The following is a 516,592-nucleotide window of genomic DNA, read 5'->3' on the forward strand; positions in this document are numbered from 1 at the left end:
AGAACAACCGTCTTGTTTAGGAGCGACATTTAACTCATTCAATACATTCAACACATTTCCTTCAACCTCTGTGATGCAATGGGCCCTTGCTTACATAGAAAGCCTACTCAGTTCATGAGATTTATTCCCGGGATTCCTGTCTGTGATGGTGAGCCCCGAGATTCCTGTCTGTGGTAGTGACCGCTGAGACTCTTCCTGTGATGGTGAGCCCCGGGATTCCCGTCTGTGGCGGTGAGCCCCTCAAAGCAGCCCCCTCCGTTGCTGGAGCTTACATCCTCTCCTTGTCAGTTCTTGGCTTTGAACCTGGCCCTGTTTCCATCAGAAGGAGGTGGAACGGAAGTGTGTGTGTGTGTGTGTGTGTGTGTGTGTGTGTGTGTGTGTGTGTGTGTGTGTACGCATGCGTGTGTGTGCAGATACCTAGCAGAAGGGAGGTGTCCTCTGTTGGTTTCCACATTCCTCAGCTGGGTCAGAGCAATGATTCTGTTGACCCAAGTAACTATCCCTCAGCTGAGTCTTTATAAAGCCCAATTTCCTGTTGTTTGGCAGAAGATGAAGGAGGGGAGGGGAGGGGAGGGGAGGGGAGAGGAGAGGAGAGGAAGGGAGGGGAAGGGAGGGGAAGGGAGGGGAAGGGATTAGCAGTTGATACCAACTAGAGAAAATAAAACCAACTAGTTTACACAAAGCACTTGGGAGTCAGGTAGCCTGCCACCTGTGCTCCTCTGCTGTGGGAAATGATTGGCAGCCCCTCATGAGAAGCAGGAATACTTACAGCACAGGATTATCCAGCTAGATAACAATCCACTCTGTACCCAGAGTCAGGTGGAGGCCTGGCCGCCACAGAAGGGGCCCACCGGACATTTCTTTACCTACCAGTTGTACCAGCATAGGTCCAAGTTGAGGGCCAACGTGCTCAGAGGACTTTTGGGTCGTTCAAGAGCCCAAACCTTGAGCTGCTCCTTTAAACTCCTATTCAACCACCCCTGACAAGCTTTAAAACGTAAACAGGAGTTTGAAATTGAACCAATTCAAGCAATCACGATCTTTTGTGTTCGAACATAAAGGCTAGAATTCAAGGAGAAAAAAACAGATCCAGATCTCACTGATTCAAGGGTTTTTGTCTGTGTTTGTTTTCCCTCTTTGGTACTGCCTTCATTTTTTAGAGGAGAATGAAAACACGAGATAAATTGGCCCCTCAAGTCCACCCCTCGTTTGCTGCAGGGGACATAGGGGATCCATACTCTCCCTATTGCTCATGACTAGCGTTTTAAGCAACTCTGTGCACTGGCTCTTAGCATCTGATTTCTTTAATTAGCTGGGTAAAGGAAGAAAAACCTCATCACTCTCCTAAAAGCTTCATGTTTTGTGGCTTAGTTATTAAGAAAAAGCAACAGTTTGCTTTTGTTGTTGTCTTTTTTTAAACTAGACAGCTCTTACTTGATCATGTGGTCATTGTTTTTGTGCTACAAGAACCGCCCATGGCAGTCACCTCTTCTGGGTGTAGGGCAAGCACAGGTTTATCTAATTATTGCTCTCTGAGGTCATCTCCACCATGACAAACAATTCTTTCTCAATTTCTACCCTTTGCTCTTTGTGTAAGATTCAACTTCCATATCAGAGGGGTTGGACTTTCAGAATCTTATCTGGTTCTATGTATGGAATTTCAGAATAGGACATATGAGCTAGCTCTGACTCCAGCGAAGATTAGAGAAATCTCCCTAGCTATCTACAATGGGTGGATATGCCATGCCAAGGATTAGATATCTTGATTCTCTGCCAAGTGAGACAACTTTTGAGCAGAAAGTAGAGGTTCAAAGTCTCCTGTGGCAACATCTTGCTTTTACAAATAAAGCCTGTCTGAAGATCAGAGGAGGGAGCTTGCCACTAGCTAACCATAGAGGTCTGGAGGTCTGTACAGACAGACAGGAAGTGAGATGGCTGGGCAGACAGAGGATATAGGCTGGAAGAAACAGGAACTCACTCTGTTCTCTGATGGGAAGCACATGAGGTAAAGGTGGCTTTGGTTTGCTCCTCTCTGATCTCTTAGCATTTTCCTCTATATCTGACTCCAGGTTTGTGTTATTTAGACCAATTAAGAAGTCCATGTGCAGTTTCCTAAGCCCCAAATTAGCCAAGTGAACATGGATAGTCATAGGTTATAGGGTAAATATATTTAGAACTAAAAGGCTTTAAGAAACTTTTCTCAGATGGATGAACTTGGGTTCATAGAAATTCAATGTTTCCTCTCATTTGGAAGGACACAAAACTTAAAATGCATAATTGGCATAATTTTGGTTAAGATGATGCACTATAAGTCAGACATGCAGGTACACACCTGTAATGCAGCTCTAGGGAAGATGGAAGGGGGAATCCCTTGAATGTAGGAGTTTGAGACCAGCCTGGGCAACATATCAATATCCCGTCTTAGAAAGTATCGTTAACCATAAATAAGGACTGGGACGATAGCTCCACTGGATAAATACTCGATAAATAGTAGTAAGACAATCACCCAGAGAGCACTAGAGGGAGGCAAAGGGTTAAAAAGTACAGAAAAGCAGCAAAGAACCTTGGAGGACTGACTTGGGATGGGGAGATGGCTCAGTATACAAAGTGTTCCCCACACAAGTGTGAGGACGGGAGTCTAGAGTTCCAGAACCCATAAACGCCAGGCATCTGTGGAGGTCCACCTGTAATTTCTGTGTTTGAAGACAGGAATCCTCAGAGTGAGCTGGTTATTCACATTGCAATACTGATGAGCTCTGGGTTCATTTGGCAGACCCTGCCTAGGTGACCAAGGCAGAAAAGATGGAAGGAGACTCCCAGTGTTGGCCTTGGGCCTCCAAATGCATAAGCACACATACCCAAACACATATACCTATGAGGGGAAAAAAAGGGCAGCATACTGAAAGGATTCAACATATATATCTAAGAGTCACACAAAAGGGAAATGTAAGAGATGGCTGAAAAATATTTCAAGGAAGACAAACTACTAAGTTTCCAGAATTGGAACTTTCAAGCCTACCCTTCCACCCTAGGTTAAAGACAATCCCATGTTCCAGAATCTCAAGGACAAGGAGTGAAGTCTGAAAGTCCGAATAGGGGACAAATCAATACAAGGAACAGCAAATAATCAAAATGAAACCAAGCAGCCAGGCACATCGCAAAAGATGTTATATAATGATTGCTGGAGAAGGACATCAGTTTCATTAGTCATCAAAGAAATGTGAATTCAATCCTCTTTGAGAGACCTCAACACATCACAGGAACAGTTGAAAGGAAGGAATATAAGATGTGGGGGAGTGGAGGAAGCCCTGAGTGTGACGTCCTGAGTGAATGTGTGCTGTCATTGACAGAGGAACAGCCATGTCAAGGACCCAGAGCCTTAGCCCCATGGGAAAATGGCAAAACCTTCTCTCTCACACTGTGTGTGTGTGTGTGTGTGTGTGTGTGTGTGTGTGTGTGTGTGTGTGTGTGTGTAGATAGTGTATGCAGAAAATGTCCACCCTAGTTTTCTCTCTCTGGATAATTACAACCTGAACACTGCTCCCCACCCCACAAAGACTGCTCCTTTCAAGATTAGCTAAACTTGCCCCTTGCTCAGATCTATGCACAAACCTGTTTGTAATCACCCTGCCCCTAGCTGTATGCTATAACCCTACGTCTCTGTTCAACTCTGTATAATTAGGTGGGGTACTGCGGTTTCTCCATCAGAGAGTCCAGTCCACCTGAACCCAGCCTGTTCACATGTCTGTCTGGTCTTCATTCCCTCACCATCCCCAGTCAGGTCCATCCTTGGAGCCACGTTGAACATGGTAACCAGACACTGGTGGAATGGCAGTCGGACAATACACATATTGCTGACGGCAGTACACCCTGACACTGTTTTTGGCAAAACTCTTTAGCAGTATAGAGCTTCCCTTCCCATTTTTCCTTACCCAAAATGAGTCCAGACAATTTCAGATTCTAGTTTTTCCCCCAGATTTTGGAATAATTCCATATCCATGATGAAGTTTCTTGGGGACCCAAGCCTAAATAGCAAACTTATTTGTTTTATGTACACATAAACTGAAGGAAATTTTGTACAGTTTTGGGGTGCCTGTGGTCTTACTGTGACCCATCACATAAAGTCTGATGTGAGATTTCCACTTGCGATGGCCTATTCGCACTCAAAGATTTTGGAACATGTTAAGATTTTGAGTCTCTGTCTACAGCCTCAAAATTCCACAAGAATAGAACTGTATTTGTAGAAAATGCACACAAATGTTCAACAAAAGAACAGCACTATTCTGGTAGCCAAAACCTTTAAACTAATCTACTGTCCATCAAGATAATAAATTGTGTTCATATAATGGAATATGAGAATTAATGGACTCATGAAACAACACAAATCCATGAAGATAATGTTGATTAAAAGAAATCACAAACTTGGAGAAAACGTTTTAAAAGTATATAATAAAGAATTTGTACACTGAATATATAAAGAGCACTTGTGTTACAATACTAATGAACAATCCACTTTAAAGGGGGATAAAATGAGGTTAGATGTGGTGATGCATGCTTATAATCCCAGCATTGAAGAGACAGAGGCAAGAGGATCCAAGTCCAAGGCTAGCCTGGACTACATGAGACCCTGTGTCAAAAAGAAGAGGGGTGTCAAAATATTTGAACAGGATCTTTATTAAAAAAGAGTGGACTTTGGAGGCTTTTTTTTTAGCCTATTTGCACAGCACAGGCTTTCTTGTGCGTGTCTGTTGCATATAAGTCTTCAAGCAATGTCAGGCAACATAGTAGAATCTTGTTTCTCCACCGGGATGTACATTTTATCAATTTAATGCATTATAATAGTATAATAGGTTGCCTTCAGACAGTCTACAGTGGTTCTCTGCTTGTGCCTATGTCTGCTGCCTGATTTAGTCAGAGCTAGCTAGGGATTTTTCTAGCTTTTTCCATTGTCTTCTGCCCTGTTCACCTGCCTTAGAAGTTTCTTTACTTGACATAAAGTCCCATGTGGGGCCACATATTAGGTAATAGAGTTATTGCTGGGAAAATGAGTTTTTATATTCAAGTCCTCTAATTAGGAAACAATTTTAGCAGCGTCTGTAACAACTCTGCTCATGTCAAACAGTGGAGTGGTGGTGTGGCATTTACTGTAACACACGCAGCTACTGCAATGGGCAGAGGGGCATACTCCATTATGTGGGCATGGATAGGGTGAGGTGGAGGTCATTGACAATGAGCCAAATATGCAGCAGATGCCAAGTTGGTGACAAGGCCCTGGATTTTCTGTCCTCCTTAAAATTCTGCATCCTGGCTGTTTGGTAAAGCATCTGCCAGCTGCCACCGCTGTGCTCCACCAACCAGCTTTCTCGAATCAGCAGGTGAAGGAGTGAGGCTGTGAGGTCTGGCTTGCGCAGATGACAGCTGTGTCCCTGAACCAGGAGCAAGATGTAGATCAAATATGGACATTTTCCTTCTCTGAGAGTTCTCCTGAGGACATATAAAACCAGGGATCAGACCTAATTAACCAATGTGCAGTGTGGACATAAAATATATGAGTTCCCGTCATATTTTATCTCTACTTAACCTCATGACAGATTCATAGTTATTGCCCTAACAGTCTTGTTATAAAACCAATAAAAGGGGAAACAAGGCCGTGCTGTCACTTAGCTGTGTCTGGAATTAAATCAAGGTATGGACTGCACCTGGCTTTAAAAGCTCCAACAAGGTGTGAGTTATGCCTTGCTTGCTCTGAGAAACTTCAGAGACAATTCTATGATACAGTTTAATATAAGAATCAATAGACCTGGACCACAAGATGGCTCAGAGGGTCAAGGCACTTGCTGCCAAGCCCAACAATGAGTTCCAACCCACATGGTGGAAGGAGAGAAGCAATTCCTACAAGCTGTTCTCTGACTGCCACTTGTGCACAGTGACTGGCACCCCCACCCCCCAAAATATAAGTGTGGTTAAGAGAAAAGAATCAAGGAACCTGTCCCACCCCTTGACTAACTGAGAAAGCCTCCTAGACTAAGTGGCATAGTCAGCTGGCTTGGGAGACGGGAGAAACTGAAGAGGTTGTGCATGAGGCTCCAGTTGTGGTTGTGGAACATTCCTTTACACTGTGTGACGATGTGTCACTGTGATTGGCTCTTGAAGAGTTGGATGGCCATTAGCTAGGGAGGAAGAAGTTAGGCGGGACTTCTGGGACAGAGAGCTCTGGGAAGAAGAAAGGAGAGTCCGCCAGGCAGATAGAGAGGAAGGAGAATGGGTAGTGTGGAGTAAAAAAGTAATCGAGCCATGTGAAAGAATGTAGATGAAACGATAAAGGTTAATTTACATTGTAGGAACCAGTTAGGAACAAGCCTAAGCTAAGGCCGAGCTTTCATAATTAATAAATCTCATTTGTGTGTGTGTGTGTGTGTGTGTGTGTGTGTGTGTGTGTGTGTGAGCTGGCAGCCCTAAGAACAATTCATCCACAGATCTTTTTTTGCTTTTATCTTCCATTTCCTACATCATTTTGGTCTAAGCAATGCTCCAGGGGCAAAGGTCAGTGGCATCTAGAAAACACACTTATTGCAATGATGAATCAAGCAAGTAGAGTAACTCACAATTAGTCTGCGTCACGGAAACAGTTCGTATAGTACAAAGCCCCAAATAAACTTGTCCTAATTTCACGCCTAGCCCTGAGGGAGATGTAGCAAATTTAGACAGTGCAGAAAGTGTTAGAAGAAAAAAAAAAGCACACTAATTTTTGCCATTTTCTCACTGGCTAAACGGGTCTCATAGTACTAAGCTCAGTATGAGGATAAAAGTAGGAAAATTTATCCTTATCTGTTCCAATGCATGTTGGGTGTTGTAATATCTCCTACCCAGTGCTATTCTTTACTACACAGAATTTATTTAATAACCTAACACCACATCTATCACTGGGTAGGAGAATTACATCGTATATCATTCCCTTGGGACTGACTTTTGCAAATACCAGTATACACAGGTATCCATCTAGAAAAGTGCTTATGAAATACATTGTAATCAGAGGTTTCAGTTGGTGGAAAGGGATTTCTGAAGTCTCGTTTGTGTAGGGCTGCTAGCCATGCTTTTTAGCATTTTCTTTCTTCTACTTTTTTCTTTTCTTTTCCTTTTAAGGTGTGGGGTTGCTGCAGAATGCTACCCTGTAAGCATAATATCGAAGTTAGTATCTGAATCATCAGCTTTGAGCCACAGCAAGACTGGGCCTGTCCTCATTCGTTCATAGGAGGCAGGGGGAGGGGCATCAAAGACTTACCTGTCCTCATTCGTTCCCAGGAGGCGGGGGAGGGGCATCAAAGACTTACCCTAGAGTCCAGCCATGTCCTACCTCCTGAGCAGCAGTGCTCCCTTTCCCCATGTAACTGTGCCCAGCTGCACATGGTCCAGGGAGTGCTATAGTGGGCAGGAGGTAAATAGTTAACCAAGGGGGCCTCTGTCTTTACAGCTTTTGAGAGGTTGTCGCCCATGCTTGGTTGGGACTTCTGGCGACACAGGTGTTTCAGGGTAGTCCGTGTTCCATTAAGTAAGCCTGATAACCTCAAAGGTTCACAAAGCCAGACTCAGTGAAATCATTCATTTGGTCCATTGTTGATACCTTAGTAGCAGTGACAACACTCTAGGAAGTGATCCCTCCACAGAGGCCAACAGCAGTTTGAACTGTTTGAAAAGGTGTTAATGTCTTATCTCCAGTAAATGTCCAGAGCAAAAGTTAGAAGGTTTGAAAAGTTTGAGTGTGGCTCAGACAACTTTACTCTCTTTCCTAGAAAAACCTGAAGCCTGCAACATGGTTAGAGATGTAGACCTCTGTATGTCACCGTCTATGTGGAATTACACTCGTGTGCCATTGTGCCTGGCCTTTTACATGGATGCCACGGATCCAAACGCAGGCGCTCAGGATTGTACAGCAAGCACTGTTCAGACTGAGCCTTCTCTCCATCCCTCGTGCCCACGCTGCTAATATTCAGTCAGGACAATCCATATTGCCTACTGGTGGTATTCTAGTTATCACCCAGCCTGCTGCTCTCTTGTAGTGTACCCAATAACCTATTCTAAAAAAATAAGATAAAGGAAGGAACAAAGAAAAGGACAAGACAAACCAGAATTAAACTTGGCAGAACGAACCCTGGGGAAATATGAGACTTTCACCCTAATTTCATTTTCCACATTAGCTGTTTTACATGCAACTAATAAAATAAATATTGTTTCCTGACTGTAAAAGATTGCCCAACTAAGAAGGCTGTTATTTTAATTAACCAACACTTCATGTTCTAGTACCATAAAAAAGTGTGGATACACAATGCTTGGATCTATAGAGTAGGATTAAAATTCAGGATTACACAAAAGATACTATTTTAAGGTTGGTTTTGTAACTAATCATCTTTGTCTTAAAACTCACAGTTTCAGTAATTAACAACAAATGCCCCCATTTTATTTCTATCTCTAGAAAACCAAGCCTGGAATCTCTCCTCCGGTGTGTTTTCTTCCTGCTTCTTCATGGTCCATGATGCCAGCGGAGGCTGCCAGTACAGCGGAACTAAACTGACATAATGGGTACAGGGTACCCTGTCATCATCGTCATCATCATCTTCACATCAGACCTGAGGCTGGTCTCTCTACTTTCTAACCTTCCCGAGAAGGTCACGACACTCTTCCCAGCTCTGTAATCATGCGTGATTTCAAAGTCACCAATGGGGATACTTCCTCATCAGTTAGGAACCAGATAGAGACTGCAGTATGGCCTGGGAAGGACCTGGCATTTGCCTCATAGGCATCCTGGTGGCCGCATGGAAAGATGGCTGAAGGAGGAATAAAAAGCCTGCAAAGTTACCCTCCTTCCAAACGACCAGGTATGAAGGAGGAGACAAATCTCTTTCTGCTTCGGACCTGTCACACGAAACACTGCTCTCAAACATAAGTAAGTTAGAGATGACTTAATGAGGGTGCTTGCAAATGAAACAGGCTGCCATATGCTAGGAAGAAAAAAACCTGAATCAGAAGAATGGCTAAGAGACAATTAAAGTGATCTGTGACAGATTCAGGGTCACAGTCACATGCAAAGCTTACCCCCAGTGACACTTCCTCCAACTAGGAACCAAGCATTCAATTATAGGAGTCTATGAGATCATTTTCATTTAAACCACACCTTCTTTTCAGGATTTGTGTTCTGGAAGAAGAGGTAGATGAATTTCTTTCACATCTGTATTGGGCAGGGTCCTCTCTAGATGTGTGAATGTGTGGCAGTACACTAGAATGGTTTATAGCCAATAAGGACAGGTAGTCCCCACAGTGGCTAGAGGGTGACAACCTGTTTCTGCTCAGGCTACAAAGCCTAATGCTTCAGCAGTCCCAATACAGTGCTGAAGGACTCGATGAGTCCTGGAAAGTTACTAGTCTTCAATCCCTGTTGGAAATCCAAAGCTGCTGGTATCTGATGTCACTGAAGGATACTCCCCAATGCTAATCTTCCTGGAAGTACCCCTCAGACCTGCCCAGAGGTATGTCTCTTAATTGTTCACATTAAGCATCACAGTGCCCAGTTCTGAATACTTGCTATTCTAGAATAGTTTAGTTTTTGAAAAAGCTGTGTATCTTTACACAGCATGAACATCATATTTAAGGCCCCTAGTGTTGTCTTGTTTCTTTATTCATCAGTACTACTTCTTTTAACCTTAGAAAATTCCATTCAAAAAGGTATTGGCAATGTCACAGAATCCAGTGACTCATTAATTTTAAATATGCCTCCAGTTATATATTTAAAAATTCACTTAAACGTGCATATATATCTGTTCTCTCCTTCCAGGTGAACTCAGAGGATCAAACTAACGTTTTCAGGCAGGCATCTTTACCCACTGAGCCATCTTGCTGGCCCCTCTAGTTATATTTTACAAAATAGGAAAAGGAGAGTTTACTTTCAAAAGTCAGCAGTAAAAATCTTTTAACCATGTCCCTAAATTAGTGCATAGTCTCATTTTTAACTGTGTGCCTAAATTAGTTCATAGTCTTACTATTAAATTAGCACATAGTTCCACTGACCAAAAAATGTATCTGATTAAGCATTAACTAGGAAGCATACTGATAGGTACCAAAACGGTGTATCATTTTAGCTTTCCTTGAAAGCCTAAAATGACTTTTCTCTTTCACTAGTGGAAATGTGGCTGCGATGTCCTCATGCACATCACAGGTGATGCTTCTCCAGATACATGCATGGCCTCACTGTGTGTGTTTTCAGAGGGTTCCCTTCCTCACAAGTGAACTATAAAGTTACCAGATCGTGCTAAACTGAGATTGAACCAATATGCTTTGAAAAGATTAACCATACATTTCCACAAAAAACAAATCCTCTTTGAAAGGCATCATCTTTAAAGTGAATACAAATTAGGACAAGAGGCATTAAAATAGCCCATTCCCTAGAAGAAAAAAGGTTTGTCTCGCCAAGCCAAACACTTGAAATTCCAACCCCTTACTAGCAATGACTGAATGAAGAAATGACTTGGTAGTAAAGTCACAAGAACTCTATTTATTGTAGCAAACACTTGCATGGCATTTGAGAGAACTCAGAATTTCTTTGAAACAGGTTTAAATTTATACAATGAAATCAGGCAGAATAGTCTTTATTTAACAAAAGAAAAATGCAAACCACCAAAAGATACCTTATGTAATAACAAAACATAAGAAGGAAAGCCGTGATGGAATGAAAACGACAGCCAGGCAATAGACATAGAAACAGTGGCATCTGCCTGCCTAGCGTGCCTTCTGTTATCACTGCACACCTCAAACAGGCCTGATGGAATTCAAATGACCCTGAAAGACCTACCTGGAGGCTGAAGAAAATGACTGATGAAGTGTTTAAAGATTTTTATAAATAATATTAGCAAAAAATATTCCACACTTTCAGTCTTGCTTCAGCCTGGTTCTTAACATCATGTCAAACTCCCCTCTACATGGAACTAACTAACTATATTAGATTTTCCTCTGGAGTCAGGCTCCCACTTTACCACATTCATGACTAAGTGATGTCATTTGTGCTAGAAGTGTCCTATATGAAGGATAAGGAAGAAGTCAACATAATCACTGAAGTCCCTGACTTATTCAGTCAATTACAGATCATCCAGCTGACACTGTGCTTTGGTATCCAACACTTCTCAAGTGTTCTATCCCAGTGAATTTCTTAGGTTAAGTTAGGGCAATTTAAGCTCTGTAAACACTTACTGGGCCAGCTGTTGCCTGGAATTGGTTTTTGCCTCAAAGAAAGCTGCTTCAGGGAAAGTCATGTTTTACCCGTATGTCCTGATCCTAAAATTATTATTTTCTGTGAAAAGACAGAAGGACCAAGCAATCTATGGTTATTTCTCTATGTAACCTTGGTTGGCCTAGAACTCACTATGTAGATCAGGCTAGCCTTGAACTCACAGAGATCCTCTTGCCTGTCTCCAGAGTGCTAGGATTAAAGGCATACATCACAACACCCAAGCCTTGAAAACTTTCTCAATCAAGAAGTTAAGCCTTAAAAGCTTTCTCAATCAAGAAGTTGCCTACCCATTGCCAACACAGTTGCCCTCAGGAAAGCAGTGCTGAACTGAGCCTGTCCCCAGCTCCTCACAACTCGTCGGACGTGATGTTCACTTTGGGTAGGTTACATTCTCTGCTGGTTTGACAGCTCTGAAGAATGTCCTTGTAGTGGTTTTTCAGATCCTCGTACAAAGCAACGGTTTCTTGTGAGTGAGCCAAGGGTAACACTTTTTCATTCAGCAGCAACTGTACTTGGAATTCTTCTTGAGGGGTCTTTGCGTTTTCACAATGGTAAAGTACAAATATCAGGTTCGAGGCATAAGGTACGATGCGACCACTTCGGAACTTGCGATGGACTTGCTCCTTAAAATTATAGGCTGTCAGGGGCTCCCTGTCTTTGAAATAGCCCATGAGTGAGAGCAGTGGCAGGAGGGTCTCTGCATGACCAAACTGGAGGATGACTGGAGAAGAAACCGGCTGAGACCTTAAATAAGAAATTGAAAGGAAAACTTATACATTCATGCCATAAAACATGATGTTTTCACTTAGTGGTACCTAACTTTTTCATTTTAAAATGTAATCCCAGCTTTATTTTTTTATTATTACTACATTTAGTGTATAAGTTAGGGGAGGCTCACTTATGCTGTGGAATATTCCTTTACACTGTGTGAATGTAAGTTGCTGTGATTGATTTAATAGGCTGACTGGCCAAGAGCTCAACAGAATATGGTTAGGCAGGAGAGCTAGACTAGGAGAATGCTGGGAGGAAGAAGGGTGAAGTCTGGAGTCATCAACTAGACGAAGAGGGAGCAGGAGATGAATGTGCCATGCTAATAAAGGTGCTGCCACGTGGCAGAGCACAAATAAGGAATACGGGTTAACTTAAAATGTAAGAGCTAGTTAGTAATAAGCCTGAGCTATTGGTTGAGTATTTATAATTAATATAGGTCTCTGTGTTTATTTGAGAGCAGCTCTGTGCCACAGCACAGAGGTCAGAGGGCAAATGGCAGGAGTTAGTCTCCTTCCACCAGGTGGGTCCAGTGCACTGAACTCTGTGGTCAGGCTTGGCAGGCACCTTTACCCACTGAGCCATCTCAATGACTCCTATTTAAAAAGTTCCTTATATATTAACTCAAGCATATAGCTGAAATTCTGTGGGGGAACTACACTATTTTTACAGTAAATGTCAAGTTCTAGGAATTAGGGTATCCAGAGCGCTTCAAATCTGTCTAAAGAAGAACACATGACCATTCTGTTGAGAAGACCCTAGAGTGCTCACTTTGGCACTGAACTGCCTGCCTTTCTGTCCAGCGCTGGGTGAGCTGGTCTCTGGGAAGACTGATCCATGGAATGCTCACTAATGAATGAACACTTAAAGTGTTGTCTTTTATCTTTTCAAGTTTTCTTTTTCTCAACATGTATTTTTTTCATTTGTGGTGTGTATGTGTGTGTGTGCATGCATACACACATGTGGGCACTTTTGCACATGCATAGAGACCAGAATAAGGTGCTGAGTGCTAGCCTCTGTCATTTTCCTTTGAGACTGGAGGTCTTTTCCCAAAGGCTACCATTTTTTTGGTGAGGCCAGAACCCAGCAGGCTTCAGTAATTCTCCTGTCCCTGTCCCCCTAGAGCTGAACTAATAGGTACTGGTGAGGATAAGTGGAGTAACACACATGCATATACATGCTGGGTGGAGAGACCAAAAGGGCTGAGTATAAATTATAAGTTCAAAGCTCTGTTAAACACATCCAAACTATAGAAGAAATTAATCTAGGTTGTGATCCATTTGAACTACATTTTCAACCAAAGAACAAATTTGTTCTATTACCGAGCTTCCTATAATCCCAGCCCTTGACCCAAATTTTAAGTCTGAAGATTCTTTATGCTTAAATTTAAAAAAAATTAAGTCTCTTCTTTTGTCTCCCTCACATCAACAATATTGTAAAGTCATTAAGTTTTCAGAAAGAAGTTAAGGAAAATGGTGCTTTAAAACTTATTGTGGGGCTAAAGAGGTGCAGTTCAGAGCACATACTACTCCTGCAGAAGGCCCAGCTGTTTAGAGCACTGGCTGTTCTTCCAGAGGATCTGGGTTCTATTCCCAGCACCCACATGATGACTGGCAACCATCTATAATCCCAGTTCCAATGCCCTCTTCTGGTCCCCATGGGCATTGCACACATGCAGTGAACATACATACATGCAAGCAAAACTTACACATAAAACAAATAATTTAAATTTAAGACAGTTTACAACAGGAAAGAAAAGTCTAGTTTTTATAAATGTCACCATATCACCCTCTAATACAGATCATTCTAATGTAAAAGTTTGCAATACATTAAAAAAAAACAACAGAATGTTAAATTCCTGGCTAATATGCCAGTACCATAAAACAAAAATAATTATGATTACAGCTAAAGATAAAGATGTTTCTAACTCCTCAAAAACAGCTACAAAACTGAGGATCATCGAAAGCAGTCAGAATATGATTTTGCTAATCCCAAATGCCTGTAGGAAATAATAACTATTTAATAGCTTATATCTTCTACAGTAACCAAGTAAAGATATTTTAAGTTTACACAATAACGAGCATGGTTTCATGTGTGATGTTTTTTCAGCCTTCACTCTGGCTCAAAGCATCCAGCCTGAAGCAGACGTTCTTGTAACTGAGAAAAGGGGAACAAGGCAATGCTGCTCATATCAAAATAAAGGGTCCCGAATAAAACGGCCGCATTTTAATTTGCAAGACGTAATAAGGAACAGCCTTCTCAAAGATCCACTGTGCTGATCTGCTAGGTGTAACAGAAGCATCACCACGTGCCAAGTCTGGGCACCATACTCGTAGCTCACATGGGTTGGGGAGAGGAGAAAGGCAGGTAAGACAACAACAAAGGAATGTATTTCTGGCTCATACAGACAGTAGCATCTACCTGTTGGCAAGTTTTCCATCTGAGGAGGAACTTGCTAAGGGGCAGTGTATGGAGAGCTCCACGTACATACCGCTTCCTGCCCGGCTAGTTGAACAAAGCGCAGCAGCTGGCTTGCACTGCGAATGCAGGAATACACCTGTATTCTCTGTATACAGGAACACACTGGAATTCACTATATAGACCAGACCAGCCTCAAACTCACAGGGGCCCCTGCCTCCCAAGTGCTAGGATTAAAGAAAGGCATGCTCTACTACATAGGCCATAAAGTCAAGTATTTTAGAACATTGTTTTCCTTCAGGTAGAATATACCTGAAAATTAAAAATGAACTTTAGCTTGCTACCCTGGCTCTGGATGCAAGCTCATGCCGTTTTTTAAGCCTTTACAAACTTGAGCACCTGCTAAACCGGACAAGCAGAAGGTAGGGCTTCCACAGCTGCAAACGGAGGGCACAGTAACACATTCAGCAAGTCGCACCTAGTGAAGATAAGCCACTTCCTGTGCAGAAGTGCTGGACTAAGCTATAACAATAAAACAGCATGAGGCACAGAGCAGCAAATCAATGTGTGACACCAAATATTACGTAAGAGCTGAGGAGCTGCAGCAGCAGGGCTCATAGGTCATACACATTAGTGGTGTAAAGGGTTAGACTCCAAGAGGCGGGTTCACATGGTGCTCCTTCTCAAACACCACACTGAAGACACTGTGTCAACTGTTACACTCACCTCACCTGACTGAGTGACATTTGAAAACTCACCAGATACCCCAAAGCACCAACCCTAATGTAGAATTTCAGGCACCCTATGACTTACGTTTCACCAAAGCCAAAACAACTAAAAAAAAAACAAAAACAAAAACAAAACAAACAAACAAAAAAAACCAACCAAACAAACAAATAAAAAAAATTCCAAGTTAAAAAACAAAACTTCCTCTCATATAAGAAAATACTTGTATAAAGAGTAGAAGTCATTTAGGAAAACAGTCACTTGTTCACTATCAAATCCCTGCTGATTTAAAATAATTTCAAACCAGTTTCTAACTGGGAATAAAACTGTCCCACCAGCTAGCTCAGGAAGACTGTGGTGTGTCAGTGCTTGGTCCCCAGGCTCTTAGTCTAGAAATTGGGATCCGCCAATTCCTAAGGCATGCCCACGTCTAATCACAGGGGAGATGGGAGGGGTGGTAAGACAATGACTTGAGTTCTTAACTTGGCAGAAATTCTCCCCAGGATATTAAAATGCACGAACCATCTAATATTTTTAGTCAGAAGTGGCATAGAATATGAAAACAGACTAAGAGTGTTAAGGATTTCTTATTTCTCCTTGTAGTGGTTAAATCTGGGGCTTGTATGTGCCAAGGCAAGCATTCGACCACTACCCTTCTTCCAGACTTTTCCTCGCTTTGCTTTTTGAGACCAGGTCTCACCACAAGGCCCAGTATCTCCAGGAATTCACCATTCAGCTCAGGCTGGTATCTAATTTTAGATCATTTTACCTCAACTTCCCTAGCGCTGGGACCAACAGAAACACACATACCCCTTATTCTTGATGTTTTCCATTTTAAATACAGCATGAAAAGAGTTTACTAGGTGGCTAGCTTGAGGTTTGAAGGGTAAAACGGTGAACTTAGCCTACTTTCAACTAAGCTGTAACCCGGAGAGCAAGGCTCCCTATGCAGCCTAGCCAGGTCTCTAACTCATGGTCCTTCTGACGCAGCCATTTGAGTGTTGGGGTGGCTAGGAGTTTGCCACCATGACAGACTAGGCCACAGACTCTCAACAGCACTTCCAGAGTAACAGCTCAGAACAAAAACTGCTTAAGTCTCAAACATACATTTCTCTTCAGTATTTTGTTTCATGTATCCCGAATTCAACTTCAATATCATTGGGGGTTTAAGTAAAATACATAATAGAGATAAGACAGCAATGTCTACCCTTCACAGCTCTCCAAGTGCATAGCCTTCTTCCTCAAGGCTCCTATGAAAGCACAAGAAAAGCATGTAAATCACTTTTGGGATAAAAAAACTCCAATCAACTTAGATGATTTTTTTTAGTCATTTTAAAATCATAAAGCTCAAAATCAAGAGTCTATTTACAACTAAGAAGACCAGAATGCTTTTCTTCACTTATAAACAAGAGGATGTCATTTAAAACTCAATTGGTAAAAATACCAGACTTAGATACACAGAGTTCCACAGAAATATCTATGTCAGAAAGGGAAAGGTTAATATAGTCCTTAAACAGCTGCCCATGCTTGCATTTCCCTGTCCTTTTATAAGGCTTACTTAAATGTTTGTTTGGGGATACATTTACGTAATATAAGCATTCATTGGAAAATATCGTGTTTCTCTTCTAAATTACACCTGAACACACCAAAGAAAATGGTGTGTGTGTGTGTGTGTGTGTGTGTGTGTGTGTGTGTGTGTGTGTGTGATCCTCAACTATGGGAGGCTAAATGAGTTGTGGGGTTTTTGCACATGTATATACAAAAAGATTCTTTCATACATACATTTTGTTCATTTTCACATCCCCTTCCCCTCCCACTCCTCTGAACCCCTTCTTCCCAGCAATTTCTTGTTATGTTCTCTTATCGTTTCGTTTGCTTTGTTTTCATGAGCCACTGAGTTGCACAAAGGTTGCTGGCATAGGCATGGCTGACAGGAACAAGAGCAACTCAACACTGGCCATGCTGCTGAAGAAAATACCTCCCCTTCCCCATCAGGCTTTAGCTGCCAACAGCTTCCAGGGATAGATGGGGCCTTGTGAACGCCTCCCAATAAAGGGTTTTTGATGGTTTCTGTTATAATGACCATGCCAAACACCTCAAGCCAAATACTGACGAGCATACAATCTGATTTTTATCAGAAGCCACTAGAGTAAGCACACAGTTTTTATAAAGTCACTAACATTTTTAAAGGAAATATTTCTTTTGACTCATATTTCAGAGGGTTTAGTCATCTCCGCAGGCCGGATGAAGCACCTGGGCAGAACCCCGTGGTAGCCAAACCTGGCTGAGTAGAGCTGTTGACTTCACAGCCAATCAGGAAGCAGAGAGAAAGGGTAGTCAGTAACTCCTATAAGGAAGCAATTAAGGTTCATTTCTAGGAACATGTTGCCATTGCTCCAAGCACTAAAACTGAACGTAAGCCTTAGAGAACTCAATCTAGTTCTAAGCATCTCCTGGGAAATGGTTTGCTCTAATTCATAAACCCAAGCACTCCATGAAAATACCAAATGCCCCCTTCCTGCCTCAACTGTATTCCAAGGATAGCACAAGAATGTGTCTGGATTTCATTTGACCTCTGAGTCAGAGCTCCAGAGCTAGTCTATGATGGAGCCCAAAGAGTAATTGTACCTGTGTCTGAATGGGGAAAGAGCTCTCTCTCTCTCTCTCTCTCTCTCTCTCTCTCTCTCTCTCTCTCTCTCTCTCTCTCTCTCTCTCTCTCTCTCTCTCTCTCTCTCTCTCCCTCCCTCCCTCCCTCCCTCTCCCTCCCTCCCTCCCTCCCTCCCTCCCTCCCTCCCTCCCTCCCTCCCTCCCTCCCTCCCTCTCTCTCTCTCTCTGTCTCTCTCTCTCCCACACACACACTCACACTCACACTCATACAGAGGAGGAAGCTTTTTGTGAAGAAGGCTGCAGTGGGAAGGGAAGGGACCAGGGAGGTAACAGAATGAATTTGCTGAAGACAGATCATGAACATGCATGGAATTTAATTAAGGTTGTTTGCATGACCATGGGCATGGGACTGTGGGATTAGTTATGGGGGCATAAGCAACTTCCGATGGCTACAACACTGAAGAAGCATGCCCACCCCCTCCCCCAGCAGCCACCAGCTGACAATAGCTCCTCAGCTACAGGCGGAATCCCATGTTCTCTTTACCAGTCGGCTACACTGGCTGGCCAGCGAACCGCAGGAATCTACCTGTCTCTGCCTCCCAGTGTAGGGTTACAGAAGTGTGCTGCCACGACCTGCTTTTTACACGGGTACTGGGTTCAAATGCAGAACTTCATGCTTACACAGCAAACACCTTACTTGCTGAGCCATCTCCCTTGCTCCTAAGCAAATCTAGTCCATCAGATCTCGGAAATAAAAAGTCCAGTGTGGTCAGTGGATTGGTTACCTTATGTTACCCGGGGAGAGTAAGACTCTGAAATTACACCCTCATCTTACTTATATAAACCAGTGAGGAGATTTTAAATCTTCAACCAAAACCAAAACTTAATCTGAAGTCTAAAATTACATCAAGAAATGCAACTATGAGTATGTTCAAAATGGGTAAAATGCCTGAAGTAATTTGAAATGCTCAGTAAGAAAAACTAGTAATTGCATGTTTTCCCCTAGATGTACTCAGCTAGATCTTGCTAAGCTCTTAATGTATGCTTCACACGCAACTGGTATTACACGAAGTCTGTTTCCAAATGTGATCTAGGAGTATCAGATGGCACTTTGGGCGAATCTCACCACTTGCACACTTATGTAAGAGCACAAACAAGTGGCCAGCCAGATCTGCCAGACCTGTAAGAAACTTTGGGAAGAAAATTAGCCAAAATCAATTTTGTTTATGGTAAGTCTCTGGAGAAGTAAACGCCTAGAACTAAAATAACACAAACATGTTTTTTCTTAAGCAAAACGATGCAGACATTAAGCTCACAAGATAGATGAAGTTACTATTGTCCCCCCTACTAGTTGTAGAAAGTGGAAAGAATTATATGAAACAGCAGTTTTCAGACACATAACAGAGGGAGAGAGAAAACAGGCAAATGAGCTGACCCCGTCAACTGCCCGGCTGACTGCCTAGAGCTTGCAGGCTGTGGTGCGGGCAGAGGGCATAGGTGAATGAACAACTAAACGTTTAAAAACCCATAGGCAATGATTAGATACAGAAAGTGAGGGAGACGGGAGTCCATAGTGATGTGGCGGTCTATGGCTTAGATGTCTGGGAGGCTGATGTGGCACTGACGTAAGAAGAGAAAAAGCAGTCACTATCGACACCGCGTTCCACATCACACACACACACAGCTCACTGTCGACATCACACACACACACAGCTCACTATCGACATCACACACACACAGCTCACTATCGACATCACACACACACACAGCTCACTATCGACATCACACACACACAGCTCACTATCGACATCACACACACACAGCTCACTATCTACATCACACACACACAGCTCACTATCGACATCACACACACACAGCTCACTATCGACATCACACACACACATACACAGCTCACTATCTACATCACACACACACATACACAGCTCACTATCTACATCACACACACACACAGCTCACTATCTACATCACACACACATACAGCTCACTATCTACATCACACACACAGCTCACTATTGACATCACACACGCACATACACAGCTCACTATCTACATCACACACACACACAGCTCACTATCTACATCACCCACACACATACACAGCTCACTATCTACATCACACACACACACAGCTCACTATCTACATCACACACACACAGCTCACTATCGACATCACACACACAGCTCACTATCGACATCACACACACACACAGCTCACTATCAACATCTCACACACACACAGCTCACTATCGACATCACACACACAGCTCACTATCGACATCACACACACACAGCTCACTATGGACATCACACACACATACAGCTCACTGTCCACATCACACACACACAGCTCACTATTGACATCACACACAGCTCACTATTGACATCACACACACACACACAACTCACTATCTACATCACACACACATACAGCACCAACTATCCAAGGCAGTGAGTTACTGAAGAGCAGCATATTGAAAATGTCTTAGACCCACACAGAATAGCAATAAAAACTTGTTTATCCAAAAAAACCAACAAGACAAGTTAGACACATGAATCTGAACTTAGGGAGTAGCCATGCTGTTTACATGAACTCCCCTTATTTAGTCATCATATTTCAATATCTAGCCCCCAAAAAAGATCATGGCCCCAGGGTTACAACCCATGGTCCCAATTTTACAAAATGACCTAGAATGTGAACAAATTCCTAAGAACTTTAAGAGACCATGTTGTCATCCCACCCCTCCCCCCATTTTAATGAGTAAATTGACAAAATTGATAAAAACAATACAAAGTTATTGTGCCCCTCTACAAGGGTATTATGGCAAATGGTTTCAATGGTATCATCTAATGCTTAAAGAAAGAATTATACAACCTAAAAAAGTAACCCTATTAGTTACAAAATCTCAATACCCAAGGCATAAGAGACCATCATTACTACCAAGTAGGTAATTTGTATGAATTTGCTCAGTCATATAGATGTTTAATGTCAGAAACTGCCATGTTCTCCAGGAAGGGTATAATATGTTACCTTTCTATTAGCTATGAAGGAAGGTGATCCTCTTATTTCTCCCAGATTATTTCCAATGGCTATGTAAAGGTTAACATTCAGTATTATTCAAAGAATAGTGGCAAATAAAAAAATCAGTATCCAACATTCAGTATTATTCAAAGAATAATGGCAAATAAAAAAATCAGTACCCATGTTAATTTACACCCATAATTAACTAAATACTGAGGAGGGGAACCTATGGATATAGATGTTCTGGGATTTCAGGGGCACACCAGGTACACACCAGCACACTAGGAGTACACCAAGAGCACACTAGCACACTGTGAGTATACCAGGAGCACACCAGCACACCAGGCTATCTGTAGGTTCTGATAGAAGTATGACAAATCCTTTTGCTCTTTTTCAAAATTATTTTCATTTCTATAGACCTTTAAATCCCTGTATAAATATGGAACTAACCTCTCAATTTCCAAAGAAACTTGTCTGATTTTGATAAGACTTCTACTCAACTATAGCCAGATGTAGTGGTGCACTCCTTTAATCATACATAGCACTTGGGAGGCAGGGACTGTGAGTTCAAGACTAGCCTGGTCTACACAGTGAATTCCAGGACAGCCAGAGCGATGTAATAGAGAAACCTTGTCTCAAAAAAAAAAAAAAAAAAAGAAAAAGAAAACAAAAAATCAAAAATTTGATCAAAGAATTCTACTCAACCAATAACTAGATCTTGCAATTCATAAATAGGCTACATCTTGCAATTCTGGGGGTCAGTTGGAATTTCTCTCTTTGTACTGTCTTAAATTTTCAGTATATGCTACTGATAGAATTTTATTACTTTAGCTTTGAACAAAAATGAAATTATACTAGCAAGCCTTACAAAGTTATTAAGAGCCTGCTGACGCAATTATAAATTTACTGAGCCAATGAACAATGACCAACCAGGAAAGGTCTGTTATCTCATAAAGCTTAAGGGCTGGAAGCCATTCAGAAAGTCAAACAGGAAAACGTTAACTCTTATCATCAGTATTATCTTTATTTGAAATCCCCACAGAAGCTTGTGGTTGGACCAGCAAGACACTGGTATAAACAAAATGTACTACTTTAACTTCTGTGAAACTGACCATCTCCAGTTTCTACTGCCCCATTTTGGTCAACATCTGTAAATATGTATCTGTCAAATGAAACAGGGTTGAGGGTCTATTAAATATCTATATCATGAGTTTTAAATTTGTTAGCTTGTTTTCGGTGCTACCCAGCTCATACTCAGCATGCATTTGACCACTGAACTATACCCTCAAGCCTGTGAGAACTTATTTGTAAAATAACTTAAAGTACGAATGTTAACAGAAGCTTCTTTTCTTCAAATGAGAGATCCTCTTTTAAAGGAAAAGCGCTTTGCACCTTCACATCGGGAGCTATTTTATAACAAACTACAAAGAACTCGAGTGCCACTGAGAAGTGAAGACTGTTAAACCTGCCACACACTCACAGCATGGACGACCTCACTGCAGCTCACATGTAATTACAGAACTATGACCAGAAATGCAATGCTGAGAGGAAAAAAAACAAGTCTTAAGACAATGCACAATACCACTTCAATAAGACTAGGATACCAATTGGACAATATCAATTACCACGTCTTTTTTTTTGAAATGCACAAAATATCATGCATTATAAGTATTTTCCAGAAGCTTATAAATGGCAAGCTCCAAATGAACTCTACATTTTCAAGGGTGTCTTTACCTTTGCTTCTGTTCAACTGCTTTGTCCAGGTGTAGAAAGATGTCTTGAAACAGGGTACAGCTGGATCGGCTATTAATGGTATAGCCATAACTTCGTTTCCAATATTGTTTCAGATCATTTAAATATTCCAGTACCTAAACAGGAACATTTCAAAAGTAATTTCTAATACAGTTCCAGAAATGTAACTGATTTCCCGATTAACAATAATTCTCAGGAGAGTTACACTAATTTCATTATAGAGCAAACAGCACAATCTTAGCTTTCACCACCCACAGCTACTGCTCAGGCATCTAAGGACTGCCCTCCAAGGTCCAGGACTCATAGCAACATCTGTGCCACCAAAACTTTGAGTCCCAGTTAAAGGGAAACAAAGATCATCAGCTCTGGCCCCTTTCTTCTGACTTCTAATCCCAGTCAATGTGAATTTTTAAGAATTTTAAGACAACGGCTCCTAGAGAAACTCGGTGCTAGTCAAAGTTTAGGAGCAGAGTTCAGCGAGTGTGCTGGATCCCAAACAAAGTGCATCAAAGTCAGCAAAAGGGAAAAGTAGCCACAAGATACAGACAGATTGCAACATACAAGTAACTAGGAAAATATATTAAATCTAGTCAAAAATAAAACAGTAGACTTAGGAATTCAAAACAGTAGAAATTACCATTACAAAAAAGCACCCCTAACACACTTTTTAAAAAATGGTTTTTCAAGACAAGGTTTCTCTGTGGCTTTGGAGGCTGTCCTGGAACTAGCTCTTGTAGTTCAGGCTGGTTTCGAACTCACAGAGATTCGCCTGCCTGTGCCTCCTGAGTGCTGGGATTAAAGGCGTGCACCACCACTGCCCGGGCTCACCTTGCACATTTTTAACATGTCATATAATAAACTTGAAAGTGCAGGCACAACAGAATTTTAGAGCAAAGTATAAGCTACCTGACTTGGGAAAATCTGAGTAAACAAAAACTAGAGTCAAAGATCTAAAGAGAAGTTGAGTTTTTAAGTGTTGAGGACAGGTTTACCAGACAGCAGATCTGGATAATACAAATGACTTTTATAGAAAAATATTAGACACAAAAGTTGATGACAGACTAGGAAACACAGTCTGTCATCACTTATAACAGAAGAGGGCACAGAGCTGTAAAATCGGTGACACTACTGAGAGCAGCTGGCTCCTTTGGAAAGACCTGCCTGGCAGCTGCTGAACGGACATCTGGGTGACTTCTAAACTATCCCGTCACCATGGAGAGCATATAGTAACATCTTTCCTTCCTTGTGCTATCTTATATCAGTATGTTCAGTTCTAATCAAATGCCTGACATAAAACAGCCACTAAAACAATTGTTGGCTAAATAACAGCACAAGTGGTCCAGCATTTCACAAGGTCCTAATTAAAAATCTCCACAATTCTCAGAATTGTGTTAATGTCTCTTCACTTAAACATGCTTTACATTTATTGTGTGTATGTGAATGTGAGTGTGTGTGTATGCGCGCGCGTACACACACACACACACACACACACACACACACACACACACAGAATGGGCAAGTGTATGCCAAGAGTGGAGGTCAGGGGACAACTTGCAGGTTGTGGCTCTCTCCTTCCACCACACAGACTTCAGGAGATCAAACTCAGGCTGTCAGGTTTGGCAGCAAGTACCTGTGCTGGCTGAACCATGTCACCAAGCCATCAATTTTAACTTTCAAACATTTCAAGGGAGAATTTTCAAACAAAAAAAAATTTACAACAGCGGTATGACAATACCATGTGTACCCCTCATCCAACTTCACCAACAAGAAATCTTTAGTCGATCCTGTTTCAACTATGCTCTAGTTACCAATGGATTGTCCTCAAGTGAATCCCTCATAAAATTTCATTTCACTTGTAGTTCTAAGCTGTAAGAAACAAAATTACTTCTAATCAAATCACTGAACAAGGAAACACAATACTATAAGATACTCTTATATATTTTCTTAAATTAAGCAAAGTATGTGCAGGCTGGAGGGATAGCTCAGCCGTTAAAGGCTAGGCTCACAACCAAAAATGTAAGAAAAGTATGTGCATGTGTGTGTGCTTGAATGATTTGTGTGCATACCATGTATGAGCAAAGCCTTTGGGAGCCAGAAGGAGGCATTAGATCCCAAGAATTGAAGTTAAAGAAGGCTGTAAGCCACAATGTGGGTGAATCTGAGTCCTCTGAAGCATTGCAAGTGCTCTTAACTGTTGGTGATCTCTCTAACCTCTATATATTGTGAATAAAAACTTTAATTTCTTATATACATGGAAACTTGATTGTTAAGTTGTGTTGCTTAAATGCATTCTTTGATTATACAGAAAATGCCTGCTGGCAGGCAACATTTGCATCAAATGATCAAACATCAAGGATGTGGCAAACTAACACATTCTTTGTAATGGGATACATTTAGAAGTATCTCAAGTAGAATTCTTGTCAAAAATGTTTCATCTGAATTTATGTAAGTAAAAAAGTCAGGCACATGTAAGACATTTTGCAGAAAAAAGGACGCCAATGTATAACAGAAAAAGAAAGCTGGAGTGCTTTTCTAGACTAAAGGAGGCTAAATAGACATGCCACCAAATGGGATCAGTGATCCTTGATGTGATTCTGAATTTAAGAAGATCATCAATAGAGGGCTTTATGAAGATGTCTGTGAAAACTGTGAATTGCACCATTATATGTTATAGTTATATCATACACTATATGAGAAAATATGATCTAAATGGTTATAATTATGGTCTTGTAGGAGAATAATCTTGTTTAGATGCACAGGTGCTCACTGTATTATTCTTATAGTGTCTACCAGTTTGAAAATTTTCAGAGCAAATAAAAGGGAGGACTCACAAGTAGTAAGAGATATGTAATTCTGAAAAGAAAAAGACAAGTCTTTAACTTTAAAAAGTTCCAGGGATCCCAGCACATGTAGCATTTAACAGATGTGCCATACATCAAATTACTGAATAGCAGAAACGAAGAGGAGCAGGAAGCAAGAGTGAAATGTTTCAAAGGAGAGGGAGCGAATGAGGGAGGGGTGAGGGCAGTACTCGAAGGTGCTGAGGCGTGAGTCAGCAGAGGCAGGTCTGACCACCTCAAGGAGAGCATGTGCACCGAAAGTAGGCACCGTCAGTCTTTACAAGGGACCACACGAACAAAGCCACTCGGAATAGGAAAGAACAGGCGGTCGAGCTAATTACATCCTAAATGCTCCAATAACTACAGTAATCTGGGCAAATAAATTCAGTTACATGAAATTTCTGTTATCAAAATTCATTGTGTATATGGTATTGAAAATCATCTCAGTTATGATTTTCCTCTGGACCCAAGCAGTGAGAGCAGGGAGAAAAGGAGATGTTTTCACATATATGAATGGTGACCAGAAATATCTTTGTATTTAGACTGGTGACATTATTAATGGTGCTCTTTTTATTTTACAAGTGTCCAGTTAAAGGAGGAGTGAGGGAGAAGAAAGAAATCTAAAAGGAGGAGAGGTAGGGAACAAAGGTGCGCAACAGGGGGAAAAGACAAATATCTCATGCTTTCTCTCACATACAGAAAACAGAAAACTGGCTGGGGTGGGCAGAGAAGTGGGGAAGAGGAAGAGGAGGGCAGGAGAGGGGAGAGCAAGGTTATCATATGACACATGGACATAGTCAAACCCATAACTAAAACATGGAATGGGATTGGGAAGGTGGTATAGACTCAGGTCTGTGGGAAAACGTTCTCCTGAGGAAACTTGGCTTTATACTGGCCCTGCCAATTCTCCCAGCAGTAGGTATTTAATGCATTTGGAGCCTATTACAGAAGGGGGATGAGAAGAAGTAGGGCATCCAGCAGTGACTCAGAGGACAAAGGGAGTAACACGCATCCATTCTGGCACTAAGCATCCTTCACTCCTCTCCTGAACTGGTATGGGAACCATGGCATGACCTTTGACCTGTTGCTGGTCACCCAAGCCTTCACAAAACAAAATAAAGTACCTTCCTGTACTTGAAATCCTGCTATATTGGTAAGGAGCATATTCCTTTAGAATTTAAGTAAGTTGGGAAGCAAGTCTTGATGCCCATGTCAAACACTGATGTTTTACATTATGTACCCAAGGAGCAGCTATGATCCAAGAGTCTATAATCCTGGACGATCCAAACTACTCTCCTAATCCACCCTTTCTAGACCCCAGCACCCTTAAAGTCATCAGAGGTTTCTCTGTACTCCTCCAAAGTTCACAAATGAAGTGACAAGGGAAATGAGGCAGACAGATGAAATGGAGGTGCATCACTGCCACCACCAGGTGGAACCAGGAACCTCTCAGTGGATTTCTCACGAATCCAGGGATGAACCAGGCCTGTGGGAAATGGGCCTCTCTGAGTGTAACTCAGGTTTGTTGTAGCCCTGCCAGCTCTCCCAGGAGTGGGTTTTTAGTTGGGATGGTGGGAGTACCTAGAAATCAACTTACTATGAAAAAATGTCTTTCTGAGTTCTGTGAACCCAAATTACATACTTAAGCACCCATTCCTCAGGAAAACTGGGAGCTAGTCACAGGCAGTTTATACCCCTAATCTTGCTTACTGCTTTAACAACAGAAAAAGTCAAATAGTGACTAAAAACATGAGGAAAAAACACAACGGGACTTACCTTTGCATCATCTACATCAAACACATCACACCAGGGAGAATGGACACCTTTAATTGCCAGGTCAAACGAACAGGTGAAAAAAGCCACCTGAACTAAGTCTGGGGGAGAGAATAGGTAAAATTTGCGGGTTATTAGTTTCTCTAGTTTTGAAAGGCTCATACCCATAGAAAACTATGTGCTTAGCTACACACACAGCTGGAAAAACTGAGTATTTCTGGAGACGAGACTATCAGAGGTCAAGGCTTGACCTGTGCAGTGCAAACAGACAACTGTAACCACCAGAAGAAACCTCCAGGGAGACTTTTCAGTCCATGAGATTATGAAGCAGTCTGAAAATGGCAATTTTTATAGTTTTAACCTAGCTGGTTTCTAAGTGCATGTTGCAGAGCAGGGTCAACCCACTGACGTATTGAACAGAACTCCATACTGATATTTTTAGAAGAGTAGAAAGAGGGAGCAAAAGTTTTAAATGGTTTAGTCCTCACTTGAACATTAATGACAGTATATTTACCATCAGTTTTTAAAATTACAGAACAGTTCATATTACAACTATTAAGCACATAAGTAGAGACTCATAAAATGTGAGAGAGGACCACAGAAGATTGAGAAGGAAGAACAGAGCGAAGGTGCAGGAGAACGAGGAAGACTGTGAGTAGAGAACAAGGAAAGGACCACCCCACACTAGCAAGGAACGGAAGGTTGGTAACTTGGTAACAAGACCCATTTCCCAAATTCAGCTGCCCAAGAAATTTCAGCAGATTTCAGAACCAGGAACCAGGATGTTTGGACTGCTAACTGCTTTCCTTTAGCAAGTGGGTAGGTACTAAAGAAAGGGATACGTGACTTAGGGGTTGGACTATGAGAGAAGGTCTGGGTTTTCTAGTAAACGCGTGGGAACCAGCTAAAGCTGGAGTGGTCATGGAATGAAAAGGTGAGGCGTCAGCTGTAGGGCTGCTACCAGGACTCTGATTTTTGGTTCATTTTACTGTTTTTCTTTCCCAAAGGAAAGTGAAACCAAGATTAATTAGCTGATATTATATACATTCCATATCAGTTCAGTTTAAAGAATTCCTGAGGTAATATATTTAACAGAAAAATACATTTGGGGGTTGAAAAGATGGATCAGCAGTTAAAAGCCCCAGCTGCTCTGATAGAGGACTCAGATCCTATTCCCAGCACCAACACGAAAGCTCACGATGGTCTGTAACCAGTTCCAGAGGGTCTGACCCCCCTCTTCTGGCCTCCATGGGCACCACCAGGCAATACACATGGTATATACGCACACACAAAATAAAATCTTTTTAAAAGACTTGTATTTATATTTTATTAGGAATATACATAGAAGCTATTGGAAACTTTGGCTTCTATAAAGAGGAAGGTTTTATAATCACAACACCTAATAAAACAGAGTGGCTTGCTAACACTGTGTATGTCTGATGACATGACATGACTCATTTGGAACCTCAATTCTAGCTCCCAAACTATAAGGTGGTGTATTCTATAACAACAAAAAAAAAAAAACCCAAATGACCAAACAAACACTTTACTAAGTCAGATACAGTGGTAGATTTTAACTTTTCCCCCTCCCATCAACACCACCTTCTTCTAATCTTTTGGAAACTGACTCACAATATGAGACATATAATCACTTCTCTACATATTAATATTCACCAATACCCATAATAAGTTAAAAAGTTCTGGAAAAATAAGAAAAATCTTCATTTCCTTAACTTTCAATTGCTAGGTAACCTTGTGCCCCGTTTTTCACTTGCGGTCATCTACTTTCTCTCTCCAAAGTGTCCCAACATAGATGACAAACCACAGGCAGCCGATTCACTACAACAGCTCAAGACAGATGTGGCTACTCATGCCCTTGGGGTCTCTACCTATAACAGCTGCAAACCCAGCTTACTTTTTAACTTCCTAAAACCACACTCTCCACATTAACATGCACTCCTAAGGTTTGCCAAAACTAAATGATTTACATGATTTTTTACTTGCATTATTTTACAAAGAGATAATTCAGAAAAGACAATTTTTAAATTATAAGCTATGCTTAGAGATGAGATTTTTCACAAAAAATCCACATTTAAGAACCTTGTATATTAATTTATAAAAGAGTTTAAAAGTATGAAAATAAAATTAAGCATGTGGTATATAATTTTCCTGACCCAAGACATACTATTTAGTTAACATAAATATAATTGTGAACCCCGAGAAGAGTAACTGTTTTGTTTACATTTAACACTTTAAACCATTTAAACCAGAATTTAGATGAAATACAACAGATTTTATTTATTATTACCTGCATTTAAGCTGTTTACTGGCACTTGCAAAGTAGCTGCAACTTTGTTTAAAATCTTCTGCATTTCAGGTCCAGTTTTGAAGGCTTCTACATGATAAAGAGCTGACTCATTTCTTTCCACGTCAGTTAAAAACTTCTCACAATGATCAAAGAACCTCATTAGTTTATCATCAATTCTTGGAGGGTCACACTCCATATCTGAAATGAAAGAGGCACGCATTTGTAAATCGTTGGCATAATGACAATTACTGAAGTTTTAAAGTGTGAATGGAGAACATTTAACAAGCATTTAAGTTGTGTCTGGGGGGAAAACACATTGATCAAGAGACTGGTGCAGTTGCTAGTGGAGATGGAAGAGGAAGTCAGGTGTGGGGGGGGGGGATGGGGGTTCTGAGTTCACAGAAAGATGTGCCTGATATGACACCTGATCTTGGGTCCTCTGCAAAAGCAATACTCTCAACCACAGAGCCACCTCCCCAGCCTCAAAGAGAATGTCTTTTTGTTTTGTTTTGTTTTTGTGAGGTGTTTGTTTGCTCCGCTTTTCTGAGGTACTGGGGATCAAACTGAGGGCCTCCGTATGCTAGGCCAACTGTCTACCCACCAAGCTCCAATCCCAGCATAGCTTCTTCATTTTTAACAATTATAATGCATGAGCTAATATCCTAGAAAAGACTTTTTAAAAAAAAAGTAGATTGAGAAGAAATGAGTTAAAGCAATACTATACCAGGAAATTACATATATATACATATGTTTTCTTAAAGCAAGCACAATGAGGGAAGCATAAAAAGTGCAAAGCAGTCGCGGAGTATTGTTTCCCTCCAGCAAACTAAAACCAGCAGTTTCCAGACACCTGGTGGAAAACTGGTCTCCTTCTTCCTGCTAAGCAAAACTCCAAGTGGAGCATTTCATTTTCTCAATTAATTTCCAAGCTGTGTAACTTTTAAAAATGTTCTATTTTGACAAAAACTACTAGAAACAGCAAAGCAACACGGATGTTGCGGGTCTACTGCTTCATGTTAGAGGCCAAGCACATCTGGTGTCTTTTGCCTGAAGCTCTCAGACTGCTTCTGAGTTAGCATTTACTAGATTACATTATTTCCACAAGTTGGCAACAAACATTTATTGGAAAAGCATTTACTATTATGCTTCAACTTGGGGCCTTTTCCCAGTTATGTTCAAAAAATCTCAATCATTCTTTCAATGGGAAAAGAACATTAAGTATGTTTCTGTATATGAACATGAAAAAACATGTTGGATATATGTGTAAAAATATAAATATGTACATAAATATATTCCTCCAAATGGTAATTCTGTCTACTCTATTTGCTAATTGGATTACAGTTCTTATAGAAACATCCTGAATAAGAGAATTCTGTCATCTTCCTATATGGTTCCAAAGATCATCCTCTCATTTGTGTTATCAAATTACATATTCTGTTTCTATAGAAACCTAAAATATGATTCTGTGGCCTTTCTCAGAAGCCCAGATGTATACAATAGACAAAACAACCCTCTGCAGATGACAAGAGAGTGGCCAGGGGTGAGTTTAACTTCTGGGACTGGCCGGGAGGTGGTGGCGCACGCCTTTAATCCCAGCACTTGGGAGGCATCTCTGTGAGTTTGAGATCAGCCTGGTCTACAAGAGCTAGTTCCAGGACAGTCTCCAAAGCCACAGAGAAACCCTGTCTCAAAACAAAAACAAAGACAAAAACAAAACGACTTCTGGGACTGAAACAATGAGGGTTAGATTCACCCCAACCTGTTTCCATTCCTGGCTTTGTACTCGAGGCAAATGCCAATCGTCACAATGCAATCTGAGGACCATAATTCATTTATCCTAAAAGGATGGATATACACATACACATACATACACACATATATTTACACAGTACACACTGTGCTTTTTAAAAAATGGCATTTGTGTACTCTGGTTTCTCTTCAGATCGTATAAATCTTTCGCCTTTTACTAAAGATTTCCACGGAGAGGAACAACTCTGAGTCTTAAACTAATTTTTTGAGGCCTTGCTTTCAGCAGGGCTAAAAAAAATGGTATTTGTTTACTGTGCAACTAGCAGGACTCAGTTCCCTCCCCTCACTGTGTACACCCAGTAATCCAACTCAGGTCATCAGGCCTGGCTGCCGGTGTCTTTACCTGCTGAGCCACCTCACCAGCCTGGAGGCGCTATCTTAAACGTTCAAGTTAATCTTAATGGATTTAGGAGGATTTTCATTCCATCTAATGAAAAAAAAGGTAGCCATAATTAAAAAGCACACTCAACAAATAAGCACACACATGTGAGCCAGCTGAGTTATCCACAAAGTAGTAACACCACACACAACACTGGGGAAGTCTCTAGAAGAGGTTTTTAAATGTTATGGAAGAAATGACAAACTGAGTCCTTCCAGTTTTTTGAGTCTCTGAAGGCTCATGATGTCCCTCACTTCAGTTCTCTTCCCTTAAAACTGATAAGCAGTTGCTAACACCTGCTCATCTTTTGGTATAAAAACGTTGCGTTACATGCTATTTCCATCAGGTATGTCACAGGTAAGTACACAGATGTATGTCATAACGGTTGAGAGCAAGTTCTAAACTTGATTTCCTAGATCCACATTTAGCTTTATGAAAATGGGTAAGTTATTTGGTATTTTTGTTTCAGTTCTTTATCCGTGAGATCAGCAGGGGACGCAATTATTGACTTCATAAAGCAATGGTAAGAACTCCCCAAACTAAATGTGACGCACGCATTATGTTTGCTGTAACATCCGTAGCAAGTAAACATTTAGGAGGGAAAAGGCACCCATCTAGAAAAGCCTCAAGTCTGGACTCTGGCCTGACTAGTCATAAACTATGTGAGGGCAGCGAGGGAGGCACACTAAGAGGCCTCCAGCACAAAAGCTGCCTAATTCTGAAACGGTATAATGGTGTGGTAAGTTGGTAAGGTGGTTCATGTGGTCATATATCACAGCTACAACGAGGGAAACGCTACAGTAAACACAAGAACGAAACAGAAGGGGAAAGCAGGGCATAGAGAGACTTTAAGGAGTGGCTTCTTCAAACAGCAAGTAAATATAGAAACACCTGAAAAGACGATGAGTAAAAAAAAAAAAGTCCAACTCCCATACGCAAAGCAGAGGAAGAAAGTTGTATGTTATTTTGTTGGGGGTCCGGATCTGGGGGAGGCGGGGCGCGCTGTCACCTGAGACGTCGGGCGGCGGCAGTCCCGGGTGGTAGTGTTGCCACAGCCCTTGGAGGAAGGCGGCGCTGCTGTCCACACAGCGGTGCTTGGAGCTGGTGACCAGCCGCAGGCGGCCGTAGTTCTCCCGGCTGAAGAGGTCTGGGAAGAGGGCGGCCAGGCGCAGCGCCAGCTGTCGCATGTCCTGCCGCCCCTTCTCCACCAGCTGCCCGTCCATCCAGTCGTCGTACCACAGCGGCCACTCCACCAGCGCGGCGCCCACTCCGCCCCCGCGGCCCCCGGCTCCCCGGGTCTGCAGCAGCCCCTGCAGCTGCCTCAGCTTGCGGATCTGCTTGGTCGTAGGGTAGCGGGTGCCGTGACGGATGAGGGCGACCAGCTGCACCGGGGTGCAGGTCCCCGCCAGCAGCTCCGGGTCCCGCCGCGGCGCCACCGGGTCGACCAGCAGCCAGGGGTTGACATCTTCGTAGCGAGTCTTCGTGCCGAAGTAGGGGCTGAGCACCGAAGCCACCGGGTCGCCGCGCCCCGGGAGAGAGCAGCGCGCGAACGACGAGAGCAGCGCCGCAGCCAGGACCGCGGCGGGCGCTACCGAGGCCGGGAGGCGGCTGCGGGGGCCGGAGAGCATCGTACCCGGGGGCCCGCGGAGGGCGGCGCGCGGCTGCGGACCCCCACTTCCGGATCCGCCGGCGGGGGGGGCGGGAGTAGAGCTCGCTTCCGGCTAGGAACCGCTGAGGGCGAGTGTGGTCCCCGATACCGCGACTCAGAGCGAGCGAGCCGGAAGATCTCGGAGCCGCGGTGGGTGTGGACAGGTGGAGCGGCGGAAAATCCCCAGGGGCGTGCGACACCCCGCGCAGGTGGAAGCGGCGTCAGCTGACCCCGGAGCGTGGGCGACTGTCTGGCAGCTTGGCGCCTCGGGAACAGATGTCAAAGATTCCTGGGCTGTCCGCATCAAGTCCTAGTTCTGGTTCTGCCAAAAGAGAATACTTAGTAGATGACTTCTGTCTCGTCCTTTACTGTGTGTTTTCAACATGTGCCCTCTGGACGTAGGACGTCTGTGGCCTTTGCAGGATACCTCCTGAAGCACTTAACCCCCCCCCATAACCCCCCCCAGCCCCTTCTTGTAAGAGTTTGAAAAATAAGCATGGATTTGCAAACGGGCTTATTTTTTCAGAAAATGAAATCCTGGGCCCCCTAGTATGATTCCAATCAGAATAGAGCTGACACAACACCTCAAAATTGTATGCTTGTTGATCCCCAAGGCTAGAAACGGTCGTTCTTATAATTTGGGTTTGTAACACTGAGTTATGGCCTAACAAATGCACCCCATTATTAGCTATGAGCTCATCTGTTGTATGGAGGAAACACCCCTATTTCTCCTATGCTATTAGATATGCAAATGAGCACTTGAGTTTTAAAGGTTTTGTTAATGTGTATGTATGAACCAGCATGACTTCATGTGCAACCATGTGTGTGCAGAAGTCCATGAAGCCCCTAGAACTGGAGTTACAGGCCAGTATGAGCTATCATGTGGGTTCTGGGAACTTAACTCGGGACCTCTTCCACCACCTCCTAGCTTCTGGCTACTGGAATTAAAGGTGTGTGCCTGGCTTCTATGGCTGTGGTTGACTTTGCTTTCTGAATCCTTAGGCAAGCTTTAATAAATCATAAATAATATATCATTATTGTTATATATATGCATAAACATAAAACTATAAACACAATCTGCCGAGTCCCTTTAGTGTTGCTTGTACACATATGATTTCAGAGCTGACCATTTTGGATAAACAATTAGGGGGCTCATAGTAAGGAGAGACTGATTATCTCAGCAGTCATTAGGTGCCTGGAGTTCTTTGTCTAGAGGTGGTGATCCATGATTTCTTTTCTCTGTGTTAGCATGCTTGTTGGTGGTGTCATTATTCAGGTTTGTGTAGGCAGCCATGATGTTGAGGTGTCATGGTTATACTTCTATCATTTCTAGGAGACCCCATCTCACAGCTGTCATCCTGGTCACCTGGCTCTTAAAATCTTTCTGTCCACCTCTTCCGCAGGTGTTGTGTTGTAGATGTATCCACGAGGACTCTCCATGATCAGTTGATCACAGAATCATGACCCCCCCCCCCCGTGTTATCTTAAATAGTACTTTCTGTTCTATGGAAGCTAGACAGAAACAATCTTCTGGGTCTTGTGTCCAAGTGTGTAGTGCCTTCAGCAATAAGGACTTCACTTTGACCTCTGAGAGGCAACCAAGGGCAACAGCAATAGCCTATGTTGTACTGGAGGTCACTTGGACTACCCTGACCAACAACTCAAATGGAGATTTCCCATGCCTGGTACTAGGGGTGGTTGTGGCAGGATACAGGTAATTTAAAGGGGGAAATGGGAAAGTCTGGAAAGGAGACTTCTATAGAGGAGGGGAGGGAGGGCAATACAGAAGGAGAGGGGTGAAGGAGGGACAAGTACCATTAAGGATGTTTCATAAAATCTCCAGAAATCATTATTTCCTATTGATGTAAAATTATATCTAATACATATATGCACACACAAATAAATATCTTAAAGTTATGCCACTTGGGCTGACCATGCTTCTCACAAGAACCATAGTATCTTAGCTAATTTTTTGGATTAAATTGTTTTCTTGTTTAGTTTTTTTAGTCCTTTGTACGTTCAGGATATTAATCTGTCAGGTATTGCTTGATAATAATTCAGCAAATATTTGTGCCAGGTAGAAGTACAGTTTGTCTGACACAGGTGTTTAATAAGGATCACCTTGGGAAGAAATGACCACTTTGCATGCTCTTGCATACTCAGTTGCTACCGAGCCTTCACCTCTTCCTGGCTAATCAGTCTTTAGTGACCCTGTTCAAACTACACACAAAGCCTAGGATACACTCAAATGACTTAACACTAAATTTGCCCCTAGCTGGGTATTATTTCCCCCCTGATTATCTCTTAAGTTTATTCTGTTTTGTAATCTTGGGTAAATCCAATCCCTATCTTTTTAACATCATGTTACTCTGACAAGGATTAAAGTAAGCTCTGACATGTTTTGACAAGAGAGCATCTAGGTATCTTCTAAAGAGGACAAAGAACCCACGAGCTCTGGAAACAGAGTCCAAACTGTGACTCACTAACTGAGGACATCAATAAGTTATCTAAACCCTCTGAGCTTTTGTTTTCTTACCTGAAAACTTTGGAATCTTAGACCTACACTGTGGGGTTATTGACAGAGATGCTTAAAACCCATATAAATGGGTGCTGTGAGTTGTGTTGTATTAGTAGCAATATTTGTGTTTTTCCTGCACTGAGCCCTCCAGCAGTTGTATAGTGAGTATTTATTTCAACAGAACATTCAAGTAAATGACTATACCACAAACTCGCAGCAGAGAAAACTGTACAACTTATTTAATAATAAAAATCCACTGTGTCTCATATAGTAGGCTGTTAATTCTTAGGGTAGTAAGATTTAGTAGGATGAGAAACTATGTTTTCATGTTAAGTCATGTCTTAATTCTCTGATCAGTGTGTAAACTGGCAGTCCATCAGGAGAACTTCTTATCTCCTGATCTATAATCAGGTGGAGTACACATGGTACAAAGCATGACTGCCCTTTGTAGAGATCGGGAGTGAGTCCCTCTCCCACATAAGAGACTGTGGAAGCCACAGCAATATTTTTGACAAATACGCCACAGTAGACAAAATGGAAAATTAGTGTGTCAGGGTATTTGAAGAAATGGAAGAAAATGGAACCCAGAACAGAGATCATTTAATTTGTGCCAGAAGAAACCTTGTCTTTTTAGTGAGGATGGGGAAGATGGGAGAACATACACTGAATGTGCAGGCAATGTAGTAGCACAGAGTTCATGGGACCCACACCAGATGGGCAATTTCTGTAGAGAGGGAGAGAGAGGTAATCTTGCCTCCAGTATTACTACAGAAACTGGCCATCTGGTGTGGATCCCATGAACTCTTGGAAAGTGTACCTGCCACATTGGGTTTGACTGGCTTGGATTTGTAATTAAGAGAAATGAAAGAGTGGGAAAGCATTTGTAGCTAAAAGAAACAGGGAAAACAAAAGTTGATTGGTCAGCTTTGAGAGTCGAAGAATAGAAGACTTGGACCTCTAGCGACTGTATACTTTTATTCATAAGTGAAAATTAGCTTCTGCATTTAGAATGAGAGGAAAGCTTAGCTCAGCCATTTTACACTATTCCTTAAGTAGAACTTTTTCAACCAACTACTGTTGTTCTTTTTTGCATGTTATCCATAGGACTTCTAAAATAGCCGTTACAATCATAACATCATACAGTACCATATATAGTATCTTAGTGATAGTCATTTGCTATACTTTTAAAGGGGATATACTACATAACAACATAGACTCTCATAGTAGGCTTTCCAACTTTAAACTCACACTTCATTATTTATTCTCCATGAGATCTTAAGCAAGTCAAACTCTTCTGCTTCTCTGTTTCACCTATAAAGTGGTGAATATACACATAACTACATCTACTATCACCTATGGTTTGAGATTAAATGAGACAGTTAACAAAAAACTGTGTGTTGCCTCTTGCTCCACCCTACTATCAGTTATTTATATTAGGCAGCATTTACATTTTTCTTATTTCCACTTCTCCCCTAGTCAAGTAAACTGACAGATGGCTGTTTTTTCATAGATATTTATTATCTCACAGCTACATTAAGCAACTGACTTTGTGCCTTTGCCAAGAAAGCTACTGCATGATTATCTTACCACCCTTCAGTTGTATCATTCCTCTTTCTACGTTTTCCAGTTGTTGATTTAATGTCTACTCAATTTTCACCACAGCAAATAGCTGGAGAGGAGATGATGTAAAATGGAGGGGACTGGAGTGATCCTTGCATCTATGGCATTTCCTTCAGTCTTGCTTAATTATACAACCTGTTCAGGTCACCAGTGCTGCAGACTCTAAGATATGCTTGCTCAAAAACAATAGCTAACCCCAGTTTGTTCCCTAGCCTACCTACAATGGGTTAGAACTGTGCTATATTTAGCTCATGTGGAGAATTTTACTAAACTACATATAGGCATGGCAATGACATGCTGATTATATTCCCCATTATACCCTACTCGAAGACATTGACAAAGTTATATATCTGATATCCTGACATGTCTTAAGATACTGATGTTAATAGTTTTCTTTTTATTAAGACTTTGCTCCAAATAATGCACAGACTAAGATTCTGATAGATTTAAGTTATTAATATTCTTTGCATCATTTGTCATTCCCCATTTAGTGGATGAACAATTGCTACACATTTGCCGGCTCTTTCTGTTGGTGTTCTTGTGTAAGTTGGTATTACTGCTTAGCAACCTAATTTCCTCTAGAAGTCTCCTATACCCAAAATAAATTGCTATCACATTACAGAGACAATAAGTTTCCAAACCCTCCTTTAAAAATCTTGCCTTGCTGGTGGTGGTGCATGCCTTTAATCCCAGCACTCATGAGGCAGAGACAGGTGGGTCTCTGAGTTGGAGCCTGGTCTTCAGATCGAGTTCGAGAACTGCCAAGGCTACACAGAGAAACACTTTGTTGTAGTTGGAAAGGATTTTTGCTTGGATTGAGTTGGTTGTCTGCCTTTGGTATATCAGCAAATACTAAATGTCAAATAGTACCTAAGTCAGAAGGCCATATAAGTCCCCATATACCTACACACATTGCTGCAGCCGGCTTTTTAAACAAGTCAGTTCACTGTCCACAAATAATAGCCTTTATTCCCATATGTTACCTTTCCCATCTTTCCCTTTGTGTGACTCTGTACTGTAGGAGATAAGACAGCGCTGCTAAAAATTCATTAATGCCCTAATATGGGAGCTAATAAAAAACATGCACTGTATCTTACAGTAAGTGAGTCCTTGGTAATTCTTTAATGAAAAAGTGGGTGAATTATTTGTGTATTAGGTGTGGGTATAAATGAGTGAATGAAAAGAGAAATGAGCAGTATGGAAAGCTACAATATGAACATAATTGTGTTTCTTGTATGCAGTTTATTTATCTCATTTCATAGGATGTTGTGAATGGAGAGACAGAATTTACGTGACTTTCCTGAAGCTACCCAACAAGGATTAAGTTCCATCATTTCTAGAATGTAATCAAAGGAAGTGGAGCCATCCTGTGTTTCTTTTCTTCACACCTTTTCTTCCTTCTCACCTGTTGGATGTGCTCTCAAGGGTCGCTTGATTTTGCTGCCATCACTTATTGAAGGCAATAGAAAGTCACAGATGTTATCTTCTAATCCCATTTCGTTGGCTATGTATAATCTTAGGTCTCTTAACACCATGGCCTATAGAGTGTGGAAGGTAGGTGGATAAAATGGAATGTCTGTGATGGAGGTGGCTGTTTTGGGACACTTGTAGACAAGGTGAAATGTAAAAGCTTAGCAGGAGATAGAAATGGAAATCAAACAGAAGGCACCTTCTTAGGACAGAGCCTCAAGAACGTAGCTTATATGTGGACCACACCTTACCGAAGGGTTTTACTTTACAGTGACATCCATGCTGTTCTCTCAAGTGAGAGATCAGTGTTTATAACATTATGGAAAGTTCTCACTGTGCTTGTTTTCTGCAGTCTGGAATGTCTTCGAAAGCATTATGATGACCTAAAAGTGAGGGAGACGATTCTGGTTCTTTCTGTAAACATCTAAGAACTCTGTTTTGTTGTTCTCTTTCTTAACTCTTCTAACTTTTTAAGATTTACGTATTTTATGGGTATAAATGTTTTGCCCCCACATGTGTGCCTGGTGCCTGCTAAGGTCAGAAGAGAGTTACAAATGGTTGCAATCATGTGGGTCCTGGGAATCAAACCCAACAACTGCCTTAAACCTCTGAGCCATCTTTTAGCCTCGTAGAAATTCACTTTGGAAAATGTGCTTATCATTTGATCTAGGTGGATTCCTTAATGACCGCTTGTTTTTATTTCTAAATGTCTTCATAAGAATGTTATAATTGCCCAGGCGTTGGTGGCATAAGCCTTTAATCCCAGCACTCGGGAGGCAGAGGCAGGTGGATCTCTGTGTGTTCGAGGCCAGCCTGGTCTACAAAAGGAGTTCCAGGACAGCCTCCAAAACAATACAAAGAAACCTTGTCTCGAAAAACAAACAAAAAAGTTATAATTGATGCAAAAACTGTTCACAAATATAAAACAAAATGTAACAACATGATCTGTTCTGTATCTGATGATGCTAGAGACATATATTTATTCTTAAATTTCAGGCAGTTGAGGGAAAAATAATTCCTGACTCTTTTACAATCAGTTGAATAGAGCATCATGAAGACAAAGTGAATAAGGATTAGAATAGAAACAAGTTGAAACTAGAAAAATAACACAAACAACAAATTAAAAAGTGGTTCTTTAAAAAATCAACAAAATCGAGCAGAGCATTGGTGGCCCACACCTTTAATCCCAGCACTCGGGAGGCAGAGGCAGGACAAGGCGAGTTCATTGGCATCTTCTGTCAGCTATAGAGAGTCTGCACTTTCCCTTCTCAAACACTTCCAGGAAGGGTAGAACTCTTCCTACCTCATTGAAGAAACCAGCATCACCCCAATGACAAATACAGACAAGTACACCACAACTACAGACTAAGAGACCTTGTGAGTGTAAGTGCAAAAACTCTCACCAATAGGCCAGGAAATGTAGGGTTCAATACCACAGTAAATGGATCTTGTACTATTATGTGTTACTCAGTGAGCTTTAGTGAGGAATTTTAAGAGTGGTTCATAGATAAAAAAAATCCTAATATATCACATTGATAAACTGATTGATTGTTTTTGAAGCCATAATAAGGTAAGTCTATTTATTTATTTTGGGAGTTTTGAATATCACTATTAGCCTTGACTGGCTTGGAATTTGCTATGTAGACAAGGCTTCCCCTGCCTCCCGAATATTGGGATTAAAGGCATGTGCTACAATGCTTAGCATGGCAACTCAAATATATATATATATATATATATATATATTAGATTTAAATTAAAATTAGGAACAAGGTTGCTTCACATGTAAATTCCAGGTCCCTCTTCCCGTTTCCCTCCCCTCCTCCTGTGCCCTCCCACCAACCCCCCAATATCCCCTCATTTCCCCAGGGAGGGTGAGGCCCTCCATGGGGGTGTCCATAGTCTGTCATTTCATCCAGGGCAGGGCCTAGACCCTCCCCTGAGAGTTCAGGGTGAGAGTGCATCTCTCATTGTTTGATGGGTGTCCAAAGTCCATTTGTATACCAGGGATAAATACTAATCTACTACCCAAGGCTCAATAAATTACCTAGGCCTCCTCACTGACACCCACATTAAGGGGGTCTTGATCAGTCCCATGCTGGATTCCCAGGCATCAGCCTGGGATTCAAGAGTTAACCCTTGCCAGGTCAGCTGTTTCTGGGTGTTAAACCAGCCCAGTCTTAAACCTTTTGCTCATCAGTCCTCCCTCTCTGTCACTGGATTTCTTGAGTTCAGCTTAGTGCTTAGCCATGGGAGTCTGCCTCTTCTTCCATCAGCCACTGAATGAAGGTTCTGTTTCCCAGACTCTCTGGCCATAGGATTGTAGGCTGGCACTTCCCAGATCTATGTCTAAGATCCGTATATGAGAGAGTACAATGGCAACTCAATTTTAAATGAGCAGAGTAAATACATGTTCTCTGAAAACGATATACATAACACATGAAAAGATGCCAATAAAAAACAACAACAACAACAACAAGACTCCCAGGGAGATATACTTAATGGGCATCAAAGAGCTGACGAAGATGTGGAGACCTAGTACATTAGGGTATTAAACAGTACTTTCACTGTGAAATGCATTTTGATCATTTCTTAAGAAGTAAAATATAGAATTGTCTTATGGCAGGTAATTCCTTTCATAGGCATGTGTTTCCAAAGAACTGAAAACAGTTGTTGGAACCAATACTTGTACTGAAATGTCTGTAGTCGCAGTATTCACAATATCCCAAAGGAGAAGCATCCATCAACAGAGAAATGAACTGATAAGATGTGATGTACATATGAGAGGGAACATTATTCAGCTATAAAAAGAAGGAAGAATTCTATGGCAAATGGCTTAACTGTGCAAGCAATGTGCCAGGTGCAGTAGCCCAGTCACAGAAGGGTAAGTACTATGTGATAGGATACTACTTACAGGCAAATTCATGGAGACAAGATTACATTAGGCCTGATGAGAGAGGACCAGTATTTTATAATTAAGGCCTCACTGGTTATTAATGCTTAGAGTGACGGCTGTCGTGGAGTTTCTGCCCTTAGACCAAATCCCCGGGGTAAAGTATCTCTTCTCGGCATGTGCATTCACTGGTGTTCTTAGAACAGGAGGGAGGGACGTGCAGTGATAAAGCACTAATCAGCTTAGTGGCAGTTGAAGATATCTCTGTGGAGCACAATAGAAGCATCTTGTCAGAAAGATGAGGTTGCAGGCAGGAGATCAATACTCACCCCAGCTGTTGCCAAGAGCTGGAAACAAGATCTTAGTTCCTTATCCTGGGTATGGGAATAACATCTTTATGACAAACTGAGCACTAAACATACAGGTATTAGAATATGCCCCCATTTGTTCATTTATCCCACGGTCATTTACTTCATGGTTACATGAAGGGTCTAGGACTCAAAACAGCCCAAGGAAAAATTGGGAGGTCAATCATTCCGTTCCTGCGAGGCTCTTTCTGGAGGTGTGGGCTGCTCCTTCCCTGCCTCAGGTTTGAGAATTTAGAAACTAGTAATTGAAGCCTCCAGGGACAGAGAGACTTATCCTGTTCAGAGGAGGAAGGAGAGTGTACTGAATAGAGGGCCACTACCAATGGGTTAGAGCCCACCGCCTGGGACTAGCTGCAGTGATGGTGTCCTCAAAGTTCTTTTCACTTTTCTGCTACAGCAATATACTTTTGCTCTCATCATAAAAAGCAATAAGGTTTATCTAAGAAAAGAAACAATAAAAATGTGTTTATAAAGGGAAATTATTTTTCTATTTTTTCCCGGTTGATCAAGCCTGTCTATCGTTTGACAACATTCTTTATACTGGTCTAAAACATTTGCAAGTTGGCTAAAGGTTAATGTCTCCAGTTATTCTGGACTTGCAGAGCTGTCATAAATATCATGAGCAGTATGAGGCAATGAATACTTAACACTGCTTCAAGTTAGAGACTTGACTGCTGGGTGTCCAGAAGCCTCTCATGTTGCTTGGATTGTGGTCCTCTTTCTCTTCGAAGTCAGAGAAGTCTTTCTGAAATCAGTTTGTTGCACTTGGTATGGTGATCTCACATATCATCCATTTTCTTGCCAGTGTCACAATTTCATTCTTCTTTATAGCCAAACAAAGAACCCTTGCAGTCCATTCATTATTGGTGAGCACCAAGGCCGATTCCAGAACTTGACTGTTTTGATTGGCTACTATGGACACACAGGTATCTCAGAGGTTTACTGTCTCCAGAATTCCAAGAGTGGGCTGTCTGGATCCCATGGTGGTCCTAGTTTAGTGCTTTTTAGGAACCTCCAGTGATTTTCATCATGGCTGCAATAGTTTATATTCTCCCAGCAATGGATAACTGTTAGCCTTTGTTCTTCATTTATTGTCTTGGTGGTAACAGAATTGGATGAGATAGAATCTCAGTGAAGATGCAACTTGCATTTCTCTGGTGGCTAAAGATGTTGAACATTCTTCATGTGTTTGCTACCTGATTGTATTTCTTTTGAGAATTGCCTGTGAAATTCATTTGTCCACTTACTGACTGGATGGTTTGATTTCTCACATTTAATTTTTAAATTTTTATTTCTTGTGTGTGGGTGTTCTGCCTGTGTGTGTGTGTGTGTGTGTGTGTATGTGTGTGTGTGTGCGCGCGCGCGCACGCGCGCGTGCACACTGTCTGCATGCCTGGTGCCCTCAGAGCCGGAAGAAGGAACTGGAGTTACAGGTGGTTGTGAGCTATCCTCCATGTGCTCTGAAAGAGCAGTCATAACCACCCCGTCATCTTTTACAGTCCAGATTTTTCACACTTAATTTCTGATGTCTTTGTACATTCTTTATGTCAACTATCTGTCAAATGTACAGCTGGCCAAGATTTTCTCTAGGCTTTAATGTTGTCTTTTCACCCCGGATTGTTTGTTGCTTTGCTGTGCAAACCTTTTAATTTCATACAATACCATCTGTCAATTCTTCCTATTATTTCTATTTTTCCAGTCAAAACATATTTTATTTATTTAAATTAGAAACAAGCTTTCTTCACATGTCAATCCCAGATCCCTCTCCCTCCCCTCTTCCCCCGCTGCCCACCAACCCTCCCAATCTCCCACCCAGTCTTCACTCTGTTTCCTATTATTTCTTAAGTGATTGGTGTTCTTGCAAATTCCTTGTTTTGCCTTGATCTTGAAGTGTTTTCCTCTAATATTTTTAAAGCTTTAGGTCTTAATTGTTGGGTCCTTTCCCCGTAGGATCTGCTGACCAGCTTGTGACTAGGAGCTCATCTAGCAAATGCTTCTTGTTTCCCTCCTTCCAGTAAGGCCTGAACACACATTGCTGTTATCCGCCCATCCTTATTGCCGGAGGGGCCTGGGAACGTGAACGTCTGGCCTTGGTAGTTTTCCACTGTGTCTGCTCGCTAGTGTAGAAAACACTTCCCTCCTTTTTAATAAACGGCATTCTCCTTGCATGAATGACCTGCTGTCTTGTCTTTATTTAAATCATCAGGCCCCTGGGCCGAATCTGTGAGAAGTGTTGTAGCGCTGGCACTACACTTAACGTCTTTAATTTATTTGGTTTTAATTTTTTCTGACTGAGAAATATAGATGTCCAGTTTTCCCAGTATGTTTTGTCCTTTGTCCAAGAGTAGGTTGCTATAGTTACTTGGACTTACTTCCAGGTTCTATTTTACTATTCAATGTGTCTGTTTTTGTCAGTGCCATGTTACTTTCATTAGCATAGCTGTTTACTGCAGTTAAAATCAGATGTTGTAGTAGCTTCAGAATGGTTTTTGTTCTTAGGATCACTGTACCGCTTTGGAGTCTTTTGTGCTTCCATATAAATTTTAGGATTTTTTTTCATCCTCCTGGACAGACATTCCTACATGGTGTAAGAAAGCACACTGAGCAAGCTGTGGAAAGCCAGCCAGTAGGCAATGCTCCTCCATGGCTTCTGCCTCTGTTCCTGCCTTCAGGTTCCTGTCTTGAGTGCCTGCCCTGACTTCCCTGCATGATGGACTGTAATTTGTAGGCTGAAATAAGTGCGGTGTCTTAGCGATGGAAAGCAAACTGGAATGCTATCTGAGTGGTGCTGTACTGGTGTATTGATGAGTCTGGTAGTGTCACTTCCCTTTCTGTTTTATGTAACAGTATGGGAAGCATTGGCATTATCTTGTCTGTAGAACTCTGGTAGAATTCAGCCGTGAATCCATACATCCCTGGATACTTTTTTCCTGGGAGATTCAGTCTTGTAGATCTGTTTAACCTGTTTATAAACACTGATTTTAACATTGGTGGGTGATAAATGTGCAGAAATGTTGTCATTTCATCCATATTTTCTCATTTATGGAAATACAGATTTTTCAAAGTATTCCTTTATGATCCTCTGTATATTAACAGTATTGATTGTTCTGCCCTCCTTTCTCATCACTATTTTTGTTAGTTGGGGTTCTCTGTTTGCTAGTTTGTTTAAAATTTGTCAGTATCTTTTCAAAGAACCACTGTTTGTTTCATTGATTATTTTTGTATTCTTCAAAGTCATTGATTTCTGTCTTGATATCTCTTAATTTCTTCGCATTTAGTAGATTGGTTTTAACATTTTCTTGTGTTTCTAAGATCTGGAAGTGTGTCAGTTGGTTGGAAATATCTGATATGCTGATGTTGGGCCTCATGCCCATGAACTTCTCTGTTAGATCTCATTCCAAAAGTTCTGGTAAGTTGTTTTCATTTTTATTTTATTCTGGAAATTCTTATAACTTCTTCCATTATTTTTTCCATGACTCACCAATCATTTCAGACCATGTTGCACAATAACCATGTGTTTGTAGAGTTTCTCTTGCTGTTCTAGTTTTCTTTTATTCTGATAGCATTTGGGAAATTATTTCACTGGGCAGTTGTAGGAAGGGATCTTAGATACCTGTAGCGCTGACTGTACCTGTTTGGGCATGGTCACAGGTATGTAGAAGATGTGGGGAATAAAGAGGTGAGAGGAAGGGGACTCACTCTCTCAAGGTTCCGGTCAGGTCTCAGAGAGCATCAGAGCACTGACCTTGGGTTCTCAGCTTCACATTGGCTAACTCTGACTTAATTACTAACCCATAATTACTAATCTATATATTTTCACAAGGATTTATCTTTCCGAGGATGCCAGTCTCATGCATCTGATCTTGCTGGGATCACATGAAGACTCTCTGCTCTTGACTACATTTCCCAGATTCCTCCTCGACTCCTAGTCCCACTATCTTGCTTCCCTATTGGCCAATAGTGCTTTATTTATCAACCAATAAGACAAATATATACACAGAAGAACTTCCCCCATCACCCAGCTCTTTATCTCCCACATCTTTTACGTACCTGTGACCATGTCCATTTGGGCATGGTCAGTGCTACAGGTACCTAAGATCTCTCCCTACAATTGGTGCATGCCTTTAATCCAAACACTTGCATGGCAGATCTCTGTGAATTTGAGACCAGCTTGATCTACAGAGCAAGTTACAGGACAGCCAAGTTTACACAGAGAAACTCTGCCTTGAAAAACCAAACACACACACACACACACATAAATTTCTGTGTATTTTTTTGGATTTGCAGACACTACTCTAGCTCTTGCCCATCCTGATGTCCTTTTACAGTATCGTAAATAAACTATTTTCTATTCTGGCCTAAAGAATTAATTTTTTCCCTGTCTCTAGTGCCTTCTCTGCTACTGTGATGTACACCTGGTTTTCTACAAGCAATACTGTGGGATAGAAACCTGGCAATGAGAGAAAGGGTCCCCTTGAGGAAATTTCACAAGCTTGGTCCAAAGCTCCCAAACAAGCTAAGCATGGTGATGCACATCCCAGCAACAGGGAGGCTCTGTAAAGGGGTTAGGAGTTCAAGGCCAGCCTGAGGCACATGTTATCCTATCTCAAATAGCAAAAATAGAATTTCCTTATGACCCAGGATGCAGTTTCTTTTGGAGATACTTCCTTGGGTTGCTGAGTAGAATGTTTATCTTAAAGCCTGTTTAGGTGGACTATTCTGTTGACATCTGTGAAACCTAACTGATTCATCATGCAGTTTAAGTATCAAGTGTTTTGTTCAATTTCTGTCTGAAAAATTGATCTTTTGATGAATCAGTTATTCAAGTCACTTACTATTATTTTATCTAGATATATCTGTGTCTTTGTGTCCATTATGATTGTCTTATGATGGAGTATACAACGTTTGATTCCTATACACTTATAGTTGTTACATATTATTGATAGATTCTTTGCTTTATTAAGTGTACCTGCCTTCTTTATCTCTTCTGCTTAATTTTTCTTGCAGTCTGCTTTGTCAAGAGTAACAATTGCCTACTTCCTGCTTCTGTTTACTTGGTATGTAGCTTTTCATCCTTTGATTTTTGGCCTCAGACAAAAGTCACATGGTTTTCTCATACGTGGATTCTAAACTTTAGTGTTAGTGTGTGTGCAACTAAGGATTTGTGAACATGGGTAGGACTAGACCTTGTAACTAGATAGGAGACTGTAAGAATGGAATGAAAGGTATTGAGAAGAACCAGTTTGTAAGAAACCTTATTGAGGTGTGACTTCATACCATAAAATGTTCTCATTTGGGTATAAAATTCAATGATGTTTGTTTATTAACAGAGCGGCACTGTCCTGCTTGGGATTTTTTTTCAGCTTGACAAAAACGAGAGTTATCTGGGAAGAGGAACATTAACTGTCCCCATTAGATTCCTGAAGGCATGCCTGTAGGAGGCGTTTTTCTTTTTAACTTTTTTAAATTACTTTAATTTTAAATAACTTGTTTCACATGTCAATCCCAGTTCCCTCTCCCACCCCTCCTCCTGCGCCCCCTGCAATCCCCCCCAGCCTCCCACCCTATCCCCACTTCCTTCCACATAGAGGATATCCAGAGTGTATCATTTTGCTCAGGGCAGGGTCCAGGCACTTCCCTAAGAGTCCAGGCTGAGAGAGCATCCCTCTTTGTGTTATGAACACACGAAGTCCGTTTGTATGCCAGGGATAAACACTGATCTACTGCCCAGGGCGCCATAGGTTGCCCAGGCCTCCTCACTGATTCTCACACTCAGGGGGTCTCGATCAGTCCCACGCTGGCCTCCCAGCTGTCGGTCTGGGGTCCAAGAGATCCCCCTTGTTCAGATCAGCTGTCTCTGCTGGTTTCGCCAGCCCATTCTTTGCCAATTTGCTCATCGCTCCTCTCTCTGTCACTGGGTTCCATGGGTTCAGTTCAGTGTTTAACTGTGGGTGTTTGCCTCTGCTTCCATCAGTTACTGGATGAAGGTTCTAGGATGGCATATAGGGTAGATGTCAAGTTCATTACCAGGAATGGGCATTTAAGGTAGTCCCTCCACTATTGCTTAGCTTGCCAGTTGGTGTCATCCCTTTAGAACACTAGAGGTCACACTGGTGCCAGATCTCTCTTTTAACCTATGACTCCCTCTATTATGGTATTTCTCATCCTGTTTTCCCCCTATTCTGCCCCCTACTCAACATGTCTGTTCCCCCATGACCTACTCTCTCTTCTTCTTCTCCCTCTCTCTTCTTCCCAGCTCCCAACTCCCCCCACCTCTCATCATGTTCCCAATCTATTCAGGCGATCTTGCTTCATTCCTCTTCTCTGGGATACCATGCATATCTCTCTTAGGTTCTTTCCTGTTCCCAGACTCTCTGACAGTGGAAGTGCAGACTGGCACTATCCTGATCCATGTCTAAAATCCATATATGAGTAAGTACATACCATGTTTGTCTTTTTGTGACTGGTTACCTCACTCAATATGGTTTCTTCTAGTGACATCCATTTGCCTGCAAATTTCAGGATTCCATTGTTTTTTTTTTCTGCTGAATAGTACTATATTGTGTAAATGTACCACATTTTCACTGTCCACTCTTCAGTTGAGGGGCATCTAGGTTGCTTCCAGGTTCTGGCTATTACGAATAATGCTGGTATGAACATAGTGGAACAGATGTCCTTGTTGTATGAATTTGCATCTTTTGGATATGTGCCTAAGAGTAGAATTGCTGGGTCATGTGGTAGATTGATTCCCATTTTCCTGAGGAATCTCCATACTGATTTCCAAAGTGGGTGTACGAGTTGGCACTCTCACCAGCAGTGGAGGAGTGTCCCCCTCTCTCCACATCCTCTCCAGCATAAATTGTCTTCAGTGTTTTTGATTTTAGACATTCTGACAGGAGTAAGATGGTATCTCAGAATTGTTTTGATTTGCATTTCCCTGATGGCTAAGGATGTTGAGCACTTTCTCAAGGGTCTCTCAGCCATTTTAGACTCCCCTATTGAGAATTCTCTATTTAGTTCTGTACCCCACTTTTTAATTAGATCCTTTGGTGTTTTGGAAACTTGCTTCTTAAGTTCTTTGTAAATTTTGGAGATCAGCCCTCTGTCAGATGTGGGGTTAGTGACTATCTTTCCCATTCTGTGGGCTGTCTTTTTGTCTTGTTGACTGTGTCCTTTGCCTTACAGAAGCTTCTTAGTTTCAGGAGGTCCCATTTTTTAGTTGTCAATCTCAGTGTCTGTGCTACTGGTGTTATGTTCAGGAAGTGGTCTCCTGTACCAATTCGTTGAAGAGTATCTCCCACTTTCTCTTCTAAGAGTTTCAGTGTGGTTGGATTTATGTTGAGGTCTTTGATCCATTTGGACTTAAGTTTTGTGCAAGGCGATAGACATGGATCTATCTGCAGTCTTCTGCATGCCAATATCCAGTTATGCCAGCACCATTTGTTGGAGATGCTTTCTTTTTTCCGTTGTATAATTTTGGCGTCTTTGTCAAAAATCAAGTGTTCATAGGTGTGTGGGTTAAAATCAGGGTTTCAATTCAGTTCCATTGATCTACCTGTTTATTTTTGTGTCATTACCAAGCTGTTTTCAGGACTATAGCTCTGTAACAGAGCTTGAAGTCAGGTATGGTGATGCCTCCTGAAGTTCTTTTATTGTATAGGGTTGTTTTGGCTATCCTGGGTCTTTTGTTTTTCCATATAAAGTTGATTACTGTTCTTTCAAAGTCTGTGAAGAATTGTGCTGAAATTTTGATAGGGGCTGCATTGACTCTGTAGACTGCTTTTGGCAAGATTGCCATTTTTATTATGTTGATCCTACCAATCCAAGAGCATGGGAGATCTTTCCATTTTCTGGTATCCTCTTTGATTTCTTTCTTTAGAGACTCAAAGTTCTTGATACACAGGTCTTTCCCTTCTTTGGTTAATGTTATCCCCAGATATTTGATGCTGTTTATGTATTGTAAAGGATGATGTTTCTCTGATTTCTTTCTCAGCCACTTTATCATCTGTATATAATACGGCCACTGATTTTTTTTAGTTAACCTTGTACCCTGCCACTTTGCTGAAGGTGTTTATCAGATCTAGGAGTTCCCTTGCGGAGTTTTTCAGGTCACTTATGTAAACTATTATATCAACTGCAAATAGTGAAAGCTTGACTTCTTTTCCTATTTGTATCTCCTTTTGTTGTCTTATTGCTCTAGCTAGAACTTCAAGTACAATGTTGAAGAGATATGGAGAGAGTGGACAGCCTTGTCTTGTCCCTGATTTTAGAGGAATTGAGTTGAGTTTCTCTCCATTTAGTTTGATGTTAGCTGTTGGCTTACTGTATATTGCTTTTATTATGTTTACGTATGTTCCTGTTATCCCTGATCTCTCTAGGACCTTTATCATGAAGGGGTGCTGGATTTTGTCAAAAGCTTTTTCAGCATCTAGTGAGATGATCATGTGGTTTTTCTTTTGCAGTTTGTTTATATGGTGGATTACATTGACAGATTTTCTAATGTGGAACCATCCCTGCATTCCTGGAATGAAGCCTGCTTGATCATGATGGATGATTTTTCTGATGTGTTCTTGAATCTGATTTGCTAGTATTTTATTGAGTATTTTTGCATCCATGTTCATGAGGGAAACTGATCTATAATTCTCTTTCTTAGTTGTGTCTTTGTGTGGCTTGGGTACCAAGATAATTGTAGCCTCATAAAAAGAGTTTGGCAGTGAGCCTCCCGCTTCTATTGTGTGGAATACTTTGAGGAGTATTGGAATTAGCCCTTCTTTGAATTTCTGGTAGAATTCTGCACTGAAGCCATCTGGGCCTGGGCTTTTTTTGCTTGGGAGATTTTTGATGACTGCTTCTATTTCATTAAGGGTTATAGGTCTGTTTAGATTGTTTATCTACTCTTGATTTAGTTTTGGCAAGTGATATCTATCCAGAAAATCATCCATTTCCTTTAAATTTTCGAATTTTGTGGAGTACAGATTTTCAAAGTATGCCCTGATGATTCTCTGGATTTCCTCAGTGTCCATTGTTATGTCCTGATACTCCAAATGACGCTGTAACGATAAGCGACACACTTACTGAAAGTAAAACTAAGTATTTATTGTAGAAATTACTCACAAGATACCAGACAAGTAACCCAGATGAGCCAAGTAATTTTCCGCTGCCAAACCGGAAGCCAAACTCCGGGAAAAGAGACCAAGACTTCCTGTGTGCTGTCTTTTATGCCTTCCCCCGTAACGCCCCCTAGCCATGCCCGAAAGTGGGCCTGGCTAGTGACGTAGTTCACCGCCTATGTACGTATACGTCTTTACGTCCGTCCGTATACATCTTTAGTCATGCCTAAAGTGGGTGTGGTTAGCGGTGTGGTAAACCGCTCTTACCTCATCTGTATGCGCCTCTAGTAAGTCACATGGTTAATGGCGGCATACAGGCTTTCTCCTACAATGTCCCCCTTTTCATTTCTGATTTTGTTAATTAGCATACTCTCTCTCTGCCTTTTGGTTAGTTTGGACAAAGATTTGTCTTTTTTGTTGATTTTCTCAAAGAACCAACTCTTTGTTTCATTGATTCTTTGCAATGTTTTCCTGGTATCTTCTTGATTGATTTCAGCCCTCAATTTGATTATTTCCTGGCGTCTGCTCCTCCTGGATGAGTTTGCTTCTTTTTGTTCTAGAGAATTCAGCTGTGCTATTAATTCTCTAGTGTGACTGTTCTCCAGTTTCTTCATGTGGGCACTTAGTAATATGAACTTACCTCTCAGCACTGCTTTCAGAGTGTCCCATAAGTTTGGGTATGTTGTGTCTTCATTCTCATTGAATTCCAGGAAGTCTTTAATTTCTTTTTTTATTTCTTCCTTTACCCAGGGATGGTGCAATTGTGCATTGTACAATTTCCATGAGTTTGTAGGGTTTCTGCGATTTGTGTTATTGTTGAATTCTAATTTTAATATATTCATTAATATTCATTAATATTTAATATATTCATTAATTTTTAGTATATTCATCATAAGATATAGGGGGTTATTCCTTTTTTTTGTATCTGTGAGATTTGCTATGTTTCCTATTATGTGGTCAATTTTAGAGAAGGTTCCATTTGGCGCTGAGAAGAAGGTATATCCCTTTGTGTTTGGGTGGAATGTTCTATAGATGTCTGTTAAACCCAGTTGGTTCATAACTTCTATTAGTTCTTTTGTTTCTTTGTTAAGTTTCTGTCTGGAGGTCCTGTCTAGTGGTAAGAGTGGAGTGTTGAAGTCTCACACACTACTACTAGTGTGTGAGATTTTATGTCTGATTTGAGCTTTAGTAATGTTTCTTTCACGAATGTGGGTGCCTTTGTATTTGGGGCATAGATGTTCAAAATTGAGACTTCATCTTGATGGACTTTTCCTTTGATGAATATGAAATGTCCTTCTTCATCTCTTTTGATTGATTTTAATTTGAAGTCTAATTTGTTAGGTATTAGGATTGCTAAACCCACTTGTTTCTTGGGTCCATTTGATTGGAAAATCTTTTCCCAACCCTTTACTCTGAGGTAACGTCTGTCTTTGACATTGAGATGTATTTCTTGTATGCAGCAGAAGGATGGGTTCTGTCTTTGTATCCATTCTGCTAGTCTGTGTCTTTTTGTAGGCAAGTTGAGACCGTTGACATTGAGGGATATTAATGACCATTGATTGATGATTCTTGTTTGTGCTTGATTTATTGGTAGTGGAGTTATTGTGTGTAGGTTCTCCTCCCTTTTTCTTTTGTTGTTTGGTAAAGTGGGATTATCTATTGCCTATGTCTTTGTGAGTGTAGTTTTCTTCTTTGGGTCTAGTTTTTCCTTCCAGCACTTTCTGTAGAGCTGGATTCATGGATACGTATTGTTTAAATCTGGCTTTGTCATGGAATATTTTGTCCTCCGGCGTCCCCAGCTTCAGGTGAGCTTGGGTCCCCCTGGGACCATGCCACCCCTGCCCATAACCTACCCCCTCAATCTTCCAGGGTCCGGCTCCTGGCATCCAGAGAACCTGCCCACACAGGAAAGTATCAGTCCTTCCAGACCCCAACCTCCGGAGTCCCCAGCTTCAGGTGAGCTTTGGTCCCCCTGAGACCAACCTGCTCCTGCCCATCACCCACTCTCTCAATCTTCCAGGGAGGCTGCTCCTGGCACCCAGAGGACCTGCTCACACAGGAAAGACACCAGTTCTTCCAGATCCCACCCTCTGGTGTCCCCAGCTTCAGCCAGAAGACCTGCCCACACAGGAAAGGCATCAGTCCTTCCAGACCGCACCCTCCGGTGTCCCCAGCTTCAGACCCCAGGAAAGAAGGAGACCAGTGGAAACAGAAAGACCCCACCTGCACCCACTGGAAGAAGAGATGGGAAGACAGAATAAGAGCTCACTCAGCAATAGAAAGACCAACAGGACTCCACCAGAATCTAGAGACCCAACACCAGCAAGACCTGAAAAGCACTACATAGATGAAGCAGAAGAGACAGACCTTAAAATTATTTTATGAAGATGATAGAGACCCTCAAAGAGGAAATGAGGAAATCACTTAAAAAATAGAAGAAAAAACAAGCAAAAATACATGAAATGGAGGAAAAGACGAACCAAAAATTCAAGAAATAAACAAATCTCTCAAAGAATCTAAAGAGTACCAAGAAAAAACAACCAAACAAATGAAGGAAACAACTCAAACAGTTGAAGGATTGAAAGCTGAAATAGAAACAATAAAGAAAACACAGAATGAGGGGATGCTGGAAATAGAAAAGCTGGGTAAATAATCAGGAAATACAGATGCAAGTATCACCAATAGAATACATTCTATACAAGAGATAGAAGAGAGAATCTCAGGTGTTGAAGACTCATTAGAGTATATACAGTCATCAACCAAAGAAAATCTCAAAACCATCAAATCCCTAACACAAAATATCCGGGAAATATGGGACACCGTGAAGAAGTCAAACCTGAGAATAATAGGTATAGAAGAAGGTGAAGAAATACAGCTCAAAGGTACAGAAAACATATTCAACAAAATCATAGAAGAAAACTGCCCCAACCTAAAGAAGGATATGCATATGAAAATATAAGAATCTTACGGAACACCAAATAGGCTGGACCAGAAAAATAAGTCACCTTTCCACATAATAATCAAAACATCAAACCTACAGAATAAAGAGAAAATAGTAAGAGCAGCTAAAGAAAAGGCCAAGTAACATATAAAGTCAGACCTATTCGAATTACATCTGACTTCTCAGTGGAAACTATGAAAGCCAGAAGATCCTGGACAGATGTCCTACAAATGTTAAGGGAACAAGGATGCCAGCCCAGACTACTATATCCAGCAAAGCTTTCAATTACCATAGGAGGAGTTTTCTTAATCAGTGATTGATGTGGGAGGATGCAGCTCACTGTGGGTGGGGCCACCCCTGGGCAGGTGGTCCTGGGGTTCTAAGAAAGCAGGCTGAGAAAGTAAGGGAGCAAACCAGTAAGCAGCACTTTCCAAGACTACTGCATCAGTTCCTACCTTGAATTCCTATTCTGACTTCCCTTCATGATGAATTACATCTATAAGTTGAAATAAACCCTTTCCTCCTCAAGTTATTTTGGTCATTGGTGCTTTTATAACAGCAATAGAAAACATAAGACAAGGATATTTATTACCAGAATCCTGATTTTAAATCATTCCTATGTCCCTCCAAGGAAGTCGATTTGTGTTCATTTGCATTTACTCTTTATTTCTTTTTGCTAACAGCTAACCTTTGTATTCCCATAGACTTATTAAAACAATTTTAATATGTATGTGTGAGTATATGTACACATGCCATGTTTTTTCCCAATTTCTTCATAAAGAATCTTAATATCTGATCTTAAATTTGTGGTCTTCCTGCTCCAGCTTCCCAAATCCCTCTCTCTCTCTCTCTCTCTCTCTCTCTCTCTCTCTCTCTCTCTCTCTCTCTCTCTCTCTCTCTCTCTCTCTCTCTCTGTTTCTCTGTCTCTCTGTCTCTCAATAGTGATCTTAAACCCAGGATCCCATGTATGCCAGTCAAATGCTCTGCCACCGACCTACATCCAGAACCCCATTGCTCAATTTTCAACTCTCTCTCTCTCTCTCTCTCTCTCTCTCTCTCTCTCTCTCTCTCTCTCTCTTGTTTTTTTGAGACAGTTTCTCTGTGGCTTTGGAGTTGTCCTAGAACTCTCTCTGCAGACCAGCCTGGCCGCAAACTCACAGAGATCCACCTGCCTCTGCCTCCCGAGTGCTGGAATAAAGGCGTGCGCCACCACCGCCCGGCTCAAGTCTCTTTTTAATGTTCTGTGATATTTGTTAAAAATATTTCCTACCAGCCAGGTGTTGGTCTTCCAAAAGGCCACCAAAATAGATGACAACAAAGCCTAGTTCCTATACTGCACACTGTGGTAAGGGAGGCTGCTGTGAGCACACAGTTTTAATGTGCCTTGGGATAGGGCATCAAGGGCAGGTGATTTGCAGCATTTAAGGAATCCAGTTTTAAAGGCTGGGTCCTACAGTGTACAATATGGGGTTCTGCTAGTGGCAGGGAAAACTTTAGTTTGGGTACAGTTTAGGATTATTGGGTGGGCTGAATCAACTTTGGAAGATAAACAATCATTTGACAAAACCAGTTGAGGGACTGGGAAGATGGTTCAATCAAGGGCCCAAGGAGGGACTTGAATCTCCAGAATCCATGTAAAAAATGGGGACGTAGTAGTAGATGTCTATATGTGAAGGGAAGACATGTAGACCTTAGGCTTTTGGGCCATCCAACCTAGTCTAATTGGTAAGCTCCGGGACAATGAGAGCTGTCTCAGGATAAGGTGCCTGACTTCTGAGATGAAACACCCAAGGCTGCCCCCTGCTGTCCACATGCATGCACCTGCACACACATGCACAGCTGTGCATATGAACACAAACCATTGAGTGACCAATTGTCTAAAAGGGAATGCTTACTCTGGCAAGGCCTTTGTAGGTACTTTTCTGTTCCCAAGCCAGAAATAATAGTTAGATAATTTGTGACTTCCTTGGGCAGGAATTGTTTGGAATGATAAAGTCAAGCTGGGGGGGGTGTCTTAGGTACTGTCTCAGTTCTGTGTCCTCTGTAAGATTCTTTTCAGGTCTTATTTCAAGTCATCTTACTCTGTGTTCTCTTTACATGAGTTCCCTGTAACAGAGTACACGGAGGATATGTAAACATACACATGTGTGGATATAGATATATAATTTGAACATTAAATTTTTTTTCCTCTGCTCTTATGTATTAGTGGCATTCTGAATTTTACATAGGGTTCCTAGGCTATTCTCTCAAATATCTATAAATACTTACTATTGTTATTAAGACAGTGTTACAGTGTATACAGTGTAGCATAAACTGGCCTCCAGCTTGGTATATAATTTAGGTATATAATCTCAAACTCAAGATTCTCCTGTCTCAACTTCCCAAATACTGCAATTACAGATGTGCACCACTTCATCTGGATCCTATAGCTTCCAATGTGGCATGCTGAAGTCTTATGCTAATATAATTAATTGTGGTCACAAATGTTAATTATGCTATCTTTGGACTTTCTTCTACCCTCTGCATAAATTTAAATTTTTCCTTACATCCTTCTGGGTTCCGCCCCCCCCATGGTAATGCTTACATTTTATTATGTTTTCCTTTCTCTTCATGTGTATGTTTGTGGGGTGAGCAAGCATAGGTGTATGCATGTTCAAATATGTGTGCGTGCACTTATGTGTGCCGGTACACATGCAGGTGGAAGCTGTGATTGACAGCAGGAGTCTTCCTCCATTACTCTCCACCATATTGACAGAGGCAGGATTGCTCAGTCCAGTCTAGATCTCTCTGGCACAGCTGGATAGCTTGCTCTGGGGAGTTCCCCTCTCTGCCTTTTTAGGCTGAACTCACAGTCAGGCTCCCAGGCCTGCCAGCATCTGCAGTGTTCCTGGGAATCAGAACTCCCTTTTTCTTGTCAACAAGCACTTCAACCACTGAGCCATCACCCCAGCCCACAGTTTTTCATTTTAAACCATTACTATGCGGAGTTGATGGTTAAGATGCTAGAGGAAAGCATACAGTTTATAGGGACTTTGAAGTAAGTTTGTAGTCACTGAGGTCTTCATCAAAAAGTTTAACAGATAAACTTGTTATTTTTGAAACCCAGAGATCTTACAGCTTATAATCTGCTAGCTCACTGGGAATACTTTCATTTGAAAACTTCAAGTCTATTTATGTTCATGACATTTTTACTTTTGTCATCTTTCATAAGTGAAGATTTCTATAGGAATCCAGACAGGGATGGGGAGAGGGAGGAGAAAGAGAGAGCTAGAGACAGAGAGAACACTGGGAAGTTGTGTCAAGAGGATCACAAATTTTAGATCTTGTCTGAAAGAAGAAAAAAACAATATAGCCCTAGATGTCAGCTATTCCTATGAAATCCTATGTACATAAGTTCTTCTAGATCTATCCTTCATGTTGGATAACTTTTCATTCACTGTTTTTATTTCTTTATATTGTGACTATGTCTTAAGGGATTTCCTTCATTGATCTTGCAGATAATTGATTTCCCACTCTGGTACTTTTTACTTCAACGTTCCTACTTCATTTTGAAATTTGAAATTACGTTTTACATTTCTGGGATTATTTTATGCTGTCCAACTCTATAAACTTGAACACTCCCAGCACTTTTCAATTAGCATGCTCTTCTGTATGTTATATTCTTTATTCATCTGGACACCTGAGAGCTCCTTTTTAAATTGTTATGTCCTTCTAAATGGACATAAGTCCCGTCATTGTTAGAGCTATCAAGGAGAAATGATATTGAGGTATCCTCCTTGCTGATACTGAGTGTAAATGGGTTTTCAGCCTGAGAACTCACAACCAAGACATGCCCAGAGAGTGTGTTCTGTTTCGGTACTTCCCTCAGTCAAGTCAGGTGAGACAGGATTAATGAGATTCATCTGCCTCTCCCTAGCCTAAAACAGCAAGCAGGCTGAGTATTCTCTCTGTGTGAATCCCTGTATTGGATCAGTTCAGCCAACACACTCCTGTTTAATGCAATCTCATGGTGTCACCTCAGGCTCCCCTCAAACTAGGATGTCCTCAGCAAAGATGCCTCACATCTACAGTGGGACGTGTCAAGGGTTCAGAACAGTATCTTGCACATAAGAAATCAGTACCCATCACCACTGTAAAGCTAGGTTCACAGTTCTAAGAGCCAGAGTATCTATAGAACAATCAGAATATTCAAACTGGCCTTTTCATCGTATTTTATATTCAACACTATTTTGAAAAGTTAGTCTCTTCCTCTATTTGTAAGCATCCTCAAATGCGCCATCCAGTAAATGGTACTTTTTAAAAACATGGGACATTTGTGTGCTGTGTCTCGTTAAAAAGAATCAGGGCATTCCAGGCCTCAGAAAAGAGAAACATAGATCCTATGTCACTGAATCATATGCTTTTGACACAAACTAGAGTCATCAGAGGAAGGAGCCTCAGCTGAGGAAATTCCTCAATGAGATCCAGCTGTTAAGGCATTTTCTCAATTAGTGATTAATGGGGGATGGTCCAGCCCATGGTGGATGGTGCTATCCCTAGGCTGCTGGTCATGGATTCTGTAAGAAGGTGGGTTGAGCAAACTATGGGAAGCAAGCCAGTAAACAGCTTCCCTCTATGGCATCTGCATCAGTTCCTGCATGATCCTGTTCTGTTTGAGTTTCCATCTGACTTCCTTCAGTGATGAACAGCAATGTCGAAGTGTAAGCCAAATAAATACATGCTTTCCTCCCCAACTTGCCTTTTGGTCATGGTGTTTTGTCACAGCCATAGCAGCCCTAAGACAGTGTCCTTATAGGTAAGATCCAAGAGAGACACCTGTCCCTTCTGCCATGTGATGCTGGAGTAGAAAATAGATGTTTAAGAGGAAGGAGACCATACCAGATACCAAATCTGTGCATGTTTTGATCTTAGACTTTTCATCTGTGAGAAACAAGTGTCTGTGGTTTATGGGCCACCTAGTGTATGTTATTTTTATTACAGTGGCCTAAATAGACAAGAGGACAGCTAGGGAGATTGCTCCTTAAAATTAGTTTCCAATGTCCTTCAGATCATCCATGAAAATGCTTGTGTAATCCTTACAGATGTGAGTGTACTCTTATCAGTGGTGGATGAGAGACTAAACCAGCACTGCCACAAGCATCCTGAAGCGTTCACACTTAACTGACTTTCACTCAGATAAAACCATGCCATTGACTACATCACAGAGAAAAATTTTAGGCTGAGTTGCAATGCAGCAAAGTTAGGGGCTACAAAATAGAGATAGTGATAGTACATGCTTTAGATTTAAGAACAGGTATTTACTACCCAAGGCAAAAGTAATGGGCATTGAGAAAGGGAAGCTTAAGAAAAATGGTACTCCCAAGATATGAGTGTAGACTTCTCAAAAGGGAGTCATGTTTAGGTGTCTTTACAGTGTGTGTTTGTGTGTGTGGTGGTTAAAGATTAAGCAAAGTTGAAAAATCTATGTTGTAGGGAGAGATCTATGTACCCATAGCGCTGTCCACGCCCATTTGGGCATGGCCATAGGTAACTTAGAATGTACAGGGGATAAAAGAGCTAGGGGGGAGGAGACTCACTCTTTGGGGGGGGCATACTGGCTGCATCCTGGAGAGCAGTGTGCAGACCTTTGGCTGTGTGGATTTCTTGACTTCTTATGTAAGTGACTTCCCCCCTCAATAAAACATCTCTACTTTGTGTAGTTTAATACTTCCACGACACTATGTAAAGCTTAAAAATGAAGTAAAAATGTGTGAGCTAGTTTACTTATCTTTAAGAGTTTTCCTTTAATCAAATTACAACGTAGTTTCACGAGGTATATTGTTTATATTTGGGGGCGAGAGAGGAATGCTAACATAGTTAAATTGCAGGTCACAGACTACCGACTCTCAATCAGCAGAGTCTATTTGTTCTAAGTACATAGTTTATTTTATTTTCTAATACCCTTGTTTGAGATATCTACAGGAAAATGGAGGTCATGTCTGCAGGCATCCTGGGTTTATCAGTTTTGTTGAAGCTTCTTGTGTTCAGCAGGAAACACTAACGAGATTCCAAGGTAAAAGATTTCCTTTGCCCCTCATACATTTAATTTTTCCTTTCTCTCATTCCTGCTCCCTGATGAGTCATTGTTAAAGGAGTCTTCCTCTGTCTGTCTATCTCAGTCCCACTGGACAGCTTTGTCTCCACCCACTGGGCCCCCACAGCTTCTTAATGAAATAACCACTCTGGGGCTTAGTATCTGTTTATAATAGTTTAGCCAATGGCGTAGGCTTCTTACTGGCTAGCTCTCTCAATTATTAACCCATTTCTATTAATCTGTGTATCACCACATGGCATTGGCTTACCAGTGGAGATGCCCTGGCATCTTGACTCCCCAGTGGCTACATGGCATCTTCTCAACTCTGCCTGCTACCTCACTCTATCCCTGTTCAGATTTCTAGTCTGGCTTTACTTTGTTAACCCATTGGCTGAAACAGCTTTTTTTCATCAACCAATAAGAGAAACATATAGTCACAGCATACAGAAGAACATTCCTCATTGTCTCCCTATTTCTGTCTACATAAAAAAGAGTTTAACTTTATCATAGTAAAATTACAAATGGGAAATAATATAAAGTTATTTAAAATTTGCTTGTCACCGGCCGGGCGGTGGTGGCGCACGCCTTTAATCCCAGCACTCGGGAGGCAGAGGCAGGCGGATCTCTGTGAGTTCGAGGCCGGGCTGGACCGATAGCCTCCAAAAAAATACAGAGAAACCCTGTCTCATAAAAACCAAAAAACAAAAAAAAATTTGCTTGTCACTTTAAATTAGTATGTCCATACTACATAATATACCATTTGTTGAATCTATTGATTGGTATGAATAAGTGTGTATCTCAGAGGAAAAAGGCTTGCCTAACATATGAAAGGCAATGAATTCAATGTAAAAAAGTTATACAACATTAAGCTACACAACCACTGCATTTTGATAGTATTTATAAGAAGATGGACTATGAGGCATATATCCCACTGACACAAATATCAAATAGAACAAAGTCAGAGCAACCAAGATGTTCTTGCACTTAAGACAGACCAAGAAGGCCAGCGTCTACTGTAAAATGCAACCTGCAGAAGATGATAAGGTCTGGGCAGTGAGCTCTTACTAGGTGTTCTGGCAGTGCAGAAGTATCCCTAAGTCAACTCCTAACACACATGCATACAGCACTGGCATAGTGCCACATGGAGCTCAGTCCAGATAGAGACCTTTAAGTGGCCAAGTGTACCTTGTCAGTTACATATTATACATAAGTACAAAGTACAAAAATCCATTTCTCCCACACCAAGCTCAGGCTTTATAATCTAGTACAGCCTGAACTCATTCTAAGAAAAAGTGCAAGGATCAGTTTCGCACCCCATTCTAAATGCATTTGAGCAAGTTTTTAGGCTAGCTATATAGGGTGTGTGTTGGATAAGTTGGGTAGATTCCTTGGCAACTTGCATTTTCCTCTGTAGCACTTATCACAATTAGACATTAACCAACCTGAGGGTAGAAAATTCTTACTAGTATCAGGTGTTGCTACATTCAAAATGCCTAGAACTGTGCCTGGCACATGATCAGACCTCAGTGAATATTTGCCGGTAAGTGAACAAGTTGGTAGTTGTGTATCTATTGTATCTCATCCCTTGGACTATAAATACACGAGGAGGCCTCCTCCATGCTGTTCATCTCTGCGTCCTATGCCTAATAGAATCTGCCTCAGGTGTTGCATATTTTTCAGTGGCTAGTACATGGAATTCAGTAAACACTAAGGTTCTGATAAGATTTACTGCATATTTTCATTTCAAATTTTCCCTGATGGGTGTGCAGCTTAGTGATACAACTTGCCTAACATTCACAAGATCTTTGACTGATTCCAGGCATCCGCTTCTCCCACAGAAGAAAATACCTCTTTGAAGAAAAACTTTACCAGTCAATGATTAATGTGTCTTCTTACCTTCTAGGTACAAAGATTTTTTCTTATTTTAACAATATGCATTTAAAATACCCAGTTCAGTATTATCTGTACAAATGATATTATTTTCTCTTTTGATGACCACAGGATATTTAAAAAATACACATGCTTGTTTCCACTTCAAAATTTTTGCTGATGTTTTGCTTTTTGTTTTTGCATCGAACTCAGTGCCTTTTACATGTTAGGCAAAGCACTCTGCCTCTGAGATGTGGACTCAGTCTTAATGATTAATTTTACTGATGGTTTATAATAAAGATGAGAGTTCTGGTGGGGTTTTGCTAATGCCTCTGAGAATAAAGCTGCTTTGAGCTACATTAAAATTCATTTCATGGAAAATGAAGTAATATGGTTGACTAGAGAGGAAGGTAATTTATCACTTTATTTGCCTGGTGAATAATCCATGATAACAGCTTTTCTAAAATTAAATCTGAACATATTTCGATTTAGAACACCTTAATGCTTAGTCTCATCATGTGGGTGAGTCCCTATCATCTACTCAGAACTCTAAAATTACCTCCATTCTTTATCATAATTGTTTAGCATACCAATGACTTATTCTGCCTAGCTTAGTTTCATAATCCTCCTTTCCTAAAGAAATGCTAGTAAAAATGTTTATCATAAAAGTGAGGGAGATGACCTTGTGGTTCATTCCTGTAAGTACAATACTCAAGAGACTGAGGCAGAGAAGTCACTGAGTTCAATGCCAGCCTGAGCTACATAGTGAGATGTAAAGGGAAAGCCTTCCCGCCAGCCTGGTTCCAGAGCCGCATCAGTCCCAAATAAACACACAGGAGGCTATATTAATTATGAAGCTGTTGGCCTTGCTTGTTTCTTACTGGCTAGCTCTGACTTAAGTATTTACCCCATAATTTTTAATCTAAGTATTTCTCTTACCGGAGAAATTTTCGGGCTTCCTACCCCATGGCGGTTACATCTCGACTTCCTGTGTTTCTCCTTCCCAGAGTCCTCCTGGACTCCTAGTCCCACCTATCTTGCTTCCCTATTGGCCAACAGTGCTTTATTGACATATACACAGGACTTCCCCAACAGTGAGACCCTATCTCAAAGCAACCACAACAAAAAATGATAAAAATACAAGGGCAAAGGAACATGTTAGCTTTTGTGAGGAACGAAGTGCTATGTGAACGTGTATTGTCGACATGAGCACAGTGATGCTAAGCACCCCAATACCTCAGACACACAGAAATGGCAAAGCCTTCTGGTCCAGGGATGTTATGGTGGATTGACATTCAGCTAAACCAGTATATGCAGAAACTGTCAACCACAGCATGTGAAGATCACAGCCTGAAACTGTTCCCCCACAGAGACCTCCTACTGAGATAAGCAAACCACATCCTCCCAATTCAACTGTGCATATAAAAACCACCTCCTGGATCAGCCATGTACTGTAAACCCATTTCCTTGATCAGCCGTGGACTCTAAACCCACCTCCTGGATCAGCAGTATATATAAACATACTGAATTTTCAGGCCGCTGGAGTGCTTCCAACAGAGAGCACCACCCACCTGATCCCAGCTTTTCTGTATATGTCTGTCCTTCATTCCCTTGTCAGCCCCAAAGCCAGGCAGGTCGTGGTAATGTCCACACCCCCGCTTTTGCCCAGTACTGGGAATTAACCCAAGCAGACACTGTACCACTGCATTGTATCCCTAGATCAGTGGGGGAAAAAAGCATTAGAATGAAGAGAAATGTCTTTATTAGATGATTAAGTGATGAAGTTATAAAAATTTAGATTTGTTAAAATTTAAGATAACTCAAACTTATTCTGCATGGATAAAGAGGTTGGGGTATAATCTGAATAGCTATCTTCTGGGGTAAGAACAGGTTTATGTGACTGTAGATGATGGACATTGTAGAGCAAGCTTATTAAGAGGGGCTGGAGAGATGGCCCAGTGCTGAAGGGCACGTGCTGCTCTTTCAGAGGATGTGAGTTTGAGTCCTAGCACCTATTTCAAGCAGCTCACAACCACCTGTAACTCCAGCTCCAGGAGATCTGACATCCCTGCCTCTGTGGGCACCTGCACTCCTGTACACATACTGCCGCCACCACAGCACACACATGTATACATAGTTTAAAATAATAAATTTCAAAAAAGTTCTCTAGAGCAGAAATACTAGAATTATCTTAGGAAAAAGTGTTTACTGCTCTAGTTGGTGGCATGAACCTGGTTGAGTGGAGCCTAAAAATGAGGCGGACTAAAGTCTCATGTAATAGCTAACATTATTCAGAGCATCAGACAATTTATACTCTGCCGGTTAGGAGTCACCCAGGTAAAGTTTACAATCACAAGGACAAGCCCCATGTATCAATGAACATGTTTTTCCAGAGGGACATATGAATAACAACAGCTGAAGTAAAGTCACTCCCATCTGTTATACCTGAAAACATAATCCAAGAACAATTCTGTGTTCTAAAGAAACTGAGGTCACAGACTCACGTCTGTTTTCTTGGAGTTTTCTCACAAGCACCCAGAAAACTCATACAATTCCATTCTTGGACTGTGTTCCAACAGAAAATAAATCGAATATGGGATTTATTTGTCTACTCATGCAATATATTTTGAACATATTTTTTCCACTCTCCAACTCCTCCCATATCCTCCCCACCTTCTTATCCACTCAACTTCTTGTTCTCTTATCTCTGTCCTCTCTCTCAAAACAAAATAAAGAAAAAATAAAACTCAATGAGACAAAAGAAAACAAGAAAGAAAGATAGACAGGAAGGAAGGAGGGAAGGTAGGGAGGGGAAGAAGGGAGGGAGAGAGGAAGGAAGGAAGGAAGGAAGGAAGGAAGGAAGGAAGGAAGGAAGGAAGGAAGGAAAATGGAAGAAAAGAAAAGGGAAGGCCACAGAAAAAGCCATGGAGTCCATTTGTGTTCGCCAACAGCTCTTGGGCATGGGCCTGCTCTGGAGGGTGATTGATATATACAGTGACACTCCATTTGAGAAAATTGACTTTCCTTCTCCCAGTAGCTACCAGTTGCAAATAGCTTCTTGATTAGGTGTTGAACTTTAGTCAACTTCCCTTTCTCAGTGCTGGGATTTTTGTCTGGTTTCAGTCCATGAGGGTCATGCACCTGCTGTCAATCTCCATGAGTTCATACATGTTTCTGTTCTGTTGTGTCTGTTTCCTTGGTGTCATCCACCACTTCTGCCCTTCACACTTCTCTTCCACATGGATCTTTGAGCGTTGAGGACAGGATTATATAAAAAACATCTCATTTAGGGCTGAGTGCTCCAAAATGTCTCACTCTCCAGACATTGTCCAGTTGTGTCACTGTGTTAACTGTCATTTACTGCAAGAAGAAACTTCTCTGAGGAGTTGAATGAAGCCCTGGCCTGATCCCAGCCTAGAGTTGGGGCAATATGAAAAATTAATTATCATGATAATTCCTTTCAAAATAAGTTATATTCATGACACTGGTTTTTTATTGATTTTATTGATTCATTATACATGGTACTGTTCACATCAGGGCATTTTCATGCACATATGTACTTTGAGAACGTTCCCTGTCATACATTACACCCTGCCTCACCCTGTCATTTGTTTCCTTTCTCCAAGACACTTTCACTGTTACTTTCATGTCATATATACATGCATAATTTTATGTATCTATATGAAATTTATGAACCAAAAATGAAGGAAAATATGATATTTAATTCACTTAGTATGATTATTACCAGTTGCATCCATTTACCAGCAAATGATATAACTTTATTCTTCTTGCCCCAAAGGTAAGCCCACACAGCTGTGGGCACCTAATTTTTAAAACGTATTTATTTCGTTTTTTGGTATTATAATTACAGTCTCCCTTTTCTTCCCTCCAAATGCTTCCCCTTTCTCTCTCTCAATTCATGGCATCTTTTTTCATTAATTGTTGTTACATACATATATTCTGAAATGCATAGATCCAATCTGCTGTCTGTATAATGTTACTTGTGTGAATGCTTTCAGAGCTGACCATTTGGTATTTTGAAAAACTAGTGATTGTGCTCTTCCCTGGGTAATACTGTTTATCCTGCTCTCAGCATTCCTTGGTTGCCTGTAGGTCTTTATGTGGGGTTGAGGTCTCCTGGGTTTTCCCCACCCACTTTAGCATGTCTGTTGTTGTCCTCGTTTAGCTCTTGTTTAGGCAGTCATGTTGGTAAGACTTATCTCACAGCAACCTCTCCGATCTTATGGTTCTTAATGATCTTTCTGCTCACTCTTCCACAATGTTCCCCGAACCTTAGGTGTAGGAGTTATGTTGTAGGCATAGCTCTTGGGACTCAGCTCCACAACTCTGTATTTTGATTGGTTGTGGTTTTCTGTGGCAGGCTCTGTTGCAAAGAGAAGTTTCCTTGATGAGGAGGAGAGCTATACTTATCTGCAAGTATAAGGACAACTATTTAGAACGTAGTTATGGATTATGCTGGTTTAGTTAAGTGTTGTGGGGACACCAGACCTTGAGCAGAAACCCACTTCCCCTTTGGCCTGGGAGCAGGCAGCTGTGCGATGTTTACTGAAAACAATTCAGTGCTAAAGCTCTTGATAGGGCTCAGATAAGGGCTTGCTCACTGAAATACCATGCTTTTGACACCCCCTACGGCTAGATGTCTCTTCCTGTTTCCCTGCTGTGTCTCCCTGATTCTGGGGCCGGAGATTAACCACCAGCCAGGAGGGTGAGAAGTCTGGAAAGAATGGTATGTAGATGAATGGCAGAAGTCCTTAAAAAGGGAAGCTCCTTTTTCTTAGAGAGACTTCTCCTGAGAGCTCTCTCCTAAGCGGACTGGGGTCTCCTCCTAAGCTGACTTGGGAAGATAAAGTTTTCTTAAAGTAACCGACCGGTCTGTGTCATCTATCCCGACCACCTCGCTACATTCTCGGATGCAGGCCGCACAGCAGGTGCGACAAAGTGTCAGTTGCAGATCTCCAAGAACCCTGACTTTATTGGCCCTGAGTAGTTGGCTAGGTTTTCAGTAGCAGCATGATTTTCCTCTTGCTGTGTGGGTCTTAAGTTCAAATAGAGCACTGTTGATTACCTCCATGCCATTACTGCGCCCTTACGGTTATCATGCCATACTGATCATTCTTTTTGTGTGTGTGCTTCAAAGGCATCATAGCTGGGTGGAACTGCTGTTTGTTCCCCTCATTCAGAAGCTTTCATGCCTCCTTCTGGCACCATAAGCTAGTCCTCGGGGAGAAGACTTTCAGGTGAGTTGCAGCTCAGGAACCGATGAGTCTTGTGTCTAAAACATACAACATCTTCTGTGATAAGAATGTACCTTCTACCTGTCAGGGGCGACCAAGGGCAATAGCTATAAGTTGTAATGCTTTCCGGAGTCTCTTGTGACAACACTGAGCAATAGCTCAACAGAGGGCTTCTCAGCTGGGTGTTGGGGTTTTTTGTTAAGTGGTCTTTGGGTCTTGGAGGAAGCATTGTCAGCCCAGATGAGGTTTCATTTAAACTACATATGTATAACTTGTATGTATTACGTGTTTTCTGAGGTAGACAATTGCTTGTGACTTTTTAAAGATATCTTTACTGTTATCTTACCCTACTCTCTACCTCTGTGCTTACCCCTCTCCTCCTTCCTAATCAGAGTCCCCACTTTTCCCGTTTCCCTGATCGGATGACTCCTGATACCCTCTCTATGCTCCTCCACCCTCACATGGTCCCTTTTTACATTCCTGGTTTCTGCAGTTACTCCAGGAGTCACACGCATATCTGAAAAATTTGAGCTAGGGACCTCAGTTAAGAGAGAACATGTGACATTTGTCTTTCTGGGGCTGGGTTACCTCACTCTTCTAGTTTTATTCATTTACCTGCTAAGTTCACAATGTTGTTTGTTTGCTGATGAGCTCTACTCCAGAGTGTATATGTACCACATTTTCATTATCTGATTACTAGGAATGGTGAACATTTTTGAGATACTGCTTCACCATTAGTTTTTTCTTCTGAGAACTTTATGCTCGGTTTTCTATTTTTGAAAGAGTTGTTTGAGGTTGTTGTTGTTTGATCCTTTGTTCTGAATTCTTTAGAACATTCTGAGTATCAGTCCTGTGTCAGATGTATAGCTGCCCATGATCCTCTCCCATTCTGCAGGCTCCTCTTCATCTGGTTGATTGTTTCTTTAGCTGTGCAGAAACTTTTAGTTTTATGAAGTCCCACGTGTCAATTGTTGGTGCTTTCCTAAACCCTCATCATATAGGGTACTGCTTATGTTTTCTTCTAGCAGTTTCAGGGTTCCCTTTAAGTCTTTGACTGATTTGGAGTTAATCTCTGTGTGGTACATGCAGGTCTGGTGCCATTCTTCTGCACCTGGAAATCCAGTCTTTCCAGCAACATTTGTTGAAGACGCTTTGTTTCTACAGCTTATGTTTTTGGTTGTCAATGGCTCAAGTTACATGTACTCATGTATGGGCCTTCAGTTTTATTCCTTTGGTTTACATGTCAGGTTTTTTTTTTTTTTTTGGTTTTTGGTTTTTGGTTGTTTTGTTTTTGTTTTTGTTTTTGTGCCATGCCATGTTGTTTTTATTACCATGGCTCTGCAATATACCTTAAGGTCTAGAATGATAATCCCACTAATGTTGTTTTCGCACAGGATTGTTTGGCTCTCTGGGGTCTTTTGTGGTTTCATATGTATTTTAGGATAATTTGTCCTGTTTCTAGGAAGAATGAGGTGAACATTTTGATTGGCATTGCATTGAACTTGTAAATAGATTTTGGCAAAATGTTCATTTTCACAATATGAAATATACTGATGCATGAGCATGGGATATCTTTTGGTATTCTAATGTCTTTCTCTATCTCTCTCATTAAATGTTTAAAGTTTTCATTGTAGAGGTCCTTTACTTCCTTAGTTAGGGTTTTTCCCTGGAATTTTTATTTTCTTTGAGGCTATTATGAAGACACTTGTGAATGCTTAATTTTTGACAAAAGTGTCAGAAAAATGTGCACTGAAAAAAACCCAGCCTTTTGAACAAAGAATGCTGGCAAAACTGGATTTTTTCCTGCCTGCAGAAGAATGAAATTAGGTCCATATTCTCTCTCTACATAAAAGCCATTTTAAACTGGGTGGTTAAAGACCTTAATTTAAAACTGGAAACACTGAAACTGCTAAAAGAAGGTATAGAGAATCTGTTCAGGACATAGGTATAGATACCACATTCTGAATACAGCCCTGGTAGTGCAAGAAACAGCTGCAGCAACTGACAAATGAGATTACACAAATTTAAAGGCTTCTGCACAGCAAAACAAACTATCAACAGAGTGGGCAGACAGCCTGAAGGATGGGAGAAAATCCTTATAGTTATACTTCAGAAAAGGGATCAATATCTAGAGTATGTAAAACCCCACTAAATGCCTCTAAGTCAAGCAACCCAATAAATAACTAATGATGATATTAATACATTTCTTAAAAGAGAAAGTTCTAGTGACCGATAACCATACATAGAATGGCAGTGGAGTTTTGGTGTGGATTGCATAACCAGGGTGTTTCAAAGTTGGACCAGCATGGTCAAGAAGAACAGAAAAAATCACAGGCATGTAGTGCTTAATCATATTGTGCCTTACTGGCAACATGGCAAGCACGTCCAGGGACCTGAGAGTGCTCATTCTTGAAAGAAAAACATAAATACAATGTAAAAGTTAGTTCCTGCATTCACGGGGCACAAGGTCTAAACAGGATGTAGACAGGAAATAATCCCACAAGCAATTGCCTCCATTGTGGAAAATTAGATGCAGAAATAAGACAGTAGGGAAGAAAGAGAAGAGCATGGGAGAGAGATGGAGGCAGCAAGGAGGAGAGCAGGGAGAGAAAAGAAGAAAATTGATAGGAAAACAAATCTTTATGAAGAGAAGCATCATAGCCCAGCTTCCTGGTCCAAACCTGTAACCCCAGAACTCAGGAGACAGGCAGAAGGTGATGTGTCCCCAAATGTGTTATCACTGGTTTCCTCATTAATCAGTCTTAATGTCTCTACTTTTTCTGTAGATGTCAGGTTTGCTAGGTAGTGTGTGAACTTTTTAAGATAAATGCTTCAGTACAGATTTATTATTTGTAGTGCCTTATCTTCTTGAAAGAAGATAGTTATCAGGCAGGAAATTCAGGACAAAGAGCTGAAAAATATTCACGACACTTGTGAGGAAAACCATCACTCCAATTGTGAGATTTCCTTACAAGCACTTAAACATAGCTGAGAGTCACCATGTCTGCGAGACCAACAGTGCTGCTTCCTTGGTTTGATCTGACCAATATTTACCACCATTTAGTTATGCTGTCTGTAAGCAGGCATTTTACTGTTTGAAGAAATAATTGTCCATAAAGAAAAATGATTAATTGTGACATGGTTTTACTTTAATCTGTTTTTTAGTTATCATGAGATATCTCAAATAGCTTTCCAATTATTTAAAATGGTAACAGACAGTATTCATGGCATACAGATATGAAAGAGAATTTGTTACTATGTGACTTACTAGCTGAATCAGGAAAGTATTAATCAAACAAGGAGGGTGCAGGGAAAGCAGCTGTAATTTTTAAAGAGATTAAAGAGAAAGCTTGTGCTCTGCACTGGGACAATAGGAAATGTGCCCTAAAGACTCCAACTGTTGGGAGCATAGCATGAAAGTACTTGTGCCCACAGATCTCCAGACAAAGCAGGAATATTAAACATACAGGACTGTCTTTCCAATGGGAAAGATGAAAACCCTGTTCTTCCATCCAGAAAGCTAAGAGTTGGGAGTGATTAACAGCCTGGTGATCTGCATTATCTGTTGGGCCAGGCCACATCAAGCTCTACAACCAGTACTGGAGGTGACAAGTAAACTAAGTGACCCTTACAGACAGAAGCTTCCCCAAGCTGCTCTTCCAAGCATGACCAGAGTAGGCTAACAGCCCAAATGACTCTATGCCATCTGTGTGACCGAGACCAGACCAGACCCTTAAGCTCTTAAACTAGCACAGATAGCCTGTCTCTAGACATTTCTTGGAAGAAATGTCATGCACCCTGTGTTGAGCTTCAATGTAATTACACTTCCTCATGCAATAGGGATTGTTTTACATCAGGAAACTTTTTGCCTGTTATTAGATTCTCTGAAGTCTGATCCAGGCTGACAATTCACTCTGCACTGAGTTTTACTCTTATCTCTTAACAAGGTTCGCTCCCCTGTATAACACCTGTGAACATGCAAATTCATTTCAAAAGAAAGAGCCTGACACCCGCATAGAAGTGCTTCCCGGGGACCAGTACACGTGTGGTCAAAGGGGACCAGGCTGGCAGCAGAACTTGGCAGCATCATCAATATGGTTCTGATTCTGTAGACATGAGAAGTACAAGGGTGAGACTTTTGCCAAGGTCACGGAAGCTGACTAAAGCTAGGACATGTGGGGCAGGGTTGGGTCCCTGGAAAGAGGCTCTGAGTTCATCTCACAGCATGGAAGGTAAAGCTTCTAAATTGCAGTGGAGCTCCCAGGATGCTGGAGATGCCAGCACTCTAAGATGTCTGCCAAGGATAGCTGCATGATGTAAGAGGAGTCAGCCCACAGGACAGGCTAGATGTGCAGCAGGCATCAGAGATGGATAGGGGAGATTACCCACACCATTTGGATCCTAGGTGACCCCAGTCACAAACCTCAAATGCCAAACACAGCTTGGGGCTCGCCCTCTGGGCTTCCGTCTGGCTTTGGTCTGATCTTTCCTTACAATGTCCTCATTCCCCTTTTGGAATGGGAACGTGTACTCCATGCCATTGTAGGATGCAAATATGTAACTTTCTATTTGATGTCATAGGCCTCACCGTTGTTTACCTGCGTCTCTGAAGATCTCTGCACTTACACTTTTGAACAATGTTGGAACTGTTAAAGACTATGGGGGTGTTTGGAGTTGGCTTGGGTGTGTGTTTTTTGTTATGAGCTTATAAAAATAAAAGTGGAAGGTTATAGTTTTAAAGTGATGTGTTTGGGTGTCAAATTGAAAAGGGGAGAACTTGTTGATGGTAACTGATAAGATCTAGAATCATCTAACAATCAGCTTGTGGGCAAATGTGTTGAGTTTCTGGATTGCTTTGAGTTTAGAAGACCTACCTTAAATGTGGGTGACACAATTTTATGAGCTGGAATCCCCAACTAAAGAAAAGAGAGAAAGTGTGTGGGTACCGCCGTTTATCTCTCTCTGCTTCCTGACTGCAGATACCATGTGACCAAACTCCTGTCACCATGACATACATCCCTGCTGTGAGAATGTAGCCAGCTGCTGCACCAGAGAAGTCTGCAGCACCCAGTAAGTAGATCTGTGAGCCTACGTAAACTGCTTCTTCCTCTAATGAGGCGAATCCCTTCAGTTAAGTGGAAAGAGAAGCCGTCCAGTGCTATGCTAATCACATACCTCCACATGCTCTGAGGAACTAGTTCATTCTGTCCTGAATTCTAGTGGGGTAGGAGTGGTGCTACTATGTTAAAAATTTTACAAGGCCGATCAACAACTAAAGTCTGTGATTTTGGAGAGCTAGAATGTCGCAGAAGATCCAGAGCCAAATTATCGTGGGTTGTCTTTAGCCTTTTAAACAGTCATCCATCATTCACCTCTGTGCTTGATCTAAAATCAATCCTTGTAACTGTTAGGGAAATTCTTTTGGAATGCACAGTATAGACCTCTCTCTTCTACCAATCCACAGGCTAATAATGCCACTAGATAGTATCTGCATCCTATAAAAGAATACCTTAATGTATAACTTTCTTTATTCTGTTACTATAACAAGTTTCATGCAACTGTTACCAGGGTGGAAAAGGGTGTTTGGAGAAGCCAGATTCTTTTTTCCCAGGCCATTTGGAGCCCATTTGGCTCCAAAACAAACTCTTATTGCTTTTGAAAAGAGATTTTATAGTCAAGCCTTCCTTCTTATTTATTTTCTGCAGCCTGTATGTGGACATCATGTAACCAGCCAGCTTCCCACCCCTCCACCACACCTTCCCTGCTTGCTGCCCTGTCTTCCTCACCATGATGGACTGTATCCCTCTGGGCCTGTTAGCCAAAATAAACCCTTTCTTCCTTAAATTGCTGCCTTAGGGTTTCTGTTGCTATGATAAAACACAACTTGGGGAGGAAAGAGTTTCTTTCAGCTCACAGCTCTCAGGTCACACTCCACCACTGAGGGAGGGTAGGGCAGGAAGTGAAGCAGGGGCCGTGAGGAGCACTGCTTACGGGCTTGCTCATTAAGGCTCACTCAGCCTGCTTTCTTATCCTGTCTAGGCCCTCCCACATCAATCACTAATCAAGAAAATGCCCTACAGACTTGCCTACAGCTGCTTCTTATAGAGGTGTTAAGAGCCCCTCTTCCCAAATGACCTAGCCTGTGTCAAGTTGACACAAAGCTAGCTAGTGCAGTTTTCTTGTTAAGATACTTGAGCACAGCAACAAGAAAATAGCTGTGGCCTCTGAGTTGGTAAAGTGCTTTCCATGCAAGCAAAAGAACCGTGTTCAAATCTCAGAGTCCAAGAGACAGACCTGGTGTGTGGGGACATGAAGACAGACAGACCCCTGGGACTCACTGGCTAGCCAGACTAACCTAACCTGTGCTCGAGAGAGATCCTGTCTCAAAAAACAAAGTGAGTGGTGTCTGTGGAGGAATGACACTTGGGATTTTCCTCTGTCCTCCAGACATGTGCACCTTCCCCACTCGAAAACCAAATACACATAAAATAATCTTTAATTAATTGATCTTCATAAACAAATGAAATCTTTGATGCAAACCTTCCCTTTCCTTTCCAAAGCTCTAGCATCCAGTGACTAAAGAGCTGAGTTAAACAAATTGTTAGAAAGGAAATGAAAGGAGAGAGTTGGGGAGGCAGTTCCTGTATGGTACCAGAAGCCCAGGCGAGATGCTGTTTACCAGAGATATTAACATTTCACATTCTTATTTTTCTTTAGATTTTTATTGTCTGCATGTATCCCTGCAGGCCAGAAGAGGGCACCAGATCTCATTACAGATGGCTGTGAGCCACCATGTGGTTGCTGGGAATTGAACTCAGGACCTCTGGAAGAGCAGCCAGTGCTCTCAACCTCTGAGTCATCTCTCCAGTCCCAACATTTCACATTCTTAATCAATGTTCCCCTCTTGAGTCAAGCGGTGTGATCATCCAAGCTGGAACCAAGAGAGCAGGGTGAATTACACCAACTGGTACCCAAGCTTCCTTAGTGAGGAAATAGCATGGCCAGCATCATGTTGACTGGTCCTGTCAACAAGGCTGGCTCTTGCAGTCAGCAGGAAGTACCTCACCTCAAAAGAAGCCACCCGTCTTCTGAGGAGCTTGAGAAAGCCTGTGAGTCACCTGCCATCAAAGGCTAGGAAGGGGTAAAACTTATCTGGGAATAAACTCTTTACCGACAACATGGGTCCATCTCAGAAACACTGTGCAGAGTGAAAGCGAGGAGACAGGAAGGATCTCAGGTGAGAAGCCTAAGTGGAGACCAGTAGAGGCGAACCTGTGTGACAGCCCAGGGGCTACCTAAGGTAGCGGGCTCCACGGTACCACAGAAGGCCAAGAAAGGCCTTTGTGTTGCCATGGAAATATCAAAACTCATGAAATTATGCATTAAAGTGGGCAAATTTTGTGTGTCTAAATTATGGTTCTGTAAACCTTAAATAAAATTTATCCTTTTATTAAATTTCCTTGAAGAAATGTTGCCTTTAAAATTTGCATTTAACTGACCCACATTGTCTATCCTAATAAAGAAGAATGTTCTTATGGAGATAATTTATAATTAAAGAATTTCAATGGTACATCTGAGAACAATTTAGAATAGGAAGAGATCAAGTGAAATCGAGTGAATTCTAACAGCACACAAGTAACTATAACTTTCTTCTGCCGCCTAGTGGTAGAAACTCAAAATTTCAGTACATTGCTTCATCCACAATTGATCAAAGAAGGTCACAAGTCCATCTGGTTCACTGTAAGGACTCTTCTGTATGACATAGGCTGATCAGAGAGCAGGAGACAGGGTTGCACAAGATAGACCAAGTCCTCGCCTTCATCCTGCTCACCTTCTAGTTTCAGACAGTCAAAAGTAAACAGCCAAATTAACAAAAGCATTCCCAGGCATGGTAAGAAATTAATGAATGGAACAACTGATAACTTGTTTGAGGCTGTGGAAGTTAAGGAAGAAATAAGGAGGCCAGAAAAGGCAAGGCATGCCCAGCGGCAGAAGGTCATCCCAGATAAAGGGATTGGCAAGCTGAGAAACCATGAGATGGGAAGGAAACGCTGAGTGGGGAGACTGGTGACCATCGGGGTTCAGAGGAGAAAGACTCAGCATTCTGATGACGAGTTTATTCCAATTTAGGAGAAAGTCACTGAAGAATTCTCTGTTTCAGTTTAGCCTCTAAAATGAAGCTTTCTGGGGCCAGTGAAATGGCTCCATGGCAGGTAAAGGCACCTTACCTCACTACCTGAGTTTGATCCCCAGAACACGTGATGGAAAGAGAGAACAAACTGACTCCCACAATTGTCCTCTGACCTCTACAAGTGTGCTCTGGCACATGCGTGCCTGCTCATATTCACACACACGCGCGCTCTCTCTCTCTCTCCATAAATAATATATGTAAAAACTAATAAAAAGCAAAACTTCAATGAGTCTGCATTTTTATTTTCTCAAATATCTGGGAAGTTGCTCAGATGCTAAATCTAGGAAGGCTATGTGTTTTACAGTGTATCCTCTGTCTACATAGAAGTAATCGAAGTAAGCTATTTATAGCTTTGTTTATTTGGGTTAATTAGTGAAAGCATTGTTGACTCAGCAATAAACTCCATGTCTTGATGTTTCCTGGCTGTACTGACTCTCACCATTTCTTCTGTTCCTTCATCGTTTCCTCCTTCTTGTCTCTTTTAGTTTCTTGTCTGAAATGTTCCAAAACAATTATACAAGCTGGAGAGCCGTGATGAACCTTTTTCTTGGAAAGAAATGAGCCTTCCAGACTCACTCTCAGCCCATTCTTGCAGCAGCCAGAGTGTGGAGGGGAAATGGATGTCTGAACACGCCCCGGTGCTTAGGCATTCAGAACAGATGTTGCATTTCATAAGTTACCCCAGTTTATTATCCGTGATGGCTCCGTCTCTGCGAGGCAGTAATTCTTTGGGGGGAACGGCTGATCCATTTTCCCCAGCAAGCTGACACAGAAACAGGCTATTGAGTCATCTCAGATGAGAAGCTTATAAATGCTGTTTGTGTGTTTTCATACAAGGCTATCAAGTTCAATCTACCTTAGCAAAGGCTATCTCCTTGGCCCATGAGATTTCCCTACCTGGAATGCTTTGAGTTTGTGTGCACCCAGCCCATGAGGCATGGCTCACATGTTCTATGTAGTGTCCCTGGATCAGTCCCCGTTGGTATGGAAGCAGCACCTACTGGTATCATCATCTGCCTTGCCATCATGAGCAACTGTTGAGCAGCGTTGTCGTATGAGTGTCCCCTCTGCCAGGCCCACATTCACTGAGGGCAGAGAAGGTACTTGGGAGTCTCTACTAACACTCTAGAGGTGAGGCTATGGCCCTTATGTTTCCAGAACATTGCCACGATGATTCACAGAATAGCCTGACTGCTTTGGGAGCTCTGCTTGTTTCTGTGATGGGGCCACAGAAAATGCATCAGAGAATAAGAAAAGAAGAATGACCCCTAAATCAAGAAGACAGTTTTGAATCAACTTGGGATGAAAGAGAAAAACACTCGAAGCAGACAGTCCTCAGGTCTGGGGCTCTAGCTGCTCTCCCGGCCCAACTCCTCTACCCTTCTGTCCCTTCCCACTGATGGTCCTCGAGCCAGCCCAGAACATCTCGTCTAAGAATTAATCCCTAGTGAGCAGCCTGATGACACCGTTTCTAGGTACAAGGTGAGGTGGGGTAGAGTCAGGCTCGGTGACTCTGATCTCTGTCCACTGTCTTACTGAGTGCATACTTGGGTCTCACTCAAGTGTTTTTTTTTTTTTTTCCGGGCACTGACGGCTCTCCCCAATCTCCATCCTCCGGGAGTAGCTCCAGATCAGTAGCTTCATGAAAGATGACAACTATACAGGGACCAAATGACTTGTTACTGTGTTGCCAGTCTTTTTGAAATCAGAGGACAGGCCCAATTCAAGATGGAGGACAGTCTCTGGCCATTGAGTGGGGCATGTCTTGCCCAAAGCATGCTAAAGACCTGTAGGGGGCGATATTGTCCCACGCCACATGTTTCTCTACATGTATTTCAAGGCTTGGCTTTAAACTTGCCAAATCAAAGTGCATTTGTAGTTTCCAAATAATTTACAAAATATTAAGTTGTTTAAAAGGTAAAGAAATTGGGAGGGATGATATGTAAATATTCAAGGAAGTGAGTACTGTACAATGTAAAAATGGGTCACTATTCACTGTGATCTTTAGACAATTCCTCTCTTTTCCCCTATTTTTCGTTTTACTGAAAAAAGATTCTTTCTCATACATTATATCCTGACTGTAGTTTCCCCTCCCTCTTCTCATCCCAGCCACTCCCCGCCCTCCAGATGCACTCCTGATTTGACTCTCATTAGAAAAGAACAGGACACAGCAACCCCATAAGAGGAAAACAGTCATAAAGCAGGTACAAGAACCGCTCATTCTATCACTCAGGGGTCCCATCAAAACACTAATCTAAAAGCTATGATACCTATGCAGGGGACCTGGTACAAACCCTGTGCTTGCTGGGGGCTCATACGCATCTTGTTTGGTTGATTCAGAGGGCCTTGCTCTCCTGGTGTCCTCCATCCCCTCTGGCTCTGACATTCTTTCTGCCTCCTCTTCCTCAGCTTTCTCTGAGCTCTGCGGGGAGGGATTTGATAGAAACCTGTCATTTAGACTCTGAGTAATGTCTATAGTCAGACTTTCTTGTCCCACCAGCCCCCAGTAATGACACAGAGACTTATTATTAATTATAAAAGCTTGGCTTTTAGTTTAGACTTGTTCCCAACTAGTTCTTATAACTGAAATTAACCTGCTTTTATTAATCTATGTTCTGTCACATGGATTATTAACTTTTCTCCATAATATATGTCTGCCTCTCTCTGTGTCTCACTGGTGTCTCCTTCACATGCCTAGATTCATCCCGAGTTCCTCTCTTTCCCTGGGAATCCTGCTCATTCTCTCCTGCCCAGCTATTGACCATTCAGCTCTTTATTAAACCAATCACAAGAATAGGTTTTCACACAGTGTAAACAAATACCCTGTAACAAATGTCTGGCTGTGGGTCTCTGCATCTGTTTCCATCTGCTGACAATGACTGAATAAGGACCTATGAGTATAGCAGAATATTAATAGGAGTAATTTTATTGATTTTTTTCTTTTTAGACCAATAGTGCTTGGGTTTACCCTAGGTGTCTCTGAGCTCTCTAGATTCCGGTTCTTGGTTACCCCGGCAGTGTGAGGAATGTGTTCTGTCTCACGGAGAGGTAGTTAAGTCAAATCAGACATTGATTAACCGCTCCCACAAGTGCTGGGCCACCATTGTTCTACCATATTTTGCAGGCAGGACAGATTGTAGGTCAAAGGTTTTGTGGTTGGGTGGTGTTCATGTTTTTCATTTGGTACCTGCTGAGTACCTTCCTGTAGCAAAGATACTAGAATTTGGGGTGAAGACTCCATGTAGCCACCAGCTCAACTTCTCCAAGTTCAGTGAGTTACGTGTGTGTTATCCTCAGCAACGGGGCCCTGCTGTCAGTTTGCAGAGAGAAACCCATTGTTTTAACAACAGCCTAGGTTCTTTGAAGATTCCCATGGGGCCCCTTTGGCTACAAATTCAATTGAATGCAATCTAGTCCAGCTCCTGGAAGCATCATTTGGTGACAAGAGATGGCCAGTTGAGAATCTGTGTCCCAATTATTGGGAGATCTCATTAGGATCACCTTCATTTATTTTAGAAAGTTTCCACTGCACTAGGTTTCCACATCATCCCAGAAATGCCCCATAATTCCAGCTCTTTCCCTGCATTCTTGCCCTCCTTCTTATCTCTCCTCCCTCTCCCCATGTGATATTCCCATGCCTGTCTCCACCTACCCCCAACCCACCCATAAAATCTATTTTATTCCCCCCCCCAGAGAGATCCATGTTTAACTGGATTATTTGGTTTTTTGATATCTGTTTCTTTTTAGTCTTTACATATTTTGTATATTAGCTCTCTTTCAGCTGTGAAGTTGGTAAACATCTTTTACCATTCTGTAGGCTGCCACATTGTTCAATTGATGATGTCCTTTGCCTTAAGGAAGCTTTTCAGTTTCATGAGGTCTCACTGTTGATCTTACTGACTGTGTTAATGGTATTCTGTTCAGAAAGTCTTCTCCTGTGCCATTGAGTTCAAGGCTATTCGCATTTTTTCTTCAGTGTATCTAGTTTTATGCTGAGGTCTTTGATACACGTGGGCTTGAGTTTTGCAAAGTGGTAAGTATGGATCTATTTGCATTCTTCTACATGACAACATCCAGTTAGACGAGCATCACTTGTTGAAGATGCTTCTTTTTTTTTTTTTGCCAGTGTATATTTCTGGCTTCTATGTCAGAAATCGAGTGTCCATGTGTGTGTGGATCTGTGTCTGGGTCTTTGATTCAATTCCACTTATCAGTGTGTCTGTTTTTATGCCAATACCATGCAATTTTTATTACTATAGCTTTATAGTACAACTTGAAATCAGGTATGGTGACACCTCCACAGTTCTTTTATTGTACAGGATTGTTTAAGCTATTCTAGGTTTTTTTGTTTTTCCATATGAATTGAGTATTGTTCTTTCAAGGTCTATAGAGAATTGTGTTGGAATTTTAATGGGGTTTGTATTGAATCTATAGATTGTTTTTGGTAGGATGGCTATTTTTACTATGTTAATCCTACCAATCCATGAGCATGGGAGAGCTTTCCATCTTTTGATATCTTGTCCAATTTCTTTCTTCAAAGACTTAAAGTTTTTGTCATACAAGCCTTTAACTTGCTTAGTTAGAGTTACCCCAAGATATTTTATATTATTTGAGGCTATTGTGGAAGGTGATATTTCCCTGATTTCTTCCTAAGTCCATTTGTCATTTGGACATAAAAGGGTTATTGGGTCTTTTCATGGTGTTCCAGATTTCCTGAATGTTTTGTGTTAGGAGTTTTTTATTTGACTGGTGTTATCTATTTCTTATATCTTATCTTCAACACCTGGCCTGAGATTTTTTTTTCTTCATCTTTTGTATTCTATTATTGAAGCTTGCCTCTGTAGTTCCTGTTTGAACCCCTAAAATTTTCATTTCAAGGATTCTCTCAGTTTGTGTTTCCTTTATTGATTCTATTTCCATTTTCAGGTCTTGAACAGTTTTATTCATTTCCTTCCACTGCTTATTTGTGTTTTATTGGATTTCTTTAAGGGATTGATTTATCGATTTCCTCCAATTGTTTGTATTTTCCTGAATTTCTTTAAGGAATTTAGTCATTCCCTCCAATTATTTGTTTGTGTTTTCCTGTATTTCTTTTTTTTTCACTTTTTTTCCATATATTTTTTATTTAACTTTTTACACATGTCACTTTCAGTTCCCTCTCCCTCCCCTCCTCCACCACCCCCAATCCTCCCAACCCCTCACCCCACTCCACCCCCCCTCCACTCCCCAGGGAGGGCAAGGGCCTCCATGAGGGATCTTCAGGGTCTGTCACATCATCCTGGGAAGGGCCCAGGTTCTTCCTCATGTGTCCAGGCTGAGAGAGCATCCCTCCACGTGGTATGGTTCCCAGAGTCCTTCTGTATGCCAGTGTTTTCCTGTATTTCTTAAAGGGATTCATCCATTCCCTCTTTAAAGACCTCTATCTTCTTCATACAGATGATTTTAAGGTATTTTTCTTGTATTTCAGCTATGTTGGAATATTCAGGGCCTGATGTGGTAGGATAGTTGGACTCTGGTGGAGACATATATTCCTGCCTATTATTAGTTGTGCCCTTATGCTGGCATCTAGGTGTCTGGTTTTGGGGATGGTTATAGGTCTAGGTGCTGGCTTCTAGATTTGTCTTTTTGGGTAGGGTTGTTTTTGTTTGTTTTTTGTTTTTTTCTTTCCTAATTAATGCTTCCTCTCTGCATTTTCAGAGAGTGTGATGGCTGTGTGTTGCCTGTTTTCTTGGTCTGCTTGGCTGGTGTGTTCACAGGGAGCTTGGGTTAACAGAGATGGCTTCTGGTATTGGAGGCTGGGATAATGAGAGGAATGTATGTGGGAAGGTTGAGGAAGATCTTGTGATCCATGGGAGATGGGGTCAGAGAGGAAGGGGAGACCACAGCAGGTTTCCTGTTACAGAGCTGGGGATGAGACTGGGGTATCCAATCTTAGGAGCAGAAGCAGAGATGTGGCTAGTTCATTCCTTGATATATATGGGTGCCAACCCATTCCCGATGGAGGGATACTATTGCAGCCCAGATACAGAAAGGAGGGCGTGAGCCCTCCCCCAAATGATGTGATGGATTTTGATGATCCCCCCTCGGGGTCTCACTGTCCCTGGGGAGTGGATGGGGGATGGGTAGGGGAATAGGTGGGAAGCATGGGAGGATGGGCGGGTGAGGGGAGAGATGGCTGGAGCAGGTTTAGTGAGAGCCTGGTGAGAAATGACAGCAGAGAGAGAGAGTAGTAAAACGTGGTTGGTTAGTGCAGAGCCAGGAAGCCAGTATAATTTGGGTTATCTTGGATCGTTTTCTAAAGTATTGTTCTATAATGACCTGGATTCTGAAACAGGGCTTTCCTTGATCTCACTCTGTACTCCAAATGGAATATCCCACTCAGTCACTCTGCTATGTCCTTTATCTGTATCTGGGCTGCAATAGTATCCCTTCATCGGGAATGGACTCCTAAAGTCCATTTGTGACCTAGGAATAAACACTGGCTCCACTATTAGAGGGTCCATAGACTGCCTTGGCCTCCTAGCTGGCACCCATATTTAGAGTGCTTGGTTCAGTCCAACGCTGGTTCCCCATTTTATGACTAGAGTCTGCATGGTTTCATTAAATCAGGTCAGCTGTTTCTTTGGGTATCTCCAGCGTCTTGGTTCATTTGGTCATCTCTTCTCCCTCTCCACAACTGGATTCCGGGAGTATGACTCTGTGCTTAGCTGTAGGTGCCTGTCTCTGCTTTGATCAGCTACTGTGACTCTGTGCTCAGCTGTGGATGCCTGTTTCTGCTTTGATCAGCTACTCGGTCAAGGCTCTAGGAATAGTAACCAAGGTAGTCATCAATATCTTTATAGAGGAAGGGCATCAAAGGCAACCTCTCCACCACTGCCTAGATTCTTAGTTGGGGTCATCCCTATGGATTCCCTACCATTTCCTCTGGAGCACTGAGTTTTAAACTTCTAAAAGCATTTCAGTAGCAATCAGTGCCTTGGGTTTTTAGCATAAACAAGAGTTGTCTCTTTCCCCTATTGTACAGAACTACCAACTCACTAAAGAGAGAAATAATGCTTCTCAGAAGGTCATGGGAAATAGTATAATACATGAAAAGATAGCACTATTGATTTGGATACAGTTGGTTCTGAGTCTTTACAGGGGAGCTATTTCACATTTGCCAGATCTCCCTCTCCTGTCCTGTGTCAGGCTCCCTGGTGACAAAGGGACATATAGAGATATCACATGAGTGGCCAGGTAAGACACAGGTTAAATGTTGTGATGGTTTGAAAGAAAATGGCCTCCATGGGCTCACAGGGAGTGGCACTGTTAGAAGGTGTGGCCTTGTTGGAAGAAGTGTGCCACTGGGGGCAGTCTTTGAGGTTTCAGATACTCAAGCCAGGCCTTGTGGCTCACTGTCTCTTCCTGCTGCCCATGGATACAGATGTAGAACTCTCAGCTACCTCTCTTGCACCATATCTGCCTACATGCCACCATGCTTCTTGCTGTAATGATAATGGACTAAACCTCTAAACTGTAAGCCAAACACGTTTTCTTTTATGAGTTGCTGTGGTCATGGCGTTTCTTCATAGCAATAGAATCCTGACTAAGACAGAAGTATAGATAACCAACTCATGCCAGACTCTTAGATAGAAATTAGGTCCATCAAGAGTAAACTTGATTCATTCACTAAATAGTTATGAGTACCCTGTACTTAACAAGCATGGTGCTGAGCATGGGAAGGAGACTTGCATAATTAAAATCCTTGCTCCTATGAAGTTCACATGCTGGGTGGGGTAAGAAACAGATGTTAAAAATGAGAAATGGGTGGCAGTGATATATACCTGTAGTCCCAGGTATGAGGGAAGCTGAGGTGGAACTACTTAGGCCTTGCTAGTTCAATTTGAACTTGGTCAACATAGAGAAGTTCCATCTCAAAACAAGCAAACAAACAAACAAGAGCAATGTTCTCTAAAGAGTTTAAATAGGATAGAGCTGTCCTAGATCTGAGACTGTGCAGGCTTGTGTGAACAGGGGTTGTTTACGTTGAGATCCGAATGGCAGACAAGGAGATAGCCTTGAGAGGTGAGGCAGAAGGAGGCTGCCCAGAAATGCAAATGCCAGAACAAATCAAAGAGGTTGGGGGAAACAGAGCCTGGTGGCTGGAGTGTAATAGCTGGGGGATTATCTGGTAGGGAAAGAGTAGAGATAAAGTCAGAAGAATGAGGAGCACCTGGTCAAGTGACAATCTCACAGACCAAAACAAAGAACTTGGATTTTATTTCACTATGGTGAAAGACCAGGAGGATTTCACAGAGGAATAGAATGACTGGACATAGATTTCAAAACCACACTGATTGCCTTTGAGGGGCAAACATGGAAGCTTGGAGGCCAGATGAGAGTTAATCACCTCAACTGTGGTGAGGTCTGGACCAAGATTGCTACAGTGAGGAGGGTGGAGGAGGACACAGTGTGAAACCTCACAGAGATGGAGCTGTTGATTTATTGGCTGTACGTGGTGACGATGGAACAAGGAAAGACTTCTAGCTTTTCTCTTTGAGTAGTTGAGGGCATGAGATGGGAAGATTGAGGAGATTGTATTTCAGGGGAGAATTTTTGACATTCAATGAATAAGGCCGCTGGGCAAGTATTTGTGTGATTTCAAGCTGTCTCTTTTCAGCTACTAGTGGGAGGGTATTGTCAAGTCAACAGGTATTGCTCTGAGTGAGCTAGCCTACTCTAGAGTCCAGCTATCCATTGGGTTTTGGGTCTATAGTGAACAATCTATCACAACAAAGGAATCTATACAGGAGCATTCAGAAAGACTAGCTTCTCAAACTGCTTCTATTCCAATTAGATTGCTGTTACTCATTGGACTTCCAACTCTTCCCAGAGTTCTTAGATATCGAAGGCAAAAAATATGAATTGAAAGCAAGTATGTATAATGGATCCCAAATATCCATGTTAGTGTTTAAGCATCCTTGAAATATAAATAAAAGAAGCTTTGGGTTTTCATAAAGAGATATATAAGTACATACATAGATGTCCAAATCACAAGTCAGAGATAAGGTAAAAAAAGTGGCAAAGCTGTAGGTGGTTTGTGAAAACACAGAACGTTAGGCCCCACCCCACCACCATCTTTGTTACCACTCTAGTTGGCAGTGTGAACCTGGGAAAGAAAAGCCTAAAAATGAGGCAGACCAAAGTCTCATGCAATAGCCAACTTTATTCAGAGATGCAGACAATTATACTCCAAAAGTTAAGAAGAATCACATGCATAAGGTGTTCAACCACAAGGATAAGACACATGTAGTAAAACGTTTTTCCATAGAGGCATATGAGTAACAACAGCTGCAGTAAACTCACTGCTGTCTGCTACACCTGGGAGGAGCATGAAAACATATTCTAAGGACAATTCTATGCTTTGAAGAAACCGTGGTTACAAGACTCTTGCCTTGTTCTTGCAAGCACTCAGGATTCTCACACATCTCCATTCTTAAACTGTGTTCTGACACATCTTAAACCATAAATAAATGTTTTTGTCTGCAAGGAACCATGGAATTGGCCTGATCTAGCTGCCTTGAGAGGCATCTGTCATGAGTTTTTCAGGTTAGTGTCTGTGGCTCCTGGGGCACTGTGCGCCCTTCGATTCCTGAGAAATCGAGGCACTCCCTCAGGCAGTGAAGCCTTCAGGCCACCTGTGATTCTCTGTGTTCCCTAGAAATCAATGAAGCGTATGGAAACTTGGCTGGACAACTGCTCTTAGACATTACCTTATATAGCTTACTTGGCAACTACCATTGTATTGATCCTGGCAATTCCCATCATATTATATTTCTGGAAAACATAAAAAAGCTCTGATAGCTTGCAATAAACTTGTCACAGCCTCAGCCTTGCTTTGACCTCTCCAATTGGTGCCTTGCCAAAGGTTCAGTTCTCGTTGGCCATATCAGGTAAACTTGGCCCACTGAGTAAGTACTGGCATGTACATTTGCCTTTGTCTTCAAGCCTGGAGAATTTTGAAGTCATACATTTGCTCATATAGAGGTCCTAGGTCATCTCAACCTTTGACCTCACCCACATCCTTGTCATCACTGAGAGTGTTTTGTTAGCCATTAAGTGGACTCTCCCAGGAGAAAGGCTTTCACAGCTTTGGTCTCTTTTCAGTAATTAGAGCTCTCCATCTTAGCAAGTTCTTTGTGTATTGGAGAATGCAGGATCCCCAGCTATGCCCCTGATAAGGTAGCAGAGTCCCAAACCTCACAACACTGCTCTTACACTTCCAAGGCAAATGCCCAGGCAGAACCAGTCCAGGTATCACCTTCACTTACTGTTTCTACCAGGGTTGCCTCTCTAGTAAGTCACAAAGATAAAGGACATAGCAGAGTGACTGAGTGGGATATTCCATTTGGAGTACAGAGTGAGATCAAGGAAAGCCCTGTTTCAGAATCCAGGTCATTATAGAACAATACTTTAGAAAAACGATCCAAGATAACCCAAATTACACTGGCTTCCTGGCTCTGCACTCACCAACCACGCTTTACTACTCTCTCTCTGCTGTCATTTCTCACCAGGCTCTCACTAAACCTGCTCCAGCCATCTCTCCTCCTCCTTTTGTCTCAAAGCAGGCATACTTCTGCCTTGTGGCCTTCTCTTTTTTGGGCCTCTACCTAGAACAGTCGTTCCTTGGGGCAGTGTAGAATACTCCTTTACTTCCTTCAACTCTTGACTCTGTATGACTTTTGGAGATCATACAGCAGTGACAAGGTGGAAAGATTGGACAGGTGCAGCATTAGGGAAATCATTAAATGTTTTTTTGTTTTTTTGGGGGGGAGGTACATCATTCTAAATACAATTGTCATTCATAAATCTTTAATTCTTCAGTTGTAAGAAGATGTCAACATTATAGTGTTTGTAAAATATACTGGTATGTTCTTTGGCATATAAAATAACATATAGGACACGGCTTACATATATTCTTGAGTAAAGCACATGAAGTCAACAGTGGAAGCAAATCTAAAGGCAGATAAGCTTAGTGTTAGAGCCAGTGTTTCCTGGTGGTGGGATTATCAGCAGTTTCTATTCTCCCTTTTATGCTTTTGCACTTTCCAATTTTCAACAATGTCCACAAACATTATTGTAAAACAAAAAGAATAAATGTGCTCTTTTTCAACCACATTACTGAATCATAATGCTAAATGCAATCTGGCTGATTCTCTGTCATCCATCACGCTGTGGCAACCACAGACACAGCCCAGGACTGCACATTCTATTTCTAAACACTGGTGACTCTGAGTCCAGCCAGTATTTTCAGATGGGGTTGAAGCAGAGGTTGGCTCAATAGAATGGCTGCCAGAATCTCAGGGCTTCACAATAATGGAAATGACTCTTTTATATTGATTGCCTTGGAGACAGATTCCCAGGACTTGACTTGTACCATTTTCAAGAAAGATGTATGGATTTCTTATTGATGGTCTCAACTCCTTGAAAAGCATGCTTTGGAAAAAAATTATTTCTTTTTGGTAATCAAAAGAAAGGCATGTTATAAAGTTCTTGCTCTTGAGGACGATGGGGAGAGATTTCACACAATGGAGAGTCTTTTTGAAATAAAGATATATTTATATTTGTGTGTGTGTGTGTGTGTTGTGAGTGGTCTGCTACAGCACATGTGTAGAGGTCAGAGGAGAACTTACCAATAGATGATATGAATTATACTCACCAAATGTATATACATATATATATATGCATATAAATGGTCAGCCCTTGAATGTGTGGGATTTGCATTAGTAGAGTCAACCAACTATAAAATGAAAATACATTCTTAGGTATGGTTTCTATTGCTGTGAAGAGACTCCATGACCACTTTTAAAGGAAAGTTGCAAAGGAAAACATTTAATTGGGGCTGGTTTACAGTTAAGAGGTTTATCCATTATCATCATAATGAGTGGCATATAGGTAGACATGGTGCTGGAGAAGGAGCTGAGGGTTTTACATCTTGATCCACAGATAACAGGGAGAAACTGTCATAATGGTGCCGCTTGAGCATATATGACACCTCAAAGTGACACTCTTCCTCCAATAAGGCCACACTTACTCCAACAAGGATGTACTTCCTAAAAGTGCCACTACCTATGGACCAAACATTCAAACACATGAGTCTATTCAAACCACCACATACATTTTTTAATTAGAAAATACCCTAACATTAACCCTAACTCTAACCCTAACCCTAACAAAGCAAAATTTTATTTTAGCATTTTCAAACATACTTCATTTTGGTTGGCCCTCCTCCCCTGCTCTTCTCCACTGCCTGCCACTTGTACCCTTTCCAATTTTATTATCCTCTCAACTTCTCCCTCCATCAAAACAAAACAACAACAACAACAACAACAAAAAACAGAAGGGAAAGAGCCCGAGAGAAAGTACAAGAAACAGATACAGATGTAGAGACTCACTTGCTGGCACACTCAGGAATCCCATAAAAACACTAAACTAGAAAATTAAAAGCCATAATATATACAAAGAACCTGTAGGGCAAAGAGAGAGAAGGAAAAAATATATAAATACAATAAAAAATAATAAGATAAATTAAAAAATAAAAGGCTGACATGGCATTGGCATTGTAAGACAAGGCACCTCCAAAGATCCCATTGAGTTTGTTTTGTTGGCTGTCTGCTGCTGGGCATGCAATCTACCCTTAAGAGTAGTTTCCCCAGTGAGAGTCCTTAGAGAAAACTGAATTTCCATTTGCGAGTGGTTATCAATTAGAGATAGCTTCTAGGTTAGGGATTAGGCATGTGTGCATTTCTCTTTTCAGCTCTAGAACCCCCATCTGATACAGACCCCATACAGGTCCTATGTATGCTGCTGATGGGGGAAGTCCTTCTGTATATATGTTTGTCTGACTGGTTGATAAGTAAAGCGTTGTTGACCAATAGGGAAGCAAGATAGGTGGGACTAGGAGTCGAGGAGGATTCTGGGAAATGTAGTCAAGAGTAGAGAGTCGCCACATGATCCTGGGAAGAGAGGGAAACTTAAATACTTATAGAAATATATATATATATATATATATATATATATATTAGTAGTTATGGGTTAATACTTAAGACAGAACTAGCCAATGAGAAGCCCTGGAGATTGGCCGACAGTATTGTAACTAATAGAGTTTCTGTGTGTTATTTGGGGTTGATGTGGCTGCAGGACCAGGCTGGCAGGAAGAATGCTTGTTACATATGGCACCAGCAACGTGGGTACTAAGAACTTCCACTTAAAACTTGACAAAAACTTAAAAGGGATTTTAAAAACAAAAGAGCAGAGACAAGCACAGCTTCTTGGTAGCAGCATTTTCTCATTGCTAGAGATAAGCAGAGACTTGCACAGCCAATGCAGGCAGTAAACGTATGCCCACCATCTTGGAAAGACACCAATTAAAACAGCCGTAGCTTTGATTTTAGCAATGTTGGTTAGCAGATAACAGACACACGTCCAGAAAAACATAAAGATTAACAGTAAAGTCAGATTCAGATGAAATAAAACCTCTAAAAGATTTATAGTGTGTTAAAAATATACATAGGCTTGGAAGAGAAAAAGAAACAGAATAATGACTGGGTGTGGTGGCATAAACCTTTAATCCCAGCACTGTAGAGGCAGAGGCAGGCGCATTTCCACAGAGAAACCCTGTCTCAGAGAAAAAATTAAATAAATAAAAGTAAAAGAAATAGAGTAATAAAAAAGCCACGTAAAGATGAAAAGTACAGAGAGGGTCTGGATACTGTATGCTATTGTGTTGTCTTTGAATTGTTTGACTGCTAAGGAAATAACAACAACTGCTAAAAGAAATGCTACTGAATTAATCCAACTTATATATTTTGAAAATTCTTTGACTTCTAAATTTAAATATAAGGACAGGTTACTTGGGGAAAGAATTTCTGCTTGTGTTTCCACAGAAAATGTAAAGTTATGGATTTCTTCCATACTACTGTGGTTTGATGAAGCAAGACCCCCTGAAACAGTGTCCCAGATGATCCAACATCTAAGACAGCTGAGATGATGCAGCCGTGCAGACTACAAAAACCAGGACCTGGCCAGATTTCTATGTTTTGCCATGATCCCCAGTGTATAAACAGCTCCCTCAACCAGCAGGAAGCAGTTTGGAATGAATGATGTCCAAATTCCCAAATATTGTTTATAAATTTTTGCTTTCATTTAAACGGGGTTGGTTATAAATGGTTAATGATCACAACCAATCTCTTTTTAAAGGTAAAAGGAAGATTATGGTATAGAAATGAATACTTTGAATTGGTATGAATTTTCATTTATTGATACAAATTTAAGGTCAGTTTGGTGATATACATTTTTCCTCTTGTTTAGATATTGTGTTTATATAGCTCTTTTAAAATGAAATGTATAAGCCAGGCATTGGTGGCTCACACCTTTAATCCCAGCACACGGGAGGTAGAGGCAAGTGAATTCCTGTGAGTTCGAGGTCAGCCTGGTCTACAGAGTGAGTTCCAGGGCAGACTTCAAATCAATACAAAAAAAAAGCCTGTCTCTAAAAATCAAAAAATCAAAATCAAATCAAATCAAATGTTTAATTAAATACAGATTATAGATAGTTACCTATAATAACCAAAACTTACAGTTAGGTTAGTTAGATTTTCTAGATATACCGAGATGTATTTGAGATGGATAGATATTCTTCAAACCTTTTAAAGACCTACAGAATAAATGGCATTTAAATGGTTTAGATTTTTTCCTGGCACATCAATTTGAGGAGAAGGTGGACATCAAGAAACTCATTACGGAGTTTGCTTTCAACATGGCAAGATTAGCCATTTGGGCAAGAAACTGGTCTTGCCTGAACCATTTGACTGTTGTGGACATACAGGACCCACAGGACCTACAGGAAACTGACTGCTGAACTTACAAAACAAGATGGACAGTCTTAAAGGGTTTGTGCTTCATCGAAAAGTCTGCCAGACATTCTGCAGAACACAGAAAAAAATTACTGACAAACTGCCTATGCAAATGGACAGTTTAAAATTTCCTGCTTTGCTGAGAAGTCTGTCAGACACACAGTGGCCTATGGGTTAAAGTTGGATGCCTGGACGTTACAGAGGAACTTCGGTGACTGTCCAGATAGCAAGATGTCTCTGTCAATTCTAGTGTTTATATATTATTCTTCTGTGGTCTTTGATGGAGCTGAAGACAGATAGTTATAGTTTTCCTTAGTTATGATAAAAGACAAGCTACATATAAGACTTTAGACTCACACAGATAGGATAAATGATAAAATACTTTTTAAAAATCTTGCTAAATGTTAATGGACTAAATATTGTATTTATAGTTCTTGCTTAATAACTTCCTTGTTATATATATTTTACTATGTTAAAACCTTTCTTTTTATTTAGACAGAAAAGAGAAGATGATGGGGAAAGTCCTTCTGTGTATGTTGTCCTATTGGTTGATAAATAAAGCACTGTTGATGAATAGGGAAGCAAGATAGGTGGGACTAGGAATTGAGGAAGACTCTGGGAAATGCAGTCAAGAATGGGGGTCGCCATGTGATCCCAGGAAGAGAGGACACATGAGGCTGTGTCCTCAGTAAGATAAGACCTTATAAAACATGTATTAGTAGTTATGGGTTAATAATTAAGTCAGAATTAGTCATTAAGAAACCATAGCAAATGGCCAACAGCTTCATAATTAATATAGTGTCTCGTGTGCTTTTTGGGGGCAGAGACAGCAGCGGGACCCAGGCAGCTGGCAGGAAAGAATACACATTACATGCTGCCTCAGTCTCTGTGAGTTCTTATGTTTTTGTTTTTGTTTGGCATCCTCCATCACCTCTTACACTCTTTCTGCCTGCTTTTCTGTTGGGTTCCTTGAGCCCTGGAATGTGGAGTTTGATGGAGACATCCCATTTAGGACCGAGTGTTCCAAAATCTCTCTTCATATCGTCTCCTGTGAGTCTCTGTATTTGTTCCCATCGCTACAGGAGGAAGCTTCTCTAATGATGGCTGAGCAAGGCTTTGATCTGCTTCCCTGACTGAAGTGCCTTCTCTCAACTTCTGTGTCTCGTGGATCCCATTTGTCTCCCTACCACAAATCCTCAAAACCTCGTCCCCTCTCATAATCCTCATTCCAGCTTCAAGACTTACACACGCACCCTCATAAACATATGAGTTACAACTGACATATGAGAGAGAATATGCAGCATTTGTCCTACCGAGACAGAGACACCTCATGCCATAAAATCCAGAACCATCCATTTCCTGAAAATTTTTACAATTTCATTTTTCATTATTGCTGAATTACTCCATTGCTTGTATGTACCACATTTTCATTAATTCACTCATCTGTTGACTGATATCTAGGCTAATTTTTTTTCCTTGCTATTGTAAATAGTGCAAGAATGAGCAGAGAAGTGCAAGTATCTCTGTGGAAGGACATAAAAATAGAGACACCATATGACCCAGCTATGCTACTCCAAAGGGTCATGCGGTTTTTCTCCTTTTGGTTTTTGAAGAGCTGCTGATTTCCACAGGGGCTGTACCACTTACCACCTTATACTCCTACAGCAGTAAATAAGGGATCCTTTCCTTTTTGCATCCTTGTCAACCATTTATTGTCATTTGTTTTCTTGACAATAGTCGGTTCAAAGTAGTTTAATTTGCGTTTTCCTGAAGGTTAAGGATGTTGAACACTTTTAGAGATATTTATTAGCTATTATTAATTCTTCTTTTGAGAACAACCTATTCAATTTGTTGGTTTCTTTCTTCCTTTCTTTCTTTCTTCTTTTTTTTTGGGGGGGTGGGGTTTCGAGACAGTGTTTCTCTGTGGCTTTGGAGGTCATCATGGAACTAGCTCTTGTAAAACAGGCTGGCCTTGAACTCACAGAGATCTTCCTGCCTCTGCCTCCCTAGTGCTGGGATTAAAGGCATGCACCACCAACGCCTGGCTTTGTTACTTCATTTCTTGACTGGCAGTTTTGTTTTTTTGTGTCTGTGTTTAATTTTTGCAGCTCCTGATATAGTATAGACATTGACTTCCCATCTGATGTAAGCCTGAAAAACACGTTCTTCCTTCTGAGACTGGAGTTTACAGGCAAGCCTCCATGCAGCATTTATGTAGGATTCTGGGGATTCCAACTTGGGTCCTCATACTTGCATGACAAGTACTTTAACTCCCAAGCCATCTCCAGAACCCTTAAAAATTTATTTTTAGTTTTTGGAGACAGGATCTCATTGTGTTGTTTTAGATGACCTGACCAGTGAGAGATCCACCTGCCTCTATCCACCAAATATAAGGTGTGTGCCACCATGCCTAGCTCCTAAAAATGTTTTAAAACTATATTTAATTGAGTTGGGCACAATATCATCATCAGTATTTCCAACAATCCAAGCCTTTGGAAGTATGGTACAAGAATCAAGGTCAACTGGACAACATAATAAGCTACTGATTCAGAAAGGAAACTGTGTCTGCACTGAGCATGTGCAGGCTTCAAATTCTCAGCTCTTCAGGGGTTGGAAATGTAGTCCATTGGTAGAGAGCTTATCTAGTAAGCACAAAGCTCAGTTGCCAACTCTGGGGAGAAAAAAGACAAAAATCACAAAAAGGCAAAACAAGTGTGGAGTTCCCTTTTTCTTCCAGTTCTGCTGGCCACCAGTCCATGAGGACAAGGGGGTGGAAGCCGCAACAGAGAACTTTGCGTGGGCTGTGAACATGCTGGAAATAGCTTTTGAGTATACAGCTTCAGTGAGGCAGCTCAGCTTTAATCCAGAGTATAGGGAGTATGTAAGATTAGGAACAGTAGCTGGGGAATCACCTAATTTGCATTAAATGGCATGCTTCTGTTTTATGGCTGGATTAGTAATAGCGCAGCCCTATCAAAATAGCTAGAGCATGTCACTACCATGTGGGCAGCATGGGAAGAGGATTTGCAGGGAGCTGTGTCAAGAGTCATCTTTGAGATAAGTCAGGCATCTGGGCCTACCTAGAGACAGTTCCAAATAAGCTTAGGTAGATAGCAGGAAGCCCTCTCTGGTTGGGGGAAGTCCTACATATTGTGCCAAGCTCAGAGAAAGGTCCCAAGCCATGGTAAACTGCAACCTTTGACCAGCAGGGCCTCCCAGCAAACAAAAGGCATCTGCATTATGTTAGGTGTTTTTTGTTTGTTTGTTTGTTTTTTCGAGATAGTGTTTCTCTGTGGCTTTGGAGGCTGTCCTGGAACTCACTCTTGTAGACCAGGCTGGTCTCGAACTCACAGAGATCCGCCTGCCTCTGCCTCCCGAGTGCTGGGATTAATGGTGTGCAGCACCACCACCCAGCTATTTTTGGTGTTTTAAGTAGCATAGCAATGATTTGAAGTATATGGGATGTGAACACTGTACCATTTCACATGAAGGATTTGATTTTCATGAGTTCTTCAGAGGAGGTCTTAAAACCACACTCCGAGAATGCTAAGGAACAACTGTTTAGGTGTACACACACATACACACACACACACACACTTTGACAGGTGCTTCTCTTGTGGCAGGCACTAGGTGTACATTAGAAAAGAAAGGTCACAAGTTTCTTACAACTCAGTAGCAGAGATGAGAAAACATGCAAGCAAATGCCAAGTTACCCGTGGTGAGAAAAGGGATGAAAGTGAAGGATGAGATGGAGACTAATTAGGTTTCTGCTCTTTAGGAGCAAAACTACCTTGATGAAGATGAAACGCTCCTTTACTTTTTGATACAGGGTCTCATATAGCCCAGGCTGGACCCAAGCTTGATAAGCATCTGAGGATCTTGAATTAGTGATCTTCTTGCCTTTACCTCTTTTTTTTTTTTTTAAGATTTATTTATTATGTACACAGTTTTCTGTCTGCGTGTACCCCTGCAGGCCAGAAGAGGGCACCAGATATCATTACAGATGGCTGTGAGCCACCATGTGGTTGCTGGGACTTCAACTCAGGACCTCTAGAAGAGCATACAGTGCTCTTAACCTCTGAGCCATCAATCCAGCCCTTGCCTTTACTTCTTTTTTTTTTATTTTTTTAATATTTTTTTTATTTTCCATTTTAAATTTAGATAAGAAACAAGGTTGCTTCACAAGTCAGTACGAGGTCCCTCTCCCTTTCCCTCCCCTCCTCCCGTGCCCTCCCCTCCATCCCCCCCCGTTATCCCCTCATTCCCCCAGGGAGGGTGAGGCCCTCCATGGGGGTGTCCATGGTCTGTCATTTCATATAGGGCAGGGCCTAGACCCTTCCCCAAGAGTTCAGGGTGAGAGTGCACCTCACATTGTTCTATGGGAGTCCAGAGACCGTGTGTATACTTGGGATGGGTACTGATCTGCTGTCCAAGGCTCAATAGATTACCTAGGCCTCCTCACTGACACCCAGATTCAGGGGGTCTTGATCAGTCCCATGCTGGATTCCCAGGCTGATGCCTGGGATTCAAGAGTTAACCTTTGTCTGGTCAGCTGTTTCTGGGGGTTCAACCAGCCCAGTCTTAATCCCTTTGATCATCAGTCCTCCCTCTCTGATACTGGCTTTCTTGAGTTCAGCTCAGTACTTAACCAGCCAGTAAATGAAGTTTCTGTTTCCCAGACTCTCTGGCAATAGGATTGTAGGCTGGCACTCCCCAGATCTATGTCTAAAATCCATATATGAGAGAGTACATGCCATGTTTCTCTTTTTGTGACTGGGTTACCTCACTCAGGATGGTTTCTTCTAGTGTCATCCATTTGCCTGCGAATCTCATGATTCCATTATTTTTTTCTGCTGAATAGTACTCCATTGTGTAGATGTACCACATTTTCTCTATCCATTCTTCGGGTGAGGGACATCTAGGTTGCTTCCAAGTTCTGGCTATTACAAATAAAGCTGCTATGAACATAGTGGAACAGACATTTTTGTTATATGAATGGGCATCTTTTGGATATATGCCTAAGAGTGCAGTTGCTGGGTCTTGTGGTAGGTTTATTCCCATTTTTCTGAGGAATCTCCATACTGCTTTCCAAAGTGGCTGAACCAGTTGGCACTCCCACCAGCAATGGAGGAGTGTCCCCCTTTCACCACATCCTCTCCAGCATAAATTGTCATTGGTGTTTTTGATTTTAGCCATTCTGACAGGAGTGAGATGGTATCTCAGAGTTGCTTTGATTTGCATTTCCCGGATGGCTAAGGATGTTGAGCACTTTCTCAAGTGCCTCTCAGCCATTTTAGACTCCTCTATTGAAAACTCTCTATTTAGTTCTGCAGCCCACTTCTTAATTGGGTCCTTTGCTGTTTTGGAGACTTGCTTCTTGAGTTCTTTGTAAATTTTGGAGATCAACCCTCTGTCAGATGTGGGATTAGTGAATATTTTTTCCCATTCTGTGGGCTGCCTTTTTGTCTTGCTGACTGTGTCCTTTGCCTTACAGAAGCTTCTCAGTTTCAGTAGGTCCCATTTATTAATTGTTGATCTCACTGTCTGTGCTACTGGTGTTATGTTCAGGAAGCTGTCTCCTGTACCAATTCGTTCAAGGGTACCACCCACTTTCTCTTCTAAGAGGTTCAGTGTGGCTGGATTTATGTTGAGGTCTTTGATCCATTTGGACTTAAGTTTTGTGCATGGCGATAAACATGGATCGATCCGCATTTTTCTACATGCCAGTCTCCAATTATGCCAGCACCATTTGTTGAAGATGCTTTCTTTATTCCATTGTATATTTTTAGCTTCTTTGTCAAAGATCAGATGTTCGTACGTGTGTGGGTTAATACCCGGATTTTCAATTCGATTCCATTGGTCTGCCTGTCTATTTTTGTGCCAATACCAAGCTGTTTTCAGGACTATAGCTCTATAATAGAGCTTGAGTTCAGGGATAGTGATGCCTCCGGACGTTGCCTTGTTGAACAGGGTTGTTTTGGCTATCCTGGGTCTTTTGTTTTTCCATACAAAATCGATTATTGTTCTTTCAAGGTCTGTGAAGAATTGTGCTGGGATTTTAATGGGGATAGCATTGAATCTGTAGATTGCTTTTGGCAGGATTGCCATTTTTACTACATTGATCCTACCTATCCAAGAGCATGGGAGATCTTTCCATTTTCTGAGGGCTTCTTTAATTTCTTTCTTTAAAGATTCAAAGTTCTTACGATACAGGTCTTTCACTTGTTTGGTTAGCGTTACCCCAAGGTATTTTATGTTGTTTGTGGCAATTGTAAAGGGTGATGTTTCTCTGATTTCTCTTTCAGCCCTTTTATCATCTGTATATAGTAGGGCTACTGACTTTCTTGAGTTGATCTTGTAACCTGCCACTTTGCTGAAGGTGTTAATCAGCTGTAAGAGTTCCCTGGTAGAGTTCTTTGGGTCATTGATGTAAACTATCATATCGTCTGCAAACAGTGAAAGTTTGACTTCTTCCTTCCCAATTTGTATCCCCTTGATCCCCCTTTGTTGTCGTATGGCTATAGCTAGAACTTCAAGTACCATGTTGAAAAGGTATGGAGAGAGTGGACAGCCTTGTTTTGTTCCTGATTTTAGAGGAATTGCGTTGAGTTTCTGTCCATTTAGTTTGATGTTGGCTGTTGGTTTACTGTATATGGCTTTTATTATGTTTAAGTATGCCCCTGTTATCCCAGATCTCTCCAAGACCTTTATCATGAAGGGGTGTTGGATTTTGTCAAAGGCTTTTTCAGCATCTAGTGAGATGATCATGTGATTTTTGTTTTTCAGCTTGTTTATATGGTAGATTACGTTGATGGATTTTCGTATGTTGAACCATCCCTGCATCCCTGGGATGAAACCTACTTGATCGTGGTGAATGATTGTTTTGATGTGTTCTTGGATCCGATTTGCCAGTATTTTATTGAGTATTTTTGCATCAATGTTCATGAGGGATATTGGTCTGAAGTTCTCTTTCTTGGTTGTATCTTTGTGTGGCTTGGGGATCAAGGTTATTGAAGCCTCATAGAAAGAGTTTGGCAAAGACCCTTCTGCTTCTATTGTGTGGAACACTTTGAGAAGAATTGGTATAAGCTGTTCTTTGAATTTGTGGTAGAATTCTGCACTGAGGCCATCTGGACCTGGACTTTTTTTGGTTGGGAGACTTTTGATGACAGCTTCTATTTCCATAGGGGTTATAGGTCTATTTAAATTGCTTATCTGTTCTTGATTTAGTTTTGGCAAATGATAGCTGTCCAGGAAGTCATCCATTTCCTTTAAATTTTCGAATTTTGTGGAGTACAGGTTTTCAAAGTATGACCTAATGATTCTCTGGATTTCCTCAGAGTCTGTTGTTATGTCCCCCTTTTCATTTCTGATTTTGTTAATTTGCGTGTTCACTCTCTGCTGTTTGGTAAGTTTGGACAAAGGTTTGTCTATCTTGTTGATTTTCTCAAAGAACCAACTCTTCGTTGCATTGATTCTTTGTATTGTTTTCCTGGTTTCCACTTTGTTGATTTCAGCCCTCAATTTGATTATTTCCTGGCGTCTACTCCTCCTGGGGGAGTTTGCTTCTTTGTGTTCTAGAGCTTTTAGCTGTGATGTTAATTCTCTGGTATAACTGTTTTCCTGTTTCTTCATGTGAGCACTTAGTGCTATGAACTTCCCCGTAGCACTGCTTTCAAAGTGTCCCATAGGTTTGGGTATGTTGTGTCTTCATTCTCATTGAATTCGAGGAAGTCTTTAATTTCTTTTTTTATTTCCTCTTTGACCCAGGGATGGTGCAGTTGAGCATTATTCAATTTCCATGAGTTTGTAGGTTTTCTGCAATTTGTGTTGTTGTTGAATTCTAATTTTAAGGCATGGTGGTCTGATAAGATGCATGGAGTTATTCCAATTTTTTTGTAGCTGCTGAGGTTTGATATGTTGCCAAGTATGTGGTCGATTTTTGAGAAGGTTCCATGTGGTGGTGAGAAGAAGGTATATTCTTTTTTATGTGGATGAAATGTTCTATAGATATCTGTTAATCCCAGTTGGGTCATTACTTCTATTAGACCCTTTGCTTCTTTGTTGAGTTTCTGTCTGGTATTCTTGTCTAGTGGTGAGAGTGGTGTGTTGAAATCTCCCACTATAACTGTGTGGGGCTTTAGATGAGATTTAAGTTCTAATAATGTTTCTTTAACGAATGTGGATGCCTTTGTATTGGGGGCATAGATGTTCAGGATAGACACTTCATCTTGGTGGGTTTCACCTGTGATGAGTATGTAATGACCTCCTTCATCTCTTTTGATTGATTTTATTTTAAAGTCTAGTTTGTTAGATATTAGGATTGCTACCCCTGCTTGTTTCTTGGGTCCATTTGATTGAAAAAATTTTTCCCAACCTTTAACTCTCAAGTAATGTCTGTCTTTGAGGGTGAGGTGTGTTTCTTGTATGCAGCAGAAGGAAGGGTTCTGTCTTCGAATCCATTCTGCTAGTCTGTGTCTTTTTATGGGTGAGTTAAGGCCGTTAATATTGAGGGATATTAATGACCATTGATTGCTCATCCTTCTTCGATTTGCGATGGTTGTTGTTGGTGGAATTATGGGTGGAATTTCACCCCTTTGTTCTTTTGGCTGTTGGTAGAGAGGGATTCTCTAATGCTTATGTTTTTTCTGGTTGTAGTTAGCTTCCTTGGGTTGGAGTTTTCCTTCCAAAATTTTCTGTAGGGCTGGGTTAGTGGACACATATTGGTTGAATCTAGTTTTGTCATGGAATATCTTGCTTTCTCCGTCTATAGTGATTGAGAGCTTTGCCGGGTATAGTAGTCTGGGCTGGCATCCATAGTCTCTTAGTGTAGGTAGAATATCTATCCAGGACCTTCTGGCTTTCAGAGTTTCCATGGAGAAATCAGGTGTAATTCTGATAGGTCTGCCTTTATATGTTACTTGACCTTTTTCCTTAGCTGCTCTTAATATTCTTTCTTTATTCTGTATGTTTGGGGTCTTGATTATTATGTGGCAAGGGGATTTTTTTTTTGTGGTCTACTCTATTTGGTGTTCTGTAGGCTTCTTGTACCTTCATTGGCATGTCTTTCTTAAGGTTGGGAAAGTTTTCTTCTATGATTTTGTTGAATATGCCTTCTGCCCCTTTGAGGTGGATTTCTTCTCCTTCTTCTATACCTATTATTCTTAGGTTTGGTCTTTTCATGGTGTCCCATAATTCCTGGATGTTTTGTGTTAAGGATTTGTTGGATTTAAGGTTTTCTTTGGTTGATAAATCCATTTCTCCTAATGTATCTTCAACACTTGAGATTCTCTCTTCCATCTCTTCTATTCTGTTGGTAATGCTTGTATTGGTAGTGCCTGACTGTTTGTCCAGCTTTTCTATTTTCTGCCTTTCTTCAGATTGTGTTTTTTTTTTAGTGACTCTATTTCAGTTTTCAACCCTTGCAGCGTTTGCATTGCTTCTTGCAATTTTCTGTTTATCTGTTCGTCCGTTTGTTGCCTTTCATGAATTTTTTGGTTTGTTCTTTCTTCCATTTCTTGCATTTTTTGGTTTGCTTTTTGTTCCATTTCTTGGATTTTGTGCTTTGTTTCTTCTTCCATTTCCTGCCTTTTTTTGGTTTGTTTCTTCCTCCATTTTTTTCATTTTTTGCTTTGTTTTTTCTACCATTTCTTGCATTTTTTGCTTTGTTTCTTCTTCCATTTCCTGCCTTATTTGGTATGTTTCTTCTTCTAATTCTTGCATTTTTTGCTTTGCTTTTTCTTCCATTTCTTGCATTTTTTGCTTCATTTCTTCTTCCATTTCGTGCCTTTTTTGGTTTGTTTTTTCTTCCAATTCTTGCATTTTTTAGTTTGTTTTTTCTTCCATTTCTTGCATTTTTTGGTTTGTTTTTTCTTCCATTTCTTTGAGGGATTTTCCAATATCCTCTTTTAGGGCCTCTATCATTTTCATGAAAGTGCTTTTAAGGTCGTTCTCTTCTGCTTCCTTCGCGTTGGAATATTGGGGTCTTGCTGGTGTGGAGTCTCTAGAATCTGGCGGTGTCATATTTGTTTTTCTGTTGCTGACTGTGTTTTTGTATTGTCTCTTTCCCATCTCTTCTTCTAGTGGGTGCAGAAAGAGCCCCTTCCTGGTCTGGGGACCAGAGTTCCCTTTTGGTGGGTGCTAGTAAGTCCAGTAATCTGGTGGTTCTTCTATGCCTTGTCCAAATGCTGGTCCATGGGTAGAGAAGAAGAACAGGAATCTGGGGCGCTTAGCCTCCTACCTGGTCCCCTGGACCCTATGCTGGGTCCTGTTGTACCTGACCCAGAACTGCTACTCCCCTGGTCTCCCTGGCTCCTGTAGTTTCCTGGTCTCTTTGGTGGGAGAGAAGATCTGGAGTCTGGGGTGCTTGGCTCCCGCCGGGATTGGGAGCTCTGTGCAGTTCCCAGGCGATCTGCAGGCTCTGGAACACAGGCCAGGAAGCTGGCCTGTTTACCTGATGATGCCAGAGGGACAGCTACTTCCCTGTGCTCCCAGCCTTCTCTAGTTTCCTGGACTCGTTGGTGGGAGAGAAGATCTGGAGTCTGGGGTGCTTGGCTCCCGCCGGGATTGGGAGCTCTGTGCAGTTCCCAGGCGATCTGCAGGCTCTGGAACACAGGCCGGGAAGCTGGTCTGTTTACCTGATGCTCCCGCCGGGATTGGGAGCTCTGTGCAGTTCCCAGGCGATCTGCAGGCTCTGGAACACAGGCCTGGAAGCTGGCCTGTTTACCTGATGCTCCCGCCGGGATTGGGAGCTCTGTGCAGTTCCCAGGCGATCTGCAGGCTCTGGAACACAGGCCGGGAAGCTGGCCTGTTTACCTGATGATGCCAGAGGGACAGCTACTTCCCTGTACTCCCAGCCTCCTCTCCTTTCCTGGAATCGTTGGTGGGAGAGAAGATCTGGAGTCTGGGGTGCTTGGCTCCCGCCGGGATTGGGAGCTCTGTGCAGTTCCCAGGTGATCTGCAGGCTCTGGAACACAGGCCGGGAAGCTGGTCTGTTTACCTGATGATGCCAGAGGGACAGCTACTTCCCTGTGCTCCCAGCCTTCTCTAGTTTCCTGGACTCGTTGGTGGGAGAGAAGATCTGGAGTCTGGGGTGCTTGGCTCCCGCCGGGATTGGGAACTCTGTGCAGTTCCCAGGCGATCTGCAGGCTCTGGAACACAGGCCAGGAAGCTGGCCTGTTTACCTGATGCTCCTGCCGGGATTGGGAGCTCTGTCTTGCCTTTACTTCTTAAGTCCTGTGATTATAAGTTTGTGCCACCACGCCTGGCTTAAAGATACTTTAACACATAATCCTAAACTCTGTAGAAGGCGGGGATGAGTTACGTCTGTATTCCACTATGGAATTGAGAGTGGTCCTAGGACTGACACCAGTGCTTGTTAAATCAGGCCCTGAGTTCTCCATGGCATGGCTTAGTTATTTGTTTGTATAATTCACCTACAAAAATTACTTCATTTTCGTATCCAGTGGCAAATTCCAACATCTCAATGACTCTTATGTTAAAATGGGAATGAGGACAGCTATTCTGTGTCTTCCGTTTGTCAGGGCTGGGTGGATGTAATGAAATGGCATCCGAGTAGAGAGTGGTCCTTATTTTTTAACTCAAAGGCAGTCAGTAATGTGACCCATGCACTTTGACTTTATGATGACGCATAGATTGTAAAATATTAACCCTGCATAGCATTTAATTCACTTCAATCATATCTGTCTGTGATGGCATAAAAAATTAACAAGAAGTTTGCCAACAACCACCTAGTAACTATCCTTAATTTTTTATGAACTCACGAAACTTGAAAACTGTCTGTAAATCAGCAAAGCTAGTCACATATTATTTCTGCCACCAACAAAAGAAATGCCACTGTAATAGTTGCTGGGTGCTTTTTTTAATGCAAAGTTGACACTGGTGATAGGTTTCAAAGCATACAATTTTTCTCAATACATAAATCATTTTATTAAAAAAATCTCAGGACTGAAGAATGAAGTTTCAAAAGTTATTTATTTTGTCTTCTGGCAGGGTGGAATTGGTAGGAAATAATGAGTAGAGTCGTGTGATAGCCTGTTAAATTAAAAACTATACCACTGTTATTCAAAGGAAATAGAATACATTTCCCTTGTTCCCTCTCTACCGAACACATACACAACAGTACCAAATATATAAAATGAATGTGACCCTTCTTAGATTTGTTTTGATGATTGGGTTTTATGGTATAACATCTTGTAAATAGGAGCAGATATCTAACAAAACTATACTCCCAGCCACGGTACCTAGAGGGACAAGGCACATCACTGGGAGCTATGCCTTTGAGGTTACACCTAGCCCCTGGTCCCTCCCTTTCTCTCAGCTTCTTAGCTGCCATAATGGATGCTGAGCTATTCCACCCAGTGCTCCATGGAATGAGGCTTCTGCATCTGTCTCCGTCCCCCAAACCCCAGCTTTGGAGGCAAGCAGCAGAGCAGTGGATGGAGTCATCACAGAACAACAGCTTGTGCAAAACACAAAAGGGGCTGTGGTTGATGAAAAGAGAAGTAGAAAACAAAGCAGAAGCAGGGCTTTCACTTTCCTTGATTCTCTTTCCAACAGCAGCCCCTCACGGCTCGCTGGCTCTGGGACAATGAAACTGTGTTTGCCCTGAAGACTGCTTCCCTTGGGATCCCGGAGGAGGTGGGAGCCAGAGGCACTTGGCCCTCATGGCTCTTGTGTATCATAGATGCTTTCCTTTGTACTGCTGTCAAACTGGTTGCAACATTCTTCAAACGTTATATTCACCATGTACACATTTGTGGTTCAAATGTGGAAAATGTCCCCAGGTGCACACGTTGAGGGCTTGGTCCCCAGCTGCTGTACTATTTTGGGAGGCAGTGGTGATGTTAGGGGGAGGGGCCTAGCAGAAGGAGGGGCATCACTGGAGGCTTATGCTTTTGAAAGTCATAAATGGTCCCCAGCCTCTTCCTTAACTCTGCTTCCTGGCTGCTATGATGGATGCTGATCTTTTCCACCCAGATCTTCCCACCACCGTGAACTGAAGCCTCTAAAACCATAAGCTACAATAAATTATTCCTTTGTAAGCTTTTGTCTCAGGTATTTTGTCACAGCAGTGAAAAATTTTACTGACACAGTATTACTTGTTTCTGCATCTGTGAAATGAGACTCATTGAAGTATGAATATTGTAAAACAATAGCTATACACTTACTGTGTATATATTGTCTATTTCTTTCCTCAATCCACACTCTCCTTCTCAGTAACATACAGACTCATTGGCTGGACCTGAAATTCCATCTTTTGATTGAAATTATGTCTACTTCTTATACTTCTAATGATACATCTCTGCTCAAACCTTCTAGTTATTTTCTATGTCTCTCAAAGGGACCCAAAGTTCCAGTTTCTGTACAAGTATCTGAACCAATGCTTTTAAAATGTTACTATGAATGTCTCAAGACCTTGTGATAATTCTCCCTCTACTTCAGGGCAGGGCCCATGAGTCCTGTCCAGTCCTGGCAAACGTGGAGTTTGAATTTTATTGTATTTCATTTCTCTTTCTCTCCCCCCCTCCTTCCCCATTTGATATGGTCTCCCTAAATTGGCCTGAAACTTCTAATCTCCTGCCTCCCCAGCTGACAGGAAGTCATTTCATTTTCTCTGTTGCTGTGTGCCCTATTTGCAATTCCCTCTATCCTGATAGAGGAGTTCCTTGGGTTGTAATAGTTGATGGACTAGAGGGAACCAGATTTATAAATGAGAAAGAAAAATACTTTCAAAATATCCTTCTTGTAATACTCACACAGGAGTCTGGCAACAAAGGAAGCCCAGAGCCCACCAAGAAAATAAAAAAGAAATCTCTCCTTTTTCCCCTTTCATTTTTCTACCTATATTAGCTTTCTCATCTCTGTGCCAGAGTGTCTGACACAAGCCACCTAAGAAGAAACGTTTGGTTAGCTAACAGTTCAGGGGGTTCAGTCTTTTATGACAAAGAGGACATGGGAGGAACAGCTTACATCATGGTGACCAGGAAGAAGAGAAGGGAGTGAGCGCAAGAGGGGAAGGGACTCTGCAAAAGAATCGTCTCCTTTTCCCACATTGATTCCAGTCAGGCGCTCAACCTGTGGGATAGTGTTGCCTGCTTCTTCTCCTTTCTGAAGCACCCTTCATGGATGTACTTATGGGTGTGCTTTGCTGGTCCCTAAGCACTTCTCAGACTGATCAAGTGTAAACCAAGATTCACCACCGCTCTCTTTCTCCTCAGCCTGAAGAGTCCAGTCATGGGATACTTACAACAGTTTCCATGATACCAGGAAGTGCATCCATTCAGGTGAGCTCTGTATGTAGGCTATTGAGCTGACTTCATCTATTTTTCCACAAATGCCCTATTAAGACTCCCATTCCACCGGAAAGAAAGCCAAGGCTCATACAAGATCCTTCTCAAAGTTCTGTAGCTGGCACAGGAATTTAAAGACAGTATCATTTGGTTAGAGGCCACATACTAATTAACTGTCTCCCTCAGCTCCTTCAGTTAGGCATTCATACTCCTGTCCCCATTACTACCATATAAAGACACTCAGTAAAATACAACATTATCATTAGTTGAACCCATAGTTCTCAATCTTCCAGTGACAAAGGAGTCAATGCGGTATTGCAAATCTGGTCTAGTGTTGGCAAGCACCCCAAAAATGCTGCTTTTATTACTGAGGGAACCAGCCACCTGAGACTGTCCCTGCCTAATCACTTCTTAAGGGAACTTAATGAATCTAATTGAAAACATCTACTTCTATTCCCTATAGGATTATGCGATAGAGAGCAGAGGGAGAAAGGTGCTAAAATCAATAAATAGAGAGTGGAGTTGAAAATGGAGAGCCCAGGCCAGACAGAACACCACTGTTGTAGGTCAGGAGGAATGCCTTAGAGCAGATGTGTAAGAGACAAGGCAGAGTTGAGGTTTACAGAATACATTTTCTGAAGAGTTGACAATCCACATTACAGGATGTCATGTTTGTCGATGAACAATGCGGGGGCGAGGTTGGCCTGGTCAAGGGCCACACTCAGGCAGACTTCAGGCCATGTTAAGAATTTAGAATGTAGCCGGGCGTGGCGCACACCTTTAATCCCCGCACTTGGGAGGCAGAGGCAGGTGGATCTCTGTGAGTTCGAGGCCAACCTGGTCTACAGAGTGAGTTCCAGGACAGCCTCCAAAACAATACAGAGAAACACTGTCTCGAAAAACCAAAAAACCAAAAAAAGAAAAAGAATTTAGAATTGTTGGGGAAGTCTTATGCTAATAAAGCACTGTCTGGCCAATAGGAATCTAGATAGGTAGGGCTAGGAATCCAGGAGGATTCTGGGTAGGAGAAACACAAGAGAGTCAACATGTAACGCCATTGGGGGTAGGAAGCCTGGAACTATTCTCCGGTAAGAGACATACTTAGATTAACAATTATGGGGTAATTACTTAAGGCAGAGCTAGCCAGTAAGAGACAAACAAGGCCAACAGCTTCATAATTAATACAGCCTCCTGTGTGTTTATTTGGGACTCATGCGGATCTAGAACCAGGCTGGCGCGGCAGAGCCCAGGCGACTGGCGGGGGATAAACCAAAGTGGCTAGCAAAAGGAAAGCTTCTCTTAACATAGAATGTGTGGCTATGATCGAGATGGCACTGCAGCCTTTACTTAGTCATTCATTTATCCCTCACAGAGGTGGGTTGAGTTTGAAGAGTGAGAAGGACCCTCTTTCTCCTTCCTTCCTTCCCTATTCCTCCCTCTTCTTTCTTCTCTCCCTACCCTGGACAGTCTTACTGTATAGTCCAGCCTAACCTTGAACTCAAAATGCTTCCACATCAACCTCCTGAGTGTTGAGATTATAGGGTCAGCTTTTCCTCTCCTCATCTTCATTTGTAGGATTTTGGTGGGCAGCGATGGCAGACTGTGGCTGGGTATTAGAGCCGGAGTCATGTAGTGAACAGATAGCTCGGAAGGGGAAGTGTGGTGTAGCACTGGACACTTAGAACGAGGAAAAGAGAGATGAAGACAGAGAGAGGAGTGGGACCTTACCGTGTAAAATGATTCCTGCTGGGCACTCAGCATGAACTGGGGTGTGTGGGTGGGGTGGGGGAGGTGAGAGACACAGCAGGAACGTTCTCCTTGCCCCTTCATAGATGACTATAACAATGTTGTGGTTCTCCTTTACTTACAGTTACACTTTCAGTTTTAATTACCTGTGGTCAACCACAGTCTGAAATTTTTAAATGGAAAATTCCAGAAATAAACAATTCATAAGCTTTCAGTTGTGTGCTCTTCTGGGCAGAGTAATGGAATCTCATACCTTCACACTAGAGGTACCTGTCTGTCAGCCAGCCCTATGGCTAACCAGCTGCACTGTGTGTCTCCTGGGTGTGTCCAAGAAATCCTTAATTGGAGCTGTCAAGATGGCTCAGTGGGCAATGGTGCTCGCTAATAAGTCAGAAGACCTACTCAATCCTTAGAACCCACACTGTGAAAGAGAACCCAACACACACACACACACACACACAGTGCAAAATAAATAAATAGATACATGAATGTAAATTAAAAGAAAGAAATCCTTATTTTAGAGATGACCCGGAAGCAGAAGTGTTGAGATGCAAAGAAGGCTGCACGCAGACACACGGCACAGAAGAGCAGGTTACTCTGGCAGTACTGCAGGGGCCATGGGAAAAACAGATTCAATGGGAATCTTGTTTAGGAAGCATTTACTACATTGTCATTAGAAACCCTTCAATAAATGGAGCTTTTGCTACCAGTACATCTAGAGATGGCTGCTTACTCCCTGAGGTGTTAGGTTTCCACTGTGATTCTTGGAGCCATACTGTGAGGATACGGGGTGATGCTATGGTTCTTCAGTCGTCTCCTGTCATGTAGCTTCTCACCACATGTGTCCCCGCCGTTCCTTGTCTTGGTAAGCCTCCACTGTGCACCATAGCTGTCTCTGTCTTCCTTACTGCCCCCATCCCCAAGCCTCCTTTACTGACCAGGTCTTTTCATCTTTCTTTTCCAGCTCTGGTCCTCAACGTTATCTTCAAGACAGAAATAGTACCAGGATGGTGGCACTGAGTGTCACATTGCAGAGGGTAGGAGGGTGATTCAGAGTACAGGCTGTGGCTGTCAGGGAGGGGAGGGTGAGGCTGGCTGTAAATCTGCAAGTAAATCACATTTATTTGTTCTATTTTGTGTGTGCTGTGTGCATATGTGTGGGCATGTGTGTCAGGGAGGGAGTGTGGAGGTCAGAGGATAGCTTGGAGGAGTTGGGTCTCTCCTACTATATGGGGATGGAACTCAGACTGTGAGGTATGGTAGTAAGTACCTCTACCTGCTGAGTCATCTCCACAGCCCTCAGTTCCCTTTTAAAGGTGTGGCTTGTGAGAAGGATAAGAACTCTGGAAAGAAAAAAAGTTGAAAGGAATTTAAAATACTGGGTAAGTTCCCAGAAGGCACAGTGATCACAAGGTTGTCTAGGACACTCCCATTTTGTCATCCATGCTTAGGGCACACATTACAATGGAATGTCTTTCTTTTTCTCGTGAATTTTTGTTGGTTATTATTATCATGGATATGTGTACTCCACAGTTCATGTGTGAAGGGTTAGAAGATAACTCTGTGAAGTCAGTTCTCACCTTCTACCTTTGTGTGGCTTCCTGGGATTGAACTCAAATCATCAGACAAACACTTCATCCACGGGGCCATCTCCCTGACCCAGGCGTTTCGATTACTGTTTCTCCTTTTGCTAAGTTTGAAATCCAAGTTATCACTGGCTAGCTTATTAACTGGTTTGTCCTTTGCTTTCATTATTGTGTATAGACAATGCTGTGGTTATGGTCGGTTAGTGGTTACAGTGAGTTGGGATTCAAATGATTTTTAGAGTAATTAGAAAGTTTGTTGACTGCTTTGAAAAGAACAATCAACCCAGGTGGGGAATGGCTTTGTAAAAAAATGTTTCTTCTTAAAAATGGAAACTGGATGGTAATTTCAGTGCCACGAATGGCTAGCACTAGAGATAAGGAGCAGTTAGCGAGTTCATCAATCAAGATCCTGTATATAGCGTTAAGTGTTTGTTTAAAATGAGGCCACATTTCATTCCTTACAGCTCCTTCATAAAACAAGTTCTCCTCTTTACTTGCACAAGCGTGGAATGACTAATAGTCACAACAGTCCCTGTCAAAGATGCAATTTAGGCCAATGCCAAGATGAGAGTGCTTCTCACCGTAGGAGAGATACCTCACACACGGAACAGTAGTTCTGATAAAATGACCAGCATTCCTAAGCAACCAGGCGATGAGCTAAATCAAAGATGCTCAGTAGAAATTCAAAGAAATGTTTGAATGCTAAGTTTCCATAAGAACCAAAAATATAAACACCAGCTATTCTGATTCCTGAGGCACTTCTAATAGTGGGGCTAGCCACTCAAAATTGCACTTCTCAACCTCAGCTACAAAGATTCTTAGTATCTAACCCTCTCCAGACACACACCCCTGACCAAGGTTTTGACTTATCGGTCTGTGATGCAGCCTGGACCTTGGGATTTTTCAAGTCCTCAAGTGATGAGAAGCAGCAGCCAAGGCCGTGGCCTTTAAATGTGTGTAGCTTTATAGGTTTGGCAACAACCCCATGGCCTCTGATAATGCCCTTTTAAGTGCAATGATTCCATTTTAGGTAGCCAGTGAATGGTAAGAACTCTTCAGAGAGCACACGCTGAAACCCAAGAACTCTTCAGAAAGCACACGCCAAAACCTGGCCTTTATTGGATGAATGGAGTGAGAATTTCTGAGTGGACATTTAGCATTAATACCTTTTATGTTTATTTTGATAGCTTTAATGTACAGCTAGAGTTGCAAGCTCCTGCTTTGTAGTTATTTAAAATATTGTCTTCATATCAGATGTGTTGGTCCATGTACTATGGTCAGTAACATAATACCATAGGCCAGATGAGCTATAGAAAGAAGAGATTTACCTTGATTCATTGTTCTGTAAGCTCAGGCCAAGGGGCTACATCTGATGATGCAGGGTCTTGAAGTGTGCAGGATACCACATGGCAAGGGACTTATGTACCCGTCTCCTCTCGTCTCTCTCTCATTCATCTAAAGCCATCCATATTAGGTCATGGTGGCTCTGTGCTAATCATCTTACCTGATCCTAATCACTTGCCACATGCTCCACCAATAAGCATCATTGATAGATGAGGTTTCCAATCTCTTAATTCCTGTAATAGTCATCTTTGTGTTACTGTAAGAAAATCCCTGAGATAAATTAATCAGTTTTGGAAAAAATGTTTATTTTGGCTTGAAGTTAGCTGACCCCTTGGCATCTGCGCCTATGGAGAGGCAGCTCACTGTAGGCAGAAGTTTCTGTCCCATCCTCCAGTTTCCAAATAACCAACACAGAGGCTTAATAGTAATTACAAATGCTTGGCCAGTAGCTCAGGCTCGTGCCTAGCTAACTCTTACATTTTAAATTAAGCCCGTATTTCTTATCTACACTTTGCCACGTGCCTTGATACATTTCCTCAGTATGACATGCCCATCTTGCTTCTCTCTGTGTTTGCTCATGATTCCTCTCTCTGCCCCTCTTCCTCCCAGCATTCTCGGTTTTGGTTCTCCTGCCTAGCCTTATGCTGTTCAGGTACTGGCCAGTCAGCTTCTTTATTAAACCAGTCAGAGTAACACATATCACAGTGTACAGAAGGATGACAGTAATACACCCCCTGTCATCTGGGACTGTGTAGAGGCAGCTCTTGGTGACAGAGATGCATGGTAGAGGAAGTTCCTCACCTCAGGGTGAGTAGAAGCAAGACCAGAGGGGAAGACTCTGGACTCACAGTTTTCTTTGAGGACACATCCTTAATGACTGACAACCTCTTACTAGGCCCCACCTCTTGAAGATCCTGACTTCCCCGTAGCATCAAGTTGGGGGTCCTGCCATTTATGAGGGGGCCTTGGAGTGATTGAAGATACATCTTACCAGTACTTTATTACAGGGGTTAACCTTGAAATTGCAGGAGGCATATCCTAGCTAAACCACAGAGGTCGGTAACTGCAGAGGCAACTTAAGCTATCAGTTAAGTTCTACTCAAGTTAAAGCAGGAGTGTATATTGCTTACTGCTGCTTACACCTCATAAATGTCAAGCGCTGAGCAGCATGGTCATTAGTGAGGTACTTTTTAACCTAGTCGTTCCTCTCCATTGTTTAGAATGCCTTTAAAACAATCCCTTATCTTATGTATTTGTGTGTACCTGAATATATGTATGTACATTGTGTGTACCTGAGTATATGTATGTACATCATGCATATGCAGGAGCCTGAGGACATCAGAAGAGGGCACTGGGTCCTCTGGAACTGGGAGTTACAGGCCATCATATGAGTATTAGGACCTGGTCCTACCTAACCTAGTCCTCTGCTGAGCAGTAAGCTCTCTTGAGTGTTTAGCCATCTCTCCAGTTCCCAGAATGCCTTTTAAAAACACACATGTAACCTTTGTTTTAGAAATCTGTAGTAGATTTTCTCCCAAAGTTTCTGTTAGGAGCGATTAAAACCCCCACCATTAGGAGTATGAAATACACACTTGAAGATTCTGAAAGGTGACAAGAAGGCAGGGACCGTTCATGAACCTTAGAACCCAAGGATCAACAAGGCAGTGGGTTCCTGGGTTTGTCTTTCTGTTCTGTGTATCCCAATCCTGGATATGAAGAAGCCTGCAACTCAAGAATCATGAAAGATCCAGATAAACAATGATGCAACAAAGTCAAAAGACCAGAAAGGAAGTCGCAGAAGCTGACCATGCCCACACATCTTACAATATCACTGCTCCTCAGTGATGTCACCGTTGCTTTAAGATAAATTCACAATAGTCTACAGTGCTTGATTAAAGTTTGTGAGGTCACAGTTTGTGTGGTCTAAGTCAGCAACCTCCAGTGGCTACAAATCCTGGTTACTCCCAGAGGGCCTCCTCTACATAAAGATTAAATTCCACCCTCTTAATATCTCAGAGCGGGTATTAAATTTCAACACAGGAACGCAGCCCAGATTGCTTGAATTACCTATGGAACTTACAAAAAGATATTGGTGTCTGGATCCTGCTCCAGATCGCTTACATCAGGACCTCCAGGGGCGGGTAGATATTCCTTCAAGTACTTATTTGATTAAAGTCTGTTTAAGCACCATGCAGTAGGCTCTGTAAGGGCAGGAATCAGGTATGGTGATAGGACATGCCTGTGATCTTAGCACACAGAAGGTGGATACAGGAAGCTCAGGAGTCAAGCTCAGCTCTGGCTGTATACTAACGTGGAGGTTAGTGTGGGTTACATGAGACCCTGCTCAAAAATTGAAACCAAAGCCACCAAAGTGAGGCAAGAAGACAGCCATCACTTCTTCCTGCTTGGCTAATTGCTGAGCCCATGGAAGAGTATAGTATCTCCCTGAGTCCATCCCCATCACTCCAGAGCTACGGTACTCAGCTGCAGAAGAGATCAACACAACATTGTTCTGAGAGGCACTGTCATAATCTCCGGATTTTGACACTCAGGATGCCTCTTTCTTCACACCCAATCAACAAATTTAAGGGCAACAGAAGCCGACAAGGAGATCAGGAGTGACAAACATTCTTACTCATGCAGAAAGAATAGAAGCTGTTTTAAAAGCAGTTTTAAAAAATTAGAGGCACTAACAAAAGATGCATAAAGATCTTATGGAAGGAAAAAGCGGCGTCTCCCAGCCTTTGATCTAATAAAATGGTCCCGAGACCCGCCCTCTCAAGGCTTTTGTGAGTATGGCTCCCTGAATGTTGAATACGAAGATGTGGTGAGACACTCAACTCGCTAAATTGCAAGTGTTTTTAGGGTTCCTATGGAATCTGCCACCTGCTCCCCTCCTCTGTGCCTTGGTATCCCCCTCCCCCAATCTGCAGCTCTGTTAATAGTTCAAATATAAGAGCTAACATTTTAAGCAATGAAGACATTTCACGTTCTGACATTTTGTAAGAATATTAGCCCCTAGATTCCACTGTGTGTGAAATATAACTATTTTTAGAACCCCAATTAAATTTCACTTTTACAACACTGACACAACCTAGTCTATGTATTTTGGGGGAAACCTCCTGATTTTCTTTAAGATTTTTGGTTTATGTGTATGAGTGTTTGCCTGCGCACACATATTGCACTACATGTCTGCCTGTTGCCTGTGGAGGGCAGCAGAGGGTGTAGAATCCCTTGGAACTGGAGTCACAGGTGGCTGAGTCCACATGCTGATGCTAGGAATTGAACCCAAGTCCTCAGCAAGAGCTCATAACCTCTGAGCCATCTCACCAGTCTTAGAGACATCTTAAAAAATTATTATCTTTCTAATTTTTGCTGTGGGGAGTATCCCCCTACCCCAAGATCCTGTCAAAGTGTCCACAGGCGAAGCTGTGTGGAGGAGAGGCAGACACGGACTGTATGAAGGTGTATCTGCATACTATTGCATCTTCATTATTCAGGGCTTTCTGAAATGCAGATGTAGTACAGTGGTAGACTGCTTTTCTCGGGCTCTGAATTCACCTCCTAGCACAGGAGGTGAAGGGGTTGGGTTTGCCCAGCTATGTGCTAATGCAAGTGTTCTAAACACAAGGTACACTAGAAGCCCAAACTGTCAGACTGTCAGATATTATCTAAAAGACATTTGTTATCCTTGAATTTATGCTAATTCCTCTATCTACATTTTTTAAAACTATGTATGGGTATTTTGCCTGGCATGTATGTGGAGGATCACATGTATGCCTGAGACCCACAGAAACCACAAGAGGTGTCATATCCCCTGGAATTGGAGTTATAAATGGCTGTGAGTTGTCACTGGTACTGGGAATGGAACCTGGGTCCCTTGGAAGATCAGCCAGTGCTTTTAACTGCTGAGCCGTCTCTCCAGTCCTCTCTTTCCCGACTTAAAAAAAAAAAAGTACTTGCAATAACTTGTTTTGGGAGAGTGTGTGATAGGAAGTTATGTATCCAAACCCTAGGTGCTGGGATTATAGATGAGTGCCATTGTACCTGATTCACTGCATTAACTTTTAGTGAAATCAAGTTATGAGTTAATAGAGTCACAATTTAGGATAGCGATAAAAATTTATCTCTGTAGGGCTTCCAGTAGTTAAACATATACAGCACTGAATTTCATTTGGGTTTCAAGTAAGTAGTAAAATGTTACTGTAAGTATGTAGCATGTGGTACCTGGCAACTTGATCTAGATACTGGGATGGGGATGATGGATGAGCCTTCTGTGGAGAACTGGGACTTTCTGTTTCTTTCACATACACAATATTTGATCTTGCGTTCTGTCTGGTACAACTTGACAATCACCGCCTGAATGGATGCAATATGGACACCAATTCGTGCTTAAGTGATGATCAATTTAAGATCCCAGCTTCTTTTGATTCATTTACTTTATTTTTCTCACTGCCAAAATAGTTTTCAACGCAGGCTACATTTCCTCCACCTTCTCAGAGGACATATAGCAACGTTTGGATATATTTTTGGCTGTTACAGCGAGCAGGGCTGTTATTGGCATCTGGTTGGTTGAGGCTATGGATGCTGTTAAATGTTCTGTGATGGACAGGGGACTCCTTACAACAGTGTCGCCTGGTCCAGACTGAAGTGTACAAGACTGAGCCACTATTCTATCAAATTATTCCAGGACTGTTGTTATCTCATTCTTCAAGGTGTTGAATGGAGAGAGAGATGGGAGGTGAGGGGGGAGGAGGGAGGCGGGTGAGGGAGAGAGGATCCTACCCTTTATACTGAACAAGACCTGGAGGAAGAAATTCGATATACTCCTTCATTTCTTACAAAGAAGTGTAAAAGAAGTGCCAGCCCTCAATTGCTGCAGTTCTCACTGCAGCATGGCCTAGATATGAAGAGTTTGTTCTGGAACTATAAAATTCAGGTGATCACATCATGCAACCCTCCCTTCCTTAGTGCTGGAGCTATCTGGGACTCATCTATAAATACTAGCTGGAGAAGACAGCATGTGCCTATCATTTTATCTAATACCAGGACTGCTCTAGTGTTTGTACTAGAAGGAAGCTGATTGCTAAAAACAAAATTCACAATAAATTGAACAGTATCCCATGGTTTTATTATGTTCACCTCTAATTGCCTATAAAATTTAGAGATATTATATAATTATATTAAAGATCTAATTAATTTTCATGATACCCATGGAAGAAAAGAGGGGTACAGCATTCTCATTTCAAGAGGCAAGAATTAAACCTGCCTGGAGTTACGTACTGATTACTCGAAAAGCCAAGAGCAAAGCAGTGGTTTTGATAGGGGTAGCATATCTACCAACCTGGACAGCACTCTGTAGATGCCATCTGTTTATCTGACTCTTGTTAGTGAAGTGTCTTAGTTCCTTTTTTGTAGCCATGACAAAACGCCATGGCCAAGACAGCATATAAAAGAAAGCGTTAAATTGAGGGCTTACAGTGATGGGGCTGGAGTCCATGACCACAGTGGCGGGAGCATGGCAGCAGGTGGTAGTCACGGTGCTGGGGCATAGCTGAGAGCTCACTGATTCACAAACAGGAAGCAGAGAGGGAGAAGTAGAAGGACAGGGAGAGGGACATCGCTAACTGGAAATAGCATGGGCTTATCCCAGTGACACACTTCCCACAATAAGATTATACCTCCTAATCCTTCCCAAACAGTTCTATTAACTAAGGACCAATTCAAACATATGAATGAGTCCATGGGGGGCCATCCTCATTCAACATCACACCAGTCATAATTTGAAAATCCCTTTAAATATACATGTTAGATTTAAAAGGTTTCTAATGGGAAGGGATAACATAACAAAGACATTTCCATTCTTTGTATTTATCCTTTTCATGCCAAACTGCAGCACAGAGAAATAAAAACAGAAAAGAGAATAATAAGTTATGGTTCAGCAACTATTTACTAAGGGTTATTTGATTGACACTCATTTACTAGATACCCCAAAATATCAGAGATAATACATATCTATTATACAGCATTTAATATGTAGGGAAAGATGTTTTATGTACAAGGAGGAATTGGCCTGAACCCTTCATCTACCCAAGTATGGTTAAATAATCCCACTTTTTATTGATCAATAAAAGAAGCCAAGCAATACTGAAGCCAGGAATGTTAGGCAGAGGCACAGGAATAAGTTCAGAGGGCAGATTTTTTTACAGATCTACTCCTTAGGGCAAATACTTGGATGGAGCCTAGTCATAGTCAGCTGGCTCCCCACCCATAGCTCGATTTTGAACCCAGGTTGTAGGTTGACCAGATGTATTTAAAGGGACGACGAGGCTGTTAAGTCTTGTGCCTGCTGCTCAGGCAGTGTGTTTTTGGATTCTTCCAGAGAGACACATTTCCATGATGACACACTGAAGGCCCCTTGATTCTGGAGCATGGTGTGGTTTGGCTGTTGTCTAGTAAGTGGGGACTGCTATTCACAGGTCAATGGGATAAAACTTTATTTTTCACTTAAGATTGTTCATTAGAAATGACCAACTTCAAAGTAGTCACTTTGGTAAGTGAAGTATATGTCTCAGTACTTGTTCTTAGCATTATTTTAGCGTGGCAGACTGACTTGGTGCTGTTTCATTTTTGTTTGTTAGCTGTTCCAACATTGTCTGTGCTAGTCCATGCACTTGAGAAACCTAATTTTTTAAAAGTTAATGTTTCTTATCATGATTTTGATAAGGAGTGGTGTTAGGATTCTTTTATTTCTTAAAGAGATTCATTGTTTATGTATAATTGTTTGCCCGTCTACACACATGCATGCTAGGGTCTCTCTACAGTCAGAAGAGGGCACCAGATTCCGAGGAGCTGGAATTACAGATGGCTGTCAGTTGCAAGGTGGACTGGGGACTGAACTAGGGTTTTCTTGAAGAACTGCATGTATTCTCAAGTGCTGAGGAACCCCTTAGCCCCGTTAAGGTTCTTCACCACTCAGCAGACTGGAAAGGGAGCATTTTCACATTTATCAGTTTTTGGTAGTGACTTAAAGACCACAATTAAATTTAATCTGAAAGGATGTCAACTCTGAAGTGTCTCTTATGACCACATAATTCAGAATTTACTTTAAATGCTATGGTTTCTCTTTAGATTACTGCCCCATTTATTTACAGCTATTTACAAGTGTATTTACATGTGCTTTTTTAAAGAATTATTTCTTGAAATTGAAGTGAAATTTCTGTTATATCATAACCTTTTAATATGTTATGTATCATGCTAATTATGCACAGATGAATCCTGTCTTTCTTACAAAAACATTTCAAAGTTACGGGGGAAAAAACTTAAGTAACCTACACTGACTGCGACACACTAGCAACTGTCACTATTCTGCAGACTTTAATTCATCTTAACAAGTGTGTGTGTATACACACACATACGTGTGTTCACAGTGGGAGGAGAGTGGATTTTGAACTCTGGATGCCTTGATCTGTCATACAGCATTGCTTACTTTGACCTCGGTTAGAGCAAGTGCAAAGTAGCAGTGGCTGCCCAGCACTCACGTCAAAAAACAGCAAGCCTTCCTTTTATCGTTTGGGTACAAACTGATATAATACCCAGTGTGGCTACTAAGACTCTCGGGCACTCCCTTGCTCTTGGTTGACACTTCAAACTGAACTGAGTGTTGTCATGTAAAAGCACCCTATGACAAAAGCACCCTTTCTTAATCTCCTTGAGGAGTGCAGTAGCATAGTGTCTTGGGGTGAAGAGGCCAGAGATGCAGGAGAGGACAAAACCTCAAGCTCGGGCACAGGGACAGGCTGCATTGTGAATCCGTTTTTGTTTTTTCCCCAGTGTGTTTGAGGGCAGAGCACGTTAAGTTTTCAGCGCCTTACATGAAAACGGGTCTCAAGGGCTTAGGGGAAACGGCCATTAGATTCACCTTGAGGGTTTGTTAACCAGATTTCAGGGAGAACCCCATCAGTTTCTGATTCCGTAGGTCTACGTGTGCGGTTCTAATGAATCCTCGGGTGGTGAGGTTGAGGGACCAGAGATTTCAGGGACCCCAAGTGACTGTAACAGCATCACCATCGAACCTGACCAGCGGCAGGGGAAATGCATGGAGGGGCGCGGCGGCTGTCCTGACGTCTTCTGCCACCTCCATCCTCAGTCGCCGGGAATGGGTCAGAACAGGGAAGCAGCAGGAACGGTACCAGCGCCTTAGGAACGAGAGCTCCTTTTTCCAACTTCCGCCCCTGGGGATAAGCAGAAGCTATCAGCCCAGGAGAGCTGCTCTCCAATTCTCAGCGTGTGGGTTCTGGCTCTGGAGACAGCCCGTCCTCCCGGCGGAGGCAGGTGAGGGCGGGGACCCGGGCCTGGCGTGGAAGCTGCTGGGTTGAGTCCCACCGGATTCGGGACTGTTCCTCGCCGGAGGCTCCCGCAGGGCGGAAGATGGCTGCCCCGGAGCGCGGCGGACAGTCACGTGTCACGCAGGCAGGGCCGCTCCTGGCCCTCCCTCCCGCCCCCGCCCCAGACCAGACCCTGCGGGCAGAGCATCCAGGGCGACCAGTGTCACCGCAGCACGCGCGGGCGGACCCAGAAGGCCGGGTGCCGGGGAAGGCAGCTGTCTCTACCGCGCGATCCGGCTCCCCGTGCTGGGTTCCGCTGTGCGAGCAGGAGGGGATCTGCGGGCGACCCGCACCCCGTGGGGCCACTGGGCATGCGCAGTGCTCCGGCTCTGGTGCGGCGCTCTCCAGGTTTTCGCCGCAGCTCCGAGCGGCGACGGGAGGTGGGGCCCGGCCGGACTAGGCGGCCCGGTGCTCCGAAACCGCTAGGAGACCTCCGGGGCCTCCGAGCTGCCTGGCGCAGCGTGCTTTAGGAAGCCGGCAGTGCCCCGGTTTGGGGGGAAGATGGGAGTGTAAGGATTAGAGCTTTGGGAACTCTTCCGAAGAGTTTGAGGACCATCCATTTTAAATGATCAATCACGAGTCAGTCACAAGTGTCGCAGGTCTCGGGCCTGGTGGGGAAGGAAATCCCAGTGCATGCAGTTCGCAAACTGCTGTCCCCGATGGTGGTTTCTCGAAGGACGAGTTTGAGTCCCCAGCTCTCTGGCCGGCTCTAGGCGCACAAATCTCGGGCTGGTCCCTAATTGGGCTTCCGATCCCGGAGGATGAAACCCACCATCAGGGTCCTCCTCGTCGCTGGGGGAAGCGCCCGCCTCTCCAGTTCCCGTTGCTTGGAAAGAAAAAGAAAAGGACCCCCCCATCCCCTCCCCAGTACACCCCACTCGCCGTCCGGCGGGACTCTGCTGGGTCCCCGGTCGAGCGTCCACGGTCCCCGCCCCCCGGCCGCCGGGAACACCCGGAGGAGCGGACCGGCGTCGCGCGGGAAGCCGACCCGGCTCCGCCGCGGACTGGGCATGCTCGGCAGCCGGAGGCTCCAAGTCGGAAGCCTTCTCGCCAGCTCCGCAGCGGCCGGGGCAGCGGCGGCGGGCTGCCGGCTGGACAGGAGCGGGGGAGGGCTGGTCCGGGCGGGCTGCTCGTCCCGGGGAGCCTAGCACTCGGGCGGGAGAGCGCGATCGGTGCGGAGCCCGCACGCCGCCCTGCCCCGGATTTCGTTCCGCTGCGGGGAGCTCCGCGGCGCGTGGAAAAGAATCCCGGCGGCGGCGGCGACTCGCGCGCAAGTGAGTCGCGGGGCGGGGGCGGAGGGCCGGCCTCCGGGTCGCGGGAGGCTGGATCCGACCCGAGTCTCGCGGGCCCGGCCTGACCTCGGCGGGCGGCTGGCGGGCGGGCAGCCGGGGCGAGGGGGCGTGAGCGCAGCCCGCGCGGTATCGCGCGCGTCCCCGGCGGGCGGTCGCCCCGCGGCCGCTCGTGGGGGTGGGCGCGGGGGAGCGCTCTGGCGGCCGCGATCCCGGCTCCGAGGGGGCGGGCCGCCGGCGGGGCTCCCCCGCCAACTTGGGCGGGGAGGAAGGCGGAGGCGTCAGTGGGCACCTTTCCCGAGGTGCTGCGTGCGGGCTGGAAGGCTGCCTGGTGTCACATTGGGGCGAGCGGACTGTGGCGGGGCCCGAGAGCCCAGAGCCGAGGACCTTTCGAGCGACAGCCAGCCGGAGGTCCCGCGGTGTTCAGGGGTGGACCCCCAAATCGCAGCCCCACCCCCACAGCCCGGGTGGCGGAGTGACAGTTGGTACCCCAGGTCTGATCGCAGCCGGCTAGGCGCCCGCGGCATTGGGATTCCCTTCAGCACGGCCCCTCGATGACCCCCAGCGACATAACAGGTGGGACCCCCTTCCCGGAGCAGCGAGCCCCTCCTCCCCAGGCGGCGTAACAGCCCCCGGCTGGCGACTGCTCTGAGACCCCGCGTGTCCCCGCCGCGTGGGGGTGTTAAAGAGGCAGGCCTGCCGGGGCGTCAGCGTAGCTCTGCTCGCGGCTCGCCCAGAGAATGAGGGGTCTGCGTGATCGTAGGCGACTTGTCAAGGGCACGTCAGCGGCAGCAGTTGATGCCTCTGCCCGAGTCTTAACACACCCTCCGGGGCTATCTTCCTTCAGTGGTCCCGGTGCCCGGGTCCAGCTAACGGATTCATCCTGGCGCGTTCTGTTTAACGCTTGCTCCCTTTTGACTGTCTCGAGTAACAGTCGGGGTGAAGGATGCTGTGGACCTGGGGAGCTGAGAGAATCCGGCCAGGTGCTTCTTGGATGTTTCATTTCACCTTCAGACAGGACAGAGTTCAGCGGTGCACACACTTACAGAAAGACAGAAGGCTGTTTCTGACTGGAAGTTTATTTGCTGTGTTCTGAGGCCTGCCTCCTGTCATAGCTCTGCTTGGCTATTTGGTTGTGGAAATGCTGAATGCCTGTCATACTTGTGTTGTCAACTCCCCAAGCCTTCTGGCACTGGAGGCTGAACATCAGCAGGGACTGGGGGAGCAGAAAGGAGTGAGATTGATGAGTGAGACTGATCCTGGTGGAAGCTGCCTTGGGATTGGGAGGCAGTTTGGGTCTGTGAGGCAGGGGAGAGGGTGTTCGGGTGTTTCGTTGGTCAGTGTTAGGTGTCCAAGGAAAAAGCCAGGTGGGGTTGGGTGACCATGTGGTCAGTTTTTTTTTCTTTCTCTTTTTTTTTTTTTTCTTTTAAAGGGAAACCCAAGGGATGTTTGGTGATTCAGCAGGTGGCAGGTTTCCAGCTCTGAAGCCTTGCATTGGTCGAGCAAGCAAACTGCAGAGCCCATGCTCGCTGGGGAAACCTCCAGGAGCAGGCTTCTAAGGAGAGCCAAGACTCTTTTCTTGTCTGGCTTCCTGTTTCCTTCCGGATGCCCTGGTCCTTTGGGTTTCCTTAATGCTCCTCTTTAACTACAGAGCATACTTTAAAGTCTCTCCACCACAGACCTGCCGGGTAGCAGGAGGTGGCCAACACTACCATGCAGTTTAGGTAGTTATTCTACAGAGAGCCTTCTTCTGTTTCTGTTTCAGAGACCAGACATTTTTATTGTTAGTAGATAGACATTCTTCTGCCACTTGTCACTGACTTCAACTATCAGGGAACTTAAAAAAAACCAAACTACTAATTCAAGATATTAAGTTATTAAAGGCACACATTTGTTTAAAGTATCTTACTCATTGGAGAGCACTAGTGTCTTGCATAATGTCTGACCTGTGTGTAGTACTCAGTAATGCTTATTCATATTTGAAAACATTTTCCACAACAGAAGAGCACTCGTATTTACCACATCCAACAGTTTTTTAATAAAGAATGCACAACAATGTCTATGAGTGGTATGTATTGGGCACTTAAAGACATTAGTGTTTTCCCAAGATGCACTTGCCTTGTGTTGACCATAAACATCAGTTTTATGTCAAGAACTCAATACTTGTTCATATTTTCATTTTCAACTTGTGGCAGGTACTTCTCTTGAGCTAGAATAAGAGGTGTTCTTTCCAGGATAGCTCATTAAAAATGTGAAGGAGGATTCCATGCTAGGAGCCATCAGCTGTTTTTAACTAAAATGTGCTCCTGGCATTTCCTGCAAAGCACTTCGGGAAAACTGTAGATTCCCTAACTTTTTGTTTTCCAGTGATAAGCTCTGCTCAGGTGCTGAGAAAACATGGTGGCCAGTGTTGTTTTGTGGAGAGAGGACAGATTGTCGGTGACATGTCTTTGTCTGTTTGGGATGGTACCACTTTTTTTTTTTTTTTAGAACTTTCTTGGTCATAACTTTTCATCAGGAATATAAATGCGAGGGGGGGAGGGAGAGAGGATATAAATGCTACTTTCTTGTTCCCTACTACATCCCAAGAGCTGTGCCGCCAAGTTTGTCCCCTTAATTAGGGGACCCAATTTAAACATATAGTTTGGATGAGCTCACTTTGGTGTGAGGACAGGGAATGGAGGCTGAGGAAGAGGCCCTGTGGGCAGGAAGATGGTTTGCTTTTGTGGCTGTGGCTGTAACTTCTGGTTTCAGTCAAACCAAATTGAATGGCTGGTGAACAGGTGTGGCTCGGGGCCTGCTAGCATGCTCTGTCCCCCTCTGAGTCTTGTCTCAACATACAGACACGCCACACACAGATGCAGACATGAAAATATTGACACACACACACACACACAGAGAGAGAGAGAGAGAGAGAGAGAGAGAGAGAGAGATTGGTTCACAGATAGAGACACACAGGCAGAGAAGGGAGACAGATAGCATGCTGACACATGCCCCCTTTGCCAAAAGCCAAGAACCTCAGTTTCTTTCTTCAATATATCAAAGGGAAAACTAGGCTTCAACAGAATGCTGAATTCTGGAGGTTTGAATTGCCTTGTGCTTATATTTGAGAAAGAATTCTTTCTGCTCTCAGTGGTCAGCTAGATACAAAGCTACCGTGACTTCAAGTGAAGCGGCTATTTTAGGTCAATGCAGGTGAGTGAGAACTTAGCACTTAGGTGACTTTTTTTTGCCTCTTAGACATGATCAGTTCTTGGCATCAGGTCCTCCCATTGTACAAAGCCCTTGCCTGTTGTATTGTCATCTCTGTTCCTCTTCATTTCCCCTTGCTGCCAGAGCAGTCTTCTCTCAGGCATTGGATGAGAGTTTTTGTGGGGCGGTTGTATGGATATCTGTTAAGCTGTGTTACTTGATTTGTTGTCTTCCGTTAAGTGGTGCTGGGGCTGTGGATCAGTTGTAGAGTACTTGCTTAAGCATGCCCTGTCCGGGGTTCTATCTGGAGTACTGCAAAAGGAAAGCCCTTCAAATTACCCAAAAACATTTACCTTGGAAAGGCTCCAACGTCTCATGAGAGTTGACAGAATTTCTTCTAGTTTTTTTTTAATTAGGTAGTTTTGTGCGAGTGCGTGCTTAGCTTGTATGTATGTATTCATACATACACATGCACTGTCTTTGTTAGGGTTTCTATTGCTCTGAAGAGGCACCATGACCACGGCAACTGTTTATAGAGGAAACATTGAATTGGGTGGCTTACAGTTTCAGAGGTTTAGTCCATTATCATCATGGTGGGACATGGTGGCATTCAGGCAGACATGGTGCTGGAGAAGGAGCTACATCTGGATCCCACAGGCAACAGGAAGTGAAATGTCTCACTAGGTATAGATTGAGCATAGGAGACCCCAAAGCCCACTCCCACAGTGACACACTTCTTCCAACATGGCCACACCTCCTAATAGTGCCATTTCCTATGAGCTTATGGGGGCCACTTCCATCGAGACTACCACATATACTCATATGCTTCTATGTATGTGTGTGTGCACACTTGCTAGTGATAGATGCTTTACTAACTCATTTCCATCCTGTGATCACAGGCAAAACCAGATGAAATGCTGACTGCATTCTCTTACTGATCTCTGAAAGGCTCTCTGGGGTAGTGGTTTTGGAAGCATGCTCCCTACTGGTGATGCAGATTTTAGACCATCTGAATCAGAAACCCTGGGCTCAGAAGTTACTAATCTGCGCTTTAATTGCCTAACCTGGAGATTCTGACCTCTAGGGAACGTTTGAGAACCACTGCTGTAGGGTCCAACATCCAGGACCTTGCTCTGGGAAGCTGAGAAATCAGCACGCACTGAATTGCTTTCTGAGCTGCTGAGCTGCTGTACACTTCCAAGCTGGTTTCAGGATGCTACCCTACATTCTTGTTAGTGTTGGACATTAACCAGCTCTATAATTTACCAGTGTTTTGTGACTAGATAATGAGCTCTTGTTGTTTTACTGTGAATTTATATGGTTCTTAATGAATTGGTGGTGTCTCTTATATTGTTTAGTGGTATACAGTTTCTTGGAGCAACTGCCCATTTTATCTCCTGTTCCTCCCTTCTTACTCTCCTTTCCCTCCCTCACATTTGTGTTTCTTTCCCTCCTTTTTTGTTTTGTGAGATGGTTTTCCTAAACCATCGATTAAACAATGCACTCTCTCATAATTTTGATTGTATATCATGTTTCCACATACACATGAGATCTTGCCAATTTATCAAGAGTTGCAGTTTATGTAGATAAATCAATTTAAAATGCGTACTTTGCTTTTGACAATGTAGCTATATTGAAAGGGCCACAGTGAAGACACTGAAAATTTCTGTCACCCCCAAACTTTCCTTGGGCCCATTTTGTAGTCAGGCCCTTACTGTTATACCCATACTTGTGTGATCACAACAGCTTGCATTTCTAGAATCTTATATTAATAATCTATACTATATGGTACTTTATCATTTCTGGTTCCTTTCACTAAACATACTGGTTCGTAATTTTTGAAAATAATTGTGGTACAGTATTTGAGCTGTGTCACAATACATAGAACATAAACCTTCCAGGCGATCATTTTTGTGCAACTCAGTAGTGCGATGTCCCTGTTGGGCAAACTTCAACACAATCCTTCTCCAGAATATTGTCGTCACCCCAAATCAGACCCTGTGCAGCCTACTAATTTTGAGATGCCTCACAGGTTCTGGTATTTTGTTTTTAGTTCTCTTCCAGTCTTCTGCTGTTATGCCAAGCCCTTATTTCTTCAAAGAGATTTTGCATCATGTTTGATATGGTGGTTGGGGCCCTCTTGTTTTTAGACGTTGGCTCGATTTTTGCTCTTCCTTATACATTTTGGAATGCTTTTTAAAGTCTCAATAAAGACTAGGAGACATGATGGGTATTGCTTGGGTTACGGTTTCAAGGAGAGAATTGGCTAATTTCTATTTTGATACTAAATTTTATCATGGTCATTATCATCCCACTTTTAAAAAATTACCTTTAAATGAAGTTTACATTTTCTCTGTTATGGTAGCCTTTTTCCTCATTATTGGTGCTGGGACTTGAATTCAGGGCTGTACACGTGCCAAACACACGCTGTTCTACTGAGTTACACTGCCAGCCAGTGGGCAGTTTTTAGGTCGTATGTTTGGGCGCATTTTAAGTTTGGATGTTGTATTATTAACTGCTGTTTTTCTGTTGTGACCAGACACCCAAGAGAAGCAGACATAATTGCGTTCATGGTCCCTAAGCATTCAGTCTGTGGTTGCTTGGCCTCATGGAGGTAGCATGTGTAAGAGACTCTCACCATGGCAGGTAACACAGAGCTACCAGGGGGGGTTCAGGGACAAGATACCCCCAAGACTGCTTGGTGGCCTACTTTTTCCAGCTGTGGTCAGTCAGCCAAAGTTTTCAAAAGCTTCCACCAGCTGGGAACCAAGCCTTCACACTCATACCTGTGGCAGACATTACACTTTAAAGTAAGGTTGTTCCTACCTTATGGGCATAGACAGAGGAAGGGCTTGGGGAGCAGGTCTTTAACAGTCTCTTCATTTGTTCCAGCTTGAGTGACATTGGTGAGTTTTTCCTTCTCTCCATTTCATTGCCCCAAACTCCTCCTTCCTCAAGCCTGGACAAGCGCACCTGCTCTGTGAGACTCCGGACTGACAGACTTCTCTGAGTGCAGATCTGGAAACAGAACTGTTGCTCCCGGAGTACTGATGTCATAGCCCATCCAACACTAACTACCTTTTAAATCGTGAATTTCAGACTTTCACCTGCTTCTAAGGATTTATGACAAAGCAGTGTCAGGAGAGCAGAGTGGAGGAGCCGGCCAATTAGTGTGCAGCGCTGCAGATCTACATAGGGGAGCCTGGGCCTCTGCCTCCTTCCCAGAAAGAACGGATACTTCCAAGGAATTTTACAGCTGAGTGGGGAGGAATATACAAGCAATATACAAGAAACAATTAGAGGAGCCTTTGTGGCAGATGGTATATAATTAGGGTTAAGTGCTGCAGTGCCAGGGGAATTATGGGAAGAGAGGAATCGGCTCTTGGAGTTTTCATTTGACTTGTGTGACATTCAGGCAGGGAGGAGAGAAGAGGAAGGTGAAAGCCAGTGTAATTAACATTTCTGTTGGGGACCCCGAGGACCTGTTGTTGAGCCTCATGGTAATGGATGTTGCATCTGGATTCTAAAAAATATTAATATTTCTATATTTTCTTATTTATTGTGTGTATATGTGTTTGCATATTTGTACACACATGTCTTGCAGTGCATGTATGGAGGTGGGGAGACAGTTTGCAGAATTCGGTTCTCAATTCCTGGGAAATGAGCTCATACTGTGAGGCTTAGTGGCAAGTGCCTGCTGAACCATCCTGCCAACCCATGTGTCTGGGTTCTGATGTCTTCAAATCAGGGTTCTGATAAGTAGTGATAGGTGGCTGGTGTGTGTGTAGGTAACTACTAGTAGCTCTCCGTGTTCTAGAATGGTGGGTCAGAGCGTTGACCATGGAGCTGGAGTGCTTGGGTTTGCCTTTCGGCCTCACCGTGTAAGGGCTGTACCCTGGACAGCTTATGTGGAGCAGCTGTGCCTCAGGCCCTGTGTTCTTGAGTGGCATAAGAATAGCAACCACCGGGCTGGAGGGATGGCTCAGCCGTTAAAGGCTAGGCTCACAACCAAAAATATAAGAATAGCAGCCACCTTTCAGGGTTGGTGAGTAGCTGTGAGAAAGACGTAAGCTAACATTTGTAAGGCACTGAGTATCTGTTACAAAGTGTGTCCCTTAGCTCTCTGTCACTGTGGCAAAATACCGGAGAATGGGATATGTCTCAGTGTTTTTGTCCCCCACCCCTTTTCTTCTCCTGAGATAGCTGGCCTCAAACTGAAGTCCTCTTGCCTTAGTCTTCCAGAGCTAGGATTCCAGGCAACCCCTCTCCCCTGCGACAATTACCTTTTAAGGAACAAAGATTCATTTTGGCTCATGGGCTCATGGTTTCGGGTCATGGTCTTTTGGCTTGAGGAGAGACTATGCATCATGGTAGTCTCTCTGGGATCTTGCTGTCACCCCTCTTGAATTTCCTGGTCTTTGTGATCGCTGTAGAGCTAAGAGTGTAATATAGAGGATGGGCAGAGTTTATTACTAATTTTTATGACTGTGTTTATTGCACAATAAAGAAGGTAGGCAGGGCCAAACAGGCTGACTCTGTGAGAGTGTCAGTGAGCCAGAGGACCACTGTGGGTCACATGCTAGGCATGTTTTACTCTCACTAGAGCATCTGGAATTGGCAGGGTTTCCTTAGGGGTGCTCTCCTGTCCAGCTGACTGACAGGCCCATTTGCATTGAGTTTTACCGGGAGGGTGCAGTGGTGGGTCCTTATTCTTTATCAGAAAGCTTCAGGGCTAGAGAGTAATCTTATCAAGTTTGGGACTTCTGGGACTAGGTTTACTTGACTTTCTGGGAAGTTTAGGGTGTGACCTCTCCTTCCAAGGTCAGAGATGTAATTCAAGTTTCCTTCCTTTAGCGTCATTTAAGAAGCTTGCAGCTCTATTACCTTCTTGTGCCTGTATTGATCATGAGGGGGAGGATCCAGTCCTGATATCCATCAAATCTACTGATTTCTGGCTACCTAACAGTGGGAATTCAAGTGGAGAAAGCTGTTCACCTCCCAGCAGCCAGAATGGGCGAGAGGGCGGGAAAGCCTACGGTCCTCAGATCCCCTCGCAGGGCATCCCTTCCATGACCTGACTCCATTCTACTGGGCCACAGCTCTTAAAAGATCTCTCGAAAATCCCCCCACCACCCCCCAAAAAAATATCACCACTTTCCAGTAGCAATCGTAGTCTGGGACCAAACCTTCAAGCATGAGCATTTAGGGGATCCAAGCTGTAGTAGCAATTTAGAACCGTGTAAATATCTGCCGTTCTTTCCACTTGGGTTGATATTCCCACAGCCTTCCTCTGTTTCTTTGGAGATGTGTGAGGCTTGGTGCACCTGAGTTGGTTGGCTTTTGTCCAGAACTATCTGGTGGGAGGCTGTATGGTCCAGTAGTGTGGGTGTGGGCTTTCTGCATGTTGTTGGATGTGCAAGGCATGGTAAGGTTGTACACGGAACACGTAAGTGCCTGAGACATGGCTGAGCCAGGTGTAGTGTCTGTTTTTCTCAGTGTCTTCCCTCAGAGCTCTGGAATGGAGTGGGTAGAAAGAAAAGACAATGGTGAACACACAGGAAGCAAGTCTCATTTGTTATTTTTCTGGTTCTGTTTAGACCTTTTGGCAGAACTACAGTAATCACAGGGATTCGTGGAGGGTTAATCACAAACCAACCGGTGTCTGCCATGACCCAATGGTGTGGATGTTACCATTCCTTTTTTGGAGACAGGAAAGTGAGGCATGGCCCTGAGAACATAGGAGGAGGAATGTCCTGAAGGACTTCATGTTTGGAACTCTTGGCTAAAACAGTGGGTGCTGTTGGTGAGGAGCCAGCCTAATTATGTCGGGTTGTGATACGCAGGTTAGGCTAAGCTGGGTGTTCCCATGACCGTGCGACCTTGGGTGTTCCTCTATCTGAGCTAGTAGTGGGCCTCAGGTTTCAGTTTGCATCAGTTTTACCACCAAGCCTGCTTGCTGGGCCCAGCCCAGAGTTTCTGAGGCAGTTAGCTTGGGGGCAGGAGGCAGCCAGTATGTCCTCCGTTCCCAGGTGCTGCTGCCGTTGATCTGGGGACATGCTTTGGGAACTACCACCCAAAGCCGTTGTAGCAGCAGCCTGGGACCAGTTGCTTCTACCTCACTAGAAGGTGTCCATTTAGGATGGCAAAGCAGTGCCCTGCTCAACACTGTGGCATGGCTAAGAGCAGCGGCAAACTGGGGTGTCAGCCACACCTGATGACGTAAGATTCCTCAGAGCATGAGGTGCCACCCAGCAGCCTGGCTTAGGAAGATGGCATCATTTGTTTCCTGTCCCCACTTTGCACATGCCCAGATCAGGGGGTGCCTTCGGTCTACCATTTAGCCCCAGGGGAAAAGGAAGCACCGATAACGAAAGATCCCTAGCTTGGCAGTGGAGATATAGAAGGTAGTCCCGTCTACTGACTTCACTGTGGTGGCAACATGTAGAGCTTGGCGCCTCTCCGAGAGAGCAGGTAAGAGGGCTACCACGTGGGCAAGCTGGTACTAATGAATCCTCAAGCAACCTAAACAACTGCAGTTATCAGAGCGGGTTTCCCTGTGCGAGCGAGGTTACAGCTAAAACCGGAAGGAGCATCCCCTAGCCTAGAAAAGCTTTTGTGATGAGACATGTCCTCAGATAGTGTCATCACCACACAGTGAGGACAGGTCACAGCTGAGCACCAGGCCCCCTGGGACAGTGGTCCCCTGCTGCATCTTCTCTGCACTGGCACAGTGTGCTGCGGAGAGCTGATGGCAGAAGACAGCCGCTTGCTGTGGGCGGAGCATAAGTGGCCCTGGGGGCGGGGCGTCCAGGAAGGTGGGACCAACCTAGTAGTGGTCTTTGGCAAGAAGAACTGGTGACCAGCACTGTGCTCCTAAGCCACCTGGAGAGTCACAGGAGCATTGCCGGTTTGCCTTTAAAGATGCAGCCAGACCAGTCCTTAAGATGTAAACTTGGGAAAGATGACTGACTTGCTTGTCAGTTTGGGCCTTAGTGCTGAATTCCGCTTTCAGTGGCTGCTTTTTCTTCTCTTATTCCCGCCTCCTCCTCCTGAAGTGTCCTTACAAATGAAGGCAGGCTGAGCCTGTGTGCCAGCCAAGTGGCTGGGGAACCTTGGGCCTCTGCTCATGTGTTTGGAAGGGACAATCTGGAACAGCCGACTGCTGGCTAGCTAGTCCCCCAGATCATAGCTCCCTCCTGTGCTTGCCACATGCCTGAACAATGCAGCCCATGTATTTACATTGGCAGCTGTTTGCTGTCCCTTTGAAAGTGAAACTGTTTATTTGAGCACTGTTTTCTGTGGCCCTGTTTGGCTTTATTCATGCCCAAGCCACTTGATAGAAACAGCAGTTAGAGGTCGATTTTCCAGCTGTGGAAGGCTTACATTTTGTAAGAGAGTTATAAAAGGCCTCTGTAGGGAACACCTATGGCTGTCAGCCAAAGCCAGCTGCGCAGGTCACCTGAGAAGAAGGAGGGCAGGTAAGGGAGTGATGACAGATGTTCCTGGCTGCTGGGTCACACTTCAGACATTTGTGAGAGAGGTGGGACCACGAGAGACCTCTGGGTAACAGGAACTGAGCTAGCACGGACACAAGCTTCTGGTTGTGAAAGCTGGCAGGGAGGGACATCAAGAGCAGTGGGTGTGGGCTTGCACCCTTTTGGGCTATCCTCACGTCAAGTGAAATATTAGCCACTACGGTACAAGTGTTGTGCGAAGACCCTTAGACATGCCCACGGGGTGTATTCTGGCATCCTATAATTGTAAAGGTGGCTGGGGATGTTGCAGCGGACGGTGATGTTATGATTCTATGTTAGAGCACTGGGCGGTGGTGGCGCACGCCTTTAGTCCCAGCACTCGGGAAGCAGAGGCAGGCAGATCTCTGAGTTCGAGACCAGCCTGGTCTACAAGAGCTAGTTCCGGAACAGCCTCTAAAGCTACACAGATAAACACTGTCTCAAAAAACCAAAAAGAAAAAAGAAAAGAAAGATTCTATGTTAGAGGAAGGTGTGCTGTTCCTTTCCTCTCAGGGGTGGTGTCCTGATCATTCAGTGGTCCAGAGATACTTGGAGTGAGACCCAGTGCTGTTGGACTGGGTGGCCCCTCTTTCTCTGTCCTCGGCTCTCTGACCATGTTACCCCTTCCCTGTGATTTTACCATTGCTCGTCTTTGTGGTCAGTTCACCTTTGCCACCCTGCAGTCTCCCGCATACACAGCAAGGCACCAGGTGAAGGTCCCGGATCTTTAGCCAAGTCTTGGTGGATGGCCTAAGTGTCCGACACTTTAAACTTCAGTGTATAGGTGTGGACAGAACAAAGCCTGGGTCACATAGAGTTTTCTGAGTTATGGGTAACGGGTTCCTAGTTGCTTCCTAGGAAGCAAAGGAGGCACATTAGGAGGTCAAGAGGCTACTCCTTTTGCAGGGAACAGGTTTGCCAACTATTCACAAGACCTGAAATTTGACATTTGTTTTCGTGCATAGAGACACCTGAGTTACTTTGGAAGACCCTCTAAAATTACCAGCTGGGGGATGGGCAGTAGTCCAAGTTTCCATGTGGCCCTCAACCTCACTGATTCCCCTCTGATCGTAGTAACAGAAACCAGACTGTCAGAGCATTCAGGACTTCTGCAAGCTGCAAAAGTGTAGTTACCATTTGTTAGGTGGTCCTGTCAGCTCCCAGGTCTATGGCTGAACTCCTGGAAGGATCAACAGTGAGTTGTGCCCTTTTGTGTGTACTTAGGTGTGTGTTTTTAGGGGCATAATAGCTGGAGCACTCATTGACTTCACCACGAAGATGTCTGAAGGCCAACTGTCAAGACATTGGGTGAAAAGTGAAAATCTTACCCCTGAGAACTTGACCTTAGGGCACTTCCTATTTTTTAGAGGGACTATTTGCAAGAGATTACCCAAGAGGAAGCAGGTGGGCATGTTGAGAAACTCATAGGTGATACACACAGGACTTGTGTTTCTGTTTTATGCATGGCACAGGCTCAGAGGAAGTTGGAGCAAAGAGGCTTAGTGGGCACAGGGAAGGGGTGCCATGTTACACTGTTGTCCGGTCTCCAAGGCAAGAAGAGGGGCTGAGCTGCTGGGGAGAGGGGCTGATGGGAGCTGGTGCTAATTCTCAGCTTGCTGTGTCCCCTGGATTTTAGCCTGGTGAGGACAGTTTGTGACTTTGTCATAACTGTCCAACTCCAGAAAGTTCATGATTGAACTTTCAGATGAGGCTTTTCGGGGCAGCTTTTAAGAGTAATAGCATAGATACACACTCTCTGATCCAGCCATTCTGCCTTGAGGGTTTAATTTAAAGAACAGTCAAGATCAGTCTTCATGCCAGACCTCTTGATCAGGGAAGCAAAGTTGGAAACCTGGTATCCAACTGTAGGAGTTGGTTAAATAATTATTGTGTCTATCCACATAACAGGCTAGCAGCAACCCTTAAAAATACACCTATGAGAATAAAAGTGTTTTGAAAACATTGTTAGATACACAATGTACATACTGTTTTTGTGAAAAAACTAAACTCAATACTGCATTGGCTGGCTGTCTTTGCAAGCCAGTAATGAGGCGATTGTACTTAGGCATGGCTCCTGCTCTTAGGGAGCTGCAGTCTTCGAGGGAGTCAGGCCCCACTGAGTTGGTGACTGTTTTCTGCAGAAGAGCAGCAATGATTTCCTTAACAGCGTCTGTGGCCTGTGCCCCGCTTTAGGTGTGTTTGTGTGGCTGGATGTCAGTGACTCTGAAGTGGCCGAGGTGTTACTTGTGTTATAGGTGAGTGCTTCTGTTGCCTCCTCCTTCCAGCCCTCACCGGGCTCTGAGTGCAGGGTGTCTCAGTCTTAGCACTGGACTGACACCCAAGTCTTTGTGAATGGTGACCCTGGAGCCATAGAGCTTGTGCTGAGGACAGAGGGTGGCTGCTTAGTGACTGACAGCTTAGCCCACCTCCTCTCCCCTACCCCATCATTTTCCATCCCCATTTACATAGCATAGTAGACATAGTAGTTACACCCTTGTCACCTGTAATGAATGACTCTTGCTGCTGCATTTTTGTATATGGATCCCTGCATCCCACCCCCACCCCCTATAAATATTTAATGTGCACCACATGTTAACTCAGTATGGACGGTGACATGCACAGAGGGACAACCCAGGCAGAGTTCAGTCCCGGTAAGCGGAACTCATTTGTGGTAGAAACCACTGAACCTTCACGTGCATGCATTTTTATGGTTTTAGGACTTAGATCCTGGTGGAGTTCGGTGCTCTAGTGTTGGATCTTAATGTCATAGCAGATATGATCAATGTAGGGGAGTGTGACAATGGATGGAGGCTGAATTTGAGCTGGAGTGGGGACGGGAGAGCAAGGCTTTTCTTTCTTTCTTTGGACCAGTGTACAAACTGAGAGTTTTTGTCTCCAAGCCACTAAAGTTTTGTGAAGTAAATGACTTTGTTCCCTCTTAGAAACTTCTGGGTGGTTAGGATACTGTTTTGTTTTAGTCCCCCCTCACCCCAGCTTTGTCCTCCTCTAGAGGAGAAGGTGTCTGGATCATTTCAGACACGGAATGGGATAATGGATTCCCAGATAGCAGAACTGCTTCCTGACTTTGCATCTCCATCTCAGCTTTCACAGCCTGTGGCTAACCTCAGCATCTACCCTGAGAGAGATGACTGAGAATCCTCACAGCAACACGTGGGGGAATGTCGCTCTCATGTGTCCACAGTTGGTCACATTTCTTGCACGTACGTGTTGCTTATGAGCGAGCTCTTTAGAATTGTCATAGGGCGTGCTGCTTGCTGTTACCAGCACAGTGCTAGTTTTCTTATATTCAACCAGACTTAAGACATCCAGTAACAGCTAGCTACCCTGCCTTTGAACATCACATATAAATATGTACAGAATCTCTGCTTGAAGTCATGTTTGTGGTTGGCTGGAGGAGTTTTATTTAATTTTTTTTCTCCTGTAGTGTATGTCTGGAATGCCCTCCAACGTTGGAAAGTGTCTTTGGATATCACCGTACATGCTTCTGTGCTCAATCTCGGTCACAGTGCCCATGGCCTGCTGATGCTGTGGCCTTTGCCATTGCGGTTACTGCTAACATTAGGAGAGAACTTTCTGCTTTTTGCTTCCCAGACTAAGACTGAAGATCAAATTGGCCAAGTATGAGATGGAAGTCAAGTTTGAGGCCAGCCTGGGCTACACTGCCGGACCCTGCCTCAAAATCAAAGCATAATAAGAAAGAATTTGTTTACATGGTTTCAAAATACAATAGTTCTAAGATGTGACTGAAATTATTCTAAGTATTTTTCCTTTGAAAACCACAAATATTTTTTAGTTTCAAAACCGAAGTAAAATATGCAGGTATAAAATTTAGCGTTTTAGTTCTTTTAAGAATATATAATCTAGGGCATTAAATAGTTTATACTCGTATAGCCATCACCATCGTCATCTACAGAGCCTTATATCACCTGAAGCTGCAGGTCTGTGCTCAGTAAATGGTTTCCACTCTTTTCCCATAGCCTGTGTCTATAAATTTGACCATCCTATGCACTCATGAATGTATTACATAGAATTTCCCTTTTTTATCCAACTTGTTTTACTTAGCAACATCTTTTCAAGGTTAATATATATTGTAGCATGTATTTGGATTTTCCTTTTTAAAGGCTAAATAGTATTTCATGACATATATATACATATACATATATATCACATTTAAATGAACATGGGTGAATGTGCTATGAACATTGGCTACATAAATGTTGGTTTGAACCAATCTTTCAGTAGGCCTTAAAAAGTTCTAAGATAGCCGGGCGGTGGTGGCGCACGCCTTTAATCCCAGCACTCGGGAGGCAGAGGCAGGCGGATCTCTGTGAGTTCGAGGCCGGGCTGGACCGATAGCCTCCAAAACAATACAGAGAAACCCTGTCTCGTAAATCCCCCCCCCAAAAGTGCTAAGATATTGGCTTCTTAGTAATCAGTCACTTTGCCCAATTTGGTTACAGGCATCAGAACTCCCAAACCCTTTGAACAGTTTTAGTTGACGGCCTCCGTGTCGGCTGAGGTCAAGAGAGCAACTTTCCATTCTGAGGAATACTCTCCCCAGCACACTTGGCAGCAGCTTCGAGCCAGGCCAGTCAGTGTTCTTGGAAGTCAGCCTGGTCTTATCTTTTGCTTTGATAGCTCTTGCCTGTCAGTACCTTGAGAGGAGAAATCTGGCCATAGCGTTTGCTTCCTCAATCCAGTCCCAGGTGGTTCAGCTCTCAGCAAACCCTTCGCGGGGCTGCGGATAGGAGCTGCAGTGTTATGTGCATTTTGTGTGGGGGCAGCGGCTCTGGGATCTTTGCTGAGGACAACAACGAGACTGGACTGATGTTCTGGGCGACGCGCTGTGTTTGGACAGCAAGCATCTTGATTTTTGCGGGTGGATTAAGGAAGTCCAGGAATGCCCGAGTCCGAGATAGACGGAAAAAAAAAACCTACAGATTTTTATTTGTATTTTTCTCCAAATCTCTGCAGTAAGGGAGCCTGGCTGGAGACCCTAGAGCCTCCCCTCTGTGGGCCGTCTAGTGGTTTGGTCATGGTCTACCTTTCTGTGGTTGTAGAAAGACTTTTGTGGACTTACAGGAAACTGAGATGAACTTCGTGTTTTGTAGGGAAAGTATGATACCTTTTTCTTTTATAGACCTGATAATAGTCATATGTGGCTGTCATGAAGTGTATTTGTTTATGCTGCCTACGTGTTTTTCTGTTTATATTTTCTGAAGGCACATGAGTGCTCTGAAAGGGGAGAAAGTGCATTCTACTTACTGGCAGCTCTGTGGAAACTTTATAGTAAAGGTCTGTTTTCATGCTGTATGATTTATGTGCATGTGGATTTGTTTTATTTTCAGTATTTATTTTATGTGGGCGTGTGTGCACACGGAGATCAGAGGACAGCTTGCCAGAATTGGTTTTCTTCTACCATGTAGGTTCTGGCGATCCATCTCAGGTAATGAGGCTTTTCAGGAAGTGCGTTTACCTGCTGTACCACGTCATTCATTATAGTTAATTAATTAGGTGCCAGGAATGGAATCCAGGGCCTCAGGCATGTCAGGCTATGCCCTGGAGTTGCCCTCCTGTCCTTGACACTAGTTTTGGTCCCACCATCCCGAGAGCCTCATTCTTGCTCCTTGACTGTCATGCGCATCCTTACATTTCCTTCTCTCCTCTGGGTGTGTGAGTCTCAGCATTTCTGGCTGTCTTATCTTCATTACTATAGCCCTGTTTTAGGCCCTCCATCTGGTGACTGCCTGAGTTGTACCTGTAAATGTTTCCTATAGCCCTGACATGTGCAGGCTGCAGGCTGGAATGTGGCCCACAGTGGCACATATAGGCTCATGTGGGTAGACCAGTCTTCTTTCTTTTGGTTGGGGATTGGCAGGAGCATGAAAATCTAATTGATAAAGACACTGCTTTGGTAATGTCCTTTAATATGCGTGCGTGCGTGTGTTTGTGTGTGTGTGTGTGTGTGTGTGTGTGTGTGTGTGTACGTGAGAAGCCAACCTTGGGTGCTGTTTCTTAAGAGCAGTCCATGTTGCTTTTGAGATAGGGCATCTGACTGGCCTGGTGCTGTCCATGTAGGTTGGGTGTGTTCCCTGCCCTGATAATGTGGTTTTTGAGTAAAAAATGTCCTTACTGTCTAGGATGTATAACTAAATCAGTTTAGCTTTTAAGCTTAAGACTCTGTAGGAGGGAATCATGAGAAAAGCGCAGAGCTTTTTGTTTTGTGCCGAAGCCTCTATTTTGGGAATAAACTCTGCAGGTCAGAAATATTGATGTGAACATTAAATCCAATTCTTTCCATGTTCTTGTTCTATATTTTATTTCCAGAATAGTTAATGCAACACCTACTGGGATAAACAGTAGCGTGCATTTCAAGCTTTATGCTAGTCTTAATTTTTAGAAAATTGGTAAATAATAACATTTCAATGTGCTCACCCTTGTCTTGCTTCTTTGTCTACAAGTCTTCCAAGTAAATAGCACTAGAGAGCTACTATAAGAATTTTCTCTATATATTCTTTGGGGGGGAGTTTGAACATACAGTTTAGTGGTAGAGCACTTCCCTGTCACACACAGGGCCCTCACTTTGATTGTCAGCACCACACACACACACACACACAAAACAAAAAACAAAACAAAACAAAAAACAACCAAACAAATACAAAAAGCAAAAAAACAAAACAAAACAAAAAAGCAAAATAAAGCAAAAGTGCTTCATCTGGGTATGATTTCACACACTTGTAATCCCAGCACTTGGGAGGCTGAGGCAGGAGGATGACACAAGTTTGAGGTCATCCTGGGCTACCTAGTAAGACTGGATGCAGTTCATCGAAACAAGCCAAAATGAAAGAGAACTCTTATTTTTCATTTTCTCATACTTGGTTGCTGTTCATACCTTTAATAGCCTTTTAACTGTTATGGGTGTCAAATTTAAAGGAAGAATTCTGGAGCACTTGTCAATCACATGCAAGTCCCCAGGTGCCATCTCTAGCATTGCTAAGGAAAAACAAGCAAATCCTGAAAACAGCACCTGTTTCTTGACTACGGTGTTTCTGACTTCATTTCTTTACCCTCTAAATGGTCCCTCCCCTTCCTTCTCCCAGGGCTTTGTGCATGCCAGGCATTCTTTCTACTCTTTATCTACAGTTTCCCCGTCCCTCAGTTTTGTGTTTTGGTTTTTGTCTTGAGTTAACATTTGGAAGAGCTATCCTTGATTTTACATATCTCAAGACTTAATTTCCTTGATTTTTGTTTTTAGTTTACAGAGCTGCCTGCTTGAGATTTCATTCTTGATGAGGCTCAGTCATTTGCAGAGCTCAGAAGTAGATGAGAACCAAGGTAGAGAAATGTCAGACAGTGGGAGGAATGTGTTATGGTGTAATGAAAGCAAAACCAAGGCTTCGACTCTCGTCAGAGATGGGATTGGATGGCAGCCCTGTCAGTCACCAGCAATGGATGCTTAGCAACGTCTGCGGATGATAGGCAAATGACTTGAGTTTTTGAACATTAATGGCATCAGTAAAGGGGATGACAGTACTGACCTGCAGGTTTATTATGGACTCATGTTTGCAGACCCCCAGTGCATCATGCACGTTGAAGATTGCTGAGGCAAAAGTGCTGGAGAATGTAGTTACACTTCTGTTATTGTTCCAGAGGATGTGGGGCTGGAGATGAGGACTTTTTAGCTTGATTGGGGATATCTTCTTCTTTTACAGAACACTTATTTTTAGTTATGTATACATGTGTGTTTGTGTGTGATTACATAAGTGTGAGTGCAGGTGCACTTGAGGCCAGGGGTGCCTACTATCCTGGAGCTGGAGTTACAGGCAGTTGTGAGCTGCCAGGTGTGGGTGCTGGGAAGTGCGATCGGGCCCTTTGCAGGGGCAGTTCATGATCTTAATTAATCCTAATCTCTCCAGCCCATGAGGACCTCTTCTTGTTATTCAGCTGAATTCTGTTGGCTGGACTTGGCAGTTTCTATTTTTTCACCCTTTCTGATTGCTTTCTCAGCTACAGAGCATTATGCTAAAAAATAGATTACAGTAAAAATTTCTCATCCAGAGTTCTTGGAAACGAATTAGCTTGGCAAGCTACTTTCCCCCAGACAGCAGAGGCTTTACCTTTAATGTTTTCTCACTAAAAACTATTTTTCATCTTTAAAATATTTTAAATGTTCAGAAAAATAGGGCAAAATGCATTAAACAAACATCCAACCCCAGTTTTATCAAATGTGGATATTTTGATGTGTTTATATACTTATATATTTATAGTGTGTGTATAGTGTATATAATACATTTTCACAAGAGTGTAAGTTGAGAGACTCGTGGTTTAAATGAAAATAGCCTCCCTAGGCTCATATGTTTGAGTATTTGGTTCCTGGTTGGTGGAAGAGTTTGGGAAGGATTAGGAGGTGTGGCCTTGTTGGTGGAGGTGGACTTTGAGATTTCCAAAGACTCATACCATTTTGAGTGAGCTCTCTCTGCCTTTGGATTGAAGTCTGAGATGTGAGCTGTCATCTGTTCCTGCCACCATGCCTTCACTCCACACCATGAACTTTAACTCTCTGGAACCATAAGTCCAATTAAACACTCCTTTATGAATTGCTTTGGTCATGCTGTTTAATCACAACAATAGAAAAGTAAGTGATAAGGAGAACTTGCTGTCTGGATTTTGCTCTCTGCTACTTAAGACGGTGCCCAGGGAGTGTCAGGCTCAAAGTAAACCCTGTAAAACAGGTCCAGCACCCTTTCCCCCTCCTTCCCCAGATGTAATTCCAACATAGACAGCTGTTGAACAACAATGAGCTAGGTTCAGACAGTAACACTAAATGTCCCCCGATAATAACTATCCTCAGGGATTGAGTTTCAGTGCCATGATACAAGATAGGAAAAATGGGTTTAGAGGTAACTATTATAGGCTGCCTGTGGTGGGCACACCTGTAATTCCATCACCTGAAGGCGAATTGAGGACGATAAGGAATTCAAGTTCATACTCAGTACATTATTTTGATACATTATTTTTGATTTATTAAAGCTCACCTGAGGATTCAGAAAGCAAAATCAGTCTCAAGCAGTTTAGATTAGGCAGTGGTGGTACACACCTTTAATTTCAGGACTCAGGATTAAGAGGTAGACAGAACTCTGTTAATTCAAGGCTACCATGGCCTACACAAGAGCGAAGAGTAACAGAGCTCATTTGATTCCAGCTATAGCGAGGTACATAAGACAGGACAAGGTCTCAGAGCTAGCATTCATTCTCCAGCTACATTGAGGATAGGAAGACATTCAGTCTCAGGATTCTCCAGCCACACTGAGGAAAGGCAGCAGTCTGAGGTAGAGTGAGATCTGGTGCCCGGCTGCTTTGCTTTCTGGTCTTCAGCTTGAAGCTTGAACACCAATACCAGTCTCTGGGTCTTTTGCGTTTCCTGCTACAGTACATAGTGAGTGTCCAGGCCTGCCTGACCCTGCCTTGAGAAAAAAGAAGGAAGAAAGGAAAACTCTAGAAAGCAGAACACTCTCCTCCATGTATCTGCAGAGCCATAGACTAGCTGGTTGACTGGATGTCTGGAGTCACCATTGGGATGAAATTTGAGGAAAGATATAGTGCGGGTTCCGGGACTGATGGGACAGCAGAGCCAGAGCTGAGCAGTTAGGAGAAGGTTTGTAGAGATCAAAACTTTGTGGATGAGGGCTGCCTGCTCTGTGCTGATGAGAGTATCAAGAGGAGATACTGGCCAGAGAACAGGTCTGTTATGCCTCTCATTAATTGAAAACCGGCATTCAGGAAACAGACTGCCATATTATGATACATTAAGAAGTATATAATTGGTGTCTGCCCATAATTTCTGGCACATTGTCCCTTAATGCCTTAGAATCTACAGTGGAAAGAGTGTCAGATGGCTGGGAGCTCAAGAATTTGAGGATGGGAGCTGGTCTCCAGAATGAGCAACGCAAGACTAGGTAGGAGGTGTCTCAGTTAATTTCCTATTGTTGTGGTGAAACACCATGGCCAGGGCAATGTAGGGAAGGAAGGGTTTATCTGAGCTTATGGTTCCATCACCATCCTGGCTGGGAAGTGTGGCAGCAGGCAGACCTGGCAGCTGGGGCAGTAGAGGATGTGAACTGGGAATAGTGTGTGGCTTTGAGACTTCAAGGCCTACTTGCAGTTATAGACTTCCTCTAGCAAGGTCACGTCTCCTAAACCCACCCAGACAGCATGATGAGGGGAGCCAATGGATGTTCTCACTCAAACCCCCACAGAGGGGCTGAAGGTTGAGTTGTTGACCAGTGAGTGCCAAATACTCTAAACAGTCATGCCTATATAATGACACTTCCACAAACCCCTGAGCCATCTTCAGCCATCTGCAAGCTCTCCAACCCATCCTTCTCCGGGAGGTTGAAAGAGCTACCCTAAGTCACACAGTCAGAAGAGATCTAGACTTTTGTCCAGAATTTTTTCGTTGTTTTGTTTTTAGTTTTGAGACAGGGTTTCTCTGTGAAACAGTCCTGGCTGTCCTGGAGCTCACTCTGTAGACCAGACTGGCCTCAAACTCACAGAAATCCGCCTGCCTCTGCCTCCCGAGTGCTGGGATCAAAGGCGTCCAACACCACCACCTGCAGATCTTTTTTCTTCTTGTCTACCATTCAGTACGTGTCTTCTGGCACCAGATGTGTGGCAGGCGGTTCTTTACCATGACACTTGCTGCTGAAGATGCTTCAGTTTCCACTGCTTAAGGACTCAGTCCCACAAGACCGGCCCCCATTTCAGATGGTTTTACCTGTGTTTCTAACCAGCTAGCTCCAAATGAGGGATTGCTGGCCCCCACCTCCCAGGTGTCATTCATTTGCTAGGAAGGCTCACTAACTCAGGGAAGCACTTATGTGTGCTGGTTTTTCATGAAGGACATCATAAAAGATACAGAGGCACATCTCGATGGTCAGGCAATTTCTGTGACAAACCTGGTCATGTGGTCGAGCCTTTGGGGTTGGTGTGCAGGAGGAATTGGAAGCTTGTGGCTGGGGGCGAGATAGGCCCATGAGTTCTGTAAGCAGGCTTCCTGGACCACTTGTCCTCATGACTTTCAGAAGGGAAGCAAGGACCCAGGACTGACTGCTGGAGGCCATTGCGTTTCACTGGGCAAGGGATCTGGCTGCATGCATTCTGTGTCCTGAAAATGTTGAGTGCAATTGAAGTAAAAAGTAATGGACTATTTTTTTTTGGCAGAGGAAGTTTCAAGGCAGCACGATGCGGGCTATGGTATGGTTATTGCACTCTGCATTTATTGAGATTTACAGTGTGAGAGAGCAGAAAGCAGAATAGAAACAGGAAAACATACAGTTTGGGAAGGAAAGGGACGTGAACCTGGCTAAAGCTGACGAGAAGATGTGCAGGCTGTAATTGTTAAAGAAGTTAGGCCATTAAGGAGAAACCTGGACTTTTCATCGTGAGCATGGGAAAGGTATCTGGAGAGCGAACCTCATTTAACCAGGGGTCCAGTGTGTTGAAGTGCAGGTTCACTTGTCAAGCTCCTGCCTTAAGAGATAGGGCCTCCAGAGGACCCTGCGGGAGGATGGCTGCCTGAAGGGCCTCATAATTAAGGAATTTCTTAAGTCTCAGAACAGACTTTGGACTTTGAACAGTGTTGAATCTGACTACTGGGAGGGGTTGGGGAGGTGGCTCAGCAGTTAAAAGCACTAACTGCTCTTCGCAGGGAACCCAGACTTGATCCTTGGCACCACATGACAGCTCACAACAGTCAACACTTGTAGCTCTAAGGGATCTGACATTCTCTTCAGGCCTTGTTGGGCATCAGGCATGCACATGGTGCACAGACAGACGTGTAATCAAAACGCTTGTACACATTAAATTAATTAATTAATTAAAAAAGATTATAGGGACTTTGAAGCTGGACTTAAGTGACTTTTTCATTGTGACATGGCTCTGAGCCCGTGGGGGCCAGGAGCAGAATGTTATGGTACAAATACAAAACGTACTCACATAAGCTCATCTGATGAACACTTGGTCTCAAGCTGATGGGCAGTGCTGTTGTGGAAGACCTTTGGGCAGTGGGGCTTAGAGGAGGGGCTTGGAGAGGGGCTGGCTTTCTAGCCTCACCCTGCTTCCTGTCTTTATCTCTGCTTCCTGCCCATAGAGATGTGAGCGTGTAGCCTTAAGTCATTGCTACCACAGCCACTTCTCCCGCCATGCCAACCCCTTCTGTTGAACTGTATGTACCCTCAAAGTGTGAGCCTAAATAAGCCCTCCCTTCCTTACATTTGCTGCTTACCAGATTTTTGTTTATAGGAATGAGAAATATAACAGGTGTTCTGTTTAGTGTGTACTGGTATATCATTGTGGTTTTGATTCGAATTTCCCTAATAATTAGTGGTATTGGACATTTACTGTTCATATATCGTATACTCATTTTCTGCTGTCACTGTCATTATTCTAATCCTCTTCCAGGTGGTTATTATGCCATATATTTTATATTAGCAATGCTGCCAACCTATTGAAATATATTCCAAAGATCAAGGAATAAGGAAAGAGGAGGTGGGGGAGAATAGGCATACGTGTGTGTGTGTGTGTGTGTGTGTGTGTGTGTGTGTGTGTGTGTGTGAGATCTCATCTTGTCCTTACAAAACCCTTGGGGCATTAGTAGTGGCTTCAGTTTTTATGAACCAAGGAGGCCATGCTTAGGAGATGTCTACGCATTTACAATATGTTCTGAGCCAATAACATCACCCATATTCTAGTTGATGACTTTGGACCTATGAGAGTCAACTTCCTTTTATCTGTGAAGTAGGAATCTGTGCTACGTGTCTCTCAGAGAAGACAGTACTAGTGCATTGTTTTGGAAGAATGCAGACTTGTCCATGGGACACACTGGAAAAACTCGAGCCTTGGCCACCTCAGCTTTCTTCACACAGCTCCCACTGCTCTGAGGTAGTTTCTGTTCTTCTCGTTATCTGCTTCAGAAAGCCGCCCCTTGTTAAGCCTTTGCTCCCCTCTGTATCACATACCAGAGCAGACCCATGGCTCAGGCTTTCTCAGGCCAGCATCACTGGGCCAGGAATGACTGGATCGCTCCAGTTTTGCAACACAGAACTACAGTCCTGTAGCTGCTGCTGCTCTCTCATTCCTCCTTGACATGCAAACAGGATCAGTTACCATGGAGACTCCTAGGCACTAACATGGACACTCTGTTCCAAAGTTAACACTTCGTATGTGAAATGCCTCTTAGGTACAACAGGGGTGCTGGGAGGAGCTTCATCTCCTTACATAGTGTCCACAGAGTTCATTTTGCCATTTACTATCATTTTTTATAAAATCAACATTGGTTCTTCATTGGCCAGATAATTTGGAATGATTTTCAGGAAAGTAGAAATATGTTGAAAAAATGCTATTTTAAAATGGGTGATTAAGACTTTTCTGATCTAGAAAAGTTAAAATGAGCCAAGTGTTTGAGTCCTTTTAGCTCCAATGTTTGTACCAGAATGTGTAATGCTTACTAATGTTCTAAAAGGTTGAGCTTGTTGGCTAGGTTATTCTGTTTAGGGTAGTATAGAATGAGGAAACCATTTAAAAAAATTATTCATTATTTATCTGTGTGTGTCTATCTCTGTGTCTGTGTCAGTATGTGTGTACATGTGTGTGCGTGTGCGTGTGCCCACAGAGGCCAGAAGAATACATCAGACCTGGAGCAGCAGTTACAGGCCTTTGGGAGGTTCTCTGTGGTTACTGGGAACCCAATTCCTGTTCTTTGAATTAAGAGCAGCAAATGCCCTTAATTGCTGAAGCGCCACCCCCCTGTAGTTCCAGAACTAGGAAGTCTTAATATTAGCAAAATACACTAGGATACATGGCTGTTAAAATTTTATCAGGTCCTGAATTGTGAAGAGTGAGGCTTTGTAGGTAGAAACAGTGTGCGTAAAATGAGCTCCCTGCTTTTTTCCCTGCTAAGTAGTTGGAGAATGTTTCTCTTTCCTTTTCAATGTTAACATCTGTGTAACATGCCTACTGCGTATCAGGTGCATTTTCTGTGTTGATCTCATTAATTCCAACAATAAATCTTTGAAATAAAATACCCCATTTTGTAGATGTAAGTTTTATGTGCTGGAGGACATTTGCCTGTTCTGGGTAAGTCCAGAAGGAGGAGGTGGTGAGTTGGGTGCTTCTGCCTATTAGGACACCAGGACATCGTCACAGGATTCTGTGTTTTTCCTTTTTGGGGACTGTTCTCAGGGTCTAAGGTCGACACCTGCTTACAAAGGCCCAAGCTCAGGTGATATTCCATCGTCTACAGCAGTGGTTCCCAACCTTCCTAGTGCTGTGACCCTTAAATACAGTTCCTCATGTTGTGGTGACCCCCCAGCCATAAAATTATTCTCTTGCTACTTCGTAACTGTAATTTTGCTACGATTATGGATCATAATGTAAATATATATGTTTTCCAATGGTCTTTAGGACCCCTGTGGAAGGGTCACTTGCCTTTTTAAAAATTTTATTTTTGGCCTATGCTATTTTCCAGGATTTTAGAGCTTAAATTTCTTCAAGAACAAAATGGAAATATTCCTCCTGGGCATGTGGGAAAACTGTAAAGAATGTAGCCCAACACTGGAGCAGTGCTTAGCACACATAGGTGCTTAGCAGGTACTTAATGCCGTGATATAAAAAGCAGCCCGAGAGAGAAGGATGCTATGCAACAGCTCACGTGGAGGGTTTTTATTAGGGGAAAGGGAATGGGGAGAAGGGGAGGGGAGAGGGAGACCAGCCTCTGGGGACAGGACCAGCAGAAGAGGAGAGAGAGGCAGAGGGAGGGGGTGGGGAGACAGACAGAGAAGCAGGGGGCGGGAACAGACAGAGAGAGAGGAAGAGAGAAGGATGGGAGGTGGGCAGGGCCCTTTCAAAAGGGAACATAGTCAGTGTGCACAGGGGGTGCTCTTAGTGGCTGCAGCTGAGGGCGCATCCTGTCAGAGCCCCAAGGACAGGCCAGGACAGACGCCTGAATACTCACACTTAGTGTTCGGCAGGTGCCTCACAGGGCCTTCTGACTTGGCCTGGAAGAGCTGGTTAGGGTGTGGATTCTAGGCCAGGCATAAAGGCATATACCTAAAGCCCAGCTGATGTGCAGGCTAATGTGGGAGAACCCTGAGTTTGAGGCTAGTCTAAGATATGGGTTTTGATTCTATCTTCAAATAAATAAACATACAAATTCAGACTGTGGAATAAACTTCTTGGGTTCAAATCCTGGTCCTGCAGCTTATCAGTTGTATTGTATACAACTTCATTGCTCTCTGTGCCTCAGTGTTCTCCATCTATAAAATGGGTACAATGTTCCTACCTCATAAAGATAAATAATTAAAAATTATTATTATGTGTATGTTTTGCCTTCATTTATGTTTGTGTGCCACTTGTGTGCCTGGTGCCTGGGGAGGCCTGGAAATGGAGCAACAGTTATAAATCTCCCTGTGATTGCTGTGAATTGAACCTGGACCATCTGGAAGAGTGGCAGCCAGTGCTCTTGACTGTCAGGCTCTCTCTCTAACTCCAAAATAAATAATTTTAAAGCGACAAATGCAAATTTCTAAGAGATTGAGTTCAAATGATCCCATTAGGTAACATTTTAGTTCTGTCTTTCTGAGACTCCTTGACTTGTTTTTTTTTTATTTATTTACTTTTTATTCTGACTTGTATAAAGATGGCTTCCTTGCCAAATTGAAAGAATTTCTTATTACTTGTATTTAGTGCCAAGAGAATCATTTGTGATCTTATTTTTGCTAGAAACGAAGATTGTTATAAAGTTACCCTTTCCACCTAAGAAACTGGATTAACTAACTCTGTAAAGGACTTTTTTTTAATAGAAAATACTTAATTTTTTCATAGAAGTACCAAAAAGAAAAATTAGTTGTGGTAGTAGTAGTTTCATCTTACAGCTGAAAATATAAAAAGCAAAGCCTGAAGAACTATTTCCTAGAGACGATGAACTCCTTTGCTTTAGTTTTGAATTTGGCTGTTGTGAGCAAGTTCAAGATTTTTCCTTTTACGATGACAACAATAAGGTAGGACCAACTGCGAATCCAGTGGGAAGAAAGCGGTTACTCTAGGTGTAGAAGTGGCCGTACCCCACAGGCAGTGTGTGGTTCCAGCTCGGTCTCCATCATCATTCTGAAGTCTGTGTGGTGTCCTGTGAATGCTCTGCTCCATCTGTCTGGGTCACTGCTTTGGAGTATTGTTTATTTGCAGCAGTGATGCTGAAAAGAGAAGCTCTCCCTTCTGTTGGTTGAAAGCTTTCCCTATAATTAGTAAAACAAGCATGCCTCTTACTTACAGAGAGACTGGAAAGGCAGCCAGAGCCCTCTGTACACAAACACTTTGGAAAACAATTTGGCATCACTTAGAGGACTGAACTTGCTCGGCGCCCAAGCCTTGCCATCTTTCCTTAGGTAGAGCCTGCAGAAACTTGCCGTGTTTACCAGGGCACATGTGCCAGGATATAATGGCATCATTATTCACGACAGCTGAAAATTGAAAGCTCCCACAATCCTCAGTAGTAGAATAGAGCTGGGACTTGTGAGTCTGTTCACACAGTGAAAAATGTGGAATGGTGAAAAAAAATGAATGAGCCAAGTCACATGAATCAATAAGGACGAATCTCAGAATCAAATCTTGAAGGAAAGAGGAAGTCTCAGAAGAAGATACACAATATGGTTTCCTTTACATTTGGCTTAAGTTAAGCAAAACACAATGGCATATTGAGAATACATATGTGGTGAAACCATAAAGAGAAACAAATGACTGATTGATTCAAAACTCAAGCTAGTGGTGCGTTTCCATGCTTGGGGAAGTGCAAAGAATGAGTAGAGAAAATGCAGTCAACTAACTAGTGCACCCATAGCCTCAAAACAAAACCTAACTCTGGCGTGTTCTATGACAGTAGTCATCATTGCACGGCAATGGCCCTAACCTTCACACGAGACCCTCGGCATGATCAGGGTGAGGGTCAGGAATTTGGGAACAGGTTAGCTGGTTTTGACTTGGGGTCACATGGAGTTGCAGTGAGGACACACTGTGATGAGGGGTCTGCTTCTGTGTTGGCTCCTGTGCATGGTTGTGGGAGGCCTTAGTTTCTCACTGGTTTTGGGGAATAGATTTTACCATGTGTCACTCTCTGTAGAGTTTCTTTTTGTTGGTGCGTGCGTGTGCGTGTGTGTGTGTGTGTGTGTGTGTGTGTGTGTGTGTGTGTGCGCGCGCGTGTGTATGTGAGAGGGAGAGGGAGAGGGAGAGGGTGCAGACAGATGCAGATGCAGCAGGCATGTCTGTAATCCTGGGATCCTGTGGTAAATTGTGTGATGCAGAAAGGGGGTCTCTGGAAATTCACAGGCCAACAACTAGCCTGGAATACAGTAGGGCACAATGAACAGGGCTCTTTGTTGTTCATAGCTGTGCATCCCAGGCTTTATACAAGGGTTCCGGGGATTTGAACTCGGGCCTTCATGCTTGCATGGCAAGTGCTCTACCTATCGAGCTGTATCCCAGCTCTGGTACAGCTTCTTGAGGGTCTTCATGTCACGCATCCAGCTCCCCTCCAAAGACAGGAGAAGACATGAACTGCAGTCTTTGTGCAGCCTTAGAAGCATCTCTTTGGCCTTCCCCCAGTGTTGTGGCATTTATGCCAGCAGCCTCATTTACTGAGGACAGGGATGAACTACACCAGTGCAGGAATGCTGGGAGGTGGAGATCACCGGCCTCCATTTTGGAGGCTGGCTTCCACAGTTACTCTTCTTAAAACATATTTCAAGAATAACAACCTTTTTAGAGACAAACTAAATTGGTAAGTTTATTTTTATATAGTAACTGTATGATCATCGCTTTAAATGCAAATTACTGCAAATAATGTCTTACCAATTACTACAGGAAAATGTCACACGTATGAAACTCAGCTCCTGCGTGGCAGGTGCCTGCCTGATGGGCTTGTGCCTGTAGTGGGTCAGTGGGTGGGTGGGAAGGATGGTGAGGAAGATTGGACCCCAGTGATACTGTCTACACGTGATGTAGAGATGGGCTTACAGGTACCCAGAGTTCATTTGTCTGCCTCTGCATGTGGGACTCCTGATTTTGAAGAGATGTCTTCAGAGCGAGGGCCATCGTGAAGTTACATTCCATGGCATACCTGTGCCTTCTCTGTTGCTATCTTTAATGAGAGTGGACCAGTAGGCCACACTTCCCTTCCCATCCTGTAAAGTGAGAGCGAAGCTGGAAATGGCCTAGGGGAATCAAAACAGGATTTGTTTTTTCTTAAGAATTCATGAAGCAATTGTATTCTATGTCTTGGTTTAATAGTAACATCTTTAAAATTATTAGTTTATTTGTTTAACCTTCTCCCACCCAAATGTTTGAGTTCGGATCAATGTTTCTAGAAAAGATGCTAGATATTCTCCCCTTAGTTCTGTGTGGCTATAGGAGCGGCTACTTAGTGAGTATTCCTGGGGGTCCAAGTGTCCTGGTTTATGAGGCAGAATCACTAGTCTCCTTTTGAACCCCAACATTTCTGGAAGGCGGTCTGAGCTCCAGGTGAGGATGCACCTGGGAGAGTGTCTCTCACTTCTTAAGCTCACTCACTAGTGGAGTGGACAGGGCTTCCCGCACTCCGGCTCCCCTCAGGCGTTTCTCAGGAGTTAAGTATGGCACCTCCAAGCTCTGTGTGTGCAGATGTTTGCTCAGCAGAGAGGCCCTTCCTGCCAGCACAGGGCGAGTTTTCGTTCTCCCCTCTGCTTCTGGTCTTCATTTGTGGGGCCACCAGTGTGTGTGCCCCGGTGTTGCGTCATAGTTTTTATTTTATGAAAAGGAGAGTCCTCAGCAGCAAGGGCTTCCTTTGATTACCGCAAAGAGGGAAATGACCAGCATTCCAATGTGATGTTTGTTATTTACTTTAGTTAGCCTACTGTACTCTTTTGAGAAAAGGGAAGAAAGTGAATTGTGTGTATAAAATGCCAAAAATACACGAAGGGTTATTGTGCCTACAAAGGAAGTATAATTATTAGTAGTAATTACAGTCATTGTGATGATTACAGGATTAATGGTACTATTAAGCATGATTGTGGATGTCTCCTCTTAAGGAAACATGTTGTAGCACACACCCGCTCCCTCAGGTGAGAGTGTTGTTTGGCCCTTTGGCTCTGGGATGCTTTTCGGAAGGGTATCACCCTCGCTTGGGGCAGAGCAAACTGCATGTAGTGAGACATACTCTTGATTCTGGGGCTGGAAGCCTTAAGTAGGAATTTCATTTCTGTTATTTTCTAGTTGATGTCTTTGTTAGATGTCATCTCTGACTCTTAGCTTCTTTCTCAAGAGGGCGGTAAACTTACTCAGAGCTGTGGGGAAGCAGAAGGTCTGTGGTAGCAGTGTGAGTATAACATAGGCCACGGTGCTGCATTGCTCTGAAATGTGTAGCTGGGCGTAGCTTCCATCTGACGATCTTTGCCCTGCGGATTTACCAGAAATTCCAGCTCAAAAGGTGGCGTGCGGATCCTTACACTTCCAGCCTTTTCGGAGTTTGGACTGAGTTTGGGATGTTTGGGCCTTCCACCTCCTTGAAATGGTTTCAGATGAAGAGAAACTCACACGGCACTAATACTAGGAAGGCTTGAAGGATGGCACAATGGCTGGAATTTATAACAACATATTGTGAGTTACAAATTTGCTTGAGAGCAGAGAACTCTCTGGATTTCCCATCACAAATAAGAAAGTAACTAATGGCTGAGAGTGGGTGGTCCACACCTGTAACCCTAGCACTCAGAATACAGGGTGAGGGGACATAGAGATAAACGCCAGCCTGAGCTACATAGTCAGCCACCGCTCAAAACAACACAAGAAGGTAACTAATAGGTACATGAAGTAATGGATATGTTAACTAGCTGATTGTAGGAATAATTTCTCAATATATACATATAGCAGAATGTCACTTTGTAAACCCTAACTATAGGCAGTTTTTGACAAGCATACCTTAAAATGAAGCCAGAGAGAGGATGTAAAGGAAGTTCACCACTGTGAGATTGCTTAGATACAAAGATTTTTTTTCTATTTAAATTAGAAACAAGATTGTTTTGCATGTCAGTCCCAGTTCCCTCTCCCTCCCCTCCTCCCCTGCCCCACACCAACCCCCTATCCCAACCTCTTTCTGCTCCCCAGGGTGAGTGAGGTCTTCCATGGGGGATCTTCAAAGTCTGTCATATCCTTTGGAGCAAGGCCTAGACCCTCCCCATGTGTCCAGACTGAGAGAGTATCCCTCTATGTGGAGTGGGCTCCCAAAGTCCATTCGTGTACTAGGGATAAATATTGATCCACTACCAGAGGTTGCCCCATAGTTTGCCGAGACCTCCTCACTGACACCCACATTCAGGGGGTCTGGATTGGTCCCATGCTGGCCTCTCAGCTATCAGTCTGGGATCCATGAGCTCCCCCTTGTTCAGGTCAGCTGTTTCTGTGGGTTTCCCCAGCCTGGTCTTGACCCCTTTGCTCATCACTCCTCCCTCTCTGCAGCTGGGCTCCAGGAGTTCAGTGTCTGCCTCTGCTTCCATCAGCTACTAGATGGAGGCTCTAGGATGGCATATAAGGTTGTGGATGTCAAGATTGCTAGAGTGAGCTGATAGAATGTCTAGAATGTCCCACTGTCCTATGGGAATCATTGTTTTCCTTTTATATTTCTCCCTGTTTTTTTCCCAAGTTACAGCAAATTTTAATCTCAAGACTTGCCATGTAAGACATCTACTGTTGGAGATGGCTTTAGGAGAATGCAGTTCCTTGCTGCTAATGTGTTCCTTCTTGCCACTTGCAGGGTGAAGGCAGCATGAGTGGTGCCCGTGGGCAGACTTAGCCATTTGCTTTTATTTAGAAGATAGCCACCCACTTGGAAGGTGAGTAAAGACTCGTCTGCAGCATTTTACTATGAAAACTTCTCAAACCTGCTGAAGAGTTGGAAGAGCATGCAGTGAGCTCCTGTGTGCCTTGCAGCTAGACTGGAATGTTGTTAGTGTTTTGCTGAAATTTCTTCCTGTTTGGCTAGGCTTGTCTCTTTAAAAAATGCTTGGATTATTTTGTTTTTATTTTGTTGAAGCACATGGAAGTAAGTTGCAAGCATCATGGCATTTTCTCCTAAATTTGTAGGAGCTTCTAAAAATAATAATGTTCTCCCATGAGTGACATTTTAGGACAGTCATAAATTATGTGACACCAAGTCACTTCAGTAAATGCTTAACTGTGTAACTGAGATCTTCTCCCTTCATAGTTTACAGAAATAAAAGATTTTAAACCAATGTTGTTAGCATTTTGCTAAAATTTTTATCTAATTAGTGTAATGGCAGTTTTTATCTAATGGATGGGCAGCTAAGCAGTCTGAATCAGGTTGACAAGAGCCATGTGAATATAGAGGTATGGTATTGGCCCTATATACAGACATCTGTGCTTGCTTCTTTTTCTGTAAGCTGCTTGTCCACTGTGGCTACCTTTGGTTTGTTGGGCAAGTGGATCAGATGGTGACCACCCTCTTCCTGATCAGTATTTCATAAAGTAAGCTAGTCTCTGTTATATAATGTGATTGAAGGTTAGTTCATGTAATCTGATGTGTAAGAACTTGTAACTACAATCACTATAAAAACTATAAAGCACAGCAAATCTTTTAGACGTTATATATGATTTCTACTCAAATAGTCAAGTCTCAAGCTCACTTTTAGCCTCTCTAGTGTTGAACTGAACATACTAGCCTCAATTTCACATGGCCACTGGTGATCTTTCCACATTCTCCTACAGATTTACATTCTCTTTTTTAATTAAATGTTATTTTTTGCAGGGTAGCTATTGGCTGTTCTGAATTCCAGGCTTCTTATAAGTACACATATTTGAAATATATAGCTCAAGGTGACTTGACAAACCAAACAAAACCTATGTGATTAGCACCCAGATTAAGGAACCTCATCCCGTCTAGTAGATACTATGCTGATCCCTTGATTTGTAGCAATATGAATTGTGTGTGTGTGTGTGTGTGTGTGTGTGTGTGTGTGTGTGTGTTGTAACGTATAACCCTGTAATGTGTACTTTTTCCCACCAGCTGTCTGGGTCCTGCTGCTGTCTCAGCCCCCATATAACACAGGAGATACTGCATTAATAGTGAAGAGGTTGGCCATTTGCTATGGTTTCATGTTGGCTTGCTCTGACTTAATTATTAACCTATAACTGCTAATCTGAGTAGTTCCACATGGTTTTCTCTTACTGGAGAAAGGGCCTGGACCTCTTACTCCTCTGGTGTCCTACATGGTGACTGACTGTGCCTCTGTTTCCCAGAATCCTCCTCAACTCCTAGTCCCATCTATCTTGCTTCCCTGTAGGCCAACCAATCAGACAAACATATACACAGAAGGACTTCCCTTATCATCTCCTCTTTTCTTTCTAAATAAAAAGAAAGGTTTTAACTTTAACATAGTCAAATTATATGTAACAACAGTTATCAAGAACTATAGTTACAATATTTAGTCTATTAACATTTAGTAGGATTCAAAGAAAGTATTCTATTATCCTATCTTTGTAAGTCTAAAGTCTTTATGTAGCTTGTCTTTTATCATAACTAAGGAAAACTATAGTTATAACTGTCTTTAACTTCATCAAAGACCACAGAATAATAATATATTAAACACTAGAATTGACAGAGACATCTCGCTACCTGGATAGTCACCTGAAGTTCCTTTGTAACATTAGGGCATCCATATTTAGCCCATAGGCCACAGTGTGTCTGGCAGACTTCTCAGCAAAGCAGGAAATTTTAAAGTGTCCATCTGCGTTGGCAGTTTGTCAGTCATTTTTCCTGTGTCCTGCAGAATGTCTGGCAGACTGAAGCACAAACCCTTTAGGACTGTCCATCTTGTTTTGTAAGTTCAGCAGTCATTTTCTTGTGGATCCTGCATGTCTAGTTTATACAGCAACAGTTAAACAGTCCAGACAAAGGCAGTTTCTTGCTCAAATGGCTAATCTTGCCATGTTGGAAGCAAACTCCATAACAAATTTCTTCGATGTTCATCTTCCTCCCAGACATAATTGGTGTGCCAGGAATAGTTGTGTCTCACTATCATGAAAAAATGCCATATATTCTGCAGGTCTTTGAAAGGTTTGAAGAATATCTACCCATCTCAAATACATCTCTGTATACCTAAAAAAACCTAACTAACCTAATTATAGGTTTTGACTATTACAGGTACTATCTATACTCTGTACTTAATTATACATTTCATTTTTAAAGAGCTGTATAAACATAATATCTAAACAAGAGGAGAAATATATATATATCACAAAATTGACTTTAAATTTGTATTAATAAAAATCCATTCCAATACAAAGTATTCATTTTTATACCATAATCTCCCTTTTCCTTTAAAAAGAGATTGATTGTGATCATTACCATTTATAAGCAACTCCATTTAGATGAAGACAAAATTTTATAAGCAATATTTGGGAATTTGTGTGTTGTTCATTCCAAACTGCTTCCTGCTGGTTGCGGGTGCTGTCCATACCATGGGGATCATGACAAAACACAGAAACCTGGCCAGGTCCTTGTTTTTGTAGTCTTCACGGCTACATCGTCCCAGCTGTTTCAGATGCTGGACTGCCTGGGACACTGCTTCAGGGGGTCTTGCTTCATCAAACCATACTAGTCTGGAAGGAACCCACTGCTCCTCATTTTCTGTGGAAACACAAGTAAAAACTCTTTTCCCAAGTAATCTGTCCTTATATTTAAATTTAGAAGTCAAAGCATTTTTAACATATATAAGTTGGATTAATTCAGCAGCATTGAAAATCAAATGTCTTTTAGCAGTTGTTGCCCCTTCCACAGCAATTAAACAATTCAAAGACAACACAATAGCATACAGTATCCAAACTCTCTGTGTATTTTCCATCCTTATGTGGCTTTTTTTATTACTCTATTTCTTTTACTTTTATTTATTTATTTTTTCTCTGATAAAGGGTTTCTCTGTGGAAATCCGCCTGCCTCTGCTCTGGAGTGCTGGGATTAAAGACTTGTGCCACCACACCCAGGCACTATCCAATTTCCTTTTCTCCTCCAAACCTATGTATATTTTTTAAACACACTATAAACATTTTAGAGGTTTTACTTATCTGAATCTGACTTTACTGTAAATCTTTATGTTTTTCTGGCCACGTGTCTTTTATCTGCTAAAAGCTGCACCTGTTTTAACTGATGTCTTTCTAAGATGGTGGGCATAAGTTTTCCGCCAGCACTGGCAGTGCAAGTCTCTGCTTGTCTCTAGTAAACAGAGCCCACCGGAGAAAAATGCTGTTACCAGGAAGCTGTGCTTCTCTCTGTTCTTTTGTTTTTAAAATCCCTTTTAAGCTTTTGTTAGATTTACATGGAAATTCTTGCCACACATTGAGGATGCCATTTGTAATGAGCATTCTTCCTGCCAGTCTGGTTCCAGAGCCGCATCAGTCCCAAATGAACACGCAGGACGCTGTATTAATTATGAAGCTGTTGGCCGTTTGCTACGGTTTCTTATTGGCTAGCTCTGACTTAATTGTTAACTCATAACTGCTAATGTGAGTATTTCCATGTGGACTTCTCTTACCAGAGAAAGGGTCTGGACCTCTTATCCCTCTGGCGTCCTCCAAGGTGACTGACTGTGCCTCTGTTTCCCAGAATCCTCCTCGACTCCTAGTCCCATCTATCTTGCTTCCCTGTTGGCCAACAGTGTTTTATTTATCAACCAATAAGACAACATATGCACAGAAGGACTTCCCGCATCATAACCCAGATCATATTTTGTGTGTTTTTGTCAAACAACCATTTACTATTGTTGTTGTTACAAATGCAGATTGTCCATGTTAATTGTTTTGGAGCATTTCCCTGTGTGGAAACACAATGATTTATTGACTCCAGCCGATGTGGATCATTTGAAGGGGTTCACTCATCCAGGCCATCCTCCACTGAAATGGTGATTGAGTGAGGTTTGTCTTTACCATGGCTACCGTGGGGTAGCAGCAGGATGTCCAGCCTTTGCCCAGCTTCTGCTGTTTGTGAAGAAGAAGTCCTGCCATGATGGGTGCAGGCGCATGCGGAGCTCTGTGTGGTTTCTTCAGTTCTGCAGTGACCCCAGCTGTTCTTCTGACTCCCTGCTCTTTTCTGTTGGCGCTGTTCTCTGGACCCTCCTCTGCCTCTCTTATTCTGCACGTCCCCAGGAAGACAACAGACTCTTTCAAACAGGCCTATGGTGAATAGATAAGCTTAGTGGGTGCTGATTCTAGGTGTTAAGTAAGGGGGAAATAACTGTCAGTGTGACCTTGCCCTTGAGGTGCCACAGTTCTAGATGCAGATTAGTTGTACTCAAGAGTTCAGGAAAGTAAATTCAAAAGCATTCATGCACCAAGCTGGTAATAGGATGGCAATTAGCAGACAATAATTGGCACTGTGGAGATTTGAGTATATATAACCAAGTATATCTGGCTCAGCTTAGCAAGTTGCTTAAGGGTTAGAAGATATCTTATGAGAAAGTATTCTCCATGGGAAAATGATATTGTTATTGCCAGACTCTGTTTTTCTAAATAAAGTTTTATTCAAATGCAGGCATGCTGATTTGCTCACAAATTGTGTTATAAAATAGCAAAGTTGAAAGTTGGGTTAAAACCCAGGGTATATAGTTGCAACAAATGTTATATATGACTCACAAAACTGAAAATATTTATGATCTTCCCTTTTCAAAATGTTTGCCAGCTCCTGCTTTATGTCACTAAAGCAAAGAAATAGTAGGGATAATCTATGTGGTCATATAAAAGTCTGAGTTCAGCAAGTTTGTTCATTCATCCAACAATATTTAAAGTGCCATTATATTTATGCACAAATGATGATAATCAGATAAAGTTTGTGTACTTAGAACATTTTTAAGAGGCGCTTGAGAACTCAAAACTCCATTCTAGGAGGTATACCAAAATACAGGATGACAATGAAATCGGCAGTTCCTCAATTTAAAATTAATATAGCAACTGTCTTAGTTTTATAAATTTGATCTGTAGGTACTCTATGTAATCTAGTGACTTACTCAGTAAGAGGACTGTATAGTGTAGTCTGATATACACCAGTTCTTAGAGCTTTAAGATCCTAACTGTCTGTAGTGTGTAACTCCTGGCTATGTGACCACTGCCTGGTCTGGGGGGGGGGCTTTTGGAGGGCTTATCACAGCAAGCCATGCAGACCTCTGATCTTATGCTGCTGCAATCATAACAAACCTCAACAGAAAGAACAGCAAACCAAGATAACACAGTGTGGAATGCAGTTTAACAAATCAGTCTGTTAGTGTGCTTATCTGTTTGCTTGCTCAAGGTCATACATGATTATGTTTAATAGGAGTCTGTAGGCATCACTGCAAGGAACACAAAGTGATGCCTTTTATATTTCTCTGGGAAATGTGTTTTAAATATCATTTTGACCTAGCTAGTGTTTTTTGTAAGTGCTTGTGTGCATTTTATAGGCGGACACTTGGGTTATAATTGTCTGTCTACTTACCACCCCATGACGGTCCTCAGATCAGCTATGATCATGTCAACGAGCCACCTTGGGCCACACAGACTGCACGGCCTTCTTTCAGCCCAAGTGGTCTTTTAGCAAGTGAGACTGGGTGTTTACTTGGATGTTGTAGCTGCAATTATTTAGCAGTGTGCTAATCCTGGAGTACAGAAAAGTGTAAGGCTCTCAGTGATGCTTTCCATCCCCTTGGGAGCCACCAGACCTCAGCTGACATGCTTTTTTTTTACCCTACTTGGAGGCAGGGGCATAGATGGGCTTTCCTTTGAAATCTGAAGACTTCTGAAGAAACCGCAGAGAGGGACTGTGAGTGAATAGTTGAGTGAGAGTTTAACTCCATCCTGGTTTGTTCTATTGCCAAACTTGGGTGCAGCTGTTTTTCTTTAAGATTTATAGTTTGTTTCCCAGAGATTCACATGCTAGAGATCTGTGAAATGCTGTTGCTGAGAGGAGGTAGGGCTTACTAGATCAGTGGTTCTCAACTTGTGGGTTAAATGGCCCTTTTACAGGGGTCTCTTATCAAATATCCTGCATATCAGATATTTATATTATGATTCATAATAGTAAAAAAAAGTTACAGTTATGAAGTAGCAGCAAAATAATTTTTTTGGTTGCGGGGGTAATTTCAACATGAGGAACCGAGTTACAGGGTCGCAGAATTAGAAAGGTTGAGAATTGCTGTACTAGCTAGGGAGAAGGCCAGTTGGATGCTGCCCTCAGAAGGAATTAATGTGGCTCATGAGACCCTGTTTAGCTTATTGAGACTGAGTGTCCCCGTCTCTCTTCTGTATTCGTTGCTCACCACTCTGCATGTGTCCTCGCCATTGCTCTGCACCAAAGACCCACCACAGCTGAGCAGATGCTGGTGCCATGCTTCTAACCCCGCAGAACTGTGAACTAGATGGCCCTGGGACTAAAATGCCCACCCCCCTCCGCCTATCGCCTCAGCTGCCTTTGAGCTTTCAATCTTCTTGTCTCAGTATCCTAAGTAGCTGGGGTTACAGTCCTGCATCATTGGTCCAGCTTAATATGCCATTTCCTGAAAACTAATTTGCAGATAGGAAGTTCATCTTTCTTCAGTGTTCTGCTGATGTGCCACCCTGATAGGAACATACTTGAGAGGGGACGTCCAGCTGGGTACATCTAGGGTTAGCATTCACTCAGAAATGTTTTCTGGTTGTTAAACAAATCCTGTATTCAGAGCAGCTGATGACAAATACATTTTTGGGGTGGGAGGTGCTTGGATTGTGTCAGAAGGGTGTGAGATGTGGTCACTGACTCAGGTTTGGACACTCTTATTGTTTCTGAGGGTTTTAGCCAGTTCTGTCTAGAAGGAGTCAGTATTTCCCTATTAAAGGTATTTCCCCACAGTCACTGAGAATGCTTTTTCCGTTGTAATGATGGAGGCTTGCTCTAGGGACTTCAGATGTTGATATGACCCAGACATTTACAGAGGGTCATGTTGTGTTTGGGGGACAACAATAATGGTTTCTCTATACTCGAGAGTATACAGTTCCCCCATCTGCAGCTACCAAGGCAAGGGAAACCTTAGTAGAAAACACAGTTTTGGCTTTCCATGCCATGCTTTTAAGGAAAAAGTGGTGTTAATCAGTATTTACCAAGCTTATTTCCTGGCCGGACCCATCGCTTCCCTGCACGACAACTGCCCTACAGTACAGTTTTCGCTGAGTGCAGCTGCCTGGTATGTGGGAGGAGCTTGGCTATGCCTTGAATGAACAAAGCCCCTCGGCCATTGCCTGTGTCTTTTATTTATTTATTTTGAACCTTTCTTTTTACAAGGGATTGTGACGATGAGACACTGTTAGGAATTTCAGTGGCTCTTCCACTAATGCCTAGTGTTCAGATCCCCCTTGTTATTGTTATCTCTTTAACAGGGGGACGTGGTGATGTTTGAGCATTGATTCCAACACCTGATGATAATTATATTCCAAATCACACATACTCAGAAAGTCAGTGGATCAACTTCTAATTCTGTAGAAAGAGCCCGAGTTTACCAATACCCCTGGGAACCATAATAGGTTCTTAGACTTAACTCCACCCCTGACTGTTAGCAACCCCTCCACATCCTCTTGCTGGGTAGTCTAGGATTAAATATTAGTAATTCCTTCATTACATTTGACCTGGACCTGTCTCATAGCCATGAAAGCAGGCCCACTGTCGTCTCCTGTAATATCAGCATCCAAAGTGATAGCATTATTCTTCACTATGGAATGGAGACCACCGTGAGTTCTTTTGTTGATTATCCTGTTTAATATTTTCTCTTTTAAAACCTTTAAACATCTTTTAATTTTTTTTACACTTTATGGGTTTTCTGCTTGCTTGTGTCTGTACACCACTTGTGTTGGACATACTGGGACTGCAGTTACAGACAGTTGTGAGCTGCCATGTGGGTGCTGGGAATTGAACCCAGGTCCTCTGGAAGAGCAACCAGTACCTTTAACCCCCGAGCCACCTCTCCAGCCTCTAAAAAGTTGTTTTTAATTGAAACAAAATTACATCATTTCCCCTTCCTCCTTCCTTCCTAGCTACTCTCCCATGAGCCTCTCCTTAGTTCTGTACCCCACTCTTACTTTGATAGCCCCTTTTTCTTGGATTATGTAAAACACTAATCCTGCCCCACAACTCTTGGTTTTTTTTTTTCCTGCTCCTTAACCTCTGGTGTCAATCATTTTGCCATTTTCATGAGGCTGACTATTTCAAATACATCATGGAATGGGACACGGAGCGATGATGTGAATGAGAGAAAAACCCAGGTTCAGTCCCATCAGGCCCATTTCCTCTACATTCCCCAGGGTCCTGTCAGGAGCTGTTTGTAAGACTGGAATTCACTTGGAGCATACCATGGTCTTTGTAGTCCAGCTGTTCGTAAGACTGGAATTCACTTGGAGCATACCATGGTCTTTGTAGTCCAGCTGTTTGTAAGACTGGAATTCACTTGGAGCATACCATGGTCTTTGTAGTCCAGCTGTTTGTAAGACTGGAATTCACTTGGAGCATACCATGGCCTTTGTAGTCCAGTGTTTGCGACCTTATTGGTGGAAGGTGTTTCAATTTGCTTTCTCAGAGGCTATGTCCTTCCTATAAAGGGGTTACTGTCACTGGCACAGTTGTGCTAAGTTTAAATGAAGAGACATTTTGTAAGTCGTTAAGCCTGATGTAGGAGGTAACATTGACGTAAAAGTTGTATAATTTTTTTGGTTTTGTTTGTTTGTTTTTGAGACAGGGTTTCTCTGTGTAACACTGGAAGTCCTGGAACTTGCTCTGTAGACCAGGCTGGCCTTGAACTTACAGATATCCATATACCTGCCTCTGCCCCCTCCCCCCCCCCCCACATGGGCAACCACTCTCCAAGGGTCCAGTTCTTTGTGCTTTTCTCTTCCTGGTGTTTACCTTGTAATGTGTAAATAGGATTCGTGAATGCCTTGCAGCTCGGCTACATTCATCTTAATTTAAAAAAATTACCTTTTCTTTTTAAAGGCATCAGCTACAGCTTTCCACACGAGGCTTCGGGCAGTATTTTACCATATATCAGTTTCATCTTGAAGGACTCACACCTGGAACCATATCCTGGCATCCATCCCTCGTGCTGTGGGCTTGCTGTGTTGTCCTTTGCAGTCCCCTTCTGAGGAGTTCTCGTCCCCTGCCTCTGCATTGGCTTTCCCCTTTTCCTTCACCCCATATTCTGATTTTTCTCCTTTTACCTTCTAATTTTGCAAGCTTTCTAACAATTTGCAAATGGGAGGTTAAGACTTCTGAGCTGCTATACACCTGAGAATGTGGCACACATGTATAATTTATTGCCCGGCGTGGTGTAGAATTCCTGGCTGGAAATCACTGAGTTGTGTGTTCACTGTCTCCCAGCATCCAGGCTTCAATGTGAGAACACAAGAACGTACTGATTCTCCATTCTTTCTAGGACATTTTATTGTGTCTCTTGACTTCATTCTTTAGCATCTGAGTCAGTTTACTGATGTCACGCCATGGTCGGGATAGACTTTTTGTTTTTTGCTGAAATACAAATGGACACTGTAATGATTAGTTTTATCACGTGATAAAACCTAGCTGCCTTTGGGAAGTGAGTCTCAGGGAGGAATCGAGTAGATCAGGTTGGCCCTTGGGTGTACCTATGAAGGATATTTCTTAAATGGTTAATTGAGGTGAGAAAACTCACCCTGAATGTGGGTGGCACCATTTTCTGGTTTGGGGTACTGTTTAAGGAGAGAATTAGCAGGGTATGAGCATGCTTGCGGCTTTTTTCTCTCTGCTCTTGCTTATTAAGTGGCTGTTTACCTTGAGTTCCCGCCCTGACTCACCTGCAGGCATGGCTGGGCTGTAACCAGGAATTGTAAACCAACTTAGCTCCTCCTCCTCCGGGCTTTGCTCTCCTGGGTATTTATCGGAGACCTGGAAGGAGGTGCTGTTCCTTCTTTTGTGTTCTGGGCTACAGCATTGACTTTCCCCATTGTTTACTCAGCTTTCTTCCGAGATGTTGACTTGTCTGTGAGCGCCTCTTCCCAAGGATAATTTTCAAGTTTTTTTTGGAATGCTTCTAAAGTTTTAAGTTTCTTACCATGTTTATTTTCTGTTGTTGATATTTCCTTTTTTCATAAACTGGGTATTCTGAGATTAATGATCTTGTTTTGTTTTGCTTTTTTTCCCTTTGAAACTTTATTTATTTATTTTTGCGCCTTCTTTGCTTCTAGTTGCAGTCCCCTTTCCGCCCCCTTTTCTCTCATTCATGTTAGATATTTTATATGCTGGATGGTTCTGGAAGGTCTGCTTCTGAGGTAGACCAGTGCTTTACAAACTAGAAGATTTATCTCCTTTTGCTCTGTTAAGTCTATTGTCTTCATTTTCCAGCTTTAAAAACAACCTGAAGATTTTATTTTCTGCTCCTGCTTTCTTTATCCTTGGAGATTTATGCCTTTTTAAATGAAATCATTGTTTTTTGTGTTGAGAATTTTGAAGAGAGGCACTAAATGTACTTGCTAATTTAACTTGAAATCCATTTGGAAGCCATTAAAAACAAAAACTAAAAACAAGCCACCAGCCGTGGAGGACAGGCTGTGTAGGAGGTCAGGCTTCACAGTGTCATGGTTTGGACGGACACACCTTCAGTGGTGAGTTTTGATTCGCACTCTATTTTTAAGGCAGGGTATATATTTAGATGGTCTCAGTGGAGATCTTGGCTTTCTTGTTAACTATGCAGCGGCTGTCTCTCCTTTTTAGGTTAAAGGCCTTTATTTCAGGTGCTTAAGTACTAATAAATGTGTAAATGATAATTGGGCCTTCTGATAAAAAATGCTTCAAAAAATCCTCCTTGATGTTTCTAAAGGGGATTTTCCAGGAGCTCAGCATATAATCCTTAGATTAAAATGCAGCGGTCTGGTTAAGTTGTTTCCCATAAAAAGTGGAATAATAGACTTTAAATCTATTTCCCGCTGGCCACCCACAAAGGACATTCCTGGGCCAAAGAGATTAGATATAAACACAGCATAGGGAGCCCGGTTAAATTTGTGAGTTTTGTTCTTAGTGAGAGCTTCTTCCACAAAGTGGTCAGGCTCAGACTGGCCATGGGAAGGTAAAGAAGTTTTAACTTTCATTCCGAGAGCAGATCACTGCATTTTAGGAGGGCACAGGCTAACTGACTGGATTATTTCATAATTCACCTCTCTTGGAGGTCAGTTCAATTATTTCCTGTCTCTCTGAAAGTGGGGTGTGCCCGCCGTCTACACCCCACACTGCTGCTTGGAGGAGTGCTCTGGTCACTGTGCAAGAAGCAAGATATGTTTCTGGCCTTGGTGTTCACCAGATAACAGACCTCTTTTCAGAGGCCTGTGGTGACACACAAAAGCCACTCCTCAAGAGCTGTCACTTCCACACCAGAGAGACAAGGGAAACCTGTTTCCATGTTGATTGCTAGGAAAGCTTGCCCATGGCCCTCCTCTCAGATGTTCTGGGCTTTCCATCTGAACTGGCCTGCTGGATACACACTAGGAGCCTCTGTAGAAACCAGGTTTCCTGCCTGCGTTTAGAAAGTCACTCTTGTCTCATGGAACTGCCTACAGTCTAGTACTATGTTTAGCCAAATTAAATATAAATAAAGGATACATTCTTGCTTGACTTTCATTGTTTAATTAGCTTGCTTGGGACTTCTGCTTGGAAGCACCCTTCAAGTCTGCCTCTTTCTTTCTATGGCAGTAAAATGAACTGTGTGAATTGTGCCCACCTGGACCTTCAGTGCTCACAGGGGGCTGTGTCGATGCTGACACACTGGCTGAGACACGTTTACCTTGGGTTTCCAGTTTGTTTTCATCCCATTGATTATCTCAGTACTGTCTCTGCAACCTTTAAAGCTCTGGCCCTATTATTGGCCCGGTATCTCCTTGACTTTTCTCAGCTTAGTGGAAGCAGCTTGGATCTTTCAAAAGACTTCTGGATTCTGAGAGGCAGCAAAAGGAAACCAGTGCCTACCCCCTCAGTCTCAATGAAAAGGAGAACTCTAACTGTTGTGTGCAGAAACCATCACTATCTGAACTTGGCTTGAATTAGTTCATGTTCAGCGCTTAGAACCTAGCTCTGCACTATTTATAGGTTCCTGGATAAAAGAGCCAGAGAACCATCAAAGACAGTTTCCAAGACCATTTAGAGTCTATGCTTCAGGGACAGCAGTTATTAAAATTTCCTGTAGCCAACATGATCTAGGCACTCAGTGTTTGATAACTGTTATTTGTCTCCCATCCATGCATTAACCAGGCCCAACCCTGCTTAGCTTCTGAGATCAGACGAGATCAGGCATGTTCAGGGTGGTGTGGCCATAGACAGTAACTGTTATTTGTATTCCTTAACAAAGTTCTGTTATTTGAAGGGGTGTGTGTGTGTGTGTGTGTGTGTGTGTGTGTGTGTGTGTGTGTGTGTGTATGAGAGAGAGAGAATTGCATAATTCTCTCAGTGACCTCAAAAGTGCCATCAGGAGACAAAAGGGTTAACTTTGTGACACAGATTTTATGATTCAAAAATATGTGAAGTATTATGGGACAATGGGAACAGCTTTGTCACTTGTCACTTGAGGTAGTCATGAATAGGCCCCTCATCCGGTTAAGAATTGAACTACCCAGTTTCTCTTTGAGAAAAATTGTTCTCCAGCAGTGTGAATGGACTATTCTGTCCATTGTGGGACTCCTCCAGCTTGTGGAGGGTCTGAGAAGAAAAGGTGGCATTTATGGAATTCCACTGTTCTGCCAGAAGGGGCGTGCTGTCCAGCTGCAGCTGGGGTGGTTGCTGGAGGAGAGCTGGGACCAGGCTTTGAGATCCGCGCCTTTGGTAGGGTGTCTAGAGAGAGTGGGCATTTCATGAGAACCCTGTGGGGAGGGAGGCTCCAGTTAGAACACTGTTTGGAAGATGGCGTGCTCTGTCCACCATAAGATGAATAGGAGTTGGGGTAGGGGGAAGAAGGTCTGTGTTATTGAGCAGTCAAGGTGTGTCTGCCAATCACCGTCTGAGCTCAGGTCCTGAAAGGAGTCAGAGAAATTATTAGTCTGGTCATTGCTCTGGAGCACAAGGCCACCAATCTGGTTCCTACAAGATGGTCTACTCCTATGTAAAAGCTCTCCATCACAGATCATTGTCCTCATATTGGTCTGTACTGCAGGATTTGCAGTTCCTGAAATCCAAGGCGAGGCCAGAGGATGACTTTGGGGGAGGCAGTTCTCTTCTACTGAACAGAGGGTGGTCTTCAGGCCATCAGGCTTGCCCAGCAAGTGCTTTGAATCAGTGAGCTGAGCCATCTACTGGTCTTTCTTTAGGACTGGTCCTCCCACCTCACAGACTTGCCCAGAGACTAAGCTAGATAATCCCTCGCAGGTATGCCTGAAACTGTGCCTCCTAAGTGATTCCAGACCCTGTCAAGTCGCTAGTGACCACCAACCATCGTAGAGGTTATACATTATAGTAAGAGGTGTGTACGTGGAAAGAGCCTGATGTGTGAAGCTGATGGCAGAAGCACTATGGTAAAACAGAATTCATATGGGCAAAGACAGACGACATGGCAATTACATACATTCTTTGGGAGCTATCTTTCCTGTGAATAGCTCTGTGAACAGAAGCTACAGAAAAGGAGTTCTAGTGGGAGGGATTGCATGTTGGGTCACCATGCATTAGAATCATTTTTCATAGTGTCATGACTTTACTATTGGAAGGACTGGCATAAATGACTCCACTTTTACTGTAGACATTGCGACACGGTGTCCTGGTGCAGTGCAGGCTGTCCTTGAGCTTGAGCTAGTCCTGTGTTTGCCTCCAAAATGCTGGGATTATAAGTATGTATCTGCAGGCCCAGTGAGTTCATTTCAGTCTTGACAAACTATACCTCTGTATAGTTTAATGACATTGCTGATAACCATCCGGTTGATCTTGGTTGGTCCCTGTCACTGGGATGAGATCTGTCCCCTTTGGTCTGATGAGATCCTCGTGTGTGTGTGTGTGTGTGTGTGTGTGTGTGTGTGTGTGTGTGTGTGAGAGAGAGAGAGAGAGAGAGAGAGAGAGAGAGAGAGAGAGAGAGAGAGAGAGAGAGAGAGAGAGAGAGCAGCAGTTAGTACCCTTTTTTGGTCAAATTCAAGCAGTTAGATACTTACCTGGAGTCCCCTGATGCTTCAGTTCTGTCTGTTCTGTGGTAATTCTTGTATCTCAGAAATGCTGCTCAGAGGATGTTGTTAGAAGTTGCCCTTCTGCAGAATGTCAGTATACAGCATATTAAAACTCTTCAAGGAGAATAGAAAACTTACAAGATCAAATGTCCAAAGAATAAATAGTTTGAAAAACAAATACGTGTTAGAGCAATTTTCAGTGGCCTTCACAGTGAATACTTTTGAGAACGATGGACGCTCTAGATGATAAAATTAGACCAGACCAGAATGTTGAAGGAAGTTTACTAACTGACAGACCTGTACACTCTCATTTCATATAGCATTTTAGAGTGAAAGTTGTGATTTATATGTAATACACTAGGACTGTAAGAGTTACCCTAAGTTTATTTTCCTTTTAAGCAGTGATATAATTTGTCATTGGTAGGTTGCTTTTATATATAACTTCCCATTTCATTTTGCCTGTTTTCTTGAAGGGGTGCTGAAGTTTTTGTCAAAGTGCTTTTCCGAATCTGTTGAGGTGATCAAATGCATTCTGACTAAAAGTGTGTTTATATATATAGTAAATATAGTAAATTCTGTATGTTGATCCAAACTTGTATCCTGGAATGAAACCAATTAGGTGATGTTTGTTATTTTAGTTTGCAAAAATTTTACTAAGAATTTTTGGGTCAATATTCATTGAGGAAATTGGTCTCAAGTTTTCTTCGTTGTTGCTATATCATTATGTTTTGGTATCAGAGGAATGCTAGACTTTAGATGTGTTTATTTGGCAATGTTCCTCTTCATTTTATGCTGTCAAACAGCGTGAGAATGTTGTTAGCTCATCTTGAAAGCTTGGTAGAATTTTCTGGTGCATCTGTCTGGCCTTGTGCTTTCCTTTGGGGAGACGGCTTTATAGCTTCCATCTTGTTCATCATTGTGTGCATCTGTTTAAATTGTGTATATCCTCATGACCTAATTTTGATAGCTTATGTATGTCTAGGACTTGATCCATTTTTTTTTTTGGACTTTAATGGTTTTGGGGATGTAAGTTTTCAAAATACTACCCAGTGAGTATTTGGATTTCATTGTAATCTGTAGAAACCACCTTTCTTTGGTTTTCGTTTTTTTATTCATTTGGTTTCTCTGTGTCTCTGTTTCTCTCTCTCTCATCTTGGCAAGCTTGGGTAGCAGTTTTTGAATGTTTTAGTTTTACAAAGAACAAAGCCTTTGAGTCTGTGTATTGTTGTTTTTGTCTCCATTTCATGAATCTCTTCTCTCATCATTATTATGTCTTGCTGTCTGCTGCTCTGGAGCCTGCATTATTCTTGTTTTTATAATACTTTAGGTTGGGACATTGGATTATTTATTTGAGATCTTCCTTTTTTTTTAAGTATAAGCACTCTATGCATAAACGATCCTCTGCCTTGGCCATCTCTCAAAGTGTCTGGTAAACTGTGTTTTCATTTCTTTGCACTCCAGGGATCTTTAAGTGTCCTCCTTGTTTTCTTTAGCAACTTGCTGGCCATTCATGAGCCCTCTGTCTAGTCTCCATGTATTTGTGTAGTTTCTGTCATTTTACTCGTTGATTTCTGGATTTGTGTTGTAATATAAGAAGGAAGGAATTTTTTTCGTTTCTTTTACATTTTGTAAGACTTGGATGTGGCCTAGAACTGGGTCTGTTTTAGACAGAGTTCCATGGGCTGTGGAAGACTGCCTTCTGAATCTGTTGGATGCAGTATTTAGTATGTATTTAGTGAGTCCTTTGGCTCTAGGGCAGTGATTCTCAACCTGTGGGTCATGACCTCTGTGGAGTTTCTAGGACCCTTTCACAGGGGTTGTGTTATCAGATATTTACATTGCAATTCATGATAGTAGCAAAATTATAATTATGAAGTAGCAATGAAATAACTTTATGGTTGGAGATCACCACAAGACAAGGAACTGTATTAGAGGGTTGCAGAGTTAGGAAGGTTGAGAACCACTGCTCTGTAGTGGAGTCCGACTCTAGAGTCTGTTTGTCTTGTGTGCTCAGTGACCTTACTAGAGCTGTGGGTGTGGCTCCTAGGACAGCCATTGTTACTGTTTTGGGACCGTTCAGACCTTTTATGTCATTAGTGTTTGATTTTGAAAACTGCCTGTCCTTTTCTCTGCACTTTTCAACTATCCTTTCATTTCCTTTGTGGATTTCTGAAGTTGTTCTCTCTTTAGTGATGGTTCTCCCTCCCTCCCTCCCTCCCTCCCTCCCTCCCTCCCTCCCTCCCTCCTTCCTTTCTTTTTGGTTTTTTGAGACCAGGTTTTTCTGTGAAACAGTCCTGGCAGTTTTGGAACTCATACTGTAGAACAGGCTAGCCTCATACTCACAGAGATTCACCTGCCTCTATCTCCCAAGTGTTGGGATTAAAGGTGTGTGCTGCCACCACCTGGAGTGTCTGTTTTTTCTTATTCTGGTGCTCCCTTTACTGGCTCATACAGAGGCAGCTTTGAGCTCGCTGTCTTACTTGGAAGCAGTTTTTACTTAGAATAAAATAGTCTTTTTCACCAAAACACAACATAAATTCTTCATATTTTCTTGTATGTAGAATTTCACATGATAGTTAGATTTTAACTCTTAATAATATTGCTCTTAGCAAAGACACAGGAAAAAAAGAAATCTTAAGCTGTTTATACATTAGGAATTTATGAAAACTCACTTATAAATGAGAACTGAATCTATATTTATGAGGGACTGAAACAGAAACCAGCTATGAACACCATCCATATTGCCAAACTGAACAGTTTGTGCTTCTATTAGGGTGCATGTGTGTATGTGTGTGTATCTGTGTATGTTTGTGTGTGTGTGTGTATGTATGTGTTTGCATGTGCAGGCCAGTGCATGTATACATGTATTCATATGCATGTGAAGGGAACAACTTTTGGAGGCCATTCTTTAGGAGCCAGCGGCCACCTTGCTTTTTGAGACAGGGTCTTAGTGGCCTGGAACTCATGAAGTTTGGTAGGGTAGCTGCTTAGTGAGCCCCTAGAGTTCACCTGCTGCCCCATCTCCAGTGCTGGGATTCCAAATGCATGCTTGTCTTTTGTGTTTTGTTTTGTTTTATTGTTTTGAACTGGGTTCTGAAACCCAGACTCAAGTTCTCATGCTTATATAGTGAGCACCTTGTCTTTCCAGCTGTTACATGGATACATTTTAAGGTGACTTTTACAACTTTCTATGGAAGGAACAGCTTTGTTTATTTTAAAATATTTTATTTGCTTCTTATTCTCAAGTTTACAATGAACTCTTAAACTTGAACTTTAGCCAGCTCTGCCATAAGACCTTGAATAACTGTCAATTTAAAAGTTGCCAGGCGAGGAAAGAATGACCAGATGCCAGCTCCTATACATGAATGCTAGAACTGCAGGTTCCAATGTCATTCAGAGACATCCACTGCCATCTCCTGCACCACATCTAAATAGTGGTTTTAGTAGCAGCACTCACTTGGTTGTTAGAACATCCCAACAGCAAGTGTTGTGGTCTGGCTTATGATCCAGGCTGACTAGTCCTAATGGGTGATTCCTAGGAGGCCTGTAGAGTTCCTGTCATTCAGGAGTGAGATATGGTCTTAGAATGTGGTCTGTTTTACAAAAGGTTCCATGGCCTGCTGAGAAGACTGTGCCTTCTGAAGCTTCTGGGTGCAGTATTTTGTGTGTATCTAATGTGACTGTTGGTGCATCTATCAAATTACCTATCATTGGTAAAGACATTCATTATAGACACAGACTAACATGAAAAAAATACCTCAAGGCAGTTACATTAATTGCTCAGTATTTTGCGGTTTACAGAAGACTAGGCAGCTAGAATTGTCCCTCCAGGGCAAAAAGATCATTTAGACTTAGTGTTTCCCATGGTTACCTAAGTTACAATAGAGATTTCCCTAGGGCTCTGTTGGGTCCCTGTGCTTTGTATCTCTTTCCATGCCAGTAAATGTCCAAATACTTCAAGTCAACTCTGATTTGCTCAAAAGAGGCCCTAGAATAAGACCTATCAGATAAATGGCAAATGCCCATAGTGACAGGGAAAAGGAAAGTCAAAGTCCAAGGAACACCAACTCAGGAACTTTTAAGGGTCAGCATTTTGATCCTGTGGAGTTCAAACACTAATTTCCTCTGTGTCAATGAATAGTGGTAGAAAATGGCTGATGCTGGCAGAAGTTGGGAGACAAAAAAAAGTCTCTGGACTAAAAATGATTCCAGAAGCTTTTGTCTGGGTCCAGAGTTCACTTGTTATGAGTGCTGATGTTGAAAAGGTGTCTTTTATTCTGGCGTAGTTGGCCTAAGTTGGAACCAGAGTTTCAGGCAGAAGTCAAAAACTGTGTGGTAGTTTAAGTGAAAATGGCCCCTGTAAGCTCATAGGGATGACATTATTTGAAAGGATTAGGTAATGTGGTCTTGTTGGAGGAAGTGTGTCACTGGGGGTTGATGGGGGAAGCCCTTCTGTGTATATGTTTATCTAATTGGTTGATAAATAAAATACTGTTGACCAATAGGGAAGCAAGATAGGTGGGACTAGGAAATGTAGTCTAGAGTAGAGAGTTGCTATGTGATCCCGGGGAAGAGAGGACGCATGAGGCTGCATCCTGGATAAGACCTTATAAAAATATATACTAGTAATTACAGGTTACTAAAGTCAGAGCTAGCCATTAAGAAACCATAGCAGCCGGGCGGTGGTGGCGCACGCCTTTAATCCCAGCACTCGGGAGGCAGAGGCAGGCGGATCTCTGTGAATTCGAGGCTGGGCTGGACCGATAGCCTCCAAAACAATACAGAGAAACCCTGTTTGGTAAAAACCAAAAAAAAAAAAAAGAAACCATAGCAAACAGCCAACAGCTTCATAATTAATATAGTGTCTCGCGTGTTATTTGGGGGCAGAGACAGCAACGGGACCCAGGCTGCTGGCGGGAAGAATACACATTACAGGGGTTGGACTTTGAAGTCTCAGAAGCTCAGGCCCGGCCCACTCTCTTCCTGCTGCCTGCTGATCCAGATGGAGAACTCTTGGCTTCTCCATCACCGTGTCTGCCTGCTGCTGCCATGTTTCCCATCATGGCAATAATGGGCTAAGCCCCCATTAAATGTTTTCCTTTATAGGAGTGTCCATGGTCATGGGGTCTCCTCACAGCAACAGAAACCCCACCTAAGACAACTGCTCCTGGAAGCCTTGATACTCCACCCCAAAATGCCAGTTAGAGAAATGAGGAGCGCGTAGGACAAGAGAAGAGCACACAGAGAAAGCGGAGGACAATGAAGGCGTCTTTCTGCTTAGCAGGCTATGATGCCATCTCGGTTGTCAACTTGATGGCATCTAGAGTCCCCCTGGGGATGTGCAGCACAAATTCTAATTGGTCTTAATAATGAAAACCCTGAGTCAGATATAGCGGTAAATGCTGAAAGATCAGGGAAGCAGAACAGCCAGCCACTAGGTCTTTTTTTTTTTTTAATCTTTCATATACCTAGATCTGTAACTCATATTTTATTTATTTATTTTTCCTTTCTTTTTTATTTTTAAATTTAAATTTAAATTTAAATTAGAAACAAGGTTGCTTGACATGTCAATCCCAGGTCCCTCTCCCTTTCCCTCCCCTCCTCCCACGCCCTCCCACTAACCCCCCCATTACCCCCTCCTTTCCCCAGGGAGGGTGAGGCCCTCCTTGGGGGTGTCCATAGTCTGTCATTTTAACTTGGAGCCAAAAAGGATCTTTTTTTTTTTTTTTTTTTTAGCAGCTTCTATCACAGTAGTTTATCATAGCAATGGGAAAAGAAAGATAGGCATTTGGTTTAGAATCAACAAATTGCTCTCTGGACTTTTGTCTAAGAGCCAGTGCAAAAAACCTAACAAGTACCTGTGTAGTACTGTTCGCTATTAACTTTACCAAGAGTAACTGTGCTGTATTGTTTGCTACTATCTTTACCAAGGTCCTGGAGTTAGATGGTCAGTATTGGAAGCGTTCTCAAATGCACAGTTGAACTAAAGTTTAGCTTCTAACACAGGTGGAATTGATGTTGTGGAAGTCATTGTCTCTCTGGCTCAGAGCCTGCAGGGACTTACAAACTGCAGAGAATACATCACAACTGGTTTCACTCAATTTTCTTCCCTCCTCACACACTTACTCTTCAGTTTTTGGGGGACCTCTGGTGGCTGGTTTATCCTATGTACCCCAGTGGTCCATAATCCTTGTTTACAAGTCTAATTTATGCTTATAGTCTCAGGAGTTGCTTTTTTTCCCTATACACACACACACACACACACACACACACACACACATACACACACACACACACAGATACAGAGAGATACACAGAGACACAGAGAGAGACAGACAGACAGAGAGAGGTTGGTTGATTGCTGGCCTTGTCAGCACATTTGTTGGATACATGCTAATCTGTGTCACTATCCTGTGTGACTGTCAGTTGCCCTGAGAATTTTTTTGGTGGTAAAGTGCCTAAAAAGCAGACAAATCCTCCTCCCTGACTATGACTGTAGAAAGGGCATTTATCCTTTTACAGCCATAGATTTTTTTTTTTCATCTACCAAGTAGTGTACGCCATTTGCCTCAGGGTAATTATAAGGCTTGTGTGCAAGTATAATTATAATTGTGTACAAGTAATGTGTTTATATATTTATAACCATTTTATATGTAAATATAGAGTTTATATATTTTAAATCTAAGCTCTGTATATGTACATATGCATACATACTACATATAATGCTTAGCAGGGTTTTGGACACATGGTAGCATTAATGCACAGCAAATGTTATCATCCTGTTGTATGTTAGCATGCTCTATTTATAATCATGGATTGTTTTGCGCTGGTTCTGTATGGTGCCACTTTGTATGTGCCAAACACCATTCCAGAAGCAACAGTGCTCCTTGCAGGAGAAAGGAAAGGGTGCTAAATGCTGTGTGAATTGCATTCAGATTCCAACATGGTTTTCTTCATTGCTACCCTTTTGATTTTTAAGCCTTATTTTTTTCTAATGCCTGCAGTGGTCTCTTGAAGTATTAGCTATTAGAATTGATATTGTTAGTTCATGATGCTTTTTGGGGAACTTCTAGGGCATCAGTAACACAGCCTGATGAAGATGTCTACAGTTCTTCTCCTTTTAAACCGCTTAAATGTACTTATAGAAAGAAATTGTTCATAAAGCAAACTGAATTTATTAGGCAGCCATAAGTTTTTCCCCTGGCTTGATTAGAAGTGTGATGCTTATAATTGGCCAGAGGTAAGAACTGTGGTCTCTTGGCTTCTTACCTTGTCTACACGGTTCCCAATTAGAGCCCTAATAGTATAATATTGAGGGCTCTTGGATTCTTTCCTACCTCAAACCCAAGGCAGAAGACACTGATCCTATGAAGGTCCTTGTGGCAAGGTCTCATTTTGGGCTTCAGGCTGGCTGCAGATGTGTAACCCACCCGGGCTGGCATTGAGCTCTGGATCCTTCTGCCTTCTGGAAATCATAAACAAGTACTACCACACCCAGAGTTCATCATTTATTTTCACTCTTTGAAGAATTTAATGTCTTATTCAATAGCACTAGTCATTCAGGGACTCATTATGTAAGACTGTGTCTGGCCTTAAACTCAGAGGGAGGCTTCTGCCTCCAGAGTGCTGGGATCAGTGTTTGCTGTTAGGCTTGGTGGCACTTACAGGCTCTGTTTATAGCAGTGCTTCTCAACCTCCCTAATGCTGTGGACCTTTAATACAGTTCCTCATGCTGTGGTGACCCCCAATCATAAAGTTAAAGACTTGTAATGTAAATATCTGTGTTTTCTGATGGTCTTAGGTGACCCTCGTGAAAGGGTCTTTTGATGCCTAAAGGGATTGTCAAAAGTTGAGAACCACTGGTTTATATTAATTTGATTTTCAGGATTGTTAAAAGAATGTCTGCTGTTTGAATCATCAAAACCCTAAATGAATATTCATCTTCTTAAAATTATTGGCATTATAAGGAGAGACTTGAGGATCAATAATAGATTTCCTGGAAGAGGTTTGTGTTGTACTCAGTGATTTTACATAACTGAGCTCTGCTTTTTTCTTATCTTTGGCATTGAGAGACCAGGACAACAAGTTTTCCTGCAGGTGCTGAAAGCTGGTGAAGCAGGGAAGACTTAAGTCTTTTGGTTTCCAGAGATAAGAACTAAGGAAGCCTAGACAAGCTTTCCCTCGGTCCCCTGAGAGTCCCAGCACATTGCACAGCTATCTTGAGCAATGCAGTGTAGATTCTTAGGTGACTGGCTGGCTGACAGCCAGCAGCTCTGACATAGGGCCTGCAGGAGATTAACCACCATGTTGTTTTTGTGACAAACTGGGTGCTAGAATCCATCTTGGGGCTTGTCACCCTTCTTTCCAGGATGCAACAGGAAGATTCTGGGAGGGGAAGTCTTCTGTTGAGGACATATAAAAATGGCAGCACTGGGTCGCGGTCCCTTTGTCACCATAGTGATGCTTTTCATGGTCACATGCTATTGGCCGCCTCATAGAAACAACAACAACAAAAACCCAAATGATTCTCCAGTCTGTGTTTCTTTTGCCTTGTCAGTTATATTCCTTTATCCCCTTTTTCTATATCATTCACACCTTCTGAGAAAAGAAACTTCTCGTCCATATCACTCACTGTGTATGTGGGTGTATCCTGTAGCATTAACCACTTCAATTTTTTTTCCTTTTTTGACAAGAAAATCCTGCCATATTGAGTTGGTGACTGTCTTTTCCTGTGTGTGTAGGGGAATGCAAACGTAAGTTTGGGTGTACTATTTTATCTTATTTTTAAAAGTCAGCCTTTACTTTTGGGAGAGTTTTAGGAAGATGAGCCTTGTAGTGGCAGGTTGGATGATGGTGGTAATTGTAATGGCGTGGCTTGGATGATGAAGGAAGGAAATCCTTACATGGGCGGAGGAAGCCGAGAAAAGAGAGGAAAGCTCTGCTGAATCCCCTTCCCTTCCCTATGCAGTCCCATGGTTGTTGGCCATTATTGAGTAGCCACTGCTTTACAGCCTCGTTCAGGGATACATGTAAGGTCTTCCATTTGCCTGCTTGGATAGCAGGAAGGGGAAGACTGGAAGGAACAAATGCGTGTGTTGTTGACTGTTCAAAAATACTGCCTTTACACTGCTACTGTCTGCTTTTAAAATCAAGATTTTGCATAGTTGAGAGTTGTGATGGTCAAGGCAAAAACAACTGACATATTTTGAGATTTTTTACCCTTTGTAGTAAACTGGGCAAATGGCCTCAAATAACTTAAAACACCTAAGAGGCAGCAATGTAGACACAACAGTAGCATAGCATCTTGTTAAATCTTGAAAACATTTGAATAATACAGTATAAATGAATAAGATACAGCAATTTAAACGTTCCTTATATGTGGAAAATCCAAAATCTAGGAGACATATATTGAGGTGGGAAAGAGTGTTTTCTCTTCTTTTCCTCCATGGAAAAGGAGATTTTAATTTTAAAACATTTGAAATATGTGTTTGTTTGTGTGTTTTTGTTCTGTCTTTTGTGATGTGTCTAAAACAAGAATCCCAAGCTGGAATCTCTCTGTGCCAGAGTGTAATGTGTGTCAGAGATCAGATAACACTGGGAGCTGAACATGTGACATACCAGGGGCCTGATGTCCCTTCTAACAGGAGCAGGTGCTGCTCAAAGCCCGTTTCTCATTGCCAGGTGGTGTTCAAGTGGAGGAGTGCCTGTGGCAGATTGTCCAGTTTTCATGGAAATCCAGGTTTTTAAGTAACTGAACAAAAACCTTGATACCAATGCCACATGGGTCAAACCAATCCTGTTTGTGGTTTCCTTTGGGTTCATGGGTTGCTATTTGGAATGATTTTTGTTTGTGCCTTTGGATTGTATCTTGGGTGATCCCAGATGCTCACCAAACAATTAGTGTTCGATATTTAGATTAACCAAATCCAAGCACAAATTACAAAACTTCCAGTTGAGTTTGAAGTGCAGCATCTCTGCTTGCCTCGAGTTGAGCTGTAAGCACATATCATAGAGCCTTACAGTGGCCCATTACTGACAATGTATTATATGGACTTGAGTGATAGGGAATTTAATAGTCCATAGGCTATGAATGTACAAGAATCAGATAGATCCGAATATAGAACAGAAGCTGTCTACAGGGTAAAACCAAATACCAATATGTTCTCTGCTTATGGCAGCCTCGTCTGTGTCAAGCAAGCAGAGAAAGCATCTGCTTCCAGATGCAAAGGACTAACAGTTGATGTTTGGGGTGGGGGAGGGAGAGAAAGGGAGAGAGGAATTAAGGAGGTTGGAGACATGGTGCAGGGCATGGAGCTCTTGTGCAAGTATAAAGATCTGAGTTCAAATTCCCAGAACCCATGTGAAGCCAGATGAAATAGTATTTGTGGCCACTGCCAAGGCTGCTATGGAGAGATGGAGGCAGAGACAGGATGCTTCTGGAGTCCTTGCCAGTCAGCTCGCCTTGTGTACAGTGCGCAGCTGTGAACAGAATGGAGGCTCTATTAAGGTAGAAGGTGAGGACTGAAACCATAGGTTGTCCTCTGACAGTCATACATGTGCTGGGACATGCATGTGCCTGTGCTCGCACTTAACTAATGTACAATACATATGCATGGGTGGTACTTACACAGGCAAAGTCACTGAATACAAAGTATGAGTCTCTGCTCAGTCTTGTTCTCTACACCATCATTTCTCTGACAAGTTTTTCTTTTTAAAGTTTTCTATTGGTTACACTCCTGCATTTCTAAGTCAAAGGTTGCCCAGATTTTCCCAGTAATGTCCTTATGTTCTTGGCTACAAATGAGAACTTAAGAGAAAAAAATCCTTTCAAGAATAATAAAGAAAAAAAACTACTCATTTCAAGAATAGCTGTCAAAGGAAACTAGGTAGCAAATGGTCCTGCAGAAAATGTGCTGCAGGAAAAGCAGCCACCATTGCGTCTTTGGTACATTAGTGAGAACAGCCTTGCCATTGTCCAGACCCCTGCCTGGTTTAATTGTTGCTTGCTGTAGACTTGGTTCTGAGTTGGAAGGAGCATATGACTGTTCTGGTACACAGGAAGTGTCTGTGGAGGAGGTGATGGCCTTTTGTCATCCTCACACTGGTATTCTCCCCCGTCTCGTCTCAAGCAGCTCAGAGTGAACAACATTACACCAGCTTCTTAACTTGTTTGTTCTCCAAGGAAGAGGGTGACGTTTTCTGGGCTAAATAGAGGCAAAGGGGTAGAGGCTGTGTCATTTCCAGAACTCAGTAGTTCATGGTGGAAACGAAGCGCTGAGAGGTGAGTTACTTGCCCAGGGCCTTCAGGGGTAGAGTTGAAATTCAGCTTCATCTGTAGTTGGCTCCCAAGTCCATGTCCTTAACCACTTCTGCAGATGTGTCCATGCACCATAAAAAGAAGCTTTACCAGTCCTTCCCCAGTGCCTGCTCTGACTATGCTGCTTGCCAGTCTATTCCAAGCAGCCGTAGTAGGATTCAGTGCTGTCCCCCTGCTCGTTGCTGCCATCTGCATAGAGGCAGGACGACAGTCTTTGGCAGTAGAATGAGAACTTTTGTTGTCTGTGTGCTGTCCTGTGGATTGGACCTAGGACCTGTGCAAGCTAGGCAAATGCAGAACCGTTGAAGTAGATTCCAGTCCTCCTTTTCGTTAAACACACAGTCTCACTAAGTTGCTCTGACTGGCCTTCAACTCACTCTGTAGCCTAGGCTGTTCTTCATCCTATAAGCTTCCTGCCTCCTGAATAGCTGAGATAAGTCTGAGTAACCAGGCCCTGCTGGCTTAGAGGGTTTTGAAAAACACACTTTTTGATGAGTATGCCTCCTACCCCCAAGATTTATCTCACTATGTAGTTCAGGCTGGCCTTGAGCTAGAGTTCCTTGTGCCTTGAGTGTCAGGGTTACAGATATGTATCACCATGATTGTTCCTTCTTTTCTTTCCTCCTGTTTCTCTCCCTCCCTCCTTCCTTTCTGCATCATCTTACGGAATAGCTCCAAAACACACCTCTACCCCCCAACACCCAGTATGTGTCTGATTCTTCTAAGCCTGGGATTCTGAGCTCAGCAAGCTAGTTTCAGGGGGCATATATATGTATGTATATGTGTGTGTACATATATATGTGTATGTGTGTGTGTATGTATGAGAGAGAGAGAGAGAGAGAGAGAGAGAGAGAGAGAGAGAGAGAGAGAGAGAGAGAGAGAGAGAGAGAGGAGAAACTATCTGACTTAGTTATCGGGTAAAAACAGATCAGTGCAAAGTTTCAGAGATTAAACTAAAAAAGTTCCATTGAGAAAACCAAGTGATGATGACTGGCATGTTGTACCTAGTAAGGGATGGGAAAAGTGTTAGAGAAGGACAGAGGCTGTAGCCCACCTATGACAGGGAAGAGGCACAAGGGCATCCAGGACCTGCTTTTGTTTTCTTTTAATAATCTGATGATCCCTCAGGCTCTGACAAGTTTTGTAATAGGTAAAAGTTCTTTATTTCATTGTAGTCTTTTAATGGATCATTCTTGCTGTCCCGTGTCCTTTCTTGCTCATAAACTGCTAACTGGCCAGTTCTACATTTGAGTTAAAGAATTTGGAGAGGTCTCTTAACAAAGTGGTGTATGAGCAGCAATAGGAACATTGCTGGGTTTTGATGTTGAATGTGTTTTTTTGGTTTATATTGTGGCCATTAGGGTTACAATCTCCAATGTAAAGACAAGAGAGTGCTGTTTGTGACTCTTCCTTAACTCTTCTGGTCCTTATCCATTCTACCTTCAAATGAGTTCTTAGAACAAATGACTTAAGGCCACTCCTAATATCCACATGTCTTCCAAAAGGCCACTGACTTCAGATGTGATTGAAATGGAACCAAACCATACAAGTACAAACTGTACCAGAGGTGGAGAGTCAAAGGTGGACTTTTTCCTTGTTAAGCTTTGTAGAATGAGTAGCACACACAAAAAATGCTAATGCACTCAACTCACGTCACAAGGTTCTAAGTTCTATTGGCATTTAAAGTACTGTACTTTTTTTTTTTTTTTTTTGGTTTTTTGAGACAGGATTTCTCTGTGGCTTTGGAGGCTGTCCTGGAACTAGCTCTTGTAGACCAGGCTGGTCTCAAACTCACAGAGATCCGCCTGCATCTGCCTCCCGAGTGCTGGGATTAAAGGTGTGTGCCACCACCACCCAGCACAGTACCGTACTTTTATCAGAAGCATTTACTGAGAAAGATCTCCCATGGCCCAGATGCTTGCCCAGCTAGCAGCCCCTCTAGCAGGGTTTGCTATCTAGACACCCCACCCTGCCCTTCTTGGTCTTGGCCCCTTTCTCCCCTGTGACATATGCAGCTCTTATTGTGCCTGTCACTTCCTTGCAGCAGGTCTTTTCTTCTTCTTCATATGTGACAGATCCTACCCGGTGACTATCTGTGGCCTGTATGGTGGATTCAGGAGAGCGGGAGTTCATGCCACATTCTAGGTTGTGGTCACCATGGAGTTCAAGTTTGTGCTGTTTGCGACGGAACAAGATCATGTTTGGGCGCAATGGTATTGTGTTAGAGGAGAGGTTATTGAGCTTGGCCCTATGGCTGGTGTCTTCCAGACCCAAGTAGTGCCTAGTTTTCTTCTAGGCCGAGCCTCTCCAGCCTCTTAGAGGACTGTTGGCTTGCAGCACTGGGAGCAGGTGTCCCGGCCACTTGTGGCATTTGAGATAGAGTGTCAGTAACTCCATTCAAAGCATACACAAGTGTAATCAGAAACGCTGGGCCTGTGGATTCCTGTAACTCAAACCCCAGTCACTGTGGGACTGATTGCATAGGAAATGAGCCTAAGAAGGCTCCTTACATAAGAGGATTTAAGGTGGTTTTCAGTGACAGACTTTTAGAGAGGTTCTTTTTCTCTCTGGTGTCATATAGTCTTAATAGAAGTAGTGACCCATCAGCATGGTGTTCTGTGTGCACAAAACTCCTTTTCTCCAGGCATGAGTGTGCAAATTCTCAGAACACCTTTCCTCCAGGCATGTGTGTACAAATTCCCAGAATACCTTTCCTCCAGTCATGAGTGTGCAGAACACATTTCTTCCAGGCACATGTGCAAATTTCCAGAACACCTTTCCTCCAGGCATGCGTGTGCAAATTCCTACTTGCGTTTGGCCTTAGAATGATGGCTCTGAAAAGCAGTGGTGACTAGGAACTATGAAGTGTCCCATGAGATGTTAGTGCATGTTCTACATGTCAAGTGTGGAACAGAAGGCCACTGTCTGGTGAGTGCTTACTAGTTCCTGAGGGGAGTTACTGCTCTGATGTTATCAAGGCAGGTGATTGGGGCTAGGGATGAATCGCTAAAGCTGTCGTGGACTTTGGTACTGAGATTTTGCAATGTGGGAGGACTGTAGCAGTGACCAGCTCAGGGCATGGATGGCTGTTTTAAAGATGGTGCCTTAGAATTATGAGCAGATGTATAGGAAAAGACATGGTGGAAAGCCAGTCATTCCTGAGAGGGAATGCTGCTGAATACATTTAAGCTGTGATTGAAAAGTGTATAACTTTGCTCTTGAGACATCTGCAACAGTACTTTTTTTCAAAATGAATTCTCCCAACTATTAGTGCCAGAGATCTGTTGGGAGAAGGTGATGGTTGCTCCTGCTTCTGCTGTGTGTGTGTGTGTGTGTGTGTGTGTGTGTGTGTGTGTGAGTGTGTGTGTGTAAATGTGTACCTGTATGAATAGGTACAGTATACTCGTGTATGCAGAGGATGTTTGTCAGTAGTATAGACTTTTGAACCCTGCAGTAGATCCACCATACATACCGGAACCTATGAGTACAGAGGCTTCGAATTTGCATGTTCGCCAGACATGTTTTATACATAGTGGAGTTCTAGAATAATTAATCTAGAAACTAGTAGCCTTGTCCACTTATTTACATGAGGATTGAGTTGGACCAGGGAAAGAAGGATTTTGAAAGCTGAAAACCTAAAAAAGATAGGATTCAGAAAGGTGGGACTCAAATTTGTTTGCTGATTTGGAAAAGGGAGGTGTACATGAACAAGGGTGGTTTTTTTTCACAGTGTCTTTGTGCACCTTTAGTTTTATCAGCACTTGGAGAATGTTCTGAACTTAGATATAGATGTGCTCTCTGCTGGCTTCCAGATGTTACTGCAGCCTCCTGCTCTTTTGTTAGTGAGCAGCGTGGTGGACTTCGAGTAGAGGTAGAGTTCTTGTTAGGAGAGGTCTGCTCGAAATGGATGAGGTGTCTGGATGGGCCGTGGTTGATTCTGAGCCCTCTTAGGACATAGCATCCTTCTGCCTTTCAGTTCAGTGAACTTAGGTCTTTGTCCTGCACATGGGGACTGACTAAACAAGAAGCCGTGAAGCACGTGGATTCCTAGGTCACTTAGGTTGACCTCTTATTAAGGTGAGCTCCTGCCGGGTGGTGGTGGTGCACGCCTTTAATCCCAGCACTCGGGAGGCAGAGGCAGGCGGATCTCTGTGAGTTCGAGGCTGGGCTGGACTGATAGCCTCCAAAACAATACAGAGAAACCCTGTCTTGAAAAACCAAAAAAAAAAAAAAAAAAAAAAAGTGAGCTCCTACCACCAGTGTCTTAGATGCTTTAAGTACCATTATGTAAACACAAAGGACTTGTTATGATAGCAAGCATCGACCAGTTTGAAGAAGGTGGCATAAGTGTGATTAGAGTATAGTTCATAGTTGAAATTTCATGGGAGGTTTGAATTGGAAGGAATGGTGGGTATCCTCTAGTCCAGCAGTGCTGGTGCTCTGATGGCCTGCATTCTTCATGCTCTGTCAGTATCACTCTGTGCTCCTTCTGTCTACCTAGTTGACAGATGAGTGTGGAGGCACCTACTTGGTAGTGTTGTTATGGGGTCTAATGTGTTTACTCATGTAAAGTGCTTGCACTATCACTCCCAACATGATAAGGGGGAATGAACAGACCGAGAGAAATTATGATTTGCTTGAGGCCGTGCTACTAGTTCATGATTGGGAAATCAGGCCTTTTGTTTCTATGAATTTTACTAGTTAACTGCTTCTTCGACTGTCAACTTAAAACGATGTGCTCACTGCAAGCAAGGACTAACATTTTGGAAGCTTTCCTTGGTCACTGTACTCAGACTATTCTGAGTCATAAGGTCTGATTCAAATAGAAAAAGATGAACAGAACCAGAAGAACTCTTCTACTATGGTGTTCTGCCCCCTTACCAAGAAATGCAGCCTTTAAAATCAATAGAACACCAAAATCTACGGGGACAAAGCATGATCGCAACAGGCAGAAAATCCAGTGTCAACAATGGATGACAATTTACTGAAATGACCCGTGCACGTGACGGGTATGGGTTACTGTGACACAGGTATTGTGCTTTTCTGAACTTTGCTGTCAGGTTTCCTACAGAAGTGGGGTAACCATCAGTCACCGTATCAAGGTCCCTGTCATCCTATCAATTTGACTGGCACTTGTCACTGGTAATATTTCCTTAATGCCTGATATTGTAGTTGTTTTGTTGGAATCATCAAGAAAAAAAAACAAATAATGTGTGCACGCAAATGTGTACATATTTGTGACTAAGAATACATACGGAGCAGAGTGAAGACATGGATGAACGTTGCCACTGGGAACCATAGTCCTGCTGAACTGTTTATACCTGCCTTGTTTCCTTTTTCCTATGTTGATAAAACTTCCTTTCCTATGTTTGAGAAGGTGTCAGATGCTTCCTGCTGTTTATGTAAAACTGATCTGAAATTTCTACTATTTTGTAGAATATGGATTTTATTTTTTAAAACTTATAGCAGAACATAAATAGTATGTTGTTTTAGCCCCATACGCCCAGTAAACACCCATGTCACACTGTGGCCATTTGCCTGGAGCTCACTGTGTGAGACTCTTAATTTCTGTCTGTAGGAGAAACTATTTCCTTTGCTCAGAGAATTTTCTGGAAAACCCTACTGGAGCCTGTGTATAGGCAGTGAGTATAGATTCGCACCCCGTACTCAGGTATCCATATGGCATTTAATAAAGCATTTAACTTCTTTTTAAAGTTCAGTTTCTCTGCCTTGAAAACGGGTGGTGTATTTCTCGGTTCAAAGATCAGGTCCAGATTGCTGAAGCTGACACTCCTTCACCCCCCATTCCGTAAGCTTCCTGGGAGTGTGCTGTCTGGGACTCATGGAAGCACACAGAAGATGATGGGGAAGACAGCTTCGCTGGATGCAGCTGGGCTGAGGGGTTAATTGTTAGCGATTTGACTGCTTGTAAAAACAAGTAAGTCTGAACTAAAAGATTATCCCAAGCAAAACCACATTTTATGGGTCTTCCTTGGCCAGCCCTTAACCAGTGTTAGCAACAGGTCTTTGATGTGGAATGTGCACCCCACAGCAAACTAGGTTTTTGTTAGCATTGTGGTCTCTCTTCCAGATGTGGTCAGAGTGCATCTCTGGGGCAGTCTTGAATAACTTCCAGACCAATGTGTGCTTCCATGAGATGCAGTGAACATTAGGTCTAAGGCCTTTGAAATCCATACCATCGATACGACAGAACTCAGCTCCTCATTGACTAGGAGAAGTTCCCAGGTGCCATTGCGTGACAATGTGTGGCTCATACCAAGTTGTTTACCTGCAGTGTTCTAGGCGTGGCATCTAAGCAGCCAGTGGTACCTTGCTCACTTCTCTTGATGATAATGAACTCAGATGCCACATATAGGGCTGAATGCTATGTGATGCCCCTAAATGGAATATCCTTAAAATTAAAAACCTGGTTAAAAAGCAATAAATAATGAGAGTTCACTGAATATTAATACATAATTGCCAGACATCCTAGAGTTCCGAAGCATGGAGTCAGGAAAGTTTTTTTGGTTACATCAGGGACCTAGAAAGATAAACTGTATCTAATAGAAGGTGTGTGCTGTTTTAACCTCTCTGCGCTTCCATTCTCAAGAGTACCTGTTAGAGTGCTGTCTATCTACCCCAGTCATTAATGGAACCGCAGGGCCAGTGAGGGGTCGGTTCTCATTCTGTTGTTAACTGTTTCTACTGAGCTATTGTCAACCCTATACTTGGAGCAGTTCTTCCTGGGTGTCCTTTGATGGTTGGAGATAGAGGGTGAAGCCTGAGGGCAGGTATCAAAAGTGCCCAACATAAAAGATTGGCTTCCTCAGGCTGTATGAATTTCTTCCTGCTTCATAATAGAAGCAGGTTGTTTGTGCTGCTTGCTTTAGCTGTACCTCTGACATTTATTTACTTTTGTTTTCAGAGTTTTAGGTCAGGTTCTGATTCCTACAACAAGATGTGCACTGTCTTATGTCTTTCTTGAAATAAAACATGTTTTCTCCTTGGGATATTTTACTAAAATTTTTAGCAATGAAGATATTTTTTTAGCCACTGTAAAATGGTCATTCTTTCCCACTTCATGTAAATAACCACATTGCTTAAATATTAAAAGTGCTAGGTCTTTGTTCATGTTTTTGGATAACTGCTATTTTTAAAACAAAAAGATGCTAAAAATGGTTTTTCTAAATGACTACTAATGATGCTTCTTAATTCTGTAATTTAAAGCAGATATTATAAAAGGCTAGTTCTGTCTCCTTGTAAAGGCAACATTTGTCATTCTCTTTATGTTCTTGCATATATTTAAAATGTTTTTAATAACCAACAAGGAACAGTAGCCTCTAGTGAATATTTGGACACTGGAAAATCCCCCCCCCCATTTTACCCAGTAGTGTTTGAATAGTGTTTGTGTTTGGATGCGCAAGATCAACAGCATTGCAAAGCATCCCATGCATAGCATATTACTATTAACTTGTCTCCGATTTCACCCCAGGGGCAGCAGACAGGACCACAAACCACACTCAGAGCACACTAGCAGTTGGAAGACTGGGTGACACTGGGGGCACTGGGTGGCATTTCTCTTCATGTTCTTCTTTCAGTTCTTGGATGTGTTGGCCTCAGCCTTCACCCCAGAAGACCAGCAGCATTTCTGGCTGAGTTTTGAAGTGTCACCACGGATTCTGTGTTGATTGCTAAGCAAACAACAGGGTGAATTCTAATGCTTGCCTCTATTTCTCAACTTGTTTTGTCCTCAGTGCTCTCAAAACCTTTAAGTTTCTTTGGGAACTTCTGGAAGGAATTACTGAATGGAAAAACACTATTTTGGTTTCATTCCAAGCATACTTCATGGGTATGACTAAGTCTGTGTGGTCTTATGTGGTCTCTCTGATCACATCTCTGATGGCTGGGTCCTGGGCCCCTACATTCCTGTGGGCACCTGGACCCTCTTACCTGGAATACACATCCCTTGGCATGTCTATTCCCTCTTTTTCCTTCACGACACTCTCAGAGTCTGGAATGAGACTTTTGTTGACTGCCCTTGTGAAGTGCAGCTCTCAAGCCTGCTTCCTCCCCTGGCATGGGCTGCTGCCTACCTGACACCACTGTGGGGTACTTCCGAGCTGTGTGACTGTGCACACTTGTTTGCTTTCTGGCCAGGAGCAGTACCTGTCGTGTAGTAGACACTCTGGAATACTTGCTGAATGAATTTTGAGAATGAGTGCATGAGGCTTTTCAGTGACTTTTGTCCTTGGGAGGGGGTGACTCTGGCAACTGGAATGATTAGGAGGCTATTGTCATGCCCACCCTGGGATTTAATGAAAACCAAAACCAAGGGCTTGGAGAATCAAGGTCATTGTAGTAATATTTGGAAATAAAGGAGAGAGGGAAAGGGGGCAATCTGGAATATTCTTTCCTAGCTTGACAATGAGATATTCTTTTCGTGTAACTAAGGAATGGTGGGAGAGGCTTCAGTGTTTATTTTAGAAAGCAAGTTGTATGTACTAATAGAAGAGATCATCGTATTCTGAATGTGTGTTGGTGTGCAGTATGTTTTCTCAGGCTCCCCTTCCCCAAATTGCTGACTTTCCTTTGAGGTCAAGTTTCCTAAAGTGTTTTAAAAGCTAGCTATTCAGGCAGGCTCTGGCCCCTAGGGAGTTGATATCTTTAGATGGAGATATTTTTTTTTCTGTATCTGGGAATCAAGTAGGAATTACTGAAGATCTGAATACTTAATTAGCTTTGCAGGATCTTGAGTCACTAACAGAGTTAGTGTTTTGAATATGAGGTCTATTGTTCTTGACTTACCAGCCACTTCCATTATAGGATAGATAGGCTTGGAGCAGAGGCCTCGTCTGCATCCTGCGCTCTTCCTGTATCTCTGGCCTCCCAGGAGGCCCTGGCGTTGACATTGGATGGATAATATGGATATAACCACCTTATTTATGAGCTGGGTTCTGTCCTTTTGTTTAAGACCTTAAACCTGGGGAGACGGTGGCCTGCATTAGACTAAGCCGGCTCTATTTCAAACGTGTTTTAGAAATAGGTAGACTGATCTGACCCACTGAGTTCTAAGTTAGTGACTTGGATGATTTTCCGCCAATATCTAGAATCATTGTAATTAAAATTCACAAAGTTAACGTCTGTGAGATTCCTGGCTGATTTAGGTTCTTTCCTTTCCTTGGAGACCTTTTTTTTTTTTTTCTCCTGGTGCTTCTTACCTGCCATGTGGGAAGCTTGGGCTTTTGAAAAGGAAAGGTAATTGTATGATGTTGGTGACATGTCCTGTGTGGCCCTATTTTCAAGAGTGTGGTGTTTTTGTTTTGGTTTGTTTTCTATTTAGCTAGAGGTATCCAAGACCCAGTTGTCTGCATTGGCATTCTGTTTTCTAAGTCTGAATTCAGTGAAAAGAAGATATGAGTATACTGCTGTAGAAGGGTGTGCTTGTTATGTTATTGAGTGTAAAAAAACAACTTGCAGAATATTTTGTGTGTCTGGAAAAGGAAAATACACAGTGAGATATAATGTCAGAAATGTAGCAAAGTATCCACTTCTTAATTTGTATCCCCTGGAACAATGTTTTTTTTTTTATCCACTCAAATTATTTCTCAAATTTAAAAGAAAAAACCAGATTGTTATTGGATGACTTTCTAGATGAACTGTGTTGGAGATAGACCCAGAACTACTCCAGGTACCTGCTCATGGGTGGTAGCAGCCTGGCTCTGTGCTAGCCCTGGAGCTGGCTGGGCATGAGTGAGGCTGCCCCCTGGCTGTGTGGCTTTGCAGGCTCCCCTGGCATTTGAGTATTTAACCTCTACTTTTTAGAAACCATTGCCGCTAAACTTTGTGTTAGTTTGGGCTTCTTTTTTCTCAACTGGGAGTCTCTATAAAGATTTTGGTGTATCATGATGGTCACTGCCAGGACAGCCCCTTCTGTGTATTTGAGGACTCTAGACTATTTGAATCTCCATCCCTGACAAAGGGATGCTGTTACTGCTCTATTTTTTTTTTTTAATGTTACCAGCATCAATACTTGTTTTCTTGCACAGTTACCTAATTGGGCTAATTTCTGTTGGAAATTGGTATTGGTACCTGAGACAACTTATCCAGGGGCTGGTCTTCCTTCCTTCCTCCCTCCCTCCCTCCCTCCCTCCCTCCCTCCCTCCCTCCCTCCCTCCCTCCCTCCCTTCCTTCCTTCCTCCCTCCCTCCCTCTCGTCTGTCTGTCTTTCCTGGCAGTCAGTGTATAGCCTTGGTATATTAGGCAAATACTCGATCATTGAGTTTTATATCCGCCCTTGTGCGTGCATGTGTGTGTGTATGTGTGTTTAAAGGCACTTTTGCTATAGAGTCCAGGCTGTCATTCTTTATTCTCCATCTTCTATCAAGTCCTGCCATTACAGGCATGTGCCACCACACCCAGCCAAGGATTCCTCCTGAAGGTTTTCGGCATCAAGTCTGAGTGTTGGGCATTTCCAGATGTATGGTCAGGTGAGCTGATGTTTGCTGTCGGTTGTGATGTGTGTGGTACCTTCTGAATCATCAGTATAAACTAGTGATGGTGTCAGATGTGGCAGTAGGTGGCGCTTGGGGATGGTGGCAACTAGCGATAGGTGTGGAAACACTTGTACCTCTCACGGTGACCTTTTGTCTTGGTGCTTGCACGTGTCCCATTTTGTGAGCTTTATCAGAATGATTTGTTTTGTTGCTCCGAGCACAACTGGCTGTTAAGACAAAGACTTCCAGGTGGAGCATCAGTAGCTCATAATTAAGATAGACTTTGATGGCATTTTGCTTTTGTCAGTACAGATGAGCATTAATACAGGAGTCCCTTAGAAGAACAGTAACTAAGCTTTCTAATGAGCACCATGAATTAAACGCAACAGTAAGCACGCGTCTTAGAACTAGCAATGCTGGTAATTTATTCAGATACCCGAAACAGTGGTCCAGCATGGAACCAGGAACTGTCCCACCTGTTTTCCCTGTCGCGCTGTGTAAATATTTGTAATTTGTGAAACTGAAGATCAAAGGATGAGGTTTTGCTTGAGGTTAAAGTAAGTTTATCCTCCTAAGTAGGAGTAACTATCAAATAATTATTTTTATCTGTTGAATTTTCACTCACTGAATACTGAATATTTGATTTTACTTACGTGAGAGGCACTATATATATACTAAGTGACTTTCTTACATAATCACATTTAATTTCCAGAGCAAATGTGGAAGCATCATTAAATATCATTCCACCTTCCACGTGAGATTTCTGAGTCATACAGAGGATGAACACTTTGACTGAGGGCACATGATTAACCAGTAAATGTTTGAGTTGGACCTGAAATCTAGCTGGTTCAATCCAGATCCAGGGCATTTTGTCATCACTTACGATTATTTTTTTAAGTGGATGATGAAACCTCTCTAATCAAGGTTAATTATGACCTTATCTAGGACAAGGCTAATCTGACTTCATTAAGGAATATTTAATGAGGGGGTTCTGTGAATCCCAGCTGTGATTGTTGCACTTTCTGTCAAATGATTGTAGTTGGCGGTGGTGGCCTCTAGCGGATGAACTGCACTTCAGTGGAGCGGAGCAGCCCGGCGCCAGCCAGGGCCAGCACAGCTGGACTGAGGCTGCTGTTGCAGGCCTTGGAGGCCTTTATGTTTCACAAGCTATGGAGGACACGGAGCTTCGAATACAAGAAACTGTTCAACATTTGCCTTCATTGGCAGTTGTTACAGAGGTTGGGTTTGGACCCAAAACACAGAATGCGAAGCAGTATTAAGTATAAATCATTTGGCCATGTGGATTCTGTAGCAAATTATCTCGGACTTGGCAACTTAAGCATCAGGAATTTGCTTTCTGATAATTCTGTAGAGTACTTGAGCATGCTAAGAAGTGGAAGTCCACTGTCTGTTTTAGTGGTCTGAAGTGAAGGTGTGGACAGGACTACCCCTCTCTTCCGGTTCTAGGAGAATCTGCTCTTACCTCTTGTAGTTTGTGGTGGCTGCCAGAATCTTCTTTCTGGGCTATCTTGCTTGAGTCCCTGTGAGGTCACATGGCCTTTTCTTTTTGTGTTTGATATCAGGGAGGTCTCTACATGTTAAGGTCACCTTTGATTATATTTAGGGACCTACATGGCCTCTCCAACTCAATATCTTTCACCTAATCATGTTTGTAAAACCCCACTACCCAACACCTTGTCTTGCTGCCCTTTTTACTTTGTAAAGAAACATTTATAGACATTAGGGATTAGGATACCATTCCATAGACCTTTGTTCCGCCTACCACAATAACAGATAGAATTAAAACTTTTAGTCTGCCCAATATGAATATACACCTAATTTCAAAAATTCCCTGAACTGCTTTGTAGGTCACAGAGGCTAAAAATGTGTAAATATTTTATGGTCAAACTAATCTGAGAATTACTGGGTAGGATGTCTGTGTTTAAGGACATTCACAAGTCAGTGAATTCTAGCTAGAAAGAAAGCTGCTTAACTCTGCTGAGTTCCAAATCCCTCAAACTTGGATTACAAAGCACTTGTTTTTGAAGGGCCCATCTGTTCATACTCAAGTACTGTCTGCCGAGTACTTGAGTATGCTATGGAATGTTGGTCGAGCTTTTACTTGCATTAGTATTTCTAAAGCATGGTGCATATGTTAACCAATTATATGTTGCTTTAGGACTTCAAAACCAAGTCAGATATGCAAAATTAAATGACATTTATATTCAGTTTTTGACACAGTCTTCTGGGTAGCTTAAGCTATCCTGGAACTTATTCCCAGACTGGTCCCAAACAATTGGCAGTCCCCAGGCCTCAGTCTCTTGAGTGTGAGAATTATAGATGTGAAGTCCTTGTCTTGCAACGTGTGAGTTTTGATGTTGTGCCTGATGAGTTTTAGGGGTTAAAGGCTATGAGGTACGAAATATGTGGAATTGTTTGAACCTGGAATGATCTAGAGGATTTCTCAGAGAGGGACACTTCTCTAAATGAAGGACATAATATGAGTATGGGGTAAGGCAGGATGGTTAGAGTCAAAGACAGTTTTTAAAAATAAGCTTTAACTTTCTAATGTTAGTCCTGCATGACAATCACAACTAATCGAGACATTATAATGAATTTGAATCATATTTTATTCAGCTTTCCTACTTTTTCTATACTGTTCTTTCTCTCAGGCTAACAACCGGCATGCATATCACATCCTATCCAGCTGCTGTGTCTCTTTGGACTTCTAGACTGTGACTGATATTCTCTCTCTCTCTCTGTCTCTCTCTCCCTCTCCCTCTCTCTCTCTATGACCTTGACAGTGTTGAGGAACACTGGTCAAGTTTTGTAGATTGTCCTTCAATTGAGATTGACCTCAGGATTTCCTGGTTAGATTGAAGTTGTTTTTTCAGAATCAGAGAAAAGATGTTCTTTTTCACTGTACCTTTCTAGGAGGAAAAAGAAACATGGCTTATCTCTTTTGGTATGACCTGGATCACTTCAGCAAGCTGAGACAGTGCTGCTAGCTTTCTCTGCTGCCAAGTAGTACACACATATGATGAGTTACACTCAGATGAAGTATCTATATAAAATGCTTTTAATTCTTCTATATAGGACTTTTGTATACTATCCATCATTTATTTGCCATGTCATTTATACCTAACAGTATGAATTCATGGATAATTTCTACTTCATGTTATAATCCAGTACTATGTGCTTTTATTTGTATTGCCCAAGATGTTCCAACTTTGGTCATTTCAGTGGTTCTTGATGTACCCCATTGTCATTGATGTGTATGTTTGTATGCAAATGAGTGCATTTTAGATCTTTCTTTCCTTTATTTCCTAGCATTATATGATGCTTTTGAAACCTTCAAACATGGGCATGGGCTTCTCAGGACAGTGTTTAAGTTTCTTTACAATAGCTATATGTATCTGGTAGGACTATAGCAGAGAAGATAAAACCATGAGTTGAAAGCCTTATACAGGGGATTTACTAGAAACAAAGTTTGTATCCTGTTTGCATGGTTCCCAGATAATTGCTGGTTCACATTTGAGGAGTAAGGGTGTGCCTGCTTAGGCTTTAAGCATGGCATGATGGAAAATCATGATTGCCTACCTGGTTAAAGTCACCATAGAAACAAAGCACTGGATTTTTCTGTGAGGAACTTTCTAGATTATTAATTAATGTAGCATGATTCATCCTAAATGTGAGAAACACAGTCCATAAGATTGGGGCTCAGGCTGAACAGAAAGGAGAAGGCTTGCTGAGGAGCTGTAGGTACTGCATTGCTGCCTTCCTCCTGCTTTGGTACATTCGCCACGGTGATGAATTGTGTCTGGAAACTGCCCAGAATATGCCCTCCCTTCAGGTGGTTTCTGCAGGTTGTTTTGTCACAGTAACCAGAAGAGTAATTCATGCACATTTCATTGCAACTTTAGCATTCTTATTGAAATGCCTCTATAGAAAAGAAATATAATCTCTATGTAGGCAGTTGTCATATCAAATTTTATTAATTATACTGGAGTTTGATCATTTTGGCTGGGGAGAGACTTCAACTGACCTCTGGAGGTAGAGTTCCTTTCCCTTTCTAGGGTCTCTTAAGTTTCCCATTTTTTTAATTTGTGTGTGTGTGTGTGTGTGTGTATGTGTGTGTGTGTGGTCTATGTTGAGGCATGAACACACCATGCTGCCCATGTGGAGGTCAGAGGACAATTTGTAGAAGTTGATTCTTTCTTTCCACCTGGTCCTGAAGATGAACTGAGGTCATTAGGCCCTTCCCTCTCCTTATTCTGTCTCTGGTATAAATATGATAGAGGTTTGGTTGGAGGGCAGCTTTGGGAAGAAGGAAGAGCATTAAGAGATAAGGTTGTGGCCAGCAGTGCTGTCCTTGAGTACCGGGCCACAGCATTTTCAGTGACTTATGTAGGAGTGATGAAGGCGATCACTTACAGCTCACAGAGAAGAGTTGGAGTCTGCAGTTGCTCCCTGGCTGAACATAGAAACAGAGTCAGAGGAATGATGAAGAAGAGAGGATGTAAGAGGCCCTTATTTACCCAGGAGAATTTGTGCATAGATTAGATTCTCTCCCAGAAAACAAGAAAGGAATTAGTGACTAAGCAGTCTGTTTGATAATAATCGCACCAAAAGAAGGAGCTTGTCTTAAAGAATGTTCCCTGCTGTGCTGTGCTTATTACTGTTACTGTTTCCTGTTCTTGAGAATATTGATTGAAAGGTGAACTAACTCTGCCCAGCTTAGAAAGTCATGCAATCCAAATAAACAAGAGTCTCAAGTTTTCATTTCACTATTTATTTGTGTTGTGTCGCAGTGCCTGTGTGCAGGAGAAGACACTCTTAGGTGTCAGCTTTCTCCTACTGCGTATAGTTAAGGATGACCTCCTGATGTCCCTACTTTCCCTGTTCTGAGTATAATTGTATTATTATGGTTGTCTCTAGTTAAGTTCAAAATTACCTTCTGCTGATCTTACAGTATCTCTACTTGGTGGTTTTTTGTAGCTTTTAACAAGTGTGGTGCTTCTGAGGTCCTGAGAATGACAGGGGACTGTCATCGAGCCCTGGTTGTGTAGGGCTCGCCTGCTCCTCATTGGCTGTTGGCATTTCTGTTTCTCAGGTCTTTCATCTGTAACTGGAGGATCTGTTTCACTATGATTTTACTTATCTGCTTTGTAAAATTGGAAGCAAAGTTGCTGTGGTGCTTTCCCCTGATCTTTTAGAATTATTCTTTTATTACTAAAACAATTCTGCACCAAATCACCAATTCGGGACTAGGTTCTCTTTGACTGCGGGAGATCAGCCAGTCTCGGGTGCTGTGACTCCTATTATTTGGTTCACTGGAGACCAATTTTAAGAAAAGACTTACTATATGGGTGGGCACAGGAACCCTGGCTCTCCCTGTAATGTTATAAAACTGACTTTGGGCTGACAGAGGCATTCTCCATGTGTGACATAGCTGCCTTGCTGTCTCCAATGCTGTCTGCTAATAACATGCTTGATTTGTATGTTCAGATTTGGGGTCCCGCTACTTTGTTGTTGAAAGTGTATCATCAGTGTCTTTAGGGCTTTTCAAAACAGGATCATGGCACATGTCAGTAGAGGCGATTGGACTTCGCACCTGCTTCTTTCTCTCTTTCCTTTATCCCCACAGGTCAGGCCCTGAATCATAGAACTAAAAATGACTCCTATTTATTTCAGTTTCTCACTTTGTGCTTGTACCTCCAGCACAGACTCTTGGTTTCCATGCCACAAAAATCTTGTGGCACTCAAGAAACATAACCTCTCCCTAGTAGAAAGGGCTGCCAGGGTCCTGAAGCTTGTTCCCAGAAGGTGGTATTTTACCTGGAGACAGAAAACTCTGGTGACTGAACCTGTCATTTGACTCAAATCCTCCTTCTGATAGCTCCATTCTGGCTCTCTTGTTTGAATTTGAATTTGAATTTGATATAAGTGACTTTCTCTCCTGGAGCAGGTTGCTCATCCAGGGATTAGTGCCTATATTTTCAGGGCCTTGGTCCCATCTTTCATGGCTGTGAACTTGAATATAACTTCTGCATGGCCAGATGCCACAGCGAGCTGAGTAAGGCATTCACTGTTCACGCAGTCAAGGAACGTGCTTGGAGGGATTCAAGATCAGTGCAGAGCCAAGAGCTCTGGGTGTTTTTTCTCAGTATTTAAAGGTACAGCAAGTAGTAAGTCTTCAACAAGTAATGGAACGACATGCATATATCATATTTTACCAGGCAAGGCTCTGCAATATTCTTTTTTTTCCTGTTTTTTTTTTTTTTTAAGACAGGGTTTCTTTGTATAGCTCTGGCTATCCTGGAACTTGCTCTGTAGACCAGGCTGACCAGGAACTTACAAAGATCTGTATGCCACCTGCCTCCCCAGTGCTGGGATTAAAGGTGTGTATCACCACTGCCCAGCTGCAATATTCTTCAAGAAATATTTTCAGTAGCTAGTTGTGGTGGTACCTGCCTATAAACCTATAATCCCACTAGACTACTTCAGAGTGGTCACAAAGGTGAGGTCTTCTTGAGCTAAACTCTGTTTCAAAACAACAACAATACCAAAAAACAATAACAAACAACAAATACCAAACAACAACCTCCTCAAAGAAAAGAAAAGCAAAACTGAAAAATGTCAATAGTGGGATTCTTACTGTTTGTTGATTTAAGTTGCAGTGAGATCTTAAAAATAAAAATGGGAGAAGTTCTGACATTTAGAAAGTGGGAAACTTCCATGATAATATCTTTGTTGAATTAACTTTCCTCTTGTGTAGGTTTTTTACTCGTGTAAAATTTGACTGGAAGAAGATAAAGAGTGTGTGTGTGTGTGTGTGTGTGTGTTTTGTGTGTTTTATCTTTTTCTGCAACTGAAACATGTTTTTTAATTTAGTTCTTCACTAAATTCTCCATCCTCAGTTGGTCTAGTTGCCTGATGGCAGTCACCCGGAATAGGCCCTCACTCTTCAGAACCCCCTCTTGTTCTGCCCTTATTCTGTTATCTCCTGTATCCTCTCCCAAAGCAAGTCTGTGGTGATTCTACCTGGATCTTATACCAATAAGCACCACTAACTCCTGCTCCCCTTCAGGTCCAGTCACCCAGGTGATAACAGTCAGATGTTCCTATCCCAAACCCAAAAAAGCAAACATCCAATGCCCAGCCTGTCCTGTTCAATACTTAACTTACCACCATATTAGTTGAAATAATGATTTCATAGTCTCAAAATCTCAGGTAACCTGTTGGTTACCCACTCTTCCTCATGGTCTCCTGCCTCCATTTTACCTTGCTTGGATTCAGCCATGCTAACTTGATTTCCGTTCCTTTGAAATAGCCCCCACACTTCCCCTTTCCTATGTCTGTTTAGCAATAGTCCTTCTTCAATTCCCCATTAAGTTCCACTTCTAAGGTCTTAGGTCAGAAACAACCCTATTATTGCACCACAACCAGCCTCTGGTAGCCCACTGTATTGGCATATAGAGTCCTTGGCGTGAAATAGTTACTTAATTCTATTTCTTGAGTGAAGAAGTGAAAGTAATGGTATTTATTAATATTTTAGTGCTGCTTAAGAACTCTAAGAAGGGCCACACAAAACAGATGGGCCACATGGCTAATACAACATACTATTTCCCCTAGCTTTCGTTATGTTCTCTCAAAGCTGTTTCTGGTCCACTGGATTATCTAATAGACCTGAGATATGGAATGTATCTTGTCTTTTTATGTTTAGCAGATGGAGGCACAGCCTTCTGGATGCTTAGGTGTTTAGCCTTTTATGTTTTCTTTTTTAAGATTTATTTTCTTATTCTTGGTTCTGTATACACATGTGTATTTATGCAGGACAGTCTGCATGTGAGTGCAGGTACCCATAGAGGCCAGAAGAGGGTGTCACATCCCTCTAGAGCTGGAGTTACAAGTGATTGTAAGCCACTCAAAGTGGGGGTTGGAATGAACCTGGGTCCCCTGAATGAGCATTCTTAACCATGGAGCTCTTTCCAGGTCCTTATACTGACCATTAAACATGTATCGACTCCTTATTTCTTGGATTTCATAACAGGCAATAAACGTCATTAGACGGTAAGATAAAGATGACACATATTCGTGAGGGTAAAGAAATACTGAAAAAAGTAAAAATTATCCCAATACAAAATTATATAATTATATTCAACATACTTTGATGGAAATCAAGTTTTGATCAGCCTAAAACATAAATTTTAATCATAGAGGTCAATATACGTTTTAATAATTACTTTGCTGTATTTGAGCATACAACAGGGGCTCTAGTTTTCTTTCAGTGTTAAGGTAATTTTTAAAATCAATTTATAACGAAAGGTTTATTATATGTGTATTGTGTGTTGGGCCTGAGTGGCTACATGTACTATATGCATGTAGGAGCCTACGGGGATCCCCAGGAAGTGAAGTTTTCGACAGTTGCTTTCCTGGGGTCCTCTGCAAGAGCAACAAGTACTCTTAATCTGTGAGCCATCTCTTCAGCCCTAGGTTCTCATTGTGTTAAGTTTTACTTCATTTTTTAAGGTGATTTTTGTTGTTTCCATTTGACTTACTTAATTTTGCTAATGAGAAGTTTTTTTGTTCTTCTGTCAACTTGAAACAAGCTAGAGTCATCTAGAAAGAGGGAACCTCAACTGAATAATTGCCTCTGTCAAACTGGGCCTCTGGGGATGACTGTGGGGCAGTTTTCTTGATTAATGATCAATGTGTCAAGGCTTCACCCACAGTGGGTGGTGCTGCTTCTGTTTGAGTGGTCCTGGGTTATGGAAAAAAGCTAACCTAGCAAGCCATGGGAAGCAAGCTAGTTAGCAGCATTCTCCATTGAGTCAGTTCCTGTTTCCAGGTTTCTGCCTTGGCTTAACTCAATGACCTGGGATATATAAGCCAAATAAACCCTTTCCTTCCTAAGATGCTTTTGGTCACGGGGTTTTATCACAACAATAGAACCCCTAACTAAGACGTGGATCCATCTCAAGGTAATAGAATATAAACTTCCATGAAAACAATGTCAGCTTTTAACTTCTTTTGGGTGTCATTCTGTGCAGACATCAATCACCTGTATCAGAAACATGTAGCAGACTTTCAGGTGCAGTTTCTCACCTCTGCTGCTTACTGAAACACACGTTGAGTTCCAGAAATCTGCCTTTTACAGTTAGCACTCATATTTTCAGTAGGTTCTAGGAGCTGGAGAGTCAGGGCCATGTGTGCAGCACATTGCTGCTAAGTTTTGAGGCTTCTAGATGAGGAGACTCACGTACCTGCTCATAAACTTGTCATCTGAAAACTTCCGGTGCTGTTAATAAAAGGTGACAATACTAACTTTGGCTAAGCTTGAACAGTCAGTGTCCTTTCCAGAGTACGGATGATCAACATGGAGCCCTGTTCTCAGGAGAACACTGGCCTTCAGGGTAGTGGCCTTTTGAGAGCTGACATAGGCAGGAAGAAATGAAGTGAGTCCCTGCATCCAAGTTCGAGTCTCTGGCAAGTCCTAGAAATAGGCAGGTGGTAACTCTTACTTCACCAGAAGTTTACTCCCTTCTTTACTCCCAGGCACAAGGAGCTAGCTTGTCTTAAACAGGACAGCACCAATTGTAGTGTTCTTGGCGTTACTGCTAATGTGGTTAATATCATTAATCCTAGCACTTGGGAGGCAGAGGCAGGTGGATCTCTATTGAGTTCTAGACCAGTACTGAATTCCAAGCCAGCCAAAACTATATAGTGAGATGCTGTCTCAACAACAACAAAAAAGAAGCAATCCTAACACTAGCTTTCTTGTTAGTCCAGCTGTAGCACGAATTCTAACTGGTCTTAACAATAAAAACCCACCGGGGTCAGATATTGGGATTAATTCCGAAAGACCAGAGAAGTAACGGAGTAGCCACAGTCACTTCTCACCTCACCAACTCCTCAGCCTGAAAGGGGCCGAGCTCCTGTCTCCCCCTGTCTTGTAGTCCTCTATTGGCCAAGCCCTATCACTTCCAGTCTGTCTGTACAGACCTTCAGACCTCTATGGTTAACTAGTGGCTAGCTCCACCCTCTGATTTTCAGGAAGGCTTTATTTGTTATAGTACAAACAAGATACCACCACACCCAGCTTTGGTCTTATGAGCTCATGAAATCACCCCAGAGAAGGGGAAAAATACTAGGTTTGGAGAAACTTTCACAACTTGTTTGGTTCTGGACTGGATTCCTGAAGGAACCAGATGTCTTCTCCCATTCATAGCAGAGCTCACTCTGCTTCTTCAGATCACCTTTGGTGTATATATACCTTATCATCCGTGTCTGGATATGCGCTGTTCTCTGTCCCATCCTGGGGTCCTGGGCGCTAGTTCCGTCTCACTGAGTAGAAACAGGTTCTTAGTGCGATGGGTGCCATGCCTACTTAAGTGTTTGGACATTTGTAGTGGTAACCATGCTTACAGTGTATACATACTCACATTTAATATTCTCAAGTGTTGAAGGGTAAGTGTCCCGTAGTCCTTGGGACAGCCCTCATCCGTGAATGGTGCCTCATCTAGAATCATGGCTTTGCCCTGTGCTTCATCGTAATATGGAATGACCATGTTGCTCATTGGATGCCGTGTGGGTTTAATTATGTGCAGGGAAAGCCAAGTTGAAAGTCATCTTTTTGGGTGGCATCACTGCTCTAACAGTGATGGTGTCATTTCTTTTGGGTCCTCCATTAGATTTAACCTTCCTGGTGTAAAATATGGGCAAGAGTTCTGACCAAGAGAATCAGCCTGAGCTGCTTTAGCCCCACCTAGAAAGCACTTTTTCAAAACTGTAGCCTATTCTTGCACAAGTTCTATAAAAATAATCAGGGTATATGCTAAGCAAATTAAGTCTTAGCATCACAGAAGGAGACAGGGCCCCCAGGAATCCCAGTTCTGTGTCTTGATCACCACCCCAAGGGATTATCCTTAGCAAAGTGGGAAAGTTTGTAATTTGAAACAGTTTTTTAAACTCTAAAGCTTTTGAAGAAAAGATCATTTGCCCATCATGAGAAAGCTACAAGAAGGGTTTGATCTGAAAATTAAATAGATAAGCAGAGGATCCTGGGAATTTGCTGATTAATACTGGTCATTCAGTTAGAAATAAGGCTGGCTGTCGGTGGCACACACCTTTAATCCCAGCACACAGACTCAGGTACATCTCTTGTGAGTTTGAGGCCAGCCTGATCTACAGAGCAAGTTCTAGGACAGCTAAGGCTGTTATACAGAGAAACTGTCTCAAAAAAACCAAAAGAAAAAAAAAATAAAAGTTGGTCATGGTGATACATGACCTGTAATGTCAGCACTTGGGAGGCAAAGACAAAAGGTTCATTCTCACCTATGTTACCTGTGAAGCACAGGTTAGCTTAAGCTATGTGAGATTCCCTCATCATAACACAAAAAAAGATGTCATATGTTATCAAAGGATGGAGATGCTACAGTAAGCAGTGTAGCTTGTTAACCAGAGATGAGGAGCCGACTATGAGATTTGAATAATTTGAAAACCAAGTGCAAATGTAGCTAACAGTAAAGGTAACAGGAATAGACTAGGAAAAGTCAACCAAAGTTGGTTGAGAAAAATGTAAATGTTGTGATGACTCAGGCAGTTGTTTCCCTAAAAGGCCTCTTGTGACCAACTGAGAAACCATTTCTTGATCCTTTGACTCCAGCGAGCCTATTTCCAGCCGTTATTTCTATGGAAACGATTAGCTCTGAAGATGCATAGTGAACATGGAAGTGACTCAGATGGCTTCTAGTATATGCTCCAGTTTGTTTGCATAATAGACTGTTGTGCATTTGTGCTGGTGATGTGCAAGGCACAAAGTGTATGCTAAACAGACTGTAATAAGCATACGAGATTAATAATGCTGTCAAGGAGCTGTGTGAGCATAGGGCTTAAAGACATTCCTCACAATGGTCACTAGGATCTCTAGTGGAATTCTGTGTTGGACTCTCCTTTCTTGGACTTTATTAATTATAGAGCTATCCATGAGCATGAGAAATTGTTCCTGTAATTAAAGCAGTTTAGCTCAGTAAGCAAAACCATATTCAAATGTATGGGCAACTTGGCAAGATTTTACTCCAAAGAATCTGATGAATCTAGTCCTGTTAATTAAAAATAATGAAATAGCCGGTCATCTTAAATCATAAACATTAGTGGTTCCAGGGAGCCATTTGCCGCCCCCCCAACCCAGTCTGAACAGTGTTTGCTTGGGAATGAGTGTGATAGGAGAACCTGGACCAGTTCATTGGTGGAAAGGAAGAAGGATGTTATGTAATACAAGACAGCATAGAAACCACACCAACACAACAGCACTAACTGCATAGTTTGAAGGTCTGCCCAGGAAATTTAAGGCTGAGAGGTCATTCATCCACACGTAGGTGTGTAGCCCGGAACACCCAGTATGCCTAGGTTTGACTTCCGTGTCCCAGAAGAGGTTGGTTCAGGTGTGAGAGATGTCAGGTGCTAAAGCTGTCTTTCAGAAGTCAAATTGCTAGTCTAAGGCCTGACCCGTGAAGCCATGAGGCTGTATCAGTGAACTGGTCCATTGAGCAGGCAGGTCTTGCATCTTTTGTTCTGGGGCTTCTAGAGCATGCCTTTATTTCCAGCACTTGAGAGACAGAGGCAAAGGCAGGCCAATTTCTATGTGTTCAAAGCCAGGTTGCATAGTGAGGGTTGCCTAGTGAGATCCTATTGAGGGAGGGTCAGAGGGAGAGGGAGAGGGAGAGAGGGAGAGAGAGAGAGAGAGGGATTTTGAATTTGTGTTTACTAGAAGTCTGCCTCTCACCAATAAGTCTAGGTGCATCTGTTCATAGATTTTCATTCTAGCTGGAGTTCTGTGAGGAGGCGTCTTGAGAAATGCTGGTGTTTCTCTACCCACATGAGGCTCACTCCCTATCTCAGAATTCTGTGGTGTGGGTGGTGATGTACATAATAATGATAGGTGTTTGTCTAATGTGTCATCAGCAACTTGTCAAACTTAGTCTAGAATTCTGTTTTTGTTTCAAAAGTCTCGGATGACCAAAGTTGACAAGAAACAGTGTCTTCGTCTCCTAATTTCTCCAGTGAATATGTACCCCTGTCTAAGACTTGCCTCCTCCAAAGGTTTTATTAGTAAAACAATGAGTGTACAGGATTTCCAGGCCACTTCCTCTTAGAAAGAACAGGGTGTGGTGGCCAGTACAGGAAGGGCCCCTGGTTTCCACGTCCGGCCCTGGCTCTCTGCCCTTTCAAGCTGCAGGGAGGCTTCTGGGTGGGCAGATGTAGCCTCCCAGCCAGTGATGGTTCTTTGCCTACTCTTTGGACCTGGGAACACAGAGTGGTCAGTGTGCCTGTCCCTATGGTCCAGAGAGAGAAGTGGGTTTAGTCTGGGAGCTGACATCTGCAGGGTCATCCTTTTTGGCTGCTGCGATTCTGTTGGGGCTGTGACACAGAATTGGAGTCTGGCGACGAGACTCTGAAATAAGACTTGATTTCCTAGGTTCCATTGTTGGACCACAAGCTTGGAGATCAGATGGGTATAAAGTTGTTGAAAGGAAATAGTCTTCCCTAGGGAAGAGCACAACTGGTTCTTCAGTACCAAATGGTCATCCTTGAAAACATACACACAAGTAACACTATACAGACTGAGCAGGTTGTATTTAGGTGTGTGTGTGTGTGTGTGTGTGTGTGTGTGTGTGTATACAGTGATTAATGAAAATAGAGGCCTTGAAGTTGAAAGAAAGCAAGGAAGAACACATGGGGAGTTTGGAAAAGGGGAAGGGAGGATTGATAGCAATCTCCAAATAAAATAAATAATGAAAGCAAATTGTTTGGACTTCTGGTTGGGAGCAGAACAAAACAAAACAAAAAACCCCTTGTAATATAGGAATGATAACTTGTGTGCCCAGACTATGGTAACTGTGAAAATTACATTGAAAGTGTGGTGTGGGAATGACTGAATACAGAGCATCTTTGTTGACTTAAGTGATAGCATTGGCGATGCAGCTCAAGCAAAGCTGGGTTCCGAGAGGTAGGCAGCAGGCTTGTTCATCTTTGAGGCTCGCTGTGAAACTGCGGGCTCTTCCTGTGCTGCAAATTCTTCCTGCCCTCAAAGCTCATTTCAGTCCTCCATTGGTATCTGATAAGTTTCAGCAGACTGAATATAGGCTTTTACCCAAGGGGTGAAAATGAAATTGTATTGAGTTCAACTGGAACAAAGAAATTGCCCCCTTTCATCTAATGAGACCCATCATATGCAAGAATCAAAAGAAAACAACAGCGGCAAGATAGTGTTGTAGCTTAGCTGGTCGAGTGCTTGCTTAGTTTGCCTGAGACCCTGTGTCATCACTAGCATCCCACAAAAGCAAGTGTGGGCATGTGTGCCTGGGAGCTGGAGGCTGGAGGCTGGAGGATCAGAGGTTGAAGTAAAAATGAGGCCAGCTCCAGATAATGAGACCATTCCTCAAAAACAGACAAGCAGCTAAGAAAGTAAAATGTTTGGACTTCCCCCACCCCATGATCCCGGTAGAACAATGCTGAACACACCACTCAGAAAGGTAATTCCAAAGAAGGCATTAAGAATTAAGTTATATTTGTATGCCAGGGATAAATACTGATACAAATGAACTTCGTGTGTCCATAACACAGAGAGGGATGCTCTCTCAGCCTGGACTCTTAGGGGAGTGCCTGGACCCTGCCCAGAGTAAAATGACAGACTCTGGATATCCCCTATGTGGAAGGAAGTGGGGATAGGGTGGGAGGCTGGGGGGGGATGGGTGGAGGGGTACAGGAGGAGAGGAGGGAGAGGGAATTGGGATTGACATGTGAAGCAAGCTATTTAAAATTAAAGTAATAAAAAAGAATTAAGTTATAGTAAGGTATATATGATAAATGAAATGTGTGCAAAAACCTTTCTGTTTTCTTTCTGATGACCATTCTTAGATCGTAAACTCTTATTTTAGTGCTAGGCTCAACCTTTGAAATGAAAATTTGTCTATTTACTTTCGTAGATGTAGGAATCAAGGCCCAGAGAAGGTGAAAGACCTTTTGACCTGACACATCGTTATCCATCATTACCCACAAAGCCAGGGCTTCCAGATGTTTTCACTGAACATCTGAACAAAGCTTGAGACACCAGATTTCTTAAGAGCTAAGTTTTCAGGCCACATCTGGAGTCACAACAGCAAAGGGATGTAAAAGACCATGACCATTATTCTTGCCAGGGCCCAGCAAGTGTCTGTCCTTAACCTAGTGTGGGGTTCCTTAGCGTACATTTGCTTACTGCCTCAGAATAGCCAAGGCACAATACAAATGGCAAGACACTAAGATGACACTGGCTTATTTCAATGGAGAGAATTTCAGGATGTCTGTGTTTCTACAGTGAGCTGGAACTCTCAGAGTCCCCGAGGATACAGAAGTGACCAAGACTGGCATGCATGACTGACTGTCATTTTTCCAGCTTTGTTTCTTTTCCTATGTGGCCATATCTGTGTGTTTGAAACTTTGTTTAGTATTATATCTGAATTATTTTTGTATGAAAATAATTTTTAATATCTGCATAGCATTCTATATGATTGCTTCCTAAATTCTTAGATTTTCTTTTTTTGCAATGTCAACAATTATGGAATTTTCAATTTTAGTAGTAGAACTGGAACAAATAGTAGGAAGGTTTGTAAGACTCTGGATGCACAGTAATAGCGTTCTTCCCAGCACAGGCCTTATTCAGCTTATTTTATTATCATTCCCATTGAACATTTCTCAAAGTGCTGACTTAACGGGAAACATACCGCGTTGTTTCTGGCTCATGTTTTTGTTGCTTGGTACCTGTAGCTGCACTCTGTGCCCAGGTGGATAATGACTCAGGCATTCAAAAGACAATCAAAGGATTCAGCTTATCCTCTTGGCATTGCAAGTCCAGGAAATTCAGACCTGACCCATGCAGCTATAGAGAAAGGTGGATCTGCCTTGCCTAGGATGGAGTATGTGATTTTAAGCAGATACAGAGGCAACCATAAACCAAACCCCTTAGCACACCCGGAGCTTAAAAAAACAGCTCACATTGATTCACGATGCAGCTGTGTGTCTGACTGTAACTAGTTCATTCCCCAGCAGGAATGTGATCTTGGAGTTTGACTTTCAATCTTGTGCCTCACTTGGGAACTGGTTATGGAGTCTTTATCTCTCAACTCCAGGGCCTGCTTGTTTGCATTTGTTGGTTTCTTTTTTACTCATTTTTCCTTTCTCTTTCCTTACATACCTTCTTGTTCTGTAGCCAAGACTGTCCTCAAACTTGATCTTCCAGCCTTAACCTTGAAGTGGGGACTGAGATCATGGGCATACACTGTCGTCTCGTCCCTAGTTTCAGTGTCTTTACTTTTGAGAACAAACATACTGCCTAACAGTTCTGCTACTCTGATTTGTGTCTGTTTGACATACCCCAAGGGCTCAGTGTTCACAGATAGTAAGATTGTTATAGATGTGATACCCAAAATGTACCCTCGGACAGTTGGTAACTATGCAAGGGCCTAGTAACCTGAGATATGACTTGTACATCAGATGCTTGGGTGTGAAGAGTGGGTGCCATCAGCCCTCATTGAGGAGCGTGTGATGGAATGATTATATAAAGAACTTCCAATTTTGGAAAACCCTAGCTTCAATGATATTGTGGGGAATCCCAAAAGACTTTCTGGAATCAGCCCCAGTAATCACTTAAGGAGCACCCATGTGAGTGCTTACCTACCAAATGCTTGATCTCTTTTCCCTTCCTCCCCGCCTTCTTATCTTTACTAACCATAAATTGGTGTCAGCATATGCTATCCAGCAGGTTCTTAGAGTAATCAACAGTACTTACATTGAAGTTAAACGGGAGACTAAAAACAGACGGACTGCTAGAACATGGGTGGATACAGCATGCTGAAAAATGAGTGTCTTTTAAAGCTTCTCAACTTCAAAAAGTGCCTTCCTATTCAAAGAAAACTTTGTCCTTCTCAAAACCCTGCTCATAGCTTTTTAGGGATGCCATTTGACACCTCTTTGACCCACATCCTACAGGCCAGGTTACAAAGGGATGCCCTTTCTCAGTGCTGAGGTAAAAAAACTCTCCTTATAATCCAACTTGGGTGGAATTATGTGGCCTGCCCCACCACCCTTCCTGGCTTGCCAAATATTTAGAGCAATTTCAATGTAAAGTCATAAATCGCACCTTATGCTTAGGAAATTAGTTTCTTCATTTTATAGCATGACTGTTTTTGACTATTCCAGGTATATACATGTCCTTTATTGTATGCTGTCTGAAATATTTCTTGTAGGTGAAAAACTTTTTAAGTTAAAACAACAAACTTTGTTTTTTACATGTGTAATATATGTTTGTGGTGTGTGTGTGTGTGTGTGTGTATGTGTGTGTGTGTGTGTGTGTGTGTGTATGTGTGTGTGTGTAGGTGCACATATGTGGGCCACATGTGTGTGTGGAGGCCACCGGTTGATGTGAGAGCTCTGTGGAGCACTCTACTTTGCTTACTGAGGCCTGGTCTCTTGCTGAGCCCTCTTTGCCCCTCAGGCACTGGGCTTGCAGGCAGATACTGAGACCTGCCTGGCTTTTATATGTGAACTCCGAATCTCAGATTTGCATTGCATGCACTTCATCTACTGAGCTGTCTCCCCATGCATAAACAACATGAACTCTTTTTTCCAGTGTTATATGCACCTTAATTTGTATTTTACATTTTAAACTATCTCATATTTACAAAGGAATATATTATTCTTTCCAGGAATCAAACATGTATACAACCTTACAACAACGTGAACTCTTAAATGGCCATACCCTAATTTTAGATGAACCATACATTTGGCTGTGTCTTTAAGATTTTTGGATAGAGAAACACACACTGTGTTAGTTGACTGTTGGAAAGCAAGACATTTTTGTGGAAAATCCAGGGCCAAAACCTTGATAAAATTCAGTTGAATAGGCAACTCATGTGCTGCTGTGTGGCTGACCATTAATTTCACAGCTTGCTTAACCAGTGCCTGTTAGGGACGTGTGGCAGAGTGGTACAGGGAGGAGATGGATTGCGTGGTGTTTGCTTTAAAGTTAGGGAGGATCAGACAAGGAAATTGCAAAGGTCATTGGGGGAAAGCCCTTCTTCCTCACTAAGTAAGGGTGAAGCACAGGCAGGATTAGTCATCCCCTCCTCCGCACCCTCCCCTACTTGGTTCTGCTTTGCCAAAAGCTTTAATTGTATGGTAGTGTAATTATCTGTTTATGTTCTCTCTCCAGTAAACTAGCTGGCCCAGTCTTATTCTTCTCTGTGCCTTTTGTAGAAGCACAATGCTAGTAGATTGTTTTTACACTTATGAGTCATCGGTCTGAAATTGTAAATTAGAAGACAGTTTTGGCCTGTAGGTATTTCAAAATATTGACAAATATTTTGAGTAGGCAAAGGAGCTTGGGAGACATTTTTACCCCTGAGTGTAAAATTTGTTCATTTAAAAATAATGGTAGGGGCTGAATGCCCCTTGTGCTGAGGATGCTCTGGCTTGTGGGATGGGATCTGTAGTAGACACTCGCTTTGATAGGCTATGTCTCATAACTTCTCAGTGACTGGGACTCAAAGTGCAGCACACATCATGGGGATGTAGAGATGGCTGGCTCTGGATATTTGATTGGAGCAAGGGAATGCTTTGTGGAATGGCCATGTGACAGCCCCTCCCCATTTTGTCCTTGATGACTTCACCTGTAAGTTTGCTAGTGAAACTGGGGGGGAGGGTGTTGATCCTGCCTCAACAAGATGATGGGACAGACATAGTAGACTTCTTAGAGGAGGCCTTACCCTCTCTGAGGAGCAGATGAAAGGTGGGGGGAACTGGGATTGGAATGTAAAAAATAAATTAATAAGTACAAAAATCAGTCTCTGTAGTTTCTTGGTCATATAACCTGGAACTAGTCACTTATGCCTTGGGAGCTCAGAATCGTCACCTTTAACATGGGGTCTTTTCATGAAACCTGGATGGTTTTGAAGAGTGAATAGCAGCTGTGAAGTTCTTGTTCCAGGATGAAGGATAGAGTAGGCCTTAGAACACAATGACTGTTCTTACAGTTCTACACAAAGGGCTTTCTCATTCTCCAGCATCTTGTTTTTTTTGTTTGTTTGTTTGTTTGTTTTGTTTTAATATCCCATCCTTATTGATATCTTTATATATGTATATATATAAATTTGTATTTAAATTATAAACAATCTTATTTCACATATCAATCCCAGTTCCCTCTCCCTCCCATCCTCCCATCCTCCCCATTAGCCCCGCCCCATCCCAACCCCCATACACTCCCTAGGGAGGGTAAGACTTTCCATGGGAGATCATCAAAGTCTCTCTCATCATTTTGGGCTGGGCCTAGGCCCTTCCTTGTGTGTGTAGTCTGAGAGAGTATCCTTCTATGGGGAATGTGCTCCCAAAGCCCATTTGTGCACGAGGGATAAATACTGGTTCCACTGACAGAGGTCCCATAGACTGCCCATGCCTTCTAACTAACACCCACGTTCAGGGGGCCTGGTTTGGTTCTATAATGATTCCCCAGCTGTCACTGGGGTCTGTGAGCTCCTACTTGCTCAGGTCAGCTGTTTCTGTGGGTTTCTCCAGCATGGTCTTGACCTCTTTGCTCATCACTCCTCCTTCTCTACATCTGGATTAAGTTTGGCTCAGTGCTTAACTGGATCTCTGCTTCTGCTTCCATCAGCTACTGGATGAAGGCTCTAGGATTGCATTTAACATAGTCATCAATCTCATTATAGGAAAGTATCCTTTCTATTATTTCTTAGATTCTTAGTTGGGATCATTCTTGTGGATCTCTGGACATTTCCCTAGTGCCAGATTTCTCTTTAAAGCTATAATGGCTCCCTCTATTAAGGCATCTCTTTTCTTGCTCTCCTCTGTTCTTCCCCCAACTCAATCTTACTGATCCCTTGTGTTCTCCTCCTCCTCCTCCTTCTCCCTTTCTCTTTCTCCTGTCCCTCCCCCATGCTCCTTATTGATATCTGAACAAGTTCACATTTTATTCAAATCCAGTAAATTTCACTTGTATCAGAAAAAAACCTGTGTATTTGTTGTTTTTCCTGTGTGACTTAGAATAAGTTTTGAAGCAGAACTATAGCAATTTGTGTGTGTGTTTTTATATTTGTGTATGTATTTGTGTATGTATGTGTGTATATTTATATATGTATGTATGTAGCTGGAATTAAACATTGAGCAAAATAAAAATAAGTAGATATACATACAAACATACATAAATACATACACACACATATACATACATACATACATACATACATACATACATACATACAGAAAGTGTCTGCTTGTCATTGGCTATCCTACAAAAGAAACCCAGATGTATGTAACTTCAAAGCCCTGGTTCTTAAAAACAAAACAAAATAAAACCCAAAAACTACTTGTAATTTTTCATGCAGTATGTGTTATACATGGAGTGAAGTTTGTTTCTTTGTTTTTTCTATTACTGAGAATAATAACAATGGGATTTGGATGGGTTTGCATTGTGTCTATAGATTGTTTTTGGTAAGATACAATGTCTTCCAGTCCATGAGCATCCCTCCTGGGGGACATGGCAGCAGGCAGGCTCATGCAGGCATGACACTGGAGTAGCAGCTGAGAGCTTACACTGATCTACAAGCAGGAGGCAGAGAGAGCCAGAGCAAGAGTGAGAGCAAGAGGGAAAATGAGAATCCTGAGAATGGTGTGGGCTTTTGAAACTTCAAAACTCACCCCATTGATAAATTTACACCTCCTAATCCTTCCCAAAGAATTTCACCAACTGGGGACTAACTATACATATGAGCCTATGGGGGCCGTTTTCATTGAAAGCACCCACCACAAAGAGACTGGTCGATGCTGTTCCCTAATCATGGCCCTTGGCACTGATTTTGTTCTCACCCCCCCCCAATGCTGTTCTTGGTGGATGTTTTTGTGAAATTCTGTTGTGACAGTGAATAGATATGCACTAGTTGTGTGACTGAACACATGGCCTGTTCTTTTTCGTCTTGAAGTTATATTTGCCTTACTGCCTCTTGTCTTTAATAGAATCTGAGACAGTTGACAAGAGTAAGGTTAAAATGATTTGTCAGTACCAGTAGCTAATACCAATAGCTAATCACTTAATGCTTTTTACATGATGGCTTGGTAATAGATACCAACTAAATACTTTTGGTTAACATGTTGAATTAATCCATGGGTCTCCCAAGGCATGTGTTACCCCATTTCAGACTTTGTAAATTTTATGTGTGTTACTTTTATAAATAGTTTGTGCTTAGAAGCAGGAAGATTGCTATTTTTGAAACTTCCATAAGGTGGGATTGTGCATTCTATTAATATGAACACTGAAATTTAGAATGTTGCTAATTAATACAACAGTTGTGCTGGGGTTAGTGGCACACGCCTTTAGTCCCAGCACTGGGGAGGCAGAGGCAGGTGGTTCTCTGTGAGTTCGAGGCTAGCCTGGTCTACAGAGTGAGTGCCAGGAAAACCAAACCAAACCAAAACAACAACAACAAAAAAACCCACATCAGTTGTATTGTGTGTGGCATCCAATATGGCTCCTGGGTTGCACCTGACTGAGACAGCAAGGGGATGAAGAAAAGACAAAACTCAGACACATAGAAAAGCTGGCGTCATGTTTTTTTTTTTCCTCTGATGGAAAAACTAGTATCCTGGAAGCTCAGTATGTTTATTATATACAGTTGAATGAAGCAGCCCGATGACCGCCGAACACAGAGGAGTTGTATTACACAATGAAAACAAGGTAGCAGCTTTATAGTATAGACTTAGATCTAGGAGGCAGGTGCATCTACTCTTGGTAGGGGCAGTGTCTAGGCATAAATATGGGATTGGGGAAGCTATGGTGGACATTTTCTGTGCACACTATCAACATCTACATTTGGATTTAGAGTAAGATCTTGCTATCCCTCTGAGCCTCAGGGATTGGGGGACTCTGTCATTTTCCATGTGGCTGAGGGGTTAGAGTCCTTGACATGGCTGTACCCATGTCAACAAAACATATTCATTCAAGGCATTCTCCATTCCCCACAGTTGTGGGTACAAAACTACATATTACTTAGTTTAAAATTCTTGTTTTGGGTAAAGTCCTTGTATCAAAGCTAAAATGTGCATACTTTACAGTGAAAGGTTTATTTATTCATTTTCTATCTTTGGAAATGTAAAAATTCTGTCTATTGCCCTGCACAGCAGAGTATATCTTAAAATGTTAAATGTCAATGGTTTCCCTGTTGGTTTTTGGTTTTCTTCTAGATTAAATTTTCCACATGAATTTTATATCTTTAATTTTTACTTGATTCATGTGTGTATTTCTGGGTTGTAGAAATTGCCCATGTCCTTGTCACAGTGTCACATCTTGGCGTATGTTCTGAGAACTACATATGGGTCTAGTTTATGGGTATCAGTCAATTGTCACATGAACCGAATCTTGTCGTCCTTTCAGTGTTGTCCCGAGGCCACCGTTGCTGTTCTGGGACTTTCCTTGTAGCCCCCTTGTCCTGTTAAAATTTCAGCTAAGTGTATTTACCTTACAGGTAGTGAAATGCATTGGAGCTCCTTGACTCGGCCACTTCCTGGCTGTGACATTGGGATGCTGCGGCATCTCCTTGCCTGTGTGGTCACTTGTGAAATGAGCTGAGGGTAACAGCGTCCACTGTAAAGGACGTGTGGAGATGGAGTGCTCATCCATGCTTAGCACAGCGAAAGGGATCATCACAGTTCTGCCTTTATTTACTATAAAGGTGGCCAGGTGCTAGGAGAGCACTACGGTGGAGCACTACGGTGGCGCACTACGGTGGCGCACTACGGTGGAGCACTACGGTGGAGCACTACGGTGGAGCACCGAGGCAGAGGATTGAGGCGTAGCACTAAGCCAGCCTTAAGCAGTGGTCACAAAAAAAAGTGTCCCAGGGGTTGTCATGCACCAGGAAATTAGCCAAGAGGAAGAAAGGAAAGCAGGATGCTTCACTAGAGAGGCTAAGGGTTTTCCAAGAGAGATGAATGGAAGAGCAAGTGGGGACCAGTCACGGACTCCATTCAATTCCTGGGAAGTGGGAACCCACAGAAGAATCTGTGTGGAGCTGGATGCATGTGGACTCAGGGAAACAGAATTCCACTGGAGATTCAGAGGGGCCTCTGAGAAGGTGTTCTGAGGATTCCTAGAAGATGGAGAATGCTAGGGCCAAGGGAGATGGGCGGGCCAGACCTTTATCACACTTGCTCTTTAATTCCTGGGCCATTTGAAGCAAAACCAAAGAGAGGTAAGGCTGCCTGTGCATGGACTGCATGTGCTGCAGTGTGGAGTTCTTAATTGGAGAAAAGTCTGCGGAGACAGTAGTGCTAGGCGACCATTGCGCTCTCTCTCTCTCTCTCTCTCTCTCTCTCTCTCTCTCTCTCTCTCTCTCTCTCTCTCTCTCTCTCTCTCTCTCTGTGTGTGTGTGTAGAAGTAAGTGTGGGTCTGGTTTGGGCAAGTAAAGGCAAGTTGTCTGGTTTCCTCGAATTACAAAGTTGTCTTTCCTTATAGTATGCAATGAAAATATCATTTTTTCTTCTGATTTTCCTGTCCTTAAACTTTGTTCCTGGGGTTGCAATTTTTCTTTCTTCTTGACTACTTTCTAATTCTCTGTAGATATATGTAGTTAGAAGTTACAAAATGATCGGGAGGCAGAGGCAGGCAGATATCTGTGAGTTCGTGTCCGGGCTGGACCCACAGCCTCCAAAACAATACAGAGAAACCCTGTCTTGTAAAAAACCAAAAAAAAAAAAAAAAAAAAAAAAAAAGAAGAAGAAGAAGAAGTTAAAAAATGAAAATGTATCAGAAAATGATTCACATGAAAAGTCTTCACTCCTGAGTATGTGCATGTAAACAGGAAATATGAACCATAACAACTGACTTCGTTGTTTTTGGCTGGAGTGCTTTGCTGTGCTACTTGGAGGAAGAATCATGGAGACACAGCTGTGTTGGGATTGTGGGCAGCCATGAAGTGAGGGTTTTCTAGAGCAAGGAGAGGAATTTCTTTGTCAATTCATCTGGAATCACTTCCATCCTAGAGAGCAGTTTGGATACTGTGGACTTACAGTGAACTGTGAACAGGTGTACAGCTAAGGCTGTACCAGAAAGTGGCTTTTCTGGAATTCTACAGACCTTATTAAAATGTGCTGAAAGTGTTTGATCCTACATCATCCCCAGTACAGCTTTCCCTCATGTGGAAGGCATGAAGACAAAAATGCAGCTAGAGCTGATCTTACATTTCCATATTAACACAGGCTCTCTGTCCATGAAGCCTCTGGCAAGTGGACAACAGGCAGCCAGGATTGTGACCCATGAGAGAAGATAGTAATTTGCAGGTCCTTTGTCCTGTCCTGGTATTTGGCCTGTATCTATTTTCTGCCACAGGAGTTGTGGCCAGCACTGGGAGAGCCTGTGGTCTTATAACATGGAGGTGGCAGGTCTGTAGCTCAGGGCTGCTGAGGCTGGAATTTGCACAGCAAGATAATGGAGAAAGAAGAACTCGAGGGTTGAGATCTCCATGTGGTTGTGGAGATGGAGAGCAGTTGCATCCCGGCAGTGAACAGAAAGACTTTCTTACCTTAGCCATGCTATCAACAAATTGGATCGGCCACATCAGCTACAGTAAGGACAGCACTGTAGATAAAGACCACTTGCTCATGGTAGGGATATAATCGAAGTGGATCCATCTTAACCAAATGTAGACCCTGGAGCCATAGGTGGTGAGATCTTCCAGTAATTTAGCTGCCACAGCTGAACTGAGCTCCCTCAAATTGTCTGCTTTATGACAGAAAGGAAGCTGTGGCTCATATTTAGAATGAAGATGAACCAGGTGAAACAGACTGACTGTAAACCAGTCCTTATGAATCTTGATCTCTAGTATTCTGTTCTGAAAAGACCCCAGGACTCTTTGGAGAAATGACTTCATCTAGAACAAAGATGGGACAGATTAAGATTAAGTCACAAACATCTTTTAATGTGAGAAAGTGAAGAAATAAAAATAAGGAAAAATAAATACATAGTAGGCAGCTGGAAAGGGCTCTCATTGGCTAAGTCTGAGTACCAATGTGAAGTACAGGAATGAAGTGGGAATATGTCATAAGAAAAGCATGACTCCGTGTGTTTGTAGTAACCCTAGCTGCTTCACTAGGTGAAAAAATGATGTAGAACGATGATAATGAGTAAATAGTAATGTGGAAAGAATGTTGGGGTCTGTGTGCTGCAGCTGTCATTATATAAAGTTTGTAACCAGAAGACATCAGGACACCTGAGGAATTTTCTTCCTCTCTCTCTCTCTCCTCCTCTTTCCCTTCTTCCCTCTTTCTCTCTTCTTTTTCTTTGTCTTAGGCAGATCTCTGGCTGGCCTTGAACTAAGGATCCTTCTGCCTCAGTTTTCCAGGTGCTGAGATTACTTAGGGGGGAGCATTGAGGTGGGACAAGATATTTGGATGATCTTAAAATGTTTCTTCCTAGAGGAAGCATTAGTTGCAAGGAGAAATGCCGTGATTTCTTTTTATTGAATGAAGTGGTACTACTTTGGGATCAGAATAGACCTGGTACCTTCAGATGTGATATTCAGAGTTTCTCACTTAGGGATTTTCTGGCTAAGCAAACAAGCTATTCTGATTCATGCAAATTACCTGAGGAAAGGTCAGATAAGCCAAAATGGAAATGTTCCATCAATTTAAAAGGGAGGAGCCTCATTCTTCTCTGAGTGTTGTGACGACAGAGGGCTACTGTGTGTGTTTCAGGTTAAAGAGAAATAGGAGTGAAATGCTTTATCTAACCCTGGGCTGCATCCTTAATTGGAAGAAGTCATTAAAAAATCCTTATCAGGGCAACTGAATATGGTCTGGATTAAAGCATCTGTGTCAGTGGTACCCAGGTTGAGTATCTGGTACCCAGGTTGAGTATCCCTATTCTTTGGAGATAGTTTCTGAAGTTTTTAGAGAAAAGGGGCCATGATGTATGAAACTGATCTTCATATGGCTCAAGACAAAAGTGCTCAATGAGTGTGTGGAAGAGAACAAGTAAATGTTCAGGGAAATGGGTTAAATGCCAGTAGGCAAACCCAGGTCAGGGCTACATGAGTATTAGGATTTACAAGGCAGAGGAGTGTTTGTGAAAAGGACACAGGTTTATTTGCTTTGGTATGGATTTTCTACTATAAGAATTGCTTTTCTAAGTAAACAGTTTTATGACAGTATCTCAGTTACTTTGCAGACAAAGGCATTTCTGCATCTGTTGGCTGAAAAGGTAGGACCAGCAGATCTAATGCAAGAAGAAACAATACTTATTCCACCTCCCAAGTGCTGGGATGCAGGAGCCACAGAGGATGGGGGAATTGAGCCCAAGGCTTTGGCATGCTCGCCAAGCACTCTGCTGGCTGAGCTGTGTGCCAGCCCTCTCATTTGTTCTTTGATACTTGTTAGCTGAGTAGTTTGGGAGCAAGTTTTCTAACCAATGGAAACGTCAACTACTGCTGCATTTAAGATATTCTCAAGACATAGTGTATCCTCAAGATTGTGAGGTTCTAGTGAGGAAATGCTACCAGTGCTCTTTGAAAATGAGAATGATTCTTTTTCCAACACTGATTTACTACTAGAGTTTTGATTGTACATGAAAAATGACTCAGGCTACACTAAAGAGTTTCCTTAATTTGGGTGGTCATTTCTCCTCTTAATGGTGAAGAGTTTTACCTGATTAAGTGAAGTTTCTTTCTGTGGTGGGCACTTTGGTTGACTTCTTTGTCATTTGCTGCCTTTTTTGTTCTAGGCAGAGCTTTGGTGGCTGAAGGAGCTGTGACCTTTGGAGCACAGTGCAGTTGGAGCACAGCAGGGTGTGTGTGTGTGTGTGTAAGAGATAGCACAGGTAAGTGAAACTGCACCTCACTCATTCTCAAAGGATTCAGGAATCTGAAGCTCCTTGTATTTCCTCTTGCTTTGCTTTGAGTTTGAGTGTCCAGCTCTGGTGGTAGTGAGAGAAATCTCAAGGAAAAAAGTCAACCAAGGAAATGTACCTGGCCTTTTCTTTGTTTGGGCCACCACCTAGCTCCCAAATCGTGACTAGGAGACTTATTTAGTTGAATGCTCAGCCTGGCTCTGGCTTGTTTGTAGCTGGCTCTTTTAACATAAATTAACCAGTGTCTCTTTACTTTTTGCCTCAGGGCTTTATACCCTTTCTTTCTGTATGTCCTACTTTTCTTGCTTCTTCTGTGTCTGTCTGTCTGGTTGGCTGGCCCCAGGCATCTCTTTCTCCCTGGTTCTCTCCTTTCCTTCCCTCTTCTGGGCCTAGATTTCTCCTCCTATGCATTCTCTTTGCCTGCCAGCCCTGCCTATTTATTTTCTTCCTAACTATTGACCAATTAGCTCTTTATTAGACCTTAGTCAGACCTTTATTAGTGCCTTAGTCAGGCAAGGTGAAACAGTAACACATCTCTTCATAATTAAACAAATGCAGTATAAACAAATGTAACACACCTTTACATAGTTAATTTTCCACATCAAGGAGAGGCCATTATTATTATTATTATTATTATTATTATTATTATTGTGTGGAGGGTCAGGAAGGAAGTTGGAGAGACCAGTTCCTCCATTAGAGGAGGCCAGCAATGTGGCTAGGCAGAATGACAAAGGCTGCCTACAGGAAGTAGCCTCCTCCTGAGTCATATAAGCCCCAGGGTTTTGGGAGATTCCAGGAAGGCTCGGGTGTCATCCAAGGGCAGTTCCCTTTAGTCCAGGTTTGCTGCCCGCTGAAGTCTTTATCTTAGGAGATTACAGTTAGCTTCCTTCTTGGCACTTGGCCAGTCTATGCCACTGCTGCAAACAGGGCCAGGGCCGGTGAGGTATAACAAAGACCTTCACTGCACGTTCCAGTTAATGCCATGAAGAGAACTCAGAAGGCACCAAAACCCGTCAATGTCACATTAAGGAATGGAAACAAAGCAGTTTCTCCATGGCTTAATTTGACCAAGTGTGAGTCCAGATTTCAGTCCTCCACTGCCCTCCATGTGCCTTCTGACTGGTCGCCGCCTACCTGTAATCTGTCTGTTGAGGGGGTCTGTGCCTGATGCCTGTGACTTGTGTCCCAGTGTGTCTGTCCCTACAGAGGGCTTTGTTCTGAATTTACTGAATGACAGAGAGAACATGAGGGTGGGGGATTCTTTACAAAATCTTTAACAGAGTCTTACAAGGGGAAGAAGTTACTTTATTGACCCTAGTGGCCCAGGAGAGCATTTAACACTACAAACGATGTTTTCAAGATGAATCCTCATGCTGCTTCTAGCATTTATGGTAGTGATTGGTTTTAAGGCTCTTCCATCTTTTTGACTGATTGCGATAGCATGCACATACACACATGCACTATTCCCGGTCAGGGGCATGAGAGAGCACATGATTTAAGATTAAAGCCATGTGCCAGGTAGTGGTGGCATGCCTTTAATCCCAGCAGAGGCAGGCAGATCTATGTGAGTTCGAGACCAAGCCTGGTCTACCGAGAGAGTTCCAGGACAGGCTCCAAAACAATACAGAGAAACCCTGTCTCGGAAAAAAAAAAATTAAACCCATGCACTTAGCTTAGCTTGTAAAAGCTTGCAAGGGATAGCTAAGACATAGCAAAATGCATTACCTTGTTCCTCTAAGGTGGATTAAAGGTAAATAGGCCAATTACACAGTAGGACAGCAGGCCAAGAACACAGTAGGACAGCAGGCCAAGAACAAAGTAGGGCAGCAGGCCAAGAATACAGTCTTAAATGATTTCAAACAATATTTTTAACCTAACTGCAAGGTCCAGCAAAAGTTCAGATTTTTTGGGTCAAGAGATATCTTCAGAAAAATGTATCCACCTTAGAATATAAAAATTAGCTGCATGACCTAAATAGTGTTTTTGTCAGTTGCCAATCTAGCATAACTACTATGCCTGGGATAATTACTATATACATAAAGACAGTATTGCCAAGTTTTGCTTATTTTCAGGCTTGATAAGAATGATATATTGTATGTAACATTTTTACAACTTGCCCTTTTTGCTTGGGTGTACTGTGAGATTGTTGTATATAGTTATAGTGAGTCACCTTTTATTGTTCAAACAAGATCTGCAGTTAGAATCTATTGTGGTTCATCTGTGGTCTCACTTCCCTCCAATATTTGGTATTTTTGTTGTTGTCCTAGTGTGTGTGTGATAGTATATTCTAAGTTGCTCTTCTCGGTGAATCACAGGATTGCATCTCTCCTTTGCAGAACAGAGCTCACAATTTTAGATCTTTCCCTTCTCCTCCTCTCTTCTGACCATGGCTCATTTTCTGGCCATGGTCTTGCTCTGTAGCCCCGGCTGCCTGGAACTTGAGATCCTCCTGCCTCATCTCCTGAGAGCTGCATTAGTGTCTTTCACTCTTTCCATGCATGGTGGATGCAGCTTATTTCTATTTTGCTTATTGGAATATAGTTGAACATTTTTTTCCATTTGCCAATCTCCATTATTTTAGATTGAAGTTTCTGTTGGTTTATATCCTTATTCAGTTTCCATTTTCTCTTATGTGTTGAGTTTCTCTTCTAATAACAGTCCTGAAAGTGCTCTGTGGACACTTGGAAGCTTAGAAAGCTCAGTCAGCATTTTAGGTATTCCCACTCCTTTCCAGAATAATATAAAACTCATGGGGCCACTAATGTTCTTTCCAGACTTAGATGCTTTTTGTCAAAACTTATATAATTGAGTCACCATAAAAAATAGACATGTGAGTTTAGGACAGTATTTTTTTTTACTGTACATCTTTACCGTGTCTTCCCCCTTTCCTCTCCCATCCCATTTCATCTTTCCAGCTTCGTCCTCTTCAGAAGGCTCTTTGCTGAGAGCCTCCTGGTTTTGGTTTCTGGAATGTCTGATTCTCACCCTTCCAGTTCTCAGCAGCTGACAATTACTTCCAGATGGCCTTGTAAGCACACTGCCCATTGTTCCATTACAGCATTTCTTGTCAGTGTTATAAGACACTGTGAAGTCTTTGTGTGCTGGTCCTTAGTGGACGGCTTCACTTACTCCAAGGTTATCTTGGTTGGTGTGCAGTTCTGTTGTTTTGCCTTGTTTTTAATTGTGCATTTCATATATCTGCTGATTTCCTGTCATTTATCAGTCCTGAAAATACCCTAGTTATTAGTATCCTAAGCACTGTCTCCTGTTTATTCTATTATCTGCTCCAGCTATGGTTAAATGAATGTCAGAACTTCTTTTTCCTCTCAGCAGCTTTATAATGCCTGTTTGATATTTGCTCTCTTTTCTGCTTGTTTTTGTCAACTTCCTCAAGACTGAACTTATAGCTTAATACTTTTCTCTTCTGTTGTATTGAATTTTCCTTTGAGATCTTACTTTTAATGATCTGTTTTCTTTTTCAAAAGTTCTGTTTCTGCCTTCAAGTCTGTAGGAATATGTTTGATGAGGTTTTTCTGCGTTATTTCTTATTTCATGTTTCATATTTTTAACCAACAAAAAATTGTTATTTCATCCCTTATATTTGATAATACCAAATTCTCTCAGTCTGTATTCCTTTTCCCTGATGTGCAGATGGAGTTTGCTATTTGTTAATAACATAAATGGAGTTTTTATCTGAGAAGATTGTAGTTAACAATGACGAGCTGTCTAAGTTAGCTGCACCGGGAGATCCTGGCTGTCTGGGGGGTGGAGGCAGGAGGATTGAGTTCCAACCCATTCCAGGCAGCACAGTAAAACACTGTATGAATAAAAAACAAACAAAAATTCAGCCAAGCATGTTGTCACATATTATAGTTCCAGCACTTGGGAAGCTGAGACATGAGAATTGCCACATTTTATGTCACCTTGTGCTACATAGTGAGTTTTTGGGCTATATAGTGAGACTTTGTCTTACCTCACCCTGTCCTACAAAGTCACTTGATAATTATATCTTGGAATCTCAAGGTATCTCAACTTCTACAGACTATAGGTCCAGCACCACTTTTTGTTTCCAGGAGTATCTTTCCAAAATTACTGTACATCAGAAATCTAACCCATGCCAATTCCTGTTTTAGGAGTACCCAAGTAATTGACACAAAATAAAACAGTGCTTCCTCACCCCAACTTACTGTGTTACACAATCTGTTTTCTGTTCAAGTGACGTTTTACCTTCTATCTAGAATCCTAGGCATGTAAGATTCAACTGTGACTCTGCCCGTAGAGTGCAGAAAAGAAAGTGCTTACTAGTGTGAATTGTTGTCATCTCTGTAAGCACCCTCAGTGTTCAGCATGTCTCTATTAGGTGTGGAAGGCAAAATGAAAATTTTCATTTACAGAATGCTAAGTTGCCTTGGGCTTGCTCTGAAGTACTTAAAAAATGCATGTCTACTATAATTGCTGATTTCAAAGCTTCTCCTTTTTTTTGTTTGTTCTTTTGCAAAACAAGTCCTACTATACCTCTTTAGATGGTACACAGTTTTGATAGATGTGTATATAATTGGGAATGAAACTGGGCTATAAGGCATGCTTCTAACCCACAAGATCTTTATCCTTTGCTGGTTACAAGGATGGCATTGTGGCGTTTGTAATGCCAGCATAACCTTAGAAAGGCAGGCACTGAAAATCTTGCTGGGAAATGCTGAGCTCTGACTGGAGGCTCTCCAAAGATTACCTGGTATTTTCCCAAGAAAAATATAAATGCTAGAAAGTTCTGCGGCTTTTCTGCCTGTGGATTTCAATTGGATTGGTAGTTCCTTATGTCTGTGCCCTCATAGTCTTGTATTTTGTTTTGGCAGTTCAGGCATTGCTGCTGGATTTTGTTTTCTAAATGGTTACACATGCTTGCACATATACATGCATACATACGCACATCACATATGCTTACATATATACATCATAGACATCACACACATGCACACAAGTACACATATCACACACACATGCACACATATTCATACAGCACACACTCATGCTTACACATACACATGTACATGAGTTAACTGAACATTCTTATAATTCTACACAGGGAGCTGGGGGAAGTGAGGACTGGAGAAGCTTGCCCGCATGGCCACAGTTCTCTAGGGAGCCCTGGCAAGCCTTCTGGGATCCCTGTCACTAGTGCATGCTACTTAGCTGTGGGGGAAGAATGCGATCACCTTTGCTTTGGGTCTGTTTGCCTGGGCCAGGTGGTTCATTTAGAGCAGATGCTGGCCTCCGAGTCTCCTGTCCCCCCCACCCTCTTTTTTTTTTTTTCGATAAACATGCTCCTTTGAAGAATGTGATTAGTGTGAATCCCTTGTCTGATGAAAATATTGTTATTCATATGTATACATTAGGCAAAACCATTTCTACCTTGGTTCACCTGAGTACAGTTAGTTTCTTACTGCTAACCTGGTCAGCCTAATAATGTAGCATTTCAAATGTCCATGTCTTTTAGGGTGTTGAAAACTGGGGCTTGCTTGCTGTCGTCTTAGTGACTGTGAATCTCCTTTTGGTGACCAGGCTCAGTCACTAAACCCTGGACAGTGCTTTGCTAAGTGTGCTCTCCGATTCTTAGGGCTTCAGTAATTTGCCTCTGTGGCAACATTGGTTACTCATCTCTCTTGTCTTGACTCTGGACCACCAACCATTTACACATTGTCTTATCACCTCTCTGTCTGAGACCAGTATAATCTAATGTGGGTATATAATATGGTATGGTATGGTATAGTATAGTATAGTATGATTCCTTCAAACCCTTTTGACTACAAGTTGTTACTGGCTTGCTAGTTCACCTTAAAAGTGCCCATACGATAGTTTGTTTATTTTTTGTTTTGCCTCTCCAATAGTAAGGTGCTGACAAGTTGGAAGCATGGTACAGAGGGAGCCATATCAGCTTTATTGGAAACCAGACTACCTGGGTCCCATTTGAAGTTGTACTCATCCTGTATGGTTCTGGTTAACCACTTAGCTTTTTCTCAAGCATGTTTTTCTCACTTCATAACTACTTTGATCTGTGCATTTGCCAGAGCAGTGCTTCCCAAGTGTTTTGGTTTTGTAGCTGCTTAAGAGTCTTGAATCTCTCTCTCTTTCTTCCTCTCCCTCCCGCCTTCGTGTGCGTGCGTGTGTGTGCGTGCGTGCGTGTGTGTGTGTGCGTGTGTGTGTGTGTGTGTGTGTAGCATGCTTTCTCATGGGCCACCAACTGGCTCCCAAATCATGACACACAGACTTCATATCAGTTATGAATGTTTGGCCCTATATTAAGCTTATCCCACTAGCTCTTATAACTTAAGTGAACTTGATTCTTTCATGTCCATTTTTCCTTGGGGCTTTTTACCTTTCTTTCATTCTGTAGTCCTATTCCATGTACATCTGCTTGTCTGGCTGTTCCCAGGCATCTCCCTCTCTTTCTCCCTTGTTCTCTCCTCTTGAGTTTAGATTTCCTCCTCCTATTTATTCTCTCTGCCCACCAGCCCTGCTTATCCTCCTACTGCCTACCTATTGGCTGTTCAGTTTCTTATTAGACCAATTGGGTGTCTTAGGCAGATGAGGAGAAACAAAGGTAACACATCTTTACATGTAAACAAATGCAGCATAAACTCACGAAACACACCTTTACACAGTTACTGTCATATTCCACAACATGTGTGCACATGTGTGTGTATGTAGAGGCCAGAGGTTGACATTTGGTGACTTCCTCAATTGCTTTTGCCCTGTCCTTTTGAGAACAGAATTTCTCATAAGACTGGCAGTTCCCTGACTGAGTTAGACTGGAAGGCCAGTGAGCTCCAGGGATCTCACTGTCTCTTTTCCAGTTCTGTGATTTCAGGCCTTCTTCATGGATTCTCAGGGACCAAGCTCAAGTGCTCAGACTTGCCAAGCAAGCATTTAACTGAGCTGTCTCCCCACACACTTCATAATCTTAAAAGTTACTCCAAAGAGCTTCATTAACATGAGTTATACTCAGCTTGTCACAAAAGCAGAATAATGGCGCCCAAGTTTGTCCATCTTCTCACCCCTGGAACCCGGGCATATATGTTCATGTAGCAGAAGATACTGCAGCTATAATGAAGTTAAGGATCTCCAGATGGGAAGAGGGTTCTAAATCATCTAGCCATGTATCTAAACAAGGGTTAAGTAGAACTGGGTCCAAATAGCATCATCACAGGACCTCATGTGAAATTCATTCCTTCTAAGAGTGAGACAGGGTGGCCAGTATCAGAGAAGGAGACATGAGATTGAAGCGGCCATTAAAGTACAGCACAGCCAAGGAATCCTGCTCTGGATATATTATCCTTCAGCACTTCTGAGAGGAGCCCAACCTTGCAACATATTGTAAGATGTATCATGAACTTGACCTCCAGAATGAGATGATATGTATGCATTGCTTTAAAGGCATCAAATTTGTAGTCATTTGCTACCGCAGCAGTTGGAAACTGATGAATTCATTTAAAAGTAACAAAGCCATTGTAGGTGAACTTTTTTTTTAAAGCTGTTGTTGACCAAGTCCAGGGACTTGTGTGTGTTAACCAGGTACAGGACCATAAACTACATAAATCAATTTTCTTGAAATACCATCCATCAGTTAGTGAGACTAGAGCTGTTTGTATTTTTGTAAATGCTTTTGTCAGGTTAGTTAGATTCTGGCTGGTTTTTCCTATTTGCTCTACTGTTAGTCTGTGGCAGTATTCTGTGTCATGCCTCCTCTGCAAACGCCATGCTTATATGCAAGAATGAGCACTGAAGAGAAGCCTTAAGAATTGCTTACTGTGAAGTAGTTTGAGCCATGTAGACTAGATAGTAGGGTTTTGGGAACACAGGGATCCACAGAACCATGGGACTAGTGCATAGTCTCATTGCTATAAACCTTCCTGCATGAGTGGGAACTGTATTTCTTATTCTGAGCACCAGTTAGAAGACTGGAGCTTGGTTCTTAAGGAAGAGTGATTATTAAGGGATTGGAGGAGACTCCTTTTGAAGCAAATATAGGTAGATGAGTTTATCTGATTTTGTTGTTAGAACAAATATTTGAGTCCACATAGTTTATAATGAATATAAGTGAGTTGGGCTCACAGATGTGGAGCCTAAGAACTCTAAATGCATGGACCAGCATCTAGTGAGGGGCTTCTTGCTGCATCATAACACAGAGGAGTGAGTACCTCACATAGTGAGACAGTGAGTGTGGTAACGTGCCCACCAGTGCCTTCATGGGAATAACACCATCATGGTCTCCTCGAATCCTGATGACTTCACAAACGCACCATCTCCAAATATAATCATAACCAAATATAATATAACTAAATATAATCATAACCATAGCAATAGACAGTCACCAAGATGTGAGTCTCCCTTCTTGTTCCAGTGTGAGCTAGGAAAACTGATCATGTTTGCTTAGACTGCATCATTTGGAAATAGCTAAAATAATACACAATAGCATGGAGGCAGAGGCATAATTGCAAGGGAGTGCATTTTTGGCATTTGTAGATGAACCATACAAAATATCTTTTGTCTGTTGCTTACAGGCAGCTTTTGATAACTCATTTGGTCCTTTTGAAGCTAACAATAAGCTTCCTTTCCCTGGGAAGAGGAAAGTTGAAATGAGTTTTAAGACTCAGCTTTGATTCATAGTTATTCTTTGTGGATTTGAAAATACATGAGGTGTGAGCTTTCTACTGGGGTCATCTGAAGTGGTCTCTGCCACTCCCTAGCAGCATCCTGCAAGTTAAGAATCATCCAGTTCCAGTTTCTGTGCTAAAGTGCCTTCTACTTTGAAAGGTGTTTAGATAGTAGTCAGTTTGTGTTTAAGTGGCTTGATTTGAGCTCATTGTAAAACTTTAGTAAAGATTTCATCAACTGATAAATGTGCATTTAATTTTCCAGTTAAGCCTTAGTAATAAGAGAGAGAGAAGAAGCAAGCAATCGGTGACACTTGACATTGTGTGACTGTGGGCTTCCCTCTGAGGAGCTCCATGTTTTTAGTGAACAGGACAACAATGGCAGCGTGTATTAACAAATGTAGTCATAAGACTCTGATGGGGGTGTTCCTGTTGTGTTTTTGTATATGTTTTAGGTCATTGCCTGGAGGTTCCCTGGGGTAGCATCTTTGATATTATCTCTGTGGTGATATATTGTTTATGATTTAATTAAGCCACTAGAGATCAAAATGCATAGCGCCAGGCAGTGGTAATACACACATTTTATCCCAGGACTTGGGAGACAGAAACAGACAGATCTCAGTGAGTTTGAGACCAGCCTGGTCTACACAGTGAGTTTCAGAACAGCTAGGGTTGCTAACACAGAGAAACCCTGACTCAAAAAACAAAACAGAACAAACAAACAAAAAAAATGGAATCCCACAATGACAATTCCACCAGGACTATGGTAACACTATTAAGCTAAATAACACCATCTAAAGATCAGCTTTGGACTACAAACTGCTCAGAACAATTTCAAGGTGATCAGCAGAGATGATCCAGCCTTACAGACTCTGCTTGAAACAGTTTCAAGGTGGTTAGCTCAGGTGATCCAGCCTCACAGACTACTCTAGCCAGGACTTGAAATAAGCCCTGTACTTTCCCTTTATGCAGTGACTGGACAGAAGACATACAGCTTGACAGTTAACACCAAAGATGCTATCACCCCAGACAGCAGGAAGTAACTTTAAAAAACATGATGCCCCCATTCCCAAGAGGTTGGGTGGGTGGTTTTGGTCTTTCATTGGGTTATGGACATTTGTCATTGTTTAGCAGAATTGGGTACAAAATATTGTTGGTTACAGTCAGGAAGAAAGTTGAACAAAGGAATTAGATTTAGAGTTCTTGTTTAGAAAAGACAGAAAAGGGGGATACAGATATGATAGGATAAAAGGGTAGATTATCAAAGCTACTCTGAAAAGAAAAAAGGGAGGATATATATAAGATAAAAAGGTACATTATTGAATATACTTCTAAAAAGCAACTGCTAGTTTAAAATATTTTACATTGGACTTCTGTATCTTATATACAAACTTTATATGTTGTTACAAATTTGAGATTAATTTTGTTAAGACATAGTATGCATACATTTCTAATCTTGTTCAAGGTTTTGTACCTATACAGCTCATTGAACAATGTAATGCAAATTTCTTTTTTTTGGGGGGGGGTTTTCGAGACAGGGTTTCTCTGTATTGTTTTGGAGGCTATCGGTCCAGCCCAGCCTCGAACTCACAGAGATCCACCTGCCTCTGCCTCCCGAGTGCTGGGATTAAAGGTGTGCGCCACCACCGCCCGGCTTGTAATGCAAATTTCTAGTCCTTGAATGTTATTATTGCCAACTATACAGGATAATAAGGAAATGCAGGTTAGTAATTAGTCACCTATTACAATCCAATTTATAGTCACATTAGGTATGTTTTTAAGGTCAAACATATATTCTAGACAGGTCATCATCAAACACTTCACAGAACATAGCATTTAAGATATTTTAATAACATAGGTTCTTTTTTTATGGCAATGAGACATGTCTGCTTCTGGCAGCACCGATCTACTTCAGAGAAGATGATGGGCATTGAAGAAACTCCACATGGAGTTTACCTTTTTTGTGGCAAAAGTAGCCACTGGGCAAAAAAGTGCCCTTGCCTTGACTACTGGTAGTATGTTGTCCAAATTGGACAACAGGACACAAAAGAGATTGATTTTAAACATTGCCAAGATAAGGTGGGACAGTCCTTCAGAATATCCTGCTTCACAGAAAAGTCTGTCAGAGATGCTAGGCCTTTAGGCCAAGGATGGATGTCCCAATGTTGTAGAAGAACCTTGGGTGACTGTCCAGGTAGCCAGCTGTTTTGGCAGTTTTCACATTTTTTGGAAGTCACTTGCTTGAACTTCCTGCTTACTCAGTTAATATTATTTCCTTCTTGGGTCTCTGAGGGAGTTGAAGACTAGATAATCAATAGTTTTGTTTACCAGATTCAGAAAAGAAACTCACTAAAGAGATGTAAAGTATAAAAGATTGAGCGACATTAAAAGATAATTTGATAATGTAAATTAGAATAGAAAGTAAATTAGGTACAAGACTTTGAATTCACCAAGGTAGAATAGATAATGGAATATTTTCTCTGAATTTGTAAAATGCAAATGGACTAGACATTGTTGATGTACTTATTGCCTATATATTATATATTTTTATTGTACTTATTGTATGTAGTTTTTCTTATGTTAGTTGTAGTTTTCCTTTTCTGTATTAGACAAAAAGGGGGAATTGTGATATATTGTTTATAATTCAATAAAGCCACTGAAGATCAAAATGCAAAGCTAGCTACAGCCATAGAGCCAGGATGTGGTAATATACACATTTAGTCAGTCTCAGGACTGGGGAGATAGAGACAGATGGATCTCTGTTAGTTCAAGGTCACACTGAGCTACATGAAATTGATCCAGCCTAAAAGAGAAACAGCTCACACAAATATGATCACAGTACTTGGGATCACATGGTTTTCATATCAGTACCTGAGAGGCAGAGGCAGGGGCATCTGTATGAGTCCAAGACCATACTAGGCTTTATGTTAGTGAATCAGAGCTCACGCCTTTAATCCTAGGATTTGAGAGGTATAAAAAGAAGCAAAGGGTCTCATGTGAGATTTAGTTTTCAGACAGGGAAGGGTTGCAGTCTGAGACTTGGTAGAAAACAGTGCACTCAGCATTGTACAGGATTTGTGAGGAGAGGACAGCCCTTTAAGCCTGAGGTAAAGATAAGAGCTAGTGGCCAGCTGCTTTGCTTTTCTGATCTTCAGCTTGAACCTCAGTGTCTGCCTCTGGGCTTTTATTATTCATGCTACATATCTCAACAGCCCCAGGGGGACTGGATACTGTGGGTTGGCCAACGGTCAAAATGAACCATTGCTTGTTGGGGGGCAGTCCTCTAAAAAGCCATGTGACCGATTGTGTTGGGGCTTAGTGGCATCTAGAATCATGGGTGGGACTGCAGGCATCTTAAAGTTTAGGTTATAAAACATCATTTTGATTTGAGAGTTTTTTCATTGTTGAGCCATTAAATATAAATGCTCTTTGTGTGTAGAAGCAAACTGTAATGCAGGACTGAGAGCTATGTCTGAGTTTCCTAGCAGTTCCTTTGGCCTGTGAGCTTCCTCAGAGCTGGCTCAGGAGACTCAGCAGATGAGAGGCAAGCTCACAGGCTGCCAAATCCAGGCCATAGCCTTGTACTCGAGGTCTCCTGGGTGTGTGTGGCGGGAGGGGCGGGTGCGGGGCGGTGATTCGGATGTTTGATGTGACAATTGAAAGATTAGTCTCTCTGGAAAGAGACTTTCTGCAAGTGTCCCACTGCCCCACCCCTTTGCTGGAGGAGGTCCTGACCACTGCCGTCACAGCTGTTGCCAATTCTCGATGCCTCTTGAGTGCTGCGTCTCTGCCAGCACAGTTCTTGGCAGTTGCCCTTAGAAATGAAGTCATAAGACACAGCTTGCGCTTTCTCTCCACCGTTAGAATAGCAGGGCAGATCTGTTCTTCCCCCGACCATGCTGCTTAGCTGCTTGCGAGCCTCAGTTGTGTGGGAATCTAATTGTTTTCTAACCCTCACCTCCTGTGGGCCCGTCCTTGTCTTCTCCAGACACATAGGCATCTCCCTGCTAATATTTAGTTGCTTTATGGTGCACTTCTTAAACTAGACTGTCTATACCGCATCTTTGATTGATTCTTTGCCGTTAAGATCCATCTGCTTCTCAGCCCACCTCCTTGAAACCCTGCTGCTAATAACGCAATCTGATCGCTACACGTCACTTTTGCCAAACATTCTTTGATTCACCTGCCGTGTGTCTGGGAACTTGGGGTATGGATACCAGGAGATAAAGAGATGTATCAGGTAACTGGGACTCCTAGTATTGAACAGGGAGGTGGCTACAAATAGCAGTAGAGATTAGTAATAGACTAAAAGAATAAAGGACCAATTCTGCCTATAAGTATAGGTCCTACAAACAAGAAGAGAAGATTAGGGTAGACATTAATTAAAAGCTGGTGCCGTCACTGTGTCCACCATTTCTAATAGCATCTGGAACGAGTAGTGAAAATGGCAGATGGGTGTGTGGGGGAAGGTTATTGTAAAGTATTATTTCATCCCGGAGGTAACATCACTTGGAGAATAGATGATTCTGTTTATCTTCTGAGTCAAGCTTTGGTCCAAAGAGATGAGTGGTCTTCAGTGACGCTCTTAAGCCCTCAAGTTCTTTGGTAGATCTGTCTATTTTGAGAGCATTTTGGCTATGTGCCTAATACTTAGTAGTTCTGGGACTTGGCTATTCTGTTCCTGTGGAGGGTCTGTAGCACTGACTCTGAGAATGGGGTTTGCTTCCTAGGGCCTTCCTCTCAGTCTTAACCAGACTATGCTTGCGACTTGTCACTGCGGGTAGTACAGGTAGTACACATCAGCCTTGTGTGTGCGTGGCAATCTGCTCGAAGTTCCTTTGAAGACAGTGGCCATTGTCTTCTGACTGCATAAACAGGACCTGAAAATTGGCACATAGCAGCTGTGGAGGAGATAACTGTCTCGTTTGTTTAGTATTTTTTAGGTCAGGAATGAAGCTTTCATAGTCAAGTCTAGCCTGGAGCTTCCTGTGTAGTCCAGGCTGGCTTTGAGCTTGATCTTCCTGCTTCTGCGTTCTGAGTGTTGGGATGACGTGAAGGAGACACAATGCCCTGCATGATTCCTTGCCCCCTTTATGACTTTATGCATTTGAATGTTTTGCCTCTATGTACGCCTGTACAGGCGCTGTGTCTGGTGCCTGCAGAGGTCAGAAGGGGGCACCAGATGCTCTGGGACTGGAATTATCTACAATTGCAAGCCATCATGCAGGTGCTGGGAATGGAACCTGAGTCCTCTGGAAACGCAATCAGCGCTCCGAACTGCTGAGCCATCTCTCCAGCCCAATAACTGCTTTTTAAAATTTGCTTTAGGGTAAAAATTGAGAGCAAAAGAAAATCCTGATTGACCAAGTGTCTCTGAGGGAAGAACATTTTCCGTATTGAATATGCTCCAATGCATCAGATTTGTGTTCTGATGTGAGTGTGGTTGTGTAAGTCTGTACGTCCAAGTTCAAGTATAGACCTGTATACAGAAAGAGGAAAAACTAGTGCATAGTGAAACCTGAAGAGGCCTGCAGTTTAGTCACTGGTATGGTATAACGTCACATTCCTGTTTTTAATCATTGTGCTGCGGTTTTGTAAGACAGGGGCAGCTAGGGGGAGAATGTACTAGAAGTCTAATTTTTGCAACTTCTACATCAATCTAGAATTATTTTAAAATAAAAAGCTTAAAGAAACACAGTGTACCAATTAAAATACCCCAAAGTCAGTAAAACTGAACAAAACTGTTTAAGACAAAGTCTGGGCAAAGACGCCGAGGAACTAGAGCTCTTTGACACATTGCTGGTGGAGATACTAAGTGATGCATTCCATCCAAGAAGGAATCAAGAAGTTTCTTCAAGTACAAGCCAGCCCTTCTGCTCCTGGGTTTGTACCAAGAGAAATGAAATTCTGTTTGCACAAAAACCCCTGGCCTCATATTCCTAGCAGTTTTTTCTAGAACTGCAAAGCACATAGTAGACGATAAAGGAACTGGTCTGTGCCTCAGCAGAAGGTTCCTCAGTAGTGGGCTCTACTCACTGGTAGTAAAGAGCAGCACAACCCTGCAGACGAATGTCACACAAACTCACAAGGGTGTGACAAGTAGGAAGCCATTTAAGTAACATTCTGGAAAAAGGTGAAGTAGAGAATTAGAAAACAGGCCATTTTAGCCAGGAACAGATGACAGAGAAGCTAGGAGTGCAAAGGGGGTGGAGTCTGTTAGTAAGAGAGAAAAAGGAAGGAAGGATGCAAGCGTCGTGTGTAAGAGCGTCAGAACCTGTAAATTCATTACCTTATGGGGAAGGGTTGTGCGGCTGTGACAGATGTTATGGATTGGAAAGGTCCCTGGATCCAGGTAGGTTATATCTAATTACATGAGTCCTTAAGAATCAAAAAGCAGACTGTATAAAGTAGCCTAGTATATTTTCTCTCTCCAGTCCTGCTCCCCCTCTGTCTCCCGTATCTGTATGCTCTGTCTACTTAGCATCTGTCTGTCATTTGGTGATGCTACTTGAAGTTGTATACTCTAAAACTTACATATTTTCCTCTTGCAGTGGTGGGGTTTAATGCAGAGCCTCACATGTATCAGACCGGGAGTCACTCTACTATATATACCCAGCCTCCAGACCCTCAGTGTTTATGTGCTGTGATAGTGTCAGATTGGTCTGTGTTGCTTTTTTAAACAAGATCTGAGAATGCCCAAGACCCTTTGGGGAAAAAAATTGAGGCAATATTTGCATATAACCCACACATGCCCTTCTGTAAACTCTAAGTCATCTCCGGATTGCTTGCAATGCCTAATTTAACATGATTTAAATAAAAAGCCTGTGCATGTCCAGGACAGATAAATTTTTCCCCTGAAGTATTTTCTGTCTTGAATTGGTCAGATTCAAGAATGACGAAATTGTTTATGTGCCAATCTGACACTACTTTGACAAACTTTTTAAGCACATAGCCCCAGGGGAACTGCAATGAACTGTGAGGTTAAATTTACACCCCTGCATCTCAGTCCCCAGGTGGGGTCAGGATCCTAGAATGGTAGTTTTGTTCAGCTCTTTAAATATTTGAAATACTCTTATATATATTCTCACTGGATATATATTTTCTTTCTTAAGAGCCAAAACCTCTCAAACCCCATGGAACCAATGACCATACTTTTAAGCAAAGGGTTCTCTCGCACAGCCCTTTTTGGTGTCTGAGGTGGCCATGTGTTGGTTGATTGACTGGGGCTAACGAGAGTTAGTCAGTAAGTTGTCCCTGAGTAGATTTGTCAAGGGTGTTTAGTAGGCTTCATGCTGCTGCAGGCTGAGCTAGGGCTTGTGGTAACTGAGGGAACCACAGGTTTGGAGCCCCAGGTCAGAAGAGAGGTTCTCTCTTTGTGTTGACACACCATGGTGACAGTGTACTCTGCTAGCTTGAAACTCCTGAGCATGACGAGGCCAGTTAGGATGATGTCCCTATAAGAGTCTCATGTGACCAGTGGTGGCCTAAACCAGAGGTGGCTAGAAGTAGTATTATGGTAGCAGTACATTAGTTGTTAACTGACTGGTTTGGAGAAGGGATGAGGTGTTGGTTCTCATAGAAATTAAACTTCCAAATGCATCAGGTTTAATGCAGAGATCTTGGAATTCATGTGCTGTTTTGTGTTCAGGGCTGCATCCCATGGCTCAGGCCTCTTTCTGCCCCTCTGCTCTTGCACAGAAGGGTGATCATGCATTTTTAAAAATGTGATTTTGGTGACCCAGAGTGTTTGATAAAGAAGTTCCAGCTGCCTGCTTAGACGACTCCCCATTGTCCAGAGCCTGGGGCTTCGGTATTCCTGGGCTCTGTTGCTCAGTAGGGACAGGAAGCTTGTTGTAGGACTCGGATCCATGGCAGCTACGGAGAAGGAATGACACCATCCTTCTGTTTGCTTTTATCAGCTCAGGCAGTGCTTTCAGGGGATGGATGAGCTCATGGGGATGGAGTTTGTTGCGCAGACCACCCTGCTCACTAGCTGTGCCACCCTGTGCAGGCCCTTCCATCCTCTGGACCTGTAAACGGGGCAGCCCGGACTGAGCATCTGAGAAACCCACACTTGGTGTTAGAACTCTGGAGATGGCTACATTTGCTAGACCATAGGGCACGAATGGACAGGCCTCGAGGAGTTTGGGGTTTTCTATTGCTTCCTGTTCCTGTGTGGCAGTACTTACTCATGTGAGCTGGCTTGGTTCTGTGGTTGACCTGTGTGATCTTAGGTGGCATTCACTTTGTTTCAAAATCTTGCTCTTCAGAATGTGAACTCAGGCTCCACATAGACATATTCTACCCTGCTCAGTTTGTGCCTTCATTTTGTTTTTCTGCGTGGATTTTTCATAGTTCCTAACATCTGTTTTGAAGGAAATCTGTGGTATATACAAAACAGTGAGGAGGGAAGCGCCTGGCTGTCCTTGAGAGAACACATAGAAGCACCTGGGGTGCTTCGTTTCTTCCCCAGCATATATTGGACTTTGCTCTTTTTGAAGCATTGGGGATAAAAAACAAACAAACAAACAGAGTCCAACCAGTGTCAACTCCACCTGAATGAATGGTATAGGAGGCAGGCAACCACAGAAATGATGTAATTATAGTTGTGATTAGTACTAGGAGAGTGCCATGTGCAATAGAAGTAAGTTGGAGGGTTCACATATGACCAGGAGGTCAGAAAAGTCCCCCTGGGTCACGGCATTCTGCTAGAGGTCTGTAGGATGAGAGGGAGAGTGTCCCAGGCCAGAGAAGGATTCCCAGCTCCTAGACTGAGCCATTGCTGAAGACAGAAAGGCTGGAGGTCTGTTCTTTGGGTAGGATGTAGGGAACTGTGCCCTCTGGGGGCGTCTCCCCCATAGGTGTGCCTGATCTGCATTCCCCTCATGTCACTGCTCTGGTGACTCCATCGTAGGGACACCTTCCCTAGTTCCGTCTTTCTTACTTTGTTACAACATGACAAGCCCTCAGTTGGCCTTTAGGAGAAAGGAGTCAATGGCACTAGGGTCTCTGCAGGCCCCTGGTATATGTATAATGGCCCCAGCAAGTACTTGGGTGAGTCATCTGTCCCCGTCCTTCTGTGTGCTGTAGGGGCCCCAGCAAGTAGTTGGGTGAGTCATGATTTGGTTTTTGTTTCCTTTTGAAACTCAAATGAGTTTCCAACTAATCCGAGAGGGCTGTGGTTACTTATCCTGCAACAGATTAAGCCTTTCATTTTTAACTAAAGACAAATAAAAGGATTAATTTGAAAAGAAAAAAAAACCTTAATGCTAGCTGTGATAAGACAACAGAGAGAAAAATATTTGAACACAGATACTTCTTGGCTTACTTACGATTGAGGCTTTCTGTCCTGATACACCACCACTTGTGAATGGAAGATTGCGCGGGGCTTTCAGCAACCCTAACCTGTCCACCTCCCTCCTGAGCTTAGCTGCTCTGTACACTGCAGAGTATGGCTTGCTTCCCACCCTGATCTCCAACTGCCTTTGCCGTTCATCAGCCGTGGGAGAGAAAGCCAGGCAGCGCTGGGAGATGCAAGTTCTAAGTGTGAACCACTGTTCCCATTGGATGCTTTCGGCCATGACCCCATCGCAAAGTCGAAGAATCAACATGGAACATCTGAGGGCAGGGACCACCTGCATCTTTTTATTGTTCTTCATAAGTTGATACAAATACCTAACTCCACTTGCTCTTTTCAACTACTCAACCCTGTTTTTAAAGAAAACAGAAATCCAGCCTTCCATCTCACAGATAACAGGGGTTGAATTATAACACACTGTAATTCTGCTAAGCTAGTTGTTTGTGTTGTTTGTGTGGGAGGAGCACCTGGCCTTTTTGCTTGGCTCTTTTTTACCTCCCTGGGACAGGTCTAGAGTCTTAGACCAAAACTGAACCAGAGACACGAAGGTAGCATGCATAGAAGCAATGTGAGTCTCAGCATGCAGGCAGCGATTTGAAAGAGCTAACTCAGAAATATTTCTCCTCAGTTTTTCAGCCTTTGGGAATAAGTAAAGCTGCTGTTACTTTGTATAAGGTGGACAGGATCTGTGCTTGGCAGTGAGGCTGTGTATCTAATGGTCACAGTACAGCTGCTGGAGGTAGGTCTCTGTTCTGGTCTCATTTCTGTCATATATTAGCTGAGCAGTGGTGCACAACCTACCAACCTTTCTTTAAAATGGATATTGTCAAAATACTGGTATTGTGTAAGAAGGCTATTGTGTGCTATTCCCATTTGTAAGCTAACGCAATTGGTGCTATTACTAAGTGCTATAGCTCATAGCTTGGGTGCCCCCCCTCCAGTCAGTGTTCCCAGACTTGCCTGAGCTTATGTATTTCTTTAGGTGCTTGTTAATTGCAAAACATTCTCAGGCACCACCCAGATACCCAGACTTGCTTGTCAGATCCCCATGGGAGAGACCTGGTGGAGCCCCATGACACACCCTGGTTTCAGATGCTTTGCATGAATTTCAGGTGTGAGTCTGTATTTGGTACTGTATGTTCCAGTTTTGACAGAGGTAACGTGGTCTCTGCTCATGCAGGCCTTCGCTCACGCTCTTTTCTCAACATGTGTAACACATTCCTATACTCCAGGGACATGAGAGGACTTCTGCATGCAAAGAAGCATGGTGTGTGTGTGTGTGTGTGTGTGTGTGTGTGTGTGTGTGTGTGTGTATTGTGAGAGAGAGACTTGGCTAGCCTGGTGTTCTTTCTTTCTCTTGGTGATATATGATCCCGATAACCTGCTCAGTACCAACATGATGAACCTCTCACAGTCCTGAGTCCTTCAAGGCCTCAGACCGTCCAGATGTGGGAGTGATGGTACGGAAAAAAATGTGTGCATTGGGTGCCTCTCACTTTAAGCTTTGGCAGGCAGGCTGCACGTTCTTCTCTTCAGCTGAGACCGGGGAACCAGACGGCAGGTCTTTCTCTGTGGCACACAAGGTTAATGTGTTCTGAATCAGCTGTTTTCACACACGCCTACAAGTTCATTTTTGCTCTCTTGCCCAAGTCAGTTCCTTGTTTGTGACAGAGAGATGAATTTGTAAATTTTACTCACAGGACTGGGGTTTTGGGAGACATTACTAACGGGTTCCCTGCTTGGGGCTCTCATTTTCAGTGTGTGATGCGGTAGTTTTGCCTCTACCTTATTCCATGAGGATTTAATATAGTGCTTGATCTTGCTGTTCCTTCCCCCCTCACCCCCTTAGGTCACAGTTTTACATGAATAGAACTTGACTTCATGTTGGATTTGGCTTAACTTTGCCTTTCTGTTCACATTATCTTCATGTCATAAGACAAGTGTCAGGTTCGTTTTGTGACCTGGGAACAAGTCAATCGGGTTTGGGCAATTGACAAGGGTCAAGTTTGTTTCCAGTGGTGCAGTTGTCCCCCCCTAAAAAAGTCACTTGACATGAGGAGCTGAAGACTAAAAGGGAAAGAAAGAGTTTCTGTTCTAGCCCCATTGCATTCTCCATGAAAATGTTGGCCTGCACAGTTGTACACAGAGAATTTCTAAAATGTCACTACAGGTATAAACACCTGATTGGGGACATGGGCAGACATTCATTGCTTCGATAGAATGGGATCAACCTGTCCTTTTCTTCTTTTACCTTGGAAGCAAATGGAAAGCCTGAGGCTCTCCTTGGGTCTACTCCCCCAGGGCCCCCTCTTCCCGTGCCCCCCTACGCCCCCAGCCTTTAAGAGCTTAGCAATAGAATGAGCCCAGGCTTATGGTCTCCTTTACTGACTTCTCTTGCTGTTCTGTTTTGCAATTGTCTTTCCTCATTTGTCAGTCTTTGCTGGGGGAGTGGCTGGATGTAGCCATTCATGTGATCATTTTGCTGACTGGAGGGTTACTTGGATAAGTGTTTTTAATCAGCTGTAGCTACAGGCTGCTTATGTCTAGTGAAGAGGCCTTGGTGGAGGAGGGAGTTCACAAAGATTAAGCGAGGGCTTGGCTTGGGTTCTCTTGAAGTCAATGAGGAGACAACGATTATCCAAGACATTTCCAAATTGCAGGTATTTTATCTTGAGTAGTGGAGGCACAGCTACCACCCACAAAGAAAGCTTTCTGCTCAGACAGGTGGAAAAACCTCAACCCTTTATCTCTTCCATCCTGCATACATACACAACAAAACATACACACACACACACACACACACACACACACACACACACACACACACACACACGACTGTGAAACAAGATGGCCAATCCTGCTGAATACTCAAAACTGTAATTGTGTATGTAATTACATCTAATTATCTGGAAAGTAGTTCTAAACCCCCGCCCCTAGAGGGATTTAATGATACCATGTATTTTGTCTTGTCACCACAATTTACTTTTCTTTTAAAAAACACATGTTTTAATTCGTCGTTGTTTGTGTGTATATAAGGCGTGTGTGTACGCATGTGTGCTCTTGTGTGTATGTGGAGGCAGAGGATGGCATGGCAGTCAGTTTTCTCCTTCCCTTATTAGCTTCTGTTCAAAGCTTTTTTGTTTGTTATCTTCTGAGTCTTCTTGGAGGTTCTTCCCACATTTTCTAACCTCTTTGAAAGTGGGGCCTCTAACTCACACATTCTAGAAATGTCTGTGGCACCTAACAAGATAGTACCTTATAAGGACTTAGGAACAATATACTGAAGGGACTTAAAGTGTCACTCAGTAGTTTGGTCTAAGTGAAAAATTGTATGTACTGATGCACCGTGAGTGCTCACATTAAAAAGATATGTATGTATGTATGTATGTGCACATACAAGTGCAGGCATGCATGGCACAGCATGTGTGTGGAAGGCAAAGGGTAGTTTTCGAGAATGAGTTTTCACCTTCCACCTGGTTTGAGACAAGGTCTTCCTTGTTTCTGTGGCTGCACTGAGGACTCCAGGCTGCTTTCCGTCTCTGCCTCCCATCTCACTGTAGGAATGCTGGGATTATAGATGTGTGCTGCCTTCTTTCATGAACATGAATGCTAGCTTCTTCATATAGATGTGTGCTAGCTTCTTTCATGATTTCTAAGGCTCAAAGTTGGGTTAGATGTCTTTACCCATCTTCCTAGCTGGGCTATTCTCATTTTGTCTGTATTCATGATGATTATTTACAAACTGCTTTTGCTCAAGAATTGCTTGTTAAAAAAAAAAAGAATTGGTTGTTAATTTTTCTTAGTTTCTGTATGAGTCATATGGTGTTACATCTGCAAACTGATGTCCTTAATGAACTGGAAGGAGAAGGGAAAATTAAACATATTTGAACTGTTATTCTCCCTAATTAAAAATGTACCAAAGTATTTTTGTATATAATGCAAAATTTTTGACATTTGTAAGATTGATAATGAAATAAATGGTCTTAGATAGGTGGGAGCCTCTCTGTTGTTTTTTGTTACATTGATACAGTTTGTGAACTGGTCATTCCCATCCTTGTTCCCTCCTCTGAGCATCAAAGCACTTCTTTGGGGGGGGAGTGTGAGCAAGGGGACACTAAGGGCCACCCTGGAGGAAGGATGGACGTCATTGCCAGAGCATACGCAGCAAGAGAAGATGGCAGCCCATGAGTCTGGAGGAGGCCAGGCCGCTGCATGTGGACCTTGGTTGTCTGTAGAAGAGTTGAGATTTGTTCTGAATTGTATGTTACAAGCGACACAAAACAAGCAGTGCTTTACAAAGCTCCCTCCTGCACTGTTTTACTAGTGGACTGCAGGTCCCCCAGCAGCTGCTGACCCAGGTTCTCCTCCCTCTTACCTCCTGGGTCCTGTATTACTGCACTATGTGCTTGCCTGAGTATGTCTGCTTTACCTAAGTAGAATGTAAACTCTGTGGGTCAGAGATTGTGTCGTTCTCCACTACAGAGCTGCCAGTCCCCAGTAGCAGGTGCGAATCCCAACCAAAGAGATGAGTCGGTCATATGCTGCAACCAGAAAGAATCATTCTTCCCGTAAGTGAAATAGTGTGGTTGATTACAGAAGAAACACCTTGGACAAGGGGTCGAAGTTCACATCTCTAATATTGGCAGCAGCACTGTGCCCCAGTGGAGAATGAGTCTATGACAAATTGAGGGAGAATGTGAGCTGAGTGTAGTTTGTGGTCCATGCTGGATCCCTGCTGCATCCAGTGCCGGGAATAGGAAATTGCTAGAAAGGACATTCATATAATTGCTGAAATTAAGAGTGTTCATGGAGGAGTATGTGGTTCACAGGGTCTTTATGTGTGACACAGCTACTCTGAATGAATGATCTGTCACTTAAGTGTCTTGGGAAATGTCATAAAACTCTGGGGTTGAAACCATCACAGTGAGAATCCCAAGATGTGGTTTCCTGTCCAAGCATTGTGACCAGATTCTTTGTCACAAGAATGGTGACAAAGGTGGCAATTTGGAGATTCAGAAGCTCTCCGACTTTTGATTAACAGCGACTGAATAGCAGTTCCAGTGACAGCGATGTCAGTACGAGGCACAAAGTCGCACTCAACTCACCTCTCGAGGATGAGATTGAGTTTTCACAAGAGCAGTTACTGGGGTGGGGTTGAGGGTAAAAACAGTGACAGGGAGGTGCCCTGCTTGTCAACACTCAACTTCTTCCCCCCTTTAAGAAATTATTTATTCTTTGAGAATGTGTATACAATGGCATTTGATCATATTCACCATCCCATGTCTCCTGCAGCTCCTCTCAGACACTCAACTCCTTATTGGCTTCCTCTGGGTGGTCTGTTTGTAAGGGTGCCTCCGGAGAGAGGGAATGATGTGACGCCAGGTACTCCAGGTATCTGGTGTACAAAGCATAAGCGCTCTTACTACTGTTAGAGTGATGACACTGCTTTTGGAATTTATATTGCAGGGCATGCTTTGTGGCCTGTAGTGTTTCAGCCCAAGTCACCAACACCCAGTAATAATAGGTCTCTACAATGTAACCCCAGGCTTTCTGAAGACTGGCTAAGGAGCCCTTTGAAAATCTGCCAACATCCATTATAAAATCTTGAAGGACTGTAGAAATATTTAAAATTACATATCCACATGCCTTCATTACAGAAAGTGGAATATTTCAAAGAATAGTTATTAAAGCATAGATTTCTTTTTAATCCAGAGCTAATAAACCTAAACTAACACCATTATCAAGATGGCGTGATGTTGTGAGCCATCTCTTTGGGAGGATAGAAGAAAGAGGTTGGCATGGCTTGAAATTACAGGAGTGAAAGATTAGAGAGCTGAGCCAGTAGAGTAACTGTGGTTTTTAGAGTGTTATTTGACATGAATATTTCTCAGCAGTGTATATATATGAATAATGTGTCAAAATTATAAGGAGTCATTCAGAATACACTGTAATATTGATGGGACTCAACTGACAAAGCTAATGCGGATTAGGAGTATGAAGGGCTTTAAATATGACAGGGGTCTTGCAAAACTTTGCTTTGCATCCTTTGCTCTTAGCTTTTATTTGAAAACCCGTGTAATTGACTCATTTAAATGTGTTCATCTTCTTATAACACTTCACCGGATATTTATAACCTTCCAAGGTTTTTGTATTTTGCTACGATTTGTTTAGTAAGTTTTTAGAAAGAGGCTAATGGCAGCGATTTTGTTGTGTGATTTTGAATACATAGCCTCAATTCTGTGAATATCATTGAAAAGCCAGTTGCGGTTCCAAGAAAAAGATACCTACACAGTCTTCAACTGCTGGTGCCTCTATTTTTCCATGTACCATATGAATTTAGCCAAAGCCAAAGGTTTAATTGGTGAACCAACAAAAGAGAGGTGAAGAGCTACATCAAAGTGGCCTCTCCTCTTTTACTGCATAACTAGGTTAATTACAATTTCAGGAACATGGTGAGTTCTCGTTACTGCTTGCAAACCATGGGGAGGGAGGTGGGACTTAGTGCTGTTGCCCCTGCTTCTTTCCTCACGTGCTGTCTGCTCCGTGGAAGAATATGTTAGCATTCTTACATTTTAAAAAGTGTCGATGAGAAATGCTATTAATATCAACTCTGATGACATCCTTGAGGCCTGGGACGTATATGCCCAATTAAGACAATGTCATCTGGATGGATGATAAATCTATACTGGAGTGCCAAGATGAGGCCTTTTGTAAGTTCTGGTGGTTTTCCAGAAATAACAAAACTTTGTCTTCCATCCCATCCCATCTCTCCTTACCTTAGTGCTCGTTAGGTGTTGATGTGAAGTGCTGTAGTATGTGACTTCTCCCAAGAGCTTTGAAGACAAGGTGTTGGGGCATTTCACAGGAAAGGGAGTGAAGGTTAGAGAGACGCCTCACCTTGGAAGTGGCTGTTACAGATCTGTATATAGTCTGATTTTAGAGCTCACTCTCTTTCCTTTCTTTCTCTTCCTGTCTTTTTCTCCTTCTCTTCGTGTTCTCTTCAGCTGTCTTATTAAAATTGCCTCCCAAGAAGTATTAGAGTGTTGATGTAAATCAGGTTTTCTGACATCCTAAGCCAACTGCATAGACGAGATAAAAAATTAGTTCAATTAATTGGTTTTAAAGATGCTGTCTTAAAAAACAGAATAACAAATGTGTTGAAGAGGATGTGGGAAAATTAGAGTCCTGCTGTGTTTTTTTTATGGTGATTTAAAATGGCCCCACTACCATGAAAAACAGTATGGTGGTTCCTCAAAACATGAAAACCAGGACTGCATGTGACCCAGCAGTGCCATCTCTGGTTAGATATACAGAATAATGGCAAATAGAATGTTAAAGATCCACCCATGTTCAGAGCAACACTATTTATGGCAGCTAAAAGTTGGAAGCAGCCTAAATATTCATGAGATATGAATGGAGAGACAGAATATGCTCTACATACAAAGTAGAATGAAGCTAATTTGCTTTTAAAAGAAGGAAATTGGGTCTGATGAGTTGCCCCCGTCAGTAAAGTGCTTGCTATGCATGTACGAGGACCTGACTTAATTTAGATCCCCAGCACCCACATTAAAAAGCTGGGTGTTGTGTCCACTTGTAGTCTTAGCTGATATGGGATAATCCTTTTGTACAACGTGAAGATCTATTGCTCTCATTGGTTTAATAAAGAGCCAGCTGGCCAGTAACTAGGCAGAAAGAGGTTAGGCGGGAGAACTTGACTGAAAGAATGCTGGGAAAGAGGGCTGAGTTGGCAGCCAGACTCAGATGAAGTAGATGAACATGCCATGCTGAGAAAAGGTACCTTCACATGGTAGAGTGTAGATAAGAAATATGGATTAATTTAAGTTGTAAGAACTAATTAGTAACAAGCATAAGCTATCAGCTGAGCATTTATAATTAATAGTAAGTATCTGTATATTTATTTGAGAGTGGGCTGGCAGGACAGAAAAATCTGCCTACATTTAGGGCTAGGATGGCAGAGACAGGAGGATCCCTGGTTGCTGACTAGGTATACTTGCCGAGTGAACTCTAGGTTCATTGACAGACCTTGTCTGAAAGAATACGTTGGTTTAAAGTGATAGAGGAAGACACTGGTGTTGACCACTAGTCCTTTCCCCCAACATGTGTATGTACACAGTCAAGTGTAGTGTATGTATACATATACAACACACATAAACACATAAGGGTGAAAGAAATTTCAACACATGGTACAGTGTGTATGACCTTGAAGTCATTTTGCTAAGTAAAACAGGTCCATCACACAGGGACGAATAAAGTCATCATCCACTTAGTGAAGCCCCTAAAAACTGCCAGTAGAATGGTGGTTTCCTGGCCCTGGAGGTAGTGGGAGCGGTACCTACAATATAATAGAGTTTCTGATTGGGGTGATGCAGAAATTTGGTATTGTGATAATAGGGTTGTACACAATGTGAACTTTTTTCTTAAAAAAAAAAGACAGGTTTTTCTCTATATTGCCCTGACTGTCGTGGAACTGTATATAGACTAGGCTAGCCTAAACTCAGAGATACACTTGCCTTTGCCTCATGAGTGCTGGGATTAAAGCCATCAAGCCCAGCTACAGTGTGGATGTTTTTAATGCATAGACTGCATACATAATGTCCAAAATGGTTAAGGTGAACCTGGCCCTGACAGCCTCCTTGATAGTCAGGTTCACCACCAGTCCTCAGTGGTCCACCCAAAGACACAGTGTGGGAAGCAGAAAAGGAGACTGATTGGAAGTGGCCATATTGACAAGAGGAATACAAAGGTTCACTGCTCCATTCCCAAGTCCGTCTCTAAGGTCCTAACACGAAGCTTGGGTCTAAATAGGGGCAAGAGGCATACATAGTTAAGTAGTCCAGGTCCAGGTCTGATCCTGGTCAAGGTGGCGTGTTTGGCCCATCACCACTGTATGACACCAGTCCCCATCACCACTGTATGACCAGTCCCCCTCATCACTGCTGTATGACACCAATCCCTCCTACAAGATGCTCTGCCGAGTTTTCAGAATCATGGGAAGTCTCTCCAGAGAATAAGCTCCTGACCTCCTTAACATCAGGGCATCCAAGATTTCCTTCTTCTCTTTGCACAGGATTCCTGGAGAAACTTCGGTTTCTTGGGGGTCTTTTGGTTCAGTAGTTGGATAGCCATACAGAGGCACAGGTCTCTCTTGTTCCTGCCAGGACAGTTACCTGTTGACAGACTGAAGAGTAAGTTTGTGTTGTCTTAGAAAATGTTAATTGGTATCCAAACTGGTTACCTACAATGTTTTTTTGTTTGGTTTTGGTTTTTCCCCCTGTGGGTGTTTAAGAATTAGGTTTCCTAAGGATTTAAGTGAATTAAAAGGCAAATTGAATTATCTTATGTAATCTAATCCCAAAGGTTCCCAGAATTGTTTGTGAATAACAGGACATCCCTTTGACTGTCCAGTAGCTACAGAGTTACTCGAATGCCTCCAGTGCGGGCACAGTAATGCGTTGGGTAGAAGACTTGGTGTAGGCTTTGGCTGTTGTTTGGTCTTAGCACCCTTTCTGTATCTCCAAGGGAGGGTAAGTTTAAAAGATTACTTGTGTTAGATTCAGTTAGGTATCTGGATCTAGTGGTTTGAAAAAAAGTGGCCCTCATAGGCTCCTAGGGAGTGGCACATTTAGGAGCTATGGCCTTGTTGGAGGAAGGGTGTCACTGGCTGTGGGCTTTGAGGTTTCCAGTGCTCAAGCCAGGCCTGGTGTCACTCTCTCTTCCGGTTGCCTCGAAGTCCGAATATACAACTCTCAGCTACCTCTCTAGCACCATGGTAGCCTGCATGCCGCCATGCTTCCTACCATGACAACGATGGGATAAACCCTGAACCTATAAGCCAGCCTCAGTTAAATGCTACCCTTATAAGAGGTATAAGAGTTGGTGTGTCCAAAACAATACAGAGAAACCCTGTCTCGTAAAACCAAAAAAAAAAAAAAGAGTTGGTGTGGTCATGGTGTCTCTTCACAGCAGTAAAAACATAGCTAAGATACTGGACAACTGTCATGAAGACTTTACAGGAACATGGTTAGGAGTTGATTTTGATAAGCAGCCTGAAAGACCCTTCAGTCTTTCTCTCAGGACCCTCTCCCCAAAGACCACCAGGGAGCCGAAGTTCATTGCAAAACGCAAGAGGATTTTTATTAAGCTGGTGCGCTGGGGTTCAGCAGCCTTGGGAAGGAGTGAACCCCGAGCAGAAATTACAGCAAGTTTTTAAAGCCTAAAACTGCAAACGGGGTGGTGAGGGTACAAGGGGGTATTTGGTAATCGGTGCCAGACCTTCATGCAAACACACACACTTGTGGCTGTCTTGTTATCTGTCTTAGGCAATGTCTGTGCTCTGGCTGAACTTTGTGACCGGCCTGGAACCTTGAGGTCTGGGGAATGTTCCCAAGTCCTTGAGGACTGAGGTCTGGGAAATATTTTCAAGTCCTTGATGACCACCAGGGGAAGGTGTCTATCTTTAAGTGTAGCTGCTTACATCCAAGGACAGGACAGTTTAGTAATTTTCCAACTGTTAGGGGGGCTAACTATTGGGGCTCTTCAATCTCGTCTCCCTGCCTAACAGTGTCAGCAAGTATAATACATTTCTTAAAAACTTGGATTTATTGCAAGAAAAATTCAGCTTAGATAATTTTGTTTTCTGGACAGTTATATCTGTATTGCTGTAGAAACAAGCCTGTTTGGAATTTTGCTTAAATCTGTGTCTCCTAAGGGACCAAGGTTATTACTGCTTTAGTCATGCAAATTTCTGACCTTGAGGTAGTGAGGGAGCCAGTAGAGTGTTTGGGGTCTGAGGTTATAACTGAGTCACAGAACACTTCCCGGCATGCACCAGGCCTTGGACTTAATCCTTAGCCCTTCTCAGGTGGTGCCCTCGGGGTCTGCTTGTTAGTGAAGGCCTCCCTGAGTCTGCTGACCACCTGTCCTACTGGATGGACTCTTACAGACTGAAGAGTGCTCAGTGATAGGAACCAGGACTACCACTGAGCACTGGCTAAGCGCCTCATTTTCTCTAGGACATTAATTTTATAGTAGTTGTGCTGAGCAATGGAAATTCAGTGTCCATTAGCCACAGCTCTGAGACACTTTGAAGTAAAGATACCAAGGTAACTACAGCCGATGAATGGATTTCAGTGGCACAGGATTGACATCTAGAGACCAGAGATGCAGAAGAGGAGGGAACCTCGGTGATGAAAGTAGTTTCTGTAAATATTTAGGAGGAACATGAAACCCTTAGTTCCCCAAACCCAAGAGTGACCAACAGGGGCAGTTTACCTATGCATGAAGCTTGAAATTATTTGATGGAATAGGTTGTTCCTTGAAAAACTATGTTTAAATTAAATTCTTTTATAAATTACATTAATTCCTATTTTTAATTATTAGTAGGATACTTGCTACTTGCAGAAATCTTTGATTTTTGCTATGTAAATCCTGTACTATATTTTTTATGTAAATATATTTTATGGATCACACTGACATACATCAAACTCCTGGGATGGGTATTTCAGCTGATGCATCTTCTGGCTTAGAAAATGAATAATACTCTGGGCAGTGGTGGCACATGCCTTTAATCCCAGTACTTGAGGAAAAGGCATTTGGATATCTGAAAGTTCTAGACCAGCCTGGTCTACAGAGCAAGTACTAGGAGAGGCTCCAAAGCTACCTGTCTTGAAAATCCAAAATCTCCTACTTTTGTTTGTGTAGAGAAGAGTTATTTAGCCCCATTTCCTTTTCCATGCCTGTAATAGTTCCTTTATAAGGTTTACAAAGGTCTAGGCAGAGAGTCACAAATCCGTATTTTGGGAAGCTTAAAGTCTGTGGGATTTGAAAGTGTTTGTCTGTTGGGATCACAGTTTAGAATAAGCATTGGGGAAACCAGAGTTGTCAGTCACATGGGCCTTCTTCAAAGGAAGGAGATCAATGAAGCCTTTTCACCTGGAAGACCTGAGTGACTGTTGTCTGACAGCCTGGTAACCCTTTGCCAGCCTCCACCTGAATCTCCCAGTACCTGAGAATCATTTAGGCACTAATCCTGGGCTTTGTCTCTCAGCGAATAGAACTCATCCCTATGAAACAGGCCCCATGCACTTTTTATCACCCACCAATAAAATGAATCCTTATGCTTATCACAGATCTTTTCTCTAGGGCCTAGCCCTGAGCTCCATTTATCAGCCAGTAGAAGGTCATAGGTGCTCTGCTACTTTGCTAGGGTGTTCCTATGTAGCTAATTGTCACATGGAAACCTTTTTCTTAACATTTATTATGCTTAAATGTGTAAGAAGAATAAACCACAAGGTTAGTTTCTGGAGCAGATTTTGACTGCCCTTGAGTGCCTTCAAAGATGGTACAGACTTGAGTTTCGAGTTTCACTCTTCACCTTGTGTGGACTGTTTCCCTGCTAGCTGTGAGGTTCTCAAGGGCAAGGAGGGGCTGTGCTGGTATTTGCCTACAAGTCTCTTCTTCAGTACTTTGGATATGTAGTTATTTAGTTCATAAGGTAGGACTCATGCCCCACTTTCTTAGCTAACTTTATTACATAGACCTGGCTGTATTTTACTGTTTTAATACTTTTATAGCATTTGTTTTTATACTACTTTCTATATGTACATAGCAGGATTTTATTTACACAACATCTCTGTGAATTTAGTAGGATTTTGTTTATATTGTATCCACTAAGAAACGTATTCAGGGGCTCGGGAGCAGGCCTGGACAGTGAAGTGCCTGCTATTCAAGCATGAGGACCTGAGTTTGGATTTGCAGCACCCACATCAGGGACCGTAGTGCTGGGGACTGGAGCATCTAGTGATTTGTTTCATCTCCAAAAGGAGGGTCGAGAGTAGTACAGGAAGGTGCCTGATGTGAACCTCTGACTTCCATCCACATGTGCATGTGAGAATGCTACACACAACACACACATACACGAACACATACACACACACACAACACACACATACACAAACACACACACATATACACACATACATGAATACACACACACATACATACATACACACACACACCTTTATCTCTAGAAACTTATGTAATGATTGTTAGCGGCTTGTTTTTCTAAATAATCTACATCAGCAGTACATGTGCGCAAACGTACCTCTGCAGTTGGCACTCCAGGCTGGACCCCAGTGTTGTCCATGGATGTATGTAGGAGTCTAGGAATGTAACTGGCTTAGCTGTGTGTGTCAGTGCCATCTGTTTGCTGCCACCTCATTTTCTCTGAATGGATCTGGCTTCCTAATAATACAGGCCGATTATTCATAGTCTGGTGGGTTGTAATTGATCACTTGCTGAGAACTATAGTAAATACTTTTCTAGAAACTACAATGAAGTAAGTATTAAATTGTACCATGAGGTGGTTTTAATAGAAATGACCACCATAGGCTCATGTATTTGAATGCTTTCTCACCAGAGAGTGAAACTATTTGAAGGATTCCAAGGAGTAGGAGGTGTGGCCTTGTTGGAAGGGTGTGTCACTGGGTGTGGGCTTTGAGGTTTCCAAAGCCCACACCAGGCCCAGGGTTTGTCTCTCAGGATGTAGCGCTCAGCTACTTTTTGAGCACCATTTGCCTGCTGCTATGTTCTCTGCCATAATCATAATGAGAGAAGCCTCTCATAGTATAAAACAAGCCTCCAATTCAATACTTCTTTTTTTATGAGTTTCCGTGGTCATGGTGTCTCTTCACAGCAATAGAACATTGACTAAGACAGACCATCAGTGCTAAAGAAACATTTTCAAAAGGTTGAAAGCATGCTGTACGTCAATATAAAATGAAACATGTGCCCGAGATTTTGTAACTGGGACTTTCAGTGTGAAAGCTAGGGCTATGGCAGCCTGAACAGGCTGGCCTTGGACACCTTTCCCAGTGTGACAATTAAAGACATACGTGATTGTGAGAAGCAGACAAGGGTTCACCAGTGTGGCCACATTGGGAAGAGGAACAAATAAAGGAGCCCTATAACCCTGAGTCTGATCTTAAGAGTACTGATGTGAGCTTTACATTTCAGTGGGGGAAGAATTGGAGCCAGGGCCAAGAGGTATACACAAACAAATTGTTCTGGTCAGGGCTTGGTCTGACTGGTAGTTGTCTGAGCTCTGTTTCCGAAAGGTCTGTTTCCTACAGGATCCTGCTTCAGGGTAGGCCTCTCTCCTGAGGCCTCACAGGCAGGGATAATTGCTGTCCTCAGGGTAGGCCTCTCTCCTGAGGCCTCACAGGCAGGGATAATTGCTGTCCTCTGGGGTGGGAAGGTATCTGTCATTCAAGGCTCTGCCATCCTGGATCACGGAATACTCAAGAGGAAGGTAAAGGGCAGTGGTCTGTCTCTGGTTTTCCAGCCAAAGTAAAGGAGACAGAGATCAAGCTTCCGTTGTCTGATTACTTGTGAACTCAAGTGAGGAGTCATTGCTTTTTTTTTTTTTTCAGCAAAAACTGCTTCTGAGAAAGTCTGTTCCAGTTCTTTTCAACTTAGGTAATGTGGAAGATACAGGAGAATTTGAGGAACTAGAGAGCACCCTGTTATGTTTGGGGTTATTTTTCTTCCAGGCATCTCTAGCAGACACAATTTATTTACAGTGCTATGGGAAAAGAGTCACTTAGAGTTACTGTCCGTGAACGAGTGCATGACCTTACTGAGTCAGATGATTGCACAGGTTCTTCTAGTTAATGTCTAGTGCAGCATTCAAAGGATGCTTGGGTCTGTCTTGTCCATTTTCAAGTCTTAGACAGTTTTTTGTGACATCATTTAAAAATACCTTTGAGCAGTTTCATTCATTGAATAATTATATACTTTGGGTCTGAGCTAACTGTTCTTTTCTTTTGCACAGCAGCCCGAACAAGAAGAATGTCCAGGAGTGAGGGGGGATGCCCTTCCATTCTCCCCTGTCTGTTAGTCCCACCTATACTTCCTGCCTGGCTACTGGCCAATCAGCATTTAGTCATTAACCAGTAAGAGAAACATATATTCCCAGCACACAGGACATCCCCCATCACAGGAGAGATATGTAGAATTCCATTGTCTTGTATTGTGACCACTCAATTCACCCCACAAAGCAACATTGAAACTACTATAACCAAGGCTGTAACACCATTCTGACTTAGGTACTTCTGCTAATAATCAAGCAAGATTCTATGGACTTATTAGTTTCCTTAAGAGAGAGAGGCAGGGCACTGATTATAATTATATTTTTAGTGGGAAAATTAAATACTATGGAAACCTATAATTTATCTACAAGTAACTAAAATGACATGCTCTCTGAACTGAGTCCTTTTAAGAATCTGTATAGGCCAATCTTTGAGTTATAAACATGAAGCCAGTAGGATGAGAATCTTACCGTGTGGCAGCCACACAGAGGAGAGTGCTTTTCAGTTGTATACAAGTTGTTTTGTGTTCCTTTGTTTGGCAAGAGGATTGATGTATCAGAGCCATTCGCAGAATTGTGAGTCCTTCACAGACATTGGCTTCATTTTATAGGTGAGTGCCCTGAAGCACAGAGGCGAGGCATTAAAATATAATAAAGCTGCATTGCTTTAAAAATTGAGCTTACGACGTAAGGTGTTTCTTCCAATTAGTCAAAAGACAATGCGGCTATAGTAAATCTTTCCACAAAAATCTAACTTAGTTTTTTTTTTAATCATTAGCTGTATATTTTGGGTATATTCTTGGTTGCAAAAGCCATGTTGTGTTTTATCTCATGAAAAGATTAGGATATAAGGGTGTGGATCTGAGGATCCTAGGCTAAGAACAGACTGGGGGCCGTTTGATTTCTGTGCACACATGTCCTGTGACATTTTTGCATGCATCTATGCTCTTGGAGACTTACTCATATTTGGCTCTTGAGACAGAGAGCCTCATTGGAGGAGCTCATCATTTGAGTAGTAATAAAAACCATGGCTCTTGCCCATTTCATAAATGACTCTTTTTTGAGTCAAGAATGTTTTTCAGGTTTAGTCAGCTATGTCAGGCAGTGCAGAAATGGCAGTTGAGAGGCATCTAGATCTGAGGGGATAGCAGAATTCTCCAGGAAGAGTAAGTGAGCGATACTCTTCATGCTGCTTGAGAAAATTCATTCTCCTTAATGTACCTTGGGAATAAATTTCACATGTGCACACACACACTTATGGGGTGGAGTTTGGGGGAGAGGGCAGTACCCAGGACTGAACCTGTGAACATGTGTTCAGGCCCTAAGATTATCTCCTCAGCCATTTCATTTTCATCTTGTCTGGCAAACAGGAATTGTTAGTTCATCTTACATTGTTAACTTGTTTGCTATCTTTGCCTCTGAGGAACACAAACATTTTTGTGTGTGTCATTGGCACACTTTGTTATGGTAGCTTGGTTTGCTAATTCATGTGGAATTTTCTTTTGAAGATATTACTTCAAAGGATTTGGAAAGTACTTTAAATGACCAGGTTCTCATTGTTCTTTTAATTTCTGGTAAACACCTATTCTTCTCCATGTCCTTAAAGAACTTGGCTTCAAAAGGCAAGGCCCTTAGATTTATTTCTAAAACAGTAGTTATTAAGTCATTGGACTGTATATGAGTTATGGGCTGCCAGGTATGATATAACTTGTGTTCTGGGGAGCTTTTGGTGAGGGAGAGAGTGTCACTAATTTCAGATAAAAGCTGCTTAGACTATGATATATAAGAGTTGTGGGAAGAATGAAAAGAATCAACAATTTTTAATCCTATTTTTTGTTAAAAGGAACTATGAAATAGAAATAGAAGACATTAATTTGAGATGTAATATGAAGGTAATTACCTAAATCTAAGACTTATTTGTAAATATATATGTATATATGCACACACATATATTTGTATATAGTAGTTTGATTAAAAATAATGAAGACCAAATAAGATGCGGTAGGTAATTTGTCCATTACTGTGAGTTATTTCCATCACTTGTGCTAGCAGGAGAAAGGAGAAAGATGGCATTATGGGTACCTGAAAGGCAGTCACATAGCAATACATTTTTTTTTGAAGTAAAGATGGTTTCACCAGTGAACTGAGAAACTTGGTTTGCTTTAATGTAACTAATAGCAGACATCCGTGTAGGCATTTACCAGGTGCTCACCAGGCAGGGTCTGTTGCATTTTAAGCACTAAGGCAGTGTGACTCTTGTCCTCAAGCAACTCTGCTTCAGTACCATTAGGAAGGTTGTATTTGGTACTCACTCCTATGGGTAGGGATTTCAAAACAACTCAAACTGCTCTCATCAAATTGGAGGCCTGGCATGTTACTGGGGTCTCTTTAGCAAGGCATGGGCCTGAATATCATTTTGCCTTGTAAATTTCTGAGTGAAAACTTCAGGAACCAAAAGGCATACTTGGGCTTTCAAAAGGTAACATAGGGATTGAGGTTTTACTTTCTGGAAAGGCCATTGTTGATAAAAAACAAACCTCTATGAGGTTGTGGATAGAAGCTCCAAGTAAAAAGCCAAATACGGGTTAAAAAGTCTGACTGATGGCATTTTGTCGTTGTGGAGTCAAATTATCTTGTCCTTTCAGTATCCCCCTTAATAGCTAGCGTATCATTGCCCACCTTCATGTTTGACCACACATTCTTGTGATTAGCAGGCAAATCATTTTGGAATATGCTAACAGATCACCTGCTTCGCCTGTGGCTTCCTTTTGTTCTACCACACTGTTACTACATTAGAACATGGTACTTGGGACTGCTGGATTTCATTTTTCTGAGCCATGGTCATGCTTATATGGTTCACTCTAGAACATGTCAACTGTGTCATCTTGGATCCAGAAGACCCTGTTCTTTGTCCCACATGTAGTTGTTCCCATCAGTGAACCACAGAATAGTGTTGCTTGGCCTCTTAGGCTTGGCCTGAGGGTCCAGATGAGGCCCCTAACAGTTTACTTATATTGTCAGTTTGTCATCTGTGTGTATCCCTACCGTGTGCCCAGTGCCTTTAACTTGATCACTCTTGAGAAGGAGTGCTCTGAGGTCACACTCCAAACAGCATTGTTTCCAAGCTTTTGTCGGTTTTCTGACATTCAGGAACATTTCCTGGAGTTGTTTGTACTCTTTTCTTAAGAGTGTATCCTATCTCTCTGGAATCCCCCTGCTCCAAATCTTTTCCTTTAACTCCCGCATTTTGACAGATTACAGTTGATAGCTCCACCTTCCCCTTAGGGCACCTCTGCTCACATACCCCACTAGTCAGCTGCTCTTTCCTGAGGAAAAAGGGAAGGAAAGCCAGCTTCAGAGGCTAGTTGAGAAGGGCTAAACTATGATGGGTACTTGATGAAGTTGGTTTTTCTTTGACAACCCAGCCCAGCCCCTGAGAGAAGAGAGTGTTCTTTGTTTCCCAGGAGAAGCCCAACATTCTGGGAATTCAGGAAAGTTTGGGAGAAGACACGCAGTTCAACCCTGTAGAGAGAAGCCTTTTTCTTGTCTGCCGCTTTGGTTTTTCCTCACCAGTTGCCTGGGCTCTGCCGCATTGTAATCCCCAAATAACACACAAGACGCTGTATTAATTATGAAGCTGTTGGCCTTGCTTGTTTCTTACTGGCTATCTCTGACTTAAGTATTTACCCCATAACTGTTAATCTAAGTATTTCTCTTACCGGAGAAAAGTTTCCGGGCTTCTTACCCCTATGGCGTTTACATCTTGACTCTCTGTGTTTCTCCTACCCAGAGTCCTCCTGGACTCCTAGTCCCACCTATCTTGCTTCCCTGTTGGCCAAAAGTACTTTATTGACATATACACAGGACTTCCCCATAACACCCCTTACATGTTCTCTTGCTTAATCTGGAACATCTAAGTCAGTGCACTGAAGGGGACATGAAGGCACTCCTGAGGCCACTGGGATGTTTTCCCTGTGAAGAGGATTGGCACTAGTTGTGGGAGCTGGCAGCAGGAAGCCTTGGGTGATTCTAGAGAGATTCACAGTGGGCTGTGACCTCTTTGGGGTCACATATCACATATCCTGCATACCATATATTTACATTACAATTCACAAGAGTAGGTAAATTACAATTATGAAGTAGCAATGAAAATTTATGGTTGGGGGAGGGGTCACCACAACATGAGGAACTGTATTAAAGGGTCACAGCATTAGGAAGGTTGAGAACACTGTTCTAGGAAGACTGGACCTTTTAGCACTGAGAGCCAGACACTCTGCCTGGTGCCTTTGAACACCTTAGCAGAGATGGCAGGGGTTGTAAAGGCCGTTCTTCACCTATTAGAGAGAAAGAAGGGATGGCCTGGAGAAGCTAGGGGTGCTATTGGCCCGGTTAAGCTGTCTTCTCTGGGGTGCTAGTGACCAGGTTAAACTGTCTTCATTGAGGTGCTAGTGGCCTGGGTAAGCTGTCATTCCTGGGGTGCTAGTGGCCTGGGTAAGCTGTCTTTACTGGGGTGCTAGGCATTAAAGGAAGAAAACAATAATCTCATATTTTGTCTTTCATGATCTTTAAAGCCAGACTCTTAAGTTTTACAATGTATTGTTTGTAAGAAAGCTTTTTCAACTTTTAAAAAATTGTTGTAATAAAGTGCAGTCTTAGTGGGAAAGTGTTTAAATTACTCTTGTGTTATTACTGGTCTCTATATTATTCATGTCTAATTGCACATCGTCTCTCCAAGAACGAATAACTGAACTATAATTGGCTTGCATCAGGCTTTAAAAACGAAGCATGCTGGCTGCCTTTTCCACAATGTCTGTGCATGGCACGTAATGGTGACACATGGCACTGCCTTTCAGTGTTGCTTTCCAGCAGCCACTGCCTGTTAGCCAACCAGCTGAGCAACTGGCCAGCCAGTCAGATTGTTACCCTGCAAGAAAACCTTAGCACTCCCTGATGAAAGAGGATCTGCGATGGCTGGACCTACAAATGTAAAACTAGAGCTTGCTGGTGTCTTACAAAGTCCTGTGAGCTTTAATTTTTTCCATTCCCAGCTGTGGCTTTTATGTCCACTCCTTTCTGTTCTTGGATCTTTTCCTACTACAGTGTGTTTTTCTTGGGAGCAAATCAGTAGTTAGCTCAGAAGCATTTAAATATTTCCATACCAGGATTGTGAGGAGTAGGAGAACCCCTACCTGCAATCTTCTGCGTGTCACTGGGTTCATTTCTGCCTTACCTTAAAAATTGTGTTTTCAAGCACATGGGAGGCAGAGGCAGGCGGATCTCTGTGAGTTCGAGGTCAGCCTGGTCTACAAGAGCTAGTTCCAGGACAGCCTCCAAAGCCACAGAGAAACCCTGTCTCGAAAAACCAAAAAAAAAAAAAATTGTGTTTTCAAATGCTGATTGCATTTTTCCCCTTTCCTTTCTTCTTTCCAACCCCTCCTATTCATTCTCTTCATCCATACTTCTCTCAAATCATGGTCTCTTTTTATTTAATTGTTCATACACACACACACACACACACACACACACACACGCACGCACGCACGCATGCTCGCACACACCACCTGTTCATTGTGTGTATGTATGTGATCTCAGGATTGACCACTTGGTGTTGGGAAGACGATTTCTCCTGTTCTCAGCAGTCCCCAATTGTCTGTGATCCTTTTCCTAGCCTTGAGCTTTCTTGAGCATTCTCCCTTCCATGTTAGTCTGTCCACTGGTGTCATTGTTGTTCAGGTCTTGTTTAGTTTCCCTTGTTAACTAGATCCTAAGTGAAATGTTAAAAGTCATAGCTGCAAGAATAATTGAGGACTTCCGCTGTGGAGGCATGTATCCGTTCGTGTTTGTGTAGTTACCTTGTTTTCTGAGTCCCTAAAAGATTTTGCATCTTCACAAAAAATGCCTCCGTTGCAAAAGCAAGCCTCCCCATTTGTCTGGGCTTGCCCTATACTGAGTCTCACACAGCAGAGTTCCCCGGGGTGCATCTGCAGCCCTCACAGGTCATCTCATTTATAGTGAGTGCATCTCAGCCTCCTTTTGCTTCCTGCCTTCAAGCTCCTTGCTGACAAAACTCTTTTTCCATCACACAGAGAGAAGGGACCCCAACACCCTTTGTCAAGATCAGAGTCCAAATAACTTGAAACTAGAAGGTGAAAGTGCTACTGAGTGGTTACTTGGGGGCTTTCGTCACGAAGCTAGAGCTGTCAAGGTCATGCTGTAGCCCAAGTAATTCAGCAGGCTGGATTTGGGACCCTTTCCCCTCTCTCCTGGTATAACACCAGAGAAATTACATAGTCTCTGAGTTATCTACATCTGATTAGGCTGTGGTTTCAAGACTCCCTTCAGCATCCCACCCCATTCTTTCAGGGATTGAATGTAAGGGCGTGTCACATATGACGGCTGATTGAATGTAAGGGCGTGTCACATGACAGTTGATTGAATGTAAGGGTGTGTCACATATGACAGCTGATTGTAGTTGAGGTAAATTTTATATTTATCATTGAGGATGCAGGAGGGTCTTTTAAAACATGTATATTGGTTACCACAATACTGTTTAAAAAGTAGTTGCTATTTTTTTCCTCAAGTGGCATAACAGAAACTTCCCTTTTTGAACTATGTTCCTGTTTTGACCCTGCTTTTTGAAATTACTTATTATAAAAGGGAAATATTCACAGAGGCTTGACATGTTGTTTGAAGATGGTGTTCTTGGGGTTCCTCAATAACTGGTGGTACCTGTGTTCATGAGCAGCTGCCCGTGAGGAACACTGTGTTCTGGTGTCTCTTGTTACAGAGAGGATGGAGAATAATAAGGCCACTTAGCAGGTTTCAGAGTGAGCAGTTGGGATGAAGAAAGGTTTCTTTTGAAAGCTCTTCTGGGGGGGGGGTGCGGAGTGATAAGTGTGCCTGCTTTACAGAGACAGCCATTGGGTTTGTTGACAACTTGTAAGCCTGGATTCTGAATGGCATGAGTCTTCTGATTTAAGTGACTCTGGGCAGGCACTACACAACAAATCCTATACCCAACCACAGGTGTTTCTGCTGTGGGCACTGTCCTTTGTCATAGCACCAGTATGCAGCTTGTCTCTCCTACAAAGTCACACTGTTTGGAGATCCTTGCTTCCTGTGGATTGGAGGGAGCCAAGCTTGGGCATTTGTTCTGGGAACTGGAAGGCCAGAGTTCTAATTTTTATGGTTTGAAAAAAAATGTGCTCTCCCACTGTTTCAGTTTCTCTAGCAAGGTAGCAGTTAATCTGAATGGAAAGGGGGTTCATAAGGTACATGCCTGGAAATATGACGATGATATGCCCCCAGACAGGTCTGGTGTGCAGTGTTTTCCTGGCACCAGGCACAGGCTTGCTCTGCCCGTTTGCCCAATCACAACTTGGTCCCTCTAACAGGATAGCTGGGTTGAAGTTGGCAAGAAGGGAAGGACGCTTATTTCTCAGTGGACAGATAAGGAGGGGTAGTAATGACCTTGGTTTTTTTCTTTATAAACAGCTCATTGTATGAAGAATGTGCATTAATTTACTTATTTTCTCCTGGACTGGATGGAAGACCGATGAAGAAAAGTAGCACCCTGACTGAGGTAACTGGATGTTTAATTCTTTTATGTTCTAGTGTCTGTTCTGTGTCTTCTGAGACAATCTAAGGAAACAATTATGGCCAACTTGAGTATATAAAGATTGTGGGGACTACAGATGAAGCAGTCGAACACACATTTCACTCAATTAATTTAGTTATATATGCATACTGAACAAGCACGCATTTATATTTTTCTTCCAAGTATGTGATTACATAAATTGCATCAGTGTTTTCACTGTAAGGGTTGTGTTTCGGAGCGTTGACTACACTTCCCACAGCATGGTATAGCATGTTCACTGTTTGCCACTCAGACTTTTTGGATTCTTTCTACGATGCTGGCACCTGAATTTTGAGTTAAAACTGCAAGTATCCATGTGTGTAATGTAGGACAGTTGCTGGCTTCATTCTTCAGACTTGTAAACATCTAGAACCTCCATTTGGAACAGTTTATGTAACTACTTTTATGAGCTCAATATTTTTTCTCTGTTGTTTTCTTGTTTCTTGTTCTCCTTGTTCATTTATTTCTGAAGTCATTGCATATACATTGGTGTTTTAGTTAGGGTTACTATTGCTATGATGAAACACCATGGCCAAAGCAACTTGGGGAGGAAAGGGGTTACTTCAGCTTATATTTCCATATTGCTGCTTATCATTGAGGGAAGTCATGATAGGAACTCAAGCAGGACAGGAACTTGGAGGCAGGAACTGATACAGAAGCCATGCAGGGGTGCTGCTTACTGGGTTGATCTTCATGGCTTGTTCAGCCTGCTTTCTTACAGAACCTATGACCGCCAGCCCAGGGATAGTGCCGCCCACAGTGGGTGGGCAGGACCCTCCCCCATCAATTGCTAATTAAGAAAATACCTTGCATGCTTGCCTACAACCTGCTCTTATAAAGGTATTTACTGAGGTTCCGTCCTTTCAGATGACTTTAGCTTATGTCAAGTTGATATAAAACTATCCGGCACAATTGGTTAATAGTTTCCCATCTCCCCTTTGACTAAAAATAGGCCTTTCAGTTCTTTTGTTTGTATTTTCTGGTATTCATATATCTGTCTGTTTCAAAATGTAGAAGATGTTTTAAGTGTCACCTTAGTGGTCTCTTAAAAAATGTTAGGTATCTGTCCTATTTCCTGTTGAAGACTTAAAGATGACCCTTGACTGTTATGAGTCACTTGCCTTTCCTGCTCCTCCCATTTCTCTTTTACTTCTCCTCTTCTCCACCTTTTCCTTCTTTCCTTTTATCAGGAGTGGGGACGGAGTGTGAGCTTACAGTGGCCTCAAACTTAGAGTCCTCCTAGCTCAGCCTCTGGGACTATTAAATGTGTACCACTATGTCCAGATCTCCATTTGTCTTAGTGCAGTTATGTTCTAGACTGCAGTTAAATATTAATATCTGCTAAGTTATGGTAATTCCTTGGTCCTGGTTGAGCATTGTGATGTATGTTGGCACGTACCAGCATTCTGCTTTCTAGTTGGCTGCATGGGGGTGTTTTATACCTCTAGGAAATGGGTAATGCTTTTCTTCATCCCAAGAATTCAGAAATTCCATGCTGGGGGCTCCCTTCCACAATCCCTATCTCTTTTCCCTCCCCTTCTCTCCCTCTTTTCCCTTCCCTCCGTCTTCTCTCTCTTTCTTGACTTTTGTAGTTTTTCACTTAGCAACTCAGTTTGATGACTTTCTTGCCCTCATCTATCATCAAGGTCAGAAATGATGGACCAGCCATTTCTTACACTGTATGCTTCTGTCCTGTTCCTCTGTCTGCCTTTTTTTATTTCTCAGAACTCTGTGATTACATTGGACCCATTTAGATAATCCAGGATACTCTTCATTCCTCTTTTATTATGATTAAAAAATAAATCACATCATTTACTCTCTTGATCATGTTTAGCATGAGGTGGGCAGGTTTTTTTTTTGTTTTGTTTTGGTTTTTTTTTTGTTTTGTTTTGTTTTTCGAGACAGGGTTTCTCTGTATTGTTTTGGAGGCTGTCCTGGAACTCCCTCTGTAGACCAGGCTGGCCTCGAACTCACAGAGATCCGCCTGCCTCTGCCTCCCGAGTGCTGGGATTAAAGGCGTGCGCCACCAACGCCCGGCTGGGCAGTTTTAATATATCTTGTTTTGTAAAAGATCTTGAGACTTTTTTCACCCTGGAAAATTATAACTCACCTATAGAGTAACAGGTCTTTCTCTGTCTCTCCAGTTCCTGGAAGTCCTCACTCTTGCTCTTTTTTGTCAGTGGACTCTGGTGAGTCTCTTTGAGGCTACTTGCTTCCTAATGACCTGACCATTCATGCATGTAGCAGAACATGAGAGAATCTTCTTTTCAAGGATTGAATACTATTCCATTGACAATACTACTGCATTTTTCTTATTCATTTATTTGTCACTAGACATGTAGTATGTTGTCTCCTATTCTTGGCTATTGCTCAAACTGCCACAGTGACTTTAGGTATGCAAATATCTCTTCAAAACCATTTTCAATTCTTTCAGATATATTCCATAAATGCAATTACTACATCATATGATATTCTTTGTGGAATTTTTTGAGGAAATGTCTGTGTGTTCTTCATACCAGTTGTTCCATTTCTATCCCTTCCCTTGCTGCCATGTGGCTCATTTGGTACACGTCCTGCTTCCTCTGCATCTGACTGACATATCCCTTTCTCTCTGTGTGTGTCTCTCTGTGTCTCTGTCTCTGTCTCTGTGTCTCTGTCTCTGTCTCTCTCTCTCTTTCTCTCTGCTCTTCTTCCCAGCATCTGCTCTGTCCTGCCTTGTCACTGGCCATCTAGCCTTCTTATTAAACCAGTCATTGTGAAATATATTTAAACAATGTAAAGGAATATTCCACAGTATTATTTCAATATCAAGGTAAACTGAGACTTTTATCATATGAACCAATATGAATTTACTTTTTCATTTTTGAATTATTTTCTTTTTATTTGGTGGAAGTTTGGATTTATTATTCTCTTTTTATTGAGGTAAACCCATAAGGCTTTGGCTTTGGGTTTATGGATTGTGTGCTGCTTTTATTAGCTGGTGGTTTCTTTATATAATAAATAAATGTATATCTCTATATCACCATGATGCTTTACCTGAATACTTTTTATAGTGGTAAGAGGGGACTGGGCTTTAAAATTTTTGTCTCATGCTGTTAGCTAAGACAGCTGCTTTTTTGGCTGTATTTGCCTGTTGTAGGTTAAACATGATTTCTCTCTCTCTCTCTCTCTCTCTCTCTCTCTCTCTCTCTCTCTCTCTTTGTGTATGTGTGTGTGTGAGAGAGAGAGACAGAGAGAGAGAGACAGAGAGAGAGAGACAGAGAGAGAGAGAGAGAGAGTCTTACTATGTTGTCTTTGCTGCCCTGGAGCCTATGTAGACCAGGCTGGCCTCAAACTTAGAGGAATCCTCCTGCCTGGTCCTCTAAAGTGCTGGGATTGAAGATGTGTGGCACTGTGTTGGACTGAACATAACCTCTTAAAAGATGACAGAACTGGGTTCTAAAGAATTGTCAAGAGTGTAGTTGCTTTTGCCCTTTGAGTTGTTTATTCACAGTAGGCTGGGGATGTGACTCAGCAGTAGAGCGCATGCCTGGCATCTGGGGGACTCAGTCTCAGCACCACAAAGGGGAGGGGGAGCTCAGCATGTTAGTGTACACAGTGTATTGGTTGTTTCAGTTTAGAGTTTAGGGGTGGCATCTTGAAAATTTGAGATTAAGGCATAGAAAGGCCTTGGATACATCCTGGGCTTTATGTGAACCTCAAAAAGATTTAGATAGAGGCTTAGAGATTCTAAAAGGGGAGGAAAAAGCAAAGAAGGGAGGTGAGTGTCTTAGTCAGTGTTCTATAGCTGTGTAGTGACACCACAACCAAGACAACTTAACAAAAGAATGTGTTTGATTGGGGCCTTGCTTACAGCTTCAGGTAGTGTGTCCATGACCTCCATGGATGGGAACACGTGCAGGCCAGAAGCCATGACGGTTAAACAAGAGCTGAGAGCTGGCATCTTACCCTCAAGTTAGAGACTGGGCCAGAGGTGGGCTTCTGGAACCTCTAAGTCTACCCCCTCCCATGACACATAGGAATGTGCCATGTTATCTGGCTGGGAGACTTAATACCTGACAAGACCTGCCTCAGAAAGTACACATGAGGATTATTGTAAAAGAACGGGTTGCTAGATATGAAGTTGTAGCTGTCAGAGTGTGGCCTGAACCTGGCGTGCCTACCCCAATGTACAGAGTTGGGTGCCGTGTCCTGTGGGAATAGGACCAGTGCTTAGGACTGGAACATGCCAGTCTGTTCTCTAACCTGAACGTCACTAATAGCTCTGCCTCTGCTCCTTTATAGCTCATTGCCTGTGGGATAACAAAGAGTCAGTGAGCTTGACTCTGGCCAGATATCCTGGAGGAAATTTCTGGCTGGATACTGCATTGTTTTTCCCTTCCCATTCTTGGTCCTGGAAATTGAACCCAGGCAAGTACCCTGCCACTAAGCCACACTCCCAGCCCCACTGATGAATATCTTAATTCTTCACTAAAATCCCAGAAATAGGCGTGACTGCTCACAGAAAGAGACCAGCCTGAGGCTTGTGAGGTGATGAGCCTGCCTGAGATCATCGGTTAGAAGATGAAGGAGCCCAAACTCGACCATAGACCCATTTGATTTCCCAGACTGCTTAGCCCTGCCTCACACACGGCAGTGACATTTAAGAGGCAGCCACACCTGAGAATTTTCTTGCATTTCACATCCACGCAAAGGCATTCTGAGGCTGTGGTGGCAGCATTCTCCTTGGAGAAATGGAGGCTCCTTTGTGGCCCTGGGGCTTCCTTATAGCAGGGACAATCTAGTTTAGGTTTGGAAGGTGTGGCTGCTTGTGAGGTGTGTCTCTGGGTGTCGCATGCCTTTATTCCCATCACTCAGCAGGCAGAGTCAGGCGGGCCTCTGATTTTGAGACCAGCTCTGATGTATAATGAGAGTTCCAGGACAGCCAGGGCTACATAAAGAGGCCTTTACTCAAACAAACAGACAGAACAAAATAAGACAGAAAATTAAAAACCACCATTTAGAAGTTGCCACTGGTAATGTTTTGGTGTAGAGGCTTCAGTGCTTATGCCTGGGAATACGTATGCTTTTTTTTTTTTTTTTTTTTTTTTTTTTTGGTTTTACGAGACAGGGTTTCTCTGTATTGTTTTGGAGGCTGTCGGTCCAGCCCGGCCTCGAACTCACAGAGATCCACACGTATGCTTTTAAAAAAGATAGAAAATTTAAATCATAAGACTTTCATATGTATTTTACCCGGTACAATGCATGTATTTCTGCTATATAGGAGGAAGTCTGATGCCTACACTGCTATGTGCTTAAATATCCTTTATATTCTCGTGCGTTTACTGGCAGATGTCTTCCATGTGGAAAAAAGCACAAATGAGTCTTCCCTGGTGTTAAGTAGATATACTCCTCATTCACTTGAGGCCACATTGGTGAGAGAAGGATCGAGTGAGGGCTGCATAATTACCACTGATTTTCACGTATCTTTAATGTAGCTAGCAATGGTTATTAATGATGGTCAAGAAAACCATTTTTAGTCTCATCCTGTGTTTCATAGTATGGTAGCCTCCCTAAAACCCCCCTGTATAAACACCACGCAAGAAAAGAACAGTAGAACAGAACAGTAGTTTTTTGTTTTTGTTGTTGTTGTTGTTTTGGAGACAGGGTTTCCCTGTATTGTTTTGGAGGCTGGCCTGGAACTAGCTCTGTAGGCCAGGCTGGTCTCAAACTCACAGAGATTCACCCGCCTCTGCCTCCCCAGTGCTGGGATTAAAGGCGTGTACCACCACTGCTTGGCTCAGAACAGAGTGTGTGTGTGTGTGTGTGTGTGTGTGTGTGTGTGTGTGTGTGTGTGTGTGTGTGTGTGTGTGTGTGTGTGTGTGATTTATTTAACTTGATTTTATGTGCATTGGTGTTAAACTGGGGTAGTTTGGAACCTCTGTTTCTTTCTCTGAGTGGGCAGCCTGTGTGTGGCAAGCACCTAAACCTCTCATATCTTATTTTCAAATAATTTAGCTCTCTCATTCACTGTGCTAGTTGATTAAAACTCTTCACATCCTATTTTGTTGTTTAAATATTTACCACAAGCCAGCCCTGGTTAGGTCAGGAGGCCCCACTGGGCCAAGGAAGCCTCAGACCTTGTGAGAGTTCATGTTGTAGACCTTGGCTTAGGCACAGAGGTCAGCCATCACAGTTGACAGGGAGACAGAAAGGGGAACAGCCAAAACCTGTGTTGTAGGACTCAGTTTAGTAGGGGAAAGATAGTAAGCTCCATAAATAAGTAAAATACCTGTGTGCTACATCTGATAAGGGTGGGTGAGGCAGAGAGGAGACAAGGGAGTGGTGTGAACTGTGTGCATGTGTGTGTCAGCATACCCTTTCTCATAGGAAGTAGGGAGGCCATGAAGTCTTGAGTGTGAAGGTACTGTCCAACTATGGGAATAAGCGAGAGGTGAGCCTGCTTACACATGGGGCAAGGGCATTCCAGGCAGAGGTTTAGGAAGTACAGAGCACCTGAGACTTCCCAAAGGTACACTCAAGCCAAGCTGGCCCAAACGTGTCAGAATCCACACACTCTTCAGGTTGCTCTAGAAGGAATATTTTCTTCATCTTAGAAAGGTTTTCAGTACGTGAAGAGAGTTTTTTACATTATAAGCAATGAAAGCTTAGCTGTCTGGCTCTCAGACCAAAGTAATGGACAACAGATAGGTAGTTAGATTACATGTTGCATTCAGATAATAGAACCTTAAAATTACAACTACCGTCTCTGGGGTCAAGAGGTTAATAGAAACTCAGGAACTATTTCTGCTTTATCTTTTTAAATAAAATGTGTTTTCCTTTAAAAGTTTTAGTATTCTAGTTTTAAATGTGAAAATTCGAAAGGCTGACATTTTAGTTTTATGGAAGTTGGCAAAGTGTGGCTTGGGAGGATGTGTGTGTGTGTGTGTGTGTGTGTGTGTGTGTGTGTGTGTGTGTGTAACAGATAGAAACATGGGTCATTTTCCATTCAGCTCAGAGACCTTCCTCAGGGGTTTTATGATCTGATCCTGCAAGAAGGTAATTGATAGGATCTTCCTGATCCAAGACTGCTTTGGTGAGGTTAGAGTAACCACCCTTGCCGCCTCCTCCATTCCCTCAGATTGGGGAGTAAGTGGCTGGTGGCTGCTTCACCCATACACCTGATGTTGGGGAGGGGTGGGGGTCTGAGTGAGAGATGTTGTCAGGGGCAGAGGGTCCACCTCCTGGGCTGATGTGTGAAGCAGTAGGGTTTAGCAAGGTGGGGTAGGGTGGGGGTGGGGCAAGGGTCTATAGGTGCTGCTTTGCTTTCTTGGCCAGGATGAAGAAAAGATGCTTCAAGACTGATTTTAGATAAACTGATTGTCAGTGAACATACTGTTTATGGTGTTGTGATTTTGATAACTACATTAAGTGTGGCCCTCATACCCATCCTAAGCCTCTTGACCAAATAGCTTTGGTATTTGGGGACTCCCAGCCTTATTTACTAAATTCAGTGGCAGTACAAATCTCCTTTAGTGCTGATGTTTTAGTGGCATTCGCTCCAGAACTAGTTTGTGCGGAGGCCCCAGTGTGAAGAATGAGAATCCAGGCCACAGGAAGCCTCTCCTCTGTGTGGACTCTCCGTTCTGTTGTTTAAGAAGGATTCCCGAGAAGGGCATGCAAAGGCTAAGATCCTGCTAGATTGGCATCCGTGGGAAGTAGCCCGTTTTAAATACTGTGATTCCAAATAAATAACAAATAGTTTTGATCCTTCTCCTCCTCCCCACAAGAGTTTCCCCCCTGTGTAGAGAAAGCTACATTTACAGTTAGGACTCTCCTGCCTCCGCCTCAGAGTGCTGCATGTATCACCCTCTCACTGGTTTTCTGGTTCCACCTGATGCCAGTTTTTGTCTTGTATTCACAGCCTCTAATTTCGTAATGGATTATATTCTTAGGGACGTCTCAATTCATACCAGAATAGAGTACATGTTTAGAGATTTATTCATCTTTGTCCTGGGCGTTCCTAACCTTCCCCATCATCCGCATCTCCTGCAGGGGTGGCATGCTTGCTCCAGTTGACAAAACTATGTGGGGACACCTTCATCACCCAAGATGACTGCTGTTAAGAACCACTCAGGTTGCACCTTCTCTGAATAACAGGGACTCATAAGGGTTTGAGGCCATTTGGGTGAAAAACTGAAGAGCCTCAAGAGGATGAAAAGGAGGACCTGGAAAGAAAGGATGGGCTGTGGTCTGCAGGCAAGGAATCAGCAGTGCAGGAAGCTGCAGGAAGGCAGTGTCACGTGCTGCTGGGCAGTCACACTTCACTGAGAACTGGCTGTTCCCTTTAGTAATGCTGCTGGCCATCCATGTTTTCGAAATAATGGCCGCAAGTAAAGTGGTGGGGGCAGGAGTAGCTCCGGAGAAAATGAGGACATTCCTAAGAATGAGACCCAACCTGTCCTCTCTTCCTCTGAGGCTCGTGCTGCAGTCAGGTCCACTGTGCACAGGCTCCTGGGACACTGGAGCTTGCTCTGGTTCTGGGTTTGGCAGGTCTGGGAAAGTATGCAGTGCACAGCTGCCTAGTTCTCTGTGCTATGGGCATGGTAGTCACTAAAAGGGAATTGAGCAAGAGCAAAAGCTCTTATGCAGTAGAATGACTGTTGTTGACACAGTATTACTGACAGTTTCTGAGAGTAGATTTGAAGTAGGCTCACCACAGCAACAAAAAAGTTTGAAAGTTAATGCCTATGTTAATTAGCTTGTTAGGCCCTCACAGAGAACATACGGGTTTATCAAAGTATCATATTACCCGTGATAATTATATACAGTTGCTATACCTCAGTTGTACCGGTTTATCAAAGCATCTTATTACACATAATAATTATATGTAATTTCTACATATCACTTAAAAAACAAAGAAGAAAGGGAAATATAAGCTAATAAACATGGCTGGGTAGAGATAGTTTTTCTTAAAATCATTCTGTTCTTCAAAATTTTTAACTGATTTTGCACTTTTCTATTATTTATATTGCATGTGTGATTTTGGCAAAGAAAAATAATCATATATTTCTCTAAATTTATTTGTACTCTGTGTTGGGGACTGAACCCAGGGCCTGAAGCACTCCAGGCGAGTTGTCAATGGGCTGTTATACCCAGCCCTTTTTATTTATTTATTTATTTATTTATTTATTTATTTATTTATTTATTACACATACAGTGTTTTTTCAGAAGAGGGCACCAGATTGAATTGTAGATGGTTGTGAACCACCATGTGGTTGCTGGGAATTGAACTCAGGACCTCTGGAAGAGCAGTCAGTGCTCTTAACCGCTGAGCCATCTCTCCAGCCCCACCCAGCCCTTTTAATAACTCAATTAATGAGTTTCTTCTCTTCTACCAGACTGAGAATTTCTCGGTCACAGGGTGTAATCTTTTTTTTTTTTTTCCATTTCTGTAGTGACTATTATCTTACCTGGTATACAGTAGTTTGAAATTACTATTGAATAAAAGTACTAGAACATTTGGGTTTGTCTTATACTTCCCTTTCTCATGCCTTTCTTCTCATCGTTAAAAGTGTACCTTTAATTGTTAGTGGTGCAGAAACAGCTGACCTGAACAAGGGGGAGCTCATGGACCCCAGACTGATAGCTGGGAAACCAGCATAGAATTGACCCAGACCTCCTGAACGTGGGTGTCAGTTAGGAGGACTAGGCAGTCTATGGGGTCTCTGGTAGTGGATCAGTATTAATCCTTAGTTTATGAGTGGACTTAGGAAGCCCATTCCACATAGAGGGATGCTCTCTCACCCTAGACACATGGGGGAGGGCCTAGGCCCTGCTCTAAATGATGTGACAGACTTTGGAGATTCCCCATGGAAGGCCTCACCCTCCCTGGTGGGCAGAAAGGGGATGGGATAGGGAGTTGGTGGGGAGCAGGGGAGGAGGGGAGGGAAAGGGAACTGGGATTGACATGTAAAACAAGCTTGTTTCTAATTTAAATTGTAAAATAATAAAAATTGTTATTGGTGGAGCTGTGGAGATGATGGCTTTGTGGCTTATAGACCTGGGTAAACCTGTGATTCTAGTGCTTGGAGACTGGGATCTCCAAAGCAAGCTCAGGGACGACTCTCCATGTTAGTTACAAGCTACACACATGGGCACACACACATACATGCATGTGTGCACACAAATACAGACACACAATTGTTAACAGGTTAATTAAAATTAAATGAAAGCTAAAGACAGATTGTTTTTTAATTCAGATTTGATGAACATTTTAATGCAAATGTTCACAGACCATTTTAATAGGAAGCTCACAGTTTCTTTTCCTTTTTGAAGTGAGCTAGTGATTTGCCATCTTTCTAGAGACAGAGGATGTTTCTGTTGGGCATGATGGCTCACACCTCGAATTCCAGCTCAGGGGAGGCTCAGGCAGGAGAACCGTAAGTCTGAGCCCAGCCTGGGCTGCATAGCAAGATACTGTCTCAATAAAGCAAGCCGGAGCTAATAAGAAAGAACATTCCTATCACCCCGGAAAAGTTTTCCTATGCCCATTCCCATTACATGCCCATTCCTACTACCTGTCTGTTCCCATTACGAGTCTGTTCCCACTATGTGCCCATTCCCACTCTTGTGTGTCCATTCCCATTATGTGCCCGTCCCCTCAGTGGCCCGTTTCCATTGCGTGTCCGTCCCCTCAGTGGCCTGTTTCCATTGCGTGCCCGTCCCCTCAGTGGCCCGTTTCCATTGCGTGCCCGTCCCCCATAGTTGTTCATTCTAATGGGAATGGGCACAAATTTGATTGTATTGACAGGTGCTAGCTCTTTTAAAACCCCAGATGCACAGTTGTACTGAATGTTTGTCTCCTTTTTCTGTACACAATGATGTTTTTGAGATTCCTATTTGTTGTTTGCATGTGTCAGTATGCTCCATTCTGATGCTGAGTAATATTGCATTTAATGAATTTGTCTATTTGCTACTGGTGTATATTAGAGTGGGTACCAGTTTGGGACTAATATGAATATCATGAACATGACTGCCCACATCTCTTTATAAACATACATTTTCCTTTCTTTGGGATGAATACTTTAGGTATTTAAAATACCCCTTTGTGGAGATGTGTGACTTTGTACGAAGTTGCCACACAGCATTTGGTAAGGAGTTCCACATTGTGGCCTTCTCATCATAATGAATGCTTTTCCGATTGTAGCGTCCACATCTCTGATCCTCTTTGCTTCTGCCAGATTTTGATGCTAGCAGTCTGTGGATGTAGTGCTATTTTGTTGTGCTTTCCTGTGATTTCTTTGATGGCTAATAACGTTGAGAGTGTTTTCTAATACTGCTTTATGTATCCTCCTTATGAACTATCTATTCAAATCCTTTGCTACTTCAAAAACTAGGGTGTGACTCTCTCCTTCCTTCCCTCCCTCCGTCCCTCCCTCCCTCCGTCCCTCCCTCCCTCCCTCCCTCTCTCTCTCTCTCTCTCTCTCTCTCTCTCTCTCTCTCTCTCTCTCTCTCGTTTTTCATATAGGGTTTTGGAGGCTGTCCTGGAACTAGCTCTTATACACCAGGCTGGTCTCGAACTCAAAGAGATTCTCCTGCCTCTGCCTTCTGAGTGCTGGGATTAAAGGTGTGCACCACCACTACCCGGCTGACTGTGTGACTCTTTTTTGGTGAATCCTCGTAGTTTATTCTGGATACATGTTCGCTGTGTGCCTGGTTTTTATTTTGCAATTATTGATTACTACTTTTTCAGTTTCTTGTATCTTTGAAAAGGTGGGCATTTTCACCTTGATGAAGTCCAGATGATCACTTTTCTCATTTGTCAGTAACAGTTAGCCTCCATACTTTACGATTACACTTTGGCTTGCTTTTCTATAGATGCTTTAGTTTTAACATTTAGGTTTAATTGCTTTAACCCTCTAATTTCTGTTAATGTCATGATAGGATGATAGGATCCATCATTCCAAACCTGAGGGCATCTATCTAGTCCTGATTAGTTTGCTGCAAAGATTATCCTTATATCCATAATATTGTGTGTGTGTGTGTGTGTGCGCACGCGCGTGCATGTGCGCTTGCACACATGTGAGTACAGTGCCTTCAGAGGCATTTGTTCCTCTGGAGCTGGACTTACAGGTGGTTGTGTTGTGAGCCCCTGATGTGGGTGCTGGGACTCAAATTCAGATCCTCTGGAAGAGCAGTGTGTGTGCTCTCATACCACTGAGCTTTCTCTCCGGCTCAGGATTTCCCACCCCTCTCTCCTTTTCTTGAGACAGGGTCTCATTATGTAGCTCTGGCTATCCTGGAACTCACTGTGTGGACCAGAGTGATGGGATTAAGGGTGGCCAAACTTTGCCGGGCTTGATCCTGTCTTTTAAGACTTTTTTTCATTCTCTATCTCCTCCTCCTCCTCCTCCTCCTCCTCCTCCTCTTCTTCTTCTTCTTCTTTCTTCTTCTTCTTCTTCTCGTCCTCCTCCTTTTTTTAGTTGAAAATTTGTTAACATTACATTTTTATATTTTTATTTCAAGTTTTTAGGTGTTTTTCTTTGCATTGCTGTATTTATAACTTTTGTAGATTAAAACAGTTATCTTCATAAAACTCTTACCTTGAATTAATGTTGTATCGCTCTGTGTGAAACTTAAGACTTGTAGCATCTCCTTTTCTCCTTTACATGTGTTGGCTCTCATTCATCCATGAATGCTCATGCACATATATCACAGACTAAACATCACTGTGACATGCTTTTGATATACTGTAAAATGGTCAGGAATTCCCTTCCCAAGAATAGGGAAAATTTGCCTTCTTTTTTCATGGGCACAATTCTTACCTCCAGACCCCCTTGTTTGTTAAAGATCAGCTCCTCTGCACTTCATGGAGTGTTCATCTACGGACCACAAATTCTCAGTTTTCATTGGTTTAAAAGTGTCATTTCTTTTTAGTTTCAAAAAGTACCTTTTTGCTTCGTATGCACTTCTGGCTGATTGACCCCTGACACCTTTCATTTTCTAACACTATTTTTGAAATTTTTGTTGCTACTTTGGGGCTTCGTTTTCAGGTGAAGCTTTCTTGTGGTGAACTGAGTTTCCTGCTGTGGGGCATTTCTTTCAGGGTTGAACTTTGAAAATTCTGGCCAGCTTTTTTTTTAAGAGTCTTTTTTTCCATATCATCTCTTAAAAGATATGTTTTGTCATCAACTAAAATAATAGGCCCCCCCACACACACACCAAGTGACAGCATGGGAGAAATAGCTATGTAGTTTCTACTAGAGCCAACTGGAGAGCATGTGGTCTGCTCTTCCTGCTCTTATGGTATAAATCTAGGGCCAGTTTCCTTCTTCAGCCGGCCATATCACATTGCCCACACTACAGGCAGCAAAGCCTCAAAATGCTGTGCAAGATCTGACTGCTGATCACTACTGCCCACATCCTTGCTATGCAGAGCAGGCGCAAGCACCAAAGCTTTCTACTTAGTCCATGTCTGCTTGCCTCTTTTAGACCAGAAGCCTGTGCGCATACCTGGGACGCAGACATTGCCCAGAGTATGACATGGCTACTGATAGAAATGTATAGTGTGTGCCATGACCTTACTGACATGTTTGAGACACATTTCTTGGAGAAAGATATTGACATCTACATAAAGAGGTAAGTGAGAGAATGGGAGAAAACGTTAGGGACAGTCTTGAAGACAGAGGACCTATCAGAGACAAATCAGAACTCCTTTGTCTCTGTTCATGACAATTGTCTTTCCTTAGTTACTTTGAAGTATTGGGATGATTTTTGTCCCACCACCATCCATGTAAAATATGTGATAAGATAGGGTAACAGTTGTGAGTTATGGACTACAAACGGCATGTTTTACAGAATGGGTCTTTGCATGAACTAACACTGTGCAAGTACATAATCTCCTCTGTCCTGACCCCTGTCCCCCAGAGTGCTGAACTCCCTGGAATATGGAGCATATGGGACCATGAGTCTTCAGCAACTTGTCGCCCATTGAACGGCTGCAGTGTGCCGGACATTTCAGGGCTGCCTGCAGCATCTCTCTGTTCATATGTTTGGGATGTTAGCCACCGGTTTCGTTGTGGAGGCTAGGAGTCAGCCAATCACAGCCCGCATACTGAACCTGGCCAATACCTGTTCTTGCTAATACCATTTTAGTGCAATACAAGCATGTCCATTGATTTAGAATATTCTCTCTAGGTATTCTCATACTGTAATGTGTGAAAATTAAGTATTTACAGAAGATGCAGTATGCCAGAAATCTAAAACTGCTTGCCTCTGGTCCTCATCGATGACACTGTTCTGCCTCCGGGCTTAGCAGGTCCATACTGCGAACCTTGTATCATTCCTCTGTTCTCATCCTGTCTGTGCTCTTCTGTGTCGTTGATTTTTCTCTTCCTGTCCACAACCAGGCATCTATCTGTCATGCTGTCATCCAGCCTTTTCTTCTCTCCTTCCCTAGTAGTCACTCCCGCTGACGCGAGTCAATATTTGGAGCTGACTCTCTACTTAGGTCATGTCGCCGTGTATTTCTGTCAGTCCTTGTCTTTTATCACTTTTCACTTAAAGTTTGATATCTGCTCATACTTGAAAGGTTTTTATTTCTTGGTTCAGAATGGCTGAGAGGAGAAAAGCACCAACTTTGTCTCCAGTAAAAGAACTAAGGTTGACCATCATTGTTTAGGAAGGGGGTTCTAGCTCAGTGCCTGAGAACACAGGTTCCTCCCCTGTGCCTGGTTGTGGGAGAACCAGGGCCTCCATCTGGGTGCTAATATGTGCATCCTTCGTCATTTTCAGTGTAGCCAGAGGCACCGTGTGATGATTTTCTTCTCTTACGCGTGTCTGCGAAAAAGTAAACTTAACTTCTGAATTTAATGTGGAAAAATGGGGCTTTGTGAGTTTTTGTTGTTGTTTTGAAATACTTCTACAAAATCTTGTTGATTTTGGCATAAATAAGAATCATAAAGCTTAGATTTTGTGAATTAAAATATCTATGAAAAATCAATAATATTGAATGAAGCCTTTTTAGAATATGTTTTTAAAACTAGGAATGCAGCATTTTGAAGGAGGTTATAGAGATCAATAATAAATTTAGACATTACAGGTGTTTTTATTCCCATATGGCTGAGCTAGGGGTAGGTTTTTGTTACTCTTCTTTCCATGGAAGAGGTGTCACATAGGATATGACAATACAAGCTTTCTGATTGAGGATAACATGTTCTTGCCTATCTTACACAAACCATGAAACTATGGCTAGGAAACTTCCCACGAGTTTACAGAAGGTGCTAGAATAGGAAAGGTTGCCCTAGTGCATTTCCTTCCCTGAGATGGAGCCAGTGTGTTCAGCTCATACAAGGTGAAGGAAACCGGGCCTCTCTCATCTTGTATTATCACCTGAAGGGGAGTCGTGTGTGTGTGTGTGTGTGTGTGTGTGTGTGTGTGTGTGTGTGTGTGTGTGTGAGTGTGTGTGTGTGTGTGTGAGAGAACATATATATATATATATATATAAACTTAAACATCTGCTGGTAATACAGATCATGAGAACAGTTCTTTGTTATGTATAGAATTTTACCATTTATTAAAGACCAAAGCGTCATTTGCATACTAATTGAGGTGCTGTGCCTGTTTATTTTCACATAAAGAATTAGATCTTGGCTGAATACTGGATGCTATAAGACGAAAACATCTTCAATATTTTTCACAGTTGATTGATATTTTCATTTTATAATCATCAGTGCTGAGAACACCACTTTGCATAAATATGTAGTACAAAATGGCAAAAGTATGTTTAGGGCCATTTCAGAAATTGGGAATTCCATCCTAATCGCGGGACAAAAATAGTGATTTGTTTTAGAATTGGTTTACAGGTAGCAGCTTAAGCAGCAATTTTAAAAATTAAACCCTCTAACAATCCAATCCAAAGACATACTAATTTTCTTATTTATATGCTGCGGAGTGATGGTAGGAAAACATTAGAAGTCTTTGTCTTCCGTCACTAAATGATTATATTCTGTAAGATCTCAAATCCGAGCTGAGACAGTTCGGGCGGCGCTTGTTGGCAGTGCGTGGTGTCACTGCGTGCGCACTGTGAAGTACACATGATGTCACTGCGTGCGCACTGTGACGTGCACATGGTGTATTCTCATGACGTCCCCATGCATCAAGAGCCTCGGCTGCATCAATCACACATTTCATTTTGAATTAAAATGTGACATCCAAGCGATGGATGTCACAGTGCCTGCAGAAGCTTAAGTCCTTGCTGAGCGGAAACTGCTGGCTTCACGGAGACGAGAAACCCTTGTTTATTTTAGGTTTATCCCTTCATGGTCTGTGGAGAAGGAGAAAGTTGAAAGGCTACATGTATTTTCCCACTGGGAAGGCTCGTAACAGGGCTTGTAGATTGTAGACAGTATGACCCCGTTTGTTTGAACTGCTTCCACAACTGCCTTACTGGCAGTATCATTACATGGAAGAGCAAGCTACTGTTTCCTTTCCAATATAGAGCGATCTAGGAGTGAAGACAGCCCTGGTGTGCATCTGAGCAGCCTCCTGACACACATGCTGGAGATGCTTCTGTGCATTGGTTGGCTGTACAGGTGGGGTTACTTCTGTTGAAAATGTCAGCAAGCACCGTTTGCTGATAGCCAGCCAGGCGCCTGTGTCCCACACCTGCCATGTCGCTCTGGATCTAGACACCACCAGGTGTTTACTGAACGAATTAGTAACTAACTTTAGGAATCAGCATACATGAAATAATTGAACAGTCTTGCTGGCGTGTTTTCATTTTCTTCTTAACATAGGATAAAGAAAGAGAATCTGGTCATTCATAAGACGAGCAGCCTATTTTAGGTACACTCCACCTTCCTCCCAGAGTACTGTGCATTGCTTTCGAAAGGACTGATCATTTAACATGAGTGTTTTATGCCTTAGTACCTCCAACCCCTGCCCCACCATAAAGAAGTAGGAACTCTCTAGTATCCTGAAAACTTAATTCCTATTTTTTCCTCACACAGAAGATTTAGTATCACTGCAGTCACGATTTCGTGTCTCGCATGTGGTAGAACTCAGTATGAAGAGGCTTGGGAAACAGGAGGTCAGAACTGTGTTGTGGAGTAACCTTAGGCAGATCAGTTGGTCTTTGGGTGTGTGCGTTATGTCTGTCAACTGCATTGCTGGGCCTGGATAAGCAATGTAGGTTTTCTATCTTGCAGAGGATCTATCTGACTGTGGGCTGACCTTTCTGCTAGTAGCCAGCTGGGCTGTGAGGTGAGAGGGTTTTTTTCTCAGAGAGTTATTCTTAGCTGAGTACGCTCTGGCCGTGAGTTGAAGTTTCCTGAACTGATTTGTAAAGGTTGTAGGTACTTGTTCAGAAGTATGGGTGTGTGTGTGTGTGTGTGTGTGTGTGTGTGTGTGTGTGTGTGTGTGTGTGTGTGTGTGTGTGTGTGTTTGGTTTTGAGAGTTCTTCTAGGGCCTTCCTTTGATCTGTGTCCTGTCTTCAGTTACTTCTCTTAGCATTGAAGTGACAATGTGGTATTGTGGGTAAGAACAAGGATTGAAGCTGCCTGGGTTTGGGTCCCAGATTTGACCGTGAACTGAGTCATCTTGAGCAAATCATTCAGCTTTGCCTCTGATTGGATGGTGTTAATATTTCTGAACGTCCCCCTGGCCAGCATCTTCTAATTGCCTTTGCTGCTGCTCCTGAGGTATATGCACAGATATCAGGCAGACAGTTCGCCCTTTATTGCTATAGCAACTGTGTACCCCAAACCATTTCTGGTCACCTGGTGAAATGGTCTGGATCATATCTGAGCTCTTGGAGATACTAATTTTTGTTGTTATGTGGACATGACAACTTGCTATTTATCTGCTAATATTGGAGATAATATAACATGTAGTGAACACTTGCTGTTTTCCATGGACTTAAAAGCATTGACATCTAGCGGTAGGACTGATTCCACTGCCATTCTATTGATATAGAAATTAAGGTGTGCAGAAATTGTACAGTTGTCCTCAAGATCTTTCAGGACTCATTTGGGAAATCAATTCTTGTGACCACAAAGCACATGCTTTTGGTGACTCGGGACACTGTTTCCTGAGAGAAGCCCCAGCTTTTTATAGTGAGCCAGCTCCCTGGCAGGAGCAAAATAAGAAACGGAAATGATCTAAACCTGTTCCTGTAAGAGTTTCTCCCACCTGTCTAGCCTTAGGTGCAATTCAGACCATGGATTCCCATTGCTTTTGAGTCTGGCCAGTTTCCTTCCTGATAACCTGAAGGAGTTGCTCTGGAAGGTAGAGTGTACATTCAAATTGGAATATATTGGGCTGGTGTTGTAACTCAGTGGTATGATGCGTGACTAGCATATTTGATGGTCTAATAGCCTAGGTCTAATATTCAACACCATATTCACACACAAAAGGGATGCACTGGTTTTGGCCAGACTTGTGTGTGTGTGTGTGTGTGTGTGTGTGTGGTTTAAACATTGTGTTTGAAGCATGGTTTGTGAGTACTAGGCTTGTGCTAGCCTCACCAGGACTAACATACCTGGAGAGTCCTTGTTAAGTGGGTCACCTAACTTACTTGCTTAGTTCTGGTGCTCCTGTTGTGCAGCAATCTTATGTGAACTTCATCCTTGTCTTAGGGGTTTCTGTGGCTGTGAAGACACACTACGACCATGGCAACTCTTATAAAGGAAAACATTTAATTGGGGGCTGGCTCACCTTTCAGAGGTTTAGTCCTTTGTTACCATGGTGGGAAGCATGGTGGCAATGCAGACAGACATGGTGCTGGAGAAGTAGCTGAGAGTTCTTTATCCACATCTAGAGGCAGCAGGAAGAGACAGTGACAATGGGCCTGGCTTGAGCATCTGAAACCTCAAAGCCTATTCCTGGTAACACACTTTTTCCAGCAAAGTTGTGAGGCGATGAGAGTCATTTTCCTTTAAACAACCTCAATCCTTAAGGGTCTTAAATCCCCTTTCCTACTTCCAGTACTTGGCAGCATGAATGGGTGGTTCATTTGTTGTTGGTGTAACTTTTAATCATTTGGAACAACTAACCATAGCAGTGGCACATTACCACCGATGATCATGATTTTAATGCTTTTAACTAATTTATTAAAGTATTTGCCACAATAGCAAATAAGGTGCTTTTGGGCCGTGCATCAGTGGTGACTGTGCTCAAAGGAGACAGATGTCATCATGGACATTGTCCACAGCAGTCCTGAAGATAAAAGCAGTCTGCATTATCGGAAGGAGTATCAAAGGGGCAATTTAGAAGCCTCAATGAAACCTTCTGTAGATACAGTTTTAATACTTCTGCTTCAAGGTTGGCATGATCTTATCCATACTGTACTCAGTGAAACTGTAACGTGGTGCTGAGGGAGATGGGCTGCCTGCCATTTTGAGCATGGCCCTTGTGCTCTGTAGATGCCAGGTGAGTGCACAATAGTTCAGTGCCTCCGATGGAAATGAGTCATTTTCTACAGTCCAGAGTCCATCACTGTAGAAGGAACCCAGTACTGACAGATACACAGCACTTTCTCTTGGCTGCTGGCAGCAAGGGCTGCCAGAGGAGATGGTGATTTACGTTTAACTCTCCATTGTGATGAAAATGTGTCTCCTTGTAATGACAGGGAAGCTTCAATACCTCAACAATATGGCTGCGTAAACAAAACCCGAAGAAGGACAACAGCAACAGATATGCTAATGTGGAAGGGGAATCTAGAAGAAAAGAATGACTGCATAGAGGGGGAGAAGGTGTCTTCCCCAGGAAAGGGCTCTCCAGTTAGTTACAACACCCAGTGTTCAGCGCCGAAATTATATACATACAAACTACACTAAACAGATTCAGCAGGATGTATTTATAACTAATAATTAAAGAAGAGGCCATGAATGTGAGAGGAAGTGGGAGGGTATTTGGGAGGCTAGGAGGGCAGAGGGAAATGATGTAATTACACTTTGATTTTTAAAAACTGCAAACATAATATTAATTTGAAAAATAAATGTTAGGAAAGTTTGTGTTACTGTCAGAAGTAGGATTTAAACCTGTTTCCAAAATGTCCACACAAGGAGTCTATGAATTTACGGGATTGCATATTATTGCCTTTTATAATGAGGAATTTAATAGTCTCTACTGTAATCATTACTAGTAACATGCTAGTTGGGATTTTCTTTTGAGGACACCTTGTAGGGAGGGTCTACACACCCATCTCTGTGTGCCTGCTCTGAATTGTAGGCATTGTTCTTATTTTACAGACCTGGAAACTGAGCTGTAGATGGAATAAACTATTTGGCCAAGATCACACCGTTGTTAAATAGCTAGGTATGCTTCACACCTACTCATTTTAAACCTATATCAAATTGTACAGCATTTATCAGACTTTTAAAAGCTTCCTTGCGATGTGGCCAGCCATATAAAGCCATAGCTGGCCAATGAACATGCTATTCTTTGTGTTGGGGCTCCAGTTTTTCTCCAGAGGGAAGTCCTTCCCCAGTTTTACTGTTGTTGGCCAACTCTTTCTGGCTCTGGATTTATATGGCATTTCTTCCTGCTTCTGCCTTCTTGGTCCACCCTGAACCTCCCTCTGGCTTGGGTAACTTGAAATCTCTGTCTTTCCTTCAGATGACTGTTGCAATACTGTTGTCATTCTCTTTGTTCCAAGTTAGGACTTCAATTAGGAAAGTTAAGTCATGTGCCTGTTCTGTCTGGAGCCACATGCTCTTCACATAAAGTGACCAACAGTTGCCTTCTTCAGGGCCACAAGTGGTATGTTTCTATTATGGCCCTATGTGAAAAGAGGAACACAAAAGTCCTATTCTTAGTTTGTGGACCCTACCTGTTACAAGATTAAAAACAGAGGTGAAATTCTGTTCTGAATGACTTCCTCTTTACAGAAAGCAAACACTTTGCTGAGTGTGTTCCATTATTGGGTGAAAGTGCAGGGATCTTCAGTATTTGATGAGCTCAACATGTGGGTAATAAAGAAGTTATAATCATTAAGTGTTGGATGTCCCTGTTGCCAGGACAACACCTTTGTTGGATCAAAGGATGCTGACGATGCCCTTTAGCTTCCTTAACTGTCACTACCACACAGACAGTATGGGATATTTGATGCTCATTTAGAAATGAAGAAATGGAGACTTGAGGGGAGGAATTATTTTCCTAAGGGCCTGTGGCTAGTAAGTGATAGAATTTTGGACCATTGGGGTTTTTGGTTGTTTTTATTGTTATCCCTGTGTGTTTGATAGATGTTGTTAAAGGCCATACAACTAATGAGATTCCTTCTCCTGGTAACAGGTGATGGAAATGTACTGGAACACTGGGAGAAGCTAGTATCTTACAGGAAGCCAAGATGACAAGAATCTTTTTAAAATAATCTGTAAGTAAATTTTTGTTAGCTATTTGGAATGCTTTTAATGACTGAGTGAATCATTTTTAAGAAGTCATGGCAAAAGGACAGTACAGTCAAGTGACATAAATGTGTAAAACCTGAAAATGTTTTTCAAGGTATCAGATGGAGAGGTGGCTCAGTGGTTAAGAGCACTGACTGCTCTTCCAATGGTCCCAGGTTCAATTCCCAGCAACCACATAGCCGCCCATCACTGACTACAGTTCCAGTTCCAGGAGATCTGAGCATTCTCTTCTGGCCTCTGAGTCACTGGACACATAGTGCACAGCCATACGTGCAGGCACAACACCCACACACATAAAACTAAAATAAGGATTAAGAAAAAATAAGTAATCTAGAAGCCTCAAAATATGATGCTGACACCTGAGAAGGTTATTATTACATGAGCCTTTCTTTGTAGGACATGTCATTTCCAGTTGAATACATTAGTTCTAATGGACAGAACAAAAGTAGAGGATGACAGGATTCCCTGTCCTAGGTCAGCAGTCAAACTGGGAATGGCGCCTGAAAAACACAGATGTCCTTGCTTTCAGGGACCCTAGAGCTCACTTCTTTAGGTAACTCTTGTAGGTATTAGAAGTAATCATGAATAAAACTGGTGAGTGAATAAAATTTGATGAATTGCCCACAACTCTTCCCTTTCCATGTGTGACACTACCCCTAGAGAGGATGTGGCACAAGCATCTACTCACCTTTGGTAGGAAACCACTGACAGACTCTATAGACCCAATGCATGTTATATTGGAGTTCATTGCAGGAGTATGGTTGAGTGACTTATGGGAATGGGGATGAATCAAAGACAGCTGCATCAGTGAAATCCTACCCCAACATGGCTAATGAGTCACAAAAGTTGGAACCCTGGAGTTCTCTTCACGACTTGTAGGCAGGTCATTGTCTTGTCCAGGCAGCTCCATTAGCCTGGGTCTCCTCAGCAGCCCTGGCTGCTTATATAACCCAGTACATCTGGTCAATTTCCAGAAATCCTGGGGAGTTTTGAGTTGTTTATTTCCTGAGTCTTAATGAGCTTCCCTCTAGAACTCTCAGTCTTAAAGAGCCTCCTTTCCAACTTTCCGGCACTCCATGAGCCTTGGAAGAAAATGTCACATGCCACTATATCTCTGAGCAACTGTTAGTTATCTGCCAGTTAGGTCTGGCCCATTTCCAGTTCACTGTGATAATAACACCGGTAGTGGTATCACTGCTTGTTTCAGTGGAAAATCAGATACATTTAGTCAGGCATTTCTACACCTCACTTGCTCTTGTGCATTTAGTACTGACCCTGGTTGATTCACCTGGGTACTGGATTTGATAATCCCTATTATGACATGAGAGACTGTCCATAGGGCTTTCTCCAGCATTACAGGGTCACAATAAGTGCGGTTGCTTTCTGTCCATATACTTTGTATTGTGATTGACAATTTATTAGTCTTTATTCTGACTCAAAAGATGGACTTGCTCAAACATGGCAGCTCTATGAAAGGATGTTGACAAATACTTGAGGTGGCAGAGTCCAGTAAGTGTCTCAGCTCAGGAGGGCTTCCACTGCCAGCAGCTTTCTGGAGGTGTAAACACTTCTACTATGCTTGATGTTAGCCTTCTCCATAGAAGTCGCCAATAGCAGGTCTGAAAGTGGTAAGCACTCTGTCATATGGTCTTCTATGAATTAGACGTAGTAGTTGCAGCCGGCATCAGGAGCCTAGCTAATGGCAAAATAAACAGGAGTAATTAATTTTGAGTGTTTATTATCTTTATTTTGGGTATACATTTAAAAATGTTAAGTTTCTACAATTTTTTAAAGTTTTGTTTTACTTATCTGTGTGTGTGTGTGTGTGTGTGTGTTTGTCTGTATGTGTGCCCTTGGAGAGGGCATTGGATCCGCTGGAGCTGGAATTACAGGCAGGTGTGAGCTGCCTGATGTAGGTGCTAGGAACAAGCTCAGGTTTTCTGCAAGAGTACTAAGTGTTCCTATCACCTGAGCCATCTCTCCAGCACAAGTTCCTCTAGTTTATTTAATACTCTGACCAACCTGCTAGTGGCCCTGAGAACTTAGCCGTCTGCCCTAGTGGCATGGTCAGCAAGTTGGCTCCAACACAGCAGTGTGGTAGGTTCCTATTGTGCAAAGCCCACTTCTGCAGTTCCCTGTCTTGGCTGTCATAGGAACAGCAAGGTTTGGTAAAATCCACATTCTCATGACCATAGTGCTTGTGGAATGGAAGGTAAATGCCAAGACTAACTTTGAACTTAAGTCTCTGTTCTTGGGGCTCCCGTTGGCATTGTTGAACTCTGAGCTCAGCTTTGTGGCTGACCAGGAGCATCCCTTGTGTCTTCTGGCTGCTTGGTGACAAAGCTTGGAGACAGATCCCAGTTGTGCACTAACTTTCTTCTTCCTGTGCCCTCCCCATCATCTGCCTCTACATCTGAACTCCTCTGTTGGTGACACCTCCATGGCCAGGCAGTTGGAGTAGCTCTGTATTCTGTATGTGATTTTACTTTTGGCTCAGAAATTAAGTTTTAGTGGAAAGTAAATTGCTTGCAGGGAGACAACGCCTAAATGGCTTAATGTTCACCTCGACTTGATGATGAAATCACAGGGAGTAGAGAAAAGAGCCGGCTTGGGTCACCTGGACCACATGGCTCAGCGTTTCTTCTAGAAGTGCTTCCTTTTTCAGTTTCTCTCACTTGCTATTTGGAAGGGAATAACTGAAGCCTGGAATTTCGAAGTAACGGGAGGGATCATGGAGGTTGTTTTTATTTTAAATGTCCACCACGAAGCTTTCAAAACACTTGCTGTGAAGCCATTAAAAAAGAAAGAAAGAAGGAAAAGAAAAGAAAAAAACCAAAAACTATGGGGTATTTCAAAACATTCATTTGTGTCAATTCCCTGAATCAGATTTATATATAATCTTAAAACATTCATTTCTCCTATTTCCTCTTAAGAGGTATTTCTAGTTCACAGTAAATCTGAGGGTTATTAAATTATTACAAAATTTATTTTTGCCTATTTCATGTAGAAGCTTATGGTTAAAATCAGAATTGAGATGTCCTTGGATTATGAATTAATTACCACCCTGGGACTTCCTCAGGATGGAGGGTCTTTGTAACAGAAAGTGATCATGGGAGTAACAATTAATGGGGTATTTCACAGCTAAATAATTTGTTTTATTATCTTCTTAAGATGGACCTTCTGTGGTATAATTCTGGTCAGATCTGCTAGTCGTTTGTAGTCCCCAGCTGAGTCTGTGTTATGTTCAGATCAGCACTCATTTATTTTCTGGGTACCTGCTCTCATGGTCTTTGGGAGTAAATTCTAATCCAAATAAAGCATGCTAATTCCAAGGGTCAGTAATGAAGGCTTAACAAAGAAAATAAACACTTCAGTTGAAAATAGTAAAGTAGTAGATTGTATAAAAGATGTATAAAGTGTGCAAATCACAAAAGGGAGAGATTAATTACCCAGGTGACAAGAGGGGTGGACTAGATTGGGGTGGGTTTCAGAGGCAGAGAACATTCAAATTGGGCGTTTGCTAATTAGCGTCTCATTTTAAACTATGAGAGTTAGCATTACTGATTGGGAAGAATTACAAAAATGTGAAGATTATTAAATTACAAACTCACCAGTTTTGAAATCCTAGCCCAGGCACCACTGGGACCTTGGGTAAATCTTGGGACCACGTGCTGATGATGGTGAGAATGTAGTGAGGTCCTTGAAATTTATGTGACCAGCATGAAGTCTCCCAGAAATGGGCAGGGACTGCTTTTTAAAATGAGGAGCCCTAGTCTGCTTCCTGAGGCAGTGCTCTCTCAGTCAGCAGTTGTGCTGTAGTGTTGTCTGCTACTGAACGTGCCAACTTTCTTTAGATAGCACCAGCTCAAATGATAAGCAGAATTGATCAAGAAGAATCTTCCTTTTTTCTCAAAGCGTGTGTCTGACATCATCAGTATCAAGGTATAGAGTATTCCAAGCCATGGGACCAGCTTCTGGGATCCCACACCAGTAGCTGCATATGCTACTATACATAAAGAAGGACGCAGAGTTCTGCCCTCCAGGACAATACTTTGTGAACTGTTTTGAAATGGCTGCACTCTCTGTGTGCTGGCCCCCAATTTTAGGTGCCATGGCTTTCCGTTAGCTCAGTTAATGGCCGTCTTCCTTGGCATGTATTATGATCTCAATCAATGTGCACTAGATTCTCAACTGTGTAGTTTTTCACTGGAACAATTTGTACTGACTTGTTCACTCATTTGTGTATACGCCCTTTCTTTGGCATATAAGTCCTTTAGTTTCACAGATGACATATTAATTTATGTCGTCTGTCATATAAACAGATCAACATACAGTTGCAACATAATTAAGCCCTCATTAGTGGATTGTTTGCTTTGATTTCTGTTTTTCCCTCTAGTTATTGGCTCACTTTTCCATGATGGATCATGTGTGAATTAGAGTTCATTATTGTTCTTTGAGATGCCCTTTTCCTTTGTCTTTTTATGTCATGACAGAACCAGTTGGTCTTGACTTCATAATACCTTACTTTGGGTAATTTGGAGTTGACTTCCCCAGGCGCACATCTCATGACCTGAGACTGTGTCAAGAAGATTGGTGTGCTCTAATATTTCCAGTGACTAGTCCTGGCTGGGTCCATGAAGTAAAGCCAGGAGCTATGATGGCCTGTCTCCCTAGTAGTCTCTCTATTCAGCAGGGTACCATTTAGGTTCCAGTTTCTTCAGGACTGAATTCAACAGCTGTCTTAATTAGGATGTTTGCTGCTGCAATGAAGCATCATGACCAGTTTGCCTTTTATTTCCAGATCATAGTCCATCACTGGAGGAAGCCAGGACACAAAAATCAAGCAGGGCAGGAACCTGGAGGCAAGAGCAGATGCAGAGACCATGGAGGGGGCGCTGCTTACTGGCTTGCTCCCCATGACTTGCCCAGCCTGCTTTCTTATAGAACCCAGGATCACCAGCCCAGGGAGGGCACCACTCACAATAGGCTGGGACCTACCCCACCAGTCACTAATCTTCTGGAGGTATTTTCTCAATTGAGATTCCTTCCATTCAGATAGCTCCAGCTTGTGTAAAGTTGACATAAACTATCCAGCACAGCAATTTTATGTTCTATTATTTCCAATTGCCTCTGTACTATGTTTTCAAAAGGCACAGAGTACTTGCTTATCTGTTTGCATATTCTGACTATTTTGGAGATTTTATTTTTTTCTAATTATATGTGAATGTGTGTGCCTGTGTATGGGTTTGCACATGTGAGTGCATAGTTGTGGAAGCCAGAAAAAGAGCCAGAGTTCAAGGCAGTTGTGAGCCCCCTGATGTAGGTGCTGGGGATTGAACTCAGGTCTTCTGCAAGAGCAGTAAGTGATTGGAAGAGGTAAGCCATTGCTCTAGCCACCTTATTTTAGTTTTTTGAGACCATGTTTTACTGTGTAGCCTAAGGTGGCTTTCCATTTTTCTGCTTCCCCAGTACTGAGAATACAGGCCTGAGCTACCATTACCGTACTCTGGTTTATTATTAAAGACACTTCTTAGACCGAAGTCTTCTAAATCTTTAACGCACAACTATGAAAAGAAACCATTTAAACCTCAGACAGGAAGAGGAGCACACAGACAGCTGTCAGGCTCCTCTTCCAATGACTGGCTTCTTAGGTGTGATGGCTGTGTGGGTGTTGATTTTATTAGTATGCACCATGACAGGTATCTTTAGTACATCCTTTTGAATGTATTCAATACTAGATGACCAGTAAAAATCAAAAAATTTAAATGTGAGACAGTTTATACTATTGAGTGTAGCCATTGTGTTTATGATGGCTGACCTGATAATCTGCCCCAACCAGTACCATTTAAAAACTTTTAAATTTTCTATTAAAATACTTTAGACAGGTGATTTAATATAGGTGGTGTTCTCTTTACTTTGGGAGTACTGTTTATAAGTCCTTGATTTTTCAGATTTTACAAACTGTCTTGCAGTGTTAGAGATAGAGCAAATCCAAAATAATGTGTGTAAGATGGAAGTCATTGCCATGACCAAGGACATGAATTAAATGAACTAAATTGTAGATAGAATTCCAGGTGCATTTTCCTGTTTTGAATGAAGTCTGAGTGCAGTATTAGAAATATTATTGATGTCAAATTTCAGATTAGTCCTGAGTTAAATGAGCTATTTAGGATGACCGGGAGATGCAAGCATCTACATTCTAGACATGATGTCTCCAGTGACAGGAACTCCAGTGACAGCTAGGCAAAAGTTCACTATCTTTAGCCTTTATAAAGAATGCAGTTTATAACCAGGTGGAGAAATACTTGAATTAGCCTCCACACTAGGCATAAAGTGGAATCTCATGCTAGGTGCTGATATTTATTCCTGGGTCCCACTCCTAGGAAGTAGACCCATTTTCTTCTGATGGAACTTACTCCTCCCACCCATCTAACTAGATGATTCTCTTGTCCATCAGGATATCATAGATACATGGCCATGGCTAGAAGGTGTAAGCCTTTGTTGAGAATTTAAAAAATTACAACTCTAAGACATGGAGCAGTCACATAGTGGCAGCCCTGGGAAGGGAGTACAATGTAGGTGCCAGAGGATGTCTCGTCCCTGAAGATGTCCCTAGGAGTGGATCCTAAGGCCCTGTGAAGCTTTGTCAGGCATTCCTGTTGTCTGTGGTCTTCATTCAGTTCACCCCATCTTGGTGCTTGGCCTGTGATGCTTCAGGTACCATATCTATTATTAAACACAGTCTGAAGAATTCTGACTGCCTCTCTTGGTTGTTTGTATTTGGAATGTTTTCCAGTGCCCTTTGTCACAATAGCAGCCATGAAGCACTTAATTGGATAATAGGGCAGCTGGTTTCTGACATAGCTTTTTGAGAAGAATGGTAGTGTTTATTTCCACCTGTCATAAAAGCAGACATGCATTGACAGTAATTAAACTAGTGACTGTGGGTGTGTGGGTATATGTGTGGCAATGCCTCTAGGTGTTTGCTCTCATACAAATGTAATATGACTTTTGATTAGACCATTCAAACAAATGTATTATGACTTTTCTGTCCCTCCTGCCAGCTCCAAAATCATGACAAGGAGACATCTTATTAATTATGAAAGCTCGGCCGATAACTTAGGCTTGTTTCTAACTTGCTCTCATGACTTAAATTAGCACATTCTGTTCATCTACATGCTGCCAAGTGACTTTGGAATTTACCTATCCTCCTCCTCATCTGACTTGTGACTGACGATTCCTTGTGTCTCTCCCTTCTTCCTTATAATGTCCTCTGTGCCTGGAAATCTTGCTTAGTTATTGGTCATTCAGCTTTTTACTAAACCAATAACAATGACATATCTTCACAGTGTACAAAAATATTATCCACAACATGTGTGTGAGTGAGTGAATGTGTGTGTGTGAACGAGAGAGAGAGAAGAGAGAATACAGTTGTCTTGAATTATGCTTTGATACTGTACTTCATTATTGAAGTCATTGCTAAAGGTGGATAAACAGAGGTATTTGTGGCTATAACTCATATATTGAGAGATTTATATAAAAGAAGAAAAGTGCTTTGGCAAATAGTCAAACATGTAAATGTTCCTTACTGGAAGGAAGCTAGACTGAGTTAATACTATTCTTTAGTGGCCTAGTGTTTGGGGAACTGAGAATTGATGCAACACTAGGTATTGTGTAAACTTCTCTTTCTTTCAGGAAGTATTGGATTTGCTTCCAGAGAAGCCTTCTGTATTGTTGGAATGTGTTGTAAAAAGCGGAGAAAGACATCTGATGCTTGGCTTCTGCTTGCCAACTGGTTTCAAAAACTATGATAGTTGTTTATTCTTTATGCATCAGCCAAGTTTTCTTTTCACCGTTAAGGTTATTATATGACTTGGGCAGCGTTAAATCAACAACAATGACTATTTAGAATCTGCTAAGGCCTAAGAGACATATAGGACTCTGAAATACACTGCCTGCCCCAGATGCAGTCTTACCTGGTACGAGAGAAGGTAGGGAGCTCACAGAGAAGGGAGGGAGTTGTGAATTATGAATTGTCTGTACTCCTTGGGGAAGGAGAGAGGATAGGAGTGGTCTTCGGAACTTGGTCCAGTGAGCCAGCTCTAGAAGAAGGAAGGCTTTCGTGGGTCTGGAATAGGGAAGCAAAATGGCATAAGAAGGTCATTAGACAGTAATCCCAGTGCGGGACATAGGAGGTGACTATGTGCCCAGTGCCCATGGGAAAGTCACGAATAGAGCAATGGATTCTGTGGCAGTATTATTTAAAGACTGGGTTCCATGGCATAAAAGCCAGCTTCCGAAGGCCTGCATAGTATACCTCTGGGCCTATGGGCTAATCTTTTTGTTTTTTCATAATTGTCTATTGAGAAGCTTTGTACTTTGTGTTGTCATTGTAGGTAACAAAAGCCTAGAAATATTTAACCTCTTCATTTTGCAAGAATACTGAAACTATATCAGTAATGGTGGCTGTGAGAAATGTCTTTTGTGTGCTGTGACTTCTTATTGAAACTGATGGCATTTAGGAAGGGTTCCTTCTTCCTGGGGGGAGTACCTGCTCTGAGTATCAAGCTTGATATAGTAACCAACATATTACCTAGTATATAACATACTAGTGTATAATATGGAACCAACATTGTTCACAAGGCATAACAAATAGCAATAGTTTTCTAAATAAAAAAGCCACTGCTTTTGAAGCTCCATATGAACTTGAACATTTGAGAAGTTGCCTTTAAGGAAGCTGTTTTCCTTTTGATCTCTAAAGGTATAGCTCAGTGATGGAGAGTGGTGGCATGCTGAACTTTGACATTTATCATGTGATGGTGCTTATGTGTCTGGAGGCCCAGAGGGAGGGACCTTCCACTGAAATAGCAGTTGGATAGCGTCCAACCTCAGTGACTCTGGCACAAGGGACCAATGTTTGAACCAAGAACGGCAGAAATGGTATGGGCATAAAAGGACGTCTTACTGTCACACCTGTTGATAGTGAGTTGCTAAGAGATGGAGGTGGAGCAGAGAGGCTTTTAGAAGTTAGCTTCACGGGTTTGTGAGTATAGTGTTACCTTTATGGGGAGCATGGGAGAGCTTCACGGTCAGGCTCCCTTCATGTACTGGGTATTGGTTGCTAGATATAAGCAGAAGGGCTATCTTGCTTCTGCTCCCTTTGACTATTTGTTTACCCATTCCAGTTCGTTCTTCCCAGTGGAAGAGCTGGCAGAGAATCTCAGAGAGATGATGTTGTTCTGGTCAGTTACTGGCAGAGCCCAGACTAGGAAGGAAGGGCATTCTAGGTTCACGGTACAGTGTTCTTTCTGCTTTCTCCTGTTGTCTCATAGGGAGGAACATTTTAGGAAGGCCCCACCCTCACTTCAGATCTTGTTGGCTAGAGAACATTTTGAAGAAACCTTGGCCAGTGGGATGACTGGCTTTCAGGTGATCTGGGGAAACAGCTCAGCCTATAAAGCTCTTTGCTGGGTTTGCTGTTTAACCACTAGGACCTGAGTTAAAACTCTAGAAGCCACATTTAAAAAAGCCAGGTACCAGGCTTGGGCTGTCAAGATGACTCTGGTAAGGATTCTTGGAGGCTAAGCCTCTCAAACCTGAGTTTGATCTCTGGAACCCACTTGGTAGAAAAAGAGAACTGACTCTGGTTAGTTGTCCTCTGACCTCCACACGGGTGCTGTGGTACACCCCCATGGATGGGTGGGTGGGTGGATGGATGGATGGATGGGTGGGTGGGTGGGTGGGAGAGCTGGGCACAATTGTGCATACTTATAGTCACAGCATTGGGGAAGTGAAGACACAGATCTCTGGGGCTTCAGCCAATTGGGGAATTCCAGGCCAACCTTGTCTCAAACAAAACAATTAAAAACAAGTGTGCCTGAGAAAAGACACCCAAGATTTTCCTCTGGTCTCTAAGCATAAACATACATGCATGTGCTTGTGTTTATGCACATACAACACACACACACACACACACACACACACACACACACACACACACACACACGGGTGGGGGAGGAGAAGTTAAACCCAGGAGATCGTTTCTTTTTTTTTTGTTTGTTTGTTTGATTTGTTTTTGTTTTTGGGTTTTTTTTTTTTTTTTTTTTTTTGGTTTTTCGAGACAGGGTTTCTCTGTATTGCTTTGGAGCCTGTCCTGGAATGTGCTCTGTAGACCAGGCTGACCCTCGAACTCACAGAGATCCGCCTGCCTCTGCCTCCTGAGTACTGGGATTAAAGGCATGCAACACCAACGCCCGGCTCACAAGATCCTTTCTAAACCAAAGAACTTTTAATGTGCAATTTATAAACAAAATCTCTTGAGCTGCTGAGATGGTTCAGCAGATAAAGGTGCTTCCTGTGCAAGCCTGTTAACCCCAGTCCAGTCCAAGAGAGGACTGCCTGACGCTGTCCCTTGACCTCTATGACCTCTATACTTGTGTTTAAGCACACACACACACACACAAACACACAGAGGAATAACCAATAAAAATAATCTTTCTTCCTGTCAGAAACTCCATCAGTTGTAGCGACTGTGGACAGTTCAGGTTTTAGTAGACCAGGACCCTAGGAATTAGTTGTTCTGCTGTCTCCTCTAATTTTTCAAATTTCAACTGTTTAAAGTTTGTTTTAAATTTTTAAAAATATGATGTTTAAGCCACAGTGTTTAGAGTGTTTTTAGTTTATTCTTGCCTTTTTTATGTATATTTAATTTTGTCCTAAATAAAATCACTCCTTTAAGACTTTTCTGTTAGTAATCCTTTCCTTTCAATTATATAATCATACCAAATCCAAGGAATTTAAACTGCAAGCCCATGTTTCTCATGACTTAAAGAGAGTCAGACCATATAACACCAAACAACTATTTCAGCGCTAAAATTCCCTGTGTATTTTTAGCATAAAAAAGAATTCTTAAAAGTAAAAGCCAACTTGTCATTTAAGTTTTTTTCTGTTGCAGTTTAGGGGATGGAACCCAGCTCCTGGTGTAAGTTAACAAGCTAGAATTCCCTCACACAGCTACACCTGGCCCCTGTCTCCCCGGAAAAAACAGACAAAAAAAGCTCTTTAAAACTTTGAATCTCCCTGAATTGTCCAGGCAGGTGTCCTACTTCAACTCTGAATTAATTGGGATTACAGGTCTGTGTCACTAGGCCCTGCTCAGTCTATGACTGTCTACAATAGTGGAGTTCTGGATTCAGGACGTGGCATTTCTGGGTACCTAGACTGTGGAACGCTGTATTAAGTATCTTGCATATAGGGTCACATATAATCTGGCCACCTGTTAGGTGGGCACATTCTAGATCATTAGACTGCAGATCATTAAACTCTCATCCTGCTTTGATGGAGGTCTCAAGAGCGCTCTGCACCTGTAAGTTACAGCCTCAACTCAGCAGCCTGTACCAGCAGAAACCCAAGGACTGCTTATCATAGCATGCTTAAGCCTGGCTTCAGAAAAGTTTCACAAACTTTCGAAGTGCTCACGTTCTTAAAAGCTTAAACTGGCGGGGGGTGGGGGGTGGGGGTGGGGGGAGTATGAAAGGCGGCTAACCTCGACCTCAATCAGGAAAGTAAGTTCCGCCTTCACCAACAGTGAACGCGCTTATTGGTTAGGATTGCTCAGGGGCTGACTCACTTCTTTAGCAGGAGCAGAGCCACGCCCTGCATTCCAAAAAACCCTGTGCTGCCCGAGGCGCGCGGGCCTTGCTTCTGCAGCCCCTTGAGCTCAGTGTCCTCAGTGCTTTAGGTGCCGGTCACCTTCCCAGAGGCGGTCTGCGGGGACTGCAGCCACTCCCCAGGGCCGCCAGCTAGCAGAGCCCCGCTCAAACTTGATCCTTCAGGAACTTTCCAGGAGGCTGTCTCTGGGAAGAGAGGTACGTTTGGCTCTTTGTGGGAAAGCAATTCATTAAAATATTCTCCAGGGTTGTAGCGGTGCCAGATGGTGAGACTCCAGGAAAAGTCGGCGAGGAGCAAGCCGCGCTTGACTTCCACAAGGTACTCTGTGATTACCAGTGAGACTTAGTTCACTAAGAGGAGTCGGGCGAATCGGTTTACTAGATGGGCTTCAGTCCTAAACGAGGTACTGCCTAGAGGCAGTGCAGCGGCTGGGACTGTGGCTCTGGGTAGGTTGGGCGAATCAACAAATGCGCCAAACATTGTGTGATGCTAGCCGATGTGGTTCCGAGTATATAATATACAACCAACATAGTTTCAGTTTGTGATTGTCAGTGTTTCCTAGAGTAGGTCTTTGAGAGGTGAGGATGTATTTACAGCTTGACTACTGAATTTTAAGGAGCATGGGCTTCCTCTAAACTCACCTCTACAAAAATCCCAGCCAATGTTGGAGCTGGGGAGGGAGCCCTCTACCAGGTGCCAGGAGGAAGCACGTGCTGCCTGTGTTTTCCAGAGTGTTTACTCTTCAGACTTCTGCTTCTGCTCAGTGCTGCAAGGTGATTGCTCTTGTGAAAATAACCAAGAATGCATGAGGGTTGCCCTACCCCGCCTCTTTTGCTGTATGTTTTTACTTGAGTTGTCTCTCTCTCTCTCTCTCTCTCTCTCTCTCTCTCTCTCTCTCTCTCTCCTCTCTCTCTCTCTCTCTCTCTCTCTCTCTCTCTCTCTCTCTCTCTCTCCCTCCCTCTCTCTCTCTCTCTCTCTCTCTCTCTCTCTCTCTCTCTCTCTCTCTCTCTCTCTCTCTCTCTCCTTTCATCTCTCATCTCTCTCTGCCCCCCTCATGCTTTAAAAAAATTTTTGTTTGCCCAGCAAGTCGGATCTTTTATTTTATTTCTTGGTGGTGGCCATTGAATCCAGGGCCTCTCGTGGAGTAAACCTCCTAGCCCCCAGGTTACTTACTTTCCTGCTGTAACTCGGGAAGGTAGAGGCCTGGGAAATTCCAAGGGAATACACAGTACAACAGAACTATCGGAAGTGGAATCAGCATGTACCAGAAAGGCGGGCACTTGTTGTTCTGATGGCATGGGCACTAACAGGGACATTTAAAATCTCATCTATGGTTACAAATGTGAACTAAGCTAGGGACATTATCCCTGAACTTCTGAGTTTATGAAACTATAGACTGACACTCTTCAGTAGATAGAAAGAGAGCAGAGTAAAATTCTTTGCAACTGACCTTTCTTAGGTCTAAGAAGGAAACTTCTCTAGAAAGAAATCACTTCTAAATGGAGTAATTGCATTACTTGTTGGTAATTGGAGAGGCTAGTTACCCCTTTGAGCCTCCTTTGCAAGCTCCTGGGCTAATTGTTGAACCAGCTGCAGTGCCTTAGACCGATCCAGTGCCTGGGTGAAAGGTAACAGCTTGGAAAGTTTGGGTGACAACCTCTGACTTCCAGAGGAAAGTAGCAATAAGAGCCCTGCTGGGCAGTTGGAAGACCTCTCAGGTGGGGAGAGAAGGGGAAAACAGCCTGTTAACTCTTAAATGTCTAAAATCTAAAGACACAGCTAAATGTGGCTCACCTTGCAGTCCAAGCTGAACACTCAAGGGTGTCCTTATCTGCTACCAAGATGCTATGTATCCACTTTCATAGGGAGTGCATTCCCCCTGCCTTGTAGTTAAAGACTTGCCATAGCCTGCTTTGCATTTCGCAGTCTGTGGCTTTCTTTGTTAGACATTAGCATTGGACATTTGGTATTTTCCCCTGTGGCTGTAATCGCTCTCAAACAGTGCCTGTTTTCCTTATGTGAACCGATGCTGAGGCGAGCGTTGGTTTGTAACAGATTTCCAAGTGATTTTAAAGGTCCTCGGTGCCCCGTGCCTGAATCTCAAAGTTCACAGCAGAATATATTTACTCAGGAAGCATGGTGTTTTCAAATATTAACTGAGCAAGCCCTACACTCTGGATGGGTGGGTTGATAACACGTGGCTACCTCAGGGCAATCAATCTTTGTTGACTGTCCCCCTGAAACTCTCTAGTTCTGAATGCATCCTTCCTTCTCAGAGAGAGCATGCTGGCCTTCTCCACGTGTGACACCAAGAACAGGATCCTGTGCCTTAAGTAGGTGACTGTACATAGGGGCCGTGTTTGATGTGCTGTTTGGAAATAGATTTCAAGTTACGTTGGCAATTAGTGTTCAACTTGCTTTTTCTTTTTTTTTAATTATTTATTTTTAAATTTAGATTAGAAACAAGGTTGCTTCACAAATCAGTTCCAGGTCCCTCCCCTCCTCCCGTGCCCTCCTCCCAACCCCCCATTATCCCCTCATTTCCCCAGGGAGGGTGAGGCCCTCCATGGGGGTGTCCATAGTCTGTCATTTCATCCAGGGCGGGGCCTAGACCCTCCCTCAAGAGTTCAGGGTGAGAGTGCATCTCACATTGTTGGATGGGAGTCCAAAGTCTGTGTGTATACTCGGGATGAGTACTGATCTACTGCCCAAGGCTCAATAGATTACCTAGGCCTCCTCACTGACATCCACATTCAAGGGGGTCTTGATCAGTCCCACGCTGGATTCCCAGGCATCAGCCTGGGATTCAAGAGCTAACCCTTGTCAGGTCAGCTGTTTCTGGGGGTTAAACCAGCCCAGTCTTAATCCCTTTGGTCATCAGTCCTCCCTCTCTGTTACTGGCTTTCTTGAGTTCAGCTCAGTGCTTAGCCGAGGGAGTCTGCCTCTTCTTCCATCAGCCACTGAATGAAGGTTCTGTTTCCCAGACTCTCTGGCCATGGGATTGTAGGCTGACACTCCCCAGATATATATCTAAAATCCATATATGAGAGAGTATAAACTTGCTTTTTCAAAGTGGTGAGACTGGGGGGCTCTACAGAGAGATGGCTCAGTTCCCAGCACCCATGCCCGGCAGCTCACAACCACCTGTAACTCTAGTCCTAGCCCCAGGGAGATCTGGTGCCCCTAAGCCTCTTTGGACACCTGCATGTATACCTCCTATTTACATAATTAAAAAATAGAAATGAACTTTAAAAACAGAACAGTGAGGTAAAGGACATGGAAGTGAATAAAGTTTAGCCTGCTAGAAGGCGGGGAAGGAGCAGCGTATCTCAGCAGTGGTGAACATCTGCTAGCGTACCATGATGCAAGAAAGCCACCTTCTTGGGAGACCAGGAGGTACCTGCTCTAGTTTACCCCACTCTTCCCCTCCATCTGCCTTCCTTGGAACTTCCACCCACCTTTCAAGCCAAGAATGCCTTGGCCACCTCCTCAGATCCCTGCATCCTAGCTCTTCTAAGTGAAGTGCATTCTTGAGGATGTTGAAAGAGCAAAGGAGGACTTAGGGGTGTACCTCAATGACAGCATTTGCAGAGTACCCACGAGGCCCTGGGTTCACTTCCTGGTCTGCAAAAATGAAAGAACATGCAACAGAGTATGCTAGTGTCGGACCATTTGGGAGTATTCTTAGAAAACCGGACAGAAAAGAAGTATACCAGAAATTAGATTTTCAAAAGCAGGTAAATGGTCAGTTCTGAAGACTTTGGAGTTAGAGTGAGTTCCGTTGTCAAACAGAATTGCAAGATATATTTTTGAAAAGATGGATGAGGATCACATAAAAGCAAGTGAAGAGGGCTGGGAGTGGCATTACATACCTGTAAAAATATTACTCCCCATTGGAAACAGAGGCAAGAGGATCTAGAGTTCAAGGCCAGCTTGGGCTACGTTGTGTGACCCTCAGTGTCTTAGTATCTGGCATATGCTTGCTAAAGATCACTTGTGTTTGTTAACCTCACTTCTTTTTTAATGGAGGCATCGGGCAGGTATTTTGGGACATTGGCATAAGTATGGCATGTCAATTTCAATACAAGATTTAAAGTGTTCTGTGTGTTTTCTATCCAAGAAGGAAAATATGTGTTGGACAGCACTATAGATACATAAGCTTGTCTTACACCCAAAGAACTCTGGTCAGAAGAACAGTGATGTCAAGACGTAAGCAGTTTTGAGCAACAAACCTGGATAAACCTGGGGATCTCGGATTACCAGGTGGCGTCCTCAGAAGGTTTAATTCCCACATTTCTCGGATTGACTACAGATAATAATAAAGAACTGGGACTCTGAAGGCAGGTCTTAGATGACTTATTGGAACTCCTTGGGCCTCCATTTCCTTAATCACAAAACAGAAATAGACAAATACTTCGCAGTTGGAATTTTCTTTGGGCCACCAGCTCATAAATAATGACATGGAAACTTATTAATTTTGAAGGCTTAACCTAACTCTTGTAACTTAAATTAACCTGCTATTATTAATCTATGTTTTACCATGTGGCTTTTTACTTTTCTTTCATTCTGTATATCCAACTCCCTTCGTGTCTCGTTGTCTCCTCTGCACCTTGATTATCTCCCCCTGCCTCCTCTCTGTCCAGAAGTCCCTATACCTGCTGCCTAGCTATTGGCCAGTTGGCTTTTTATTAAACCAACCACAGCAGGATGTCTTTAGACAGTGTGCAAACATCCCACAACAATACTCACCTCATACATGGTTGAAGACATTGAAGGACTGGTGTTGCTAATTCATGAGAGGTGCTCCTGAGCAATAGTAATTGTCCTGCTTTAGCCTGGGTGGTTGTTGCTGTGGATTTTTTTCTACTTTCCTGGTACTGCTTGAGGCAAGTGTTGTTTCTACTGGGTTTGTCCTGGGTGTGAAGGGAGGTTTTGGAGAGGGTCTGTAATCACTTGAGCAGTGGTTGGAAGACACTGGGTATGTTCACTGTAGAGAAGCTGGGATGTTACTTGTTTAGTAGGAAGATGTAGCTGACTCCAGATTCTGTGAGCCCTCTGGTGTAGCCTGTGCTGTTCCATGAGGAGCTTTAGCTTTGTTTGAAGAGAAATATGCACTGAGCTAGGCTATAGGAGAGCTAGCTGGTTCCTGCTAGTTCCTGGATTGACTACAATTTTCCCGTGTGCCGTTGTGTCAACTGACTCTGTGGTTCTCCTCAGAAACCAGTTTTCCCCTCTAGAGGACATAAAGTAATGTCTGGACATAGGTTTTATTGTCATGACTGGGGATGGGTGGAGCCAGGCACGCTGCTGTCCATCTTACACACTGGATGGTCCCATAACAAGGACATACCCTGTCCAAACTTTCAGTAGTGCAGGATTGAGAAACCCTGACTTAACAGTTGAATGCTTGCTGTGTTTGTGAAACTGGAATAGCTGTTTTTGCTTGGGTAGTATCACCAGCTAGCTGGAAGAATATGTTTATGGAAGAATAAGCCTTTGAGACTTAGTGTTTTCTAAAATCTGCAGGTGTCTACAAGTTTTGTTTTTGTTTTTAATCATTGGTGGTGTGATCCAATAGCATTTGCACCATTCTTCAGAGGAATATATGGTGGTTAAATTGGAGATAAGGTAAACCTATAGTCTAGGCCATTTACTAATATTCTTCTCCTCTGAAACTTCTTAGCTGTACTGTCGTAACTTACATTTCTGTCAGAACCATCGTTGTCCATGTTCTTACTAGAATGGCCCATTAAGCCCACCCCCCCAGCACTCCCTTTCCCCCCCAGCATAAGGCTTTCAACTGCCGTTCTAGTCCGAAGTCTACATTCTACCCTGCTCCTGGTACCAACTTCCGGTTACTGTTCTATCCATGACCAAGGCAGCTCTTAGAAGGTATTTGATTGGAAGCTTCCTTATAGTTTCAGTGGCTTATTCCATTATCATCACGGCAGAGAACATGGTGGCCCATAGGAATGGTGCTGTAGCAGTAGCTGAGAGATATATGTAGTTCCACAGACTAAGGGAGAGACACCGCGGGGCTTGGCATGGGCTTATGGGACCCCAAAGCCACCCCAGTGACATGCTTTCTAATCATTTCAAATAGTGCCACTTTCTAGCGACTAAGCATTCAATATTAACCTATGAGGGGCATTCTTATTCAGACTACCATACAGTATTACATGATAACTTTTTTGGTTGTTGTTTTCATGAAGAGCATAATGGAGTTGGGTGGTAGTTACTAACTAAAACATGATATTTGGAAAGAGGATAGAGAAAGAATTTGACTTTTTAAAAAGTTCACAGATTACAAGCAAGGAATTCTTGTCTTTACTGCAGAAGGGCATAAACTTTTAAAAAATTTACATATATGAGTGTTTCACCTGCATGTATGCCTATGTACCCGGTGCCTGTGGAAGTCAGAAGAGGGTGTCAGAGTCCTTGGAAGTAGAATATAGATGGTTGTTAGCTGCCATGTGGGTGCTAAGAACAGGACTCTAGTTCTTTACAGAGCATCGAGTGTTCTTAACCACTGAGCAATCTCTCAGAAAGGGAGATCATTTTTAAGAGAGGTGAATGTTTTGTGAGTTGTAGTGTTGCTCTGACAGGGAAGGACCAGAATAAATGCTAAGGGAAGATGTGCTCATAGCAGGGTAGGTATTGTTCATGGGGAGGGGGCTGGTAGGTTATTAGGAAAACAAAAGTCATCTATTTGAGACTTGAACTCACCAAGAAGTGAGCTTGTTTGTTTGGGGATTGCTCTGCTATAAAAGCTACCAGTGTTTGTGGGTAAGGAGTATAATTCTGTGTTTTTCCTACTCTAAATATGGTTTCTTAATGTGTTCCCCGGTGTCTTAAGCTGTAAACAGTACACCCAGCCAGGGTAGGTGTAAAGGTATCAGCCTTGTCAGCCTAGAGGTATCATGTGACCACTTTTCTTGGCCGCATCTCTTTGTCAAGCCCCACAGTCTTTCTGTAGCAGCAGGCAGCTCACCCATAAGAACATTTAACACATGTATGTTTTTGCTTTTTGTGTGATACAGGGTAGATGAGAGATTCCAGAGTTCCAATCCACTTACCGTCTACATGTAGAGAAGGAATGTTTTGTAGTTTGTTGATTTTCCCAGTTCTGAAGAGTTCTGTATCATACGAGGGTGTTCTATTAACTGTGTTGAAAACACAGTTGTTAACCAGAAGGTCTCTTCCTTTGAAGCAGATTGTGTAACCTTCACCTAAGGACAGGACTTGAACCTGTAAAGGTGGCCCGTGTGAGCAAGCTCTCCTCCCAGCAGCAGGTGCAGAATTCACAGCTCATCCTCCCTATGAATGGTGACAAGGTAGGATCACAGCAGCCATGGAGTGAGTGGCATGCATAATAGAATGACTTGGGCTTGAGATCACACAGCTGAGAAATTGATTCCATAGACTAAGACTTAGAACCCTTGGCTAAGTTAATCTGCAGGCTCACCTGAGTCTCCTGGTTGGACAGAAATAGGAGGTGATTCTCTGCCTCTAATGGCCTCATGATGCCTGGGAGTTGATGGGTAATCAGTATTGACAGAAAAACCAAACAAACAAACAAAACAAACAAAAACAACAAACCTTACTCTCAGAGAACCCTTCTTGCAGTACTGTAAGCCAAGAGTTTAGTAAGTCTAGTCTGGATCTCGAAAGAGAATAACTTTGAATTTGGAAATACCTTTGCTGAGAACCACTAGTGTCTGTGGTTAAGCAGTGCGAAATCTGTTTCTTTTTTCTTCTAAGTAAATAAACTAAAAGACTGGGAAAATTATAATTTTAGATGGCACCAATGATTGTGCTTTTTGAGACTTGATGAGTATTGGGTAACTTTCTTGCACTTTGTTTTCTTGGGTTGGGATGAGAATCGCCACATGCTGCAAGTATTTGCAAGCTGGGTACATGTATGCAAAGGGCTGGGCATCAATGTCTGCAGCATTTGCTGTCAGACTCCCAACTTCTAGATTGTCTAGCTTCAAAGTATAAAGGTAGATTTCTTTTTTCGGGGGGAGGGGCGGTTTCGAGACAGGATTTCTCTGTGGTTTTGGAGGCTGTCCGGGAGCTATCTCTTGTACACCAGGCTGGTCTCGAACTCACAGAGATCTGCCTGACTCTGCCGCCCGATTAAAGGCTGGGATTAAAGGCATGCACCACCACCGCCCAGCAAAGATAGATTTCTTTGCATTTTTAGGGAGGGCATCACCTAGAGGCCAAACATATTCTAGACATGGAAGGGGTAAAAACATTTAAAACAAATGGAACAATGTGCCTCACCACTTATGGTGCATTTTAGAGTTTAATCTTGGGAGCGCATGTTTAAATACAAGTGTGAGCTTGTTTTCTTGTTTCCTGTAAATCAGTCGTGTCGCCCCTCCCCCCCCAAACTCCTGGCTAGAAGCTTCCTTTTCCTGGAACATGATTGGTTGCTACCACACATTGGTATATGTGTCCCGCATTAGGGCCAATAGGCAGATCACTTGCCCCCTTCCCTTGGGGAAAACCTTACTCTGAAAGAAACTGAAATAAGCCTGTAATGACTGGATCATGGAGAAGCTGTAGAGAGGAAGCAGAGGTTCAGTGGCTTGCTAGGTAGCCCTGTGACCTGCCTCACGCGACTCTGGGGGGAACCTTTTAACAGAAATTGAGAGAGATAGAATATGCAGGCTGAGATAGAAGACCAAGTTCAGATTTTTTATCTTACTTTATGTGTATGAATGTCTGCCTGCATGTATGTATGTCTACCACATGTGTGCTGTGCCCAAGGGTACCGGAAGAGGGGTCGGATCCCCTGGAACTGGAGTGAGAGATGTTTGTGAGCTGTTTTATGGCTGCTGGGAACCAAAACGTGGTCCTTTGGAAGAGCACATAGTGCTGTTAACTGCAGAACTCTTTCTCCAACCTCAGGAAGACAATTTTGAGAGGCCTTCTGGCCAGTATGTAAAGAAATGACCCAGCTTTGGAGCAGCACTAGCTGGTCTCTGTCTATCTGACCTATGGTGGGCTTGTCTGTGTGCTTTGGAGTACAGATCGCCTGCATAGAAAGCCTGGTGTGGAGCATGGACTTGCTGCCATCCCTCAACACCATAGAGTGTGTCTTAACCCACGGGGCACCATGTCTAGCCACACAGGGAGACTCAAGCATGAATTGCTGTTCCACGCCAACTGTGCATCCTTAGGACTGGAATTTGTTGTCCTCAGCAATCAGCAGGTACCACCGAGACCTGCATTGTAGTTTCTGTTTCTCACAATTCAGTTGGCATTTTTACTTCAGTGCTACTTTGAATGTGTTTAGCACAAACGTTTTGGCCCCACCATGGTGAATCCAAGCAGATGCTTCTCTCTAAAACCAGCTGGTTTCACCAGGGTTACTCCACTACCTTGTGAGTACCTCTCCTGTCTGATTCTCCACACAGGAGTGTGATGGGCATCCTGATACTTTTGCTGTTTGTTATAGCTTAGAAGTATTGGAGAAAACTGAGTAGCATTACATGCCTAGTCACACAGGAAACATAGGGCTCCGTTCTGTGACTCATGCATGAGGAAAGAAAACGAGTTGACTGCTGTAGTTGCAATTACAAGGCTAGAGTGAGCAGGCCCTGTCGCTTCTCATTTCAGTTGTACAAACTATCAAATAGCTACAGAAATCCGTGATCAAGCAGTCATGACTAAAAATTTTATTGTGGTTTTGTATTGCTAAGGAGCATTCTTAGAAGTTTATGAAATACGCTTTTGTTTGGATCCAGTATCTTGACTGTTTTGGTTCTCAGAGCTGTGACACCTTTAAAAATCTTGTAAATCCTAAATCCCCACTGCTATACTCAAGTGGTCTCCTCCAGTTAACTTCATTGTGATTTTGTATGTTGTTCATTGGTGTTTTTTTGAGACAGGGTCTTTCTTACTACGGAAGCTCAGTGTACTTCAGAGTGTCTTTGAACTCATGGCAATCCTCCTGCCTCTCAAGTGCTGGGATAACATATGTGAGCCCAGGGCACTGTGAATGACTTCCAGATTGTTGATCAAGTAGATAATCTTCAGTCCAGGGGCCTGAGAGAGGCACTTCCTGTTAGCATTTGCTCTGAGGAGCAGACTTCTCCACAGAACTAGGAATCGGGAATGCATTCACTTTGTGTCCATGTGAAAGTCAGAGATAGGAAGTTAAGTTTTTCTTAAAGGAGAAACCTTCAAAGAGAATGCCCTTGGTAACGTGAGCAGGACTGGGACTCACAGAGATGTATAGATCCGTAAGGCACTGAGGGAAAAGAGCCAGGGTGGATTGGGTGTCTGCACAGGGTGTAAGCCGGGAATGATTCCCCCTGGATTGAAGATAAACATAGCAAGCATTCAATTGTCACCTCTTTCCTGAGAGTGTCTACTTTTACTAGGTTTGGATTCTCACAGTTCCCTGCCATTTCCATCGTTCTCAGACTGTCACTGTGCCCAGGCTCAGCCTCGTAAGAACTTAACAAGGTCATCTGACTAAGTTGCTTGTAGGGTAGGAACATGCTGTTGCTAGCTAGCACTGATCCATCCCCGGACTAAATAAGGGAGTCTCTTTTCAGAGTGAAATTTTCTCTGTGTAGCTAAACCATTGGAGGAAGAAGATTCAACCAAGCATTCAGCCTTTGAAGAACACGGATACTCCCATGGTTTAAATATTAAATGGACCTTGTAGGTTTATGTAAACAGAACCCAAATGCAGCCAATATAGGACGCAGCCACCACACCAGGGACTCAAAGGGAGTCCCAGAGGAAGAGATTACACCCTCCCCCCCTCACAGCTCAGTTCTAGATCTTGGTCCATACCTCACTAGAGAGGATGTGGCCCTGGCACACTGCATGCCAAAAAAGTAATACGGTGCCTTGCTAGTAGAACTTGCTACCAATCTGCCTTTCAGAACTTACTGAGAATTTTTCTTTAGAAGGGCCAAGGATAGCTGTTTAGAGGGAAATGTCACCCAGGGAACATCTTGCTCCACCACTGTTGGAGGCAGTCTGCTGTGTGAGGGCCCCAGAGCCAGGAAGTGTAGCTCCTTGCTTCAGATTTCTCCAGTGCTTGTCTACTCACAAAACTCAAGCTGACATTATGCCAGCCTGCAAGTGAAAAAGATACATGCAGGTCCGAGGTTTGCCCCTTATGTCAACCAAGTACTGTAGGGTGAGTTTGTATCTAAGAGGCAATAGATCAACAACTGATGAGGAGAGAAAAAAAATCCCATCTCAGGATTCGGGATTTTCCTTTGTTCATCCTGGCACTTGGTTTCTGCCTCTTCTTAGTTTATTCCTGGTTTGTCCGTATAGTGACTCAATACTAAGGGCTGATTGAAGATGGACTTTTTTTTTTTTCTTGTTTGCCTCCTAAGCCATGGGAGGCATTTGGAGCAGCTTTTATCAAGTGTCACATGGCCTGATGACATTTCACATGTCTTGCTGAATGCCTGTGAAGGTGCAGAGCGCCACTGAATCTAGAGTGGCCTGTGAAACCATTCGGGGATCTTAGCTGAGAAGGATTTGACACTCCTGACCCGGGTTCTGATTTTATTCAGACAAGGTAGGTGTCCTGTGCTTTTTCTCTTGTGCTGAGATGGTACTGCTTCCAGGAGTGCTCGGAAAGACCCCCTCTTCCACCCCAACTCTGCTCTGCTAGCTTTTTTTGTGGTCTCTTGCTTCATAAAGTACAGTGTATAAGTCGTCATTCTGTTTGAAACACAAGACTTACCCAGGCCTAACCTTGATTTTGAGTTTGTGTATCTCCGGCGTTGCTTTCTCTTCTGTGTCTGGTCCCCTGTCTCTTGTTGTGTTATCTTAACCTCATAACACCCCTAAAGGACGTTAGACTCGTTGGGTGGATTTGGAAGAGATTCAGACTTTAAGGCTGATTAAAAATTATTTTAAGTTTTTTCTTTATATTTTAAACTAGATTTTGTTGAATAACAATGTCAGAGTATATAGTTACTTATAATCTTACATCCTGGTGACCATCATAACATAATAAAAGCAAAACATGTGTGTTGTTTGTATTCAAACTTATCAAAAGCTGTAGGTGAGGTGTGTTGGTTACCATCAAATGTGTTGGTATACTTGTGATTTTTTTTCTACCAGAAACAAAGTATTTGTAGCATTATCACCATTTGCTCCTAATAAAAATGTTAAATTTTATAATCCTGCAGCTAAGTTTTCTGTACTTACAGAATTTTGGAGATCTTGCCTAGCCACACATAGAAATTGTGGCTTTTCACAATGGTATTTCATTAAATTATATATATTTTAATAGTTGCCAAATTGTGGCTGTGTGCTCGCTCAGCTATTAGATTGGTTGTATTCTACCCTATGTATAGATCTTGCTACTAAATTTGGTGGCTAAATTCCTATCAGTGGGATTTCTGGATCAGAGGTTAGATGCATATTAACCTTGCTAGATAAACATTGCCAAACTGGATTCCACAAAGACCACCAATTTTTATTTTAAATCGAACTTGCATTCTTAAGTTTTGTTTATGTCATACTGCTAATAATTATACAGATTTATGAACCACGCTAAAGTTGTTAGGTGTTTGTTTGTTTGTTTGAAACAGGGTCTTAGTATATAATCCTGGTTGGCCTGGAACTTGCTATGTAGACTAGGCTAGCCCAATATGCATATGTTTGTAGTAATCAAATTGAAGTCTTTAACATATTTACCACCTTAGATATTTATCATTCCTTTCCTATAAGAACATTTGAAACCCTCTCATACTTATTTTGAAATTCAGTGCAGTATTGTGGTCCAGAGTTGTATCTTTCCACACCCCCAGCTCTGTAAATTAGTGCCTGTGTGATAAGTTAGATGGATTGCCTGTTTTCTTTTGTCAAAACATGGGATCTTTTCACTCTTCTTTGTTCCTTTGATTTTAATTTTATAGTCTGGTGTCCTTTGCTCTGTGTTTTTATCCTCCTCCTCATCATCATTTGTCTTTGTCTTTTCCCTGAACATTCTTATTTCTGTGACATTGAGTAACATGAGCACATTTTAAGCATGAAAAGAGTTAGTCTTACTTAATATACATTGCATGTATTTTGCCTTTCTTTGGACTTTTGTTTTTCATTAAAACCATTGCTTTTACTTTAGTGGAAGGAATGTTAAATATTCTTTAAAAATTAAATAAAAAAAGTAAAAGAATGATGCTGGTTGAGAAAGCTTGACCATACTTTTTGCTGTTTGGGGGGTTGAATAGTTACAGTTCAGGGTTACAGGGTCTCTATACTGAGCCTAGTCAATCTTATACTCACAGGGACACATTTACCCAGACTATTTATAAGGAGTATTCACCATTGATGCCCTTCCCCTCTGTTGCATTGGCCACTGTCAGTTTATTGGCATTCTGGGCAGGTGAGCTTCGATTGTCATTAACCTCAGAATGTAGTCATCTGGTGAGATCATCCTGTGCAATCAGAAATCGTAGGTAATTCTCACTTCCATATCTTGAGCATGTAGATTTGTACCTGGTTCATGAAGCATGATATATTGAGTGGACTCAGAAACACAAGAAGTGCAGGGGCAAAGGTAAGCAAAAATAGAAAGCTTGAATGGAGATTGATTTGGGGACATTTCAAGCCGACTAGATGGATCTCACAAATACACCCCTAGAATGTGCAACGACTCCCTTTCCTGCTGTCTTAACTCCTAGTCAGTTAGCGTCTAGACATCGGGGGTGGGCTCCCAGGTAATGATAGCTCATTCATCTCACACATGGAGAAACTGAATACAAGTTCACTTGTATCCAATGTTGACTGAACGCTTCTCTCCTTGTTCACACAATTACTCTCCAGACTGCTAGTGAGATAATCATGTCTGTTCTCTTAGGAGTAGTGTTAGAAAAGGTACCCCACGGTAAGACCGAAAAAAAAAAAACTGACTCTAGTGGATTTCGCTCCAGATTTCTTCAATGAACAAACTTAAAAGGAGTCTAATTAATGAAAATTGAATATACAGTATGTTGTTGCAATTTATGTGAACCAAACTTCAATCTAAATCCCAGGAAAAGAGTAGGTTAGTTTTTTATTGCTTAACACATCTCCTGAGCAGAATTTTAAATGTTTGACAGTTCAAAATCTCTGTTTATAGCCATGCCATGATACAGTACTTACTTGGTTCGGTACATGATATTTTCTTAAATGTTAATAAGCTAATTTCTAGTAGAGTTAGGACCTCCTTTTCTTTCTGTTTGACCTGTGATGAGCTAAAACCTTTGTTTAATCTTCATAGTTTTCAGAAGACAGTTGACTGAATTAATTTGTATTTACAAAACAAAAGCCCACAATCGGAAAAATAGATTAAATTTTCTGAAAGCTGATGCCATTAGGCTTGACTTCTGTTACTGCTCAGTGATATTGGCACAGAAAAAAATAATTGGGTACTAGAACATTAGAGAATAGCTATGATTACTCAAAATGATCATGGTGTTTGTAAGCAAACATCTCAGGGCAGGCTGAGGAGATCATGAACGAATGGTGTCATTAATTGGGTTTTTGGCCAGACAATTTTGCTGTGTTTTGGTGATGGCAGTTTTCGTTTCTAAACACTATATTGATGTGAAGGGTAAATGGATGTGTTGAGACCATGAGTCTGACAAAGGCAAGCTCGCAAATGGCTTCTCGTGTCCAACAGTCGTGTGCCATTTTGATTCGAGTTGTATCTTCAGCTTTTAACTTATTAATCGAGTTGACTAAATAAAGCTGACTGAAATTCACTTGTGTATTTGTCTTTGACATTTTGTACAAAAGGATGAATATGACAGTGAAATCTACTTAGAAAATGAGTTCCTGGAAATAAGAGTTTCTGTGATTTGTTATACTAAGACAGGTCTGTGGGTGAGCAACCTTATTTGTGGTAAACCAGTTTTCCCTAGAGAAAAAAATTCTGATCTCAATCATGTAAAATGTGTAAATTAGCAGGAGCTTTTGTGAGGCATGTCTAATTATCACTCAGAATAATCATGTCGCAACTGTGTCATTCACCTCTTTACATGTTTGTTGGGGTGGGGAGGTGACTCAGTGGGTCAGATGTTTCGTGAGCAATCACAAGGACCAACATGAGTTTGGAGCCCTAGTACCATAGGAAAGCTGGGTCCCCCTGTCACCTAGCATTTGAAGGTGGGGGCAGAAGGACCTTGGGGACTTGGGGACCATCCAGTCAATTCAAAATGGTGAGCTCCAGGTTCAGTGAAGAGGTGCTCTCTGAAAAATATGATGAAGAAGTGACCTCAGGCTACACACACACACACTCACACACACACACACAAACACACACTCCCCCAATAAGACAAAATGGTTTCTCATGTTGTGAAAGTTAAGAGGGGGAGACTTTCCACCTTGTAAGAGTTTAAAAGTGCCTCTTGCAATACCAGGTAGGAGAAAAGGGCCAGTTTCAAATGGGTTGTCATTCAGTGAAGTAGATACTTGCTTTGTGTTCCCAGAACATGACCATTAAGACAGTTTTCTCCCATTGCTGTCCCAAATGTTAGATAATTGACCCTCGTTTATGTTATGTGTTTCTAGGTGAGACTAGAAGTCCCATTGAGGTCAATTATTAGGTGTAAGTGTTTATAGCACTGCATTTGCGTTTCAGGAATCCACACACCATTGGTCAGGTAAAACATGTTTATTATTGTCATCATGAGGCAGCACAGTTGCTGGGCAGCAGCATCAGGAGTTGGTCACAACACATTGAGCCGTACCTCTAGGGAGCTTCCTGCCCAGGCACCCTCTGGCCTTGGTGTGACCCTTAGGGAGTTTGATTACATCAATGCTGGCCATAAGGCGGAAACTGAGGACATCTGTTATTTCCCAGTATACTCTACTTCACACTGATACTGAGTGTACTTGTGTTAACCTAAGTCAATATCTGTAGTTTTATATTTTTTGCCTCATAAACTTACCCTTTTCGTGTCTTAATTTTACTGATAAGCCGTTGGAATTCATGCTACGTTCTGTATTAGGTGTCTTTTGTACGTAGTATGCTTTCTCTTTATGGCCTCGGTACTCTTAGCCTCCACTAGTAAAGGCTACTAGAGTTCAGAGTGGTTGGGCAATTCATCCCAGATCTTAAAGAAAGTAAATAGGAGATCCAAGATTGATGTCTAGACCACCTGGTTCCAGAATTTCATGGCCTCTGTACTTATACCACCCTCTCCCACAGAAGAGTACAGACAGCTATATTAAACAGACATGAAAACCATATAAGGAACTCTGCAATTATCACACAGCAATAGAAGTTTCTTAGCAATGTGATGTCCACATTCCTTCCTTGAACTCCATAGGCAATCCTCCCTTCAGTCTGTATCTACTTCAAAGGGTTAGTCATAATGAATAATTTGATACTTATCTTAACAAATATATATGCAATTGTATAATTACATAATGATAATGTGTATACACTTCTCATGTATCCTATCGAATAGTATTGTTTGAGTGGGCACCTGTTATTTGCTAGCATCTCTAGAACGTAATTCTCTGTCACTGGGTGTAATATTGTTTCATTGATTACTTCTTGTGGACCTTTTACCTTGCTTTCTTTTGTGAAAGTACTAGTTAATCCTCTCTTTTGAAATTCAGATTACTAGAAAGTACAAAGATGAATAAATTGACTTCTCCCTCGCCCCTGCTTTTTTCCTCCCTACTGCTTGCTCCTTTCCTTCGATTGAGAACTGAGTAGGTACTGGCTTTATAAACAGCATACTACCTAAACAGCAAGAACTTGCTAGAATGTGGTCCTGTGAGAAATAGTGCTAAAACTGTCTTGGTCATAACAACCAAAACCTGTTGTTGATTTACTTCAAACTACTTAGAAAAGTTATACAACCCATTTATATTCAGCTCTGTTTTATTGCAAATGCACATTAAAGAAGGACTTACTTCATGTATATGAAGGTGTCCTATCCAATAGTCATTGTGTGTGCATGCACCACATGTGTGTTTGGTGCCCATGGAGTCCAGAAGATGTGAAGTTTCTTGGAGCTGGAGATTCATGTGGTTGTGGGCTGTTACATGGGTGCTGAGAATAAAACCTGGGTTCTCTGTAAGAGCAGCAAGTACTCTTAGCCATTGGACCATCTCTCTAGCCCCTTAGAACTTTTTAGTTATTACTTTATTACTAGTTTAAACTATTTAGATTAAAGGCTAATAAATGTGTGTTTACATAGACAGTTGAAGCTACTCTGATTTCATTGTCTCATGTTTCCATGTCTAGAGGCTCCTGGCTTCCCGGTCATCGGGCAGTGCTGCGAGCATTTGGATGTGTGCTCTCCGCATGGGCAATTCTGCTTGGACTCATATTTTCCTTGGGCTGCTTTGGGATTTCTTTTATAGTGCATATATATTTGTTTTTAATTGCCACTCTAAATGAATAGTTGCTACTTTCCCAAGACCTCTGCTTTTGAAGAAGGGGGAATAGAAAAATAACCAAACAAGCCCCTTTGCCTCTTTTATTACTGAGAGAAAACAAATACAAAAAAACAAACCCAAATCAGTGGATGCCCACATTTTGAGTGCCCCACACATTTTTGAGCTCCCAGGAGCATGCCAGGGCAGAAGAGATCTTTAGTGCTGTGCCTTTTTCTGTAGCTCTTTTGAGACTGCTGTTTTGGAAGCCACGGGGGGGTTGTGTGTGGAGAGACAACTACTTTAACATACATTTGTTTGTTTTTGTTTTGTAACGTGTGTGTGTGTGTGTGTGTGTGTGTGTGTGTGTGTTTTGCTTGCATGTATGTCTGCGCAACACATATACAGTGCCTATGGGGGCTAGAAAAGCGCATTGGATCTCCAGAACTGGAGTTGCAGATGTTTGTGAGCTTCCTTGTGGGAACTGGGAACCAAAGCCAGGTCCTCTAGAAAAGTGGACAGTGCTCTTAACCACTGAACCATCTCTCCAGACCTTTTAAACTAATTTTATTCACCTTTTAAAGAAAATCCTGGGATATAGAAAGGAACTAAAGGAAGGAAAACATGAAAAAGAGAACCCTTTGGAGAGCGGCTCCATTGCACCTGAGGAGTTGGTGTGGTGGTTTCAGTAGCCTCCATAGGCTCACAGACTTGAATGCTTGATTACCAGGGAGTGGCACTATTTAATAGGATTAGGAGATGTGGTTTTCTTGGAGGAAATGTGTCAGAGAAGATGGGCTTTGACGTTTCAGAAGCCCAAGCCAGGCCTGGTGTCTCTCTCTTTTGCTGCCTGCATTTCTGGATGTAGAACTCTCAGCTCCTTCTCCAGCACCATGTCTGCCGGCACGCCGCCATGTTTCCTGCCATGCTGATAATGGACTAAACTGAAACTGTAAGAAAGCCTCAATTAAATGTTTTCTTTGTAAGCTTGTTGTAGTCATGGTGTCTCTTCCCAGCAGTAGAACAGTGACTAAGACAGTTGGCTAATGCACATAATAGTGGTTTTCTGAGTACCAGCCAAGATTGGGTCAGCCTTCATGCCTTGTAGTACTACAACTGTAGAATCTCAAGGTAGGTATGTCAGTACTTGTAGTTTTGGAGCCAAAGAAAAATACTCAGAAAGGTACATTAATTTACTAAAGTCACAGTGAGATTTGAGTGTAGTTCTTTCTGCTTCATAATTCATTTATGACTTAAGACTACCTTGCTCATTACTTTTCTAACCCCACAATATCATCGTTTCCACAGAACTGAAGTTTTCTTCTTTATATAGTCTTGATGTTGAACATGGGCTTCTGCAGGACCAGCACCCTGGGGACAAAATCGTGTGGTAGTGCCAGTCAGTGTGCTCTGGTCAGCTGGTAACTGGCAAGCCCAAGACCTTTATTTATTTATTCATTTGTTTGTTTATTTGTTTACTCAGTTGGGAGAAGGGGATACATGTATAACAACTTACAGGAGTTGGTTCTCTTTCTATTGTGTGGGCCCTGGAGATTCAACTCAGGTCATCAGACCTTAAAGTAAGTACCTTTACCCATGGAGCAATCACTGGCTCAAATGACACAAGAGCAAATAATTTTTAAAATGTAGTAAACCCTTTGGCTTTTCTCAAGCCCATCCATAGTGTCATTAGACTTTGCCTGAACTGGGCTCTGATTGGTGATGTTTACTGTCATCCTAGAGCCACACCCAATGTCTCCCCAACAGTGTCTTTAAAGTGTTGTTGGGCCGCCAAGCCTTCAGAAGCATCTGTGACCAAGTTCTTGGAGGTTTTTAAGCACTTTTCCCTTTTCAAATATTGAAGTTGACTCAAATACAAGTTTGGTAGCATTTTTCTGTCACCCAATTACCCTTATCAAGCCCCACTAGAACGTTCAGTTTAATTTTATAGTATTAACAGTTCACTTTTCCCCTCATCCTTACATTTCATTAGTTAATAACTTAATTAAATCCTGTACCAGCAGAAACAAGTCCAACCTGTGTGAACAGGTTTGGAACCTAATACAGTTGTCTTGGTAAACATTGCTCAACTATGTGGGAAGGGCATGGCAGGCTTAAATCAGCTAAAACCAATGACAGCGAGGGGTGGTTTAGTCATCTGCGTCTATTCCCGTATGTTACAGAGGGAGCACTTCATCCAGGCTGAGGACTAAATAGAGGCCGAATAATTAGAAGAGCTTTGGGCTGTGGTGGTTTAATATCTGCTCCTTAACTGCTCAGAGGAGTTACTTACTAGAAGTATCTCAGAGACTCCAAAAACTCAACTTGATTTTATTCCTAGCTGCATATTAGGTTGTGAATGTGAAGGGGACTGTCCTGGCTCGTTTTATGTCAACTTGACACAAGCTAGACTCCGAAAGGAGGGAACTGCTGTAAGGCATTTTCTTAATTAGTGATTGATGGGGGAGGGCCCATCCCGTGTGAGTTGGGCTGGTGGCCCTGTGTTCTGTAAGAAAGCAGGATGAGCAGCCATGGGGAGCAAGTCGGTGAGCAGCACCTCTCCATGGCCCCTGCATCAGCTCCTGTTTCCAGGTTCCTGCCCTGTTTGAGTTCTCCTCCTGGCTTCCTTCAGTGATGAAAGTGTAAGCCTAGTAAATCCTTTCCTCTCCAACTTACTTTTGGTCATAGTGTTTCATTGCCACAAGAGAAACCCTAAGATAAAAATTTATACTAGCATAATGGAGTACTGCTGTGACAGACCTGACCGTGTTTTGGAGAGGATTGTGGAAGGACTTTGAAACTTTGGGCTAGAAAAGTCATTGAGTTGAGGGCTCAATGGGATATTCTATTGGAGCTTGGAGGAAAAGTCTGAGCAGTACAGAAGATGGAGACCTGCCTTATGAGGTTTTGGAGAAAAACCAAGAGTCTCTGGGGCCTTATGTGTGAAGACTCTGTGGTATCTGGTCAGCTGGAGCTGAAGAATCAGCTATGCTAATCAGATACAAGAACCTAAAATAAGTTCTTTGCCTTGCCAAGGAAGGTACTAATGGTTACAGTAACCCAGTGATTGATCTGTTTCCTGGTACTGTAATGAAATACCTAGGGCAAGCTCTTTTGTAACGAAGGGTTTATTTACCTTCCAGTTTTAAAGGCTGGAAACCAAGATGGGGCTACCTTATCAGTTTGGCGCCTGCTGAGGGGCCTACTGGTGAGTGCCTTCCGGAAGAGGAACCTGTGCAAACAGAAGAGTTCCCATGGCCTGACAAGAAGATACAGGGTGTTAGAATGAGTTTCCCTTAGAAAAACTCAGTCTGTGGAAGACTCACCTTGGATCCTGCTAGAACCGCCTAAATCTTTTTCCAGCATTGTCCCTCAATAGGTCAAGGGCCCCGTATGTTATACCCTTAAAGGCCCATGTCCCCTCCCACATCACACTAGGGACCTAGCTCCCAACACATAAACCCTTGTGCGGCAGATTAACGTCGTGCAATGAAAGTGTTTTTATTTGTGGGGAAAGGAGAGGGCTCCAGCCATACAGTTTATAGCAGAGAACAGGTAACCTCTGGACACTGGGCTGAGTGTGTTATGAGTGTGATAAGTCATGTGCCACCAGACAGCTTCCACTAAACTCTTCCTAGCAGATGAAAGCTACAAGTAGTCTGTGCAGATTAATTAGAAGATAGAGTTCATGATTTACTGGCTTATAATAGGACATACTTTGAGACACTCACAGTCACTGAACATCAACGTTGTAAGTTTTTCATTAGGCTTTCCTAGCAGGTTGGTTGTTAAAAAATGGATGCTGACAAGGCAAAGAATTATACAGAGTACATCTTAAAAGATGGGTTAAAAGCAAAAGGAACAAATAACTGTATGAAAAAGCATGCTTATCTTCCTAATGCACATTTATTTACTTAACCTAACCTCAGATCTATTTAGTTTGGTTTCCATTTTATGACATCTGGTTCCAGAATTTGTACAAACCTGTTTAAAGAACACAAAGCCACAACCTTTGGGAAAAGCAACCATATGGATAGCTATGAATAATTGAATTTCCAGTTGGGTGTGGTTGGGCTTAGTCATGTTGAATCTTCAGTTGGGTGTGATTGGCCTTGTGTGTCATAAAATATGGTACAGAATGCACATGTAGTTTTAGCCTGGAGCCATTATTTATGCCATGACACACATTGCCAACATAGAATCCCAGTCTCCATGGTGCTACTGATGGAAGGGCTACCTAGTTTTAGGCTCAGGCTCTTGAGGTATCAACATTGGGTCTTTAAAGTTATTTTAAGTCTCTTCTCTTGTCTTCTCTCTCCTTCCTCTTTCCCCTCCCCCTCTCCCTCCCTCCTTTTGTGTGTGTTTATATACAGTGCTTCTGAGATAGGCATTTGCATGCAGTGGTAGAAAACATCTCTTCTCCTTTTCCCCTATGTTTGTTTTGTTTTTGTTTCTTGAGATAAAGAGCTGCCTGCATCGGCCTTCCAGATGCTAATAGTAAAGGCATACACCACAACCACCCTGCCACATCTCTCCTTTGGGCCTGTGGGTCATGGGGATCAAACTCAAGTTGTCAGCTTGGTAACAAGGGCCCTTATCCTCTGAGCCATTTTTCCAGCCTTCTCATGTAAGTTTACTGAGATAATCTTTTGAGGTTTTGAGGGGTGGGTGTCAGAACAGGACCCACACAGCCTCTTGATCACCCTATTGATTAGTCTCAGAATTCTGGGCCTTTATCAAGCCTGTTGATCAACTGGGTAACAGGTCAGTGACTTAATGAAATGGAATTTCTAAAAATACTACCGTCTTCCTGGCCTGCTTCCTTATCTGTCAGTGTGATGTTGCTCAGATATTTCCTAGCCGGCCTGGCTGCCTCTGGAGCTAGGCAAGAACCGAGGGGTGATAAATGGAAATCGGGTAAGAAAATACCACGTAAAGATTTGGTGCCCCGTACTTGTGCCTCGTGGCTTTATATTTTCAGCATGACACAGGCGTCTTAGACATGGAGTTTGGTCTTTTTACCAAAAGAGTTTTCTCTGACCTGGTTTTTTTTTTTCAGTTTGAGGAAGTGAATGTAGGTGAGAGTTGGTCTGGGCAGCACTCACGGGGTGATGTGTGGCCACACTTCCAGAATCGGTACTTGCTTTGATCAAAGGTTGTTGTGTGAATTTTATGAGTTATGGACAAGGAACAGTCCCCATGGGTCAAATGCCCAAGGTTTGGTTGAAGAATTTTGGCTTCCTGTGACAGTTGGCTTGCTTAGTGGCACTAGAGTGTCACTGACTTGTTCTCTGCATTCCTGTCATTAGTCACCTCTAGTTCTTGTGTCTCATTTTCCTCTTAAAAATTTCTAGTACGTAATGCTCGTGTATGTATATATTATTTTAAACCAAATGAGTATATGACAGACAAAATTCCAGTATTTTAGTTTAAAATCATTCTTGTGGTACAGTAGGGACCAGTAGATCAGGAAAGGGTGGAAATAATTAAATGGTGACAATTTAAATATAGAACAGTAAAATAAATCTGATAGCCATCATTTAGTATTGTTATCAATGTTCTGTGATTCCGGTTCTCTCTCCTAGTCATCACCCTTCAGTCTGGAGGAGGAGACAGTATTTCAAAGCAGATCTTAGATAACAAGCCATTTCACCCTCGTACTTTACTCCTGTGTTTGCTCTTCAATTGTTTACTTTTTTTCTGTTGACTTTCCTTTTCTTTGATTCTGAAATGACACCTGAACTGTGCCCTGGTTATGTTATGGAAGTATGCCTTCTGCCATTCTTATGCTGTGGTTAGTCCCTCAAGGTCTGGTCTCCTGAGGAAGACCACTCCTAGGGTAGCACTCAAATTTCTTTCCTTGGAGAACTTCGAGGAATGCCTACCCCCCCCCCCCATATGGTGTTAGGTGGGAAGCAGGTGCCTGTTGCATGGTGCTGTTTTAGAAATAGGCTTGACTCTGAGTCTTGATGACTTGTACCATTTTTTTAAGCTCATAAAGAAATAGATAATGAACCTCTGAACCAGTGGTTCTCAACCCTCCTGTAGCACTGATTCTAATTGGTCTTAATACTAGAAATTCAGAGTCAGCTCTCAGGGAGTGAAAGCTGAAGGAAGTCCATTGTTGTACTTTAGTTCTCTGTCCCCTGCCTAGAAATTGATCCCTGGAATGTGCTTTGTATTGTTTGGGAACTACTTGGAAATTGGAATGTGCTCTTTCCTCAGTATTTTCTGTCTGTTGTGTCTGATACTAGAGACATTTGTAGCACCACTGTCAAGGACCTGGAGATGTTAAAGGAAGCCCACACTTGAAAATGCCCATTCTATGCATGATGGGGTAGCATGCACGGCCCCTTGTGGAACAGTTTGATGCCATCATTGACTCTCCCGTGTCTAGCTTCCACTACTCTCTGTAGCTACCCCAAAGGCAGGCTATGATCATATTTAGGGCCCTTTGCCTTGGTATGCTCATTATTGTTGCTACACAGTTGAATGTGAGCCTAAATTTCTGAAATTTTTCCTGAGAACTGGAGACAATTTTGTCTAGAAGGATGGTTTTGCGATTCCTTTACCCTTGGGTATCTTATTGCTAATTTTGTGATTGCTTTCAAAGTGAGTAATTCTAAAGCAGATTAAAAGCACCACTGAAGAATATAACTGAAGATGCTGTGTGCTGTGTAGCTGCTGAACTTTAAGGGCTACCACAGTAATGGTCACAGCAAGGTGAAAGGCTCTGAATGTGGTCATAGTCTGCCTCTGGGGTAGTTGCAGAGAGTGGTAGGAAAGCTGTCTGTGACAGAGAGCAGAGGTTCAGCCTCTGCCTCATATGCTAGAAACCCAGCAAGCTCTTCGCATCCAGCTGTTTGTTCATAGAGACACCTGGCATAAGCTATGAGACATTATGTTGGTCCTTGACGGCCCCATTCCACTCATGTGGGTCCTACCCATAGGTGTCAGTCCCTTGAACAAGAATGTCATTGTAGCTGGGACGTGGGGGTGTGGGGGAGAGAAAGGATGGGAGACCATTGATAGTATCTCCTCAAGGACCCACTCTAGTGACCTACTTCCTTCAGCTAGGCACTACTTTTGAACTTTCTGGATGCTCACACACACACACACACACACAGTGGTTGTACAAGCTAGAAAATAAGCATTCAAATGTAAGTCCATGCAGAAGGTTCCAGAGTAAAACCACTCCAGCATTCCTTTATTTTTTGTAAAAATAATAAGTCACTTAAAAGTAATAGTACTGCTTGATGTAACAGAACAGCATTAGATGCTAGTCATTGGCAGCTTTACATGTATACTGTTAGTCCTCTTATCAGTCACAGGAGGAGGACAAGAGAAGACAAAACAGCTTTCACATGGTTGGTGGCAGAGATTGGTAAAAATGTCATTGGACCCAAGATTACCTAATTCCAAAACGTTCATCCCATTCCTGATTTTCCATAACCAAATGTACAGAAAGAATTCTTCCAGTTAAAAAGTTCAACACCGAGTCAAGATTAGCATCACAAAGCAGTAAGATGGGTAGTTGGCCAGTATGGTTTGTTTGGTATGATAACTGAGAAGGACACATTTCACTTTTGGGTATGCTAGCCCAAGTGCATGACCCCAGTTGAATTGGGAGAAAATTCGAGGAACCAATGGAGATTCTACAGAATACTGTGGGTTTTTTTCGTTTGGTTGGTTGGTTTGGTTTGGTTTGTTTTTTTTTTTTTTTTTTTTTTTTGAGACAGGTTTTCTCTGTGTAGCTTTGGAGCCTATCCAGCACTAACTCTGTAGACCAGGCTGGCCTCGAACTCACAGAGATCCTCCTGCCTCTGCCTAAAATGCTGTTTTTAAGACCTGCCCGGGTCATCAGAGCCAAGGAAAGAAAGAGGAGAATGAGATGCAAAATTAACTGTTCAGGGCAGGCAGGTAGGTGGGGCGTGACTTAGAGGAGTTAGTGAAATTGAGAGAAAAACATGGGTTGTATGATTGAGACTATAATGTTCAATCCCTGGCTTTAGTTATTGTGTCATGATTCGCCTATATTGACACAAAGCTGGTGAAGTGTATACTTTGGTTTCCTATACTATTCTTGCAGCTTTAAGAACCTAATATTATTTCACAATGACAGGGAAAAGTGATGGAAAGCTGTGGGGGTGGGAGGCATCATGTTATTTACTGTTGTTTTTGGATAAGGTAACCAAAGTCTCAACTGTGAAACCCCTTACCTGAGATTCTACAAAATGGTAGTCACTGGGGAAGGAAGAATATTTATCCAAATATTGGTAAAATGTCCCAGTCTACCCTTGCTGCTGTAAAAATACCATAACCAACAAAAATGTCTGACAATTCTTTGGGAAGGAAAGAAGTTGAAGGACAACTTAGTCTTCCTCTGGGCCTATTAGCATCAGACCCTTTCATGGTCGAAGGGACAAAGGAACTCTTCCGTTTCCTTTTTTTATGCAGACATGAGTCTAATCAGTGAGGGCTCTGTCATGAGAAAATAATCAGTTCCCCAAATTCCAACCTCCTTACATGTTCACCTCAAGATGTAAATGGAAAGGGGATTTCAGTAGAAGGCCATGTTGATCACTAGGCCATTCCATGTGTAAGTATAAACATGTTACAGGCCCATACCCAGTAGATAGTTTTTATTTTATACTGGAAGAAAATAGTATCCTTGTGCCTACTGAAAATAAAGGAAAGCATAAATATAATAACATGTGTTTGGGCATGCACTCAATATCTTGTGTATATAAATAGAGCAATATTGAGAGAATAGTTATGCTGAGGCCTGACGTACTGCTCTTTGGAACTCAAACAGGTAAACTTTTACCTAGGAAAATAAAAGCTTGTCATTACAAAGTCTGAGATTTCCCCTCTGGTGGGCACTGCTACACAGTTTAACTCAAAGCACTCAGAAAAAGTCATCTTTCTGTTCTCTTAAAGCAGAGTGGGTTGAAGAATGGGTGTTGTGTGTTTGTTTTAAGATGTCAGGCCAAAGGGAAGAATGGAAGTTTAAAAGAAAATCCCATGTAAAATTGTGAGATCCCGACAAGTAGAATTGCAATGGAAATATTTTTAAACCTTGTGAAAGGAAAAATAGGTATTTTGTCTTTGTCTCTCTGAGCAAGTGAATGATAATTCTGTCAACTCTGTGGATTAGACTAGACTCATGGTAAAAAACCTCAGTCATTCACTTCCTGGACCTTCTTCTCTTCAACAGTGCAGTACAATCACCTAAAATCCTTGCCGAGATAATTCGGCAGTGGTATAAAATGTATTTAAAAAATGTGAGCATCTATCGGGGAAAATGTTTTTATGGTGAATCTTTGTATTTTTTTATTATGTATGGTTGTTGATGATTTCTGAGGTTAATAATTACATTTCCAGATTTTTGACCGTAGGCAGGGCATGATGGCACATACTTCTAATCCTGGAGCCTCTGAGGCTCTGGGCTTCATAGTGAATCCTGTCTGGGAAACACACACACACACACACACACACACACACACACACACACACACACACACTGAAAAGAATACAAAGAAAATGAAAGGAAAGGACGTTGACCTTTGTCTCTGATTTGTGGGTATTCTGTGCTTCATAGAGACACGGAGTGCTGTTTGCCAGAACATTGTGTAATAGCTTGTTGTGGCACTCCATTTAATAGCATGTGATTCTTGAGGGCATCTGATAGAACCAGATGCCTCAGGAAGCCCAGACTGACAAGCCTATGCACTTTAGTTTCATAAGGTCAGACTATTTCAGGGGTTGTTTTTGGGACATGTAACTCAGATCTGTCCCCTAAATTTAGTGTGTCAGCTCATTGGGTCTTTCCTCTCATTTTCCACCTATCATGTAGAAGGAGCTCATGTGTGCTCTTTTGGAATGGAGAAGGGAGATGATGTGAATATGTGTAGTTGTATTGGGGGAGGACACCCACTTATGGGACTTTTATTTTTTATAGCCTTTGTTGGTTATAAAAGTAATGTGTTGAGTATAATAAATTTCGAACTATGAAAATGTACAGAATAGAGTGAGCTGGGATGCTAACAATGTGTAACATAGACTCAAATTCTTGCTTTCTGTAATTCATGTCTATTATATATTGCCACAAAAGCAGGATCATGTCAGACATGACGGTACACATCTTTAATCTCAGCACTCTGGAGTCAAAGGCAGGAGGAGCTCTGTGTGTGTTCCATGCCAGCCTGGTCTATATAGCGAGTTCCAGGCCAGTGTTACATGGTTAGACTCTCAAAACCAAGCCAACAACAAACTGTTGTGCCCAAATTCTGAACCCCAAAATCACCAAGAGGCCCATTTCAATGCAAAAGCAGAGTCTTTTATTAAGATGTTTAACGAGCTAACCCCATTAGCTCGGGCCCTTCACCCCGCCACCATGGCTAATGGCTGGAGAAAGACCCCAAGCAACCTTGAGGCAGGGACCTTAAAGAGCAGTGTTAGGGGAGTGTCTAGGGGTATGAAACAGTCTAAGGATTGGTGCGTTTCTAAGTTTGGACAACCTGCCCTGTGTTGATTGGTCAGCTGGTTGTTACGGCCCATAGGCCTCCCAGGGTGGTTGCTATGTTCTGCACGTCACTGTTGTGCACTGTCCGTAAAGCACACCCAGAGCCGTAAAGCACAGCCCTGCCAGCTAACTTCTGATTGGCTCCTTGCCACGAGGAGGGCATCTGACCTCCTAGTGACCAGGACAGGAGCTGCAAGGTCATGCAAGCACATGTTAGCCAGTCATGGCTGCTAAAATGGGGAGGCTGGTCACTACACAAACAAAGCATGATCATGTCATATACTTGCTGAATATAAGCTTGATTAAAATTCACCATATGTGTCAAGGCACTTTTCCATGCCCTAATCATTTCCTAAGAGTGCAACTTGCACATAGGAATACTAATTCTTATTGCAAAACTAGACTATTTCCCAAGACCAGCTGGTGCCCGCTGAAACCCACAGGTCAGAAGTAAAAAAAAAAAATCAATTCTTAATTCACAGGTGGCTAGTGTAAAGTATATGTTACTGTATATACACGATCAAACTGTCTAACTTTATCTTGTCATTTCAACGTCAAGTGAGTCAGGGAAGTTTTTGGAAAAGGAAAAGAAAACAACTTACTTTCCTCTCCTTGAGTATTCTGGTTGGGGTGGGGTGGCTGGGGTGCTGAAGAGATAGAAAGGTAGCTGGGGTGATGAAGGGATGGGGAGGCTGGGGTGATGGAGGGATGGGGAGGCTGGGGTGATGGAGGCATGGGGAGGCTGGGGTGATGGAGGGATGGGGAGGCTGGGGTGATGGAGGCATGGGGAAGCTGGGGTGATGGAGGCATGGGGAGGCTGGGGTGATGGAGGCATGGGGAGGCTGGGGTGATGGAGGCATGGGGAGGCTGGGGTGATGGAGGGATGGGGAGGCTGGGGTGATGGAGGCATGGGGAGGCTGGGGTGATGAAGGGGTGGCAGTAGCTGGGGTGCTGAAGAGATAGAAGGGTAGCTGGGGTGATGAAGGCATGGGGAGGCAGAGGTGATGGAGGGATGGGGGATGGGGAGGCTGGGGTGATGAAGGATTGGGGAGGCAGAGGTGATGGAGGGATGGGGAGGCTGGGGTGATGAAGGGGTGGCAGTAGCTGGGGTGATGAAGAGATAGAAGGGTAGCTGGGGTGATGGAGGCATGGGGAGGCTGGGGTGATGGAGGGATGGGGGATGGGGAGGCTGGGGTGATGAAGGGATGGGGAGGCTGGGGTGATGAAGAGATAGAAGGGTAGCTGGGGTGATGAAGGATTGGGGAGGCTGGGGTGATGGAGGGATGGGGAGGCTGGGGTGATGGAGGGATGCCTGGCTTATTTGCTGCTTATAGTTCATTTCACAAAGAGAACACTTTTCTTAAGTCATGAAATAAAACTTTTACCTCATCCTCCCAACCCAGCCCCAGCTTGGCTGCAGGCCAAACCCAGAGCTTTAAGTGTCTCCCACTGAGCTAAATTTCTCAACCCCATAGTACAAAGTTTTGTTTTGTTTTTTTTTCCAAGACAGGGTTCTCTGTATTGTTTGGAGGCTGTCCTGGAACTCACTCTGTAGACCAGGCTGGCTTCGAACTCACAGAGATCCGCATGCCTCTGCCTCCCGAGTGCTGGGATTAAAGGCGTGTGACACCAACACCTGGCTAGTACAAAGTTTTTTAAGTGTATAATTTGGCAGCAGTTACTTTTTCACTTCTGTAGCAGAGTACCAGACAGGGACAACTTAAAGGAGGAATGTGGGAGCCAGGGACCAGCTGTAAACACATAAGGATCATCCCCCTGCAGTAGCTATTTCCCTACAGGCCCTGTTACCTAAGGGCACCACAGCAGGGACCAGCTGTAAACTCAGGAGCCTGTGGAGAGCATGGCCCAGGCAAACCTTGGCAGTGGTGGTGGGAGCTCACAGTGGTGAAGGAATCTGTCCATTTGCAGAACTTCGATCATCTCAAACTGAAAACTTTCACATAATGAAGAAAACAGGTCCTTAGTGCCAAAAGCAATTGGATCTGAAGTGAACTGAAAGCAGTGACAGAAGAAACATGGAAGACTCCTCCATTGTCCCTTCTCTCTGCTCTCTGCCCACTGTTTCAGTGACACAGGAGAGACTGGGTGCTTTTCCCTGTAGCAGAGAAGCCAGCATCACCTGCAGCACTCTTGTGTGTTCAGAGCATGTTCCCCGGAGTGGTCTTGCAAGCAGTGTTCTTAGTCTGTCCCTCCCATACCACAGGACTTAGTCTTATTATTTCTTTAGGTATGCCCACCGTGTGTCTGCATGCAGAAGCCAGGCATCAATGTCGAGGGTCTCTTCTAATCGCTATCCACTCTGTGTTTCAGACAGGGCCTGTGACTGAACTTGAAGTTCACGCACAGCGCTGGGCTTGTAAGCACAGTCTGGCACATCTGGCTCCTTTCTGAGTGCTGAGGAGTCAAACTCCAGTCCCCCTGCTTGTGTGGGGAACACTTTTGTAGCCGAGCCATACCCCCAACGTCTAGTTCTTAACTTCTCAGTGAAATGTTTGCCTTTGTGTTCATTCATTTCAATAAAAAGAGCAATATCATCAGCACCTTGAACAAAGCTTACAGTAAATGAGAACACTAGTACGGGCATCTTGGTGTTGATGGTTCTCACTGTCTGGGATGCATAGTGATTTAGTGGTAGGTGTTCGGTACACTATGGGTTGTGGAAACCCTGGGGATGGCTTGTTAAACGCCGCTTCGTGCTGTGTGCTCTTCTGTTCAGTACTTACTGGTACATAGTAGCTCTTAGGAAGAACTAAGGTAGTGAGAGGAGGGGCTTACTAGACACTAGTAACTCATTGGGTGTGTTCTCCATTCACCAGATAGTAAAAGCCTTTTCTGGGCACAGTGCTGTTCGCATCAGCTCAACCTTCTGATTAAACCTTTCAGATTAGCAAATGGATGTGCATGTCCTGGAGATTGTGAAACATCTCAGACCTTGCTGCTGTGACTGGCTGTAATAGAGAAACCGGCCAGGGTCAGCTCTTTGGACATGTTGGTGTCAGGCCCTGCTTGCTTGCCAGCCATGTGTTTATATAAAAGAACATGTAGTTTTCTGGCTAGACTGGTTAAAGCATGTAAGTGGAATTAAAATTCTTAGTTGTGTGTTTTGAATTTTAAATGGAATATGAATGAACTAAGCGCGCTCCCCCATCTCCTTTTGGTGTGCCATTAATCTCAAAAGGTTGTTTTGTTGGGGTTATCTGACTTTACAGAAGAAGAAATGTGAGGAAAGAAAGCAAGACCAGGGAAATGGCCCCAAAATCACATGAGAGACTCTTCTAGGTGAAAGATGGGTGTATAAGCTGCAACAGAATGTATGGATGCAGATTTTAGGTTTATTGTTCTCAAAATCATGCCCAAAAATTGTAATGAAGTAGAATCCCTGAAAATGCTTCAAGAACTGGTATTTGGCTATCTTGGTAGAGGAGTCCACATTTTCAGGCAAAGGATAAGGTTAAGCCTTCTGAGAAGGGGAGTTTATGCTGGATTATCCAGGTAACCTGAGATGCAGTCGGGTGTGTCCTTAAGAGGGGCAGGGAGCGAGTCAGCACACAGCAATGTAGAGGCAAAGCAGAGGGTTGACGGTGGTTCCACAAGCAGAGCAGCATCACGGGATGCCAGCAGGCAGCGGATGATTGGGTGGAAGAGCAGATCTTTCTCCATAGTGGAAGGGGGGTTGAGAATTAGGAAAGCCCCGCAGAGACTTTTATTGTAGATGTCCAGTCCCCAGAAATCTGAGACCCAAATGCACTAAAGTCCAAAACTTTCTGGTACCACCTTAATGCCATGCGGGCTCCACACTCCATGCTCTCTGCTGTTCGAGGTGTGTGCTTTTTTGTGGCCTCCAATAGTTTAATCTGGGCAAGCTAGTGCCTGCCTTCTGCCCTCCCACTGAGCTCCTCTCTCTGCCATGCCATTGTAGGGTGCACTGCTTGCTCCCCCCAGATCCTGTCTCCATTCTGTCTTGAAACATGGCACATGCTACAAAATAGCTTGCTTGGAGCTTATTTCTTCACTAGTGGCTCTATGCTTATCCTTTCCTCTTCCCTTTGAGCTATAGACTTTCTGAGCAACCCAGGATGATCTCGAACTCGGCAGCTGAAGCCATCACAGTATCTGAGGTTACATGTATGCACTGCTGTACCAGGCTAGTACTTTAGTACTGGCTGGTCATGGGTGGTAAGGACTTCTAGTTGCTTCTTTCTGGTCTCGAGGTCCTCAAATTTCATTATCCCAATCTTTAAGCTTAGATAGCCCCCCCCCCACTCCCCAACAGCCTCAGGCTGCAATGATGTTCAGTAATGAAAATATGAAGTAGTAATATAGTATGAAAAATGATAGTCAAGGAGATTCAGTTGATGCAAAAGGCATTTGAACCAAAGTATTGAGGCAAGGAAGAGACCTGAATTATAAAGGATATCTGGGGAGGGTTATTTCCAAAGGTGCCTCAGGTGCAAAGCCCCTGAAATAGGAGCCTGAGGTGAGAGCACACCTGGTACCTTTGAGAACTGCTGAGCTGGCCAGTGCAGGTGGCGGGAGTGAGAAAATGAGCACACATCATGGCTGGATGAGAGGCGGAGAGATGGGGGGGGGGGCAGGTGGCAGGGCCCAGAGCAAGGACACTGAGTGCAACTGAGAGCTTAGGAATGGAAAGGGTTTGAACGCAGACATGAACTTCAGGGGTAGAGGTGGAAATGGGAGGACTACTAAGTAGGGGCCTCAGGGGTGATTGTACTTGAAGGTAAAGCTGAGGATGGGCTCATAGATTCCAAGGGTCCAGGAGGTGTTGGGTGTATGCACAGCTGAGAGGTTCTGCCCCAGCAGAAGGCAAGTGGGATTGCATGTTCCTGAGCTGAAGAAGACGTGAAAGGAGGGTTAAGTTTTTAAAAGAGCAGGAATTTGAGTTGGCCATTTTCATCTAGTTAGGCAAAACCTATGGTATATGTATCCCCTGGGGCTCACAGAATGCCCGCAGCAGCATATTGTACACTAGGTGCTCAGTAAATGTTTGCTTGAACTCTGATACATGATTCCATTTTTACAGTGAGGTGTAATCTTCAGTCCTTAGCTCCCCTGTTGCTGGCTCTCAGAAAGACAAAAGCTCATTAAGTTTATAAATAGATAATATTCGAGCTGTGCCTTAGTGTAATGGCTGTGGAACTAGCCCTGCCAGAGCCTTTGGTAATCTTGTCCCTAAGTGCCGATCAAGTCCCTTTAATGAATACAATCGCTCTATAGTATGTGCTGAGCTCTCTAAACGCAGAACTCTCTGAGGACCCAAGACTCTCATGTTTGTATATGGTATGATTGTTCTGCCATGTAAATGAAACATGGTTTGTAATAGATACCCACAGGACTGCCATTCTTATTTTATGGTAAGACAGTAGTTTCCCAGCAGATTTGAAGAGCACTGTGTGCTACCTTTACCTGCTAAATTCTGCCTTCTTCTGTATGTCATCGCAAGCACCTGACCTCAGACAAACTAACATACATGTTTGTGTGAACTTACACATGTGCATTTTATATATGTATATGGCTGGTCTAAGTCATTTTTCTAGTTTTGGTCTTGAAGAGTGTTATATCTGTATAATTAACTAATTAAATCAATATTTTCCGTTGATCATTTCTCATACTGAAATCACCTGTGGCATTTGGAGGTGAATTGCTTCATCTCCCTCTTTGTATCTTTAGACCATCTGATAAGTTTGCTTTTTACTGAGTGGTGTCTTTCCTGGGTTATAATAACTTAATGCTATCTTTGCTATGTGAGATAACTTTTCATCTGATAGCTTAAGCGCTAATGTAAGCAGACTAGACAATCAAGCTTTGTGGGATCTGGACACCAGAAAGTCAATGTAGGACAGTGATACCTGCCGCTTTCCTGAACTGTAAGGGAAGGAATAGTTAGAGACCTGTCATCTTGGTAATGTACTGCACAGGCCTGCCTGGATTCTCCCTATTCCTACCAGTATCTCCATTGCTACTCCACAATAATGAGCATGTCCCTAAAGGATGTAGCAGTGTTCATACAAGAACTGTTGGGGAATGTCCCTAAGATCCTATACTAGGCTGCATTTCCTGTTGTAATTAATACCCTCCCTGTTTTCCCCCTTCCTTCCTTCTTTCCACCCATCCTCCCTTTCTCATTTTTCCATGACTGAAGATTAAACTGAGGGCCTTGCAAACACTAGGCAGTTGCTCAACAACTGACCTGTATCCCCAGCCTGTAAAATCGGATTAGGTAACACTGCTAAAGAGGATTAATGTAGTATTGAAGAGAGTGGGGTTTTATTTCCTATAAAAGATGAGTATGCATACAGTGAGATAAACTGCGAGTGTTTTGTTTTTAGTTCATTGCTGTTCAGATAATCTATAAATTTTGTGTAATTTCAGCTGTTATGTTTCCTATACCAAGGATGAAAACTCAGGGACCCTCTATAGACCTTTCCCATGGGTGCCGCCACGGGGTGGTTAATTTCTTCTGTAAATTTCAGAAACTAAGGGGTGTTTTTTTCTGGGTAAGGGCCTTTACCTCTGTTGGTAGAATGTTTACCCAGCATACACAAAGCCACGGTTCAGTCAGCAGTACTTAAAAAAAACAAAAACAAAAAACCAGTAACTTGGGTGTAGTGGCAAAATTTGTAATCCTCTCAGTCGGTAGGTGGGGGGTGAGGGGAAGTTCAAAGTCACCGCAGGCTACACAGTCAGCCTGTGCTACTTGAGATCCTATCTCATTTAGAAAGAAGAAGAGAAAGGGGAGTGGTGAGGGGAAGGTAGATGAAATAAGAAACAGTTCAGTTTTGGGACCACAATATAGTCCGGTGGGGTAAGGGTGCTTGCCCACCAAGACTGAGTGACTTGAGTTCAATACCAAGACCCATGGGGTAGAAGATAACAGATTCCTCCTACATTCTGTACTTTGGTACCCATGCATACCCATGACAAGCGCATGTCTACACACATATACACAAAATAATAGAGAAATGTAGTAAGGTTTTTTTGTTTTTGTTTTGTTTTTTCGAGACAGGGTTTCTCTGTATCGTTTTGGAGGCTCTCCTGGAACTCACTTTGTAGACCAGGATGGCCTCGAACTCACAGAGATCCACCTGCTTCTGCCTCCCAAGTGCTAAGAGCTGTTTTGGTCATGGTGTCTCCTCAGCAATAAAACAGTAGCAAGAAATGGTGTAATTATGCTGTGTGCCCTGCTCTGAAGCAGTAGCAGGAAACTGAGCAGGGTAGCACAGTGGTAGTGGTGGACTCGGCCATGCTAAGGCAGAAAGGGTCTTATGCGACATGTAGCCATGTAGTGTGTATTTTGTTTTAAGAACAAGATCTCAAAGATGGGAGTCACAACTAGGACTTGAGAATGGTGGCTTTGTACAGGGGCAAGATGGAAGCCGTGGCAGAAACTCCAGAACCTTGGTGATTGAAACTCAGGTGAAGGGGGTGAATTCCTGACCAGCTAAGCAGTAGCATGCACAGAACTTGGACCTTTGGCAAGACCATTTCTTGTTAGATGCTTCACCATTGCCAATTCAGTAACCAAAGCCTCTTCCGATATCTAATTTGTTTTTAACTAATGAGGTTGACTATCTGTCTGTCTGTCTGTCTCTTTCTCTCTCCATCCCTCCCTCTCTTCCTCTTTCCCTTCCCCCTTGTCTCTCTGTCTCCCCCCCTACCGTGTGTGTGTGTGTGTGTGTGTGTGTGTGTGTGTGTGTGTTCTACTATGATCAAGCACCTGACCTCAGACAAACTAACATACATGTTTGTGTGAACTTACACGTGTGTATTTTATATATGTATATGGCTGGAAGATTTACAGTCCCTGTTTATTTAAACTCTTTATCAGATTTTAAAGAGCATTTCATATTTGTGATCGATATCATTAAAAAACCATTTGTCCTGTAATGTTGTTTATTTTTTTTACTTTTGGGGCATTTTGTCTGTAGGTTTAAAACTATGATTTATACAGTTATACCATCAATGTGACTAACGCTTGTAGACTTGAGAAAACATTTATACTTACTTTGAACTTGAGTTCTTTCCATGTGACGCACCATAGTGACAGACACGCAGGTCTTCCTGAGAGAACAGAGCTTGTTAGACCCAATGCTAAACAGCCTACCATGCTTCTTCAGATCTTAGCCATTAAAAAAAAATAATTTAGCATACTTTTTTGTTAAGGAGCTTTATACCTTATGTTTATAATGTAATTGTAATTCAGTAATCACCATTGATTAAAGTTCTCATTTTATTGTATTGAGATAAAGCTTATTAAATTTTTTATATAAGACAAGTCTGTATTTCAGCAGAGCTCTTAGGACTAATCTCTCTAATAAATGGTGATCTCTGATATTTAGGCTTTTATATTTTCTTGGGGTCCTAGAAATGGTTTTGTGGATTTCAGGATAGCTCAGATATATAAAAATAGCTATATTGCTAAAGGTCTGTACATTAAAATAAGGGTACTGGGAAAAGAGTGTCAGTTGATGATTCAGAAAACAGAGGTTGTAGTTCTTGGCATTTCATTACCTAGTTGACCTCCCCTTGGAAGGATGCTCCAGGTCATTTATAACCTGGTGGCTGCAGGGGCAACCTGTCATCTCATTACTGTTTTGCTGCCCCCTGGTGTTTCACTCCTTAGCTCAATGGCAAAGCCAGAGTGGCAGTCTCTCAGTAACCTGATTCTGTGCTGTGGTGCCGCTTTGCATCATGGGTAAGGTTCTCAGCCGAGCCTTTTTTTTTTTTTTTTTTTTTTTAACTGTTAGTTGAAAAAGAGGTTCAGAGGCCTTAGATGGTTTTGATTGCGAGGCCTTGGAACCAAGGAGCCACAGATAATTGGAAAGAAGTTGATGAATGGTTGCTTATTTGTAGAAGCTGACACACTTGCTGCCTGGAAAAGACACAGATGTGGTGTGCAAAGGGAGAGGTCTACTGTTGTTTTCCTTGCTGTCCTCGATCCTGTCTTACCCCTGGCTGAGTGCAGTGTCACCTGGGCGTGGTCTTCCGTGGGCACACTGGAGAGCCCTCTTTGAATGCTCTCTGCTCTGAACTTGACTAGCTATCAAAGAAGCATTCGCAGTGTATTTGGGAGAGGCACTTGAACTGCATTTCTCCTATCTGGGCTTGTGCGTTGTTGCTAATTTTACACCTGGTGTCATTCCCCAGGGTCATGTTCTTTAAATGAGGTTCTTTCTCTGCTTCGGTGGGGAGAATTCATAAGCATGGCATAGAAGTTCCTTGGTGAAATGGGAGACTTTTAACCAACTAGTGGGTATTTCTGTTCCTCAGTAGACCAGGGGAACTTGTTTTATATAAAAAGGATAATAAGGATTTTTGTGTTAATTAGGAAACTGTTCCCTGCCTGCCTGCATCAGTTTGACACAGGGTAGTCCTCAATGAAAGAGTGAAGGCACGCTGTAAGACTTCCGCTTTTATTGTCTGTGGCAAAGTTCATAGACTATTAGCAGCCATATTTCAGAGTCAAAACAATCATATATTTGACAAAAAAATTCTATCTACTTGTAGGTAGAGGAAGCAGTCTTGGAGAAAAGTAATTTATAAACAAAACATTAGCCTTAAAGGACATTTTGATGGTATATGTGAGAAGGGAGAGCACTTTAGAAAATCCAGAGAAAATACTTACTGTATGTTAGGCTATGAAGTACACTCTCAGTTCTGCTTTTACATGTGCGTGTGAGTACTCTGGCTCCAATACCAGAGTTAAGGACAGGGACTGAATGTTCTGGCTGGAGTGACAGGGAGGAAAATGCCGCCAAGGTGAAAAGCAGGATGGGACAGTTGTCTGGTTTTCTTTGCTCTCTCTCTTCCTTAAGATAATTAATATGAAATAGTAATAGAAGTATTATTATTTGGATTTACTATGTTGAATGCTTAATGAACCTTTTCAATTTGGACAATTGTATCCTTTCTACTTCAACTTTTTGTTGTTGTTTTGTTTGATTGTGTAGCCTGGCTGTTTGGAAACTCAACATGTAGACCAGGCTGGCCTGAACCTCATAGGGATCTGCCTGCCTCTCCCTCCCAAGTTTTGGGATTCAGTTTTTTTTTTTGGAGTGATTTCTATTATTTATTATTATTATTATTATTGATCTTTTTTTCTTTCTGTATATTCTCAAGCAGTGACATGTGAGAAGCATTTTCTGCAGGATATAAAAGCATGCAGGCATGTATGCACACAGGCGGCACACTAGCACAAGCACGCCCACTCCAAAAGGGAGCCAGTGACAGACTAAAGTAGGGATTGCAGCGGAGTCCAGGTTGGTGAACCAGTGGGTTTTTATAGAGGTTACAACCAGAGTCTGGGTGAGAGGTTACTTGCAGGAGCAGGGACTTCTCAGATGTAGCTGCGTCGTGAGAAAAGCCCAACCTTAGACCTCAGGAAAGCTGCATCTCAGGGACCCTTGGCATCACATCCGTGGCTGGTCAGCACTTTCTCCTCTGAACAGCTGTTTTCAGTTTCTTCCAAGTCCCAGCCTTCCCAGATCTGAGACATTTACTTCTCATAACTGCTTTCCTCCAACATGCTACTTGGAAGATTGTTTAAGTGAGCTATATGCAAATATCTGCCCTAGAATCTATACTGAAGCCTTTTGGTTTTGTTTGTTGTAGTGCTTGGAATTCAACTTAGGGCCTCACTATCAGGCAAGCATTCTCCTTCTGGGAATATACCAGTCCTATATTCCCAGCTCCCTGGGGCTTTAAAAAACAAGCCAAATCAGTTGGGCTTTTTCCACAGCCTCAGTTTACTTTTCTGCAGTTTCAGAGCTATGCATATCTTTATAGTCCAGTTAATAAGCATGGTATATAGGAATTTGAGCTCTTGGTTTTTAAAAAGAATGAAAAGGCACAGAGTGAGGTGTATTGGGAAGGAGTAGCTCTTCTGGCTGGATGACATTAGCAATGTGCTCATCTGCTCATATGAGGGTTGCTGGAATTTGGAGCATTGGCTATGCTCTGACATTGTCCAGTGCCACTAGAGTGAGTCCAAATCTAAGAATGACAGATTAACAGGCAAACAGGACAGGAGCCCTGCTGGCTCTGAGTAGAGGCAGCTGGTTGGTTGCGTGGGAATAGATTGTCTTCAGTTTAAGTGAGTTACAAGAATTAAATCCCAAGGGAAACTATAGTGATGCATTTTCAGAGAGCTGTGCAAGGTTTCCCACATTATAACAACCAGGGAAGAATTTCTAAGTGGTCCTTTCCATTTTGTAGCTGCACCTGAGTGGGCAGATACTGAGGAAACTTGGCGTAGGCAGTTATAATTCTGGCTTGTTTTTGCTGTGGGATAGTGGGTGATATCTAAGCTGTAGTTTTGTCATGCTCCTAGGGTTAGGCTTTAGTTTTATCTTTGCTGGTAAATTGGCTCACTTTTAAGGACTGTTTCTTATTGTAGGATTTGGGGTTCTGTTTATAGATTTTAGTTACGTCATCAAGCCCATTTCATATTTCTAAGGCAAGCTGGTAAAGGATGCATGTTCTCAGCCTTGCAGTGCAACCTTCATATTTTAAAGCAGTATACCTAGAAGAACAACAATAGGTTTTTTTTCCCCTCTTCCAGACAAGAATAAAATGTGCTTATCAGAGAGATTTCAAAATATTGGGAGGGAAAAAGCAAATCATTATTTTATAATTCTGTTATTCCAGGACAACAGGAAGTTAATAAATAATGCCTCATGTTTATCCCATGGTATTTATCATATATATGTATTAACAAAATTGGCACACTATTTCATCTGATGTTCTCTTCATAAAATTGTAATATCACTGTAGATATAGAAATGTGCTACAATCTTTAGTGGGGAGTTAGTTATCTGTTGCATAATAAATTTTTAAGTTATTTCTAATTTTTGTTTTAATAAAGGTATACTTTGGAATCTCTGATTACTGAATATTTATAGGAGCACCCTGTCATGAAATGTCTGGGTTGGGGTGGACTTTGCTGGTGATGGAGTTCTCTGGAATAGACAGAACCATGGTTCACAGTACACAGCAGGCACAACTGCTTTCTTGTCATTATATCCTATTAATCCTGCCAACCAAAAGCCACCTCCACCCTGGTACATTGAAGGTTGCTACATCTTGTTGTAGCAACATTTGTGGGAGTGGAGTTAAAAAAGGAGATGCTGTATTTTTGTTACAGGTTTATGAGACAGGGTCTTGTGTGTAGCCCAGGCCGGTCCCAGGCTCACCATCCTCCTGCCTCGGACTCCTGAGTACTGGGATTGCTGGCATAATGCTTTAGGTGTTTTTTGTAGGTTTTGTTTGTTTGTTTTTCGAGGCAGGGTTTCTGTGTGTAGCTTGGAGGCAACACAGTTAGCTAAACTGTGGGGTAGACATTGAGAAAGAATCATCTACAGATGGTGTGAAATCTAAGTATTAAACACAGTTAAATAAACAAGATCAAGTGGAGACCTAAAGATGTCACTAAATGCAGGACTTCTCAGAGCCAGAGTCTTAGCTGAGTAGACCAGAAGGCAGAGGTGTGTGTTTTTTTAAAGTGAGCCCTCTTCAGATCTCCCTAAAGTAGGTCAGCATACTCTTAGCTGGAGGAGCTGCTCATAAGGGATGATTTGTGAACCAAAGCTGGATTGTGGAATTGGGAGCACTGCATGTACCAGCAATTGAAAATAAAGGCCAATGTGAAGGTTATAGCGGCAGAAGGAATCTTCTAAAGTTCCCAGACTGTAGAAATAAATATGTAGCTCTTTCACCGGTGTCGTTACTCTGACCTTTCATATACAATTTTATTTTTACTTAAATTAACTCTTCAAGTGCTAAATACAAAAAGCTACATCCTATTGGAGTTGCTTTAGAAAAACATTCAGTGGATATCCAAACTGAGGTTCTGGAGAACTAAGCATTTCATTGACTGCAGAGGTCAATTAGGCTATTGTTGACATTTATGGAAAGTTCTAGTAGATTCAGAAACCTTTATCTAAACTTGAAGCTTTTGGAAAATGTCAATTTGTTTCATAGTAAAGTGATACGAATTATTGACTTGGATTTCATTTTGTAATCAATTCCTAATTCTACTCTTTTGGGAGAGATGCTGTATTTTTGTTACAGGTTTATGAAACAGGGTCTTGCTGTGTAGCCCAGGCTGACCCCAGGCTCACCATCCTCCTGCCTCGGACTCCTGAGTACTGGGATTGCTGGCATAATGCTTTAGGTGTTCTTTGTGGGGTTTTTTGTTTTGTTTGTTTGTTTTTCGAGGCAGGGTTTCTCTGTGTAGCTTTGGAGGCTGTCCTGGAACTAGCTCTTATAGACCAGGCTGGTCTCGAACTCACAGAGATCCACCTGCCTCTGCCTCCCGAGGGCTGGGATTAAAGGCATGCACCACCACTGCCTGGCAATGCTTTAGTTTTTAAAACCCTTGTGTCTCACTTAATTCTGTTAGGTGTTTATTAACACAAGTCTGTTTTATTTCTAGGCTTTTCTGGGTGACAAAGCCATATAGTAGTTTCTTTTGAAGAAGTATAAGCAAATAGTCCTAAAAGATTTATTTAGTGGTTTTTGCCTCGAATCGTTTTCACATTTCCAAAATGATTGTGTTAGCTCATATTTTCTTCCTTAAAGATCTGGCTTTCATAATTAACTATAAATTCATTGTACGGTGGTGTGCCATATCATTGAAAGGCTTTTATAATAATAAAGACTAAAATCTATCTTAATCTGAGCCCAGTTGAATTTTATATAATTATTTTTCACTTGGTTAAGACCAAATAGGAAGTCCTTCTGGACCCCATCCTCCATGCTTAAGGCTGTTGGCTGTTCTGCAGCAGGTGTGCCCTGCAAAGCCCCTTGGCTGTAGAGCCAAGTCTTCCCTGTGGATAGAATTTTAAACAAATCAAAATCTGACTGTGTGTTGTCTCTAAGAAGTAGAGATGAATGAGAGTTCCCATACCTTCTCTGCCTCTCAAATATTTGAGGAGGAACTGTTTATATCATTTTCTTTTTTCTGTTATTTCTTCCCTTTTTTGTACAGTAAGTCCAATAAGCCAGGCCGTATATGAGTTCAGCCTAGCTTTTTCTGGAGGTTGTTACCTAAGCTGTTCTCATAATGATTGTAGCCTGCGCAAAGGTGGGTGAGGTAGTTAATTAGGTTTGGTTTTCAGTCAAAACCGCCTAGGAACAGGTAAAGGACTTCACTAAGGTGCCAGTGTTAGCTGCCTGACATATTTCTCCTATAGAACGTCATCTGAATGGTCTCCTACACAAACACACCAGATGGTTAGATTCTGTTGTATGTCACAGATAGTAGTGAGGAAGGGACTTGGGGACTGTGGAAAGGAATGTAGGTGTAGAAGATCAACGAGAAGAAGGGATCCCAGGTTGGGGGACGTACAGGAGGGAATGCTTTTATAGTTCCATTGGCTACAGAATGGAATATGCTGACCTATCTTGTAGCATACTTTGGAGTGTTCTTCAGGCTATCAAAAAACGATTTGATGGGCTTGACGTGCCTGGTATTAGTGGTGGATGCCTTTAATCCCTGCACTGGGGAGGCAGAGGCAGGCAGCTCTCTGAGTTCGAGGCCAGCCTGGTCTACAGAGCGAGTGCCAGGATAGGCTCCAAAGCTACAAAGAGAAAGCCAGTCTCAAAAAACAAAAAACAAACAATCAAAAAAATCATTTCAGGGGCTGGAGAGATGGCTCAGCGGTTAAGAGCACTGACTGTTCTTCCAGAGGTCCTGAGTTCAATTCCCGGCAACCACATGGTGGCTCAAAACTATCTTGAATGAGGTCTGGTGCCTTCTGTTGGCATGCAGGCAGAGGACTGTATACATAATAAATAAATTTTAAAAAATCATTTCAGAAAAAAATTCAGCTGGTAGGGTTTGTTGTAGTGGGAGATAAAGTGGTCAGAGGAATATGATTGATAATTTGAAAAGGGGTAAAAAGACATGTTCACCCCCAAACTTCTCTGAAAATCACTACTTACAGAGCTTGGCTGTTCATCCACTTCCATATATATATAGACCCTATGAAGGAAATACTTTATTGTTACTGTACCCATGTTAAAGATGAACAAGCTGAAGCCTAGACCGGGGGCAAGCAGGAGAGATGCTGGGACCAAAATCAAGTTTCATAGCTATGTTGCTTTCATATGAAGTTGAGTCTTCTGCTTTGAGCACTTCTTATTGATTGCTATAAAAGTAAATTAAAGAAATCTGTGGCGGAAAAATGGGAATACACTCAGAATCATCAAGCATGGTCTAGCTGGTTTGTGTCTTCCCACCTTTTTCTGCAACGCTCTTACACATGTGCGCATGCTTCCATTAGGGTCCTCCCTAGAGCACATGCCTTTGTTACACTACTGGTTAAGTATTTTAATGTACACATAACACTGGACTTATATCCATCTATACATTCAACTATGGGCAAGTCCTTTGACTTTTATAGAACTCGTTCCTCTTTTATAGATGAGAGGAAGATTAAGTTCTCTGATTTAAAATCATGGGGATCTACAGAAGTGGGGATCTAGAGAAGTGTCGAGGGTCTATGGATCCTGGGCTCTGCCTGTGTCAACCCAGTCAGCCACAGTGGTACTCTTTTCTATATTAGGGTTCACACATGTTTAGAAAAAATGAACTAGTAGGGGCCAAAAAAACTTTAAAATTGTTGGACCAGATGATCTAGAGATCAACATTTCTGTGATTTTTTTTCTTCTGTGATACCTCAAATGCCACATTGTGCGCATTTTCAGCATTCCTCACCAGAGAGATGGATTAAACAAGTTTGCCAGATTCTGTCATATTATGTCCTGAAAGTGTGTTGCGTACAGAGAGAATCAATGGCCCCCGCTGAGCAGGGTCCAGACTCTGTTGACTTCTTAATAAGTACTCCCTGGGAGATCCATCCACTGCTGTCCTTGACCTTACACATTCTCAGATCCAATTTAATGATCTGTCACGGAAGACTTAACAATCAGGGAATCAGCAGTGCCTGAAACTAACACATTTAAACAGTTTGCTGATGACTGCCTCTCGCTTTCATTATGCACTCCAAACCTCTTTGCATCTTGAAGGAACTGATGTGGACGTCCCATGAGTCTGACCTTCTCTTTTCCTCCCACAGAAGGAAGATTCTGTTCAGAAATGAGGTGAATTAACGTTTGGACACCATTACAAGGAGTGTTTTAAAACTGCCCTGACCATCTTGCCAGCTGAGTCTCTGCTCATGAGACCCAACAAGATGAACCGACCAAGGAGGGATAGTGTCCTGCCCTGTACAAACAGTGACTGCTGACGTCTGAGAGCAAGTTGGGGGTACTGCGTATTGTCTGCCAGTACCATGAAGGAAGTAGTTTATTGGTCACCCAAGAAGGTGGCAGACTGGCTGCTGGAGAACGCTATGCCAGAATACTGTGAGCCTCTAGAACATTTCACGGGCCAGGACTTGATCAACCTAACCCAAGAGGATTTCACAAAACCCCCACTGTGCCGAGTCTCGTCTGACAACGGGCAGCGGCTCTTAGACATGATCGAGACCCTGAAGATGGAGCACCATATGGAAGCACACAAGAATGGCCACGCCAATGGGCACCTCAGCGTTGGCGTTGACATTCCCAACCCTGATGGCAGCTTCAGCATCAAGATTAAACCCAATGGAATGCCAAATGGGTATAGGAAAGAGATGATAAAGATCCCCATGCCAGAACCAGAGCGCTCCCAGTACCCCATGGAGTGGGGCAAGACTTTTCTGGCCTTTCTTTATGCACTTTCCTGTTTTGTTCTCACTACAGTGATGATCTCGGTCGTCCATGAACGAGTACCTCCTAAGGAGGTGCAGCCTCCACTACCGGACACGTTTTTTGACCATTTTAACCGGGTGCAGTGGGCCTTTTCTATTTGCGAAATTAACGGCATGATCCTTGTAGGACTCTGGTTAATTCAGTGGCTGCTCTTAAAATACAAGTAAGTAGAATACACATAGTCTTAAGATCCAATGATGATGGATTTGCATCATTTATCTGTCTATCTAGTTGTTGTTTGGAAATAAAATTTACCCAAGTGTTGAGATCAAAGCATGCTAATTTTGAAACCTCACACCCATGGGACTAACTGAAGCTCCTACAGATTTGAGAGAATACTGTGTTTGTTGCCTGTTTGATACACGATTCCTTCAGGATTAAGACAATGATGGTGGTCTGTTTTCAGGTAATAAGAAAGCAGGCACTTGGACATCTTCAGAGAGAGAGAGAAGGCTAGTGAGTAACTAGGGGTGGAGTAAGGGGGATATGTTAAAGCTACCTAGTCTTGGTTGGTATTTGTTCAGGTGAACTATTGGCAGTTGGCCTATATGCTGTGGGTAGGATAGTTCTCCTCCAGAAATCCTGGAACCTTATCAGTATGTATTCATAGATTTTGGCATGTAGAGTTCAGACAGCTATTCTATAATGACTTTGGTTGAGAGATAGTGATACCTCATTTAATTTAAGCAGGTAGAATGTGGTGGGACCTGTATGATTCCATCTTATGGAATGTGTAGCACTTAAAACAGTGGGTGCTATCTTTGAGTTTCTCAGTAAGTCTGTATTGAGTTTTAGTTAGATCCAAAGCAATTCTCATGTCCCAGTCTCTAATCACAGCAGGGATTTCCTAAAGTAAGCTATTTACTTCAATAAACATCTTCCCTTGGTTTTGATTAATTTCCCTTGTTCTTGGTGTCTGTGTTTTTCTGAGTGGAACATCTTTGTGACTTCCCTGTGTGCAGTCGAGAATGACCATTTCTCCCTACCCACTGGACTTGGGTGTACCAATAGGAGGTACCACTCTCCTGGCCACAGCCCAAGCTTGCTGCTGTCGTCCCCGAGGCATCATAACTAAATCTACGCAGTGAGCAGGTCCATGTCTGAGACTAAGGCCAACACTGAGGCTGCTTCTCTGCAGACCTAGAGCTGTCACTCTGGGCAGCTTCTGATGATGGAACCACCAGCTGTTTGCGTTTCTTTGGCTCAGGCCAAAGACGATTTACTGGAGTAAATCGTCTTCCATCAAGATAACAAATTGCGGGTGGAGCATTTCTGTTGAATTTGTCTCTGAATGTTTTCCTGGTGGTGGATAAACTTTTTCTCAGTTCATGAAGTCAAACATCCACAAGTAGGAAGGGAAGGGTTCCTGCTGACCTCACCAGAGAGATCGCCTTCACTCTGGTAAAGTTTGCTTGGATAATTTGACAATTGGCTACAATTTTATAACTGACGTAGAATTTGAAATGGAACTGGTGGGCCCTGCAATCTAGTGAAGAAAAAACAATGTTGTTGCTTTGGTTCTGAGAGGAATAGTGATGTTTGGGATTCCTTGCAAACATTCTCTTGACTGACAACTGTAGTCCTGCTTTTCACTTAGGAACATTTTGACTTTTCACCTTTTCTCCCATTGAAAATATTTCCCATGCTTTCCCTTTACAGAGGGAAAGGCAGCTTACATTAAGCTTTCTAGGGTTTTTGTTTTATTTCCCTTAAAATTTGTTTTGTTTTTGTGAGTTCACTTTCTGGCTTTCCACCAAAATTTGCACACACAGGCAAATTTATTGCCTTGGAACATAACTCAGTAAGTCAAACTTACTGCAGGATTGAGATGCTTTATGATTTCAGTCTTATTCTGAGGAAGTTTCTTAATCATGGGACTAATTTCTTTTATTTTTCTACCAGGGAATTTCCCCCAAATCTGTTTCTCTTTAAATTTTTTTAAGTTGGTATTCTCCTGGTACTTACTGCCACCACTGTAGTACTTTATTTATTTAAATTGTTCAACAGCAATAAACCAGTTGCAATGTTGGCTGCAAAGCTAATTCAGTGCTGGAGGAGGTGGCCTGGGTTTTAGCCCCTGCTGTGGCTTTATATGCTAGGTGGCTTAAATGAACTTTTTCAACTCGGGAGCCTAGTCCCTCTCACAGAAAAAAATAATAGTGTCTCTGTCAAGGTTTTTGTTGTCCTAGAAAACTTCAATTGGCCCTAGCATTGCTGGGTAATCTACTGTGATGGAATTAGATGAGTCAGGTAATTTTGACTTGAATGCAACCAGCTAAGGATCCCTTAAGGTCCTCAGTCTATCTTCCACCTTTGGAAATAGAAGTAGACTGTTGTCCTAAGCACCCTCCTCCCCTTCGACTGTCCATGACCTCTCCCAGTGTATGTGGCATTACAGGCATGGGAGACAGGAGGAGAAGTGTGCACTGATGAACACCATCCCTGGCTCTCATCACGAAGACTAAACCTTTTGTACTATTATGCAGACACCCACCCACACACCCCCATTTCCAGCTTATTGGATCTTGCTGTGGGACAGTTTTATGTATGGACTGTTTTGGAAACATGGAGCCTTCTTGTTATGGGATAGCGTCCCTCCCTAACTTTCCTTGTTTTTGTGTGTTTGTGAGTTTGACCCCTCTCTCCAGCATCCACCAGCCAGATGGTTTACCTTGAACCATTTCTCCACTCCTTAGAATCAAAGCCCGAGTTCCACCCCCACCCCAATCATTCTCTCTTTACGAATCCTGGCATCCATCCTGTTATCCCTTCTTCCTTGTACTTTCTAACGAGAGAAGAGGTAATCATGGCGAGGATGATGCACTAATTGGAAGTGAGATGGACCACCAAAATTTTGGGCAACCTCTACCACCAATGAATCAGTCCTTTAGCCAGACTTCTAGGGCTCTGAACACCTTGGTTCTGAATTTGTGACATTCAGTCCTGTCTTATGTTGCACACAGTTGTCCTTCACTGTGAAAGTAGCTTCTGAACTTCTTTTGGTTTTTAAAATTGTAAATAATGTTGTCTCCTCATTTAGAATTGGACTTTCAAGCCACTGACTAGGAAAAATCCCCGGGAAATCTCTGCCTTTGTGTCAGACTTCACTGCAAACCAGGTACCCCTTGTTTTAAGAAAGCACCATAAAGAGTATTCGGGGCTTGCAGACTGACAGAGCTGAGGCTTGGGGCTCTCCTGTGTGTGGCTCTCAGCTAACACTGTGGCACCCATGCCTGGTTCCTGTGGCCCCACCCTGTCAGAACGTTGACCCTTGACAGAGAAGGCAGTTTCCTTATTAGGGCCAGCGTAAGACCAAGTGTGGTGATCAGGGTGCCTCAGACTCTCCTGGACCAAAACCAGATTTGTGAACTGTGTTTTCTAATTTGTTTTTCCCCTTCTCTGACCAGTGGCATTTTCTAGAAATGTAGAACAGCTCAGTTGGTATTGACTATATAATGAGTTAGGGCAATTCTAATTCTGTATTTAGGCATGTGTCCTTTCATTTCTTTTGCTGTTGTTGTTTGAGACAGGGTTTCTCTGTGTGGCTTTGGAGCCTGTCCTGGAACTCACTCTGTAGACCAGAGTGTCCTCAACTCACCAAGATCCGCCTGTCTCTGCCTCCCGAGTGCTGGGATCAAAGGCGTTCGCTACCACCGCTGGGCTCCTCCTTTCATTTCTAATTGGGGACCCACACTGTGGAATCAGATGAAGACACAACTCTTAGCTTTGACGCTCAGAGCTCTTCACATGGAGTTTAACTCCGCCCTATTTTACCTGCAGCTATTCCAGTTTTCTGTACACACCTTAAGCTCATAGCACTTTCATTCTCTCAGTTCTACATGAGTCTCCTCCAGTGCTAGTTTTTGTTTTGTTTTGTTTTGTTTTTTTAATTTTCCTTAGAGGAGAAAATGATGTCATGTTCATCACTCCCACTTGTACAATAGGGTCATGGTCTGTGACAGAGCCTGGCACATTTAAAATCCATCCATTCATTCAGCTTGAGTCCACTGAGGAGCCTACTGTGTGCCAGCCTTGCTAGACCCTGGGGAATGCTGCAGTGAGAAGTGTGAAGTTATTAGTCTGGGCAGAGTGGGGCAGTCAGTAAACAGCTGAGCATATGACATCAGCTAGTATAAGGGATATAGAGACAGTGAGTCAGCATAAGGGCTTGGGAGTGTTGGAACTAGGGCAGAGGTGATATTTTCAGATTGGGTAATTATGAAAGGCCACAGATGCCATAGCAGTTCAGCAGACACTTGAGTCAAATGAAAGACTGAGAACTTTCCAGATAGGAGTCATAGCAAATGTTTGAGGGTGGGTTTGTTTCTCTGGCTTAGTTGGGCTCCAAAATGTTTGTAATGGCCCAGTGAGCTGGAGATATCTGTGACACGAGTTCAGTGAGGTATAGACAGGGTCTCAAATGGAGCTAGTAGAGTGTGGATTTAATGTCAAGTGTGATAAACCACTGACATGTAATGATACAGACACACTTGTGGAAGAATTATGTAAGAGGTCAGCAAGATGCTCAGTTAGGGCACTTACTACCAAGCCCGAAAACTGGAGTTTGGAGCTCAGAATTCGTATAGTAGAAGGGGAGAACCCACTCCCACGAGTTGTCCTATCACACACATACACACACACACACACACACACACACACACACACACACACACACACAAATATGAAAAAGGTTTTAAAATTATATGGCTGCGTTGTAGATAACAGGATAGCAAGAGTTGAATACAGAGAATTGATGTAAGCATTGCAGCTGAGATGGAAAGGGATCCTGGCAGTTGGGAGCTGGGGTTGACCACAAAGTCACCATAAAGGTGGCAGCTTACAGCCCTGCTCCAGGGAAAGGTTTCCCCAATGTAAGTGTTACAACTCTGCCCCAACATGGGAGACTTTCCCCAGCAAAGTTGTTATAGCTCCACTCCCCTTTACTCCAGAGGAGTGTTACAGCTCTGCTCAGGTCCCAGGAAGTGTTACAGCTCTACTCGGGTCCCCCAGAGTGTAACAGTTCTGCTGGGCTAAGGGAACGTTTCCCCAGGGAAAGTGTTACAGTTCTACTTTGGTCTGGCTTGCTCTGGCACCAGGGGAAGTTGTTACAGCTGGAATCCACTCCAGTGAAAATGTCACACTGCACAACAAACCTCACTCAGGAGATTTATTGGCAAGGAAGAATCCAGGAGGGTGGCTGCCCCTAGAATGAGAAGCAGCAGCAAAGGGAACAAGGTTACATATAGGTTTCTTGGTGGGGGGGAGGGGCTTCTCAGGGGCTTGGGATTGGTGGATTTTTGTAGCCTGGTTCTGGGGCAAACTCAGGGATTGGTGGGATTTCATGCTCAGGACCTCAGTGATTGGTGGGACTCTGTGCTAAGGGATTGGTGAGATTCTGCAGCCTGACTCTGGGACAAGCTCAGAGATTGGGATTTCAAGCCTGTTCCTGGGGTCAGGTCAAAGTCAGGGTGTTTTTTCCTTGGCCCTTTTCACCCTATAGGTTTATATCTTGTGCTGTGTTTTCTGTCATGGTTTGGGTGTTAGACTTTCACCTGAGAAGAAGAGAGTAAGTCAGTTGGGTGAGTGAATTGGATATACTAGTAGTAATCCATTGGTGATATAAATATTTGAAGAAAAAAGACAAAAACAGATAGATTATGGTGTGGACTTCAGAGCTCATTGGTAGAGATGTTTGGGGATAAGGAGGATATTTCAGGGTCATAGTAGGACTGTTGATAAGTAGAAAAGGTCATTAAATGGGTTCTTTGAAAACTGATCCCAAAGAGAAAGAAACAGATAAGGGAAATGATTGGACAGATCCTCCTTATGCCTTTTGAACATCTGTGTTTAAAAGTGTCCCCGCATGTGCAGTTTTCCAGTGTTGCTCTTCTGGGATGATTATTACAGTAGGAGGATGGATGTTTAGTGTTCACCAACAGTATTATTATGTGGTCAGAGATGTCTTTAGAACAAAAAACTAGTTTTTCCTGTTTTTTTTTTTTTTGGTTTCTAGGATTTATGTGTTAATGTTTATGTGTTTACCTGCATTTGTGTTTATGTACCATGTGTGTACCTGGTGCCTGAGGGTGTTGGATTCCCTAGAACTGGATTTGTGGGTGGCTCTGTGCTACCATTTGGAAACTAGGAATCCAAATCTGTGTCCTTTCTTTACTTTCAGCTTTAATTTTAAAATCTGTATGCTTTGTGCATGTGGAGGGGGACAGGGGAGTAGGCAGGTGGAGCTGGTGACTGAGCCCAGGACCTCGCCCATGCTAAATCACCTCCTCTACCACTGAACTAAACTACTACCTTAGTTCATAGTTTAGGCTTCAACCAAAGTTGTGGTTTGGGGAGTCTTGTATATTTGCTATATTTCTGCCACTATAAGACTATAGCATTCCCTTTCTTTTTAGAATTTAATTTCTGAGGACAGGATCTTGGGGATGATTGGCAACTGCTTCTTTCAGATGCTAATTTAATAATTTAGATCTGTTTGTTATTAACAGGACTGTCCACTAATATTTATCTTTCATTTTGCCCTAGTTCAGTTCCTTCAGTGTTTATTTTCACATTAGCTGTCTATCAAAATGGTCCTTCCTCTCTAATCTCCATGGTAGTTTATGACCACAGATACTGTTAGAGCACTGTCCTTTGTTTTCTTGTCTTTGATGATGAAGATTAAAGTTCTTAAAGCACTTGATGTAGAACATTTGATGTGAAACAATTCTTTCCAGGTTCCTATTCAGTAAATGTTTTCCAAGTTCCAGAACAGCCATTTCCTAGGGTCAATTCACTTGATTAGCACTTCGCCTTACACTATGGTAGACCAGATGTTTCTTCTCTAATTGGGTTTCCAACATCTTTCTCTGTTTAGTTATTTGCCAAGCATTATTGCTAAGTGTATTTGCAGGTGTCTGTGTAACTTCCATGACTAGCAAGAGTGACAATCTGCAGGAGGCAAGAAGCTGATTTGGTTCAACACAACTCACTTGTCAGGGTTGGTTCAAACTTGTGGAGTCTGACCCTAGTAGTTTACTTTAGGCATATTTAAGCGCAGCACAATTTGGTGAAAATATATTCTGGTGATAATTAACTCTGTTCCTCATGCGCAAAACATACATAAATCTCTTTGAGGAACAAAGTAAGCTAAATGCAAATGGGTTCTATGGATTGACTGAGAAAAACAAGCTTACAGTATGGCCTAGGGGAGGATCCAGTGCAGTCTCCAGCCACACAAATAGTGCAAAGGTCACCAGGCTATCACTGTGGCTCTCAGCCTTTTGGGAGGATAACAGATTACTCATTCCTTCCCTTACAGAAAAACCCTGTGTGTTTAAAGATCAGGTTCCCCTAGTGCTTATCTGTGAGCACAGAGACCTCAGTGCCCCCTACAGGTGTATTGTGGGTACAGCAGAGAACAAAGCAGTTCTGTAGAGATAATTTTTCATCGCACTCATAGTAATACCTCAAATATTCAAACCAGGAACACAAAGCTCCCTCATGTTACTCCAATTTTTTTGACACCTCTCCCATTATTTGATTGCCTGGTAACCTGTCCATAGTTCTCTCCATCAGTAAATGAAAGAAGGGCTCAGAGTTAGTCTCTTTTCTTCCTTTTCTTTTCTCCTTTCTCTTTCTGCTCCGTGTAGCTGAATCTATTGTGTGTTTACTCAGGGTTTCTTTTATTCTGCACATTTTCTTCCATATTAAGACTCTTTTCATCTATTCAGTCAAGAAGAAGATTCTAAATAGCTGATTTTTTGAGTAACAATTTTTACATGAATTGTAATATCATTGATTCAATAAGCCTTTTAAAAATAAATGGTGTTATTCTGTTCTCTCAGTGAAGGTAACCGAGACTCGGAAAATCTATTGACTTGTACAGCATCTCACAAAATCATATGTTGAGAAGTGAAGGCTCTTTGGTATAATATAAGCCTAGTCTGGAACTTTCCTACTATAACATATACCCTCTGGAAATGTATTTTCTTAACACATACTGTGGCATTAATTTCATACCCAAAGGGCAAATAGAATAAAAACAGATGAGTTTGATGTTTTTAGAATAACACTATGTTGCTTTTCATCTGGAAGACATTTGAATGTGATGCCTGGATGTTCTTACCAACTCTTATAGCTGTGATGTCATATCTGCTTCCTGTACATTGTAATATATGTACATAGTTTGGTACTAGCTGCGTGCTGTCTTGTAACCTCCTAGAGTGTGGGAAGTGCTGTATGGGGGATGGGGAGGGGAAGGGAGAAAGGTGGCAGAACTCACAGTCTCTAATCTTCTGTTTAAATGGATGAAGCCATCTCAACAAATATTTTAAATTAAAATGTGAATGCAAAAAAAGATAGGTGTAGGATGGTGGGACAGTGATCATCTGGGCAGATTAATTCAGGCAGATGAACAAAAGGGCTTACAGGATGAATGTGTGTGGACAGAAATGGGGACAAGCTGTTGGGAGCCAGAGACAAAGCCCCAAAGCAGGGCAGCAAGGTCCTCAGTGCTGAGTGACTCCTGTGGCAGTGGCAGTCTCACTAGTTTTAGAAAGTGGTTTTTCTTTCAATGGGGTTCTGAAAGGATTGTTAATTCTGTGAAGAAAGTAGTAAAACATAGGGTGAAAAGAAACAGTGGGGCTTCCTTCAAGGAGGTCAGCTCTGAACTGAATATGAACTGTAGGTTAAATGGCAGGCAGGCTCTAGAAGGCAGAATGCCAACAGTCCAGGCAGAGAGTCACTGCCACAGAGGGCCTATCTACAGTAGGATGGTTTTTGCAGGTAGTGGGCAAAGAGCTTTGGGTGCTAAAGTAGAAGTCTAGATGTTTCTCAGGGTGGGGAGTGCAGGGGTAGACAAGGGTGGACAGAGGCTATGGAGACTTGGGTCTTTGAGGTCGTGGTGAAGGATGTGACAGTGTATGTATAAGAAAATATGAGTAAAATTGTAAATATTCTATATACAGTTAGGACTTGCTGAAAAAACATGTTTCCAGTACAAGTGACTGATAAAGCTTTGTTTGGGCAGGGATTGGAGTAGGTAATTGAGCTCAGGGCCTTGGAATACAAGCAAATACTGAATCACTGGGCCCTGGCCCAAGGTCCCTAGTGAACTTTAGAACATCCCTAATTTTAAAAGGAACTAGGGCTTGGAATCATGTGATTTAACAACCAGGCTGAAAACAGCAGTATTATAATGTTTCTGCCATTTAGTACAAAGGTTTAAAAGTCTACAGGAAAAAAATGGCCAAAGAAATGAGTAAAGTTCAATTAAATACTGGAAAGTGTTTTGCCTCCACAAATTGTCTCTTTCTATGAATTCATAGCAGCAGGCAACTCTTGGCTATAGAGTAGAATTTGGGCTGCTCAAAGAAATATATCAAACTCAAGACCTCTTGTCATTAATTGTTGTTACACACACATATATATTCCAAAATTCATAAATACAACCTACTCAGTCTACATAGTGTTACTTGTGTATATGTTTACAGGGAGGACCATTAGGTCTTGGTGTGCTTGTCCCTGAGAAAGACTGTTTCTCCTGCTCTTGGATTCCTTAGTTGCCTATAGTTCTTTGTGTAGTTCATGAAGGGTTCAGGCATGTTCCTTGAGCCTTACATCCTGGAATTGTTTTGTAGATAAAACTGTTGTGACTGGACTCCACAACTCTTTGTTTTGTTATAGTGGTTTTATCTTAAAGATAAATCATATATCTTAAAATCTTTGACTAAGAATTCCAAGTTTGTGGAATATTTGAATGTGTGAAAGGAATGCCTTTGTACATTAGAAGTACATATACTTTTTTGAAACATAAATACTTTGCTTTTTAACATTACAGTATGCCCACCATATCTCAAACTGTTATTTTCACACTGGCACTTCCTTTGTGGTATTCTTGGCTGATAATCTGTAGACCATAGTTTTCACTTGTATTGTGGTTTTCATTACACTTGAGACCAGAGGCACACACCTCTGAGACAGCTTTCTGTAGAGTAAATTCTTGCCACTAGGAGAGATATGAACAGGTAACTATGAGAAAACAATTAGAGCCAGCTCTCATACAACAATTCTGAGCCATCTTATGAAATACAGATATGAAGACAAAATCTCTAGTAAATCCGGAACTAACTTGTATGAACTGTGCGTGCATGCAAGTGATATACTGTTAGAGTAGTAGAAAGTTGTTTTGGGGATGGATGTGTGTGTGTGCGTGCGTGCGTGCGTGCATGTGTGTGTGTGTGTGTGTGTGTATAATCGCAGTCAGTGGGTTGCTTTATTCCTCTTACTAAAACAATGATTAGAATGAGACAATTTCATTGGTTGCTGCACTCCATTGGCATGTCTGTCACAAGCAAAAATAGATACAGTGCACAATGGTAGAACAACCACGTGTTTGCTATTCTAAAGGAAAAATCTGTTCACTGTTCCAAAATTTTCCTTTTTATGAAAACATATTTACCTAGGCCAAAAAGAAAATTTGAACTCCTCAATCCTGAAGATATGACGTAAGCCACAGGATGGGATTCTAGCCTGTGGCAGAATGGGAGAAAGTTAAGAGAAAGTGAAGGTTGTCACTTAAGGAGACACTTAGGTCTACATTAATGAGGTCAAGTCCGAGAGCCGGATGAAATTTGGTGCTAGAATGTATAGGACTCAGTATATACATGTATTCATCCCACTCATTATAAACTAATGGCTCTTTCTTGTTCTTGTTTCTGTTTTGTAGCTGTGTGTCTGGGGTTTCCAGATAGTACTTCTAGAGTTGCTGTTCCTGTTTTCCTTATTAGGAAAAGGAGGAAAGATATAGTGTCTGAGGCAGCAAAGCAATGAGGAACAGTGGTGAGGTTGGACTCTGCCTTCCATAGTTCTTGTCTTGACCCCATAATGCTCAGCGAATCAGTCTCTGATGCCTGCTACTCTAGCTGTTTACTGTGTGACTCCTTAAACAGCGGAAACATTCACAGTTTTCATGCTCATGTCATTCTCAGCACCTTGACTTTTTGGACAAAGATTTAAATGCCACAATTATTGCATGGCTCAGACTGCTCCAAGTGAGATCTGCTTGTTAATTAAATGTCAACTCAGATTTAAGGACCATAAAGCCTAGTTTGTAGCAGTGTAGGTCAATGTGATTCCTTTTGCAGTTAATGGTCTTTTTTTTTTTTTTTAAATAAAGCACTACCCACACTATTCTAAAACTCCCCATCTAGGTCTTTTTGCCAGTGATATTTGTACCACTCTAGTTTCAAGCTCTTGAGTAGATTTCTGGGTTTGTTTTGTCGGGTCTTTGAAAACTTTAAGTAAATGAAGCTGCGGAATTTCTTGACTGAGAATCTGCCCTGTTTTTCCCTTTTTCTAGGTCTATTATTAGCAGAAGATTTTTCTGCATAGTTGGCACGCTGTACCTGTATCGGTGTATTACAATGTATGTAACTACACTCCCAGTACCTGGCATGCATTTCAACTGTTCTCCGAAGGTAAATTGTTCCTCCCTGTCATTTCCCTTTTTTGTTTGTTTCTCCTCTTGCCCTGGGGACCTTAGACTAAGGCCTAGATGAAAATTCAGAATCACTTTCATCTGGGAATGTCCCTCAGCTATAGGGCCAGACAGCCACACCCTTGTCCGAATCGCCGAGCCTTGCCAGCCCCTCTCAGTTAGGAACCAATGTGCTGGTGAGTGTGTGGCAAGCGTTCTGTGGGGGTAGAGCTCCTTGCTGCCTGCCAGGCTATTAAATGTGTTCTTTGGTGCCAATCTGGACGCCTTCATATGTGTTCTCCTCTGCTGTGACAGAAAGCTGTTTCTTGTGGCACTTTTCCCTTTCTCTGTCTTCCCATCAGTCCTCTCAGCAGACCAGGCAGGCACACTCCTGTCCCCTGGCAGTCCTCTGCTCTTCACATGAGACAGCTGTCGGGAGGGACATGGGGCTATGCATCTGCTACCTTTTCTTGTATCCCAGAAGATTTTGAACCTGCCTTCTATCCCTCCCTTAGTGTCTCTGCCTTTATACCACATTCAAATAACCATTACTTTAGAAGAGATTTTAACTAGGAAATCGTTTGGAATGTCATCAAGTAGGAAAAGACTTGATTCTTTAATACATTAAAACTCTTTAGTGCAGTAAGGAAAAAAGGAGGCTAAGTTCTTGCCTTGATTTCTTGAATTTTTTTTAAACACAAACACACGCATAATACTATACTTTCAGATCATTTGTCCGCATTGAACTGTGTGCCGAAATAGCCAGCTGCCTTTGGTCCCATCCCTTTCCTTCTAAGTCTCTTCCTGTCAAAGGAGACATCTTAGACAAGCTTTGGAAAGGGGCCTGCAGCATTCACCCTGGATTTTTTAATGCTGTCTTCATGATCGAGAGCTCTGGATCCTTTTAGTTTCCGTGTGGACTTTGTCTTTCCCCAGACTCAGCAGACATCCCCACAGAGGTGACTGCTTGTTTTCCTGACTCTGCTCAAGGCTTGCTGAGCTCTGGGAAATGAACTCCAAGCATTGCACTCCATCAGCTCCTACTTCTTTGCACCCTCTCTTGCTGGTCCTCGAACCTCCCCAGGAAGCCAGCCTCACATCTTCCCAGAACCCACTTGCAGTACCCAGGTTACAGAATTCATTCATTCATTTATTTATTTTATATTTAGAAATACCTTGTCATTGAGAATCCAGCAACTCTTGTTAAGAGTGTGGTTGAAACTGGGTAGTGGTGGAGCATGCCTTTAGTCCCAGCACTCGGGAGGCAGCGGCAGGCAGATCTCTGTGAGTTCCAGAACAGCCTCCAAAGCCACAGAGAAACCCTGTCTCAAAAAACAAAAACAAAAACAAAAACAAAAAAAAAGAGTGTGGTTGATATGGAAACTTCTGCACTGTAAACTATCAATTGTGACACACACTAAGTGCAGTTGCACTCTTAATAGAGTCTGTAGATTGGTAAAGTTGCTACAAAGAATTAGTGGATGTGGATTCTGAAGATGTCTATGTCCAGGAGCCATGTTTCCCATTCCTGGTTCTAGTGCTGTGGTTTTGTGAGTGTGTCTGCATTTCTAATCAGCTCTTCAAGTCCAGAGTTGGCAAGCTGTGGTTAATTAGCTCAGCCAGAGTCACCAGTGTACCTAACCACAATCCATGGCTAAGAATAGCTCTCAGGTTTTGTTGGTAAGACAGAGATAGCAGGCAAGCCACAGAGACTAACGCTGATGTGTCCCCCTATGTGTTGACTGGAAATCCAATAGTGACATGATCCTGTGGCTGTCAGAATCTTAAAAATGAACAGTTGAAGGTGTATCAGCAATCTTAGCACACAGTAGTTAAAACTATTTTGTAGAATAAGAAAAAAATTCTGCACACAGCTCTTTCAATGCAGGATTTCATGTAGCCCAGGAGATACAACTTTTTATTTTGTTCTGACACTTTCAATCAGTGTAGAGAAACTAGTGAAAGGAAATCTGTTACACCCAACATGCAGGTTCACTCGTTATCACAACTTATTTTTGGTTCATCTGTCTGCCTGTTTAATCTGGAAGTATTTTAAAACAAATATCAAGCAGTGTCAGCCACTATAGCACTACAGATGTGGCATGTACCAGAAAACTAGACATTTCAGGATATAAGCATCATACTCTTGGTAGTCAACCGAATTGATAATTCTTTGGTATTGACAATTATCGGTTCATGGAATATCCTGTTTGTCTTGAAGGTGTTTTGATGGTTTGTTTGCATTCATCAGGCTCCATAGTCTATGCATTGGCCTTGTCTGACCGTCATACTCTTTCTCCCCTGTCAATGGAGTGTAGAACTCAGATCGCAGGTCCTGAGCTCCATCCACATTCACATTCTAAATTGACTCACCGGTTTCTTTGTGGTGTCATTTCACCTGTTCCTCTCTCATCTACACTTGCTCGCAATAGGAAGTTGTCTTTGTAGACTTGACTGGGTTCACTTTTAGCAGGAATTCTTCGTGGAGAGAACATTAAACTGTCTGAATCCAGACCGAAGAGCTGAAAAGAACCCTCAGGTGGTGAACTGAGCTTGAGACTCACTGTTCTGCCTCTTGCTGGAGTGTCCCAGTATGAGCCAGTGTCAAAAGGGAGAGATGGATGACACTTTAGAAGTCTCAGGGACCAACCCTGCCTGTTTTAGAGTCACACCAGGCTAAGGGAATCAGAATCAAAAAGAACCTTCTTAATGTCTTTTGTCAAGACATCTTCACCACCACACTGCCATCAGCCTCTAAGACAAAAGTCTACAGAAAGCAGGAAGAATAGTGGACTGCACACTGGCCTGCTAGGCATGTGACGATCAAACTAGTAAATATCTTTGATGTGATCTGAAGGAGTTGTTCGTGTGAGAGGAGGCAGTGGATAAGGGGCTCTGTCACTAAGATTCTGCAAGAAGAAAAGGACTTGGTATTGTTGTACTGCTCATCCACTAAGAATTGGACAATTTGCATTAAGCAAGGGCCATAGGAAGCCTAGAAAGGTTTTAATAGGGGCTTATTATATACCCACAATTATCTTTTCGAAATACATCTCCCTGGTCATACAATAGGATTGGGAGAGTGGGAGATAGACTTTGATTGGTGCCAAATTATGTACCCTTTTTCATGCCAGCTGTGATTCCAAATGCTTCATTTTCATTTAATGCTAAAAACATGGAGTGGAGGAAGCTGTAGTCAGTCAGGTACATGACTCTGCCTAATGTTTCAGAGCTGCTGCGGGGCAGAGGCAGGACATCTGGTCACATGTCACTCGTCGATGATGCTTTTCATGGTTGTGTGAATTAGTGATGAGGAACACCTAGACCGGGCTAGTATGTCAGCACTGAGGGAGACACCTGGGAGGGAAGAGAAGCCTTACAGGTATTAGGAGCCATCAACTGTAAAGAGACAAGGTATTAACTGGTGAGTTCCAGACAACGTTACAGATGACTGTGTGTGCCTCAAGGGAAGCCTTACCCACTGGCTCAGGGAGCAGGAAGGTGGGCGATGGCACTTTGATCTTAGGGGGTTGTCTTGGAGCTACCTGGCCACGAGAGGTCATTAGTGATCACTCTTAAAAAACAAACAAAAACAAAACAGGCTCTTCTGTCCTGTTTTGTTTTGTCAAGCTTTGTTTCTTGTTTTGCAATGCTGGGACTTGAACCCAGGCTCTGTCACCTGCCTCTCTCGCTAGCTGTAGCCTCATCCCTCTGGGTTATGCTTGAGACAGTTTGAGCATCGCAGTGTCAGATTGCAATAAATCAAAAGGAACTTTTTATAATTTGAGGGGCACTTTAGAAAAAATTTAATAAATGTAAAAGAAATAGAAAATGACTATGTGATAGCCATTGCAGAAGTAGTTCAAAATTATAATCCATAATGGATGTTATTAGAAGCCATTGGGTGAAGGTTGAGGCCAGTAGTATTTAAACAGTTTTGCAAAATCACGTTTCTTATTAATTATAAAGAGGCAAAGATAACATGTTTAGTGGAGAAGTCTGGCAGGCATTACCATGGCCAGGTGGCCACACCAGTAGCTGGACAAATGACACGAGGGCTTCCTCACAGGTGCGCTGGGATGGAGGCCACAGCCGTTCTGTTTATTCTGCCAACAGCGTTTAATTTAAGGTTAAGCAGACTGCAGCATTCAGAGAAAATCCAAGGAAGGAGATGAACGTAAAGGTGTGACTATCAAGGAGAGAAGCAAAACAGAGGAGCAAATGTGGTGAAACACTGACAGCTAAGGAGCCAGAGTGATGGGCTTCCTTTCTCATTACACTCTTCTCTCCATATAAAGATTTTCAAAAGCAAAGCATATTGTATAAACTCCACTTCCTAACTGGGTTGACAAGAGGAACTTGAGCACTCCTACCCCCGAATTTAGAGCGATGTAATTTTATTAAAGGGACAGTTTGTTTGCTTTAAACACTGGAGTGCAACAAATCCAGAGCTGATCCAAGTTAAAGTTTTTATGAGGCCTTTGGATAGCTATGAAAAAAAACAAAAAACATTTTTGGCTGGAATAAAAAGAGGCTGGTAGTAGATTAGTGTCTTAGAGACCTCCATCCACCCTGAAGCCTGCTTAACGTAGGAATTGATGCAAACATTTGAGAATGGAGAGGGCTATACCCTCCATAGCTAAGTGGAATAAAGAGTGTTAGAAGTGCATAGAGAAGTATCTCCTGCTGAAAGTCTGGTGGGTGTAGTCGTGTTTGTGGAGGAAAGCATGTCTCTCCTGGACCAGAGGAGTTCAACAGAGTCTTGAGTGATCAGATGACCCCAAATGAGCATCCAGCAGGGCTGCAGATTCATGGCGAGCCATCTCCGTTCTATCTGCTGGCTCTTAGGAACTGAGCCTGAGGTTCCCCCTCCAAAAATTGCCTCGACTTGATAATAGTAATGTGGTCTTCAATTTCTGTATAGTAACAAAACAAAAAGGACCCGAGACTAGCACAGATGAAATGCTTCCTACTTAGTTAAATGCTATTAGACACATGGAGTTGATAGGGGAAAAGCAGGAGTAGTACAGGGTCTTATTGACTGGATCCAAACACATTGTGTGTGTGTGTGGATATTTAGTAAAATTTGGAGGGGGGCACTTTGAAGACAATATGTAGCCCTTGCCTGTCTTGGTACTCGCTGTGTAGACTAGGCAGGCCTTGAACTTCTTCTCAAAGTGCTGGAACTAAAGATGTGCACCGCCACACCAAGCTTAAATAAAGTATTTACAATAGGGTTTGTGCTCACTTTTGTTCCTATGAAATGTATCTGAGGAGCCAGTGAGATGGTTTAGCTTCTGCCATCAACCTGAGTTCAATCCTCTCACCAGGGTAAAGGTGGAAGGAAAGAACCAACTCTACAAAGTTGTCATCTAGCCTCTACGTGTGTACTGTGTTACATTCATGCACAGCCCCAACACACACAATCAATAAGTAAATAATAGAGCATATTTGTGTATTTGTAAGCAAGACATGCTGGTGCATACCTGTAACCCCAGCCCTAGGGAAGGTCATGAGTTTGAGGCTAGTCTGGAAGGTCATGAGTTTGAGGCTAGTCTGGACTACATGATGGGAACCTCTCCCTCTCTCTCTCCCCTAACCCTCCCTCCCTCCCTCCCTCCCTCCCCCTCTCTCTCTCTCTCTCTCCCTCTCTCTCTCTCTCTCTCTCTCCCTCCCTCCCTCCCTCCCTCCCTCCCTCCCTCCCTCCCTCTCTCACACACACACACATACAAGTTCTCTTGGAGACCAGTGTAGCATACTATAAAGCAAGGAGAGCCTGAATTTGGTTTGATAGCACCTGGTTTGAGATGGCATGGGAAAAGGTAAAATTGGTTAGGCTTTACTAGAACAGCTATAAAGTATGAACCTGGAAGTGCTGCCCCCTTGCTGTTTCAGGAGGTGCTTACAGCCATAGCATGCTCTCTGGGAGCCTGAGTAGGATTCTTTGTATTTGGCTCCTAGATTCTGATCCCTAATCCATGTGTGTTCTCATGACGGGTCAGCAGCCCTCTGCTCACTTCCTCTTCTGCAAGATGAACATCATAGCATCACTGTTAACCTGCAGACAAGCCTAGGATGGTACAGGAGACAGTTGATGGGGAAATCCTGTTAAAAGTTCGGAATCTCTATTTAAAGAGAACATAGTGTTTTATTCTGTAAAACCACCACACCACTGCTTTTTTACTGCATAACTAGGAGACGGTAAAGCAAAGCAAGGAGAAAGCAGGAAGGGCAGCTTTCAGCAGCATCTTTCTGCAGAGGAATCCACCCTTCCTGTTATTTTACTTTCCCAGGGGGCCTAAAGAGCAGTATTTCATAATTTCTTTTCTTTTTTTTTTTTAAAGCAAGGTTTAATGATTATTCATCCAAACATAACAGGGACCCCGTCTGGCTAGCAGCCCTTAGAGGGAGTGAAGTTCCCTGTCTCCTGCTAGGTTTTTTATTATTATTTTTATTTTTTTTATTTATTGTTTATATAGTCTTCTGCCTGCATGCCAGCGCAGGGCACCAGATCTCATTCAAGGTGGTTGTGAGCCACCATGTGGTTGCTGGGAATTGAACTCAGGACCTCTGGAAGAACAGTCAGTGCTCTTAACTGCTGAGCCATCTCTCCAGCCCTCATAATTTCTTTAGTTGGCTTGTAACTATCCATTCTTGTTCTTAGAAGGCTGCTTGCCAGTTAAAACTCAGGGAATAGCATGCTTACAGTTGACTGAGGGAGCTCTCAGAGCACTTGGCTTTCTTGGTGACAGGATGCTCAAGGCAGGAGTTCACCAGTTCTCTTTCTGTCCCTGCCATCTGATCCCTTAGCTGCCCTGCTGTTGGTCTGGGTGTTTAAGAACCAGCTTTTGGGGACATATGACCAATAATAATGTGTTTTCTATTTTAGAGGAAGACGGTTACTTAGGATCAATACACTGTAATTTGCCAATGTTGGTAGATCCCATGAATGAATGGTTGAATGGCATTTTTACAAGGGGTCCTTGGCAAACTAGGGGAGTTGGAATGTGACACTGAGAGTGTGCCCATACTTGTTGCTCCCTATGGATCCAGTGCTTAGTTTAATCAAACTCTAAGGGACTAGCATGGCAATTGGCAAGGTACTTTGCTAACAGTGTGGTCATGCATTGTTTAATGACAAAGATGCTTTTAGGTGTATGTTGTCGAACAGATTCATCCTTATGCAAATTCCATGTCCCTGAGGTTTAGCCTGTTCCTTCTAGGCTGCAAAACTAGCCTTATAGCATGTGACTGTGTTGAACATTACAGCAATTGTAACCTGACTTCCATATTTATATGTCTAGTCATAAAAAGATATAAAGTAAAAGATTTACTGAGGTTCAGCTCAGGACAGTCACCATGAATGGAGCTTGCTGAGCTGTAGGTTGCTTTGGGAGGGCCAAGGAGTGTATGTGAAGTCCTAGAACATGACAGTGTGCTACTGTAGACCTAATAGACACTGATCACTTAGCCTGTGCTACACACTCACAATAACCGTTTCCTTTGTAATAAATTGACAAACTGTAACTCTTTATACACTTTTGATTTTAATATTCTTTTGTAATGATACTTACCTTAAAATACATTGTAAAACAAATGTATTCTAAAAAGGCAGGGTTTCTTTGTGTAGCTTTGGAACCAATCCTGGTACTCTCTCTGTAGTCCAGACTGGCCTCAACCTCATAGAGATCAGCCTGCCTTTGTCTCCCGGGTGCTGGATTAAAGGCTTACACCACCACTGCCCAGCTAAAAATATTTTCTTAATACACACATTAGCCTAGGTCTGTATCAGATCACGTATACACAGGACCCTTCCCTCATCACTATGCACAGGACCCCTCCCTCATCACTATACATACCATCCCCTCCCTCATCACTATACACAGCATCCCCTCCCTCATCACTATACACAGCATCCCCTCCATCATCACTATGTATAGGACCCCTCCCTCATCACTATACACAGGACCCCTCCCTCATCACTATACACAGGACCCCTCCCTCATCACTATGCACAGCATCCCCTCCCTCATCACTATACACAGGACCCCTCCCTCATCACTATGCACAGCATCCCCTCCCTCATCACTATACACAGCATCCCCTCCCTCATCACTATACACAGCATCCCCTCCATCATCACTATGTATAGGACCCCTCCCTCATCACTATACACAGGACCCCTCCCTCATCACTATACACAGGACCCCTCCCTCATCACTATACACAGGACCCCTCCCTCATCACTATGCACAGCATCCCCTCCCTCATCACTATACACAGGACCCCTCCCTCATCACTATGCACAGCATCCCCTCCCTCATCACTATATACAGCATCCCCTCCCTCATCACTATACACAGCATCCCCTCCCTCATCACTATACACAGCATCCCCTCCCTCATCACTATACACAGCATCCCCTCCACCATCACTATGCATAGGATCCCCTCCATCACTATACACAGGACTCCTCCCTCATCACTATACACAGGACCCCTCCCTCATCACTATGCACAGCATCCCCTCCCTCATCACTATACACAGGACCCCTCCCTCATCACTATGCACAGCATCCCCTCCCTCATCACTATACACAGCATCCCCTCCATCATCACTATGCATAGGATCCCCTCCCTCATCACTATGCACAGCATCCCCTCCCTCATCACTATACACAGCATCCCCTCCATCATCACTATGCATAGGATCCCCTCCATCACTATACACAGGACCCCTCCCTCATCACTATACATATCATCCCCTCCATCATCACTATGCACAGGATCCCCTCCATCACTATACACAGGACCCCTCCCTCATCACTATACACAGCATCCCCTCCATCATCACTATACACAGCATCCCCTCCATCATCACTATGCATAGGATCCCCTCCCTCATCACTATACACAGGACCCCTCCCTCATCACTATACACAGGACCCCTCCCTCATCACTATGCACAGCATCCCCTCCCTCATCACTATACACAGCATCCCCTCCATCATCAGTATGCACAGGATCCCCTCCATCACTATACACAGGACCCCTCCCTCATCACTATACACAGCATCCCCTCCATCATCACTATACACAGTATCCCCTCCCTCATTACTATACACAGCATCCCCTCCATCATCACTATGCATAGGATCCCCTCCATCACTATACACAGGACCCCTCCCTCATCACTATACACATCATCCCCTCCATCATCACTATGCACAAGATCCCCTCATCACTATACACAGCATCCCCTCCCTCATCACTATACACAGCATCCCCTCCATCACTATACACAGGACCCCCTTATCACTGGTGTTGTTCTTTAGCTCCATATCTTGTTTTACTGGAAGGTTGGTTACAGATTGAACTAATGTCTCCTACATTTACCTTTTTGTCTGATAAGCTTGGTACTACAAATAATGATCTCCTGACCCCAGCCCCATCCTGGCTCCTTTTTCCTATTTCCATTTAACTCTTAACTAGATTACCATATCTGTGCCTCTTTTGCATATTTTTACTTTTATTATCTCTAAGTGATATGAGAATATTATTTCTCTTTTTGTAATTCTTGGGTTTTATTGTTATTTGGGTCTTCTTCTTTTTTCTTCATTATTATCTTATCTCATCTTCCCTAGTGTTCAGATTCCAGGCAACTATAGGTGATTACCTCATCTGCCTATAATTTGTTAGCTGTTTTTTGGGACAGGGTGTCATGGTAGGTTGTCCTTAAACTAACCAAGGATGCCCTTAAGCTCCGATGCTCTGTTAACTTTCTGTTGTAAAAAAAAAAAAAAGAGGGCTTCCCATCCCCTGTGCCTTTTTCCTCTCTTCACCCTGCCATCCCCAGGACATAGAACGTCTTGTTCTGTCTTCCTTCTGTAACTGTCTGTCCTCTGTGTAACTCACATACCCAATTATAGTTCTGTAAGCACCACCGGAAAACACATGTATTTACATTATGATTCATAACAGTAGCAAAATTAGTATGAAGTAACAATAAAATAATTTTTTGTTTGGGGTCACCACAACACGAGGAACTGTATTAAAGGGTCACATTAGAAAGGTTGAAAACCACTTGCTGTAATTACCTTTGCTTTTCTGTACAGTAATTTGTTTTCCACAGAGTAGATAATTGCCTTGTGTTTTGTTTTTAGTAGTTTTCTACATATTTCTTCATCTTACATATGCCTTATAGTTAAAAGCCTTGGCTAACCCATCTGTCTCGTGCCCTTGAAGATCTCTGTAAAGCATCTAGACTGGTCACTTTGTTGAGTCAGAGTTACAGCGCTGTGCCTCTCCCTTCGTGGCCATCCTAGAAAGTCCTGTTTTTCCTTTCTCTGAGTTTACTCACTTGCTTTGCAGAATGCATCCTCTGCAGGCCCTGCAGGAGAATATAAACATGGCAAATGCTCTAAAGTCTTGTGTATATAAAAAAGGTTTAGTTACGTGGATAGGTCCAAAATCGAAATTGCAAATCATATTGTTTACTAATTTGAAGCCCTCCCCCAAGCAATAATATCTTTGTTTTCAAGTGTTCTCTCAAAGTCATATTCATATGGATCCTTCATCTGGAGCTTGCTTTCCATCTCTGGGGACTTTGGCACGGCAGTACCCAGTTCTTGGGTGTCAGACTGCTTCCTTCTCTTATGTTGAACATTCAAAGCTCACTTTGCACTGGGAGGGTCAGATCCTCTGTGCGGTCTGGCACGCCGGCTTTCCTAAGTAGAAATCCTGATTGCTCTTTGTAAAGGAAGAGGGTAAAGAAACATGCATTTTTCCAAAGTTGGGGTACTAGCAATTAAATGTTGAAAGGGGATCATGGTAATTCAATTGGCCAACTAGAATGTAAAAGGATATCTCAGGTGAGCTCAGTGAGTGAGAGCAGTTATGGCTCTTACAGAGGACCAGCGATTGACCTCACAACACCCACATGGTGGTTCGCAGTCATCTATAACTGCTGTTCCAGAGTACTCTCTTCTGTACCAGGCACACACTTGGTTACACATATATACATGCGAGTGAAACATCCATGCACATAAAATAAATAAATCTAAGAAAAAATGTAAACGAGAAGGGCGCCGCAATCATACAGACAGAAACAGTTATGTGTCTTTGATGGAGCAAATACAAATTGCGTCAAGTAAGTTATTTAAGCCATTTATTACTTGATATCTACCCCAGACTTGCATCTTAGGCAGCAAGATTATTTTATAAACTTCTCTCCTACTTTTACTAAAAGGAAAAGTAGTTGCTGTTGCCTGTGTAATTTCAGAGGGCTGAAAGTGTATCATTTTTCAGTCCCTTGTTTCACGAATTTGACCGACTGACCTCCAATTGCTTTGGCTAATTAGTCAGAACTGTTATCCTTTGGGCAAAAATGCATCTCTAAATGTTCGCTTAAGGTTCATGCTTTCTTTTTCCAAAGTAGAAATTATGGTAAATCAACCACCTATTTTTTCTGTTTCATTGTATTAAAATTAAGTTGGGTGGAGGCGCATGGCTTAGTGGTAGAGCACCTGCCTGGCATGCTTGAGGCCCTGGGTTAAAATCCCAAACCTCAAACTTCACTGAAATGTACTATCAGGAAATGCCAGGATCTGAGGGAGGTTCTAGAGCCAGATCTGTCATCACTAGTACCGTACACTTTCCATGCGATGAACAGTGCGTGTGTACTTGATGAGGATGGTATGTGTTTTGACAAAGCATCATATAAAAGTAAAGGTTCTCTCGAACTAATGATGAATCTCACTCTCTCCTTTCCAATAGCTCTTTGGAGACTGGGAAGCTCAAGTGCGGAGAATAATGAAGCTCATTGCTGGAGGTGGCCTCTCCATCACAGGCTCTCACAACATGTGTGGGGACTATCTGTACAGTGGCCACACAGTCATGCTAACGCTCACCTACTTATTTATCAAAGAGTGTAAGTCTAAAACAGCCTTGCTTTGTAATTGCCTCCCCTGCCACTCCCCATGGTCCCTTGGAAAGTCAGAGTGGGGAAGTCTCCTAAAGCCAGACTGGGAGCCTGAGGAAAGTTCCTTTATCTTATTATCCCTGTGTACCTGGCAAATGTGTGGAAAGCCCTTGCTGCAGCTCTTGTGGGGGTGCCTTGTTCCTGAATGTCAGCTGTAATGTTTGGCCAGTTTTTAATATATGTGTCATCATTTACAGACGTGTATATATATATATATATGTATGTATTTGAGTGCTTGTATATGTATGTACATATGTGTGCATTTGTATATGTATTTGTGTATATATATGTATATATATACACACTATAAATATGTTCTGCCACTTTTTACTTTCAGATTATTTTGGGAACACGAGGCTTGGTTCATTTATTTTAATTGCTGTTAGGGTTTAAGCCCTATAATTGAACAGCGGATGATTTATTTCTCTGGAAAATTCAGTTTTCCTCAAAATTTTACTATGAGAAGCCCTCTCTAGGCAGTTCCCATGAAGAGTGCTAAAGGGAGTAGGCTGCTGTGGTTCTGCAGAGGAGGGACACACGCCACAGTCTGGAAGTGTCTTAGGAGTGTTGTCGCCCTTGGAAGCGTGTGCTGGGAGCTGAGAGTAGCAATGAGACAGAGAATGAACGGATAAGTAGCAATGATCAGAGGGTGCCCTAAGCCTGAGAGCAAAGTCAATGGGGTACACTTAGAGGGGTGGGAGACAAGGAAACAGTGTCGTGTGATGCATGTCTCCTTTGAGGGAAAGAGCACCCTGCAGGAGCTTTCAGGAGGAATTGGAGAGGACAGACGAGAAACCAAGAGACAAGAAACAAGTAGTTATGCGTAGCAGGTGTGGCCTCACGTGGGAGGTGTGGAAGAGGAAGGTGAGCACATTTATCAGACAGGTAGTAAGGAAGGAGGAGGGGGAAGCAGGCTGGCCCTGTCCTTGAAACAGAAGTAAAGGGACCTTTAAGGAGTGAGGTGTTCTGCAGGGGCCTGACTGTGGGATCAAATAAATAGAACCAAGTATAGAAAATGGGAAGCTTAGGAGTCAGATGCCATTGGCCCAGATGTTTCACATCTGAAATAGTTTTTCATGTTAAAATTTGTACTGGATCATAAGCGCCATGCAATATTGGCCTTGCAAGAATCACAAAACTCTAATTTGGGATCCTGGAACCGTCAGCCCCCAGCATTTTGACCCTGGGAAAAACTTTAATCTCCATGTGTCTTTATCTCCTCATTTTTAAAATGAATTTTTATTTCCCGAGTGGGGAGGAGGTTATAAAATTTAAACCAAATGTTATGGATGGGTACTCAACAAGTTTCAAAGAAAATGTGTAGTAACTGCTATTGCTGTAGCATTAAGGTATCAAGTATGAATATTAGTGGGCTGTTCCTGCCCCCATCACCCAATTTAAAATTGCAACAAAAAAAATACCCTTTGCTCCCTCTCCTTCTGATCCCCCTCATTCTTCTTTATTGTTCACCTTTAATACAATATACAACTCTGTGACTAGTCTCTTCCTCCCCCTCTCCCCTCTGTCAAGGCCTCTCCCCTCTGTCAGAGGCAGTCCTTTGCCTACTCTGCGTGTTGGTCCAGACATCTCGAGCACTACCAGCCTCTGGGCATGGTAGATGTACACTGCCTGAATGGGTACCTCTTGAGAATTCAGTAAGAACAGCAGCACTTTCTTCCCGGCAACGGCGGCAGGAGAGCCATCCATTCAAACTTTTCTCTGGACTCCCGGGCTCTCTAGACCCCTACCCATTGAGAATGTGAAATAGAAATGCATACCCGTACTAATAGAGGGCTGTCTCAGCTGACTTCCCAAATTCGGGTACAAACAAGTACTTCTGTGGCAAGGTCCTATCTTTAGGAAGATGTATGGACTATAAATTCCAGGCATTCATTCCTATATTTATATTTAAGAAGTAGGACCCTCATAGTCTTTCAGGTAATTGTGTAGTTGCAGAACCTGGAAGGCAGGTTGGCAGCCGTAGCGGCTATAATTGCTTGATCCATGTCTAAGCCTCTGTGTCACAAATGGGAGCTGAACAAGGATGTCAGACTGGATGGGGGAAAGACCATGAGGCCTCAGCTCTACACAAAGAACTATAGGCGGCTGAGCAAAGCTGGGGACATGAGCGGTGGTTCTGCCCAGGGAAGAGCATAGCAATTGATTGTCCAGTGTCAAACGATCGGCCCTGAAAATATTCATACACGTAATCAGTAGGTTATGTTTATGAATATATATGTATATACGAACACATATGTATAACAGTCAGTGGAAAAAAAGGCCATGAACTGGAAGGAGAGTGGGGAGGGGCATTTAGGAGGGAGGAAAGAGAAGAGAGAAATGTTGTGATTAAATTGTAGACTCACAAATTAAATTTAATGAATGGATCTGTGACACATTAGGTATTCGATTTATATTTAGCATTTACCTCAGTTTATCTACAGGTAAATTTAATGACTGCTCATTGGACAGATCTTGGAGAGACAGCTCAGTGGGTATAGTGCTTGATAATACCAGGTAGGCATGTCAGTGTACTTGAAATCCTAGAGCTATTATGGACAACACAGGGTCCTGGGAGCAAGCTGAGTAGCTAGACTAGCTGGATCGGTGACATGTGGTGGTTTCAAATTGAAAGACTGTCCCTCAGTACATAAGATGGCTTCTACATGTGAGGCACACAAACACCTACATACATGTGTGTCTACACTCATACAAACATGCATACGCATACCACACATACACACATAAAAATGTCAGTAGACAGTCTTTAAAAGTAGCCAGTGATGGTAGCACACGCCTTTAATCCCAGTACTCAGGAGGCAGAGGCAGGCAAATCGCTATGAGTTCTAGGCCAGTCTAGTCTACAGAGTGAGTTCTAGGACAGCCAGAGCTACACAGAGAAACCCTGTCTGGGTGGGGCAGGGGGAATGACAAAACAAAAATGAAGTGCAGTGCAGTAACTGTATATTTGGCCATGGTCACCTTTCCTTTTTTAAAAATTTATTTACTTTTATGTACACTGGTATTTTGCCTGCAGGCATGTCTGTGTGAGAAGGTCAGATCATGGAGACAGTTCTGAGCTGTATATGGATGCTGGGATTTGAACTCAGGTCCTCTTGAAAAGCAGTCAGTATCCTTAACCATTAAGCCATCTCTCCAGCACCCATAGCCACCTTTTAAGTTATATTTCTAATTATAAAAAGCAAGTTATAGCCCTATATGAATTACTGCTGCTAGTCACATCACCCATTAAAGGCTGTTTCCATCTAACCCTGGTTATAGGAAATAAAGTCTTTTGGTTTGCTGGCCCAGGCTTTCAGGAGGAAAGATGTAAGACATTTGGTCTCAGGAATGGTGGAGATGTGGCTGAGTGCTCTTCGTGGTATTTGAGAATGGGATTATTGCCAATTTTTCCTCTTTCTAGATTCCCCGAGGCGACTCTGGTGGTACCACTGGATTTGCTGGCTCCTCAGCGTCGTTGGAATCTTCTGTATTCTCTTAGCGCATGACCACTACACTGTGGACGTGGTGGTGGCCTACTACATCACCACAAGACTCTTCTGGTGGTATCACACGATGGCCAACCAGCAAGTGAGTCTCCCCGCTGTGCCCCTGACTTGGTGCTGCCAGCTTAGGCTGGAGTAAGAGGCATTGGAAAGAAAAAATCTATGGCTATTTTCCAGTTTCTCTTTCTTAGGCATAGCCAACTTAGATGGTACTGACTTTTATACCATCTATCCTCTGCAGAATCAGTTTTGTAACATGTTAGTGTAATGACAGATATTAATTACTTCCTTCTGAAATACAGACACACTATCTGTGAAAAAAAATTCTCTAAGCCTGTGTCTGCACTTTTCTAGATATGCCTGCCTAACATCCTGTGTAATGATGGACCCCTCACTACTCTCATAGTCATATTTAATTAAGTTTTCCCTTGTTATAAGCCTAGGAGAGAAAGGAAAAGGCTGAGATATTTAATAGGCAAGAATTGGGGAATCTCGGTTTCCCTTGTTCTGCTGGAATCTTGTGTGTTCAGGTTATTGTATGGTGAACTAAGAGTGACGCTGGGCTATGTGGGTGTGTGTAGGGCAAGTCTGGGATCCTTTGAAATTGGACATGGAAAATGTTTTTTAAATGAAAGATTGGGGGCCAGTGTGGGAGTGTTTGAATTTTGATATGGGAAATATTGTTTATTAAACAATGTGTATTTCTTTGCTTTCTTAGGTGCTAAAGGAAGCTTCCCAGATGAACCTCCTGGCCAGGGTGTGGTGGTACAGGCCATTTCAGTACTTTGAAAAGAATGTCCAAGGAATTGTACCTCGATCTTACCATTGGCCCTTCCCCTGGCCAGTAGTCCACCTTGGTAGGCAAGTTAAATATAGCCGGTTGGTAAACGACACATAACAGCTCTACAAAGTAGGGGAATGAGGAACTGTCCGAAGTGCTAAGAACTCCATGAGAGAAGATGCCATAAACAAACACTTCCCTACTGCTATTATCTTTCAACAGTTACCTTGACTTAACCTATTGAGTTACCTGGTCAGCACTGTGATTTTTTTTTTCTCTCCAAAAGACCTGCGTTGGACACCAATAAAGAAAATTTACCTTATCATGCACTGTACACATTTCCTGTTGTTAAGCCTGGGGCTTCTCTAACCAGCAGCCACTGTGTTCCTCTGTGTAATTAGCAGCACTACTGTGCGCTTCCATATCATAAGCTCCGGCCTTTCCAGCCACATCTGGAAGTAAAGTGTGTTATTTTCTTGGAAAAACATACTTTTCATATCTCTTGCCCCAAAGACAGGGCTGTAAGCCATTTTCTAGCAAATGTCTCTATGAAGGGTTCTAAGTGTCTGAGTGGGGTTTGGTTCAGAAATCTCTCTGCCTGCTGCACTTAAGATGGTGGGTGTGGAGAGGTCTGCTCTCTTGGGGGTTTTATAAAATCAGCAGAGACGGTGTATCAAAAACTGAAAAAAAGATTCTGTTATAAAGTGATTTTTCTAAGTATTTCCTAACTTTATTTTTCAAAATGATGTTATGAAAACCAAATTTAAAGATTTTTACATGTCACAGCAAAGAGAGTTAAAATTTAAAAATGCTTCTTGGGAGAGAAATTTGTCTATGTTTCTAGTGCCTTTCTTGTCTTGATTGTATGGTCGGTAGGCAATCTTAAATGTTTTTATTTAAAATAAAGTATTCCATGAAAATATAAATGTATGTATACACTACTAAATTTTGCATTTATGGCTAAATTAAATCAAAAGACTGCTAATGGTCTTAAACATGTTTTGAATTAAAGAATAGGAGTGTGAATTAAGAGTATGTGCCCAATCGCATATTGTGAGCAGGCAGCAATGACACATGCCACTGAAATTATTTCATTTATTTGGTAGTTCAGTTTTAACTACCCAATAAAACAGCCATGAATATCTTTTTTAAAAGAGAGTTTTGAAAATGATCACTTAATCTAAAACTTGAAAAGCTATAAATTAATTATCCATACTCTCATGACAATTTTGTTGGTCAACAACAGCAACAACAAAAAGAGATCTATTTCTTTAAAATATATTTGTGCAGAAACTGCATGTAACTCTGAGTTTTACTCCTGACATACGGATGTTTGAGGAAGTATTCTACTCTATACTTGCCAACGTGGAGAACAAACTAGTTTTCTAAGAACGAAGAAGTATATATATATATATATATATATATATATATATATATATATACATACATATATAAAATATCCATTCTGTATTTTATGTGCAGCAGAATTACCTTCTGTAGGTTTTGTGTGTATGTGTATGCACAAGTGTGTGTGTGTGTGTGTGTGTGTGTGTGTGTGTATGAATGTGTGTGTATGTGTGTGTTACTCACAAGGTAATATTTGTATTGTAAAACAATAATGGTGAAGGAAATAAAAAGGCTTTTAAATTTTTGTTTGTTTTAAATCTTTGTAAAGTTATTATTCCAGAGCGTATACTGATATCTTACAGCTTACCTAAATCATAACTTAATCAAAATGCACTTTTTAATAAAAACTGATACTGAAAGTATGTGGCTATTATATTGTGTTCATCTTCACAGAACTCATAAAGTTGTTAAGTCAATGCAGGAAACCAAGCCTCGAGATCTCTCCAAATCTTTATTATTTATCTATTTATTCATGCAGGACTTTAAAATGTACTTTCAATCGTGAAAAACCCCTATAGGTCTTTGTTTTCCAGTATATAAAAGGGATCACAGACAAGTTAAAAATCAAACTGTTACCATTGTTTACCAATACCTGTGAATTCTCTAATTCTCAACCAAATTACCCCCCCCCTTTTTTCTGTAATGGAAGCAGTGTAGCCTTCTCACTGTAGATGGGAAGGAAGTGGTTCTCAACCTTCCTAATGTTTAGACCCTTTAATACAGCTCCTCATGTGTGGTGACCCTCATTCGTAAGATATTTCATTGCTACATCATACCTGTAATTTTGCTACTGCTATAAATCATAATATAAATATCTGGTATGCAGGATGTCTGATATACAACCCCAAGTGAGTTGAGACTCCAGTCTGAGAAGAGGTTCGGTGGCAGCACATGGATAGTCTGTGACTTGGGACAGCTTTTCACAGAAAGATGATATTGATCCCTGATTTAAGAGCAGATGGACTTTAATAGAAGAGGCCTGTCTTTTTTAAAGAAGAGCCCAGGGAGTAAGTATGGAGTGAGGCTAGTAGAACTTAACTGCAGAGAGTTTTGAGCTTGTGTGTCCCAAGCCTATAGGACAAACAAGCAAAATGCCCCACCTAGTCTGTCTTCAACTCTAATGGGGTTGGCTTCCCTGTGCCTTAACCAGATGCCATGTACTGAAAAGGAAGCAGCATGGGTAGTCATGAATTACTAACGTATGTTAGAAAGAGGCTCTGTTTCTCCCCCTAGAAAACTTGAAGTAATGTTTTGTTGCGGTAGAGGATTGAACCCAGGGCCTTGAGTGTTCTGGGCAGGTAGTGTACCATTAGCTGTGTCCCTGCCCCACCATCCCACAGTCTCATGTAGCCTGGCTAGTCTTGAACTCCTGATCTGCCTTTGCCCTACTTTCCAAGTACTGGGATTACAGGTACACTGCAGCCAGCTTCCTTTCCTGTTTTGCTATAAGGTCTGAAGTGGCCTAGGCTGGCCTTGTACTCAACTGTATCTCAAACAGGCTCTAAACATGTAATAATACCCCTCTTCTCCCAGCCTCCTGGACAACAGGAGTGTGCCATACCTCCTGACTGGAGCTTGGAACAATTATATTAAAAAATGTATACTTGGGAGTTTGCCATGTGAGTGCCAGGAAATCACCTTGCTAACTTTACACAAGTACATACTGTATAATGAGCAGTTCACCCTTGTACCCCATCTGTCCCCTTTGTTCCCCCAATTTCACGTCTACTTTCATTTTTATATACATGCATGATTTTATATGATCATAAAATCTAGGAACACAGATGAGAAAGAACGCGTGCCATTTGTCTACCTCAGACAGGCTTGATTTGCTTCTACCTTCTGTAGATGCCATAAAGGGCAAAGAGAAATGCCCTTTTGTTCTGGAGGTTGCAGTTCAGGATAAGGCTGAAGAAGCACTGTAGTTTCTGCCTTGTTTGATCAGATGAAACCCTACACAACCACTATAATTATTTCACTCATCTAATGAGAAGCATGCTACATGTATTGGTAACCCTCATAGAACCACCATGCATAATCACTGTCCTCATTTTATGTGTAAACCAGTTGAAATGACTCAGACCAGAGACGAGATGCACGGGCGGTAAAGGGAGTCCCCCGTTTCCACCCTTCCCCGGCAGTGTTACGAGCTTTTATTGAACGTGATGAATCAGCGGTGATGGGAACTTCTGCTTATGAGGGTAAGGTTAATTATGACCTGAGTCACAGGAAATGTACGCCATGAGGTGTGAGGGAATTCTACCAGCGTCCTAGTGTTTTATTTCTGTCTTAAGCATGTTCCAGGTTTGATCTGTTTAGTGTTTCATAAACTTGTTTGGAACCATACAGGATGAGAATTTATGCCACTGTAATCTGACCCTTGTTATACAGAAAGTCAACTAAATTTTGAGCTCACCACAAAATAGTATGTCCCGCAAGTCGCTTAACAGCCTTTATCTTTCTCTTCCTGTGGTCAGGGACCTCACTTAAAAGAAAGTATCTTGGTATCCTTATTAGCACCTGTTTCAGATGACAGGTTAGAAGGACTATATGTGATCCTCTCATCAAAGGAATTTGATCTCAGTAACCCAGTTATTCTTCCTTTTGTCCAGTACATGATAGTGTGTGCTTGTAGTACCAGATAACTGCTCTTAAGGTTGAAGCAGGGTGACTATTTCACAGCTCAAAATTCCAGCCCTGGGCAACATAGCAGGACCCAGCCTTAATAAACAAGTGTCTGGGGAGATGATTTCATGATTAAGGGGGCTTGCTATATTTTCCTGAGAACCTGAGTTCTAATCCCAGCACCACAGGCATGGTGATCTGCACCTTTACGTTCCGTGCTGGGGGAGGAGCACTGAAACAGGAGGACTTGTCCCCAGCCTAGCTCCAGTTTCAGTGAGAGACCCTGTCTCAGTGCAATAAGGTGGAGAGATAGAACAGCAGTGTCCTCTGGCATGGCCATTTGTATTTATACATACGAAAGAAAAGAAGCAAAACATCTAAAGGTTGCTCTAGGGTTTGAAGTTTGCACTTTTACCTAAGCTATGCCTGCCTTGCGTGTAGTACAGGCTTTGTGTCATCACTGTACATTCTCAGCTCCTCCTTCCTGTCCCATGGGAGCAATGCCACTGGTTACTTATCCAATTGTCATAATCACTCAATACATCATTACCATTATTCCCATAAACAAGCAGCTATCTTTTAGGTTAATGAAGAACTAGAGAATTAAGAATCAGAAAAGGCAAAGATTGTGTTCATCTTTATGTACTGGTGTGCTTTAATGTAGATTTAAGGGTTTGTTTTGGTTTGTCTGGTTGGTTTTTGGTTTTATTTTTTTTTAGTAGCTCTGGCTGACTTGGAACTTAAAGACTCTTCTGCCTCTGCCTGCAGTTAAAATGTGTGCCACCATGCCCAGCTGAATTTCAGTTTCTGACCTCCATTTTCACTTAGCTTGAGGAAATGCTCACTCCTTGCAGAACAGGTTGGCTGGTGATGAACTCCTGTAACCTTGTCTTGGAATGTGTTTATTTTCCCTTTCCTTTCAAAGGATACCTTGCTAGGTATGGAATTCTCAGTGGCCTGGTGTTGACTTTATGGCCCACATTTTGTTTGCATAGCCTCTCCCAGGAGGCTTGCTGTCATCCTTGCTTCTCTGATGGTAGTTGAGTCTTTCCACTGACTCCTTTAAAAGCTAGCTATGCTGTCTAGAGTTTGACATACCTGGGTGTCAAGTTTTTAATATTTAATTTTGGTGTTCTGTGAATATCTCACATGTCTACTGTGGTGTCCATCATTAACTTTGAAAGTTGCCAGCCATGACCACTTCAGATATTCTCCACTCTCTTGTGTACGATATGGTGAACCTTCTGGAATATTTCTTTTTTTTCTTAAATTTTTTTCTCTTTTTGTATTTTGTGTAAATATCAAGCTTACTTGTTCTTCAGCAGTGCTGTCCCACTGATTAGCACATCACAGGCATTCTTAGTTTCTGTTCCAATACTTGTTATTTCTAGCATTTCCCTTGGCCCTTCAATTTCCCTTCTGTCTGCTTACAGGACTCTTTCTCTTACCCAACTTTGTCCAGCTGTGCCCTCCATATACTTTAAGTTCTCTGGATATTCCTGTGTGTGTGTGTGTGTGTGTGTGTGTGTTTCTTGGATCTCATTTTTTTCTTAAAATTTATTCTTTAATTTTATGTGTTTGAATGTTTTGCCAGAATGTGTGTGTACATCACATGAGCACCTGGTGCCCTCAGAGTTCAGAAGAGGGTGTCAGATCCCATGAAATCAGAGTTACATATGATTATTAGCTACTATGGGAGTGCAGGAACTAAATTCAGGTCCTCCATAATAATAATAATAATAATTACTCTTAACCACAGAGCCATCTCTCCAGTCCTTAGGTTTCATTCTTGCTTTGTGTGTTCCATCTTTAGGATATTTCTCCATGGCTTTTAGCAAACTTCGTAATTTGTTGTTGTTGTTGTTGAAAGGTAGACATATTAGGTTGGGAAATAGGAATTTAGCTTTAATGTATTTGTTTATCAGTGTTGTGCTTAATGCTTGCAACTGTAGATACCAGAGGCTCCATAGTTCTTTGATGTACTGTTTTGGATATCTATCTTGGCTGAGCTTCCTGTTTTATAGTGGGTATGGGTTGTATTTCTAGACTTGAACTTCACAAGTAAATATTAAACCCTCTAATCTACCACTTGACTCTTGATGAGTATTTTCTCCCCTTAAGTCAAATGGAAAGGCTAGAAATAACTGGCATAGGACATAGGATCCCTAAGCATCTCTCATTCCAATACTGGTTTCAATCCCACCTCCAGAAATTCATTAGTGTTGCTGGTCTATCTTAGGACTGCTGTGGCTGCTGGCTTCTGCTCCATGAAGGCAGAATTTGGTAATTATTCTAGATGAAGCTATATATATTGTGATGTGGTAGTTGGACTTCTGACCTTAATTCTGTGGTGTATCCAAGAAAGGTTGTTTTCTTACTATGAGGACTCCCAAGCTGTTACACTGTAGAAGAGATACTTTGGTAGTATTTTTCGTAGACAATGAATAAGTGGTTATCTTTAGAGTATTGGTAATGACTAAGTCCATAAGCTTGTCTCCTAACAGTTGAAGAACTAAGCCTGGCTATCAGTCTGCCTTGTGTTCTGACTTGTCTATACAGAAGATGTCCAGAAGATCATGAGTAGACAATGACAGTGATGTGAAAAATAGAAGGATTATATTTTAGGATAGTGGCTCTCAGCCTTCCTTATATTGTGACCCCTTAATACGGTTCCTCATGTTTGGTGACCCCCCAACCATAAAGCTATTCTTGTTGTTACTTCATAACTGTAATTTTGCTACTGTTATGAATCCTAATGTAAATATCCAATAAGCAGATGGTCTTAGGCAATCCTTGTGAAAGGGTCATTCAACTCCCCAGAAGGGGTCAAGATCCACAGGCTGAGAACTGCTGTTCTAGGACCTTGTGATTAGCATTCATTCAGATTGCTCTGGTCCATTCCCTAGGCTTCTTGACAGTAGGACTTTTCAGAACTTTTGATGTGCTGGTGTGCCTGGCGATGCCCATATGGGACTTAATGGAGTTATATACAAGTCCAGAAGTCACTTTGCTCTACCCAAAGAAAAAATGTTATTGAGTGGAACCTCATGAAACTAAAAAGCATCTATAAAGCAAAGAACACCATCATTTGAGTGAAGAGTCAGCCTACCAAATGGGAAAGTGTCTAGAAAAAAACTCAGGAAAACTAAACATCAGTGTTGGAGAAATGGCTCAGCAGTTAAAAGCACTGGTTGCTCTTACAGAGAACATGGATTTGATCCTTAGCACCCACATGGAAATGTACAACTGTCTGTAACTCTCGACCTAGGAATACAACACCCTGTTTTGGCCTGTGTAGCCGCTGCATGCATGTGATCCATAGACATACATACAGGCAAACACCTATACACAGAAAATAAAAATAAAGGTTGTAAAAAAAAACAAACTAAGCATCAAGAAATCAATCTATCCAGTGAAAACTTGAGTAATGTAACTAAACAGAATTTTCAAAAGAAATGGCTGAGTTTTAATATTCAGCATCCTTAGCCTTCAGGATAACGCAAATTAAAACTAGTTTGAGATCTTATCTTACCCCAGTCAGAATGTCTGAGATCAAAGTAAGTAAATAAATGACAACAAATGGTGGCATGGATATGGGGGAAGGAGAACACATATTCACTATTGGTAGGAGTGCAAACTGCTGTAGCCACAATGGAAATCAGTATGGAAGTTCCTCCAAAAGCTAGAAATAGATGTATGATGCAGCTATACCATTCCTGGGTGTACCGTGTATTCTTCCCGCCAGCCTGGTCCCAGAGCTGCATCAGTCCCAAGTGAACACAAAGGACACCATATTAACTATGAAGCTGTTGGCCGCTTACTATGATTTCTTAATGGCTAACTCTGACTTGAAAGGGAGTCTTGTCCCACAGGGCTGCTGGCCCAATTCCCCTTTGGAAGTGGCACTTCTTCACGCTAACAGACCGATCTCCTTCCTGGTGCCACTCACAGCAGCTCTGAATCTTCCAGGCCAGTGGATGTCTACTGAGTTTCCTCTGGGGCTCCTGGAATCATGAGCACAGAGGGAGGCACCTGTGAAAGGAGGAAGACCTAAAGGCAGGAATATAGCCAGAAGGCCTTGTCTTACAAGCCTTTGTGCCCGCTGTGCCCAACAATAGCACAGGTGGTTGGGACATGGGGGAGGGTGAGAAACCATTCTTTCTCCAGAAGAGAAAATGTCAGTGCTGTGAAGACTCACCTGAGTCAAATTCAAACAAAAGTGAAAATGGGACAGGGCTCTGAAAAGTCACTATCACACGTGGAAAACTGAGCTGCCCGTACGTCTGGGATAGCAAAACTGTTATCAGATGTAAGTTGTTCAATGCTGAATCACTCGTTAAAATCAGAAGAGATGATGGATTGCCTGCCCTTAGAAAACCCATTTCTTAAACAAAAATGAGGACCTTTTCTCTGCAAACTCTTTTCCTCCTTCCATTTTGTTATGAATAATCTTAGTTAAGAATTTCATAACGAAACCCTGGAGTGCCGTGTATAGTTTCTACCATTACTTTATCCTACTTTGGATCATTTATGTTTCTCTTTATCATTTAATCTTATGTTCACATACAGTCCAAAGTAGATGAAAAGTGCCAGTTCACTTGTCCCTCAAGGTCAATATATATATCCTCAACTCAAATTCAAAATTTGTTCAGATTTTTATCTTTTAAATTAAGTCTTAACTGATTGTGTTAAAGTATTAAAGAAACCTTAGAGTGGACACCAACATGTGTCTCAATATCAAATTAAGGAATGAAGACAGAAATTTCCTCTTGGATTAGTTTGGCCAAGAGCCAGCTCAAATTGAAATTCTCCACCTCTGTTCCTGTGTCTTCCGTCTGTCTGTAGTTTGCGGTTTCTGACCCATCTGTTGTCTGCTGTGTGTTCCTATTGCCTTTCTACTCTGCCTGTCCTACATCTCCTCCTGTGCCTAGTGACCGACTTTCCTCCTCATGTCGTGGACAGCGCAGAAGACATGGTTGGGAAAGAAACAAGGGATTCCTTACAGAGCTTGTTAGCAGTTTTATAAGGCAGATGCTACTATACTGACACAATTCACCCAGAACAGTCAAAACTACACAGATGTTGTAAACTGCATCCACATGTTGCTTCCAACATTTGTTTGGTTTATGGATGCTTCCAAACTTTCAGCAAAAGATTACCATAACATACACATACAGTATTCTGTATTAGGGGCATGGAAGAATACATAATTTAAGATGTATTGGGCTTATATTGTGAAGGCTGGTTGCCTGAAAAAAATCTACACTGTTCTCTTAAAGGCAGGTTAAATTTAAACAGGTGGTGTACACAGTAGGACCTCAGGCTAAGTACATAGTCTTAAATGACCTTGAGGCATAGTATTAACTATGCCTGCAAGAAGGAAAGAATATTTTCAGGAAAATGTACAGCTACAATTGATGATAAAATATACAAATTAGTGTACTTTAGATGTTTGACAAATGTATGTATTTATATAACCAAAACATCTACCAAGATATCAAGTAATGTTATCTCAAGAGAAGTTCCCTGTAGCTTTCCCTACCAACCTTGACTAGCCCTGCAGAGCTGAGGTAAATTCCCATCCTATGTTTCTATTACTATGCCTGCTAGTTTTTAATGTCACCTTCATACAAGCTAGACCCCTCTAAGAGGAGGTACCTTTAACTGAGAAAATACCTCCATAAGATCAGACTGTATGCAATCCTTGTTGTTAAAATGTTTAGGTTTATCCAGTAAGGAGACACAGACCTCGACTCAACGAGCCCACGTGGAGTTTATTGGTGGACAGGGAGGGAAAGGGGGGTGAGAGGTAACCAACCCGTACAGAGCAGAGAGAGAGAGAGAGAGATAAGAGGGAGAGACAGAGTAAGAGCAAGAGAGTAAGAGAGCAAGAGAGCGTAAGAGAGCATAAACGGGCAGGGGTCAGTCCTTTAAAGGGGTCCTTTGCACCTGCCTGGTTCTCACGGAACTCTGGGCTGGCCAGAGTGTTGCCTGAGCGCATCCTGCCAGGTAACAGGGCAGGCCAGCGTAATGCCTGAACCTTTCATTCCCACCTTTATTTATGATTAAAAAGAGATGGGGGTGTTAGACGTGGCAGGTTCGGGATCAAGGACGTTGAGTTCTTAAGACTGCTTCCTGCTGACCTGGGGGCATCAGCCATCTTTGGGGAAACCTGAGAAAGTTGGGGTGTTGCCACGCTGGTTGTTCTATTGTAGTCCAGGGCGTATGGGACTCTCTGTAGTCCAGGCTGTAAGGGACTGTCTGGCGCCTCTGTAGATCTGGCAAGATGTTAGCAGAGTAGAGAACAAAGTTAGGTTTAAAATTTTCTTTCTTGGGTCCTGGCATTTGCAGGGAAGATCATAAGATGAGGGAGGGGTTCCCGAGGGGTCCCAAGATGAGGGAAGGGAGTTCCAGGACCAGGGAGAGGTTGAATAATATCTGGAGTGAATCTGACCTGTTTGGATGGGTCCAATTTGGCTTTCTGGAACTGACAAGAATCCTTTGAGTTTGTGAAAACATAAGTATTAGACATATCAGCAGCATATTTGTGTTAGAAGAGACTTGGCTGAAAGCATTAACATTTTTAAAACTGACAGATATTTTAGCACAATGAAAAGCACCTTAATTTTGAGCTTATAGATCATATAGTGGTATAGTTGTTTAGCACTGTCGGAGTTAGATTAGTAGCTTATTAGAACTTTATTGATTAATGTTAAGACTATGAAAAGTAGTATAATGAAAGAGAGAAACCTGGAACATATTTTTTTTTTAATGTCTCGACTTAATAGTCGAGACTTTAAAGATAAACCTTAGAATACTCGTTCCTGAAATCTGTTTTATGACAGAGCTTTGCCTTGTCTGCTACTTTAAGTTGGCAAAGCTACCAGCCGTCAAAAGCATCAGAGTTCTTGAGAAGGATAAGATTTTACCTGAGATTGAAGAATGAGAGACTTAGTAGCCGACTGCATGGACAGCCACCCCCAAGGGCCTCCACAGTTGTTGAAATCAGAAGCTCCAAGAACACCTGCCTTTTGTTGATAGTGAGACCTATGGATTGGGACTTTTTAGGAAGACTTTCCTAACGTTGACCCGAGCAACATGGAGAAAGTCGATTCCAGTGTCCTCTTGTTCACGGCCTGAAGAGTCCTTTGAAGCAGTTGAGGTGAAGGGCAGGGTTGCTCAGTGGCCAGCGTTGTCACTTTTGTGGGCAGTTTCTTCAGTGTCCACCGGTTTTCTTGGAGTAAATGGGGTGGTGCCAGCAGCTGGCTTGTCTCTGTTATAAAAAGCTTTTAAATAAAACATTTAAATGCCATGTTCTCTAGATCTCTGAGCATTTTGAGGACCGTTTGTCTGTTTAGTATATCTTAGTAGACAAAATTTATCTTTAGTGACTTGCCTTAAGCGCATAGATGGCTAGAGAATAGAAGTAATAGAAGCTTTACCTTTTTAACCAGCTTACAGGAAGTACTGGGTGTTATATTTTCTTAATCTAAAATAGACCCTTATAGCTTTAAATGTTTATCATCATTTAAAAGATATAATAATTTAGAAATACTTGATATTTAGTATAGTTGAATTAAAGTTACCTAATTTTTTTTTTACACATACATATAAATACATTAAACAGGATTGGGTAAAAGTGTTGACCCAAACTTGTAGTAAACAGATAGATTTAAAGAGACAGTGATGAGAAGGAAGATTTATTGTAGATAGAACAGGGGACCCTGGAAAGGCACAGTATTCCATAAACAAGCCATGCACAACAGGGCCAGTGAAAAATGAAATTAGAGACAAAAGTAAAAACAGGGGACCCTGGAAAGGCACAGTATTCCATAAACATGTGCAACAGGGCCAGTGACAGATGAAATTAGAGACAAAAGTAAAAGCGCAAAAGAGACAAAAAGTAAATGAATTGTATCTGTCGGCAGGCTTTGCCGGCAGAAGTTGGCTGGTCTGAGTGGGCGTGTCTACAGGTAGGTCACGCGGTAAACATGGCGGACTCAGTAAACACGTTTCTAAGCTAGGCCGCATGGTAGGCCGCATGGTTTAGATCGCCAAGATGGCGGCCTCTATAGGCACATTTCCGTCTATCAGCAGAAGTGACCTTTTTTTCCACAAGTGAGGCAGAAAGATGTGTGACCACCGTAGGTCTAAGAAACAAATGAATGGCCCGTGCCAGGGTATAAAACCCGAGAGACCCCTCGTGGGTCCGAGCAGTAAAAAATCCGAAATCCTCTAACCTCATTTGTGGGGGAAAAAATGAAAAACTTTGAGTGTCCTGAGTAGAGGCTAAACTGGGATCAACAGGAGAGAGGCAAAACAGAACACTCCCAGGTGGAAGGCTGTTCCCGCCCTGAGGCAGGTTTAGCCACGATGGGAAGTGGCAGGAAGCCTCTGTGACTGGCAGGAGTTTTTAAAGCTAGAAGAATGAGATTTAGAGGAAGAAAGAATGTTGACGAGAATGCTTAGGAGAGAGGTAGAGAAAAGCTTGAACATAGGGCAACTCCTTCCATCGGCCAGATCACTGGCAGTGGTTAGAAAGATCATATTTACTTTGTTGGTTTGTTATTTATGAGTCCGGTCTAAAGGAAAATAAAACGGCCAGATCAACTCTTCAGAGCTCGTCAGCCCGAGAGTCTAGTTAGGGCAGAAAAGACCACCCGAAAAGGAACCAGCATCCTAGAGGCGAAGAGTCACCGTAGGCTCAGAAAGGAACCGAAAAAACTCTTCAGAACTCGTCAGCTCGAGAGTCAAGAAAGGGCGGAAAAAGACCACCCGAAAAGGAACCAGCATCCTAGAAGGGAAAAAGCCACCGTAGGCTCGGAAAGGAACGTCCTAGAGTGAAGCCACCGTAGGCTCGGAAAGGAGCGTCCCAAAGGCGAAGAAGCGCGAAGAAGCCACCATAGGCTTCCTAAAGGGGCCGAAAAATTACCAATAGGCCGTGCCCGTGGAAAACAAACCAAGAATGATTGTCAGACGATGGGGGCCAACCGTGATCTTGAAGATCGTGGCTGGATGAATTCCCCACGTTTCCAAAAACACAATAAGGGTGGCAGACGCTCGGCGGTCAGCCCTTAGGGTTTAGGGAAAGGTTTCGCTGACTTAAAGGGGGTCCTTACCAAATGGTAGCCGGTGTTGCATGTAAAATGTAGCGTTCCGGTTGATGGAAAGTGGGCCGTTGGTCCGATGTTACAGGTTACCTGCATGGTCACCTGCTGGGTCTGCAGGCAGCAGAGCCACAGGGAGAGCCTGTCCAGGTCAGGGAACCAATGTTGTTAAAATGTTTAGGTTTATCCAGTAAGGAGACACAGACCGCGACTCAACGAGCCCACATGGAGTTTATTGGTGGACAGGGAGGGAAAGGGGGGTGAGAGGTAACCAACCCGTACAGAGCAGAGAGAGAGAGAGAGAGAGATAAGAGGGAGAGACAGAGTAAGAGCAAGAGAGGAAGAGAGCAAGAGAGCATAAACGGGCAGGGGTCAGTCCTTTAAAGGGGTCCTTTGCACCTGCCTGGTTCTCACGGAACTCTGGGATGGCCAGAGTGTTGTCTGAGCGCATCCTGCCAGGTAACAGGGCAGGCCAGCGTAATGCCTGAACCTTTCAATCCTGAAGGATATTTTCTTAATTTGTGGTTGATGAGGTTGATGTGGTTGATGAGGAAAGGTCCAGCCCATTGCAGGCTGGCTTGGGTTCCATAAGAAAGCAGGCTGATACCTGGGTGGTGCACACCTTTAATCCCAGCACTCAGGAGTCAGAAGCAGGCAGATCTCTGTGAGTTTAAGGCCAGCTTGGTGTACAGAGTGAGTCCCAGGACAGCCAGAGCTGTTACACAGAGACACCGTGTCTCAAAAAACCAAAACCAAACAAACAAAAAGAAAGCAGGCCAAGCAAGATATGAGAAGCAAGCCTTAATAAACAGCTCCATGGCCTCTGCTTTGGCTCAGAAATTTCCATCCAGATTGAGTACCTGCTCAGGTAGGTCCAAAAGAAACTTGGGACAAATAGCTAACTGTGCTGCCTATTAGCATACCAAAGCTCATGCTAGCCTCCAGGCTCTCTCAGCATCACAAATACCTGTTACAGAGTCCAGCCTGACCTCTTGGCTCTTCTTCCCTGCCCCTAAATTTCTCCAGCTCATGGGCTTCCCCACTCCCAGGTTCTGGGTCCTATATAATAACCCTGCCGAGTGTTCTCTTGGTCCTCTTCGCTCTCTCTTTTCGTCTTCCCCTCTCACTCTCCCTCACTCTCCTTTCCTGGCCCCATTACTCTACTATTTTCTCTCCCTGTTCTGGACTCTTCCTCAGACTGTATGTTTCCCTCTTATCTACAATAAAAACCTTCCCCTCATTCATACCTTGGAGCGGTGGTGTCCTTGTTTCATGCACCATCAATGGATTGTGAGTCAAGGTATGTAAGCCAAGTGAACCCTCTACACCCCAAGTTAATTCTGAACATGCTGTTTTATCACAGCAATGACAACCCTAACTAGGACAGTCAGTTTTCTTTTCTTTTTCTTTTAACTGTGGTAGGCAAGTGCTCCACTATTCCCCCACAATGCCACGTATTCAGTAAGTGTTCCCTATGTCTGCTTTATATTTTTACATTCATCTCTGCTGAGTGCCTTCATTGACAACTTGACCTGACCGACTCTAGATTGTCTAGGAGACTGATAAGGCCCAGCCATGGATGTGTCTATGAGGGCTTCTCCAGAGACAGGCTGGCTCTGAGCAGTAATATTCATAATCTGGGAGGGAGCGCAGACAGAAGGAAAGGTGAGAGAGGTGGCCTAGTGTCCACATCCTCTCTCTCTGCTTCCTGGTTATCCTTGAAGTGAGAGATGCTTTCCTGCCACAGTCCCCACACCGTGATGTCCTACTCAAGCGCATAGAGCCAAGGGGCCACAGGCTGAATATTCTGAAACTGGGGGCAAAAATATATCTCCTTTCTCACTTAAGTCCTTACTGCCAACTCTTGAGTCACAGCCACGTGAAAGTAATACTTGGTGTGCGCTGATGATTCACTCTGTTAGGGAGCAGTGGCAACAAATACTCCACAGCTCAGCTCTTTGTGAGTACGGATAAAGCAGCCAAGGACATTCTTGCATAAACTCTGTGTTTGCGCTCAGGCTGTGATACATGGAAATATGTTTTCCTGTGTATAAATATGGAGGTGTGAGATTGATGGATTGTAGGGTAGATTTATATGTCCCCTTTATTGGAAATTCCTAGAGCAATTTCTTGGATTTTTTTTTCTGTTCTTAAAGATGTTTGTGGTTGCAGTGCCAGATCTGGATCCTTAAGACTCTCCTGGGGTCCTAAGGTAACCAGCTGTTGGGATGTGTGTGATGAGTTAATAACGTCCATTGTCATTTACTCCAGCTTGGAGTCGGAGACACTTTCTATATTTTACTCGACAGGAAAAAAAAATGAACATTCCTGAAGGATTGCGTGTATGAAAGTGATGCACATTGCTCTCACCAGCCACACGTTCCTGTCACAATCAGGAAATGGGGCTGCACACGCCAAGGTAATTACAAGTGATAAAGTAAGATTAAAAGGCTCAAAACGGCTGACTGGTCAAGTTTTCTAAACTCGTAAAGAAGAAATCGTGGTCATTCTCTATAGCCCTGAAATAAGAATCTCATCTCTCTTGTTCAGTTTTGCCTGCTCTTCTATGCCCGCTGCTCCAGCCTCCTCTTGTCACTTTATTGAAAAGGGTCTCCTGACAGTTTTCTCTGTGTGATCACTTCTGTATCTTCCGACATCCCATAGTTCAGATATCCGGTACAGACCAGCCCGGCCTCCAGGGCAGGTGTTGTTTAAGCAAAGGAGGCCCTGGAGCCTAGAGGCCAATTAGCAGGTAATGCAGCTCAGAAGGCAGCCCTGGAAGCTGCAGGTGGCAGAGACGAGCAACCAGCAGCCCCTGGCCCAGGTTCCTGTTGGGCCTGTGTGTCTTCACGACACCCTTTAGGAGTCCAGGCTTTAGCAAACACTTGTGTCAGCTTCCTGCTTTGTCCTTCCTTCCTTGGAGGCCTCAGCAGACTCTTCCTGAAGAAAGCCAGGGGCTTGCTGCAGCTCGCCTTTTGCCTCAGCATTGTTATGCAGCAATTCACTTCCAAGCAGAAAGGGAACAAAGTCTTCTTTGGGGATTCTAGGTTCATTAGCATCCTGTGTGGTGACAAGGGGAAGGAGGTGGGCCGCCAAGCGTTGCGCCAGTGGCAGGCATGGGACACAGGCCTGAGATCTCATCAACTCCAGAGGCCTGGGCTGGGGAATGGTTGTGATTGAAGCTAGGACACAATGATAACTTGTCTCAAGGAATAAAAACCGAAAACAAAACAACAAAAACAAAAGCTGTTCCAACACTGGAAGGGTTTACTTTCTTTCCTTGGCTTTGACACTTGTAATCAACTCCCAAACAGAAGAATCACACACACACACACACACACACACACACACACACACACACACACACACACACACACACACACACACTCCATAGGCAGTATTGAAGGAAGCTGTTTTGGGGAGGTTTCCCTGGAGGGACACCAAGGGTAGTATAAATATGACTTCATTTGTTTCTCCAAATTACCCAGGTAATTTGGTACATTTGCTACATTCAAATACTTTTCTCCATCAGATTGCATTCTGTCCAGGAAAGACATGCTCTTTCCTGGAGCTTAACTCCTTCATACGAAATGTTCTTAGCTTCACTCTCTGCACTGACGGTTCAATCTTGTCTCTGCGGTGTGTAATTGATACCTTGGGAAATGAATCCATTGCTTTCCAAATCAAAGAGGACTAGTAGGGCGGACTAGCTCAGCGATTGTTAACTTTCCAATGCTGTCACCCTTTAATACAGTTCCTCCTTGTGACCACCCCCAGCCATATAATTATTTTGTTGCTACTTCATAACGCTAATTTTGCTACTTTTATAAATGTAATGTTAAGTTCCCATGGTCTTGAGGTAATCCCTGCGGAAGGGTCGCGACCCACAGGTTGAGAAGTATTGCTCTAGTGTGCAAGGGTTCGCCCATCAGCAGGCTCTGCGGGGTGCCTTAAGCCTGCTGGATGAGTCAGCATGCAATTGGTTAAGTTAGAGAGCCTTGGCTTTCTGGGTTAGAGCATCCAGCCTCCAAGAGTTAACCTGCAGCGGTGTTCGGAAGAGCCAAGGCAGAGGATACACAATCATCCCGGCAGGCAGGCAGGCACTCTGGCTTGCAGGGAATGACATGCGGTTTTGAATGAGCAGCTGCAGGAGCGAGTTGGGGTACGTGGCTTTGCTTTGATTGATGCGGTATTGTTTTCTCTCAAGAGAACAAAGCAATGGTTGTTCATGTTTGCAAACAGGGTCCCTTTGAGAAAGAGCAGTTGTCTACTAGCCTGGTTTCTATCATGAAAATGAGAGCCCAGGGTGCAGGGTGAGTGCCTGCAGATTCTCTAGATTCTCTACCCTCCTTTAAGCTGTCCCTTGCATCAGTGGGCTGTCTTTACACTCATCTGAATTCTAGTGTTGCATGATCAGGTCATTTGAATGTCATGATTGCAGAGAGATTTAAAAGATATTTTTGCTATATAGCTATACTCCGAGGTACAGATTTAAAGTTGTTTGTTAAATTGGTGGTGCCAGGTGGCAAAAAAATCTATTTCTCTGGCCCATTTTGGGAGGCAAGATTTAAAACCTCAGACTCCGGGAACAAACTTCTACAAATTCATCATAAGCTCGAATGAGGCAGGCATCATCTTAGATATGATTTTTCCCCCTGACTGACTACTTTAGTGCCCAGGGTGTAGAGTGTGACCTGAAACAACCTTCAGAAAGCCTGCTCGTCTGCTCAGGCTCCCGACTGCTCATGAAGGCATCACTGTCACCTCGCATACCTTTATTTTGTTAGGGAAAAACGTATCTGGAACTCCAAATAGACTAGAAATACTTTCGTAGATTGGAATTGGGTGGAATGAATTTCAAGGAATACAGGCTGTAGCTAGGATCTCACTCTGTACATTTCAGCACCGCAGTATCAGCTACAAGCTAAGAACACTGACTTTTCCCTGTCACTGTTACCTTCACATTAAAATGAGTTACCCCTTACCCAGCATGGCGAGCCAAACCGATATTGAAATGCTTTTGCATCATCCAGAGTGCTCTAAGTGTTTGTAGCTTCTATTCATCTGACTTTCATCCTGGGAATTCTTTTGATAACTGAGGTTTCTCTGAAAAAAAAATCCAAAGGCTGTTGTAAAACTTGAGCAAGCCATCACTCTGAGAGATTTCATGCCTCTACCAGAACATTTCACCTGAAGCCATGGATGTTTGCTAAAGTGAAGGACAGGTGTTGAGAGCTCTGAAGGCTAGTGGTTGCTGTGCTAAAGAAACGAGGGTGAGAGGCAATTTGGGGAAAGGAGGACCACTGAAGATACAACATAGAAGCACTGTGCACAGTAATGGAGGTGAAGATGTTTACAAACTTCCAGCAAGATATGGTGCGGTTAGAACCCAAGAGAATCAGTGTCCAGATTTCTAGCTTCCGTTTAATACCCTTTCTAAAAATTTACCCCAGCTTGGACACCATATTGAATAAGAATACACACACACACACACACACACACACACACAGAGAGAGAGAGAGAGAGAGAGAGAGAGAGAGAGAGAGAGAGAGAGAGAGAGCCCTTGTCTTGTTTTTGACTTTAGGAGGCACAGTTTTTCCCTATTTAGTATAATGTTAGCTGCAGGTTTATCATGTATAGTCTTTATGTGGAGATACGTCCCTTATAACCCTACATATTCAGAGATTGTTTTCATGAAGAGATGTTGGAGCTTGCCAATAGCTGTTTCTGCATCTCTGAGGTGATTGTGTACTTTCTATCTTTAAGCCTATATATGTTCTGTATTACGTTTATTGACTTGCATATGTTGAATCAACATGAATCCCTGGGATAGAACCAACTTAATCATGGTATATGACCTTTACGTTTTTAGGAACACATTTGACAAATATTTTAGTTTTTAAAGATTTATTTTATGTTTTGTTGTGTGTATGTGTATGTCTTTTTGGGCAGGTATGTACACATGAGTGCTGGTGTGCTTGGTGGCCAGTAGAGAGAGCGTCAGATCCTCTGGAGCTGGAGTTCCAGGTAACTGTGAGCCACCTGGCTAGGGTGCTAGGAACCAAACTCAGGTCCTCTGGAAGAGCACTGCATGCTCTTAATCACTGAGCAGTGTCTTCAGGCCTGCAAGGATTTTATTCATCTATGCTCATGAGGAGAACTGGTATGCAGTCTTCTGTTTGTATGTGACAATACTGGCTTCCCAGAATGAGTTTGTTAATGCTCTCCCTGCTCTGTCTTGGGAACAGTTTGAAGAGTGATGGTACTAAATCTTTGTCGAAGAGTTGGTAGACTTCAGCAATGAATCCCTCTGGTACAGGGCTTTTCTTCGTTGGGGAGATATTTCATTACTGTTTGACTCTTGTTGATTATGGAGCGGTTTAAGTTGCTGATATCTTCTTGACTTAATTTAAGCAGGTAATGTGTATATAGAGACTTTCCACATCACTAGACTGTCCAGTTTTTAGGACTTTTTTTTTTGGAATTCTTCAATGAGCTGCTGGATTTCTTTGGACTTTGTTGTAACACCACCCTCTTTCATTTCTAATTTATTATCCTGGAACTTTCCTATTTGGTTAGATTCCCAATCTTACTTATCTTTTCAAAGGATCAATTTTGTATTTAATTGATTCAATGTGTTGGTCTTTCATTGGTTCTGTCCTCATTTTTTTTTATTTCTAGCCTCCTACTGCTTTTTAGGTTTGGATGGCTTTTGGTCTTCTAAAACCTTGATGAACAGTGAGGTTCATCATTGGTTATTTGTTGTAGACATCTCTGCTGTGGTTGTTTTTTAATTTAAGCACTTAAAGCTATAAATTTAACTCTTAGAACTGCCTTATTTATATCTCAAAAGTTCTGATAAATTGTGCTTTATTTGACTGTAGTTGTTGTTTCTAATATTTTGCTCTTTTGGCGGGCCTGCCACTCAGCTCCCAAATAAATCACACATGGATGCTTATTCTGTCTTATGGATGTCTGGCCTTAGCTTGGCTTGTTTCCAGCCAGATTTTCTACCTTTTGCATCTGGGCCTTTTCCTTTTCTTTTTTCTGTACATCTTACTTTCCCTCTTACTCCATGGCTTACTGTGTAGCTGGGTTGCTGGTCCCTGGAGTTCTCCTCTCCTTGTTGTCTTGCTCCTTTTCCCTCTCTGATTTCTCCTTCCATTTATTCTCTCTGCCTGGCAGCCCTGCCTATCCTTTCTGCTGCCTTCTTATTGATTGTTCAGTTCTTTATTGGACCAGTTAGGTGTTTTAGACAGGCACAGCAACACACACACACACACACACACACACACACACACACACACACAGAGCTTTACAGAGTTAAACAAATGCAACAAAAAAGAATGCAACACATCTTTGCATCATTAAACAAATATTCCACAGCATAAACAAGTGTAACACCTCTTAAAATAATATTCCACACAACATTTGTTTCTAGAAACACTTAAAATCCCTTCTGATTTTGCTGATAATCTGTTGGTCATTCTCCAAGTATTTGTATACTTTCTGTGGTTTCTCTATTTATTTCTAATTCTATACCACTGTTAAGTTACTAGAAATTATTTTGATTATGTTGTATGTGTTATGATTTTATTGCCTAATGTGTTCTATTTTAGAGAATGTTCCACAAGCTACTGGGGAAAATGTGTAATTCCACATCTGTTGGATGGACTACTCAGTACCTACCTGTCAAGTCAATTTGATCTAGTTATGACTTAATTCAGAGGTTTCCTTTTCTGGTTTTGTTGTCGTTATTGCTGTTTGGATGACCTATTTAAAGATGATAATAGGGTATTGACACCACCCACTGTTACTGTATCAATCAAACATTTTATGCTCATTCGTATTTTGTTATTGGAATTGGTAGCTCCACCATTCAGTGCATATACAGTTAGAGTTGTTATTTCTTCTTGATGATTTTTTTCTTTATTAATAGGTGGTAGCTTTCATCATCTCTTCTGACTAATTTTGATTTGATATCTTCACTATTAAATCGCAGAATTACCACACCAGCTTGTTTCAGCTTCCACTACCTTGAAAGACTGGCTTTCAAACTTTGGCTATTAGTCTGTGGGTGTCTTTACCAATGAGGTGTGGTTTTTTTGTTTGTTTGTTTGTTTTGTTTTGTTTAGCAGGCAATACACCAGTTAGTCTAGATTTTTGTTTGTTTGTTTTACAAGACAGGGTTTCTTTGTATTGTTTTGGAGGCTGTTGGTCCAGCCCGGCCTCGAACTCACAGAGATTGCCTGCCTCTGCCTCTGGAGTCCTGGGATTAAAGGTGTGCGTCACCACCGCCCGGCTTTGGTCTAGATTTTGATTCAAGTCAGCTAGCTTACATTTCTTTACTGGTGATTTGAGGCAATTAACAATAGAGGCAATTACATTAACTGCTTCATTTACTGATTCAGGTAGTTTTATTTGTTGTTTTCTGGTTGGCTGGATTGTTCTCATTTTTAAAAGGTTTATTTATTTTATTTTATTTTATGTATATGAGTGTTTTGCTTACATGCATGTATGTGTACCATAAGTATGCCTGGAGCCCTCAAAGGTCAGAAGAGGGTATTGGTTCTGCTGAAACTGGGGTTACAGAGGGTTGCAAGATGCTGTGTGGGTGCTGGGAATCAAACCATGGTCCTCTGGAAGAACAGTGTGTGCTCCTAATGCTGAGCCCGCTTTCTAGCCCTGTTCTTTTCTTCTGTCCCTGTTCGTGTTAGGGCTTTTTCTAGTTTACTATGTTGCACCTGAGTGGTTCGTTTCTAGCTTTCCTTTGTTGCATATCCCTCTCACGAGGCTCATTCTCTCCTGTGCTGTCACCAACTTCCTCTCTGTTCCCTGTATAGTATTCTTTTAACTGTATTCAGCAGCTATGCATTGGTTATTATGAACTGCCTTCGTGTGTGCTTGTCTCGATAGGCTTATTTCTCCATTAATTCAAGCGATAGCTTTGTTGCAGGTAACACTTTGGTTGTGTTATATGCTTTCAGGGATATATCAGTCCACGGTATCCTAGTTTTTAGGATTGCTAGTGTGACAGCTGGTGTTATTCTGTTCACCTTCATGGACAACTTAGTGTTTTTCCCTTAGAGATATTAGTATTGTTTATTTGCTTTGTATTTTTGATGTATTAACTCTAATATGTTGTGGGGGAAGTTCTTCTCTGGCCATGTCTATTTGGGATTATAAATGCCTCTCATGTTTAAACATCCATTTCTTTATCTAGTTTTGAGAAGTTTCTGCCATAATTTTGTTGAACAGTCTTTAGCTTTTAACCTCAGCTCATTCTACCCATTAGATTCTGAGATTTTTTTCTCTTGATCATATCCCAGAGTCCTTGGACTTCATGGTAATGCTCACGTTTGGCATTTGAACGTAGAATACCCTTTGCCTTTGTCTTCTATCCATCATACACTCTCCTTGTTCTTGGTTGACTCTGTTGGTGATGCTTTTCTCTGTGTTATTAAGTCTTTCTTTTCTAGCATTTCTTTTTCAAAAATCTCAAATTTCAAAAATTTCCCTGTGCATTTATAATGTATTAAGGAATGAAAATAAAGCAACTTTCTCTTAGAGTAGCTTGATGAAGAGCAAGCACAAGTTTAAATTCTCCACTTAAAATCCCATGTGTCTTCTGCCTGACACTTAGCAAAAGGCCTTGCTCTCTTTCTCTATTTTTTATATGCTTTGCATATTATTAATTTGGCTGCAAGGTCCAGCAAAAGTTCAGTCTCTTAGGAGTCAAGAGATATTTTCAGAAAAATGTATCACCATATCCTTGCTGATTTTTCATCCATACTCTTGGCCCTTTTGTTTTCCTTTTTCTTTCTTTTTAAAAAATCAACTTTATGGGCTTTTTTCTGTGTTGTTGTTGAGTTTTCTCTCTGGGTCTTGTATTTAATTGACCTGATTGTTTCTTTGAAGTCAGTGATCAGTTTGTATTTAATTCACCTGATTGTATCTCTGAGGCCAGTGATCAGTTTGTATTTAATTCACCCAATATTGTGTCTCTGAGGTCAGTGACCAGTTTGTATTTAAGTCACCCGATATTGTATCTTTGAGGTCAGTGACCAGTTTGTATTTAAGTCACCTGATTGTATCTCTGAGGTCAGTGATCAGTTTGTACTTAATTCACCTGATTGTGTTTGAGGTCAGTGATCAGTTTTACTAGTAAGATTTGAGCTCTGTAGTTGGCATCCTGTCCATTTCAGAATCTTTGAATTTGGAAATTTGGGAGGTATCAGCTTTGTAGAATTTGTCATGTGTACTACGTATTCTTCCCTCCATCCTGGTTCCTGAGCTGCATCAGTTCCAAATGAACATGCAGAACATTATATTAATTATGAAGCTGTTGGCCATTTGGTATGGTTTCTTAATGGCTAGCTTTGACTTAATTATTAACCCATAACTACTAATATATATTTTTATAAGGTCTTATCTTACCGAGAATGCCAGACTTGCACCCTGTCCTCCCGGGATCACATGGCAACTCTCTACTCTTGACTGTATTTCCCAGAATCCTCCTTGACTCCTAGTCCCACCTATCTTGCTTCCCTATTGGCCAACAGTGCTTTATTTATCAACCAATAAGACAACATATAGACAGAAGGATTTCTCCCATCAGTCACCTCTCATTTTTAAGTGTTCTTCGTGTTTTCATGATGCAGTTTGTACATTTTGTTGGCATAGCTGTCACTTCTGGCTTTATTTTGTGGGTCTTTAAATCTTTTAAAAGATTTATTTCTTTTTATTTCATGTATATGTGTGTTTTGCCTGCATATATGTAAGTGCACCATGTACATGCCTGGTGCTCCTGGAGGTCAGAAGGGTGCACCAGTTCTCTGCAACTGGTGTTAAGGATGGTTATGAGCCACCAGGTAAGTACTGGGCAGGAAGCACAAATCCTCTGCAAAGCCATCAAGTTCCCTTAATCAGTGAGTCCTGTCTCCAGCCCCTATCTATGGATGTTAACTCAGAGCCCACTCTCTACATAGAGAGTAAAAAATAGAAACAAAATCCAAATTCCTACAGTAGTAATACTGTCAAGTACTACTGAAAATCAATACCACAAATGTGACACCAATAATCACAAACTAGAAAATGAAAAAAAAACTAGTATAGATTGTGTTATAAAATCACACACTGTTTTAAGCAAACATGGAAATGGAAGTGAATGGAAGAGGTAGGTGAAGGAGGCATGGGAACAGGAAATAATTGAAATTCTTTTTTTTTCAAATGAAGGGAACAAAATCTTTAAAATCCTTGTAATTTATGGGCTAGTCTCACCAGAGACTCTCCACATTGCATCCCCCAGAGTGGCTAAAGGTCTAGCAGAGGGTGTCTCTTTGGGTCTGGAGGGGGTAACCACAGCACTGAGGAGTACGAGTGGAAAAGGGCTGATTTCAGTTGTGGGTGTGTGTTTGTGCTCTTCAGCGGTGGAGACAGATGGGTTCTCAAGGGGCTGATCCTACTAGGGCATCTAGAGCTGCTCCCCACTTACGCCCCCGCCCCCTCCCCCCTCCTCCCCCCCCTCCGCCCCATGCACCGCACCCTGCACCTGCACTTTCTGGCTTGTTGGGGACAGCCGGCCCTTTCCACAGCTATCTCCCAGGGTGGTCTCTTGCCTTGGAGTTGTAGCAGTTTAAATTCTGGTTCCCTGGCCTGGAATTGTTCCTTGTTTCCATGTTCCAGGGCAGATGAGGTTTAAACAGTAGTTTCTCTCTGAGGATAATACCTAAACACTACTTGCTGAGTTATACAGAGTGACAAGATGGGATTCTGCTCCACCGCTGTGCTGTGGCCAGAGGAATCACTGTCTTACCAAGGGTGGGTGTACAGTGAGGACTCTGGCAAGCTCGTCTAGAGGGTACAAGACCTCACCAGAGATGTCTGGCTGACCTCTTGGATGAAGCGTCTGCTTCTACTCCCTTCACCAGGGGCTTCGAGCCTAAAGCTGAGTTTTGGTTGGAGGATTTAACTCCCATGCACTGTCTTTTTCCTGGTACTTTCCAGTGATTCTGTTATTACTTTTGAGAATTTTCAAAGTTCTCCTCCATTTTGTCTTTGGAATAAACCAAGTCCTATGTGGACTCTTCTTACTCAGGTTACCAAGAGGCAAGTTCTAGCCTATTATCTTATCCAGAAACTGTCTTGGACCTTCTTTTGAGCCCTTTGTCATGTGACAGGGTTGTATAGTAGCAGTTGGAGTGAAAAGATATAAGTGACAGAAATTTGAATCTGATGTTTTCAGGTTATCAGCTTTTGAGCCTCCTCAAATTTTAGTTGCTTCATTTGTAGGCATGTGATTCTATATACCAACCTCTGGGATGGTCCTGAGGATAGAGAATAGGATGCTACTCCAATGCCAAATGGTCTCCTGGAGACAGACTCATCAATAGTAAGCACCAGTATGGTAGAGCACACAGTGCTTAAGAAGATGTGGGTTAAGCAATGAACTGAGGGGGGCCTCAGCACACAAGAGACAGCACCTGTGTGCTCTACCTCACACTTTCTCTGTGTTCCTTTGCTGATTCTGTGAAATGGTTTCTTGTTAGTAGGATACAGAAAGGCATGGCCCTTCCTCACCCCTGCTGTCACAGGAGCAGTGTCCTGTGAGGTGCTGCCTGGAGACTTTGCTTCTGGTTAAACAGATTCCAGGAGCTGGCTCTGGAAGATCATCCAAGATTTCCTGCAATGACATTTTTCCACCCTCTTTGTTGCTAGCCAGAGGAAGAAGTACCTGTTTGTCCATAAGAGGTGTGAGAGATGGGAGAGATAGTAAGCCTTCAGAGTCAATTCAATGTGGAAAGGAAGAAATGATGTAAGCTGGTCTGTACCAATCCATAGGCAGTAGGAGTTTATAGAATCAGGAGGGAATGGGTACAATATGGCCAATTATTTGTCTCCAGTTTCAACATTTCCCAACTTGAATCTCCTCATATCCTAGGGAAGATTCTCAAGAGAATAGGGAGCTCTGACATTCCAAATGCCTGTACCAAGGGTCACTTCAGTCCGTGATACTACTCTGCTGTCTTGACATTCCCTATGAAGGACTTTGTATCAGATTTCTCTCAGAAGTTGGCTCTAACAACAGATGTACCTGTTTTTCAAGGTGGTACCTCTTCACACCTATGAACAGCTTCAATAACATGGCAGCCAATGTGGCCACAGAGGGCACCATCAATAATGTACTGTTGACAGAGTATCAGATAGGTGCTCTTGGAACTCAACCAAGAAGTGACATCACTGAAGGCAAATCTCCTGGAATCATCTTTGACCTATATTATCACTGTTCCCAACATTTCTTAATTGATTTACCAGGCTGGTCTGATCTGGGAAGATCAGACGCCATAAAGAAAAGGCTCACACCACAATTTTCATACAAATTACAGTCAATTACATTCATTGGATAACCTCTATAGCCACGGAAGGATCAAGTTTTGAACCCTGGACTACTCTGTATGCCTGGCTTCCAGGGCATACTGATTCCCTGAGACTACACTTGAAAGATAGCTCCTAGGTGAGTTGGTACAATGACAGTGGTGTGTCGGAGACAGCTCATTTTAGTTTGTTAGAGCCAGTTACTGTATAGACTTGCTCAGAGTTGACTTTTTTGGTTGTGAGCCTAACCTTTAATGTGTGAGCCATCTCTCCAGCTACATAGCTGACTTTTGAGAACTACCTTTTGGTTACTGGAAATGAGCAATGCTTGAGGTCTATACCACAGACCTTTGCAAATGTACATCAAAGTTTTTATCCTGTAAGAGCTGGCTTTAACATTTACCAATTTTCTAGCAGTACTTGTTGCAGAAAATTTTGGATAAGGAAATGATGTACTGTTTTAAGGCATCAGGAGAAAAAAAATAGCCTTAATTCAAAATTACTTTGAGCTGTGAATAGAACATTACAATAAGCCAAAGGTTTATTCATTTTTCTAATTGACTCTAAGTGTTTGAAGACAGGAACAATTATGGTCAGGTCATCTTTCCACAGCAGTCTACTTCCTAGGTGCTAACACTGTGGGGCTATTACTTGAATCATATAAATTCATGTTTATAATGCTATGCTGGAAAAAAGAAACTATGTGAAGAAATTTTGTATCCCCCATCTCCAAGGGCAGCATTGTCATCTGAGTTTGTACTGAAGAACTCATAGATACTTAAGAGGTGGGTGGCCTTTGGAGACAGTACGTATTCCTTCCCAGACTCCTGTTCCATTCTGTGGAAACAGAAGAGCTACAAGGAGTTTGTCAGGCTGCGGTTGTAGCTCTATGGCAGAGAGAATGCTTTACATACACAAGACCTGGCCTGGGTTTCACTTCTAGCTTATATACATTATTTTTCTTTTCTGTTAAGCTCCATTGTGAAGGTCATTTGTCAAAGTCCATCTTCCCAATGTCATGTGCATGGAGACTGGGTGTGACTGGTAATTTACTCTGTGGCTAGAATAACCTTAAAGATAAGAAAAAGCAGGAAGAATTTCCTTTATGTCATTTGTTTCATCCATGGTTCTTTAATGTTGCTTATCTGGTTCAGATATACTAAATTAAGGGGGAATTTCCTCTTAGGAAGCCTGAGAAGCAGCTTTTGTCTGTGTTAAAGTCTGAAAAGAATGATTCAGCAGTCAATGAGAATGAAGAAATTGTATTTAAGAGCTGATTCCATTTGACATGTATCTTCATTCGGCCCTCACAGCAATCTTTTTATTAATTAATTTTTGTTTCAATTTTTTTCATAAAATACATTTTTATCATATTCTATCCCTTCCTCCAACTCCTCTCAGATCCAGCCTACCTTCCTGTATACACAACTTTTCTTCTTTCTCTCCAAAAACCCAAACTCCTAAAAAGCAACAAAAAATGAAATCAAAACAAACTAAAAACAATAAACAAAAATCCCAATAAGACCAAAAAAAACCAATCCCCAAACAAAAAGATCAAAACAAAACAAACTATGTACCACTTGTTACCCAGAAATTATTTCTCAAACACAGTCTCAGACAAAAACAAAACAAAACACACACACAGCCTGTTTTGTGTTGGCCAACTAACCTTGGACATGGTGCCTGGCTTGGAATGTGGTCAATATACCCAAAAATACTCCATTGGAGAAAATGGATTTTTCCCTTTCCTGGTGTGTATCAACTGCAAATAGCTTCCTAGTTAGTCGTAGATGTCTACTTCCCCTTCTCAGTGCTGGGATTTTTGTCTGGTTTGAAACTCTTCAGGCCTTATGTAAGCTCTCATATCAGTCCTGTTGTATCTGGGAGATACTGTTTTCTTGGAGTCACCACAACCTGTGGCTCTTACAATCCTTCCACCTCTTCTTCTACATAGACCCCAGAGCCTTGAGGGGAAGGGATTAGTAAAGACATCCCATTTAGGGCTCAGTACTCCAAACTGAAGGCTATTACTCTATGCACGTTGTCTGTGTTAGTTCTCATCCATTGCAAGAAGAAACTCCTTTGATGAGTGTTAAATGATGCTCTAATCTGTAATTATAGCAATATGCTATCAGGAGTCATTTTGTTGCTGTGTTCCTTTAGCAGAATAATGATATTCTGCTTTTCCCCTAGGGCCCATGACCTCTCTAGTCTCAGGTCTTGGTGACTTTAGCAGTGTCAGGCACAGCGTTTTGTCTCATAGAGTATTTAAATCCAGTGAAAACATGGTTGGCTAATCCCAGCGCACCTGTTCCACTCTTGCCCCAGCATGTCTTGCAGGCAGACCACAGGGTGGGTAGCTGATGACTTTTCTCCTCCAGTAGCATGCAAAGCACTTCCCAGCACCATGAACACTAGTCAATAGAAATGAAGCTTCTAGTTGGGTGCTAGTTGCTACTCCATGTTCAGTGACATAAATAAGTTATGTCTTTAGCAATACGGTCTTACTGTCAGGTTATGGAGACTAGCCAATAGCCTTGACAATAGCATGTGATATTTGGGGTTTTTTAGGGACCTCTTTGGCCAATGACTCAAAAATAATGTAACCCATTCCTGACACTGGTGGTTTTATTTGTTGACATATGATAACTAATTAGAGCATTGTCTCTACCATTATGCGGTAATCCCATTTAAATTCTTTTTATATATGTTTGTATATAGAAAGTGTCTACATATTAGGTTTCTATATGGATTTTCATATACGTTAGTTGCCCCTCCCCATGTTCCTTCCTTTACCTTGTCAAATATAAGCAAAAGATGAATAACAAAAAGAGCTATCTGCCCTAAGGGCGGGGATAAGGAAATTTAAAACAGGTGGAGATAAAAGGAAGTGAAAGAGAAACGACTCTTTCTTCTCCTTTCTTCCTCTGGAAGCCTGCTATGCTTCTGACTCCCCAGCCTTTTGTGTGTAAGTTCTTATTCTGGTAAACAAATATATCATATTTCATATTGCATTGACCTTCCACATCAGGTTGGTCATGTTTTTGTTTCTGCAATGATATTTAGGCATCTTGAATTGCAATATTTGGAGTGTTTCTTGGTGTGGCTATCTGGTCTTGATCATGGGTATTCTGATTTTGATCGCTGTTGCCCTCTATGAGTCCCAGCCAAGTGTGGTAGCTGTTGGGGTTCCTTCTGGAGAATGAGTGATTCTGTATCTCAGCCAAGTGTGGCAACTGTGGGGTCCCTGGTAGACAGATGGTTCAGAACCATTCTGCTGGTTGTCAGGGAGTCATGAAGGAATAGAGATGGGGTAGAAAGCAAAGGAGCAGTGAGAAAGAGCTAGGATGATACTAGGTCCAAAGCAAGAGGCCAAATCCTAAAGAGGTGGAGGGGGCCGGAAAGAGGGGTTCAGGTAGGCATGTTGCCTCAGAACAAAGAGTAAGTCTGGGGAGACCCAAATGAAGAACAAGAAGGAGGATAAAGACAGCCTACCTGACTCCCGACCTAGTGTGTGGGCTGTGGGCCCTTGGAAGAGGGTGCTTCTACAGGTCAGAGGAGTGACAAAGGAATGAGGACAGGCTAGAAGGAAAGGCTGAGAGGAGCAGAAGGGAGAACTAAGTATATCTTGGGTTGACACCAATTGGCTGAGTCCCTCATAGCAATTCTAAGCAGAAACTGTTAGCCATTTACAGATGAGGGAACAAACACAGAGAAATCGCATGACTTCCTTCCTCACTTTAGGGCCATGCTCTGATTTGAACCAAAGGAAATTAAATCCCCAAAGTAACATTTTAGAACAAAATGTTGTATTTTCTCATTGGCAGGAGACTGGATTAAAATCAGTCCCTCCTCCAAACATGGGCATCACTTTTTTATTTTTTGCATGAAAAACTATCACATCCCAGGATTCAGGAGTGAGGAGCTCAAGAAATTTAAGTTTGAGGCCATCTAGGGCTACACAGCCTGTCTCAAAACACCTAACCAAACCCCAAACCAACCAACCAACCAACCAACCAACCAACCAACCAACCAACCAACCAACCATTAAATCAAACAAAAAAGAAGCGGAAAACAATAAATGTCAGGATCTCATCGAGCAGGACACTATGCTTTACGCAGTGCCCTCAAGATCTAGCAGAAAATGCAGGAGTTGCTCCCATTTTGTCATATAAATGAAGGGGAAGGAGGGGAGGGGAGAGAGGGGAAGAAGAGAGAAGGGAAGGGTAAGGGAAAGAGGGAGGGGAAAAGGGAAGGTGGAATAGAGGGAAGGAAGGAAAAAGGGAGAGAAAGGAGGGAGGGAGGGAGGGAAGCAGAGTAAGCAAAGTTAGTTTATATCCACTCTTGACCTTTTCCTAGCTTTAGTTCTACCAGGACACTTGTATGACACACTTTAGAGTAAATAAGCACTGGATTTATTTCCTATATGCATTCTTTCAATAGTACCAAGAATCAGGAGAAACTTTTATATTCATGGGATTCTAGGTTTTGTGGTGATTGTTGCCAACACTAGTCTCAACCCTCATTCTGATGTTGGGAACCCTGGTGTTTGCTTATACCCAATGCTTAAACATTAGCTGTTTTCTTCTTTTCACAATCAATTTGTTTTCCAGAGTCTGTTTGTCCCTCTTCCACCCCCCCTTTCCTCCTCCTGCTCCTCCCCTCTTTTTGTGGAGTGATGTTTGGTTACTCCATTTCTCTTATTCCTACATTAAGCAAACTCCAAGTCCTATTGACACATCACTACTTCTCCAAGTATTTACCTTTTCCATTTGACTGCCTCTGACACATCCTACATCCACTCTAATTTTTAAAGTACTCAGAACTTTTTATTAACTCTTTTAGAATTTCATACAGTGTATTTTGATCAGATTACCCTTTACTCTTCCCTTAACGCCTCCTGGATCTATTCTCACCCTTCTATCTCCATCCAATTCTATACACTCCTTTTTCTTTCTTTTCATCAACCCATTGAATCCAAAGTGCTGTCCATATACTCCCAGGCATGGGGTCACCCATTGTCATGTGGTCAACCTAACATGGGCCATCATCCCCTTAAAGAAAACAGACTCTCCATCCCCAGGAAGCACCATACTGTCAATAGCACCTCAGTTAGGAGTGGGAGCTCATGCTCTCCTGCCCTCTCCCTGATATTGACTGGCATCTTGTTCAAGTGATCATGATCACAGCTGCTGGGAGTTCGTGAGTGCCATGGGACTGTTAACTCCCAGAAGACACTGTTTTACTTGGGTCCTCTCCAATCCCTGGCTTGTCCAGCCTTTCCATGCCCCCCCTCCTGTGGTGGTTCCTGAGTTTTGTGGGGTGGGGTAATATAGGTTTGAATCTAATGTTTTCTTACATGGTATCTCCTCTTGTCAGTAACTGCCTATTCCACCTCAAAAGTGCAGTAGGCTTCAACTCAACTTTCATTTCCCTTAGAACATATACTGGGAAGACTTTGTAGGATTAATTTGGACTTCTCTGGTAACAGTGGATGTATTAGTAATGCCTGACGGGGCAATGGGATAGAGCAGAACTATCTGCTGGTTGCCTTTCCCTGTTTTATTTCATCTGCTTATGCTGAATCAACCCTTGTAAAACACACTCTTTACCAAGAGTTTGAATTGGAGCAGGGCCCTAAACTTAGGAAATCATACAATTTCTCTGTGTGCTTGTTCCCTCATCTGTAAAACAAGCAATAGTATTTGCAGAAGATTGCTGTCAGGGCCATGTGAGAAACACAGGCTTTGCTTTTTCTCTCCTTTAGACTCCACTAAGTTCCATTTCTTTAGTCTAGCATTTGAGTATCATTAGGCTCTGTCTATAAACGTAACTTGTCAATTTCATCTCTCATTGACCTCCAACAAAAGCCTGCATCAGTGGGTCTTTAATATGTGTTTCTCCCATCCTCTGTTTTGAAAATAGCTTTCTTAAAAATCACATAATATGTTCTATTACAGTCCTCCCTCCCTCTTCTCCTAGTTTTCCCGACCTCCCTTCCCATCCAGATCTACCCCCCTTTCTGTTTCTCATTAGGAAACAACAGTCTTTGAACAATAAAACACAAAAATATATAATAAGATAAAAAAATGCATTGAAATAAGACAAAACAAACAAACGGAAAGAAAGAACAGAGGCAAGAAAAGGCACAAGAAACAGACACAGACAGAGAGAGGACTACTTGATTGCTCTCATACTAAGGATAGAAACTGAGGATAAACTGGAAGCCATAATCTTTACACAAAGGAACTGGGCAGATGTGTGTAGGCTCAGTGTACACACATCTTTAGTCTCTGTGAATTCATGTGAGCTTTGACCATGCTGGTTTAGAGGGCCTTGTGTTCTTGGTGTCCTCCATCCTCTCTGGCTCTTGTATTCTTTCTGCTTCCTCTTCCACAGGGTTCTCTGTTCTCTGAGGGGAGGGATTTGATGGAGACATCCTGTTTAGGTCTGAGTGTTCCAAACTCTCTACATAATGTCTAGCTGTGGGGCTCTTTGTTTGTTTCCAACTGCTGCTGGAGGAAGCTTCTCAGGTATGGCTGAGCAAGGCTGTGAGTATAGCAGGATATCATTAGGACACCACCCTCCTTCCCTCAGTCCCTCCGTCCCTACCTTTCTTCCTTTCTTCCCCTTGATCTCATTCAATTGTCTTTTTGCTCTAGCTAGAACTTCAAGTACTATATTAAATAGCTATGGAGAGAGTGGTCAACTTTGTCTTGTTCCTGATTTTAGTGGGATTGCTTTGAGTTCCTCTCCATTTAAATTAATGTTTACTATGTATGAGCTTGCTGTAAATACCATGAATGATGTTGGATTTTGTCAAAAGCATTTTTTACAGCTAGTGAAATGATCATGTGGTTTTTGTCTTTTAGTCTCTTTATATAATGAATTCCATTTATTGATTTTTCATATATTAAACCATCTCCACATCTCTTGGATGAAGCCTACTTGATTATGGTGAATGATCTTTGTGATGTGTTCTTGGTTTGCAAGTATTTCATTGAATATTTCTGCATCTATGTTTATAAGAGAAATTGGCCAGTAATTCTCTTTCTTTGTTGGATCTTTATGTGGTTTGGGTATCAGAGTAACTGTGGCCTCATAAAATGAATTGACATTTTTTCCTTCTGTTTCGAATTTGTGGAATAAATTTAGACATACTGGTATTAACTCTTCTTTGAAAGTATGGTAGAATTCTGATTTTGGTAATTTGTATATTCTCTCTCTGCCTTTTCGTAAGTTTGGATTAGAATTTGTCAATCTTACTGCTTTTCTGAAGTAACCAACTTTATTTCATTGAGTCTTTGTTTTTGTTGTTGTTGTTTCTATTTTCTTGGGTATTTTTTTAATTAAATTTTTTTTTGTTCTAGAGCTTTCAGGTATGCTGTTAAGTTACTTTTTTTTTTTTTTTTGATGCTATGAACTTGCTTCTTAGATCCGCCTTCATTGTGTCCCACAAGTTTAGGTATGTTGTGCATTCATTGTCATTCAATTCTAGAAAGACTTTAATTTTGTTCTTAACAGCTCATTCGGTAGTAAGTTTTCAATTTTAATAAGTTTGTAAGATTTCTGTTGTTTCTGTTGTGTTGATATCCAGCTTGAATGAATAGTGATCAGATAGGATGTAGGATGTTATCATTTTCTGGTATTTGTTGAGACTTGTTTTGTGTCTGAATAAATTGTCATTTTTGGGTAAAGGTCTATGAAGTGCTTAGAAGAAGCTATTTTCTTTTGTGTTTGGATGAAATGTTTTGTAAGTATCTGTTAGGTCCATTTGGTTTATAACATTAGTTAGCTCCAGTATTTTCTGTTTGTTTTTTTGTCTGGATGACTTACATATTGGCAACAGTGGAGTACTGAAGTCTCCAAATACTAGTGTGTAAATGTCAACATGTGATTTAAGATGTGGTAGTGTTTCTTTTATGAACTCAAGTGCCTTTTTGTTTGCTGCATAGATGTTAAGAATTGCAAGTCCTCTTGATAGATTTTTTATTTGATGGCAATTTAGAATCCTTCCCTACTCTTCTGATTAGTGTTTGTGGTGATCCAATTATATTGTTTATGATCTAATAAAACCACTGAAGATCAGAATGCAAAGCTAGCCACAGCCATAGAAGCTGGGCAATGGTGGCACACACCATTAATCTCAGGACTAAGGAGATAGAGGCAGATGAATCTCTGGGAGTTCAAGGCCACCCAGAGCTACATGAGAGTGAATTGGTCTAAAAGAGAAACAGAGCATAAGCCTTTAATCCCAGCACTAGAGAGATATATAATATAGGAGCAAGACATTCATTATTAAGTCTTCTGGCATTCAGTCTGCAGTCATGCTGAGGACTTGTGGAGCCAGGGTCACCTACCAGGCTGAGATAGAGGCAGGAGCTAGTGCCTGGCTGTTTTGCTTCTCTGATCTTCAACTTGAAGCCTGATATCTGTCTCTGTTTTTATTGTCCATGCTACAAGTTTTGAGTTGAATTCTACGTTGTCAGATATTAAAATGGCTATGGCAACTTGCTTCTTAGGTCTTTTTGCTTGGGATATAGTTTTTCTATACTTTTACCCTGAGGTGATGTCTGTCCTTGATGTTAAATTGTGTATTTTGGATGTAGCAAGATGGGTCCCTGCTTTTATATCCATGCTATTAGTCTGTGACGTTCATTGGTGAATTGAGATCACTGGAGTTGAGAGACATCAATGAGCAGTATTTATGGCGGTTCTGTAATTCACTCTGTAGATCAGGCTGGCCTCAAACTCAGATATTCACATGCTTTTGCCTCCCAAGTGCTGTAATACCTTTTGTCAAAGGCCTTTTTTATAGGTAGTGAAATGATCATGTGGTTTTTGTCTTTGAGTGTTTTTATATGATGAATTCTGTTTATTGATATTTCAATAAAAGCAGTGTTTGTTGAGTCCTGTTATTTGTTTGTTTGTTTGTTGTTGTTGTTGGTAGTGTGTGTATTTCTTCTTGATTTCCTTGGTTTAGGATTATTTATTCCTTGTTTTCTTGGGTGTAGTTAACCTCTTTGTGTTGGAATTTTCCTTCTAGTGCTTTCTGTAAGGATGGGTTTGCTGATAGTGCTTAAATTTAGTTATATAATAATCAATGTTTTGTTTTCTCTATCTATTGTGCTTGAACGTTTTTCTGAGAATAGTAGTATGGGCTGGCATTTGTGGTCTCTTAGAGGTTGTATAACATCTACTTCTGATTTTTAGGGTTTACATTGAGAAGTCATGTGTCATTCTAATAGGTCTGCCTTTATATGTTACTTGGTCTTTTCCCCTTACATTTTAAAATATTCTTTCTTTTTCAGTATAGTTAGTGTTTTGTTTCCTATGTGCTGAGGGGAATTTATTTTCTGGTTCAGTCTGTTTGATGTTCTATATGCTTTTTGTACCTTGATAGGCATCTCCTTCTTTAAGTTAGGGACATTTTATTCTATGATTTTGTTGAAAATCTGACCTGGATTTCTTCTCCTTTCTTGATTCTTTTTATTCTTAGATTTGGTCTTTTTATAGTGTCCCAAAGTTCCTGGCTGCTTTATGCCAGGAGTTTTTATATCTAACATTTTCTTTGACCAAGGTATCCATTTCTTCTATTGTGTCTTCAATGCCTGAGAGTCTCTCTTCCATCTCTTGTGAATATAAGACAAGGATGTTGATGATGCTTGCCACTGAGGTTTTGTTTCCACATTTACCTCAGTTTAGGTTTTCTCTATGATTCTGTTTCCACTTTTAGGCCTTGAACTGTTTTATTTGCTTCCTTCCATTGTTTGTGTTTTCAATTTATTCAGGGGATTTACCCATTTCTTCCTTAAGGAATTCTACCGAACTCATAAAGGCCATCTTTATGGTCTTTGTCTTGTGTTGCAGCTATGCTGTAATCTCAGGGCCTACTGTGGTAGGCTTGCTAGGCTCTAGTGGAGACACATTTTCCTGGTTGTTATTGATTGTGTTTTATGCTGGCTTCTAGGTATCTGTGTTTGGGATGACTGAAATTCTATGTACCAATATCTTTATGACAATGTCTTTGTTGGATGTATGTTTTGTCCCTTGGTTTCTGTTGCTCTCTCTGGTTGTTTGGAAAGTCTGGTGGCTGTATGTTGCCTCCTATGAAATTCTTCTGTGATACTGCTAGGTGTGGCCACCAGGGATTCCTGGTAAATGTTTTGCTAGGTATTAGGAGTTGACACATAGGAATGAGGTTGGTCTGAGGGCAGAGGTGGGGGCCGGCTAAGGGATTCCATAGGAAGGAGGAAAACAGGATGTTGCACGAGGATCTACTAAGTCCTCTGGAAATGGATTCAGAGAGTGAGGAGAGTCCCACCAGGCAATCTGCTACAGAGTTGGAGATGAGACCAGGGGACTGGACACAGAGGAGAGGATGGACAGTAAAAACCCAGCTTGCTCACCTGGGTTGTCATACTTACTTCTCTGGCAGGCTAGAGCTGGACTGTGGGTTAATAGGATGAGTAGGGTGGGAAGTTAGCAGAGAAGATCTGTCTGCTATGTTGGAGATGGGGGCAGAGAGGAGGGTAGGCCTTAGTAGGTGGTCTGCTACAAGGTGGGGATGAGAACGGGGAATGGATTGGAGAAGAGGAAGATTTCCAGTTAGCCTACCTGCTTCCCTGGCAGGAGTGGCATTAGCAAGTCTTCAGGGTCACAAAGGATCAGTAAGAGCAGATGGTATTCTAATCACAAAGTTGACACCCAAACCTAATTCCATATCCTGTCTTAACTCTGTCAATCACCCAGGGTGTGAAAGTGATAGTGTTATGAAAGAATGTGGTCTTTCACAGTGTTCAGGCTAAAAGAGATCGAGAACTGCAATCTTCAGCTTAGACAAATCACATCAGTACAATGCTTTTGCTGTGCTTTGTGGGTTTTGGTTTTGTGTTTTGATTCTTGCACATTGGCTAACACTTACCCTTTGGTTACCTCTGTGTTTTTTCCTGGCAAAGTCATTTTTATTTTTCAGAGTACAGTGTGGATTCTGTCTCTTTCATGATACCTTCCCTGAACATTTTCAAACCAGATATGAGCTGAGATAATATTATGTTTTGATTTTGAGCCTAGCCTTTAATGGCAGAGCCATCTCTCCAGCCCAATATTACATTTGACTAAGTATGTTATTTACTGTGTGGCTGCTTCGTCTGCAGGGAGAGAGCTCTTTAGGAAAGTCTTCCTATCTCACTCGGCTGTATACACACTGGGTCTCTGTTCTCACTTGTGTCCTTCCTTGAAAACCTTTTGATTTCTCTGTTGCTGTTCCACTAAACAACTTGTGTTCTCTGTAACTCTATTTTCTCTCTCAGTTATCTTCAGGGCTTTCCACATGCTACATACTCCATTAGTTAAAGAGGATTACCAAAATGTCTGTAATTCTTGACCTCTCCCAGAAACCATACCTTCTTCAATGTGACTGCTGTCTACAATGGGGAGACTATTTCTCCTTCCCTTGAGTCTGAGCTGGCTCTGAGATTGCATTTGGCCAAAAGGCTTCAGGCAAAGTTACCCTGTGACAATTATGAGCCTAGACACTGAAGCTTGCCTCTTTCTATGCATTTTTTTTTGGTTTTTTATAAGACAGGGTTTCTCTGTATTGTTTTGGAGGCTGTCGGTCCAGCCCAGCCTCAAACTCATAGAGATCCACCTGCCTCTGCCTCCCGAGTGCTGGGATTAAAGGCGTGCGCCACCACCACCTGGCTCTATGCATTTTTTGAAGCTTGCCCAGTTGTCATAATTGCAAACCTTTACTAGGCTGCTGACAAAACAGTGTCCACATGGAGCAGAGACAATCTATCTGATGGAGATTTCCTAGATGAGTAATTCCCAGTCAAGTCCCCATCTAACTTAGCATCACTGTGGATGTGAGAGCAAGACCCAGATTATAGCTGCCCACCTGGTCCAGAATTATGAGCTAAAGAGATGATTACTTTTGGCTAGTAAATATTGGGGTGGTTTGTTATACAACCACAAATATTGATAGACTGGGTCAGCCACCTTTTTCATTTCAACTTAGATATCATCTCTTTGGCAAAGCCCTTTCTGGGAATCTATTTTTTTGTAGACTTACCTCTTATAGGTCCCAGAGGTACAAATAGTCCAGAATTAGAATCCCTTGCACATCATCACTGTTTCACATTATATTTAATTTTTTATTTTAAATTTTATTATTAAAAACCCAAATGTTTATTTTAATCAGTATTGAGGGTAAAACCCAGACTAACATGCTAGACACAGACTTTGCTACATCCCAGCCCAACTTGTAAGAAGTGTGAGGGCAGGACCCTAGTTTTTTTGTGTTTTTTTCCCAAGCCATGGTTTCTCTGTGTAGCCTTAGCTGTCCTGGAACTCTGGAACTCATTCTACCGACCAGACTAGCCTCAAACTCAGAGAGTGTACTCCTGAGTGCTGGAATTAAAGATGTATTCCACTGCTGTCTAGCTATCAGGATCCTTGTTTAGCTACATATTCCATAGATTCTCAGAAAATGTTGTTGAAGGAAGGAATGCAGAGGTTGCAGTTTCTAGACTTTACATGTTCATTTTTTTCTTCTATTGAATGACTTGAAGCCTGATGAACTTCCTTTGTTTTATTTTCCTCTCCAAGTTCTTTACTTACATTTAAAAGTCAAGAAATTGGATATTGACTTCTCTGTTACTTGCATTTCATTAACAAAATACTGGGTCTGAGCTTCCTCATGGCACAAGGTGAGTGGTGGCGGTGCCCTTTGGATAGGACAGCACTTTCTAGCCTGACAGTCAGTTGTCTCGATGGCACCCTCAATGCCCATCATCATTTGCTGTTCCATTCCAGACAGAATCTGCAGTCTCTCTCACACACTTACCTGCTCTAAAGAAGAGTAGCTGATAAACATGCCCACTTACTTCCCCTTTCAGGATGAAGGTGATGTGGGTAGTCCTGGCCTCCCTAAGCATTGCTAATGCCCCAACACCCTACAAACCAGCAGTTTCTTCTCTCCATTCAAAGGGTTTTCAAGGGTAATTCAGTTCTTCATCTGAATAAACTGGAACAAGATTTTTTTTTTTTTTGGTTTTATGAGATAGGGTTTCTCTGTATTGTTTTGGAGGCTGTCGGTCCAGCCTGGCCTCGAACTCACAGAGATCCGCCTGCCTCTGCCTCCCGAGTGCTGGGTTTAAAGGCGTGCGCCACCACCGCCCGGCTGGAACAAGATTTTTTTAAAAGCAGGTATTGATTTGCATGATGGCAGAAACTGTGACTGGCTGAAGATGACCTTAGCCATGAGTGCTGGCAGGGTAGACAGCACACATGCCAGTTTCCTGATGTTTTCTCCTATGAGGCACTCTCAACATTCTTTGTAAAACTACTATTATCTCTCTTATGATGGACTGAAATACTTTTTAAAGCATTATGAGATAAGATTGTGTGGTTTGAAAATGCTTGGGCTTTCACTATTCCTTCTATTTATGAGACTTATATCTCAATGCTTGAGTCTTGCATGAAGCCTCACCTCTACCATTGCAAATCCGGTGTCTCTAAAGAGAAGCTCAGCCAGGCTGATTGACACAGGAACATGAACTTCCCCATTGTTTATTCTGGCACCTGTCTGCTCTGACTGGGCAGAGCTGACACTGGGAAGATTTGAGTTAGAAATGTGAATATATTAACCCTTGAACTGACACATAGGAATGGGAAATATTCTGGTTTCAGATCATATCTTCAGTTCCATGTACTCGCTTGCAAAACCAACAGGATTGGCAACTTGGTAACAGCTTCTGGCAAACTACAAACTAGACTTATCAAATCCTTTATGTAAATACCAGTATAATTATTCAATTCTGGAGAATAAGGAATTTATATCACTTTGGTGCATCTAAGGGTTAGCCCACCCAGGCAAGTGAATTAAACATGTAGTACTTTGATCCACTAACTCTGACTCAAATTTACTTCCCAAAGCCCTATGCACTTAGCCCACTGAATGAGGAGCTCAACTATGATGTAATCTGAGATGAACCCAGTCTTAAGGATGTGAGGGAACAAACAGGAACTGATTATATCAGAATTGAGCTGGTTGTGTATGCACCATGATGCATTAGATGGTGTCCTTATTTTATGCCTAAGTAGAGTTGATTGCATCAGCCTCCTTGAGAAATACCTGAATTCATCCCTGCAAAGTTTACTTTTGTGTTACAAAAGTAATATGTGATTATTACAGGAAAAATATAACATTATGAAATGAAAAAAAAAACCTTCTCTAAATCTCTCCCTAATACTTTTATCCTGAAATGTATAAGTGTGGCTGTATGCCTCTGTCATCTATATTTTAAATAGCTTTGAAATGTCTACTGCTTTCTTTTAAAGCCAAAGTAGGGGTGGGGGGGCATGTGTCTTGGAGGAATAAGTTTTACTATGAGGGTATTTTAGAGCTTGAAAAAACTGATAGGAATTAGCACACACCTTATATCCCAGCACTTGGGAGGCAGAGGCAGGTGGATCTCTGAATTTGAGGCCAGTCTGGTTTACAGGACAGTCAGGGCTACCCAGAGAAACCCTGTCTTTGAAAAATAGAAACAAACCAAACCAAACCACAATTGTCATGAATTAGTTATAGTTCCAGGTCCAGTCATTCTGAGTCTCAGCTTTCTCTATTGGAAGTGCTTGATGAATGGAATGACATTTGCAAAGGTATATAGTTGACCTAAGATGAGGAGTAATCTTCATCAACTGGCAGTATCATTGCATTTGATAGACAAGAGGTTTGCTGCACTAGCAAATGCGCCCCTCCAAACCTTAGTAACTTAACATGTAAATGTTTATTTCTTATTATGAAAATCACATGCCTGGTCTGGTGAATTTCTGAGGTTTGTTTCTTCCATGTAAGACCTGGCATCTGGGATGCATGGCAATTACATTTACAGTGGTGTGGGAAGACAAAACTAACAGAACAGAACTCACACCTCCTCTCAAATGCCTCAGTGTCATTCATTTCCTTTAGTTTAGAAGTGACATATGTCACTGACACCCACAACCCACAGCCCGTTGGCCTGTAACTACCAGGGGGGAGCATATTACTTTGCCATATGTTCATGAACAGGGGAAGAACCAGATTTGAATGAGTTTGTTACCACAGTGACCACAAGCAAGTGACTCCAGTTGCCTCTTGGTTGACTGTGTGGCTTAGGCAACCTCAAATCCCCACCTCTACTTAGAACCCTAGAGTCTAAATGTTTGATTTCTTCTTATAGTGGCTTTGGAGCTTGCCTTACATTGTATGCACAAGCTTGTTGTGACTTTGAGATTCTCATGTGTATTAAGAGCATAAGGCACATGCTCATATCGCATAGTGAAACGGAGAGCTCCCCGGAGGACCAAAGACAGATCTGATTATCTCAGAATCAAGTTTGGCTGTATGACCTTCAGTTGCTATTTTCCCTGTGACAGTTTTGTTGCTGTTTATTTGGTTTTTAATTTAAATGTAGACTGAGTATAAGAACAATATTATCCTCACAGAGGTAATTTATATAATAATCTTAGAACATTGCCTAGCATGTACTGAGTTCGCTGTTTATTGTACAGTGATTTTTAAAGGTGACTCTCCTTGTACTGTAGCTTTGTAAATGTCTACGTATGAGGTCTCAATGGGCTGTTACTGTTTTAAGTATTGTCTGTCTCATTTTGGGTAGGTATGCCAGCCCAACCCATGCAAATCTCTAACACACTGACCCATAAAGTGGAGTTATGTACATTGCATGCAAGAGACTTGGGTCTGAAGCTCAGTACCTTAGACCTGTGCTTCATAAGCTTAAACCAGGATCTTCCCTGGCCCCATCTTGGATCCTGAGATGGATTCCGCCTTTGTCCTTTTCAGGCTCCTGATTCCTGTCTGGTTTCCCTGCTCCAGGTTTTGCTCATAGACTGATGTGGCCACTAAACATTTAGGAATCCAACTTAGATAGGGAATTCCAACTCTAATCTTAATTACTCCAGATTCAAGGCCCACATCAGTTTCTGGTTAACAAAGGAGCTTAGTGGTAAACAAGTGTAAGATAGATGACCTTTTAATCTCATTAGCTGTACCTCCTGAGTCTTGCTGTTTTACGTGTCATCTTGCTCTCTGAAATCCGTGAGAAATCTGCAGGGATAAGTCCCTCTGCAGGCATGGTTTCTCCAGGAGATCCATACAAGGAAGACTGTTTTCCTCCCTTGTCCAAGGATCTTACAGGAGCTGTCCTTGGAATGTAGAGAAACAGCCACAGCAAGAGAGAATGTAAGAAATGGCGTGTGGTTCCTGAAGAGGAGCTGGGATGACTAACTTTGATTGTCAACTCGATTCGACGAGAAATTCCTACGGCATTAGTGAGGTACACCTTTGGGCCTCCCTGTGAGGGACTTTCTAAACAGAATTAATTTAGGAGAGGAGACCCACCCTGCGTAGGCAGCATCATGACATGGGCTGGGGGCCAGACTGAACAACGAAAAAACAGGAACCGGCCAGGTGAGTGTTGCTATTCTTACTCACTGCTTATTCCAGCTGTCTCTGCTGCCATGGCTTCCTCGCTAAAACACTGCACCCTTATCCCAGAAACCAAAATAAATCCCTCAAGTTGCTTCTTGTTGGGTGGTCACAGTACTATGAAGTAACAAAACAGATGCTGGCAGACTCACAATACTTTTTGCTTCTAATGGGGGGAAGAGAGAGCTATGCCTAACTGCAGATGAGTATGCTCTAGGCAAATAAGTGGTTGTTTCTCACTGGGTGCATCTTCTCCTCAGGTCTCCTTCTCCTTAGAACACAGAAGGCAGGGTGCCTTCCACCAACCTCCATTCAGCCTTGCCTCTACCTTTTGTGTCTCGTAGAAAAAGTGTTGAGTCCAGCCCCATCTGGATACTGCCAGGCTGTCTTCTGAGTCCCCTTCTTTTCTCAGATTGTATCAAAAGACAAATGTGGTGCTTTCCTCATAGGCCCACAGTCTGGGCAGGAGATGCCAAGCTGCCAAGATTTATGTGGTGGGCAAGAGTTATATGAAAAGATATTGTTGCCCTGTCTCTGAAATGATGATAAATGCAGCTGTTGCCTGTTTTCTCCCCATCTGCCTTTGTAATCTTGTATGGCAAACATGTCACATTTGTCACTGACAAAATGAAATAAATTCTTATCTGTGGTTCTGGAAAAGGATAAATCACCAGAGAATAATTTCCAAACACTCTGGAGAAGGTTATGCAGATCTCCAGTGCTGATCACAAGTGCAGAAGTGTGGTGAGGTTCTGCAACTCCAATTTTATCTCCTCTCACTGGGCAGCTTATCAAAGCTCAATAGGGAGATCTTTGGAATCTAGCATGAGACACGGCTAAGAAAAGATATCTGTGCTGTAGGGGTTTAAATGTACAAAAATCTACCACTCTTAGCATTCACATATTATAACAACTAACATTTGGTTATAAAATTAGCAAAGTACTTTAAAAAAATGCATTACCCTATGATGTTTTAACAAGATATGTTCTTGTTGGGTTGTATTCTAAAAAGGAAAAATAAATCCCAGACTGATTAAAGAAACAGATAGTAACCTTCAGATTCAAGTCCCAGTCTTTCCCATGCCCTGAATGGCCCCACTCATCTTTTTCCTTTGCATCCAAGGCAGGACTGGAGTCAACTGGGGAGACTCTCCAGCAACGCTGCTCTTTGTCTCATTCCTTTGGCAAAGCCGGAGGCTGCTTAACACCTAGTGGTGCCTTTATGGGGGTACATTGGCTTGGTGAGTTTTCTAGGGTGGTTAGTGTGTTCTTTCATGTTCTATGCCTTCTGCTCCTGGCACTGAGGTTGTCAGTGGGTCTCTGCTCAGGGATTTGAGCTTCCCCCTGTGTGGTAGAATGTCCCTAACTGCCATCCCAGACTCACTGTAGGACAAGTGTAGCTTTCGTCCTTAAGTGAGACATCCAAATTCCAGACTGCAATATCAGAGATTTCACTTACAAATCGAGGTTAAACTTAGACAGGTTGAAAAGGTGACTCTACAGTTAGCCTATAATGTTTTGGAATTTAAAGCAACCCCCCCCATTCCTCTGCAGTATCTGTGAGTTAGCAATGCACCTCAATGTCAGCCCATCCATTCTATATTTAAAATTAATTTCTCTTATGAAAATTTACTGTGTCAAACTGCTCATCACTTTACATTTTAAAGATTAACCCAGAGCACCTGGGAATGTGGCTCTGTTGGTAAAATGAACGCTGTGTAAGCATAAGGACCGAAGCGGAGTTTCCTGTATCCACTTAAAAGGCTAGGCATGGTGCTGTGTAGCTGTAAGCCTGCTGTTAGGGTTGTTAAGATAGGCAGACCCCTGAGGCTTGCTGGTCAGTTAAACCTGCCTAATCAGCGAGACTCATGTCCCAGTAGGAGACCCTGTCTCAAAGTCAATGTGGATTTCTGAAAAATGATATACAAAGTTGACCCCTGCCTATACACACACACCTACATTGAACATACACATACATCATACAACGTCTCCCAAATGTTCTCAGAAACCCTTTGGCATGCACAGAATCTCCTACTTAGAATGCAGACCCTTTCCAAAGTGTGGAAGGTTCAACACTTGCCCTTATGATGCCGAGCTTGGACAGGTTCTTAGTGGGGGCATATCAGAGACACCTCCAGGGAGCCTAGAAAGAAAAGAATTTTCGTATGGCTGAGATAACTCTAGAATCACTGCATAGACTACAGACTAAGAGTTGAGGCTGAGCTCTTGGATCCAGCTTAGCCTGTAGAGACAGACCATGTGGACCAGAGTTGTGGAATGAGGAAGCAACCTGGGAGCTGCCAGCAGATCCATGTTGCCAAGAGACAACATGTCCCAGTCCTTGTGTCTCCAAGTGGCTCAATCCTGATTCTAAGTGTCATGTCAGTGCATCTGACAGGCAGGTCCTGACCCACATCGGCAGTGTAGGTAGGTGGGTGTCCAGCATCTGGAACTGGAATGGAAATTGAGTCAAGATGTCTCTTAATCAGATTCCAAATGACACTGGCTTGGGGTCTGTAGTATCCAATGCTGCTCCAGCTCTTGGGGTTCTTTTACTCTGCGCTGTCCCTCCCTCTTTTTCTCCCTTCCTTCTTACTACCATCCAGGCATTCCTGCTCTTCTCTCTCACGGCTCCACTGGGTTCCTTCCCCTCTCGATGTACCTCCTTTCTCCTCTTCTCCATTTATTTAAACCAGCTGATCGTTCAGTTTCCAGCAGCCCGGGTTCTTCTCGCTGACTCAGCATACCAGTTCTAGCACGCATTCACTTGTCTTTTCGTGTTTTCTATGAAACAGATTTAGACGCTCATCCAATTTAAGTTTGACTTAATGGTAAAAATTTTGGGAGTAAGTTTTGAACATCACCCAGAGACTTGACAGATCTCTGTGCTGAGTCTTCTTCTTGTCCTCCCCATTTCTTAGATGGCAAGAAAATGTCTTTCACCAGTTATTTGACTCTTCCTGGTGGATTCCTGCAGAAAAAAAGCAGAATGGATTTAAAATTTTCTGAAGCCCCTACATTGATTATCATTGTCATTATTATTATTATTATTGCTATCAGCTATTAGAAAAGTGAATTAGTTACTTGGGGTCTTTTCAAAAATGATGGTTTGATAGGAATGCTAAATTTCTGTATCTAAAGAACAGTGAGGAAACACTATGGATTACAATCATTAGTTACGTCTGACTGATCAGAGGGCTCCAAACAGGACAGTAATAAAGAGGTGGAAATGCTATCCTGATTTGATTAGTATACATGAATTGAAATGACAGATTGTGCTTCCTAAATAAGGACAATTATTATGTTAATCACAAAGACTTTTAAAAATTATATGATGTGAAAATGCTAACTGCCTTTATGAGATCATAGATTCAGACATATTTGTCTCATGCTGTTGTGTAATTATTTTACAACTAATTATCTAATTACCAATCTTTCTAATAATCTTGATGGCTTTCTTGAATTCTGATATAATAGAATATTATAGATTTACTTTAGGTAATCCCTGTCCCTGTCTCCCCAAGGGTATTTGGTTTCTTCAGCAAGAAATGATATAAAGGATAATATGCATGGCATCTGAAAGTAATTCAGTTTTTAGTTACTCTAAGAGCTAAAGAATAAAAGGCTATGGCCGTTAATGTAGCATATGTGAAGTCAGCACCATGCCTTTTGAGGCTCCGAAATGATAGACATAAGTAATATATTAAGAAAATTTTGGGACCTAGAGAAATGGTTCAGTTGTTAAGAGCAATTGCTGCTTTTCCAAAGGACTGGAATTCAGTTCCCAGCATTCTCATCAGGTTGCTCATCTCTAATTCCAGTTCCATGGAATATGGCATAATTTTCTGGCCTCTACTGGCACCTGTGCACGTGTGGTGCACACACACACACACACACACACACACACACACACACCCCAATACAAATCAATCTTTAAAAACAAAGACATTTGTGATGCTAATGGTTATGGTTTAGGAGTTAGGGCTGTATGAGAAACACTTTCCCAGTGTGGACCTCTTTTCCTCCAATTTACTCCTTACTGAATCATTCCTCTTGCTGTTAAAAGGTGTGAACTCTAAGAGTTGTCAGCAGTCTATCTTTCTGAGGCTCCTTCACCCTTCAGGATTGAACCTGGCCTGCTGACTGACAGAAAGCCCCATATGGGGGGGCACATACCCCTAAGAATATGATCCATGCTGAACCAGTTAGATGTCATCTTTCAGGACTCAAATACCAAGGAAAGAGCATAGTGCTCTAAAGTCACTAGAAAGCACATGTCTCAATGGCAATGCTCTGCCAAGATGGTTCTGGAGCCCCTACTGTGACATGTGCAGAGCCATTCCTCCTGAGAAGTCACATCTCTCCTCCCTCTCTTCCTGCTGTCTTGGATTAGCCACATCTATTACCTTTAAGAGTTTTAACCTAAATGTGCCAATTAAGAAAAAAAAACCCTCATTGGCTGTCATGTCTTAAACTCTTCCCCTTTGCAGTAGTAGAACAGCATTAGGATACATCACTTAATGATCTGTCAAAGGCATTTACTTGTAATTCTAGAGACCACTGTCTTTTCTAACTCCACAAAGGATTAGGAAACCTACAAGCTACTTCCTAGACCTAAATTTACTAGGAGTAAAGGGGAACCAAGCAGCAGGGTGAGCCTATTTCTGCTCTACTTGGCTTTTGTAGGTCATTGCTTAGCTTGCATATAAGATACAAGGCTGCTACAGAAACCACCAAGAGATAAAAAATTGAAAAGAAACTATCTTAATCACCAGATAATCACTTCTGCTTTGCTATGTGTTCTTATGTCTGTTTGATCTTTATAATGCACGTTTGCAAACTTGAAACAACTTAATATTTGGTGATGTTATTCATGCCACTGAAACCTCTCAGTCCATTTGTTATATAATACTTATCATTGTGGTCACTATTTTAAGATAGGATCTTGCAACATATCTCAGACTGGTTTCTAAAGCTTGGTATGCAGTACTGTGCCTTGCTTCCAATATAATTTTGAATATCTATATTATTTATAAATCTTATGCAATTTGGACTTTACATTTTACTTCAAGGGCCCAGAAACCTACAAATTAAAATCCCTGCTTTATTTTGAAAGGGGTATAAATATCACTCAGGGATTCCTATAGCCCACACCCATGTCCAGCAACATTCATTTTCTTCTGGATCACAGGCTGGATAAATACAGCAGATAAATATTTTTAACGATGTGGGTTACAGGGCTGCCCCAGAACTTGTCATACTGGAAGAGTTGCATTAAGATTAAAATGACCTTCGGTCTAACAGGCCTGCTGCGGTGTCTGCCTCCAGAAGCAGGCAGGTTCAGGAGAGTGTGCGTGTAAGCTCTCTTTAATCAATGTACTTTAGTCACATCCTTCTGCCCAGGCCGCAGGTATGCTAATGAGAACTTCAAGGCTCCCAGACTTGCCTATGGAATCTTTCCTCAGTAGATTTGAAGACACACCGAGAAATCAGCCTCACAATCTGCAGGGACAAGGAACAAGATTCTGAATGGACATTTGCTCTCCTGGGAGGTGAACCCTGTTTTGATTCACAGACTCGGGTAAGAATGACTTTTTTTTTTATAGAGAGAGAGATGGAAAAGGAATCATAGCTCATCTTATTATCTAAGGCCTGGGTAAAGTCTGGAAGTTTTTCCCCACTTTCATAGTTTGGGAAGTTTATTTGTGTTTACTTGTTAATTGTTTTCATAATTGTCTCCTTGAAAAGCAGATCTTTGGGTTGCAAAGATGTGACAGACAGCTAGCCTTGCTGGATTCTGAATGATCAAGAGAGCCATCTTGAAACCTAGAATCATTTAAGACAGTGTGAGGTGCAGTGCCTTATGGCATATTTGCATTCTGAAGACAGACAAGACATCTTCCTTAATGTTGGATCTCAGATTTTATTAATCAGTGCCAGTAACATACAGTGCTAATACAAATTTTGATTTCCTGAAAGAGGGTGGTAAAGTCAGCTGAAGTAGTTTGAAAAGAATGATAATATATTAGCAGCATTCTTGGTAGATAAATAGAGTGGCAAAGCACAGTTGGTAGATCATTCTGGACCAAGTAAGAGCATAAATCAAGGAAGTTCTTGCTTGGTAGAGAAGGCTGATAGTGTAAAACTAGGCAACACACACATAAACACAAACATACACATGGTATCTGTGTTTCATAGACAAACTGTAACCACATTTGTATATACAATTTCATTTTGATGCTCTAGGGTTGAGATGCCCAGTTGTTCCTCATCTTGGCTCAGAAAGCACCTAGAAATAACTTTAAAAAAGCTATTTAAATTTTTATATTTATTTTATTTATATTATATACCTATATATCATAAATATATTATTTATATTATGTTAGATGTATAATAAATAATATATTGTCACTTATTATATATTACTTATATATATTAAATATTCATTATACTTTTTTTAAAAAAAAGCTTTAAGCAAGTATTAAGTATAATGGGCTTAAAGTTTGCCACTGAAACAGCAGCTGGTGATTGGTGAGTCTCCTTAAGTTCAGAGGTCCAGAGGTATGTCTTAGATGTGTTTTCTGATTCTTGAGACTGATAAAGGGGCTTGGGACCAAGGCATAGACCTAATTAGTCTTGCCCTAGAACTGAGGTGGCCCTGCCATTGGTGTTGAGGGTGACCATAGCCACAGTAAAAGAAGGAGAGAACAACTTCCCAATAATAAGATGTGTTCCTGTCTTTCTGTTCTTTCCCAGCTCTATCCAATCCAGATGCTGCTTTTAAATTGATTTTTTACCTCTAAACTTAAGGATCACAAAATCTACTCTTAAAGAAACCAGGAAGTAATTTCGATGGATTAGGCCCTTGGGCAGGGATTAGCAGCGAGAGAATACTTGGCACACATAAAGGCAGCAGTTGCTGCCATATTTTGGAAACCACATTTGGGTAAAATGCCAACTTTGGTATTTATAGGTGTAAATTCTATCTTAACAGAATCTGACAATGATATTAACTAGCTTATCATCTAGAATAAATCAAATCAAAGCCTTGTCTAGGCTTCATTGAATGCATCTATCTCTTGTCATCAAGAGAAACTCTTAGATGATAAGTGTCTTAGCCAGAAACTAATTTGGAGGTCAAGTGTTGAGAGTTCAATCCCATATGACTGCTTGAGTTTCCTAAAGCACAGGTTAAGAAAACAGGTTCCTGCTGGAGATGGCTCGGTGATTAAGAGTGCTTGTTGTTTTTGCAGAATCCCTTAATTGGGTTTCTAGCACCCACATGGTGGTTCACAGCCATCCTAAACTCCCCTTCTGAGGAATTGACTTCTGACCTCCTTGGGAACCAGGTGCACATGTGTTACACATACAAACATGCTGGCAAAACACTCACATATATAAAATAAATGAATCAAATCCCAAAATGTGTTACACATACAAACATGCTGACAAAACACTCACACATATAAGATAAATAAATCAAACCCCAAAATTTTTAATGAAGAATTACTCTTAAAAGAAAATCTCACCTGGGTTTGTAATAACCTTTAGCATTAAACCCCAAGAGTAGTACAGTTTTAGCTGTTTTGAAACATATTGATAAAGACTATTATTTGAGCACTTCATTCCTCCTCAGGGGACAAAAGAGGTAATACAGACAGCATCGCATCTCATTTTTTGGAATTTTGTAGCATGGATACTAAGATGATCACTGTATATCTGTGGTTATGTATCTAAGGTTTCCCTCTAAGGGGAAAGTAAGAGACCTCAACTTGGGAGTTAGACTTCAGAAATTCATTTTAGAACACCAAGTTGTATTTCTTCTTATTATATTGTAGAGGATTCTCACTCCTGAAAGTCACCTTGGGTGATGATAAATTCTTTCAAAATATTGAAAGGGAAATGATAAAGTAGTAACTTGTCTGGAACACAGGAGTTGCAAGCTATGTGACATCTCTTTTGATCACCGAGAGAGATTTTTCACTCATTCTTGGCTTGAGTTACCAATCTACATTTCTGTATCAGGAATTAAGTGAAGGTGATGTCAGAGTTTCAACAGTAATTCATTGGGTTTTATCTCCATCTGGACAAGATGAGCAGTTTTTTTTGTTGTTGTTGTTGTTTTGTTTTGTTTTGTTTTTTGTTTTCTTTTGGGAGGATAAGCATTGTTTTTCTTTTATTTAAAATTCCTTCAGAAATGGCAACTAGTTCTTGTTCAAAGAGAGGATAGATGCTCCAGGGAGAGTTTGGGACGTGCTGGTTTTCAGTCTGTTACTTCTAAAGCAGAGTGTGTGAAGATGTAGTAGTTCGTCATGCTCCTGAAGGTGTCAACCATCTTTGGGGGACTTGAGAAAGCTGGGGTGTTGTCACATCCAGGGTAGCTGATTGCTCCATCATAGTCCAGGCAGTATGGAACTCTGGTGTCTCTTAGACAGGACATGGTGATGGTGGATGGAAGAATCCAGAGATCCTTAGTTGGAAAAGCGACCGAGTTGAAGTTTATAGGTTGTTGGCATCTCAGTCAAAGCAGGAGGAGATACCGAAAAACCTGTAGAGTTTTGGCACCATGTGTTGTCAATTATGGAACCAGGACTGGCGTGATGGATGGAGCACAAGCCATGGAGGGCACTTAACTGTAGTTTATAATAGCGATACCAAAAAGGGGGAAACAGACATGACAGAGAGAGAGAGGATGAGATAGATAGATAGATAGATAGATAGAGAGAGAGAGAGAGAGAGAGAGAGAGAGAGGGAAAGAGAGAGAGAGAAAGACGAGACAGTAAGAAAGGAAGTGTGTTTTTGCATATCAGTCACACTATGGACAGAAGTATGGCCCAGACTTGAGTATAAACCCATAAATGGTACCATTGCCACAAACAAATGAGGTATGGTATGGTATGATTTTCTTCAGATGTCAATGTCAAATCATAGGAGTGGTTGTCAAGAAGATCGTAGTGCTGAGAAAGATTTGGAAACCATAGCCAGGCTTTTCAAAAGAGTATTGGTCTTGGTTTCCAAGGACTTGGGACATGGAGCCAGAGGTGTGTTCTATGTTTGCCATCTTGGCATAGTCCACTGAAATGGAAGGGCTATGATCAGGTAGTCTTGGGCAGCTTGAAACGTGTGCCTATTAATCTGTGGTTTCTTTCCCTCCTGTGATTCTTGTTCCATCTCTGTTTGGTCTTAGGAGAAATGGCAAAGCGCACCTTCTCCACCTTGGAGGCATTCCTCATTTTCCTTCTGGTAATGATGACAGTCATCACAGTGGCCCTTCTCACCCTCCTGTTCGTCACCAGTGGGACCATTGAAAACAACAAAGGTAAGTGTCTTGGGTTCTTCCGGATGTCATCCCAGGGCCTGTAGGATATTTGTTGATTGGTGGGCAGCACCAAGATGAGAAATGATGTCTTTCTGCTTCAGCTGTCTGTGAGATGTGTCTCCCACTGCACTGCTTGTGGTTTCTGCAATGATAGCAGCTTTTATCACATTTACCTTTGTCCACAAATAGTCAGATAACAAATAGATACACATGTCCTCTTAGGTTTTCTGTTGATGTACTCAGAGTTCAAGGTTCTTGTAAGTCTAGTAAGTTCACCTTTTGCTGCTAGGCCTTCAATCTCTATCTGCCTGTTGGTTGGCATACTCTTCTACTGGGAGCAAAGAAAACAATGCAAATCAGTCAAACCAACCCCCTAAAATGGTTAAAGGCAGGTTTTCAACCTCAATCCTTACAAGGGCCAGTTGTTCTGTAAACAAGGTACACTTTATGATGATATGATATCTTTATTTTGGTTTTTACCAGACAGGGTTTCTCTGTATTGCTTTGGAGGCTGTCGGTCCAGCCTGGCCTCGAACTCACAGAGATCCGCCTGCCTCTGCCTCCTGAGTGCTGGGATTAAAGGCGTGCGCCACCACCGCCCGGCCATATCATATCATCTTAACTCACCTAAGTTTTTGAGAGGAGATAGAAATTGTGCCATTTAGATATTGCCTGGAGTTCTTGTTGTGATGCTGGAAGCAAGTTTGGTTTCTGAATGTGTTGTAGGCTACCTTTCTAGGTAATATTATCATTGGGTCATTGATGGAGCCCCTATTACAAGGGCAAAGATAAAGATACATGGTTGTGAACTCAATAGAGAAGATAGATGAGGGCTGAATATTTGGATCAAATAAGAGAGAGACAGAGAGAGAGAGAGAGAGAGAGAGAGAGAGACAGAGAGAGAGAGAAAAAGAGAGAGAGACAGAGAGAGAGAGACAGAGAGAGACAGAGAGAGAGAGAGTGAGTGAGTACTGGCCTCAGGTAAAGTGGCAAAGGAGCTATTAGTTTTCTCCAGCATTCCCATTTGTAGCCTTCTCTTTTTTCCAGTCCCTTGCCATGTCTCGGTGCTGTAAATTCTCTGCAAACACAAAGGAGGAAGGGTTCTCTGTTGCAGTGGCGGGCAAAGTAGACTCTTGGACTACTAGAAGTGAAATAGTCCTTAGGACTTATTATTGCTCATTTAATATAGCTCCTAAAATTGGAGAGTAAGATGTAGACTCAAGAGGTTATAGAAGCCACAGTATATTTTCATAGGAATGGCTATTTGTTATTTATTACTTATTTAGTGTGTGTGTGTGTGTGTATGTGGTGTGGTGGTTTCGTGGTGCAGTTTAATGAGAAATCAATTTAATTTTTTCATCTAATTTTCACAAAATTCTTATGAAGTTCTAGTATTGATACCATTTTACACATTGAAACACCAAGATCGCAAAGAGCTTGCCGTCCACATGAGGCTTGGCCTTAGGTTTTATATCATATTTTGATGTTAGTAGCAATGCAGCAAAAGAAATAATAATGCTTTTCTTCTTGTAATATCCGATGCTGTACAGGAAACATGTGTGTTTGTAACCCTGGATGCAGTTGCAGGAATATCAGAATCTGATTTGAGGCTATGTGGGTACCAGATTTGTCACATGTTATTTATGAAGTCTTGGTTATGTCACTTCTCCAAGTTTCAGGGTTCTTGTTTATAAACTTCACTTGATCTTAGCCAAAAGGCAGAGAAGCGATCTTGTTTATAAACTTGAGGAGATTATATTACCAGAGTAGGGAGGGTCCGAGTCTGGGCCCTGAAAACATTATCAAGCTATACTTGGCTATTCAGCCTTTATGGGCCAATTAAAGAGACAAACAAAGTCACATTAAAGAGCATAAAAGGATTTATTCAATATGGTCACAGTGGAGAGAGGAAAAAAAGAGGGTCAGTGACTCCTCCATCCCAAGTCTACCTGATATGAGTTTTAGTTTGAAATAGAAGGAGAGTGGTAAGTGGGACTGCTTGGTTTCATGTCCTGGTCTCAGTTCATCTCTCCTGGAAGGTACTTTGACAAGTTGTCAGGACAGTGTGAGATCTCATTCTAGCAGATAAGCTCCTGTCCCACCCGACTGGCACCACATTCCCGTACATTTCCTCTTTAAATCATGACATTTCTAGGGAAATTCCAGTGTCTTAGGATCCATTGTTTAGTAGCTAATAGCCACAGGGAAGGACAAAAGCATCTCTGAGGAGCATTGCCATCGGGCTAGGTCAGTTACACCTTAGTTCCCAAGTTCTGGAATCTCAGAAGCCAGACATCAGTCTCTTCTCTAACTTGTTCTTACCACCAGCACCTGTGACAATGATACTTGATGCTGTGTTGACTGCTGGCTACTGTCTGGCAGTAGAAAAACATGTCCAGCTGGAAAGAAAATTAAAGTTAGACAGCATGACTAGCTTAACTCTTTAATGTGTAGTTATAAAGTTATTGTACAAAGCTATACCAGAAAGCACATTAACCTCTTCTTGCTATAGATGAGAAACTCAGAGAGAATTAGATTATGTGATCTGTTTGGCTAATCATTGGTAGAATTAGATTTTAAACCAGGAAGTTTGTCTCTGGTACTTGCCTTTTAATCTCTATATCATTTTGCCTCCCCTGATATTCATATGTGTTTGTATGTTACAGACACACATATTTGGTATGGAATATATCTTTGTTAATGCACACACATACATATATTAGAATAATCAAATTGCGGTGGAGTTATGTCACCAGGTATACAATGATTTAAGCTGCATTAATAAAAGAACCAATTGGCTGCTGTCTTTGATGAGGAACTAGGCTGGATGTAGGAGTGATGGAGATGGATCAGCTCTTAAGCTGTGGTGGAGAGTGTTCGGTGGAGAGGAGAGCAGTGGGAAGTCTGGAGAGAAGGGAGAAGGAAGTCAACTCAGGGCATGGACTCATAAGGCCGAGGAGCAGTAGCTTCTCCGTTGGCTTGACTAGGGTAGAGAAGCAGGGAAGTGAAGAGGATGAGGTGACAAGGACATGCTGGTAACAAGTTGAAGGCAGAAGGCATTTGCCAAGGCCTTGCTTATTCTGAAACATCACTAGTCCAAGACTAAGCTAGTTCTTTGATTTGTGATTTCATACAGGCTCCCATTTCTCACTTTCTATTTTATATATAGGCAAATGTATAACACTGGGCGTGGTGACACACAGCTATAATCCCAGCCTATAGAAGGCAAAGACAGGAAGATCTTTGAGTTCAAAGCCTCCTTGAATTACATAATGATACACTGTCTTAAGAAATAAACAAACCAATTCAAAAGCAAAGAAAACTAAAAATGAGAGACAATATTAAAAGCTTTTCTTAGGAATTTGAAACTGTGCCTCCTAATTGCTGCCAGGGAATAAGTGGGGTAAAGTGTTGCTTCTGAAATATCGTGTTCTGTTTTTAGATTCTGGAAATCATGGGTCTTCAACCACCCAGGACCCCACAACCACCCAGACTTCTCCAATTACACAACCCCCAGACCCTCCTCCATTTCAGAACTTCAGTGGCTACTACATTGGTGTTGGGCGAGCTGATTCCACAGGACAAGTATCAGATATCAATTTGGTAGGTAAATGTCTGGTCTCCCTAAATAGGATATGAAATACATAATTTTATTATTTTGTATCCTTCATTCTGGATTATTACATAATAATTTCTAACTTTTGTGTTGATGTTGCTGCTATCCAGCACTAAGAATATTATCCTATAAGGAAAACCAATTTTTAAAGTTCAGTTACAAGTCCTTTTTTTTCCTTTATTTTTATTGATTCTTTGTGAATTTCACATCATGTATTCCAACCCCACTTGTCTCCCTGTTCTTTGGCATCTGCCCTCTGCCCTTGCAACCTCCCCCACAACAAGACCAAATTTAAAAGAAAAACAAAACAAAACAAAACAAAGAATCCAAACCAAATCAAACAAAACAAAACAGAAGAATCTTGTGGAAACTGTGGTGTGGCCTGTTGAGACACAGTTTACCCTTTAGTCTGTTCGTCTTTACTTGCAAGTGCTCATTACCAAGAGTCATTGGTCTGACTTGAGGCGTCTGGTTTCTGCTACACCACCAATAATAGGTTCTCACTGGGTAACCTGTTGCTGTCCTGTGTCATGGAGATCCTGCAGCTTTGGATCTGTAGGTTCGTCCCCTTCCATGCTCCAACAGCTCATAGATGACATGGATGTTGGGCTGGGCTAACTCACAGCCCTGGTTCTGGGCCTGGGTGGTAACTGGGTTGGCCAGCTCTGTAGCTTTCCCTCATTGTCACTACCTGGACGAACTCTCCATCACTGCCCAGGCTAGCTCACCCAATGCAGCCTACAGCAAGGAGCAAGGCCAGTTCCACTTCTCTGAGCCCTCAGATCCAGGAGCCCCTCACTCACATCACCAGGTCCAGCTCACTGTTTTGCCTAGGCAAGGTGCTGATTGCTGCAAGGGGCATAAGAGGTATGTGTGTGTGTGTGGGGGTGGGATCAGCTCTCCTGCTCTCAGTGCCCTCAGGGTTGGCTTACCTGGGACCCTGAACAACAGGGTCAGCTCTAGTGTGCTGCCAGACAAGAAGCAGAGGCAACTTTCTCATGCACTGTAGCCAGAGAGGGTCAGGGCTAGCTCTCCCACTCCTGTGACCCCAGGGCAAGCTCTCCCACCTGCTGCAGGTGGTAATGGGTAGGGGGTAGGGCATATTTTCATCACCCATGCCACCAAATGACAGACTAGAGGGAGCTGGTTCAGCTCCCCTGCTTCCATGTCCTTAGGGATGGCAAACCTGTGTCCATGACCACAGGGTCAGCTCTAGCATGCTACCCAGATGAGGTGCACACCTATGTTGTGGGATGGGGCCATCTTTCCAGTGGGGGTTAGAGGGTTGGGATGAGGGATGGTTGCTCTCCCTTGAGGGGTAGGGCCAGCTCACCTGTGGCAATATCCAGTGAGGGGCAGAATCAGCCATTCCAGGACCAGTAATGGGTCAGGCTGGCTCAGCACAGCGTTGTTTCATTGACCACCATGCTACCACAGGCCATGGATATCACCATAGAACCCAGTTGCAACAGAGCCATGGACCCAGATGTGGCTCTAGGTCCAGATGCCACAATGGCCCCTGTGGCAGCACAGACCCCTCAGATAAGCATAGCCCAGGCAGCACCATGACGCCTGGGCATTAACATGGTCCCAGGTTACTGACCAGATCCTGGGCATCCACAAAGTCCTTAGTGGCAATTGAAACCATGAACAATGCCACAGACCCTGGCCTCTGCAGGCCCATAGATCCAAACGTGGCCCTAGTCAGCAACTGTGCCCAGACATCTCCGTGGCCCGGAACTCACTATGTAGACCAGACTGGCCTTGAACTCATACAGATCCACCTGCCTTTGCCACCTAAGTGTTGGAATTGAAGGCATGGGCCACTATGCCAGCATAGACAAAGACAGTTAAAACTATAAATGGAAGATGGGCCAGTATCAAGCACTTCCTTGAGTTTGAGGCAGCTTATTGCCTGCAGTATACCAATGATGGAAATACCCACTCACCTCACAGCTTGCCTTGGAAACAAGAGCAAGAAGTTGTTTGCTGGAAGTTGCACTCCCTAGCAAATACTCTTTATATTCTATGGATTACACCCAGCTGTCTATTCTGAGAGTAACCCTGAACCGTGAACCCTAAGTGAACACCCTCTCACGAATGGGAAGGCAAAGAGTAGAGGTGGCCATTGGAAGACCTGGTGCAGTTTTAAAGGGTGGCTTTAATGAGACGGTGAGAGGAGGATCATAGAGTGCCTGTCTTACTTGGCTTAGTCTAGAGAATGAACTGGAAAGAAGCTGAGTGAGGGTGGAGGAGGGGAAAACTGCCTTCCTTATAAAACCTTAGAAGAAAGCTTCCCACCAAAGGTTTGGAAAGTCCTGAGGGTGCAGTCACGTGCTCACTCCTCACAGAGAAGGCCTGCCAGTCTGATCACACACACACACACACACACACACACACACACACACACACACACACACACACCATCTCACCAAACCAGAGTCATGGTGATTTTCTCTTTGTGCGCCTGAGCGGTCTCTTCTGGTGTTATGGTGCTTGGCTCCTGGAGAACTTCAGCGTCTTTCTCTGTTTTTTTAGATGGGCTATGGCAAAAGTGGCCAGAATGCACGGGGCCTCCTCACCAGGCTGTACAGTCGCGCTTTCATCTTTGTGGATCCAGATGGGTCAAATCGCATGGCGTTTGTCAGTGTTGAACTATGCATGATTTCCCAACGACTCAGGCTGGAGGTGAGTGATGAAATGGGGGGCTGGAAAGCAGCCTGTGGGTGCCCACAATGGGAACTCCTCATGCTTGCCTTCTTAACTAAAGAGTATCTCCTACCTTCAATGTAAGGTCTTAACAGTGACACAAACAATTGTATAGGCAGATGCCCTTCATTATTGCAGTCTAAGTGCTTCTTTTCAAAACTTGTTTTCAGTTGTGCTGGCGGCTCATCATTGATATGAATGCAAATGTTCTCTGAAAGCTTGTTATGCACCACTCACATTCACATGGATTCTCACTTAGTCATCCTTGTCAGGTATCTCAGAGCACCAATGGGTCACTAACCTCTTCCCCGAGTTCTCACACAACACGTAAGGAATCAGTTGTGGACTGAAACTCAGCTTTGCAACGAGGTTGACTGCTGACTGGTAATGGAAGAAAATAGGTGATGGTCACATGGAGGGGTTGTCACACCAGTCTGGTTATCGTTGGATGAGTTGGGAAATTGCTTTGGTGGTTTAAAGAATCTTAATCCTTAAACTATTGTAAGATGTGGTAGAATTTTGTTTGATTTCCCCCTGGATTTGGAGCTTGTTACTTACCTGTGTAGACAGTTGAGGTTCGCAGAGAGGCATCTAAAGAGTCCTCAAGGAGCAGAGAAAGAAGAGGAAAGAAGAGGAGAGAGGATGCCAGGCAGGAGAGGAAGGAGGGGAGAATCCAACGGCAGTCACGGGTCTCTTGTCAGTCTCCTGAGCCAGTTTCAAAGCTACTTTTCTATGGCCCAGAGCTACTTTTCTGTGCAGGTTCAGTTCCAGTAGTGACTATGACCTGGGACTGTGCGCACAGATTCACAGGCATGAGAAAGAGAGTGAGAGGTATAATGCTGACCATGGCCGTGACCAGGTGTCAATCATACAGACTTGCACTCTGTCACTTTCTCTTGGTCAGTGCTCTGTTGCTGTGCTGTGTGGAATGGGCTATGATGACACAGCCTACAGGCACCATCTGATACTGTCACTATTGGTAATGTAGTGGAAGCCTCTTCCATGTGCAGACAGGAGGAGGGAGTTAAGTATTTTCCTCCCTCCTACATTAACAATAAAACTCTGAGTTGGCTCTGCTGTTATCCCCAGATAGAATTTTAAAGAAATTAAGGCAGTTATTGGCAAATGGCAGAGGTGGGTTATGAAAAAGCTGCACTCTTAAAAGAGACATTAACCCCAGGTCTTTTATCTGAGACAGAACCTTGTGTAGCTGGTATGGGTCACAAAGTCACAGTATAGCTAAGGATAACTTTGAACTTATGATTTTTCTGCCTCTACATCCTGAGTGCCAGGATTACTTGTGGTTGGTTTATGTGGTTCTGGGGGTTGAACACAGAAATTCTGTATACTGTACAAGTACTCCATTCAACTAAGAAAGACATCATTCTCCTAGAGAGAAAATTGCCCCAGTCACCCACTTGCTTTAATGTATTTTGCTAGTATTTACAAAGGACACAACTAAAGGAGCCACAGTCCATGTCCCCTGTATGGCCACCATTTAGTTGAGTCTTAGGAGGAAAAGACTGTAACAGAAGCATACAGATAACCATAATCACTGAGTATAATTCTCTAGTGGTTATGTATTTCTATACAATATCTTATCCAAAACACAGTGGCCTAAAACAATAAGTATTTACTATCTTACTTGCTCTATGGAACTGGAACTCAGGGCTAGCTTAGCTACATAATTATGGCTTGGAGCCTCTTGCAATTATGAGGATGGCAAAGAACAGATATGTGGAGGCTTGATGGAGGTGACAAGATCCATGTGCATGATGGGCTTCACTAATGTACTTGTTGGCAGGAAGCTTCGGGCCTCCACTCCAACCCTCATGAGTTCTTTCAAGGTGGAAGACTGGTTTTCTGGCCCATTTTCAGCCGTTACACACAATTACTCAGTTCTGTTCATTAACCAAGTCTAGCCACACTTACAGTTAGGAAAATAAGCTTTAGTACTATGTTTTGTTTTGTTTCGGGGTGGGGGTCTCACTATATCGCTTAGGACTATTCAGCTCATACTTGCCGCCTCCTGCCACATGCTGCCTTCTGCCCCATCCCCCAAATTCTGGCATTATAGACCCTTTCCACCATGCTCAGATAGGCTTCCCTTTTTGAAGGAGGAAGCATGAAAGAATTCATGGCTGCGGTCTTTTAAGACTCTCACAAGGAGACGCGGATAAGGGAAATGAGAATCAGGAAACGGTTTTCATAGTAGAAGTAATACTTGAGTGTGCAGAATTCTAAATGGTTAAATTGCAGAGGGAGTGTGTTGGTTGGATTTTTGTCAATTGGACATTAGCTTGGGTTATCTGGAAAGAGGGGACCTGAAGTGAGGAACTGTCTTCATCTGATTGGTCCTCAAATTTGTGGGAGCATTTTCTAGATTAATGATTGATGAGGTGGAGGCAGCCTACCGTGGGCAGCACCATCTCTGGGTAGACGGTCCTGTGTTATAATAACAGACCAAGTAAGCTGTGGGGGAGGGGAGAACAAGCCAGTAAACAGTGTTCTTCTATGGCCTCTGCTTCTGTTCTTGCCTTCAGGTTCCTGCCTTGAGTTCTTCCTCCAGCTTCCCTTTGATAATGGAGTACAACTATAAGCTAAAACAAAAACAAAATCAAAAAAACTGTTTCTTCCTCCACAAGTTACTTTTGGTCACTGTGTTTTATCATAGCAACAGCTCAACAGCAGACAGACTAGAATAGGGAGAGACCAAATGTAAGGGAAAGAATAATTGAAGAGTTGTGAAGGAGGGATATAGTCATCTTTTGGAGGGAACAGAAGAAATCCATAGAAAATATGGAGTAATATATGTAGAGATGTACCTAGATTGTTCATTGGTCATAACTATAGAGAGTCTGGAATGTTAGATTGATTTTAATTAATGTGGGTAATGTGGAATCTTAGGAAATACTTGGGTAGAGTAATGTCAATAGAGTTTATGTCAATAGGATGTTTAATTAGACAGTGATATTTCCTTTGGATTGGAATAAAGTGGAACTAGAGGGAAAGTCATAGATTGGTAGATTCTTTAACATGGAGACTCAATTGATGAGAGTCCAGGTGGGAAAAAAGTAGTTATACTAGGTATGTCAAACAGAAAATGTTTAATGCTATGGAGTTTTAGAAGGTGTTAGACAGCTAAAAGGGAAGTTAGGGCTTTGGGAAGGGTTGTTAGTCTCTTCCTGGCAATTTTCTCTCTATCATTTGAGACTGATCTTAATCCCATGGCATGAGAGTGAGACTACAAGGTGGTAGGATGTGAAGATAAATACCGGGACATGTGGGACTAAATGGGATAAACTCTAACCTATCTCTCATGATGAGCCAGGTACGTTCAGAAGAATCCATAGGTATTAACATCCCTCCAACTCTTTAAAGGAGGTATTATTATTACGAGATTAGAAAGACAGAGAAACCACATTACAGAGGCTAAAGTAGCTTACCCAAGGTTGCATGGTGAGGAATTGTTAGAGCTAGGCATTCCCATGCCACAGGCTGAGCTCATTACTACTGTACCACACTGCTTGTCTGAGGAATCAGAGATGCCTACAATTGGCAATGGTAGAGTCCTGACCAAAAGGTAGACCCTGGAGATGGATGAAGAAGTTCAGAGAGATGGTGGGTGGGATTCTAAATGCTCTTAGGTCAATAGTGGCCTTGGTTTAACTGCCTCTTTCTGCTTTTGCTCTCCTTGCAACCTGAGGCCCTGGGGGAAGGCTTTTATACCAATACACTCAGTTTCACAAGTCCAAGGAAAGGGAGAAGAAAAGTAACACGGTCAAGTATACAAATTAAGCAGATTTATGATATGGGGTTTTAGTCAGGTCTCCTCAGCTCTAAGACTGTGGAATGAAGATAGGGACGATATGTAAACAGCGAGGTGGGACAGGAAAACAGGATGCCTTTCTCTCTATTTTGATCATGTTCCCAAGAGTGCTAGCAGCAGAACGGAATAGAAAGGGAAGACAAAGAAGCGAGCAACAGACAGGACTGTAGCTGCTTTGTTCTGGGCAAACACAGCCTTCCTTTCTTGAAAGCAGAACACAGCTGTCTATAGCAGTTATTTGCAGGCATGGCTAGTGTGTCAGTATTTAATTTCTTTCACCTTAACTCCCTGTCAGAGGCTGTGGTTTAAGACATCTGTGAGCTTTCCATTGTTCTAAAATCCAAGTTTCATGATTGCTATCTTTCTTAAGAGCCCAATTCGACTTAGCATCAAGGAATGCATTTAGTTCTACAGCTTCTAAGTTAAAGTTTATTAGGGAGGACATGGATGACGTGCGGAGCTTTAAACTCTTCATCTTCTCCCAGTTTCTTGTCCTTGTGGAGAACTGTGAGAACATCGGCCTTTGGCTTTAACTCTGCTCCATGGTGGTCATTCATTGATCATCTTCCCTTCTGACAACGTTTTCTTCTCAATGAGTGTGGTAGCTACTGCCTAAAGGAATGCATGGGAGGGATAGGTCCTCTGAACTAGAGTTAAAGTCAAACAAAAGAGACACAGAAATTTGCTGGGATGGAGCTGAAGGCTACTTGGTCAGAAGTTTGTTCACTATGACTTGCCATTCTCTTTCCACAGCACAGTTGAGGTGAATACGGCATATTTGTTAGGGTTCTCTAGAGGAACAAAACTGATAGGATGGAAAATAAAAAAAAACCATATTGCTAAATCATCTTCCTTTGAAACAGTAAAAACAGCTGACTCACAGCCGAGAGGCTGAGAACCTGGTGATCACCGGGTCCCTGAGGCAGACTGCCTCAGCAGTGGAAGGAGCCAGTCCCACAATAGCTGTCTCAAGCTAGAGGGGCTGAGAACCTGGTAGGATCAGCAGTCTCACTCTGTTACTGGAGTCCTGTACAGTTCTGGGAGAGCCACTAGTCCTCAGTCAATGGCGGAAGCCTGGAAACATGGGTTTTAACATCAACAGAGGAATCTGTAGCAGCAGCAAACAGGGTAAATTAATTCAGCAGTGAAAGTAAAAGGTGAAAATTTCCCATCTGGGCTGCTATCCAAAGGTCCTGCTCACATTTACTGTAGCTCTTCCCATATAAATTAAGGAAATTAAGACAATCCCTCAATTGAGGATCCCTCAGGTAATTATTTCTTCTTCTCCTCCTTCTTTTTTAGATTTATTTTATTTCATATGAATGAGTGTTTACCTGTATGTGTGTATGTGTACCATATGTATGCAGTACCTACAAAGGCCAGAAGAGGGCATAAGCTCTCCTGGAACTGGAGTTATAGACAGTTATGAGCAGCCATGTGGGTGCTGGGACCTGAACCAGGGTCCTCTGCAAGAGTAGCAAGTGCTCTTAACCACTGAACCATCTCTTCAGCCCTCTATCTAGGCAATTCAAATTTGTGGCAAGTTGACATTAAAATCAGCCATCACACATGGTAATCTTGGGAGGCAGTGATACGTTAGTGAGGCAAAATACTTTACATGCCTTCTGTTTTGCTTCAGTGACCACAAAATTGAAACAAGACTGATAGAGCTCCATAGTTAAAGAAGTAGAAGAGAATAAACTGATTATCTTTGCAGGCTAAATATATCATAGCATATCAGTTCCTACCCTATTAGACCAATGGTATGCTAAAATTGGATGGCACTAACTCATGAGAGGCACTGCTAATGGTTGCTATGTGACTAATACTCTTTAAAAATTTATTATTCCTTCTTTAAAATTTATTATTAATTAATCAATTAATTGCTTTTTTTTCTACAGCTCAATTACAGTTTCCTCTCTTTCCTCTCCTCCCAGTCCCTCCCCAATAGCCCCCCCCCCCATTCACTCCTCTCTTTCCTTCAGAAAAGTTCAGGCCTTCCAGACATATCAGCCAGTCATGGGAAATCAAGTTGCAGCAAGACTAGACACCTTGTCTCCTGTTGAGGCTGGATGAGGCAACCCAGCAATGATTGACAGCTTTGTGGTATCATCTTAATGAAATGCCACAGAAAAGTAACAGTAATAGCGAATGTCAGATTGTAGGTGATTAAGCAGAATCATAATTAGCTACTCAGCAACATTACTATTTTTTTCTGTATTTTCTTGATGTCTCTGTGTGTTGTGTGTGCATGTGCATGCACATGTGCATATGTGTGTATGTATGTGTATTTACATATCTATATGTGTATGTTCATTGAATGACTAATGTAACCAACATTTACTAAAGTTCCTTTATCTACTGCTCAAGTTCAAAAATCTATTGGCTCAAGGCAGTACTGACTGCAGTGGGTTTCTGCGTATTTAAAAGCTCTGAATGTAGATCTCTGGAAATCTCACTAGTGTCAGCTCTCTCCTCAAGCCTATAATGACTCCATCTATTATGGTATCTCTCATCCTGCTCTCCTCTATTCTTACCTCGACTCAACCTTCCTCTTCCCCCATGCCTTCTTCTCTCCCTCTCTCTTTCCTGGTTCCCTCTCCCCTCCCCCCATGTTCCCAATCTGCTCAGGAGATCTTGCCTCATTCCACTTCTCTGGGAACCTCCCTGTTTCCTAGACTCACTGGCACTGGGATTGTAGGCTGACACTCTCCTGATCCCAACTGGCAAACTAAGCAGTAGTGGAGAGACTACATTAATAGCCCCTCCTTGATGATAAGGTTGATGACTACCTTATATGCCATCCTAGAACTTTCATCCAGTGACTGATGTAAGTAGAGACAGATACCCACAGCTAAACACTGAACTGAACTCCTGAAACCCAGTGGCAGAGATAGAGGAGTGATGAACAAAGGGGTCAAGACTGTGCTGGTGAAACCCACAAAGACAGCTGACTGGACAAGGGGAAGCTCTTGAACCACAGACTGATGGCTGAGAGGCCAACAGAGGACTGATCCAGACTCCATGAATGTAGTATCAGTGAGGAGGCTTCAGAAATCTATGGGGCCTTGGATAGTAGATCAGTGTTTACCGTGGCGTATGAATGAACTCTGGGCGTCCATTCCACATGGAGGGATGCTCTCTCAGCCTGGACACATGGGGAAGGGCCTAGGTCCTGCCCTGGATGAAATGACAGACTCTGGAGATCCCCCATGGAGGGCCTCACCCTCCCTGGGGAATGATGTGGGGGTTGGGAGGGGGGGCTGGGAGGGCTGGTGGAGGGACAAGGGAGGAGGGATGGGAGAGGGAGCTGGGATTGACATGTGAAGCATGCATGTTTCTAATTTAAATAAAAACATATATTGAGGGGAAAAAAAAGCCATGAATGACAGGGCTACTCACTCATGTGTCTAGCATATTAGTGTTGACAGGATGGTTCCTTCCTATGTGAGTCTTCCACCAGATTTCTGGGGTGACCTCACACATAGTAGGTGTTTTCCTGTAAACCAACAAGTGTGGCAGTCTGTGTCAGAGAACAGCCTTGTAAAATAAGGCTGCCAGGTCTTTGCAGAGTTGGTTTTCCGTATCTGGGATGCTTTCCTTGGAGATAGCATAAGCAGTGTGGTGACATATCACTTATAATTTATTAAAGCTTGCCTGAGGATTCAGAAAGCAAAGTCAGCCACAAGCCATAGAAGCCAAGCAGTGATGATACTCATCTTTAATCGCAGCAGCTAGAAGCTATGAGGTGGTGGTACACACTTTTAATCCTAGGACTCAGAATTAAGAGATAGAAGGATTTCTCTGAGTTCAAGGCTATTCAGGGATATGTGAGATCGAATCAGTCTAAAAGAACAACAGATCACAAACCTTTAATCTTAGCACAAGAGGGATGTAAAAGATAGGAGCAGGGTCTTCAGCAGTCAGTAGAAGGCAATCATTCTCCAGCCACACTGAAGATAGGGCTTTTGTTCTCCAGCCACACTGAGGAGAGGCAGGAGTTTGAGGCTTGGTGAAGAGCTTGGGCATGGATTAGCATACTCAGGCTGTAGTAAGAGCCTGAGTATGCTATGTAGTAGTGGTAAGAGCTAGTGGCTTGCTACTTTGCTTTTCTGTTCTTCAGCTTGAAGTTTGAACTCTGATATCAGTCTCTGGGCCTCTTGTTAATTTGTGTTACAAAGCAGCTTCTTTTTTTTTTTCCATTTAAACACCTACCCAACAGAGCCTTTCTCCAGGAAGACCCACCCGTCTTTACTCCTAGGTACCATTTTCCTTACCCAGCAATGTTTTCCTGCATAGAGTTCATCACTGTGTGGTATAATAGTACATAATTATTTCTGTATTTCTCTTTCATTGTAATAAAACACTTTTGAGGTTCACACTTACTGCGTTTCTATCTGTGAGAAATACTAGATTTTGAAAGAAGAATAGATAAAAGTTCTGGTTAGAGAGACATGGACCTTGAGTTTGGTCCCTGCTACTTCTTAGATTATTGGATTAATTTTTGTACATCAGTGTTCTCAGTTGAAAAATCAAGGTTGATGATAGCTACTTTGGGGGCTGTTATGAATATTTTAAATAATATAATGTACATAAATTATTTAGCCACTGCTATGCTGGCACATAGCAAGGCCCTACAAAATGTTAGTGCCTCCTGGCATTATTGAACTTGTTATTATGAGGGCTTGGAGGGCCGGACCACCAGAAAGGGAAGTGGGCGGGTCAGACCAGCTCTTCATAACCCTCTTTCCTGCTGAGATACCACAGGATTCTTAGTTCTGTGTTTTGCTTCCCTTCAAGGTCCTGAAGAGACTAGAGAGTAAATATGGCTCCTTGTATCGAAGAGACAACGTTATCCTGAGTGGCACTCATACACACTCGGGTCCAGCAGGATTTTTCCAGTACACTCTTTTTGTATTAGCCAGCGAAGGGTTCAGCAATCGAACCTTTCAGTACTTCGTGTCTGGCATCGTGAAGGTAGGTGAAGAAGCTCCCTGCTAGCTTCAGTTTATCATTCTCACAGATATTTCAGAACTGGTTTAGTGTATCACAGAGAAATTCCCTGGAGGACTGGGGGGGTCTGAGCTCAGTTTCGGCACCTATCTTTCTTTGTCTTTCCTGATGTTACCAGAGGCCGGTCTGTCTCTTTACAGCTCAGAAACTAATACTCAGGAATGATAGTGGGAGGAAAAGTGGAGAGGAGGATGCTACAATCTCCTCCCCCAAAAGGAGAGAGAACACCTTAGGGACTCAGCTGCAGCAGGGTTTTTAAAGGGAGGGAAAGGAGTCTCTGTGGGATGGGGCCAATATGCAGAAAGGCCACATGTGCATCTGGGGCTTTGTCATCCAGGGATCCCTTTCAGCTACAGAACCTTCTGCAGATCTTCTCCTCCCTGGGTTTGTTGCAAATATATTACTTTTCTATAGGCTAAACAGCACAGTAATTTTTAATGATTTGTGTTAGTTAGTACACAGAATTAATAACAACAACAAAAAGATAGGGTATCTGAAGGCCATTGGGCATCCTATTGATGCAAAGAAATATCCTTTAGCAGTCAATTTCTTAATCCTCTAAGCGTGGCTTTTCAGCAACTGACACACACTGCTCCATGACCCTATTCTTTTCTCTCTTTTCTCCCTCTCTTTGCTTCCTCATATCTGTCATCAGTCCCTCCTCCCAATTCCTCTCCCATTCCTGACTTGGACTCTCTACTCCTCTCTAGTTGTCTTCTAGCTTACCATCATTACTTGTGTGAGATTCTTGTCAGTGTTTTTCTTTAATTATTATTATTATTATTATTATTATTTGCATTTCATGTTTAGTCCTCTTTTTTTATCCACAAAATTAAGCCCTCATGCAGAGATTCAGCTGACAAAGGCAAGCTTTTCTTTACAGTATTTTTATATTGTGTTTAGCAATGTATTAAGATAAATGATTGAAAACAAAGAAGGTGATGGGGTTGAGGGGAAAGTTGAATACTTGTATGATAATACATTTTGTTCCAGAGTAGTAGGAGTCAACTCTCCCATTTTGGCCCAAAAATGCAAAATTTTTCATAACCCAGCAGTCCACAGAACCCAAGAGATGGAAATCTTTCAGGGTGTGTGGTTTATAAGTACCAAACATCCTCACCCATTGCCCTTCCCTTATTTTGACCCCAAAGGCCATTTGTGTTTACTTCCAGAAGGATACTGGCCCTGTGATTCTCCAGCCTTTACTGTAATGGGGGCACATTAGAAACAGCGGAGTTTGGCAGTAAGAGCTTCTGTTTGTATTGCTTATCAAGCTCCACAAAGATGCATAAACTTATGACTATTTATTTATTTTGAACTTTCAGAGCATTGAGATAGCACACGCGAATCTTAAACCAGGCAAAATCTTTATGAACAAAGGAAATGTTGCCAATGTGCAGATCAACCGAAGCCCCTCTTCTTACCTTCAGAACCCACCGTCAGAGAGAGCGAGGTGAGCAGGAACCATCAGGATAATGTGACTGTATCTCCTTCACTGGACAACAACAAATCTAAGTTGTGGGGGGTAGTGGGATCCCAGAAGAGTATTAAAGAAAACAACTCTAATATGTTTGTCTCAGGCAAGGAGAAACAAGAAATGAATGTAGACAGAGACATCAATTCTTTTCACCACCTCAGCACAGTTGTCTGTGGGAGACCCTGCAGAGACTTGAACCACAGTGGGCCCTGCAGAGAGCTACCGTTTCCTACTATGTAGCCTTTTGAGACTTCTCATCTAGGTTTGTTGGGTCTCAGGTTTTTTTTGGTCTATAAAATGGAGATTTCAATGTGCAAAGCACACCAATTAATAAGCAGGATTTTTCCCTATTATTCTATGTTATTTTATTGTGTGTTGCCCAAAAGCATCATCTTAGCCTGTCTGAGCTGAGCAAGGAAGGGTGAGAGAGAATCAGAGAGAGAGAGAGAGAGAGAGAGAGAGAGAGAGAGAGAGAGAGAGAGAGAGGGAGGGAGGGAGGGAGGGAGGGAGGGAGGGAGGGAGGGAGGGAGAGAAACACAGATCATTACTAAATGCAACAGCCAGTGGACATGAGGCTCTGTATCTTTTAGAGTGATAAGCCAGGCTTGTTAATGATGAGGAGACACACATGGGTACTGTGACAGCGTACAGTGACATTTCAGTTCTAATCTGACTGCTTAACAGCTTACATTTGTGTAGTTTCCAAAGGTACTTATTTTTAGAAGTTATCATCTTATTTCCTTCGAAAAGATGGAGAATTCTGAAGTTTCAGGTCTTGACAGGCCTTGATTTGCAATCTCTGTGTCCTTCTGATGAGAGTTCATTGAAAGTTGATATTAGTAGACATTTCAAACACAAATCCTGTTTGTAAGAGACACATCTGCGTTATATAGTATCATGTTATAAAATGTATTTTAGCTTCAGTTAGTTGATCTAGTGCCCCACCATTGATCAGAATTGTAAACTACAATTAGCTGAGGAATGAGGTATTGACTGCAATGTAGGGTTGCTCTTTACTGTGGAGTTCACTAAGAGACATTAAAATTTATTTGCTTATTATTGTTAGTGTGTATGTACATGTGTGTGCATATGTGTGTTGAGAACACTCATGTCATAGCACGTTGTGACAGTCAGAGAGCAATTTCTGAGAGCTGGTTCTCTCCTTTTCCCTTTATGAGTTCTGGAGATCACAGCTTTTCAGGCTTGCCTGGCTAGTACCTTTATCCATGAAGATATAGGTTTTGTGTCTGCTTCTATTGTTGGTAGCAGATTAGGGTCAGTCTCTGATATAAATTGACCATGTTCCTTTATTTTCCTGACAGGTATTCTTCAAACACAGACAAGGAAATGTTAGTCTTGAAATTGGTGGATTTGAATGGAGAAGACTTGGGCCTGATCAGGTAACCCACCCTCTTTCTTTTCCTCCTTCCCTCCCTCCCTCCCTCCCTCCCTCCCTTTCTCCTTCCCTCCCTCCCTCCCTCACTCCTTCTCTCCCTCCCTCTCTTTCTTCCTCTGCATGAGTGTCTCTTTATAATTACTTGGAAAATAAAAAGAGACTTGACAAGAGGCATCAAGTCCTGAGAATTAGTTGTGTAGTTCAGCATCAGGCACAACTGGGTTCAACTATGGGGCTCTGGTTACGGCTTTTCACCTCCAGGGGCTCAGCACATTACTTATAAATTAATTAATAGAAGGGTAACTCAGGTGAAGGATTTTAGTGGTAATCTCAGCATATGTGCACCTGTCTCATGATATAAAGATGCAGTGAGGTTATTTTGTTTTGATTTTCACTGCTAGAGATGGAGTTCAGAGTCTTATGCATGCTAGGCTTGTACTACCACCAAGTCGAACCCCTTTCCTTTATGGTTGTGAGACAGGATCTCATTATATAGCTTGAGGCTGGCTTGAACTGCTGTGTAGCCCAGGTTGGCCATGAACGAGCCATTCTCGTACCTCAGCCTACTGAGTGCTGGTGTATTCTACCATGGCTAGCAAGGCAGTAAGTGTTAATGTTTATCCCTTTATCAGTATCTAATATGTAAACTTCTGTGATGTATTTTTGTAAGAGGATAAAGTTTAATGAAGGACAATGCTCATTAGGTATAGAAGATGAACTGACATCACCCAAGCCAGGAGAAGAGGCAAAACTGTAGCTTAGCCCAGATTTTAACACGATTATGTGATTGGGACATCATTCGGGAAAGCATAGACCAAGTCTTCTTCAAAGAGAAGACATTTGTCTTCATATGCCAATGTGCTTATGTAATTGAAGTGATCTAGGAATTAGTAAGTGGACTAGCATTGGTCTAAACACCCTGACCTTTGGACTTACGAGTTACAAAAAAGGCCTTAGAAAGTTTCTGGGAATGCTTGGTGTTATAGTCAAAAGTCTTGGTTACTTCTGGACTGTCATGTTCTGCGCTATGTGACTTTAAAGATCCAATATATAACTGTCTTATTCCAAGCATACTGTGGGTTCAAGTGGGTCCTTCAATAGACTCAATGTGAGATAAAACAGACAAATGACATAAGATCAAGAAGATGGTCAGAACTGTTATATCCATTAAGGAATGATGACTGAATTAATGAATTGTGTTCATTAATGTTGCAAGGCATTGTGGGATATAGCACTGAGTTTTTCTCAAGAACAATTTTTTTCCAAGACAGGGTCCCTCTGTGTAGCTTTAGAGCCTGTCATGGCACTCTCTCTGTAGACTAGGCTGGCCTTGAACTCATGTCGATCTGCCTGCCTATGCCTCCCAAGTTCTGGGACTAAAGGTGTGTACCACTACAACCTGGCTCAAGAACATTTCTTGAGCTGAACTTGGAAGGAGTCAAGGATTTCTCAGGCAGATTTGAAAAACAGTGAGTTGGGTTAGAGTGTGTGTCCAGGACAGGTGTGGAAGGGAACGGAGCTTCAAGTTCTAGCTGCAGAGCACATCAGTACAAACTATTTAGGATAGGACTGACACAAAAACATACACCTGGAATTAGCTTTACAGAGTAGCTCACACTTGGTGGGCAAGGGGCCTTACCTGTGCTCCTTCTATTTAGCTCTTGGTTGAATGATTGAAGTCACGGTGTCCTCTGAATAGCTTTGGGTTATTCAGCAATGGCATCAGGTAATTGAAACAGCCAGCTTTGCTGCTGCTTTATATGTTACTGCTTTGCAGATCTGGAAGTCCCAGGGTCAACTGCCAAGATCTTAGTAAAGCTTCTTTATCTGCTATGCTTGATATCCTGCAGTAACTTGCCATTGTTTCTGCTGCTGCCATATGCTCTTCTTGACCTCACTGGTCCTTCCTCTTGTCACATAGTGATAACTGTCCTTTGAATACATTAAAAATGTTACAAAATCGATATGAGCAAAAATAGACATAGCCACTCTTCTCATAGGACCTGCAGCCCACTGATGGGAACAGAAGGCCTTTAAGTAGCATAAAATATACATAAAATGATTGGGCTAAACGCTAGGAATTACATAATTAAATTATAACGGACTCGCATGTTTAGAAAGGAATGGGTACAGAGCTTTTTTAAGGGAATTTGACTCTGTCAGACAGATCAGAGAATATTTCCCTGAGGAGTAACAATGGAACTGAAAATTGAAGACTATTAACTGAAAAATGGAGGATGAGAGGATCATTTAGTGTGCACAGAGAAGCACATACTGTTCCATTTGAACAACTGATAGGATATCTGTGTGTCTTCAGACCAGAGGACAAAGGGACAGGGTGTGGGAGACAGACTCATAGATTAGATATAAAGTGAAGATTTTTTATCTTGCCCAGTGTGATGATACATGCATCTCAGCCCAGCACTCGGAAAGCAGTCCAAAGTTTCAGTCCAGCTGGGTCTTCCTATGAGACCTTGTCTCAAAAAAGTCAAACTAAAAACAAAACCAAAATAAAATAGCAACAAAACCAGGAGAAATTTAAACCAAGAGAACAGGAAATCACTCAAGCATTCTAATCTGAGGTCAGGAAGGGGGACTGTTGAAGAGTTAGGGAGAGTGGGGACTTGAGCACTGAAACAGTTCTATGAGTCACACTGGTCCACAAGTCACACAAAATTCCGTATCTGTCAGTCTCCATTCCTCTGGTAGATCTGTGCAAGTGATATTTCTATTCCCCTCTCTACCACCAAGCAAAAGCACTAAGTGATCCCCCCACCCCCTGCAGACAGAGAGAGCACATTGGGGGATTCTGAACCATGAATTAAAATACAAGCTGTGCAGTGTATGTAAAATCTACTTGACGAGTTCTGAAAGTAGCGTCTGCCTATCTGTCAGTCAGTGCAGGAAGTAGACTGAGAGCTGAGAAATCCTGATGCCAGAGCATGAGAACTAAGAAAGGAAAACCATAGTTTTCTTTCAAACCAAACAAAACAACCTTACAAGGGCAGAGCAGATAGCCGAGTGCCAGTTCTGCAGAGTGACAGGACCAACCCCTCTTGCCACACAGGGGCCACTGTGAGCATGGCTGGGAGTGGCAGCTGGGAAAACGTGGACTCCTTTCCTCAGGTATGAAGCAAGAGGGCAGGCTTGTGCTTGCCTTCCTCCCCTTTGCAGAAGTAGAGTGCACTCTTCTCCCTCTCTCCCGCCTCCTCCCTTCTCATCCCTAGTCCCCTCCCTTCTCTAGCCCCTCCCCTTTGTTAGCCCCTTTCTTGCCTTCCCCCTCCCCTCCCTGTGAATACTTGCCCCCCCCCAGGCTTCTACTTTGTGTTTTGCAGATCCTTTAATTCTTACAAATGTGGCCCCTTAAGGGGGTGAAAGAACATTTTAGAAACAATGGAAGTACTGATGTGTGAAAACCCTTGGGATAATTAGTGTAGGAACTTTACAAAGTCCAATGTGTGGAAATTCCCAAATAATGTGGCCTTATAGGACTCAGAGACAGGGCATGTGCATGTAAATCTTGACTATGTGTATTATATATGGCCATCGATGACTGTGACTGTGTGAGTCACAGGTCTGGTTGTCTGTTCTTGGTGGCTCCCTCTTTGCTCCCCTGTCCACGTCCTGCACTGTTCACCTGGTATCACTCGAATAGCAGATGCTAAAACTTCAGTGGTGGCTTTTCAAGCAACGCGTTTAAAGTATTGAAACAGGTGTAGTGCTGTCCACAAACGCATGATGCTCCTGGCCCAGGTTCTCCAGTGATAGGGTTACAGTCATGCATTCCATGGCTTAGTTTACTAACCAGTCTTCATCTTTTTTTTTTTTTTTGTCCATTTCACATCATCTTTGTTTTCTCCACCAGCATTAGCTTGGCTTTGGAACACTCTGATCCCTGTCCCTACAGGTCTTTCCTGTCCTGCCTGCTTCTGAGTTTCTCTGAAAGCCACCACTGACTCTCTGCCCTGATCTTCCATCTGGGCCTTGCTCTTCTCCACACAGATGTTTGTGAGTTTGTGACTGTGTGTCTCCTGCCAGGTCTGATGATACATCCTCTTGGAAAGGGAAGGTGCCTGATACATCCTCTTGGAAAGGGAAGGTGCCTGATAAAGCCTTTCAGAGGCCAGAGTAATGACCCTTGACTGATAGCACACCTGTTTCCCAGCTTTGGAAAACAGAACCATAAAAACCAATTGGCAGAAGACCTTGAACTTGTTTGATTGTTGTGTACTTGGGAAGTTCTTAACAACAAGAAATCTGTGGCGTTATTTCTTTTTCCAACTCAAAGTTTGTTTTTCAGCACAGGAATAAAATGTGTTCACCATAAAAAACATATAGGAATGTAGACAGGAAAAATAAAAACAACTATGCAGTTATCCACTGTAAGCCCACTGTGATTAAGAGTTAATCTTCTTATACAAAACCGATCGACAACAAGTAATTGTGAATGAAAGAACATGTAATAGGGTGGTGTTTGCTTTCACTAAAACTTCAGTATACCATGAAATATATCAAGATGCTATGTTCTCACACTGAGATGGTGAAACAGATTCTTGGTTGGTTGTTTGATTTTGTGCCAACCCTCCACTTCTTAAATACTTTTTGCCTCAAAGTCTGTGTAGTTTTATTAAATATAATTAATTCAGTTCTTTGCAGGATAGAGATCTTAATGTATTTTTAAAAATCATTTTCCAATATTTTCTTGTTCTTTTGTTTGAGGAGGCTGCTTAGAAACTTTGTACTTTCTTTTGATTTTTTGAGACAGGGTTTCTTTGCGTAGCCTGAGCCTTGGCTGTCCTGGAACTTGTTCTATAGACCAGGCTGGCCTCAAACTCTCAAACATCTGTATGTTTCTGTCTCCCGAGTGCTGGGATTAAAGACATATGCCCCCCTGGCAGGGCCAATTTTGTTTTATACTTGACAATCTCCATTTTCCCACAAGCAGGTTCAGTCTGTTTTCAGAAACTGATTATTCTACATCTGGACTTTTGTGTGTCTCCCACTGTGTGTGATTTGCTTTTTGTCTTCAATACTATGATTCTGTCCATATCTCTGTTTTGTACTGAATGAGTTTTAAAAGTTGCCTTTATATGGCATATTGTAATTTTCAGTGACAGCGCACAAGGTGACAGTGTCTCTTGTTTCAAAAGACCTTGCCAGTCCCCCCTAATAAGCTGAAAGTACTTCTCTATTTCTGGTCCTGTGACATTAGTTGTGACATTGCCTCAGTGCTGGCTACAGTTTCATTTTATTTAAAAGACTTTCATACCCATACAGTTTTCAAATTGTGAACCCCAAGAAAAAAAGTCTTAAATAAAAATCACCTGTTGGTCTTGAGGATCAGAGTTAACTTCTATTAAAATTTTGTAGCATAGTCATCTAAACTTTCGCTAAACATGCTAGAAATTCTTTATAAAGTAGGATTTTATTATATATAAAGTTTTGCTAATTTTGTTTTTCATTTAGCATTACCTTACAAATATGTTTCAGTATTAATGCTTTTTATATCACCATTTTAAAATTATTTCATACTATTCCAAAATACATTCCATTGCATCTTGCAATTCAAATGTAAATACCACATTGTGTGGGAATGTATTTGATTAGTCATTGTGATAGCAATTCTTCAACAAATCTGCATTTGCCAGAAATTTCTTTCAGTTATTTCCTTGAAGTTGGGACCCTGAGCCAAGAGATTTCTTACAGCTGTTTCCTTGAAGTTGGGACCCTGAGCCAAGAGATTTCTTATAGTTATTTCCTTGAAGGTTGAACCCTGAGCCAAGGGAATTCTTAACTTTAAAGCTTGAACTATGCTTGCCAAAGAGTCCTATGCAAAGGTTCCCTTCTTATTCTCCTGCTGTAAAGATGAGCAGAGTGTTGCCCCTCAGACTCTTGGGTGTCATTGCCCATCATAAGGCCTGCCATGACATAGACTCAGGAAAATCAAAGTGCTATTGTTTTCCTTTGAATTTCTTCCATTCCTAGTTAGGCTGAATTTTCAGAAAACACTGTTGTTGACGATTTCCTGTTTTTCTTTTGTTGATTTCTTGGTCATACTATAAAGATAGAGATTTGTTTGTCATTACTTTATGGAATCCACCGAAAGTATCTCCCTGATATCATTACAGCAAAGGCCTTTCTTGGGCAGGATTTTCAAGGATGGAGAAAGGGATAGTTGAAAACATTCATCTCTTCTTGGGTGCAGTGATGGTGAAATTCCTCTGAAGATGCTGACTGATCATCAGTAAACTCAGGAGGCATCTGTTGGCTCTCACTGTCTTTCTCTATCTGAGCATTTTGGAAAGATTCAGGTTCTGTTTGGGTCAAATTATGATCTGAATAATGCTTCCAGTATAATTCAATAAGAGACTTCTTTTCTTGTCTTTCTCCCATATTTTCCAATGGGATGAGGTAAGAAGGATTGTAAAGGAGGTAACCTAGGTGTGTTCATTAAAATGATTCATGTCAAACACCACAACAGGCAGAACATGAAACTCCAGTAGCTTAACATAGTGAAGGTTTATGGAAATCTAGAGGATTGGTTGGTCCTTCGGCAAGCATGTCATTAGTCTGAACTGTTCACATGCCCCACCCTTCAAGTCAGTTTGGGAAATTGATGAGCATGTGAGTATTTAATGAGCATCTAATCTCTGCCACTAGAGGGCAGAGTTTCCTCATTTAATCATTTCATACTCCTTTATTGTCTTAACATGTGGGCTGCATGATTAATCTACTGTTTGTATTAACATTGCATTTATATTATTAGTCCCACAAATATATTTTTCTTAGAGAATTTTGTTTTCTTCATGATCATTGTTATCAGAATATCAATAGTACCACCAATGCCATGATGATGAACATATATATTCCATTCTTACTAAAGGCCAATCTTGGTAATACTCAACTTACATTAGTTTCTGTAATTGTCAAGTACTTGAGGTAGATATTGCTGTTGTGATTTTCATCCTAGACATTAAATTCTGTGGTTCAAATAGCTGAAAGCCACTAGTGTCTCATTCTGGAGTTGGTATTCTTAGACACACACACACACACTCTCTCTCTCTCTCTCTCTCTCTCTCTCTCTCTCTCTGTTTGTTAGTTTTTCTGGGATGCTAATCACAGATAGAAAGGACCTCAAATAACAGAAGTTTGTTCTGTCATTTATCAAGGCACTGACAGGGTTAATGTTGTCCTTTGAGGGAGAGTCAATGAAGTGCTGTTTTGTTTTTTTTGGAGACAGGGTTACTCTGTGGCTTTTGGAACTAGCTCTTGTAGACCAGGCTGGTCTTGAACTCACAGAGATCCGCCTGCCTTTGCCTCCCGAGTGCTGGGTTTAAAGGCATGCGCCACCACTGCCTGGCCTGAAGTGCTGTTCTGTAAAGGGAGGCTTTTCCTTGCTAGCCACTTTGGTTTATCACCTGCCAGTCGCCTGGACTCTGCCGCATTGTAGTCCCCAAATAACACACAAGACGCTGTATTAATTATGAAGCTGTTGGCCTTGCTTTGTTCTTACTGGCTAGCTATGACTTAAGTAATTACCCCATAATTGTTAATCTAAGTATGTCTCTTACCAGAGAAGTTTCCGGGCTTCCTACCCCATGGCGCTACATCTTGACTTCCTGTGTTTCTCCTACCCAGAGTCCTCCTTGACTCGTAGTCCCACCTATCTTGCTTCCCTATTGACCAACAGTGCTTTATTGACATATACACAGAACTTCCCCAACATCTCCTCTTTTCTGTTTGAACAAAAAGGTCTTAACTTTAACATAGTCAAATTATATGTAACAGAACAGTTATCAAGTAAGAACACAGTTACAATATTTTAGCAAGATTTAAAGAAAATATCATCCATCCCATCCTTGTGAGTCCAAAGTTTTATATGTAGCTTATCTTTTATCATAACTAAGGAAAACTATAATTATAACTATCTGCCTTCAACTCTATCAAAGACCACAGAAGGATAATATATAAACACTAGGATTGACAGAGACATATTGCTGTCTGGACAGTCACCTAAAGTTCCTCTGTAACATTGGGGCATCCATCTTCAGCCCATAGGCCACAGTGTGCCGAGAAGATTTCTTAGCAAAGCAGGAAATTTCAAACTGTCCATCTGCATTGGCAGTCTGTCAGTCATTTATCTGTGTCCTGCAGAAAGTCTCGTAGACTCTTCCATGAAGCAGGAACCCTGTAGGACTGTTTGAGTTCAGCAGTCACTTTCCTGTGGGTCCTGCATGTCCAGTTTATACAGCAACGGTCAAGCAGTCTGGGCAAGAGCAGTTTCTTGCCCAAATGGCTAATCTTGCTATGTTGAAAGCAAACTCCATAACGAGTTTCTTCAATGCCCATCTTCCTCTCAGACGTAATTGGTGCTGCCAGGAGCAGACATTTCTCACTGTCAAGAAAAACCCTAAACCATTTTAAATGTCTTTTTCTGAAGGTCTTTGAAAGGTTTGAAGACTCTCTATCTCAAATATATCTCTGTATATCTAGAAAACCTAACTTACCTAACAATAAGATCTGACTATTATAAGTAACTATCTATAGTCTTTATTGAATTATGCATTGTGTTTTAAAAGATCAGTATAAGCACAATACTTAATCAAGAGGAGAAATATACACATCACAAAATTGACCTTGAATTTGTTTCAATAAATGAAAAACCATACCAATACAAAGTACTCATTTCCATACCATAATCCCCTTCTTCCTTTAAAAAGAGATTGGTTGTGATCGTTAACCAATTATAAGCAACCCCATTTAAATGAAAACAAAGATTTATAAACAAGATGGGAATTAGGACGTCGCTCATTCCAAACTGCTTCGTGCTGGAAGGGGGCGCCGTTCATACCATGGGGATTATGACAAAACTCAAAACCTGTATAAGTCCTTATTTTTCTGGTCTGTAAGGCTGCATCATCTTAGCTGTTTTAGATGTTGAATCACTTGGGCCATTGCTTCCGGGGGTCTTGGTTCATCAAACCACAGAAGCCTGGAAGGAATCTTCAGCTTTTTATTTTCTGTGAAAACACAAATAAAATATCTTTTCTAAAGTAACATATCCTTATACTTAAATTTTGAAGTCAAGGCATTTTCAAAAGATATAATTTGAATTAATTTAGCAGCATTTATAATCAAGTGTACTTTAGCAGTTTTTCCTTTCTGAGCAATCAAAAAACTGAAAAACACAATAGTATACAGTATCTAGACTCTCTGTGTATTTTCCATCTTTACGTGGCTTATTTATTTATTATTATTATTCTATTTCTTTTACTTTGATTTATTCTTCTCTGAGACAGGGTTTCTCTTTGGAAATCTGCCTGTCACTGCCTCTGCAGCTAATCCTACCGGCATGCGCCACCACAGCCAGCTTCTCTGTTTTTATTTGCCACTATGCCGTTTTTCTTTATCTCTCTCAATCTTTTTAAACACACTATAGACCTTTAGAGGTTTTTCTTCATCCAAGTCTGACTTTACTGTAAATCTTTATGTTTTTCTGGCCACGTGTCTTATCTGTTAAAACCGCCGCTGTTTAAACTGCAGTTTTTCCAAGATGGTGGGCGTAAGCGTGATTCCAGCTCATTGCCTCAGTCTATGCTCGGAGATGTGGTCACTGCCACTTCCGGCTGTATGCACACACCTTTTAATTGTTAGCAGAGACTCTTAAAACAACCTTGATTTTTTTTTTTAATGCTGAGTCAGGAAGACTCCCTTAAGCAAGCCGCGTGAGTCTTTGCTTGTCGCTAGCAAAATAGAGCACACCTGAGAAAATGCTGCTACCAAGAACCCATGCTTTTCTCCATTCTTTTGTTTCTAAAATTCCCTTAAATCTTTTGTTGTTCTACATGGAAATTCATCATCCCATTCCTGATCACCATTATATAAAGAGAAGCCTTCCCGCCAGCCTGGTTCCAGAGCCACATCAGTCCCAAATAAACCCACAGGAGGCTATATTAATTATGAAACTGTTGGCCTTGCTTTGTTTCTTATTGGCTAGCTCTGACTTAAGTAATTACCCCATAATTGTTAATCTAAGTATGTCTCTTACCAGAGAAGTTTCCGGGCTTCCTACCCCATGGCGTTACATCTTGACTTGCTGTGTTTCTCCTACCAAGAGTCCTCCTCGACTCCTAGTCCCACCTATCTTGCTTCCCTATTGGACAACAGTGCTTTATTGACATATACACAGAACTTCCCCAACACTGTTCTTAGCTCACAGTGGTTGCCATTAATCCCTGGCTTCCTCACCTTGTGGACATACCACTCCAGGCTGCCTCCATGCTCTCGTTACCTTTCTTTTTGGGCTTTGGCCATCACTTTTTGTTGTTGTTTGTTTTGTTTTTTTCTCTCCTTCAGTGTCAGCAATTAAATGTTGTGACGTGCCCAACATTTTAATAGCATATGTTTCAATGGGAAGAGAAGAAAAATATATTTCCTTTTTCTGTAGTTCAAATGATATTTTGAGTACTTATTGCACGTGAGCAGTTGATTTTTTCTAAGCCCTAAAATAGATGAAATCAATAAGTTAAATCTGTAGTCTAATCAGGAGAAATTCTTAGCATTTGATTTCTCCATAGACATTAGTGTATGTAATTATGACTTCTTGGGTATGTAAAACATACAAAAATGTGTGTTCCTTGGGAAGTAACATATTAGCAGTTACACTGTATGCTTTAAATGACTTGACATTGGTGGACTGCATGGTCCAGTGACTTCTCTTTTGCTCAGGCTCTTCTGCTCTGGCTCCTGATCACCTATGCATTCTTTGAACATATCTTTTCACTTCTGTAGCCTTTGCATTTCCTTCTCTTCTCTCCCGAGTCCTTTACCACACTTCTGCTCAGTCTTTACAACAAGCTCATACATTATATCCTTTCTCAAGGCAAGATGATGCCCCATTTGTATTGAACTCGTAAGTGAGTGAGTAGAGGGGAATGAACCAGTGTTCCATGATGGGGACCTGGATTCATAGTCCTGCTTCTTGATGTGTGACTGTGAGCTTGACCAGGCCACTCAGATGCTTAGTTTACCTATTTGATCATTATTTCTGACTAAAGATGGATCTGAAGTCCTTTGCCTAGAACATGGTGGATAACAGTCAATGTTGAGAGAATTGTTTGTTCTGTTGTATAGTGGTCAAATTGTACTCACCTCACTGTAAGCAGATCAGATGTCAGTATTTTGGATGAGAAGCCATGAGCCTTCCAAATCCAATAAATGAAATGTTAAAACAGCAGAAAAATCCATCCAATAGGGAAATGGTTGACTTGAATTTCTTTCATGTTTTAAGAGGAAAATGGAGACTGAGGGAAAGATGGAGGGAGAGAGAGGGAAAAGAGGAGAGGAGGGAGAAGAGGGAAAGAATGGGAGGTGGGAGAGAAGAGGAGATGAAGGAAGAGACCTAGGGTTATCTCAAATATAGAATCTTGCAATCTAGAGGGTGAGCTTAGGGTGTCTTCAGTGTTCACACCTTTACACAGTGGTTAATAGACATCTTGGGGACAGAATTATTCTTAGAGACTGATAATTTTCCAGAAACTTATTGTATTTAGTAATTTTTGGAATTACTTGAGAGTCTGAGGCAGGAGGATCTTAAGTTATTATTATTATTTTTTAATGAAAAGGAAAAAGCTACACTGGAAAAGTTTAGCATCAATTTAGAGCAGCTAGTATGACAATCTTCATGTAACTATACTTGACTTTGATATAAATGAAATATTCTGCCATTCTGTTTCATTCTTTCACTCTCACTTTTGTTTGTTTTACTAGAAAAGAGGGGAGCTGTGCAAGGTAGCAGCTAGATTCTAGCACTACATTCTTGCAATTATAATAAAAATAATTTCTTAAAAGGGTTTAATAGCGAGTCTATATTGGATAAAGTTTTGAAAAGTATGTGTTTGTTTAATTAATTTGTGTGCATGCATGTGTGTTTGTGCATAGTTTAGGACCATGCACATGCTAAGTAAGTGCTCTATCATTGAGCTATATTGACAGTCCAATAAAGTCTTTTTCCTATCACTTTTGTTTAAATCAGAATGTAAAAACTGAATACAGACTGTATTTTTGAATATGCATATTGTTTAATATGCTTAATATGTGACAATTCTGTTTCTGTGCTATTTACTACTAAAGAATTGTAAAGGCAACTACTATGTAACTACTATTATATACACATATTACATACTATATATTATTTTACACACACATATATACATGCATATATATGTATATATATGTTATATATATATATATATATAGAGAGAGAGAGAGAGAGAGAGAGAAAGAGAGAGAGAGAGAAATATTTGTGTATGTGTGTGAAAGAGTTAACCACATCGACTTGCCCTCCCATGAAGCAATAGTTGGCCCATGCCGGTTGGAGACTTTCAGCTCCTGTAGACTCTTTCATTCTTTCTCACAAACACAAGGCCCCATTGTACCAACAAGAACAACTTCTTTATGCTGCCAGCCTAGTGCATAAAGCCTTGATGAGCTTCAAGCCACCATTCCAACCCCACCTCTACTATCAGGCGATGAAAATGAAGGACTTTAAATGGATCTTAAAGTCCTAAAACATCCCGAATCTTTAAATAAATGTTTACTTTTGTGTACTGTTTTCACTTAGGTAGTGACATAAGCTAAATGTTTAGATTTTTCCAGCATAAGACTGGATCCTCAAGAGTTTAAAAACTCCTAAATTAACCTGAGACTCCATGACTCAACATTTCTCTTTATGTGAGCATTTTAGTTCATCTGCTCTTCTGCCTTGCATTCTGTATTAATATCTTTCCTTATCACTTTGACAAAATGCTCCAAGGGAAGAACACAGGAATGATTTAGTTTCCTCACAGTTTGACGGAGCACAGTCTAGCATGGCAGGGAAGTCACAGCAGAGGATGACTGTGGCCTCATTTCATGGCCGAACAGGAGGACAGGGTTTCAAGCCAAGTGCCTACAGCCCTATATCTGTGATCTAGGCCCCATATCCACAGAGATCCATGCTCTCCCAGAACAGTACTATCTGTTATAGGCTAAGTTTTCAAACACATGACTCTGTGGGAAAATTTTCACATCCAGACCACAACAACAGCTTCTTTCACCCGCGTGAAGGTTTGATTTTTAAGGGCTTCTAGGCAAGCTGCCATAGGACACTAGTCTTCTATGACATATGGGCCATCATTTTGATTCTCTGTGTCACCTATGCAGATGGAGGCAAACAGCCTACCAATGTTGTGAAATAAAGTAACAGATGTGTAATTAGCTTGTAAACTGTATGGATCTATATTTTAACTAGGCATTACTGTGCATAAGGGCATGCTGAATTATACATAACACACTCTCTTATATCCTCATTTACTTACTCTGCTGTTCCTTGCTCTGTAATGCCCTTCAAAGTAATTGCTAGCAATCTGTGTCTGAAATGCCTTTGTGCCTGTTTTTTTATAATATCATTTGTCATTCCATATTAAGGTCATTTGTTCACATCTCTGTCTTTGATGAGATTCTGAGAGAAGCCTTCATTTATTCCAGGCTTGGCATACTGCTAACCCTCAGTGTCTACTGAATTGAATTGGGTGGATCTGAATAATTATTATCTTTGTGTCTGTCTTAAAGGACAAAATCCATGTCTATCCAATTATTCGAAGTATCCTTGGGTAACTGACCACCCTTGGAATTTGTTAAAAGTGTTTTTGAAGATAATGATGATGCAATATTTCATGAAAATGGAGTTCTGTATTTTTCACAGCAAATGATCATAAATCTTGGGCATATTATTTGCAATTTTATCTGACTGACAGTGAAAGAATCTGGATGCAGGATGCTTAGAATTTGAGACATTTTTATGTGTTTCACTAGTTCAGTAGGTGGCGGATCAGTCTCACAAAATACTTTTATGTGCTGCGAAAGACTGAAGCCTTTGAGAGAAGATGTCACCTTTGGTCCCACTTCTTGGGCTCTCTTGATGAACTTAGAGCTCTCTTCTCTTTTACAGCTGGTTTGCCATCCATCCTGTTAGCATGAACAATAGCAACCACCTTGTAAGTAGTGACAATATGGGCTATGCAGCTTACTTATTTGAGCAAGAGAAGAACAGAGGCTATCTACCTGGACAGGTGAGAATAATGTCACTGAAATCTTCATCTTGATTCAAATTTCAAGTATAAAGTGTTCTCATGGGCTTTATGAATATACTTGAATAGAAAGAATTTGCTGGTCTGGAAATGGCTCAGTTGTCAAGAGTATTTGCTACTTTTATAGAGGACAGGGCTTGGTTCCTTGCATCCATATCAGGAGCCTCATAACCACCTACAACTCCAGTTTCAGGAGATCTGATCCCTCTTCTAACCTCTATGGGAAATGCTCATGTGCACATTTGTCTGTCTGTTTATTTATCTTCTCCCAGCGTGGAAAGAAATGTTTCAAATAATAAAGTCACTGTTCTTAGTAGCAGATGTTTCTTATATTGGTGGTTTCATAAATTTACAATCAATTATATGAGAATGATCATTTCTATATTCTTGTAGGCTGTGATAGTCTTCGATTGGGATGGTAATATGATTCACTGCACTGATGTTAACTTTAATTCTTAGTGCTATAAGATTGCTGTATACCTTCTTAGTGGTGTAAAACAATGAATGGAGACATATTACTAGAACTTTGTATTGATTCAGGTTTTCCTAAAGAAAAATTCCTTCCAAGGACTTTATTTTTCCAATAACACGTAAGCTGGGGAGATGTCTCAGCAGTTAAGAGAACTGGCTGCTTTTCTAGAAGACGCAGGTTCAATTCCCAGAACCCACATGGCAGCTCACAGCCATCTCTACCTCCATTCCCACTGGCTCTAACTCCAACATCACATTCTGGCCTCCCCCAGGCACAGCATGTACATGGTACATGAACATACAAGCAGGCAAATACCCATGCACATTTAAAAAATATCTAAGCCCCAGAAACTCTAATCCATGACACCTGTGACCATGAAACTCATCTACTATGAGAGATCTGAAATAAGGAAGCCAATTGACTTACTACAGGAACTCTTAAACTATGGGTAACTAGTGACTGCAGAGAGGCACCGTTCTGCATGGCCACTTGATGCAAACACCAGATGTAGAAGAATAAAAATGATAAGAGTCAAAAGTCATAGTGACCTCATTTTAAAAATCAGATCTTTTAGCTCCTTTATAGACAAAACTCTACTTTCCCCCCTTTTTTTAAGCTTGCATTGATTTTTCTGCCTTATTTTTCCCTCTGTCCTCCTTGTTCCCATTCCTTCCTCCCTTTCTTTCTTCCTCACATTCATTCTCCCCCCTCCTTTTTTCTTTTTGAGAAGGCCTTGCTAAATTCTAGGATAATCTTGAATTTATGATCTTCCATCTTCAGTCTCCAAATTTTCAGGATTCCCAGTGTGTACTACCAGGCCATTTGGGGAAAGAGGTTCTCTTTTACACTTAAAAGGGTCATTGATCCATGTCTTTCTCTAAGAAAGCTGGAGATGTTTATTAGAAACTGTGGAAGAGGTGGGTCAAGACTGATGCCTGGTCTGTCTCTAATCTGGTTGAAGAAAGGAGGAGCTCACAGGGGCAGCCTAGATGATGACTTCAAGGAGCTCATAGGGGACTAGCCTAGGTGATGACTTCAAGGAGCTCACAGGGGACTAGCCTAGGTGATAACTTCAAGGAGCTCATAGGGGACTAGCCTAGGTGATGACTTCAAGGAGCTCATAGGGGACTAGCCTAGGTGATGACTTCAAGGAGCTCATAGGGGACTAGCCTAGGTGGTGACTGTCAAGGAGTTCACAAGGAAGCAGCCTAGGTACTGACTGTCAAGGAGCTCACAGGGAAGCAGCCTAGGTACTGACTGTCAAGGAGCTCACAGGGGACTAGCCTAGGTGATGACTGTCAAGGAGCTCACAGGGGACCAGCCTAGGTACTGACTGTCAAGGAGCTCACAGGGGACCAGCCTAGGTACTGACTGTCAAGGAGCTCACAGGGAAGCAGCCTAGGTACTGACCGTCAAGGGCAAGTAGACTTCTGGGCTTCAGGCAAAGTACCAGACACTAAATGGATGGCTCTACATTTTGTAATTTAATGTACTCTGCATTTCTTGTCAAATTGTGTGCATTAGAGGGAGGGATGCCTTTGCAAGACTTCTTTGGAGACTTTTGTTGATAACTGGATTATTTTCAGTAATATGATCAAAACACATGCCTTTTTGGAAAACAAAAAAATTTAAGAAAAAAAGTACAAGAAGCCAGGTGGTGGAGGCACATGCCTTTAATCCCAGCACTCAGGAGGCAGAGGCAGGCGGATCTCTGAGTTGGAGGTCAGCCTTGTCTACAGAGTGAGTTCCAGGACAGCATCCAAAGCCACAGAGAAACCCTGTCTTGAAACCCCCTCCCTCAAAAAACAATAAAATAAATTTTGTTTAGAAAACAAAAAATTCTCAGAATATTGTTTATCATTTTTATTGTCTGTATATGACTTTGTTTGAGGGCTGGGGAGATAGTTCAGTTAGTAAAATACTTCCTGTGTCTGAACTGAATGCCCAGCATTCAAACCAAAGTTTGGGCATGCTTATAATCTCAGCATTGGAAAGGCAATTACAGGTAGATCCCTGGAGTTCACCGGCAAGCCAGCATTCTCTAATCAGTGAATGGTCAGTTTGTGGAAGATTGTGCCTCAAAAGCAAACAGCTGAATGAGGAGGAGCTTCTGAGGAGTGATACCTGAGTTGGACTTCTGCTCATAACCACATATGTGTCCACATAGAAGTTTTATAAGTGGATTGAGTGTTTGTGTCTAAATAGAAGAAAAATAATAAAAGAAAAAAGGTAACGGTGCATTTATTTTGGCAGGGACCCTTTGTAGCAGGCTTCGCTTCATCAAATCTTGGAGATGTGTCCCCCAACATTCTTGGCCCGCATTGTGCCAACACGGGAGAGTCTTGTGACAATGAAAAAAGCACCTGTCCTGTCGGTGGGGTAAGTAGTAAGGGCACATTCACTTCATGTTTGAATATTCATCTATAACATACAGATGTGTTGTTTTCAAGTATACACTGGCTGTTGGTCTCTAGTCTCCACTCCTCTCTGAAGCATTTACCTAACTTCTCTAAGTTTTAAGTGGGTTGTCTAAGTTTTCCATGGTGATGTCAAATGCAGAGGGTAATAATGTGTACTTCCCTGAACCTGGGCTGCTTAAACTATTTTACCTTGTAGTATTTGCATTTTCAAGTTTGTACCCCAAACTGCCTGCTATGACATTTCTTATGGATTGTAAACATGTAGTTTTTTAAAAATAGATTTTCTTTTTTCCCTTTAAAATGAAAGATTAGTCTTTCTATAAAGCATCAAATAGCACAGATATAGACAGGAAATATTGAGAGTCCTTAAGTGTAGTGGTTTAGTGTGAATGTCCCCATAGGCTCATATGTTTGAATGTTTGGTTCCCAGTTGGTGGAACTGTGTGGGAAGGATTGGGGGGTGTGGCTTCGGAGGTGTGTCACTGAGAGTGAGCTTTGAGATTTCAAGACTCAGGCTATTTCTTGATTCTCCCTCTGCTCCTGCTTGTGGATTAAGATGTGAGCTCTAAGTTGTTGTGCCCTCATTCCACCACCATAACTCTTCCATAAGCTGTGAACCCAACCAAACTTGCCTTGGTCATGGTGTTTTACCTTAGCAATAGGGAAGTGACTAAGACACTAAGTACCGCTTGCTTCTTTCATCCTCAGCGATTGCTACTCACTCTTCTTCCTTTGTGTGTGCATGCACCCACAAACATGTTTTATGATTTATTTATGGATTCTAGGGCTTAAGTTTCCCAATATAATTTCCTTCAGAAATTGTTCTGTATCTATATCTATGTGGCAAATTTGAAGGTTAGTCATTAAGATTATACTATCATTTATTTATTTAACTCCTTTCCCACAATTCATTTCAGTCTGAGCTTTCACTCAGCAGCAGATGCTGACTTCCTAGTTCTTTTTTTTATTTTTAAAATTTAAATTAGAAACAAGCTTGTTTCATATGTCAATCCCAGCTCCCTCTCCCTCCCCTGCTCTCCAGCCACCCCAACCCTCCTAACTCCCTCACCCAATCCATACTTGACTCTCCAGGGAGAGTGAGACCCTTCATGTGGGATCTCCAAAAAGTCTGTCATACCATCCAGAGCAGGGCCTAGGCCCTTCCCCATGTGTCCCGGCTAAAAGAGCATCCCTTTATGTGGAATGGGCTCTCAAAGTTCATTCAGATGCCTGGGACAAATACTGATCTAGTACCCAAAGTCCCAAAGATTGTCAAGGCCTCCTCATTGACATCCACATTCGGGGCATCTGGATCAGTCCCATGCTGGCCTCTCAGTCATCAGTCTGGGGTTCATAAACTCCCCCTTATTTCAGGTCAGCTGTGTCTGTGGATTTCACTAGCCCAGTCATGACCCCTTTGCTCATCATTCCTCCTTCTCTGCACCTGGTTTCCAGGAGTTCAGTTCAGTGTTTAGCTGTGGGTGTCTGCCTCTGCTGCTATCAGCCACTGGATGAAGGCTCTACGATGGCATACAAAGTAGTCATCAATCTCATTATTGGGGAAGAACATTTAAAGAAGCCTCTCCACTATTGCTTAGATTGTCAGTTGGTGCCATCCTTGTAGATCTCTGGAAATCTCATTAGTGCCAGATCTCTCCTTAAACCTATAATGACTCCCTCTATTGTGGTATCTCTTATCCTGCTCTCCTCTATTCTTCCCCTGACTCAACCTTCCTGCTCCTCATGTTTTCCTCTCCCCTTCTGTTCTCTCCCTTACTTTCTCCCTGCTCCCTGTCCTCTCCTCCCATGCTCCTAGTCCATTCTGGAGATACTGTCCCGTTCTCCTTCTTTGGGCTACCATGCATATCTCTCTTAGGGTCCTCCCTGTTTCCCAGACTCTGTGGATTGTAGGCTGGCACTCCCCTGCTTCATGTCTAAAATCCATATATGAGTGAGTACATACCATGTTTGTCTTTTTGTGACTGGGTTACCTCACTCAGGATGGTTTCTTCTAGTGCCATCCATTTGCTTGCAAATTTCAAGATTTCATTGTTTTTTTTTCTGCTGAGTAGTACTCCATTGTATAAGTGTACCACATTTTCTCTAGCCACTCTCCAGTTCAGTCTAGATTGCTTCCAGGTTCTGGCTATTACAAATAATGCTGCTATGAACATAGTGGAACAGATGTCCTTGTTGTATGGATGTGGATCTTTTGGGTATATGCCTAAAAGTGGAATTGCTGGATCTTGTGGTTGACTAATTCCCATTTTTCTGAGGAATTTACATACTGACCTCCAAAGTGGCCGTGGGAGTTGGCAATCCCACCAGCAGTGGAGGAGTGTTCCCCTTTCTCCACATCCTCTCCAACATAGACTGTCATTGGTGTCTTTTATTTTAGCCATTCTGACAGTAGCAACATGGTGTCTCAGAGTTGTTTTGATTTGCAATTCCCTAATGGCTAAGGATGTTATGTGAATTACTTCCCTCATGTTGCCACTTTTGTTACACTGTGTTTCTTCCCTTTAACCCTACTCAATGAACAATGTGGGGTAATAGTTACACTGTATGTATGTTATTGTTTTTAGCTACAAATTTCTCTTTTTCTTTATTTGCACAACTGTCACACAATTAACTTGTCATACATTTTAAGATTACTTTTTGAACTCTGAAATTCATAAATTCATAGATGAGATGGTTAGATAAATTATACTCACCTGCAACAGAATATTATGCAACAGTTTATCAAATGCTGGAATACTGGATAATGTGACAAAAGCTTATACAATGTGGAGTAATAAATTTGGATTCAATATTGCATATTCATTGTAACAGCAATTTTTCAAAATGAATGTTATAGCAAAAGAAAAGGTGACATGAAGCCGGTAAAGGGGCCACACTGAGGATATGGAGAAAGCATTTGCTCTCTGCATTGTATCCTGGCACAAGGGCATATGTGTAGGATTGCACTTCCATACTCTTCTGTGATGTGTTTTTCTATTTCAGACAATCACGTTCTAAGCCATATCTAATGTAACTTCCTTATGCTCACTTTTAAGTGCCATTATTATGCTAATCCATTATTTACTTTTGTGTTTTTCTTTCCCCTCTCTTCCTTCCTGTAAGTTTGATCACTGACTTAATACACACCTGCATAGGTATAGGAGTCCTGACTCAGGACTTTTCTACCCACCCATGTGTAAGCGACTATTGTCTCAACCTTCTTTTAAGTCAAGTATTTCACTCCTGGATTTCTTGATGGTACAATATGAAAGAGCTAGCTCTAGGTTAAATTTCCGTTTCATTATTCATGAAGTTGAGCATGTTCTAATGTTGAGTGGCCATATGCACACACATGAGAGACAGACAGAGATAGAGAGAGAATATTAATTACTTCTTTGGTTTTTAATCCATGGCACATGCATTGTGATGCTTTATATTGCAAATAAGAGAAATGCCAACTCAGCATGCATAAATCAAGGGGTATTAATAAGAATGTTCTTTTCCTTTATTTTTTTAATTTAAATGCAGTACTTGGACAAGTTTACATTACAGTAATTTGTTAATCTGCATGTTAGGACAATAAGCACACCCACCTCCTCAAACATTTATTGATTTCACATGATGGGAATTTTACATCTTTCCTGTTATTTTAAATATAGCATACATTGTTGTCAACAGTTGTTTCCATAGTGTGCCACAGAAACCCAGAATAAATTCTGTCTGGCATTGTTTTGATGCCCTTACCTAACTTCTCTATGTCCCCTTTCTCCCCCCTTTTTTCGGTCTCTATTGATTACTATTCCACCCCATTCTTGCATGAGGTCAACTTTTTAGCTTTTACAAGTGAGTAAGAGAGTATGTGGTGTTTACTTTTGTGTGTCTGGGTTATTTCACTGAACAGAAGACTCCCAGTTCCATGCACATTGCTGCAAATGAAGGGATTCCATCCCTCTTCGTAGATGAGAAGTGTTCTATTGTGTATATGTGCTAGTTGTGTGTTGATGGGCACTGTGGTTTAAGTTAGCTGTTATGGATAGTGTTAGAGCAAGCAAAGATGTGTAAATAATGAGTATAATGAGTTCGTCTCCTTTATATAGGTAAAAGCAGAATGTTCTTCCCTATGGAAAATGTTAAAGTTCCTAATACATTAATTCTTAAAATATTTGTCATAAATAATACAAAAGTTCCTTACTCTATAAATTCTCTATCAGTTTTATTTATGTTGTCCCTCCTATATAGATGTTTAAAATATTTAAGGTGTCAACTTTACTAAGTCTGTTTTTTTAATCATTTTAAAGTCTTTTTTATTTTTCAGACGGTAACATTTATTAACCCATATTTTCTTTCCTTATGTTCTTTGTGACATTCATCATATTTAAGTATTTGGTCAATCTTGAGCTTTAGTGATCTGGGAAATGGGATATAGAGCTGGAATTGTGCATTTTTCTTCCCAGGAGAATGGCTCATTGTTCTAATGTAATCTCAATGAGTTTCTGTGTGAGAGATCAGAGCGAGAGTCCCAGGCAAGCATGCACAAGTAAAAAGGCAGCGACAGAGGATGAGGCCTGCCTTTCAGTTAGCTCCTTGTGTAACATACATCTAATCTCTTAACCAAGCCAAAACTCTGCTTCCTAATTTTAAAAGGAAGTGACTAAAATGGATGCAATCTGAAAACATTCGCTTCTCCAAATGCATGCATGATTATGTTTGCTCTAGCCTGTAAATTGAGAAAATGTCTCAAGAGAAAAGCTAGAATTGGCTTAGCAAATGTTGGATTCAGTTGCAATTTTCCAGTTCTTAAAGCCATCACTCATTTTTTGTCTCATTTTGCTCCAGCCTAGCATGTGCATGGCCAGCGGACCCGGACGAGATATGTTTGAGAGCACACAAATTATAGGACGGACCATCTACCAGAGAGCCAAGGTAGGCATGAGCCCAGTGGTTTCCGTCTTTGTTTCAGTTTGTTCTTTAAAACCCACAGACATCATTTATTAGGAAGTCCATAATTGCAAGGAAGGCCACAAGAGCTCAGGCTGGCCAGGAAGTCTGAAAGACTTGGGTTTGTGAGGTTGCCCTTGGGAGCCACACAGGACCCTGTCTGATCCTGTCAGACTTCCTAGTGCATTTAAAACCAAGCAAGCAGGAAAACATTCTATTTTAGGACGTTAGAAAGCCTGAGTGCTCACCTCTGGCTGAGGAGACAGATAGATTGTAAAGTTAATGTGGCCTCACAGAGGACCAGTCTGATGTAGATTCTCGGAAATCTTTCCAGTCATTACCTGGCTAAAGGCATCTGACTGCTCTGAACTTGACCTTCAGTGACAAAGATGTTCTGGCACCACGAATTCCCAATTAGTTGTATGCTTCTCAGAAAGGGCAAAGGTCACATCTCTTTTCTCCCTTATTCTGAAGGGAGAATCTGGTTAGCAAAGAATTACTATGAATGAGTCCATCTTCCTCCTGGTCCCAAAATGTTTGTTTCATGTGTGTGATGTATGTATGTATGTATGTATGTATGTATGTATGTATGTATGTATAGGTGTGTGCTTTTGGGTGTGAGGGTGCATGTACACATGTGCATGTATACACATATTTCTGAAGGACCAATGTTGAGGTTGGGTGTCTTGCTTAATTGCTCTCCACCTTGTTATTAGAAAGGGGTTTCTCACTGGACTTGAAACTTACTACTTGGCTAGCGTGACTTCCAACAACCCCAGGAATCCTCCTGTCTTTGTCTCCCCAGTACTGGTGTTCTAGAAGTGTGTCTCTCTACCCTACTGGGATTCTATAAGTATGCCTCTCTACCCTACTGGGTTTTCTGCAACCACGCCTCTCTACTCTACTGGGGTTCTAGAAGTATGCCTTTCCACTCTGCTGGGTTCTAGAAGTGTGTCTTTCTACTTTGCTGGGGTTCTAGAAGTGTGCCTTTCCACTCTGCTAGGGTTCTAGAAGTGTGTCTCTCTACCTTACTGGGGTTCTAGAAGTGTGTCTCTCTACTCTGCTGGGGTTCTAGAAGTGTGCCTTTCCAGTCTGCTAGGGTTCTAGAAGTGTGTCTCTCTACCTTACTGGGGTTCTAGAAGTGCGTCTCTCTACTCTGCTGGGGTTCTAGAAGTGTGCCTTTCCACTCTGCTAGGGTTCTAGAAGTGTGTCTCTCTACCTTACTAGGGTTCTAGAAGTGTGTCTCTCTACTCTGCTGGGGTTCTAGAAGTGTGCCTCTCTGCCCTGCTTTGCATAGGTACTGGGAACAGAACTGAGACGCTCATGTTTGTGTGGCAGACACATTATGGATAGAGCCATCTCCCCAGTGATGTGCTAAATTTTGTCTTCTCTGCTGTCCCCATTTTTTATCTGCTTCTACAGAGTCATTTCTGAGGGAAAATGACAAAGAGAAATGGCTTCTAACTGATATGTCCATGATAGTGTTAAGTCCCTTTGTTTTCATGGCTTACTCATGCTTGTAAACACACACACACACACACACACACACACACACACACACCTACACCTGCCTACTAGTGCTTAAATAGATAATTGCTTCTAGGTCCCAAAATGTTTCAGAAGCAATTAAGAAAAACAAAAGTGCATGTCAAAAACATCAGACATAAAATCTATAACCACAGGCAGACTAATTGCTGTAGTTTTTTTTAATTTACTGTGGTATTATCAGTAGATTATTCTAAATTAACAGATTCTTTTTAGTGCATGCCTGTGACACACTTTAGTGCCAGAAATTTTGTTCCTGTCCTTGATCTGAGAACAAAGAGAGTCTGGATTCTCTTCTCAGCAAGGTACAACTCCCCTGGTTATCCCCAGGACTCCAGTCGCTTATCTTTTTGTAAATCTCATTTAATTTTGTTTTACTTTTTAAATTTAAATTAGGAACAAGCTTGTTTTACATGCCAATTTCAGTTCCCTCCCCCTCCCCTCCTCCTCTGCCCCCCCCACCAATTCCATCCCCTTTCTGCTCCCTACGGAGGGTGAGGCCTTCCATGGGGGATTTTCAAAGTCTGTCATATCATTTGGAGTAGAGCCTAGGCCCTCCTCCGTGTGTCTAGGCTGAGATAGCATCCCTCTATGTGGAATGAGCTCCCAAAGTCCATTTGTACACTAGGGATAAATACTGATCCATTGCCAGAGGCTCTATAGATTGCCCGGGCCTCCCAACTCACACCCACATTCAGGGGGTCTGGGTTGATCCTATGCTGGTTTCCCGGCTATCAGTCTGGGGTCCACGAGCTCTCCCTTGTTCAGGCCAGCTCTTTCTGTGGGTCTCTCCAGCCTGGTCTTGACCCTTTGCTCATCACTCCTCCTTATTCACACCTAGACTCCAGGAGTTCAGCTCATTGCCCAGCTGTGGGTGTCTGCTTCTGCTTAAATCAGCTACTCAATGAAGGTTCTAGGGTGGCATATAAGGTAGTCATCAATCTCATTATTGGGGAAGGGCATTTAAGGTAGCCTCTTCGCTATTGCTTAGGTTGTTAGCTACGGTCATCCTTGTAGATCTCTGGACATTTTTTCCTAGTGCCAGATTTCTCTTTAAACCTATAATGGCTCCCTCTATTATGGTGTCTCTTTTCTTGCTCTCCTCTATTCTTCCCCTGACTCAATCTTCCTGCTCCCTCATGTCCTCCACTCCCACTCTTTACTCCCCTCCTCTTTCTCCTAACTTCCTCTCCCCTTCCCCCATGCTCCCAATCCACTCAGGAGACCTTGTGCCTTTCCGCCTCTCAAGTAGATCATGTATGTCTCTCTTAGGACCCTCCCTGTTCCCAACATCTCTGGCTGTGTGGATTGCAGGCTCGTAATTCTTTATTTTTAAAATCCATATATGAGTGAATATGTACCATGTTTGTCTTTTTGTGACTGGGTTACCTCACTCAGAATGGTTTCTTCTAGTGCCACCCATTTGCCTGTGAATTCCAAGATTCCATTTCTTTTCCCGCTGAGTGGTACTCCATTGTATAAATGTACCACATTTTCTCTATCCACTCTTCAGTTGAGGGGCATCTAGGTTGATTCCAGATTCTGGCTATTACAAATAATGTTTCTGTGAACATAGTGGAACAGATGTCCTTGTTGTATGGATGTGAATCTTTTGGGCATATGCCTAAGAGTGGAATTATGAATCTTGTGACAGAGTGATTCCTATTTTCCTAAGGAACCACTGATTTCCAAAGTGGCTGTACGAGTTGGCACTCCCACCAGCAGTGGAGGAGTGTTCCCCTTTCTCCACATCATCTCCAACATAAACTGTCATTAGTGTTTTTTATTTTAACCATTCTGACAGTAGCAACATGGTATCTCAGAGTTGTTTTGATTTGCAATATGCCCTGATGGCTAAGGATATTGAGCACTTTCTCAAGTGTCTTTCAGCCATTTTTAGATTCCTCTATTAAGAATTCTCTATTTAGTTCTGTACCCTACTTTTTAATTGGATTATTTGGTGTTTTGGTGACTAGCTTACTGAGTTCTTTGTAAATTTTGGAAATCAGCCCTCTGTCAGATGTGGGGTTAGTGAATATCTTTTCCCATTCTGTGAGCTGCTGTTTTGTCTTGTTGACTGTGTCCTTTGTCTTACAGAAGCTTCTCAGTTTCTGGAGGTTCCATGTATTAATTGTCGATCTCAGTGTCTGTGTTATTTGTGCTATGTTCAGTAAGCAGTCTTTTTGTACCCTGCACTCTCCCAACCATCTCACCCCAGAGCTGCATCAGTTCCAAATGAGCACACAGGCCGCTGTATTAATTCTGAGGCTGTTGACCGTTTGCTATGGTTTCTTAATGACTAGTTCTGACTTAATTATTAACTCCTAATTACTAATACATATCTTTACAAGGTCTTATCTTACTGAGGACGCAGCCTCATGTGTCCTCTCTTCTCGGGATCACATGTCAACTCTCCTCTCTTGACTACATTTCCCAGAATCCTCCTCAACTCTTAGTCCCACCTATCTTGCTTCCCTGTTGGCCAACAATGCTTTATTTATCAACCAATAAGACAACACATACACAGAAGGACTTTCCCCTCAGTCTCCTACACACCAATTCGTTCAAGAGTACCTCCCACTTTCTCTTCTAAGAGGTTCAATGTGGTTGGATTTATGTTGAGGTCTTTGATCCATTTGGACTTTAGTTTTATGCATGGCAATAGATATGGATCGATCTGCAGTCTTCTACATGCCAGCATCCAGTTGTGCCAGCACCATTTGGTGAAGATGCTTTCTTTTTTCCATTGTATAATTTTAGCTTCTTTGTAAAAGATCAGGTGTTTATAGGTGTGTGGGTTAATATCAGGGTTTTCATTTTGATTCCATCAGTCTACCTATTTTTGTGCCAGTACCAAGCTGTTTTCAAGATTATAGCTCTATAATAGAGCTTGAAGTCAGGAACAGTGATGCCTCCGGAAGTTAGTTCCTTTATTATACAGGGTTGTTTTGGCAATCCTGGGTCTTCTGTTTTTTCCATATGAAGTTGAGTCCTATTCTTTAAAGGTCTATAAAGAATTGTGTTGATATTTTATGGGGATTGCATTGAATCTGTAGATTGCTTTTGGCAAGATTTCCATTTTAACTATGTTGATCCTTTCTATCCAATACCATGGGGGATCTTTCCATTTTTTGTATCTTCTTTAATTTCTTTCTTTAAAGCCCAGTTGCTTATCTTAAAAGGCCACACAAGACTTTCATGGAAGTGGCCTAGGTGTCAGGGCCAGTATACATGTGCTAAAGTAGGAGCTCAGGGGGTCCTAAGAGGGACACTTTGTGCCAAGTCTACCTGCAGACAGCCTGACATCCCAGCAAATGTGAGGTTGGAGCTTCTATGTCATGGTCTGTTTCATAGTAAGTCCTTATTTGGGATGCATAGACACGGATTGACATTCCCAGAGGTTTCAGGTTCTGGGAAGCACTGGGATTGATGACAGAACTGTGGAGTGGGGGTGGGAGTGGGGGTGAGGATGTTTTCAATCAGTAAGTAAAACAAAGGTGTCTTGGTGCAGAAAGTGCTAGATGCCTGTGTTAGTGTCCATTTCTCTCCAGTCCTTTTCCTCAGGACAGTGAGCCTATGTTTGTTTTCTAGGAGCTGCATGACTCTGCCTCCCAGGAGCTGACTGGACCAGTGCTGGCCGCTCACCAGTGGGTGAACATGACAGATTTGAGCGTCCTGCTCAATGACACATATGCAGTGAGTATGACAGAGGACACTGACCTTGCTGCATGGGTAGAGCACGGCTCACTGTCACTGTTGAATTTCTGTTTATTTGTTTTTGTTTTGTGATCCTTTCTCCAGGTGAAGACTTGTAAACCTGCCCTGGGCTACAGTTTTGCAGCAGGCACAATTGATGGAGTTTCGGGCCTCAATATTACACAGGGTGAGATGGAGGAGGATGGAATGCGTGCTTCCAGGTTCGGGGGCTAATGAAGCTTAACTATGGTCAGTGTGTTTATGATTCCCACTTTAACTCAGGAGGCTTCAGGCTGGCCAAGTTTGGGTGTGACATCTCAGATTCCCCAGAGATGGGTGTCTTTTGTCCCTTAGCTTTATTAATTCAAATATAGGCAGAAACAAAATCTCTTGGCATTTCAGAATATTGGTGAACCTTGTTAATGAATTGTAGTGTGTATGTGTTTGTGTGTGTGTGTGTGTGTGCGTGTGTGTGCACATTAGTTTGTGTATCTGCACAGTATGCCTGCACAGTGCCTGTGTAGAGATTAGAGGTGCTGAACCTCGATGCCTTTCACTTATTGTTAGATGCAGGTTCTCTCTTGGCTTGGAAATCGCCATGGGGGCAGGCTGGTTAGCCTCCAGTTTCTAGGGACACACATGTGTTCACCTTCCAGTTCATCACTGCTGAGACTGCAGATGTGGGACCAGTGCACCTGACTTTTTATGTGGGTTCTGGGGATCTAAGTTCAGATCTTCACACTTTGGGAGCAAGCTCTTACTCACTGAGCTATCTCCCTAACCCCAGAGCATCCATTGCTTTAAACAATCATGATTTTTTTTATTTCAAGCTTCCTTCACATGCCAATCCCAGTTCCCTCTCCCTCCCCTCCTCCTGTACCCCCTCACCAGCTCCCTCAGGCCCACACCCAACCCCCACTCCATTCCCCAGGAAGGGTGAGACCCTTTGTAGGGAATCCACAGAGTTTGCCATTTCATTCAGGGAAGGGCCCAGGTCCTTCCCCAAGAGATCAGGCTGAGAGAGCATCCCTCACTGTGGGAGGGGCACCCAATGTCTATCTGTATGCCAGGGACAAACACCGATACATCGCCCAAGGCCCCACAGATTGTCCAGGCCTCCTCGCTGACACACACATTCAGGGGGGTCTGGATCAGTCCCATGCTGGTCTCCCAGCCATCAGGCAGAGGTCCAAGAGCTCCCACTTGTTCAGATCAGCTGTTTCTGTGGGTTTCACCAGCCTGGTCTTGACCCCTTTGCTCATCACTCCTCCCTCTCTGTCACTGGGTTCCAGGAGTTCAGTTCAATGTTTAGCTATGGGTATCTGCCTCTGCTTCCATCAGTCACTGGATGAAGGTTCTAGGATGGTGTATAAGGGAGTCATCAAACTCATTATCAGGGATGGGCATTTAAGGTAGTCTCTCCACTATTGCTTAGTTTGCCAGTTGGTGTCATCCTTGTAGATCTCTGGAAATCTCACTAGTGCCTGGTATCTCCCCAAACCTATAATGACTCCTTCTATTATGGTACTTCTCATCTTGTTCTCCTTCATTCTTCCCCTGACTTAATCTTCCTGCTCTCCCATGTCCTCATCTCCCCTCCTCCTATTCCCATCTCCTCTTTCCAGCTCCCCATCCCCTCCCCCATGTTCCCAGTCCACTCAGGAAATCTTGACTCATTCCCCTTATCTGGGGTACCATGGATATCACTCTTAGGGGCCTACCTGATTCCCAGACTCTCTGACAGTGTGATTGTAGGCTGGTACTTCCCTGAGCCATGTCTAAAACCCATATATGAGTTAGTACATACCATGTTTGTCTTTTTGTGACTGGGTTACCTCACTCAGGATGGTTTCTTCTAGTGACATCCATTTGCCCGCATATTTTAAGATTCCATTGTTTTTTTCCACTGAATAGTACTCCATTTTGTAAATGTACCACATTTTCTCTATCCATTCTTCAGTTGAGGGGCTTCTAGGCTGCTTCCAGGTTCTGGCTATTACAAATAATGCTACTATGAACATAGTGGAACAGCTGCCCTTGTTGTATGAATGTGCATTTTTTGGATATATGCCTAAGAGTAGAATCGCTGGGTCTTATAGTAGATTGATTCCCATTTTCCTCAGGAATCTCCATATTGATTTCCAAAGTGGGTGTAGAAGTTGGCATTCCCACTAGCAGTGGAGAAGTGTTCCCTTCTCTCTGCATCCTCTCCAGCATAAATTGCCATTGGAGTTTTTGATTTTAGCTATTCTGACAGGAGTGAGATGGTATCTCAGAGTTGTTTTTCCCTAATGGCTAAGGATGTTGAGCACTTTCTCAAGTGTCTGTCATTTTAGACTCCTCTATTGAGAATTCTCTATTTAGTTCTGTACCACACTTTTTAATTGGATCCTTTGGTGTTTTGGAGACTTGCTTCTTGAGTTCTTTGACAATTTTGAAGATCAGCCCTCTGTCAGATATGGGGATGTGAATATCTTTTCCCATTCTGTGGGCTGCTGTTTTGTCTTGTTGACATTGTCTTTTGCCTTACAGAAGCTTCTCAGTTTCAGGAGGTCCCATTTATTAATTGTCCATCTCAGTGTCTGTGCTACTGGTGTTATGTTTAGGAAGTGGTCTCCTGTATCAATTCGTTCAAGCGTACCTCCCACTTTCTCTTCTAAGAATTTCAGTGTGGCTAGATTTATGCTGAGGTCTCTAATCCATTTGGATTTAAGTTTTGTGCATGGCGATAGACATGGATATATCTGCTGTCTTCTGCATGCCAATATCCAGTTATACCAGCACCATTTGTTGAAGATACTTTCTTTTTTCCATTGTATAATTTTAGCTTCTTTGTCAAAAATCAAGTGTTCATAGGCATGTGGGTTAATATTAGGGTTTTCAATTTGATTCCATTGGTCTACCTGTCTATTTTTGTGCCAATACCAAGCTGTTTTCAGGACTCTAGCTCTAAAATAGAGCTTGAAGTCAGGGAAGTTGATTCCTCTGGAAGTTCCTTTATTGTACAGGGTTGTTTTGGCTATTCTGGTTCTTTTGTTTTTCCATATAATGTTGATTATTGTTCTTTTAAGGTCTGTGAAGAGTTGTGCGGGTATTTTGATGGGGATTGTGTTGAATCTGTTGATTGCTTTTGACAAGATTGCCATTTTTACTATATTGATTCTAGCTATCCAGGAGCATGGGAGATCTTTTCATTTTCTGGTATCTTCTTTATTTTCTTTCTTTAAGGACTCAAAGTTCTTACTATATAGGTCTTTCACTTGTTTGGTTAACGTTTTCCCCAGGTATTTAATGTTGTTTGGGGCTATTGTAAAAGGTGATATTTCTCTGATTTCTTTCTCAGCCCATTTATCATCTGTATATAGTAAGGCTACTGATTGTTTTTTTGAGTTAACCTTGTAGGTGTTTATCAGCTGTAGGAGTTCCTGTGTAGAGTTTTTCGGGTCACTTATGTAAAATATCATATCACCTGCAAATAGTGAGTGTTTGACTTCTTCCTTTCCAATTTTTATCCCCTTGATCTCCTTTTGTTGTCTTATTGCTCTAGCTAGAACTTCAAGTACAATGTTGAAGAGATAATGGAGAGAGTGGACAGCCTTGTCTTGTTCCTGATTTTAGAGGAACTGCATTGAGTTTCTCTCCATTTAGTGTGATGTTAGCTGTTGGTTTACTGTATATTGCTTTTATTGTGTTCAGGTATGTTCCTGTTATCCCTGATCTCTCCAGGACCTTTATCATGAAGGGGTGTTTGATTTTGCCAAAGGCCTTTTCAGCATCGAGTGAGATGATCATGTGGTTTTTCTTTTGCAGTTTGTTTATATGGTGAATTACATTGATAGATTTTCATATGTTGAACTATCCCTGCATCCCTGGGATGAAGCCTACTTGATCATGGTGGATGATTTTTCTGATGTGTTCTTAGATTTGATTTGCTAGAATTTTATTGAGTATTTTTGCATCAATGTTCATGAGGGAAATTGGTTTGTAGTTCTCTTTCTTAGTTGTGCCTTTGTGTGGCTTGGGTACCAAGGTAATTGTAACCTCATAAAAAGAGTTTGGCAACAAACTTCCTGATTCTATTGTGTGGAACACTTTGAGGCATATTGCAATTAGCCTTTGTTTGAATTTCTGGTAGAATTCTGTACCTGGGCCTGGGCTTTTTTTGGTTGGGAGACTTTTAATGACTGCTTCTATTTCATTAGGCATTATAGGTCTGTTTAGCTTGCTTATCTGCTCTTGATTTAATTTTGACAAGTGATTCTATCCATAAAATTGTCCATTTCCTTTAAATTTTTGAATTTTGTGGAGTACAGGTTTTCAAAGTATGACCTGATGATTTTCTGGATTTCCTCAGTATCCGTTGTTATGTCCCCCTTTTTACTTCTGATTTTGTTAATTAGCATGCTTTCTCTCTCTGCCTTTTGGTTATTTTGGATAAAGGTTTGTCTATCTTGTTGATTCTCTCAAAGAACCAATCTTTGTTTCATTGATTCTTTGCAATATTTTCCCGGTTTCTAAGTGTTCATTTCAGCCCTCAATTTGATTATTTCATGGCATCTATTCCTCCTGGGTGAGCTTGCTTCTTTTTGTTCTAGAGCTTTCAGTTGTGCTGTTAATTCTCTAGTGTGACTAGTCTCCAGTTTCTTCATGTGGGCGCTTAGTGCTATGAACTTTCCTCTCAGCACTGCTTTCAAAGTGTCCCATAAGCTTGGGTATGCCATGTCTTCATTCTCACCGAATTCCAGGAAGTCTTTAATTTCTTTTTTTATTTCTTCCTTTACCCAGGGATGGTGTAATTGTGCGTTGTTCAATTTCCATGAGTTTTTAGGGTTTCTGCGATTTTGATAAGATACAGGTGGTTATTCCAACTTTTTTTTATATCTGTGGAGGTTTGCTATGTTTCCAATTATGTGGTCGATTTTAGAGAAGGTTCCATGTGGAGTTGAGAAGACAGTATATTCTTTTGTGTTTGGATGGAATATTCTATAGATGTCTGTTAATTCCAATTGGGTTATAACTTCTGCTAGTTCTTTTGTCTCTTTGTTAAATTTCTGTCTGCAGTTCCTGTCTAGTGGTGAGAACGGAGTGTTGAAATCTCCTACTACTAGTGTGTGATATTTTGTGTGTGATTTGAGATTAGTAATGTTTCTTTTATGAATGTGGGTTCCTTTGTATTTAGGGCATAGCTGTTCAGAATTGAGACTTCATCTTGGTGGACTTTTCCTGTGATGAATATGAAATGTCCTTTTTCTTCTCTTTTGATTGATTTTAGTTTGAAGTCTAATTTGTTAGATATTAGGATTGCTACACCAGCTTGTTTCTTGGGTCCATTTGATTGGAAAATCTTTTCCCAGCCCTTTACTCTGAGGTAACATCTGTCTTTGATGTTGAAATGGGTTTCTTGTATGCAGCAGAAGGATGGGGTCTGTCTTGGTATCCATTCTGTTAGCCTGTGTATTTTTATAGGCAAGTTGTGACTGTTGACATTGAGGGATATTAGTGACCATTGATTGTTGATTCTTGTTTGTTTTGGATTTATTTGTGGTGGTGTCATTGTATGTGGATTCTTCCCCCTTTTTCTTTTGGTGTTTGGTAAAGTGTGTTTGTATATTGCCTATGTTTTTGTGAGTGTAGTTATCTTCGTTGGGTTGAAGTTTTCCTTCCAGTACTTTCTGTAGGGCTGGATATGTGGATATGTATTGTTTAAATCTGGTTTTATTATGGAATATCTTGTTTTGTCCATCTATGGTAATTGAAAGCTTTGCTGGGTTCAGTAGTCTGGGCTGGCATCCCTGTTCCCTTAGCGTTTGTAGGACATCTTTCTAGGACCTTCTGGCTGTCATAGTTTCCATTGAGAAGTCGGGTGTAATTCGGATAGGTCTGCCTTAATAGGATAGTTGGCGTTTTTCCTTAGCTGCTCTTAATATTTTCTCTTAATTCTGTTTGATTATTATGTTGTGAGGGGACTTCTTTTTCTGGTCCAGTCTATTTGGTGTTCTGTAAGATTCTTGTACTTTCATAGGCATATCCTTTAGGTTAGGGAAATTTTCCTCTATAATTTTGTCGAATATGTTTTCTGTACTTTTGAGCTGTATTTCTTCACCTTTTCCTATACCTATTATTCCCAGGCTTGGCCTCTTCACGGTGTCCCACATTTCCTGTATATTTTGTGTTAGGGATTTGTTGAACTTCAGATTTTCTTTAGTGGATGACTGTATATCCTCTACTGAGTCTCCAACACCTGAGATTCTCTCTTCCATCTCTTGTATTCTCTTGATTATACTTATATCTCTAGTCCCTGATTGTTTAACCAGCTTTTCTATTTCCAGCATGCCCTCATTCTGTGTTTTCTTTATTGTTTCTATTTCAGTCTTCAAGGCTTGAACTGTTTGAGTTGTTTCCTACACTTTTTTGTTTGTTTTTTCTTGACTCTCTTTAGACTCTTTAAGAGATTTGTTTATTTCTTAAATTTTTTGGTTTGCCTTTTTCTTCTATTTCTTTAAGGAATTTTCTCGTTTCCTCTTTGAGGGTCTCTATCATCTTCATAAGGCAATTTTTAAAGTCTGTCTCTTCTGCTTCATCTGTGTTGTGCTTTTCAGGTCTTGCTGGTGTGGGGTATCTAGATTCTGGAGGAGTCATATTATTCTTTCTATTGCTGAGTGTGTTCTTTTCTTTTTTTTTTCGAGACAGTGTTTCTCTGTATTGTTTTGGAGGCGGCCCTAGAACTTGCTCTGTAGACCAGCTCTGGCCTTGAACTCACATATCTCCCTGAGGCTGAGGTCAGGCTCACGGGTCTGAAGCTGAGGCTGGGCGCATGAGTCTGGGGAGAGCCTGGGTTCCAGCAGGACTCTTGTCCTCCCTGACTGGGCAGGTCCACTGCATGCTGGGGGCAGGCCCAGGGAGATCGAGGGAGGGGGTCATGGGTGGCTTTGGGTCCCCACGAGGACCCAAGCTCACCCAAGACTCGGCACATGGGTCTGGGGCACAGTCGTGATTTCTTTGAGATGAAAGTGTGCAGAGTATAATGAAGAAAGTGAAAACAAGAACAACCTTGAGAATGAGGAAAATGTTTTCAAATAGTATATCTGATATGGGAGTTGTGTATCAAATACATTTTAGAAAACCTCTCATAACTCAATAGCAGTTATCTATTGAGAAATAATTGACAAGCCATATAATTTAGCCACTTAAAGTACATTTGATGGTTTTTAATTTGTTGGCAGACATACAGCCTTCCCAAAGTCAACTTTGGAACTTCCATCACTCCAACAGAAAATCTGAATAAGCTAGCTGTCACATCTCCCCTGCCACTGTATAAGAAACCAGTGTGCCTCCCATCTCTACCGCTTGCTACCTTGCTATTTCCTATGAATGGGAACATGCAGTATCTGCATTTTTGTTGCATCTTTAATGTAGCATTGTGCTTTTAAGGAACATGGAGGTAGAGACGTGAAAGCAGTGCATTCCTTTTTATGACTGAATTAATTCTTGGTATCAGTATACCAGGTGATATTTGCCAACTGCTTAGTTGATGGACCTTGAGGTTGTGTCACTCTTTTGTACGTTATGAATAACGATGCCTTTAGTACATATGTACTAACGTTTGTATGGGTCTGTGTTTGCAGCTTTCTTCTAGAAGAGAGCTTGCTGGTCAAATGCTACCTGTGTCTTAGCATCTGAAACTCTATCGTACAAGTTCCAAAATGGTTGTGTTGGTTTACATCAGTGTCAGCAATGTATCCATTCAGGTTCTCCATATCTTGGTCAATACTTATTATCTGGCATGCTGATTCTAGCCAGCATGTGTGTGGAATGCTGTCTCCTGTGGTTCTGATTTGCATCTGCTTGGGTAAACTATTTGAAAAAATTTCCCTCATTGGATAGGTTGTCTTTGCAATATTTTTTAAATTTTAAAAGCAATCTTATTTTACATATCAATCCCCCATCCCCTCTCCCTCTCATTCTCCCATGCCCCCACCGACCCTCCCAACCCACTCCTACCCCCTCTCCAAGAATAGTGAGGCCCTCCATGGGGGATTATCAAAGTCTGCCACATCATTTGTGGGTGGGCCTAGGCCCTTTTTCATGTATCTGAACTGCAATAGTATCCCTACATAGGGAATGGGCTCCCAAAGTCCGTCTGTGCAGCAGGGACAAACACTGGCTCCATTGTTAGAGGTCCCATAGACTGTCCAGGCCTCCTAGCTGGCACCCACATTCAGAGGGCCTGTTTCAGTCCAATGCTGGTTCCCCAGCTTAACGACTAGGGTTTCTCTGTGCTCTCACTAGGTCAGGTCAATTGTTTCTGTGGGTTTCTCCAGCACGGTTTCAGCTCCTCTGCTCTTTGCAATTTCTTGGCTATATTCTTTGAGACACAAATGTCCAGATCAGTTTCCTTTTTGTGACTAGTGGCTTGCCATCATATCCATGAACCATTCGCTATCTTGAAGGCTTACCCTATAATTCTAAAAGTTTCACTATTTTAGTTCACATACCATATAACTGGCATTACATGTTGAAGTTATCATTGTTAATTCTTAAAATGAGAAAACGGTGATGCACTTCACAAATCTGTGGATTATATAAAACCGTCTTTATTTATGACATAAATGAGTAAAGTTAGTATAAACAAAACATTGAGACTATCACACAAAATGTATTCCATTTTTCTTTTACAAAATGACAAAATAATTAAGGGCTATCATTTTGTGACATGCAGAAAACACCTCCTTTTTTATTGCCCAAAATTTTGAAGCCATTGAATGATAACCTTAACAAAATACCTAACATGTCTAAAATAACTGTGTGTAATGCTATCTAAATCATGACTTCCTTAGAGGGCTAGTATCAAGGATCTTATTAATTATAACAATTCTAATAGGAACAACAGAAGGGGTTCTATTTTGGGACACGATTCGGGACCAGCTCTTGGGCAGACCATCTGAAGAAATCATAGAGTGCCATAAACCTAAGCCAATCCTAGTTCACACTGGAGAGGTAAGGCATTTGCTTGCCATAATGGAGTCAGAACATTATTCTCTGTAGTTTCTGTGCTGTAATAAATGGTCAGTATAATAATGGTCAAATAATAAATGGTCAATGGAAGCTCTTACTTAGATATTCTTACATAATTTATTATTTATCTTTATCATCACATGTTTATTATTATTGCATGTGTGTATGATTTGTGTGTGGGAATGCTTGCAGAGGGCAGAGGACACTTTTGTGCAGTTGGTTCTCTTTTTGTACATTTACATGGGTCCTGAGGATCAAACTCAGACTTGTGTGTCTAGCACTCTACCTGGAGTCTTCTCAGTCAGTCACACCCTGCACAAATGTTTAATAATAAAATTTTATTTATATATGTATTTATTTTTCTTTGTATGTATAGGTATGCACGCATGTGTGTGTACGTATGTGAGGATGGTAGAAACCTCAGATGTTATTCATCTGAACTACACACCTTATATTTTGAGACATGGTCTCTCACTGGGACCTGGGACCTGGGGCTCACTAGGACATGGGGCTAGCCTGGCTGGCTAGCATGCCTCACGGATCCCCCATCTCTTCCTCCCAGTGCTAAGATGATAAGTATATGCCGTATCCCATGCCTGTCTTTATTTGAGTGCTGCAGATCCAACTCAATTCCTTCTGCTTATTTGGTAACATCATTAATTAAAGTAAATTTTTGGTTGTTCTTTTCAAGACAGGGATACTCTGTGCAGCCCTGGATGTCCTGGAATTCACTTTGTAGACCAGGCTGGCCTCAAACTCAGAGATACACCTACCTCTGCCTTCCAAGTGCTATGATTAAAAGCATATACCATCACTACCCAACTTACGAAATTTTCTTTTAACTCTATTTTAGAACATATTCTTTTTTTTACATTTGCAGTGTTAAAAAGTCATCCCACTATTCATAGAAACAAGATTGTTGAGGTTTAAGTATTTAAAAAGTAGACTTTCCAGTTTCCTATTAAATTCTTAGGGTTGGAGGAAGAGAGAAGGAAGGGGTGGAGAGATACTTTCCACTGATCCAATGTGGAAAAGGACAGATTCTCTTGAAGGGATCTTGGGAGATAATGCCAGACTTGGGAGTTCTAAACTTAAAGTACTGCTAGGGCAAAACAGAAATGATTGCATTAAACTATAACAAACGGTAGTCTATATTCATTGAGGAGATAGTCACTTATCTTGCACATAATGATGAGTTCACCGAAGCTCCTGTAAATGTTGTATCGCCCTGAACTTAACAAAGGAACTTGCATTTGAGAGTCACATGCTACAGCCAGGACATAAACATGCACACGATGTATTTAATGTTACATCATAGTTATAAATTAATTCATTGATGTGCTGAAAAACAAAACTAGTTTCAAACATTTGGAATTGTTTAATTAAGGAACTTATATGACTGTTGATGATAGAAATGGTAATTTATACCTAATGTAATTTTCTTGTCTTGGGTCTCAGCTGACAAAACCTCATCCTTGGCACCCAGATATTGTTGATGTTCAGATTGTTACTCTTGGGTCCCTGGCCATTGCTGCTATTCCTGGGGAGTTTACGTAAGTTCTTTTCAAAAAGTTTATAAAAGTTTCATGGTAAAAAGATGTGTTCCTGATGGGATTAATTCTTTTAAAAATCATGTATTTATCTGTTGTTGTATGTTTGTGGCCATGACATACCTGTGGAGGATAGGCTACATGAGTCAATTCTCTGCCTTCACCATATGGGTTCTGGAGACGGAACTTGGGTCACCAAACTTGGCGGCAAGCAGCTTTATCTACTGAGGCATCTCGCTGGCCCTGGGACTAATTCTTAGGGGAAGATAGTTCTCTGCCAGTCTCTTAGTAGCCTTCTGTACTATGTTTGGCAACAGCGGTAAATAATTCTTCCTCATTTGGTGGGGCCTCTGAAGAATAAATCTGTCCATGCTTATTGCCTGTGGAAAAGATGTGGAAAACATGAAAAATTCACATACTTGTCATTCTAAAGGTGAAAGGGTGCAATGAATTGTGTTAGTACATAGACTTGAAATAATAGTAAAAGACTTGAAGGCATTAGTTTAGATACTGAAAAGACTGGAGAATGTTCTAAACTCGTATCTTCTGCAATCTTTCCCATCTTCATAAGGAGAAGTTTGTTGAAATAGCCTTTGAATTTTCTTTTTTTCTCTTCCAAGAATTCATCAAATTCTTACATTCTACCCAACACATTCTATCATTCCCCACCATTGTTATCATTCCCTCAGATTATTTCAGTAACCTCCAATTTGGGTTCCTTCATTACCCCTCTGTGGTCCTTTCTCAAAACATTCTCAACTACATTCCTTTAAAACAGTGGCTCTCAACCTTCCTGGTGCTGTGACCCTTTAATATAGTTCTTCATGTTGTGGTAGCCCTTAACCACAAAATTACTTTCTTTCTTTCATATTTTTTCTAATGTTATAGGAATCATAATGTAAATGTTTTGGAGCTAGAGGTTTTCCAAGGGGCTCGTGGTTCAGAGGTTGAGAACCACTGCTTTAAAGCGTGAATTCAATGCGCCATTTCCGTCAGAAACCTCGCCACCCTTGTACCTCTCATTCCAGGTATTCCTTCAGTCCTCCCGATTTCCTTCAAGTTCCCATGCAGTCTGTGTCTCAGCAAGCTCCCTGGTGTATCTTTTGCTTTTCCCTCTTGCTTACCCTGCTTAAGCCACCCTGCATCATTGTCAAGTTTTCTGTTTAGACAGAAGCACAAAATGTACTTTTTAGATCCACTAAGCATGTTCTTGACTCAGGGACTTTGAATTTGTGGTTCTCCCTGTATGAAACACTTTCTCTCCAGTTAGTCATGACCAAGCCTTTTAATGGTTTTCAACCCTCTGTTCAAATCTCTAATGGAGATGCCAATTCTATTGACACTGCATAAAATCATCTTTCCCAACAACCACCTACTGTCACTCTTACATCAGCACCAGCATCAGCACCATTTCCACGACCACCACTCTCGCCACTCCTTTCACCCTTACTCTGCGTTATTAATCTGTGTATCTTCATCTCACTTTCTCATTCATTTGGTGGTCGTTGTCCATCCTTGACCTATAAGTTCCATTCCATTAAATCATTAGCACATAAAAGTGGTCTGGGTAAGCAGATATTCAAGATTATATTGAAGGATTAAATATAAAAAAGAAAGGGCAAGTTCTCTCTGCCCCAGATCTCTTACATGCAGGATGCAACTAACCCATTATGTTGAACCCAGGGATAGAAAATGATGCTGTCATTTTTTGTGTGTGTGTGTGTGGTACCAGGGGTGGAGTTCTGGATCTTGTACCTGCCAGGAAAAATACTCCATAGCTGAGCTACACCCCAACCCTTGATGGCCTTCTTCTCTCAGTGTTGTTCATTGATTTCATTTCCCTCTTTGGTCCAGTCGTATTCAGCATTTGCTTTGAAGAGAGGCCAGCCAAGGGGAAAAGCTAAACTTTTTTTTAAAACTCCATCGACTTCCTACATATTTTACTGCTGTGGGTGAGCTAGGCTAAGTTTTTTGGCATCTATTAAAAGCCTTTTTGAATAGTTCCCACACATTCCAAATGGGAGGATGTTTACATAATTCTATTTTCTTGCCTCAGAACCATGTCGGGACGAAGATTTCGAGAGGCAGTTAAAAAAGTAAGTTTGAATATGAAATACAATGCCTGGACATTTGTATTTGAAGAGGAGGAAATACTCTATTGAATTATTCTTTCCTAAAATGACTAAAGTTTCCATTTCTTGAAAGCAGTGGATAAAGGTAAATATAAGATGTCAGTAAGGGCATTATAACCAGATTAAAATATTGATAATGCTTATATGAAATAAATAGTAAATTTTCTCTAGAGACTGCCTAGCACCACATGAAAGGTCTAAATGAAACCATAATGTTAGGGGAATTTTGTTTCCCCCCTATATTCTCTTCAGATTCAGGATGCATTGAGAATAGTTGCAAAATGATATAACTGTTTTGTTATTTGGGTTTCATAACATCTGCTGGAATTTTATAAATTCAGTATAGTTTTTGCGGCAATTTCTTTTTAGTAATAAGAGTCTATATCTGCTGATGTGATTATTAAGGTTTTCATAGAGCCATTGATTTGCCCAACTGTAATGGGGACTGGGTCTAATTTCCAAAGTACTCTTTGACATCTCTGCCTTCCTTGGTGGCTTTGGTCATTGGGAAGATTTTTCTTAAGAAGTACATCTTCTGTTTGTTAACATAGCAATGTGTACCTTATGTGGAGCTCAGACAGCAACAGCCTTCAGAGATATAAGTCTTCCACTTTCCCTCCTAGGAATTTGAATCTTATGGGATGAAGGATATGACTGTTGTTGTTTCCGGTTTATGCAATGTTTACACACATTACATCACCACATATGAAGAATATCAGGTAAAGTAAAAAGTTCTCATGGCTTTTTCATTACACATTCTTTCTGGACTTCTTCAGCCATGTCTCTGAGAGATGACTTGGTTTTAGCTGAGAATTCAAAGAGAATAAGCCCAAAATTATATTTGGTTTGGTGTTTATTATATCCAAGTATATGTTAGCATAATAGTCTCATTGACTTCCACCTTCTCCTGAAACTTGTTTTGTCAGGGACATTGGTAATAAACCTGGGTTGTGACATGCAAATAACTACCCATAATGCATATTATATGTTTAGTTTCTGTAGGATTTGTATCTGCTATTTACTGAATACGCCAGCTAAGTACTTTGCAAGTGTAGCTGTACACGATCCTCATAGTACATCCTGAAGTATCACATAACTCTATTTATGATATGATTCAAAGCAAAACAAACAAATAAACAATACCCAAAACTCAGAGTTAGGGAGCTGGTAATTACTTCCTTTTTAAATATAGTTGTGAAAGCAATCCAGATACTTAAAAAAACACAGTAATTAGTTAAATATAACGACATCCCAGAGTCCCACAGTTAATGATTATGAGTAGATCTTTTGGCGTATCATGGCAGTCCATACAGGAACAGAGAGCAACCCATGGCAAATATTTAGTGATACAAGAATTGGACTCTGCTCTGCTGCCCTCTGTTGGCTTTGTTGAGGATTCTAACTTCTAGAAATCTGATTTGTATTAGTCAACTTCCCATCAGTCTAGCTGCCTGAGACAAAGCTAAAGGGCTGTGTCGCCCAGTTGAGTCACCGGGGCCATTTTCCTGAGGGCTTTAGGTAATGAGGAGCAGGGACAGTTCTCCCACTCTTATGAACTTTGGGGCAAGTCTTCCGACTGCCATAGGTGGCAGGGGTGAACTGGGGGGCATTTTTTTATTACCCTCACCACCACATGTCAGATAAGAGAGCTGACCTTCCCCCTTTACCAGCTGCCATGTTCAGGAAAGTAGTCCCTGCACCTCCCCTGGACAGCACAGTAATGCTGAATCTGCTGACTGGGGTGCAGGTGATCTGGCCTCTGGTGGTATAGGTGTGGGTGAGCCAGTTCTGAGGGCATGAAAGCAGGAGAACTAGCTCTGCCCCTTGCTCCTTGCTACATAGAGTGAACTAGCTGGGGAAACACTTGAGAGCTCTCCCTGGTGGTGAGGATGGGGAAGAGCTGGTGGGCTGACCAACCCTGCAACTTCAAGGGCCCCGCTGACTTTGTCACACAGTTCTTGCAGACTGGGAAATATCTTTTACTCTTTTTCTTAGGTGAAAATTACAGGAGTTAATAGGTCTACCTTCATCCTAATATCTGATAGTATAAAAAAGAAGTACATATTATTAGTTGCTGTAAGTTGATAAAGCCATTCCTGTCTAATTTGTTTTGCTCAATGTCAACTATTTTATTTTATGCACTTAGAACCATTATTCTGACAGGTGTTCCATAGGTCTCAATAGACTTCCAAAGAAGTCCACGGCACAAGCAAAGTTGGGAACCCCTGCTAGCCTGTTTCCTTATCTAGGGCTGTGTTTCTGCAAAATTTACTCTTGACTCATTCATTGATGTGTATGATAGACATTTTGATAGTCATTTTCTGGAGATGCAATGATGAAAAGATTCTTCTTCTTCCATCAGAGATAGAGGAGAAAGCAGATGAAGATGAAGACTGGGGCCTAAAGAGATGGCTCAGTAGTTAGCACTTAGGGGTGAAATACCCAGGTTCCGTTCCTAGTACCAACACAGATGCTCACAAGCTATAACTCCAGTTCTAGGGTATCTAATGCCCTCTTCTATTGATTTTCTCAGATTCTTAAATGCATATGGTACACACACATGCACATACAAACACACACACACAGATGCACACACACACACACAATAATCAATGAACAAAATAAAAACTTAAAACAAAAGATGAAGACCAGCAGACATTTGTCTGAGTTTTTGACAACACATTAGGGTCAGTCAAGCAAATAAAAAATTAGGAATGTCTTCTATACAGAGCAGGCATGTGCACAAAAACGAGGGGATAGATACAGCACATTCATTGGCTGTAATTAACTTTGTCCATGGAGTGTGGTGGTGGTGGTGGTGAGATGAAGGCTAGAGTAGGAGGCAGACTAGTGGAAGGAAGAGTCCTTTGTTCAGTAGAGTGGATTGTTGACTTTGTGAAGAAGGTTTTGGAGAGAGTTCTTTGATTCATCCTGTGATATGTTTAGAAACATCATTGGGAAGACAGGGTGGGCATATGTGAAGACAGAATTATCACACACTAGAGTTAAGGTCTGAGTGAGAACTGAAGGTTTGCACAGAGGTAGGGCCCAGTGGAGAGGAAAACAGAACACCTTGAGAAAAATTTAAGGTACAATGACACAGAATGTAGGATGAGGGAGGACGAGGGGGTCTAAGATGACTGTCAACTGATAGCTATCGAGATACTGGAAGGATAGCACACAGAATACTGCAGAGAAAGCTGCTGTTTCTGGGGTGACGGGAACCCTGTACACTGATGGCCTTGAGGTTCCTGTAGAGTTACCTAAGGCAGGGAGCTCACAATGCGATGCTGAGATGCATTTGGCTCTGTTTTATAGCTCTGTGATGATGTAGAAGGTCTTCCACAGAGGGAGCCATTAGTAGCCAACTTATCTAGGAGTTATTAAATAGGATCTTTTCTACCCTCATTTTCTTTCCTGATGTTTAGCCTGGGGGAGATAACTAATATTGTGAGAACTTACAATAGACATGAGCACGAGAGGAGGGAGCCTGTAACTTCTTGCAGAGAAAAAGAAATGGCAGCCTAAATGACATAAGCAAAAGGAAACCACTGCCTTTACAAGGATCAGACTCAGCCATGTACTCTGGCGGATTAGCAGAAAATGCTCACATTTTGTTTTCATAAGAACCACTGAGGATTTGCTGGTATTGAAATATGTGAGTAGTTCAGACATCACTTTGATGAAAATGTTGTACTTCTATAAGTAGATTGATGCATTCAAAACTGTCTGTATCTCGTCTCGATTTTCCTGCAGGCTCAGCGGTATGAGGCAGCATCTACAATTTATGGACCACACACTCTGTCTGCATACATCCAGCTCTTCAGAGACCTTGCTAAGGCAATCGCTACGGTAATCAACTTTGTGTGTGTATGTGTCTGTGTCTATATTGTCTTCATTATAAGGAGGCACAGAATCAAGAAAGAAACCTTACACACACATGTTATTTAACTAATTTTATATTATATGCAGTTTTCTTTAGGAAAGAAAACACTTGATATCACTAAGAAAATTATTCAAAGTTTACTGACAGCAAAACTCAAGTTCAATCATTAGCATTTAATGGTGGTTTTCTTTCATATACATGTACATACAGAATACATATATATGTATATATATGAAACTATTATTTAAAATTAGGATATATTATTTTTCTTCATGTTTTTAGATGGTTAACATTTCTTGAAGGTGGTAGGTAGCCATCTGCACTGTAACTATAGCTGGCATTAACTTTTCAGATTCTCAGAGTTGAGTAGACCATGCAGTTACAGAATATTTAAGATGCGTATTTTCTTCATTATAACATCTCTGAAATTGAGATGTGTCTTCCCTTCAGAGGAATGTTACCCTTGCAACTAGTAGCATTTCTACTTGATGGTAGTAACAATTTCTTGATAGATCAAAATAGTATCAATTGTTGTGATGAATGGAGGCTTAAGTCTGTTGATCTCTAATATTGCCTTGACATGCACATGTGTGTGTTTCTGAAATGTTTACAACTGATTTAAAGTTCCTTAGCCTGGGAAAGATCCTTTGGGATACATTACTTTATATAACTGCAGTTGTGGTACAGAGAATCAGTTGACAAGTGGAACAAAGAGCTTAAAATGATAAACAGATTGAATATAGTACATGTAAGCTTTATAACTGTAAGTATATTATTTGCCTCATAATAGCCTTATAATAGTAAAAGCTGTGAAATTATGGCATAGCAAGTACAATAAACCCTTTAAAGAAAGGGCGTGGATGTGCTAGATTGAAACAGATGAGACCTACATGCTGTAGACCAGCTACAGCGATTTCATATACCTCTGCCTTAAACTGCCTATTGTATTTGAAATTTCAATATAATCTGGGACTTGAACATTCTTTGCTTGCTCAACATTTTAAAAATCATAGTGCTCCTCTGATTTTGGACCTAGTCCTTAGTGGACACTTGATTTTTGGTTTACATTGTAGTTACTTGTTTTAAGACTGAATATGTGATCTTGAAAATCAAGTGAGTATATTCAATCCATCTTCTTGCTTTCAGGGTAACAGTGATAATACTACCCCCACTCTGAAAATACCATTTGCTGCTATAAAAGCTAACAATCCAATGTGAAGGCTAAAGAACATTAAATATACTTCAAGGGATATTGAAAATGAGATTATTATTTTTGATGTCCCCATTAAAGTATTTGAATCTTGTGGAAAGCATTGTATAAGTCACAATACAGGTTAATCTTAAATTTTAAATAAAGATATATGTATTATATTAGTTAGCACAGATTTGATACTATGAGAGGACCTTGGTGGTGATTTTGGGTAAAAGATTACCCACAGTTTTAACCAAGCATATTGGTACTTGCCTGTAACCTTGGCACTTGGGCTACCAGGGTAGTAGAATCACGAGTTCAGGACAACCTGGGCTATGTAGCAAGTTCTAGGTAAGCCCAAGTTCCATTGCTAAGACCCACTTCAAAAAATTCCCAACCAACCAACCAACCAACCAACCAACCAACCAACCAACCAACCAAAGTAACATCTTAGGAACAGAGAAATGGCTCATGCTTGTAAACATGATGATTCGAGTTTGATCTTCAGCACCTAAATGGAAAAGCTGGGTACTGCACTGTGTGTTTGTAATCTCAGTGCTGGACAGATAGAGACAGGAGGATCCCCCAGGCTTGCTAACAAGCTATTTAGCTAAATCAATGAGAGGCACTTGTCACAAAAACAAAGGTAGGTGGTACCTGAATAGGAATGGCATTTGGTGTTAACCTCTGATATACATGCACATATGTAAAAACACATTAATGAGAATCAATACTGAAATTTTAAAACATAACTTCAGTATCATGTCATGAAATTATAGTGTCTGGTAGGTCCCTACTCCAAGCCACATAGTGAAAAAATGGCTGCCCAGAATCTAACCATAATAGTGTGCTTTTGTGTTTGCTTTCTGATCTATGGATTATACCAGTCAGACAAGCAAAGCAACTGTCTTCAACAAAAACTTTCCTATAACAAAAAATTAAATTATGAACATCTGGGTTCTCATTTTAGTAAGGGTGCCTCACATTTCACTAAATATTAGCTTTTTGGAGTACCTGTGTGTAGATCCATGTGAACCTCCTTTAATGAGGGCTTTTCTTGGGATAGGAGTGGGGGTGGGTAATATCACTTAATCTGCATTATGTATTTCTTTAACAAATGCTCTCTATTTCAGGACACAGTAGCCAACATGAGCAGCGGTCCTGAGCCTCCATTCTTCACAAACCTGATAGCTACACTTATCCCTAATATTCAAGATAGAACACCAATAGGAAGAAATTTTGGTGATGTCCTGCAGCCAGCAAACCCTGAATACAGAGTGGTAAGATTCACAGGAAAGTCTCCAAATGCTTTAGGAATTTGCTTCAAGAAGAGACGTTGCTTGACATCATTGCCTGGTCCTAGTGGTACCATATTATTACTTCAGCAATGATGATGATGACAACATTGTAGTGACAATGATGCTGTTGACATCTATTTTGGTCTCTGCCGAGGTTCTGCAAAAGACAGGGGAATGGGAAACACTGCTTTTCCTCCTGGCAGTTAACTACATTGAACTGAATTTCTAAAATGCAAATTATTCTTTCTATTAAATAGATAGCCAGGATATTGTGCACAGGAGTTGGGCCAAGTTGTCTTTTAGATCAAGGGGTAGAAAAGTGCCCAGAAATGAACCAGGATCCACATCACTTCATTTTATGTTAAATTTGTGTTCTGCATCCTTGCTGAAAGATGCATTAATTCTGAAAGGTTCATTTTCTTTTGTTATGAATTCCTTAGGGAGTTCTACACTTATTATATAACCAGTAAATGAAATAACTTTATTTATTCACGTCCAGATTTCTCTTTTTTCTAATGGACCATGACTAAGTTTCATAGTCATGCTTTATTAATCATCAAATGTTCTAGAATATAGTGTTAGCTTCTCATTGCTGTAATAAAACAACTGAGAGAGCAACCGAAGGCAGTTGTATGAGTTAATTTTCTCAGTGCTGTGACAAGGTATCTGACAAGCACCGCCCAAGGATGGAAGAGTATGTTTTTGGCTCACAAATGGAGAATTCAGTCCACCATGGTGGGAAAGCCATGGCAGTGGTATGTGAGGCGGTTGGTTACACTGCCCCCACTGTCACAACAGAGAGGCAAACGCTGGTGCTGTTTGCTTTCCCCCTTTTTATTAAGTCTAGTCGTCTAGCCTGTGGGATAGTGCCACTCATCCATTGTCAATTAGCCCCCTCTGGAAGCTTCATAATGATCCCAGATGTATGTTTCCTTGGTGATTCTAATCTTACCAAGTTGGAGGTGAGAGTTAAGTATCATGGCTATGGAGAGGATTTATTTGGTTCATGGTTTCAGAGGTTTCAAATCTGTCACTTGGCTCCATTGACCTGGGTTTATGCATGGTGAGGTAAGACATCATGAAGGAAAGGTGTAACAAGGGAAATCTTCCCATCTCACAATGTCTGGGAAATATAGAGAAACACATGGATTAGCCAGGAACAAGATAATAGCTTTCAAAGACCTGCTCTAAGTGACCTACTTTCTCGACCAGGTCTCACCCCTTAATGATTCAGTCAGTATAAGTTCATAGTATATAAAAATGGATAGGCCCACTGGTAACATTAGTACCATCACACTCCAATCATCTCTGGACAGTTCTAATTCCTGGAATACCAACCTTCAACATAGTAACCACTGTGGGAGGGAGGACAAATCCTGTTTAAACCACAACAAATCTGGACTAGGATTTCTGAGACTTGGTAGCCATGGCTTGTTTCTGATTTTAGGAGACAAGTATTCAGAGTTCCCATGTTTGTTTGTTTATTTATTTATTTATTTGTGTGTTGTGTGTGTGTGTGTGTGTGTATCTGTCTCTTTGTCTGTGTCTGTGTGAGTGTATGCTGCATACGTGTGGGTACCCATATATGACAGAAGGGGGTTACAGCATCTTGGAGCTGGAGTTATAGGTGGTCATGAGCCATCAAGAGTGAGTTTTCTGTGAGAACAAGAATTGCTCTTAACTGCACAGTCTCAATATGCCCTTTAATGCTTTAATGTGACATTTGTCTGTATTTCAGGAGACAACTTTAATCAGGTCAGGACAGTTTTCTTTCATCCTTAGTGTACTGAGAGACTTTCCTGGCAGTAGATATGGGATTTTTTGTGAGTGCTTTTCTGTGTTACTTAAGTGACCATGTGGTTTTCTTTAATTCTGTCTATTAATATTCTCTACTATATTAGTTGGTTTTCAGATATTAAAGTCTGCTGCTTCTGGTGACTTATCTATTCTATGTGCTGTCTGCTTTGCTCTCACACTGTTCTGGAGTTTAGGCCCATGTCCAAGGGAACGTTTTGACTGCTTCTGGTGTCAATGTTATAAAGCACGAGTAGGGAGGTGTTTCCTCTTGTGTTTTCTGGAAAACTATACAAAGGATATGAACGAATATTCTTTGATTATTATTTACTCCGTTCAAGCTGCAAAAGCAAATGGACTTGGGCTTTTCTTCCTGGCCAACTTTTTTATTAAAGTTTTTAGTTTGCATAAGAAATAATGAGTCTCATCAGAGTATTTTCATCCATGTTGTCTTAGTTAGAGTTTCTATGCTGTAATAAAACACCGTGAACAGAATCACCTTGGGGAGGAAAGGGTTTATTTCATCTTATAGCTTGATGTCCAGCATCCAGGAAAGGTAGGGCTTGAGTCCGAGGTAGGAATTGATGCAGAGGACACGAAGGAGTGCTGCTTACTTGTTTGCTCCTCCTAACCTGCTCAGTTTTTCTTATACACCTCAAGACCACCTGGCCAGGTGGGCACAATGGACAGTTGGCTAGGGCCTACCATATAGGTCATGAATCAAGAAATTGCCTAACAGACCTGCCTACAAGCTGTTGGTTAAGTTTCCTTTTCCAAAGATGGCTCTAGCTTGCATCAAGTGGAGACAAACTAGCCAGCCCAAGTGTATATCACAGTATTGGGCTTATAGTTGCTCCTCTGCTTGGCTTCCCCTGTGCCCCTTCTTCTGGTTTCCTTATTCTCACAAAAAGGTCCCTGTCTGTTTTCATTTCCTATGTATATATGTTTAAATCTAGAGAAAACAGGCAACCCCATTACCCTCTCTTCGCCTCTGCTTCCACTTTAGCCATATTCCTTACCCCAACATAGTTCCCTTTATACTTGAAGGCTATACATATTATGTATTATATTTTGTATGCATATTCATCTTCTTTGAATTTTATATCATTTTGATTATCAAACAAAGACACAGGTTTCATTTTTATATTTTTACATGCACATATATTATCATTATATTTTGCTCTTATATGCTCTTTCACTTCCTTCCCATAAGTCTCCTCAAACTTGCTTTTTCAGGCAAGAGCTGGGATAAATCATGACCCTTAGCTTGGCTTGCTGATTTCCTGTTAGAGCTTGTAGACTTCCTCATTAGACTAATGTGTCTCTGCTAAGTGACTTGGGAATCATATTCCATTGGCCAACCACAGTCTCATCCCCAACCAAGTTGATGCAACTAAATGTTCATGAGCTACAACACCCAAGCTGGGCTTGGAGTGAAGAAGAAAAGCCTCTGTGACTGTGATTAGATGGAGTTTAGACAGATATGGAGTGAAGAAGAAAAGCCTCTGTGACTGTGATTAGATGGAGTTTAGACAGATATGGAGTGAAGAAGAAAAGCCTCTGTGACTGTGATTAGATGGAGTTTAGACAGATATGGAGTGAAGAAGAAAAGCCTCTGTGACTGTGATTAGATGGAGTTTAGACAGATATGGAGTGAAGAAGAAAAGCCTCTGTGACTGTGATTAGATGGAGTTTAGACAGATATGGAGTGAAGAAGAAAAGCCTCTGTGACTGTGATTAGATGGAGTTTAGACAGATATGGAGTGAAGAAGAAAAGCCTCTGTGACTGTGATTAGATGGAGTTTAGACAGATATGGAGTGAAGAAGAAAAGCCTCTGTGACTGTGATTAGATGGAGTTTAGACAGATATGGAGTGAAGAAGAAAAGCCTCTGTGACTGTGATTAGATGGAGTTTAGACAGATATGGAGTGAAGAAGAAAAGCCTCTGTGACTGTGATTAGATGGAGTTTAGACAGATATGGAGTGAAGAAGAAAAGCCTCTGTGACTGTGATTAGATGGAGTTTAGACAGATATGGAGTGAAGAAGAAAAGCCTCTGTGACTGTGATTAGATGGAGTTTAGACAGATATGGAGTGAAGAAGAAAAGCCTCTGTGACTGTGATTAGATGGAGTTTAGACAGATATGGAGTGAAGAAGAAAAGCCTCTGTGACTGTGATTAGATGGAGTTTAGACAGATATGGAGTGAAGAAGAAAAGCCTCTGTGACTGTGATTAGATGGAGTTTAGACAGATATGGAGTGAAGAAGAAAAGCCTCTGTGACTGTGATTAGATGGAGTTTAGACAGATATGGAGCCTGGTGGTGAGGACTTTTGTCTGTTTCTGTGATGTACAAATTTGCTTTTTAAATATTTTTGTTAGCACTCAAAGAAATTGAGAAAACAGGTCCAAAGGGAGGGTGGAAGTGGAAAGAAGGGAGGGTCATAGAACATACATGTCATCAAAGAAACCTGGCATATATATATATATATATATATATTAAACCCCATACTTTCTTTTGCTACTATCACATCACAATATCATATATGTATTTACATGTGAGGCAAAGCATGCAGTTTTTGTCTTTCTGAGTCTTGCCTCTTTTTTTTTTTTAACTCAGTGATCACCATTTCTATTTCATTTCCTGCCAATTTAATTATCCTTCATAATGGCATAAAGTTCTATTGTGCTACATTTTCTTTACCTATTCGTATGTTGGATGGTTTCCTATCTTAGCTCGTGTTCATCATCCTGTAATAAACATACATGTGCAAATATTTTTTCTGGTATGCTTTGCTGGTTAGTTTTTGTCATGCTGACACAAACTGCAGTCACCTAGGAAGAGGGAGCCTCAACTGAGGCATTTCCCTCCTCTCCTCAGATTGGTCTGTGGATGTATCTGTGGGGCATTTCCTTGATTAACGATTGATGGAGGAAACCCACTGAGGGTGGGTCACTCCTGGGCAAGCGGTTCTGGATTGTATAAGAAAGCAGGCTGAGCAAGAGATGGGGAGCAAGCCTGACTCCGCCATGGTCTCAACTTCCGTTCCTGACTTCAGGTTGCTACTTTGAGTTTCTGCTCTGAATTGCCTCACTGATGGGCTGTGAAGAGGAAGTAGAGGCCCAATACACTCTTTCTTCTCCAGGTAGTTCTTGGTCAGTGTTTTATCCCAGCAATAGAGAGGGGTGCTAAATCTGGATCATCTCCTAGTTCTAGCTTTAGTTTCTGAGTGGCCTCAGTACTGACTTACGTATTGGCTGCCTAGTGTACATTTCCAACACCAGGTGAGAAGGGTTTCTCTGCCTCCCATCCTCATCAACAGTGGATGTTGCTGGTTTAGTTGACAGTAGCCAGTCCAACAGGCACAAGATAAATTGTCATTGTAGTCTTAAACTGCATTTCTCTGACAGCTGATGATGTTGCGTTCTTGAAGAAAATATCACTAGGACATTTGTTGTTCTTTTCAGAACATTCTGTTCCATTCATTAGCTCATTTATTGATTAGATGATTTGTTTGGGGATTTAATTTCTAGACTTCTTCTATAGAGCCTAGGTATGAATACATAATTAGATCTTGTGATGACTAGAGTTAATTGTCAAACTTGAAAGAATTTAGACTCACCTGGGAGATGGGCCTGTAGAAAATTATCTTGGAAGATCCAGCTTTTCTTTCTCTTTCTCTGACTTTAACCTATTTATTTATTTATGTATCTATTTTTAGGACTTAAATTGTCTGTTAGGAGAGGCTACTGTGGTATAATCCCCAGCAAAATTTGCCATTGAGGTTTATAGTCATGCAAGTTTTGTTTAAGTGATAAAATTTGTTATTGCACGTTTCATGCACTGTGGAATGCATTGGGATTACTCACTCCCACTGTCTCTTGTCTCCACCTCCACTCATGCTGATACTCCCTCCTCCCTACAGGTCCCTTCCAATGTTCTTGTCTTTTTTGTTTTGTTCTATGTCCCACTGGGTTTACTCTGCACCATCTGCACGATCATGGATGTAGAATTAGACAATGGAACCTGTTAGGCACACCAGTGGGTACATGTCTGAAGATAATGACTCCTCATCTCTAGAATTCATGAACACTGGTTTAGAAGGGATGGGTAAGACCCCATGATAAACTTCCCATTTCTTGACTGACTTTCGACAGGTTCAGTCGTGTGTGAGGCCAGTGCAACTGCTGTGAGCCCATGATTTTAATGGTTATGTCAAGTCCAGAAAACAGCATTTCACAGCCCTCCTACCCATGTCCTGGTTATTATATTTTTTCTATACCTTCTGCGGTATTCCCTGAACCCTACATGGAATGATATAAATGCCCTCTTTAGGACTGAGAACTCAACCAGCTTTTTTATATTCAGCACTTTGAACAGGCAAGAATCTGAATTCACTGGTATTTATTATATAGAGAGATTTCTATGATTAAAGGTAAGAGAAACATTTGTCTCTGATTACATCAGCATTTGGAAAGTAGTCTGACACAGTTTCAGTCTTAGTTGTAGGCAGGACGTTTTTTTTTTTTGGAAAGGAGATCAGGTCTGTACAAAATGGAGAAACATAGGGGCTGAAGCAATGACTCAGCCCTTAAGAGTGTGTACTCTTCTTCCCAGGGACATGAGTTTGGTTCCCAGCACCGGTGTTGGGTGGCTCATAGTCACCTGTAACTCCAGTTCTAGAGGGAGCTGAGGCATCTGGCCTCAGCAAGCACCAGCACTCATGCAGACACGCACACACACACACACACACACACACACACACACATCACACACACACACACACACACACACACACACACACACACACACACACACACACACACACACACACACACACACACACACACACACCATACACACAGGCCCAATTAAAAATGAAATAAATCTTTAAGAAAATGTAGTAAGTGAGTTCAGTGCTGCCTTGACCTTTGAACTGTGAGCCAGAATAATCCCTTTCTCACATAAGTTGCTTCTGTCAGGGTATTTTATTGTAGGAATCAGAAAAGAAACTAAGATATATACTTGGCAAAGATTTGGGGTGTCCTGGAGATGCTTCTCCACTCTGTTGATGGTTTCCTTTGCTGTATAGAAGAAGTGCTCTAATTTCATGAAAAGTCATTTGTTAGTTCTGGGATTATTTCCTATGCTATTGGATATCATTGTTGAGGCTGAACCTTTGTCAACGACTGAGTGGCTGTAACTGTGTGGCTTCCCTCCTGATTTCTGTGTGACCTATGTGACATTTTTTTCATGATAGGGTTCTGTAATATAACTTGAAGTCCTTTTAATATTTTATCATATTGAAATTATGGCTCTGAGTCTTCATTTATATCTGAATCTGCCAAAACAAAATTCTTTAACCCCAATTCCTAACAAACTCAAAAGGGAATCAATTAAACAGAGCAAAATATATACAGAAATGCACACAGTTATGATCCTAGAATGTAAAGTAGATAATGTTCCAAATTCGAATACAGTGAAGAGGTTTGTATTAGATTTAATTAAGTGCCCTCTGTATTTGCAGGGAGAAGTGGTTGAAGTTACATTTGTAGGCGCTAACCCAAAGAATTCAGCAGAAAATCAGGTGAGCATCATTGTCTTCCAAATTTAAATCCACTTTTAAGGGTTTCCTTCATTTTACAGGAGGATCTCGTATATCCAAAAAGATACCCACTTTTCATACTTTATATTGGGAGGTGGGAAAATACTCAATGGGTACAGTTAATGTGGGATTGGGTGTGGAGCATAACACACAGGAATACTGATGGACCCTTCATAGTGTCATGTGTAGAGTAACTCCTGCAGGGCCACACTGCTTCTCCAGAAGTTATGGATCCAGAGGCATTCTCATTCACGCATTTAAATTTAGAACTTACTAAGTTGGTTAGCATATTGAAAAGGCCTAAATAAATAAATAAATAAATAGATGGAGCGATTTCCTCCCCTTTCGGGGACCTTCTGAACCCTTCCAGTGTTGCTACTCTAGACCTTTCTCTTGTGCTTTGGAGTGATCCCATGCGGGAACATGCCTTAAGAGTTCTATCCCATGTGCTTTGTGTTAGTTTATGTGTTGATACATCGTTTATGATTCATTAAAGCTCGCCTTCCTGTTGACACAATAGAATGTTTAACTTAGAAAAATGATGTAAGAAGTATATGCCTGGTATGAAAACAAACAGCATGGAAAATAGTAAAATTAAACACAGAAGTGCCTTTCTGCCCACAAATCTGTTTCTTAAAGTTAATTACTGTTGATAATTTGTCACAGCACATGTGCTATGCTTTGCTTTTATGATATATATGATAACCCCCCTACATGTATATAACATGTCTAGAAATTAAATGACTATAGTCTTCTGTAATTTCCTTGTATCCACACAAACAATAACGGTACAGGTGCTGATTGTAAACATCTAATCAAACTAGATACAATGACTCACAGTTGTAACCACAGAACTTGGGAAGTGGAGACTAGATAACCAATAGTTGGAGGCCTGCCTGTTCTATACAGCAAGGATTTGTCTCAAAAACTAAGGAAGCTGGTTGGTAAAGTGACTCAGTTTGTGAAGAGGCTTGTCACCAATCCCGAGGAACCTGCTTCAGTCCCAGGAACCCACAGCGAGGAAGGACAGAATTGACTCCCACAATCTATCCTCTGACTTCAACATGTGTGCTGTGGCATGCATGACATCCCTCACGGAATATGCCCAATAACATAAAATGAACAAAATTTTAAAAATACTAAACAAAATAAAAGAAGGTAACAACCACTACCACAAACTCGCAACATAATTTGAAGACATTTTTGGAAGAAAGTGGGCCTATAAAAGTGATTTTTAGTCACCTGACTGTGACTGTAGCCATTATATTGAGTTGTTCTTCCTAGGGCCCCAAATCACTTATAATCTAAAACAAACTTCCTCCCAGATGAGCTGTGTCATTTCTATCTATTCAAATGCCATTGCTCTATCATAGAATTGTGGCACTATGGTACTATTACAGTAAGTTCTGGGAAAATGTTCTAATGTTTGAACAGTCCGTGTGCACCTGTGGTCAAGCTCCTCCAGAACGTTTGCGTGTTCATAATGTTACTTTCTGAAGATATCAAAATACTGTATTGTCCCCGACATCCTCAGAGGACTCAGATCACCACTGCTGGGAGAACAGAGTGCTAACAGCATCATGATGAGAGCTCTTAGGATTCTCTGAAATGATGCAAACAATTTCTAGTGCTGTTTATTACCTTCAAGCATCATATTATAATTATCCCTAATTGCTGAGCAATTGTTGTCCCCAAGTATTAAGCTAGATGCTTTATATTTACTACTATATGCATTCTTATTATTTATTAATAATATAAATATTAAACACAAGCTTACTTCACATGTCAATCCCAGCTTCCTCACCCTCCCCTCCTCCCCTGCCCCTTCAGTCCCCCCAGCCTCCCACCTCATCCCCTCTCCGCTCCCCAGGGAGGGTGAGGCCCTCCATGGGAGATCTCCAAAGTCTGTCATATCATCCAGGGCAGGGCCTAGGCACTCCCCCATGTATCCAGGCTGAGAGAGCATCCCTCCATGTGGAATGGGCTCCCCAAGTCCATTCATATGCCAGGGATAAATACTGATCTACTTTCCTGAGGCCCCATAGGTTGCCGAAGCCTCCTCACTGACATCCTCTCTACTATCCAGTAGCTTGTTTTATTAACCTTACTTTGTATATAAGTAAACTCAGTAGCAGAGAGATTAACTTTTAATAAATATGTACCTGCAAGAGATTATGATAGGTAAGTAAGGAAAAGTAGTCACAAATTTTGTCATGAAAGTTTGGGTACCTAGACATGTATTCCAACCTGTATTCTAGACCTAGTTATTAGAGACCTTCATCCCTCCTACTCCATCTAAGGCCCCCACAACATCACCATGTCCTCAATGTGCAGAAACAGTTCTCATTTTTAGTCCCGATGGTTATGAACACTTCCTTATTAAATGTCTTGTAGCAGTTGAGTAATTAGAGAATTCTTTTAAGCAATGACATATAAATATAAATAACTAATCTGTTTATTAAAGTTATGCGGAGGCTTATAAGAAGCAAGGATAAAGAGTTGTGAAGAGTAAATAAAGATAAAGCAGACACAACTCCTATTTGTGTGTGTTCATGTAGATGTGGGCATGTACTGCTGTAGGTACATACACATGGGTACCATTTGCTCTCTACCTTTTTTTTAATTTTGAGTCAGTGCTTCTCATTGAACTTGGTGCCTTAAGGTGGCTAGCCAGTGAGCTTCAGGGATAGATAGATTATAGGCACATCTTCCATGCACCTGTGGCTTCTGGGCATCTGAACATTGGTTCTCACGCTTCTACAGCAAGCAGCTTACCGACTGACCCTTCTCCACAACCCTTGTAGCCCTATCTTTCAGGGAGGCTCTATAAAGGTCTTGATAGTAATGGAGATTTATGGCCTTTTTATTTATTAGCCTGTCATATCATGCAAATCTTTGCTTTATTTGAGGCTCTATTCATGGTTGGAAACAAATTGCTTTATTATAGTAATCTTCCAGGATAGAAATACACCCTGTGTATGATATGGCTTCTAGGCATCTATTATTATAGTGTAGAAGTGTCTTTAGCACCCTAGGACAGGAATAATTTGTGTATTTTTTTTAACTTTTTGACTGAGGAAAGCATGGTAACTATTAATTCAGTTATCTGGATGCAGAGAGGGAGAGGGAGAAAGAGAGGGAGAGGGAGAGAGAGACAGACACAGACAGAAACAGACACAGAGAGACAGAGAGAGACAGAGACAGAGAGACAGAAACACAGAGAGAGACAGAGAGACAGAGAAAGACAGACACACAGAGAGTCAGACAGAGAGAGAGAGAGAGAGAGAGAGAGAGAGAGAGAGAGAGAGAGAGAGAGGAAGATGTCCCATTTCCTCTCCCCAATCATGTGGTGACTGAAGAGACTTATACTCTTGATCTTGATTTATGTCTTTCTAAAATCTCATTTCATTTTAAATTTCTTCTCAGCCCTAATTTCCAAATTTTCTGTGAATACCATAATTATGCTTCCTTAAAATCCCTAAACTTTTGTGTATTTTGTAAAGGGAGTAAACTTCTGCAGACACTGCATAAAGGGGTGTGCCTGGGAATTTGGGTAAAATCCCAATGATGTGCTCATCAGACACTGGTGAGATGGTGTGTAGCCAGGGTGGGCTGGTGCTGCCTGGATCTCTCTGTAACTGTGTTGTGCTTGATGTAGTGTTAATTATATTTTAGACCCATCAAACCTTCCTCACTGTGGAGAAATATGAGGACTCTATAGCCGACTGGCAGATATTGTATAATGATGCCTCCTGGGAAACGAGGTAAATGTCTATTGATTATTTGTCTGTGAAGTCTTGAAAACAGTTGCTTCGCAATGTAAGAAGGACACACTAAAAGACTTCTTAATACATGACATGATATTAATGATACCAAATTTCCAAGGTTCCTTCTTGCCACATTTAATTGATTTATTAGGCTCCATTTTGATTCTATTGACTGAAAGCAGCATAGTGTCGGCTTCCTTAGGATTTGGTACAATGAGATGTTGGCTGACATCATTTGGTTTTTATTTTAATATTTTTGTGGGGTAGAATCTACAGTCTGGTACATACTAGGAAAGTGCTGTATCCCTGAGCTACAGCCCCTTGCATCTTCTATCAACTTGGTTTTCCTCACAGTCACAGGAATTCCTTTAAAAACTAATCAGCCTTCTTATAAATTGGTTGAAAATTGTACTAGGTGAAGGAGTTGACATAATTCGGTAGAGTTTATTGTAGAGGTCCTTCATCTGCTTGGTTAGGCTTATTCCTAGATATTTTATTTTTCTTGAGGCTATTGTGAATGGGAATGTGTCTGTGATCTCTTTTTCAATGTGTTTATTGTTGGTGCATAGAAAAGCTATTGATTTTTGTAAGCTGATTTGTATACTGCTACTTTGTTGAAATTGTTGGGTGATTCAAGATTGTTTCTGATGAAATTTCAGATCTCTTACATATAATATCACATCATATGCCAAAAAGAATAATTTGACTCCTTTTTGTTTTGTTTTGTTTTTTTGAACATGGTTTCTCTGTAGCTTTGGGGACTGTCCTGGAACTCACACTGTAGACCAAGCTGGCCTCGAACTCACAGAGATCCACCTATCTCTGCCTCCTGAGTGCTGAGATTAAAGGCGTTTGCTACCACCGCTGAGTGACTTCTTCTTCCATTTGTGTCTCTTTTATTTTTCCCCTCTTGCCTTATTGCTCCAGTGAGTGGGTAGAGCACAATTTTGGAGAGGAGTGGGAATAGTGAACAGCCCTGTGTCATTCCTGATTTCAGTGAATTGGTTCAAGTTTTTGTGTAATTAGGATGATGTTGGCTGTGGATTTGTCATATGTAGCCTTTATTATGCTGAGGTGTATTCCCTTTAGTACTACTTTCTCTGGGACTTTTATCATGAAGGCATGTTGATTTTTGTCAAGTGCGTTTTCTGCATTTATTGAGATGATCATGTGATTTTCTTTGGTTTTTAAGTTCACTTATGTGATTGTTTTTATTGGTTTATGCTGTGTATATATAATCATTCCTGCATTTTGGGGATAAAGCCAACTTGATTGTGGTAGATAATCTTTTGGATATGTGTTCTATATTTGGTTTGTAAGTGTTTTATTGCAGATTTTAAGATCTGTCTTCACCAGGGATATTGGCCTGTAGTTTTCATTGTTTGTTGTGTCTTTACCTGGTTTTGGTATTAGCATGACCCTGACTGCCTAGGAGGAGTCTGGGAGTGCTCTTTATCTGAAGTGTTTGAAAGGGATTGCCTGTAAGTCTTGGAGAATTCTAAACCTGAACTTTTTTTTTAAGTTGGAAGGCTTTTTACTCTTCTTTCAAACTCTTCATTTGTTTTGCATTTGTGTAAGTTGTTGAGCTCTTGGTTTAATTTTTCTGGGTTCACTGAATCTAGAAATTTGTTCATATTTCTTTTATGTTTTCTAACTTAATGGAATACAAGTTTTTAAAGTATTTCTTTAGAATTTCTTTGGTGGCTATTGTAATGTTTCTCGGTTCATTTCCAATTCTGTTAATTTGGGCCCTCCCTCCCTCCCTCCCTTCTTCCTTCCTTCCTTCCTTCCTTCCTTCCTTCCTTCCTTCCTTCCTTCCTTCCTTCCTTCCTTCCTTCCTTCCTTTTAGTTAGTTGGTCCAAGAGTCTGTTGATCTTGTTTATCTTCTCAAAGAATCACATTTTAGATTTGTTGATTTTTGTTTATTCTTTTTGTTGTTGTTTGTATTAATTTGTTTCAAATTAGTTTCAGCTCTGGTTTTCATTATTTCTTGCCATCTAAATGGGTTTGAGTTTTTTCCTGTTTTTTCCAAATGTTTGAGTTTATCATTAAGTCATTTGTGTGTGTTTTTTCTCTTTTGCTTCTATGAAACAGGATTTCTCTATATAGTTCTGGCTGTCCAAGAACTCACTGTGTACACCAGGCCAGCCTCAAACTCACATAGATCCATGTGCCTCAAGCTCACATTAATCCATGTGGTGGGATTAAAGGTGTGCAATACTATGTCTGACTCTGCTTTTTAAAAAAATTTAGATACTTTAAATATATCTTAAAGTTTTTGTTGTGCTATGTTTCATTTTCCATTAGTTCCAGGTATCTAAATTTTTCTTTCTTCATTTCTTCTTTTATACATTTGTCAGTCAGTAAAGTATTGTTTAATCTCTATGAGTTTGTGTATTACTAGAGATTTGTTGGCTATCTATTTTAAGTTTTATTGCATTGTGGTTAGATAGGAAACATGGAGTTACTTCAGTTTTATGAATTTGTTAAGATTTATTTCGTGTTTCAGCATTTGGTCTGTTTTGGAGCAAATTCTATGGGCCCATACTGATTTGCTGGGTGTGGTATTTGGCCATGGTTCAGGTGTGGTGAAATCTAGTAGTAGGAGAGGAACTTGGACTGGTATACATCCTTGCCAAAGTCTGAGGGTTGGGGGCAGATGGGATGTGACTGACAGGATTGGGATGGGGCACTGGATGTGGGACTCAGCATATATGGGGACCGGAGAGGATGTTCAAAGAGTGGACTCACCAGGCAAGGTTTTGGCAAGAGATATGCACTGAATACTATACCAGCAGATTAAATTTTGTATAGGCAGGTTGAAGTCATCTGGTAGGAAGGGGACCTGGGTTGTGCTGGATGAAAATCCATCATTCTAAAGAACATGTTGTATTTTTTATTTGTTTGTTTTCTATTAACAGGTTTTATTGGCACAAGGGAACACTGGGTCTGAGCAATGCAACAATTGAATGGTATATTCCAGATACCGCACAGCCTGGAATCTACAGAATAAGATATTTTGGACATAACCGGAAGCAAGAACTTCTGAAGCCTGCTGTCATACTTGCATTTGAAGGCATTTCTTCTCCTTTTGAAGTTGTAACTACTTAGTGAAAAGTTGACAGATACTGAAAAAACTGCTTTCCTCTGTGTACATTGTAGAGTGATTTCACACAAATGTGAACTATCAGTTTGATTTTTGTGACTGTCCCTACTTGGGGTGCAGATAGTTTATTGCTAGTGGGACAGATGTGAGTGTTTATATGATTATGCACATGCATGCTCAACAGGAAGGGAGGAAGGGAAGAAGTGAAGGGAGAGCGAGAGAGAGAGAGAGAGAGAGAGAGAGAGAGAGAGAGAGAGAGAGAGAGAGAGAGAGAGAGAGAGAGAGAGAGAGATTACTAGTGAATGAGAGAATAAGTATGAGAGAATTCCTCTGGCAGCCATGCACCTTGCGGTCTTTGTCCTAAAGCATGCTTTTACTTGAGACTTTGTGGTTGCTTAAGAGAAAATTCCCTTTAATATGAAATCTCAGAAAGACAGTATCTGAAGATATGTGAACAATGTTTAACCTATTTATTTATAGACTTATTGAGTGAGAATGCTAGGAAACATTCTAGAAATCCTCTAGATTGATACTTGATTTTCCAGAGATGAATAAAAAGGTAATTTGCTTTAGGTTAGAATAAGATTAGTATATATTTTTGCCTACTTGCATTTACAAAGTGTAATGTATCCTTACTATAAATATATGAGCCCAGCTAAAATACACACAGAAAATTAGCATGCCAGTTTTTCCTGCATTCAAATGATCTTAGTCCTTTCAATCAGTCACTTTGGGATGGGTCTGCCTGGCTCAGGGTTATTGTTCATGCTCAGATCTTTTCTGGAGTTGCCTCCAGAGTCCAACTATGCGGATGTCACTTACAGTGCTTTGATTACACCTTGTATTTCTCAAAGTGTCCTTATCTTGTTAGATCATGTCTATTCTTCCCAAGATTAACTCTAAATGATTTTTAAAGGTTTTCACCAGTAAATGTACCTCAAACTACAAAGTTTTGCCTTGAATGTAGGATTTAAAACAAAAATGTTAAGGTAGTCATCAAAGGGGAAGTTTTAAAAGCACTTATCTGTTCTTTTATCAGCTGCTCACCCACTCATGGTTCCTTTGAGTTATGGAGTAGTTATTTAAACATAAATACACCATGTTGTGCTCGTTGAGATGATTGTGTAAGATGATCCTTTGAAGGATAAAATAGTCAACCAGAAATATAAATTCTGGAGAGACATTTGAAAATCACAAAGTTTCAAGTCATCTAGTATATGTTTTCTATGCTGAGTATTATGATTTGGAAGGAGAGAATCCCCAAAAAATTTTTAAATATTAATCTGAAAATCTAATGAATGAGATAGGATAATCTAACATGAAATGTCTGAAAGTACTAGTTTCATTTAAAATGATCTGAGTTAGTTAGTCAAGTCATATTATTGTAGGTAGGTAAAGCAGTAAGCATTTTAGGAGAAAAGTCAGTCTTCATTTCAAAACTAAGCTTGTTTTAAAAGCAACAATGGTAAGGCAAGCCTGCACTTTTTTCTTATGGCTTATGTACTTAAACACAGTAGACCAAATCAAACGGAGCCCAGAGCATGGCTTGGTAACTCTGTTTTCCAAACAGTGTTTCTAAGGAGGTTAACTGCTGAAGAATGAACTAATCAGGTTTTTCACGGGTTATGAGAACATCTGTCCTGATGAGAACACCCTATTACATGTAAAGGCTCAAGGACTTAACACATTTTGAAAATAATTTATCTCAAAATAAAATACATATTAGAAGCCATGTGTGCTTTAAAATGTATTTCCCATGGCCCAGAACAATATGAGGATGTATTTTCCACCACCATTATCCCCAGTGAAGCTTTTCTCAAAAAGTCTACCTAGGAGTCTCTATCATTGGTAACTATGCCACAGTGGCCATTGTGTTGTGTATCTATGTTCCCAACCCTGCATGGAAATAAATCACAGAAACATAGTTCCTCAGTAGAATTAATCTCTTCCAGCCCATGTGCTTCTAGTTTGCAGTCTATGAAAAAACCAGCCAGGTCCCTTCATTATACAATCATAGTTAACTGGGCATAAAGGAACCTCACGAGGTAACTGATCTGAGCAGTTCATCTAAAGCCACAGACCCTGTTGGTGTCTCTGTCTGGAAATAGCTTTACAGAGTCAAAGTGTGTGGAGGAAACTCTGGAGAAAGGCTGTGGAGAGTGAGTGGTGGTTGGGTTGGTGAGAGCACTGCTTAGGAGAGTCTGTTTGTCCAGCTTAGGAGGAGAGTCTGTTTGTCCGGCTTAGGAGGAGAGTCTGTTTGTCCGGCTTAGGAGGAGAGTCTGTTTGTCCGGCTTAGGAGGAGAGTCTGTTTGTCCGGCTTAGGAGGAGAGTCTGTTTGTCCATCTTAGGAGGAGAGTCTGTTTGTCTGGCTTAGGAGGAGAGTCTGTTTGTCCGGCTTAGGAGGAAAGTCTGTTTGTCCGGCTTAGGAAGAGACTCTGTTTGTCTGGCTTAGGAGGAGAGTCTGTTTGTCTGGCTTAGGAGGAGAGTCTGTTTGTCCAGCTTAGGAGGAGAGTCTGTTTGTCCGGCTTAGGAGGAGAGTCTGTTTGTCTGGCTTAGGAGGAGAGTCTGTTTGTCCAGCTTAGGAGGAGAGTCTGTTTGTCCAGCTGTCTGTTCTTTACTTGTTGTGCCTTGCCTACTCTGATTTCAAGGGTACTGTGATTCCTTCAGAATGCATAGAATAACTTTTTCCAGGTCTATATTTTTGATGCATATTCTGCAAAAATTGTCAGTATTCAAGAGACCATTTAATAATAAATTAAGAATTATACTTGGAAAATGTTTGGGAAAATATTTATTATTTAACACCTTTTTTCATTTACTTTATATACCAGACCACACTTTCCTCTCCCTCCTCCTTCCCGTTCCCTCCCCTGCCTCCTCTACCTCCTCCCTGTCAATTTCTCCACTGTCTGCATTCAGAAAGGGGCAGGCCTCCCATGGGCTTGAAGAAAGCATGGCACATCAAGTTGAGGCAGGACCGAGCTTCTTGCCTTGTATCAAGGCTGGGTGAGGTAATCCAGTATGGGGAACAGGTTCCCAAAAGCCAGCTAAGTACCAGGGAAAGGTCCTGATTTCACTGCTAGGAGTCTTACAAATAGACCAAGCTACAGAACTGTCACACACATGTAGAGGGCTTATAAGGGTCAGTCCCACGAAGTCTCGCTAACAGTTGGTCCAGAGACTATGAGCTCTCAGGAGCTCATCTGTCTCTCTGGGTTCCCTGGTCATGACCTTAATCATCCTGGCTTATACAATTCCTCCTCCCTTTCATCAGCAGGACTCCCAGACCTCAGCCCCGTGCTTGACTCTGGATCTCTGCATCTGCTCCTATCAGTTACTGGATAAATGCTCTCTGATGACAATTAGGGTAGTCACCAATGTGATCATAGTAGTTAGCCAGTTCAGGCTCCCTCTCCACTATTGCTAGGAGTCTTAGTTGGGGTCATTCTTATAGATTTCTGGAGGTTTCCCTGGCACCAGGCTTCTCTCTAACCCTGAAATGTACCCCGCCCTCATCAAGATTTTTCTTTGGTTAGCTATGAGGGTCACCTATCACTGTCAAGAGCTTTGGCAATTTCCAAAGCTAATTTACATATCATGAAAAGTAAAACAAATCAGTTGGAGTATAGCACTAACAACTTTTATAGAGAGAAATGAAGGCAGAAGATGGTTTTACCCATATTTAGAAGATGCTTCAAAGAGCTATGACAATAAGGAACTTTTCTTCCTTCAGTAACTCTGATCACATTTAGGGTGAGTATTTTAAGTTTTAAGAACTGCTTTTATGAATGGAGAAGGCTTTAGAGACCCCATCGAGAAGATGGTGTTCCAATCTTCAAGGGCATATTATTTTTTATTTTTTTGGATTAAGTAAATAACATCTTAGCAGTCATCTTTGGGCATAGAAGGGAGTCTTGCAAGAAATGAGGTATTCCTCCATGGTTGGGAGACATGACACTTATCAGAGGAATCTAAGGTCTCCCTCATTTTTCCTGTGCTTCACCATGATACCATCAGAGCGCCAAGAATCTAGTTTTAAATGATTACCACCAAGTGCTTTTTAGGAATTGTCTTCTTATAGAAAATTTGAAAAATATGCACTACTATAAAAACTGATGTGATGATAGACTTCCTACCTCACCATGCAGCTTTAGGAATTTTGTACATTTCCTGATGTGTTCTCGTTTTTTTTTTTCTTTCCCGTTTTCTGGGATGGGGAGAGGTTGATCTGGATGTTTCTCTTGAAAATAGTGTTTCTTTACCAAAGACATTTTCTTCACTTAACTGCAAGGTCACTTTCATGTCTGACAAATTCAATGTTCCTTGATTCCATCTAATGCATAGTTGATGGCCAAATGGCCACCATTGTCTAAAGGATGTCTTTTCGTGCTAGTTACATTTAATCAGTCCATTCTAACTTTGTGCTCAGCATTTTTACTTGCCTCTTATGTTGAACTTACTATAAAGCAGTTCTCACACCTTCTTTCACTCCTTCATTTGTCAGGAAAACCGTCTTGTCTACTAGGTATTTTCCCCCATGCTATGACAAATTCCTTCTTCCTTTATTTTTCTTGTCTTTACTGTTTGTAGGAAACATCCTTCCTTCCTTCCTTTCTTCTTTCTGTATTTCTTTTTTGTGTATATATGCATGTGATGTGCAGGCATGTTCATGAGTGTCAGTGCATGGGTATGCACAAATTTGGAGACAGAAGTTGACCTCAGGTGTCCTTCTGGATTACTCTTCACTTTGGTTCTTGGGGAATGGCCTCTCAAGGAATTGGAACATGCCAATTCAGCTAGTCTAGGTTCCCAGCTTCCTGGAAAAATTCTTTAGCACTAGGGTTACAGGCGCCTGCCATACTCATCGGGCTTTTACATGGATTCCGGGAATCTGAACTGTGGTCTTCATGCTGGCATAGCATGCAAGCCCTTCATCATTCAAGTCAAAATCAGCCCCTTATCTGTTTATTTAGTCTTTTTTCCCCCACAGGATCTCATTCTATCTTTGAAGTTACTATATAGCTGAGGATGACCTTGGACCTATGAGCCTCATATGACTACCACCATGGGATTACAGATGGGTACCATGACAGCACCCCTAGCTTAAATTTTGATTAGATTCAGTTTCAATTTTGATTGGATTTCATTTCTTTTTGCCAACAAGGCTTTGCTGGTAAATGTTTATTTTCTATTTCACAAAGCTAGAGACACACAATATCTGTTTTCTCACTTCAACCTTGATTGACACTCTATTCAGAAGCTGTCAGTCTGATCCATCCCTTTTAAAGATCTCTGTGAACCATGGAGTCAGGCACTCCCTCCAAAAATGTTTTTTTCTGTCTCCCAGAAAAAGCAACATATAGACCACTGTGGGGAAAGGAAATGCCTCATGCTCCTGCACGGTATTTCCTCCTGGTCTTGTCAGTGGAGGGAACTGGCATGCGTGCATAATACAGAAAGAAGGAAACAGGAAGAAGAGCCTGATGCTTCAAATGCCTCTGAATTTTATATTTGTATTAGTTTTACACTGGAAATCTTGGTTCCTTAAAACATTAACATTTGTGCTCATGGTATGCTTTGAAAAATTAAAATTTTTTATTGACCATGAATTGAGGTGTTGGCTAGTTTTCATCAGCTAGACACAAACTAGATTTGCCTGGGAAGAGGGTGCCTCAGTCAAGGCGTTGCCTCCATCAGACTGACGTGTGGGCATGTCTGTAGGACATTTTCTTGGTTGATGATTGATGTGAAAGAGCCAAGCCCACTCTTGGTGGTGGCATCTCTGGGCAGGTAGTCTTGAGTGCTATAAGAAAGCAGGTTGAGCAGGCAGAGGAAGGGAGCCTGGAAGTAAAGCCCCATGGTCTGTTTCAGTTCTTGCTCTGACTTCCTTGCTCAAGTGTAAGTCAGCCAAACCCTTTCCTCCCCAAGTTGCTTTTGGTTGCTATTTTATCAGAACAGAAAAGTTATGACAGTGACTTTTTATTTCACTATGCTTGGGTTTTGAATAAATAAAGAAAAAATTGAGTGCTTTTAAGTTCTAAAAGACTTTTTAAAAAATTCACCCTTTATCCCCTAGTGCTTATAGGGTTTCATCATTTGCTTTCAGAAATACACTGATGGACAGTAGCCTGGAATTGTTAGCTAAAATAAACCCTTTCTCCTATCAGTTTTTTTGGTCTGGTGTTTTTCATCACAGCAACAGAAAGGTACCTAGAACAAATACATTGTTCTGTTTTGTAGAGTGTATGTGTGTTTACAGTATTTGTTAGGTATTGGTAACCCTATTATATTCACTTATAGAAAGTATTTATTAAATTTCAAGCTCTGCTTCTTTTTTCTATACTGCCTTAGAGCTCAGGGGTGAGCAGGACTGACTGTTCTTATTTCATGAAGTTCTTTTCTGAAACCATCTGGGTGTGGTGACTTTCATTTGTCTTATTTCATTATTTTTATTAATGGGAAAGCACTTTTGTGATTTTCTCTATTTCCCTGTAGATACTGGTTTATTTAGTCTTGCTAATTTGTGAAGAAATTATTTTTTTCTAGGTCATTTTATTTAGATTGCCAATTTTAATGGTAGGCTGTATACTATATATTTTAGGTATTTTCCATTCTCCATAATTTGTCAATGGTTTACATTTGCCATCTCCTGTAGGTGACTTGCTCTTTCCAACAGCCATGCTGCTGTTTTCTCACTGTTTAGCTGAGTGTCCCCTGCTTTACCACTAAAATAGTGCCCTCCCCTTTTGTCTGTCATGTGCATTTCCTTCCTAGCAATGCTCCCTCCTGATTTGACCTATGGAGTCTTCTATTGTGCCAACCACTGTGGCCCCAGTGCATAAACATGACCCGATGGGTAGCTATTTCTGTCTAGTAGCTACTAAAATGAATTAAAACCAGTCTTTTTGTGTGCTGAGAATCAGGTAGTAGGTTTCAGGAAAGGGGAATCCTGCTGCAACTCTTGTTACATTTTGATATTTTCTGCAGGAAGCCTTTAAGTAGGAGTTACATGGCATCTTCACAGTTCGCCGTAGTAAAGGCTGGTAAATCTTATGCCTAAGGCCTTGATTTGCCTTTGATATTAAATTTGTCTTTCTAAACACAAGGGTGTTCATTCAATGTGTCATCTGTCTTAGTGGACTAGATTTATGAACAGGGGAGGCAACTTATCTCTAGAGGTACAAAATATGTAAAAATAAGTCAGGACCCTAGAAAACATGGATTCCCAACCAACTGTCTGCCAAGTATGGTAAATCTAGACAGAGGACTCAGGGCAGCTCCCACAAAGACTGGGTCTTTGGGCCCTAAGCCCCAGTGTCCATGGCTAGCTCTGAGTCACCTGCAGAGCCTCTAGTGTAGCTCTGACCATTATAAAAAATTAGTTTAAGGTGTGTTACTTTTGTTTATGCTGCATTTGTTTAACTCTATGAAGCTGTGATTATTTGCCTGCTAAGAGAGTCACAGAGTAAGAGTGAAAGTAAGGTATAGAGAAATAAAGAATGCTAAAAGCTCAGAGACAAAGGTAGACAGGATAAGTTAAGGAAAGCTGGCTAGAGATAAGTCAAGCTAAGACTGGGCATTTGTAAGTAATAATAAACCTCCATGTGTTATTTGGGAGCTGGATGGAGGGTCCCCCAAAAGAGTAAAGAGCCCAAAGAGTCAAAACGTAAAACACCAACAACTACACCTGACCTAAGGTTAGTCTGATGGTTCTTAACCTTGAATGATAATGGAGATGAAAATTAAATGGAGAAGAAACAGTCTTAATAAGTATCCCATAAGTATCCCATTTCCTGATACATTCTCCCCATTAAGTATTGTTAAGTATATGGAAAGAAATTAGGTAAAAATTTGTTTGATTTAATAATTTTCTGTAAGTATAAATAAATTTAAAAATATTAATACACTAAAAAACCCACAAACCAGAAAGAATCAAATAACAATTATTTAAAGGGATGCATGAGTCTGTAGTGCTAAAATTAAATTACCATTCCTAATTTGATTATGGTTCTGGTTGCTCTTATGTATTTCCTGACTGCTTCTCTGTGCTATAGTGGCTTGTGATAACTCCCAAATGATCACTCTTCCATTTGTACTATTGCCACACGCACACTGAGCAGACATGGTGACATCTATTGCTCTTTACTTGGCACAGAATATCAATTACATAAAAGCCTGTCTTACTTACTTTGATGATGGACTGTGATGCAGAAGTATGAGAGGGAATAAACTCATTCCTTCCCCAACTTGCATTTGGTGTGGTCTTTATCATGGCAATGGAAATCCTAACAAAGGCATAAACCACTTGCTGGGCATTGGATGACTCTTAGCAACCCTGAGTCTTGTCTGGGATTTGCAAACCTGTAAACTCTATGGCAGGTATTATAAATAAATTTCATCTTTGGTGGTTTTGTTGACTGGCATATGGTAACTGCTTGAAGAAGTATATCAAAGGGTTTGAGAGATGGTGTTTGGGTCAACAGGAAAGTGGCTGTGATTGGACAACATGGGCCAGGTCAGTTTGTCGCCAAACCATGGACTATGCTTGCCCTTCTTTACCCATGACATTGTGTAAATAAACTCCTCTGTGAGGTATGATTTTAATAGATCCTGTATAGGATCCACTTTTATACTATTAGAAACATTTTATAGATAAATTTTTTGTGAAATTTTATTTTTGACTTTATCATTGTACAGTTGGAGCAAAGACATATAAATAGGAAAGTAACTTTTTTGTTTTCTTTCAGTTTATTTGGACAACAAATACAATATATATTATTGGAAATCTTTCAGGGCTTGACTAAAGAACACAACTGAATCTGAAGTACAGTAGATACCGTTTACTGAACATTATAATCCAGGAACATTGAGTTATTATTTATTTTACCAGGATTTGTTTTAATTTAAATTAGAAACAAGCTTGCTTCACGTGTCAGTCTCAGCTCCCTTGCTCTCCCTTCTTCTCCTGCCCCCTTCAACCCTTCCCTAACCCCTCCCCCAGTCCCCACTCCACTCTCCAAGGAGGGTGAGGCCCTTCATGGGAGATCTCTTAAAGTCTGTCATATCATCCGGGACAGGGCCTGGACCCTTCCCCACGTGTCCAGGTAGAGACAACATCCTTTCACGTGGAATGGGCTCCCAAAATCCATCTGGATGACAGGGATAAATGCTGATCTATTGCCCAAGGCTCCAAAGAATGCCTAGGTCTCCTTACTGACACCAAGTTCAGGGGGTCTGGATCAGTCCTATTCTGGCCTCTCAGCTATTAGTCTAGGGTCCATGAGCTCCCCCTTGTCCAGGTCAGCTATTTCTGTGAGAACCGCCAAGTCTTAACCCCTTTGCTCCCTCTCTGCAAATGGTTTCCAGGAGTTCAGTTCAGTGTTTAGCTGTGGATGTCTGCCTCTGCTTCCTTCAGCCACCGGATAAAGGCTCTAGGATGGCATACAACAAAGTGGTCAGTCACATTATAGGGAAGGGCATTTAAGGCAGCCTCTCCACTATTGCTTAGATTGCCAGTTAGTGTCATCCTTGTAGGTCTCTAGACATCTCACTAGTGTCAGCTCTCTCTTCAAACCTATAATGGCTCCCTCTATTATGGTATCTCTAATCCTGTTCTCCTCTATTCTTCCCCAGAGTCAACTTTCCTGTCCCCCCCCATGTCCTCCTCTCCCCTCCTCTTCACACCCTCTCTTTCTCCCAGTTTCCTCCTGTCTGTCTCCCCTCCCCCCCATGCTCCCAATCCCCTCAGAAGATTCTGTCCTGTTCCCCTTCTCTGGGTTACCATGCATATCTTTCTTAGGGTCCTCCCTATTTCCCAGACTCTCTGGCTGTAGGATTGTGCTGGCACTTCTCTGTTTCATGCCTAGAATCCATATATGAGTGAGTACATACCATGCTTATCTTTTTGTGACTGGGTTACCTCACTCAGGATGGTTTCTTTTAATGCCATTGTTTGCCTGCAAATTTCAAGGTTCCATTCCCCCCCTCCCCTGCCCCACTGAGTAGTACTCCATTTTGTAAATGTACCACATTTTCTCTATCCACTCTTCAGTTGATGGGTGTCTAGGTTGCTTCCAGGTTCTGGGTATTACAAATAATGGTGCTATGAATACAGTGGAACAGATGTCCTTGTTGTATGAATGTGCATCTTTTCTCTCTCAATCTTACGTATATTTTTAAACACACTGTAATCCTTTAGAGGTTTTGTTCATCCAAGTCTGACTTTACTGTAAATCTTTATGTTTTTCTGGCCACGTGTCTTATCTGTTAAAACCGTGGCTATTTAAACTGCAGTTTTTCCAAGATGTCGGGCGTAAGCGTGATTCCAGCTACCGCTCAGTCTATGCTGAGATCCAGCAAAAGCTGTCGGCTTGGAGATGTGGTCACTGCTACTTCTAGCTGTATGTACACGTACACACCTTTTAATCACTAGCAGAGCCTCTTAAAAGAACCTTGTTTTTTTTTTTTTCTGAGGAAGACTCCCTTAAGCGCGCCGAGTGAGTCTCTGCTTGTCGCAAGCAAAATAGAGCCCACCTGAGAAAATGCTGCTACCAAAATCTGTGCTTCTCTCTGTTCTTCTGTTTCTAAAATTCCTTTAAAGCTTTTGTCATTCTATGTGGAAATTCATCATCCCACTCCTGATCACCATTATGTAAAGGGAAGCTTTTTCCTTGAGAGAAGCCTTCCCGCCAGTCTGGTTCCAGAGCTGCATCAGTCCCAAATAAACACACAGGGGGCTATATTAATTATGAAGCTGTTGGCCTTGCTTGTTTCTTACTGGCTAGCTCTGACTTAAGTAATTACCCCATAATTGTTAATCTAAGTATTTCTCTTACCAGAGAATAGTTTCGGGCTTCCTACCCCATGGCGTTACATCTTGACTCTGTTTTTCTCCTTCCCAGAGTCCTTCTGGACTCCTAGTCCTACCTATCTTGATTTCCTATTGGCCAGCAGTGCTTTATTGACAAATGCACAGGACTTCCCCCAACATTTAAATCTGATTTTGTCGTGGAATATCTTTTCTCCATCTATAGTGACTAAAAGCTTTGCTGGGTATAGTAGTCTGGGCTGGCATCCATGGTCTATTAGTGTTGGCAGAATATCTACCCAGGAACTTCTGGCTTTTAGAGTTTATGGAGAACTCAGGTGTGATTCTGGTAGATTTGCCTTTGTATGTTACTTGGCCTTTTTCCTTTGCTGCTCTTAATATTCTTTATTCTGTGTGTTTGGAGTTTTTATTATTATGCTTCGAGGGGACTTCCTTTTGTGGTCCACTCTATTCGGTGTTCTTTAGGCTTCTTGTACTTTCATTGGCATGTCTTTCCTTAGGTTGGGAAAGTTTTCTTCTATGATTTTGTTGAATATATTTTCTGCACCTTTGAGCTGGGGTTCTTCACCTTCTTCTATCCCAATTATTCTTAGATTTGGCCTTTCTAGAGTGTCCCATATTTCTTGGATATTTTGTGTTAGGGATTTGTTGGACTTAGGATTTTCTTTGGTCGATGACTCTATTTCTCCTAGTGAATCTTCGGCTCCTGAGATTCTCTCATCTAACTCCTGTATTCTGTTGGTTATGCTTGCATCTGTTCCTGACCGTTTATTCACCTTTATTAATTCCAGCATTCCTTCAGACTGTGGTTTCTTTTTTTAATTGCCTCTATTTCTGCTTTCAAACCTTGCACTGTTTGAATTGTTTCTTGTAATTTTTGGTTTGCCTTTCTTCCATTTCTTTAAAAGACTTTCTCATTTCTTCTTTTAGGGTCTCTATTATCTTCATGAAGTTGTTTTTAATGTCATTTTCTTCTGTCCCATCTGTGTTGTGATGTTCAGATCTTGCTGGTGTAGAGTTCCTAGACTCTGGTGGCATCATATTGGTTTTTCTGTCGTTGAATTTGTTCTTGTATTGTCTTCTTCCCATCCCTTCTTTCAGTGGGTTCAGGTGGGGTCTCTTCCTTTCCTGGTGAGTACGAGTCCAAGGTTCTCTTCTGGTGGGTGTAAACAGGTCCAATTCACTGATGTGTCTCACAGTGGGTGCAGATTTGTTTCAGGCACTCCCTCTTCTGGTGGGTGGGAGCTCTGCCCTCTGCCCTGAGTGGGGCAGGAGTAGTCAGGCTCTCTCAGCAGGCTCCTGGTCTTTTGGTCCTCTAGGGGCAAGTGGAGCTTGCTACAGTTCCCAGTCCAGGAGATCCCAGAGAGGGCGAGCGAAGGAAGTGGGGGCCAGGATGGGGGTCCGGAGCTCACCTCTGCCCTCTGCCCTCTGCCCTCCGCCCTGAATGGGCATAGGCAGCCTTTCTCAGCAGGCTCCTGGTCGCTCAGTCCGAGGGGAGTGAGCCGAGCTTGCAGCAGTTCCCCGTCCAGGATATCCCGGAGAACATTTTTCTGGTTTTCTACTGGGCCATACATATGGGGTTTCTATGAGGGGCAGAAAACCATACTTTGCTCTCTTTGACCCAATGTCCTTCTCCAGCACGATAAACAGCTTCCCTCACAGTAGACAGAATCTCTGTTCTGGATCAAGGGCTGAGAAAAGAGGAACATTCACCCTATGATTCCTGCCTTTGCTCACTGTCACTCCCTTTGTTGGATCTGCAGCGCCATCTACTGAGCCTGAAAGGAAGTGTACCGAGGCTTTGACATGCACATGGGGACGTTTTAGGAAGTCTTTGCTTTTTATCGAAAAGCACGCATTCCCATACCATAATTTAGTTTCCTTGCAAGGTAATGTTTTGATTGAACCCATCTGATAAGGTCTCACTGTTAATTCTGATTCGGTATAAGGTATGATTATATATGCTGTCAATGTACATTAAATCATTTGTTTCTTTTCTTAGAATTAGTGTTTTAAATAAAAGACATGAAGGTTAAAAACTCAAAACCCCACTTCTAGTGTTTTTCAAATTACAGAACTAAAGCATATCATTTGGGTGCCATCTAGGAGATGATGGAGTCTTCGTGGGGGAAGGGAGGTAAGCAATACATGTTGAGTTTTCTTCCAAACTGACATTGCCTGCATTGTTGACACTGATATCACACACACACACTAGGAATTACATTCTATGGGCAACAAGACACCTCAGTGACTTTTTTCTAACTCACTGTCTCTTAGATGTAGTAGTTTTTGGGTGATTTTTTAAAAAGCGTTTCCAGTCCTGCTCCCTCCCATGCCAGGCAGGTGTTGTATGTTCTGTGTATGTGTCCTGGTCTATACCCCATGTCAGCCTTATGATTTTATCTCCACTTCACAACAGAGGGAGCTGGAGTTGAGAGAATGGGAGGGCCCTGTGCAAAAGGTACAGTTTAAAAATGTAGGCTGGAATTCAAGACAAAGCCTGGTTTGTAAGACCACGATGTTCCCATAGCACTGGACAGCTTCTCAGAAGGTCATTTCAGTTTTGATGCAGTTGAAGACAAGATATGCCTGACCAGGAGGGTCATATAAGACCTGTGTTCTACCTGTGTCCCCATGGAGGGACAACTCAAATGTTCATATTGCAGAAACAAGCAACTTCATTCTGAATGTTGGAACTTGTTTGTCCTGCCAGTGATGGATGACATAAGGTGGCTGATGTCTCACTCCTCAGCAGTCCATCTGCTCACTTTGAAAGCCAGGACATTCTCTTGAAAATTCACTCCCTCTCCTTTTATCTTTCCCATTTTTTCTTTCCCCATTTTGTTTCTTAGAAAAAAATTCCGTACTACTCTTAGGGCCTTGTGCATGCTGGGTAATCCTTGTACCCGTAGTCTGCATCCATGGGCTTCCTGGGAGTTTCTGAATAATGTATTAGATGTATTTCCTCTGATCCCTTCCCAGATCTACACAAGGCTTTGGGTTTCTTAGTCATGAAAGAAAGATTTAATTTACTTTAGTTCTCTGAGATTCCATTTTCAGATTTATCCTCCTGAAGAGACAACAGATTATGTGTTTTGTCAGTAAGAACAGATAATCCTAGAAGGAATGCCTGAAAGCCTGACTGACCCATGATGTAGGATATATTTTCAGTGATGTTTCAGATTTGTCTGCATTCTCATGGTCATAGATACACTATCTATTCCAGAGGGTCTCTGGTTTTTCTCACGTATCCTGCAGTTCTTTACCAACTGCATTTGTTTTATATAATTCTCTCTGGAGATTAATATGACTGCATAACTGCTGCCCAACTTTGATATCTTTGTAGGAAGTGACCCCTTAAGTTTTTACCTACCAGAGGCATTAAATTGTGAGTATTGCTTCCTTCAGGGCATCTTTGCAGGTTAGCAGTTAACTCTTCAGTAGCTAGGTTTCCAACTATGCAAGGGGTGAGTTGTGCTCCTCATTTTGTATGGGTTGGGGTCCTCCTTGCAACTGGGTAGTGAAGACGTCATCCATGTCTTTCTATGTTGCCCATTTTCTCCAGTCGTTCTGCATTAATTAGTGTTTTTCAATAATTGCCAAGAGAAAAGTCTCTTGGCACAAAACCCATAGAATGAAGAAGAAACAGGTTGGGAAACTTTAAGACTTCAGGAGATATGTAATACGGTAGTTGTGAAAACAGAGGCATGATTGAATAGGAATGTTCTTAGACCACATCATCTTGAGGCAGTCTGATGAAATCCGGAGGGATCCTTAATAAACTGCCCTGGTAAAGGAATCTGTGTTGATCAAGAATGAGCTGGTGCTGATGTTTCTGCTGTGTTTACTCCTTGCCTGGGAATCCTAGGGGGAAGTGTGAACTTCTCCTGAAAGCTGGGTTAAAGCTACTGGGGCTCTCTCTCTCTCTCTCTCTCTCTCTCTCTCTCTCTCTCTCTCTCTCTCTCTCTCTCTCTCTCTCTCTGGTTTTTTGAGACAGGGTTTCTCTGTATTGTTTTGGAGGCTGTCCTGAAACTCGCTGTGTAGACCAGACTGGCCTTGAACTCACAGAGATCTGCCTGCCTCTAGCAGTTTCCTCTTATAGAAGGTGTGAGGGGTCTCCTCTCTGTGGAAACTCAAGTAGTTAATGACCTCAGCTCTCAGTTCTGGTGTCTCTGTTACTGAAATCAAAACTTGTGTCACTTATCATTTATGTGATCCTTGGTAAGGTACTTAATTTCCCCAAAATGTAGTTATTTCCTCTCCTTTCTCCGTACTCATTCCCCTCCCCCTCTTTTCCTTCCTCCTTCCTTTCCTTTTCCCTCTATCTTTCCCTATCCTTTCCTCTGCTCCTCCCCTTCCCTCCACTTCCCTTTCTTTTCCTCTTTCCAGGTTTCCATTATGTAATTCTGGTTGGCCTTTAATTCTTCACTGTATAGCTTAGACTGGCCTCAAACTGATTGTCTTCCTGCCTTAGCCTCCTGAATGTTCCTGAATATTATGATCAGATTGCATATGTTTACCACCATGTGGGTGAGTGAGAAGATTTTCATGTTTGAATTCACTTGTTTGTTTTGGGGAACAAGTGAAGAACTGAATTCCTTATAAGTCACGTCTTAAATGTGACTCTGCTCTGCTGTTGAATTAATAGGGATGCCGTGTTTTCTTGGGGGAAAATTAGGCAGTGTGCATTAAAGACAGCTTTCTGGGTCCAGAATTGTGTCTAAGCCCATGAATAATGGTAGAGCTGGCCAGACAGGAGATGGTCTTTTGACAAGTCTATTGATTAGACTCAAAGATTTAGTTGTGGCAAACCCAAGCCAGGCTTCAAGACAAGCTATTTAATTATACTGAGATATTCTCTCTCATTATCTTCCATTTTAAGCCATCCTAAATTACATTAAGTATGTCTTTATCTAATTAAACATAGAACTTAAAGAATAATGTAATCTTCCTTAATGACCACAGGGCTATCACTGTGACCATTAATTATTACTCCAGGATATATAGGGCAAAACCTTTGGAATTTAAAAGCTTTCAAATGTTTTGTCTCCTAGCTAATTGGTACTATCTGCCCATTCAAGACTGTGTGTGTGTGTGTGTGTGTGTTTGTGTGTGTACACATACACACATATATTAAATATTAGTTTTTTTGTTTCTGTTGCCATTTTTTAAAGCAATGTGCTCATTTCTACTCTCCCAGTTCCAAGAATGGAGGCTTACTGGTAATTGTACTCTTTCTTTGAAGCAAGGCAAAGGGTGTTTGTGACCACAGTTGAAGTCTGAGAGACCTCGCCTGGAATTTAAGGGTATTTCTAGGGCAGTAGTTCTCGACCTGTGGGTTGCCACCCCTTTTGGGGTCGATCCACCCTTTCACAGGGGTCACATATTCATATCAAGATAAATCAAATATTTATATTATAATTCGTAGTAGCAAAATTGCAGTTTTCAAGTAGCAATGAAAATAATTTTATGGTTGGGTGTCACTATAACATGAGGAACTATATTGAAGGGAACTTCTGACCATGGGTTCCAACCTTAAATAATTCTTTAGTATTTGGTATTATTTAATCTTTCTAAGTGTCATTTCTACATTGATAAAACAGGAACTTGGGAACAGAGGTAGTGAAATCCCAGAGTGGCACACATCACATGGTGTAGTAGTCAGATTTTGTTGAATAAAAATTTGCTGGGGGTTGGTGGCGCACGCCTTTAATCCCAGCACTTGGGAGGCAGAGGCAGGCGGATCTCTGTGAGTTCGAGGCCAGCCTGGTCTACAGAGTGAGTTCCAGGACAGTCTCCAAAACAATTCAGAGAAACCCTGTCTCGAAAACCAAAAAAAAAAAATTGCAGGTTAGTAAATGAGTAAGCTAGTTAGCCTTGACTTTCTGTTTCTCTGTAATAGTGGGTAATACTGTTGGTTTGCAGGACTGTGACATGTGGATAAAATTAGTAAGGAAATGTCCTCTTGTTGTGCCTGTTAACAAGCAGAAAGATCCTTGTCAGTGTTGGTTAATTTTCTCCAATTGACTGAAATCCTATAGCAAGATTCAAAAGTCGAAGAGAGGGAGCAAGGGAGGTCAAGATCATGATAGAGAAATCTACAGCTGAACAAAGCTCGTGGAAACTCAAGAACTCTAGACCGACAGCTGTGGAGACTCCAGGGGATCAAACCAGGCTCTCCATATGTGAAGGAGGACTATTTGAAGTTGTGAAGCTTGGACTATCTGAGGGGCCCCTTATAGTAGAACCATGATACAAACCTGGTACATGAGCTAGCTTGTTGGAGTGAGATGCCATGCTTAGTGGCAGTAGGACCACAATACAATCCTGGTACGTGAGTTAGCTTGTTGGAGCTCATTTCCTATGGTGGGATGCCATGCTCAGCCTTAATTCATGGGAGAGGGGCTTGGCCTTGCCCCAACCTCTTGTGTCAGACTTTGTTGACTCATCATGGGAGCCCTTAAGCATGAGGAGGAGTGAATTGGGGGTGGAGTGGGGACGCAGGTGAGGGGGGACAGGAGGAGGGAAGGGAAGGAAAACTGAGGTTGGAATGTAAAATGAAACTTAAAAGAATAAATGAATTATATATAAAAAAAGATCAAATGACAAAAGACCTCAGAATTCTCCAGACTAAGTGTCATTAGCTAAATAGGCCACTGGATGTCACACTTGATCTAAGTTATTGTAGATAAACTCTCCTATACACAGAGTTTTGACAGTCACAGGCCTTTAGGACATGAACCATAGCGATCTTTGAGGCCCAGTTTGAAAAGTAGCAGGCTGTTGAAAGGTTTTATTTCGCACCTGTTTTATTTGCCTTTGTTTGAATTAAACTTAAATGTGTTCTGACAAAAGATGTATTCTTCAGTCTGACCATAGTTGACCCTGTTAGGCCCTACACTTGGGATTCCTGCTGGAATGCCCACTCCTTGTGTGACCCACCTTAAAGCTGGAGTGTGGGAGCCCTTGATCTTACGTCACAGAGAAAGAGCCCAACCACCAGGCATTTTTCACACTTTGATGAGAAGACAATAAGACTGGGGCTAGAACTCGGGTTACTTGACCTTTCAGTCAGTCTGTGGCACGGAGCAAAGCATGACAGAGGCACTGAGATCATGCGCTATTGAGAGCTTTCTAGCAGGAGCTAGAGAAATGGCTCAGTGTTTAAGAGCATGCACTCCTCTTCCAGAGCGACCTGAGTTTGGTGTCCAGCACCCGCATTAGGCAGCTCACAACCACCTAGAGCTACAGATGCAGGAGCATCCAACCCCTCTGGCCTCTGTGAACCCTAGCAATCACATGTACATAGCGTCTCTCACATAATTAAAAAAACCAACTAAATAAATCTCTAAAAATAAATTTTGAAGACTTAGAAACACAATGAAGAATGCAAAGCTGCCTGTGTGTACTTTGGAGAGTAAAACGTGTCTAGATGAGGAAACACAGATGCTATTGCAAAGAAAGAGAAGAGGAGCTTCAGAAATTCTCAGGAGTGATGGGACAGTGAAACGTGTGCGGAACCAGACAGACAACGCAAGTGCAGTGCAAGCCACAGGACTCCATGGTGTGGGCAGGCAGGGGGCTCACCCGAAAGTAATATTTTGACTTTGTCTTATTGGCTTTTTTGCATACTTTTATTATTTCATAGTACAGATCATTATACTAAGCAGAATGAGCCAGTCCTAGAATGACAAATATTACATACTTTATCTCATATGATGAATCTGGATTTAAATGCATACTTGTGTGTGTGCACGAGTGCATTTGTGTGTGCACTGTGTTTAGGTTATATAGATAGGAAGGATACTCTGAGGAAGAAAGAAATATAAAGGGCAAATAAAATTGAGAGGGTAATGGAACTTGTGGATTACGAAAGCAGACTCTTTGGGTGGAAGAAGAGGAACGGCAATGGGGAGAAGGGAGGGCTGTGGGAAATGCATAAAAGCAATAATGATATATATGTATAAAAACGTCGCAGTGAGGTACAATGAAGTGAATGAGAAGAATTATCATCCAGCTCTGCCTTTGTCTAAACTCCATCTAATCACAGCCACAGAAGCTTTTCTTCTTCACTCCAGCCCCATCTTGGGTGTTGTAGTTCATGAATATTTAGTTGCATCAACTTAGTTGGGAATGAGACTGTGGTTGGCCATTGGAATATGATTCCCAATGCACTTAGCAGAGACACATTAGCCTAATGAGGAAGTCTACAAGCTCTAACAGGAAATCAGCAAGCCAAGCCAAGTCAGGGGTCATGATTTATCCCAGCTCTTACCAGAAAAAGCAAGCCAAGAGTTCCCTCTGAGAACTAATGAGGTCTAATATGAGTACATGTATGTGTGTGCTTGCACACACAATTTAAATCATTGTAGCTGCTGAATGGAGGACATAATAACATATTGCCTATACCCCACTGCTATGTGGGAAAGATTGGGCCAGAGACCATAATTCTCTCTCCAATTTGGCCTCCTCTGGTAATGTTGTCATTAGAAAAGAAGAATGCAGGTAGCTACCAAGACAAGAATTACTCAGGTTGCTTTTTTTAACAGTTTGCTAACTGAGACACATATTTTGAGAGCCACACAACTTGTACAGAAGGGACTACTTTCCTTGGGGACCAGGAAGTGCTTCAAGTGTGTTATATTAGCCTTTCAGTCAATAGAAATTTTGAAACTTCCCGAGGAGTTCACTGGTAGTCTCATTAATGCCTTCTTTGGAAAAAGTTGATGTTCTGAACACTAGCATTGCTTCTCTGAAGCTATATAGTATTAGACGGCATCACTCCTGACCATATCACACCACAGTACCAGAAAATTGGTCCAAGCATGGAAAAGGACTGGTGGATGGCTACAAAGCAATTTAGTTGGACTAGTCATTTTTTTTGTACCCAGAGCACTGGACTCTTTCTTCCTTAGTTTTTCTGATTGCTCTGATAATGTTCCTATTTCATTTCTAGTCTTTGGTAGTTTTTATATAGAGGTATTATTGATACATAATAAGGTACACATAATGTTCTATACCTTGGTAAGTTTTGAGAGAGGTTCATTGCCACAAAATCATCACAGTAAGATGATGTACTGATCTCACCACACTAAAAAGTTTCTTAGTGCAGCTGGGTGTGGAGATGCATGCTTGTAATTCCAGTACTTGGGAGGCTGAGGCAGCAGGGTTTTTCTAAGATTGAGCTGTGGTTGGTTTATGCAGTGAGTTCAAAGCCAAATTGGGTTACATAAAACCTTGTATCAAAAAAAAAAAAAAAGAAGCAGCAAGGGAGGGGAGGAATGGAATCAGGCAAGGATGGAGAGATGGAGAAAAGAAGAAAGGAATATTCATCCTGGCATCTGTAATTCTTCCCCAGGCCTCTCCCCCTCAAGCAGTCGTTAATCTGCTTTCTCTTACACAAGTTTGCACACTGTTCATTGCTGAGAAGCCCTCTAGTGTTTGAATATATCACAGCTGACTAGCCTGATCGTTTACCCGTTGATGGATGCTTGAGCTTATTTTGGTTGTTGGCCATTGAAAATAGAGCTGCTGTGAGCATTTGTGCGTGTGTCTCTGTAGGTAGATGTGCTTTTGTTTCTCTTGAGTCAGTATCTAAGAATGGAATGACTAGACTACATGATACCAATGTGTTTTGCTTAAGAGTAGCTTTACTGAGGACCCCATGATACTGATGTGTTTAGCTTAAGAGTGGCTTTACTCAGCTGGTAGGCCAGCATGGGACTGATCCAGACCCCCTGAGTGTGAGAGTCAGTGAGGAGGCCTGGGCAACCTATGGGGCCCTGGGCAGTGGATCAGTGTTTATCCCTGGCATACAAACGGACTTCGTGTGTCCATAACACAAAGAGGAATGCTCTCTCAGCCTGGACTCTTAGGGGAGTGCTTGGACCCTGCCCTGAGTGAAATGACAGACTCTAGATATCCCCTATGTGGAAGGAAGTGGCGACAGGGTGGGAGGCTGGGGGGAGATGGTGGAGGGTGTGGGAGGAGGGGAGGGAGAGGGAACTGGGATTGACATGTGAAGCAAGCTATTTAAAATTAAAATAATAAAATAAAAATTTAATATAATAAAAAAGAAAAAAGAGTGACTTTACTGAGGTGTAACTGATATATGCATATGCTTTACATACTTAAGTTATATAAATTGATAGGTTTTGACTTGGTAAATATGAAAATGTCACCACAATCAAGAAATGAGCATGGGACTGGAGAGACAGTTCAGTGGTTAAGAGCAATTGCTGTTCTTGTAGAAGACTTGGGTTTGGTTCCCAGAACCCACATGGTGGCTTTTAACCATCCTTAGGCACACACAAGGGCACATACATGCACGCAGGCAAAACACTTAGACATGTACAAATTAAAAAAAGTACAATTCAAAAGCAAAAAAGACAATGAGCATACCTGTGGGCTTCAACGGACGCTGTAACGATACGCGACACACAATTACTGAAAGTAACGCTAAGTATTTTATGTAGAAAATTACTCACAAGTTACCAAACCCAGAGAAGCCCAGCAGATCTCAGCTAGCGACTGGACTGGAAGCCGAACTCCAGGAAAAAGGGAGCGAGACTTCCTGTGCGCTGTCTTTTATGCCTTCCCCCGTAACGCCCCCTAGCCATGCCCAAAAGTGGGCTTGGCTAGTGACGTAGTTCCGCCTACGTACGTATACATCTTTACGTCCAGCCGTATACGTCTTTAGTCCTGCCTAAAGTGGGTGTGGTTAGCGGTGTGGTAAACCGCCCTTTTATTACCTCATCTGTATGCGCCTCTAGTAAGTCACATGTTTAATGGCGGCATAGACTTAGTAAGTCACATGTTTAATGGCGGCATCAGACTTCCTCCTACACATACCTATCACTTAGACCTGTTTGCTCTGGTTCTTTCTATGTTTTTCTGCTTCCCAACCCCAAACCAAGCAGCTTTCTGTCATTCTTGGGGAATTTGTTTCTGTTTTCCAGATTTTATAAAGTCCCATATTTTAGCTGTGTTTAGTTTTTCCCATGGATTCTCCCTCTTCCACACTATCTGGCTCTAAGGAGTTCCTTGGGTTTTTCTTCAGGAGGACCCGTTTCCACCTACTCAAGTCACTCTCAGGTCAAATTGCAATTGTGATAAAGGAAGAGAGCTCCCTGGAAATCACTGCCTTTGTGTAAATCTTAACACTGATTATAACCACACTGCCCATTGCAGTTTTCTGTCCTCATCAATGGAGGAGAGGAGCTGTGGTCACTTAACTATGAGTCTAGGAGCCTGAGCTCTACATGTTCTTAGAGAGAAGACGCCTACTGGGTGCTATGTGTAGAGTTTTGTAATAGTGATGACATTTATTAACTTGGTGCATTCCATATCAGGCAATATGGTGAGTACACAATCCAAGTCAACCCCATGATAGCTCTATGAGGGGAATTTATCCATGAGTGAGGGGGAAACAGAAGCAGAGACTATAATTTCTCCCTAAGAAAATAGTGATTGGCAGAAAAAAATCAATTCTGACTGGTCCCAAAGCTATCTCAGGCCACTCCGTGGGGCAGCATGAGAAGCAAAAGGCCAACTCGAGTTCTGCTGAGGCAAGCCTTGAGTGCTGGAGGAGCAGGCTTCAGTGCACAAACACAAAAGAAAAAACAAATTTTCTACAGTTAGTATTATTATTACTATTATTTTGACTGATCTCCCATCTGTGAGGATGATCAAAAACAAAAGTCTCCAGCAGCTAACCCTGTTATTCTAGAGAGGCTGAAACAAAAAAAGTCAGTCTTCATAACTTCTAAGATGGCCAAAATCTCTGTCTCCACAACCTCTTTTATTCCCTACAAGGAGTCCCTATGGTGTCTGGGACATGGACATATGCTTTGGGGTGTTCAAACTCACTTTGCAGCTGCGCTGGATCCGGTCACCTGGTTGGCTCTGCTTTGGAGCCAGGTTTCATTCCCTGTGCGCTTTGTTCCTTATATTAATTTTTCTTTCTTTCTTCACCTTCATCTTTGGCTCTGGGGCCATCTAGTCCCCTCATTGCTTTTCTACGATTCTTTGTTTCCATTATGAATTATTTTCTCCTTCTCTTTTATTCCTCCTACCGGCCCTGCCCAAACTTTGACATTGTGGACATGCCGTTGTTATCTACAAATTTCCAGCTGGAGAACCACACAACTGAGTCTCACACATGTGCATGTGGGTACAGTGCCCCCCCCCACACACACTGGAGGGGGGAAGACCAACCATAATGCTATAAGTAAGTTTAGGTTTTGTGTTGGTCTTCCTAGCTATTCTGCTTGTAGCCTCTGGGTCTCAGATAGGACACACCTGCCAGGATGCTGTAAATTATACTAACCACCAAAACTTTTGGTAAAACGTAGCCAGAAAATTTCATGTTTGGCAAATTATACAGAGGCAAAGACAGATATGAACTTACTGAAAAAATGGAAAAATACAGTGAGAATAGAAGTAAATTGTGACTTAAAATATTTGGCCAGTCACTCAAACCAGGACATCTGTATTCAGTTTAGGAGACTGGTACTTAAAATAAGCTGTAAGTAGGTTTGTTAATGATAGCTTATTTATTTTTTGGAGTACAATAAAGACAAAAGCAGGGTGTGTGTGTGTGTTTGTATATGTAAGACTCAATTGTGTGTTGTCTGAAATTATGTAAATAACAAAGGCTTGTTGCAATGTCAAACTTGGACAGGAATGGTATGCAGAAGTGAGAGAGAGAGAGAGAGAGAGACAGAGACAGAGACAGAGACAGAGACAGACACAGAGACAGACAGAGACAGACAGAGACAGACAGAGACAAACAGAGACAGACAGAGACAGAGAGACAGAGATTGATTCATGGTGAAGACAAAACATCATGGTTAAGCAGGGTGAGGAATGTGATACCCAGGGAACAAGCCTTGGGTATCATTTCTCAAGCATCACCCATATTTATAAATTAAAAAGTTGATTTATTGTATTTTATTTGTTACAGAGGAACTTCTGGTGACTGTCCAGGTAGCGAGATGTCTCTGTCAATTCTAGTGTTTATGTACTATCCTTCTGTGGTCTTTGATAGAGTTGAAGACAGGTAGTTGAGGTTATAGTTTTCCTTAGTTATGATAAAAGATAAGTTACATATAAGACTTTAGACTCACAAAGATAGGATAGATGATATTTTCTTTAAATCTTACTAAATGTTAATGAACAAAATATTGTAACTATGTTCTTACTTGATAACTGTTCTGTTTTATATAATTTGACTATTTTAAAGTTAAAACCTTTCTTTTTATTGACAGAAAAGAGGAGATGATGGGGAAGTCCTGTGTATATGCCAATAAAGCACTGTTGGCCAATAGGGAAGCAAGATAGGTGGGACTAGGAGTTGAGGAGGATTCTGGGAAAGAGAGACACAGGCAGACACAATGTAGCCCACCAGAGGAGAAAGAGGTCCTGACCCTTTTCTCTGGTAAGAGAAATACTTAGATTAACAATTATGGGTTAAATACTTAAGTCAGAACTAGCCAGTAAGAAACAAACAAATGGCCAACAGCTTTATAATTAATATAGCATCCTGTGTGTTATTTGGGGACTGCAACTATGGCAGGGCCGGCAGATGGTGGGGAAGGCTACACACTACACCCCTTCTCTTTCCCTTCCTCCCCACCCCTTACCCCTTTTCTTCACTCGTCCCTTACATTCTTGAGCACCCACCTCATCAGGTGTAGCTATTTCTTTGGTCTTCATCTTGGAGGCGGGTTGTGTCCTCCTGCATCCATCAGCAGCAAGGCTTTATACATTGGAAAGCTGAAATGGCCTCCAAGACACTCAGTTGATTGGTACATTTCAGTCAACTGGAATGTTATCACTTTCACTGCTGTATTACTTGCCTGTTGGTGTGATTCTCAGGTGACAAATATATTTGGACTCATCGTCATTTTACAATTTGTGTTGGTTGTGCCAGTTTATGGGTTCATAATAAAATTTTCAGAAAATGCAACTTCTAATGATATTTGTAATTTCATTTTCTATGAGGCAAGAGCCAGGCACAGCTTGCTCTGTCCTCTGCTTCAGAGGCTCTCACCAGCTGCTCTCAATGCCTGCACTCCTTTCAAGGGCTCAGCTAAGGGTGCTGTGCCCAAGCTCTGTTACATGGTTGCTGGTGACACTCTGCTTTTCGGGTTCTTGGCTTTAGACTGTTATAAGTTCCTTGCCACTTGAAACTTTGCTCTGTATAGTGATGTCATGGCAGTTTTCTTCCTCACAGAGAGAAAGCAAGAAATACTAGCAAGATGGGAAATTATAATCCTCTGTAACCCAAGCTTGGAAGTGATACATGGTTATTTTCGCCACATTTTACTGTTAAAGTTAAGCTACCAGGCACAGGATATACTCAATAGGATCTTTTGTGCTGTTATGAATGCCAGTAGGCAGGGCTCACTGCACTCCTCCCTGCTATAGTCATGTGGTTACATCATGATCTCCACAGATGTCCTGCCTATTCTCTTGAACCAACTCAGAAGATATGACTTTCTCTCCACCTTCCTTCTCCTGGCATTTGCTAGGATTTTTAACTCCCTTTCCCATTGTTTTCCCTTTTGTTGCCACTGGGCATCTCTCTGTCCCATCTCTAGTCTCTTTTATTAAGGAGACTAAAAGCCCCCAAAGCCCCAATTTCCTCAGAAGGACAGGCAAAATTTTAGGTTTTGCTCTTTGTGTATGATCATACAGTCACAAATTCTTGCTTTTTATCTTTTTCTTTTTCCTAAACAGCTTTTTTTGATTTGTTGAAAAAATAAAAAGAAGAGGAAAAGAAAACATTCTTTACTAAGTCATATACAAACAGGAACCATTTTTAGCTCAAAGATCAACAGACAGAATTTGTTTCCAGGGGACAGTTTACTGATGAATTTTTCCTTTTCACTAAGGATTAGC

General features: G+C 42.1%; 3 protein-coding genes, 1 long non-coding RNA gene and 1 other non-coding gene across 22 annotated transcripts; 4 read left to right on the forward strand and 1 right to left on the reverse strand.

Moving 5' to 3' along the window:
• Positions 1 to 10,523: 10,523 nt before the first annotated feature.
• On the reverse strand, positions 10,524 to 33,400 carry Minpp1 (multiple inositol-polyphosphate phosphatase 1). Its single transcript, XM_005063690.4, has 5 exons — positions 32,705 to 33,400; positions 29,508 to 29,705; positions 27,203 to 27,300; positions 22,569 to 22,702; positions 10,524 to 12,019 (listed from the first exon to the last, which is right to left on the reverse strand). The coding sequence occupies exons 1-5, from the start codon at positions 33,321 to 33,323 to the stop codon at positions 11,623 to 11,625; spliced, it is 1,446 nt and encodes a 481-aa protein (XP_005063747.1). The 5' UTR covers positions 33,324 to 33,400; the 3' UTR covers positions 10,524 to 11,622.
• LOC121135696 lies at positions 31,430 to 31,546 on the forward strand. Its single transcript, XR_005872792.1, has one exon. It is a non-coding gene; the product is annotated as a U5 spliceosomal RNA (small nuclear RNA).
• Positions 33,401 to 67,362: 33,962 nt separating the features above from the next.
• Positions 67,363 to 73,286, forward strand: LOC110341649. Its single transcript, XR_002383622.2, has 3 exons — positions 67,363 to 67,460; positions 72,437 to 72,527; positions 73,163 to 73,286. It is a non-coding gene; the product is annotated as an uncharacterized LOC110341649 (long non-coding RNA).
• Positions 73,287 to 119,071: 45,785 nt separating this feature from the next.
• On the forward strand, positions 119,072 to 361,715 carry Sgms1 (sphingomyelin synthase 1). 14 transcript variants are annotated; one of them, XM_040745527.1, is made up of 12 exons: positions 119,622 to 119,782; positions 150,764 to 150,842; positions 213,802 to 213,897; positions 254,318 to 254,405; positions 274,691 to 274,757; positions 275,733 to 275,814; positions 294,729 to 294,852; positions 331,532 to 332,370; positions 343,567 to 343,684; positions 355,458 to 355,611; positions 359,087 to 359,253; positions 359,887 to 361,715. In XM_040745527.1, exons 8-12 carry the CDS (start codon positions 331,748 to 331,750, stop codon positions 360,064 to 360,066), a joined length of 1,242 nt encoding a protein of 413 aa, XP_040601461.1. In that variant the 5' UTR covers positions 119,622 to 119,782; positions 150,764 to 150,842; positions 213,802 to 213,897; positions 254,318 to 254,405; positions 274,691 to 274,757; positions 275,733 to 275,814; positions 294,729 to 294,852; positions 331,532 to 331,747; the 3' UTR covers positions 360,067 to 361,715. The 14 variants fall into 14 exon arrangements, with proteins under 14 accessions (XP_040601443.1, XP_040601461.1, XP_040601471.1 ...); XM_040745537.1 differs by having other exon boundaries at positions 294,732 to 294,852; XM_040745514.1 differs by lacking the exon at positions 294,729 to 294,852.
• Positions 361,716 to 377,098: 15,383 nt separating this feature from the next.
• Asah2 (N-acylsphingosine amidohydrolase 2) lies at positions 377,099 to 493,636 on the forward strand. 5 transcript variants are annotated; one of them, XM_040745586.1, is made up of 24 exons: positions 378,770 to 378,828; positions 379,041 to 379,115; positions 402,657 to 402,939; positions 408,361 to 408,538; positions 412,145 to 412,276; positions 415,719 to 415,879; positions 418,431 to 418,580; positions 427,231 to 427,407; positions 428,769 to 428,896; positions 430,243 to 430,320; positions 444,307 to 444,427; positions 447,171 to 447,296; positions 452,174 to 452,260; positions 457,412 to 457,516; positions 457,622 to 457,703; positions 466,398 to 466,513; positions 467,990 to 468,084; positions 470,138 to 470,177; positions 470,837 to 470,932; positions 473,970 to 474,065; positions 476,425 to 476,571; positions 483,910 to 483,969; positions 487,663 to 487,751; positions 490,676 to 493,636. In XM_040745586.1, exons 5-24 carry the CDS (start codon positions 412,150 to 412,152, stop codon positions 490,863 to 490,865), a joined length of 2,271 nt encoding a protein of 756 aa, XP_040601520.1. In that variant the 5' UTR covers positions 378,770 to 378,828; positions 379,041 to 379,115; positions 402,657 to 402,939; positions 408,361 to 408,538; positions 412,145 to 412,149; the 3' UTR covers positions 490,866 to 493,636. The 5 variants fall into 5 exon arrangements, with proteins under 5 accessions (XP_040601529.1, XP_040601522.1, XP_040601536.1 ...); XM_040745595.1 differs by lacking the exons at positions 378,770 to 378,828; positions 379,041 to 379,115 and adding an exon at positions 377,099 to 377,250; XM_040745588.1 differs by lacking the exons at positions 378,770 to 378,828; positions 379,041 to 379,115; positions 402,657 to 402,939 and adding an exon at positions 377,099 to 377,250.
• The last annotated feature ends 22,956 nt before the right edge of the window (positions 493,637 to 516,592 follow it).

Source organism: Mesocricetus auratus, unplaced genomic scaffold (assembly GCF_017639785.1).
Source record: "Mesocricetus auratus isolate SY011 unplaced genomic scaffold, BCM_Maur_2.0 Super-Scaffold_4256, whole genome shotgun sequence".
Lineage (NCBI taxonomy): Eukaryota > Metazoa > Chordata > Mammalia > Rodentia > Cricetidae > Mesocricetus > Mesocricetus auratus.

Bases quoted from the DNA above. Each gene is read 5' to 3' on its own strand.
- Minpp1 (XM_005063690.4), bottom strand. From the start codon at position 33,323: ATGCTCTCCGGCCCCCGCAGCCGCCTCCCGGCCTCGGTAGCGCCCGCC. The intron at 22,703-27,202 runs GTAAGTCCCGTT...GTTCCTGTTTAG, and splicing joins TTGATGTAGATGATGCAAAG to GTACTGGAATATTTAAATGA. The intron at 12,020-22,568 runs GTAAAGACACCC...TTCTTATTTAAG, and splicing joins GCAGTTGAACAGAAGCAAAG to GTCTCAGCCGGTTTCTTCTC.
- Sgms1 (XM_040745509.1), top strand. From the start codon at position 331,748: ATGAAGGAAGTAGTTTATTGGTCACCCAAGAAGGTGGCAGACTGGCTG. The intron at 332,371-343,566 runs GTAAGTAGAATA...CCCTTTTTCTAG, and splicing joins TGGCTGCTCTTAAAATACAA to GTCTATTATTAGCAGAAGAT. The intron at 355,612-359,086 runs GTAAGTCTAAAA...TCCTCTTTCTAG, and splicing joins CTACTTATTTATCAAAGAGT to ATTCCCCGAGGCGACTCTGG.
- Asah2 (XM_040745595.1), top strand. From the start codon at position 412,150: ATGGCAAAGCGCACCTTCTCCACCTTGGAGGCATTCCTCATTTTCCTT. The intron at 415,880-418,430 runs GTAGGTAAATGT...CTGTTTTTTTAG, and splicing joins AAGTATCAGATATCAATTTG to ATGGGCTATGGCAAAAGTGG. The intron at 430,321-444,306 runs GTAACCCACCCT...TCTCTTTTACAG, and splicing joins GAAGACTTGGGCCTGATCAG to CTGGTTTGCCATCCATCCTG.